The sequence below is a fragment of the Neovison vison genome, chromosome 1 (genome assembly GCF_020171115.1).
Source record: "Neovison vison isolate M4711 chromosome 1, ASM_NN_V1, whole genome shotgun sequence".
NCBI classification, from domain to species: domain Eukaryota; kingdom Metazoa; phylum Chordata; class Mammalia; order Carnivora; family Mustelidae; genus Neogale; species Neogale vison.
In genome coordinates, this window is record NC_058091.1 from 40,636,471 (window position 1) to 41,175,078 (window position 538,608).

At 41.7% G+C, this 538,608-nt stretch overlaps 7 protein-coding genes and 3 pseudogenes across 27 annotated transcripts; 6 read left to right on the forward strand and 4 right to left on the reverse strand.

The window, feature by feature from the left end:
• Positions 1 to 548: 548 nt before the first annotated feature.
• On the reverse strand, positions 549 to 21,455 carry GJA10 (gap junction protein alpha 10). The gene is made up of 4 exons (XM_044245559.1): positions 21,406 to 21,455; positions 5,330 to 6,782; positions 2,038 to 2,370; positions 549 to 1,712 (listed from the first exon to the last, which is right to left on the reverse strand). The coding sequence occupies exons 2-3, from the start codon at positions 6,764 to 6,766 to the stop codon at positions 2,332 to 2,334; spliced, it is 1,476 nt and encodes a 491-aa protein (XP_044101494.1). The 5' UTR covers positions 6,767 to 6,782; positions 21,406 to 21,455; the 3' UTR covers positions 549 to 1,712; positions 2,038 to 2,331.
• CASP8AP2 (caspase 8 associated protein 2) lies at positions 21,419 to 53,688 on the reverse strand. 4 transcript variants are annotated; one of them, XM_044245547.1, is made up of 11 exons: positions 53,626 to 53,688; positions 46,862 to 46,944; positions 43,895 to 43,963; positions 40,648 to 40,748; positions 40,019 to 40,093; positions 38,621 to 38,736; positions 31,508 to 33,453; positions 27,216 to 30,345; positions 24,486 to 24,585; positions 23,857 to 23,909; positions 21,419 to 21,468 (listed from the first exon to the last, which is right to left on the reverse strand). In XM_044245547.1, the coding sequence occupies exons 2-11, from the start codon at positions 46,914 to 46,916 to the stop codon at positions 21,453 to 21,455; spliced, it is 5,661 nt and encodes a 1,886-aa protein (XP_044101482.1). In that variant the 5' UTR covers positions 46,917 to 46,944; positions 53,626 to 53,688; the 3' UTR covers positions 21,419 to 21,452. The 4 variants fall into 4 exon arrangements, with proteins under 4 accessions (XP_044101482.1, XP_044101463.1, XP_044101467.1 ...); XM_044245528.1 differs by having other exon boundaries at positions 31,238 to 33,453; XM_044245532.1 differs by having other exon boundaries at positions 21,451 to 21,504; positions 31,238 to 33,453.
• Positions 53,689 to 66,043: 12,355 nt separating this feature from the next.
• MDN1 (midasin AAA ATPase 1) lies at positions 66,044 to 233,332 on the forward strand. Of its 2 annotated transcripts, none has more exons than XM_044245581.1 (102): positions 66,044 to 66,289; positions 76,361 to 76,587; positions 84,304 to 84,528; positions 85,034 to 85,141; positions 85,222 to 85,414; positions 88,185 to 88,427; positions 88,673 to 88,804; positions 92,713 to 92,816; positions 95,800 to 95,914; positions 103,757 to 103,950; positions 104,822 to 104,903; positions 106,987 to 107,082; positions 108,504 to 108,616; positions 109,834 to 109,982; positions 110,862 to 110,922; positions 117,810 to 118,021; positions 122,873 to 122,976; positions 124,137 to 124,281; positions 124,777 to 124,873; positions 126,225 to 126,338; positions 131,927 to 132,074; positions 132,572 to 132,682; positions 133,819 to 133,970; positions 134,484 to 134,662; positions 135,459 to 135,667; positions 135,861 to 136,007; positions 136,830 to 136,971; positions 138,718 to 138,852; positions 138,934 to 139,072; positions 140,112 to 140,250; positions 140,544 to 140,674; positions 143,066 to 143,210; positions 145,009 to 145,138; positions 149,731 to 149,949; positions 150,807 to 151,004; positions 152,697 to 152,905; positions 153,624 to 153,746; positions 155,681 to 155,878; positions 156,951 to 157,058; positions 157,607 to 157,795; positions 161,124 to 161,213; positions 161,316 to 161,579; positions 161,762 to 162,023; positions 164,198 to 164,357; positions 165,191 to 165,307; positions 166,347 to 166,555; positions 167,532 to 167,680; positions 168,039 to 168,250; positions 168,575 to 168,795; positions 169,688 to 169,801; positions 172,679 to 172,811; positions 173,872 to 173,987; positions 174,779 to 174,912; positions 178,292 to 178,449; positions 178,677 to 178,797; positions 179,159 to 179,369; positions 179,712 to 179,943; positions 180,257 to 180,380; positions 181,224 to 181,394; positions 186,117 to 186,331; positions 186,731 to 187,118; positions 188,099 to 188,208; positions 188,859 to 189,564; positions 191,171 to 191,332; positions 191,547 to 191,820; positions 192,757 to 192,992; positions 193,753 to 193,848; positions 194,499 to 194,593; positions 194,898 to 195,019; positions 195,554 to 195,700; positions 197,984 to 198,093; positions 198,708 to 198,781; positions 199,417 to 199,609; positions 200,320 to 200,479; positions 202,475 to 202,621; positions 203,157 to 203,283; positions 204,854 to 204,959; positions 205,742 to 205,857; positions 206,770 to 207,210; positions 207,461 to 207,687; positions 208,199 to 208,354; positions 208,743 to 208,912; positions 209,709 to 209,870; positions 211,024 to 211,161; positions 213,306 to 213,447; positions 214,820 to 214,989; positions 215,786 to 215,935; positions 216,457 to 216,601; positions 217,884 to 218,206; positions 218,468 to 218,632; positions 219,308 to 219,409; positions 220,290 to 220,491; positions 221,922 to 222,086; positions 223,191 to 223,351; positions 224,056 to 224,145; positions 225,065 to 225,180; positions 225,785 to 225,959; positions 227,418 to 227,491; positions 227,593 to 227,707; positions 228,740 to 228,803; positions 230,753 to 230,895; positions 231,942 to 233,332. In XM_044245581.1, exons 1-102 carry the CDS (start codon positions 66,188 to 66,190, stop codon positions 232,128 to 232,130), a joined length of 16,734 nt encoding a protein of 5,577 aa, XP_044101516.1. In that variant the 5' UTR covers positions 66,044 to 66,187; the 3' UTR covers positions 232,131 to 233,332. The 2 variants fall into 2 exon arrangements, with proteins under 2 accessions (XP_044101516.1, XP_044101507.1); XM_044245572.1 differs by having other exon boundaries at positions 66,045 to 66,289; positions 214,817 to 214,989.
• Positions 126,552 to 129,270, reverse strand: LOC122913109 (annotated as a pseudogene).
• On the forward strand, positions 157,826 to 158,379 carry LOC122904594 (annotated as a pseudogene).
• Positions 233,333 to 235,570: 2,238 nt separating the features above from the next.
• On the forward strand, positions 235,571 to 241,950 carry LYRM2 (LYR motif containing 2). 5 transcript variants are annotated; one of them, XM_044245611.1, is made up of 4 exons: positions 235,571 to 235,671; positions 236,166 to 236,306; positions 238,347 to 238,416; positions 241,484 to 241,950. In XM_044245611.1, the coding sequence occupies exons 1-4, from the start codon at positions 235,627 to 235,629 to the stop codon at positions 241,603 to 241,605; spliced, it is 378 nt and encodes a 125-aa protein (XP_044101546.1). In that variant the 5' UTR covers positions 235,571 to 235,626; the 3' UTR covers positions 241,606 to 241,950. The 5 variants fall into 5 exon arrangements, with proteins under 5 accessions (XP_044101546.1, XP_044101562.1, XP_044101554.1 ...); XM_044245627.1 differs by having other exon boundaries at positions 235,572 to 235,671; positions 241,568 to 241,950; XM_044245619.1 differs by having other exon boundaries at positions 235,572 to 235,671; positions 241,699 to 241,950.
• A 603-nt stretch (positions 241,951 to 242,553) lies between these two features.
• On the reverse strand, positions 242,554 to 433,926 carry ANKRD6 (ankyrin repeat domain 6). 13 transcript variants are annotated; one of them, XM_044245668.1, is made up of 18 exons: positions 433,770 to 433,926; positions 432,167 to 432,286; positions 371,530 to 371,632; positions 310,342 to 310,606; positions 277,811 to 277,909; positions 271,108 to 271,206; positions 269,261 to 269,359; positions 265,098 to 265,196; positions 263,615 to 263,755; positions 261,584 to 261,682; positions 260,075 to 260,152; positions 256,000 to 256,104; positions 254,584 to 254,718; positions 254,069 to 254,254; positions 253,455 to 253,607; positions 246,027 to 246,140; positions 245,188 to 245,314; positions 242,554 to 244,053 (listed from the first exon to the last, which is right to left on the reverse strand). In XM_044245668.1, the coding sequence occupies exons 4-18, from the start codon at positions 310,459 to 310,461 to the stop codon at positions 243,482 to 243,484; spliced, it is 2,226 nt and encodes a 741-aa protein (XP_044101603.1). In that variant the 5' UTR covers positions 310,462 to 310,606; positions 371,530 to 371,632; positions 432,167 to 432,286; positions 433,770 to 433,926; the 3' UTR covers positions 242,554 to 243,481. The 13 variants fall into 13 exon arrangements, with proteins under 13 accessions (XP_044101603.1, XP_044101611.1, XP_044101595.1 ...); XM_044245676.1 differs by lacking the exon at positions 371,530 to 371,632; XM_044245660.1 differs by lacking the exons at positions 371,530 to 371,632; positions 432,167 to 432,286; positions 433,770 to 433,926 and adding an exon at positions 319,128 to 319,643.
• Positions 433,927 to 436,276: 2,350 nt separating this feature from the next.
• On the forward strand, positions 436,277 to 436,747 carry LOC122889093 (annotated as a pseudogene).
• Positions 436,748 to 453,890: 17,143 nt separating this feature from the next.
• Positions 453,891 to 495,822, forward strand: RRAGD (Ras related GTP binding D). The gene is made up of 7 exons (XM_044245760.1): positions 453,891 to 454,252; positions 473,644 to 473,939; positions 479,401 to 479,600; positions 480,701 to 480,815; positions 481,608 to 481,750; positions 486,442 to 486,590; positions 492,930 to 495,822. Exons 1-7 carry the CDS (start codon positions 454,117 to 454,119, stop codon positions 493,079 to 493,081), a joined length of 1,191 nt encoding a protein of 396 aa, XP_044101695.1. The 5' UTR covers positions 453,891 to 454,116; the 3' UTR covers positions 493,082 to 495,822.
• Positions 495,823 to 510,621: 14,799 nt separating this feature from the next.
• Positions 510,622 to 535,645, forward strand: UBE2J1 (ubiquitin conjugating enzyme E2 J1). Its single transcript, XM_044245774.1, has 8 exons — positions 510,622 to 510,812; positions 518,631 to 518,704; positions 519,631 to 519,762; positions 520,898 to 520,982; positions 521,260 to 521,365; positions 524,513 to 524,642; positions 525,893 to 526,012; positions 532,328 to 535,645. The coding sequence occupies exons 1-8, from the start codon at positions 510,782 to 510,784 to the stop codon at positions 532,604 to 532,606; spliced, it is 957 nt and encodes a 318-aa protein (XP_044101709.1). The 5' UTR covers positions 510,622 to 510,781; the 3' UTR covers positions 532,607 to 535,645.
• The last annotated feature ends 2,963 nt before the right edge of the window (positions 535,646 to 538,608 follow it).

Below are 538,608 nucleotides of genomic sequence, written 5' to 3' on the forward strand. Positions count from 1 at the left end.
TCTCCCATTCCCCATTCCCTCTGCTTGTGTTTCCTTTCTCGCTGTGTCTCTCTTCCTGTCAAAAGAAAAGAAAACAAGAGGGGAAAAAATCTTAAAAAAACAGAGAGAGAGGAAAAAAAAGAGAAGGAGAAAGGGAGGGAGGGAAGGAACGAAGGAGAGTAGGAAGGACAGAAAGGAGGGAAGGAGGAAGTGGAAGGGAAGGGAGGGAAGGAAAGGAAAGAAAGGAACAAGAGAAACCTGACAGTCATTCGCTACTTTGACCTTCACACTTGCACCTGCAGTGGGAGTAACAATCATAGTTTGAAACAGAATAAAGTCACCGTCTGCAGAAGAGGGGCATTCAAACACTGTCCTGCCCCAGATGGGCAGCAGCCATCCTCCTTCCTTTGAATGTGCACCTTCGGAGGGATCTGTATCTACTTCCAGGGTACAGTGAGGACTCCCAGATTGGTTTCCCCTACACCAGTCCCTGACAACAGTTTTGTTGTATCTCTTTAGGAATAACTAAGCTGTTGTTTCAAACAGCTCTAGAGTTTTTCACTCTTCTCCAACCCATCACCCTCCCCGCTCAAGTAGGATGCACTGGCAAGACTGTATTCGATGTTTAACACCCGCCTTGTGAGGACTCCGAGTGGAATGGGTTTCCAATTGTCCCCACTTAGCACCTTCGCTTTCCAGAGAGATGGGAAAAGCCACTCATCCCACATCCCATTATGTATCTGTCTTTCCGTTCATTTGATTCGAGAACATGATACCTTTTATCCTTATACCTCTGGCTCCTACAGATCCCAACATACACCTGCCGCTGGCCTGCTCAGTCAGCCAGCAGGAGGCATTACTGGTTCTTCATGGTGGGGTTTACTCTTCCCCCTTGAAGACAAGTGCCTCCCTGACGCAGTGATCCACACCCTGAAGCAACAGAAGGAATCCGTCAGAGGCACGCCAGCATATACTGGAAGCATCACGTTTTATACTCCCCCTTTAACATGTTGTTTAACTTCTCTTTGTGCTGTATAGTTGATGACCCTGTCAAGGTTTCTGAGGACAAAGGAATTTTAAAGTAAAGGGGAAAAAATGCTGCCATACAGGCTTCTGAAAGAGTCTCTCAAAATGGCCCTATTGACAGGACGTGACAGAACACCTGCAAATAAGGAACAGATGGGAGAGTTGAAAGGTCATATATTGTCTTTGGCATCCATACAGAAACAAACATTCATTCAACCAACACTGTACTGTGAGCTGGGCATCCAAGATTTAAAATGCACAGCCCTTATCCTTAGAGCTTCCATAGGCTAGTTGGACAGGCAGCTGTGCAAATCAATTGTTGCCCAGGGGCTGGACTGTCACGGCCAGGGAGCGCACAGTTTCAACGCTTCCTGGCAGGAACCCGAGACTTGGAGCAGCAGGATCCGGGTTTGTATCCAGCTGTAGAGCAGACACTTCAGCCATGCGAACTTTAGCTGTGGGGCACGTTCCTCAGTCTCTTTGAGCCTCCTCTGCTCTATAAAATGGGGATCAACAATAATCTTCCACAGCTGTACAAGGTAGAGCTGATGCATCTTAAGCACCTGGAATCTGGTGTGCCCCTTGGTGGTACCCACTTGGACTTGACCCCAGCATCATTTTCATCCACCTGGTCTTCACTGGCTCTTCTACCAACTCACTGTGGAACAGCTCATGCCTCTTCATATCTCCACACCTCATTGCCACCTCTGCAAAGTATGGGGACAGAGAAGACTCAGTAGCCGTTTGGGCTAGAAGCACAGCCCAGCCCCATCCAATGCTGGGCTCCCTTCCGCAGCATCGCAGGCAGTCCCCAGTGTATCGGGGTCCTCCAGAGAGAGGGAACCAATAGGAGATCAATCAGTCGGTTGATCAATCCACCTATCTGTTCAATGGTCCCAACTGCTGCTGTGCTACCGCAGAGCAGGGGTGCTCTCTGCAGCGAGCAGGGCCCTAAGTCCCACCAGGCTGCTAGGTTGGGGAAGGAGAGCCATTTCTCAAGCCTTCTCCCCTCAGAGTGGCAGCAGCTCTTACCCCGAGATTTTCTCTCCTGGTGCACACTTCCTCCCTGCCTCCTCCTGCCTGACACAGCACCGGTGGTGAGGCCAGGTGGGGCAGTGAGAGATCCATCCAGCCCCATCAGAGGAGGATCTCCTGTGCAGGTGAGCCCAGCTGGGGCCACCCTGTACACACCCATTGGCCAGTGGGTGTCTCTGCGGAGGGAATGGTTCCCACAGTTCTTCTCACAGTTTGAGCTATCAAAAGTGCAACTTTTCTGCCACAGATGCCGGCTGCTCCTCGGTCCATTTTTCTGGCCCCACGCATGAATTATTTTTTCATAATAGATGAAAGTTCTAGAAGCATGTTCTGAAAGAAACACGAAACAAGAGAAACCAAACAAAATAGACTCAAAGGGCTTGCAAAAGTCAGTCCTGTCCACCCACCTGGGACTCTGTGTATGTCACAAATACCAGGGGTCCAATCAAAACCCGCTGAGGACAATTCTCCCTAGGTTGACCCAGAGATGAATGACCACGGAAGAGGTTTTATTCCCTGAAAAATATGAATCCCATCAGCCATCTACTTATCCTCCTCCAGTTATTGTTTTTGTCCAAAATCCAGGTCTAAAACTGTCAGTCAACCTTTTCCAAAGCTCCATCTTTGTTCCTTCTATAATTAGCCAGATTTGGGGTTCTTTTGTAATGCGGAAGAGAAAAGGGATCCAAATGTGGAATATTCCATTTTGTAATAATCTATCCTTGATCCTAAAAATCTTCTAAACTTGGGCTGCCTTGTGCAGAGAGAGCTAGAAGCAGTAATGAGGTATAGAAAGAGCTCAGGTTGAATCAGATGGGCTTGGAATAAAATTCCAGCTCATTCACTCAACCAATAAACATTAACTTATGTCCCTGCTACGTCCAAGAACTGTGCTTCACCACACCCTAACTGTATGACTTCAGACAAGTGATCTATTTCTTCTCTTCTATTTCTTCTGCTCAGCAGGGAGCCTACTTTCCGCCCCCCACCCCGCCCTCTCTCTGCCTGCCTCTCTGCCTACTTGTGATCTCTCTATCAAATAAATAAATAAATTCTTAAAAAAAAAAAAAAAAACTACCTCACCTAAACACTACCGTCCCTCCCTCAATTCCCTGTCACTCCTCTCACATGGACAGAGGTACAAGAAAGGGAGAATGATTAAAACTGTCTTGCTGACTTCACAAATGTTGGTAAAAGCAGTAACCCCTGGCAAGGTTACTCTAAAATACTGAATCTCCACCCTGGCTGCACATCGTAATCACCAGGGGAGTTTAAAAGTACCAATCCCAGGAGCACCTAAGTGGCTCAGTCAGTTGAGTGGTGACTCAGTTTCAGCTCAGCTCAGGATCTCAGCATCTCAGAGTTGTGGGATCAAGTAGCACATCAGGCTCCTTGCTCTCAGCCTAGAGCCTGCTGGAGATTCTCTTCCACTCCCTCTGCTCCTCCCAACCCTGGTCTCTCTCTCTAATAAATAAATCTAAAAAAAAAAAAAAAAAAAAAACTAATCCCAGGGGCACCTGGCTGGGTCAGTCACAGCATGTGACTCCTGATCTTGGGTTTACGGGTTTGAGCCCCACATTATGGGTAGAATTTACTTAAATATCCTGATGTGCATCCCACCTCCTGAGATTCTAGTTTGACTGGAATTGGATGGGTCCTGGACACAAAGATTTATTAAAGCCCCCAGATGACTCTAACTCATAGCCAGCATCAAAAAACCTGCTGTAGTTTGGTGTGGGTTTCTAAGTAGCCACAGTCTGATCCTAAACATAGTCTCCTGGTTAGATGACTGGTCATGACAAGAAATGAGTATCAGTTTGAAAGAAGTATTATAGGAAAAAATCTAGGAAGGGTGATTCTTCCTCAAGATATGGCTTTAGGGGGCACCTGGGTGGCTCAGTGGGTTAAGCCGCTGCCTTCGGCTCAGGTCATGATCTCAGGGTCCTGGGATCGAGTCCCGCATCGGGCTCTCTGCTCAGCGGGGAGCCTGCTTCCCTCTCCCTCTGCCTGCCTCTCCATCTACTTGTGATTTCTCTCTGTCAAATAAATACATAAAAAAATAAAGATATGGCTTTAGTATAGTAACAAAATATCTCTAATCTCACTGGAGATATGAAACTGGGGTAGAGATTCAATCATCATAGATTTAATCATTATTAAGAGGAGAAAGCAAGTGTGTGAGCTCAAACAAGTGAGCTCAACTAGGAAGTTCCCCCTCCAAACTTGGAGGAGTTTCTTTTTAATGGAAAAAAGCTGTTAGGAGCAGTGGATAAAGCAAGTGTCATTCTTTTTTCTAGAATTGAGAAGAGTCCACAGTAAATACCCATTGTATGTAAACAATGAGTAGGAAATGTTTATTCCACACTGACTTTTCAGAAAACAGAATTAAAATCAATACAATATTGATTTCGGTCTTTGTGAAATATACCACCAAATATTTGTATATGACTTTTAAATGCCAGAGCTATTAAAACAATGGAGCACATCCTCCTTCCTCAGTGAGACAAGGGCAACTCAAGGTTACAAATGACCCCTCTTCTGATCCATTTTCCACACTGTGACAGAGCTTTCTAAAATGTTAACTCTGATACCATCACTTCTCCACAGCACACCCTCTATGGATTCTCCACTGCCTTCCCATAAGACCTCCATGGCTCCTTCTCCAGCATTCCCTCTCCATAGCCTTCCTACTTACCAGTGCCCCAGCCACACATAGCTCCCCAGACAGCCCTGCTCTGTCACACCTCTCAGCCTTTGTCTGTGCTGCTCCCTGTACTGGGATAGCCTTCTTTCATGTACCCCAGTCCTCCGAGGTCTTGAGAAACCTACCACATCTTTTTAAGACTCAATTCAAAAGTAACCTCCACTATGAAGCTTTTCCTGACCCATCCATAAAGAATTGACCACTCCTTTCTTTGCCTTCCCACCCCTTCTAATATAGCACCTTACACTTGATGACATTTGCCTGCTTATCTAACTTTCCTACCCGGACTCTGAGCCCTTTGGATGCCAGAGACAATATTTTATCCATTTATAAACCCAGCACTTACAAGACTGAAGGATATAAAGTAGGTTTTCAGTAAATCCATTTCGTGAATTGAATTTAACTGAATGTATTGAATGACAGGATTTAACTCCATAAATTAACATCCCTCACCACCTCTCCCTCTCTTAACACACACATATATATACACACCAGGAAGCTGGAAAGTGAAGGCTGAGAAGTAGTCAGGGTGGAAAACCTCTTGCAATAGTTCTGTGTTCAGTCAGGCTGTCTGTCTTTACTTACCATTGATGTTCTATACCCAGTGGCTGAAGGCAGAGGCAAGGGGCTATTTTCCCGGTGCAGAAGGTCCAAGCAAGAGCTATTCCGAGAACTGGAGCTTCCCGAGTCACTGTGCAACTGTCCCTTTTCAGACAGCAATCTGGACAGAAAGCTGGCCTTGCGACTGCCCGGGTGAGATCTGTCTGTCCAGACCCCACTCTTTCTCACACTGCTATCGCTGTCTCTACAGTAACTGTGCAAATCTGTGAGAGGCTCTCCTGAGGTTCGTCGATCCTGGGACTGTTCCCAGGCTCCTGTTGCATAGGATGGGCAGCGTCTAGGATTTATCTCTGTACCTAGCCAGGAGTGGGAGTTGCCCTTTTGCCGGACACAGGAAAGGCGTGTTTGCTGTCTAGGGTGCTGAATTTGAGCGCCATCATCCCAGGGACAAGGGCTGTGGACACGGAGCTGTCCACTGTGCTGATCCTTCTCAACCCACTCTTTTTTAACACAGCAAGGGTCTACTTCAAATTGCATGGGCTGTGAGCTTTGCCACATGGTTTTAGACTTAGGCACATTGACTCGAATGACTTGCTGTTGATTGTTGGCTTGAAGTAGAGAGATTCTTTTAGGCAAGGGAGAGCAAATTATACACTCCTGGGCCACTGAATATTTTTTCAAGTGGAATGGGTTGCCACTTTCCTTCTCAATGCCCTCATTGCCGGATTTCTCATAAAGTGCCCTCATAATTTTCTTGATTCCAAGATGAAATATTTCCAGTACATTGAGGAACAAAGATATGGCTGCAATGCTGTGCATAAAGAGCATGAAAATTGTCTTCTCTGTGGGCCTGGATACAAAGCAATCCACTGCATTAGGGCAAGGGGGCTGAGTGCATCTGTAAAGCGGATGCATTTGAAATCCATAGAGAATATACTGGCCTATCATGAACCCTACTTCCATCACAGATCTTGTCAAGATGTGTAAGACATAAGTACGCAGCAGACATCCTTTCAGAGGGACTTTATGGATTCTCTTCTGCTCCTCTAACCTCTTCAGCTCTCTATCTATCCTTTGTTGCTCCTCCAGTTCAAGCTCTGGATTCTCCATCTGGACTCGGAGGTGTGACTTTTTCTTCTGCCTCTCCTTCTCAAAGGCCCTGAGTCTATAAAGTGCATGGCCCATATACACCAGAGAAGGAGAAGACACAAAAATGATCTGTAAAACCCAGAACCTGATCAAAGAGATAGGGAAAGCATCATCATAACAGATATTTTTGCAACCGGGCTGCTGGGTATTGCAGGCAAAGGCTGACTGTTCATCATCCCAGACATCTTCAGCAGCCACACCAAGTACCAGCATTCGGAAAATGAAGAGAATGGTCAGCCAGATTTTCCCCACTATAGTTGAATGGGAGTGAACTTCCTCTAGGATGCCACCCAATAAATTCCAGTCCCCCATGGTATGAGACTAATGTCTGAAACATATAGAAAACACTTAAGTTAATAGCACTCATAGACATAATATACAAAGACACAGGTTCATCAATAAACCAGGTTCTTTATTCATGTCAGCAAAGCTATGAAGGATATTCCAGCCCTAATATTTATGGCCCATGCATGATGAAATAGGATACTTCCCAAGAATATGTTTTTGGAAAACAAAAACAAAAAACCAAAGACAGTGCACAATCTGATCCAATTTCCTGCCTACCCTCTCCTCTCCCACATGAGGTGGACTATCATTCCACTGTATGCAATAGCCCTCACATTTGTACAATGCATTCCATCACAAATTGTGTTCACTTTTCTACCACATCAGATGCACATTAACCAGACATCCTATATGGTCTTAACTAAGTCTCACCTTCCCCAGGAAGTTTTCCCTAGCCATCCCAAGTCAGAGTGATTTTTCCCATTATTGAATACCCACACTATTGTTTATACCACTCATTTGACATTGTGCCTAACAGGAGTTTTGTGATGGTTGTGTTTTCTGTACCTCTTTGTGGAAAGATACACTCTTTGCAGACAGAGACATATTCCACAGCATTTTGTTCTTTGCACACAGAAGGTATCATTAAATAATGGTGGGATGAATTGTCATTCCATTTTAATTCAGTTCCTTGACCTTATCGCTGAGATAATCATCAACAACAACAAAAAAAAAAACAAGTAGATCCTCATTATGTATTATACATAACTCCCATTGCAAGTAAAGAAAACAAATCAGCCAAATAGACCCTCTGGAACAGGCACAGCGTAGCAGTAAAAATTAAGCAGACACAGAAGCAGTAACAGACATGTGATTATATCCACAAAGCCACATCTGCAACAGCATGTTTTCATAAAAGCTTTGTTAACTTAGAAGAAAAGTGAATATAAACTGCTTCTCTAGTAAGCTTGTGATCTAGGAAAGAATCAAAGCATAGCTGACATGAATAAGTTATTTGGTTTACCCTGAAGAGAAAAAGAATGTTTTCAAAGTTTGATGAGATTAAAATGTTTGATTGGTTAAAGACTTCTAAGTTGCAGAAGATTTCCTGATATTAAAGATATATAGAGAAAAAAACAGGAAAGCATTACTAAGTTAAAACCAGTAATGAGGGGCGCCTGGGTGGCTCAGTGGGTTAAGCCGCTGCCTTCGGCTCAGGTCATGATCTCAGGGTCCTGGGATCGAGTCCCGCATCGGGCTCTCTGCTCAGCAGGGAGCCTGCTTCCTCCTCTCTCTCTCTGCCTGCCTCTCTGCCTACTTGTGATCTCTCTCTGTCAAATAAATAAATAAAATCTTTAAAAAAAAAAAACCAGTAATGAAAGAATTTTCCCCTTCCATAATTCATTCATTAAATAATATTGACTAAATCTTACTATCACCTAGGCATTGTCCTAAATGCTAGGGAATCCAACAATGAACAAGATATACTTCGTCCAGCCCTCACAATACTCAGTCAAAAGTACTCTCACTAACCTCTAAAATGGACAAATAGTGAAAAAGAATAGATGAATATCAACTCATAAAAACAAGAGAGGGGAGCCTGAGTAGCTCAGTCAGTTGAGAGTCTGACTCCTGGCTTCTGCTCAAGTCATGATCTAGGGATGTAGGGTTGTGGGTCAAGCCCCATGTCAGGCTCTGTGCTCAGCCAGGAATCTGCTGGAGATTCTCTTTCTCTCCCTCTCCCTCAACCCCTTCCTCACTCTCTCTCTCTCGAATGAATAAATAAATCTTCAAAAAAAAATACAAGAGGGCGCCTGGGTGGCTCAGTGGGTTAAGCCTCTGCCTTCGGCTCGGGTCATGATCTCAGGGTTCTGGGATTGAGTCCCGCATCGGGCTCTCTGCTCAGCGGGGAGCCTGCTTCCTCCTCTCTCTCTCTCTGCCTGCCTCTCTGCCTACTTGTGATCTCTCTCTGTCAAATAAATAAATAAAATCTTTAAAAAAAAATACAAGAGAAAAAACATAGAATCATTACATTTTCCCTAGTTATCTCTCCAGACATAAAATAAATCCCAGGTGGAATACAGTATTAAATGTAAAAAAGTCAACCACAAAAGTATTAGAATAAAATATAACATTTTATAACTTTGAAGTATAGCAAGATTTTTTTAAGCACATCAGTACCAAAAATTGTAATTAAAAAAGGTTTTAGATTTATCCAACAAAGCTGAATGGCAAAAGTGGAAATGTCCAGAAGGTATTTGGGTCTAGAGAATAAAAACAACAATGAAAGGTACAAACTAGAGATAAACATTTAAACATTTGTGAATAATCACTGAATAGACAGAAGTCACTTAGGGACAAGACAAAGTGAGCCAATGACAGAACACTGAGAAACAGTATAGGAAAATAAGTTTACAAATAAAAATGAGAAATGACCAAAGTGGAGGAGGGGCCCATGAGTACAGTGTCACTGAAACCAAAGGACAGAGTTTCAAGGAGAGACATAATGCCAAATACACATACACAAACTCCTCTATTTATATAAATTAATTATGGGATATATCACTCTCAGGAATTGGAAAACAGTATTTGTAAAGATGTCAATTCTCCCCCAAATTAATTGATCCATAGATTCAATGTGCGATTTTATATCAGAATAAAATAAAATGTTATAAATGTAAATATATATGCATGCATATGTATATGAGGTATACACATGTAACTATATGAGCACAGAGAAAAAAAATACAGGGCACACACCAGGAAGTTAATATAGGTTACTGGATGTCTATAGGAGTTTATGAACATAGAGGGGCAAAGAGAGGCAAAAAAGGAAAGGGAAAAAAAATACTCTTCAAAGCAGGCATGAGAGATTTTTACCTAAAGTAGATATTTATGTAAATTTTAACTTGTAGGGGTGCCTGGATGGCTCAGTTGGTTAAGCCTCTGCCTTCGGCTCGGGTCATGATCAGGGTCCTGGGATTGAGCCCTGCATCAGGCTCTCTGCTCAGCAGGGAGTCCGCTTCTCCCTCTGCCTCTCCATCTCTGATCTCTCTTGCTTTTACTGTCTCTCAAGTAATAACATTTTTAAAAAATGTTTTTTAAATAGAAAAAAAGAATTTTTTTAATAGAAGATTTCATTTATTTGACAGACGGAGATCACAAGTAGGCAGACAAGCAGGCAGAGAGAGAGGAGGAAGCAGGCTCCCTGCCAAGCAGAGAGCCTGATGCAGGGCTCGATCCCAAGACCCTGAGATCATGACCTGAGCCAGAGGCAGAGGCTTTAACCCACTGAGCCACCCAGGCGCCCCCCAAAAATGTTCTTTTAAAAAAATTGTTTTACTTGTATATGCATACATATTCATACATAATTTTTTAAAATAAAATTTAAATAGTAGGTATCTCAGAATTTGGGAGGGGTTTAGAGATTTTTATATTTTAGTCTACATATGTACTTGAAAATTGCTTGAAATTCAAAAATCAGGAATGTAGTCACATGTAGTACTTGCAAGTAAAAAAACAGATATTAAAATTTTGGACGTATTCTTCATTAACTGAGGCAGTAATTTATTAAGTTTTACCTTCTCAAAGAGTTTAGGTCTTTCTTATTCCTTTAAAAATTTCTGGACATTATTCTTTATTAAAAAAGTAATTTCTTTAGGGCACCTGGTTGGCTCAGTCGGTTAAGTGACTGTCTTCAGCTCAGGTCATAATCCTGGAGTCCTGGGATCGAGTCCCACATCAGGCTCCCAGCTCCGCAGGGAGTCTGATTCTCCTTCTGACCTTCTGCCCTCTCTTACTTGCTCTACTTGCTCTCTCAAATAAATAAAATCTTTAAAAATAATAATAATTCCTTTAGCACTTACAAAAAAATCTAGACCTTCTATTTTATATAAAAAACCCTGCAATGAGAAAGCTTACTCATTTCATTAACTTATTCTCTATTTGGAAGTCCTAAACCATTTAATGCTTCTTATTGCCACTATCGATTTAAAACCTGTTAATTATTACCTTTAAATAGGAAGTAAAGGAAAACAAGGCCAACATGAAAAACAGAACTACAATCATGCATATTGGCATGCAAAAGCAAAATCCTTAAATATTCCCATGTTTCTTAAAAGTACTTTTTACCAATAACGACTAGTCCTAAAAATATTCTTGAATTCCATTATCAAATACTAATTTAGCAACTCCCATGTAAAAACTGGGCTCCTTTCCTGAATTTTATTTCAGATCTTATCTTTCTATACCCATAGGGATTTCCTCTATTTCTCATAAACAAGAAAGTCCACATATTTATGACTTACCTTATGGGTGGTCAAAAAAAAATAGTTAACAATCAGGCTCAAAGAACCTTAAAGTTGGACCATGAGTGGCTAATTAGAGAACAATTGCTGCTGGCTGCAGATATAAAGGCTCTGATCAGCTCTGATTCTGGGGCAAAATCCAGAATGAGCACAGTAATTTTGATCAATAGAGTCTAACCTACTTCTCCCTGGAGGTCAAAATATCCTTTGCGGCTTTGCAATTCTCTTGTGGTATTTTTTTTCTAACTGGTACCATGACTGAGCCTCTCCTTGTATATCATATTTAGAAATGAAAAGTGAAATAAATGAGAATTTTCCTTTTTTATTTGTGGATGATTACAGTGATTTGAGTTTTGGGTACACTTCTTCCAACTGACTGCTCTGGGAATCCATGTCACAGATCAATGGGTCATGTCCAATTTTATTTGACAGCTGCCTGGGGTGAATCTTGCCTCATCAAATGTGAACAAGTAACAATGGAGTGACAAACCCAAAGTGTTCTTGCAAATCATGTTAGGCTGAAAGTAGAAACATGTCAAAAAGAGATCAATAGACTGCGAGGGGCTGCACATGTCTGTAAATTAATTGTTCTAGCAATACTCTATTAGGCTGAAACAGGCAGCTCGGAGACTTTCAGTAGGTAATGTGAAAGCCTTAGAAAGCTATGTCAGATTTTTGTGGAGAAAGTATCTGAATTCCAGAATGGTCAAATGACTTGCCCAGTGCAGACAGAGACTAGGTCTCCTAACTCCCAGTCTTGTAACATCTACATTAGTCACATCTCAAGCAGTCTTACGGCCATCTCAGCGGGGGACAGCAAAGGTATCACTGGAACCCAATGATGACTTCAAATCAGGGCTCCTATGCACATTTTTTTTAAAGTAGGAGCCCAGCATGGAGCCCAATGTGGGGCTTAAACTCATAACTCTGAGATCAAGACTTGAGCTGAGATCAAGAGTCTGACACTTGGGGTACCTAGGTGCCTCGGTTGAGCATTGAACTCTTGATTTCAGCTCAGATCATGATCTCAGGGTCATAGACTTGAGCCCTGAGTCAGTCTCCATGCTCAGCGGGAAGTCTGCTGGAAATTTGCTTCCTATCCCTTTCCCTCTCCTCCATGTTCTCTCTCTCAAATAAATAAATCTTTAAAAAAAATTTTTTTTAAACTACATAAAATTACTGTTAGTTTCTAAGTATCATCTAACTATTCTATTTTCACATATTTAGTTTTTGGGTTTTTTTTAAGATTTTATTTTTATTATTTATTTATTTATTTATATGTCAGAGAGAGAGAGAGAGAGAGAGCGAGCACAAGCAGGCAGCGGCAGGCAGAGGCAGAGGCAGAGGGAGAAGCAGACTCCCACTGAGCAGAGAGACCCGTGTGGGACTCGATCCCAGAATCCTGGGATCATGACCCGAGCTGAAGGCAGAGGCTTTAACCCACTGAGCCACCCAGCCATCCCCACATATTTAGATTTAAAGAAAGGATAATAAAAGCTAAACAGCTGAGGTTAAATTTGCACTATCTGTCACACTAGCCTCAAGTATAAATTATCAGAATTAACTAGAAGCAAAAACATTTGATGTATTAATATGTGTATTTATATGGTATTTGGCACACTGTCCCAGAAAGCCCTTGACATGTAATTCTAAAATTCACATGAAGAGTAATGAATGTAATAACTTTAAAGAATCTTGTCAAACATTTAAAAAATCATACATTATGCATAGAATAATTCAGAAGGGTACACAAGAAACTCCTAACATTAGTCGCCTCAAGGGAAGGTAACCAAGTGACTGGGAAAGAGGTGGGATGAATCTTGTACACTGAATCCTCTCAACACCAAATATATTACCTAACTCAAGAAAATAATGTTTAAACTAGGCAGTGAAGCAAAAATAAACACAACCATGTCAATTTGTTTAAAAAAAAAAAAAACTCCTGCAGATGAATCAATCTGATATCTTCATTCTTTTTTTTTTTAAAAAAAGATTTTATTTATTTATTTGACAGACAGAGATCACAAGTAAGCAGAGGCAGGCAGAGAGAGGAGGAAGCGGGCTCCCTGCTGAGCAGAGAGCCCAATTCGAGGCTCGATCCCAGGACACTGGGATCATGACCTGAGCGGAAGGCAGAGGCTTTAACCCACTGAGCCACCCAGGTGCCCCTGATCACTTCATTCTTGAAGACTTTTAGCAAGCAGGTGAGTATCTTTAAGGCAGAGGCACAAAGTGGGCATCTCTCCCACAATATCACAGTGACAACCCGAAAGGTCCTGAGGAGGTAACTAATACCGCACTGTCCAGTGCTGGGGAGGAGGAGCTCTACCCACTGCCTCATCCCCAACCAGCCCTAAGGCACAGCAGGAATTAGCACACAAAAGGATGACAACCACTCCCAGAGAGAACAAGCTGTTTTTGTTTCTTCAAAGTTCCTACTTTCTCTCACCAAATTACGTTGAATCTATGAAGTCCCTGGCAGGCCCAAGACACACTCAGAAACAGAAGGAAAGGGTTTAGAGAGAACAAATGTCTCAGGATAGAGGAAAATGCACACGGAGTGAGTTACTGCCTCTGTACTAGTCAACGGTACCAATACTTACCTTATCACCTCAATCACAGGTGGCGACATATCCTAGGAGCAGGAGGGGTTGTTGGTTTTCTGCAAGCAGCTGTAAAAATTGGGACTGGGAAAGCTGACATAGTACCAGTGGAAAGAAAGTATAAGTAATATAGGTAATATAGGAAAGCGGCAGCAGAAGAGGAAAGTTCATTTGCAACAAGTCCCTTTTCTGCTAATGAGATTCAGAAGGACTTATCATGAGAAAGAAAGAGACTGCCAGGAAAAAATGTGAGAAATGAGGGGTGCCTGGGTGGCTCAGTCGGTTAAGCCTCTGTCTTTGGCTCAGGTCAGGTTCTCAGGGTCCTGGGATTGAGCCCCACGTCAGGCTCTCTGCTCAGCGGGGAGCCTGCTTTCCCTCTCTCTCTGCCTACTTGTGATCTGTCAAATAAATAAATAAAGTCTTAAAAAGAAAAAAAAAAGGTGAGAAATGATAGGAGCTGGGTTAACCTATCAGGTTCCTAGCAAAGAATTTGGCGTTCTTCAGATAAAAGGTATTAATTACAATACCAAAAAAATAATGACACCAGTTACAGAAAAACAGAACTGCAAAATAAAAGGTCAAGATGAGTGACTTTCAAAACACTGTAAAAGCAGAATCTAAAATCAACTGCTGTTAGGAATTCCACTTTGGGAAATGGTAAAAAGAGGTACTCTGGCTGAAGCCAGTCAGGACAGAGGGCCAAGACTTACCTACTGCACATCCCTACTCCCCGCAGTCCAAAGACTTGCCTGAGGAGTTCATTTTGAACTCTTGTTTTAAAAATAATCCCTCGGGGTGCCTGGGTGGCTCAGTGGATTAAAGCCTCTGCCTTCGGCTCAGGTTGTGATCCCAGGGTCCTGGGTTGAGCCTCATATCGGGCTCTCTGCTCAGCAGGGAGCCTGCTTCCTCCTCTCTCTGCCTGCTTCTCTGCCTACTTATGATCTCCAAATGAATAAAAAAAATTAAAAATTAAAAAATAAAATAAAAGTAATCTCTCCACTTGCACACGGAAAAGAAAATCCAAAGATGGTGAATTTCAGCAGGAAAACATTTATATTTTTTAAGTTTTTATTTACTTTATTTACTTTTTAAAGATTTTATTTACTTACATATTTATTTATTTGTTTTTGAGAGAGGGAGAGACAGAGCACATGCACAAGAGAGGATGGAGGAGGAGCAGAGGGAGAGGGAGAGAATCTTTAGCAGCTCCATACTCAGCGCAGAAACCAACACTGGGCTAGATCTGACCACCCGGAGATCACGATTTGAGTGAAAACGGAGTCAGAGGCTTAACTGACTAAGCCACAGGCGCTCCAGGAAAAACATTTAAAAAGTAGCAATTCCAGGCTAAAGTTTAACGGGTGACCCATTATGTTTTTCCTTTTCTTTTTTTAAAGATTTTACTTATTTATTTGACAGAGAGAGAGATCACAAGTAGGCAGAGAGGCAGGCAGAGAGGGGGGAAGCAGGTTCCCCGCTGAGCATAGAGCCTGATGTGGGGCTCCATCCTAAGACCCTGGGATCATGACCTGAGCCAAAGGCAGAGGCTTTAATCCACTGAGCCACCCAGGCACCCTATGTTTTTCCTTTCTAAAGAGTTTTATACTTTTTACCACATACACTTTGCTTCAATGAAGAAATAAATTTGACAAATGAAGATGCCTCAAACATCTTTTGTATTTAAATCCTATGTGAGTTAAAAAAAAAAATACACCTGACTTCAATTATCAGGGCATTTTTGGGAAGAGTCATTTCATAAATGATCTCCTTAAATCTTGCCAGTAAGGATTTTAAAGTTTTTAATAATACTCATCTTCAAATTCTATTACCATTTACCATTTACTTTCTCAGTGCTTATTTTTTTTTTAAACATTTTATTTATTTATTTGAGAGAGAGAGAGAGAGTATGAGAAGGGGGAGGGTCAGAGGGAGAAGCAGACCCCCGCCAAGCAGGGAGCCCGATGCGGGACCTGATCCCAGGACTCCAGGATCATGACCTGAGCCGAAGGCAGTCACTCAACCAACTGAGCCACCCAGGTGCCCTCTCAGTGCTTTTTAGAAGATGTTCTAAGGAGCATGAAATTAGATCCCACCTTCCACTTGTAAAAACGGTCTATGACAAAAAAAGGAAGGAAGGAAGGAAGGAAGGAAGGAAAAAGGCAAGGAAGGAGGGAAGGATGGAAGGAAGGATCAAGTTCAATGAGAATGCCAACCTCAGATTAATGAATGTATAAGATGCAGAGATAACCATCTCATATTTAGGAGACACCACTGCTTAATAAACAAAGTGCTTTCCTCTCACCTTCAGCCAGGTGTCTCTCTCAGGATGTGTGCTCATGAACCTAATTTAATTAACTACTTTGGTTCTTAACTATGTAACCTTAAGAATTTACAGGTATGCTTGCACATGTATGAAATGATGTGTATGAAGTGACTCATTACAGTACTGTCTGCATCTGCAGAAGACAGGAAACACCAGCATGTCCATCAACAGGGAACTGGTTAAATAACTATGATAAATTCACACAATGGTGTTTTTCCAGCTATACAAAAGCACACACTGGTATAGTTCCAGCTATACAAAAGAAAAAGAAAATGTACAGATACGGGACATTCTCTATCATATATTATGAAATGAAAATAGCAAGGTGCATAATTCTAAAAGGTGTGTTATCTTTTTGTAAGAAAAGGGAAAAAATACGAAATGAAAATGTATACAGTAATAGTGAAAATATACACAAGAAATTAATATGAGATTTCCCTAATAGGGTGGACAAAGAAAAAGACAGGAGCAAGACTCAGAGGGATACATTTGATATCTTCTTGATTTTTAAAACCAAACAAATGTATTATCTACCCAAAATTTTCAATTAAATTCAGAAGTAATTTACCCACAAGAAGTTGAACGTATGCCTTCCTCAACTCTTCTCTGCCTTGGCATCCTTCAAGGACCATATCATACAGCACTTCCTTTATGTTGCCCCAACTTGTTGCTTGTCACACTAGTATACCACTTCTCACAGTTAGTTGGGTATTTGTCTTCCCAGGAAGCTGATCCTTCAGAGGAAGAATGATTCATCTTTTTATCACCAGCTCCTCTCACGATGTCAGGACCAAGGCCCCTCAATATATATTTTTAAAATATACCTCAAGTGCACTGAATCAAATCAATCCTAATCCTCAGATCATGGAAGACTGTCATTATTCTACCATGCATGGCTCTTTTTAAAAATTTATTTTTAACAATAAAGTGAACATCCATGGACCCACACCAAACTGAGAAATAGAACACTGACACCAAATGTTTATGTAGATGCCTCTTTCCTAACCCTTCCTTTGCCTTCCTGAATCTAGACATAGACCTTACAGCCTTTACAAAAATTAACTAAAAAATGGATCATAGACAATACACTTGTCACCATCTTGTATGAAGGCTAGCTACATCAATTTTCCTGTCTTCCGTCATCATGTAGACCACAAAAGTCTAGACAGTCCTGACATCCCAGAACATCATACTGGGCTACAACATGCTTGTGGATCTGATAAACAGGTAGCAAGTATGGTAGATGCTTTCATAATAAGACATGCAAGCCACAGCATAGGATATAAGCCCCCACCAAAATGAAGGGGCCTGCCACCTCAGTGGCTTCTGGAGGTCCATCCCTTGCAAAATGAAGAGATATGTTGTTATCCTTCGCACTCAAATAACCGAAAAACAAAACCCACCATGTTTGATAAGCCCTTATGAATTCCAGAGGCCATTTCATGTGCTATGCTGGCCCCCTGAATGATTAACCTGTAAGGCTGTCAGTTTTCACTAGGGAACACAGAAAAGGCTCTGCAGCAAGTTCAAGCTGTAGTACAAAAACAGTGCAAGATCCTAGCAAATCGGATGATACTTAAAGAGACTACAGCTAATAAATATGTTGCATGAAGTCTCTGGTAAGCCTCAATAAGAGAATCACAGGGCATACCTCCAGTGTTTTATAGCAAAGCTATGCTCTGCTAGAGCCAGAATGCCTGACCATGGGTAATCGAGTAACTAGGTGACCCAAATCGCCTAAAATTAACCGGGTTTTATCTGACCCATCCAACCACAAAGTTAGGCACAAAAAGCAGCATTCATCACTAAGAGGAAATGTTACAGAAATAAGCAGGCTGAAGCAGATCTGGAAGATAAAAGCTCCATAAGCAGGTAGCTCAGACTCCTTTAATATGAAATACTGTACGCAGTGATACTGCTTCTCCTCACTCGATCCACACATCTGGCCTCAGGTACAGCTGCTTATAACCAGTTAACTGAGGAGAAAAAGATTTAGGCTCGGTTTCCAGGCGTTTCTACAGTACATGCTAGCACAAGCCAGAAGGTGACTGCTATATTAAAAGTCCAATCAGGACAGAATGAAAATGAGAAAATTTCCCCAAGGATGGGGGTAGGAGGGGGCCTAGAATTTTAACAATATATACAGTTGTCTCCTTCACTTAGAGAGAGAGGGCCAAAACTAGAATCCATTCAAGGACAGTGGTTAAAGGCTTGACTGGATGGTTAAAGACTTCAAGAGAACATAATAGGATATATGACAAAGTCTAGGGAAGCAGCAATGTGAATGAACTTCTAAATTATACAGAGTGTCCCATGTGAATCCTCACAAAAGGTATCTACTTATAGAAGAGAATCTCAACGATGAGATGGACAAGAGAATACATTCTGGAAACAAGTCTCTTTCCCTGGCAAACCCAGTGCTTACTTTCGTGTAAAAATGGCCATATGGCAAGAAAGAAAGCTTTGTATGAGCTCAGCAACACAGACTTCTCACCAAAGCTGTTTTGGGTACCTCCACTGTGTAAGGCTTAACCCTCAACCACAAAGTCAAAGTTGAGTCCAAATATGGACTAGCCAACTACTCAGTAGCAGGTGTATGACATCAGACTGACTGTTCATGAAGGAGGAAACACTCATATTCTTAGAATGGCATTACGGAAGACCTGTTCACCATTATTGTATTCCACACATTTTCTGTTCAAGAAACTCATTTCACAGCAAAATAGGTCCAGCAAATGGGCTTATGCCCATGACTTTCACAATATCATCATATACCTCGCAGACAAACAGAAAAAGAACACTCTGCAATGCATTTTATGAAGCCAACATAATAATCTGAATACCAAAACATGACATTAAGAAAGAAAAATTTTAGATCTCACTCCGTCCACCGAAACAGAAAATCCTAAACAAAACATTAGCAAACCGAACCTAATATTCTATAAAGAGGATCTAATATATCACATTAAAGTTAGGCTTATTCTGATACAAGGTCTGTTTAATACTTAAAAACACAATTAACATTTACAAAATAAAGTAACATTTTAATAGAAATAAATATCGATTCATGATTTTTAAAAAAAAGAATCTTTAAAAAAAATCTTTTAGGAATGGCTTAATCTGTAGAGTATCCATTTTTTTTTTCAATTCACAGGAAGCCTCATATTGATAAATTATACTTTTACACTATGAGATCAGGAATAAGACAAGAACGTTCATTCACTATTATCAATTCTAAATGTAACTGTATTAGAGTTCTTAGCCAAAAATATGTAAAAGAGCCTGGGTGGCTCAGTGGGTTAAAGCCTTTGCCTTCGGCTCAGGTCATGATCCCAGGGTTCTGGGATCACCTGCATCAGGCTCTCTGCACAGCAGGGAGCCTGCTTCTCACCCCCTCTCTGCCTGCCTCTTTGCCTACTTGTGATCTCTGTCTGTCAAATAAATAAATAAAAATCTTAAAAAAAAATGTAGAAGAAAAAAAGGTATAAAGATTATAAAGGAAAAAATAAAACTGATTTCGTACAGAAAATTCAAAAGAATCTACAAATTTTTAATACATACGATAGTTCAGCAAGTCTCTAGTCAAGTATATTTCTGTATACCAAAAGAAAATGAAATCATTTACTATAGGATCAGATACTAGCAAACACTAAGAAAACCCTAATGAAAAATATGCAAGACATACACATACACACACATCATTATTTAAATAAATTAATTTCAATAAATGGGATATACCATGCTCAGGGATTAGAAAATTCAACATTGTAGGGTGCCTGGGTGGCTCAGTGGGTTAAGCCGCTGCCTTCGGCTCAGGTCATGATCTCAGGGTCCTGGGATCGAGTCCCGCATCGGGCTCTCTGCTCAGCAGGGAGCCTGCTTCCTCCTCTCTCTCTCTGCCTGCCTCTCTGCCTACTTGTGATCTCTCTCTGTCAAATAAATAAATAAAATCTTTTTAAAAAAAAGAAAAGAAAACTCAACATTGTAAAGATGTCAGTTCTTCCCAAATTAATTGATTCATAGCTTCTATGGAACTTGATAAACTGATTCTAACACATATGTAGAAATGTGAGGAGCCAAATATATCCATTACAATGGTGAGGAAAGAAAGAGATAGAGTTTGTCTGCTGAATATCAAAACTTACTCCAAAGTTAGGAAGGTATAAAAGTTTAAAAATGTTGAACTTTAAAAATCAAAATATGGCACTGAGAAAAGTAGTAGTTCCATAAAGTCCCACAAAGTGAATACTTGTATGTACTGCCTTTTTTTTCTTTCTTGTCCTAGTCACACTTCACCAAGGTATCTAACCACTCTTACTGCTTAGCTCTTGTACTATCTCCTGGGCTTCTTTTTTGCTATTTTCTCCAAAAATGTTTACAATGTGGACTTCTGAATGGCAAATCTTAATGTTTTTTTAAGGCTCTCACATTTGAATAATTTAAATAGATGTAAAACTTCAGGTCCAATACTTTTAGAAGGTTTTCTTACAGCCAGTTTTGTTCTTGAAAAGCCTGAGGTCAATCTGATTCTTGTTCTTTACACAAGAAAAAAAAATTTTTTATGAGAAAACTTTTTAGATTTTTCTCATTATCTGTAATACTCTTAAATTTCAGTATGTGTCTAGACGTGGGTACTTTCCTCTTCTTTGATACATTATGGCCCTTTCAATCTTCAATTTTTTTCTTATCCTGGACCCCTTTTGTTTCTTGAATGTTGGCCCAACAACTTCTGTCCTTCATCTCGCTTAAATCTGTATCCATGTTTGCTTTTTTCTTTTTCTTCCTTTTTTGTTGTTTTGTTTTGTTTTGCTTCTTTCTGGGAGGGTCTCTCAATTTTCCAACTCACTAATTTATTCTTCAGCTGTATTCATTCTTTTTTTTATTCCATTTATGTTATTTTAAATACTATGGTTTTTATGTTTCTACTTGGGTCATTATTTCTTATTCTTGTATCACATTGCTACAGTCTTCCCTTTATTTCTTTTAATGTTGATGGGCTTAATTTTAGAGCCTAATGGTCTTATGTAATGGGAGTTTTCTTTTGAACCAGTGGCACCTCTTAACCACTTGACTTTGGCCTATGAACTCACTTACCTAGTAGTGCGGGCTCTTCTGAGTGATAGTATGCTCTGGGGAAAGACTGAGGGCCAGCCCTCTGGGCTATGCTGGGGGTTCAAAGAGAGGGAGGAAGAGAAACCCCTACACTAGAAACCCCTAGTGGATAGTCCCAGCACTACAAAAACCACTGTAAATTATTTCAGTTTGTTATCTACCAAGTAACCCTTCAGATCAGAGCTCCCTCTCAGACACCATGGGAGAAAGGGCAATTTTCTAAGGCACTTCCTAGAGTCTAGGGCCGACAGTGCAACCCACCAGTCCTGAGTCTGGAGGGGGAGGAGTGAACAAATAACGCACAAGCTAGTCAATCCTTACCTGTCTTCCCCAAATCTTCACCCAAAAGGGCTTTTTGCTGCCAGATTTTATCTGTGAAGACACCTGCAGGAGAGGTCTGGTTCACTGTACTAGTACCTGCTGTGAGAAAGCAGGCAAAGGCAACTGGTTTTCTCTAATGAATCTACTCACAGACATTCAGCCAGCCACACCCCCACCAAGAACCACTTCGAAACAGCTCCCATGTCTCCTGGGAGTTCTTTTTTTTTTTCTTTTAATCATTATCTAAACATACTAAAAGAAACATTCTAATCAAAATATAACAGAATTTACATGGCTTTATTTATACATTACTGGTATTGAAAGCAAACTTTATACAAAGTTTTATACACGTAAAAAAAAAAAACCCTTGGCTAGGCAAAGCCATGTATGTGTGTACACACACAAACACACATACACACACACGAAGTATTTTACATCATTATAATTATACATATTTACATATACACTATTTAAATTATTTTACAATTTATCAAAATGAGAGGCAATTAGAAAAGCAAATAAAAATGAATGAAACAAACAATTGTTTAAAATGCTACAAAATTATTTTGAAAAATCTAGAAAAGAAAGCCGTTTCTCTGAAATATCAAAACTAAAGTTTCAATGTCATTTCGTTGTCGCTTTTATCTTAATAACAAGTTCTGTTTAAAAATAAATATCTTGACCAGTAACAAGTGAGCAAATCAGACTGATGACTGGAACAAGCTAAACATGCTGACTTGAGATTGAAGAGTCAGCGAGTAATAGTAAATGTAGACTTTTATCTAGTAATCAAATACGCCATAAAACTGCCCTCTACTTCCCCATTTAAAACATGAGGAATTCTAAGCTTCTGTGTAGTATGCAGTATCAACTAAGACTCCAAGGAGTTCAGCAATTTATCTGTAATGTAAGAAAATGCTGACATTATGATTCTATTTTTCTGATAGGACCCTTTTATAAGGTGTTATTCTTTAAATGAGTTCACTCAGATATCAGCATTAAGAACTAGCTTTTTACAGAATTAATTTGGTAACTTTATTGCTATATTCTGATTTTGACAAGAATTTAATGAGACCATAGTATTTAGGATGGAAAAAAAATAGTTAAGAGACAGCTAGAAATAAAATAACCTACAGTTTTTGCTATCATGCAAGCAAATAAAATTTCAAATATCAAAGCCATTAAGATTTTAGATTTGTATTGGAACTAAGAAGCATAACTTCCAGGAACAAGTTAATTCTTTCATGAATGTATATTATCTCCACAAGAGAATGGAAGTCACATTTTAAGAGAATATTCAGGTAAAATAAAACCTCAGCTGAAGTTCTTAAAGGCAGTGAAAATTTTAAAGCACAGTAAATCTGAAAAAGAATCAGGCCATTTTGGAAAGTTCTTAATAAGCTTTTTCCATTTAAATACTCCATTACTCAATCTTACATTCCAAATTATGTAAATAGGATTTTAACATCACAGTAAACTGCTAAATATCTTCTTAAAATCTCATTAGCAAATAAGTTGCTTAAAGAGGATACTGAAATTAACAGATTATCTCAAGATAGTACTTTACACTGGGTCCAGAAATAGATTTAAAACAAAAATATTCAGGACGCTTCACATTAAGACCTATGTCCAAATACAGTTTCTATTCAGATTTAATTTGAACTGAATTTGAAATTAATTTGAAATTGGGTGTTCTGTAGTCAAATCATTATGATTACAAATAAATTGAAAACTAGCAATAGGTTACATATCTTTATAATTTTCCTTATGTAAAGGTCCAAAACATCTAAGCAATTGTTTCGGGTCTTACAGGAAAAAACCCTTCTGATAATTACTGCCTTAATAAACCTGTACAGGATTGGCTTAAATAAACTGAGGAAACATGTCTGTGAACATTATTAATTTAAATTAACATAGTAAATCATGTCATCTATTCAGATGACAGTGGATTTCATGTTTATGAATGATATATGTTCTATATTCCAAAAGTATTTAGTACTAATTAAAATTTGAAAAATATTAAATTACAAAAACAACAGATTTCATTAATGGTGAAATATGTGCTATTGAAAAATGTTTTATTTTCTTCATCTATAAAAGATTTTTTATTAACCAACAAATGCATTTCCTCTCCACCTTATACTCATCAGCCATCAGAAGGTTGAAAAAAAATGTCCTATGGTAAGTCAATTACACTTAAGAGAGAGTTGAGAGATGCCATGCTGATCTGAACTGCAGCAGGCTTCACTCTGAGCAGGTCCCTGTGGATGAGGTGACCTTAGAATCCTGCATGAGTAATCATCCTCCCACCTGTAACTGAAGCAGGGACTCAACTGGATGTTTCTCACCCACTACTCGTATCTTCAGTGACTAACAGGCCCTTAACTGCACAGTAAGTAACAGTATCAAACATTTACTTTACTAGTCTCCTGTAGCAGAACCATTAACTACCTGCATTTTGACTTTTCAAAGAGCTTCATTAACTGCTGGAATCTTTCTGAGACCTGAAAAATTTTAAAGGAATGTTAATTACAGATATCTCAATAACAGTTTTTTTTATCTGTGATTAATATTTTCATAAAACATCTAGAGAAAGAAAAAATAGCCCTCAATAATAAAGAAATGAAGTAATGTTTGGAAAAATGAAGTGCCTTCATACTAAAGGTGATTACAGGCTTAATTTTTAACATTAAACTTTCTTAAACAAGCAAACATCATTACAAGACAGCTTGAAAATAGGTAAATGGTAAGACAATAGGAAAAAAGATTAGAATCGTTCCAAACTTCTTCCATAATCACCAAGTTTTTATTTTATTTTTTTAAATTTTAATTTCCTTAAGTAATCTCTATGCCCAAAGTGAGGCTCAAACTCACAATCCTGAGATAGAGAGGCACGTGCTCTACTGACTGAGCCAGCCAAGTGCCCCTTACTAAGTTTTTAACAGTTGTACATGAAGAGCCATATTGTTAAAGACGTTAGCTAATAAATATCTACATATTTAAAGCATAACAAAAGTTAAATCTATTTATAGTAGCAACACTTGTTAAAAACTACAAAGATGCAAAAATTGGGTAGTTACCTGATACGGATCTTTATTCAACTTGGCAGCTAAATAAGAAAATGTTTTCAGTGATGGCCCTCTTTTTTGACACTCCAATAAAATTTCCCGGTCATCATTTCTGAAGAGAGAATAATGGTATTTGTTTAGCCTTTGCATATTAGAGCTGAAAAGTAACAAAAACTCCACTGCCTTAATATCTACAATAGAGGTGACATTTTTATTAAAACCCACAGAAAAAAGAAAAAATGTATATACCAAAATATGGACAATGATCTCTGAGAAGTATTATGGATGATGTTTGAGCTCACAGGTATTTCCCAAAATTTTCTAAAACAAAATTATTTTTCTAATGCCAAAATTAAAGATTTTTTCCAAAATTCTCTCTTTAATTGTGGAGTACTTTTAAAACCAGGGCCCAAACATGATCACAGTCTTTTTTTTTTTTTAAAGATTTTATTTATTTATTTGACAGAGAGAGAGATCACAAGTAGGCAGAGACACAGGCAAAGAGGGAGAGAGGAGGAAGCAGGCTCCCTGCTGAGCAGAGAGCCCGATCCGGGGCTCGATCCCAGAACCCTGAGATCATGACCTGAGCCGAAGGCAGAGGCTCAACCCACTGAGCTACCCAGTCTTAATAAGCAGCAGCACCAACAGTAAAATGGAATGCAGATCTTCTCATTCCCAGACCTGTTTTTCCACATGGTCTGAACCAGAGTGTGTTGTTATACTCTCTGAGATCCTATTCTGCCATCTGTAAATTACCTAGAAGGAAGGCATGGAAGACTGTGGTATTAAACAAAACTGGTCACCAGGAAGTTGTTTGCTACAGAACTCCCTCAGACCTTTGAGCACTTCTGGGGCCCGAGGTTAAGAGCAAAAGCAAAGAGGGACGCCTGGATGGCTCAGTTGGTTGAGCAGCTGCCTTCAGCTCAGGTCATGATCCCAGCGTCCTGGCATCGAGTCCCGCATCGGGCTCCTTGCTCAGCAGGAAGCCTGCTTCTCCCTCTGCCTCTGCCTGCCATTCTGTCCGCCTGTGCTCACTCTCTCTCCCTCTCTCTCTCTCTCTGACAAATAAATAAATAAAATCTTAAAAAAAAAAAAAAAAAGAGCAAAAGCAAGGAGACAGTTTCTGGAGATTTGAGCTAAGTTCAGGGTGACAAGGGAGAGAAGACGTGGGGCTCTCAGTAGATTAGGGAGCCAGGCTCTCCACATGTTCCCAACACCAGCTGTTCCCCAACGTGCATGCCCCCAGACTGCACTTTAGAGACTGGTAGTGTTCAGGGGTAGCGAGTGTTTTTGGTTAAAATAAACAAATCTCTCACTTAAAAGATAAAATACAATAAAATTAAGTAGAATAGAATAAAATAAAATAATAAAACCGGTCACCAATTTCAGTATGATTGAGTTTCCCTCATTATGCACACTAGATAAGTCTGGGGAGCAATGAACCTCTAGTCCAATGGTTCACAACTTCAGTTACATTTGTGTCTGAAATGGAGTCTTTAAATCTGCATTTCTTAAAAGTTCACATAGGAATCCAAAGTACAACCTATTAATGAAACTTTTTTCAAACTCCTAGTTTAGGGGAAAATACAAATTACAAAGCCTCACACTTTCTGCCCTGTCTTACACCACCTGTCCTTCTTCCTTTCTAAAATGTGGCTATTGGGGGAGCGCCTGGGTGGCTCAATCAGCAAAGGATCTGCCTCTGGCTCAGGTCATGATCCCAGAGTCCTGGGATCAAGTCCCACAGCAGGCTTCTTGCTCAGCAGGGAGTCTGCTTCTCCCTCTGCCTGCAGCTCCCCTTGCATGTGCCTCCCCCTGCTGACAAATAAATAAAATCTTTAAAATAAATATTTTTAAAAATAAATAAATAAAATAAAAATAAAATTGGTTATGGGCACCTGGGTGCCTCAGTTGGTTAAGCATCTGCCTTCAGCTCAGGTCATGATCCCAGGGTCCTGTGATCGAGCCCTACATCAGACTCCATGCTTAGCATGAGAGCCTGCTTCTCCCTCTTCCTCTGCTGCTCTCCCTGTTTGTGCTCTATCAAATAAATACATAAAATCTTTCTAAAAATAAAAATAAATAAAATGTGGTTATGCTAGGGCACCTGGGTGGTTCAGTGTTTTGAGCATCACACTCAATTTCGGCTCCAGTCAGTCTTGGGGTTGTGGGATGGAGCCCGACATCAGGCTCTGCACTCAGCATGGAGGCTGCTTGTCCCTCTGCCTCTGCTCATCCCCATGCTCACACTCTCTTTCAAATAAAAAAAATAGGTAAAAATCTTAAAAAAATAAAATAAAATGTGGTTATACCAGTTCCTTACAAATCAAAGAATTTTTAGTTAAAAAAGTGATGTCACAAAAACAAAAAAATACCCAGCTGGTGGCTCAGTAAGTTACGTGACCAACTTAGCTCAGGTCTTGATCTCACAGTCGTGAGTCGGAGCCCCACACTGAGCTCCACGCTAAGTATGGAGCCTATTTAAAAAGAAAAAAAAAAAAAAAAAAAAGTGAAAACTTATATCCATGGTGCTAATGCACAAACCTGGTTAAGAGCCTCTGCTCTAGATCATTCCATACTCCAGCTGAACTCTAGAATGCATCTTCTACCAACTTTGGCCATTTCTGAAGTATGTCATTACCTGCCTTATTTTAGGATGGGATGACAAAACTATGATGACACAACAGAACAGATGCCTGGCCTGCCAACATTTCCTAGTGACTTGAGTCTCAAGAGTCTTACCTTGTCCATAAAACTATAATTTCTCCCTTCTTTTTAATAACATTCTTTGCAGAAAGGCTTTTAGGAGATGTGGCAGATGCTGCTGATAGATCCTTAATCCCTGGGCTTGACGATGACGGCTCTTTGCTCACTGCAGGGTCTTTTTTCTTATTGGCTTTCTTTCGGTGAGCTTCACCATTCTCACCAGAATCTTGGGTAATTTTCTTGGTATTTTCCCTACTGCTTAAGTCTGTTTCCTTTCTCTGTTTTTTATTAGAATGGTTTAGATCAGAAAGGTTTTTTCTCTTTTTAGGAGCATTATCCAAAGCTCCAGGCAATACTGAAACATCAGAATTTGATGCCGGCTCTGACTTTAAATCATCTTTTTTAACTTCGTGTGAACTGGGAGGTTCTGAGGTCAAATCAATATAGGTTTCCTCAACAATGCATTCCAAAGGCTTGTCTGCCACTTGCACCTTTTCTTCCTTACAGTTATCTTCATCTACACATATCACCTGACACTCAAAGTGTTCAACAGCTAAGGCAGGACAGTTCCCTTCGTTTTTACTCTCACTTGAAACATCTTGTGTCAAATCAATAAAAGCATCTACGGTATCGGGCTGCATTTCATCTAGTATTTGAGCACTCTGATCCAAACTGCCTTCAGAGCATCCCAACTGATCAATATTTAAAACTGTTACTTCTATGAATTCCCCCAAGTTTTTGGTCTCCGTGACTGAGTCTTTCGTGAGGTCTATATAGGTGTTTGGAAGATGATCCTCGACAGAATGTGAAATTTCCTCCATTGGAGGCAATTCTTCAATGCTTTCAGGTACTTTTGGTTCCCACACTTGGTGCAACTTAAAGCATTCATCAGTCACTTCATTACTATGGCCCACTTTACCTGAAGCATCTTTAAGAAATTCATATATATCGGGAACCTGTGTTTCTATCATACAGTCCTGTTCTTCATGGGCTGATTTATTGCTATCAACATTGTTGTCGGAATTTAGTTCCTCCGCAGATTTAAAAACTCCATTCTGACATGAAACATAGTCTTTCTCTGCTGCTTTATCAGCGTCCTTTTCCACTCCAGGCAAAGATGCCAATGACTCATCAGCCACCGCATTCTGTTTAAGACTAGGGGAGGTAGATGGTGCTGCCCGCCGTATTTTCACAATGAAATGATCATTGGACTTTTCCATGATGACAGCATGCATGGGTAGGTTGGGGTGGTACTGAAAGCCTGGAGCAACAGACCGACTTGTCCATGATGAAGAACAACTTGATTTGCTGCTTGAATTATCAGACTCCAGAGCTAAATGAATATCTTGTTCAGATGCATCCTCTTCCTCAAGTAAGGCATCCTCACTAAAATGGGCACTAATAACTTCTTCAGGAGTTGAACTGGATAAAACTTCAGGCTTTAGGAAACTGAGATGACCGTCTGACTTCAGAGGTGATGGCACTGTTAAAGAGACCGCTAGATCTTCCAGAAGTATGGAGGAAATGCAGGGTTTGCTCTTTTCTGAACTACACACATTATCTTTACTCAAAGCTATATTAGTGGACACGTCAAACATGCAACTTTCATCCAACACATCAGGATGAACTGGCAACGAAAGCCCTGAAGACAGAGAAGGGCCTTTCTCGGATGATAATAATGACCAATTATCATCACTAATCATTTTAGGACATGGAGAAACCACCCCTGAAACTAGCTCATCGGTTGTACAAGCTGGTATAGATTCACACTTAAGACTCTCCAGCAGCTGTTTTTCTGGGGTCTTTAGCTCCCACTCACTTTTTTCATTACAATTAACGCTGTTATCTAAAAGGTCAGAACCCTGTAACAAACTTTTAAATATTTCACCCATCTGGGCATCACTCACTAAATTAAAAGTAAGGCTAGAGGCTTGCTGTTCAGTGAGAATCTCAAAACTGCGCTCTGGCTTCAAAGCTGCATGCTGGGATGTCTGCGTGTCTTCAATGGTGTTGCCCTCAGTTCTTCCTGGCTTTGGGGTGCCGGGACGGTTTGGTTCCAAGGAGTGTTCTTCAGATTGAGAGTTCTTAATATTATCGAGGGAAGTGTTACAACTTTTTTTAATGTCACGCTTTGCTGTGTTAATGTTGAAATTATTTGGGTCTTGATGTTTTTCCTCAGACTTTTTACATCCTGGTAAAGACTTACAATTAGCAGAACCTTCTGATTTGGGGGATTTCTCTTTCAGCATTTCCTTGCTGGAGCAGTCCACATTTCCCTTCTGACCATTTGAATACTGGGCTTTCTCTTTATTTAGCTTCTCACGTTTTCCTTCATCACTGTCACTGCCAAAGTTTATGGAATCACAAAACTTTACTAAGATTTTCTTAAGCTTTGCGAACAAATAATCCAGCTGTTCATCTACAAATTTCCAGAGTTTTTTTTTCATATCTGGTAGCTGCTGTTCAAATAAGCGGTCCACAATGCCATTCTTCTTAACTTGCTTAAGCTTGGATTCTATAACATCACAGAGATTATTCTGTAAAGTAGCCATGGACTTTGAGATTTTGGATAAGTCAAGGTGTTTAATTAGTGATGTAAAACTCAAAGTTGCTGATTCAATAATTCTATGGAATTGCATCAATGAAAATTTTACCTTAAATTTCATATAATTTTTCCTTACATGTTTCCTTATCATTCGTAACATGTGCATAATCTCCCGTACAGAAGAGGGTGCAGCAATAATCGGAACTATTTTTTCCAGGCTGGAAGTACTCATTGTCTTGTCTTTCTTCTCTGTTTTTGAAGATCTGCTAGATTCACTTCGTCTTTTATTCCATTTGCTTTTGGTCTGATGGATTTTTATAGAAGATGTTTTTCTAGTCTCTTTACCCAAATGCAGAGTACTTTTCCTACTTCCTGGGCTAGTTTTTGTGTTCTGCACTTCAGCAGAAGTTCTAGGTATGACACTTTTTTCAAAACTTTTTTGTGGCTTAGATTTTTCATTGTCACTTATAATTTCTCCTTCTTCTAATTCATCTAAAGATGAGTTCTTATGAGAGTCTGTATCTGTAAATTTGTCAGACTTGCAAATTGGCTTTTGATTCTCCTTATTGAGATCAGACTTGCTCTTGGAGGTAGACTGAGCTGAATTTGGTGGAAATATATCTGTGGAAGAGAAATATATATTACAGTCACATGACTACAGTCTTAAGTCATTTGAGATTTCCATACTAAATATAATAAAAACTTATAAACTACAGCAATTCATTTTTTTTATAAGTAGGCTTCATACTTAGTGTGGAACCCAGGATGGGGCTTGAACTCATAACCCTGAGATCAAGACCTGAGCTGAGATCAAGAGTCAGATGCTTAATTGACTGAGCCACACAGGCACCCCCAATTCATTATTTTAATAGCTTTTTTATAGTAGAATGTTAATGCCTAATAATTAATCATGTCATATGTCTTTACTGGTCTTAATTCGTGCTCAGTGATGATATAGTGTGGTCATCAGACTAACCATCAACCAACTCTTTGGGTATCTTTGGGTATCTTCATGTTAGCAGGACCACCTACTCGATACCATTTGATGATGGCTTTTGAACAAAACTCTGAAAGCAAGCAGAGTATTTGAAACAATCTGCCCTAATACTCTTTTTTGTAAAAAGAACAAAATTTAGATAAAAGGCTCAATGTACATTTCAAATCAATGACAGGGGTCTAAATAATATTTTAGTTATGTTACAAAAAAAAAAAAAGAGCACTGGGACAGCTGGGTGGCTCAGTCATCCTTAAATGTCTGCCTTCAGCTCAAGTCATGATCCCGGGGTTCTGGGATCCAGTCCTGGGATCCAGTCCAGCATCAGGCTCCTTGCTCAGAGAGAAGCCTGCTTCTCCGTCTTCCTCTGGCTACTGCTGCCCCTACTTGTGCTCAGTCTCTCTCTCTGTCAAATAAATAAAATCTTAAAAAAAGAAAAGAAAGAAAAGACACAAATTCTTCTTGCTTATGTACTTTGCATTCTCACATAAAGTTATAGAGCATAATATAAACTATTACCTTTATGACTGTTATTACATAATGGAACTTGAGATGGGCTTTCCAATCTAAGAACTTTTGCTACAGGTCTCACTGGACTATTCAGAGGACTGATGGCTTCTGGAATAGGCCTCAGGTGATTAAGGTCAATGCTTAGAACTGAATTCTCATCATCATTATATACTGAGTTTGTTTCACCGATTTCCATTTTGTTGTCCATTAATTCAGTCTGCTGAAGTGAAGATTCTAGTGTCCCTTTAGGTGAGGAAGGCTCCAAACGACAAGACTTACTTTCAACCAGTGGTGTATCTACAAGAGAAGGCTCAAATTTGCAGTTACCATCTTCTGAAAGGGCTATTGGCAAAATGCCAGTTTCTTCAACTGAAGGCTGCAAAATGCTGTCACTGGATTCAGCTACCTCTATTGAAAAAGCCTCTTTCATTTCCATACCTCCAGAAACACAAGAATTCACATCATCATTTTTTTTGGTATCCAATTCCAAGCCAAAGTTTTGAGAAACATTTGTTTGTAATATGTCCACTACTATAGGAACTGCTGCCTTGTTATCATTAATGGTTTGTTCCTTTTCTGCTGGTGATGGAAACATGGATTCTGTTTGTTTCATTTCCACGGGTGCTGAGAAAGAAGTCTCTGTATGACAAATGGGCACATCACAATCCACAGTATTCTCATCAGATTTAACCAACAAACTGTTTTCTTCTTCTATTTTCCTTTCTGGATTACTGGTCCTGACTTCAGATACAGCTGAAAGAGCATCCTTTGGTTCTGACAACTTGGATTCCGTTTCCTCTGTGGTATGTTCATTGACAGAGGAAACACATGTCACTGTTGTCGCATGCACCAAGCACTCCAAATCACATATGCCACTGGATTTGGGGATACTGGTTATATTATGGTGGTTATCCTGAGAAACAGGCTGCTTTTTAGCAGGAGAAAGAGTTAAGTTCAATTTTTCCATAAAACTCAATTTTAAGTCTTTATTTTTTGTTTCATTTGGACCAATGTCAGCTTTAATTACAAGCTCTTTATTATCTGTTCCTTGAGAAACATCAGTGTTAGAGACTTCACCTTTATCACTTTTTGGCTCATTCTGTCTCTTTAAATCAGTAGTGGTTTTCTTAATTTCTTTGTTAGTCTTCTGCAAATGTTCTGTAGGTGTTCTTTTTTCACTTCTTATATGCCTACTTTCTTCTTTGCTTTCTCGTTCTCTTTTCCTCTTATCTTCAGTTCTATGCCGTTCTGCTTTTAAAGGTGTATTTTCCCACTGGTGCACAGCATCAACTTCCTTGGAGTCAATGTGTTTATGAATTCTACTGGATGAAAGAAAGGATGGACATCTTCCTTCTTGAAAACTATGATTACTTACACCTCTATCTCTTTTACAATCTTCCCTTCCTCTTCTCTCTTCTAGATGGTATTTACTTGAATTATGAGAAGATTTTATTTCACTCTTGGAATGAGGAAGTGATGCTCGTTCAGATCTTCTCCAGTGATCCTGGTCTTTTACTACAGATTTAGATTTTTGATCAGCTTTTCTTTCTTCTTTGTCTTGTGATTTAAGTTCTTTTCTATTTGTATTTTGTGATCTTTCACTTTGTCTTTCTAGTTTTTTGTCACTTTGAGAGTCCATTCGAGTGTATGACCTTTCTCTAAAGGTCTCTTTCTCCCAAGAAGAGCTAATTCGTTCATTTTTATAATCCAAATCTGTGTTACTTTTGAACTTTGAATTTTTGCTTTCAGCCTTTGGTTCACCTTTACCGTATTTCTCAGGACGTCCTTGTAGCCTTTGACTAGTCTCTATGTTCCTCGGTTCACCATCACCACAACTAGTATTTAAGTCTTTCCATATTCTATCAGTTCCTCTGCTATATTGGCTATGTCTAATATCTTTTCTCCCTCTTCTATTATCTTCACTTGAAATACCCTCACCAACCTGATAATGGGAACGTGACCAAATGCCATTGGTGCAGTGTTTTTCAACAGATGGAGGCAAATACAAAGTGCTCTTTTTTTCACAATATAATTTTCCTTCCTTTTCGGGATTTGGCAGTGAAGTGCTATGATGTCCATCTTTAGAAACATCACTTTTCACTCTGAGATCAGTCTTTGAACAATCATCCAAATGGGGAGATCTGGATTTAAGATCTTTTGTTTTAACTATATCTGCTATCCTTGCAGTTTTGTGATTATTTCGAAAATGTGAGAACTCGGACAATCTATTAAGAAATAGAAATTGACAACAAAAACCAAAGTTAATTTCTTGTCAATAATCCAGATTTTAATTACATGCAAAACACTTTAAAAGTCAGGCCCCACATACTGGCAAATTTAATTTTATTTCATATAAAGACGTGAGTGATGCTTACCAGTTTCCAACTAAATGGGCCCATTTTTAAAATAAGGAAACTCCCTTTTAGTTGTTTTGCTCAAACTCTGAAGGACCTCTCCATTCTATCCCAGCACTTAATCAATGTCTTCCAGACTTCCCTCACCACAGCAGACCACTCCCAAACTAACCACAGATTCATTTCTTTTAGAACAAGTGACATTATTTTCTTGTCCTCACTCACTCTAGAGCAACTCAAACAGAAGGAAAAGTAAAACAATGCCAGACAACACAGATAATCATAGAGTTCAATGGAGCTCTCTACCCCAGTTTTCTTTCACACACAATTCCACAGTAAACCAAAGCATCAATACCCATCTTAAAGTGGCACATACTACGCAAAAATAAAGAGAATTCTCTCTTAGGGGAATGGCATGTACTTATTGTTTAACAACAATAACAACAAAAGCCTAAGTCTTAAGATTTTATAGTAGTGTTCCAGAAAACTGGCAGTTCTCCTAATAATAAAATGTAAATAGATCATTTTGGTTCCTTGTAATACTTTAAGTCATCTTCCTAAACTTCTATAACTTCCCTGAATCTCCATAAATGTATTCCTAATCAGTACTAAATGTATACAGAACACCAAAGCTTAAAAGACTAAGGAAAAAAAAAAAAAAAGACTCAGGAATAAGGGGAGATTTTTATAAAACAAAAGAGGACATGGGTGACATACAACCTTAAACAGTATGTACATTTTATATGGATTTTGTTATGGGCTAAATTGTGCCGCCACCTCCCCCCCGCCAAATTCTTATGCTGAAGTCCTAACTTTCAGTATCTCAGTGCACCTTTATTTGAGGACAGGGTCTTTATAAAGGCAGTCAAGTTAAAGAGAGGCCACTAGGGTGGACCTAATCCACTATAACTAATATTCCTATAGAAAAGGGAAATTTGGGGACGCCTGGGTGGCTCAGTTGGTTAAGTGGCTGCCTTCGACTCAGGTCATGATCCCAGCGTCCTGGGATCGAGTCCCACATCAGGCTCCTTGCTCGGCGGGGGGCCTGCTTCTCCCTCTGCCTCTGCCTGCCATTCTGTCTGCCTGTGCTTGCTCTCTCTCCCTCTCTCTTCGACAAATAAATAAATAAAATCTTAAAAAAAAAAAGAAGGAAAGAAAAGGGAAATTTGGACACAGAGCTATGTGGAAAATAAAAGCAACAGAAGAGACACAAGAAGAAAGAAACCATTTACAAGCCAAAGAAAGAGGCCTGGAACAGATCCTTCTACACAAAGCCCCCAAAAGGAATCAATCCTGCTAACACCTTGATCTTGGATTTCTAGCTTCCAGGACTATGAAACAATAAATTTAAACAACAATATTTATTAAGCTACCCAGTTTGTAGTCATTTGTTAAAGCAGCCTTAGGAAACTAATAAATATCTTAGCTCAAAAAACAATTAGAAGATACCTTCCACTTGGGAAAAATGAACATAAAAAACACTAACCATAAAAGAAAAACATCTGACAAACTAAACATCACTAAAATTAAAAACTTCTGGGCAACCCTCTTGGGTCCCCTCCCTCCTCAAGAGCTTTGTATTATCACTTTATTACCACTCAATAAACCTTGCTTTGCTGCCCACCAAAAAAAAATAAAATAAAATAAAAATTAATTAAATTAAAAACTTCTATTCCTCATAAGACACAATAAAGAGTGATAGACAAATCACAGAATGGCAGATGTTCACAATAAATTTATCCAACAAACAACTCATATTTGACAAAGGACATATGTGTTATATATGTCATACTTATTAAACCTATAAACTATTAAACTATAAGCTCCTAAAAGATAGTTCTAGCCCACAGAGCTCATAATACGTATTTAGTATAGCTCCTTACTAGATAAAAGTTTTATTTTAAGAGGTACCTAGGTAGCTCAGTCAGAAGTGCAACTCTTGATCTCATGGGCATGAGTTTGAGCCCCAGGCTGGGTATACAGATTACTTAAATAAATAAGCTTTTTAAAGAAAAGTTTTCTTAAAAAAAAAAAAAAAAAAAAAAAAGGGACGCCTGGGTGGCTCAGTTGGTTAAGCAGCTGCCTTCGGCTCAGGTCATGATCCCAGCGTCCTGGGATCGAGTCCCACATCGGGCTCCTTGCTCGGCGGGGAGCCTGCTTCTCCCTCTGCCTCTGCCTGCCATTCTGTCTGCCTGTGCTCGCTCTCTCTCCCTCTCTCTCTGATAAATAAATAAAATCTTAAAAAAAAAATTTTTTTTTAAATAAAGAAAGAAAAGTTTTCTTTTAAAATAAACCTTCACATAATATAATTTCCAGAATGCATACTCTTAAACTTTCACTTTATGTTATTTTTAATTTTTCTATTAAACATAACGTTTCAACCAAATGATAAACACTCACCATTAGAATACCAAATATAGGTCACAATTATAAAGTGAAAATATTTGGCAGAATATTTATTAGATAATATATAACCACATCAATCAATCTAATGACATAACTTTCATTTATTCACCCAGTTTCTCTTTCCACCCTGTTCAAACATGACACCCCACCCATAAAAGATCCAAAAATGTATAAAATTTCCCCAATATTTCAGGAAGCAATCTTACACCAGCTGCACTGATGGGATTTAGGTTAGTAAACACACAGCCATCTTCATTTTCAAGAGGCCTGAAGTCCTTTATGATGCCATACAGTCCACACATAAGATTATTTTCTCTCGCTCGTCAATCATTTATTGACTGTCTGCCATGTGCTAGGCTCTGAGCCAGGCTCTTGATAAAATGGTGAAGATACACAGACATAGTCCCTGCTCCACGAAGCTTACAGATCAGCAAAAAGACAGATACTAAAAGAAAGTTCTAGCCCACAGGGCTTTTAAGAGAGATAACTTGGAGATAAGAAGATAGAGGGACACCTGGGTGGCTCCGCAGGTTAAAGCCTCTGCTTTTTTTTTTTTTTTTTTAAAGAAACTTTATTTTTTTTTTTTTTTTAAAGATTTTATTTATTTATTTGAGAGAGACAGTGAGAGAGAGCATGAGCGAGGAGAAGGTCAGAGAGCGAAGCAGACTCCCCATGGAGCTGGGAGCCTGATGTGGGACTCGATCCCGGGACTCCAGGATCATGCCCTGAGCCGAAGGCAGTCGTCCAACCAACTGCGCCACCCAGGCGTCCCTAAAGCCTCTGCTTTAAGCTCAGGTCATGATCCCAGAATCCTGGGAGCGAGCCCCACTTTTGGGGGGGGGGTGTCTCTGCTCAGCAGGGAGCCTGCTTCCCTTCCCCTCTCTCTGCCTGCCTCTCTGCCTACTTGTGATCTCTGTCAATAAATAAATAAAATCTTTAAAAAAGAAGAAGAAGAAGAAGAAGAAGAAGAAACTAAACAAGTAATTCTATTACTGATTTTAAAAACTCCAAGAATACATGAAGCCACAAAAGAGAAATCTGACCTCTTCAGGGATAACAGACTAATAATACCCCTGCAAAAATGAGTTGACTTTTAGCAGGTGGAGAGGAGACTTCCAGGCAGTGGAAACGGTCTATGCAAAAGCAGAGCTCACAGTACATCCAAGGAATCAAAAGAATGCCAGAGACATACCAGAGCTGTGACACCTAGGACAAAGGTAAATGCTGAAGGCAAGGCCTGAAAAATAGTTTAGGACCATATTGTGAAGAGCGAGGTAATTCCATGATAGTGAAGTGTCCAGACTTGTGATTTTAAAAAGTATCCTATCTGGGGGCACCTGGGTAGCTTAGTAGGTTAAGCACCCGACTCTTAATTTCGGCTCCGGTCATCATGTCAGGGTTGTGAGGCTAGGCCCCATGTCAGGCTCCGCACTAGGCAGGGAGCCTACTTAAGATTCTCTTCCTTCCTCTTCCTCCACCCTTCCCCTTCCATCCTCTCTCCCTCTCTAAAAAAAACAAAACAAAACAAAACAAAATAATAAAATTAATCATAAAAAATTAAAAAACAGTGTCCTATCTGCAGCTTTAATACTGATAAAAGACAAACCAAAGGCCCAAAAGAGCAAGAACGGATGCAGAGATACCAGCACAAAGACTACTGCCTGATAAGAGTTGACAGGTAGCAATGATGGTAGATATGATGAGAAATAATAATTAGAGAGATTATAAAGACATAAAAATCAGCAGGACATGGTAATGAATTTAGATGTGAGAGGTGATTAGAGAGGTAAGTGTCAATGACTTCTAGGCACGGTGACTATGTGGCCCAGTTTGCCAAGCAATCTCACTGCAGTTATAAATAGCACTCACTTCTACTCTCAGAAGGGTCCTGGTGTGGGAAATAAATTGTCATTCTACCTCTAGATCTCTGGCCTGCACCAGCTGAATAAATGATGGGGAATCCACTGAGGTGGGAAACATGGAAGAGGTTTAATCATAAATTCCATTTTGGATGAGGTAATTCTGAAAATTCTGTATAGATGTGAAGTAGTTATCTGCATATAAATGGAACGGACCTTGTATGAGTGAGATTACCTTATATAAAAATACTGATGGAGAAAGGGAAAAACACAGGTTTGAGCTTTGCAGAATTCCAACCTCATGAAGTATGAGAGAATAAACCCCAAGTTAGGAAGAAAACTAAGAATCATGAAAGTCAAAGCAAGAGAGTCAACTATGTCAATGTGAGGGCAAATTAAAATCAGAAGTCAAAACTGTTTGATGGACTTAATGGCAGTCACCGTTAGCCAAAATGACAGCTGTTTTGGTGTACCAATGGAAGCAGAAATCAGTGTGAAAAGGAGTCAAAGGTGAGTAGAAACAGAAAATGAAGACAGCAAGTTTAGATAACTGCTCTGGAGATCTGGCTGTGCAAAGAAAGGAGAGAGGTAAGAAGTTCCCTGGAGAATACTGACCAACCAAAATTTTAAAGAGAGAGGAAACATTGGTCACTTAGAGTAAAACCTTAAATACTTAATGCATGATTTTCCTATCTTTCCACTCAAAAGTTTAACATAGTCCACATATCAACACCCAAGTGATTTATACACAGATTCACACCCTTCAATTGTACCTTTGGTGAAGATTATTTATTTCTTCATCTTTGCGATTTATTTCCACTCTAGCGGTTTTGATAAGTGCTGAAATATTCTTCTTAAGAGATTGGTTTTCATTTTTTAAGCTGAAATTCTAAACACCATAAAATACATTTAAAGTACATACAGAAATAAAGTATATGTCTACAGGATTATTAAACTTATATAATACAGCTGATGATTACTGAATGTGCTAACAATATGCCAGGCATCACACTTTTTATCTTATGTAATTCTCAAAAAAGTCCAATGAGAAGCACTATTATGCTCATTATACAGCAAAGATTCAAAGATGAATGGCACCAGAGCAAGGCCAGTCCAAATGAAACTACTTAAAACAGGGTTCAGAATGAAAAGGCAATAAAAAGTTCAATAAAGGGATGTCTGGGGGGCTCAGACGGTTGGGCATCTGCTTTTGGCTCAGGTCATGATCCCAGAGTCCTGGGATCAAGTCCCACAATAGGCTCCCTGCTCAGAGGGGAGCCTGCTTCTTCCTCTGCCTGCTGCTCCCCCTGCCTGCTCATGCTGTCTATCTCTGACTCACTCTGGCAAATAAGTAAATAGAATCTTTAAAAAAAAAAAAAAAAAAAGTTCAATAAAAAGACAAGAAGAAAGTTCTGCCTGGGTCATTATCTTGAAAATTGAAAATAAAAATGATAGAATTTTATTATATTTAACAACTGTTAAGTTTAACTTAAGTTAACTTGTAACAGTTTAACTGTTTAAGTTGAACTTGTTTAACTTAAGTTTAACTTGTAACAATGTACCAAACCCAGGATGAACAAAGAATGAATTTATTAGTACTAACTGGTTCTTTGGGGATAAGGGAAACAAAGAGAAATTACTTTACAAAAAAAAAAAAAAAACAAATAAATAAAAACCAGAACAAGACATAACATTCCTGTATGCTGTATCATGTTCACAAAAAAAGTCACTCTTGCAAAAATTGTGAAGGCATCACCATTTTCTCCCAACGGCCATTCTAAAGTTTGCTCCTCAAACCAATCTCTTTCAAACCACCTGATAACATCTCTATTAATTTTCCATTATTTAACTGTTAACTAGTCTAACAGACCTTTACGTAAATATCATTTAACACATCAATCCGTTTTCTTATATTAGTTTCCTTGACACAGGAAATAATGCTTGTTTTGCCAGATTTGCTGTTTCATTTAACACTAAAAAAAAGAGTTTCCTCATAAACTGCCAACACTTTAGCATCTTAATTTCTAACAAAATCAATTTAACACATTTTGACTTAAAATTAAAAAAAAAAAAAAAAAAAAAGGCCCTAGGGCCTCAGTAAAGTTTCTCTCTCATTGACTGGAGCAGTGAAAACAAAAACAAAAAGGCAAAAATATTCACTATAATCCTACCTGTGTCTGTATTTCCTTAAACTTTTTCATCAGTTCTTTCATTTGCAGCTGACATTTACCATATTCTACTTGCAACTGTAAGACAGAAAAAGATTAACTTAAGCATCATTCTAAATTATTTTCTTAGGTTAAGTGACATTTCAGAATATTTTAAAATTTAGAAAATCAACCCACTATGAAGGATAGACAAGGTCTATTCTACTAACAGATATTTAGTAAAATTACTAGTTCTAAAAATTGTCCCAACCAAAAACTTATTTTGTTCAGTTTCACATTCAATCCAGACCTTAAAATTCAAGGGAGAAAGAAATTTGTCTGAATTAAGTCTTGGGACATTTTAAAACTTAGAACAAATCATGAAAAGATAAAATGTTTTATTATACTGATTGCCTGTTGAGGTTTTATATATTCCGACACTTAAATTTAATCAACCAAAATTATAACTAAATTTAGACAAGCATTCAGAAAAGATTGTTTTAAAAAGCAGATCTGAAGGCAGAGACTGACTTAAATATTCTTTTAGACTAAGAGCTACATCTTAAACACAGAATGTTTAATAGTAAGCTGATGCCTGAACTTCAGAAGCTACAAAAGGTAAAAAAACTGTCCTTAATTCTGGTAAACCATACATCATTATATGTTGCCTCCTTTGCAGTTCCTTCTTCAGTCAGGATTTCTTCATATAAATCCAAACAATTTCGGGATAGCACACATGATTTGGATGCAATGTCTAAAACAAACAAACAAAAAGCTCTTAAATTAAAATATGTACTTTCTGATTCAATCCTATCAAAATTGCAATGTCATTTTTCCACATACGTGGAAACAACAGTCCTAAAATTCATATGAAACCATAAAAGACAGCAAATACACAAAGCTATCTTGAAAAAGAAGACCAAAGCTGGAGGCATTATATCTACTGATTTCAAACTCAAAGTAATCAAAACTGTATGCTACTGGCATAAAAACAGACACACAGATCAGGGAAAACAGAACAGAGAGTCCAGAAACATATATGTATCATCAGTTAATTTATGACAGAGAAGTCAACAATATACAATGGGGAATGGATAAGCTCTTTCAATAAATGGTGTTGGAAAACTGGACCCCAACTTACTTCACACACAAAAATCAACTCAAAATGGATTAAAGACTTAAATGTGAGACCCAAAACTAAAAACTCTCAGGAAAATAAATATAAGGGTAAGTTTTTAGACATCAGTCTTGGCAAAGATTTTCTGGATCTGACATTAAAGGCAAGGGAAATAAAAGCAAAAACAAACAAGCAGGACTACATCAAACTAAAAAGCTTTAGCACAGGAGAACCTGAGTGGCTCAGTGAATTCAGTTTTCAACTCCTGATTTTGGGTCAGGTCATGCTATCAGGGTCATGAGATCAAGCCCCACCTTAGGTTCCACGATAACTATAGAGCCTGCTTAAGATTCTCTCTCTCCCTTTCCCAAGCTCATGCTCTCACTCTCTCCCCCCAAATTAATTGATTAATTAATAAAAATAAGCTTCAGCACAGCAAAGGAAACCATCAACAAAATGAAAAAGCAACTCAAAGAATGGGAGAAAATACTTGCAAAGTATATATCTGACAGGGGGTTAATATCCAAAGCATATAAAGAGCTCATACCACTCAGCAGCAAAAAAAAAAGAGACAGAGAGAGAAAGAGAAAAGAAAAAAGAATCTGATGGAAACATGGGCAGAAAAACTGAAGAGACATTTTTCCAAAGACATAAAAATGGCCAACAGGAACATGAAAAGGTGCTCCACATGACTAATTACAGGAAAATCCAAATCAAAAAACCACAATGAGATATTGCCTTACACCTGTTAAAATGTCTATCATCAAAAAGACAAGAGATAAAAATATACATATAGCATAGGGAATATAGTCAATAATAATGTAAAACTTTGTATAGTGACAAATGGTAACTACACTTACCATGATGACCACTGCTTAAGGTACAGAACTGTCAAATCACTATGCTGTATACTTGAAACTATTATAATGCTGTATGTCAAGTATACTTCAATAAAATAAATGAATAAATAAAAAGCACTTGCCGCAATTAGCAAGTAAACGTTTAGTAAAGGTTGCTGCTGGTTGTATCAGAAACCTCCCCTTAAAAAAACAACAACAGGGATGCCTGGGTGGCTCAGTTGGTTAAGCAGCTGCCTTCGGCCCAGGTCATGATCCCAGCGTCCTGGGATCGAGTCCCAGATCGGGCTCCTTGCTCAGCAGGGAGCCTGCTTCTCCCTCTGCCTCTGCCTGCCTCTCTGTCTGCCTGTGCTCACTCTCTCTCCCTCTCTCTCTGACACATAAATAAATAAAATCTAAAACAACAACAACAACAACAACAACCATGAGACAACAAGTGTTGGCAAAACCGTGGAGGAAATGGAACCCTTGTGCATGGTTGGCAGGAATATAAACTGGTGCAGTACTGGAAAACACCGTGGAGATTCCTCAAAGACTTCTTAGAACTATGATCTGATTCAGCAATCCCACCTCTGGATATTTATCCAAAGGACATAAAAAAAGGATCTCAAAGAGCCTGCACACCCATGTTCACTACGGCATTATTCACAATAGCCAAGATATAGAAAGAACCTAAGTGTTCACTAACAGATAGTTAAAGGTGATGTGGTATGTTAAAAAAAAAAGAAAGAAAGAAAGAAAGAAAGAAAGAAAGAAAAAAAAATATGTATATTTACACACACACACACACACACAATGAGGTATTATTCAGCCATGAGAAGGAAGGATATCCAGCCATTTTCAACTACATGGATGGACCTTGAGGACATTATACTAAATGAAACAAGACAGAGAAAGACAAATACAGTACGATATCATCTTATATGTGAAATCTAAAAATGCCAAATACATAGAAACAGAGACTGGAATGATGGTCATCAGGGACTGAGGTCGGGGGTCGGGGAAGAAGAGATGTTGATCAAAGAGTATAAACTCCCAGCTCTAAGATGAGTAAGTTCAGGGGATCTAAAATACAGCATAATGATTATAGTTAATCACACTGTATTACATACTTAAAAGTTCCCAAGAGAATACATCTTAAATGTTCTTGCCATAAAAAAGAGATGATAATTATGTATCAGGATTGATGTAGGTGTTAGCTTAGGCTAAAGGGGTAATCATTCTGTAACACATATGTGTATCAAAGCAATACTTACATACCTTAAACTTATACAACATTAAATGTCAACTATATCCCAGTAAATTGGGAAAAAAAGAAAATATATGTGCTAAGTTTTTTGAGGTTGTGTCTATTTCAACTCAAAGGGCTATACATTTCTCCACCCCCTGCATGTCATCCAAATTGATACTGATTAGAAAACCAATTTACCTAAAGCACTTGTGTCAACAAATCAGTACCGTATCTGCTCAAAGATATCTTATTATTGCTTTGAGATAATTCTGATTATGGAAAAGGTTTCTAATTTGGATAGGTCATTAGTTTCTCTGCATATCATACTCTTACAGAAACACTTGAAAACATTTATAGCAACTACCCGTTTCAAAAATTCTAATGTCATGTAAGCCGTGACAGTATGAGTAGTAATATATGTATACACAACAACAACAGTCTGCATTTTAATGGTACAAAATATATTTGCTCAAGGTCCAGTTAAATCTGAGACCTAGATGATAACAACCTGAGTGCTAATCTGTTTTACTGATCAAATTTTAGTCAAGAAAATATTTACCTAAGTAAAATTATTCCAAAGAATGGTCAAATTATTCAGGAACTATGCATTACTCTGAGAACTGTAACAAAATAAATATTTCTAATAGAAATATAAAATGTAAAAAAGAATCTATTTTATTTTAGAATTTACATACCAGAAACAGCACTGTCCAATCCAGCATATATGTCCAAAGAACCTTCATCATTATTTTTAAGAGGAGAAGCTGCAAGAAAATCAAAGACTTGTTAAAAATGATTTTATGCACTTAGTTAAGTTTTTCTACTCCTACTCTGGGGAGCCAGGAAAAGGAGACTTTATCAGTCATATACCACAAAAGAGAATTGTTTTTAAGTTTTTATATATCCTTATAAACAGAAAGATCTCAATACACAGATTTATGACTCAGCGTCTTTTAGGCTTAAAAACTCACTTTCAAAAAGAAACTTTTGACAAGGTTCCAATTCCAATTACAGCACAGTAGTTAGTTCTATCAGACCAATCCTCCTGCTGAGAACAACTATAAACTCCAAGCAAACTGTTAAAAGCTATCTATAGTCAAATGCTCTACCACTAAACTATTATTGTGGTGATCATTTCCCATTACATACAAATACTGAATCATTATGTCATACACCTAATACAATTAACGCAAAGTTGTATGTATAATTATACCTCAAATTGGAAAAAGGGGGGGGAGTAATCTAAAAAACAAAAAAGCAACCCAAAGCAGGCAAAAATTGAAGAGGAGACAATACCTGAAAAACAGTCATAAGTGTATCCCCTATCCTTTTATTACAATATTTTGTAAGAAAATTTTTTGTAGAAGGATAGCCCTAATTAAAGCCAACAATGGGCAGTGAAAACTCAGATGGAAACCTCTAGTCCTAATAGCTTGAAGAACAAGAGAAAGAACTTGGGAGGGATAACAGCAACTAGAAACTAAGAAAGAAAATTCAGAGAGCTGGAGAATATTCCCCAAATTGTGTCCAAATCTCCGAGTGACCCCCAAAGTACATAAAGGTTAAAACTCCAAAATGTCGGGGCGCCTGGGTGGCTCAGTGGGTTGAAGCCTCTGTCTTCAGCTCAGGTCATGATCCCAGAGTCCTGGGATCGAGCCCCACATCTGGCTCTCTGCTCAGCGGGAAGCCTGTTTCCCCCTCTCTCTCTGCCTGCCTCTCTGCCTACTTGTGATCTCTGTCAAATAAATAAATAAAATTTTTTTAAAAAAATTAAAAAAAAAAAAAAAAAAAAACCTCCAAAATGTCCAGCTAAAGTTAAAATACCTGAACAGGGTTTTCAGCTGCTATCCACCACAGGTAAGAGAGAAGTTCAGCTAAGTTAAATACTTGCTAAAAGTAAAAACAACATTCTTCCAAGCAATATAGCATAATCCAAATATCTCTAGAACATAACAGAATTCAGTGTCCAGAATGCAATCCAAAATTACTACATAGGAAGAAACAAAACAAAACAAACAAAAATGAAAATCCTAAAACTGAAAACTACAATTTCTAATTTTTTTTTTTTAAAGATTTTATTTATTTATTTGACAGAGAGAGATAACAAGTAGGCAGAGAGGCAGGTAGAGAGAGAAGGAAGAGGAAGCAGGCTCCCTGCTGAGCAGAGAGCCCGATGCGGGACTCGATCCCAGGACCCCGAGATCATGACCTGAGCTGAAGGCAGCGGCTTAACCCACTGAGCCACCCAGGCGCCCCTACAATTTCTAATTTTTAAAAAAATTCACTGAATGTTCTTGACAGCTGAGCCAGTGAATTTGAAGATAAATCAAAAAAACTACCCAATCGGGGCGCCTTGGTGGCTCAGTGGGTTAAGTCACTGCCTTCGGCTGGGGTCATGATCTCAGGGTCCTGGGATCGAGCCCCACGTCAGGCCCTCTGCCCAGCGGGGAGTCTGCGTCCCCCTCTCTCTCTGCCTGCCTCTCTGCCTGCTTGTCATTTCTCTCTCTCTCTGTGTCAAACAAATAAAGAAAACCTTTGAAAAAAAAAAACCAAAAAAGACTACCCAATCTGAAGAATAGAGAGAAAAAGATTTAAAACAAAATCAAACAAATAAACAAAAAACAACAAAAGTCTTAGTAACCTATAGGATAATGTCAAAGTTCTCACATACTATATATCTGGAGTCCCAGAAGAGAGATGGGGACAAAACAATTATTCTATAAAAATACTAAAGAGTACTAGAAGGACTAAAAATGATAAATAATTTAGTAAATATAAAAGACTAATTTTTCTTAATTTGATTAACTTAATTTTTTTAAAGATACATAGAATGGTTTAGAGCAAAAATTACAGCTTTGTATCATGAGATTTATGACATCTTTAACAAAAAAGGACGAATGGAGGTTAAAGACAACTATACATACAAGAGTCAACATCTTAGGTGAAAAGGTACAATACTAGAAAGTAGACCACAAAGTGTTAAAGAAGTATACTGCAATCCCTTGAGCAACCACTAAAAAATAATGCAAAGAGGTGTAGTCCATAAAGCTAATATATAAACTGAAATGGAATTCTAAGATATATGTTGAATATATTTTCAACATATATATATTCAAAATATATTCAACATTTGAAAGAAGTCACGAAAATCAGAAAGAAAAAAACTAATGAGAAAAACTAAAATAAAGAAGTAAAATGATGATTAAACTCCAATCATAATAATAAAGAAAATTCAAGGGTTAACTGACAAATAAAAATAGCAGATTGAATAAAATTATTGTATCAATGTTAAATTTACTGAAATTGTTAATTATGCTGTTGTTATACTAGAAAACCTAACTTTCTCTTATGAAATACACACTGAAGGATATAAATAATATATGCAACTTACACGTAACAAATACCTATTTTGTATTTCTTTGGATATGGCAATAAATATCATTACCACTTATACTGGCAAAGTTGTTAATTTCATTAAATTTAAGAGACCCAAAAGCATACAATAAGAAAGTTCACATTTACTAAGTATTTCCTATTTGCCAGGCACTTTACTGTATTAATTCATTTGTGTGTGAGAAGAAAAAGTTGATGAGTGGTATCAGTGAACATATATTATTTTATATTTAAATAAATTTAGAAGAACAGTTAAAATGAGCTCTTACCAGAAAATACATCATATAAACTTGTTCCATCACCATTGTCATCATCTGCTGCCATGATCCTATTTCCTTTTGACAGTCGCCATCTAAAGTATTAAATATAAAGATTTTCCACTTAAAATCAACCTCACAAGTCAGAGAGTGAACCTAGCTTTAAGTTAAAAAGCAACTTCTAAATTTGGACACAATGAATAAATTCACTCCCTATCACACTTTTTTAAAAGTGCCTAACAGGGGCACCTGGGTGGCTCAGTGGGTTAAGCCGCTGCCTTCGGCTCAGGTCATGATCTCAGAGTCCTGGGATCGAGTCCCACATCGGGCTCTCTGCTCAGCGGGGAGCCTGCTTCCCTCTCTCTCTCTCTGCCTCTCTGTCTACTTGTGATTTCTCTCTGTCAAATAAATAAATAAAATCTTTTAAAAAAAAAAAAAAAAGTGCCTAACATTTTCCAAAACCTTAAACTTGCTTATTATAGTTAAGCCATGTCACAAAGTAAATGATGCTAATTTTATAAAATAGACCAAAACACAAATTAACTTTTATACAAAAGTAAGCCAACTATCATACTAAATAAGTACAACTATACACTGAGTTCTGTGAGTCTTCTTAGCAAAACATCCAACCTAGGGTTGGTCTTGGGAACTCCACACTTACATGTTTTCACCAGTAAGAGAGTAAGACAGGAACAACAAAGAAATTTGATAATATATGAGGCCTGGTAAAGATGTGAGAAAAGAGGTATTCTCATATGTCACCCAAGTGTACACGGTGCAAGCTGTACGGAGGCAATCTGACAACAGCTACCAAATTTTTAAATGCAAATAATCTTTGATCCAACAAGTCATATCTAGTAATGTGTTCTACAGATATACAAGCACATGGTAAAGATGTACATAAACGAATATTCAGTGCAGTGCTGTTTGTAGTGGCAAGACTGGAAGCAACAAAAGAATCCAAAACAAACCAAAAAATGTGACTTACCTGACAGTCTCCAATCTGCCAGTAAAATGTGATGAATGGTGCCTATGGTCAATGAACTGTGGCTACTGAGGGTTATTAAGGATACCTAGAGCTGTGCACTTCCGCTCCCACCAAGATATACTCTTAACAGCCAGGTTACATTTCCTGTTTCCTTATTTTTTTTTTAAGTAATTATGCCAGTTTCCTTATTTTTTTTAAGTAATAGTATTAGGAGAGGCGCCTGGGTGGCTCAGTGGGTTAAAGCCTCTGCCTTCGGCTCAGGTCATGCAGGCGCCCTCTTTTTTTATTTTAAAGTAATATCAGGGCACCTGGGGTGCTCATTGGGTTAAAGCCTCTGCCTTCGGCTCAGGTCATGGTCCCAGGGTCCTGGGATTGAGCCCCACATCCTGCTCTCTGCTCAGCAGGGCGCCTCCTTCCGCCTCTCTCTCTGCCTGCCTCTCTGCCTACTTGTCATCTTTGCCTGTCAAATAAATAAATAAAATCTTTAAAAAAAAGACTACTTTGCCTATTAACTTAAAAGTAGGAAATCAATAGAACTGAAAAAAAACCTGGATCTTTTTATCCGTCACTGGTCTTAAATTTTTCTACAGTTGCTTATGGAAACATTGTCCACACCTTTATCTCTATAGGTTCCTGACCACTAAAAGTCTGTTTTTAATTACTTACAAATTTAATACAAAGTGACAGCTCATTTCATAGTCATGCCATATGTTACATTTAGAGTTCTTCAAAATTATTTTTGAGAATAATATACACAAGAATATGAAAGAGTCAAATTATATATGTGATTTCTCACCATGTACACATAAGAAGTTAAAGGAACTGTGGCCATTAATCATGTCTCTCAATTTCAGATCCACCCTTCTGTGATAATGAAGAATGACCTTGGAAATATTTCTCCTTTATAAATGGCTCGGTGTTAAACCTTATCAGTAGAGCACTGGAGAGACACGGGAAAGGAAGGTTTTTCTTCCTAGTTTCAGTGTGCCTGGCTACTCAGGCTTCTGCAGAACATCTTTCTCTAGCATCTAGTTCCTGCAGCAGACAGTCTCTCCAGCACCAGGCTCCTGCAGGGCACCATCTCTCTATATACTTGCCTCCCGTAAGTGAGGTTTCTATTACAAAGGACTCCTGTAGGACCCAGCTTACTCCTGCTAGCCTCCTGGAGAGCAGTTTCTCCAACTCTTGGATCCCACAGCACTTGACAGCCAGCAGCACCCAGGAGCTTCCTTATGCATCTCTTCTACCAGATTCAAAGCAGTGTCACCAGCAGGGCACTTAGCAACTTCTCTGCCCTTCACTTGTCCCCAGCCATGCACCTTCCAAGGAGGGCGAAGACAGCCCCTCCTTGGATGATCTACCTCAACCCTACAGGTACTGGCCACTCCCTCTATCTTCTTCTATTCCTACCTTCTTTAGAGTTATCTTTAATTTTTTTATTGTTTTTAAGATTTTATTTATTCATTTGACAGACAAAGATCACAAGTAGGCAGAGAGGCAGGCAGAGAGAGAGGAGGAAGCGGGGTCCCTGCTGAGCAGAGAGCCCGATGCGGGACTCGATCCCAGGACCCTGGGATCACGGCCTGAGCCGAAAGCAGAGACTTTAACCCACTGAGCCACCCAGGAGCCCCTAGAGTTATCTTTAACTCTTACTAACCAATTCCCAGTTATTCTGTCTGTTAATAATTCTTTTTCTAGAGGCATGGGGCTGGTTTCATCAGTAGTAGAACATGTGACTCGTGCTCTCAGGAACATGAGGTCAAGCCCCACACTGGGCATAGTGCCTACTTTTAAAAAATAAACAAATAAAATAATAATAATTCTTTAAGTATTTTCTCTTCAAATTACTGTATGGTCTTTGTCTCCTGATTAAATCCTACCTGATACAGATAAGAGTCATAACAGAGATTTTAACACACTTTTCTCTGCTGATGAAACAGTTAATTAATGATACAAGTCTGAATACAAACCTGACAGATCTGACCTGATTTTCTATCTCTGCATGCAATAATTCAGAGAACTTATATTATGTTCAGGTACATCTATAAGAATTGACTGTCATGACAGTAATTTTTAACAAGTATCAAAGAACTTGTGTCAGAAATTATATCAGAACTTGTATCAACAAGTATCAGAGAATGAGCTTTTATCAAAACCAACAAAATTGGGGCACCTGGGTGGCTCAGTCAGTTAAAGCCTCTGCCTTTGGCTCAGGTCATCATCCCAGGGTCCTGGGATCGAGTCCGGCATCGGACTCTCTGCTCAGCAGGGACCCTGCTTCCTCCTCTCTCTCTGCCTGCCTCTCTGGCTACTTGTGATCTTTGTCTGTCAAATAAATAAATAAAATCTTTAAAACAACAACAACAAAATTCAGGGGTGTGTGTCTGGCTCAGTCTATACACTGCATGATTATTAATTTCAGGGTCTTGAGTTCAAGTCCCATGGTGCGCAGGGAGCCCACTTTTTAAAAATAAATAAATAAATAAATAAAATTCAAAGTTAATAATGCACTCTTAAATTTCCCAGCTCCTTTGGAAATTTGCAAAGAAAGATCAAAGAACAAATATTAATAGAAATGGGGAAACAGAGAACTGAATCACAATGAATACACCATAAAGCAAAGTTTGTGGAATACAATCAAAATAATACTTTTAGAAGAAAAGAAGACAAAGTATTAATGGGTTCATCATCCAACTCGAGAAGTTAGAAAAAGGTCCAATAAATGTGTATAATTAAAAAAAAAAACAAAGAGGGGCTCCTGGGTGGCTCAGTGGGTTAAGGCTTCTGCCTTCGGTGCAGGTCATGATCCCAGTGTCCTGGGATCCAGCCCCGTGTCAGGCTCTTTGCTCAGCAGGGAGCCTGCTTCCCTTCCTCTCTCTCTGCCCGCCTCTCTGCCTACTTGTGATCTGTCAAATAAATTTAAAAAAACAAAAACAAAAACAAAACAAAGAAAGAAACACATAAAGGACAGAAATTAATAAAAAGCAACCAGCACTATAAAGATGAATAAATAGGGGCGCCTGGGTGGCTCAGTTGGTTAAGCTAATGCCGTCCGCTCAGGTCATGATCCCAGAGTCCTGGGATCAAGTCCCACATTGGGTTCTCAGCTCTGCAGGGAGTCTGCTTCTCCCTCTGACCTTCTCCCCTCTCATGCTCTTTCTCTCTCAAATAAATAAATAAACTCTTTAAAAAAAATAAAATAGAGATGAATAAATACATTTATATTTATGGTAGTTCTTCGAAAAGACAAATTAAATAGGCATATCCTGGGCCAAACTGGTCAAGAGAAAGTAGGTACAAATATTAGGAATCAGAAAGGAGGGGCATCAGGGCGCCTGGGTGGCTCAGTGGGTTAAGCCTCTGCCTGGCTCAGGTCATGATCTCAGGGTCCTGGGATTGAGCCCCGCCTCCGGCACTCTGCTCAGCGGGGAGCCTGCTCCCCTCCCCCCCCCCCTGCTCAGAGGGGGGAGCCTGCTTCTCTCCCCCCCCCCCCCCCCCCCCCCGTCTTCTGCCTACTTGTGATCTCTCTGTCAAATAAATAAATAAAATCTTAAAAAAAAAAAAAAAGGAGGGGCACCTGGGTGGCTCAGAGGGATAAGCCACTGCCTTTGGCTCGGGTCATGATCTCAGAGTCCTGGGATGGAGCCCAACATCGGGCTCTCTGCCCTGCTTCCCCCTGCCCCTCTGCCTACTTGTGATCTCTCTCTCTGTGTCAAATAAACTAAAAAGAAAAAAAGAAAAAGAAAGAAAGAAAAGAAAAAAGTGACAGCTTCACCTACAGCAGAGATTCCATTATTGAAAGAAAGCTCTAAGCAAAATATATCACTGTGTCCTTTTTCTATATGGCCTCTTTTCAATTTAAGATTACATTTTTGTGGAAATTCCTAAAGAAATATCCATCTCACTCACTGGACTGTAAACTCCATGAAGACCAGGACTGGCTCTGTCTGTTCATCAGTGTATCCCCAGCTCTCAGCACAGGGCCTTGCAAGTCAGTAGGTAATAAAAAAAGTATCTGTTGAATTACTGATATTCCTTATATATTCATGACAACTCTAAAGTTCCTAGCTTTGATAACAAGGTAGTCATACCTTTAACTGAAATAGAGAACCAAAGAAAGTAGGATGAATTATCAGTAGGACATGCAGGTAAAGATGTCTCACAGATAACTAAAACTAAAGTATGCAGCACAAAAGACAAAATGTAATTGGTAAAGGTCAGATTACTCTCTTGAAATCACAAAGGCCAGTGATTCTCCGGGAAGAGGGAGGAGGAAGAGGAAGGATTATGTACCAGAATCCCCTGGAAAGAGGGGTTTATTCACATGTGCTCTCACCTTCCCCCAAATGAGGATCTCAATATATAATGCAAGGTACTACTGACAGAGGAAGTGTTGTACCTAAACAAAGTGGAGAGGCAAAATTTTGCATGTTGAGAACCATGATGATGAAAGAAAATTGCTGCAAAGTTACTCATAATCATTTTTACCAACAATCCTAATGGGTTCAGATGTGAAGACAAAGCATATGAGAGAAGGATTACCTTGTCTTTTGTGACAGGACAATGTTGTAAAAAGACAGTCTAAAGGCAATTTCCCTTAAAAAAGAAAAAAAAAAAAAGAAAGACTGAAATAAGCATCTGTAGAGAAAAACAGGAAAAAGCTCGGAGAGAAGAGTGTATTTTAAGGTTCATGGAAAAGGCTAAATGTAATACAGCAAGATTCCTGAAGAAAATGTAAAGGGAAAACAGTAACAAACGCTATATAAACTGAACACTATATGCCTGGGCCTTAAATGTTCCAAATACATTGATTTCAATCTTCTCAAAGTCCCATAAAGTACATACTATTCTTTTTCCCGTTTTATAGATGAGGAAACAAATAACAAATGATTAAGAAATTTGTTCCAAGGTCAAACAGCTGATAAGTGGCATATCTGGGATTAGATTCCAGCCCCTTCATTAAAGCCAAATGACAAAATCAGGAATATTCGCCAGAGATAAAAGTATAATTTTTTCTTGAGAGTGGGCCACCTCTCGTGAAATGGGAAGAAACGCTAGAAGATCATTGGGGTGGGGGTTGGGGAATTCTTGCCCTGGTCTCAGTTCCACTCCAGTCAGAGCAGCACTGAGCAAGATGGGGGAGGGGCACTGAGGAAGGGGAAAGGTTTGGAGCTGTAGGTGTGGAGGATGGAAAAGAGCAGGGAAGAATCCGGGAAGGACTAGGACAGAATCAGAGTCAACGTCAACTTGATTCCTCAAGCACAAACCCTGCGCTTCTGCTCATTCTACAGTAACATCTGAGTTGGGGCCAACTATGTGTCAGGCGCTGTTCTGGGCGACGTGGAGATCAAGATAACTTCTCCGGGTATTACGGTCTCGGAAACAACCAACATCAGTGATGACCTGACATTAAGGAAAGGCACATTCCTCCAGAATCGCATCAGAAAGCTGTAAGGAGTACATTCCAAGACAAGATTGGGTTTGGGGGGAGGGGCGGGAGGAGCCGTCGAAAGGGCAGTTCCTACGTGCGCTCGCCCCAAACACCCCTGGATACTCTCGAGGAACCAAAGAGCGACACGAATGAGAGACCAGAAACTGCACCCGAGGGCGGCGGGAACGCAGCTACCTGCGGGCCCCGGACATCAGGCGCGCCCCCCTCCCCCGACTCCGCGGCTCCCTTGGACTCCCTGGCTCCCCAGAAACCGCCGGCTTCCGCTCCGGGCACTAACACTCCATTCAGTCTCTTCCCCAACAGCCCCGAGCAGACCAGACCCCCAAATCAACTTACCCGCCCTGCCTAGCCCAAGAGAGCCGGGGATCCCTTCTGGACACCGAGGTCTCCCAGGCATCTCCACCAATGCCAGAACGCACTCAGGACGCGAAGGCGGGACTGAGCATCCATGGCCAATCAGACCAGACGTAAAGTACGTCCCGGCGCACATAACTAGTTCCCGCCTTTGGGAGGGCGGAAAAAAAAAAACACGGTTGGCGCCAAACTCGCGTAGGCTTGTGCGGACTTTAAGAGAAAGGGGCGGAGCCTAAGCCGGCGGGGGCGGGTGGGTGGAGCTTCACTCCGGGAAGGGGCGGAGCTTCAAAGAAGGTTGGGGCGGAGTCTGGGAGAAGCTCTTTAATGAAAGGGAAAGTAAGCTCTAAGAAGGCTCTGTCATTTATTTAGTCCTTTATTCTATAAATTCTATTGAAAGTCAACCGCGTGCTAGACGTAGTGCTGGACTCTGGCTCCGTAATGATAAATAAGCTCTGTTCCTTGCCCCCGGACACTTTCCCGCTTGATAAGAAAACAATTTAGCCTAGGGCATTGGGAATTTCGAAGAGGGGACACCAATGCAAGTAGGGTAGGAGGAACAGGAGAGCTTTTTAGAGGGTAGAATACCCGAATTGTCTTATAGCAGTTGGAGATTCTAGAGATGCTTGTAGGGTCTAGCCTCCAGACGCGGGGTCTACACCATTATTGGTGGGGAAGTAAAACAGAGATGACTTCCTCTCCTACCTGATCTGGGGATCTTCATCCTGTCGCTAACCGTTTCCTCTGTTTGTACATTTTAATAACTTGTAACTGCCAATATGAACTTCTTACATATTTTTAAAAATTTTTGGAAAGATCCCCATTTGGGAAAGTATGTTCTGGAGAAACACTGGTTTCCTGGATTCTACCCCAACCAGCTTTGTTTCGGAGAAGTTAGCCAAGCATTCCAGGCAGTGGAGACTCAGAAAGAGTAGACGGTGTGCAACTACCAGGTGTTTTGTTGCGGGAGCGTGAAATGTGAGATGAGGCTGGTGGGGAAAGCGGGGGTCAGAACTTAAAAGACCTTAGATATGTCAGAGAGCTTGGGATTTACCTTTAAGTGATGAGGCCTTGGGGAAACCACTGAAGGATTTTACTCTCGGTGTGGTCGTGATCTGATTTGCATTATTAAAGCCCTCTGGCCTTGAGAAGGAGAATTTTAAGATGCTTTAACAGTGATCCAAGCCAGAGAAAATGAGATCTGGAGGAAGTGGTAGGTAACAGAGAGGATAGATTTAAGATATTTAGGAGATAAAATCACAAAACTTGGCAATCGATTGAAGAAGGGCTTTCAGCATGGATGCTCAACTCATCAAAAAATGGGACTCAGGTCATTATCTCAGGGTCCTGGGATCGAGCCCCGCATCAGGCTCTCTGCTCTGCAGGGAGCCTGCTCCCTCCCTCTCTCCGCCTGCCTACTTGTAATCTCTCTCTCTCTGTCAAATAAATAAATGAAATCTTTTTAAAAAATAATTGTTGAGAACATAAAATATATATCTCAAAAATAACTGAAGTCTTCCCCAAAACTTTTCTTCCAGACAAGAATGGCCCTATTACTGAAGTCCTTACAAAGCCTCTCATTTTACTGGTACTTAGTAAAAACTTTACATTGAATAGAAAGTAGTGATTGGTTTAAAAATATTTGCTTGGAAAGACATCAGTCAGTGCCAACTTGGGAATTTGGGATGCTTCTAGAAGTCACATGAAGGAATCAATATTTTCTTTAAGGGAAACAAATATAACACAGTTACATGTTTTATAAAATCTGAAGTCACAATTGCAAATGTTGCTTTAAAAAAAAAAAAGCAATTTCTAGGGGAGCCTGACTGGCTCAGTTGGTAGAGCATGCAACTCTGGATCTTGGGTAGTGAATTCAAGCTCACTGTTGGGGATAGAGGCTACTTTTTTTTTCTTATTTATTTTTATTTGTTTTTATTATTAACATATAATGTATTTTTGCTTCAGGGCTACAAGTCTGTGATTCATCAGTCTTTTTAAAATTTTTTTAAAGATTTTTTTTTTAATTTACTTATTTGACAGATGGAGATCACAAGTAGGCAGAGAAGCAGACAGAGAGAGAGGAGGAAGCAGGCTTAGCCACCCAGGCACCCCTGTGATTCATCAGTCTTACACAATACACAGCACCCACCACAACACATAACCTCTCTAGTGTCCATCACACAGCTACCTCATCCCCCATACCCCTCTCCTCTCCAGCAAGGATAGAGCTTACTTAAAAAACAACAACAGCAACAGAAAAAAAAAGCAATTCCTGAAGATGTCTATATGTACTTCCATGGGGGTAATCTATAAGATATAGTGTTAAGAAAGGAAAAAGTACAGTATGATATACTGGCTTTCGTGTAAGAAAAAAAAATGAGGAAAATTACATATATATATATATATTTGCTTGTTTTTGCATAAGAAACACTTGAAGAGTAAATTAAAACCTAATAAAAGGGTAATTTACTAGGGAAGAAGACTGGCTGGAACGGATAGAGAGGAAAGGGAAACTCCTTTGAGTATGCCTTTTTTTAAACGTCCATTTAAGTATTTTTATATGCAAATATACATAGCTTTTTTTTTTAAAGATTATATTTATTTATTTGACAGAGAGAATCACAAGTAGATGGAGAGGCAGGCAGAGAGAGAGAGAGGGAAGCAGGCTCCCCGCTGAGCAGAGAGCCCGATGCGAGACTCGATTCCAGGACCCTGAGATCATGACCTGAGCCGAAGACAGCGGCTTAACCCACTGAGCCACCCAGGCGCCCCTACATAGCTTTTCTTCCTTTTTTAACAACTGCTTTATTTTTTTATAAAAGCTTTTTTTTTTTTAAAAGATTTTATTTATTTTATTTGACAGAGATTACAAGTAGGCAGAGAGGCAGGCAGAGAGAGAGGAGGAAGCAGGCTCCCTGCTGAGCAGAGAGCCCGATGTGGGGCTCGATCCCAGGACCCCGGGATCATGACCCGAGCCGAAGGCAGAGGCTTTAACCCACTGAGCCACCCAGGCGCCCCTATAAAAGCTTTTTGACATATAATCCACATACCATATATTTCACCTACTTAAAGTACAAAGTTACCTTTTTATAACTTTTGCTTTTGCTTCATGGAAGTGTTTCATATATTCAAAGATTGAACCAAATCAGAAGGAAAAATGCTAAAATGAAAAATAAATTGAAATAAATGAAACTATGTAAACAAGAAAAACATAACCAAACTAAATGATTATCTCAAGTGACATTTAAACACAGTGTTCTGACTATACACCATTAGCAGGATTTATTCCAAGAACAAAAAGAACTGCAGAGAAATCTTATAATGTATGCACTAGTTTTAATGTTAGTCTTAATATTGTAATTTTGAAACCATTTAATGTATATTGTAAGACAATATGTAATATTTTTAGGAATCAAGATATTTAGTGAAAGAGAAAAGAGATCCAAGCATAAAATCAAAAAAATTAAGGGGGAAGGAGAATGATAAAAAAAAAATTTAGGGGGAAATCTTATACTGTTTTATCTGAATTGGAAATGCCAACATGACCTCATGATCTTTTAAAAATATGTATTTCTTGGGGTGCTTGGGTGGCTCAGTTGTTTAATGTCTGCCTTTGGCTCAGGTCATGATCCCAGGGCCCTGGGATGGAGTCCCACATCAGGCTCCCTGCTCATGGGGAGCCTGCTTCCCCATGGTTGTGCTCATTCTCAAATAAATAAATAAAATCTTTAGAAAATAAAGGTATTTCTTATTTCTTTTCCTTAAAGAGTCTATAAGAAATACCTGACTAGCAATGCATTTGACAATAACTTTTGACTTCCCCAAAACCTAACTACTAATAGCTTTCTATTAACCAGAAGCCTAAGCAATAATAAAAACAGTCAATTAACACATTTTGTAATGTTATAGGTATTATACTATATTCTTAAAATAAAGTAAGCTAGAGTAAAGGAAATGTTATTGAGAAAATCATAAAAATTCCTAAGGAAAAGAAAATGCATTTATAGTATTATACTATATTTATTAAAAAAAAAAAAAGTTGGGTTAAGCCACTGCCTTTGGTTCAGGTCATGATCTCAGGGTCCTGGGATCGAGTCCCGCATCAGGCTCTCTGCTCAGCAGGGAGCCTGCTTCCCTCTCTCTCTCTCTCTGCCTACCTCTCTGCCTACTTGTGATCTCTGTCAAATAAATAAATAAAATCCAAAAAAAAAAAAAAAGTGGGGCACCTAGGTTGCTCAGTCGTTGGACATCTGCCTTTAGTTCAGGTCACGATCCCAGGGTCCTGGAATCCAGCTCCATATTGTGCTCCCTGCTCAGAGGGGCATCTGCTTCTCCCTCTTCCACTCCCCATGCTTGTGTTCCCTCTATCACTGTATCTCTCTCATCAAATAAATAAATAAAATAATAAATAAAATAAAATCGTTTAAAATAATTAATTTTTTAAAAAAATCCAGATGTATGGGCCGCCTGGGTGGCTCAGTGGGTTAAAGCCTCTGCCTTCCGCTCAGGTCATGATCCCAGGGTCCTGGGATCGAGCCCTGCATCGGGCTCTCTGCTCCGCGGGGAGCCTGCTTCCTCCTCTCTCTGCCTGCCTCTCTGCCTACTTGTGATCTCTGTCTGTTAAATAAATAAAATATTTTAAAAAAAATACAATAAAATAAAAAAATCCAGATGTATGTAGACCTGCATACTTTAAACCTGTGCTGTTCAAAGGTTGACTATATTCTTATTAGATGGTGAACAACTGCCAACTGATGCATTCAGATCCTTTTTGTAAGAGAGTTTCAAACATGAAATACACAGGAGAGAGATAAAGGTGATTGATACAGCTGAAACCATAAGGACAGGGAGGGACAGAAGAGCGAAACAATAGAAAGGAACTGAGTTGTAAATTTGACAGTCACTACAAAAATGGGCAATAGACCCAGATGCTTTTTTTTTTAAATTCCATTTATTTGTCAGAGAGAGAGAGAACACAAGACACAAGCAGGAACAGCAGCAGGCTGAAGGTGAAGCGGGCTCTCTGCTGCTTCCCACGGTGAAGTGGGACTTAATCCCAGGACCCTGAGATCATTCTCTACAGCCAAAGACAAATACTTAACCAACTGAGCCATCCCGGCATCCAACTAAGATTCTTTTAAGACCATGACAAGACTACTGTCAGTCATTAGCATTCCTTCTGAGGCATGGGGAACAGGGAGCCACTGCTCCTGGATGCCCCAGAAACTCACTGCCAGCTTCTTGGGCTCCCTTTCCTTCCCCATGCGTCTTTCACTGCACCTCAGCACTTTTTTCTTCCTTGTAACTTAGAAGAGCCAAATTCTTGGTATGGCACTGTCAAATGTTGATTCTCTTATTTTCTTCAGTATCTCATTTGTTCAATATTGTTCTTCACGGTAATGAACACTTATTGAAGACATTATAGGCTAGGCAATAATATACTAGGTGCTGTGGTTGCTTAAAAATAATTTAGGCGTGCCTGCCTGATACACACATATTTTTTTCCTACAGGATATTGACATGGTGAGTGTAGTTTGATTCATAGCATCTATTTGTATGAAGTGGCTAGAAGACTGTGTCCACAGCGTTGTAAAAATATACACTCTGGGAAGAAGTTGCTGTTCTTGGACAATGGCATTAATTCATTCATTCAGAAAGCACTTACTGAGTGTGCTCTATGTGCTAAGAACATAAAGAGAAAGGCCCAAACCCAGAGAAGAAGGATGACTGACAGTTCTAAAGGCAGCATGTGGAACAGTCCTGCTTCAGGCTCCCTGCTCAGTGGGGAGCCTGCTTCTTCCTTTTGCCCCTGACCTTCCCCCTCCTTGTGCATGCTTCTTTACATGTGAACTCTCTCTATGTCAAATAAATAAATAAAATCTTTTTTTTTCTCAAATATTTCTTTGAAGATTTTACTTATTTATTTCACACACACACACACACAGAGTGAGAGAGGCAACACAAGCAGGGGGAGCGAGAGAGGGAGAAGCACACTTCCCACTGAGCAGGGAGCCTGATGTGGGGGCTCAATCCCAAGACCCTGGGATCATGACCCAAGCAGAAGGCAGACACTCAAAGACTGAGCCAGCCAGGTACCCCACAAAAATTAAATCTTGAAAAAGAAAATAAAAGAAAAGTAGATCATGTTAATAATAGTGGCAATGGAAGGAGTGAAGTCTATTCCAAGCACAGAGTGCGGTAGGAACAAAAGCAAGGGAGGAGAAAACAGTGTGGTTTGTTAGGAGAATAATGTTCTACGTGGTTGTATAATGAACTTCATTAGTTCACAAATAGTTATTGAGTCTATTGTGTGAGTCAGCCAGTTTTCTTGATGGGATTCTATGGTAATACTACCTACCTCATAGGTTATTGTGAAATGAAGTGGGTTGGCATATGTAAAACACCTAGAAAGGTCCCTGGCATCAGGTACTTACCTATTATCACTAGAAATATGAATATGAATCATATATAGTCTCTCACCCTCAAGAACCTTGACTCAGTTGGGGTTGGCAGGGAGACAAAAGAAACAATTTCATCAAGTGCTACAAGGAATATCTTCTTCTGGGAAAGGTCTCTCAGATACAGTGACCTTTAAGCCAAGACCTGAAAATGCAACAGTTAGGCAAGGGAAAGGGTGGGAGAAGGGTGGGGATGCATTCTAAACAAAGGAATGGTATAATTAGAGGCCTGCAAGCAAGATAAGGCCAATGAAAGTGGTTCTGGAGGGGGTGCCTGTATGGCTCAGTTGGAAGGGCAAGCAACTCTTGATCTCAGGGTTATAAGTTTAAGCCCCATATTGGGTGTAGAGGTTATTTAAAAATAAAATGTTTGGGCACCTGGATGGCTCAGTCCATTAAGTGTCTGCCTTTGGCTCAGGTCATGATCCCAGGGTCCTGGGATGAAATCTTGCATGGGGCTCCCTGCCCAGTGGGGAATCTGCTTCTCCCTCTCCCTATGCCCCTCCCCCTGCTCATGCACTCTCTCTCTCTCCCTTTTTCTGTCTCAAATAAATATATAAAATCTTTAAAAATAATAAAGATAAAATCTTTAAGGGGAGGGGCGCCTGGGTGGCTCAGTGGGTTAAGCCGCTGCCTTCGGCTCAGGTCATGATCTCAGGGTCCTGGGATCGAGTCTCGCATCGGGCTCTCTGCTCAGCGGGGAGCCTGCTTCCCTCTCTCTCTCTCTCTGCCTGCCTCTTGGTCTGCTTCTGATTTCTCTCTGTCAAATAATAAAAAAAAATTTTTTTTAAATCTTTAAGGGGAAAAAAAAAGATGAGGGATGCCTGGGTGCCTCAGTTAAGCAACCAACTTTTGGTTTCGGCTCAGGCCATGATCTTGGGGTCCTGGGATAGAGCCCTGCATCAGGCTCTTTGCTCAGTATGGAGTCAGCTTGAGAGTCTCTCTCTCCCTCTCCCTCTGCCCCTCCCCAGAATGCTGTTAACATTGTTGAAACAAATTAAAGGCAACATTCTTGTCAAGAGAATTAGTGTATGCATTGAACCCTCTAAGAGTACAGATAGTGCCCTGAAAAAAAGTGAAGGGAAACAATCAGGAAAAGAAGGAAGACATAGAGAAAGATAATGGGTTCTTCTGGAGCACCAGCCTGCTCACCCAGAGAAGCACACTTTGTGAGAGCCAAAGGAAAGAAGCCTGAGCTGCTGGAATCCATTTCTTATGAATTCATGGCATAATGAGTATAAAAAATTGACCCTCTAGGATGTAAAAGAAAGATAGATGATATCACTGATCATTAAAAAATGCAAATTATTGAGACAATGATGAGATACTACTAATCCCTATGAAAATGACTAAAACAGGGGCAACTGGATGGCTCATTCAGTTGAGGGTCCAACTCTTGGTTTTGGCTCAGGTTATGATCTCAGGGCCCTGAGGTCAAGACCCATATTGGGCTCCACACTCAACTGCGAGTCTGCTTGAGATTCTCTCCCTCTGACTGTCCTCCTGCCTCTCACCCTCTCTCACAAATAAATAATTAAATCTTTTTTAAAAATGGCTAAAATAAAAAAAAAGTAATAACAGCAAATGCTGGCAAGGATGTGGAAAAACTAGATCTCTTGTACATTGGTGGTGGGCATGTAAAATGATACAGTCACTCCGTAAAAACAGTTGGTTTGATCTCATAGGAGTTGTGTGATTGAGCCCCTCCTCAGGCTCCATTCTGGTGAAGTCTGCTTGAGATTCTCTCCCTCTACTCTTTCCATCCTCTAAAATAAATAAATAAGTAATTAAAAAAAAAACATGCAGTTACTGTACAACCCAGCAATCGCTGTTATGGGAAATATCTCAGAGCAATGAAAACGTGTATATTAAAAACCTGTATGTCGGGGCGCCTGGGTGGCCCAGTGGGTTAAAGCCTCTGCCTTCGGTTCAGGTCATGATCCCAGGGACCTGGGATCGAGCCCTGCATCAGGCTCTCTGCTCAGGAGGGAGCCTGCTTCTGCCTGCTTCTGCCTGCCTCTCTGCCAACTTGTGATCTCTGTCAAATAAATAAATAAAATCTTAAAAAAAAAAAGACAACCCTGTACATGATTGTTCACAGCAGCTTTATTCATAATAGCCAAAGCCTCTAAACAACCCAGATACTTTTCAACAGATGAATGGTTAAACCAACTGTGGTATAATCATACCATGGAATACTACTCAGCAATAAAAAGAATGAACTACTGAAACGTGCCAACAACTTGGATGAATCTCTAGGGCCTTTATACTGAGTGAAAAAGACAGTCTCAAAAGGTCACATTCTGTATGATGTCATTCATATAACCTTCTTGAAAGACAAAATTGTGAAGATGGAAAACAGATTAGTGCCTGCCAGGTTTAGGCTTGGATTGAGAAAGGGGAAGGTATGGAGCACAGGTACTCTTTGTGGTGATGGAATAGTTCTTTATCTTGATTGTGATAGTGGTTAAATGAAGCTACACATGTGATAAAATTGCACATACACTGGGGCACCTGGATGGCTCAGTTGGTTAAGTGTCTGCCTTCGGCTCAGGTTATGATCCCAGGGTTCTGGGATCAAGCCCTGCGTAGTAGTGAAGCCAGTGAAGGATTTTTTTTAAAAGATTTTATTTATTTATTTGACAGACAGAGATCACAAGTAGGCAGAGAGGCAGGCAGAGAGAGAGAGGAGGAAGCAGGCTCCCCGCTGAGCAGAGAGCTGGATGTGGGGCTCGATTTCAGGACTCTGAGATCATGACCTGAGCTGAAGGCAGAGGCTTTAACCCACTGAGCCACCCAGGCGCCCCAAGTGAAGGATTTTTAAACAAAGGTTTATGTTATAAAAATTTGTAGGGAAGCAAAATAACCCCACGACCTCTGGGGCTTGCGTCTCTATTGAGGAATAATTGGTTGGTTTTACCTGGTAGACAAAACAGGGCCTCTCTCTCTGCCTGCCTCTCTGCCTACTTGTGATCTCTCTCTGTCAAATAAATAAATAAAATCTTTAAAAAAAACAGGGCCTTCAGCAGAGAAAATTTGATCTTACCCAGATAACAGTAATTACAACAAAGAAAAGGTAGATATTTTAAAAAATATTTATTTTGAGAGAGAGCATGTGCAAGTGGGAGAGGGAGGCAGAGAGAGAGAGAATCTCAAGTAGACCCTCTGCTAAGCATGCAGCCCAACACAGAGCTCAATGTCAAGACCCTCAGATCATGACCTGAGCAAAATCAAGGATCGGGTACTTAAGTAACTCAGCCATCCAGGTGACCCGGAAAAGGTGTAACCTTAAAGCTTCTTCGGTTTATTTATAAAACTTTATAAAAGGTTTTATTTGAAGAGAATGGTGGCACATGAAGTAGAAACCAAAGGCATAGAAAAGAGAATTGAAACTATAAAATAAGGTAAAGGCCCCTTGTTAAACTAGAATAACCAAGACATTCTTGAAGAACAAATTTGGAGGATTTACGCTACCAGTGAACAGTGAGATGGTTACTTTTACCTGTTAACTTGCCTAGTTCACAGATGCCCATATACTTAGTTATACATTATTTCTTAGTTATATATTATTTCTGTGAGGTTGTTTCTGCAGGAAATGGTAGATTGAATAAAGCAGATTGCCCTGACCGGTTTGAGTATCATCCAATTAGTTGAGGGTCTGAATAGAAAAAGCAGGTGGAGGAAGGGGGAATTTACTCTCCCTGCCTGACTTAGATCTGGAACATTGATTTTTCTTCTCCTCTAGGACTAAAGCTTACACCATTAGTGTTCCTGGGTTTCAGGTCTTTGGAATCAGCCTAGAACTAAACCAGTAGCTTTCCTGGGTCTCCAGATTGCAGATGCCAGATCATGGGATTTCCTAGATGCTGTAATTTCATGAGTCAATTCCATATTTATAAAATGTACATAATAAGATATTGTAGGAAGTATTTGTTTATACATATGTATCTCCTATTGCTTCTCTGGAGAACCCTGACTACTACAACCAGATTTTAAGACTCACTATAGACCTACAGTAATTACAACAACATGGTTTTACTGCAAGGATAGACAGCCTAATGGAACAGAATGGATGGAGAGTTTAGGAACAGAACTACACATACAGGGTTATTTGATTTATGACAAAGTTGCCACAGAAATTCAGTGGATAAAGGATTATCTTTTCCAGGTGGAAGTGAAAAACCCAGTCATAATACTTCTCTAGCAACAAATGAGGTGTGGCAATCAGGGGAAAATGGAACACACGGAATGGGTGATGTCAGTCAAAAGACACCATGGCACAGAATAGTAGTATTCTGACCAGGCTTCAGAGATGTGGCATATCCATACATGAAAAAGGGGTCCCAAACACATGTGGAAGGGAAAGTAGACTATGGTGACAAAAATAATGGATTTATGACAATCGAGTTCCTTTTGAAGGATCTATCTTTAAGCAGATGAAAGGAGCTCAGAGAAAGTCTCCCTGCACTTGCTGTTTTTCAACTGCCTACTGCTTAAAAATAATCAATATACCAAAACAGCTCATTCTGAGGTGGAATGTCCTATACTCCTTCACTACAAACAGTCAAACCCTAGGGAAAAAAATTCAAATTCAAATACATTTTTAAAAGACCGAACCACAGAATACACTTGCTATTAGAGATGTACCCCCCTTTATAACACTTTTTATTTTGGGGCGCCTGGGTGGCTCAGTGGGTTAAAACCTCTGCCTTCGGCTCAGGTCGTGATCCCAGGGTCCTGGGTTTGAGCCCCACATCAGGCTCTCTGCTCAGCGGGAAGCCTGCTTCCCCCTCCCTGTCTGCCTGCCTCTCTGCCTACTTGTGATCTCTGTCTGTCAAATAAATAAATAAAATCTTTAAAACAAACAAACAAACAAAACCAACACTTTTTATTTTTTAAAAGATTTTATTTATTATTTGACGGAGAGAGACACAGGAGAGAGGGAATACAAGGAGGGGGAGTGGGAGAGGGAGAAGCCGACTTTCCGCTGAGCAGGGAGCCAGATGCTGGGCTCCATCCGAGTTCCCTGGGATCACGACCTGAGCAGAAGGCCGAAGCTTAACGACTGAGCCACCCGGGCGCCCCTAGAACACTTTTTAGAGGCGTAACTTCCACAAGGTGCACAAATCTTGCGTACAGTTGTTTTTCTGCTTTTTAAAAATTTATCTACCAGGGACGCCTGGGTGGCGCAGTTGGTTGGACGACTGCCTTCGGCTCAGGGCGTGATCCTGGAGTCCTTGGATCGAGTCCCACATCGGGCTCCCAGCTCCATGGGGAGTCTGCTTCGCTCTCTGACCTTCTCCTCGCTCATGCTCTCTCTCACTGTCTCTCTCTCTCAAATAAATAAATAAAATCTTTAAAAAAAAATTATCTACCAGAGTAACACCACCGAGAGGAAGACCATGAAAAATTTCCATCACCATAGGAGGTTCCCTCAGGTCCCCTGGCTGTCCATACTCTGTAAGGCAACCATTAGCCTGACTTAGTCATTATTTTGGCTTGTTTCTGAACTTCACTTCAATGTGAAGCTCTATTCCACTCTTTTTAACGGCTTCTGAATATTCTATAACGTATATACCACACTTTAATTAAGCATTCCCTAACTGAGCACCTACTTCCGACATTTATATTATGAATACTGCCAGAGGCGTGCTTGTCACACTTCCACGCGAGGGAGGCATGGTGGACTGAGACCTCCCTCGCTTCTCCGGCCTATTGGAATCTCCGGTCTCACTGTCCACCACACCTTGCCTCCGAACCTACCCTCACTGTAGGCAAGAGATGCGGATCACAACAGCGATCCGCTTCTACTCCCCTCCCGGAACTGTCGCGCTATTGACTCCGGCTGTTTCCGCTGCTGAGGGGGCGGGGCTGGGGCCGCCCTGCCGTCGCGGTCGCAGGCTGGTGACGGAGAGCGCCGCGTGCTCCCCCACGTGTGCTGCAGTTCTCCCGGTGTTTGCGGGGCAGCCGGGGTGCTTTCCCTGGGGGCGTAGTTGCTGGCGCCTCCGGTGCGGGACCTCAGCGGCTCGGGGACTCCGAGCGCTAAGTAGGGAGCGCTGGTGGCCGTCGGGGACAGAGGGCCTGCGGTCATGGAGCACCTTTTCCTGGATGTGGCGGCCGCGCCGCTTCGCTTACTCGCTGCCAAGAGCGAGAAGACCCGCAGCGAACTGGGCAGGTTCTTGGCCAAACAGGTAAAAGAAGGAGGGAGAGGGAAATCGCCGGGCAGATCCCGGCCGCCCCCCTCGCAAGTGCCCTGCGGCCCTGAGCTAGACGCGCTACTTTAAGGGAAGAGAGTAGCGGCGTTCTGTCACCCCGGTCCCCTTCCCAGGGCTGATGGCCAGGGGCGGAGACGTCCGCGCGTGTTTGAAGAAATCGGAAGAAAGCTTTTGTGTTTATCGGAGAGACCCTTCCGTTCTTTCCACCAGCCGACGACCCTGCAACTCTGTGGGAGAGGTGGCTTTCCGAAAGAGATGTGGTTTGTTTTTCTTTAATTGAGATGGTATCTTTGCCCTTTTGCCGTGTATATTCCTCTAGTGTGCCAAGTCTAAGCCATCCCTGTTAGAGTGACTGTTTTTCTTTCCTGCCCCATCCCGTAGTTTTGGCCCGCTGACACATATTGATTGCGTTCCTGCTTTGCGTGAGGCACGGCGTGGTTCTCTGAGCAGACAGAAATTCGTTACGGTCTTTGCCTCCAGGGAATTTAGCATCTATTTTTGGAGACAGTTCATAAACACAGAAAACCACCAAGGGCCAAAGCAAGACAGTTAGTGCTAACTGTGTGACATTAACCATTATCAGGTGAATTAGAATCTTCTAGGAAATAGGTTTTTGGCCTTTTAAGAGCCTTCTCTTGACTCCCTGCTGTCTGAGTTGAGGACTTCTATCATGCATTTTTTTCACGTTGCATGTTAATTTCCTATTTTATGCTTCTCCACCCCTCAATATCTTTGAGTTTCTTGATAGTAGAAAATGTGTTTTTTTTCCCTTCTAACTCCAGCATCTATGATTTATTTATTCAGTCATAAATGCATTGTGTACATATATACTCCATTCCTTAGTAAGCATCGAGTGTATTTTGGGTCAGGAGCAGTAGAGAACTAACATGAGAGGCACTTCTGTTTGGTGACAACAAATTGGAAGTGTAAAGGGGAGGGAGATACCCTGGGGTTTCTGGCTTCTGAGACCCAGTGAAGGGAATCACTAAACAAATGGTGAGCTGTAGAAAGAACTCAAGTTTTGATGGGTAGAACTAAGGAAAGAGATAATCAGTTTGTATGAGCTGAGCTTCTGGTGACAGGCTCCTGAGTGATGTATTGTTGCCAGAGGTATTTTTCTGTAAGTGGGCTTTAGAATTTAGAGCACAGGTTCTGAATCTGGGGATCGTGGACCAGCAACAGGAGATTATGTTCCCACACTAGTGTAACTGGATGTAAAATTGGTGTTTATATATTGGGAGTAGTGTGGGGAAATGGTTTGTGGTCTTTATTTGATAAAGTTTTAGAAAATCTGACACACATGTGAGAACCACTTGTGTGGATTCTGAGATTGTATAGAAAGAAATATTATTGGACCTGGAAGCTAATCGAAAGATCAGTTGAATTAGGAGATTAGTAGGACACCTTTGTCTCTCCCTTTTCTTTGCTTCACATTGTCTGTCAAATTCTGTCCTACCTGAGATGTTTTTCAGGTTTGTTCCTTGAACCATTTTCAGTAATCATTTCAAGACTTTCACTTAGAAGAGTTGATTGTGTTGCCATTCTGTATTTCTCCTATTTTTGGAAACAAAACAATTTTTATTGGAAAGCAGAGACTTTTGAAACATGATTCTCTTTGCAGTTAAGATCTGAAGTAAGAATTTTTTAGGACTGTGGGTTTTTTTTAAAAAGTTTGTTTTAAAGATTTTATTTATATGACAGAGAGAGATGCACCAAGAGAGGAATACAAGCTGCAGGAGTGGGAGAGGGAGAAGCAGGCTTCCCACTGAGCAGGGAGCCCGATTCGGGGTTTGATCCCAGGAGCCTGGGATCATGACCCGTGCTGAAGGCAGGTGCTTAACCAACTCAGCCACCCAGGCGCCCCCCCCCCTTTTTAAATGCTCTTTATCTCAGCTGGTGATATCACCTTCTCTCTATCCAGTCACTTTAGAGAGGGGAGTGTCCTCACTCTTTTCACTCTTTTTCCTTCACGTATGGCCATCTTCCAGGTTTTATTTACTTAGTATTGAATCTGTTCCTTCCTTTTCATCCCTCCTACCAACACCATCCTGACTCCATTCTAGTGTGTGTATTTTCCAACATCTCCAAGCAATTCTCAGACACAAGCTAGGTGTCTTAACAATTTAACTCAATTCTGACACTGTCTACCTGGAGATAACATCAGATCCCACATGTTAGGGGTTCAGTCCCATAAAACTGTGCCCCACCCTCCCCAATTCAGATGCCAGTCAAAAGTCCAGGTTGTCACCTGCGCTTCTGACCAACTGGCTGTGGATTGCAAGTTCCTACAGCCCCTTCCTTGGGTTTCATTAAATTGCTAGAGTGGCTCACAGAACTCAGAGAAACATTGTACTTACCAGATCAATGGGTTATTATAAAAGGATATACATCAGCAAATGCCAGATGAAAGAGATGCATAGGACAAGCTATGTGAGAGGGAGTGCAGAGCTTCCATGCCTTCTCTAGAGGTGACACTTTATCTCCACATATCTGAATCTTCTCTGACTTTGAAGCTCTCCTGACCAAGTCTTTTGGGGTTTATATGGAAACTTATTACATAGGTATGATTGGTGAAATCTTTAGCCGTTGGTGTTGGAAACCACCGTCCAACCTCTGGCCCGTAAGGTGCAGGTGGAGGTAGGACTGAAAGTTTCAAAACTGTAATAATTTGGTTGGTTTTCTTGACAACCAGTCCCCGTACTTGGGTCTTTCCATGGGGCACCTGACTTGCTCAGTTGGTAGAGCATACTGCTCTTGATCTTGATCTTGGGGTAGTGCGTTCAAGTACCATGTTGGGCCTAAAATTTATTTTATTTTATTTTAAGATTTTATTTATTTATGTGACAGACAGAGATCACAAGTAGGCAGAGAGACAGGCAGAGAGAGAGGGAAACAGGCTCCCCGCTGAGCAGAGAGCCCGACGCGAGGCTCAGTGCCAGAACACTGAGATCATGACCTGAGTGGAAGGAAGAGGCTTTAACCCACTGAGCCACCCAGGTGCCCCTAAAACTTATTTTAAAGATTTTTATTTATTTATTTATTTGACAGAGATAGACCACAAGTAGGCAGAGAGGCAGGCAGAGAGAGAGAGAGGAGGAAGCAGGCTCCCCGCCAAGCAGAGAGCCCGATGCGGGACTCGATCCCAGGACCCCGAGATCATGACCTGAGCCGAAGGCAGCGGCTTAACCCACTGAGCCACCCAGGCGTCCTAAAACTTATTTTAAAAACAAACAAACAAACAAACAAAACCCAAACCCATAAAATTCACCTCCTTAGCATAACAGCATAACAAAATATACCTTTACCACTCTCCTCATAGGAAATTCCAAGGGTTTTTAGGAAAATGTACTATTGTAAGTCATGAGCCATCTGGGTGACAGTCTGTTAAGTGTCTCACTCTTGGTTTTGACTCAGGTCAAGATCTCATGGGTCATAAGATCAAACCTGGTCCCAGCTCTGTGCTCACCAGAGAGTCTGCTTGAGGATTCTTTCCCTCTACCCCTACCCCCATGTGCATGAAGCTCTCTTTCTCTCGAATAAATAAATCTTTTAAAAATGCTTTATAAATCACAGTATCACACATCCTTACCTCCTTCATCACTGTCTGTGTTCAGGAAGAGCAGAGTGCTTCAGATACTGGAACTGAAGGATGGCTGAAAATCACATCTATTCTCTTAATTCCTTTTGGGGCCTTGAACAAGTTATTTAACTCTCCTGAGTCTCAGTTTCTTGATATATTACATGTGGCAGCTGCTAAACAGTTGCAAGGATTTTGGAGCTAGACTGTGACATGGATTGCTAGTTCTGCGGTTAGCTTTGTGACCTTAGACCCCCGCCCCTGCCCCCCTTTAAAAGATTTTATTTATTTATTTGCCAGAGAGAGAGAGAGCACAAGCAGGCAGAGTGGCAGACAGAGGCAGAGAGAGAAGTAGGCTCCTGGCTGAGCAAGGAGTCTGGTGTGGGACTTGATCCCAGGATCCTGGGATCATGATCTGAGCCGAAAGCAGTCGCTTAACCGAGTGAGCCACCCAAATGTCCCAACCCCCCTTTTTTTATTTTTCAATATCCTTATCTGTAAAATGGGGATGTTACCACTTTATGGGTTGCTGTGAGAATTAAACTCCTAGACTATAGTAAGCACTGTTTATAAAAGTGATTAATGATTATTGCTATAAATAAGATTGTTGTAAGAGCTAGGTAATGCATGTGAGGAGCTTACCAAAGTGCTTGGCACAAAGTAAATAGTCAATACAAGTGAGCTATAATAATAATAATAATAATTTTTTTAAACTGCTTTATTTAGATATAATTCACATACCTTATACTTCATCCATTTAAGTGTACAGTTCAGTGGTTTTTGCTATATGTTCACAGAAATGTGCAACTGTTATCACAGTTTATTTTAAACTGGTATTTAGATATTTTCATTTTTTTTCTAATTTTTAAAAAATTTATATAAGTAATCTCCACCCAATGTGGGGCTCAAACTCATGACCCTGAGATCTGAGAGTTGCATGCTCTTTTGACTGGGCCAGTGAGGCACCCTGACATTTTCATTATTTCGAAAAGAAGCCCCCATGCCTTTTAACTCTCACCCCCCAAGACTGTATCGCTGTGCTCTCCCAAATCCTCCTGGGCAACCATTAACTTACTTTTCTCTCTATGTTCTCTATTCTGCTCATTTAATATAATTATCATTAATAAGTCATATGAATCTATTACCATTCTGTATAATAGCTCCCCATTGTCTCTAGAATAAAAATCCAAGCTTTCTAAAATGGTGTATGGTATATGAGCTGTTTTTTATTTTTTGAAGTTTTTAAACTTAGAAGTTTCTTTAAAAAAAAAAAACCAAAAAACAAAAAGCGGGGCGCCTGGGTGGGTCAGTCAGTTAAGCGTGTCTTCGGCTCCGGTCATGATCCCAGGGTCCTGGGATCGAGCTCCACATCAGGCTCTCTGCTCAGCAGGGAGCCTGCTTCCCCCTCCCTCTCTGCCTGCCTCTCTGCTACTTGTGCTCTCTCTCTCTCTGACAGAGGTCAAATAAATAAATAAAATCTTAAAAAAAAAAAACTTCATTTATTTTTTTTAATTTATTTTTATTTTTATTTTAAAGATTTTATTTATTTATTTGACAGAGAGAAATCACAAGTAGATGGAGAGGCAGGCAGAGAGAGAGAGAGAGGGAGCAGGCTCCCTGCTGGGCAGAGAGCCCGATGCGGGACTCGATCCCAGGACCCTGAGATCATGACCTGAGCCGAAGGCAGCGGCTTTACCCACTGAGCCACCCAGGCGCCCCAAAACTTCATTTATTTAATATCTACACCCAACAGGGGGCTTGAACTCATGATCCAGAGTTTCATGCTCTTCTGACTGAGCCAGCCAGGTGCCCCAAAGATAAAAGTTTATTAAAAGAAACTTTTTTTTTTTTCCCCCTGTCAACCTTATTTCCAGTTCTTATTTCAGGTATTTTTTTTTTTTAAGATTTTTTAAAAATTTATTTGACAGAGACAGAGAGAGGTATAGAGAGTGAGAACAAGCAGGGGAGCAACAGGCAGAGGAAGAGGGAGAAGCAGAATCCTCATTGAGTAGGGAGCCTGATGTGGAGCTCAATCCCAGGAGCCTGGGATCATGGTCTGAGCTGAAGGCAGAGGCTTAACGGACTGAGCTACCCAGTTGTCCCTGTTTCAAGTATTTTTTAATACAACCTAGTGGTTTTCAGCTGGGATAATCCCCCAAGGGCAAATCTGGAGACATTTTTGGTTGTCACAACTGGTGGTGGTGGGGTTGCTTCTAGCATATAGTGTTTAGAGGCCAGGGATGTTGCTAAATATGTTATGATGTATGGGATAGCCTCACAAGGAATTGTCCAGCTCCAAATAGCAGAAGTGCAAGATTAAGAAAGAAACCTTAAATATACCTACACTTAATAACAGAAGATCAAAATCCCTGAAACAGAAAGTGACAGAAGAGGAAAAATAGGCAAATTCACAATTATAATTGGAGACTTTGACACTCTATCCTGAGTAACTGATAGAACAAATACAGAAAACATTAAGCATGTGGAATACCCACTATCAACAAACCTGACCCATTTGACATTTATAAGAATGCTGTGCCCAGTAACAGTAGAATACATGTTCTGTAGATCTGAAACATTCACCAAGATAGAGCATATTCTGAGCCATTAAACAAGTCTCAATAAATTTAGGAGAATTAAAGTCATGCCCAAATAGTCAGTGACCCCAGTAGAATTAAATTAGGAAAAAAACAAAAAAACCTGAAAGGTACTGGCAAAATCCCTAAATGTTAGAAATTGAAAAACGAAATTAAAAAAAAAATAGTTAAAGGAAAATCACTGGGAGAATCAGAAAGTATTATTATTATTTTTTAAAGATTTTGAGAGAGAGCATATAAGATGTGGGGAGGGGCAGAGGGAAAGGGAGAAGCAGACTTCTCACTGAGCAGGGAGCCCCATGTGGGGCTCAGTCCCAGGACTCTGGGATCATGACCAAGGCAGACACTTAACTAACTAAGCCACCAGGAGCCCCAGTATGCAACTTTTGATCTCAGGATTGTGAGTTCGTGCCTGTGTTGGATGTAGAACTTACTTTAAAAAATTAAGAATAACCTGGCGATTCACAGACCTGTACCCCTGGGGCTAATAATACATTATATGTTAATAAAAAAAATTACATGCCGAAAAATTTCTTTTAAAAAATTTTAAGTTAAGGGTTCCTGGGTGGGTCAGTCGATTAAGTGTCTGTCTTTAGCTCAGATCATGATCTCAGGGTCTGGGGATCTAGCCCAGCATCTGGCTCTGTGCTCAGCAGTGAGTCTGTTTGTCCCTTTACCTCTGCTCTTCCCCTCTGCCTCTCCCCCAACTCATGCATGTGTACACATGTGCACTCTCTTTCAAATAAATAACATCTTTAAAAAATTTTTAAGTTAAATTAAAATTTATTTTCAAATTAAGCATAGAGTTACATGACCCAGTAATCTCATTCTTTGGTAATGAAAAAGGTTGAGAGTAATGAGTATATTACAAGTGGTGTAAAAAAAAGAAAGCAATGAATATACACCCATGAATTTTTTGTACCCAAATGTTCATAGTAGGTGTTATTTTTTGTTTTTATTTTTGTTTTTTTGAAGAGTGGGATTAAAAGAGAGGAGGGGGAGGGATAGAGGAAGAGAAAGAAAGGTAAGCAGGCTTCATGCCCAGCAGAGATCCAGTGCATGACTTGATCTCACAACCACGAAGTCATGGTTTGAGCCAAAATCAAGAGTCGGATGCTTAACCGACTGAGCCATGGAGGTATGTGCCCCTGTGGTAGCTTTTTTGATGATAGCTGGGAACAGCAAAGCAGTGAAGATAACGATCAGCATGCAAATGGATAATAAAATTGTGATTTATTCATAGTGAAAAACTGCCAGTAGTAAAGTGGAATAAATTATTGAAGCATTTAATTACATGGGTGATTATCAAAAGCGTTATACTGAGCAAAAGAAATTGGACAGAAAAGAGCACATACGGATTACATTTATATAAAGTTCTAGACTCGTTGAATTTGTGGTCATAAAATCATATTATTAGTTGCCTGTTGGTGAGGGGATTGACTTCCAGGGAACAGAAGGGAACTTTGGGTTTGATACTTCATTTGGGTGGTGGTTACACAGGTATGTACATATATCAAAACTCATCAAACTATAAATGGATGGATTTTATTGTAAAGTGTATGTCAGTGAAGATATATTTATTTATGTTCGTTTGTTTTTAAAAAAAATTTAAATATCTGAGGGCACTAGGCTGGCTCAGTTGGTAGAGCTGCAACTCTTGATCTTGGGTTAGGGGTTTGAGCCCATGTTGGGCATAGAGTTTACTTAAAAAAAAAAAAAGCTAAATATCTCTTTCTTTCTTTCTTTTTTTTAAGATTTTGTTTATTTATTTGACAGACAAAGATCACAAGTAGGCAGAGAACCAGGCAGAGAGAGAGAGAGAGGAAGGGAAGCAGGCTCCCTGCTGAGCAGAGAGCCCGATGGGGGGCTCAATCCCAGGACCCTGGGATCATGACCTGAGCCGAAGACGGAGGCTTTAACCCACTGAGCCACCCAGGCACCCCAGTATCTACTTCTTCTAACACAGTTTTCCAGGTTACCATTTTTTAAAAAAAGATTTTATTTATTTATTTATTTATCTGAGCTAGAATGAGCCGGGGGGAGGGGGACATAGAGATAAGGATAGGGATAACCTCAAGCAGACTGCATGCTGAGTGTGGAGCCTGACACAGGACTAGATCCTGAGATCCTGAGATTATGACCAGAGCTGAAATTAGGAGTTGGGTGCTAAACCTGTTGAGCCACCCAGGCACCCCCAGATTACCTTTTGAAGAGAAAGTTCATGAAATGATATTCTCTCTGGAGCTTTTTCCCTAATGTGCAAGTATTCATTTGTATAACATGTCCAAGATAGTTGCAGTATTTTCATTTTATAGATGATGTGTTTCTTTTTCTTCACAATATAACTACTTTTTATTTATTATTATTATTTTTTAAAATATTATATATTTATTTATTTGAGAGAGAGAGAGAGAACACAAGAGTGAGCACAAGCAGGTAGAAGACCAGAGGGAGAGGGAGAAGACCCCGCTGAGCAGAGAGCCCAACCTGGGGCTTGATTCCAGGACTTTGGGATCATGACCTGAGCTGAAGGCAGATGCTTAACCGACTGAGCAACCCAGGCATCCCTACTCTTTATTTTTTATTTTTATTTACTTATTTTATTTTTGAGAGGTGAAGGGGTGGGACAGGGCAGAGGGTTAGAGAGAGAGAATCTCAAGCAGGTGCCAGTGCTCGGCGTGAAGCCAGATGCAGGGCTGGCTCTCACAGCCATGAAACCATGACCTGAGCTGAAATCAAGAGTCAGATGCTTAGCTTACTGAGTCATCCAGGCACCCCTACTGTATACTTTTTACATGATGATATCCTTCGTGGGCTTGCTTATAGGGACATTCAGCAGTTGAAAATGTCATGTCATGCCCCTGTGAATCATGACCAAATCTGCTAAATTTTCTTGTAGGACTAATACTGATAGAAATTGTTCCAGTGTAATATCTTTCCCCCATCAGGGCTTTATTCAGAATTAGTTGTTTTATGAGTTAATGCCCTGTATTTAGGAAGATTTCATAAGAGCTCAGGTATAAGGTGATCTTTCATGAGTGATAATTTTGGAAAAAATTGTTAAATTTTTGCATATGGTATTTAGGTTGTGTTCAAGCTGCACTCTTACAGATAACTGTTTAGTGTGAAACTCCTTAGAATAAATTCATATCATTGGATTTGCTGGGTCAGCATTGGATAGCTTAAGCAGTTTAAATCTGCAGTCTCATTGTCCACGGCAAGTGTTGTGTAGATCTGCGTGTACACTAGCAAAATGAGACCTTTTACACACTTCAGTTTTCCTTGTTACTCTTATGAACATTCTGAGCTCAAGCACTAGAATTTTGTGGTCTATTTCATCTTGCATATCAAAGTGTAGCTGTCTCCTTTGATTTCTATTTTGTTTGTTTATTAGAGGCTAAAGCCTTCACAGGGATATCCTCATTCATTTTCTGGAATTGATTTCTTACCTCTGTCCTTCCCTCAAGAGAGCTGGCAGTTTTGCCTACTAACAGCGAGGTTTTTGTTTCGTTTTGTTTTCCCCATGCAATTTGTTTTACTTCAAGAGCAAAGGAGCTGGAGGAAATGCTTAATTCTCTGGGAAGTATTGAGACCATGAAACAGATTATTTTTCAGGGAAGCTGTGTAGCATTTTACATGGAATTCAGGTATCAGTACTTTTGCTATAAACCCCAGTGGACTGAAACTTCTTTGTAACAGCCTTTTACTTTAGACTCACTATAATCTTCTATTGCAGAAACCCCCATTTTGTTTTATAAGGTAAACTCACCTATGAAATCTGGAAATGGATGTTTTGATTCCAAGCTAGGACTTTTTGCTATTCTGCCTAGTATAAATGAGTAGCATTTACATAGATACATTGTTTTCTCTCAGGTGTGGACACCTCAGGATCGCCAGTGTATCCTGAATACCTTAGCCCAGTTACTTCTGGATAAGGACTGTACTGTGCTTGTTGGTCGCCAGCTGCGCCCTCTTCTTTTGGATTTGCTGGAAAGGAATGCTGAGGCCATTAAAGCCGGAGGCCAAGTCAACCACGATCTGCACGAACGGCTCTGCGTGTCGATGAGCAAACTCATCTGTAACCATCCTGATGTCCTCCCGTGAGTAACAGTTTTTTCTTCACATTTCTCCGTGAGGTAGTAGAACCAGCGCTTTCCTGGGAAATAAAAGAGGAGTCTGAGTTGAGGAGAAGGGAAGAAAGGAAATAGATGAAGAAAGATAAGTGGTACTGTTCTATAAAAATAATCACAACAGAATCCCTTTATCCATTTCCTATGTTCTTTTTAGTCTTGGCCATCAAGACAGGCCTGGAAAAATGGCCAAGACATGTTCCCTGCCGTCAAGGATTGTATCATCTGGCGAGATATCCATATAAGATGATTTAATTATATTTATTTTAAAAGATTTTATTTATTTATTTGTCAGAGAGAGAAAGAGAGAGAGAGAGAGCATGTACACAAGTAGGGGGAGCAGCAGGCAGAGGGAGAAGGAGGCTCCCCACAGAGCAAGAAGCCTGATGTGGGACTCAATTCCAGGACCCTGGGATCATGACCTGAGCTGAAGGCAGCCGCTTAACCGACTGAGCCACCTAGGTGGAGTCCCCATAGAAGGCAGTTTATTTATTTATTTCCCTTAAAGATTTTATTCATACATTTGACAGACAGAAATCACAAGTAGGCAGAGAGGTAGGCAGAGGGGGTGGGGGGAGAAGCAGGGCTCTATTCCAGGACCCTGGGATCATGACCCGAGCGGAAGGCAGCGGCCCCAACCCACTGAGCCACCCAGGCGCCCCTGGAAGGCAGTTTAAATGAATTTTAGCTGAGGTTCTTGCAGCATCCACTTCAGAAGGTTATAATTTTTGCTTGCTAGAGCAGCCGCAGGGATGGCATCCTTTTTAACTTTCTATAATAATCTATCCAAAGCAGTATTGTAAGAAGTTGTCTTAGAACTGAATTATTTGTTTTTAAAGATTTTATTTATTCATTTGAGACAGTGAGCAAGCAAGAGAGCACAAGCTGCAGAGGGAGAGGGAGAAACAGGCTCCCTGCTGAGCAGAGAGCCCAACATGGGGCTCAGTCCCAACACCCTGGGATCATGACCTGAGCTGAAGGCAGACTCCCAATCGACCGAGCCGCCCAGGCACCCCGAGAATTGGATTCTAATATAAACGTTTCCTGGGCTGGGTCACCCCTCCTTAGGCAGCCTGGTGGTTGTCCACTTCTGGGAAGTCCCCATATTGATGGTAAACTTACCATGCACACCAGATCTGCATATCAGATCTATAATCCAGAAGTCCTCCTGCCTCATCCTCCCAAACAGTTGGGGGCTACAGGGACATGCCACCTCATCTGCCTTTGTTTTTAACTTAATAGTAAAATATCATTTGTGTAGAATAGTCAAAGGGGCAGCCAAATGACTGTTAGAGTTTTTTTAGTTGAGAAGAAAGAACTTTCATTCTAAAGTTGAATAATATCTGTGCACTAATAAGAGTATTTTTTTTTTTTTAAAAAGATTTTATTTGAGAGAGAGTGTGTACATGCAGTCAAGCCTGGGCAAGCGGGGAGGGGTAAAGGCGGAGGAAGAAGGAGAGGGAAAAAATGTGAAGGAGACTCCCCACTGAATGGGCAGCCTGATGGGGGAGCTCTCTCTCATGACTGTGAGCCACCCAGGTGCCTCTATGAATATCTTTTTATATCCATCTCTCTCTCTTTTTTTTTAATTTTTAAAAATTTATTTATTTATTTTTTAAAAGATTTTATTTATTTATTTGAGAGAGAGAGAGTGTGAGAGAGAGCATGAGCGAGGAGAAGGTCAGAGAGCGAAGCAGACTCCCCATGGAGCTGGGAGCCTGATGTGGGACTCGATCCCGGGACTCCAGGATCACGCCCTGAGCCGAAGGCAGTCGTCCAACCAACTGCGCCACCCAGGCGTCCCTAAAAATTTATTTATTTGTCAGAGAGAACACAAGCAGGCAGAGTGGCAGAGGGAGAAGCAGGCTCCCTGCTAAGCAAGGAGGCCGATGTGGGACTCAATCCCAGGACCCTGGGATCATGACCTGAGCCAAAGGCAGCAACTTGACTGACTGAGCCACCCAGGCATCCCTTAATTGTTTTTATCAACATTGTTGATAAATTGTTTTTATCAAGTATACTTTGGCTTTCTTGGAAGTATGATCTCTAATCTGGTTCTTGAATACAAAGGGAATAAGAAATGAAGCCTTGGGAGAAAACCAGAATTTTTTTTTTTTTTAAGATTTTATTTATTTATTTGACAGATCACAAGTAGGCAGAGAGGCAGGCAGAGAGAGAGGAGGAAGCAGGCTCCCTGCTGAGCAGAGAGCCCGATGCAGGGCTCAATCCCCGGACACTGGGATCATGACCTGAGCTGAAGGCAGAGGCCTTAACTTACTGAGCCACCCAGGCGCCCCGAAAACCAGAATTTGTATGAGCTTTTCTAAAAGGGGAGGAAAAAATGAGCCCAGGTTAATGGAACTGGAAAATACACAGCAAACATCAATGTCATACTTGATAATTAGGAACATATGCTGTGGGTTGATTGAGGGTTGAAATTGTGGTTTCACTTAGTGCTTTAATCATTTAGATGTACTTGTCTGTGGTACCTTTTCATAAGGTATCCCAACTGTCCTGTGCTTACCAGATGAGATTGACATGTGAGTAACTTGAACCCCCATTTCTCCTAAGCCTTTGTGATAGAATGCTTCTGGATTGCGTTTGAGAATCATTAAAATGATGGATTAGTTTGATTTCCCATCTGCTTCAGATTTTATGTTCTTATTAAATGCATATGAACACACCTCTATTTTTTCTTCTTTGCATTTTGCCAAGGCCGTGTATTTTACTTACGCTCCCATGTTGTTCCAAAAATTATATAATGCAGTTTATGAAAGTGCCCATGATAGAGTAACTTAAAATACAAGCAGAAGAAAGAGCTGTGTGTGAATGAATCAATGCGTGTTTTAAAATGAACTATAGGCCATGATGTAGAATGAGATTTTGATTTTTAGTTTTAGGAATTAAAGTTGATTAATTCAGCATGTGCCCCAAATTTCCTTTGTAGAGGAAATACACTTAATGTATTAGGAATATACCAAATATATTTAGATAAGATGTAGTCATTCATCCAATAGGTAAATAGGTAAACATAGGAGACCCTTGTTTTTAGCCTTGGGCCACATCATGGGGGTAAAAATATAATGGATTATTGTATTTTACAAACAATTGAATATAATACACTGATAGAGGTGTGTGAGGCAAATACTTAAGGAGAGGAATAAAATCACTAAAGAAGAATGAGTGTTTTCCTCTTGGAAATCAGAGAAAGTTTGTACTGGGGCAGATTTTGGAGAAAGAGCAAGGAGAGGAAGAATAAAGAGAAGAGAAATAGGATGGCAATGAAAATCTAGGATTGGGGGGGAAGAAGAGACTGTACAGAGGTACTTTGGCAAGCTCCCTAGGGTCCTAATCCCTGCCATTCATTTACAGGTCCATACCTCTTTCTGAGCTCAGCATGTTTGAGGCTTCCATGAGGTACCTCAGTGGTCTTAAGCATTCTTTTTCTTTTTCTTCTTTTTTCCCTACGCTGTTTGCTCATTACTGGGTGCCTCTCCCAACTTTATTTAGATAACAATTGAGGTATATTTTTGTTGACATATAACATTGTATAAGTTGAACATATATTACATAGTGATATGATACATGTATATATTGTAAAATATTTACCATAATAAGATTAGTTAACACATCTTTCACCTCACATAATTACCATTTTGTTGCCATTTGTTCATACTGTTTTTGCATCTAGGATCCTCAAACATATGTTTTACTCTGGCATATTCTTTGTTAGGACTCTGGGAAAGCAATCCCAGCTGTGATGCATTCCCTATTCTAACATATTAGGTTTCTGGGTTCTTTTTTTTCCTCCCCTCAATTCAATTTTTTTTTAAGGAATCTCAACACCCAGTGTGGGTTTGTACTCAAAACTAAAAACTGTGAGATCAAGAGTTGTATACTCTATCCAGATGCCCCAGGTTATTTTTGAATTTTTAACATAGAATGTCATATTGAACATCCTTTGGCATGAAATTTGTGGATCTGTGGTGGTGATTAGGAATGTGGATTTTTAAAACAATGATGTTGTTTTAGTAATAATATATATTTATACAGGATTTTGTAATGTTTAGGTATATGTTTTTAATCTTTTTTTTTGGATTTAGTGGTAGATCACTTCCTCTTTTTTTTTTTTTTTTTAAAGATTTTATTTATTTATTTGACAGAGAGAGATCACAAGTAGGCAGAGAGGCAGGCAGAGAGAGAGAGGAGGAAGCAGGCTCCCTGCTGAGCAGAGAGCCCGATGCGGGACTCCATCCCAGGACCCTGAGATCATGACCTGAGCCGAAGGCAGTGGCTTAACCCACCGAGCCACCCAGGCGCCCCCTCTTTTTTTTTTCCTTAAGTTTATTTATTTTATTTTTTTTCTTTCTGCACTCAGTGTGGGGCTTGAACTCACAACCCCGAGATCAAGAGTCTTATGTTCTTCCAGCTGAGCCAGTCAGGTGCCCTTTAATCTTTATATTGTAACATCTTCCATAATGTCATTGTAAAATCTTATTTTTAAAATCTTTAGAGAGGTTAACTAAATCGTCCTAAATGTCAGAGCCAGAACTGGACCACAGGTCTTATTTCTAGATGCTAGGAAAACTATGATGAGTTGCCCAAGTGAGTGGCTCATCCAAGATTAGATGTTTAACTGGATGGTATTCCTTGTTGCAATTTTTTTTTTAAGATTTTATTTATTTACTTATTTATTTTTCTTTTCTTTTTTTTTTTTTTTAAAGATTTTATTTATCTATTTGACAGAGAGAGATCACAAGTAGGCAGAGAGGCAGCCAGAGAGACGGGGAAAGCAGGCTCCCTGCTGAGCAGAGAGCCTGATGTGGGGCTTGATCCCAGGACCCTGAGATCGTGACCTGAGCTGAAGGCAGAGGCTTAACTCACTGAGCCACCCAGGTGCCCCTTATTTATTTATTTGACAGACAGAGATCTCAAGTAGGCAGAGAGGCAGGCAGGGGGAGAGGGGAAAGCAGGCTCCCTGCTGAGCAGAGAGCCTGATGCAGGGCTCCATCCCAGGACCCTGAGATCATGACCTGATCCAAAGGCAAAGGCTTTAACCCACTGAGCCACCCAGGTGCCCCCCTTGTTGCATTTTGGACCTTCTGACACTTTCTTACTCCAGGAAAGAGATCATTTTCTCAGTCATTGAATATTCTCTAGGATTAAAAAAAATAATAATGTTATTCTCTGGCTAAAAATGCTTTATTGGTCCATCCATCATTGCTTAGATCAGAATTTTAGAGCACTTCCTAAAAATGATGAGTCAAGTAAGATTGGCAGAGTATATTGACCAGTCTTCCTTTTGTATACTTAGAGTGGACCACAATTTGCTTCCCCCATTTGCACACAAATGTAAGGTCATTGCCGGTGCACTCTGCTCATTTCCCCCTATCTTCCTCAAAGACCTGGTGGAACGGGTTGACCATGTGGTTACTGCTTATCTGCCTGCATGCTTGTTACTGCCCACCTATCCCACATGTGCTGCCAACATAAGCTGCCCCTGAGCTAGTGTAATGTCAGCTTCTCTCCACCAAAGAATTATTATACTTATTCTGACAGCATCCTTGTGAAGAAAAATATGTCCTGTTTTTTCTCTTAATTAAGAGAAAAGTGATGGGGGGGCCTGGGTGGCTCAGTGGGTTAAAGCCTCTGCCTTCGGCTCAGATCATGATCTTAGGGTCCTGGGATTGAGCCCCACATTGGGCTATTGCTCAGGGAGTCTGCTTCCCCCTCTTTCTGTCTCTGCCTGCCTCTCTGCCTACTTGTGATCCCTGCCTGTCAAATAAATAAATAACATCTTAAATCTTTATTTTATTTTATTTATTTATTTGAGAGAGAGACAGTGAGAGAGAGCATGAGAGAGGAGAAGGTCAGAGAGAGAAGCAGACTTCCCATGGAGCTGGGAGCCCGATGTGGGACTCGATCCCAGGAATCCAGGATCATGACCTGAGCCGAAGGCAGTTGTCCAACCAACTGAGCCACCCAGGCGTCCCATAAATAACATCTTAAAAGAAAAGTGATATATTTAAGTTATAATACAGAATTATAAAAAGCAGAAGTCTTCACCCTGAAATCCTACATTTTAGGGATAGCTGTTATTAGTAGTTTTTCCTTCCAAATCTCTTAATCTTTATTGTTCTGCCAGGTCTCTTCTGAGCAGGAGCTGAATCTTCTAAGTTTTATTTGTCCAGTCTCATTCAGAACATCACAAGTGTTAATTTACCAAGCCTGTATTCCTGTTTACCTGGCTTGCTTGTAGAAGTCCAAGGTTTCCCACCCATTTCTTGTATTCTCATTATTCCCCAATTAAAGTTTTTATATTTGGGGATTTATTGAGCCAGTAATCTGGGGTATATCTCCTTGGTGCTACATTGCTCTGGAAAACAGATTCAAATGGCCCCTGCGACTGCTCTTTTGCATTCCCAGTGGGTTCCTGGGGATTCTGTTACTGACCACTAGTATACCAAGTTGTTATAAAGGGATGCAACTCAGGAACAGGCTGATGGAAGAGACTGCTTCATAATGCTAGATTTGGCAGTGATTTTTTTGGATGACACCAAAAGCACAAACAACAAAAGCAAAAATAGACAAATGGAACATCAAACTAAAAACTGATGCACAGCAAAGGAAACAAGGATGTAGAGGCAACCTACAGACTGGGAGAAAATATTTGCAAATTATATGTTATGTGTTTAATAGGGGATTAATATCCAGAATAGGTAACGAACTGTGTGATCCAACCATCCTTCTTTCCTTCCTTCCTTCCAAATTTTTTTTTATTTATTAGAGAGAGAGAGAGAGACAGAGAGAGAGAATACGGGGAGGGGTAGAAAGGGAGGGAGAGGGAAATAATCCCAAGCAGACTCTGTGCTGACCTTGAGGCCTGATGCAGGGCTCAGTCTCATGTCCTTGAGATGATGATCTGAGCCTGAACCAAGAGTTGGAGAGTTTACTGACTAAGCCACCCAGTGGGCCCCCTGTCTGAAGCTATTTTTTTTTTTTAAAGATTTTATTTATTTATTTGACAGACAGAGATCACAAGTAGGCAGAGAGAGAGAGGGAAGCAGGCTCCCTGCTGAGCAGAGAGCCCGATGTGGGACTCGATCCCAGGACCCTGAGATCATGACCTGAGCTGAAGGCAGTGGCTTAACCCACTGAGCCACCCAGGCACCCTGTCTGAAGCTATTTGTCCTTCTTTGTGATCCTACTTTCCTTCCTTCTGTGTTTCATGAAAATCTGTTATCCCTTCAGATACAACCAAAGTGTCTCTTCTGGACTCCCCTAGTTTTAGATGAATCTTTTCTCATGTGCCTCTTTTTGTTTCTGTAGGTGACTATCTTCCTTGCTACTGCGGGAGTCCAGTTTTGTACCCCTGGTACTTAACACAGTGTCTGGCTGCTAGTGAGAGATCAGTAAATGTTTGTTGAAGATGAGTGTATTTTCAGTAGAAAACACTTGGGATGAGAAATTCCTGGTTTCCGTATTCTCTTAGATATCTCATGCCATGGTCCTGGTTCCTGAACTTAAACAGGATACCATTTTAGGACTAGGTGGCTTCAGTATTTGTCTGTTTGGTTTCAGACCCTTGGAAATTCCTGTTATATTCTGCTGTCCTGTCTCAAAGTGGAGATGTGTATACTTTGATATCCTCACCAACAAATAAAAATAATCTCTCTCTTTCTGAAGGTTTGCCTTAAGGTATTTTAAGGACACTTCTCCAGTCTTTCAAAGACTCTTCCTAGAGAGTTCAGATGCTAATCCAGTCCGCTATGGGCGCAGGCGGATGAAGCTTCGGGACCTAATGGAAGCAGCTTACAAGTTTCTGCAGCAAGAGCAGTTTGTGTTCCGGGAGCTCTGGGACTGGAGTGTGTGTGTCCCTCTGCTTAGAAGCCATGACACCTTGGTTCGCTGGTATGTAGCTGTTGGAGTTTTCTTGTGTTTCACATGTGGGGAATCACAGAGGGAGTGTAGAGTTCTGTGCATGAGGAGGGAAAGGAAGCTATGTAAAATGGGTTATTTTTGTGCTGGTGCCTTTTGCATTCTTATTTCCTTAGTCATGTGTCCCTTTAGTGGAAAATGTGATGATATTAGTGGAGGTCCATTTTTTTTTTTGAGTTTTGTCAAGTGAATTCATTATGCCTGATTTGCATTTTCTACTCTCAGATGTATTATAGTAATTCTGTAAGATTTCCTTTTCTTTTTTAAGAGTTTGTTTATTTATTTAGTTAAGTAATCTTTACATCCAGCATGGAGCTTGAACTCCCCACTCTGGGATCAAGAGTTGCATGTTCTACCAGCTGAGCCAACCAGGCACCCCTTAAGATTTCCTTTTTTAGTGTTTGGTTAGCTAAGAAATTTTCTTTATTCTTGAGACTCAGCTGCTTGTCCTGAGTTTTTATACTTTGATTTTCTCCAGGTACACAGCCAATTGTCTTGCTTTGGTCACCTGTATGAATGAAGAGCACAAGTTATCATTCCTTAAGAAGATTTTTAATAGTGAGGAACTGATCCATTTCAGGTTGAGGTAAGAAGGGGGATTCCTGGAGATCTTGATGTGGCTTTGCTGTGCATTAAAGTAATTGATGAAATCCTCATTTTCCACAGGTTACTAGAAGAGGCCCAGCTGCAGGACTTGGAGAAGGCCTTGGTTTTGGCTAATCCAGAAACCTCCCTTTGGCGTAAGGAGAAGGAGGTGCAGTACTTACAGGGACATCTTGTTTCAGCTGACCTCTCTTCCAGGGTGACTGCTGTCTGTGGTGTGGTGCTGCCTGGGCAGCCACCAGTCCCTGGAGAGCAGGTATGTTGGCATCAGTAGGTTATGTGTCCCCTTCCCCTTCTTAAACACCAAGTGTGCTTTCCTCCTTGGCGGGGCTCTGTGTTACTGGTGTGAGTCAAATTGAGTTTGCCAGATTGCTGTTCCATTTACAGAAGGATTCGGAAGAGATTAAGAAAAATTTACCCAGGGCCCTCTTCTCTGATATTTCCTTTGTTTCTGTTTGGTGTTAAATTAGAAACTCTCATGATCCCCATGGGAGGCTTTTAACTTCAGCAGAGCTCTTCCATATATTCTCTCTGTGACATTGTGTAGCACATGGATGTGATACCGTATTTATGTGAAACAAAGGTAGAATGACTAGTCTGGAGACCTTTGGGCTCCCCTTTGACAGAGACAGGACTAGGCCCAAGTAAAACTCCCAGCAACTTCTTTCTTTCTTTCTTTTTTTTTTTTTTTTTAAAGATTTTATTTATTTATTTGTCAGAGAGAGAGGGAGAGAGAACAAGCACAGGCAGACAGAGAGGCAGGCAGAGGCAGAGGGAGAAGCAGGCTCCCTGCCGAGCAAGGAGCCCGATGTGGGACTCAATCCCAGGATGCTGGGATCATGACCTGAGCCGAAGGCAGCTGCTTAACCAACTGAGCCACCCAGGCGTCCCAAAAAATAATAAAAATTTTAAAAAGCATAATATGTGGGGGTTCCTGGATGGCTCAGTGGGTTAAGACCTCTGCCTTCGGCTCGGGTCATGATCCCAGGGTCCTGGGATTGAGCCCCGCATCGGGTTCTCTGCCCAGTGGGGAGCCTGCTTTCCCCCTCTCTCTGCCTACTGTGATCTCTGTCTGTCAAATGAATAAATATAACCTTTAAAAAAATAAAATAAAGGAAAAAATAAAAAATAATAAAGCACAATATGTGTTAAAAACGCACATCTTAAATGTGCAGCTCAGTGATCATTCATAAACTGAAAATATCTATGTAACAAGTAGTAGGACACCAGCAGTTCCGGAGGCCCGTGTCTTTCCCTTTGGTCACTAAGAATCTCCCAACCCCAACTACTCTCTTAACATAGATTAGGTTCTGAGCATTAGAATTTTAACACAGGGAAGGACTCCAGTTGGGGTGGCCCTGATGTTGAGTAACAGTGACGAGGCACTGGGGCAGAAGTACAGAATGATGCTTTGGCCTGCTAAATTGTTGAGAGTAACAGCCCTATAGAGTTCAAGCTTCCAGCCCTGGGGTATCTGGATGGCTCAGTCAGTTAAGTGGTTAAGCATTTGACTTTGGCTCAGGTCAGAATCTCAGGGTCCCGGGATCCAGCCCTGTATATCACTCCATGGCCAGTGGGGAGTCTGCTCATCCCTCTGTCTCTTCCCCTGCTTGTGCTCTCTCTCTCAAATAAATAAAATCTAAACAAACAAAAACAAAACAAAAAACTTCCAGTCCTGAATCTCATTTTGTCCTCACATATCTGTAGGGGACTGGCCATGTTTGAGAAGTTACTATTCTTAGAAGTTCTTAAAATCCCACTTTTTTTTTTTTTTAATCCCACTTTTCTAAAAGATCTTTTTCTCTATGTTATATTAGGTACATTGTTATTTGAAAGACAATTTTTAAAAAAATTTATTCATTTATTTGAGAGAGAGAGCATGAGCTAGGGGAAAGGGAGAAGGAGAGGGAGAAGCAGACTCCCTACTGAGTAGGAACTCTGATGTAGGACTTGATCCCAGGACTCCGGGATCGTGAACTGAGCTGGAGGCAGATGCTTAACTGACTGAGCCACCCGGGCGCCCTGAAATTTTTTTTATTTAATGCAGTAAAATACAACATTTACTGTCTTCAACTTTTTTTCTTTCATTCTTTCTTTTTTTTTTAATTTACATAAACTGTACTCCCAATGTGAGACTCAAACTCACAACCCTGAGATTAAGAGCCACATACTCTACTGACTGAGCCAGCCAAACGCCCCAACCATTCTTAAACAGTTTTAAATGTACTCTTCAGTGGTGTTAACTATATTCACATCGTTTTGTAAACAAACTCCAGAACTTTTCATCTTGAAAAATGGGTAGAGTTAAAACTTTATACCCGTTAAACATATTGGGAACATTATTATTTTTCACTTTTTGTTAAGGAAAATGTGAAATATGTTTTAAAATAGAAACAGTGGTGTGACGAATCTCCATGTACTCATCACTTAGTTTCAGTAATTATAAATTCATGATCATTTATAGTTCTGCACACTCTCTCTAAAACGTTATTTGAAACAACTCCCGTGTATCACATCATTTCATGCCTAAATATTTCAGTATGTATGTATAAAGAAAATAACTTTAAAAAGTCCATTATTCTTAAAAAAAAAAGTCCATTATTCTTTATTATACCTGAAAAAATAACAATTTTGTAATAGAGTATCCTTTGAGTGTCCATATTTCCCTGATCTATAAATATATCATGTGCATTCTTGATCTTAGATATGAAATCTTAGAATGTGGTGAAAGGAAGAAAAACTAATAAAAATTCAGTCATGAGATGAGGTTTGCCTCCATCCTTTGTGTGTCAACTTTTTTGGCTTCTCAAACTTTGGGAAACTTCCCTTAAATTTGCTAGCAAATTCTGCCAAAAGGAAAAATTCATCTTTATTTTGTATAACATACCTATTAATATTATAGTTCTGGTGCTACTAATTTACTTAGAGGTTTATGTAAAGGTCAGTGGAAGCATTGTAGAAATTAACTTGTGCCCCTTGGAGGAAAGACTGTTGACATGCCTTTTATTTTTCACTTGTCTCCTTAGGCTAGTACTAGGAATTCTTCTCGTGAACAGGAGCTGGCCTTTAGGTCTTATGTGCTGGTTGATTCAGTCTGCAGAAATCTTCAAACACTGGCTATGGCAGTGGCTTCTCAGAATGCTGTGTTGTTGGAAGGACCAATAGGATGTGGCAAAACTTCCTTAGTTGAACACTTAGGTGCAATGACAGGTAGACAGAAGCCCCCTCAACTTCTTAAAGTCCAGCTTGGAGATCAGACCGACAGTAAGGTAATTAAGATACAGCAAATTTTGGTGGGTTCACATGCTTACAAATGTTTGAATTAAAGTACTCTTTTTGCTAGGGGAAGATGGGAATAGTTACTGGTCTTCCTTGTAACTGATGGGACCAAGGTGCAAAAACATTAAGTGCCTGCTTATATCCATATAGAAGTTTAATAAAAGAATTAGTCAAAAGATGTGGCATTGGCATCTCAGATGTGTGGGTTCAGTAATACTTTATCCTCTTCCTGCAGATGCTGCTGGGAATGTATCGCTGCACAGATGTCCCAGGGGAGTTTGTGTGGCAACCTGGTACTCTCACACAGGCAGCCACAAAGGGACACTGGATTCTTCTGGAGGATATTGACTATGCTCCCTTAGACGTGGTATGTCATTTCACTAATTATTTGCTGATTTCCTATATATATTATTTTTTTTTTCTAAAGATTTTTATTTATTTATTTGAGCAGGAGAGAGCACTGGGGGAAGAAAGGCAGAGGGAGAGGGAAAAGGGAGTCCTACGTGGGGCTCGATCCTGAGTCCTGGGATTGTGATCTGAGCTGAAGGCAGAGACTTAACGGACTAAGCCACCTAGGTGCCCCTGATTTCCTATCTTTGAAGAGCATGTTGTTATTAGTGATTTGGGGAGATAATATAAACAACATAGGTGTTTTGCAGTACCTGGGTGGCTCAGATCATGATCCTAGGGTCCTGGGATCGAGCCCCATGTGGGGCTGTCTGCTCAGGGAGGAGTCTCCTTCTCCTTCTCCCTTTGCCCACTCCTCTTCTTGTTCTCTCTCATTCTCTTACTCAAATAAATAAATAAAATCTTACAAAAAAAAAAAAACAAACCGTAGATGTTTGATTAGAGATGGTATGTTTTCGGAGAAGCTCATTCATGATTACCTACCTATCTGGTTTGAGGTATGATTTACTTATCTGGTCTTCTGTTTGATAGATAAATTGGTAAAGTTCTGCTGGTGCTGTTTTGGTTGAGTAGAGTAGTCCCCCTTATCTGCCATTCAGTTACCCACGGTTACTCATCCTAAGCAGATGATCCTCCTGATGTATCATCAGAAGGTCAATAGTAGTCTAACACTGTATCACAGTGTTACAGTTATTCATCTCACTTTATCTTGTCATGTAGGGATTTTATCATCTCATCTCCACAGGAAGGGTGAGTACAGTACAATGAGATACTTTGAGAAAGAAACCACATTCACATAACTTTTATCATAGTATATTGTTACAAATATTCTGTTTTATTATTTACTGTTGTTAATCTCTTACCTTGCTAATTTATAAGATAAACTTTATTATAGGTGTGTATGTATAGGAAAAAGCATAGTATATATAGGGTTCTGTGTTATCCACAGTTTCAGATATCCACGGCGGGTCTTGGAAGTAGCCTTTGTGGATAACCGGGAACTACAATAGTTGGATATGTGATCAATCAATTTCATTGTAGTTTTTTTCTCCTTTAGTTGAACATGTGATCAGTTTCATAACCTTTCCAAGAATAGGCCTTGTGGGAAACATCTTACCCAGGTTAGAGATATATTGGAAATTTTGAGATCCTTCTTCCCAGCGGTCGCATTGGTAGAGCAGCAGGCTGAGGACACGTGAAGGAAGAGAGGATAATAATAAAAGCATGTTTGTTTTTGTTTCATTGTACATCCAGTTTATTTTCGTTTTGAATATTTTTCTAGTGTATCAAAATAGCTATGCAAGCAGTCCATGTTTCATCTATATTCTGTAAAGTATGACAAAAAGATGTATTGCAGAATGAAAGTTTTTTCTTTTGGGAAAATTTTCTTGAGATTGGTTTTAATTTTTTTAAATTAATTTATTTATTTTACCATGAACCCTAAAGTACCTGCATGAGGACTTTCCTCTCTTGATTAAGAATAATGAGAGAGTGTGTATGTGGGTTTAAGGAAAGAGTGGCTATAAATACATGTGTATTGTGATGATTTTAGAATCTGGTAAAGATGTAATAGGGTTATTGGCTCAGACAGCGCCTCACAGTTTAATTACCATGTTCTAGGGTTCCCCCTAAGTACCCCCCCCTTTTTGAGTCTAGTTGGCACATCATTTCTAGAGTCATAATGCTCAGTTTTATATAAAGGGCTGGAAACCCAGTTTTCTTAATAAGCCCAGAGCCAAGGCTGACTCCTACTAATGAGACTTAAAAATAAAACTGAAATATAAGGGGCGCCTGGGTGGCTCAGTGGGTTAGGCCGCTGCCTTCAGCTCGGGTCATGATCTCGGGGTCCTGGGATCGAGTCCCACATCGGGCTCTCTGCTCAGTGGGGAGCCTGCTTCCCTTCCTCTCTCTCTGCCTCTCTGCCTACTTGTGATCTCTGTCTGTCAAATAAATAAAAAAACAAAACAAAACAAAACCGAAATATAAACCACAAGGCTGAGTATTTGTTGAGGCTTTTTACTTTCTTTTCTTTTTTCTTTTTTATCTTTTCCCCCCCGCTTTCCACTCCCAAACTGAGGCTTTCCATTCTAGTGCTCTCTTCACTGGGACAGTTTTTTCAGGTAACAGGATACCTAGGAAGTCATTAGGATTATGGATTGTGGAATTAGAGCCAAACAAGGTAGGAGAACACAAGAGATATTCCATCCAAGCCATGATGTAGCCTAGGGATCTTTTGCTGTCCTGTAGTTAATTACATTCTTTGATGATCAAATCCAGATTCAAGACCAAACTGACAGTTTGTATTTTGCTCTCCCCTTGGCAGTGTTTGGTAAACATCAGAAAATTCTTCTGCACTGAGTCTCATTTTGTGTAGACCATTCCTCTTTTGTTCATACATTTGTTCTGTTCATACAAAGGGTATGTTGTTCATTTGATTACATTTAATCTTCAATATCACTATACTGAGGTTGTGTTTACTTTAAAACATGCCTAGATCCCTTGATTATTGTTTTGTTGTTTTAGAATTTCTCAGCTAATAGTTAGCCCTTTATTATTTTAAGGTAGCTTTTACAGATCTCAGGATGATTTTCTGTAGTTTCAGGTTTTGGAGTTATTTGGAGTTGCTCCTACATTATTTTGGGCTTTCCTTTCAGCTTCTAGCCATGTGTGAAATAATGATGCTTAGTAAAATTGTCTGATATTTTAGAACCCTCTTCCTTGACTCTTTGGTCCTCTTACTTTGTTTTTTCTTTTTAAGCTTCCTCTGCAAACTCATGTTCCCTACATCTATATGCTTGAAAAATTTCTCCGTTTTGTCCCTAGCTGGTGGAAGTTCAAGATGTCCAAATGGAACTTACCTGCTTCTCAGAACAGCCTTTTCTGCCATAGTTAGCAAGCCAGAAGTTTGATTTCTCTTTCTAGTCTCTTATTCATTTAGTCTTATATTGCTTGGCACTTTTTTTTATCTCTTTATTTTATTCTCTTCTATCCCACTGCCTTAGTACAGGGTTTACTTTTATCCATCTATGTAGCCATCTTGCTTTGTTACCCGACTAGTCTCTTCTTTTTGTTTTCTTTTGTTTTCCTTTCCTGCCAGCCAAACATCTATCTGTACAACTATCCTGTCTTTGTTTTTGCCTCTTTCCTGTAGGCTAGCGCCTTTGCAGTTTATATTCCATGCTGTCGTGCAGTTGATTTTCTAAAATGAAAATTATAGTATTTCCCCCCAGGCTAAAATCCTCTTAATATCTTTCATGAGAGAATTCAAACTCCTTAGCTCAGCACAGCAGACCCTTAATCATTTATCTCTACATTTTGTAGTTTTTCGCTATTTCATATACATACTCTGCCCTAACAACTATGCTGTTAGGCATGTAGATTTTTATCCATCTGAGTACTTTCTGCCTGGAGTATATATGCTACTTCTCTCCCATGAGACCTAATTCCTGCTCACATTTAAGACTCTGAGTATCATTACTTCTGAGCTGTATTCCGTGCCCTGCTTCTACACCATTTCATTCTGACTCACAGTCACCTCTGGGGTTGCACTGATCATGCCGTATGGTGGTTTTCATGGCTATTCTTTCAGACGGTAGGCTGTAAAGCCTTGGTCATATCTGGAGTTTTAGTGTCTGGCTTGGCTCTAATCCCGAGTAGGCACTTAGTGAATGTTGAATGAATAAATTATTCTGTTGAAGTGTAGGTGGCCCAGACATTCCCATTTGCCTTTTGATCCCAGTTCATGCTATGAGAACTAAGGTTTCCTATAAGGATGTGTTCATCATTTGGAGAAAGAATGTATTTTGGGTTTTTTTGTTGTTGTTATTTCTGCCTTAATAGTTTTATCAGTGGGTTTTTGTGGTTTAGGTTTCCGTGCTGATCCCTCTTTTGGAGAATGGAGAGCTCTTGATTCCTGGCCGAGGTGACTGTCTGAAAGTGGCTCCTGGATTTCAGTTCTTTGCAACTAGGAGGTATGTCCTATTAACCTTTCTATTCCCACTGTGGAGACTTTTCCTCATAAGTCCCCTCACTATAGTACTGAGTCCAAAAGTCCTAGAGTAGTGTTTTCTGGGCCCACTTAAAGCAAGATCAGTTGGAACTGATGACAGATCCAGCCTTTTCATTCCTATTTTATTTTACTTATTTATTTTTAGAGATCTGTTTCCTATTTCAGGACTCTGTTTTGTTCTATTGTTCATTTTTCTGCTTTACACCAGTGTCAGACTATCTTGATGACGGTCGCTTTTTTAGATGTAAGTAAGCTCTCTGCCCAACTTGGGGCTTGAACTCATGACCCTGAGGTTAAGATTTGCATATTGTACCGATTGAGCTAGCTAAATGCCCTTCATTCCTATTTTATTTAAAGATTTATTTATTTATTTGTTTGTTATTAATGAATTATTTTAGAGAGAGCACGAACAAGAGGGGCAGAGGGAGAGAGAGACAATCTTAAGCAGACTCCACACTGAACATGGAGCTCAATTTGGAGTTTGATTCTAGGACCTTGAGATCATGACCTGAGGCAAATCAAGAGTTGGCTACTTAACAGACTGCACCAGCCATGTGCGCAAGATTTATCTATCTTAGAGAGAGAAAGCGTGTACACATGAGCAGGGGGGATGGGCAGAGGGAGAGGGAAAGAAAAAGAATCCTCAGGTAGACTCCTTGCCAAGGGCATTGCCCTACGTGGGACTCGATCCCAGGACCCTGAAATCATGACATTAGGTGAAATCAGGAGCTGGCTGTTTAACCAACTGAGCTGCCCAGGCACTCCCCTTCATTCCCATTTTAAGTAGAGGTAACTAAATCAGAAAATGAGAGGGTTTTTTTTCCGTCCACTTAAAAATATCCAGGTTTTTGTTTTTTTAAGATTTTATTTATTTGAGAGAGAGAGAGCATGTGAGGCGAGAGGGTCAAATGGAGAAGCAGACTCCTGATGTGGGACCCGATACTGGGACTCCAGGATCATCACCTGAGCCAAGGGCAGTCACTTTGACTGAGCTACCCAGGTGCCCTAAAAATATCCAGTTTTTAAAAACTTTATCTTGGTTTCTTGTTTTTAGAAACAATCACTGGTGAGACTTTAGACAGCCTTGGGTTTGAGTCCTGACACTGACATTTTGTATCTGTATGCACCTTGCTTGTCCAATAATGATGAGCCTAATAATACCTACTTTACAGCTAGATGTAATTGTAAAGATTAAATGAAATAACTTGTGTTAGGGTGCCTGGGTGGCTCAGTGGGTTAAGCCGCTGCCTTCGGCTCAGGTCATGATCTCAGGGTCCTGGGATCAAGTCCCACATCAGGCTCTCTGCTCAGCAGGGAGCCTGCTTCCCTCTCTCTCTCTGTCTGCCTCTCTGTCTATTTGTGATCTCTCTCTCTGTAAAATAAATAAATAAATAAATAATTAAAAAAAAAAAAAAAGAAATAACTTGTGTTAAAGATCTGTCACATAATAAGTGCCCAACTATTGGCCAGCCACAATGATCGTGATGATGATGACCTGTAGACTGTAAACAGTTAAAAAAATTAAATATAAGCATCAACAAAGGAATAAAACCTAAACAAACTTAGTATATGTCCGTATTTGTATTTTATAATAACATGAACACAGTGATTTATTTCCTACTACTAGAATATATCTGTACACTTCTCCAAGGTTTTAATATGCCCAAGAATGACACTAATGTCACATTATATTTAATAGTTATACTAATGTTGGCCTTGGTGAGCATTTAGAGGTGGAGTGTGGAGTTAACCTAACAGTTCTCAAGGAATACTTTGCTAGGCCCTGCTTTTTTTTTTTTTTTTTTAAAGATTTTATTTATTTGTTTGACAGAGAGAAATCACAAGTAGATGGAGAGGCAGGCAGAGAGAGAGAGAGAGAAGCAGGCTTCCTGCTGAGCAGAGAGCCCGATGCGGGACTCGATCCCAGGACTCTGAGATCATGACCTGAGCCGAAGGCAGCGGCTTAACCCACTGAGCCACCCAGGCGACCCTCTGCTTTTAAAAATAAACCCTATGAGGGTGGCTCAGTGGGTTAAGCCTCTGCCTTCGGCTCGGGTCATGATCTCGGGGTCCTGAGATCGAGCCCCGCGTTGGGCTCTTTGTTTGGCAGGGAGCCTGCTTCCTCCTCTCTCTCTCCTTGCCTCTCTGCCTACTTGTGATCTCTCTGTCAAAATAAAAGATAAATTTATTTAAAAAGATAATAAAAAATAAAAATAAACCCTGCTTTTATTCATAGGGATAGTGAAGTTCTTTCTTGCTATGTTCATATCTCAGAAAATCCTGGGACATTGTAGAAAGGTATCAGATCATCTCTCATAAAGTCCTGGGAAAGAAGGGTGTCAGACAAATCTGAATTCATTCTTGGCTCTGCCATTTGTAGTCATAGTTGAGTGATCAGGGGGTGTTACTCTCCTCCTCTTTATGCCTTAGAGAAAAGTAGCACACCATTGTCTCAGAAAGTTGTGAGCATTGCATTAAATGGCCTAAATGCAAGCTTGTGGCTTGGCCTGGCTATGTATTTAATGAATATTCCTTCTTGAAATTTTTAATAATTTTGGGCACTGTAGCTTTTGGTAATAAGCACTGAACTTATTTTTAATGGTTTGGGCCTTGGATTATGTTTTGTCTTTCCTGAAGTTGTGTCGTGCTGAAGAGAAACATGCTGTTAAGATCAAAACACCTAATATAATCATTTACAGTGATTAGAAAATAACTTGGTTTAAACTTTGTTATACACCCTTAGGAAAAGAGTCAGACTTGGGTCAACTGGCAGCCTTTCATTTGTCCTCTGCCCTGTGAGCCCAACATAGTGGTATCTGGCAACAGAACGGGTTGTGAGTGTTACTCAAATATGAGATAATGTCTAGCAAGGGCTACCCAGAGGCGTAATTAAAGATTAAAATTGGGAGTTTTGTGTAATTCTTTTTTTAAATTTTGAAATACAGACTCTTGAGCTGTGGAGGAAATTGGTATCGACCTCTAAATAGTCACGCTACTCTGTTAGACAAATACTGGACAAAAATTCACATGGATAACATGGATAAGACAGAACTGCATGAGGTATGTGGTTATCAGTGGGAAAGTATCAGTGCTTTTGTTTTTTACTTTTTCTTGTTTAAAGTTCCAGATATACACGTAAATAGAGGAAATAGTATAATGAATCACCAAAATACTCATTAAGCTAAATTTAATAGTTAATGTACTAACATTTTACTGTATTAACTTCATCTAGTATTTTTTATTTGCTAATATATTTGAAAGCAAACCTCATAACATTTCATGATTCCTGAATACTTCAATGCATCTCTAAAAATTTAAGGGCCTTTTTTTTTTTTTTTTTTAAGATTTTATTTATTTGACAGAGAGAGATCACAAGTAGAGAGAAAGAGGAAGGAGCAGGCTCCCTGCCCAGCAGGGAAAAATCTAAGATTTTGTTTATTTATTTGACAGAGATCACAAATAGGCAGAGAGGCAGGCAGAGTGCAGTGGGGCGGGGGGGCGGGGGTAGGGGAAGCAGGCTCCCCGCTGAGCAGAGAGCCTGATACGGGGCTTGATTCCGGGACCCTGAGATCATGACTTGAGCTGAAGGCAGAGGCTTAATAAGCTACTGAGCCACCCAGGTGCCCTGATCCTTTTTTTTTTTTTTTTTTAATTTACTAAGTTGTTCTGAAACTAATGTCTTTCACATTCAACAGCATGTTTTATTCTGGGTATTAATGAAAATGACATGAATTATTTCTTAGATTTTCTACATTGATTTACTTTGTGGTGTTGCTGGTTATCCTCAGACATTTAAGAGGTATACTCCTCTCTCCCTTGCTAACCCCCACTTTCCCCTTGTATCTACCCTGTCACTTGGAAAGCTTCCCATTCTACAGTGCTTCATCTTGGAGCATAGCAAATAAAGCCCTGTCAGTAATTACATAGGCATGGGAGGGATGCTTTGCTCTTTCTTGGTATAAATTTTTAGATAAATAAGTGAAATAAGACAACCTTATCAAATTTTTTATCCAGAATTTTAAGTGTTTATAAAATGCCCAGGGGTTTTCAGGGTGTCTAGTTCACTGTATTACTGGAATCTCTCAGAAACCTAGTCTTTTTTTTTTTTTTTAAAGATCCTGTTTATTTTATTTGACAGAGAGAGACACAGTGAGAGAGGGAACACAAGCAGGGAGAGTGGGAGAGGGAGAAGCAGGCTTCCCTTTGAGCAGGGAGCCTGATGCAGGGCTTGATCCCAGAACCCTGGGATCATGACCTGAGCCGAAGGCAGATGCCCAATGACTGAGCCACCCAGGTGCCCCAATCAGAAGCCTTGTCTTACTGATGTGATTTTATAAGTCTGCAGCCTATTTTGGACTTGTGAGTTACTTACCACACTCTAGTTCCCAGTTTATTTCTGTGTCTCTCTGTGTATCCTCATTTTTCTGCCCTCAACAATAGCTCCTTTGGTAACTTCTTCACCTTTTTGTTCCAGCATCCACTCTGCCTGGCACTTTGTAAGCGCTTATTGTATTCTCTGCTGTCATGCAGCTCTTTGTTTTGCAGTTATAGAATTTCAGTGTTTAATTTTCATTCCTAAATTGCCATTCTGTTCTTTAAAGAAGAGGTCTGAAGTCCACATTTAGGTGTGATTTGTTGGGGATTGAAAGGATGGGAACAACATGGACTGCTACTTTTTTTCATCTTTCCATTCCTGTCATGAACAGCTATGAGTCATTCTGCTCACAGGAAAAGCAGAAGCACTCACCCCCTCACTTAAATGATGTGTATCATATTTAGATAGTTTACTTCGAGGAGTTCACTTATTCTTTTTATTTTATTTTATTTTATTTATTTTATTTTATTTTTCCAGTATTCCAAGGTTCATTGCGTATGCACCACACCTAGTGCTCTGTGCAATACGTGGCCTCCTTAATACCCACCACCAGGCTCACCCAACCCCCGACCCCTCTCCTTCCAAGCCCTCAGTTTGTTTCTCAGAGTCCATAGTCTCATGGTTCGTTTTCTGCTCCGATTTCCCCCAACTCACTTCTCCTCTCCATCTCCCCATGACCTCTGTGTTACTCCTTATGCTCCACAAGTAAGTGAAACCATATGATAAATGACTCTCTCTGCTTGTCTTATTTCACTCAGCATAAGCTCCTCCAGTCCCATCCATGCTGATACAAAAGTTGGGTATTCATCCTTTCTGATGGAGGCATAATGGAGTTCACTTATTCGTAAGCTTCTGGACATAATAATAAATTCTAATAACACCCTCCTGAATAAGTGGCTGGTGACTAAAACTCTTGGGTGCATTATTTAGGAAATAAAATAGTCTTTTAAGATGATCTCATGGGGAGCACAAGGAACTACATTTCTTCTGCTGCCAATTCCAGTCATCTTATGCCTAGAAAGATTGTCTTTGACTGGGGTGCCTGGATGGCTTAGTTGGTTAAGCATCCAACTCTTGATCTCAGCTCAGGTCTTGATCTCAGGGTCATGAGTTCAAGCCTTGTGTTGGGCTCCATGTTGGGTGTGGAGCCTACTTTATTTTTACTTTTATTTTTGTATTTATGTATATATATTGTGTTATGTTATTTAACATACAGTACCTCATTGGTTTTTGAGGTATTGTTCCATGATTCATTGTTTGTATGTAACACCCAGTGTGGAGCCTACTTTTAAAAAAAAAAAAAAAAGTTCGGTGGCTCAGTTGGTAGGGCATCTACTTTGGCTCAGGTCATGATCCTAGCATTTTTGGATAGAGTCCCACATGGGGCTCCCTGATCAACAGAGAGCCTGCTTCTCCCTCTCCCTCTGCCTGCTACTCCCCCTGCTTATGCTCTTTCTCTCTCACTCTCTCTGTCAAATAAGTATAATCTTTAAAAAAAAGAAAAAGGACACCTGGGTGGCTCAGTTGGTTGGACCGCTGCCTTCGGCTCAGGTCATGATCCTAGGGTCCTGGGATCGAGTCCCACATCGGGCTCCTTGCTCAGCGGGGAGCCTGCTTCTCTCTCTGCCTCTGCCTGCCTCTCTGCCTGCTTGTGTGTACTCTCTCTCTCTCTCTATCTCTGGAAAATAAATAAAATCTTTAAAAAAGAAAAAGAAAAAGATTGTCTTGACTTGCTGAAATAATAAATTATACTTTAGAAAATGAGATATTTATATAGTGCTAAGTCTTTATAGTTATTAAGTGCCAAAGAGTAACCACTGGCAGTTGCTCAAATCCTGTCTCCTCCATACACCTTGAATGTGACCTCATGTCTTAGGTGATGGTGCCTTAGAAGGCCTGCTTTTTCTGCTGGCAGTGCCTAATCACAGCCATTAATTACCTCTCCCAGGTTCAACTTCTCCATGAAAGCTTCCTGGGTCTCCAGGGATGGCTGACCACATTGTAATTTTGATTTGGTTGTATATCTTCTTCTTATGCCAGATGATATTTCTTGAGGGTGGGCTATACTCCTGTTGGTTTTATTTTCCTACCCCTGGTGTTCCCAGTGTAAAGTGGGTACTTAATAAATGCCTATTAAAGGAATGAATCTCCAAAGTAAATATTAAATTGATAAAAGAACCGTATTGTGTCCTATTAGTTTATTAAATGACATTGTTTTTGATTTTTTACATTTATGGTAATAACAAAGATACTCTTTGGCTAAGGAAGAAAATGAGTAGTTTGTGGGTATGTATAGATTTTTTTTTTAAGGATTTTATTTATTTGTCAGAGTGTACAAGCATGGGGGGGCAGCAAGTAGAGGGAGAAGCAGCCTCCTCAACGAACAGGGAGCCCAATCTGGCACTTGATCCCAGGACCCTGAGATTATGACCTGAGCTGAAGGCAGACACTTAGCCAATGGAGCCATCCAGGCTTCCCTATATAGTTCTTTTCTGTTCAGAACTTCTAGTCCCCTGAACCCTTGCTATAGTGTAAAACTGAACCCTCGCTATAGTGTAAAACTGATAAAGTCCTTTTTTCCATATAAAGATAGTTTTTTTCTCCATCCTGATGTTAAATATACATGCTTATTAAGTGGAATTACTACTCAGCAGTGAAAAGGACTAAACTAGTGGTACATGTGGTAATGTCTAGATGAATCCCAAAAACATTAGCTAAGTAAGAGATCCAAACTACACACTACATCTTGTATGATTCCATTCGTTTGTTTGTTTGTTTGTTTATTTATTTAAAGATTTTATTTATTTATTTGACAGAGAGAGACACAACTAGAGAGGGAACACAGGCAGGGGGAGTGGAAGAGGGAGAAGCAGGCTCCCCACTGAGCAGGGAACCCCATGCGGGGCTCCATCCCAGGACTCTGGGATCATGACCAAAGGCAAATGAGCCAAAGGCAGATGCTTAATGATTGACCCACCCAGGCACCCCATATGATTGCATTTATATGAGAGACTTGAAAGCAGATCCATAGGGATTGTAATCTGATTCCTGATTCCCCCAGCCAGGGGTGTGGGGGAAGGGATTGATTACAGAAGGGACATGAGGGTACTTTTTGTTTAAGGGGTGATGGAGGGGCACCTGGGTGGCTTAGTCAAATAAGCATCTGACTCTTGATTTCAGCTCCAGTCTTGATCTTGTGGTCATGGGGTTGAGTCCTGTGTCTGGCTGCTACGCTCAGCGGGGAGTCTGCTTTGATTTTTCTCTCTCCTTCTTCCCCTGCCCCTGCTTGCATATATGCATGCTCTCTCTCTCTCGCTCACTCTCTTTCTCTCTCTCTCTCGATAAATACATCTTAAAAATAGGGAAGGTTATGGAAATAGTCTGTATTTTGTTTGTGGTGACCAAGGTCATGAATATATATGACCAATTTTATAAATCTTTCCTCCTTATAAAAAAATGTACGTTCTGTATTTTATTATTTTATTTTTTATTTTTTTAAAAGATTTTATTTATTTGTTTGACAGACAGAGATCACAAGTAGGCAGAAAGGCAGGCAGAGAGGAGGAAGGAGGCTCCCCACCGAGCGGAGAGCCTGATATGGGGCCTGATCCCAGGACCCTGAGATCATGACCTGAGCCAAAGGCAGAGGCTTTAGCCCACTGAGCTACCCAGGCGCCCGTATGTTCTGTATTTTAAAGATACATGTGTCTGTCCATTTAAATTTACTGATTCTGTTACTCTTTTTCTGTTTAATTTTTCATCTATCTGAAATTGTTTTCAGCAATATTTCTTTAAAGTCCTTCAGTAAAAAAACATGAAGAATTAAAATCTTACATCTACTACTTGAGGTGACATTGTTAAAAGGTTGTAGATCCTTATCTTTGTAAATATGTGTACATTACATATATAAAATAAGTGGATTTTTTTTTAAAGTTTTTATTTATTTGTTTGACAGAGAGAGAGAGATCACAAGTACGCAGAGAGGCAGACAGAGAGAGGGGAAGGGAAGCAGGGTCCCCACCGAGCCGAGAGCCCAATGTGGGGCTTGATCCCAGGACCCCGGGATCATGACCTGAGCCGAAGGCAGAGGCTTTAACCCACTGAGCCACCCAGGCACCATAAAATAAGTGGATATTTCATATACAAATTGGAACCACAATATACTTTTCAAGCTAATTTAAATTTATTTGATGACAGTATTTCTTTTTTTTTTAGAGATTTTATTTTTAAGTAATCTTTACACCCAGCCTGGGGCTGGAATTCACAGCCCTGAGATCAAGAGCCTCACGCTCCACAGACTAAGGCAGCCAGGTGCCCAGACAATATTTCTTTTTTTTTTTTTTTAAAGATTTAATTTATTTATTTGATAGACAGAGGTCACAAGCAGAGAGAGCAGCAGACAGAGAGGGAGGAGGGAAGCAGGCTCCCCGCTGAGCAGAGAGCCCAAGTGGGGCTCAATCCCAGGACCCTGGGATCATGACCCGAGCCGAAGGCAGAGGCTTTAACCCACTGAGCCACTCAGGTGCTCCCCAGACAATATTTCTAATATATACATGTTTCCCTTCTTCTCAAATAGACTTGTCTGAATAAATCCATATCATTAAAGCTTAGAATCCAATATTATGAGCACCAGGTATTATTCTGCAGAAAATTCTCAGTAATTATTGAAGTAAATAGAACTACATCATTTGGTTTTTAATTTCTGTCATTTGCTTTTTAAAGATCAGCTGCTTTTTATCAATACTTAAAATTAGCTCCTTTTGAATAAATGAAACAAGATGGGATCAGGAGGGAGACAAACCATAAGAGACTCTTAATCTCACAAACTGAGGGTTGCCAGGGGCAGAGGGGTAGGGGGAGGGTGGTTGGGTTATGGACATTGGGGAAGGTATGTGCTATGGTGAGTGCTGTGAATTGTAAACCTGGTGATTCACAGACCTGTACCCCTGGGGTTAATAATACATTATATGTTAATAAAAAATAAAATATGTTAATTAAAATAAATTATAAAATAAAAATATGTTAATAAAAAAATAAAAGATTTTTTTAAAAATTTGCTCCTTTTAGTGTTTTCCTATTAACTGCTTCTAATTGCTTTTGCTGAGAAATTACCTAACAAGCATTATTGGAATAGTGTGTGTTAATTAATTTATTTATGAAGATTTATTTGTTTATTTTAAAGATTTTATTTATTTATTTGACAGACAGAGATAACAAGTAGAAAGAGAGGCAGGCAGGGGGTGGGGGCATGGAGAAGCAGACTTCCTGCTGAGCAGAGAGCCTGATGTGGGACTCGATCCCAGGACCCTGGGATCATGACTGAGCTGAAGGCAGCGGCCCAACCCACTGAGGCACTCAGGCAACCTATTTGTTTATTTTAGAGAAAGTGTGTGCACGTGAGCATGTGGGTTGGAGGGGTAGAGGAGAATCTCAAGCAAACTCCACGCTGAGCGCAGACCCTGCGTCAGGTCTCAGTCTCACAACCTGAGATCCTGACCTGAGCGAAGCCAAAAGTTGAACATTTAATCAACTAAGCCACCCAGGTGCCCCTAGCATTGTGTTTAAAATTAGAGTAAGTAGTACTTTCAGGATTCTTAAGTGAGTAAATTCCTGGGACTTGATGTATATGTTGCCTGGAGACCCTTTTCCCATCTGGCTTCTACACCCTAAGTTGTGTAAATGGTGAGATTGCCAGATTACTGTGTTCTGTCTAGCAAAAAATTGTGATCTTTGAGGGGGAAAGGGGTGTGGGCAGAAGTTCTTATACAGTAGTTCCCCTTATCCTTGGTCTGCTTTTTTTGCTTTCAGTTACCCATGGTGAACCTCAGTCCAGAAACAGATGGTCCTTCTGATGTGTAGTCAGAAGGTCAATAGTAGCCTGACACTATATCATAATGCTTGTGTCATTCACCTCACTTCAGATCATCGTGTAGGCATTTATCATCTCACATTATCATAGTACATGTTATTTTGAGAGACCACAGCCATATAATTTTTATTAAAGTGAGTTGTAATTGTTCTATTTTATCATTAGTTATTGTTGTTAATCTCTTAGTGTGCCTAATTTATACATTAAACTTTATCATAGGTATGTCTGTTTTGGAAAAAACATAGTATATATAGGGTTTCATTCTATCTGCTGTTTTAGGCATCCACTGGGGATCTTGGGGTACTACTGTACTTGGTACAAATTTCATACAGAAATTCATTTTTTGCTTGACTACTATTAGCAGGAGTGTACATGTGCTTTTATTTATTTATATAGAAAGATTTATATATTTATTTGGGAGAGAGTAGAAGCGAGAGTGGGCTTGGGGAGAGACAGAATGAGAAAGAGAAACCTTGAGCAGACTCACTCCTGAGCATGGACCCCAGTGCAGGGCTTGATCCTAGGACCCTAAGAGCTGAAATCAAGAGCTGGCTGCCTAACCAACTGAACCACCCAGGCATCCCTTACATGTGCTTTTAAAAATCACAGTGTCTGCTGCTAAATTCTCTTTGTTTTTATTTCCCCCTCTGTCTGTCAGGTTCTTCAGAACAGATATCCCAGCCTTTTGGCAGTAACTGATCACCTGCTTGACATTTACATCCAACTTACTGGAGAGAAACATCTCTCTCACAGTGATAGTTCTGTTACCTGTGAACAGGCACCTGAGGAAGTTTCAGAAACCAGAAGAGAAAACAAAAGACTAAGCCTTGAGGGAAGAGAATTGTCTCTGAGGTATGAGTTGTTATTTTATTTGTTTCCTTTTTTAAGTAGGCTCCATGCCTATGCTGGGTCTCGAACTCATGACCCTGAGGTCAAACATCGCATACTCCACCGATTGAGCCAGCCAGGTGCCCCTTGAGTTGATGATTTAAAAATTGCTTTCCTTAAAAGTTCTTAGCAGCTAGCACTGAATGGTTATGAGAGGTCCAGTTTTGAAATTAGACCTGTGGAGTGCTTCGTGGTGTTGGATCCTATTTTTAGATCCTATAGTTAATGATTAGGAAGGCTTATAAAGGGAATATATTATTTTAGCTTTAAAAAATATCTTCGGGGGCACCTGACTGGCTCAGTGGGTAGAACATTCAACTCTTAGAGTCATGAGTTGAAGCCCCACGTTGGATATGGAGGCTACTTTAAAAAAAAAAAAAGAAAGAAAATAACTTTAAAAGTCAAGGTTGAGATTACTTACTGATGTAATTCTTTCACTAGCTTTTCTTTTGTGACAGTTGGGGTCTTAAATAAGACCCTTGGAGTTTGCTATATATAGTGAGTTCTGTACCTTTACTTTCTTTTCTCAGTGGTTGATTTGCCTTTTGAGAAGTGAGCATTAAGAATGGCCAACTCCCCTGTGTTTGCTCTGAGAGTTAGTTGCCCACCCTCCCAACCTTGTCTGGCATGGATTGGAGTAAAATGTGGAGTAAGAGTAAGTGGGACTTCCACTTACTCTTTCCCCTGCACTGTTTATATTTATAATGCCAGAGAAACAGAGAGCCTTCATTGTCAGGTGTTCCCTGGACTTACGTGGATTGAATTTAACTTTGATGCTTTTGATGTCTTTGGCCTATGGTCTTTTATTTCTTGGCTTTTTTTTTTTTTTTTTAAGGGATCTACTGAATTGGTGTAATAGGATTGTCCATTGTTTTGACAGTCTTTCTTCATCAGCATCCTTAAATATTTTTCAAGAGGTAAGATAGAGTCTTCCTGTTTGTTTTCTTTCTATTCTGCAAGGCTGTTGATTTTCATTGTTATTTTAAAACTAAACTAATGTTGTCTTAAAACTAATTGGGCATAATCAATGTTTTTTGGTTTTTAAACAGATTACTACGAATTGCAAGTATAGTTTAGACAGAGTAAAATAGACACAGAAAGATAAAATAAGAAGAAAATCTCCCAGGTGTTAATAAAGTAAAATATCAAGTGTTTCTAAAATGTTTAGTATTAGGAGCACCGGGCTGGCTCAGTCAGTGGAGCATAAAACTCTTGATCATGAGTTTGAGCCCCATTTTGGGCATGGAGCCTACTTAAAAAATGCTCAGTATTTATTTTTACATATAATTTCATTGTCTGATAGAGTTGTATTTGATCTCTCCACTTGCTGAGTAGGGTCTTTTGCTTTAGTTGAGAGGAATTTATGTGGGGGTTACAAAGTATAGCCTTGTATGCTGGGCTTGGCCAAAAAATGTGTTGTGTGGGAGGGAAACCTGATTGAATTACAACTCTACCATATTCAGTAAGAACTGGGAGAATTTAATTTCTGCTTGCTTAAAAATAAAAGTGCTACTGTATGGAGATCTGTGGGCTCTTAAAGCAGTGACCAATTTTGATTATAAAGTGTTCCAGTTTTTAAGGGTACTCGCGTGGCTTAGTCAGTTAAGCATTTAGCTCAAGTCATGATCTCAGGATTGTGAGATTGAGCCCCACATCAGGCTCCACCCTGGGCATGGAGCCTGTTTAAGCCTCTCTCTTCTTCTTTGCTTGGTCTTTCTGGCCTAGCCAGCCCCTCTATTAAACTATTAAAGGTCCATCCAGAGTCACCTTGCTTAACTTAATAAACTCATGTATGGTCCAAAGGGACCCTAGTGAATAAAAAAAAGACATTTCCTACTCCTGGTAATGCCAAGGGTTTTTGAAGCTCTGCGCTTCAGGTATTAGGGACAAGGATTAGGTAAATTCTCTCTCTCTTTTTAAATGCTTACATTAAGTTTATTGATAATTTACACTTGGTGGTAGCAGAACTAAATGTATTCTTTGTTTACCACACTCATAGTATCCTTTCTATTCTCATTTTTTGTCTTGTCTTTCCTGTAAATAGAAATTTAGCAAAATGCTTAATGTATTCAAATTTGAACTTTTTTGGGTAGAATTTACTTTTGGTGGTGATACGTACTCTATATTTAATTACATCAGAAGACCTATCTGGTGGTGCCTGGGTGGTTCAGTGGTTCACTTGGTTAAGCCTCTGACTCTTGACCTTAGCTCAGTTCTTGATCTCGTGAATTCAAGCCCCACGTTTTTTGCTTTGAACACACATACACCCCCCCCACCACCAAAAACACATCCCTGGTTGGCCTATCAGTAATTGCTGAGATTGAGTACTGGATTAGGGTAATGATAATGTGGTCTTTTTATGGCACACCAGAGTTTGCCTTTATAGCTAGAAAGTAAACTTTTGGTATTCCTTCTATGGCTTAAGAGTCAGTCCCCCCCCCCCCCATGAACCATAGACCTAATGATTAACACTAATTCTGTTTTTGCCTGAATTTCAGATTTGTAAAATGAAGCTTTTTTTTTTTTTTTTTTTTTTTTTAAGAATTATTTATTTTAGAGAGAGAGAGAGAGTGAACAAGGATGGGGGGAGAGGTAGAGGGAGAGAAGGAGAGTCCTCAAGCAGATTCCATGCTGAACACAGAGCCCAGTGTGGGGCTTGATCCCAGGACCTTGACATCATGACCTGAGCCGAAATCAAGAATCAGACAGTCAACTAACTGAGCCACCCAGGCGCCCTGTAAAGTGAAGCTTTTTCTGTTTGCTTGTTTGTTTTTTCCCTAATTAGTATTTTGATAGTAAAGCCTTCACATTTGTTTGTATCCTATCTCTATTATGGTAAGGTCCTTGAGTCTAGGGCTGGTACCTTATTTCTATTCTCCTTAGTCTTACAGAAATGTTCCTGCTGGCTTTTTGTTCTTTTTGTGGCCAGAATGGTGGTGCTCTGTTATTAATGAGGTATTTTAAAAAATCAGTTGGCATTGACCTTGGTTATTTTAATAGGCTCTGGACTGTTTCACAGCAATGCTTTCTAAGCATACAAGCAAACTGAAAATGGCAGAAATTATTGGAAGTAAATTGAACATTTCTAAGAAAAAGGTATGTAGTGCTATTTTTACCACCTGTTGAAAGGAAGTTGGATATTTACTTTACTTGCTAGTCTCTGGTCCTTATCTGGAACAGTTCCTTTGCAATAACTACCTCCTTTGTCAAAGTTGGTAGTTTCGTTGTTACCTGTCATGGACATTAAGCTCTTATTATCTCTTAAGTAAGTAGTTCTGATATGTTCTACATTCTTAAAGTGTGCCTTGTGCCTTATACCACAGGCATGCTTTATTTTCTCCAGTGTTTTAATGAACGTGTTATTCTGTAGATTGTGGGCTCAGGACTGGAACTGTTTTAATAACACCTTTGTCTGTAGTTTTAGTCAGGATTAGATGTTTTCCCACTTTTTATTAATGTCAAACATGAGAAAAGTTGAAAAGAATAGTACCAATGGACGCCAAGAATAGTACAAAGAATAGTACTTAGGTTCATTGCTAACATTTTTAATACTTTGCTGTTCTTATTTTATTACAAAATACATATTTTTGGAGGAGAGAGCCTTTCAGCAGTAGTGATGGTAGCTAGGGAAATGTCTGAGGTCTATCTTGCAGCAGATTCCTGGCATTCCCAAATAAATGATGACACAAAAAACCCTTATGTCAGGAACGGATATAGAAGTATTCCTTAGGATTCTGAAACTATTGGGATGGTTTTAGCTGCAGGTGACAGAACACCTACTAAAAGGGGCTTAAGTAATAATTATAGTAGGCAAAAAAAAAAAAAAAGAAAGAAAGAAAAGAAAAAGAAACTACCACAATTGGGTTATGTAGAACAGTATTTATTCCCTTTGGTTGAAGAAAGATTTGTTTTCCCTGAACACTTTGCTACCCCTTTCATTCCTGCCCCAAATCTAAACAGAACCTGGGTTCTTAGGTTGGTGACAAGGACAAGAGAGGAACGAAACGGCTGTTGGGTAGATATCCTGGAAGCACCTGTCACAGCTTCTCTCTGTGTTCTGGCTGTAGGGAGATGCACCATGGTTCCATCGAGTCACTGTTGCCTCTATTATTTTAGAATCTAAAGCAGAGAAAAGCATAGCTGAAGAAAAATCACTGATTTTTTTCATAAATCTTAGGAGTAGAACTTTCTGTTCATTTGCTATTGGAATATGTCAGTGTGTTCACTTTAGATATAGGCAGATACGGACCTATTTGAATGAATAAATATGAATGAATGAAAAATACAGGGCAGCATTCATGATCAGTGTTTTAAAAAACATTAGAAATACAGAAAATTTTTAAAAAGACATAATTAAAGCTAACTCGCCTGTCTTGGAAGTAGAAAGTACTTGGTAAAGGGCTAGTTAGAGGGGCACAGTAAACCATAGTAAGCCACATGGATGAGGAAATGTTTGAAGAGTATACAAAAAAATTTTTTTAAGACTGTACAGAATTTTCCTCTGTCTCCTCCCATAGGCCGAATTCTTCTGTCAGCTTTATAAACCGGAAATTGTGATCAATGAGCTAGATGTGCAAGTGGGTCGAGTGCGGCTTCTACGGAAACAAAGTGAGGCTGTCCACATACAGAGGTAAATAGACTCTCAATTAGTCTGAGACTGTGGGGTTAGGAACATGATAGAAGGACTAGTCCAGCCCCTTGTGTCTGACCAGAATGTGTGTGAATGGTGATCTCTCCACTGTGCTGGATGGTAAGAAGCAGTGGTTTTCTAAAGTATATTCTGTAAAATTAGATGTTAATAGGTGAAGGAGGTGATGAGGGTGATTAAGGCCTTGGAAGTAGCAAAGATGTATTTTTTATTTTATTCACTTTGTGTATTTAGCAAAGTAAACCTCACTTGGAAGTCAGGTGAGGTCCTGTTGTTAGTCTTTTAATTCCTAGAATTTTACAAGATTCTGAGCTCTAGTTACCATTTATTAAATACTTACTATATGCCTAGTATTGTGCTAAGTGTTTTGCATATGTTTTCTCATGTGGTGGTTATAATAATTTTATGAATTAACTTATTACTGTCTTAGGACTGCCATAACAACTTACCATAAACTTGGTAGCCTAAAACAATAGATATTTATTTCCTCGCAGTTCTGCAGACTAGAAATCTGAAATCATGATGTTGGCAGGGCCACATTTCCACTGAAGGCTTTTGCCTCCTCCTGTCTTCTGAAGGCTACCAGCAATCTTTGGTATTCCTTGTCTCTGTAGTTACATTTCTCCCATCTCTGTCTCTGTCGTCATATCATCTTTCTTGTGTGTGTTTGTGTTTCTGAGTCTCTCTCTGTCTCTGTAAGAACACCAGTCATTGGATTTAAGGCTCACCCTTAAACCCAGTATGATGGGATTTTAACTTATTTATATCTGCAAAGACCTTCTTTTCATATAAGGTCACATTCATAGGTTCTGAGTTGACATGAATTTTGGGGGGAGTCTGTTCAACCCACAATAATAGTAGCTCTGATCCAAATTTTATAGGTGAGGAAACCAAGGCTAGGAGAGGCTAAGTAATTTGCCTAAGACGACATAGCTAGTACAGATAATGTCTTATCTTATTGGTCTTTTGAATCTCTAGAGTCTAGTAAAGTACCAGGTATATAAATACTCAGTGTTTGTAGAATGAATGAATTCTGCAATTCATAGGCTATAAGGATATCTGTTTTGTATCCTGAAGACAGCTACTGTGAGTTATCTTCTGATTTTTGTGGAGTCTGGAAAATCTGGTTCCTCAAAACAACACTTAAGGAAAATTTGCAGCCTGTTTCTCTGACCACTTACTTGTTTTCCCCTTCCCAGGGAGAGGCTCACTTTTGCTCCCACGAGGCCATCCTCTGTTCTTATTGAACAGCTCGCGGTGTGTGTTAGCAAAGGGGAACCTGTGTTGCTGGTGGGAGAGACCGGGACTGGCAAAACCTCTACTGTCCAGTACTTGGCTCACATTACAGGTAAGTTAGAGGGGAAGCACTCTGCCCCCAGACAATAAACATTTCACACTGATTGCCTTCCCCCTCCACCCTTATATAAAAAGTCCACTAGAGTTTAAAAAGTGCCACTACTCCACTTTGCCTGGAAATCACCACTGGAAATTTTTTCCTTGGAAATAATGTAATTTTTTTCCCCTGGAAATAACCACTGTTAATAGCTTGGTATTATTTTTTTATTTTTTTATTTTTTTGGTTTTAATGTATGGTCTGCAAATATATAAATATTAAGTTTGGTTTTATGTTGAAAAAATGGGATTCTATGTATATGTATTGCAGTTAATAAGGAAATTAGACATCTTTAAAAATAGAACTGCCTAGGGGCGCCTGGGTGGCTTAGTGGGTTAAAGCCTCTGCCTTTGGCTCGGGTCATGATCCCAGGGTCCTGGGATCGAGCCCCACAATTAGGCTCTCTGCTCAGCAGGGAGCCTGCTTCCTCCTCTCTCTCTGCCTGCCTCTCCACATACTTGTGATCTCTGCCTGTCAAACAAATAAAAAAATAAATTAATTAAAAAAAAAACTGTCTCATTTCTATTTAATGGCTAAATAATAATATTCCATACTGGATGTTTATTTAATTCTAATTTATAGACATTGACTTACTGAAGGAATTTTTTTGTTGTTTTCAGTTATCTGATACTGATACACAATCTTGTACATATCTTTCTGGGTTAGGTGAAAATTTCGGATGGTTGAAATTCCTGAAAGTAAAATAAGAGAATCAGAGGAAGTATACATTTAAAGATTTGCCCTATGCCTATGCTTTACACATCCTTTAGGATAACTGGATATAAATAGTCTTGAAATTTTCAGAGTGACCCTTTTGCCCTTTCTTTTTAAAAGGCCACCGTTTGAGGGTTGTCAATATGAATCAACAGAGTGACACTGCAGACTTGCTTGGGGGGTAAGTATGGTTTAAAATTGTTTTCTTGTTATTTTGTGTTCACTGCTTGAGGGAACAAATAGTTTTTCCTTTCAAAACTCAAAATTAGCATTAGAAAAAGGTTCAAAGACTTGTACCCCTACCTACTCCAGCAGGTTATTTATAGGACTTTATTGAGGAGCTCTTGGATGTGTAGATGTTTCTCTTCACTTTTTTTTTTTTTTTAAGATTTTATTTATTTATTTGACAGAGGCGTAGTGAGAGAGCAAACACAAGCACGTAGCGTAGGAGAGGGAGAAGCAGGCTTCCTGCCGAGCAGGGAGCCTGATGGAGGACTCCATCCTAGGACCCTGGAATCATGACCTGAACTGAAGGCAGACTCTTAACTGACTGAGCCAGCCAGGCATCCCGATTTCTCTTTATTGTAAAGAACACTTGAGGTTCTTGCTCTCAAAGATGATGCTGGAATGGAGAGGGAAAAAAACCAAGTATATAATCAGTTACTATTTGTGTGTACAGTCATTTGTCTGAAGCGTACATTCTGGAGTCACAGTGCCTTGGAGCTAGACGCTCTCCTGCAGTTCTATTATCTTTGAAACATAAAGTAGCTCTCTACTTGGTTAAATGCTGCTCATGGGACTCCATTGTGGTCATTAAAGTGCCCTTCTCTATTGGTGTTTTTTAATATGTTTGGTTCACATTGAATATGTTTGGTTTGTGCTGAAGGCTGTAAAATTGATGGATGTTATTGGCATACCTCATGTTGAGTGATATTGGGGATCTGTCCCATTAACTCAGAACAATTGCTTAAAAAAATCCTTAAAGGCATAAAGTAGAAATTATTGTCCTTTTTGCTCTTAATGGCATCTACCAGAAAGCCTTTCACTTATCTGGTTTTTTTTTGGGCCACCTTAACAGCAGTTTTTATTTTCACTCTCTTTGTCTTATATTCCTCCTTGCTGTGGGTAGATTGCTACTTTGAATCCTGCTTCTTTGGTACTTTTCCTTTTTCTGTTCTACACATATTAGTAATGATGTACTGAATGCTTTTAAATATATGTTCTATCTTAAGATCCATTACCTGAGGCTTATCTTTCTTAACTCTAATTCTACTTTCACTTTGTTATTTTTTTCCCTGGTAATCTTTCTACTCTAGTTTTCTTCTACTACTGTCAGTTAATTGACACTTAATCTCCCCTTTCCTTCATTGAGGTACTTGGCAATATGTTCTTACTAATATATAGAATTTGTTACTTAACTATATATATCTATAATACCGTGTATTTCTCTCTATTCTGTATCTCTATATGTCTTCAGGAATATTCTCCTGTTATGCATTCCTAAAACAAATGGCTGGTCTTTTTTTTTTTTTTTTTTTTGAGAATTTATTTATTTATTTATTTGACAGAGACACAGTGAGAGAGGGAACACAAGCAGGGGGAGTGGGAGAGGGAGAAGCAGGCTTCCTGCCGAGCAGGGTACCTGATGCAGGACTCAATCCCAGGACCCTGGGATCATAACCAGAGCCAAAGGCAGACTCTTAATGACTGAGCCACCCAGGGGCCCCACAAATGGCTGGTCTTGTACTGATTGAACATGTATTGCGTTTGTCTCTGCTAAGAATTTGTAGTGTTATGTCAGCCATTGTAAGTAGTTTTAAACATAGTGAGTACAGAGATGCCCGTTTGTGTTCTGATGCAATTGATAGTAAAAAGATTGGCATCAGAATATGGTAACTGGAGTTTTATTTTAGTGCCAACTTCCTAAAAAGAGTATGTATTCATTTTTTCCTTATTAGTAGGTTAGCTTCAGTTATCAAATAGAAAACTTACATATGCTTCAGTGTTTGTATGATTGGAAATGTGCTTTGCTTTCTATATTTTTGTATTACTGGAAAGTGGCATAAATCAAATCTTTTAATGGATAACATATTGTAGATGCGTGGATGACTCCTTTGCTTATGAGTTTTTGTGTGTAGGATGGAAAGACTAAAAAATAACTTTAGAAAGACAAGGGACTGGAAAACAAAATTCAAGAGTTGCAGAGAGGTAGGATAGAGAAAGTGTAATATTTCTATTTTGCAGATGTGTGGTTTCATTTGTTTCATTAGGTTTTATAACTTATGTTAAACATATTTTACAGGGGCGCCTGGGTGGCTCAGTGTTGTTAATAAGCCTCTGCCTCCGGCTCAGGTCATGATCTCAGGGTCCTGGGATCTAGTTCCACATGGGGCTCTCTGCTCAGTGGGGAGCCTGTTTCCCCCTCTCTCTCTGCCTGCCTCTCTGCCTACTTGTGATCTCTCTCTCTCTCTGTCAAATAAATAAATAAGATCTTTTTAAAAAACCCCATATTTTACACATGTCAAATAATATTATAAAAATACAAAAGGGATTTATAGACTAGTTTGTTTTGCAAATCTGGATCCTTTAGATTGATTTTAAAAAAAGTATAATTGAGAATAAAGACACTTTATAAAAGTAAAGGTTCAAAGATCATCAGAGTCTTCAACTGTATGTTATACAGATTGCCTTCTGATCTTTGTTAGTATATGTACTCCCTTGGTTTTTTTTTTTTTTTTTTTTTTTTATTAGTACTAGCATGGTACATTTTTTTCCTTCATTTAAGGGTTTTTTTGTTTTGTTTTGTTTTGGTGCAAAATGGTGGTTTATTAAAGCACGGGGACAGGACCCGTGGGCAGGAAGAACTGCTGCCAGGGTTTTTTGTTTTTTTAAAGTGGGCTCCACACCCAGTGTGGGGCTTGAACTAATGACCGTGAGATCAAGAATTGCATGCTCTACTGACTGAATCAGCTGGGATCCCCTCCATTTAACTTTTAACTCATTTAAAAAAAATTTTTTTTTTAGATTTTATTTTTAAGTAATCTCTATACCCAGCATGGAGCTCAAACCTATAACATTGAGATCAAGTGAGCCAGCCACATGCCCCTGTTATCTGGTAGGCAGAACATAGACCTTCAGATTACCTGTGAGTAGAGAACTAAACCAAGTTCCAACAGAGTTTGGGGGTGAAGAGAACTTATGATGAGACTCTGAAAAAGAGTAGAGGACACAGGGGACTTAGATGAAGCAGATAAAATCATTCCAGAAAGAGAAACTCTAGGACTAAATGGCAAAACCCAGAGCACAGGTTCACAGCATTCTTGATAGAGAAGGGGATTGGGAAGGGCAACCTCCTAGGGAGAAACATGACTCTTGGAGAAATTGGCAATGAAGGGAGAAAAAAAATGGGAGGGGAATTAAAGGTCTCAGAAATGGAGAAGCCACCAACTTGCATCCTCTTTTTTTGCAATCCATGGAAACCTCTGTACTGAAGAGAACAGGGCAGAAGTGCATGCTCATAAATTTGGAAACCTGATTCTAAAATGAAGAAGAGTGTTTATCATTTCGGTTACTCAGCATGTACTATTTTATGTTCTTTCACATGTTACAGTATCAGTCATTTTCTTTTATCCAATTTCAAATGAGTTCTTACATACACTCTCAGTGTTATGTTCTCTCAGGTGTCAGGTTGGTTCCCGCTGAGTATTTGTGTTGCAGCTCATTTTTTTCTTTCTTTCTGAAATGTGTATATGTTAATTCATTTTTTTCATCACTTGAAAAATTGACTTTTATTGACTTAACTGTCTTAGCCACTATGCTGTGCTTTAAATGAACAGATGCTTCTTTTAGTCTCTTTTGCAGTATTAAGCTGCTACTTTCATGAATTCGATAGACTTGAGCCACTTAATAATGTTAATAATTATAACAGCTAATTCTTGTATGTATTCAGGTTCCAGGCACTATTTGGAATCCTTTATTTCTTATTTTTTAAAGATTTATTTATTTATTTATTTTAGAGAGAGAGCAAGAGAGTGTGGGGGGCGGAGCAGGAGGGGAGAGAGAGAATCCTCAAGCCGACTCCCTACTAAGCATGGAGCTCAATGCAGGGCTAGATCCCTGGACCTTGAGATTGTGACTTGATCTTAAACCAAGAGTGGGTCACTTAACCGACTGTGCCACCCAGACGCCCTGTAGTCCTTTATTTGTGTTAACTCAGTTTGCATTTTTAGCAACCATGAGGCACAGACTATTACCCCATTTTATACATGGGGGATTAAGTACCTTATTAAGGTAATGGCTGGTTCTTGTTTGAACCAAGGCCGTCTATACAGAGTGTCTGTGGTTTTTCTTTTTTTAATATTTTATTTATTTATTTGACAGAGATCACAAGTAGGCAGAGAGGAAGGCAGAGAGAGAGGGGGAAGCAGGCTCCCCGTGGAACAGAGAGCCCGATGTGGGACTAGATCCCAGGACCCTGGGATCATGACCTGAGCCGAAGGCAGAGGCTTTAACCCACTGAGCCACCCAGGCGCCCGAGTGTCTGTGTATTTGATCATTACTCTGCTGCCTCATTTAGCTTTGGGTTCCATTTGTACTGTCATCTTTAAGACTAGCAATTTTATTTAAATAAAGTTTGTGTTTTGTTCAGTTCCTCACTACTTTTGTTCATCATGTTTCCTTGGTCCAGTCTATAGGTCTCTCATCTTTGCTTCTTCTCCTAACTTCCCAAAGGTTTCTCTTCCATTCAATAGTTAATGGTCCTTCTAAGGTATCATCAGAACACATGTCTCAAATCCTTTCACCAATTTTCGGGCCATTTAGAGTATACTCCAAAGGCTTTTTTTGACTGCTGAGGTCCTCCGTAATCTGGAACTGGCACTTCTCTGACATAATTTCCTTTGTCTGGCTCTGCCACTGAGCTCGAGCCACACACTTTTCCATATTGCACCTAGATGCTTGCTGTGCTCTCTCTGACATCCCTTGCCTCCCACAGATGTTTGGCTTAGCTCCTTTCCTTGCTTGATTTGGGTCACCTTCGAATTCCCATCTTTAACCAAGTCTCTGACTACCATGTCTAAATTACCAGTGCCTTCTTCACCCAATCCTTTATATTTATATTCATAGCACTTACTACTACTTGATGTTTTATAGTAGATATATATTCTTTTGTCTCTTTCTTTGGATTGTAAGTTACAGTGGGGCAGGACCTTACGCGTCTTGTTTACTCAGTGCCTAACAACTAACAGGTACTCAGTAAATTTTTGTTGAATAAATAGAGTAAATAAATGGCTTTACTAATGTGTTAGTGCTTACTGGTAAGTGTAAATGAGTTTGAAATTCTCATGCTCTTTCTCTCTGGAATCACACTCCTTCATAGATGCTCTGTATCAGGGCCTCGGTGTTACTCATTTCATGGTTCCTCCCTCACAGTCCAATGAGTGATTAGTGTCCAGTTCTCTAGTTGTGCTTCACTATTCTGAAACATATTTGGTATTGTTTCATGGTCCTGTGATTATAGTATATAGTATCTTAGGCTTCAGAAAATTGTATATTTGAGGTTTTCCAGGCAGTTTGTGCTGCCTGAGCAACTCAGAAAATTGTATATTTGAGGTATTTGAGGCAGTTTGTGCTGCCTGAGCAACTTTTTGCTACAGCAGGTGTTTCTCAACTCTTCATTATCACCCCTGCCCTTGAATATTAAATGAAACTTTATATGAGGGACACCTGGGTGGCTCAGTTGGTTAAGTGTCCAGCTCTTTATTTCAGCTCAGGTCTTGATCTTAGGGTAGTGAGTTCAAGCCCTGTGTTGGGCTGCACACTGGGTGTGGAGCCTAGTGCTTAAAATAAAAAAATTTTATATGGATTAATTTCCTAGCTCCCTAACCAGAGAAATGCTAAAGAATAAGAGCATCTAAATACTAAGAAATAAAATGTTGAGCTTTGGAGGGTCACAAACAATTGCAATGTCTGAGATACTATTGCTTCCCCCTTTCCCTGACCCCATTTCAGTCTCTTTAAGAGCAGTATCCTCGGGGTGCCTGGGTGGCTCAGTGGGTTAAAGCCTCTGTCTTTGGCTCAGGTCATGATCCCAGGGTCCTGTATCGGGCTCTCTGCTCACCAGGGAGCCTGCTTCCTCCTCTCTCTCTGTGCCTGCCTCTCTGCCTACTTGTGATCTCTATCAAATAAATAAATAAAATTATAAAAAAAAAAAGAGCAGTATCCTCTCCCTGTCAATTGAGAAGCCATGAGTTGTGCTCACTTTAAGTTAATCAGTTTCAGATGTTGTATTTTCTTCTAAAATATCCTGAAAACTTTTTGATCAATCTTAATAAAATATGTTGTATCATTATATGTTATATATGATGTTTATTTAAACATGTTAGTAAAATAAGTGACATGCCTCTCACTGTCCAACTAGGAATTTCTAATTTTTTTCCTAATACTGTTTACCTAATACTAGTTTTTACACCGAGTATGGAGAAAATAGATTATAATTTAGAACTTTAACACCAGGGGGCCTGGGTGTCTCAGTTGGTTTAGCGGCCGACTCTTTATGGTTCAGGTCATGATCTTATTATGGTCCTGGGACTGAGTGCCAGGTTGGGCTCCACACTCGGCCTGGAATCTGCTTGAGGATTTTTCTCCGTCTCCCCCTTACCCTTCTCTCTCACTCTCTCTCTCAAATAAGTAAATCTTTAAAAAATAAATAAAACTTTAACATAGATGTTGGTATTATTCTTGATTTTGATTAAATGAAATCTTAGACCTATTCCTATATTATGCGATAGCATTTCTTTCTTTCTTTTTTTTTTTTTTTAAAGATTATTTATTTATTTATTTGAGGGAGAGTGAGAGAGAGAGAGCATGAGAGAGGAGAAGGTCGGAGGGAGAAGCAGACTCCCCAAGGAGCTGGGAGCCCGATGCAGGACTCGATCCTGGAAGTCCGGGATCATGACCTGAGCTGAAGGCAGTTGCTCAACCAACTGAGCCACCCAGGCGCCCTGTGACAGCATTTCTAATTTCTGTTAGCTTCACAAGTTTGGGAATTACATTTACCTTTTGTTTCAGTTACAAACCAGTGGACCATAAGCTTATTTGGCTTCCCTTACGGGAGTCATTTGAAGAACTCTTTGCCCAGACGTTTTCCAAGAAGCAAAACTTTACATTCTTGGGGCATATTCAGACCTGCTACAGGCAGAAACGGTGGCATGATCTCCTCAGACTAATGCAGCATGTGCACAAGTCGGCTGTCAACAAGGATGGAAAAGAAAGTGAAACTGGTAAGAATAGGACCTGTACTTAAAAAAAAAAAAAAAAAGAAAAAAAAAATAGGACCTGTACTGGTGGTGGGAGGCCATGAGACTGGGGCTTAATTATCAGAATTGAAACCAGTGACCAAAGGGTTAGTAGGATTAATAAGCACACTTGTAGACTAATAAACAAGTCTGCAGTGTTTTCCTTTAAACATCTCTGACTCTGCTCCCCTGTAAGGCAGGTTTGAGGCTTGTCCCATCTTCTTGTTTTTGTTTGGGTGCCTTTTTGTTTTATTTTGTTTTTGTTAGATTTCATTTTTAAGTAATTTCCACCCAAAGTGGGGCTTGGACCTGTAAGCCCGAGATCACGAGTTGCATGCTCTATGGGTAGCCAGCCAGGTGCCCCTTGGCTGCCTCTTGAGTAAACACATTTCCTTGCTACATAGTCAGTTGGCTTTGCTCTGTGTCAGGCACATGAACTTGGGTTTAGTTATGAAATTGGTGAGCCAGCCAGGAGCTTTTTGCAAGTGGTTCATGAGCTGCCAGCTGACGAGAATTTGGTGACGAGTTTAAGCAGTTACTTAGGCTCTTTGTCCTCGGAATTGTTCCTGAGCCCCACCCTGACTGGGTGTTGCCAGCACTCAGAACTTAATTTAACTCTTGTGGCAAGGAAATAGTTTTTGGTCTGGGCAGATGTGTCTTGGTGAGCTTATTTCTTTTTCCCATTTGGCTTGACTCTCTTAGTCCCCTTGACTAAGAAGCCATTTGTTTCAGTTGGTGAAGCCCCGACTTTTAGGGAGCAGCCAGTACTCACAGAAGTATTCTGGGCATCATTTGGTTTGCTGCTACAGTTTTTGTTCACATCTTTGGATAAAATCAGCCACATTCTAATTGGAAATGGGAAATGACAATTTGATTCCTGAGTGCAGCAGTGTTTAGATACAAACTTAGGAGAGAAAAAAAGATTTTTTTGTAACACTGCTTGACCATAATATTCATTAGACTCTGGATAACAATGACCAGTTAATGAATCCATAAATTATAATACCATCTTTCAATTGGATTTGTTCTGTAAGATTTTGTTTGCATCTTATTTGTGTATTTGTATATATGATCATCTATATTGTAAATATGAAATATTTTCTCCACTTCTGAATAGTAGTGCTAAAATTAGTTTGTAAAGGAGCACTATTTAAGTTGGCCTGAAGGCAAGTGCTTATGAGAATTGGGCATTCTAAAACTCAGAAACTAATCCAAGTTTTTCAAGTTCACATGATCTGAAAAAGATTTGGTATTAAAATTGATTTAAAGTTGTTGGTACAATAAAAATAGACATGTCAGTAGAACTATCAGCATTACTTTTATTCTGCCTGGATTTAAGTCATTTAAGTTGATATAAATTTTTTTTTTAAAAATGTAGCTTGGGCAAATGACTTTGTTTTTTGAAGTCTTTATGGGTAATCTGAATAAAACTGTTCAGAACAAATAGATGTAAATAAGATGAAAAGGTTTACAGGTAAACTTTTCAGTAGCTTTCGAGATCTTTGGTAACCTAAAACTTTAAAGTTTTTCTAAGTTAAATGATGAGTTAAGTAAATTCACTAAACATCTAGATCGTTTCTAAGTTAAGATAACACATTAATTACTAAACATAGGTTTATCTGATTTTGGCCCCCTGTTACAGAGAAACTAAAGATATTTGGGTTTGCTAGTAAACGTGTTTTGTGCCATGCTGAGATAAGGCATATATTTCTAAAAATTCTTAAATGTCATAAATTCACCAATCTAAGGAATGCCGGTACAACAAATAGTTCATAATTAGTTACTATTTAGTTTTTTACTAGAAATGTAAAGTTTCTAAGAGTTAAAAGTTCTAATACATAGAATTACTGGAAATGATAAGGGAGATAGCTCTATGCAAGGAAAGTGAGACTGGTTATTTAAGAGGTAAAATTGAAGACAAAAATGTGAATGTAAAAAGGAAAGTTGTAGAAAGTTTATGAGAGGGGAGTCTTTGGAAAGGAACTCTGTGCGTGGTAGGCACTAAGATCATGGATATTAGTATAGGAAGTTTATTAGGGAGTGATCAACACCTGGGAAAGAGAAGAGAGTAAGAGAATAAGATTAGGCAGAAATTGAGCAGTGATACAGTATCAAAAGAAGCCTTAGCTGACTCTCTGAGGAGTTCCAAATTTGGATTATCCTTCAGAACCATCCTAAATTGGGGCAAAATTGGGGCTGGACTTTTATAATAGTCATTGGATATGACCACCTAGGAAGAGGGCATGCCCTTGGCAAGGCAGCTGTCTTCAGTCAGGGCAGTCCCTGATGGTGTCTCAGGGTTGAGGACTGTTGACAGTGCCCCTGTAGCTGAGAGTCCTTTTCTGATGGAGATTCTCGTCAGCACGTCACTGCACCCACCACAAGAAATCAGACCCATGCTGTGCCCTGGTTGTCTGCGTCCTGATAAGTGTATGTTAACATGGGAGATGACAAGGAGGAAAAAGGAAGGGACTTCATAAATTTTTAAAGAATTTATCTTGTTGGAATGAGTAAGTTTTAATATCAGAAGTGCACTGGAATAAAATTGGAATTAGGTTTTCATGTTAAATGGCAGTTTCCTTAGATTATTGGTCTAGGTTTTTCTTTATCTTTAATGTAATCTGTTTGGAAAAACAAAATTTCTATGTTTTGTCTCTGTTAAGTCCTTTATTGCTTCAGAAAGTTGAATCTTTTCAATGTTAAAAGTCCCAAGCTAACAACTTTGTAACCGTCTGTATTTGCCTTTACAATCTCTTAGTGTTGCATTGACTAACTAGGTAATTAAGTTTTGTAATGACCTCTAATCCTATTTTGGCATATGCTTCAAAACTTCCTGATATTTCTGACAAAACTTTCCAAAATTCAACTTCTGAATGAAGTCCTTTTTACTAATTAGGCTTATTTGTTTGGCATGTCATTACATGGGAAGCATTGTCAAATAAATGATGAAAAACCTTCTTAGTCTGTCTTGGTACAGTGTCATCACTTGTAATTCTAATAAATAAAATGTTGTGTGCCCCAGTAATCACCAAATTTCCCTGTCAGCTGCATTATAATGAACTCTGATCCCGTATTTAACCATGGCCAATTTTGAGCCTTTTGTCATTTATAGTTGTTGTTTTACTCTAGCGGTCTTGCAAATATGTTACAGCTTCAGGCAGTTCATGGGAAGGACTTTTGACAAATACAGTTTCTGATACCTTTAAGATCATAAAACTGAACTAGGTAAAAATTTGTGAAACTAACGAAAAACAGCGTTAGGTATACAACTCTTTCCCAAATTGTAAAGCTCCTTCTTCTTCTTCTTTTTTTAAAGATTTATTTATTTATTTATTTGACAGACAGAGATCACAAGTAGGCAGAGAGGCAGGCAGAGGGGGCAGGGGAAGCAGGCTTCCTGCTGAGTAGAGAGCGATGGTGGGGGGGGGGGGATGCAGGGCCCTGGGATCATGACCTGAGCCAGAGGCAGAGACTTTAACCCACTGAGCCACCCAGTGGCTCCCAGGCACCTAAGCTCCTTCTTCTCGATGAAGTTTATTTGCTGCATGGAAATAAAGGACTTCAGCACCTCTAGTAGCTTGTCTAGTTGTGGGATATGTCAGCTTTCCAGTGTTGCTCCAAAACAACCAAAGAAGAAACTGCTATTTTGGTCAAGCAGAATACACATGTTAAGCCAAGTACAAGGGAATATTTCCAAGAAGGCAGGAAGTTGTTTGATTCTTCAAACCCCCAAATTGCATCCTGTTTCAGCAGGAAGTAGCTAGAGCTCTTGTCATCCCAGTTCCTTTAAGAATGAATCATGATCAAAAGACAGTTGGGGGCAGGCTCCTGGGTGGCTTAGTCAGGTAAGCACCTACCTTTGCTTCAGGTCGTGATCCTACAGTCCTGGGATAGGGTCCTGGGATTGAACCCCGTGTTGGGCTCCCTGTTCAGTGAGGAGTCTGCTTCTCCCTTTGCTACTCCCCCTGCTTATATTCTCTTACTCTTGCTCTTTCTCAAATAAATAAATAAACCAAATCTTAGGGGGAAAAAAAAAAAAAAAGACAGTGGGGATTCAAACTGGTAACCAGGGAGCTAAGGGGACGAGTAATAGGTACAGCTACAGACAAAAATTGCAGATGCAGCATTTACCCAGACTTGTTTTCACTTGCCTGTAAGTATCCCTGACTCTCTTTCAGAGATTTGAGGCTTGCTTGTCCTGAGTCTCCTCGTTCTGCTGCTTCTTGAGTAAATTCTTGCTGCACACTAGGTGTCTCCGTGATTGACTTCGCTGTGCATCGGGCAGACAAACTCAGATTCCCTTACAGAGTTAGCAGAGGAGTGTGGGGAAGAATGAAGCCCTACACATTGGAGCTTTTTAGGATGTAGGGCAAAGACCACCGATTCATAAGAGTTGCTCCTTTTGTGATTCTGGGCATGATTTCCATAGAAGCATGGTTGGTAATGTTGATGAACAAGTACAACTTATTGGCCAATAAGTCATATTTCCTTAGAAAATAAGTTGTTTCCAAAAAGCTGGATTCTACAGCCAAAGGGCTGTTGGTAGCTTAGTTATCTTCTCTGTCCTTCCTCACCCATGGAATGGGGCTAAGGGTACCTACTTCAAAGGGCTGTGGTGAGGGGTGAAAGAATTAACTAATGTACACATGCACAGAGATGAACTGATTACTGTAGTGGCTGACGTATAACATTATATAAGTACTTGGATTTATTTTTTTCTATATCTAAGATCTTTTATTTTTAAGTGAGTTTTGTTATTTTTTTTTTGTTTGTGTTTAAGTTCTATGTATTACAACCTAAAATGTATGTTAAGTTCTCATCTTTATTCTTTTCTAGGGTTACTCCTAAAAGAGAAGTGGGAAGCATTTGGTCTTAGACTCAACCATGCTCAGCAACAGATGAAAATGACTGAAAATGCTCTATTGTTTGCATTCGTAGAGGTATTTTAGTTCATTTATTTAGGTTAAGAGAATGTTGATTTGATACAAAATACAAGTTTAGGCTGGCTACTATTTTGTATTCTCTTCATGTTGATATTTTTAGTGCTTGGTTTTTAAGACTTAAACACTAATGAAATAGTGCTTCAGGGGAACGATTTCTGAAAAATGTCCTTTACAGAAATTATAAGGCCTTGATGAGCACCATTATTTTTAAAGTGGCAGGTGAGGACAACTAGTGAACTCTGTTGCATGACGAGGGTTTTGAGGGCGGGGTATAGATTTGGATCTATTCACTTGAGGTCTGGGAAGAACGGGCTCAATTAAATTTTCATGACTTAAGCTTTTTAATTCTTATTTTAAAAACCTTGTTTCTGTGGCATACTTTACACCATAGAAGGAGGTAGGACTCTTGTTTGATCTTGTTTTGATTGTGTACATCGTGGGAAATTGGTTATCAGTGTTTAATGTTAATAGGATTATTTTTAAAATAACCAATTAGGATGTCAAGTGCTCTCAAAATAGGGTTTATACCTATTTCATGAGTTGGCATTACACTGGAGTTCAATACATTTGTTCTGTTTTATTGTTTTCAATTAAATTTTTAGAAGCTTCTGGTAGGATCATCACGAAAGCATAAGTATAAAGCCACTTAATAATAAAACAGTTTAGGTTTTTATATGTCAGTGAGTGGATTATAAGATTTATTTTTCAGTGCTCTCGGAAATAGAATTTGAAGAGCTAAATCAGTGAAGAGGAGGAAAGATTTATTTTGATATTCTCCAGCAAATGTGAAAGACCATGTATTACAACAACTGCGGTCTCCTGATTTAGTCTTTTATCTCCCCTTTGTATCCTCCTCACCTGACCCTGTATTTATTTTGGGTGCTTTTAATAACCAATGGGGTACTGATAAACGTCGGACCACACTGTAAGTTGTTAGTTACCTGACCGTCTAGCTACTGAGATGATTTTAGTTTGTTGCACCCTTCTGTTAGGCTCAAAGATACTTCCTTGCCCCTTTGGATGTTTAAAAATGGTTGACTTGGCCTTAGCTCTTACAACAAGCTGGTGGCCACTTGCATTTAGGGTGAGTAACTGCTCTTGTTGAGTGTATCCTTATTTGCAATGGATTTTTAACAGTTTACTTTCTCTTATTTTAGGGTACGTTAGCTCAAGCCATAAAGAAAGGAGAGTGGATCTTGTTAGATGAGATTAATCTGGCTGCTCCAGAAACATTAGAATGTCTCAGTGGTTTACTTGAAGGTTCCTATGGCTCCCTGGTATTGCTGGATCGAGGAGACACAGGTACCACTTGATCTCATTAAGGATGACTTGGTCCCAGGCCTTTTGGCCTTTTTAGAGTAAGATTCTTTTGGTTAGGAGATTATGTAGTCCTCCTAGTGTTCATTCCATAGTACTAATTTTCTGCTAAGTTAGGTGGCATGGGGAATGCAAAGAATAAGAATTTAAATTATTTGGGTAGTAAGTAATAGACATGCACACTGAGTGACAAAATATATGCTGGTGAATAGATAATAAAACATAAATAATAATGAACAACCATACCTTCAAAGATAGTGGAAGGGGAGTGTAAGATTAAGTTGGTACATAGGTCTGGAAATTGGTTTCAGTGGGGTTTCAGGAAAAGTAAAGATGGTTTGAGCAGCCAGCACCAGCACTGCTGAATCTGAGGCAGGGTTTCCTGGCCTGAGGTTCTGTGGCGTTAGATAGTCTTCCCTGGGCACCTGTGGCTGATCACTTGCTATTACCAGTTGAGAATTTATAATTTTCTCCTAACAGAACCACTGGTTCGGCATCCTGATTTCCGTTTATTTGCGTGCATGAACCCAGCAACAGATGTGGGCAAAAGAAATCTCCCACCAGGAATAAGAAACAGGTGAGGGGACATGGCCTGATTCCTGGGGATTTCTTTCTTTCTTTAAAGTTCTCTTTATTGATTGATTGGTAATATTAACATAATCAAACCTCATAACAATGCTTGAAATTTCTTGATCTCTGGTAAGAGGGATCCTTCCTTATTTGTCATATTCCTCTACTTTTTCTAGGTGATAGGACTACAAGGGGACTCCAGAACGGGAGAGTTTCTTCCTTTGGGTTGTATGACACTTAATGGCTCACAGATATTATAGAAAATTATTTTTTTTCCTCCTTCGAGTAACCTTATAGCTACCAGAAAAACTTTCACATACTGATAAAACAGTATAACATTTAACAGTATAAGTGCATTTTCGGAACTGAATCCTCTTGGATGAGGCCAGTGGTTTATAAAAGGCCCTTTAATTTTCAGTGTTCATTAAACACTGACTGACACCAACAAGGTATTTTGTTGGTATTTTATGTTTGTAGCATTTGGAAAAAGATAATGATCTTATTTTTGTTAGTGACCTTTTGTTGAATGTTGAGTTTTAAAATAGTGCTAAAATATTTTAAGATTCCTATCCCCGCATTACAAGAGTAATAAAACCTTTTTAGGAAAATTTTATAAATTAGAGGCATTGTATTTTCTTTGCTCCAGTGATTTTGTTTTTGATGATGAGGATGCTTTTTGTTGCGTATTTTTTTTTGTCACATGCTGTTATAATAACACCTCTGAAAGTAAGGATAAATGTCTTCTTTTATTTCATTATGGTCAGTTTTTATCTAGATGAAAGGCTTTCATATTTTATAAGCAATTAAAATGAGTTTATATAATTTCTTGTGTTTTGTATTTTTTTTAAAGATTTTATTTGCGCACACACTTGTGAGAGAGAGGGAGAGGAAAAGAGAGAAAGAGAAAACAAGCCAGGGCAGAGAGGCAGAGGGAGAGGGGAAAAGCCGGCTCCCCACTGAGCAGAGAACTTGGTGAGGGGATGAGGGGTTTGATCTCAAGACCCTGGGATCATGACCTGAGCCAAAGGCAGATGTTTAACTGGCTGAGCCACCCAGACGCACCTTGTGTGTGTGTGGGGGGGTTCTTTTAAAAGATTTTATTTATTTATTTGACAGACAGAGGTCACAAGCAGGCAGAGAGGCAGGCAGAGGAGGGGGGCGAAGCAGGCTCCCCACCTAGCAGAGAGCCCAATGAATGCAGGGCTCTATCCCAGGACCCCAAGATCATGACCTGAACCGAAGGCAGAGACTCAACCCACTGAGCCACCCAGGCACCCCTGTGTTTTGTATTTTTTAATTGTCAGAATAGCTATATTAACTTTCTAAAAAGTTATTATTTAATAATCATTGTCTTACAGGTTCACAGAACTTTATGTAGAAGAATTGGAAAGTAAAGAAGATCTACAAATTCTTATTTTGGATTATCTGAAAGGACTGAGTGTGAATAAGACCACAGTGCAAGGAATCATCAAGTAGGTTCTCTTTGGTTTCTCTTCATAAACTTTTCACCTGAACATGTGTGCCTAATGCCATGTATTATTCCTTTTTGCTTCTGGCTGGAGAAGGATTATCATTAAGGTTTCTATTTTAAAGTATGAACTCCCATGGATTTTCCTAATGAAGCTACATTGAAAGCTTAAGAATTATCTCCGATGAGAATATGTAAACAATTAGATAATGCTCTCCTAATTACTTCTGTATTCATAGCTAGGAGTTTACATCCCCACAATGTAAATGATTTGTATTTTCATTTTTTATTTTTTCAATTTCATTTTATTTTTTTAGTGTGCCAAGCTTCATTGTTTATACGCCTCACCCAGTGCTCCATGCAATAAATGTTCTCCTTAATACCCACCACCAGACTCACTCTATTTTGCTCTGTCTTGATGAAATCTTACTTTTTTTTTTTTTTTAAAGATATTATTTATTTATTTGACAGAGAGAGATCACAAGTAGGCAGAGAGGCAGGCAGAGAGAGAGGAAGGGAAGCAGGCTCCCTGCTGAGCAGAGAGCCCGATGCGGGACTCGGTCCCAGGACCCTGAGATCATGACCTGAGCCGAAGGCAGCGGCTTAACACACTGAGCCACCCAGGCGCCCCGAAATCTTACTTTTTGCAATTTGCATGTTGGTTATATGGGATGCAGGGAGGAAGAGGTTGATACAGTGAGTGACTGGGGTTTAGAATTAATTGAGGCTTAGCTGAATAAAGTACAAATTGGCCATGTGGCTTGCTGCTTTCTTGAGCCTTGCCTTTTCTTTCTTTTTTTTTTCCTTCCTCCCTCCCTTCCTCCCTTCCAACCTTCCTTCCTTCCTTATAAGAATGCATTTTCTAAACTGCAAAGCATTTTATTATTTTTTTTAAAAAAGATTTTATTTATTTTATTTATTTGAGTGTGCCCCCACAAGCAGGGGAGAGGCAGGCTCCCTTTGAGCAAGGAGCCTGATGCAGGACTTGATCCCAGGACCCTAGGATCATGACCTGAGCGAAAGGCAGATGCTTAACTGACTGAGCCACCCAGGCATCCTTCTTCTTCTTCTTCTTCTTTTTTTTTTTTTTGTTATGAATATCTACCTTTTATTTATTTATCTAGTTTAATTTTTTTTATTAACATATAATGTATTATTAACCCCAGGGGTACAGGTCTGTGAATCGTCAAGCTTACACACTTTACAGCACTCACCATAGCACATACCCTCCCCAATGTCCATAATGCAACCACCCTCTCCCCCTCTCCCCCCACTGCAGCAACCCTCAGTTTGTTTTGTGAGATTAAGAGTCTCCTATGGTTTGTCTCCCTCCCGATACCATCTTGTTTCATTTTTTCCTTTCCTACCCACCAAACCTCCAATGTTGCCTTTCAAATTCCTCATATCAGGGAGATCATATGATAATTGTCTTTCTCTGATTGACTTATTTCACTCAGCATAATACCCTCTAGTTCCATCCACATTATTATGAATGGCAAGATTTTATTTCTTTTAATGGCTGCATAGTATTCCATTGTAGATATATATTACTTCTTTATCCATTCATCTGTTGATGGACATTTAGGTTCTTTCCATAGTTTGGCTGTTTTGTACATTACTGCTATAAACATTCGGGTGCATGTGCCCCTTTGGATCACTACATTTGTATCTTTAGGGTAAATACCCAGCAGTGCAATTGCTGGGTCATAGTAGCTCTATTTTCAGCTTTTTGAGGAACCTCCATGCTGTTTTCCAGAGTGGCTGCACCAGCTTGCATTCCCACCAATAGTGTAGGAGGCTTCCCCTTTCTCCGCATCCTTGCCAATGTCTGTCATTTCCTGACTTGTTGATTTTAGCCATTCCGACTGGTGTGAGGTGGTGTCTCATTGTGGTTTTGATTTGTAGTTTCCTGAGGCCTGGTGATGTGGAACACTTTTTCATGTGTTTGTTGGTCATCTGGATGTCTTCTTTGCAGAAATGTCTGTTCATGTCCTCTGCCAGGCATCCTTCTTGAGCCTCTGTTTCCGTTTCTGTTTTTGTTTCTTATGCCATGTGGAAAGGGTACAGTCTTATATCAGACAACCTGAATTCTAGCATGAGCTCTGTCAAAAACAAATTCTGTCATTCTGGGCACTTCACTTAGTCAGTTTTGTCTGTGTTGTATAGAAAGAACTATACAAGCTTCTGAAATAGGATCATATTAATCTTTTACTTTGCATTTTGTGGTTTGTTACCCTTTTTTTGTTCAAATAATTATTAAGTTGCCGAGGTGCTAAGGATACAGCTATAAATAAGATAAATATAAATAATCTCCTCATGGAGCTTTTAAAAATTCAAGAGGTGAAGATAACCAATAAATAAGGAGATACACACTATAATTTTTTTGAAGTGACTATAACCTCAAGATTTTATTGTCTTCATAAAACAACAAAATATGGGGATGCCAGGGTGGCTCAGTTGCTTGGGCGGCTGCCTTTGGCTCAGGTCATGATCCCAGCATCCTGGGATCAAGTCCCACATCTGGCTCCTTGCTCAGCCCTCTGCCTCTGCCTACAACTCTGTCTGCCTGTGCGCTCTCTCTCTCTCTGACAAATAAATAAATAAATAAACTTAAAAAAAAAAAAAAGGAAGCTTGGCTCTTGGATCACTTGGCCCTTTCCCTTTTTATCTCCCAGTTCAAAACTCTTACATCCTTTAATAGCCAGCATTCTCTTAGATCTGCAGTTCTGCTCAACACATTCAAGCCTCAGCACAATCTTCTTTGTAGTTTTAGCCTTTTTTCAGAAATTCACATAGCCACTCTGCTTCATTTCATAATGCTGCTTTCCCTGTGCATAAGGAGAATCTTTGCCTTTCTTGTACACTGTCACTTTGTGAGGTTAGTGCTTGTCATACTTCTTAGAAAAATTCTGGTGGGTTTTAGGAATGTTCACCATGTTTGCAAGAGCGCTATTAGCACAGAAAGCAGGAGAAACATATTTTTAGGTTATGGTAAGCATAGGAAAATAACACATAAAGCAAAATGGGGATTAGAAAATACAGGCTTGAAGCCTTTTTTTTTTTTTTTTTTAAGATTTTATTTATTTATTTGACAGACAGAGATCACAAGTAGGCAGAGAGAGAGGAGGGCAGAGAGAGAGGAGGAAGCAGGCTCCCCGAGGAGTGGAGAGCCTGATGCGGGGCTCGATCCCAGGACTCTGGGATCATGACCTGAGCTTAAGGCAGAGGCTTTAACCCACTGAGCCACCCAGGCGCCCCGAAGCCTTTTTTTTAAAAAAAGATTTTATTTATTTGAGAGAGGGAACGAGGGAGAGAGCACAGGCAGGGGGAGAGGAAGGGGGAGAAGCAGACTCCCCACTGATCAGGGAGCCTGATGCAGGACTTGATCCCAGGACCCTGGGATCACGAGCTGAAGTCAGGCACTTAACTGAGCCACTCAGGAGCCGCAGTTGGAGCCCTATTTTAAATAGAATAGTTAAGGAGGCATTTGTAAAAATGCTTTGGAATGGTTTACCAATACCAGATCCTAAAATTAGAACACTTTTGTTAACCAAGAATGTTTGGACAGAAGTATAAATATGTGTGGTTAAAATTTAAAAGCAGAATTTAAAACAGACTAGATAAAGCAGAGATTCTTAAAAAATGCCATAGTATAAGTACTAAGTGTTCATTTGTAATAACCCATTCCTAGAATGTAGATTCTTTCTACAAAAGAAAGAACATGGGGGCACTTGGGTGGCTCAGTTGGTTAAGCCACTGCCTTCGGCTCAGGTGATGATCCTGGAGTCCCGGGATCGAGTGCCACATCAGGCTCCAGCTCCACGGGGAGTCTGCTTCTCCCTCTGACCTTCTCCCCTCTCATGCTTGCTCTCTGTATCTCTCTCTCAAATAAATAAATAAAATCCTTAAAAAAAAAAAAAAAAGGAAAGAACGTGTAGCAGGATTGCAAAGAGGCAAGTCAAATCTTATTATTTGGGCAAGAACTTGGATTTCATCTGTGACACACATTTGGTTACTTTTTTTTTTTTTTTTTTAAGATTTTATTTATTTATTTGACAGACAGAGATCACAAGTAGGCAGAGAGGCAGGCAGAGAGGGAGAGAGGAGGAAGCAGGCTCCCTGCGGGGCTCGATCCCAGGACCCTGAGATCATGACCTGAGCTGAAGGCAGAGGCTTTAACCCACTGAGCCACCCAGGTGCCCCTCACATTTGGTTACTTTTGATCTTGTGTAGCTGATCATGAATTTAAGGAAGTTTTAAATTTCTTGCATTTCATGTTTTAAGTCCGAAGCTTATTTTGTCTTGCCATCTTCTAGATTACTAAAGTGTGGTAATGGTAACAGTAACAGTCACCGTATTTTCATACTGTGATTACTAAAGTGTGGTAATGGTAACAGTAACAGTCACCGTATTTTCATACTGTGTAACATTTTGTCATTGTTGATTAAGAACATACCTATGACCTTTCAAATACCATGATTTTCTGTGTGCTTCTCCGTCAGTATTAGATTACACTAGGACTTTAATTCCCTCTTGTATTGGAGCAGACTTTGGAACACTGTGTTTAGACTCTGTGTGTGTGTGTGTGTTTGGTTCTTTTTTTAAGATTTATTTTAGAGTGTGTGGGTTGGGGCTTGGAGAGGTAGAGGAGGAGGAAGAGAGAATTTCAAGGAGTCTCCCCTCTGATATGGGGCTTGATTCCACCATGCTGAGATCATGACCTGAGCCAAAATCAACAGTTAGGATGCTTAACCAACTGAGCCACCCCTGGACTCTGTATATTCTTACCAAGGGCTTCTCCTATCTTACTGTCTTTTGTTAAGAATCTGATATTTTGGGGCACCTAGGTGGCTCGGTGTGTTGAGACCTCTGCCTTCAGCTCTCATCATGGTCCTGGGGTCCCGAGATCAAGCCCCAAGTCGGGCTCTTTGCTCAGCAGGGAGCCTGCTCCCCCCACCCCCCGCCTGCCTCTCTGCCTACTTGTGATCTCTGTCTGTCAAATAGATAAATAAATCTTTAAAAAAAAAAAAAGAATCTGATGTTTTTCACCTCTCTGCTCTTTTCGTCCTAAAGGAAATTGATAGATCCTTCTTTTAAAAGAGCCTGAGTGTATGAAAACTAAATTCTTTTAAAAAAGATTTTTATTTGAGAACGAGAGACAGAGAAAGGAGGGGCAGAGGGAGGAGCAGACTCCCTGATAAGCAGGAAGCCCTGAAAAATAGATTCAAAAGAGAATGTCTGAGAGGTTTTGATGAATGCTCTAGGAAATCATATGTCAGCTTAACTATCTAATTCTATAAAAATGATGGGGTGCCTGGGTGACTCAGTTGTTAAGTGTCTGCCTTCAGCTCAGCTCATGATCCTGGGGTCCTGGGTCCCGCCTCATATCGGGCTCCCTGCTCGGTGGAAGGCTGCTTCTCCCTCTCCCACTCCCCCTCTGCTTATGTTCTGTCTCTCACTGTGTCTCTATCAAATAAATAAAATCTTTTTTTAAAAAATGGCTTTTGGACCGTGCATAAAAAATAGGAATAATGGCAAAATAGTGAATGCTTATTAGTTAACAAAGTCATTTGAACTCTATCCTTTTTGTAGCTTGTATACAGCTCTACGGAAAGACTCTGGGACAAAATTGGTGGATGGAACCGGCCATAGACCTCACTACAGCCTTCGGACTCTTTGCAGAGCTCTGCGATTTGCAGCTTCCAATCCGTGTAGCAACATCCAGCGCTCGCTCTATGAGGTCTTTCTTTTTTTTTTTCTTTAAGATTTTATTTATTTATTTGACAGAGAGAGATCACAAGCAGGTAGAGACAGGCAGAGAGAGAGAGAGAGGAGGAAGCAGGCTCCCTGCTGAGCAGAGAGCCCGATGCGGGACTCAATCCCAGGACCCTGAGATCATGACCTGAGCCGAAGGCAGCGGCTTAACCCACTGAGCCACCCAGGCACCTCTATGAGGTCTTTCTAAAATCTGTTCTTGAAGGGGAGCTTGGTGGATGGGCTCACTATTGGATGGGATGAAGTGGTGATGCAAATGCCAGGTTTGCCTTTGTGTTCCATTTAGTCAGCTCAGCCTAGAACATACCAGAGTGACCCTGTGCTTTTTCTACCATCATAACACATTTAAAAGTTGTTCTGGGAACCAGCACCACCCGAGAGGTTCAGTTTTGTTCCCGAAATAAGTTGAACTGTTATTGCAGAAGGGTAATTAGTTTTATGTGTATTTGTTTTTTTTCCTAGGGATTTTGTTTGGGTTTCTTAACACAGCTTGACAGAGCATCACACCCAATAGTTCAGAAGCTCATTTGTCAACACATTGTCTCTGGCAATGTAAAAAGTCTGCTGAAGCAGGTATGTTGTTTGATTTCTTGACTTAACATAAGTGAAAGGCTGAATTACCAAAATTTCTTTCTTTCTTTCTTTTTTTTTAACAAAACTTGTTTCTAATTATAAAAGTAATCCATTTGTTCCAAAACATTAGGTGGTGTCTTGGATGGTGAAAATTCCCAATAATCCTACCCCCACTCTTTAGAGATTAAAACCTTATGCCTTTCCACCTACATTATATATGTATTTTGTTATATATTCAAATTATGACAGTGTGTGTATAGATTTATCAAAGCAAATTCTTTCTTATTTATTTTAATTCCAGTATATTTAATATACATTGTTACATTAGTTTCACATATGCAACAATATAGTGATTCAACAAATTTGTATGTTACTAGTTGCTGAAGTTTAGTGTACTCTTAATCCCCATCGCTTGTTTGACAGTCTCCTCACCCACCTTCCCTCTGGTAACCATCAGTTTATTCTCTATTGTGAAAAGTCTGTTTTTTGGTTTGTCTTTTTTTTTTTCTTTGTTCATTTTTGTTTCTTAAATTCCACATATGTGTGAAATCATATGGTATTTGTCTTTTCCTGACTGACTTATTTCACTTAGCAAGGGCAAATTCTAATACATATATCTAATATAAATAACTTAGAAGGAACCGTCTTGTAATACTGTTCTGTAGCTTCCTTTCTTAGGCTCACTATATCCTATATTTTTGTACTGTACCAGAGATCACTGTGACATTGTTTCTAATGGTTACATAGTATTTTGTCGCTTACACCGTAGTTTGTGTACACACTTCCCATTCTGATTGATGGTTGGGCATTTTTTTTTTCTTACTAAACACAACTATCATTTCAGTTTGACAGAGGAAATTCTAGAATAACACAGGAGTGAAAGATGCTGAGAAAGTGGTTTACCAACTAACAGTCCTGTTTATATGTTAATTCCTTAACTCTTTTTTTTTTTTGATTCCTTAACTCTTAAGGAAGAAAGTACCTTATTAGGGACTTAGGATTACTTTGGATTCATCATCCAGAATGCGGTAGCATTCTTGATGATAACCTCTTTTCCTTCTTTATACCCCTCTCTGAAAGAATGTCATAGTTATCATGGGACTGTTGGTTATTTCTCTGACATTTTTGTCTTTCAGCCTATTCCAGAACCAAAAGGAGGCCGGCTTATCCAGGTTGAAGGATACTGGATTTCAGTGGGAGACAAGGAGCCTACAATAGATGAGACCTACGTTCTTACATCTTCTGTTAAGCTAAACCTAAGAGACATAGTCCGAGTGGTTTCTGCAGGGTATATGGACCTTTTCTCTTACTTCTCTGAAGCTTCACCTGCATAAGCATTGATGATGGCATTCTAGTCTTACTTCTTTAATTTTTAAAGTGCTTTATTATTGTTCGTTGGCTGAGTGAATAATACCTTCTTGAGCCAGCACTTTTCTCCTGGCACAAAGCATTGTTTCTAGTTGCACCTTTTGGTGGAAGCAACACAGATGCAGATTATTTGTCCAGCTTGTTTTCCAGTATTTTGCTGATGAATACTCATCATCCATTATTTAAGTAATAGCTAGTCCCATTTATTGTTTTCTCACAAGTACTATAAGAAAGGTTGAGATTGCTTTCCTCAGTATTTTCTGAGGAACCCCTTTTACACAGAAACTTCCCAGGGCTTTAGAAACATTCCATTAGTGGTGTATAGGCATATAAACATATTTTGTTACGGTGATAAGTGATACATTCTTTTTAACACTACTTGAATTCTGGTTCCTTTTTTCCTTAAATTGCTTTATTGGCTGATCTTTTCAAGAACCTATCCAGTGTTGATTCAGGGAGAGACATCAGTTGGTAAAACAAGCCTTATTCGGTGGCTGGCTGCAGCTTCTGGTAATCATTGTGTGCGTATTAACAATCACGAACACACAGATATTCAGGAGTACATTGGTTGTTACACATCTGACTCTTCAGGGAAGCTTGTGTTTAAAGAAGGTAGGATTATTATTTCATTCCATGAATGTTGTTGTTCATTCTTTTTTTTTTTTTTTTTTAAGATTTTATTTATTTATTTGACAGAGAGATCATAAGTAGGCAGAGAGACAGGCCCAGAGAGGGGGGAAGCAGGCTCTCTGCTGAGCAGGGAGCCGATGTGGGACTCGATTCCAGGACCCTAAGATCATGACCTGAGCCGAGGGTAGAGGCTTTAACCCACTGAGCCACCCCGGCGCCCCAGGTGTTCATTCTTTTAAACTCATTTCCCCAGGTAAACGTCATCCTTTCCAATTGAGGCACACGAACCTTTGCCATAATAGCTGGTTTGTCTTTCTCCCTGATCTCCCTGGTTAAGGGAAGATGGTTAGTGATGCAGCATTGTTTGGGCCCCGCTGATCTTGTCAGCTGTACAGAGGACTACGAGCAAGTTTTGTAGAGGGTAATTGAACTGCTACTTCATTTCCTAGAGACTCAGAAAAATGTGGTGAGAACTGAACAGAGGGAAGCTAAGAATAGATAGGAGAATGTGGTGATTTAAATGAAATTAGACTGCAGAGGGAAAAATAATTTGGAAATGTGATATTTGTCAGCCTTGGCTTTCCTTCTATGTGAAATGATTACTTTAGTTGAAAATTGTCCTTTTTTGACCTTTGACATCACAAATTATTGTGATGACTAGCTGCAGGGAGTAATTTGTTTTGAAATGCAATGGTTTAGATTTGGTTGAGTTGCATATAACATTTTTTAAAACTTTGAACTAATTTAGGCACTAATCCTCAGTGTTATTTTTTCTAAGGTATTCTAATTGATGCTATGAGAAAGGGCTACTGGATTATTTTAGATGAATTAAATTTGGCCCCTACTGATGTGTTAGAGGCACTGAACAGATTACTGGATGATAACCGTGAATTGCTCATCACAGAAACACAAGAAGTTGTTAAAGCTCACCCTCGGTTTATGCTTTTTGCTACCCAGAATCCACCAGGCCTTTATGGAGGCAGAAAGGTGTGTAGCGTTTGCCCCTTACTCCCATTTGTTGCCCTGTCAAGTAATAATTTTTTCTTGGTAAGACTGAGATGTTTTTACTTCTTTTGAAGCGTTTTTCTTTTTATGGTGAATAGCAGAGCCTCCATTTTGGAAACTGGGTGAGAGGCTCTTTTTATCATGTTTTTTTTTTTTTTTCCTGTGTGTTTCCTAGGTGCTTTCTAGAGCCTTCAGGAATCGGTTTGTGGAATTGCATTTTGATGAGTTGCCTAGTTCTGAGTTGGAAACAATCTTGCATAAGCGCTGTAGTTTGCCACCCTCCTACTGTAGCAAGTTGGTTAAAGTCATGCTGGACCTTCAGGTATTTCATCTCTCTAGCTTAGTTCCAGATGGAACATACTGATTAGATTTTGTGATCAAAGTTTAAAATTTGATTGCCTTCTCAGTTAGATAGAGCGGTCCATCCATTTTTTTTTTAATATCCTCAGAGTAAGGATATCAAAATGCACTCCATTAATACATTTTTTGGTTTTATAAACGAAAAATTTGATATCATGTTATAGTTTTTCTCATAGTCATATATGGTAACAGTCCCATACTTGTGGATAATTTTGGAACATTTTGTTTAGATTTGAATTTGGCTTTCACAAACTACAAATTTTGTTTTTTAAATGGATCTAGTCCTTGAATGGACACAACTAAAGATACCTTTTTATGTCTCTCCCTTGTCAATTCTGTGAAGCTACAGTTTGTTTTTTTGAGTATTCCATTTTATGGTATTAAAAGTGTCCTTTATCAGAAATAATGTACTTTTAGTTTCTAGAAAGCTAATAATAATTAGCAGTCTTAGTGCTATGTTCCTACATTATGGGATTGATGTGTCTGCCTGTTTGCCATCATTTGTATTCATAATTTTTACATATATGGTATAGGAAATGGAATTCCTTTTTTTTCTTGGTGTTGTGTTTTGGAATTTATATTACATTTGGAATTTATATTACATTATAAAACACATGAGTTTGAGTATTTATCTTCAAAGGATTATAGTCTATTTACTTTTTTTGAAAATTAATCTTAGTGGAATGAATCGTTTTTATAGGAGCATAAATTTGTTAAAAATCTTATATAGGTTGTACAGTGTGTTTGCCATTGCACTTTTTCATTTGTTTTGATATTTTAATAGTCCTATCGCAGAAGTTCTTCAGTGTTTGCTGGAAAACAGGGCTTCATCACCCTTCGTGATCTGTTTCGATGGGCTGAAAGATACAGATTGGCTGAACAGACCGAGAAAGAGTATGACTGGCTGCAGCATTTAGCCAATGACGGTATGCTTTCAGTTGGATGCTCTCACGCCGTGAAGTTATGTCAAACATCCAATCTTCTTATTAAAATAAATCTTTCCCGAATTGTGGTCAATATATACATTTTACTGGGTATTTCAAAAATAGTCTTTCTCCCTCAAGTACCAGATGCTTTAGAAAATAGTTCTTTCCTGCAGGCATCTGTGCTAGTATCTTTGGGTTTTTATAGTTTTCTTTTTGCTTCAGGTGGCTCCATGTAGGAATCAGACAGGGGCACAATGCCTATGTAAGAGTTTTGGCCAGGGGTTGTTGATGTCTCTGTGGACTGTTTATCTGCAATTCACCAATCAGAGATAGTCATGCTTGTGCCTTATACAGACAACTGTCAGGTTGAGCCACCTGAGTATCTCAGTTGGTAATCATCTGTTTTTGGCTCAGGTCATGATCCCAGGATCCTGGGATCGAGCCCCGTGTCTTCTCTTTCTTCCTCTACCTCTCCCCCTACTTGTGCTCGCTCACGTGCGGGGACTGCCTCTCTCTGTGTCAAATAGATTAAAAAAATCTTAAAAAAATATAGTAAAAGAAAACTGACAGGTTGGTCAGGTACTATCATAGTTCTGAGGAAAGGCAGTTATGTCATCTGAGATTCATGATTGCTCATTCTGGTTTATTCCCTGGGAAGAATTTATATGTTACTCCATAGGAAAGAACGCATTTCAGAGTCTTCTGATTTGAAAGGTACTAATGACTCATCAATGAAGTGGTTAATAAGGAGAGTAAATAAAACTAACCCATGAGAGTATATATTTTTTCTTTACTGGTAAAGAGTAGATACATGGAGTAACAGGTTTTTTTTTGTTTTTTTTTTTTAAAACAAAAAACACTCTTTAATCAGGGTATAACATAGTAAAGTGAATATAGTGCTCTATTTTTTCATGTGTAAGCTAGATATCTTTTTATTTTTCTTAACATATGTGTATACCATGTGAATCATTATGTAGGCCAAAAAGTATAGAATATTTTCCAGTACCTCAAAAGATTCTTTCAGGGTTTCTGCCAGTCTTAACCTCCCGTGGAGGTAACTACTGCTCTGACCTCTGTCAACACTGATTTTTGCCTGTGCTTGAGCTTCAGCTAGTCCTATGTACTCCTTGGGTTTGACTTTTTTTCATCCAGTCTAATGTGAGGTTCAGCTGTGTTGTTATGTTTAATTATTATTGTGTTGTAAACCATTGTATGGAGATACCATAAATGTTTAATCTCTCTCTTGTTGGTGGACATTTGGGTTATTTCCACTTTCTAGTTCTTATGAAAAGAACTGCTCTGAACATTCTTACATATGTCTTTTCGTGCACATGTGTTCATTTGTGTTTGGGTAAGAACATGGAGGTCATGTTGCTGGGCGCAGGGCAGACATATGGTTAGTTGCAGTAGGTTCTCCCAATTTTCCGAAGTAGTTCTTTAGATACCCTCTCCATAGCACCTAATAAGAGTTTCTGTTGTGGGGTGCCTGGGTGGCTCAGTGGGTTAAAGCCTCTGCCTTCAGCTCAGGTCATGATCCCAGGGTCCTGGGATCGAGCCCCGCATCAGGCTCTCTGCTCAGTGGAAAGCCTGCTTCCTCCTCGCTCTCTGCCTGCCTCTCTGCCTACTTGTGATCTGTCTGTCAAATAAATAAATCTTTAAAAAAAAAACGTTGCTGTTGCTCCATGTTCTCAATATCCCTTGGTATTATAACTTAACACTTATTGATTCCTTTTTTTTTTTTTTAAGGATTTATGCTTCTCGCAGGCCGAGTCAGGAAGCAGGAGGAGATTGATGTGATTCAAGAAGTCCTTGAAAAACATTTCAAGAAAAAATTGTGTCCTCAGTCCCTCTTCTCCAAGGAAAATGTCCTAAAATTACTGAGTGAGTAGGTCAAAATACCCAGAGGAAATGAATTGAGCTGTACTCCTGTTAGAAGCTAAATCTTTATTCTGTGTTTTATAGGTAAATTGTCTACTCAGGTATCCATGTTGGAGTCTACATTCAGCCACATTGTGTGGACTGAGAGTATGCGGAGACTGGCGATCCTGGTGGGAAGGGCACTAGAATTTGGTGAACCAGTGCTGCTGGTTGGAGACACTGGGTAAAGTCCTGTGCTTCTGTGACAGTAACTTGTGATGGTTCAGTTCAGTTCCATAGGAGTTCTTGAGTTATCTGTGAAGGATTAGCAGGGATGCAATCTTTTTTTTCTTTTATCTCCCCGCCCCCCACCACCTTTTTGTAAGGCTCATGTAATAGACCTATTACTATTTGCTTTCTTCTTCCTTCAGACCTTTGTGATATAGAAGAGAATGATTTCTTGCATTATTATCACTGGAGTGTTTTTTTTTTTCTTTGTAATTCTTTTAAATAATGCCATTCATTCTTTTTTTTTCTTTTCTTTTTAAAGATTTTATTTATTTATTTGACAGAGATCACAAGTGGGCAGAGAGAAGGAGGGGGAAGCAGTCTCCCTGCTGAGCAGAGAGCCTGATTCGGGGCTCGATCCCAGGACTCTGGGATCATGACCTGAGCTGAAGGCAGAGACTTTAACCCACTGAGCGATCCAGGCACCCCTAATAGTGCCGTTCATTCTGTAAATCTGTAGAGAACAACAGATGAGCTCCAGTCTCTTAAAAGTCTGTAAGGATTAGGTTTCTTTCCCATTCCTTGGTGGTGGTGGTTGGTAGAAATAGAAAAGGGTGGAATTCAGGCAGCGTGTGCTTTTTTGGTTAAGAAACACTCTTGGTTGGGGCGCCTGGGTGGCTCAGTGGGTTAAAGCCTCTGCCTTCGACTCAGGTCATGATCCCAGGGTCCTGGGATAGAGCCCCGCATCGGGCTCTCTGCTCAGCGGGGAGCCTGCTTCCTCCTCTCTCTCTGCCCGCCTCTCTGCCCACTTGTGCACTCTGTCTGTCAAATAAATAAATAAAATCTTTAAAAAAAAAAAAAAGAAAGAAACACTCTAGGTTGCTGGTGTTTGGGGGAAGGGTGCCCTGAGCTCAGGAAGCCGATGTCCTGTGTTGGCCGGCAGTGTCTGTTCCTGCACTGAGCCTCTCACCAGAGCTCCCCTCTGACTGGAGTGGCTATGCATGTATATTTGGTATTTATGGTCCTTATTAATCTGGTATGTATCCCTTTAACAGGTGTGGGAAAACAACAATCTGTCAGGTGTTTGCAGGACTGGCAAATCAGAAACTATACTCTGTCAACTGCCACTTACACATGGAGACTTCAGACTTCCTGGGAGGGCTGCGGCCGGTGAGACAGAAGCCAAAGGACAAGGTTCGTTCAGTAGCGAATAATGATGTGTTCCTTCATTTGAAGAATTGCAGTTGGCTTTGTGTAGGTGTCAGCTGTAGAATTTATTCATGGTGAAGTTTTGATCCCAGATTTGATATATATCTTTAGATTTTTCACTTGTCTGCGGAGACTTTCCTGAGCATCCTGTTGTACAGGCTTTATCCCTTGTTCTTAGACCCTTACTTTCTGCAGAATGACCACTCACTCTACTACATGTGTAATGTCTTGCGAAGCCACCTGATCTTTAATTTCACACCTTCTTTTCCAAATTGTAGGAAGAAGTTGATACATCAAAACTTTTTGAGTGGCATGATGGTCCTCTAGTTCTGGCCATGAAAGAAGATGGCTTTTTTCTCCTGGATGAGATCTCACTGGCTGATGACTCTGTCCTGGAAAGACTCAATAGGTATATGTGTAAGAGGTTTGCCCTGTGTGTGATGTTTCCATTGGTCTGGTTATTTTTTAATTAATTAAACAATTAAAAAAATTTTTTTTAAAGATTTTATTTATTTATTTGACAGATAGAGATCACAAGTAGGCAGAGAGGCAGGCAGAGAGAGAGAGAGAGAGAGAGGAGGAAGCAGGCTCCCTGCTGAGCAGAGAGCCTGATGTGGGGCTCGATCCCAGGACCCTGGGATCATGACCTGAGCCAAAGGCAGAGGCTTTAACCCACTGAGCCACCCAGGCGCCCCAACAATTAACAAATTTTTTTAATTAAAAGATTAAAAATTCCCATGTAGTTAACATGTAGCATGATGCTAGTTTCAGATGTATAATACAGTGATGCTACAGTTCTGTACATTACAGAATGCTCTTCGTGATATGGCTGCTCTTAATCTCATTCACCTATTTCACCCATCCCCCCTACCTATCTCCCCTCTGGTAACCATCAAGTTTTTTCCCTATGGTTAAGAATCTGTACCTTGGTGGTTCTCTTTTTTTCTTTGTTTTGTTTCTTAAATTCCACATATAAGGGAAATCATGTGGTATTTTTCTTTGATTTATTTTACTTAGCATTGTACCCTCTAGCTCATTCATATTGTTGCAAATGACAAGATTTCATTCCTTTTTATGGTTAAATAATATTCCACAGAATATGGAATACTGGTCTGGTTTTTATAGCTAATCTTTTGCACAGTAATGTTCTTCATAGTTGCATGGTAAATGTTTGACAATGATAATGAATTACTGTTTTTTTTGTTGGTTTATTTTGTTTTAGCACTCAGAGTAGTTTAACAGGGCTAGTTTTTCCTGTCAGTAATCAGAAAGATGGGACTGTAGAATGGCCATGCTAAAGCAAATGAACAGAAGTTAAAACTCTTTTTTGGGGCAATTTATGTGACCATTACCTAAATTCTTCAAAGAACTAGAATCAGAATTCTAGATGTCATATGGCTGTATGACCTCAAAATCTCGGACTAATACGAATTTTGATGTATACCTATTTTTCTTTCTTTTTTTTTTTTTAAGATTCTATTTATTTATTTGACAGATAGGGAGAGAGGGAACACAAGCAGGGGGAGTGGGAGAGGGAGAAGCAGATTTTCCTCTGAGCAGGGAGCCTAACAGAGGGCTTAATCCCAGGACCCTGGGACCATGAACTAAGCCGAAGGCAGAAGCTTAACAAATGATTCACCCAGGCACCCCTGTTTTTCTTTTTTGAGGTTTAATTTACATACCATAAGTTTATCCATTTTAAATGCATAATTCAACAAGTTTTGGTAAATTTACTGAGTTTTGCACCATAATCTAGTTTTACCTTTTCACCATACCAGTAGGAACCTTTCTGCCACTCTACAGTGTATTTCTGATGCCACCTCCTGCTCCAGGTCACTACTAAATTACTTTCTTTTTTCTTTTTTTTTTTTTTTTAAAGATTTTATTTATTTATTTGACAGAGAGAGATCACAAGTAGGCAGAGAGGCAGGCAGAGGGAGAGGAGGAAGCAGGCTCCCTGCTGAGCAGAGAGCCCGATGCGGGACTCGATCCCAGGACCCTGAGATCATGACATGAGCCGAAGGCAGCGGCTTAACCCACTGAGCCACCCAGGCGCCCCCTAAATTACTTTCTGTTAAAAAAAAAAAAGTCTTTTTATCACATTGCATATAAATGGTTTCTCTGCATTTGCACTGTGCATTGTTTTGAGGGTCATCCATGTGGTAGCCTGTTAGTAGTTTGTTCCTTTTTATTCCCAAGAGTTTTCCATTGTATAGATATACCATATTTTTTATCCATTTACCTCTTGATGTTATTTGGGTTATTTCTACCAAGTTTGGTGTTTTTAATTTTATTTTTATTTTTTTAAAGGTTTTTATTTATTTGAGAGGCAGTGAGAGAGAGCATGAGAGGGGAGAAGGTCAGAGGGAGAAGCAGACTCCCCATGGAGCTGGGAGCCCGTTGTGGGACTCGATTCTGGGACTCTGGGATCATGACCTGAGCCAAAGGCAGTTGCTTAACCAACTGAGCCACTCAGGTGCCTGGTATTTGGGTTATTTCTACTTTTGTGAATAATGCTACCATGAATATTCGTATATAAGACACTCATTTGTAAAGCAAGTGCCATAATGGGGCATAAATGGCTAAAGGGATTTTTTTTTTCTTTTGATCAGAAATACTGTTCCCTTACACAGGAATTGGGATAATGAGTTATTTTAAAATTTGTGCTAGGAAAGTGTTAAGTAAAAGCTTAGCAGAGGAGATAACTTTCTTCCTTTTTAAAAGAACTTGAAGACCACAAAATACAAAGGATACATAAGTCTTTTCTAATCTTATATTCTCCAATTTTTTTGTCTTTTAGTGTCCTTGAAATGGAAAAGTGCCTGGTATTAGCTGAAAAAGGCAGTGTAGAGGACAAGGATAATGAGGTAGAGCTGTTGACTGCTGGGAAAAAATTCCGTATCTTAGCAACCATGAACCCTGGGGGCGACTTTGGGAAAAAAGAGGTAAAATTGTGTTCCTGAAGCATAATTTTTTTCCAGTTTTGACCTCAGCTCACTGGCAGCTAGAAATATAATATGTAAAAATGCAGTTGGAACTTTATATTGGGTAAAAACTAAAAACGAGAAAGATATTTTAGAATTATTACAAAGTTGAGAGATTCTGACATTATTTCCTTATTTTAATATCTCACTGTGTGTGCCTGAAATTTCATTGTTTCATTGTTTGCCCAGCTCTTCATGTATGTTACCATAACAAATTCTCACAAGAACTCTTTGTGAAAGTTATTTTCCTACTTTCATGGGTGAGAAAGTTGAAACTGAAATTTAATCTTAAACTTTGTTTCTGGAGTCTCTTAAACACGACTATGGCTTTGACTGTTTTAAAGTGACAAAAATGTTGCAGCCAGGAGCATCTTCTGGTTTTGCAGGTGGGGCATCTCTGTTCTTTCCAGGGGTTATGTGGGTTACCCTCAGACTATTAGTAAAGGAAAAGGTGGAGAGCAGCCTTCTGTTCAGAGGGTGGTTTTGGGATCCAACCAGGATCCAATACCCTGAACACCATGGCTTTCAGGCTTGCAAAGCTTCTCAGTAGAGAAGTCTATGTTGTGTGTGGGATCCTGGCCTGTTAGGAAAATGGTGATGTGGTGATAGGTCAAGGATGATGAGAAGAAACAGAGGTTGTGAATGAAAGTAATTCAAATTCTTGGTAACTTGGTGGATCCCTGAAATGCGAACATGGTGTTTTGGGCTTGATTTTCCTCTGTAGCATAAAAAGAAAGATTATAACTATACTTCTTGAAATGTTTTGAAAAGAAGAAATAAATACATCATAGCTTCTAACATAATGTGAAAACTGATTCTTTGGCAAGTGAGAATAACATAGAAAGATCTAATTTCAAGGTTGTGTATGTTAAGGTTAGCTTAAGTTGTTAGGATAGTTTAAGTTTTTCTTAGAAAAAGATTGCCAACTTTTACAAAACTAAGGGAAGGTTCTTTTTTGTTTTTGCCTGCCTAGCAGGCAGAGTGAAGTAGGATGCCAAAGACCAGTGGCACTGTTTGTCTAGGATGGCAGCAAGGATCCCTCACACATTTGCTGGGTCTTAACTGACCTGCTCCTGAGTATAGGCATTACTGCTAGTCCTGCTGCCGTAGGCCAAGGAAAGCAATAATAAGCTAATAGTTACGTGCATGTTTGGCATTGTATATGCTTGTTAATAGGGGTTTATTGACCTGGGGTAGAATAAAAAGGATAAGAGGAATCCATTTGCAGGGCAAAGGCCATAAAGACTGGAAGGACTAACAGTTCTTTGTTATATAAGAGGTAAAATATGTACCTCCTTAATAATTTCACTGTCCCCTTTTGAGCCATATAAAAGATGTTTTCTCTTTGTACTTCAGACAGTTCTCCCCTGTGGGACAATAGCTTTTACTTTCTTTAAAGCACTGGTTATATAACCGAAGGTAAAGGAAAGGCCTTTGCTTAGGGGAAGTATTCAGTTTGGGGGGTTACCCACTGGGGCCGGACTTCAGCTTATACCACCTATTCTATGAGACCTTGAAGTTCTGCACTCTGCCTATAAAGAAAGTGATGGGAATACTGTCTTGGAGGGTGTGGTGGAGATTAATGAGATGGCCTGTGGAAGGAGCCAGGATAAAGTTGGTATTCAGTTAAATTGTAGTAAAAGTAATAAAAGAAGCATCTAGTGTTTGTTAGATTCACCAGCTAATACTCTTTCAAGGGATTTGTTTTCTAGTTTTCCTCCTAGGTATTACATTCAAATGGAAATTTTTTTTCTTGTAGCTGTCTCCTGCCTTAAGAAACCGGTTTACGGAAATATGGTGCCCACAAAGCACAAATCGTGAAGATTTAATTCAGATTATCAGCCATAATCTTCATCCAGGATTATCTCTGGGCAGAGTAGATCATAAAGGTAAGAGCTTTCATGTGGTAAATGTAATGCCCAAACTTCTGAAGCTAATCGAAATTAGAAGTCATGTCTTAGAAAATAGGAATAGGTCTAAGATTTCATTTAATCAAAATCAGAAATAATACTGAAATACTTTAAAAATCTATATTAAAGTTTTATTTATTAACTTAAAAGATTTATCTTTGAGAGAATGCAAGTGCAGTGGGGGTAGGGTCAGAGGGAGATAGGGAGAGAAAATCCTGAAGCAGACTCCCTGCTGAGTGCAGAGCCTGACAAAGGGCTCGATCTCATGACCCTGGGACATGAACCGACCCCAAATCAAGAGTCCCATACTCGGGACGCCTGGGTGGCGCAGTTGGTTAAACGACTGCCTCCGGCTCAGGGCGTGATCCTGGAGTCCCGGGATCGAGTCCCACATCAGGCTCCCAGCTCCACGGGGAGTCTGCTTCGCTCTCTGACCTTCTCCTCGCTCATGCTCTCTCTCACTGTCTCTCTCTCTCAAATAAATAAAATAAAATCTTAAAAAAAAAAAAAAAAGAGTCCCATACTCAACCGACTGAGCCACCCAGGCTTCTCTGTCATCAATTAATTCATTATTAACTTTATTTAAAAATATTCTGGGTGGCTATCCCCTCCCCCTCACTTGCTCTCTAAGAAAAGAATTTTTTAAATGTTCTTTTCATTATAAGCGTTTTCAAACTTAAGGAAATAGAAGAATAATATTAAGAAACTTCTGTATACCTCAAACCTAAATTTAGCAATTTTTAAGGTATCTAGTAAGGGTCAAAACATTGTATGGTTCTTTTATTGAGCTAGATTGCTTTGATGTATACATGCATCTTTTTTTTTTTTTTTTTGGTTGAGGTGTAATCAACATCATATTAGTTTCAGGTGTATAACATGATTCAGTATTTGTATCTCTTGTGAAATGATCACAGTAAGTCTAGTTAACATTCATCATGCTGTGTGTATATATAGTATATATATATGTATATACATATATATATATATTTTAAAGATTTTATTCATTTATTTGACAGAGATCACAAGTAGGCAGAGAGGCAGACAGTGGGGGGCGGGAAGTAGGCTCCCTGCTGAGCAGAGAGCCTAATGCGGGGCTTGACCCTGGGATCATGGCCTGAGCCGAGGGCAGAAGCTTTAACCCACTGAGCCACCCAGGTGCCCCATGATGTGTATATATTTATCTTATACGTTGAAGAGCTAAATTTAGAACCCAGCTTTGGTTTCAAGCTCTGGATCATTTTATTTCTCTCTCTCTCTTTTAAAATCTCTCTTTCTTAAAGAACATATAAAAGGATATTTGCTTCTTTCAGTTCCAAACTCACCTGAAGGACTTACAGAAATAAAGTTTGCTGGGCCTCCTACCTAGAGTTTCAGATTCAGTCAGTCTGGGATGGGGCTTGGGAATTTATCTTTCTAATAAATTCTTGGGTGATGCCAGTAAGGTTGGTCCAAGGCCCACGCTCAGAACTTCTTACTTAGTTGTGTGCTGTCTGCAGTGCTGCACGTGGTATGAGTATTCCAGGTAAAGGAGGAGAGGACAGGTTACTAAGAACGCATGGTTTGTCTTTTGGCTCTGCATTGGGACTGAATTCCCCTGGGATGTAACCTCTGTATCTCCTTTTGGCTGCATACTTTTAGAAGTTGTTTGGATTGTAAAAGAATGGTAGAGATTGCAGCTGCCATTACATTGCTACGTTGGCTCCATCAGCAGTGGTCTTTAGGCTTATTGGTTTCTCTACAGGGCAGTTGGCACCGCGGCCCCTAGGACTTAACTCTGAGCCTCCCTGCTTGTCCTTAGGGAGCTTGTTTACTGTAAGCTTTGTAAAGCTTACATGGCAGCAACCTCTTTGGGGAAGCAATAGATAGTGAGGGAGAAGTGGCTTAATTTTTATCATCTGGAAATGGATCAGGTTGGCAGAGCATAAAAATGTTCTTAAAAATAGGAAACTAGATAAAGCTTTTATTTCCGAATTTTCTTTATAAAGATACGTAAGATTTAATGAATCTAATATTTCAACTAATTATGAATTCTAAATTGAATTCTGATCCTATTCAGAATATTTAAGGTATAATCACTATATTATCTTAATCAAAATATAAACACCTTTGAGTTCTACTACCTTACTCTAAGAATTTTTATTCACAAACCTCTATAGTAGTTTTATCTATATATCCATAGTATGAACAAAAAGAAAGGATTCCAGGAAATAGATGTTTTTTGTTTTTGTTTTAGGTAATGACCTCTGAAGAACATGTAGGCTTTCTTTTTTTTTTTTTTTTAAGATTTAAAAAAAAAAAAGATTTTATTAATTTATTTGACAGAGAGAGAGATCACAAGTAGGCAGAGAGGCAGGCAGAGAGAGAGGGGAAGCAGGCTCCGTGCCGAGCAGAGAGCCTGATGTGGGACTGGCATCCCTGTAATTTACTTTTTAATAAATACTATTCATTTGGGGCACCTGGGTGGCTCAGTCGGTTAAGCGGCTGCCTTCAGCTCAGGTCATGATCCCAGGGTCCTGGGATCTAGTTCCCGCATTGGGCTCCTTATTCTGTGGGAAGCCTGCTTCTCCCTCTCCCACTCCCCCTGCTTGTGTTCGCTCTCTCACTGTCTCTCTCTAAGAAATAAAAATCTTGGGGCACCTGGGGGGCCCAGTGAGTTAAAGCTTCTGCCTTTGGCTCAGGTCATGATCCCAAGGGTCCTGGGATCGAGCCCCGCATCAGGCTCTCTGCTCAGCGGGGAGCCTGCTTCCTTTCCTCTCTCTGCCTGCCTCTCTGCCTACTTGTGATCCCTGTCTGTCAAATAAATAAATAGAATCTTAAAAAAAAGAAAAGAAAAATCTTAAGAATAAGTAAATAAATACTAACAATTTTATCTTTATTTATTTATTTTTAAGTATTCTCTATACCCTACATGGAGCTCAGACTCTGAGATCGAGAGTCACATGCTCTACCAACTGAGCCAGCCAGGCACCTCAGTCATTTTACATATTAGTATTTATTATTACATTTATAACATGGATTCCTATTTTCTGTTACCTTTTTTTTTTTTTTTAAAGATTTTATTTATTTATTTAACAGAGAGAGATCACAAGTAGGCAGAGAGGCAGGCAGAGAGAGGAGGAAGCACGCTCCCTGCTGAGCAGAGAGCCCGATGCGGGACTCGATCCCAGGACCCTGAGATCATGACCTGAGCCGAAGGCAGCGGCTTAAGCCACTGAGCCACCCAGGCGCCCTTTCTGTTACCTTTTAATATTTGTTATAAACAATGTATGAACCCATCCACTTTACCTCATTATTTCCTAATAATCAAGGTTTAATTATCCTCTAACAGTAGAAAAGTTGTCCTTTAAGTCCTTGTTTTACTTCAAAATTATTCCACCCTGAAATGTCCATCCAAGTACTCATGTTTAATGTTTAGTTGCTGAAACAGCATTTAATTGCTTTCCTCATTGTCACTGGATTTTTCCCCTTGAGTTATCATTTTAAGTTCTTTCTAAAGATTTGTGGGTTTTTTCATAATTAGTTTATTTCTTCTGACTAGATAGTTTCTTCTAATAATTTGCAGTAGAGCCTTGAAGGCTCTTGCTGAATGGTCCACTTTATATTATAGCAGTGCTGATTTCTCCCTGTCGTATTTAAAAAACAAAACAAAAGCAATGTTCTTTCATACTCATACTTCTTAGATAAGTGTTTATTGTTGATTTTAGGAGTTATATAAAGTGTTTTATTAAACTGACATTGCTTCTAATCTATATTACTTAAGAAGTATTTTGTTTCCAAATATTTTACAATATGAAAATGTGATAGTTAGACTGGTCCTTTAAATCATGAGATAAAATTATGAATCCTCTGATTTGTTGAATTCTGATGGATGGATGCATTGATTTAATAAAACAAAAAACCTGAACTAAGTGCCACTGAAGCGGCACCTGGATGTCTCAGTCGGTTAAGCATCTGCGTTCAGCTCAGATCATGATCCTAGTGACCTGGTCATGATCCCAGTGTCCTGGGATCAAGTTCTATGTTGGGCTCCCTGCTCCATGGGCAGTCTGCTTCTCCCTCTCCTTCTGCCCCTTTCCCTGCTCATGCTCTCTCCGTCTCTCCTTTTTTTCCTCTCTCTCTCTCTCAAATAAATAAATAAATAAATAAAATCTTTTAAAAAATGCTACTGAAAATATGGCATCCTTATTCCTGTGAATCAGTTTAAAAAACGATAAAATTTATATATTTTCTAAAATCATTGTGTCTTGACTTCACAATTATATCTGAACATGAAACAAATGAATATTCTTTTGAGCAGTTTTCAGGATTGCTTCTTAGGCTGAAATTCTCAAAGTGGTTTTTCTTTTTTGGTAAGTGTGGAATGCTATTCATGAATCTCTTGGGAATGTAATAAAAGCAATGGAACCCTCTCTTCAGAAAAAGCGGTAATGGACTTTCACAAAAATTTGCATATAATCTTATGGAGCACAGAACTCTCTTAGGGCATCTCTGGGTCCCATGTTACAAAACCCTCTTGGGAGTGTTCGATACAGCTACTTCTAAGCAACTGCCTTTGTGTCCTTATGTCTTAGGGGCTGACATAGCGGAGGTGATGCTGGATTTCATTGATTGGCTGACCCACCAGGAATTTGGCCGAAGATGTGTGGTCAGTATCAGAGATATCCTGTCCTGGGTTAACTTCATGAACACAATGGGGGAGGAAGCTGCTTTGAAAAGGCCAGAGACCATCTCCACTGTGACATCATTTGTCCATGCTGCATGCCTGGTGTACATAGATGGAATAGGTTCAGGTATGTTGTCTGTTAGCTGGTGTGGGGACAAGGGGGTTAGGGTAGAGGGGAGTATGAAATGGAGCAAACCCAGACCTCCAACCTCTGACCCAGATACTTTAAAAAAATCACTTACTGTAACATTTCTGAGACCCAGAATGGATTTTATTTTCTTTCTACTCTTTTTGAGAGATGACTGATATAAAAGATAGGCTGCAACTTCTCATTGCTTATAGGCTAGGGACTTGGTAAACATGAAGTGGTTATTAGGAGTAAAAAGAAGACTGTTGGAAATGCCCTTGCTCCTGAAGGAGTGGATAATTCTTTTTTTTTTAATTATTGTTATTAACATACAGTGTATTATTTGCTCCAGGGGTAGATTCACAGGTCTGTGAATTGTCATTTCACAGCACTACCCATAGCACATACCGTCCCCAATGTCTACAACCCAACCCTTGGACTGGATAATTCTTACCATGAATGGTCATTTATAGTTATTGCCTGAATCCTTTAGTTTGTTTGTTCTTTAAGTTACTGTAAGCTCACAATATTCAGTATTTAAGTTCTGGTTTTTTTAGCAGTGAAGATTAGAGATATAAACCAGTATGATCAGCAGTACCACATTAATCCATCCTACGTCCAGGCTGATTCATCCTGGAGTGCGTGGGTGCTTTACTGAATTAGCTGCTGCCAATCTGTCAATTGTGGGGATCCAGACTTTTGCCTTCGGACTATCTACAGGAGCGATTGCATTTTGGGTGTAACTTCAGCAAGAACCTCATTTCCCCTGGAAACCACCCAGGCGCTCCTGATGAGTAGTTGGGAAGCTTGGTGTCGTGTCGTGCTGTTGTTTGATGTATCGATTCTCTGTCTTTTAGGGGCAACTTCCTCAGGGTTTGGTACTGCTCTCTTGGCTCGCAAAGAATGTCTGAAATTCCTACTCAAGAAACTTTGCAAGATAGTGCGACTTACTGAGTGTCAAAAAAACGAATTGAAGATTTATGACCGACTCAAGGCCAAAGAATTTACTGGAATAGATAACCTTTGGGGAATTCATCCATTTTTTATACCAAGGGGTAAGAATGATTTTAAATAAATGAAGATTCTACTCTTGTAGATCATAGGTACTTGACTTTTATTGTGACTTTTAGTGTATCATATGCATGATTATTTTTAAACTAGTTATCTGAATTAGAATTTGACTTGGTATAACTAACTATAATTTCATAAATAATTAAAAATAGATAACTGACATAAAAACAGGGGAAAGTACAGTCTTTAATCTGTGAATAAATTGTCTTTTAAAAATGCATTTATTTTTGATTTGGTGCTCAGAACAAGAGCTTTCCTGTAGTGATAATTCAACCCATAATGTATCAACTATAGATCCTCATCACTGCTTACCAAAATAGTTTTGTGAGCCCTTGTGGGCAGGAATTGTGTCCCTGTCTTCCTGTTCCTGACACCTGAGATGTTTTCTAGCAGCCAAAGGCATTCAGAAAATGTCTGATGATTGAGTGAATGGATGAATGAGTGAATGATTAAATGGAAAACTCACGTGGGTTTCAGTTGGAATCCTTGCTCTCTTTCTTACTAGATTGCTTTTACCAAATATTTAAATGAGGTAGATTAGAGATCTTAGAAGGCACTAGTAATTTTTCAGATTATTGCTTCTGTAGCAGGGTCGTCTTTTTCTTTTCCTTTTCTCCCACCCTACATTAATAATTGTTGGATGTCTGAAACGCTTAGAGGAACAGTGGCAATGACTGAGGGTTCAGTGGTGAACAAAACCAGCCTAGATTCCTGGCCAAATGGAATATCACCCTTTTCCCTCTCTCTCTTCAGTAGTACTCTTCATCCCCGATGGTACATCCAATGATCTAATTTCCCTAAGTCATCATCATAATATTCAGGACTGTCGTGTAGGAGCTATATGGTAGTGACCTGGGACAGGGGTGATCCTTGCTTCTGCTTCCACAGCTGAGGTAATTGATGTTTATCCTAGCCCTCCAAACTGGTATACGAAAAGTTTCTTCCAGGAGACGCAGTGACACAAATGTTAAGCCCTATAAAAACTATTAGTAGTCTGCAGTTCAGCTAGATTATGGGTTAAAGATGCATCCTGAATTTTCTTGGAGGCCTAAAAACCTTGGATGAAATTACTTCTGTGGAAACATGTGGCCTACACACTGAGCTTACACTTGACTCTTAAGCAGATAGGGCATGGGGGTGGCTCAGTGGGTTAAGTCTCTGCCTTTGGCTCAGGCCAGGATCTCAGGGTTCTGGAATCGAGTTCCGCATCGGGCTCTCTGCTCAGCAGTGAGCCTGCTTCCCCCCACCGCCTGTCTCTCTGCCTTCTTGTGATCTCTCTCTCTCTGTCAAATAAATAAATAAAATCTTAAAAAGAATATACTTATTTGTAAAGGTAAATTGTGCATGTACATGTAGTAATTCCAGGTGTAGGTTGTAAAAGGAGGAACGTGTGCTTGCAGTTAGACCTATGTAAGTGAGTATATACGTAGGTGTAAGTGCTGGAGAGACCTGAGTAGTAGGCACAGTTGAATAACGTATGCTGCTGGCTATTCCTTCAAAGGATTTTATAACCTGAAAGTGGGGAAATGTTGAAACAGAGCTGAGCATTTTCACTATAGATGGTGCTTCGCTCACTGGAAGTCTGTTTGTTAGATTCTTAAAATCTTTGCATTGACATGTATGTATGATTTGGTTGACGTCCAGCTAATATGTGGCTTTTCTTTTCTCTGCTTAAGGACCTGTCCTTCACAGGAATAATGTTGCCGACTATGCACTCAGTGCAGGCACCACAGCTATGAATGCCCAGAGGCTCTTAAGAGCTACAAAACTGAACAAACCCATTCTCCTGGAGGGCTCCCCTGGTGTGGGCAAGACAAGTTTGGTGGGAGCATTAGCAAAGGCTTCAGGCAACATCCTTGTTCGAATCAACTTGTCAGAGCAGACGGTAAGCTTAGTCATCCTGCAGCTGATGAAGATGAGTATAGGGAGTAATGTTTGAATCTGTTTATACAGTTTCTTAATCAGAAATAATTAGGACATTTTCAGAATCCCAAACATTTCATGGTGATAAAGACCACAGCAGCATGACTTTCCAAACTAAGTCTCCTTTTAGATTTATTAGTAACGGATATCTGTAATATTATTCTCTCTCGATGCTTTAATTTCATTGTCTTTTGAGAGATAATTGCCCAATTCAGTATTTATTATAACAGAGCCTTCTTTATTTTTGTCCTTCCTAAAAAAAGTAATAGAAATAAAATCTCCTTTAAACACTCTCACAGGACAAGAGGTGACAAATAAGACTCTCCAGTAGTGGGGTCTGGAAGCAGGGCCTGGGCATTGCTACTGGTCTTTGTTTTATTTTTATTTGTTTTGTTTTGTGTAAAGCTCACTAATTAATTTCCAAGTATAGCCACAGTTAAGAACTGATCTAGAGCTCCAGCTCCAATCAATTGATAATTTGCAGTGTTGTGGTGAGAAGGTCCTTGGGGGCATGTCTGGGCTCCTGGTAAAGAGTGCTAGGATGGATTAGTTCTGTCTTGGAATAAAAAGGAAAAGCGGCATAAGGCCCAAGAATTTATCATGTTAGATTTAGGGTCTTGGGATCTAGTTAATTCTTTTATGTAATGTTGGCTTTTTCTCCTTTCTGCCTCCTCTCAAAGGACATCACAGACCTGTTTGGAGCAGATCTACCTGTTGAAGGAGGCAAGGGAGGAGAGTTTGCCTGGCGAGATGGTCCGTTGCTGGCGGCTCTGAAGGCAGGCCATTGGGTTGTGTTGGATGAGGTGAGAGAACTATCCGTCCTGCCAAGCATAGGGTCACAATGGGAAAAGCAGTCATACTTTTATATTGCTAGGGCATACCTTACTTTTCATATAACTAGGTCATGCTGTTTTGCTAGTACAGACAAATTTCTAATGAAGAAAAGTCCTCCACGGTTCCTTTGGAGAATAAGAAAAGTCACTTGTCAGAAAGCATATCTAGAAACCCTTGCATATACAAGCCACTAACACCTGCTGTTATAAGCCAGCTTCCAGAGAAAAACTGTCCTCTTCACTGGTTTATTCTTTGGTGTCTGGCTAGCTTTGTATTTTGTATTTATTTCATGGGTTTTTTAAAGTGTCAACCACATGTTTTATAAGAGCAACAGAGAGACTGCAGGAAGTTATCTTAAGAGACATTTTAAAAAATGGTGAGAAAATGATTAGTGTTACATGTGCCTTATGGGTAAGTTATTGACTGGAAGAACAGAGCCCCTCATGATACCTGGGATAAATGGTGAAACTTAGTGACCAACAGGCAGCTGGAGATATGGAAAGGTGATATACAAAAATAAAAAATTTAAAGCTATGGGCAATGGCATCTAGTCATATGCCTTATTAATCCAGGAAAAGGCTGGGAAGTAGTGGTGAAGTTTAAATGATTGGTGTGATCAGAATGTTGTGGATGGAACTTTTGGGGGCCCCAGTGGGTCCCCAAGATTCAGATGTCTTTGGGTCTGAAGTTGGAGGCCAGGCTATGGGGTTACTTTTCAGCTGAGCTTCTTCCTACTTCTCATAGTAGGAGAGTGGTGAGTCCCATCTCCCTGATTTTTGGAAAAAGATGCCTGGTAGTATTATATTCTTTAGCCAGGGGGAAAAATGCTCAGTTTTAAAGCTTAAAGCTTCAGACCATAGTCCTGTTGGGTGGAAATGCATCCAGGTAACCCAAGACATTCTTAACTAAGTCACATTTAAGAGTAGCTTTTAGAGTTTTACATGTTTGGGAATATTCAGTGGATTTTGTGCTTTGTAGTGTTTATGTAAACATGACACTGGAAATTCTGATAGAATCTGGGTTTTTTTTTTGTCCCTTTGCATTTTATTGATTTCTTGTTTCCTAATTGAATTTTTCTATGTTACCTAAAAACTACCACACTTCGTATCCCTGAAGACCTCCATTCAGCTCTTTTCGTTTTTGGCACAGAAACTCCTTGTATTTGTTCTTGTTCACAAAAATGTTGGTGAACGTTAGCCATGTCGATCTACTTTATGTAGTTTATATCATGACTTTGAAACCCATTTAGCGATTTCATTTCGTATTTGAGCTGGAGAAGATAATTTAAGTATATAAAGAGCAGTCTTCATCTTTAAAGATCTCATAGTGCAAAAATGAGATCTGTTTACTGACAAGTTTTTTTGGTAAGCTGGAATGTACAAGGTAGGTCTGTATAGGTGAATACAATGGATGTAGTTTAATTTTAGAGAAGATTTAAACTGCTTTTTAAAAAATTCAGTCTGAATGTTTATTCAGTTTACTCAAAAGTTATTGATAATTTATATACCTTAGATGTCTGACATGTGTCTGTATATGAAATAATAGGATAAATATTTGGCTTAAGAAGTAGAACATTACTGGGGTGCCTGGGGGCTCAGTCAGTTAAGTGTCCAACTCTTGGTTTTGGCTTGGGTCATGATCTTGCAGTTGTGGGATGGAGCCCCACGGCAGGCTCTGTGTGCAGCAGGGTGTCTGCTGAAGATTTTCTTTCCCCTGCCTTTCCCTCCCCCCACTTTCTCTCTCTCTCTCTCTCAAAAAATGAATAAATCTTAAAAAATGGAATGTTATCAGTACTGTTTGAGCTTCTTCCTCCTGAAGACAATACTATTCTGTTTTTATACTATTCTTTTTTTTTAATAGTTATATAGCATATGTAATAAATATATATACTTTCTTCAAATAGCTCAACCTGGCTTCTCAGTCTGTATTGGAAGGACTCAATGCTTGTTTTGACCACAGAGGAGAAATCTATGTTCCTGAGTTGGGAATGAGTTTTCAAGTACAGCATGAAAAGACAAAGATTTTCGGGTGTCAAAATCCTTTTAGACAAGGAGGTGGGAGGAAAGGCTTGCCAAGGTCTTTCCTTAACAGATTCACTCAGGTAAGATTTGCTGTTGCCATGGAGACCGAAGGTGAAGTGTTGGGGCTGATAGGGCTGAGGCACATACCTATGAGGATGCTCACTGTAAGAATGAGAGAGCATCGATTTAATGATCTGTTTCTCAATTCCATGTCTCTGTATGGTGAATATTAATGTGACTGATTCCCATCATCACTTCTCTTCAGGTATGTGTCCCTTTGTCTCCAGTCCTGGAAAACCGGTGTGTTATCAGTTAGTGGAGGGTAAGATAACCACCCCTCCAGAAATTCCAATACCATCCTCAGAAGCAAGGCCAGTTTTTTACTTTTCCAGGTGTCTACGTGATCTATTAAAATACTGAATTTTTTTTATGATGAAAATAATGCATTTTAGTTAAAGTAAGAAGGAAAAGAAAACTACCAGAAGAATAAAAAATCCAGTATTCTCCATACCAGAGTCAATCATTATTAACATTTGATGTCTTTCTTATTGTCTTTATTCTTATTTGCAGAGGTTGGAGAGTGTGTATGTGTATCTATACACATATGCTTACTTGTTTTAATATTTATTTGTCAAAATTTGACTAGCCTACAGATTTGGAAATGGCTCTGGATGTTGGCTTTCTTTGATGTCCCTTTCTTTGATGTCCCTTTGCTGAGTATCTTTTCAGAAGAATTTATTATGAGGAATTTCAAACATACTGAAAAGTTGAAAGTTGAGATTTTGAAGTAAATGCTCCTATGCCTTACCATCTAGTTTTGAGGACATAATATATATAGGAAATTTAAAAAGACAGAAATGCTTAAAAATAAGAACAAATACACTTAAGTTGTATGTTATCTTTTTTTCTTTAATTCATTAGAGTGGAGCTAACAACAAAACCTCTGTTGCCCTGTATTTCAAATATTTTACAGGATTCTGTATCCTAAAAATGTAAGAAAAGAGATTTCTCTAACAATTTTTATGTATATCTAAACTGAGGTACTGTTACTTTGGTGTTAAATAACAGTTTTACTTTGCAAGTGGTAGTTCTTCCTGGTGTTCAGTAAAGAGAAACAATAGTATTTCTTCATGTTCTTTTTGGATTCTGTAGGTCTTTGTGGATCCCCTTACAGTAATTGACATGGAGTTCATTGCCAGTACTCTGTTTCCAGCCATTGACAAAAATATTGTTAAGAAGATGGTTGCTTTCAACAACCAAGTAAGTACCTACTTGTATTAATTTTTTTTTTTTAAAGATTTTATTTATTTATTTGAGAGAGAGACAGTGAGAGAGAACATGAGCGAGGAGAAGGTCAGAGGGAGAAGCAGACTTCCCATGGAGCTGGGAGCCTGATGTGGGATCCGATCCTGGGACTCCAGGATCATGACCTGAGCCGAAGGCAGTTGTCCAACCAACTGAGCCACCCAGGCGCCCTGTTTTTTATTTTCATGCTGTAATAGAACCATCATTTTTTCATAGTGGGACACTATCAAATTTATCAGTCTCTCTAAAATAAATCACATTGAATTGTAGATGTTTCTGCTGGAAAAAACTACTCATTTGAGGATTATGGTTATTAAGATCTTGTCAGTGTTAATGCTTACAAGAGTATTCCTGGTTTAGATGTCTGGTTTGGTGGGAAGAGACTTGGTATCAAACCTAATTTCTGTTTCAGATTATGTATGCATTTGTAGTACATTGATAGTACTTAATGCAGTGTGCTTAGCAATGGGACATGTTTCCCAATAATGGTGTTTTCTTTTTAGATTGATCATGAAGTGACTATTGAGAAGAAATGGGGGCAAAAAGGAGGACCCTGGGAATTCAACCTTCGGGACCTTTTCCGCTGGTGTCAGTTGATGCTAGTTGACCAGTCTGCTGGGTGTTATGATCCTGGTCAGCATGTGTTTTTGGTCTATGGTGAGAGAATGAGAACCAAGGAAGACAAAGAAAAGGTGAGTTTCATACTTGTTCTTTGTGTTTCTTTCCATCTGAAAGTTGATTTCTTCCTTAGGGAGAGAAAGGGCATACTCCCTAATTAATACTAAACTCACTAAAGCTGCTTAGAATTTAGAAGTTAAGGAAAGAGCTCTTTCCGTCAGTCTCTTCCCAGCAGCAGAGCAATGGATTATGCAGACAGGGCCAAGGTGAAACCTCGAGACCTTCGTGGCAAGAACGAGGAGCTGCTTAAACTGCTGGAAGAGCTGAGGTGAGGCCGTCCCAGCTGCACAGTGCCAGAGGGACAGGTGGCACGGCTTCCGAGCTCTCCAAGGTCCAAGTTGTTGGCGGATCCATTTCCAGTGTTCTCACAGTCATCAACCAGAAAGAGAACTAAGGCAGGAAATTCTACAAAGGTAAGAAGTGCAAGCCCCTGGGTCTGCGGCCCAAGAAGACATGCGCCATGCGCCGCTGGCTGAACAAGCACGAGGAAGAGCTGAAGGCCGAGAAGCAGCCACAGAAGGAGCAGCTCTACCCACTGAGGAAGTACATGGTCGAAGCTTGAGCTCTGGTGTCAATAAAACATAAACTGGGGGCAAAAAGTTAAGGAAGGAAACTAAAAGTTCACCTACCTCAGTGTCTCAAAGTGCAGAGTAATTTGCTTCAGAGTACATACTTCATTTATCCATCTGAATCCCTTTACTGCAAACCTCCTTTAAACAGTATTGCCCCCCAGTAATAAAGAACTAGGTCTTTAGCCTCTTTCAAGGTGCAAAGGGGAGAAACAGGAGGAGACAAGTGATATTCAGTAGAGGGGGTCAGTTTTCTGTTTTTTTTAAAGAAACTTGGAGTTACAAAGTCTTTAATCTACAAAGTGTAAGTAGGTACACAAAAGAATATTCTGTATCTGGATGGAAATAAAAATACCTCTTTGTAAACAGAAAATAACACTAGAATTCCTAGCTTAATAAACTAATAATGTGTTCGTTTTGTTTTGTGGTATTTAAAGTCCAGTCTCACAGGATATTCACAGTAGCTGCAGGCAGGAGGCGCTGTCCTGACCTCTTAACCAATGAGGATTCAATGCCCACAGTCCTGGAGTATCCCCTATAGTGAGTGGTAGAGCCAGCACTCCAGCCTAGAACTTTGCTTTCATATCCCAGTTGCAGCCAAATGTTGACTCATTCATTATGTACAAGTGCCTTTAGTCATTGTATTAGGACAAAATATTCACCTAGTTTTTTTCTTATTTTTTTATTTTATTTATTTATTTTTAAAGGTTTTATTTATTTATTTGACAGACAGAGATCACAAGCCGGCAGAGAGGCAGGCAGAGAGAGAGGAGGGAGCAGGCTCCCCGCTGAGCTGAGAGCCTGATGCGGGGCTCTATCCCAGGACCATGGGATCATGACCTGAGCAAAAGGCAGAGGCTTTAATCCACCGAGCCACCCAGGCGCCCTTCACCTAGTTTTTTAAAATATAATTTCATTATATATAATTCATATACCATCAACTAGTAATTTTATTTTCTTCATCTGCTTACTAATTATACTGTATTCATTGTGGCCAGATGCTGGCTAATTATTGGGTATTTGATGTCAGTCAAATGGAATGTCAGTGTAAGGTATGGAAGGTTTTCTTCGTTTCTCTATGTTAATTATTGAATTCACACGGACACACGTACAAAGTGAGGAAAATAGTAATAGGAGAAGGGCCTATCAAGGTTGGAAGAGTTTGAGTAAATTGAATCTGTCTTTATAAAACTAAACCAACTACACGTGAAAGTATTTATAATTTTAGTTTTGGTAGACTGTCAGGGAGTGGAAAGTATAATATGCTTTGGAGTACAATGTAAGATCATCAAACGCCTGGTCACAAAAGTATGTGACAGGAACACTTTTCTCCTGTGCTGCTTTTTGACTCCTCATCAAGGTTTGGTACTGATAATGATTTTACCTTTATTACTTTTTTCCCGATATTTCTCAAACTCATTAATTTTTTTAGTTGAGGTATAATTGGCATTCAACATATTATTTTCAGGTGAACACAATGATTCAGTATTTGTATACATTGTGAAATGACCACTGCAGTAAGTCTTAACACACATTACCTTACGTAGTACAAAAGACTTTTTTTTTTTTTAAAGATTTTATTTATTTATTTGACAGACAGAAATCACAAGTAGGCAGAGAGGCAGGCAGAGAGTGAGGAGGAAGCAGTCTCCCTGCTGAGCAGAGAGCCCAATGCGGGGCTCGATTCTAGGACCCTGGGATCATGACCTGAGCCGAAGGCAGAGGCTTTAATCCACTGAGCCACCCAGGCACCCCGAGACTTTTTCTTTTGATGGCAACTTTAAAATCTGTTCTCTTAGCAATTTTCAAATAATGCAATACAGTATTATTGGCTATAGTCACCATGCCATACATTCTATTTGTAGAACTTAAAAATAATAATATTTTTATCTTCTGACTAAAGTCCATTGTACAGTGATTAATATGAGTATTACTGCTTTGTTAGAAACATGCAACTTGGTATACATATTCTGGGTGGCTGGAATTTTTTGTGCTGCTCTGGGCTAAATTAGTGTATTTTATACACCCTTAGCTTTTCTCCCCGCCCCAACTCCTCTTAAAAAGAAATCCAGAAAAGAAGTAGGGCTAATGGCAAGTTTTCTAATTGTATTTCTAATAAGGAAGGGATAACTGAATATAAATAATCAGATAACTTGCATTGGTTGTCATTCTATATAAATAACTAGGCTAAAATGGTGTTTTCGAGTGAGACTGGCTTGGATTTAAAAATCACTTACTAACCATTAGTAAATCCTTTTAACTCTCCTTAATTCTATTTTCCATATCTATAAAGTGGAAATGATACCTATTTTGCAAGGCTGTAAGGATCAGAATAATCTATTAAAGCATGTCTACAATGTTTGGCACATAGTAGGTGCTCACGAAATTGTCAGTGTTCTTTATAATCTTCAGGCTACTAGTCTCTTCTGCCTTTTTAGGTGATATCTTGGATGATGAAAGCAGATTGATTTTTTCATCTGTAGATTTGCCATAATATCCATGACTTTAATTTATGATACATTCTCAACTGGAATCTCAAATAGTTTATTAGATGACTGTTCTTTGCTTGGGTTCCAGTTTGCTTTCATCCTCAAGATTTAGTTTAATATAATCTGTAAGAGGAAGTTTATAAGAGAAAATTCAAAAGGATAAGGAAATTGTGACTAGTGTTCACTCAGAGTGTTCTGACTCTTGTTGTTGTGCATGTTATCTAGAAGGTTTGGCTAGAATTTGGTGGAATGGTTTGCACTTTAATTGTATTGTCCTCATTTAGGTCATTGCTGTTTTCAAGGATGTGTTTAATTCAAGTTCCAACCCATACATGGGAACCAGACTATTTCACATCACTCCCTATGATGTTCAGGTGAGGCATGTAGGAATATTTTCTATTTTACATTTTCCTTTGATTTCCTCTGTTCCCACAACCAGACACACTTGTGAAATCTCACTGGCATGTCTTTTTCAGCTGGGCTACTCAGTCCTTTCCCGTGGCAGTTACGTTCCTCTCCTGTCCCGCCGTCCCCTATCACTTTTGCACCAGTCGTTTCAGTCTCTGGAATCTATTATGAAGTGTGTGCAGATGAGCTGGATGGTCATCCTTGTGGGGCCAGCCTCTGTGGGCAAGAGTAGCCTGGTCCAGCTTCTGGCACACCTTACTGGTCACACATTAAAGATCATGGCTATGAACAGTGCAATGGACACTACAGAGCTTCTGGGTGGATTTGAGCAGGTAAATGGTCTGTCTTCACTTTTTTGGGCAAAACACATATAATGCTGTGGTCTGACTGATGGTCTTTTGTGTTGGTGACTACAAGTAGTTTTTTGTTTTTTGTTTTTTGCTTCTTAATTTAAAAGAGTATTCTTTTGACTCTGGCCAGTGGCTATAATGAGTTTGTGCTCTGGAAATTTCAGGTTGATCTTACGCGGCCGTGGAGGCAGCTGCTAGAAAAGGTGGAGGGCACTGTAAGGGCACTGTTAAGAGACAGCCTCCTTATCAGTGCTGATGATGCAGAAGTAGTGCTACGAGCCTGGAGTCACTTCGTTCTGACCTATAAGCCCAAGTGTCTTGGAGATGGTGGTAAAGGTATCACAATGGAGATTGTCAACAAGCTGGAAGCAGTATTATTGCTCATGCAGCGACTCAACAATAAAATCAATTCCTACTCTAAGGCAGGTGTGTGTGTTTGGATGTGTGTATCAGATATGTATGTAGCATTGTCCATATATAGGTAGTAATATATTTGTAAGGTAATATCTGTAATTTTTTTACTAATGTGTAATATATATATATAACTCCTATATCTCAATGGCAAAATTATAAGCAAACCCATTAAAAACTGGGCAGAGGGTCTAAACAGACATTTTTCTGAAGACCTATAGATAGCCAACAGGTACGTGGAAAGATGCTCATAATAATTGAGGGAAATAGAAATCAAAACTGGAGTAAGAGATCATCTCACACCTATTAGAATGGCTATTATCAAATAAGAAATAACAAGTGTTCACAAGCATGTGGAGGAAAGGGAACCCTTGTGCACTACTTGTGAAAAAGTAAATTTGTATAGCCACAATGGAAAACAGTACAGAAGTTCCTCAAAAAACTAAAAATAGGGGCACCTGGATGGCTTAGTGGGTTAAGGCCTCTGCCTTTGGCCCAAGTCATGATCTCAGGGTCCTGGGATCAAGCCCCGCGTTGGGCTCTCTGCTCAGTGCAGAGCCTACTTCCTCCTCTCTCTCGCTGCCTGCCTTTCTGCCTATCTGTGATCTTTTGTCTGTCAAATAAATAAATAAAGTCTTAAAAAAAAAAACAAAACTAAAAATGGAACTACATATGATCCAGCAATTCCACTTCAGGGTATTTAGCCTAAGAAAATGAAAACACTAACTTGAAAAGATATATATATATATATATATATATATATATATTTTTTTTTTTTTTTTTTTTTTGGATATTAGCCCCTTATCGGATATATGACTTGCAAATATTTTCTTCCATTCAGTAGATTGCCCTTTCATTTTGTTGATGGTTCCCTTGTTGTTCCAAAACATTTTAGTTTGATATAGTCCCACTTGTTTATTTTTGTTTTTGGTGTCATATTTAAAAAGATCATCACCAAGGCCTGTGTCAAGGAACTTACCACTTACATTTTCTTCTAGGAGTATTATGGTCTCAGGTATTCAAGTCTTTAATCCATTTTGAATTTTTGTATGTAGTATAGGACAAATGGTACAGTCTTATTCTCTCGTATGTGGCTATCTAATTCCCCCAGAACTGTTTTAATTGAACAGATTTTCCTTTCCTCATTGTGTATTCTTGGTTCCCTTGTAAATTAATTGACCATATACGTGTGGGTTTATTTCAGGGCTCTCTTTTCTGTTTCACTGATGTAAGTGTCTGTTCTGATGCCAGTATCATGCTGTTTTAATTACTTTAGCTTTGAAATATGGTTTGAAATAAGGGAACCCAATGCCTCCAGCTTTGTTCTTTGTTTTAAGATTGCCCTGGCTATTTGGGTCTTCTGTGGTTCCATACAAATTTTAGCCTTATTTGTTCTATTTCGGTGAAAAATACACTGAAATTTTGATAGGGATTATATTTAATCTGTATATAGCTTTGGATAGTATGGACATTTTAACAATATTCGTCCAGCCCATGAACAGGGAATATCTATCCATTTATTTATGTCTTCATCAGTTTCTTAATGGCTTAGAGTTTCCAACATGATCTTTCACCTCCTTGGTTAAATTTGGTTAAATTTATTCCTAGGTACTTTTTTTTATGTGAGTGTAAATGTGATTGTTTCAGTTGCACTTTCTGATAGTTTATTATTAGTGTATAGAAACATAATGGTTTTTTGTATATTGATGTTGTATCCTGCAACTTCACTCAATGTATTTATTCCGTGTGTGTGTGTAGGGTCTTCTGTAGGTAATATTATGTCATTTGCAGATAGTGACAGTTTTCCTTTTCAGTTCGGTTGCCTCTTTTTTTCTCTCCTAATTGCTCTGGCCTGGAATTCCATTATTGTCTTGAATAAAATGGTGAGAGTAGACATTCTTGTCCTGTTCCTGATCTCAGAGAAAATGCTTTCAGGTTTTCATTGTTAAGTAATGATATTATCTGTAAGCTTGCCATATATAGCTTTTATTATGTTGATGCATATTCCATCTATACCCACTTTTATATTAAGATAAAACAGAAACCTTTATCTCTAGTTCATTACAAAACTTTTAGAACTTGGCCCTAAGTTTCCAATTTTCTTTTAATAAACTCTTAGGGGTTTGTGTTTGTTTGTTTGTTTGTTTATTGCCATGGTTTGAAATTAAGTGCTGTGGCTGACATTTCAGAGTTCGCCAAACTTGTGGAAGAGTTCCGAAATTTTGGGGTGAAGCTTCTGCAGTCCACCAGTGGCCGCAGCCGTGGCACATTTGAATGGGTTGACAGCATGTTGGTTCAGGCTCTGAAGTCTGGAGATTGGCTTTTGATGGATAATGTTAACTTTTGCAAGTAAGGACCTTCTGCTTCATCACAAGATTGAAATTTGGGATATGCTTGTCAAAGTAGAACCCCAGCTGGACGTTCTGGCATTTTGAACCCATTGTTAGCTAGAAATGTATCCTCAACCATATTCTGTAGACTAATGCCTGTTGAGAACGAAGGTAGTTGTCATTAGCTGCAAGATTTTAGTTCTGTCTGACGGTTTTGAGCTAAATTGAAGGCTAACAAAATTGGATTACTTTTCCAACCATTTTTGAGGTAGACCTTTTTATTTAACATCAAAAATACTCTTTTTGTTAGGGGCATTCTTGAGGGCAGATTTTTGAAATGGAGGATCTTTTACAGGGCAGACATTTAGTAAATGTGCATCAGTGTGTCTTGCTTTGATTCTAAAGTAAGGACAGAGATATCATAAAACTGCCATAACACACGGCAGAATAGAAACTACTCCAGGTCCAATGATGGGTTTCTCTACCTGGAGCGTTTTTCAAAATGTTTGAATTGAAATCCAGTTGCCTTCAGATTGATTTGATAATGTTGGGAAGTTGGGGAGATGGAAGGGGAAAGAGAAAAGAAAGAGCTATATCATGGGACAATTTTCCTTAATTTATTTAATCATGGAACAAATATTTTGTATATTTACTGTGTATGAATCTCTGGGCAACATGCCTTGAGGAGTGAAAAGAGGGATGGACGGGGAGAGAGCGAGCACCGTTCTATATGGGGAAGAGGTCCATGCTGAAGGAGGACATGGGTCGGGAAGAGAGGGAGGCCTGCGCAAGGAAAAGTAGAACCAGTGTAGCGTGTCAGTCTGTCACCATTGTATTTGAATCTTTGTGCAGCCCATCAGTGCTGGATCGTTTGAATGCTTTGCTTGAACCTGGAGGTGTTCTCACTCTTAGTGAGAGAGGAATGATAGATGGATCCACTCCCACCATAACACCAAATCCCAATTTCAGGTATTCGTGCCTCTTAAGTTTCTTCTAAGAATCTGACTCCCTTAGTGGGGAAGGTGGACATTCAGTAGGACCTTCTTAGATGTTAAATTTATGCATCCAGTTATAAGTATGTTCACCTACTTATTGATTCAGTTAACACATATTTATGGTGGCTTTGCTATTTGCCAGACTTTGGGAGCTCATCAGTAAGCAAGGGGGGGCTCCTGGCTGTCTCAGTAGGTAGAGCATGTAACTCTTGATCTCAGGGTTGTGAGTTTAGGCTCCACGTTGGGCACAAAACTTACTTTAAAAAATGAAATAATAAAAAATAAACAGAGGCAAGATCTTTGCAGTGGGTTGGGGCTAAAGGGTAGAAGCAGGAAACTGAACATGAGCCTTTTCCAGTCGTTCAGGTATGATATGTGATAGCTTTGACTAGGATGGCCATATGAATGGGATTTGGTGTTGGATGTGTAGGTTGAAAAAAAGAAGCAGCAAGGATTTTACCTGAATTTTTGGCTTGAGTAATTGGGTAAATATGGGAACCATTTATTGAGAAAGGGAAGACTGGCAAAGGAGCAGGTTTGACATGGGGAAGGTCAGCAGGGAATCCGCTGTGTAGCGTTGGAGGTGTCAGGTGGCTAGGCGGAGCTGTTGCTGGACATTGAATATATGAAGGTAATTGTTTCAGGAGAATACATTGCTCTCCTTTCTGATCCCTGTATGTACGTTAGAATGATGAATTAGCACTATCTGATTTGGGGGAATATCCGAAAATAAGAATTTTAACATTCTCAGATAGCTTTAAAGGTGAACTGGATAAATAATAGTTCCTAAAGTGAGTAGGTCTAGAGAAATTGATGTTGCTATAGTGATGCGTTTCGGCACTAGAAGATGGAACACAGGTGAAAATAGCAGACTTTGAGTTAGTGGTATCTCCCTTGATAAGCTCCCTGAAGAGGAGCCACGTAGGATTTGCCCTCACTAATTGTTGCTGAATTACATCATTGGTTGCAACTGGGAGTTTAATTTATTTTTCTTTGAATGACTCTATTACTAGACTTTTTCTCTCAATGGATCCTGTTCATGGAGAAATATCCCGAGCTATGAGGAACCGTGGACTTGAAATCTACATTTCAGGAGAAGGGGATGGGAACATCCCAGATGACCTGGATATGAAAGTTCTGCTGCACAGCCTTGGGTTGGTGGGGGATAGTGTGTGCAACAGCCTTTTGGCTCTCCACACAGAGATCCAAAGCACTGTAGTAGGTAAGGTGCTTGACTTCTAGGCCTCTGCAGAGTTTTATTCTTCTAGAAATTCTTATGTTATTCCATTTGACTGCTAACCTAGGAGTTCTTAAATTTAGTATACATACAAATAGAAATTACCAGAAAAGTGTGTTAAAAATGTAAATGTGCTGATGTCCTTCTTTCCCCTAAGAGATTGGGTTCAGCAAGTCTGGGTGAGGCACAGAAATTAATATTTTAAAGAAGCTTCCCAGGTAGTTCTGATGGATTCATTCGACACCCTTATTTTGAGGAATACTGCTTTAAGCACTAAAATTTGTCAAGTTTGTCCCTCTTATCTGTAGGGTGGTCATTGAGTCTTTTGAAGGTAGAATAAAGAGAGAACTTTGAGCTGCTTAAAACAGGTTTTACTTCTTATAAATGTCCAAATATACAGGAATAGGCAAGAATAATAGCAAAGGTAATGATAAAAAAATGACATGCTATCTACTAAGTAACTGCTATGTGTTAGGTACGATGTCAGTTGCTTTTTTTAGTCTTCACATTAGTTCTTCAGAGCAGGTTTTCATTTTATAGATAGGGCTCAGGGAGGTTGAGTAATTCATCAAAGCCAGTGAAGTTTCAATATAGTTCTGTTGGATTTTAAAACACATTGTCCATTATGAGGCCATGCTCATTTTGCTACTTCAGTGTGTATCAACTTTCGATTAAGGATATATTTGACCAGGCTTTGTCATACTTGTAATTGTCACTTTCCAGCAATATACTTTTGATAGCCAAAAAGGGAGGGGGGAGGCAGAATAGGGAAGGAATGTGAATGTTCCCACAAGTCTATAATGTGCTACTGAGACCCTAGATTCCACTTAGAAGGCTTTTTAAGGGTAAGTATTGGGTGGATTTGAGTGGAACGAAGTTTGATGTGAAGATGAATTTATCTGTTTTCATTGGACATTTTATAGAATCTGTTGCTCATAAATGGCAATATTTTTTTTTATAGGTTCTCCAACATCCTCTATTTCAACTCTAATTCAGACAGCCTTACTCATTGTGCAGTACCTACAGCGAGGGCTGAGTTTACACAGAGCCTTTTCTGAAGTGTGCTGGGAAGCATATGTCCGCTCCCAGCATTCACCAGCAAACCAGAAGGTACTAAGAACTGTTTGGAAGAGCTTTCTCAGTTATAATACTCTACATTATTTAGGTGGAGGAAATTCTTCCTGTTGCTGGTAAATTTAGTGAGCTGAGGGTAGAGCACTTCAGTTGCCCTCTAGGAGATCTGCTATCTAAGTATTTTCCTGGAAAATAGGTTAAATGTAAGTATTACTTCTTCGAAACTTAGTTGTCATCAGACAAAGTGGAATTTAGCTTGTAATGTTGAAAATTGAAGGCTGTGATGAGAGTTGTCATGAGATGATCACAAAGGGCCTGGGAAACTATTAAGACTCTTCTGGAGATAGCACTTGTATGTTGCCTGTACACCCACGTGTTTTTATCTCTTAACCAGCTTGCCCAGGCTTTACTGGAGAAACATGTTTTTTCTTTGCGAGCACATGAAACCTGGGGTAACTCCATTCTTGCCATGGGCCTGTGGCCAGATTCTCTGCCTTCAGCTCTCTTTGCTACGGAAGATTCTCACTTGTCTGTAGTCCGAAGTGATGGACAGATCTTAGTGTATTGCCTCAACAGGATGAGCATGAAAACCAGCAGCTGGGCCAGGTCAGTGAGACCTTCGGTTTGAGTCTCTTTGGCATCTTGACTTTTTTTTTTTGATGGTAGTGGTCTTGACCCAAAGTATTTGACCATAATGTTAATGTGGTCATTTATTAACTAGCTATTATAGTTTCCTTGTTCATCGTAACATTGCTCCTTATTATTATTATTCACTCGATGTGTTTTAATTGTCCTTCTTCAAAGGGGACTAATCTTTACCCTTCACCTCTTGGATCCAATATTTGTAAAGTTATATTCCTGGTTCTTTGACATACAAAATGAAAGTTGATTCTGTTACTGACTTTGCCTTATTTTTCAAATGAATTTTAGGATTCAGCCTCTTACCTTGCCAGACTTAGAGAAAATTATGCAGTCCTCTAACCCTGAGAGCTTAAAATTCAGTTCAATTGAAGTGGATACTCACTGGATAGATGAACCAGATGTTCTGGCCATGGCTGTTAAATTGCTTATAGAAAAAGCAACCAATCAAGATTGGATGCTCAGAGTTAAATGGCTTTATCATTTAGCCAAGAATATACCACAGGGGCTGGGTGAGTCAAAAAGCTTAATTTGTATAATAGGCAAATATATTTACACTTACGCTATTTTAGTGCCTTGGTAGCTTTGTTATTCTGTGAGTACGCTGTTAAAATTGTCACCAGGAGATCTCCTAGCAAGAAATTTGTGACTTGGCATTATTGTTTGTAGAGCTGTTAAAAAAAAAAAAAATAAAGGCACATATATATCTGCCCTTAGATATGTTCTAAGAGAAAAACTTTTCCCACATGTAATCCTTAGCATTTCGGGATTTTGCGCCTTCCTATCAAATCCAAAAGGAGAATGTGCAGTGTTATGTTACTGTTTATTTTTTGAACATGCTGCTGTACTACTGTAGAACGTTCTGGGGAAGGTTGCTTTTGATAACTTCATTTCCCCTTAAAAGTGCATAAGAGACTTATTTCAGTTCTAGTGCTCTAAGTTTCATGCTTAATTTCTTTGTACTTTTTTCATTTTAAGAGGAAAACCCAACAATAACAACATTGCATGCGTTGCAAAGTATAGGACTTGGAGTTTGTTGGTAGAACTTGTTGCCTAAAGTAATTGAGTTTATATGAACCTTTCTATCCGTGAGAACTTAGCCAGGGAATGTGTATATTGTGTGGTGCATGTGATCTGTCTAAAATTGTATAGAGGGAATTTATATATTATCTGCATTGTCCTATATGAGCACTACCAGCCACAGGTAGCCACTGAAATGTAACTATACATTAATTAAAATGAAATAAAATCTAAAATCCAGTCCTTAGTTGCACTGGCCACATTTCACGTGCTTTCTAACACATGACTAGTGGCTGACAGTTCAGCTATAGATGTTTCCATCACTGCAAAAAGTTTGCTTGGACAACTCTACTTTTAATATTAACATTTTCTTCTCCTCCACAGAATCAATACAGATTCATTTGGAAGCCAGTGCTGCATCTCTTAGGAATTTTTACTCAAATTCTCTCTCAGCTGGAGTCAGTAATGTCATCAAAATATTACAACCAAATATAACAGGTACTGCACCTGGTTTGATTTTGAGTTCTCAGCACAGTTTAGGAAACTGGTCCATCAAGTCTATGGAGAAAGACCTGTCAAAACTGCCACTGTAATAAACACTGTATTTTGGAAGACTCACAGTATCCAGATGCAAATTCTACTTCTTTGTTTGAAACCATCCCTTTTTCCTTTAGTCTTTGAAAGATGATGATGATACACAGCATAATGGGGAGAGCACAGGAGTTGGAAGACTAGTCTCTGGTCCCAGCTCAGCCACAAACTAGCTTTTCATTTGAGAGCCATCTTTCATACTTATTGCCTGTGTTTGAAAAATATGGGAATTAAATTCGTATCTCTCGGATCCCTTCAACTCAGAGCATTCTGAGTTGTTAAGAGAAAAGGTTTTAAATTACGAGCTCTTTGACTTGAAGGGTAAACAAAACAGTGTGAATTACTTCAGAAAATATAAAACTTAATAAAAGTTATAAAGCCTTAAATACAAAGTTTTAAAACCATAATGTTAAAAGAAATAGCCATTCAAGCTATCTAAATCAAATGAAGTATTCAGAATTTATTTTTTGGGGGCGCCTGGGTGGCTCAGTGGGTTAAAGCCTCTGTCTTCAGCTCAGGTCATGATCTCAGGGTCCTGAGATCGAGCCCCACATTGGGCTCTCTGCTCAGTAAGGAGCCTGCTTCCTCCTCTCTCTCTGCCTGCCTCTCTGCCTACCTGTGATCTCTGTCTAATAAATAAATAAAATCTTTAAAAAAAAAAAAACCCAACAAAAAACCCCAGAATTTATTTTTTTTATTTTTAGTTCTTAAAATTTTTTTCTTTTTTTAAGAAGTTTTTTTTCTTTTTTTATTTATTTGTTTATTTATTTGTTTATTTATTTATTTGTTTGATACAGAGAGACACAGAGAGGGAACACAAGCAGAGGGAGTAGGAGAAGCAGGTTTCCTGCCGAGCAGGGAGACCGATCCAGGGCTTGATCCCAGCACCCTGGGATCATGACCGGAGTTGAAGGCAAATGCTGAATGACTGAGCCACCCAGGCACCCCTATTTTTATTTTTTTAGAAAAAGGTTTTATTTGAGAAAGAGTATGAGTTGGGGGGAGGGGCAGAGGGAGAGGGAGAAGCACACTCCCCACTGCGCAGGAAGCCCAACACAGGGCTAAGTCTCATGACCCCGAGATCATGACCTGAGCAGAAGGCAAATTCTTAAGTGACTGAGCTACCTAGGCGCCTCCAGAATTTATTTTTAATTAAGGAGTAAGATTGTATACTTTCTCGAAGAGAATAATATAAAGTTGATTAAACATAAGCATTAATGAGGAAATATGGATATTTTCATAGAATCAGATTTTTAATTTCCCACCCCTGTCTTCATTTGATATTGATGAAAACATGCCATTGCCATTTGGTTTAGAAGAAAATATGTATGATGATTTTGTGCTAACCAATGACCTTATGTACACTAAAGATAACAAGGAAAATGTTTGGGAAGAAATCAAATAATGGGGAAAACTACTGTAGTTATCAAGTTGTGGCTTAACTATTGGCTTCCCAGGTATGAAAGAATTTTGGTCTTTGGAAACCGTGTTAGGGTAGAGCAGCAGGTTCCCTTTTTAGTAGGTATCCTTTGCCCACTGTTGGGACATACTAGGTATGCCTTCATCTTCCTTTTCTAGTGTATAGCTCTGGATCATGTAGTCTTACTGGACTTTGGAATATGGGTTCCCTCCTTCATGTACTTTGCTATTGACAGTAGGCATTTGTTAGTCTAGCGTATGGTAGATACTTGATGAGCTCCACTGACCTACCCAGCCACCTTAATGTTACCATTGTTTTGTCCTAACCTCATTCCTTGGGTTCTCACGGTTCTCCACAGAAGGGTCAGATCTGATCACTGCTGCTTTATAGAAGAGGTGCCAGATTTAAGCCAAAGAAGCAGCAGATACTATATTCTCTGATTACAAAGAAAGGGCTTTTATTTTTTATTTTTGTTAAGATTTTCTTTATTTATTTGAGAGAAAGCGAGCACAAGCAGGGGGTTCAGCAGAGGAAGAGGGAGAAGCAGTCTCCCCGCCGAGTGGGACACCCGATGCAGGGCTCGATCCCAGTACCCTGGGATCATGACCCGAGCCAAAGGTGGATGCTTAACTGATTGAGCCACCCAGGCGCCCCAAGAAAGGGCTTTTAAAAGCAAAATCTTGAGTTGTTTTTGTTTTTTGTGGTTTAAAGATTTATTTATTTTCTTGAAAGAGTGCATTTGTGCATGGGAGTGCCAGGGGGACTGGCAGAGGGAGAAGGAGAATCTCAAGCGGACTGTGTGCACAGTCAGGGCCTGACACTGATGCTGTGTCAGGCCCTGAGGCTAGGTCCTGTGACTCTGAGATCAGGACCTGAGCTAAAACCAGGAGTCAGACACTTAACTGACTTTGCTACCTGGGTGCCTCCTGAGTGGTTTTTCTTACTGAAAGCAAATGAAACATATTTATTCATTTGCCACCATGTGAGTTAGGTTTTTCTTGAGGTTAATGACAACAGATTGGGTGATGAAGCTCATAGATTGTTTTCTGACCAGCAGTGGGACCTGGGCAAGTGAATGTATTGGTCGGAATGCTTATGTTCTAGAGGGATTACCTTATATCCTGCAGTGGAGTGATTTTTCAGGACTAGTAGAAATTTAGCATTTAGAAAGGAAATAGTGTAAAAGCAATTGATCTGTGTTTTTCTAGTGTTGTGGGCTGAAACCAGCAATTTTCCTATTCTCTTTCTTTCCCCATCAGGACTGAATGTGATCAAATTAAGACAGTACAAATCTTCCACTGAAATTTTCTAGGCAGTGAGTTTAACTGCTAAGTTCTATTTTTTGTTTTGTTTCTTTAAACCAGATGAATTTGTGATCCCTTTGGACCCCCGATGGAATATGCAGGCTTTGGACATCATTAGAAACTCCGTGGACTTTGACCCACAAACAGACCAGCCTGAGCAGCTCTTTGCCCTTTTAGAGTCTGTTGCAAACAAGTAGGTGAAGCCTGCTGTTTTGGGCACGTTTGCCTTCCTATACAATATACCGTTTCTAAACTGTCAAATTTAGCTTACATGTGTTTAATCTCCTGAACCTAAGAAGTGGTGGGATGTTAGATGGGATTCCCTTCATCACCACCTCGCCTTCATGCTCCATACTCAGTGAAGTAACTCTGAATGCAAAATGCCTGTAAATTCTGCAAGTTCTTAATAATTTAATAGGATGCTTTTAAGAGATACATTAGCTTAATGTTAATATTGTGTTTTATTTTGCAGTTAATCCTTTATCATGTGACCTAGAGTCATATTTCTGTTGTTTTCTATTCATAATTCTCAGCAGTCCTCCCATTTTTACCTGCTCATTCTCTTCACAGCCTTATGTCCACGTCATTTCCCATCCTTAAATGTTGAGAAGACATGTGGAGCCTACATCCTTATATGCATACCCAACATACAAATTCACCTAATTGTTGTATAAGCTGGTCTTTCCTCACATTTAATGTAATGGCCAGCAGTATTTTTTTAATTGGCAAACAGTATAATGTAATACATTTTTATAAATAATTTTATAATTGAGGTATAATGTACATTATAGAAAAGTACACTTAATAAAGAGTATATTTGGTTTCGGGAAATTTTCAAAAGGTGAACTCATGCATATGGTATGAACCAGCACTTCAAAGGCCCTCTTGTCTCCCCTCCTAGAGTAACTCCCCCTGGTGCCTCCCCAGGTAACATATAACACTGGAGGTTAATTTTATGATGGCCACCAAGAGTTCACACTGTATTTAGTGGGATCACAGCAAAACCTGGCAGTCTACCTAGATGCAGCTTTTCCCAGCCTTCTGTCTTCCCCAACCCCCTGCCCAACACACAGTCATCACCACTTTTACCTCCATCTCTTTAGTCCAGAATTTAGAGGGGATGCAAAGGAATGGTAGGTTGAGGAGATTGATCTTTCAAGGATTCTCAAGATTTCAGTAGGTAGAGGATGTGATTGCAAAATAGAATACACCAGTAACCAATAATATTTGTTATGTTATTGATCTCATTTTAGGACAATCCTGTATCTTGACCGGGAAAAACGTATTTTTACTGAAGCAAATCTGGTTTCTGTTGGTGGCAAAAAGTTAAGAAATAGTGTTTTGAGAATGTCCTTTGAGTTCCATAAAGGTGAGAAGTTTACCTTTTATATTCTTGAGTTATGTATCTGATCATAGAATGTCGCTTAAGAGACCTTCAGCAGCTGCTGCCATTTTACTGATTTCTTTTGATTTGCTGGCCTGATTGTTCAAAAGTAATAACTAACTGCTTTGTACATGTCCTCAATTTCATTTACTTTTTATAGTAACCTTATGTGGTGTAGATCTTATTTTGTGAAAAGAGGAGAGGGATGTGCAGAGATTCTAATGATCACATCTCTAGCAAGTAACAGAGCTAAAATTTGAAATCTAGATCTGTTGACTCAAAAAGTTCACCCTTCTAAGTATTTGGTTATAGGTTCTTTCTTCATCCTTCCTTTATTTTTTTAAATTGAAAAGATATCTGTGCTTGCTGGAAAAAATTTGGACTGTATGGAAGCATAAAAAGTGAAGTCTGCCTTTGAAGCAGTTCTTGTTAACAGTACCTTCATTTGTATCCTCTCCTCTGTGCTGTTCATTCATTCAAACATTTATACACTTTGTTTTTGTTTTGTATTTAAACATGAATTTGTATAAAATATCCATTATTGCTCAGTAATTTTAATTTTTCACTAAGATGTTAAGAACTTCTATAGATATGCATACCCGATCTTTTAAATTTAATATGGTAATAGTAGGCTAAGAGTTTGCTTTCAGTTTTGACCTTTCAAAACTGACCTTCATACTGGAATTGCTATTAAGTTCCATATTGCATTTGACCTTGAAAATGTCTAGAGATTAATTTAAATCTGATCGAATGTTCTTATTTATGTCAACTCTAAGATCCAGAGAGCTATCACAGTCTGCCCCCTGAAATTGTGGTCAATCTTGCTGCTTTTTTTGAACTTTGCGACGCACTAATCCTGCTCTGGGTCCAGTCATCTCAGGGGATCGTATCAAATGCCAGTGTCATTGAGGTGAGGAAATGTACCTCATGTTTTTATTTTGTTTCAAAACAAATGTTTAAGATTTTTAGGGGTGAGATGAGCTATAATGTCATTATATATCCAATATTACTTGAGAAATTTAATTTTTCTTAACAGATACATATTTATTTTATATATCTATATATATAAAATATATATAAAATCTTAGAGCTTTGTGGGTATATAATTGACATAACAAATAGCATATATTTGAAGTGTAGTATTTTATGTTTGGCATGTATACACCTATGAAGCTGTTACCACAATAGTGAACATATCCAGTACATACCCTCAAGCCTTTCCTCATGTTCTTTTGTAGTTCCTTTCTCTCCCTTGCCCCCACACTAAACCAGGTATCCATTAATATGCTTTCGGTCAGTTGCATTTTTCTAGCATTTTCTATAATGGAATTATGCAGTATACTTTTTTGTCTGGCTTTTTTTAACTCAAAACAGTTATTTTGAGATGTATCCATATTGTTTAGTGTATCAAGAGTTCATCTCTTTTTATTGCCAAGTAATATTCCATCAAATGTATATGGTACAATCTCTCTACCTCTTGGAGAACACTGGAATTTTAATTTGTATTTTAATCCACTTAAGCCTTCTTAAACATCATTATTGTATATGGATTTCCTTGAGTTTTGAATCCAGATTATTCTAGTAATTTCAGTGAACTAGAACAGTAGGTGTTAACTTTTAAGACCATAAAGGAGTCTTGAGTCCAAAAATTTTACCAAAGACTCTAAAGAACTTTTGTTTATATAGTCACATCTGTCCATATTTACTATATTAGGAAATAAATCTGAGAAATACGAAATATATTTATTAGTTTAGTTAAAAAACACAGCAAATCTGTTTAATGTTAATAGGAATAGAATTTTTAATGAGAACTGTTTTTCAAAACAAATTAATGGAAAGTATAACTGTTTTTACATTTCTTCAAGTCTCTTTAATATCTGGATTAACAGAAGAAAATGGACTCTATTTTTGCATTCATTCTCTTATGTTATGTTGTTTTAGCCTCTATTCATATAGTTATACTCCTCCCTTTTCCAACCTCATATCTTCATTGCCATTTCATATAATTGTGAATAATTTTCTTTGGTACTGTACCACAACTTGACAAGTGATAGTTTTCTAAAGTTTATTTATAATGTGTTATCTGAACATATTACACCAAATTTGTCATGCATCAAAATCCATTCGTCTGGCTTGCACTTGGGATGGACTCTTACTCTTGTAGGAATTGAGCTCGTGCTTTGGTAATTTGGAAAATATTGTTCACAGAGTTACCAGATCTTCCAAATGTTGACAAATCATTCTTCAATGTCAGCAGAGTCATGCTCATGTACAACTATCACAAACCTCATCAGAAGAATTTTGAAATATTGGGAATTTGTCAGGGTCTTGGTTTTTCAAAGTTCTGGGTTTTGCTTTGAAAGCTTGACTTTTATCACTGGCAACAAATACTCTCAGTTGCTTTTCTTGAGCTGACAGATTCCCTTCATTTTCAATATATAGTGTTTGCCAGATACCCAGTCACAGTTTGTCCATCCCACCCATCCCCCTCTTCTTCTGGTACTGTCAGTGCAAATGTCAACATAGTGGAAAAAAAGGTAAATAATTTGATATTATGAAAGTAGCTTTTACCTCATGGAATCTGGGAGAGAAAACGCTCAAGAAATCTTGAGACAACTTTGCTATAAAAATAGCTTTTAGGGGGCGCCAGCGCTCTTGCCTCTGTCTCAGGTCTTGATTCCAGGATCCTGGGATGGAGCCCCTCATCAGTCTCCCTGCTGGGGTAGGGGGTGAAGCTTGCTTTCCTTGTTCCACTACCCCGCTCATGTTCCATCTCTCTCTTTCAAATAAATAAATAAAATCTTAAAAAAAAAAAATTTTAGAAGAGCAATGGTAGAGACACACCTGATTTGCATTACAAACCTACTTTAGTGAAAACAGTAGGTATTAACACAAGGATAGACATGTAGACCAGTGAAACCAAAAGGAATTCAGAAATAGATCTTAGAGTTAATTGATTTTTTTTCTTCTAAAAGTGTAAAGATATTTTAATGGGGAAAAACAGTGTATTCAACAAATTGTGATGGAACAGGTATAATAAGTTCATATAATAAAGTTAAAAATGAGCCTTTTTACCCCGTCTTACATTATATAGAAAAATTACCCTAAAAATGGGTCATATATGGGGCGCCTGGGTGGCTCAGTGGGTTAAGCCGCTGCCTTCGGCTCAGGTCATGATCTCAGGGTCCTGGGATCGAGTCTCGCATCGGGCTCTCTGCTCGGCAGGAAGCCTGCTTCCTCCTCTCTCTCTCTCTGCCTGCCTCTCTGCCTACTTGTGATTTCTCTCTATCAAATAAGTAAATAAAATCTTTAAAAAAAAAATGGGTCATATATCTAAACATGAAAGCTAAAACTATGTACTGTCTAAAAGAAAACATGGGAGAAAATCTTCGTAACCTGAGGATAGGCAAAGATTTCAGAGGATTCTTCATAAAAGAAAAAATCTGATAAGATTTGTCAAAATCAAAAACTTGGTTTTTTTTTAAAGATTGTATTTATTTATTCATGAGAGATGTGGGGGGTGGCAGAGGGAGAAGCAGGCACCCCGCAGAGGAGGGAGCCCAATGTGGACTCACTTTGGATCATGACCCTAGCTGAAGGCAGATGCTGAACCCACTGGGCCACCCAGGCGCCCAAAAACTTCTGTTCTTAATTGACAATGTTAAGAAAATGAAAACACTGGGAGAAACTGTTAAAAAACGGGCTGTATACATGAAATTATAATTGTATTATATAGAAACTATATGTAAATTATATAAACTAGAACAGCCCAAATTTTTTAATGGGCAAGATACTTTGAATAGATGCTTTTCAGAAGATATATGAATGCTTAGTAAGAACTTCAAAAGTTGCAACATCACTAGTTATCAAAGAAGTGTAATTGAAACCACAGTGAAGTACCACCCACGAAATGGCTAAAATTAAAATCACTAACAGTAGTAAGTATTCGTAAGGAAACAGAACAACTGAAATACGCATGTGCTGCTGGTTGGAATATAAAATAGTGCAGCTGCTTTGTAAGAGAAGTTGGCAGTGTCTAATAAAATTGCATGTATACATACTATATGACCCAATAATTCCATTTTCTCTAAGGAAATAGCTCTGAACTTCAAGTGGTTGGAGAAAAAAAGCTGTGCCTTCTCTGGCTGTTTTAATGTCCCTAAAAATATTTCATTCGAATGCTAGACCATTTATGTGGGTATGTTGAGTATTGATTAACAATTGAAATCTGTGTCTTGTGTCTTTTCCTGAGAAATGTTTTTGAGTAGTTTGGTTTACTTTGTTTTTAGATCTTGGATTCTCTGCGGTGGCGGGATCGGTTTTGGACTGTGGCTGACACAGTAAAAGTGGATGCCCCAGGCCTCGCCCTGCTTGCCCTTCACTGGCACTGGGTTTTAAAACATTTGGTCCGTCAGATTCCCCAACTCCTAATGAACCACGAGGACAAGTAAGACTCATATTTGGAGTAATAATGTCAACATCTATAGTACTGATGATGATAAAGAAAAAAGGGTTTGGAATTGAAACTTCTTGCTTTACTTTGGTTGATTCCCTTGGTCTGTTGGTGAATATAAAGCAAATATAAAATATAAATGATGTCTCTACTGTGTCTCTATACTATCCAGCATTTCCCTCTTTCCTTACTTCCCTCTGCCCTTTTCTCCTTCTTTAAAGATACTACAAAGAGATTCAGACGGTCTCAGAACATATTCAGAATTGCTTGGGGAGCCCGACAGGTGGCTTCACTGGTATAAAGAAGTTGCAAAAGTTCCTGGGACGACCATTTCCTTTTAAGGTACAACTTAGAAACATGTTGTAAACACTAAGATTTGACCTTTTCTGAAGTTCTGGAGCCTGGGGACTGCCATTGAACTAGACTCATCCTTTCCAATAACACTTAACTTTCAGATGTTCACAGTACTATTAACTGATTTGTTAAGTGTTAACATTTTGCTTATTCTTGGAGAGTGTTGCGTCTGTGTAGAGTTTTAACTTTATTACTATTAAACCTCCTGAGAGTAACAGGAGTAAACAAACCTTACGTTTTTCTAGAAGCGTTGTGGAAACGTTTCATATTTTTTTTAGACATAAACAGGCTGGTAAAAAGAACCTCATTTCTCCTCTATAGTAGGTTCTCCTGGGTTTTGTTGTTTCAGAACAAGCTGGTGGTGGAGTGTTTGTCTCAATTGAAAGTCCTTCACAAAGCACTTGCCATCAGAGAGCGGATGTCTGCCCTTGGGGAAGGTGGATGGTGGGAAGACATTAATCGTCTCCAAGTGGTTGCTTCTGAATGGACTTTAAAGAAAAGTCTCTTGCAGGCCTGGGGATTAGTCCTCAAAGCTAATATTCTGGAAGATGCCAACCCAGGTAATATACAGAGTTTAGCCTGCTGACAGAGGCTCCAGAACTCTCTGCCACTCTGCAGCCAATAAGTTTTTAAGTTTTTCCCTTAGATTTTCTTTTTTTCTGTTTCTTTTTTCCTTTTCTCTTTCCCTTTTCTGGGTATGCTATAACTACCATTAAGTGAGTGTGTCAGGCAGAGAGATGGGCTTTAACAGGTACTGTTTAATTCTGTCATCAGAATCATGCAGGTATTAGTGATGTCATCTCACAGGTACAAAACTCACAGTCACATAACTAGTTCTTGGGAATCTGAGCCTGTTCTATTGACCACTCTGCTGTTAATATTGCATGTGTCTTCTTGTCCAGATGAGTTGAAGAATATTGTGAATGCCCATTGTTCAGAACTAAAAGCCAAAGGAATTTCACTTGGTTTTCTCGAAAAAAAGCACAATGAAGCTTCCTCCCTGTTCCAACCAGACTTTACCTCCTTAATCCAACTCACCAGGAATGTTCAGTTGTGGCCTCTGATGGAGTACCTAGCTATGCTTTGGCAGTACAAAGTGACAGCTGATTTTATGACACAGGCTTGTCTAAGAAGGTGAGCCATTTTCCTTGGGGGAACTTTTTTTTTGTTAGGTTATTCTATGGATCCTACATGTGAAACATAGCACAGACTTGTCTTAAAGGGGACTGGCTACTAAAACCAAGGGAAGTCTGTTGCCACTGATTCTTTGCCTGTTTTGACTCCACCTTTTCAAGTTACTAGGTGTCTTTCCAGTAAAATTGCTTGTTTGTATTTTAATAAATGCATTGTAAGTTCTGTGTGTTCCATCTTCCCCTACGTAACAGATTTCTAGCAGTTTATTGACAGTCCATGACCCATCCTTTCTTCCTCTTTATTTGTGGAACAGGTCCAGCAAAAATCAGCAACCGCAGATAGATGAGATCAGTCATCACATCACATTTTGTCTTAAGCACACACCAATTGCTCCACAAGAGCTTCGAGAACTTTGGTTCCTATTGCACCATCAGAAGGTAAAAACTAAGATCAAAAAGGGAGATAAAGCTTCTTAACACTATGGCCCAGTTAACCTTTTGTGGCAGACTGGTTGCAGAATGTTCTGTTTATGTCCAAAACTCAGTCTTTCTTGAACTAACTTTGAAAGGGGAGAATTTTGAGTGTTTTTTGCATTAATTACCTGGGTATTCCTCAGCTCTTATCACAGAATCATTCTGTTTGGTTTCCAGTTAAATAACACTAAATTATTTGCTTATTTTTATTGTTTGTGCAAAAATACATACATGTGAGTGTTTTAACTCTTTCCCCCAAGAGTAACTATCGAATGTCAATAGTGGTAAACAACAGCTTATAACTTCATTAGTGCAACCTTAAGTTTTTTATAATGCTTTTGTTTACTTACCTGTTTTGCTGATATTATAATTGTGTGATTCACTTATATTTCTTCATGAGCCTTATAAAAAGCAGATCTCAGTTTTCTAAAGTTATAAACAAGATAAGTGGCTTAACCAAGATGACCAGGGTGGTAGGGAATCAGGAGCTTCAGATGTATTTAAACCCATGTTAATTAAAAAATTTTTTTTTTAATTTATTTATTTGACAGACAGATCACAAGTAGGCAGAGAGGCAGGCAGAAACAGAGAGAAGGGGAAGCAGGCTCCTGAGCAGAGAGCCCGATGTGGGGCTCGATCTCAGAACCCTGGAATCATGACCTGAGCCGAAGGCAGAGGCTTTAACCCACTGAGCCACCCAGGTGCCCCTAAACCCATGTTAATTTTAGATGAGTCTTATAAGAGGGAGACCTCATAACTTGATTAATGGAATTTTTCTCAAATATTCTCTTATCTGTTTATCTTTAGGTGTCTACTGAAGAAATTATTTCCTTGTGGTCTGACTTGTTTAATTCCACATTTATGTCTTTTTGGAGTTGTACTGTGACTACAAATCCAGAGTACTGGCTAATGTGGAGCCCTCTGCCTGGTGTAGAGCAGAGAGAGATGCCCAAGTCCCTTTTGGACTCCACACTGAAGGTTTGTTGGCATAAAATCGTCTGATAACAATTCTTGATCTAGTAATAAACATTTTTTAAAAAGGATTTTATTTATTTATTTGACACAGAGAGAGATCACAAGTAGGCAGAGAGGCAGGCAGAGAGAGAGGGGGACGCTGAGCAGAGAGCCCAATGCGGGGCTCGATCCTAGGACCCTGAGATCATGACCTGAGCCGAAGGCAGAGGCTTTAACCCACTGAGCCACCCAGGTTCCCATCTAGCAATAAACATCTATTCCTAGGACAGAGCAGTAACTAAATAAGTGATTGCAATACTGTATTTTCTGCAGGATGTTAGTAAGAATATCTTCAAAAAAGATACTCTGTCTTAAACCATTTGGGTTAAACATCTTCACTTGAGCTGTCTGGTTGGCTCAGTCGTTGAACATCTGACTCTTGGTTTTAGCTCAGGTCATGCTCTCAGAATGGTAAGATTGAGCCCCAGGTCAGGCTCCGCACTCAGTGCAGGGTCTGCTTGGGGATTCTTTCCCCCTCTGCTCCACCCTCTCTGCTCATGCTCTCTCTCTCTAAAATAATAATAAAAAAGTCTTCACTTTCTTCTCTAATTATAAAATACATTTTTCTAGTTATTAAATATTTTAATAGTATAGTAATGTATATGTACATATGTATATGTGTGTGTATATAGAGTTGACCCTTGAACAAGACAGGGTTTGAACTGCACAGGGTCACTTACACATGGATTTTTCTCAGTAAATATGTATTTTATGTTGTGATTGAAACGTAAGGTCAAACCAAACGCCTAGAAGCGAAGGGAGGGTAAAGGAAAGATGCAGGGAAGGCTGGAACGACAGGGCTCTCACCTGATTCTGGCACTCTTCCTTATTCCCACTACCTGTGCAAAGCTCTGTTCATTGAGGTATTGAACTGAGAAAGGTACAAAGGGATGGTGGGTGTTGGCGGGTGTCTCACTGAAGTGACAGGGCCTGTCACTGGAAGAGTTGACAAAGGACCACAGAATGATGACCCCCTGAGGTAAGGAGTCTAGGAAAACAACAGGGGACCGGATAAGTGCTTAGTAGGATTTTTGGTGGCAGAGGGTACAGTAGGGAGGGGTGTTGTCTGTGGTGCTGAAAGTCCAAGGCAGGGAGCTAATACCACAGGAATAGTGGCAGCTGGCTCTCTGCTTGCCAGAATTTCCTGTAAGCAGAAACTGTGTTAGAACCATGCAGCAGGAGTCAGGTGGAGCAAGTAACCTGGAAAAGGTGAGTAAAGGTAGTCTGCCTTCCCTGGTTCTTTGCCTTTCTCTGCATTCTATTTGGAAGGAAATTCTGCATTCTTGGGTAGAGGAACAAGTAGCAGATATTCCTCCTTGGTCCAACTTTGCTAACTTTGGGGATGAGAAGATCCTCTGGTGTCTTGTTCTACTGTACTGTACATAGTTACATTTTTGGGTAGTTAGCCATTAAATACATGGATTTTTTTATTGCACAGGAGGGTTGCCACCCCTAACCCCTGTGTTCAGGTATCAACTTTACATAGGTAGATACTTACTAGAATTCTCTAGAAATAACTACTCTTTGCTCTTTATCTCTTTTACGTATATTTTATATTAAATGTATATCTAAACAAAAATAAGGTCGCTTTCTTTGTTCACATAATATGTCATGGAAGCATGTCATTCCAGCTTATTCTTTTTAAGGTATCCCATTTTCTAATGTGTTGGAATTTATTTTTTTAACTTTTTCTTATGATTTTATTTATTTATTTGACAGAAAGAGATCACAAGTAGGCAGAAAGGCAGGCAGAGAGAGAGGGGAAGTGGGCTCCCTGCCGAGCAGAGAGCCCGATGTGGGGCTCGATCCCAGGACCCTGAGATCATGACCTGAGCCAAAGGCAGAGGATTTAACCCACTGAGCCACCCAGGCGCCCCTGTGTTGGAATTTAATTACTTGCTTATTCATAAATGTGTAGATTTCTTGCTTTATTTCCCCCCTTTCTGTAACAATCATACCTGCATCAACTGCTATTACATTAACCTTTGTCTGTTTATTCTAGTATTTCTGTGGACATATTATAAGAATTGGAATTTAATCCTTGGTCAGAATGTCTGCACAGTTAAAGAAATTCATGGCCATTCTCAGAATGTCTGAGCAGGTGGTTTTTGATTTTTACCTCCCCACCCCCAGTTTTTAAATTCCAATTAGTTAATATACAGAGTAATGTTAGTTTCAGGTGTAGAATTTAGTGATTCATCACTTACACACAATACCTGGTGTTTATCACAAGTGCCCTCCTTAAATAACCATTGCCTGTTTAAACCATTCCCCCCAACTTTCCCTCTAGTAACCGTAAGTTTATTTCCTATAGTTGACTCTGTTTCTTTTTTGCCTCTTTTCTCCCCCGTGTTCATTTGTTTCTTAAATTCTACATAAGAGTGAAATTATATGGTATTTGTTGTTCTCTGACTTAATTCACTTAGCATAATACTCTACCTATGGCAAGATTTCATTCTTTTTTATGGCTGAGTAATATTCCTCTGTGTGTGTGTGTGTGTGTGTGTGTGTGTGACACACACACACAAACCTCACATCTATTTTATTCATTTATTAGCCAATGGACATTTGGGCTGTTTCCATAATTTGTCTGTTTGATAATGCTGCTATAAGCACCAGGGTATGTTTACTTTTATAAACATGCTAGGAGCTAGTAGGGGGGAGGTCACAAAGTCCTGGATGATTACAGGAAGAGTAGGGCTAGAGCACAGTTTCACTTATTGTATCTGTGAGAACCTGTTTCTTCATATCCTTGACACACTAGATGCTATCAACATTTTTAATTATTGCCAATTATTCAATTTTTAAAATCTCATTTGAATTTGTACTCCTGATTATTTTGTTGAGATTAGACATCTTTACACATATGTATCAAGTTTCATTTTCTGAATTATTTAGTTGTGTTTATTGCTCATTTTGTAAAAAAAAAAAACAACTTGAATTCATGATCATTTTCTTATTAAAGATCTCTTTATATATTATGGATATTAAACCTTTACCCATCATGTGGTTGGAAATATATTTCTAATGTTCTCTTGTCTCTCAAGTTTTATAATGTTCTCTTTTAAAATACTTGGGTGACTTTCTATTTTCTGGCTTTGGTGTCATGCTTTAAAAAAAAAGTTTTCACTATCCCTAGAGCTAACCATTTGCCAGTATTTTCTTATATATGTTTGTTCTGTTTTATATTTAAATAATCAGTTACATCTGGAGATCTTGTTTTGTAAGATAGGTATACAGATATTTTATACAAACAGTACATCCAAAAGCAATGTAACACCATCATGTTTGACTAATCTATCCTTTCGACTTTCATTTGAAATGCCACCTTTATCATACCTTAGTCCCACAGATGTTCATGGCTTTGTTTGGGACTCTTCTATTCTCTTGCTCTATCAAATATGATACCTTTAATTTAAAAAAATTTTTTTTCTTAACCTCTATACCCAACATGGGGCTCCAACTCAGGACTCTGAAATCAAGAGTCACATACTCTTCTGACTGAGCCCAGCCAGATGCCCCTCAAAATTGATTTCTTTATTATAACACACTTCTCAAAGCCTTTAGTGATAGATCTCATGGATCCCCAAGAGTTCCAGAGTATACAGTGTTTCCCATTTTATGTATTTAACCACCTAATCCTTTGCTGTGGGCAGCTGTTAGTGTGTCCCAGATGCACAGTCCAAGGAGCACCGGTTTGACAAACTGTGTCCCTCACTTCCTTTCTTTCTTTTTTTTTTTTTTTTTTAGAGCTTTTATTTATTTGAGAAAGAGAGCATGAGCAAGAGAGCACAAGCAGGGGGAGAAACAGACTCCGCATGGATCAGGGAGCCTGATGTGGGGTTTGATCCCAGGGCCCTGGGATCAGGACCTGAGCTAAACTTTTTTTTTTTTTTTTTAAGATTTTATTTATTTATTTGACAGAGAGAGATTACAAGTAGGCAGAGAGGCAGGCAGAGAGAGAGGAGGAAGCAGGCTCCCTGCTGAGCAGAGAGCCCGATGCGGGACTCGATCCCAGGACCCTGAGATCATGACCTGAGCCGAAGGCAGCGGCTTAACCCACTGAGTCACCCAGGCGCCCCTGGACCTGAGCTAAACTTAACCAGCTGTGCTACCAAGGCGCCCCTTTGTTCCTGACTCTTAATGTCTATCTTCTCACTCTTTTCCCGGCTTCCCAAGTCACCTTCCTACAGTGGGCCCCAAGCTCTACTGCAGGAATGGTCTTCCTTTTGCCCAGATGGAAGGGATTTTCTTGCTGTAGTGAAGAACCAATTGTTCCTCATTCTTTGAGAATGGAGTCTGTTTCTTTAAAGCCTGTTAACACCAGACCCCAGTCCGTACTCTGGTTGAGGTTTACCTGGTCTTAGCAACCTGGGCCTCCTTTTCTTTTTCTTTCTTACCTCTGAAGTGCTCAGTTCTGCTTGTTGAAATCCTTTTAGTTAATTTTTTTTTTTTCAAAGATTCTGTTCATTCACCTGACAGACAGATCACAAGTAGGCAGAGAGGCAGGCAGAGAGAGAGGAGGAAGCAGGCTCCCTGCTGAGCAGAGAGCCCAATGTGGGGCTCGATCCCAGGACCCTGGGATCACGACCTGAGCCGAAGGCAGAGGTCTTAACCCACTGAGCTACCCAGGCGCCCCCTTTTAGTTAATTTTTAAAAGATGCATGATCTCTCTTCATCCATCAGGGCCCCGGCAGTCTCAGTAGAGCTGTGTTCTCCAAGTGCTGCTTTGAAGTCTTGACCAGCAGCTGCAGAGCAAGTCCCTGGGATGTGAGCGGCTTCCCCATCCTGTCCTCCTCACATGTCACCCTGGGGGAGTGGGTTGAGAGAGCTGTGCAGCTCCAGGACATCAGCCTGGCGCTTTGGACGAACATGGCCGTGCCTTCGGTCGCAGAGTTCAGGTATTCTTACCGTGGGTCCCCGCGTCCACCCACTTCCCGGTCTCCCGCCACAGACTGTGAAGGTCTATCTTTCCTACAGAGCATGTAGCAGAAAACTCAGAACTTTTTTCTATAGAGGCTAGTTTTGGTTGCTGGAGGCAAGTATGTTTTCCAGGTGGATCAGTAGGTTTTTAGCCCACGACAGGCTATTATGAGCTGGCCCGTGCCTCTGTCAGTTTGAAGCCTATTGTGATAAAGAGAGGGGGCTTGGAAAAGCATGTAGGATTACTTGAGAAAAGAAATTCACCTTTAACTATTGGCAGTGCAGTCTGCTGTGTCATTTTCTGAGGGGATGAGAGTGTGCGAAAGGAACGCTGTTGGACGTAGTGCAAGCCTGTAAGTGTTTCCTTATCTCTACAGACGCACGGATTCACAGCTCCAGGGGCTTGTGCTGTGCCGACACCTGGCGGGTTTGGCAGAGCTGCTCCCTGAGTCCCGGCGGCAGGAGTACATGCAGAACTGTGAACAGCTGCTGCTTGGGGACAGCCAGGCCTTCCAAATTGTGGGCCAGACCCTTGGGGACATGGCTGGGCAGGAGGCCCTGCCCAAAGAACTGCTATGCCTCTTGCTCACCTCCCTGCGCCACTTGTTTGGGGAAGGGGACAGTAAACGGGACCTTCCCGAGCCAGCCCGCCGTGGGAGCCTCTGGGTGAGCCTTGGCTTGCTGCAGATTCAGACATGGCTTCCGCAGGCACGCTTTGACCCTGCAGTGAAGAAGGAATACAAGCTCAAGTATGCTAAGGAAGAGGTATGGAGGGGTGAGAGTCTGGAGCATGGGCTCCTTCCCTGACTGGGTGGGTGTGCTTGGTATATTACTCCTTGTATTGCCCTTTGGATGCTTAGAGCACCAGAGGGATGATTTTGTACAGGCTACCCTGTGACATCCCAGGGGTGTGTTCTAAAGACTGCATATTCTTCCTTGAGAGTTCCTCTGAGTAAGCTTCGGTATTTGGAGGGGCCCTTCCTAATTTGCCAATAGGCTGCAGTAGACAGAGGTCTTTTTTTTTTTTTTTTTTTAAAGATTTTATTTTATTTATTTGAGAGAGAGAGACAGTGAGAGAGAGAATGAGCGAGGAGAAGGTCAGAGAGCGAAGCAGACTCCCCATGGAGCTGGGAGCCTGATGTGGGACTCGATCCCGGGACTCTAGGATCACGCCCTGAGCCGGAGGCAGTCGTTCAACCAACTGCGCCACCCAGGCGTCCCAGTAGACAGAGGTCTTAACGGTAGAACACCTGAGGCATTGCCAGAGAACTAGTGTATCTCCTATCCATACTCCCTGTATTTGAACTAAGTTTCGAATATTTGGACTTGAATAATTTCTTTAGATATGATATGGTATTCCTCAGGTTTTAACGTTTGGGTGTTTATCTAAAATTCAGGAATCAAGTAGATTTAGATTAAGTAGTATCCCTTGATAGTTGAACTTCGAACCAAAACATAAAGATAGTGGTGTAATTTTCCTTCTTCAAAATATGGAAGTAGTATATGAGTTGGTAAAGACTAAGCTGCTATAGCAGAGTCAAGTCCGGTAGTGTGAATAAGAGAGTTTCTTTTACCTAGAAGCTCCAAGGTGAGTGGTGCAGGTTCATGGAGCAAAAGCCCCTGCTCTTGGGTCTTTCAAGAGCCCAGGTTCCTTCCATCCAGTTGCTCTGCCCTTCCCCAGGGCATTGTCGTCTTGGACATGGTCATAGCTGGGCGCAGCAGACCAGCTTCTCCCTTTCTGTTAGTTACACCAGCTACAGTGTGAGTGGAAGACCCGAAACCTCTCATCCCAGCTACGAACTGGAACAGACCTGGAAGATGAAGTCATTTTCCGTCACTCTCATCCTCACATCAGGTAACAGCAGAGTAATTGTGTTGTTCTGTTTTTTTGTTTTTGTTTTTGTTATTTTAAAGACATTTTTAGGTTGATCTTTACAATGTAATTGTAGTGTTAGAGGTGATAATACATGTCTCTACATTAGCAGTAAGATCCTAAAGCCATGCTTATAGTCAGGAAAAATTAATACTCTGAAAGGAAGGGCAGGATTCACATGGGGCTAGCTGGATTGAAACCACTGAACTGATTTTCAGCATGACAGAAGTTGGGTGTAATGGTGTGCACTGTGTGGGTTTGCTGTCTTGGTAAATACTGTGCAGTGTCGTAGGTCTGAGTTCCAGTCCTGTTCCTATCCTTTGGCTTTAGACTTTGAATAGGTCACTTAATGCCTTTGAGCCTTAGAGTCCATGTCCGTGAAAGAAGGATCATAGCAACTCCTTGAGTGAATTGTGATTAGACTTGGATGAAATACACATCTGTGTTACTTTACCATGTGTGGCGTGTGATAAATGATCTATTACTCGTTTACATTATAATTGTCAATATTTTCTTCATATTATTCCTCAGCAGCTGATAGGCCTTCATTTTGTTTTCCTAGTTAAGGGCTCAGTCTAGATTTGCTGTTTTCCTCCTGACAGAATTTGCATATTATGTTGATTTGCCTTTAGACTACTTCGCCAAAGAATTGATCATCTGGAGAACTTCATCTGCAGCCTGTCAAAGAAGCAGGCCTTCAGACCCCAGGTGCCTGCCTACGAGTCACTGGTGCAGGAGATCCACCACTACGTCACCAGCATTGCCAAGGCCCCTGCTGTTCAGGATCTGCTCACACGGCTCCTGCAGGCCCTTCGCAGGGATGGCCCTCGGTCTGCTCAGGTGGCCCAGAATCTTCTGAAGGAGGAGGCTTCCTGGCAGCAGTCCCACCACCAGTTCAGGAAGCGGCTGGCTGAGGATTATGCCCTGTACCCAGACTCGGTGGCCCCGCTGCAGGCATCCATCCTGCAGCTGCAGCATGGCATGAGGCTGGTTGCGTCTGAGGTCCACGCTTCACTCCACGGCAGTGTGGTCTGTGCAGACAGGCTGGCTACCCTGGCCTCATCCCTGCTGGCTTTTCCATCGGTGGGCCCCGCCTTCCCCACTTACTATGCCCATGCAGACACTTTATGCTCAGTGAGGTCGGAGGAGGTTCTTCGAGGCCTTGGAAAGTTGATCCTCAAGCGTTCAGGAGGCAAGGAGCTGGAAGGCAAGGGCCAGAGACCTTTCCCCACCCGAGAGCAGCTGCTGGTGAATGCCCTCCTTTACCTGCGCTCCCATGTGCTGTGCAAGGGGGAGCTGGACCAAAGGGCCCTGCAGCTCTTCAGACATGTGTGCCAGGTAAGCCCATTTCTGGGGGGCAGCCCCAGCCTACTTCTGAAGGGAGCTGGGAGCACAAGCAGAACATCAGCAATACTCTGTGTAGAAAGAGACCAGATGGTTCGGCATGGGGTCTAGTGTCTTCCTTTCTGTCTCCTATTCAGCTGTCAGTTTTGGGGGTGTTTGTCCCTCGATTTTTAAGAGATTAGAAAAAATTAGTGATGTTAGCTCTTTATCTGTGATACTGCAAATATTTTCTCCTAGTTTTTTTGTTTATCTTTTGACTTTATTTATGGTGGTTTTGGCTAGGTAATAGTTCAACTTTTATTAAGAAAATCTGTTTTCCTCTTATCAATGAAAACAATTTGTTCTCAATTTATGTAATTAAAAGAATAGATAGAAACAAGACCTAATACCAATTAAAACTGTGTAACTGGTAACATACTTGTGTGTCCCATTCTAGGTTTATGTGTATACATGAACCTGTACATGTATGTCTATGACATAAATTTATGTGTATACATGAACCTGTACATATATGTCTATGACATAAATTTAAGTCATTTGTCCAGTGGTTCATAAATTTTTGTTTTTTAGCAGAACTCTTTTTAAAATGAAAGTCTTAGACTATTTTCCTGATATGTAATAGATAAAAGACATGCTTTAATTGAGGACAGTTCTGTCTCTTCTTTGATCTCTGAGACTGGTCTTTAAGTTGCTGGAGTTCTACAAACTACTACTAAAGTCCATTCTGTTTTATACTTTGCTTTAAAAACTTAACAGCAGTTAGTGATTATTTTCCTTTATAATTATGGTGTTTTTTACCTGCATCATACTGAATGGCTTCCTAGTTTTTTTTGTATGGATATGCTCTAAGACATGTAATTAATTTCTTATCACAGGACATTTATATTTGTAGTCTTTTTACTACCTTGGAAAATGTCACCACCACAGTCACCACAGATAGTCTTATACCTAGGTCTTTGGGTATAAATTCTAGAAAGCAGAACTGCTGGGATGAAGATTAGCCACTTAAGATTTTAATACAGATTATCTTTCTGAATGGTGGATATTCATTTCCTCAGTTCTCATGAGTATTGTTTAATTTATAGTTTTTGCCAACTTAAGGACTTAAAATCTTAGAATTACTGGGGATTTAAGAGGTGTCTGATAAGGTATAGCCCAGTTTTATCTGATTGGTGCCCTGCAACCACTGCCCCCAAGCCCTCGTTTCCCTTTCCTGAACTCCTGAGCCAGCTGCTTGAGTGGTTGGCCAAGTGCAGTCTGAATCACAAGCCCCACAGTGCCTATCCAGAGCCTGTCCTAAGTACAAAACATCATTAACTCCTGATAGGAAGTCCCAGTGGCATTTACTGTAGCAAGTTTTTACACCTATGAAAAAGTGGCCGTACAGCAAGGGGGAATTTAGAAAATGGGTTGCTGCAGAAACAGTTTGAAAACAGTTTACTTTCTCTCTATGACCTGGGATTTCATTTCTTGGATGTTGGCTTTTACTTGGATGTACTTTTGTTATCATGAGAAATTAAGAGCTGACAAGTTTTGCTTTGTTCATTGAAGCACCTCAGCGAAGACAAGTAAGTTTCCTTCCAAATGTGTAACTTTTCAGGAAATTATCAATGAGTGGGATGAGCAGGAACGCATAGCCCAAGAGAAGGCCGAGCAGGAAAACAGCCTTTACAGATACAGGAGCAGGAACTCCAGGACAGCCCTGAGCGAGGAGGAGGAAGAAGAACGGGAGTTCAGAAGGCAGTTCCCACTTCATGAAAAGGTTGGGTGGTGGTAACAGGGTTTGTTTGGGAATAATTTCCCTTGCTACCACCTGTGTTACCTTTGAATGGTTTTATAATCGAATTGTTTTTACTATATCTTTATGTAAGTCACTACTTCATTTTTTTGATTGTTCATGCTCCATCTTTGCGCCTTCTTTTGGCTTAAAACTGCATTTTGGTTTCGTAGTTCAATTATTCTAATGTTATTGACAGGATTTTGCAGATATTCTGGTAGAACCAACGCTGGAAGAGAAGAAGGGAACTTCAGATGGACAAGAAGAGGGAGCAGCCACAGACCCCACCCTCTTCTCCCAGAGCTCAATGCAGGCCGTGATGCTGATTCACCAGCAGCTGTGCCTCAACTTTGCCCGGTCCCTCTGGTACCAACAGACTCTGCCGCCACACGAGACAAAGCATTACCTTGGCCTGTTTCTGTCCTGCTATCAAACTGGAGCATCTCTTGTGACACACTTCTACCCTCTGATGGGTATGACAGTTTACTTTTATTATATTCTTGGGAAATGAAAATGAAAAAATGTGATTGCTACTTCTGGAAAAATTAAAATCATTACCTCCCTGTTTCCTTAGCTTAAGAGACTCAAGCTACTTCAAAAAAACTTCTTTTAAAATTCTGCAATAGTGGATTTTTATCATTTGAATACTTTGGGGTAAAGGGATTAAAAAAATAAGGATGGGGCCCCTCCGGGTGGCTCAGGGGATTAAAGCCTCTGCCTTCCGCTCGGGTTGTGATCCCAGGGTGGTGGGATCCAGCCCCGCATCGGGCTCTCTGCTCAGCAGGGAGCCTGCTTCCCCCTCTCTCTCTGTCTGCCTCTCTGCTTACCTGTGATCTCTCTCTCTCTCTGTCAAATAGATAAATAAAATCTTAAAAAAAAATTTTTTTTTTAAATAAGGATATAGACTTAGTTTAAATGGTTTTGTTCCTCAGTATTATTTCTGATTTGCCTCTAATAGCTTCAGTGCTTTTCATATCCTGTATCCCTGGGAGCAACCTGGGAACTCAGAAATAAATCTTAGAGAATTTCATTTGATTCACTTTCCTGTATGATCTCATGAGTTCTTCCTTGCTATTAGGAAGGAAGCTTTACATTTCTTTTCTGCCTACCAAGACAGCCACAAAACCCAGGAAATTGAATCCATCAAACCAAGCTCTGTAGCTTCTTGATAACAGCTAAGTATCTGAGTTCCTCTGTATATCCAAGAAGCTTGGCAGACTTGGTGATACTCTTTTGATAACATGGTCCTAGTCCTCTAGGCCCATGTTGCTTTGGGCATGAGTGGCATTGAAATATCTTCATTTGTTTCAGTAGTTCATTATTTTTGAGCATGTTTTTGTCATCTTTATAACTTGATAGCTCAGCCTGCTGAGTTCACTGACGTTACTATGATGTTGTTAACTTCCCAGGAGCTGAACTGAATGATCAACTCTTGGGCAGCCAACTTTTGGCCTGCACCCTCTCCCATAACACTCTTTTTGGTGAGGCAGTATCAGATCTGATGGTGAAGTCCGATGGGCCCTATGATTTCTACCAGCATCCCAATGTCCCAGAAGCAAGGCATTGTCAACCTGTGCTTCAAGGTTTCTCAGAAGCTGTTAGTCAGCTGCTGCAGGAATGGCCAGAACACCCGGCTCTTGAGCAGGTAGGGCATCCGGTAAGAAGGGAGTCTTGAAGATACGGTCTCTGCCATCTCTGGGGATGTTCATGTGCATATTTCAATATATTAACAAAGATTCACAAAACCCCACTTCAGTGGGATACTATTCCCTGCAGGATGGACATACCAGTTTGTACTGTATAAATGATGTTTGGGATTCTATTAATTTTATTTGTTAGTCATAGTTTGCTGTTCACATGTTTTTTTTAGTATATGTGCTGCCGAAGCGAGCACTGCTGTTCACATGTTAAAGTGCTGCTGTATTGCTCTGTTTATTCATATACCTATGTATGTTAGCAAAGGCCTGGTTTTTTCAAGATTGGTGGTTTTAACTCAGACCTAACTTATAGTTTTCAGCCAATTTTGTAATAATTCTTAAAATGGAGAGTGGTTAAGAGAGATTATCCTGGGGCACCTGGCTGGCTCAGTCAGAAGAATATGTGACTCTCGGACTCCAGGTTGTGAGTTCAAACCACGTTGGCTGTAGAGATTACTAAAAAAACCCATCATAATAATTACTATCTTCTCAAACTCCATGTTTTTTCAAGAGCAATGCAGGTTAAGTGTTTATCTGAGATCCACATGAGTTTGGATAAGTTTCCTCCATGGTTTTCGTAGGTGCTTGTAAAGCAAGGACTTTGCATAAAACTTTCTTCAGTTCTCTAGTCAGTAACCTGTGACTTTGGGTGATATTCCCACAGAAATGCCTAGATCTTTTATCTATCTGTCTATCTGTTTACTGCAGCTGCTGGTTGTAATGGATAGAATTCGTAGTTTTCCACTTTCCAGTCCCATCTCAAAGTTCCTGAATGGCTTAGAGATCCTCCTGGCAAAGGCACAGGTAAGATAATTCTCTCTCTCCTCTCATTTTAGTTTGTAGTCAATTGAAAAAAGATTTATCTTTTGGCAGAGTTATTGTTAAAGGGACAGAAAGTTACAGTTTGGACTGGAGAGAAGAATCAGCTGCTTCGGTTTTTCTGGCATGGGTTCCGATCATTACAAGTGAAGCTTTTGCCTTGTGGGGCATGTGAAAGACCTGCCTCTCCTGTTCTCAAGTGTGGGATGCAGTGTCCACTGGTACTGAGGTCTCCTTTGGCCCTGGCTTCCTGGAGGACTTCCAGACTAGCCCTGTGCCTGCATATATCACCCCCCTTGGTCCTCTCAGCATCCTCTGAAGAATCTGGTGATTCTCTGATTATCACATTGGGCTCTGCACTTTGGAGGGGGTCACATGTCTAACAATAGCAATTCAGACTCAGCTCACTAAATCCTTTGCTTTTTGCCTAAACTTGGCTTTGCTCAAGTTCTGTCAGGTGACCAGAAACAACTTGAAGCTTGGTACACTGGATGTAAACTCATTGGTAAATTGGCATAAAAGTTATTTAGAGGCCCTGTGGTCTTCAAAGACTAAAGGTCCAAGATATTCCTGAGAGCGGGCGGTGATTAAGGGATTAAATAATGGCCATAGTAAATTTTATCTTTGCTTTTTAGGATTGGGAGGAGAATGCCAGTAGAGCTCTCTCTCTGCGGAAGCATCTCGATTTAGTCAGTCAGATGATCATTCGTTGGCGTAAACTGGAACTGAAGTAAGTGATAATCTGTCACTTTCCTTCCCCTCCTGAATTTATGCGGTAGGGACATTTGATAGTTTGTGTCTGCATAGACTGAGAATGTGCTTTTCAGTTATTAATCACAGAATTAAAAGCGGGGCATTAAAGTGATCTCGGTAGAGACCAGACAATGGCATACCTTCCCAAGACAGCAAACTAGGTGTCTTCTCCATCTCCACCTGGGAGGAGAGAAGAGTGAATGTTTAGCTTCTGCTTGAGTAGTTTCAAATCTTCCCAGTGGGTTTTCTTAAATGACTGCTCGGCCTCTTTCACATTCCAGCTGCTGGTCTATGAGTTTGGATAATACCATGAAGCGCCATACCGAGAAGTCCACCAAGCACTGGTTCTCCATCTACCAGATGCTTGAGAAGCACATGCAGGAGCAAACGGAAGAGCAGGAAGGTAACTCCCATCCATCAATTCCTGCATCGTTAGAAGTTGCAGGCTAATTGTAGAGTGCTGCAGAGTGTGGGGTTTAACCTGTTCCCACGTCTGCTGGTACTGCTGCTTTTACATAGGATACGTCATTTGACTTGATGGAATTCCTCAGAGTTTTAAGTGACTTGTTCAAATTCTAGAAAGCTGGTCATAAGATAAAGTTTCCTTATTCTGTATATCCAAGAGATGTGTCATAACGAAGATTTCTTAGATACTAGCTGGCATGCTTGAGTTAAAAGTGTTTTCATTTCATGCTTGAAACAAACACCTTATAATTCAGTCTCATAATTTGCTCTGAGTGCGTTTAACACATTCTTGACTGCATCTGTGTTTATATCAGCTTGGAATTTACCTGTGGTCCTCCTTGCTTCAGAGTTTCACTTTGCAGTCTCTACTTGCCTGCTATCCCTCAATGTGTCCTATAGTAGATTACGTGCATGTTATGAATATGGGGTGATGGTTGCAGGTACATATGGTTTCCTCTTTGAATCTCTAAAGATGACAAACAGATGACCCTGATGTTGCTGGTCAGCACATTACAAGCATTTATTGAAGGATCCTCACTGGGAGAATTCCACGTACGACTTCAGATGTTACTGGTTTTCCATTGTCATGTCTTGTTGATGCCTCAAGTTGAAGGAAAGGGTAAGGAGGGAGGGGTGTGTGTGTGTGTTTGTGTGTGTATTTTTTTTTTTTAATTTTTTTTTTTTTTTAAGATTTTATTTCATTTATTTGAGAGAGAGAGACAGTGAGAGAGAGCATGAGCGAGGAGAAGGTCAGAGGGAGAAGCAGACTCCCCATGGAGCTGGGAGCCTGATGTGGGACTCGATCCCGGGACTCCAGGATCACGCCCTGAGCCGGAGGCAGTCGTTTAACCAACTGCGCCACCCAGGCGTCCCTGTGTGTGTATTTTTTTTGTATGTACTTTAAAAAAAATTTTTGTGGCAATATTTATTCACATAATTTTGCTTAATACATGTCTTTCTATGCAAGACTGAATTTAAAAGTCTCTATAACATTTTTAGTTACAGTAATAACACATTAGTAAATTATAAATTAACAGAATATTCATATTTGCTTTAAAAAATCATTTATCAAATACTAACCTGTAGATTATCTGGAAAATTAAGGATGCAAATTGCTGTAAATCTGGCATCCCAATTAAGTTCTGATTGTTAAAAGTATATAAAATGTCCCTTAAATTATTCCAAGTTACACTCAAGAAAATTTTATTTTACCCTTTTCATAAGTTACTAAGTTTGCAACCTCTTAAACATTCTATCCAAATGTGGGAAAACTGTCTGGAGATGCAAAGCACATAAAAATAATTACATTAAAAAAAAACAAATAAAAATACCTGTTAAAGTTATTATAGCTGGCAGCACTTAAAATTGGTAATTTGTATTTTTTTTTAAAGTTTTATTTATTTATTTGACAGAGATCATAGGTAGGCAGAGAGGCAGGGGTTGGCGGATGTGGGCGGGGCTCTATCCCAGGACCCTGAGATCATGACCTGAGCCGAAGGCAGCGGCTTAACCCACTGAGCCACCCAAATGCCCCAATAATTTGTATTTTTTTAAAAAGTTGCATAGCTCCAAGATGATTCATTACTGATTAACTCTTGAGCAGTTTTACTTAAGAGGAAATAATATATTTAATAGATCGTAATTCAATTGACATCTTTAGATTTAGTTCATTAAAATGTAATTATGTAACTTGATTTACTCTTTGGACTGCATTCTGGTACTGTTATACCTTTAATTTCAAATATTAATGTATTTTAGCTCTCCTATGGAGAAGTCTATTTTCCACTCTTGGGGGAAAAAATAGAAGAACTTGAGATCATGGTCTGCATTCAGACAGTGTTTTACTGCTTGATTACATTTCTTGGTTTCACATATATACTTTTACAGTACACTGTTTAAATAGATTAGGCTTTGAACTCTCCATGAGTAGGTGTCTTGTTGCATACCAGGTTTTATTTATTATTTAGAAAGATTTTATTTGTTTATTTGAGAGAGTGAGTGAGAGCATGTGGGGGGTGGGGGCAGAGACAGAGACCCTCAAGCAGACTCCACACTGAGTGTGGGGTGTCATGGGGGCTCGATCCCTCAAGCAATGAGATCATGACCTGAACTGAAACCAAGAGTCAGATGCTCAACCGACTGAGCCACCCAGGCGCCCCTGCATACCAGATTTTAAATGAGACACTTTTAATCATCTTTTAAAGTGATACACATTAGACACAGAGAACAACATTAAAGTACAAACTGGTTAGAAATGAAGCCCTGGCTAGTGGACTCTGCCAGAGGTCAGTTGCCAAATGCAGATCTTGGATATCGGTGTGTTGAGGCTGCAGATCTTTCTGTCTAGACAGTGTTAGGTGTCCTGCTAAGCTTTTGCTTGGACCAGGCCATAATTAGATTCTTGGATCTAGTGAGAGCTGTGTTCCATGTCAAGTAACTGCACCTAAAATGCTGTTAATTAATGTCCCTGACCACATCTATTTGGATGAAATGAAACTAGGACTCTAGATTGTGAATGAGCAGTCAGGGTGAGCCTTTTATGCCATCTTTTAAAACAGGCTCAGTTTCTGCTTAGTTTACAATAAGATTCCAAGAAAGGGTTTGAGATTGTGTTTAGGGAAACATCTGAGTACACAGTCTTTAAGAACAAAAGTGCAACAAAATTCAGTACAATCTAAAATGGAAAAATGGGGTAGTGCTGACAGCCTGCCTGCATCTCTGGGAACTGCTAGACTTAGGCTCCCCATTGAGCTGTTAAATAATCTGCCTGTGAGATGTTGTGCTGTCATCTCAGGGCCTCAAGGCAATGAGGAGGTGGTGTCCCTAAAATGTGGAGCCCATGGGTGCTGCAAGTAGCACATGTGGCAAGTGTGGTGTTTTTGTTTCTTTTCGTTTCTTCCAGATTCACTTTGCAGTGTTCTGTGGAATCTGTACCATTATTACAAGCAATTCTTTGACCGAGTCCAGGCCAAAATTGTGGAACTTCGTTCCCCCCTTGAAAAAGAACTTAAAGTAAGATGAACAATTGTCATGATCACTCTTGGGAGAACAAAATCAGCAAATCGTTTTTAGTTCTGTTCTTTCATACATTTAACTATGAGGCAGGGGGCTCTGGGAAATGGAGGCGTGCACTGCAACTGCCAAATAGGATGGCAAGATCCACGTTCTGCAGCACTGTCTCCATGACCGACCTGTCCAAGTGTGTGAGGGTTAGTGGAGCGGCCCCTGTTGAAGGGTCCTCAGAAGGATTGCCACATATGTCTGTTAGTGCTCCCTTCCCTGCTCTTGCCCAGACTGATTTTCCACCTCAGGGGGTGCCATTCAGTGTTGAGAGTTACTGAGGTGCCCTGGGGGAAAGGAGGACCCTGTCTTTTGATAACTCTCAGTAGTTGTGGAACTAACAAATGGAGTATGTATCAACTGACCTGTTGATAGTGACAGCACTCTTTTTTCATTGCTTTGTGACAAATATGTGGTTCCTTTTTTAAACTTTTACTTGTTTACTGGCACACAGTCTGGTATTTGGGATGGAGTGGGCTCTGGTCTTTAGCATAGAGATGATTTCGAAAGAAACATAGTGACACCAGCTTTATAAAGCTATTTCTTGATCTTCGTGTATCTTACAGGAATTTGTTAAAATATCCAAATGGAATGATGTCAGTTTCTGGTCCATTAAACAATCTGTGGAAAAGACACACAGGTAATTCGTTTTTTAAAAACTGGGAGTGACGGGTACCTTGGTGGCTCAGTTGGTTAAGTGTTCAACTCTTGATCTCAGCTCAGGTCCGATCTCAGGTTCATGAGTTCCAGCCCTGTGTTGGTTCAAGCTCATGAGTTTAAGCCCTACTTAAAAGAAAAAAATTGGGGGTGACCAAAGCTCAGAATTTTTGTATGGTAGGTAGCAAGACGACATTGTTAATGTGGCCTGACTTAACGTAGCCTTGAACTTACTATGAAGCATTAGATTGTTTTGGTGTGGCTTTTCCACATCACCCCTACCACCCAAAGCAAAGTCTACATGCAAGAGGAATTGGTGTGCTTTGAGACAAAGCAGGCTAAGCACTATAGAAGGGTTGAGTCTTCTGTCACCTACTAGCTGTTTCACCATGAGTGAAGTGATTCCAACATTCCTGGCTTCAGTTTTTTCTTCTAGAAAAGGGAGATGACAATATCTGCTTTATTTTCCCTTAAAAACAAACAGGATGGTTATGAGTATATAAGGAGTTCATGTATATAGAAGGTACAGGTTATTATGTGTGTATGTGTTGTGCCATTTTTACATTTCCTCACTTTCCACCCATTTTTCCCTCCTCATCTGTCATTCCGTGGGGCCAGGACCCTCTTTAAATTCATGAAGAAATTTGAAGCTGTCCTGAGTGAACCTTGCCGGTCATCCTTGGTGGAGAGTGACAAGGAGGAACAGCCTGATTTTTTGTCGCGGCCAACAGCCATTAGTGAGGCATCCCCCATTCAGAGTCTGAACAAGACACTGAGGGAGACCCTGTTAGCCCGGCCGGCAGCTGCACAGGTATACGTTGGGAGATAGTGTTTGCTTACTCCTGGGCCGGTAGGGGAAATCTGTGCTTTCTCTATAAGGAGTGACCCTAGAACTAAGCAAGGGAATGCCTTGAAATCCTGGTCTTTGGACAAAATCTAGTATTTGTATATCTGCCTGCCACTGCTGCATAATAAGGCAAAAAAGCTTTGATCCTGGTGCTGAAAGTTTAATGTCACCTGTAGGAAATAAGTATTGTGCATGCCTGTGGACATTGGATCTACCTATAACAGAAGACTTGAAGCATCAGTTGAGGAATGTGCCACTGAAGCTGTCTTTGGGCTACCACATGCTGCACAGGGAGCGAATGTGTGTAGTGATTTGTTGATTGTAGTGGTTGCTGATGACTGGGCTATTATTTCTCTCACCATGGCCAATTTCAAGCACCAATAGTTAAGCGTTGGCTTGCAAAATTCCAGAAAATGTGATAGTCGTGGAGACCTTGGGTAAGCAGGTCTGTTACAGGACGTCTGTTCCCGTATCAAATCCTTAGATACAAGGTGCTCTGGGATCATTGGGGAGCTACTCATGCTAACCACAGGGAGGAATCCCTGAAACTTCCAGGTTATCACCAATAGCAAATCAGAATTTTTGATCAGCGTGACAGAAAACAGTGAGCTGATGATTATAATCAAAAGAAAATAAACTTGGCGCCCATATCTTATTTGTGCTCTGTCTCACAGGCTGTGATTCCAGAACAGAGTGAGAATGCTCCTTTCCCCTCAGAGGGAGAGCTGCTGCGTCGCTTGCCAAAGCTCATGAAACGAATGAGGAAGATGTGCCTGACATTCATGAAGGAAAGCCGCCTGCCTCACCTGGTGGAGGGCCTCGATCACTTCACTGGTGGGTGCCAACAGCCAGGAGCAAAGGGTGGGGTCTGCTCCCTCTCTTTTCCCCAGTGCCCCAGGAAGGTGGGAATTTGTTACATAAGCCCTTTTTTGATCTCTTGAATAGTGTTGAGCAGTTAATTGAATAAACAAATGGGCTAAAACTAACAGAGCCAAGATGCAGGAGCCAGCTAAGACCACACAGGCTGTCTTAATTTTCATCTTGTCTTCCTTTCGTGTAAACTAATGCTGTGTTTCGCCATTTTCTGTGTTAGTGCTTGTCTATATCCTCTCTTGATGGCTGGAGAGATGAATTTCCCAGAATCTTTAAACTGTCCCTACATCTCAGAATGTCTCCCTTGAGTTAAAGGAGAATATTCATCCAGTTTTCTTCTTGCTCTCTTCACCGTGGAGAGACAGAGCAATTTCATCTCCCTGGCCGTCCTCACACAGGGAAGCTGAGGCTCTGTAGTCTAATAGCAATGGCTGGGGAAGGAGTTCCAGAACTTACTAGATTGAGGTCTTGGTGGCCTTTCACCACTGTCCCCACCCCTATTCACCCCAAGTGAGTGTGGTGTCAGAGTGAGATTGACTGTCTTCATTGAGGCTACAGTCTAATCTCAGGGAGCTCTTTATTTTTTAAAACTTGTTAGAATAAGAGTGTAATAATATCCATTCTCATGATGACCTTGCCCACCTGAGCCTGATGATCAGGGTAAGCAGAAGTTGCCACATGCATCTTCTGGAAAAGGCACTCACTCACCTTGTGATGCAAAGAATTCTCCATCCTCCTGCGGTGTCCGTGTAATGGTATGTCGTCCACTTGCTCGCTTCTAAAAGGCTAGACTGCCTGTGTTAGTTTGCTAGGGCTCATTTAGCAAGTATCACATATTGGGTGGCTTAAACAAGAGAAATTAATTTCCACGCACTTCTGAGGCTAAACATACAAAATCAAAGTATTCACAGGTTTCACAGTTTCACAGTATTCTCTCCTTGCCTGGTAGATGTCTTTTTTTCCTTCTTTGTCTTCACATGGTCTCTCGTGTCCTACTCTTTGTTAAGGAATTGGATTAGGGCCCACGCACATGGCCTCATCTTTCTTTAATTACCTCTTTAAAGGCCTTTCTCCAAATACAGTCACACTCTGAGGCGCTCGGGGTTGGGACTATTATAACATGAATCTGGGGGGACACAGCCCATAATGCTCCCTGTGGCAGGCGGGCAGCAGCCTCATGGTACAGGTACCTGTGAGTCCTCAGCAAGGCCGTGTGGTGCTGGAGGAAGAACCTGGGCTTCAGAGTTGTTTTGGCCAGAGTTCATATCTTGTCTTCTAGTCCACTCGAGCTGAATAGACTTTAGAAAATGACTAGATCTCTTTGAGCCTCTCCAAGGAGCTAGAAATTGGCCCTTCTGGAGTTGTACAGAGTAAAGGAACATCTACTAACTAGTAGAGCATAGGACCTCAGTATATATCATATTTATGGGAAATTTATCTCAGATGATTTAAATTCTTAGTATAAATTGCTATGCATAACAACTGCTTTTTGCCTGATTGATTATAAAGCTCTAAAGAAAAAGAATAAATACTTTTATTTGGGTTGTTTACTGTTGAAAGAGAGGTAACCCGTGAGTTTTTATTTCCCTGCCATCTTGATTCCTTAAGTTTAAAATTTACAAAATGCTAGGGACTGTGCTAGTTATCAGAGCCTTAAAGATGAATGTCACCTAGTTCTCATTTCCCACGAAGTCCTGGGTCTTGAGTATTAGGTTTGTTTGTTTATTTTTTATTAAAGATTTTATTTATTTATTTGACAGACAGAGATCACAAGTAGGCAGAGAGGCAGGCAGAGAGAGGGGAGGGAAGCAGGCTTCCTGCTGAGCAGAAAGCCCGATGTGGCTCCATCCCAGGACCCTGAGATCATGACCTGAGCCACCCAGGAGCCCCTTGAGTATTAGTTTCAACATGTGAATAAGCCCTTGAGATTTCAGTACTGCCCCATTTTCTCCTCAGGTGAAGTCATTTCCTGTGTGAGTGAGCTGCAGAGCCTAAAGGTGGATCCCTGGGCAGAGAAGGAAAAGCAACGGTCAGAAGCCAAGCACATTCTCCTGCGGAAGCAGCGAGCTTTAGCAGACCTCTTTCAACACCTTGCAAAAACTGGTAAGGTTCTCGCTTGAAACCAGATGCAGAATGATGACCAACTATTAGGGAGGAAAACAACGTGGGTGATTTTGGGGAAATTTCTAGAGATAGTGAGATGGTGGGGAACAGAAGGTGGTAGGCCAGGTTTTAAAATGCCATTCTGAGAGTTCAGTCACATATGAAATTCCTCTAATGAACCATTTGTGATTCCCAAATATTGTCACAGTTTTGTAATGAGGTTTCTCAGAAACTGTGATTCATTTTCATCACCATATGTTGTACAGCACCCACCCTTCCAACATAGCTTGGCGAGCAACGTGTCTCAAACCCTAGTGTATGTACAGATGACTGGGGGAATCTCGTTGAGCGCAGTAGTTCTATTGCAGTAGGTGCAGGGCGGGGCCTCATAGCCTGCTTTCTAACAAGCTCCCAGTGCTGTTCCAAGGACTTCGTTTTGTGTAGCAGTGGTGGTGGGACTGGCACATGGGGGAGGGGCCCGATGGCACAGTCATTCTCTTCTGAGTTTCTAAAACACGTGCTTTTTATTTCCTAGGTTTGTCCTATCGCAAAGGTGTTGCCTGGGCCCGTTCAAAAAACCCTCAAGAGATGCTTCATCTTCACCCATTAGATATCCAGAGTGCATTGTCTATAGTCAGCAGCACTCAGGAGGCTGATTCTAGGTTTGTTTTTTGAATTATAACTAGAACAAGTGATTTAAGCCTCCATGTCCTTATTTGCCAAAATGGGGATGGAATCCCTCTTTCCTAGTGTTGCTATACAGGTTACATTTAAAATAGTGCCTGGCTTGGGATCTGGCATGTGGTGAGCATTCGGTAAAAGAGAATTTTTTTGCTTTTCGTCTTCCTCTCGCCCTCCTTCCCTCCCTCCCTTCCTCAGGCCCCACACCCAACATGGGGCTTGAACTCATGACTCTGAGATCAAGAGTTGCATGCTCTACCAACTGAGCCAGCCAGCACCCCCCACTTTCTTTTTTTTGTTTGTTGAAAAAGATTATTTATTTATTTATTTGAGCAAGAGAGAGGGAGAATGAGAGTGAGAGCAGAGCGGAAGAGAGGGTTAAGCAGACTCTCTGCTGAGCAGGGAGCCCAATGTGGGACCCAATCCCTGGACTCTGAGATCATGACCAGAGCCGAAGGCAAAAGCTTAAAAGACTGAGCCATCTAGCACACACCGCCCCTTTTTTAAAAGTGTCTTTTCCTTTCCTCCTGTGTTCACCTCTCCCATTATTTTTTTGTTCCTTTCATTTGATTTTCTTTTCTTTTTTAAGATGTTATTTATTTAAGAGAGGAAGAGAGAGATCGCAAGCAGAGGGGAAGGGTAGAGGGGGAAGCATGTTCCCCACTGAGCAGGGAGCCAAATGCAGGACTCCATCCCAGGACCCTCGGATCATGACCTGAATTTAAACTTGGAGGCAGAGCTGTTTCTGTGTTCTGTGTTTCCGTGTTTATTAACTATGGCAGAGCTGGTTGTAAACGATGACCTGCATGAGCTGGCCATGCGTACTTTGTATTTCGTTTGCTCAGTGGTCCTCTCAGTGCTTTACATTTTAATTCAACACAACATTGTAAAAAGGAGAATTTTCTTAAAGTTTTATTTATTTAAGTAATCTTTATACCCAATATGGGGCTTAGACTCACAACCTTGAGATCAAGTGTTGCATGCTCTTTTGAGCCAGCCAGACACCCCAAAAGTAGAAATTTTACCTAAATATTTTGGATTTCAGTTTTTCAGGAAGGTTCAGCCAACCAAGTGGGTTTACTCTCCCATTAGGTCAAAAGTTAAACTGTAGCTCCCTCCTTTTGACAGGACACATGCTTGCCAGATCCCTGTGGTCCTCCTTTTCTTCTTCCACATTGAGGTCCGCTGTCACTGGCATTTACCATTTTGTGCTTGGCTGTCCTTACTCAATCACATTATCTTCCCAGCTCCTGTAAGCATCAGGATTTATGACCCTTAGCTTCCATTCCTAAGACAGTTACGAAGTTTTCATTAAGGAAACTATATTGACATCACAGTTTATTTCCCCACTGTGCTTCAGTGCTAAGTGTATAATACATACAGCCTTTGCAGAGAGGACTGATGAGTGCCTGACTGCGACCGCACAGAAATAAATCTGTTCACACTCTTAACTTTTGGTTGTGACTAGATAATAATGGTCTCTGAGTCTTCAGGATCTGGGGTAGGAAATAGTGGTTTTAATTAAATAAATCATGCAGAGTTATTTTCCAGGCTGCTTACAGAAATCTCATCGTCATGGGAGGGATGCCAGAAATACTTCTTCCGCTCTCTTGCACGGCACGCCAGGCTTAGTGCAGCCTTAGCAGCTCCTGCCAAGGTAGGTGATGGAACCTTTGAGTTGCAGGGCCTGAGAAAGCTCCTATCTTGTTCCTCCAGAGCAACATTCTCCGGTCTTGGCAGTTGATCAGAGCCCATTACTGAAAGTGACTGAGCTTTCTGCAGAATATCATTAAGCTTATAATGTAAATCAGTGTAATTTTCTGTTTAATCAGAGCATTTTGTCATAAATTCTGTTACTTATATTTGCCAGTAAGACCAAACGCAGAAGAAAAGTTATGTAGGAAAAGCTTCAACTTGAGAGTGTCCTCTTCAGGTCCTTTTCCCTTTGTGAATTGAGAAAAGGCCACTAATTTTGAGTGTGTTAACCCTAGTTCCTAGGTTTAACAGATCAGTGATCTGTGGAAACATAATTTGAGAAGCACTGCTCAAAAAGATGAATGTGTTGCTTTTATTTTTTTTTTTTTAAGATTTTATTTATTTATTTGTCAGAGAGAGAGGGAGAGAGAGCGAGCACAGGCAGACAGAGAGGCAGGCAGAGGCAGAGGGAGAAGCAGGCTCCCTGCCGAGCAAGGAGCCCGATGCGGGACTCGATCCCAGGACCCTGGGATCATGCCCTGAGCCGAAGACAGCTGCTTAACCAACTGAGCCACCCAGGCGTCCCATGTGTTGCTTTTAGACTGCAGTATATACCCAAAGCTTGTCTAAGCAAGGGGCACTTGCCCCAGGGAGTTTTGGATGAACCGGCTTTCTAGTGACACCTGCACGAGTGGTGATGTTTGCTAGCAACACCCTTGGCATGCTTCCTTCTTCCCCTGCCAGGAGATGGGCATGAGCAATGTTGAGCGGTGCAAAGGCTTCTCGGCACATCTGATGAAGATGCTTATCCGACAGCGGCGCTCCCTGACCACACTGACAGAGCAGTGGGTCCTCCTCAGGTATCCACTAACTAGTTAGTTGGGTCTGTGGTATGAGTTAGGAAGAATCGTGTGAGTGAGCTCTCAACTGTGAAATGGAATTTGAGGCCCAGAGATGCAGGTGGAGTTTCTCTTGGCTCCTCGCCCTGCTTTTGCTGATACGCTTCTGCTCCGTGGTTCTGGCAGCGCTTGTTGGGAGAAGGGCCCCGAGGAATGAATCCGGAGCCGAATTAGACAGAAGCAGTTGCCATGGCTGAAGTGTACCTGGGTCAGGATAGAAGGGGGTTTGAGGATGACAGTCCCTCGGGCTGTGTGACAGGATTGTGTTTATGGTACCGCAGCATTGGTCTCTGGGCACAGATCGTACCTGAGACTGCTTTCGTTCATTAAGCTTTTTGGCTCACAGAGCTGCAGGTTGCCGAGTGTCATATAGGGATGCTCCTCAGTGCAAATAGGTATTTTAAAGATGAGGACAGTAAGGAAAGCTGTCCATGGTTTGTTGAATGGACTGTTAACCCAAAGGTAGTATTTCTAGACTTTTTAATCATTTTGGCTACAGCTGTTTTCTGCTCTACTCATAAGAGTTTATCTAACAAAGTATACTACAGTTAAAGACTTTTTTTTCTTAGTAATGGTTGAAATCATTGCAGTGGTGTGACTTTGTTGGGTGTGAAAAAGCTGAAAGGGGGTAGGTGATAAGCAGTGAGTTTTGACACTTGTGAAAGACTGAAGACACTTCTTTCAGTCTTCAGAAAGATGTGTTGAAGTATTTTAAAAGGGATTTTAACAGACTTCTTAACCTGGGGGATCCTCTTTTTGATTATGTGAAAAAGCTCCTTCTTTGTTCAGAAATAAATGACGTTAACTGTTTAAAAAAACCTGGTGATGCAGTTTAAGGTGCCATGTGTTTCCCCCATGGATTTCTCGGTACAGGAACCTCCTCGGCTGCGTGCAGGAGATTCATGGCAGGCTGACTGGCCCACTGGTCTACCCCGTGCCCTTCCCTCCTCAGGACAGCGTGCAGCAGTGGACAGAAAGGCTGCAGCACCTGGCCATGCAGAGCCAGATCCTGCTTGAGCAGCTCTCCTGGTTCCTCCAGTGCTGCCCCAGTGCAGGGCCAACTCCTGGCCAACACGAGGCCCAAGCACAGGGTCAGCCTTCTGGAGCAGTACAGGACCTCATCCCATCAGAATTGAGTTACCCATCCCCTGTACCTCAAAATCAGCTGCCCTCTGGTTGCCGGATGCGGAAGCAGGACCAGCTTTGGCAACAGTCAACTGCGAGATTAACAGAAATGCTGAAAACCATTAAAACAGTGAAAGCTGATGTTGACAGAATCAGGCAGCAGTCTTGTGAGACTCTCTTTCATTCTTGGTGAGTGTGTTTATGTCTTTACTGTCCCTCTGTTTGCTTGGGTGCTTGCTTGGAGTTTAGTAATGGGATAAAGTGATAAAAGGGATTTTGCTTCAGTTCTCTGTTTTTCCACGGACCTTCATGGTTCTTTGTGGCAAATGTGTAGCTATAAATCTTGAGATACAGTGAATTTTCCCCTGCTTACATTTTAGTGGTTGGAGGGAGGGTGTAGCCCCTTCCTCTCAACATTGTGGCATTTCTATTGTTGCAGGAAGGATTTTGAAGTTTGCTGTTCTGGGCTGAGTTGCCTGTCCCAGATGTCAGTTCATTTGCAAGGTCTGGAGTCCTTGTTCATTATTCCAGGGATGGAGGTTGAGCAAACAGACCAAAAAATGGCATTAGTTGAGAGCCTGGAATATTTAAGAGGAGAAATCAATAAAGCCACAGATGACTTTACTACCTGGAAGACACATCTACTTGCTTTAGGCAGCCAAAGCGGTAAGGACTGTCATTAGACAAGGGAGCCAGAGCCCAGTGTAGGAGTGATGTCTTGTAGATTACATCTAGAGTATCCTAAAAATACTTGGTGTTTTTTCCAGACACCTCTGTGCAGGGTTCTAAGGCAGGCAGGTGTGGCTGGACCCACAGCTCCCAACTCTTGCTGCCCCATTTCTTTGAGGACCTCGCCTCTACTTTGATCGTGTCACTTTATAGCACTGATATTTGGACCAAGTTGGTGTTTGTACACACTATCCTAACTAGTTTCATATTTTTGATTCTTCCAGTAAAACCTTCAGTGAAAGATGATAAACTCTTGTAGGTTTATCTAGACGAGGAATAGGTCTTCTTCATCTTTGTGTTCAGTAGTTTGACCTGGTGGCTCACCCACAGTCAGTACTTGACAGGTGGCCATTTGTAAAAGTAACAAAGGAGGATTGTTAATGATTTCCAGAAGCACTGAAGCAAATGATTGGAGGTTTTGTTTGTCTCTCACCATGTTACTTACTAGGAAACCAGATGTTGGAGGAAGGGTTTGTGGAAGATTTTTCAGAGCAAGTGGAAACTGCCATCCGGGCCATTCTTTGTGCCATCCAGAACTTAGCAGAAAGAAACAGTAAAAAGACAGAGGAGAACACTGACCAAACAAGACCACCAGAAGAGGATGGTATGTCTGAAATCAGGCAAAAACTGTTTTTATACTTGATTTACTTTTTTAAAAAAATTTTTTATTTTTTTAAGATTTTATTTATTTATTTGACAGACAGAGATCACAGGTAGGCAGAGAGGCAGGCAGAGAGAGAAAGTAGAGGAAGCAGGCTCCCCACTGAACAGAGAGCCCTATTTGGGGCTCAATCCAGGACCCTGGGATCATGACCTGAGCTGAAGGCAGAGGCTTTAACCCACTGAGCCACCCAGGCGCCCCTTGATTTACTTTTTAAATTTATTTTTGTGGCTAGATATTTAAGGACCAGTGTTAGGAATGACTGGATGAATGGAGATGAAAGGGTTTATTTTGTGTTATTCATCATGTCTTTCTTTTCTGTGAATGAAAGAGGCACCAGGCTTTGAGAGACTGCAGTCGGGACATCTAACAAAACTCTTAGAGGATGACCTGTGGGCCGACGTGAGTGCTCTGCATGTGCAGAAGATAATTTCTGCTATCTCTGAGCTGTTGGAGAGGCTGAAATCATATGGTGAGGATGGCACAGCAGCGAAGCACACGGTAACCAATGGTTCTTTATAAGCTTCTTGCTGTCTAGAGTGGTCCGACCAAAGGCAGGGTGGGTTTCGCTTTGCTCCATGTGGGTGGTCCCAGAGCAGGCCTTTGTGGCAAAAATCACTAAGAATTTGACTTCTTTATGCATGTAAACGTCACTGACAAGCTGAAAAGCTTAGGACTTGCTAGCTAAGGGTTATAGTAGTAAGATGCATAGATATAAAAAATGCCAGCCATCCAGAGTATCTGTTGTCTTGGAATTCTTTCATACCCAATCGCACAGTCCTGGGTACTTGATGTTAATGTGGGTGCTGTTACTTCAACTAAGGCTGAATGGCCATACCCTGCAAATACCATTCCCTTCACAACAGGCCAGCAGAGGGGCAGTTGCTGTGTCCATAATAGTCCAGAGGAGCAACTTACTTTGTAGGACATTGTAAGTTTGTAGCATTGTCTCCTGTGCCAGCTTTGATTCCGAATAGAATTCATTTATAAACATTTTTAAAAACAAAAACAAAAAACCTTGTTAACTAAATTAAGCTTAAGTGACAGAATTTAAAGTGTACTTTTGTGAGGTTTTGTGTGAACAAGGAAGAAATACCAGAGAGCAGAGGTGTGTGTGTGTGTGTGTGTGTGTGTGTAAGATAAGACATACATAAATCTTACCTTTAGGGGCGTTTAGTACATTCATGGTGTTGTGCAACGATTGTTGCTGTCCGGTTGCAGAACATCTGTATTACCCCAGAGAGAACCCAGTACCCGTTACGTGGTGTGAGCAGGCCTTGTGATCTTTCGCCCGCAGTTCTTCAGCCAGTCCTGCTGCTTGTTGGTGCGTCTAGTGCCCATGCTGTCCAGATACTCAGACCTCGTCCTCTTCTTCCTGACCATGTCTTTGGCGACTCACCGTAGCACTGCAAAACTGCTCTCTGTGCTTGCCCAGGTCTTCACAGAGCTCGCCCAGGAGGTAAGGACTGTGCATGGGGAGCTTGCTCGAGCAGCCAGTACCAAATACTCCAGCCCATTAGTGCCGGGTTTCGCAGGCTTTTTAAATTTTTTAAATTTTTTTATTAACATAAGATGTATTATTAGCCCCAGGTGTACAGGTTTATGAATCGCCAGGTTTACACACTTCACAGCACTCACCATAGCACATACCTTCTACATGTTTTTCTGTTCATTTTTTTTTTTTAAGATTTTATTTATTTATTTGACAGAGAGAAATCACAAGCAGACGGAGAGGCAAGCAGAGAGAGAGAGAGAGGGAAGCAGGCTCCCTGCCGAGCAGAGAGTCCGAAGCGGGACTCGATCCCAGGACCCTGAGATCATGACCTGAGCCGAAGGCAGTGGCTTAACCCACTGAGCCACCGAGGCGCCCCTTTCTGTTCATTTTTGTCCCACATGCTAGTAGTTGATTTTCCTTTGCAAACTATTTTCCAACATAAAACACTGCTTTCTTAACCTTCACATATGTTTCTTTGTCTCATCTTGTTCTTGACTCTTGACCCCATGCCATTCCACGTGCCTTGGCAGAAAATGCTAGATGTGGCACATATACCAAGAGTGACAGTTTTACTTCAAGAGTTGAGAGGGAGGCATTTTTTTATATTACAAATAACATTTTACTTGTGCATCACACCAAATTTTCTTCGATTTTTCAAGTAAAAATGAAATCTCCCACTGTGTCATCTGCTTCAGTAACTAGAAGCAGATTATAGGTCTTCTATTCCTCCTCTCTTTCTTCTCAGGCTTACTAATTTGAGAAGTAAATAAAGAAGGATGAAATCCCTTTGGGATTTAGATACTGAGAGGTTCTACCCTTGCTCAGTGACTTGTTCCTAAATATTATTCTAGTATATAATTCATTCAGATTTTTGTCTTGCTAAATGAAATTATTACACACCAGAGGGCCTCTATGAACTCAAAACCTTACATGTTAAATCTGATGTCAAGCTTTGAACCTGCATAATAACTGTTATCAGCAAGAAAGAAAAGAATATCAAAGGTCTACTGGATGTATTTCCATCAGAGTGAAAATGCTGAGCTAGAGAAAAGCTAAAACAATTTTTTTTTCTGTCTTTTATTGCTTTTATACCTAGTTGTTCGCTCTTATTTTGAAGGGATTTTGCCTGCCCAAAGAATTCATGGAAGATTCAGCAGGAGAGGGAGCAACTGAGTTCCATGACTATGAAGGTGGTGGAATTGGGGAAGGCGAGGGCATGAAAGATGTGAGTGACCAGATAGAAAATGAAGAACAGGTACGTTTTCATATGCCTGAAGCATGGATACGGTTTACAGAAACTCACTCCCTTCTTCCTTTCTTTTCAATATTAAGTTTTACACAAATTTTTTTTTCTTGCTAGGTTAATGGTTTTCAAACTGTGATTCATGGAGCCCTAAGAATACAAAAGCTTAATACAAATAAAAAGCCAAAGACTACAGAAAGGAACATTGCAGCTCAGTCATTAGTTATGGCTATAATTGAAGAGGGAAATGACTTAAAAGTTTTTATTTTAAATGGGGAGATCTTTGCTGATGATTTTTCTAAAGTAATTTTGGTAGTGGCTCATTTAAGGGTAAACAAATTGACTATTTTAGGTAACAGGTGCATTAAATAATAATGCCAGTGTTTACTACTAACATGTTTTATTATATGTCTTTAAGACCTGTTGAAAAATTTTAATCTATATCCTCTTTTGGTTGGAATCAAAAATGTTTTTGAAATAGATGCTTTGGGCTAAGATTGTTGTGTTCCTTTTTTAAATGCCTGTCTCATTTGGGAATGTTGTTTTTTGTTTGTTTGTTTTGTTTTTTACATACTATTATTAGTCATTTAGATTTATCAACTGTGACTTGAAGAAATAAGAGATAATGGAGTTTCTTTTTAGCACCTATATTCTAAAAGTCTAAAGCAGACCATAAGTTTTTATTTAAGGTATGGTTATAGCTATTACAAATAAAGGGACAAACCACTTTCAATTTTTCATCCTTTGAAGGGAAAACTGGAAAGAATAACCAAGAGAGTTATGCTAGTGTTGATGTGGTAGAGCTCTGTTTAATACACATGCATTTTTTTGGTTAAATTTCTCAAATTTAACTTCGTCAACAGTACTTTCCTCATGGAAAAAAATTAAAGCAAAAAAATTATAAACTTAATAGAAAAGTGCAATCCAAATCACAAAACATTAAATGGAATAAAAGCTATCAGAACAGTTTGCAGTATCTAATCAATTTTAATTGTGTGTATTCTTTAACCTAGGAATTCCATATTTTCTGATAGAAATGCAAATAAAGGTCAAAGATAAATGGGTATAGGAAAGAGTGTTTTTTTTGTACAAGGATTTTCCCTATAGTGTTATTCGTAACAGTGAAAATTGTGAAAAGATCCAAATATTTATCAGGAGGAAATTGTATAAATTATGATGCCATCTATGCAGAACAGTGCTGTAAGTTAATTAGACAGAATGAGATAGGTTTCCATGTTGATACATTTATATTTATCTGTGGGACATTTTTTAATTTTAAAAAAGAAAAGCCGGGGTGCCTGTCTGGCTTAGTCAGTAGAGCATACAACCCTTGACCTTGGGGTCATGAGTTTGAGCTCCACATTGGGTGTAGAAATTAATTGGAAAGTCTTTAAAAAAAAGAAAGAAAGAAAAGAAAAGCAGATTGTAAAAACCCTTTTTTAAACAAAAAAGGATCATTGTTTCATAAAATGTTGGGAGACAGCTATTGCTACAGATCGTCTAGGTGTATTCATGGATAAACATATGGACCAGAAAGTCACTGAGGCTAATTTCTTTGGGAGTTTTGGAACATGGTGGTGCTGGGGAAACTTACTTTTTCTCTTTTGCTTAGATTCTTGTAATAGGATTTTATTATGTTTTTATTTTTAAAATCCAACCGTAATAAGACAGTCATGAATCTTCTGCCCCAAATATCTCCTAGAGTATATAGGAATATATAGTTTAAGGAAAGGTGAACAAAATTACATTCAGTTACTATGTATGAGAGACCAAAGTGATAAAAATATTAAAGATGTGGACAATATAAGAAGATTGAATTTTTTTGTCCTCCTTCTTAAGAATTCATTCCTTTTTTTTAAAGAATGCATATTCTTTTAAATATGTGGATTTTTTTAAACAATTCACATGGAGAAACCTTTAACAAAATCCTATATTCTCTAATTCCAGTACAGTAAAACTGGAAATTACAGACATATTAAAGCAAACCGGAAATTATTGTGTGTGTGGTTATCCCTGTTGGTTCTCCTTTTTTCTCTCCCCAGAGATAACTTTATGCTGTTAATGTTGGCATTTAAATATTTATATTCTATTTAGAGTCGAATAAACATTAGCGAAGTTACAGTGTTTATTTTTTTCTATAATGCTTTTTGATATAGGCAGAAGATACATTTCAGAAAGGTCAAGAAAAGGATAAAGAGGATCCTGACTCAAAATCAGACATTAAGGGCGAGGATAATGCCATTGAGATGTCAGAAGACTTTGAAGGGAAAATGCATGATGGGGAGCTTGAAGAACAAGGTTTGTGATTATCTGTCCTTTCATTCTCGTTTGTAAGAAATATTTTATATAGGAAATTCCATATTACTCTCATAACTGCAGATGAACACAGCAGCACATGCACGTTTCATCCCTGTGTCCACTGAGCAGAAGTCTGTGGTCAGTTTTGGAGATTCTTCTGAGTGAACTGAGACGTTGACTGGTATTTTGGCTGCCTCAGGTGCTCAATGCAGTTACTTCCCCTTCAGCGAAGCCTGAAAGAGCAAGGAGAGATATCCCTAGTAGAGCTTGGCTCTCAGCTCAAAAGTAAATTGGTCAGGGTAGTATCTTAAAAAAAACTTACCAAATAGTAGACATTTGTTATAGGTGATTTGGAACGAGAGTACAGGTGTGAAATAGATAGCCCTTAGGCTTACCACCCAAACCACTTAATAAATTTTAGTTTATTTTTTTTCATATCTTGCATACACAAACACACACACACACACACACACCATAATGGTTTCATAGTCTGCTTTTTTAATCCTTTTCTTTAGAGAGGAAAAGAAAGAATCTTAAGCAAGCTACATGCCCAGCATAGAACCTGATGCAGGGCTTGATCTCACAATCCTGAAATCATGACCTCAGCGAAATCAAGGGTTGGGTTCTTAACCAGCTGAGCCACCCAGACGCCACTGTAGTCTGCTTTTTTCATTTAACCTATGAACATTCCCCTCTCATTACAAATTGTTTGAGAATGTGATTTTTTACGTGACATCATCACCTGTCATGTTTGTTCCATAATTGTTATTGCCCTAAATTTCTGTCTAGAGATTAATTTGAGATATTCTGTGTTACTGTAAGCAAAGATCTTACAGAAATGAAAGTTGACTGTAGAGTAGAAAAGTACACATTTCCTAAGCAGCATAAGAATCTAATCTTTGACACAGCAGACACTGAGCAAAAACAATAGCAAGAAAATTCTGATTGAGTTAGCCACATGATGTTAAATGTTGGATAAAATAGAATTGTATGGTGTGTTGGAGATGGGGAGGAACCTTGGAAATCCTATAGTTTAACTTTTTCATTTCACAGATAAGAAACCAAAACCCAGTGAAGTTACTGAGTCCCATGACGAATATTCCCCGCAGCACTAGAAGTAGATTCCCTGACAGCTATCCCACCATCCTCCTGTTTGCTAATATCACACATTACGGACTTCTTTTTTCCTTCAAATCGTTTGTAAAACACAGTAGGACTACTTCAGCAGATCTAAAGACATCTGCCTGTGCAGTGTAGAAACACAATCTCAGGTGGGGTATTTGCCGGGTAGGGGTCCATGCCTCTTCGGCACACACAGACCTCTCAGTTCGGGGATTTGCTTCACTAAGCTCAGTGCCTTCCCTTTCAGAAGATGATGGGAAATCAGACAGTGAGGGCGGAGACCTGGATAAACAGATGGGTGATCTGAATGGCGAGGAAGCTGACAAACTAGATGAGCGGCTTTGGGGTGATGATGAGGAGGAGGAAGATGAGGAGGAAGAAGACAGTAAAACTGAAGAAACAGGACCAGGAATGGATGAGGTAATTAAAAGATTCCCCCCATCCTCTAATCCCCAGGTTGAGATGAGGCATTCTTCCCACCAGCTACCACTCCCTGTAATTTACTACTCTTCCTTTTCTGTCTTTGTTTTTCTTCTTTCTTTCATCCCTTTTTTCTCCTTTTTTCCTCTTCCATCTTTCGTACTTGATTGTATTCAGATCCGGAAGAACGGTCTAATGTCGGCCTTCCCATGTGTTACAGAAAGGAAGTTAAGAAGACTCAGTGCAAATGCACCGATTCTACTGTTGACCACTGAACTTCTCCAACTGTTTGCTTAGGAGACGTCCAGCGCTGGGTGGGACTCTACAGCAGCACAGGGTGGCCCACCGCACTGTTTACACACTGGCCATCAGTGCTGCCATCTGGGTCAAGTCAGACTGCTCTCGACCCATGAAGGGTGTTGGCCCATGAAGGGCACTCTGTCAGCTAGATACTACGATGGGATTGGCCCAACAGGCAGAAATTCTACATGCCTAAGAGCTACTTTAGGTAGAATCAACCTATGTGGAAGCAGTTTCTTTTTTTTTTTAAGATTTTATTTATTTATTTGACAGAGAGAGATCACAAGTAAATGGAGAGGCAGGCAGAGAGAGAGAGAGGGGAGGAAGCAGGCTCCCTGCTGAGCAGAGAGCCTGATGTGGGACTCAATCCCAGGACCCTGGGATCATGACCTGAGCCGAAGGCAGCGGCTTAACCCACTGAGCCACCCAGACGCCCCATGAAAGCAGTTTCTTGATTGAGAATAATGATTGTGTTTTTTCTTCCTTTGACCTTTAGGAAGATTGTGGACTTGTTGCCAAAGATGACAACTTGGATGCTGGGAAGTCCAACAGAGATAAAAACCAAGATAAGAAGGAAGAAAGGGAAGAATCAGAAGTTGCTGATGATGGACAAGGCCAGGACAAAATTAATGAACAAGTAGATGAGGTGATGAGGATTTGAAACCCATCTTTCCCCTGATTCTGGGCCAGGGCTGTTAATACCACACAGCTCCTGGGGAGAGTCAAGACATTTTTTCCTATTCATCAGCTGTTTTCCCATTGCTTCATAAAAGAACATGTAACAAAGTCAGCAGGACATAAACTATGTAATTAGTTTGGTTGGGAGTGAGGTGGTTTTCATGCTGTTTGGGCTCATGCTGGAGTTTGGCTAAACTCTGTGATTCTTTTCTATATATCTCCTCATTACCTTTGTTTCCTTTATGAAATTAAGTAACATAGTATCTCTTATTGGTGGAGATCCTGCACAGAAAGTGGAGTTTGAAATTCCAGCATGAAAATTCTGGAAGCATTAGTAAAATTCTAAAGTGGGGGGGAAATTTTAGAGAAGAGCCTTTGTATTCTTTTAGCATAACTGCTTAGAGCTAATTATATGCAAATGATCCTTTTTAAAAATGGTTTTTTTTGTTTGTTTGTTTGTTTGTTTCCTGTTCTCTTCATTGTCCACAGAGGGAATATGATGAGAATGAGGTAGACCCTTACCATGGCAATCAGGAGAAACTGCCAGAACCTGAAGCCTTGGACCTTCCAGATGACATGAACCTAGACAGTGAAGATAAGAATGGCAGTGAGGACACAGACCATGAAGAAGGAGGTGTGTCTTTCAAAACCTAAGAGACCAGTTGGAATTCACTGAAAATGAGCAGTTATCAATTTCTTCATGCCATATCATGGCCAGGTTATAAATCATGTCTGGTCAACTCAATTCCAGTTTGAGAAAATTGTTTGCTTTGTCTCTGTAGTGTTTCTCACCAGAGTTAGGCTTAAAGGGTAAGCTGAGTAGAATTAAAGTAAACCAGCAGGTTTTTGCCAATAATGGCCTCTCCTGTCCTCTATTTTAGCAGTACAGTACCTGGGTGGTGCTTCCTCCCACAAAGCTTCGTTTCCCCACAGCTATCTCCATGCCCCGTCTCGTGGGTTGATGTGAACACTGCAGTCTGGGTATACGTAGGCCTCTTGCGGAGTCTAGTTTTAGCTTTCTTAGGGAAATGATTGTTTCAGTATTGATTGCTATGCTTATGTTGTGTATTTAGTTTGAAATATGAAGCCATTGTTAAGATGAATGAAATTGAATAATCAAGAGAAATCACATGGCGCTTGATAGTAATCTGTCACCCACTGTTCCGTTTGGGTGACTTCCCTAGGGAGAGCTCTCTGGTGTTGGAAACATTGTAGAGAAAACACCCACTTGGGCGGGGTGCCCAACATGGGGCTCGATCCCAGGATCCTGGGATCATGACCCGAGCCATAGGCAGACGCTTAACGAACCGAGCCACTCAGGTGTCCCAGGAGTGTTCTTTTAATAAATAAAACTTTTCCAAATAGGATTTTTCCATTAATTGTATGTCGTATTTTCTGTGTATGATAAAGAAGAATGTCTATCAATGTTTCCCAAGGATAATATCATTTCCTGTCCTTGGTCTAAAATATTCCTATATTGTTGTGCTGGCTTTTAGGATTTTTTAGGGGATTACTTGGAATTTTTTAGTGAAATGCACCATCCAGACAATTGCATATACATTACAGTTTAGAGCAGGGGTGGGCATACTTTTTCTGTAAAGGTCAGATAAATACATCATAATTTATAGGCCATAAGCTACGACAGGGATTGCAAAAACTCCATTCTGCTTTTGTAGTAGTGTGAAAGCAGCCTAGGCAATACAGGGTGGGTGGGCTAAACATACATATAGGTAAGCAAATGGATGTGGCTGTATTCCAGTAAAACTTGATTTACAGAGGCATGTCAGCCAGATTTGGCCCTGGGGGCCATAGTGTCCCAATTCCTGGTTCAAGACTAATAACAGAACTTGTATAACTCGATCCCATGTTAAATCACGTTGAATTCTGTGTTTCTACTTTTTATTGTATCTATCTAGAAGAAAATCCTTTGGAAATTAAAGAAAAGCCAATGGATACCGAAGAAATAGGTCATGAAGCTGAGGAGGTAAAGGAAGAGATCGAGGCTGACCACAGTGAAGGTCAGGGTCAACATGAGCCTGAGGAAGACCCCAGTGAAGAGGAGAAGCAAGAGGGGGAGGAAGAGATGGACACAGGAGCTAAAGACCAAGACAAAGATACTGCTGAACATCCTGAAGAAAACTCGGAGGATGAGCAGCAGTCTCTGGAGGACGAGGACAAGGAAGCCATTGAGGGCAGCGCAGAGGATGGCATTCCTGTGGATCAAGGTCTCCAGCCCCAGGTATTGTGGAGTGTCTGGTTTGTCTGAAGTTAAAATAGGGGGAGGAGGAGAGGTTAGTTACTTCGTTGGGATCTGAATCTTTTAGGATACTTATCTAGCACCAGGTGGCGCTGCTGAGCGGCACTGAGTTTCTGTTAATCCCCTTTCTGCCAGACACCCTCCCTGCAGTGAGCAGCTGGGCACCTGCTTGTTACAGGACCCACCCCGCTGCCTTATAGTCTCCCTCAGAGCATTTTAATGTGGTGTTTGCTTACCCTGCAGGAAGAAGAAGAAGGCGGGGAGAACTCTGACCCAGAGGAGCAGTTGCCAGAGGCCGCGGAGAGGAAGGAGCATGACTCCTGCGGGCAGACTGGGTTGGAGAGTGTGCAGAGCGCACAGGCTGTCGAGCTGGCTGGGGCCGCGCCCGAGAAGGAGCAGGGAAAGGAGGTGATAGTCCCTCGCCGCCAGCTGCCTCTGGGAGGGTCTCTTTTCCCTGGGTGAAATCTCCATCTAGTTAGCAGTCGACACCTAAAAAGATCTTCCATTCCCTGGGAAAATGATCGGATACCTACTTTTATTTGCCTCTCAGAACAAACCCTAGAATGTTGGCTCTACGCTGTACTTAAGTGTTGTGCTTAAAGAGACGAAGCTGTTAGACTGGTAGTTCTTCATGGGAGAATCAGGTTCATGTTAATTTTTAGAAAGCTCCCAAGTAAAGATAGGTTGAGTTTAGACTTGTAGAGCCAGTACTATGCTTCTGTTAGTAGTTCCCTTTTCCTTGCTGCCCACCAGGTTCTAAAGGTTTTTTTCACTGTTGTTTTTAAAGAGAGGGCCAGAGAGTGAGAGAATGAGCATGGGGGAGGGGTAGAGGGGGAGAGAATCTTTTTTTGGGGGGGGTATTTTATTTATTTATTTATTTGTCAGAGCACAAGCAGGGGAAGTGGCAAACAGAGGGAGAAGCAGGCTCCCCGCTGAGCAGGAGCCTCATAGAGGACTCAATCTCAGGATGCTGGGATCACAACTTGAGCCAAAGGCAGATGCTCAACTGACTAATCCATTGCAGTAACCAGGTGCTCATACAGCATCTTCCACCCTCATTCTTTTGTGGCTTGCATTTCCTAGGAACACGGGAGTGGAGCTGCGGACGCAAACCAGGCAGAAGGCCATGAATCCAACTTCATTGCCCGGCTGGCTTCCCAGAAACAGACCAGGAAAAACACACAGGTCTCTATCTCTCTTCAAGCTGTGTGGTTTTAAAAAAGCCAGGCTCCGAAGCTTTGCTGTCTCCCCCAATGTGATGGTAACCACAGCAAGCAGATCAGGACCCTGGGCTTCTTCCCTGTGGGGGAGTGTACACACACACACACACACACACACACGCACGGACACACCTCTCTCCTCCCTATTCCTGCTATGCAGCCTAAGAGCCAGGTGTTGGCTGCTGTTGCCCAGTACTAGCCAGTCTTTTTTCCATTGTCCTTACTCTCTTGTGTTTTAAAAATAAGGTTTTTAAAAATTTTATTTATTTATTTATTGCAAGCACAATTGTGAGTAGGGGGAGCGGCAGAGGGAGAGAAAATCCAAGTGGACTCTATGCCCAGCACAGAGCATGACACAGGGGCTCTCTCTCATGACCCGTGAGATCATGACCTGAACCAAAAATCAAGAGTCAGATGCTCAACCAACTGAGCCACCCAGGTGCCCCTAAAAATTAGGGTTTTTTTGAGTGGGGTATAATTCATGAACATGAAATGAAGTTCCTATATAAAAATCAATCTCCTAAAAAGCTTCCATCTTATTCCTGTCCTCAAGCCACTTAAGAGAAGGTTGGTGCTACTAGTTTTGTCTTGTTTTACATGTATTTTTGCATATGTAGCTTATGTATGGATGTGTGTTTCTTCCTTGCCTTTCAGATATAAAGTATATCATACAGATCAGTCTGTATTTGTGTATAGAGATCTGCCCATTCTTTTTTTAATAGCTGCACTGAATTCCGTTTTTCTGTGGTTGTACCGCATTTAGTAAACCTGCCCCCTGTGGATGGACGTTAGTCATTTTGCCATTATAGACAAAGCTCTAATGAATTTCCACCTATTTCCCACAGAGTTTCAAGAGGAAACCTGGACAGGCCGACAACGAGCGCTCTGTGGGTGATCACAGTGAGCATGTCCATAAGCGACTTAGGACTGTGGATATGGAGAGCCACAGTGAGCAGGGGCCAGCCCAGCCCCAGGCCCAACTGGAGGACGCAGATGCATTTGAGCACATTAAAGACGGCAGTGACCCTTATGATGCACAGACGTACGGTATGGTTCAGGGAAGGCTTCTGCTTGCTCACTCAGCTTTCTGTGAGAGTTTCAACTCTTATGACCGTATGCCCAGCAGATAAAGAAATTCATCTTAGGAATGGGTAATGGCTTTTTTGGAACTATTTTCTCTCTAAGAAGAATTATGCAGGAATGCAATTTGGTTTTGGTATAAAAAAGTATCTGTGGCCAAGTAAAAGTGTTCAGGGTTTTGGGGTCTGGTGTAAGTCTTACATATCCTGGCTAACAATTTGCCACATCCAAACCTAGTGCTAATCTCGGGGTTTCTGAGTATTGGGCATTCCTTCATAGTCACTGTGAGGTCACTCTCTGCAATGGCAAGAGCTGTGAACTAGAAATGTTTGTGTTCTCTTGGGGCGCCTGGGTGGCTCAGTGGGTTAAGCCGCTGCCTTCGGCTCAGGTCATGATCTCAGGGTCCTGGGATCGAGTCCCGCATCGGGCTCTCTGCTCGGCAGGGAGCCTGCTTCCTTCTCTCTCTGCCTGCCTCTCCATCTACTTGTGATTTCTCTCTGTCAAATAAATAAATAAAATCTTTAAAAAAAAAAAAAAAAGAAATGTTTGTGTTCTCTTAAGTGAAAAGAGAAAAACTTCACTTGCAAAGAGGAGTGGTCAGTCATTACCCAGTCTCTCTTTCTGTTCTCTTGGTGACTTTTTAATATTTTATTCCTAACGTGTAAACTGGTGTCAATATATCTTTGTTATAGCTATGAGCATTGTTTCATATATATATATTGATATATTGGTGTTAATATTTCTTGTTATATCTATGAGCATTGTTTCAGAGATGATTGTTCTATCATGAATTATTTTCTCCCTGTCTTCACTTTTTAGAAAAACAAAACAGTAATAATAATTGCTACCATGAATTGAGCTCTTGCTTTGTACCAAATACAATTCCAACTATTTGCTAAATAATCATGAAGTTTTTCCAATAATCTTATGAGTTACAATATTTCCATCTTATAGATGAGCATACTGAGGCCAAACAAGTTTAAGAACTTGCTCAAGATCACAGAGCTCATCCTCAACATTGGTTTTTCTGTATCCTCTGTTTCACTCTTAATCATTATAGGTTCTCTACTCATAACTTGGTAATGTAGGATAATTCTGTTAGCTGCTCTGAGTCAGGTGTCCAGCCTGTTTCTTCTGCTTCAGTTTCTTGTAAGAGCAGTAAAAACCTAGCTAAGCATCTTCTTTTTGTGGTAGAAAATAGGCAGTTACATCAGTAGGTCAGGAGGGCATCCAAGGCACAGAGAAACCAAGCACTGTGTTCATGCCTCATAGCTGGTCAGCGGAGAACCAGCAGGAATAAGATCTTAGGAGCTTAAAATGACAAACTATACCCACTCTTGATTACTTTGTTCTGCAAAGACCTAGGCTCTCTACGTGTTTGTGTGTGTTATTGGCAGATGTGGCCAGCAAGGAGCAGCAACAGTCTGCAAAAGATTCCAGGGGGGACCAGGAAGAGGAGATAGAGGATACTTTCGTGGACACGGAGGAGGAGGAGCTCCGAGCAGCAGATGTGGAACAGCTGAAGCCAGAGGAGGTTAAGTCAGGGACCACGGCGCGCCCTGGTGAGTACTACAGTGAAGAAATCCCTCCTAAGCTGACTTAGAAAAGTCCCTTCTTATGTAGTGTGGCCTGATCCGGTTTGTTCTTTCGCCATCCAAACCCATGGCATAGGTGTCTATGCTAATTCCACTATAGTTCACTTGGGAGTCAGAAGGTGGAGGAGTGGCGTTGGAGACACTGTCCTTCAAGGAGACCTCAGAAACCTGAGATTCCGGCAAAAGGCCCTCAGTCGTCTTTGAATATGCAGAAAACAAAATAGTACACTTACTTCTTTATGACCAGAAGATACACTCTTGATTATTAAAGAAGGGTTTTCAATTATGTGAAAATATGGAATATATTAGCATAAAATGCAATAAAAATATTTAAAGAAGAAGAATGGGGAAAATGCATGTGAAAAAATAACCAAACGTCTTAAATACAGTTCCATTTCATCGTTGACCAAGTGCTATTACTAGGCAATTTATTTAAGAATAAATAAATAAAGGACATGCTTTTAACACCTTAAAAAAACAACTTTACCAGCAGTGGAATAAAAGCAAATTCAAAAGAACTTGCCCAATTCAAAAGCCCTTTTTCCTGCTTTATTCTTCTTCTCTTAGGTTTTAGAATTGTCGACTGCCCAGCCATTATATGGCGGTGGGAATGGCATAGCTCTGATGAAAATTAAGAATCCAGACTTTGCCTCTTCCTCTCATTATAGGTTGAGGCAAATTATTCATATTTTCCTTGCCTCAGTGTTCTCATTTATAGAATGGAACTATGACTTTAATTGAGTTTTTGTTTTTATCAAAGTTCTATATGCACGTACTTTAAAGAATCACACAGTCCTACAAGGCTTATCGGGGTAAATGGGAATCTCCCCTATTTCCCTTCATTGCAGAACAGCTGCCTTCAACATCACGGTGGGGAGGAGGGGAGGTTAGGGGAGTCAGAATTGGAAGTGACTGACCCAAAGAGAAGCAACATGTGGAACCCGTATGTAGAAATTTGGTGGATAGTGAAGGAGTAAAGTTTGAGTACTTGTTAGGATAGGCAGGCAATTGTGAAGGCTCATCTCTGTTTAGTTTTATGGTAAGTACAACTCTGTCCTTGTGTACAAATAGGTTTTGATGAGATGGAGGTGGAGACCCAAGCTGTTAAAACGGAAGACCAAGATCCCAGGATTGACCTATCCCATGAAGAGACGGAGAAGGAGAAAGCAGAGAGAAGCCGAGATTCGACCATTCACACAGCCCATCAGTTCCTCATGGACACAGGTTTTCAGGTATGAAAATTTTCACAAATTACTGCTTTAACAAGTTAATAAAATGTAGTTATAAACTGCTCTTAAATTTTTGTTTTTAGAACTTCATGATATATCTGGTTGTTTAGAGGTATCTTCCCTTATCAAAGTCTTTGGGAAAACTGTCAGTATGACCTGTTTTCTCTAAACAGGTAACACTGTTCCAGCAGTTCATCCTAGGGTCGTAGTGGGTGGTCTGTCCTTACCTGACCGTGATGGTGGGCTTGTCCTCCAGCCTCAGGCTCTCAGATTTACTCTTCTCATGTCCAGCATCCTTGTGTGAGAAGCCTGTAGGGCAGCTCACAGTTTATGCTGATGGAAGGAGCAAGGATCTTGGGCTTAATGCCTACATTTTAAGAAGAGCAGACTTAATGGTGCTTTCCCTAATCGTTTGACTTAATAGAGTCTTAATTAATCAAAGAACATTTTGATATTAATACCTTTGTGGGTTTTTTGTTTTGCTTTTGCTGGATGGATTTCTTCTAAATGGTAAATTTCCTTTATCTTATGTCTACAAAATGGGAAGCAGTTGTCTGGCATCTTCTCATTGTGCCATTAAATTGCTTAAGCTTTGTGTCTCAGGGGTATGTATTTGTAATTCATACTGCTCAGAAGAAGGCAGCCAGTGGTAATGAGCTGGTGATTTCAACCTAGTCTGCCTCTTATCTGTGGCTTTTTCTCCTTAGCCCTTTTTAAAAGACATCAGTGAGCTAAGACAGGAGCTGGAGAGACAGCTAGAAATGTGGCAGCCGCATGAATCTGAAAACCCAGAAGAAGTAAGTCACTGGTTTTTTCATAAGATAATCTTGTTTTTTTTTTGTTTGTTTTGTTTATTCGTTTTGTTTAAAGATATAGCAAGCTTAACAGGTTCTTAGCACCAGTTACCTTTGTACAAGGGACTGAGTGTATGGAGCCTACGTCCATCCATTGCTTTCTGCCTACTTTCCCACTCAGTATGTAGCTTAATTAAAACAGAAAAGCTGATGTATTTATTTCCTTGAGTTCCTGTTGCTCACTCTATAATGGATAGAACAGATAGGACAGTGATTGAAAAATGGCACAAAATAGGTCTTCCTCAGAGTAGGCCACCTGAACTATTGCTGGCTGACCTAATATGCCAGCACAGATTAACCAGAAGCTTCGTTTTTAATTAGAACTTCATTAAGGACTTTGCATCCTCAATTTACTGTCTATATACATGTTTGTCCCTGCTGTCATCATTCCTACTGCAGACCTGTATGCGGGCTCTGCCATAGTTGGAGCTTTGTGTCTAGGGTAGAAGCACACTGTAGAGAGATTTGCACTCATCACTCTTGCTTCTGAAACATAACCCTGAGAGCCACAGTTCCGAGGCTGGATCTGCTGCACCATCATTCCCCGTCCACAGTGCCCCACTCACACGAAGTGCCTTTGTAGATGGTGAGAGTAAACTGTTGAGATGGCTATAAATTCCATTATTTTCTGCCTTTTTCATCCTATCTCATTTGGAACCAACGGTTGTGGTTTCGGTGGAAGAGGGGACGTTTTTAAGGACGTGAACTAGCTGGCAGCTTGCTAAGAGCAGCTCTCAAGTTAGCTTCTGTTGATGAGGTTCATGCAGGTCATTTTCTGCTGCTCTGTTTCAAGCCTCATCTTGCCCTCATGACTTTGGCTGGCTCCGATGTTCTCTGGGTAACTTACTCGTTGTTGTCGCAGGAGAAGGCTGCAGCTGAGATGTGGCAGAGTTACTTGGCCTTAACTGCGCCGCTTTCGCAACAGTTGTGTGAGCAGCTTCGTCTCATATTAGAGCCAACCCAGGCAGCCAAGCTCAAGTAAGTCTTCAACCCTGGCTTCACTCGCAGTGCCCTGAAAAGATGGCAGTGTCAACTTTTCTATTGAGCTCAACCCCTAGTCACTTAAAGTGCTGGGTTATGATGGCTGTTTGTGCTGCACGGGCACCAGTATGTCATTGTGTACCCTGTTTCATGTTATCGCTAAACACTGAAGTGGCTTTGAAGTTCGGTTTGAATGCAGTTCCTTTGATCCGTTAACATCTGATGGGAAAATTGGCTGAGCCTTTGGGTGGCTATATGGGCTCGCTGCATGTGTCACTCACCTGGATCTTTTCAAAGATTTATCCAAACTCAGCTTCTGAACAGAAAAGAGTCCAAGACTTAATAAGTACAAACATATTTTTCTAATTTTTAAAATGTGTCTTAGCTTTCCTGAAAGAACCTAATTATTATTACCTACATACCCAGTTTTCCTGGCTGCCCTCAGCTCTCAATGGACAAGGAATGCTTGCGTGTGCCAGGTTATGGTTATTTGGTATTATTGGTTATAAAGTATTACAATGTAATTGTATTTTTTAAAAAAAATTATCAGAGGATGAGCAGCTGCTAACCAATCTTGGTCCCATTGGGGTAAATTTAATAGAGGAGACTATCGAACCGGGAAGCGGCTGAACATGCGGAAGGTCATTCCATACATCGCTAGTCAGTTTCGGAAAGACAAGATTTGGCTTCGAAGGACCAAACCCAGTAAACGCCAGTATCAGATTTGTTTGGCCATTGATGACTCTTCTAGCATGGTAGACAACCATACCAAACAGGTAAGGAACCCCAGAGCTGGTTTAATGAGTAATTGACAGCAAGCCATGCTCCATGGCCACCCAGAAGTTTTAAATATGTCTGGCTGAAAGCACTTTGAAATACCAATTACCTATCTGAGAATTTGATACCGTGCTTGAGAAGACCTAAAATTTTTAAAAGAAGTCAAAAGGGCGGTTTCAGAATGTCTCAAATAATTTGGTCCCTTACTGTTGGAGGCCTCTTAAGTTGTGTTGTTTTTTAGCTTTGCTGTGTTCCTGTCTAGCTCCAGAATAATTCTGACAATGTTTATTTTCCACAAAATGCAATGTACTATTAAACTATTTTTTATGACCTTGCACAACATAATATATGAATATCATTTTTAAAGAGTTCAGCGTACATCTCTTTAAGTCTGAAATTATCTGGAGTTAGTGCTCTGTTAGTATTCGTAAGACTTAAGACCCTGAATGGAATTACTTAGGCTACCACCGTATGGACACTGAAAAGGGATGTTTTTTGCAGTGATGCTATTACCTAGTGTGAACCAGTGAGCAACCTACATCTCTAGCAACCTACGCTCTGTAGAGAAAGAGTGTGACCTGTGAACCCAGGTTAGGTCCAAGTTCCTCCCTTTTTACCTCATGACATTTGATCAGTTTATTTCCTTCTTATGTGTCAGTTTCATCTTATGAAAAATGAGAATTGTAACAGAACCTCATACAGAGTTGTGAAAATTAAATGAAGTATGTACTTAGCACTTGATATGTTTGACTAAGTGTTAGTTGCTGCAAGTATCATTATCTTTTTAATGAGATTTAAATTCTACAAGTATCATTATCTTTTTGATGAAATTTAAATTCTAAAACTCTGCTGTCATTTATGTATGGGTTAAAGTACATTGGTTTTTAAAATCTTTTACCAATAAGAGATTACTTCCTTTTTTAAAAAAAAGATTTTATTTATTTATGTGACAGAGAGAGATCCCAAGTAGGCAGAGAGGCAAGGCAGAGAGAGAGGAGGAAGCAGGCTCCCCACGGAGCAGAGAGCCCGATGTGGGGCTCGATCCCAGGACCCTGGGATCATGACCTGAGCTGAAAGCAGAGGCTTTAACCAACACTGAGCCACCCAGGCGCCCCAAGAGATTACTTCTTATGTAGTGCCCCCACCCTGGGGAAATTGCTAAAAATTTTACGGACCTAACCTCTTAGGACCACATTTATTAGATGAGGTCTAGAGCAGACCTTCACTACTAGCGTAATGGATTCTGGGTTTAGGATTTGTGCTATTAGCCCCAGTCTCTGGCCACTTGGCCATAACTTAACAGTGGCCTCTGGGTTGATTGTGAATAGCCATGTTGATGTTCCCTGTGGGCCAGACAAAAATATTATTTTCTGTGGGACTCTTGGGATAAAAAGGGTTGAGAGGCACTAGAAGATATTCTGATTCTGTCAGCCTAAGCTTAACTCTCTATTTCATAGCTGGCATTTGAATCTTTGGCTGTGATTGGAAACGCTCTAACCCTCCTGGAAGTGGGTCAGATTGCCGTGTGCAGGTAAGTGTGCCTTCTAATCCCAGTGGGAAAATCAACCTCCTTTTGTTATGTTGGTCATTCCAAAAAATAATTTCCATTGTATTTGGTTTTTCTCTCTGTAGTTTTGGAGAGTCTGTAAAGCTATTACATCCATTCCATGAACAGTTCAGTGATTCTTCAGGGTCCCAGATTCTGCGACTCTGCAAATTCCAGCAAAAGAAAACCAAGATTGCTCAGGTATGCTGACGACATCAATGTCCTCTGCACAGTCATTCTTAAGTGTGGGAAGAGACACAATTTTTATTTTTTAGTTAAAAAAACTTTTTTTAAGGCTTTATTCATTTTTATGAGAATGATAGCACAAGTTGGGGGAATGGGTAGAGGGAGAGGGAGAAGCAGATTTCCCCGCTGACCAGAGAGCCTAATTCGGGACTCGATCGCAGGACCTTGAGATCATGACTTAAGCCGAAGACATGTACTTAACTGACTGACTGAGCCACGCAGGCGCCTTAGAGACATAATTTTTAGCACTCTCTCCTCCCTGGTATGATTTTAGAACAGGTAAAATTTCCAGTGGAGAACAGTTCTAAACGTCAGCCTTACGCACCACTGGAATAGAAACTTCCTTGGCAACCTATTAGCAAACAGGTGTGACTTCTTTTTCTCAGTTACTCAAAGATTGACATTGTGTCACTAATTTTTTTGGCTCCCTAGTTTTTGAGAGATTTAGAACTTTGGCAAAAATAAACCATCTTCCCATGCCCTTAAATGGGCCAATTTCTCTCTCCTATTTAATTTAGCCTAGAGAAAAAAATGATATAAAAAATAGCCAATGACTTACTCAGTTCAAAACACAGCATAGGATGATAATTCTGTCCTCTCCATGTCTACCCTGATTTAGCCTACTTTCTTTATGTTGCACTAGACATTAGTTATTTTCTTCTGAAAGGAGACAGCTGTTTCAGTAGTGATGTCTTATCTTTACCCCCCGGGGGAAGTATCTTTTCCTCGGGGGTGTGTTATAGAACACTAGTGGTGTGTACGCCAGATGCAGGCCTGTGCCGAGAGCTCCAGAACCCAAGGACAGATGCCAGCAGTGCAAGGATCGTCTGTTCCTAGTACAGGAGGCTGGAAGGGGCCTCGTCATTGCCTCGAGATCTGAAAGGTTACTTGATCATAACTTAAGAGTTAGGAGGAATTTCAGTCTCGGTGACAATGGGAAGAGAGTTTCAGCGGTTTAATAACAGCCCATCTCTGGTTCTGCTTTAGTTTCTCGAGGCCGTAGCCAGCATGTTTGCAGCTGCTCAGCAGCCCTCACAGAACGCCGGTCCAGGTGAGCTGCGGTTCTTCGTCTTTACCAACACAGTGCCTTTCTTTTGCGTGTATTCACAAGCTGCTTGCTCCCTCCCCCTGTAGCCATGACCATCTCTTAGAGTGTATGCTCTTGAGGAGAAGGTAAGCAGGAGCTGGAGAGGTGTGAGGCATTCATGTAATTTTGTACTCAACCATTTATCCATCCAGAAATTTTTATTGAACCCCCTACCCAAGAGGCTTATAACCAATGGAGGAATAGATATGAATTAATTATAGTTGACCCTTGAACAATGTGGGAGGCACCAGTTAGGAGCACCAACCCCCTGCACAGTGGAAAACCCATATATAACTTTTGACCCCTCAAAAACTTAGCTACTAAGAGCCTACTGTTGACCAGAAGCCTTTATTGATAACATACAAAGTTAATTAGCAATTGTGCATATTATATGTATTTTATACTGTAGTTTTTGTAAAGATTTTATTTATCCATTTGAGAGAGAGTGAGCGAAGAGTGGGGAGGAGCAGAGGGAGAGAAAGAAGCAGACTCTCTGCTGAGCAGGAAGCCCAGTGCGGGGCTCAATCCCAGGACTTAGAAATCATGACCTGAGCTGAAAGCAGGTGCTTAGCCGACTGAGCCACCCAGGCGCCCTAATACTGTATTCTTACGATAAAGTAAGCTAGAGAAAAATGTTAAGGAAATCATAGGGAAGAGAAAATATATATGTAGTACCTACCGTAAGATACCTGCATGTAAGTGGGCCTACCCTCCCAGTACAGACCTGTGTTGTTCAAGGGTTAACTGTTCTTCGTTGTGAACTGGTATATGCTTAGTAGGGTTCAGAGTTGTGAAGGTGGAGCAAGGCATATGGAATTTAGTATAAAGAACATTCTGTAATATTTTACTGACAGAAGCAGAGGAGGACATAATGCAGAAACCAGCTAATCCAGCAGTGATTGTCTTAGGGCTTGGAATACCCCAATTCTTCTTTCAGCTTGTTCTGAAATCTCTCAGTCGTATAAAGCAAGTCTCCTAACACCTCTAGACACCTTCTGAACTTCCTTGACAGAGAAAGACTGCCTGCTCTCAAGCATTATTGCCTTTCATTGGAAACAGCTTTTTCTTTTTTTTAGGAGTGAAACTTTTTTTTTTTTTTTTTAAAGATTTTATTTATTTGAGAGAGAACACAAGCAGGGGAAGGAGCGGAGGGAGGGGCCGGGAAGCAGACTTCATTCTAAGTAGGGAGCCTGATTCGGGGCTTGATCACAGGACTCCAGGGTCATGACTTGAGCCAAAGGCAGATGCTTAATTGACTGAGTCACCCAGGCTCCCCAAAGAGTTAAAATTTTTTTAAGTGCTTTTATTCATGATTTATTTTAATAGCCCCTCCATTTAAGTTTTCATTTAAATGGGTCAAGAAGAGAAAAATATACAAATTAGTTACAAGAAATTTGAAAGACCATTTCCAGGTTCGTGATTTGGGCACTTTCATCTACTGGCCTACTCAATACTTTTGAGGTGTTGCAAGAGGCAGAGGGAGAGAGCGTCTTAAGCAGGCTCCACATCAAGCACAGAGCCAAACATGGGGCTCAGTCTTACGAACCCCAGATGATAATCTTAGCTGAAGAGTTGGATGCTTGATCAACTGAGCCTCTCAGGCACCCCTACTTTATTATCATAAATATGTTTTAATTCTCCTATGTTGCTATACAATGAAATTGACCTAATGTGACAGAGACATTGTTTTGTTGGCTGAAGCTGCATAGGTCTTTTGCAGCCTTATGTCTGACTGGGGCATCTGAAGTAATGTCCCTTTTGCCTATGTCCAGAATTCATCAGTTTCAGACATCTGTTTGGTTAATAGTACAGAGAAAGCCTACACTAGCATGTCTTCAAGTCTGTTTGAGTTGTTAAAAGTGCGATTTTTGTTTTGTTCCCTTTTTCCTTTCCTGCTTTGTGTTCTACTCTAGAAACCGCACAGCTCCTCCTGGTGGTCTCTGATGGACGTGGCCTTTTCCTCGAAGGCAAGGACAGAGTCTTAGCGGCAGTCCAGGCCGCCCGGAATGCTAACATTTTTGTCATTTTTGTTGTACTGGACAATCCCAGTTCCCGGGTGAGTGACCACTAAAAGTTGCTTTATCTGGGGACAAAGTGGGGATTCCTTTCAACCTATTCTATCTGAAATCTGTCATAGCTCCTGCTGACGTTCTGTCATATGATATTAGTTTTTTGTGAATAACCCACTGAGGGCAGGGGTCATTATTCCCACTTTCCAGTGAAGGCCAGAAACACAGACTATAGGTAACGAGTAGGAAAACCAGAATTCAGACAGATTCCAGAGACCACCCTCCTAACCACTTGCTATGCCAACTCCTACTCTTGTGTCATCTTTGCCCTCCGCAGAGTGTCCTTGCAGGCACTGCAGCCTTGATGACGTTCTTGCCCACGTGAAACTGTAGACCAGCCCATTCCTGTTCCTTGGATTCCAGCAGTGCCCTTCTCAGAGCGGGATGCAGCGGGCCTCAGTGAAAGATGATCACAGGGCAGTTCTGTTCCGGGGACAGCACTGTCTCTGCAAGCCACATTAGGGCCAGGATAACAAGTGGGAAGACTTACCGTGAATCACTCCAAATAGTAAATGAGATAATACCCTTCTAGGAAAATTGGATTTTCTTTTCTGCCCTTTACCCTCCCTTTCAGTGTTACTTCTCCTGGAAAAGGTGCGCAGAAAGGGATCTGCCTCCTCAATAGTTCTAAAAGTTGTTTCTTAATAATCAAACATAATTAAAAAAAAAAAAAGTAAAAAATTAAAATAAAAAGCTAGGCAATAAAAGCTTTAGCAGACTTGATATAGGAGACCTAAAGATCTTTAGTGAAAGAGATCAGGGAAGAACTAGTTAAGGATACCGTTTTATTAATTTCTTTTTTTTTTTTTTTAAAGATTTTATTTGTTTATTTGACAGACAGAGATCACAAGTAGATGGAGAGGCAGGCAGAGAGAGAGAGAGGAAAGCAGGCTCCCTGCTGAGCAGAGAGCCCGATGCAGGACTCGATCCCAGGACCCTGAGATCATGACCTGAGCCGAAGGCAGCGGCTTAACCCACTGAGCCACCCAGGTTCCCCCCGTTTTATTAATTTCAAAATGTTTTCTGTTGACAGGATTCTATCTTGGACATTAAAGTGCCAATATTTAAAGGACCCGGAGAGATGCCCGAAATCCGATCCTACATGGAAGAGTTCCCATTCCCTTTCTATATCATTCTTCGTGATGTGAATGCGCTCCCTGAGACGCTCAGCGATGCTCTGAGGCAGTGGTTTGAGTTGGTGGCAGCCTCCGAGCACCCGTAGAGAAGGAGCACAGTCTAAAATGAGACTAAACCATGGTCAGACTGCGGCGCCTTTGGCCAGGTGCTCCCTCTTTTGGACAAGTGCTTCTGAACTCGCAGCTCTAAAATACGCTTTTTATCTTAAATCTGTCTGATTTATAAAAATTCACCTAATAATGACAAAGTTTGATTACAATCTACATTTTGTTCTACACTGTGCTTTCTGAGCTAGAGAGAGCCTGGGCCATCTGCGTTGCCTGGGCTCCAGCTGTCACAGCGAAGGAACTTCAGTGGTTGTGTCTGGTCTTGGAAGGCCCAGCCTAAGAGGAGGCCTGGGCCCAGCTACTTTTGCTCCTCACAGGACCCCTGAACACCTACCTGGAGAAGCTGCTAGGAGAAGAGGACGGTTCCAGTCCTTTGGACAAAGGACTAAAGGCAGCTGCCCTTTTGACCCTGCTCTAAGGCTCCACCTTCAAGCCCACAGTGTGTATTCATATGTTGCCAAAAGACACTGAGCGGCCCCTTTCTAGAGTCCTGAGGGTGTGTGTTTTCTCACTGCGTTTCATGTGACAGGAACTGCCTTCTCTTTGAGGGTAGGAATGTTGGGGTATATGTGTTCTTACTGGATGGTATAAAAATGAAGTGGCTTTTCTGTTGTCCTTCATGTTTGCTGCTTCGGGAGACTATGCAATGATGGAAAGCTGATTGTCCCTTAGGTATCTCATTCTCTCTGTGCCACAGTCCCTGTTATTGTATTTATTTCTTTATTTTATTTTTTCCTTAGCAATTAAGGGGAAGAATCATTCCTCCACTGCTTTTAAGCTGGACTGAGCCAGCCCCATTCTGGAAAAGAAATGCTGTATTTAGAAAAACTAAGCAGCTACATTTCTTTTCCCCAGTCAAAATACATCAATGGTTTTTAGACGGTTTTTACTTGGTCAGAAAGCACTGCTTGAATACTTGAAATTATTTGCTGTGTTCTGTTTAAGTTGTTGGAATGTTCTTTTGTAGACAACATGCCCTGATATAATTGTCTATCTCCACATTTGTTTTCAAGTTACACTGTGAAGTTTACCACACTTTGAGGTGGTCATCAAAGACAAATTGCTTGTTGTTTATCCAAGTGTCCTAAAGCATGTACCTGAGGTTATATCATTTTTTATTCTAAAACGCTATGCAGCTTATATTCTGAAGATTATTAAATATATACCACTGTTGACAGAACTTGTGACCCTTCTGAATGGGAACATGACAGGTATGTAAAAGGTACGCTAGGGGACGATCTTGCCTGCTCCATCAGTCGGCTGTCCCTGGCTTACGCTGGGCTGCCCTGGCCCGCACAGGGTCTCTCATTTGTGTCTCATGTCCACAGTGGCTAAGCTGCCGCGTACTGGCCTCGTGGCAGAGGAAAAGGTAAGTTGGTGAAAAACACACTGGCTTGCGAAGATGTTGCTCCAGATGACATGTTTGTTCCACTCACATTTCATTGGCCGTAGCCCTCTGTGATGGGTCAGGTAGGGAAAGACACCACCATTCTGACCAGGATGTGGTCTACCAGGTCTACCTTGTGGTAGGTAAGCTGGAGCTTCCCAGCGCGTACCCAAGAGTACTCTTTTCAGCTTGTGCTGTGATGGGAAAGGGGAGGGAAAGGATAGAAAGATTCTAAAGAAACTACAGGGTGTTAGTCCTGCCAAATAATAAAATACTCTAGGGTTACATGACATAACCCCGAACAGTTTGTTCAGACCCTAAAAAAACTACCTTAATGGGCAAAGCCCAAGAAGAAAGATTTAATAAATGTTGTCAAAATTAGTGTAGCAATTGGAAAAAAGTTAGACATCCACATCAAGCCATAAAGCAAACTAGGTGGAGTAAATATTTTAAAAGTTAACAATGAAGACAATAATGTAGGATTGCAAAGCTCTTTAGGGGAGAAACTGAAATTGAAAGCCTCAAAAGAAAAATACATTACTTATATAGAAACTTCGTAGAGCTAATATAAACAACTTTCTTAAAGAACAGGCAAACAAGCCATACAAAATTAGAATACAAACCTTGATTACCGTAACTGGACCAGTCATGAGAATTCACAAAGTGGGTGGCAAGGGCTATTTCATGTATTTTTATAAGAATTGTTATTGCCAACTAGACAAAACTTCAAAAAGTAGGCATAGGTAGCATCACCCATATAGTACCTGGTAATGTTCAAGAAAGGTAGGCATTGGGAGTGTATGTGGCAGGTCCTGTTCTCAGTGCATTATGCCCAATGCAACTCTGAGGTAGATCGCATTTCACTTTGCAGATGAGGAAGGAGGCCAGGAGAGGGTGAGGTTGCTGAAACGACACAACTGGGAAGAAGGAACACCAAAGGATTCCAGCAAGTGGGCAATCAAGTAAATACTCAGTAAATGGGTAACCAAATGAACATTTTTGGCTGTAATTCAGAAAATTCTACTTGACAAACTATAGCAAAGATTCACCAACCCTACCTACTTACATAAATTAAGGGCATGTGTGTGTTGGGAGGATAAAACAATTATGAGGAAATAAAAGCTTAAGTTGTGGGGACATTCAGTTCCTCATTACTAGTGATACAAAATTGTTATAACTACAATGGAGCAGCCATTTAAAACCTCAGAATTAATGAGAAAATTAATAAAGGGAAACTTCATTGAAGTAGAGCTGGGAGACTAGAAAGGAAAGCTGGACCAACCACTCAGTGTCCCTTCCAGGAAGAGTGATGAATGACACAGACGTGCCAGTTATAGATCCCAGCAGGTCAACAGTTAAGAAACAATTACAGGCCCCAAGAGGGAAAAAGATGAGAGGCGCAGTGTGCAAGAAATCAGCTACCCTCGCAACTCCATGAAAAATCATCTTGCTTTTTCCCAGTGGACTTTTCAAAACAACCGCTTCTCAACTGCCATTTCTGTAAAATAAGTTCCTCTCCTTTATCAGACTTGCCTGTAGTTTTTCCATAGCTTGTAAGGCCCCAACTGCAATTCTCTATTCCCAAGTAAACCCGCTTTTGTTGGTAAAATAACCTTACAGTTAAGAACATAACTAATGGCAACCACGAAGAAGCCACCATGGGGGAAATGGTTGCAAATGACCAGGATGAAAAGGAAAAAAAGACAAAAGAACAGGACACAAACATTAAACATTAAAATTTTTATTTTGAACTATGCACATGTAAAAAGTTCAATGGGAATACACAATTTCACCCCTCACTAACTTAACCAGTGCCAGGAACTGTGCCAGTTGCCTTACCATTCCTATTATCACAACTTTGTGACGCAAGAACTGCTATCCCCCTCGCAACCCCCAGAAAGTGTACTCTAGGACAAAACTGCCCAAAGCTTTATAGCTTCAGTTCAATCAGACTAAGTGTGATTCAGCGGCCAACTATAACCGGCAGCCGGTCTCCCGGGAAACCAGGCTAGCCCCGCCCCTGGTTACGGGTCCACTTCCGCTCCTGCGCACTGGAGTTCAAGGGAGGCCGGTGCTACCTGAAGGAAATGGCTACTTCCCGCTTACCCCCGGCGACACTAACGTTAAAGCAGGTAGCGCCCGTTTTTGTCAGCCTTTTAGGTCAGGTTTCCTTGATCTGATCTCAATTATCCACCCCATCCTGCGGAGTGGGTCGCGGGGGCGGGACTTCCTGGTGCGGAAGCCGGCTGTGGGGGTGGGAGGGAGAGTGCTGCCCTCTGCCCCTGGCTGGGTTCGTGAGGCGGGCGGGCTGTGGAGATCTTGGAACTTGGATGCCTCGGCCACGGTGAAGTTTGAGCTATGGTAAAGAGTGAGATCGCCAAAGAATTTTAACTGCGTTGGTTTTTTTAAAAAAAAAAGTGCTTTACTATCGTTACAGCCTCTAGTAACTGGTAGTCTTTTCTCAGCAAACAGCCCAAATACACTCTCTGTCTTTTTCTTAAAAGGGAAGTTTTTCGTTGTCCTTTTCAAAACTGAGGACCGAAGAGAAGTCATCTATTTTTTTTTTTTTTTGGTTTCCCAAAGTAGAGTTTGCAGTTGTAATTGGCATTTCTCCTCCCTTCTACAGTTCATGAGAAGGCAGCAAGTTCTCCTTCTCTACAGAAGGATTTTGCAAGCAATTCGGGAAGTTCCAAATGACTCTGACCGCAAATACCTGAAGGACTGGACAAGGGAAGAATTCAAAAGAAATAAAAGTGCCACTGAAGAGGTGAGAACAAGATCATGGTGAGGACAAGCCCTGACCGTTTTGTGTTAGTTGAATTTTTTTTTTTTTTTAAGTTTAATAGACATTTTGGAATATAAGGATCATGGAGATGTATCTACATCTTCATCATTCCTTTTAATGTTACCAATTTTCCACTCAAATGATATTTGAAATTTTATGATCTTTACAGTATCACCACCTGACTTTTCTGTTAAATCAGATATACATACACACACATGAAAAGACTGTAGTTAAGACAGCATGATGGTTTGGGAAGTATGATGACTGGGGTTTATGAAAGCATGCTAAGCATTGTGCAGTTTGGGGTTTTCCTAATACACAGTGGTTCCAGTTCTCTGTGTTGGTCCCTAACAAATGAAATGATGGAGCTGTATCTAGTATATCCAAGTAAAATAGTGACCAGCTTTCACTTTATTCTACAGGACACAATCCGGATGATGATTACTCAAGGCAATATGCAGCTCAAAGAGTTAGAAAAAAACCTTGCTTTGGCAAAATCTTAACTGTAGCGTTATTCTGAAAGACTGAATTTCAGAGTTTCCATGTATATCGTTGAGCTGACTAGACTCAATGATGGGCAGCCCAAAAGCAAGTCAAACTGTTCAGTACCTGGGAGAATATCAGAACACGGAGCATGGCACATCAGAGCAAACAAAAGCACATCAGAACAATCGCCTTAACATTGAAAAACATACCCTTGAACATGTTTTTGCAAATGTTTTTGTATATGTCATCAATTCAAGTAGCAAAAACCAGTACAAGTGGTCAGCACTTAAAATCCTCAACATCATTAACCCTCTGGGAAATGCAAATTAAAAACCACACTGAAACAGTAACGACCTCCACTGGAATAACTATAACTAAAACAGTTAGTAGCAAATATTGATAAAGATGTAGGGAAATTGGACCCCTCATACGTGCTGTGGGAATATCAAATGGCACAGCCACTCTGGAAAACAGACTGTCAGTTGCTTCAAAGATTAAGTTACCACACAAGTCAGCAGTTTCTTCCTAGGTTTATAACCAAGAGAACTGAAAATATTTCTATAAAAAACTTGTATGGGAATATTCATGGCAGCATTATTCATAATAGCCAAGAAGTAGAAGCAATCCAGAGGCCCATCTGAGAAATGATTAAATACGATGTCTGTAGAAAATTATTTAGCAATAAAAAGGAATGAAGTACTGATAACATGTCTGCTGCACATGGATGAACCTGAGACCAGTCACAAGTGATCACACGTTGTACGATTCCATTTATATGAAGTATCTAAAATAGGAAGAAAGAGTTGGTTGCCCTAGGCTGTGTGGATAGCATGGCAATGAATATGGGGTTTCTTTTCTGAGTGATGAAAACATTCTAAAGTTACAGTGGGGCTCCTGGTTGTATAACTCTGATTATACTAAAGTCCATTGAATCGTATATTTTGCATGTATGATATATGAATTATACTTCAGTAAAGGTTTTACGGATTTTTTGGCTGATGTAGAATTGACATAGAATACTGTGTAAGTCAATATTTTAAGAAACATACTGTATGAGATGTATGGAAGTATACTGACCTCAGGAGATGCCCTGGACCTTTCTTGAAAAAATCCTCCTGCATTACTGAGGGTTGTTGAGGTAGGTTCCTGAGATGGGTCATGATCCGGTCATCCAAGGATTCTCTGAAAACATCATCACTGGGAATATGTATCTTTGTTGGAAAGAAGAGAGAGAGAAGCTTTAATGAACACATTGAGGCACTAACCAAAAAGAAGAGGCAACAACATCGGAATGAAACTAATGGCAATTACCTTAGCATCCGCATAGAAGTGAGACTGTAAGGGAAGATCCTTGGTGCATTAGGTTCTCCTCCAGTGACAGGAAGAGAAAGTTTGCAGAATACATTGGAGATGAGAAGTTGACCTGAGGATACTCTGACCAGATAATGTGCAACAGTTAATTTAGTGAAAGTGAGAGCTTATGGAAGAGGCAGGATTGGCCGTCCCTACAGACCAATGTCCTCTGTTCTTTTACAGAACAGATCTAAAAAGGTAATCTCAGAATCTGACCAGCACCTGAAAAATGTAGGAGAAATTCTGCAGAATGGTAAGTGGTTACATAGTACTGGACTGCACACCAGAGGGAGAGAGAGGCAGAAGGAGGCATTCATCCATGACCTGCCTGCATTGCCAGACTCCACCCACCCAGCCCACAAGCTCAGCCCACAAGATAAAATAATTCTGAATGTTCTTGAGCCAGGTTATCTAATTCAAAATGCATGAGCTAATTATCAGATTTGTACATAGCCTTACATCAGTCAAGCTATTGCCAAGCCATCTGATGGGCAGAAGCCTTTGTGAACAGTCTGTGAACAGAAAGCACTTTCCTTCTTGCAGCATGATATACCTGTTCAAGTATAGGCAATTTCTAGTAAATCTAAAATTTTGACACTACAAATCACCTTTTCATGAGGTGTAGAAGTCAGTGACTTGGTGACATTCTTCCTAACAGTGGTATATGTCAAGGGTATAAGAGCATTTGTGGTTTAAGTTTGTAAGATGCAATTAACAGATGCCAAGAAAACAGAACTTGGGATTTGTTTTGTTTTTTTAAATTGAGCGAAACACTACAAAATTGAATTTTCATTTTCCAGAGGCTAAGATTATTATAACCTTTAATAATGGACAGCGTTTGCGCGCTAAATGAATCTTAGGCTAAACAACAATTTCTCCTCCCCTATGAAACCATGCTCATTAAGATGGCCAGGTTCTAACTCCTGGTAGAACACATTCTATTTAGCATCTTTGTCAGTGTTCCGACTTAGACAACAAATTACCCTTCTGGGTTTTCCCTGTGAACTCTACTTGCGCGGGGGCACCTGGATGGCTGAGTTGGTTAAGCATCTCAGTTTTGGCTCAGGTCATGATCTCAGCATCATGAGATTGAGCCCTGCCTCAGGCCCTGTGTTGGGCCTGGAGCCTGTTTAAGAGTTTCCCTCTCCCTCATTCCCTACCCACCCTCTAAAACAAAACAAACCCACAACTATACTCTTATCTGATTGTTGGAAGTTTTGTTCCTGAAATTTAATTTAAGGTACTTGTTCAGTTTATGTATTTGAACTACAATAAGTCAAATCTTTTAAAATTAAGATTTTTTTTAAAGATTTTATTTATTTGACAGAGTTCACAAGTAGGCACAGAGGCAGGCAGAGAGAGGGGGAAGAAGGCTCCCCGCTGAGCAGAGAGCCCCATGCGGGGCTCGATCCCAAGACCCTGGGATCATGACCTGGGCCGAAGGTAGAGGCTTAACCCACTGAGGTGGGTGCCCCTATATTAAGATTTTTTAAATATCAAAGCTTTCGAGCATAAGGGTAAGTAGCTAGGGCTATCATTTAGCATCCTGAGTATCCCTGCGTCATTACCTCCTTTGAAGTGTACCGTCAGGTTGGAAGTTTCTAAACTCAGCACAGGCCTTGCTATGGGTGGGCCTACAGAGGCCGTTCTCCTATTTGAGAAAAGCAGCATATTCTCTGGTGTTTATATTATTGGAGTCACACAAGCAGACACTCAGGAGAGGCTGAGACCCACACTTACCTAAATGCTCTTGTACAGAAGAAAAATGCTAGTCAAACAACAGAGGGAAACAGCTTACATCTACTGTGGAAAAAAACTGGGATTATGTAGAGTAATTATGTCCAAGCAGAATCAAAAACAAACTGTCACTTTGTGCCAGACTCGAAATCACCACAGCCTGTTTCCTTCCTTCAGGCAAGCATTTGAGCAATTCTGTCAGGATTAAATTGCTATTTTTGTTTACAAGGAAGAGGAAATTGCTTTTTATCTATTCTGGTTTGCATTAGGAAAATTTCTGTGTTGTTTCCCAACTATGTGTCTCATGGATTTAATATATTCATACTTACCATATTTTGGCAACATTACAGAAGAATATTTCCTTTTAAAATCAACAGAAAACAATTTGAAAAAAATTTTTTATAAGTATTCTAAAAGGTCACTGGTTTTGTCTTCTAAATCTTAATCGATTTGGCTTTTCTATCACAGAAAGAAATGTATTTAGCTTTTACGAATAATTTGTTAGAAAATGTTATTTTGCCTGCATACAGTTTTAAGTGAGGTTTTGTTCTCTTGGTTCAGTATTTTTTAAAGGTCAGCAATTTAAACAAAACCTTAAAGCTTGCACTGAGAAGTATTTATGTAATTTCCAAAATTTATTTTTCATGCAGTACACCTGATTTCTATTTTAAACCAGATGTATTTACCAGAAGTAAAAACAAGGCAAAGTGTGTCTGCATAAAAGCACTCTTTCTGGGAATCATAAATTTAGTCAACCACACAATCAAAAATATCCACTATATATTCACACTTTCATTTTTTAAATAAGAATTTTAATATCTATAGTGTTGAGAACCATGTTTAATGCTTAGAGGAGACAAATACAATGTAATAAAAATATTAAACAGAAGACAACATATCTCTCAAGTATCAGTTCTTGACTGGGAAAAAAAAAAAAAAGATTTAAGCATGAAGACATCAATTTATTTTGGGCTCCCAAAGTCAAAAGTAAGATTGGACTTATATTCAACCTAACCACAGATTTTAGTTTACTCAGTGCAGTAATTTACTAACAAAAACCCCACTGCAGTATTATACTACTTTTCTGTGTTCTACATCATTTTCCCCCGTAGCTATTGAAAGTTCCAATCTCTGTTTCAAACACAACCCACATGACAGACTCTCAGTTAATGGTTTTGCTTCTATGGAAGAGTACTAGGGTGGCATTCACTCATTGTAGCAGATAGCAGAAGGGAAAAGTTAAGACACCTATCAGACCCAAAGTTGAAATTTTGACAATACTAAAGAACAAAGACCCAGTTTTTGAAAATAAGCCATTGGTCTAGAGATGCTGCCACCATTTTGGGTTGGGAGGCTGACTGATGGTGTTCGGTTTCCTTGACTCTACTGGGTTTCCCTTCTGTTAGGCAAGGAGCTGTAACATCTGCCAGACCAGGTGCCTTTGACTAGTCTCTTCCCTGTGACCTGGACAAAAATACCCAGTTGGCAGTGATAAAACACCTGCTTCTGATGGGTGGTTACACAAGCAAAATACTTCCTTCCAAAGCACTCTATGGTTGAGATAAAATTTCATTTGTTTTCAGCATTTCTCAACAGGGATACTTCTTGGGGTAATGGGATGTATTTAATGAGTAAAAAACTGCTTAGACTACAACTTACGATCTCAGGATTTCATCTGAGTATTGGGCAGTTCTCAAGAAACTGACGTGAACTGAGGAAGGATTTTAAAGCTGTCCGTGACGCCTGACTGGGGGACCCGAGAAAGTGAAGGTACCATCTCACTCTGGTTCTGCCTCAGGAGCGCAGAGGGGAATGAGGAGACGAAGGCGGCTCTCCACGGAGCGGTGCAACAGGAGTCCCTACGGGAGAACCACACAGCCTTGATGGTAGCTGAGGAACAGGACAAGCTCACAGACATGAGCATCAGCTGGAGAGGACATGACATTGACTCCCTGTTCGGGTTGTATAATGGTGACCTCCACCTAGATCTAGATTTGTTAGGAAGATCTCTGTCCGTAGATGGTCACTATTAAAAAACAAAAACAAGGGACGCCTGGGTGGCTCAGTTGGTTAAGCAGCTGCCTTCGGCTCAGGTCATGATCCCAGCGTCCTGGGATCGAGTCCCACATCGGGCTCCTTGCTCAGCAGGGAGCCTGCTTCTCCTGCCTCTGCCTGCCATTCTGCCTGCCATTCTGTCTGCCTGTGCTTGCTCTCTCCAACCCTCTCTCTGATAAATAAATAAAATCTTAAAAAAATAAAACATCTGCAAGCCTGATTAAACAGAAACAAAGGAACTGTAAACATACTGTGTTTTCCTGGGTGTGCCCATATCAGGAAAACATTTTCTCTTTGGCTCAAAGAGCAGCATTTTACTCAAAGTTAGGGACAACAGTACTCAGTTCCTGTGCTGTTAGGATGGGGATTTCTGTGCATACATGGAATCTGAAAGAGAGGAATATAATCCCACATACCAAGGGACAAGAAGTATAGAAGAGAAATCCAAAATTCAACCTACCTAAGCCACTTCTACAACTTTGTATATTCCATAGAGCAGAGCAAAATCCTCGGGGCTCCACAAAGCTGGTAAACAGTGGGGTCTAGCTCAAGTTACTGAATTATTTTACCTTGAAAGAATCACTGCAAAGCACTGGGAAACTTTTGAGGCTCTTTAATGATAGGACACAATTAGAAGTGAAATACTTTCAAAAGAAATAGCCTTACTTCTTTATAAAATGTAGACCGATAAGCTCAAATTTAGAAAGGTACTCTTGGATGATCAGGTGTGATTAAAGATAAAAGTTTCAGGTAGTTTTTAGATGAATGTTTTTCCAGTAATCTTTAAAATCAGTAGGATTAATCCATCATAATGTTACGGTATTTTGACTGAAAATACAGAAACAATGACCATTGATTTGAATGTTTCTCGAGTTTATTAACAAACGTTCCCAGTGCTATTAGCCAATTCCTCATTATTTTAAGTACCCACCAACTCTGCAAAATCTTTTAAGATATACTGGATCTAGTGACATCATGAAAATCTTTTTCTCCTCCAAATCTATTTGATAAGTTTTCATCTAGTTAAAAGGTCAGCATTTTGAGAAGTAGGAATTTGAGAGGGGATGTGTGCATCTCAGCCACAGTTCTTACAGAAAGATACTCTTTTCTGGGCCCAGCTGGTGTGCACCACATGAACGGCCACCGGCGTTCACAAGGGATTTGCTTTTCTTCTTCCTTTTGACTTAAATTATTTCATACATCCTGAATTTTAGGGTTTAGGCTCGACGCATCATATAGTTGCTTAGCATGGCTCACCTAATCTGAGCTTTTGAACCTCAGATGACCCCGGTCTGAGGTTATGAATTTGTAATGAAACCTGCAACTAAGCAAGTGTCCCCTGGTTTCAGTCTCACTGCTGAAGTCGTCATAACTTCAGAGCACGGGAAGCACAGGTCTGGCACATTTCAGAAATTCAACTGTTTTTTGAAAGGCAAGTCTGCCATGAGCATGATAACGGATATGTTGGCCGTAGCTCTTCTAGAGCTGCAAAGCCAGGAATCCCTTCTTGTGCTGCTCCCCAGGTCCTAATTTTCCTTCTGCACCTTCGTCCTTAGTTTAGCAAGTTCTTCTTCTAAACTTTTAATATGTTCCTTCAGGGTGGCCTTGTCTTGCTGGGCCTTCTGACTGGCTTGGCTTCGTGCTTCCTCAATCTTCCTTTCATACCACTTTTCCATCTGGGTAGAAACGGCCTCAAAAAAATACTGGGTGATCTCCAAAGCTTGGGAGGTATCTCGAATGTGAGGAGCGGTCTGCTCACTGCCTGCTGCTGGTGGCGGCAGCCCACAGGGGTTGCTGGGTGCTGGGTGCTGGGTCCGATGCCTTGTCTGCCCACTTCTCCCAGACTTCTTGGTTTGGGTGCCTCTGTCAACACAGGGCCCAGCCTGCTGATCATATCTGGCTGCCTCTTTCAAGGGTAGCAAGGCTGTCTGGACCTTGACATTCCGCAGTCGAGAGCCTGTACAGTCTGAGGAAGACAGCTCCTGCTGTAGTCGGTGGGTAGCAGTGGAGTTGAAGGCCTTTTCCTTGGGCCTCACCACCTGAGGAGAACTGTCAGAAGCTGCTACTGGACCTGCAGTGACCACTGACTGATCCACACCTAGTTTCGGAAGGAAAACAAAACCACATTCACACAGTCCCATAGCTCTGGGTTGGCATTTCAGAGTCCTGATAATCCTGTAAGCCGTCAGCCTTCCCAACGGCCCACCACCATGTGCAGTTTTTCCTCTGCCTTCCCCGCTTTCACTTCCCCCCGATGATCATTTTGGCTTGGTAGGGCTTAACAACAGCGGTGGCATCTAAGCCAAAAAAGTTCTGGCCTTTCCTTTAGCCAGTTAGAAAGCTTAGAAGGTTCTGGGTATCATTTTGTGATTGCTAAGGATGTTCAAGGATCTCCAAAACAGAACTGAGTATGTACTGATGAGACTGAATCTGTCCATTCCCTAATTACTGCGCCTTTTCTACACCCCCAGTTATTAGCTCCTTGACTCAAGCCCCAGTTTGGTGAGGTGGTCATATTCTCTATACCCAGAGCTCCAGCCAAGTTCCATAAAGAGACCTGGCATGATAAATTTGCCCAGGTTTTCCCCAATGTTATGGGCACAAAGAAGATAAAAACCACAGTTCCAGAAATGGTCTATAATAACTTAATATGCTTGACATACCAGAATTCCTCACAGAGGCCTAATTACAAAGGCGCTAAGTGTCCTCAAAATTACCACTGAGTAAAAGCACTGTGGCTAATGAGAAGACACCTTGCTTGAAAGATGTCTCCATCTAGCACCTTGGGGCAGCCTCAATATAGGAACTGCTGCTCACGGAGGCTTTACATAGTTGAACAAAGGTCAAAGGCTGGTCAGGGAGAAGAAAGGAGAAAGTAGCCCAAGGGCCAGGGCAAGAGCCCTGCCGAGGAGACAGATATTCATTTCTTACTCTTCATCTTTGGGACCTACTCGGACACCATCAACACTGTACCTGAAACACTGTCATCACCAGTCAGCAATTCTTTTACTCCTTCGTTCATATATGTCTGAATACTTAAATAGGAGTACTTTCCTACTGTATAGCAACTGGATGTATAGCGATAAGCAATATATGTCCTTAGCTCTATAGAATTTACAATCTGGTGTTTTCCACAGCCCTATCCTAGGGGCTGCCTTTGGATACAGCAAAGAACAATCTCTGGGGGTTTCACCACCTTTGGGTGGAATGGCTCTCTCTGCACACGCGTTACCTGTAGAGGACTCGCAAGTAGATGGTGTGGATTTGGTCCTAGAGGCCCTAGAATCTCCAGAAAGCTTCAGCTCCAGATTCTGAATCTTTAGCATGCACCAGGTTTTTAATTCATCCACCAGTGATGTCTAAGAAAACAAAACACACACACACAAACCCACACAAATGATCAGGTGAGTTGCACATGTGGTTTATGAAGGAAAGCATCAAGAGTGGACTCCAGTTATGATAGTTCAGTGCATCATCTTGACCTGCCTAAAAGCTATGGATTACCTCCCTCCCTGCCCATAAGCCACACAGCCTTCTCTGCTGCCCTCTGCAGACCAAGCTTCACCCAGCACCAAACCTGACAGTTTCTATAATCCGAGTGGTTTAGGGCAAGAGACAACTTTAACACCCAAAGCTTCCCAAATCCTACAAATCAAGAGTATCTGGCTGCTTAGGAGCACGAACTCACACACACTCAACAAGGACTCGGTTTATGTTGTCTTAGGGAGACGAACTCCCCAAGGGCAGGAACCAAGCCTCGCTCAGCAACAGAGCAATGCCCAGCAGACGCAAGGTACACAGAAGTGATTCAAAGCAGAGACCACAGCTTCCCCAGCATATTCTGTGAACTGTTTAGTTTCCACCTATTGCCAGAATATTTGGCAACAAAAGGACTGAACCACATGTTCTTCTCTATTCATTATATAAATGAATACAAGGACATTGTAAAGAGGACACGTTACACATTACAAATGCTTTTATGGGCTCCAGGCCTCTGGGTTTTTGGTGATGGTCTTAACTCAGTGGAGAGGAGTGGTAAATGCCCAGCTAAGGACAGATCCTGGTTTTCACCTGTCGTTTCTCTCCCTCGTGCTTCTCGGCGTCGGAGTGCTGCTGCAGGCGGTTCAGGCACTCGGTTCTCTCGGCTGAGAGCCGCTCCACCATCAGCTTGTCCAAAACACGCATCTAGGATTCAACGGGCAGACAGCATAGGACTGAGACGATCTAAGGATGGGTCCCACTCTCTTGACTCCTGAGACGGGGCTCTGGGGGACCGAGCAGGGGCCAGAAAGAACAAAAGCAAACCTCAACTTCTCTTTTACCCTAGTTTCATCTAGTCTCCATCAGACTCCAGGTTTTCACCATCCCTGAGCCTGTTTCTGTATAGTCAAGGCTTCTTTTTCTCATTTGTTAAAGTCCTAAGGGACTGAAGAGACTGAACACACAGTAAATTTATACTTAAGCCAACAGATCTTGTACCTAGAATTTTTATAGGTTTCAGAACATTATTTCCAAGACTATTATTGAAAGGAAAAACTATTTCTAAAAGTCTGCAGCTGTACCCTTCCAATTAGCTCTTAACACCCCTCCCGAAGCGTCAGTGGCTGCCTGTGAGGTGGCGAAAGAAGCTGAACGCTCAGTGCTTTTACCCCGTGTCCCATGAACAAACGCCCTGGGGCTTCCCTGAGAGGAACCAAAGCAAGTGTGAAGAAGGATGGGGAAGGAGCTTAAAGGGCTTGCGTCAGAGAACAAATGATTGTCCCCTTTCAGTCGCACCCTCCTGGGTCCCCCCAACATCATGACATTTCCCTGAAGGGCCCTAACACCCAGGGGAGCCAAACTTCTGCTGCTCAGACAAGGCCCAAACAAGGGAGAGGAAACTTGTCGGCAGGGGCCAGCCCACAGGGGCTCGCTGTGGGGCTCGTCTCCTGTCAGGGACACACGGGAAGCTCAAAAAACTAAAAGAGCAGCAGCAGGTCTGGAGATGTGGTGAGCACCTTCTGTTTGGTTCCTTCAGCCCTCCTGTCTTCCTGTGAGCCACTCTCCGGTCTCCTCAGATTGACAGACTCCCCTCCCTCCTCATCCCGGTCACCAAGTTGCTCTAACTTAGCCCCAGGGCACGGCTGACTGATGCCTGTGTGAGCAACAGACTCAGGCCACTGCAGAGTCCTTTACCTGTGATCAGGAATTAGGATGAAGATGAAGAGTCTACACCCCCATCTGTCACCCTCCTTGAAATAAAGTGAGGTCCTTGAGAAGATCCAGCATTTATCGAATACACTCCTCTCCAGGCTTAGGCTGGCTGAAGGGGGTTTTATTTATAAGACAATCTTAACTAATATATTATGGCAGTAGGCGAAGACTTCTTGAAGGGGCTTTCCATGAAGTACAAATAGCAGATGAACCTAAAATGCTCTACCTCACCAACAAACAAGGAAACCAGAATTGAACAATATTCTTAATTGTTCAGCAAAAACTTCAAATATGGTAATATTAATGATTGCAAAAGTTCAAGACGGAGACTCAATTTATATCCTTACCTGGCCTGTTGGATATAGATTCACACAACTTTTCTGTTAAGTAGATTATTAATATTTGTCAAGAGCCTTAAACATATTCTTTTTTTTTTTTTAAGATTTTATTTATTTGACAGACAGAGACACAGCGAGAGAGGGAACACAAGGAGAGGAGTGGGAGAGGGATAAGCAGGCTTCCCACCAAGCAAGGAGCCTGATGTTGGGCTCAATCCTAGGACCCCAGGATCATGACCTGAGCCAAAGGCAGATGCTTAACGACTGAGTCACCCAGGCGCCGCAAACATATTCTTAACTCTGGACCCAGTTATCCTAAATCTGAGCAAATAACTTGAAAAGCAAACATTTACCCACATGAATGTTCATCACAGCATTATTTATAACAGTGAAAAACTATAAGCAATTTCAAAATCTAATAAAAAATATGCTGGAATATTATGATGCAAAGGACATGGGAAAGTGCTCAGGATATCAAATCAGGTGAAAAAAGCTGGTAGCAAAAATATATAACTTAAGGTGACCTAACTTAAGGTTTCATGTAGTCTTCATCAGACTCAAGGTTTTCACCATCCCTGAGCCCATTTCTATGCAGTCAAGGCTTCTTTTTCTCATTTGTTCAAGTCCTAAGGGGTTGAAGAGACTGAACACACAGTAAGTCCACAACTTGAGCCAATGCAGACCTAGTATTAAGGTAACCTAAGGTGTAACTTAGGGAGGTGTGTGGTGTTTGGGTGAAAGTGGTGATGGGGATTAAGGAATGAACTTCATGGGACGAGCCCTGGATGATGTGTGGAATTGCTGAATCACCACACTGCACACCTGAAACAGAGCACTGTTAACTATACTGGACATGGGAAACAAACATGTAATAGACAAAACCGAATTACATGTTCCGCTCCATACACGGAAGTGTACATTGCCATTAATTAGCACACCAAAACCCAACACGACTAGGACATTACCAAATTTAAAAATAAGCTTAAAGATGGTCCAAGATGGTGAGGCAGTAAGACCCTGTCGTCTCCTCCACAGACACACCAAATCTACACCTATTTATAGAGCAATTCCTCCCGAAGACCTAGGGATGACAGAGCAGTTTCTGCACCATACAGAGATAGAACATACAGAGAACAGCAAGGGAGACAGAGACACGGTAACAGAGGGAACGCCCCGCCCCAACACTGAACTGTAGTGGAGACAGTACTGAGGGAAGGTGGGAAGATTTGTCTGCCCTGGTGCACAGAAAAAAAGCCAGGATTTAAAAGGGCAGCGAGAATACAAAGGAACCAGAACCTGCCAAACGTCAGGGCAGCCACTGGAAGACTCGCTGGGTCAGAAGGGCTGGCAAGCACCAGAGTCTGTGTTCCTCCTCCACCTTGATATCGCAGAAGGGAGCAGGGCCTGGGAACCGCCGCCATCCTGCCACCTCGATGAGCCCTGCCCTAACCCTCAGCAGCCCGATCTGTCCCACCACAGCAGCCCCAGCATGGTGCCGTGCTCACGACAGCTCTAGCTGTTTGGCCAAGGTGACACAGGCTCCAAGTACCTTGAACACTCTACGCCCACATCGCTCCAACGCCAAATGACTTGCCAGGGCACTCTAAACACAGTGTGTCCTGAGTCCTCCCGGCCTGAGTCCCCCTTGGCTCCAGAGGCTTAAAGGCACACACAGATGATGTGGTAGAGTGCATCCCGTGAAGGGCACCCTGGAACACATCACCTCGTACCCGCTTTGGCTTCCGCTCACCTGCGTGGGGTCTCTGGCGCAGAGAGCCCCGGGACCGCCCCAATCTGCACTCACATTAGTTCATGCCATTCCACTAAGACAGCCCCAATGCAAAGATCCTGGGGACCCCCCACCCGCCCACACCAGCCACAGTTGTGCCAGCCAGCCGAAGTTCCCAAGCACACACAGTCTATCTACATAGGGAATGACCACACATAAGAGCATTCCTTCAAGTTTAAGAGAAGTAGCTGTTCTGCCTCATTCATAGAAACAAAAGCAGAAAGTCAAGCAAATGAGGCGACAGAGGAATAGGCTTCAAACAAAAGAACGAGACAAAAAAGCAAGGAAAAGAACTAAACAAAACAGAGGTAACTAATCCTAGTGATAAGGTTCAATGTAATGGTCTTTTTTTTTTTTTTTTTAAGATTTTATTTATTTATTTGACAGAGAGAGATCACAGTAGGCAGAGAGGCAGGCAGAGAGAGGGGAAGGGAAGCAGGCCCCTGCCGAGCAGAGAGCCCGACGCGGGACTCGATCCCAGGACCCTGAGATCACGACCCGAGCCGAAGGCAGCGGCTCAACCCACTGAGCCACCCAGGCGCCCCCAATGTAATGGTCTTAAAGACGCTCACCAGTTGCACAGAAAGGGATGAACTCAGAACTTCAATAAAGAGCCAGAAAACATAAAAAGAAGTAATCAGAGATGAAGAATATAGTAACTAGAAGGAAAAATATAATAGAAGGAACCAACAGACCAGGGGATGAAGAAGAATGGATCTGGAATCTGGGAGATGAGGCAACGGAAAGCACCCAGACTGAACAAGAAGAAAAATGAATTTCAAGATAGCTAGAAACTTCCCTGGTGGGGAAGGGAAACCCCAGGTTGAGGAAGCACAGAGAGTTCTAAACAAAAGTAAGCCAAAGGAGATACACACCATGACACATAATTAAAATGCCAAAGAATAAAAATAAAGAGAATTTCAAAAGCAGCAAAAGAAAAGTAGTAACATTCAAGGAAATGCCCATAAGGCTATCAGCGGATTTTTCAGAAACTCTGAGGCCAGAGGAAGTGACAGGATATATTCAAAGTCCTGAAACAAAAAAACCTACAACTGACAATATTTGGCCCAGCAGAATATTTATTCTTCAGAATCCAAAGAGAGATAAGACTTTCCCAAACAGAAGTTAAAAGACTTCGTCACCATTAAAACAGCCTTATAAGAAAATGTTTTAAAGATTTCATTTATTTGAGAGAGCGAGTGAGCAAAAAAGCACATGCGAGCAGGAGCCAAGGGAAGGGCAGAGGGAGAGGGAGAAGCAGACTCCCCACTGAGCAGGGAGCCAGACATGGGGCTCGATCCCAGGACTCCGGGATCATGACTGGAGTTGAAGACAGACGCTTAACCCAGGTGCCCCAATCTTACAAGACCTTCTAAAAAGAGATTTTTTTTTAAGTAGTAAAAAGGCAATAATTAGAAAATTATGACAAAAAATTGGTAAGTAAAAGCAACATACAGTAAAGTAGTAAAGCAATCACTTATAAAACTAGTATGAAGGTTAAGGGACAAAAGAAGTGAAAGTGTATCTTTAAGTTAGTTAGGGAAACTCAAAAGAAAAAGAAACAAAATAACATATAAAACCCATGGCGGGGGTAAAAATGAAGTTCTTTTTGAATGTATTCAAACTTAAGTGACTTTTTTGTTTTTTTTTTGAAAGAGAGCAGGCATGTGCACATGAGCAAATGGTGGCAGTGGGGAGAGGCGGGGCGGAAGGAGAGGGAGAGAGAGAAGCTCAACTATGCTCCATGCCTGGTGCAGAGCCTAATGTGGGACTTGATCTCATGACTCTGAGATCATGACCCGTGCCAAAAATCAAGAGAGTTGGTCACTTAACCGACTGAGCCACCCAGGCTCCCAAAGCGACCATCAATTTAACCTAGACTTCTATATACCTAGGATATTACATAGGAATCTCATGGTAAACACAAACCCCAAACCTAGGATACACACACACACACACAGAAGAAAGTGAAGCAGAACATTTAAGAAATTCACCAATCAAGGAAAAAGAGCAAGAGAGGAACAGAGAACAACTATGAAACAACAAGAAAACAGTAAAATGGCAATAGGTATGTACCTGTCAATAATTAAATGTAAATGGTCTAAATGATCCAGTCAAAAATAAGGGGTGACTGAATGGATTAAAAAAATAAGACCCATCTATTTGCTGCCAAAAGATACTTACTTCAGACTTAAAGGCACACACAGACTAAGAGTGAAGGGATAGAAGATACTCCATGCAAACAGAAGGGGAGTGGGGAGAAGGTAGCCAGGGTAGCAATGCTTATATCATAAGAAACAGACTTTAAAACAAACACTGGGGCACCTGGGTGGCTCAGTTGGTTAAGCAACTGCCTTTGGCTCAGGTCATGATTCTGGAGTCCCAGGATCAGGTCCCACATCAGACTCCAAGCTCCAAGGGGAGTCTGCTTCTCCCTCTGACCTTCTCCCCTTTCATGCTCTCTCTCAAATAAATACATAAAATCTTAAAACAAAAAACAAAAAGCAAAGATTGAACAAGAGAAAAAGAAAGGCTTTACATAATGTTAAAGAGATCAATCCAACAAGAGAATTCTAATGATTATAAATACATACGCACCCAACATCAAAGCACCTAAATACATAAAGCAAATATTAGGAGACATAAAGGGAGAAATTGATAGTAATACAATAATACTAGGAGACATTAACTTCCCACTTACATCAGTGGATAAGTCATTCAGATAGAAAATAAAGAAGCTATCTTTTTTCTTTTTTAAAAGATTCTATTTATTTGATAGAGAGTGTGCAAGAGAGAGCACACACATGCGCACAAGCAGGGGGAGTGGCAGGCAGAGAGAGAAGCAGGCTCCCAGCTGAGGAGGGAGCCTGATTCGGGACTTGATCCCAGGACCCTGGGATCATGACCTTGGCTGAAGGCAGAGGCTCAACAAACTGAGCCACCAAGGTACCCAGGAAATTGTCTTTGAACCACACATTAGACCATTTGGACTGAACAGATATTTATAGAACATTTTATCCAAAAACAACAAAATACACATTTAAGTGCACATGGAACATTCTTCAGGATAGATCATGTGTTAAAACAAATCTCAATAAATGTAAAATGACTAAAATCATATGAAGCACCTTTTCTCATACCATAAAGTATGAAACTAGAAATCAACTGCAAGAAAAATATGGAAAAGCCAAAAACACATGGTTTAAACAACATGCTACTAAAAACCAATGGGTCAACAAAGAAATCAAACTAAAAAAAACCTAAACAAAAAAAAAAAAAAAAAAAAAAAAATATATATATATATATATATATATATATATATGGAGACAAATGAAAATAAAAACAATAGTTCAAAATCTTTGGAACAGAGCAAAAGGAGTTCTCAGAGGGAAATTTAGGTAATATGGGCCTACCTCAAGAAACAAAAAAAATATCAAACAAAAAAAACTAATCTTACATCTCATGGAACTAGAAGATGAAAAAGCCCAAAGTTGGAAAAAAAGAATAATCGCCAGAGAGAAATAAATGAATCAGAAACTAAATAAAAACAACAGAAAAGATCAGTGAAATCAAGAGCTGCTTCTTTGAAAAGAAAATTAATAAACTTTAGCCAGAATCATCAAGGAAAATCGTGCCATTGCAGTGACATGGATGAACTAGAGGGTATTATGAGGAGTTAAATTAGTCAATCAGAGAAAGACAGTTGTCATATGATCTCACTCGTATGTGCAATTTAAGGGACAAAATAGAGGACTGTGGGGGACAAGAAAGAAGAATAAAAGAAGATGAAACCAGAGAAGGAGACAAACCATAAGAGACTCAACCACAGGAAACAAACTGTGGCTGGAGGGGAGCGGGGTGGGGGCTGGGGTAACTGGCTGATGGACATTAAGGAGGGCACGTGAAGTAGTGAGCACTGGGTATTATGTAAGACTGATGAATCACAGACCAGTACCTCTGAAACCAACAATATATGTTAATTAACTGAACGTAAATTTTTAAAAAAAGATTTTTAAAAATCTGAATAAATGGGCTTGAAAGAAACCAGGACTCTTCCTGACAGCCCAGCTGAAATGCTCAGGGCCGAGGCTGCGGAACAGAAGGATGCTGGAGGGCTCTTTCTGATTTCCATTTCCTGTCCGGGCAGCGGGACATGAAGAGTTCTGGCAACTCACTGACCTGGTGCTGGGTCTTGCCCTCCATGTGTCCCAGCTTTGTGTTCATTTTATCCTGCACAGACCCCAGCTCTGCTCTGATCTCCTCCACAGCTGCCTCCAGCTGGTTCTCCAGCTTGTTGATTAGGGGTTCACATCGACAACCATTGATCGGTGCCTGACAGGGGAACAGCAAAGAAATCAATCCGCTCATTCGTTCCTTCCACAAATTGGTTTTGAGTCCCCTTCCAGTGCCAGTCAGTATGCCAGGGGGTTACGGATGATGGAGGGGGCAGACAGATTCCTGGCATAACTCTGGATGTCCAGTGGGCCAAGCCTTGAGACCAACAGGCATTAGGAATTTTCATAGAGTACCAATCCTTGCTGCTTTTATCTACTCTGGGGCCTCAAAATGATCAAGTCCCCTAAGGATGGTACAGAAAGCCGTGTGACTGCCCCTGTGTGCCTGGGGCTCAAGGAGGGGGCGCACCTGCAGTTTAGGTCAGGAGGACCACCTGGTTTATCTTCAGAGCTCATGCCTTAAGTCAACACTGAAAATGGGTATTCCTCCCCAAGAATAGTAATAAACGCCTTGCTTAAGGCCGAGGGTCCCAGGTCTGGATGGGGCTTGTTGGGTACCTGCATCACTTTCCCATCCTTGCCCCGGTACAGCGTGTAGAGCTGGTAGGCTCTGAACTCATGGGGAGGGGGCGGGGGGGAGCATCGGTGCCGGGGCCTCTTTCTAGGAGGATTATGAGCATGCGCACTCTTCTGGTGTCCAGGCTGCTGGTCTGCTGGTGGGGTGGGGTCAGAAAACGCAGACACCTGTGGGAGAGGAAGAGCCAATACCCCTGAGCACTGGGACATCTGCAGGACTGAAGCCCAGTGCACCACGCCCATCTCGCCCACCTCTGACAGAGAACCTGGCTTGCTTGGTCTCATGGCATTCCTCTCTAAGCACCCCATGTCAAAAGAAATCGACCAGCCCACTAACCTTGTGTTTGAAGTTGGCCAGATTTCATTTTTGTGCTCTGGCTCCCAACCAGCAAGCCAAGCAAAGCGGTGTTTTCAGCTACTGGGCATGACGCTATCCCAGGGCCCTCTGCCAACCCATCTCCCAGCCCTCCCCTGGCTGTTTTCACGGGCCTCCAGACCTTGGGCCTTGACTTTCTCTGCCGATTGTCCTTTGCTCTGGGCTCTGGGGAGGCAGACAGGAAATCTTCTCTGGTCTCTTCTTTTCTGGGTACAGCATGTTCGCTGCTGGGGGTGTCTCCTGCTGAGACACTTCCCTACAGAGGAAAGAAAAAAAGCCCAGAAACCAGTTCTAATTGCCCCCCTCTGCCTTTTTCTGTAATGGTGTAAAATTCTGGTCGCAAGACGGCATCCACTAAGGGACCCAGGGAACTCTGAGCCAATGACAAATCGGGAACACTGCCTGCTGGCCGACCCGGACCGTGTTCCATTTTCCCAGTCATTCGAGTATTTGACTTTGCCTTTATTAGGGGCCAAACCAGTCTTGGTTCTAATTCTATATTCTAGAGCTTCAGGAACCTACCACAAACACCTCAGCATTAGAGATTTTTTTTTTTTATTTATTTTTTGCATTTCAACAACCACAGCAACAACAAAAATACCATTCATTCTCTGAACTTGGACCTCACAATTCATAACGGAGTATGAGAAACCTCTAAAACAACAACAAATCACATTTCCAGTTCTTATAGAACTCTTACCAATTAATATATGCAATATACCTATAGGAACTTAATCAGAGTTACACCGCCTTAAACCTGGAAATGGATTAAAATTTTAAAATAGAATAATGAGGACTTAGTATAAAATTTTATGGGCCAAAAGTTGTCTTTATATCCTAGCCTTTCTCATTCTGGGAGATCGGCAAGGCACGGTGCATTCCATGGCTATGGTGTCTAGTTGTGCCAGCTGTCCCCGTACGAGGGCACCTGGCAGTGGGACCTGAAATCCAGCTCAGGCACTCTTTACCATATGTGCCCTGAGTGGGGCTCGGGTGCCCAGGGGGCGGCGTCTTCTCAAGTCTCACAGAGGAAGGACATGGGCGACCATAGCCTCAGTTCACTCCCTAAGCAGAAAGGAAGGAAGCAACCTAGGCCAGCGGGTGTCAAACTGGAGTCTGCATCAGAATCACCCGCAGGGCTTGTTCCAACCCAGCTTGCCGGGCCCCTCCCAGAGCATCTGATCCAGGGCTTCTGCATTTTTAACAAGGTCCCAGATGATACAGTGGACGCCACGCTTTGCCAGCCACTGCCCTATACGATTAAGGGCACAGTGTCCAAGGCGGAGCTGTCCACATGGTGGTGACAGGGCCACAGATAGAGGGGGCTAGAAAAGACCGACAGGCAGGCGCACGATCTGAACCCTTGGAGGAGTGGAGGACAGAGAGTCGAAGAGAAAGCACGGACAGCAGTTTGAAGAAGCAGTGGAAAGGAGAGACAGAGGGCGTGGCCGCTGCCCCAGGAGCCCAGAAGCCACGTGAGTCTCCCACCCTCTGGGAGGGAGTGAAGTTGGGGAGGTGCAGGAGGGCTACCCCCCACCTTGCTTTGTGCCACCTCATCTCTTGGCACAGACTGAGCTCTCCTCTCTTCCTTGAGCCTCTCTCTCTTTTTCCTCAGGCTTCGCCCACGACTGAAGCGCAAGACCTGAAGGAGGCAAGAGGCATCGTTACAATCCGCCGGTGCGCAGCGTCAGCAGGATGGACTCGTCCTTGGACCTGGTGCTCTGATCTAATGCAGCTTCCTGCCTGGTGGGAGACACCCGGCGTTCACGTCCACAAGTGCTTCCAGACTGTCTGCTAGGCTCCCGAGGTCCCGTGCCAGGCTCTCTAAGGACCCAGAGAGGAGGAGCCCCGATCCCTGATTTCCAGGAGCTTCAGGTCTAGGACAAGAACAACGGTCCCATATAGGCGTATGCAGGCTGTGCACGGCTGAACTCCAGGGACCACCGCTCAGAGAGACTAGGACAGGCATGGCATCCCCCAGAGTGGTAGAACATGGCAGCCCCGGGCCAGGCACAGGCTCACTATCTTGGTACACGGGACCTGAAGTAGCCCATCAGATTTTCTCTCGATCTAACTGTATTCAAGGCATGGGGAGTTTGAGTCAAACACTGAGGTGCATCTGTGAACCACAGTACCCACCATGGGACAGGAATCTCCTCCTCAGAAGGAAGCATTTGGTCTGCCCCTTCAAGTACGGGAAGGTGGAATGGACACAGGCAGGTAGACATGGGGTCTGAGAGCCTGATTTTGGAACCCAGCAGCAGCTGGTTGTAAAATCTTTGGGCAAGTTCTTTGCCCTCTCTGCATTCCCCAGTGTAAATATGGGGAGTTAATAGAATTAACCAAGACAAGCAGCCGGCTGGGACACACTGGACCATCAGTCACTGTTAGGGGCCTTCTTCCTGCCCCCATCCCTAGAGTACCTTGATTGACAGAGGAAGTTTAACAAGGGTACAGATCTTTGAGCTGGCAGAAACCCTCAGTCTCTGGCTCAGCTCCATACCCTTCCCCCACCCCCTTGCTCCCAGTTCAAGAGGCACCCACCCCACTTGACTAAGGGGTCTAGGAAGTCCAAACACTTTTTCAAGGTCTCAAAATTTTTCTGCAAAGAAATAGTTGGTCTTCATATGTAAATAGTTCAGCATAGTTTTCAGCTCAAGGTTCAACTTCGTGTTCATTAAATTCAAGAGACACTGTTATGGGACAAAAAGAACCTCTACGGGCAGCAGGAGACCCCTAAATGGAGAATTCTGGACAACATCTGCCTGTGGATGAACCAGGTTTTTAAACTGTATTTTCATCCCTGATGTCAACAGCTCTGAAAGCGACCTGGAACCCTGGGTCCACGAGGTTAAAATTACCTTCATGATATTACCACAATGTCGGCCGCCTTCTCTCTCACACTGAGCGTACAGCGATGTTTACCAGAAGCTACACACGATATGCCAATGGATCACATGCGGAAGTAAAGGAGGGCCCTCCCATCTTTTTAGGAAAACAGTATGGAGATTTGCAGAAATGAAAAATACTGCTATACTGCTACTTACTTTTCTCACACAACTTATTTTGATAAAGTTATTTTTCAGAAAATCAACTTCCTTTTGTGGTAACAGAGTTAAAAATGTTTATTATTTAAAAACACTTTGCAAGTTGAATTTCAATTACGGTAACTATTAACAGATATAAACACAGCTCTTTATGGGCCTCTAGAACGTTATGTGTCCCTAGACCAAAAGGTCTGAGAGCCACTGTCCTAAGCCCTTTCTTAGCTAAATTCAGACTCACTAGGAAGTCTAGTCTGATGCGAAGGGACTAGCGCCCATCGCTCATTCAGCTTATGGTCTGCCGGAACAAAATACAGCCCAGCATTCGCCCAAAATTCACTTTCAGAAGCATCTGTGAACCGTATCAATCTAAACTGAGAAGGGATACTCACAGGTCACCCAAATCACCAGAATAATTCCCTCCATAGAGCGTGTTATTAGCCAGTGAAAATAACTTTGCATGGCTTACAGCCTTTCTCAGCGAGCCATATCGTCTACCAAATGGAATGTCATCAGTCTTTTCCAGTTCACAGAAATCAGGGTATATGGATCTTTACAGAGTAACCTCGAAGGACTGCCATTGAAATCCATGGTCAACTAAGGTGCCAAGGCAAGGAATTTCCTGTTTCACACAGAGGAAGGTTAGTTCTATCACCTCAGAACAGAAGAACAGCCTGTGTATAATTTTGTGCATATGTGAAAGTTCCTTCTTCGTATTGATAATATCGAGTTTAGCATATATAATCACGTAAAAAACTTCCGTAAAATGTCATCCTGTTTGCTATTCAAGTGGGTGTGGAAAAACCGAAGATTTTTTTGTTTGCTTTTCATGGAAACACTAAAGGAGAATTACATAGGAAAAGGCCCACGGTAAAGTTTTTTCTCTGTGAACTCAGATCCCTGAGATCTGGAAGACAAAAGGCAGGTAGAGTTAGAGGCCTGTAAGTCTGTGTGCCTTGGGGATACTCCACGCCACAAAGTTTGATGATCATCATACAGCTAAGAACAGAGGTGGCTGTCCGAACTGTCAAATGCTGAAATGCCATGTAACAGAGATGGATTCTGACCTTTATGATAGCATCTCTTACTTTCTGATCCGTAAGAGACCAATATTTTTCTATCAGGATTCATGGATGTGATTCCGTTGATGATTCAATTGCAATAGTTGGAAAGAGGTGGAAACTTTTTCCAAAGCACCACTTGACTTGTTCCTGTCAGGGGCTCCAGAGACTTCCAGACACCACTGAGGACCCACTCCATGGGCAACAGGCTGCCAGTTTTCAAAAGGCAAAAATCTTCACCTCTTCCAGATACTGCTAATTATATCAGGTAGGTTTTAAAAACGTAAATGAGGGGTGCCTGGGTGGCTCAGTCGTTAAACATCTGCCTTGGGCTCGGGTCATGACCGGAATCAGGCTCCCTGCCTGGCGGGAAGCCTGCTTATTCCTTCCCCACTTCCCTTGCTTGGGTTCCCTCTCTGTCAAATAAATAAATAAAAATCTTAAAGTTTAAAAAAAAAAAAAAAAGAAAGAAAGAAAGGCCATATAAGACCTCTGGGCTGATGGGAGTCAGGTATGGCAGGGTCCTATCTAGAATCTTCCTCTGGCTCTCTGAGACTTTACCTGCTTATAGCATCAGGCTATTAAGATTGAAAACAAATCTATTTTTGCTGTAATGTAACAGAGTACCTCTAATCAGGAAGTAAACCATTTCCTTAATATTGGACATTTAGATCCAAATTATTATAACAAAATATTGGACAGCAACAAAAAAGCAAACTGGCTTCCATCATGATGAATAATTATGTGAACTGCAGAACATTTTCCTATTATAATTAAGATAAAGGGCAGGATACAAAAGGGTATGTATATTGTAGGCACAATTATGAAAATTAGGTATCTGAAAGGTAATATGAAGAAACAAAAAACCGTTATTTCAGGATGCCAAAACGAGGAACAGCTTATACATTATTAAGTGTTAGACAGTTTCAATCTCAACTCAAATGATATTAATTTTAAGTTAAATGATGCTGCAAATACCATTACAGTCAATAAAAGTAAAGAACACCATTATATTTGACTGCCTCTATTGGACATTAACTGCTTTGTTTGCCTACAATGGATCCCTTTCTCCCACCTTTCTCTAGGAAAGGCCCCTTCCAACCACACAGTCAAATGGATACAGCTGTCTTCCTAACGTGCCTGTCCTACTTGTTCAGGGCGTTTGCCCCAAGCTCGTCAATCACGATCCTCCTCTGTATCATTTAAACCAGAACCTTCTCCCCCAGCACTTGGGGAGTTACAGTCCACAAAGCCAGTAAGGACCATGATCCAGCCACAGAGAAGAAAGGATGCCCATGTATGAGGACGAACTGCTGAAACTTATGTCTCTGGTTCTAGTTATTCTGGGGGCCCACGCGGATTCCTACATGTTCCACTGCCTGATTGTGAACCCATCAATTTCCTACTTAAGGTAGTTTGAATTGGCTCTAATAGATGGTCACCAGAGAATCCCAACAACTTTGCAGCCCCACATCAGCCATATAATGGAAAATCCAATAAATCCTACCTGGGGAGCTTTAGTGAGGAGAAGAGCAACTTCCGGATTATTGTGGTAGCGCGCAGTCTCCAGTGGAGTCTGGCCTGCCTAAGGAAAGGCACAGGGGAGGACAAGTGAGTAAAAGACACCAGCCCTGCCCACACCTAGCCCAGCGGGGACACTCAGCCACACCGCAAGCTCAACAGATACAGTCACACGTAAGACCTGGCCCTGCTCTTGAGGCCCACCGCGGTCAGCGGGGGAGCCAAGTCACACCCAAGGGCACAGTGACTAGCAGCACACAGCAGCAGTGGGTCAGTGCGGACCCTTGAGGAAGCAAAGCTCTGGAATGCTTGCCCACCAAGGAATCCTTCCTAGAAAAGAAAGGAGGGAATGTGAAAGGCAAGGTCACGGTGGAAGCTTTCAGCTGAAGAAACACAAAGGACCATCACATGCAGCCGAGCAATGAGTTTTCCCTGGAGGACACTTGGAAGGACAGATGAGGCCCCAGCCAGTCTCAGGACCTGGATTGTAAAGAACAATTAGGAAGCTATGGCCATATGGCAGACTCTAGGGAGGTCAAGCCCAAAGGTAGGAGTTGATAACTGAGGAATTCAAAGGAAGGGAAAGACCTCAGGGGACAGGTATGGTGACGCACTACCCGATCAGGTGGGAGCTGTGAGGAGGAGGAAAGTGGGGACTTTTGTCAGCTCCAACACTCCCCAACTCTCCACACAACTGTCTGGCCCCCAGCCCCTCTGAGTCTGTGCTGCTTCAGGAGGGCAGAGACCCCAGCTCAGCCTCAAGGAAGAAAGGGTGCCTGAGCCAGCACCTGCCACAGGGCCCAGGAGAGAGATGGAAGCGGAGAGGTGGGATACTGAGAGAGAGAGAGAAGGAGATTACGGAGAAGAAAATTTGGGGGATGATTAATCTGACGGTCATGTGGCCACTTTTCTGAGAAACCAATCCATGTATAGGGCAGAAACTCCCTTTCCATAACATTCACTTGTCACTTTACTCCGACACCCATGACCTTCCCTTGCCTGGCAGGATGTGCTCACTTGAGCTAGGAGTCTAAAGATAAATGCTCGGGGCTCAACAGTTCAGGAGCAAGGCTTCCCTCAAGTCCACTTCTGGGGTCCTCAGCTTTAGCAGAAACCCAGCTCCTGGGGCGCCTGGGTGGCTCAGTGGGTTAAGCCACTGCCTTCGGCTCAGGTCATGATCTCGGGGTCCTGGGATCGAGTCCCGCATCGGGCTCTCTGCTCGGCAGGGAGCCTGCTTCCTCCTCTCTCTCTCTGCCTGCCTCTCTGCCTACTTGTAATCTTTCTCTGTCAAATAAATAAATAAAATCTTTAAAAAAAAAAAAAAAAAAAGAAAGAAACCCAGCTCCTACAGAGTAAGGCTGGGGAGCTTTGTGCTTTTTGCAGAGTAAGACTGGGTGAGGCTAGGTGCCCTGCGGGAGGTGAGGTAGTAACAACACCCTCCATTCTGGAAAGGGGTGGAAATGATTTTCAGAAACATCGTTGCAACTTCACTTACATTATTAACAATGGTCCCATCTGCTCCAGCTTCCAGTAAGATTTTAACCACCTTCTTGTGATTTAGGGCAGCAGCAACATGAAGTGCTGTGTCTCCAGCCTGAAATTAATAAGAAAGGCTGCTAAACTCCATCTGATAATGGTCTCCAGCCCTCCGGTTTTTCATCCCATGGCCTGGTGGTAGCTTTTCAAATTAGGATTGGCCTTTGATAGGGAATCCTTAGTTCAAGGGTTATGTGGTTCTCTTTTGAGAGGTCTCTTTAAAATGACCTACATACAAAGATCACATTCCTCTCTGAGGGAGGATAGTAGAAATCACAGAATTGAGTACAGAGGGCAAAGTAAATGCTGGGCTGGGGTTGTTGAGAACAGCGAGACCTGAAGCCTTCACCAAGATAGGATAACGGGCACCCAGCCAGGGGCCAGCAGGCTAGCCATCACAGGGCTCTGAACCGCGTCCATCGCCCAGGCACAGGACCCCTTGGTTTCTGAGTACTAGAATGAGCAGAAGCTGGGAGAAAGTGGCTACTTCTACAAGCGCTGGGTGGGGTGGGCAGGGGTGGAACCCCAGCCCTGCAGCACCTGTGGGAATGTAAAGAGCCCACTGGGAATCCCTTCACAGGCTCAGGGGGTTCTTCATTTGGGTGGAGTCACTGAAAAAAAAATCAGTGTTCACTTAAGACCAGCAGTTTTTAACCTCTTAACAAGTAGCCTATAATAAAGTTCATAGTTTCTTCATACAAAAGATGGTCAGTCAACTACGGAAGGAGGCTATGGACAACGGCAGCTTCATGGGCCAGTCCCCAAGCAAAGGATATAAACAAATGAGGCAAATACAGATGTGAAGTAATCTGTTCTCTCCCACTGGGCGAGCAGGTCAAGTTCTGGATGATGGGTTTTCTTGGACAGCATGGAAATCCACCTGCTCCGTGGCCCTCGGCCCCCAGGAGCAGCCAGGGCAGTTGTGGTTCACTGCTGAGTCACCTAGTTGTGGGTGCTGGGGGATGCTCTCCAGCAGGGGTTTCCAACCTTGGCTGCAAACTGGAGTCAGCTGGGAGCTTTGAGAACTGTTGCCACCCGGGTCACACCCCCAGACCCTGATTGAATTGTTCTAAAGTGTGCATTAGCCATGGGGATTTCTCAAAGCTCTCAGGGGACTGAAACATCCTGCCAAGGTTGAGAAACACAGGTTCCTGGGAGCTGGTTAAGTGTCACCTGTCTGATGAGCTAGAAGCTGCTGGAAGCCTAGAGAATGACAGGAGTAGGTATCTAGCTGGGCCAGTGGTTCTCAATCCTGTCTGCACACTCAGGTCAAGGGCTCTCTAAAAATCCCACTACTTGGATTCTGGTCTTTTAAAACTGCTGTAAGATTCAGCAGTGGTATTTATAATTTCCCTGTTGATTCTTAATATGCAGTGGGAGTCAGAAACCACTGTTAATGGCACATAGTTAATCTGAATAATGATCTGTTTTTAAAATTTCAGATATATGCACCCATACTCAGAAAAGACAATGTTATCACTTAGGTATCAGTAAATATCAAGACATTTAACAAATTGAAGCTACTGTAAGTCACACACATTACCATAGGACACTAATAATCACAGCTTTATGGCAAACCCCCAGCACAGATGCTGATCACATACCCGAATTTTCAGAGATCAGAGATTCCGTCAGCTCCAAGTGGCAGTGCAAGGAGCAGAACTCGTGGAGTCAGGAGACACCGAATTCCCTTGCTTATTAAGCCACATTCCTCTTTGTGGGATTCATTTGTAAAAAGCATTGTAAGCAAAACCTGCCCCAGGATCTTCAGAAAGTCTTTGATATGCAAATATGGAGATATGCACAGGAACGGGAAGAGCAGGCTCCCTCCAGGAAGCCAGATAAACCAGGACCGCAGACCTCTGTGCAATAGTCACGCCTCATCCCAGACTAGAGGCTCCCAGCAGCCTCTGACCCCGCTTGTGCTAACACACCTGCCAGCCTTGTGGGAAGGGGGCCCGGTAGCTGTGGGGAGGACACATGCACTGACCTGGTTCTTTTCATGGACAGAACAGAAAGCACTGAGGAGGAGCTTAATGATGGACAAGTGATTATAGCGTGCAGCAACGTGCAAACAGGTGTCGCCTGCCTGCGGACAGAAATCAAACTCTGAGCACAATCTGAGCAGATACTGGGGAAGGAAAAAAAAAAAAAAAAAGAAAAAAAAATGATTAAAAAACTGGCAGACTAGCATATGTTCAAGGTTATCAGCCTGAACAGGAAGCCTTCACTTTCCCGTGGACGCTCCACCACGAGACCCACAGCTTTGGCTGCCGTTTGTGGCTCCGCGGGCATTCTGCTGTGCAGACTCTGAGCTTTCAGGTTTCAGATGCTGGATGCCCGCTCCCCACGAGGACTTCACCAGAGTCAAGGCAGGCTCTGCTTATGCAGCGTTTGACAGGAACCCATTGACCACAGCCTCTCCTACAGCCCCACGCCCTGGAGCACACAGAATGAAGACCAACAGCACTGCTTTAGAAACAAGCCCTTTTCCATCACGGATTCCTCATGGCTCAAAGGACAGCGTGGCAGGGAGAGCCCTCAGATCTTAAGATCACGCGTGTTCTAAAAAAAAGTTCGAGCTGCGTCTCATTTGAGTAGGACCCCAATATCTCATACGGGGCAGAACAGTCTGGGGGAGCAGAGGAGGAGGCAATCACCGGCGTAAAACAGGGCATTCAGAGAAAAACCTCACGATCAATATCCTCCTGAGTGGTCACCGGCTAAACCGCTCACAGAGAAACAAAACTGGAGACAAAGTCAGGACGTTCTGCGGTGTTTTCTTGATATTTTCATTCAAACTTTGTCTAGAGACAACGGCCACTCAGCATAACCTTCTCCCCTGGATTAAGAAGCGGCCAAGCTCAGAGCCCTGGTCCGGGGCATTCTAAGACCCACTCTAGAGGAGTCTGCCTTCAAAGACCATTTTTTGAGGAACCCCAGTCGGAGTCTCTAGTCGAGGAATGAGGCCGGGGACTTGTAAAGGAAAGACGGCTGCTTGTGGAGGGAGGGGGCATGCCCACGTGACCTCAACGGTCAGGAATCCTCTAAGAAGTAGACCCATCAGCTCTTCCCAAGGGCACGTCCCTAACTGATTTGTAGACGCAGACCCTGAAGCATCAGGAGACCTTCCCTGGATGGTACCATCCGACATTCGCTGACTGTACATCACTATGCGGGCAGAGATTTTCTGGACTCGTTTGCAAGCGCATGCTAGGAGAAACATTGAAACAAACTCAGGCTGAGGAGCAGAGGGGAAAAGGACGGGAGAAAAGCAGTTTGAGTCTTGATTCCCCTTCTCCTGCCCCTGGCCGACCACTCAGGACGTAGCCAAAAAAACGAACACTTTTTAGACAGTCCCCAAACACGTTTCACAATTTCATTTTCTAGGTGTTAATACTCAAGTATGCTTTTAGGATTACTTTCCAAGGGGACACAAGAGAGCGCGAGAGAAGCCGGATTTGTTCACCCACATTATTTTTGAGGTCGGCACGGGACCCGCCCAGCAGGAGGACGCGTGTGCTCTGGGAGTGGCTGTTCTGGCAGGCCAGGTGCAGAGCGGTGTTTCCCGCCTTGGAGAGAGGCAAGAGAAGGGAGGACACGTTAGCAACTCGCTTCTTGGCAGACCTGCACCAGGCAGGCTTCGCAGAAGGTTGACGGACACTTGCAAGAAAAAAAAAAAAAAAGGTCAATGCTCACATTCTCTGCTTCCTGATTGGTGACCCCGGCACCAACCAGGGGTTTCAGCCGCAAGAACAGTTAATACGGAATCCAGAAAGCCACAAGAGTCCCATCAGTCATAAAACCTTGGCTCTGCAACTTACTAGTTGCAAGTCACTGGTCAAGGCTCTTCATATGCTGTCCTGAATTTCTTACCTGTAAAATGGAGTGTGACCCCTACATCCTGAGGCCGTGAGGATTAATCGGGAGTACCCAGGAGAGTGGTTACTTAATGGCAAAATGCTGTGCCCGCATGCTGCCTTGCACTAATTTTGGAGAGGACCACAGCCTTCACACCCAACACGGGTAACAGCTGCGGCCACCATACTCCACCAGTGGAGTAAAAGCAAGAGGCCAGGTCCTGTGTGGGCAGCTAATGGAGATTAACTTGTATGCCTTCTGCAAGCTGTCCAATCTTGCATTTTCCTTGAAGCGTCAAAACTGGAACCATGGTCAAGGTACCCACCCAGCAGGCAACACGATTACGTCCACCCCTTATCATACAGATGGAGACCCTCGTGCTTTCAGGGCTCCACCAGCAATATGTCATTTCACAGAGACAACCAAGCGTCCGAATAATGTCTAGAGCAATCTTTCAGAAAGAATCCATGACACAAACAGAATTTTAAAACCGTGCAAAGAGCGCCTGCAAGGCTGCTGATAAAAGTGACAAGAAATGCGGACGGCGTAAGAAGAGATTCGGTGTTCGTCTGAGCGAGTCTGGGAGCATGCGGGGGGTGGAGTCTACAGGCTCAGTGACTGCTGGGCTGAGCTACCAAGTGGGGTCAGGACCGTGACTGCGTGGGCTCGGAGCTGTTCACTGCCTGCTTACAGCCCTTCCTCACCCCGGAGCTGTGTCCCACCGCACTGTCTGCCCAGACTCCAACAACGTTCTATTCCTCAACTTCTTGAAAATAATGTTTTGTTTTTTTTTTTAAGATCTTATTTATTTATTTGACAGAGAGAGAGAGAGATCACAAGTAGGCTGAGAAGCAGTCAGAGAGAGGGGGTCAGCAGGCTCCCTGGTGAACAGAGAGCCCAATGTGGGGCTCGATCCCAGGACCCTGGGATCTGACCTGAGCCGAAGGCCCCCTGAGCCACCCAGGTGCCCCATGAGTTTTATTTTTAAAAGCAAAACGAAACACAACACACAGAGAAAAACCGTATGTTGCTAGATCACTTACCTCCCCTCTCATACCCTTTGCTCTAAGTAGCCTGGGTAGAATCTTTCTTGCTCACTGCTCCCTCCAAAGAGCCTGAAGGTTACAAGCCTGAGGGCTTAGTGAGCTCCCTCGTTATCAACCTTCTACTGCATCAGAGTCACCTGGGGGAGCTGTTAAGACTAAGGGTGGTCAGCGGCAACCCTTCCAGGGACTCTGATTTACTTGGCCTGGGAGTGGAGTCTGGGCGGGTCAGGTGTCAGCCCCAGAAGTCCTCAACTCCGGAAAGCCCTGGACCCAGGGAAAAGTGGGACAGCCTGTCACTCTAGGCCTGGTTACCAGGTGAGTTTACTCCCTCCCCCCATGGTTTTTATTTAAAGTTTTTCAGGAGATTTTAAAGCACAGACAGGTAGAGAGCCACTGCTAGCTTCGGTCTCAAAAACAAAGGATCGGCCCACATTTTAAACACTCCATTCCCGGTGCAAGGGTTCGGCGCCTGGCTTGGTGTAATTTTTACAGCACTGGCAGTAGGTTGTCTCAAAGGTGTTGGCTTCGTGGCAGTTACTTAACGTGTTGAAATAAAAGGAATCTGATGGTTCTAGAACCATACACCAAGCTTTGCTTTGTTAATAAGAAAATATCAATTACCCTGAAAAATACTTGGATTGAGAAAATTAAAAACCGCGGGTTAGAACACACAAATGATGGTATATTCAGACACTGGACTATTACTGAGCGAGAAATGGAACGAACTAGTCTCACATGTAACATGGAGGAGGCTCAAAAACGTGAGAAGAAGATGTCAGGCATGAAATGCTGCTGCATACTCTACGATTGCTTTACATGATGTTCTGGGAAAGGCCCAGCAGGTCGGCAGTTGCCAGGAGCTGGGGGCCAGGAGGTGGGTGGGTGGGAGATCGCCACCCAGGGACATAAAGGAAGTCTTTGGGGCGATGGAAACATTCTATATCTTGATTGTGGAGGTGATCACACAACTGTGTACATTTGTCAAAACTCATACAATATACCTAAGAGGCTGAACTTTATTGTGTATGGATTGTACTTTGGGAGCTGACATTTAGAAAATGTGACCTAAGTGGGAATATATAGGCAGTGGGTGTTTTTCCGTTCTGAGTAACGAGTACTTCTTCCCCAGACTGAGGCTGATACACTCCCTGAGTAAGTTCTTACACAACAGAATGTTCTTACACAACAGAGGCTCATTCAACCTTAAAAAAAGAAAGAAATTCTGTCATTTGGGACATGTATGAACCCAGAGCACATTAGGCGAAATGAAATAAGCCAGACAGAGAAGCAAATACGGGAAGTATCACTTACATGTAGAGGGTGGGGGAAAACAGGGAAGAGCTGGGAGAAGGGTATAGAGTTTCAGTTGTAAGACGGGTGTCCTCTGACACACCGCATGGCGACTGTGGTTGATAAGCTGTGTCTGAAGAACAGAACTGAATCGTTTACATCAAAAACTTACTAGAACCGTAAACATGAGACGATGGGTATGTTCGTTAGCCTGATGGGGGTAATCCTTGTACAACATACACATGTCTCAAGTCATCACTTTGTACGTTCTCGATACCTTACAATTTTATTTGTCAGTCATTTATACCTCAGTAAATCAGAGGAAAGGGCCTTTTTAGAGGCTTTGCCAGAGGATGTGGCTGGTGCAGAACGTGGAAGTCCTGTTCTGGGACAGCACCTGCCTTTGCTTGTGACAGTCTCTGCTGTTCTATCTAGAGAGATCTTGTGGTTTTCTGCAATGCCTTTGGGGCACTGCAGGACAGGAGGCAGTGTGGTGGCTCAGAGGGACTCAGAGGGACTCAGGCTAGTTTATGGACCTGACTGTGTCATGAACAAGTCATGTGTCTTCGCTGACACTACTGGCTCCCAGCTCAGACTTTCCTATCCATGAACTGGGAACCACTGGATTCTCAGAGTTCCATGCAGTGGCTCAGGCATGATCGGAGATCTTACGATGCATGGACGGCTTCTTTTCCTCATGCTTTTGTCCCATGTCTCATGTTTAATGAGAAACATTAAACCAGTAGACAACAGCGCAAAGCTGTGTGGAGTGCCACGGGAGCTCTGCAGGAAATAGCCTGATGGGCCTTCAGGGAGGGAGAGGCCACTGCCCAGGGAGCCCAGGTTGCAGGTTTATAGGTGGCCATGAGGAGCAGGCTTTCCCCAAGGGAGCGGGGTGGGGGCGGGGACACGGTGAGCCCACTCTGATAGCCTACGAGGCACATACTGGGAAAGGCTCAGGGAAGAGGCTGCCGACAGGCTGAGGCCCCTCCAGGGAGGCCCGAGAAAGCATCAGGTGGAGGAGCTTTACTAGAAGTTTCCTGAGCGGAGGAGGAGCGGGATGAAGAACGGACTAGGCAAAGTAGCCAGTCTGCAGTGAGGCTTCTGCAGAGTGATGCCTTCATTATTAATGAGCACAGAAGGAGGGGCTGAGACATGATAAGCGACCAGAGGGAGACAGGACGATGCAGAAGAAGAGGTGCTGCTGGCCCCTCCCTGTCTCCAGGAGGAGGGGCTGCTTGCCCAACCCGGGTAAACCAACGGGAAAGCGGCAAGATCCTGGAGAATTCGGAGGAAGACTTTTTGCTCACCATGGAGATTAGGTTTCATTTCCCCTGCTCCCCCCAGCTCCTGCTTCGCTACGAGGAGGCTCACCCAGGACGACAGCCCCCACCGTCCTCACCTGTGAACGGAGCCTTCTAGCACCTGCAGGGCCTCACCTTGTTCTTGGCAAGCACGTTGGCTCCTGCTTTAACGAGCAGTTTGGCTGACTGGCTAAAACCGTGCCAGGATGCTTCATGTAGGGCCGTATTCCCATCCTGAGGAACACAGACGGAGACAGAAAGCACATTACCCGACACCTAATTCATCTCATTAGAATCGATACATCATAGTGTATTTCTGGGGCACACCACAGCTCCTTTCTCAAATGAGGCTTCTCATCGGAATCAGAGCCCAGAAAATGATTTCACTGGCTAGTTTCTCCACTCTCCCAGAAATGGTACATAACAAATGGTACATAACATTTTTTTTTTTAATTTAAAAAAAAATGGGGAGAAGGGCAGAGGGAGAGGGGGAGAGAGAATTTTAAGCAAGCTCCACCCCCAGCACGGAGCCCGACTCAGGGCTTGATCCCATGACCCTGAGATCAGGACCTGAGCTGAATCATGTCGGATGCTTAAACGGCTGAGCCGCCCAGGCACCCCAGCAAGTACCATTTTGGATGATGTACAATAGATGCCTTAAGGCATCAGGGCTTCAATCTCTTCAGGAACCCCGGTTGAGAAAGGCTCATCCATAGGACACATTTAGCAGGAACATGACATTCATTCCTTCCCACCTCCATTACCCCTTGCTCCTGGCCCCGGAGAGCACTCTGCAAAGATCAGGCAAGTGAAGAGTCCGGCGTCATAAGCTGTCGGGCCCAGATTCTTCTCTTTTTCTTCCCCCAAATTTAATCTCACCCAGTTTAATCCAAAGTCTCAGGGACCAAAACAAATAAGCAGACCCTGAGACAAGGGTGACTTGTAAAGAAGATAAACAAGTGTTCCCCGTATGTGGCTTTTTAAATAAAAGTCAACCAATTAACACACACAGTTGGTATTTGCTTCACTTCCTCTAATAGAAATATTAAGTGCAGTGAAGTAGTGGGGTAGGGCTGAGAGGGCCAGGGTTACAGGGAGGGAGAAGCATGCAGAGGAGGGGTGGAGCTGGGCCGGGGGCAGGCGGGTGCACTGTTGGTCACATCTGGCCGCTGGCTTTGGCTTCTCTTCGTCCACACCACGAGACTGGCTGAATGGCACGGATACCCTCAAGGAGAAGGCTAGGTAGGGTCTCAAAGGCCTGGGAGTGGGGTCGTGCTAGGGAAGGTAGTGGCCATGTGTGGGCTGGCCCAGGGGACCGGCTGAACATAGCAGGAAGCAGAAGGAAAAGTGACTGGATGGGGAGCACTGGTGAGGGGCTTCTGGTGGGCTGACAACGATCTGGTTGCTCACCAGAGGCTCAGTCCGTGAAAACTCACTGAACTGCACACTTATAATTTGCATATTTTTCTGTATATGTAGGACACTTTGTTAAAAAGTTGTCTAAAAAAGTAAACACGGGCTGAACTGCACTTAATGACAAAGTTTCCTGTTTTAAGATTAACGATTTAAAAGCAATGATTAGTATAAAATATATCATTGGGATTTCTTAAACAAATGATTTTGTTCATTTTTTTCCTTCCAATACAATTCAAATTAATTCTAATATGTATATATGTATTTTTAAAGGAGGGTGAGCAAATTAATTTGAGTCCAGGGCAATGCCTTCCCCCAGCCAGGCCTCCACAGGCCTCATTATGTCTAGACTTTTTCTTTACCATTTATATATGTGGTTGCCCACTGCTGCCACAGAACAGGGGGAGGAAAAAAAGAATATGATTTGTTGGGATATGAGATACTCTTTCAAAAAAAAGTTGGGCTGGTTTATCATGTTAAAGCATGAGTGAGAAGACTTAGGAAGGATAACATCTCGAACGGTCACAAGTTCCCAAAGCAGGGTCCTCAGGCGGCCATGTCCCCATCACCTTGTCTTGGCGGTCCAGAGCACAGCCTTCCTGGATGAGCGCCGCGATGACGTCCGTGTTCCCCACCACTGTGGCCCGGTGCAAGGCAGTCTGATCCCCCTGCAGAGGGCCGTGGAGGCAGGAACGGCAGTCAGCTCTCCCAGCCCTGCCCTGCAGCACTCCCTGCCCTGCTCTGACCCACAAGGACATCTCCTGTCCTCCACGGGCGCAGACCAGCCATCAGGCCAGGCAGAGCTCTTCGGTTCGCAAACTCAGTGGGGAACGTCAAACCAACCCCAGAACAGCTTCAGAGCTGACCTCAGAATGAGTGTCAGGCACTCACCTGCCGCCCCAAGGAATGGCAGTGTTCAGAGATATGACTGTCAGGTCTGTGAAAAGTGGGTCTGAGAGCTAGACCGCGTGTGCCATGCAGTTAAGCCAGCAACCTTTACTCCCTGCTGAGTCCTCTATTTGCCTGCTCTCGTTCAGAGGCATCACGACCCGGCTGGGTCAGCTAGCAACACTCATGATTTGATGAAGGGCGCATATTTGCTGATCGACTTATATGGGCTGAGGGCAATGCAGCGATTTATAGCATGTTGTCTGACGACTCCAGGGGCTATAAGCTATCACTGCATACGTCTGTGTAGCCTCTTCTGATAGATCATGACAGCATCCTTGCTGATTCATGCTGCCTTTTCTTAGGATCAGATGCCAGGGATTGCTGACCTTCTCTTTCTGCATCAGGGCGGCAAAGGGAACTTGACCCATTCCCCTAAGTGCATTTGAGAGAAAGTAAGATGGTCCAGATAAGAGAAAGTTCCGAAGTCTGTGAGAGCACATCTCATCTCTGACATATACTCAGGAAATCAAGTCGAGACAAATTAAGTCTGGCCTGGGGTCCAAACTGGAATGGGGAGGTAAGTGAACGGTGTGGAAAACTTCTGGTAGGGAGGAAGGGGTGCAGGCAAGGGGGACAAGAGATGTGAATCCTGCACAGTCTTGGGAGATACCTGGCACTTCACTGGGCCTCAGTTTCTTAACCTGCACCTGTAAAAGGAGGGTAGGTGCTCCCCCAGGTCTGTCCCTTCCCTTTGGGTTCTAGGATTTGGCTGGTAAGAGTTCTGCACAAAACGTTCTGGTGGAGCACCAGAGGGGTAAAGGACATGCCCCGGGGCATCCCTCATCTTCCGCCCAAGAGAGGAAAGAGAGACTATTATAAGACAAAAAATATGGAGCTTTTTTAAAGAGGGTTGCAGTGATACCTATGAACTGCCTTAATGAAGTACTGCTTCTACTTACTGAACACCTTGGAATCTAGAACAAACAGCAATATGCATTAAAGTCACTTGACCCAAATAGAAATTCTGGAGGTGGATGGTCGTAATGGCTGTACAACAGTGCAAACGTGCTTAATGCCACTGAACTGTACAGTTAAAAATGGTTAAAATGGTAAATTTTATATTACATGCGTTTTATCACAATAAAAAGCACTTAATGCTATTTAAAACACACGTTTACTTTCTTAAAATTAAAAAAAAAATTTTTAAAAATTCATGAGGGGAAGAGATTTTTATTTTTCTCCTTTATAGTTTTAAATAGTTTCCTACTTTTTATACTTAACAAATACAATTTTAGCCACAGGAAAAACTGCTATTTATTAAAAGTCTACGTTGTAACAATACACTGATAATCGGACTGTCCGTGTCTCAGACTCTTTTCTCACTGTTCATGTGTAGAACGTAAGGGATTTCCACAGTGATGGGAGCACATCCAGCTCCAGTATTATGATTTGTCCACTGCCCACACCACGACTATTATGAGCCCTCCCCCTCGGAATCCTAAACCATTATTCCCATTGCACATTAGGGTTAGACTGGGTTTTCTTCTTGTCCACCTTCCCAGAGACCCCTTACTCAAAGAGAACCCTTTCTGCACGCCTGCAGTCACAAGATCGTGGCCCCTGGTAGGTGGGTGCAGGAGGCACATCAAACCATTACACACTCACTTTGAACATTCTAGGAACTGTTTCCAGAGGCCACGCACTATGTCCAAACAAGTCATCCTATGAGAAACTGTCCAAGTTTAATTTTAAAAAATCTATGGGAGAATTTCCAAGACTGCCATTTCCCCATCAGAACGGTGACAGGTCTTCCCAAAATGGGCCTCAAGTGCAACTTACAACCTGAGGAGAAAGACGGTGCTCTGGACTCGGCAAGAAGGGGAGACTGCAGCCCACCCTCTAGGGGTAAACACTGATGGGGCCATTTAAAATTCCCACAGACTGCGGGCACTCGGATCCACACTCTGCACTGATGAGAACAACCCTGTCATAGAACAGAACTTAACCATTTGATCTGTGTTGTGCACAAAGCCCGGAACTCGTGGGTCGTGTCGGCCACTCTTCGGTCCGAGCCAGAGCACGAGGGGCCTCGACCGGTTGGGGCACAGTCTTACCTAAGCCTTGCTGCAGGTCAAGTGCTTTATTTATCCTGTTTCACAAGCTGCCCCTCAATCACGAGTTTATGCAGCTGTGGAGCCAGAACATCACTATTATTTATGACTTGCTCCCAGCAGGAATCTTCCATTTTTGCTTCCCTGGAGAGGTCTTCCCTTTGTGAAACTCTCGCTCAACGAAAGAAGCTAAATCTAACTTTTGGTTTAGCCTTCAAAAGTAAATTTCCAGACGGATTATCAAGACTCAAGGAGATCTAAGGACTTGGGTGAGGCTGCCGTGAGGACACTAACTGTCCTAAGCCACTGGCACAGGTGTCTCTCCCAGAGACCCTGTAGGGGCACTGCCTGTCTCCAGACCACCGCCTCCCCTCCATCTTCACTGCCTCAGAGACCTCACTCTGAGCCCGGGGCCTGGCCTCATCAGTTGGAGAGAGACTGCGGAGAGGGCCAATGTCAGCCTTTCCCCACCGAAAGTGGCTGTCCTTCAGCCATGCTGTTAGCTTTGCAAACACTGGATGGGACGGTTCTGGAGGACTGAAGAAGGGACTTTCTCTGGCTTATGAACACCAGCTACTCCAAAGTTACGAGGATGAGAGCTGAAGGCCACTCAGAGAGACAGGAAACCTATAAGCAAAGGGCCACCCTGGGCTATCCAGCTCAGGGCTACTCTTCCCCAGAACACACAACCCAGTCAAGCGCCTGAGACTCTCAACTGAAACAGGGCCTCCTGTTTTCCTCCTATAAAATTTACTGTGGAAGTAATTTCCTCTTTGAAACAGGAAACAGAAAGCCACCAAGCGTGTCCTTAATATACACTTATTAGCAGACTCAGGCAGCAACTTTGACACAATCCTTATGTCTATATTATCTAAATACACCATGAAATTCTGAAACTTTGAAAAAAAAATGCTGGAAAAAGTATGACACGCTTAACAGCACTCAATAGTTATTTGTTCAGTAAATATTTATTGACCTACCACTACACTCCAAGGGTATCTAATTCTCATTTTATTGATAAAAAAAATTTAAAAAGCAAAAAAAACTAAGGCTCAGTGCTGTTCAGTGCCTACCCAAGCATAACCAGCTAATTTGGGATAGCATGGTTGGGCCAGAATTCAAATTGTCAAGGCTCTTTGCACTCAACTCCAAGCTATTTCCGCCCCATGAAGTCAATGAACCTCAGTGCAGGCCTTAAAAAAGATCAGCTGCCTCTTGATGGCATCCCCTGGCTGAGTGCTTAGCACAAGGCCACGGCCACTCCAGGTGCCCAAGAAGTATCTATTGAATGATTAACTACAAGGAAGCAGAAGGAAAAACACTGCAGCTGGAAACGTCGAGAGACAGCCACCTTGCAGTTTGGCACTTCAGGCTGGAACATGCTGACCTGTTTGCAAAGTGTGTGAACTGCCAGCCCTCAATGTTTCTGACATCAGTGTTGCTCACTTATGGAACTGAAAGGATTTGGAACCTCTGAGGTCTACGTCTTTCTTGTGAAATACTTTTAGTTCTCTCTCCCACGTGGTGTAAGAGTTCAGGCTCAACGCACACAGATGCCGAAGCTAAGCTCATGGAAGAAACCTGAGTCCCACTAAGACGGAACACGTCCCTCTTCAGGATGGATCCCCCCCCGTGGCACAAATGGACATGTCGCCAGGAAGCCCAGAACGGTGCAGGTGTGCAGAGCAAGTTGCTGACCTCTTTTTCTCTCTCTGATCTTCTAGGGTTCTTCCTAGCCTTTCTTCTCTGGTTTTTCTTATTTTTTTCTTCCTTCGTGGCTTTTATCTTGGCCACAGGGTCCTGGACTATTTCTGAGGCGGGGGCCGTGTGGTTGCTCATTGACCAATCAGAGATGGCATTAGAGCTCCAGTGTGAGTTGACAGGATTGGCTGGAAGCAAGAGGGAATTTTCTCCTGGAGTTGCATATTCTAAAGAACTGGTTTCCACAGGTGGAAATTCATAATAATCCCATTCCAGGCCACTGGAGGTCATTCTTCAACTAATTCTCTGTCCTTACCATGACATTAGGAATGTATCTGTAGAATATGAAGTTAGGAGTAAATTCCTCACAACATTAACATTCTCTATTTCTATCCATCATCAAGGCAGGTAACTTCTGAACTGATTTTTTTCCAAAAATGAATGTCCCACCTTCTTTAAAAAAAACACCCGTAGTTTTTGTCTGCAAATTCTTGCATGAATGTTAAAGCTGATCACCAACAGGCACAGTAAATATGAAGAGAGCCATGAACAATATCCCGGCAAGCTGCTTCAGAACTAGTGAAGATCAGCGCTACCTTCTCCTTTCCCAACCATTTTTACACTGTTTTGTTGCTGTGTTTTGTTTTGTTTTGTCTTGATTTAAGTTATCAGGGAGAAGTAATGTATACATTGTCTGATTAGGGCAAGAAGATACAAGAAAAGGCATTATTCCAATAAAGGAAATGAAGGCGCTCCTGTCTAAAGGTAGCGCTGCATTACCTTTGGCTGCCATGTCTCCCCTCCTTGGCTACCTTGTGAAAACTACTTTACTTCCTACCTTGCCCGATAGAAACACCCCAGCCTGAGAGAAACTTCTAGGAAGTTAGCATGGCTTTCGCTGCATAAGAACACAGTGATTCTTGGAGCACAAGACCTGAAGCAGGACTTGGTTAGGAATGGGTTAGCACCCTGGTGTGGGAGCCTAACCAGCATGGCCAGTGACGACTTTAATTACGCAAAGAAAAGATGTGATGCATCAAACAGGTCTACACCAGCAACCCCATGTTCTGCTTTTCTGTGGTCAGAATCTCTTCTCTCTCCTTGTATGTTCATTCCTGTCATCTAAGGAGATGATATATAATCAGGAATGTTATGATGGTTACAGTGTGGGGGAAAAATGTATTATGACTCAAGATAGAAATCAATAGCCAAAAGCTAAATCAGCATCTTTTGAAAGTAACATTTTTGATGACCCAATAGGTTCCAAATATAACCAGAGATTTATGAATAATACTGGACAGCCTTCTGCCTGTACATAAAATAATGACATTTAGTTATTTCTTTACAAATGCTGTCTGTCACATTTGTGTGTCTGCCAAGTTTTAGAACATTACACAGACAACTAAAGAAAATTAGAAGCACTTTAGTAACCTATACCCTAGCACACCTGAGGGCCTGAAATTTGATTAGCACTCTGTAACCACAGTTATTAAAGGTGAATCAGGGGCGCCTGGGTGGCTCAGTGGGTTAAGCCGCTGCCTTCGGCTCAGGTCATGATCTCAGGGTCCTGGGATCGAGTCCCGCATCGGGCTTCTGCTTCAGGAAGCCTGCTTCCTCCTCTCTCTCTCTGCCTGCCTTTCTGCCTACTTGTGATCTCTCTGTCAAATAAATAAATAAATAAATCTTTAAAAAAAAAAAAAAAGGTGAATCAGGAAGAGATTATGATAAGTGAAAATTCTGTACGATTTTGTGTTCCTCACAAAACTTATTTCTTAGAGTCTTACCACACAAATTAGAAGTGAAATTAGAAAGAGTTTCTGAAAACAGCTTCCAATCACATTATCACAGCATTTTTTCCTAATAGCTCATAGGAGGACAATTTACATAATCTTATCTATATCCTCCTCTTAGAGAACGTACTTCCTCAAAAGACAGAAGGCAACCCTGTGCACTACATGACATCACCACAAGTATCCATTTCTGATGGACTCAGGTCCATCAGAAATGGATACTTGACTCTAAAAGAGTCAGTCAGAGTCTTTCTCTAGATAATCTGAAAGAAGAGACTCAGAGACTGAGTCTTAATAAAGGCATAGCACTAGGGGGAACTCTTTCAGGAGGCTTGCATTTTCTTGGATTCAATGATATCAGTTAGTTTTTCTTTTGAACAGGTCCTCTTTACACTAAGAGAAATCAAGGTGAGAAGAGGAAAATATTAAGTTTTTAGGGCCTACTTTTTTTCTAATGGTAAGCTTGGTCAGTGACCTATTTCCAGTAGGCCTTGCCCGCACTCACTCAGGGATGTGTGTGTGTGTGTGTGTGTGTGTGTGTGGTATGTATGCTCCTTCATACTGACAGAGGATAAGGCAAAATGCCCTCTGAGGTTCTACACTTGGATGATACTAGATAGGACATGAACCATGACGGGAAAACCACCCCACCCTTACAAACTCTAGCTTGCTACCTAGAATGGATCCCAGGCTTCAAGGGGAAGTTCCTCCCACCAAGGGGACCAAGAAGTGCTAGGATGCATCCTCTACCCTCCTGCCTTATCGCAGGTTATACTCACATCATCCTGGACATCGAGGTCACAGCCAGCCTTCAGCAAGATCTGGACCACAGAAAGATGGCCCTTATTGGCAGCAAGATGAAGGGGGGTCCGGCCATGCTGTTAACGCAAAGCAAACACTGATTTCAGAATAGGCCATCAAAACCACTGTCCTGGGGGCATCTGGGTGGCTGTTGGTTGAGCTCCTCTGACTTTTGTGTCAGCTCAGATCATGATCTCGGAGTTGTGGGATTGGGCCCTGCGTCAGGCTCTGTGTTCAGCATGGAGTTTGCTTGAGATTCTCTCTTTCTCTCTGCCCCTCCCCCTGCCCTCACAGATGTGCACTCTCTCTCGAAACAAATAAATAAATCTTTTTTAAAAATGACCAGTGCTCCGGAGGGGATGGGGGCCTAGAGCAAGGTTTACATAGTGGTTGTCCCCACCCCCTTCAGTCTGATAGGCGATCCTTATAAATTTACCAAAAACTCAAATTTTTAAAAGTTTTTTAAGAATCTTATTTATTTGTCAGACAGAAAGAGAGAGAGAGAGAGAGTGCATAAGCAGGGGGAGCAGCAGAGGCAGAGGGAGAAGCAGGCTCCCCACTGAGCAAGGAGCCCAATGCAGGACTCAATCCCAGGACCCTGGGATCATGACCAGAGCCCAAGGCAGACGGTTAACCGACGAAGCCACCCAGGTGTCCCTTCACCCAAAATTCAAGTTTGTCTCAGTTAACCTTTGTTACTGGCATTGTGATAAATGAATAAAATATGCTAAAAATGTGAAGATTTCCTTCAGTGCATAATTTCTACTCCCCACTCAGCAAACACGTAGGAATATGAGGGGTTTCGTGTTTTCTCTTATTTTCTCCCTGGAGCTAATACCCAAGCGTGATGAGGTAGTCACAATGAATTGGATGGGGCAAAAGATGGGAGAGCAGTAAGTCAAGCTAATCAGCCCCAGAAAAATCTGGTTAGTAATTTTTAGAAATTGAAACTATTGGCCAAACTGTTTTGAATAGGTTCCCTCTTTTAATTTAATTAACTAATTTATCTATGCATTTCTTTATTAATTCTCCCTTTTTAAGGCAAATTTTAAAATTAAAACATATTTCAGCCATTCAAAAATATGAATAATATTTTAAATGTACATACCCACAAATCACTTAAAAATGGAAACCATAGATGTTCCTCGTGAACCCCTCCCAGATTTCATCTCCCTCCGGCTCCAGAGGTAACCATTCTTAAATTTGGTACTCTCCATTCTTTTACCATTTATTATATTTTACTACACATTTATTGCCATAAATAATAAACATGGTTTTACTTATTTTAGAACTGTAAAGAAATAGTATTAAACCTTTTTATCATTTGGCAGTTTTCTTGTCCAATATTATATATTTTAGATTTTTTTTTCATTTTGTCAAATGGAGTCCCGGTTCATTTATTCATTATTCAACGACTCTCTACTGACGGGCATCAAGGTTCTTTTCAGTGGTTTGCAGAACACCTTCGTGTACACGTGTCTCTGTGCCTCTGAGGAGGCTTCTTAGCCCTGTTGTTGGGTCACAGAGGTGACTGTCCTTCAACAGCCCTAACATGCAGGCTCCTGAGGTACGACACGGGGTGACACCTAGAATAACTCTCTTCAGTGTAAATCAACTATGCAGAGAACTGACCTTGCCAAACTCCAAAGTCCTCAAATTCTTAAGGAAACATTATGTTCCCTTTGCTTTCTCCCTCACATTCTCTGTGAAGGAATGTTCTCCCTGCTGCTTCAAAAATCATTTTGAAACACACACGCATGTTGAAACACACCCTATGCATCTCATATGGGTCTCTTAATACTGGGATAATAGTCTCTTACCACCTTCCAGCACCTCGATAAAACTTTCCAAAGAACTTTATTGATATTCTAGCAGGATAAACCCATTAATGATCTCCACAAAGTGTCAGTTTGCCGTAGGCAACTAGGTGTGGAGGAAAACAGAGAGAGCAGACCACAAAGGATCTTAATTTCTACCCATGAAATGCAATCAAAGCACTAGAATGATTCTGTTAAAGAAAGAGGTCAGAGCTCACTTTAAAATTAGAATTCTTAATTAAGAAAAAAGTTGCTCCCAAGAAAGTGGGCTATAAAAAGCCTTCATCAAAAGGCAGTGTCTGAGAGGAGTTGGAGTGACCTTCCCTGGCTAGCAATGGTCTCAGTGCACACTGCTTCACCTTGATTCTTTCAGGGGAAGGTCCACAGCCGATCAGATGGAGCAAAGCAAGCGAGTTCCATTCACTGGGCCTAGTCCCAGGTTCCATCTGTTATCACAAGTCCTTGTTGAGGACATCAGATAATGACCTTCAGCAAGTTCCTAAGGCATTATGAAACACGGGGACGTTTGTCACGTTTGTGAGGAGACAGATGCTTGTGCTGTGAGGAAGGCCGACAGGATGGTGGGACACAAGGGCTTCTGAGCAACCAGAAAAATCTAAAAACTCTGATGGGGAGAAGTCTTTGCGGAGATCCTGGAAAAGAGGACAAAGGACAAGGAGTCTCTGGGTGTCAGGTCAAGGAAGCCCAAGCAATATCCTCGCCAACAACCAGATATGACTGGTTGGAAGTTGAGGCCCAAGGAGGCAAAAGGGTTTGTCCAAGTAAACACAATCAGAAGGCAGAAGGAGATGCTGCTGTGGTTCAAACCAGGTCCCATCGAGGAGGGCACTTTAGAGACTATGAATCGCTGACAAGATAGGCCTGGACTAGAGGCACCTTCCTGATCCAGAGTCAGCAGAGACTCCCCTCTGTGGTGAAAGGACAGGCTGGAGGCAGTGGAGCCTCCTGACAACAAGCCCAGCTCAAATCCCAGCTCTGACTAATAGCACCTGTGTGACTTTGTGCACGACGCTCTCCTAAGCCCATTTTCTCACCTATAAAATAGGAAGAGCCTCCACTATCCACCCCATAAAAGCTAGAAATAGGATACATGGGGTAATATCCACTATCTAAGGTGGATTCTCCTTCCCTCCAGCTATCCTCAGCCCTAACCCCTGAAGACACCCTAACTGTTCCCTCTCCCCCTTGTTAGCCCTGCCCATCTGCCTTAGCAAAGACCGGTGGGATATTTTCAATGGCAAACAGACCTGCGTGAAGGGTTGGAAATGAGATCACTTACACAGTTAGATGAGCTCCAGCTGAAGGGTCAAGGTTCCTACAGACCAGTCCTTTTTATATATTTTTTTTAATTTTTAAATTTTTTTTAAATTTTTTTTTTTTTTAAAGATTTTATTCATTTATTTGACAGAGATCACAAGTAGGCAGAGATGCAGGCAGAGAGAGGAGGAAGCAGGTTCCCCGCTGAGCAGAGAGCCCGACGTGGGGCTCGATCCCAGGACCCTGGGATCATGACCTGAGCCGAAGGCAGAGGCTTTAACCCACTGAGCCACCCAGGCGCCCCTTTTTATATTTTTTAAGAGGGGAGGGGCAGAGGGAGAAGGAGAAAGAGAATCTTTTTTTTATTTTTTTTAAAGACTATTTATTTATTTGACAGACAGATTACAAGCAGGCAGAGAGGCAGGCAGAGAGAGAGAGGAGGAAGCCGACTCCCTGCTGAGCAGAGCCCAATGCGGGGCTCGATCCCATGACCCTGGGATCATGACCTGAGCTGAAGGCAGAGGCTTTAACCCGCTGAGCCACCCAGGCGCCCCGAGAAAGAGAATCTTAAGCAGGCTCCACACTCAGCACAGAGCCTGACATAGCGCTCAATCTCATGACCCTGAAATCATGACCTGAGCTGAAGTCAAGAGTTGGATGCTTAACGGACTGGGTCACGCGGGTGCCCCTCCTGCCAGCCAGTCTTGATCCACTTGTCCACTTCCATTTTGAAACACAGCCTGTGGTTTCCAGTTTTTGCATCTCTGCTGTACAGGCATTCTTCCTGGGAATGCCCCTCTCCAAACTATGCCTTCTGTGATTCCCCAAGAAGCACCCCAGACTGTCTTCTCTGTTCCCACAGCAACTCAGCTTCCTCTTTTTTGTTTTGACATTCTGTTTTCAGTGTCACCCTGGGCCCTGGTTTTTCCTTCCAACTAGGCCATGATCTGTCTGAGGGCAGATTCATGCCTTCCATGAATGATGAAGCAAGTTGACTCTGGGGTGGGATGTGCCATGTCAAAGAGGAGTCCATGTTCCTCAACCACAGGGGCACAGGAGCGAATTCCAGTTCCCCAGGCTTGACCTCAAAGAAATGGAGAGCATGGGGGTGGCTGTGGACTCCAAGTTTTGGGATGTCCCAGCCCCGCAGGAAGTTTAGATACCTAGGGGCTTCATAAGCGTTGAAGCAGATGCAACAAGGACATGGGTACTTCTCTAGGAGGGTCAGTGTCCCCCTTGCATGTCTGGCTCCTTTCATGGCATCAGGTGAAAGTACAGTAGCACAAAGGCAGAAGTAATCGGCTTCCCGCTAAGTCTGATGCTGTCCCACTCCTGTGCCCTCGGGTTTCCTAGTTTCCTATGCAAGACCAACTCCCTTAACACACACACACTCACACTCACACATCATCCACTAAAGGTGGAGAGGAAGAAAGAAGCAGAAATATATTTGGTTTTCCAGAACATCATATTATGAAAAGCAATAAAAGTCAAGCCAATCAGAAAAGTCACTGCTTGACCCAGCACACAAAGACACCCCAAGGTCATGCCTAACAAATGGAGAGGGCTGCCATCTCCCTAAGTGTGAGGGGGCAAATAATAACGGACCCTTAGAGGGAGTCTCTGAATGACTCAGACCCAGGATGCATCTGTTCTCATCTTCATGCCCGCAGGACTGGCCAGTGGAAGAAATGGGAAAAGGAGAAAAGACTGTGAACTGTGAATGATAGGAGGAAGATGTTCTTTTTTTTTTTTTTTTTAAAGATTTTATTTATTTATTTGACAGATAGAAATCACAAGTAGACTGAGAGGCAGGCAGAGAGAGAGAGAGGGAAGCAGGCTCCCTGCTGAGCAGAGAGCCCCATGCGGGACTCGATCCCAGGACCCTGAGATCATGACCTGAGCCGAAGGCAGCGGCTTAACCCCCTGAGCCACCCAGGCGCCCCAGGAGGAAGATGTTCTTGAAGCATCATCCATTTGTCCTGGGACCTTCCCTAGTCCAATGACCCGTTCAATTCAACGTAACTCAACCCAGGCTCTGGAGGGCTCCGGGAGACTGCTAATAATATGGACAAGAGGAAGAAACAGTAGCAGCTAACACTTATGGGGGTACTTACTATGTGGTATCTTAAGAATTTTACATGTGTTAGCTCATTCAGTCCTCCCCGCAACACTATGAGGTAGGCACTATCACTAAGATGAGGAACTTCCATTTCACAGATGACAAAACTGAGGCATGGAGGGATCCTGTCCATTTTTCTGTGTCATAAAGCAAGTAATTTGAGCCTGGATTCACTCCTAAGCCATCTGACTCTGGCCCCCATGCTCTGACCCACCGTTCTACCTGCTGCCCACTTTCTGGCCATGGGGGGCCTCTCTCCTGGCAGAAGGGTTCATCTCTCACTGTTAGGAAGCTCCCGAGGCTCCCAGATGATGACCTCTGGAAATAACCTGGTTTTCTTAGACTCTCAAGGACAAAGAGAGAGTTTTTCTATTCTCACCCTGCATCGAATCACTTGAGTAAGTTGGTCTGTATATCTGCCCGCCTATACTGATGCCCGAACCCCACCACCAGAGTTTCTGACACCGCTTTCTGTGCTAGGGTCCCAGCATCCGTTGTCATACACCCTCCCCAGGTGATTCTAATGAGTGACCCAGGCAGAGAACCACAGGACCAGTTGAAGAGGGGCCAGGATAATCCTCTCCAAGGCAGCTACAGGCCCTCGGGTGAAACCTGCCACATCGGGCCTGCCCAAGCAAGAGTCATTCCTCTAGCTACATTCTTCCTGAGGCTCTCAACCCCACCTGTCAGGACAAAACACTAAAATACTGCACAGCACGACCCAGAGTTGCTGTTTCTTGAGAGAATGTGAGCAATATAATGACATTACTAAAAATTTGGAAAATCAAAAATCTGTAATTCTACCACCCAATACAACTATTATCATTTTTTCCAATTATTAACTTTTATTTATTTATTTAAGAGAGAGACAGAGAGTGCTCAAGAGCACAGAGGGGAGGGGAGGGAAAGGAAAAGGGAAAGAATCCCAGGCACACTCTGCACTGAGCGGGGACCCCAAAAAAGGGCTCAATCTCCTAACCCTGAGATCATGACCTGAGCCAAAATCAAGAGTTGGATGCTTGACTGAGCCAACTTTGCTCATTTTTATTCATACTTTTTCAGTGCATCTTTTCTACTGATGCTTTTGCATTGTTATATCAATAGTCACATATAACTCATATAACATCCATCAATAGTCACATAACTTTCTTGCTTTTTATATTAATTCTATACCTTAAACCAGTGGTTCTCAAACCTTATTGGGCAGCAGAATCTCCTGGAGGGCTTGTTAAAAGCCAGATATCTGGGCCCCCTTCCAGAGTTTCTGATTCCATAGGTGTGGGGTGGAGACTAAGAATTTGCATTTCTTTTTTTTTTTTTTTAAGATTTTATTTATTTATTTGACAGAGACAGAGATCACAACTAGGCAGAGAGGCAGGTGGGGGGGGGTGATGAGGAAGCAGGCTCCCCGCTGAGCAGAGAGCCTGATGCAGGGCTTGATGCCAGGACCCTGAGATCATGACCTGAGCGGAAGGCCGAAGCTTAACCCACTGAGCCACCCAGGCAGCACAGAATTTGCATTTCTAACAAGTTCCCAGGAGAGGCAAATGTTGCTAGTAGGGGACGACATTTTGAGAGCCACTGGTGTAAATCACTGGTTTTTAAGCTGTTTGCACATCAAATTCACTTGAAATCTTAAAATAAGAACAAACCCAAAATTTACCCCAAAGGACTGTATTGTATCAGCCTGGGCTTGGGTGATACGAATATGAGTGTGCTGTTTTTAAGTTCCAGGTGATTCTAATGTGCAGCCAGAAGTTATAAACCCCTGTCTTGGACCCTTTAACGGTGCCAGTTGCTCTGGCCTGCCTGGTATCAGGAGAGGCCAGCTGAGACCAGCAGTTGTGAAAGGACCCAGGACCCTGCAGGGGATGCAAATTTCCCTTGATCTAACCAGGGCGAGACAGAGACTCAGCACCTGTCCACCTCCAGGGAACTAAACGGCAAAGGGCCTGGACATGTTGCCAGGCAATAACCACAAAAAAGTGGCCCCAGTGTCAATGAGTCCGGGGCTCTGGTCTAGGGTGCTACTTTGTTCTGGCAGGTCAGCCCAGTGGGTCCCAGCTTCCAGGAGAACTACTGCATGGGAACAGCAGACAGAGTCCTGTTCCAGCAGGCGACCTGTAAATTACACTCACCAGTACCATACAGGGTGTGCAGAATGAAGGGATCCCTGCTGTTCATTCATAAGAGGCCAACCCCAGCTGGAGGGGCTAGGCTCTGTCGGGGAGCATTCCAGGAGGAGGATTCCTGTTCAGATAAAGATCTCTTACCAGTGGGGATGACAAGGGAGACCAGCCAAAGGTAATGAGCTTAAAATATACCTTGAAAGGAAGCGGAGGTGTTCTGTTCCCAGCAGGTGTTCAGAAACGGTGCTTAACCCTTCTCACCCAACAACCCCAGGCAAGGCCTCTATTGGGGAGGCCTCCTAAGGAAGGGCTGAGTCCCAGGGAGGGCGACCAGGGACCATGTGAGAACCACAACAGATAGAAGCCTGACAGACTCCTTTTCTATAGACTCCATGGGGCCATGACCCTGGTCAATTATTACTCTAGCCAAGATCCAGATGTTGAGTCCCGGCTCCTGTCTCGTGCTGAGGTGTCCCAGATTTAGTAGCGAGCAGGCTCTTCAGACCGATAAGACCTGTGCCGTGAATGATAAGCCCTGACCCTCCAGCAGCTGCCTGGTCTAACAGAGCAGGCCTGAAAAGTGAGAAGGCGATATATACAAATGTCGAATCATTATGTTGTTTGCCTGTAACTAATATAATGCTGTATGTCAATTACATCTCAGTAAAACAGTGAGAAGAAAGGGTGCTGTGCTTACCCATTCTTGGAACACCATCTTTAGCTAATGATATGTTTATGACCAAAGTCACACAGAGACTTGGGCAGAACCCAAAGGAATAAAAAGGCCAGAAACTCTGAAGAGAGGAGAGGCAAGGGTGAAGGAACCGGAACACCATAGCTCAAAGAAATAAAACAATTAAACCGTCTTAATTGGAGGCTGTTACAAGGTTGGCAGTTGCACAGATGTTACCCACGTGAAGGTAAACTGTTCAGGGGGAAATGCAGGTTAGATACCATAATAACTTCAAAATGACAATGCTTCCTTTCTTCAGGAGATCATGAAATCGATCAGGGTCATGCAATCTTTACTGAGGCAAGAAAGAGCTGTCTGTATTATCTGTGGCATTAAAGAAAGAAGCAAAGAAAGAGAAAGGTAGGAGGCAGGAAAGATGCAAGGCTGGGAACATAAGAGTGACGTATTTTAGAAACAATATAACGATCAGATTGATAAGGGCCTGAGAGTTTAATTTGGAGGAGTATAGTAAGGCTAACAGAGGTTCTAGGACTTTGCAAGATCACAAATTCAGTTTCTGGCAGAGCTACATAGAGCTAGAATTCTGGCCCTTGGACCATCATTTAGATTTTAAGTTGTAGAAAACCCCCACCAGGGGTAGCTGGGTGGCTCACTCAGTTAAGCATCTGCCTTCAACTAAGGTCATGATTTCGGGTTCCTGGGATCAAGCCCCTTATCAGGCTTCCTGCTCAGCTGGGAGCCTGCTTCTGCCTCTGTCTCTTGTTCTCTTGTTCACTCTTTCGCAAATGAATAAGTAAAATCTTAAGAACAGAAAGAAAGAAAACCCCCACCATCTTTCTTAGGTGTCCCGAGACAGTCCTCTTCTCAGACACAGTATTCTCCAAATCTCCACTGCAGGGAATGGTGTAGCTTTGGGAGGAAAAATTCAGTCCTTCTCAGGCTTATGATTCAATGAAAATAAAGTTATGAAGGCATTCAGAAGAAAATGGGCAAAGAAAAAGTGCCACGGATCAAAGGAGACTGAGACAATAGAACTTTTTATTTAAAAAAAAAAAAAGTTGATAGTTTCAAAAGCCTTCAGAGGAGCTCCTGGGTGGCTCAGTCGGTTAACCATCTGACTCCTGAGTTTGGCTCAGATTATCATCTCAGGTGAGATCGAGCCCTGCACTGGGCTCCTCACTGGACATGGAGTCTACTTGAGATTCTCTCTCCTGGGCACCTGGGTGGCTCAGTGAGTTAAAGCCTCTGCCTTCGGCTCAGGTCATGATCCAAGGGTCCTGGGATTAAGCCCCGTATCATATCGGGCTCTCTGCTCAGTGGGGAGCCTGCTTCCCCCCGACCCCTGCCTGCCTCTCTGCCTATTTGTGATCTCTATCAAATAAATATAAAATCTTTAAAAAAAAATTCTCTTCCTCAGTCCCTCCCCCCTAAAATAAACAAACAAACATAAATAAATAAATAGCTTCAGAGCTTTGCTCGTTGGAAAAGAATTTTGTCTACCTATCTACTTGGATGAGTAACTTATCATATCGTAATGAGACTATAGGTGATAAAAAAAAATAGTGAGACATTAAATACCTTGGATGACAAAAATTAGGATCCAAGAAAACCTGGACAAAGTGAAATGGGGGTAGATGTAAAATTCCTGTGCTGAGGATCAATAGCCCAATCACCCAAGGGCAGGGGTACAGGAACTGTCCCATAAAATAATCCTCCTTCTTCCATGATCGGAATCCTACGCCAAAAGTTTCATAATATTTCTCTAAGTCTTACTCTGGGGATGGCCTGATAATCATAAATAATTTAGAAAGATGATTTGAAATGTATATTGTTAGGAATCAAGTATTCAAATATAATGACTTAATAATAAATAGTTCCTTTTGAGGTGATCCAGTAACTGCAAGGGTTGGGCTTGCTTCTAGAAAAATCCACCAGCAAGAAGAACCAAAATATTTCAGGCAACTTAATTGGCTATTAAGGATTCCATCCGCTTCTGTAGTACATCTGTCCCTAAGTGATACAGCTTCACTTAATGGCCTCCGTTTTCCTCCACAGGTAGCCACTTAGACAACACTTTCAACTGGTTGATGCACTGACAGAGCAAAACATGGTAGTTCAATGCATGATGAGCTATGGTCAAGAGATATGAACTGTCCTCTCATATTTTCTGTTTTTTTACTACAAACCACAGTCTTTTCAGCAACTATTAATAAAATCATGTAGTTTTTCTCCTTTAATTTTAGTATACTGAATTATGGAACAATCCATGAATTCCTAGACCAAATTCCATGTGATCACACTGTATTCTTCTTTTGATAAATGCTGTATCCTTCTAGTAATGTTATTAAGAATTTTTGTATCTATATTTGTAAGTGAGACTGATCTATACTTCTCGTACTGTATCTTTCTTTCTCTCTCATTCATATTTACTTAGTTTCTGTATTCAGGTTGTGCTGGTGTCACAGACTAAATCTAGCTTTCCATTTTGTTCTAGGATTTACAATAGTTTAAATAACAATGGAGCCAATTTTTTTTTGTTGTTAAAAGGCAGAACAGGGCTAACCATTTGGCCCTAGTACTTTTTAAAGTTACATCTTCAGGGTGCCTGGGTGGTGTGGTTGATTAAGCGACTGCCTTCGGCTCAGGTCATGATCCTGGTGTCATGGGATAGAGTCCCCACATCAGGCTCCCTGCTCAGCAGGGAGTCTGCTTCTCCCGAAGACCTCTCTCCTCTCATGCTCTCTCTCTCTCTTTCCCTCAAACAAATAAATAAAAATCTTAAAAAAATAAAGTTACATCTTTAATTATGTTTCTAATCTTTTCTATGGTAATTAGACTATTTAAGTTTTTTGCTTCTTCTTGGGTCAATTTGTTACTGTTTTTTTTATTGTAGTAAAGTATACATAACATAAAATTCACTATTTTAACCATTTAGGTGTACAATTCATTACATATAGTCACAATGTTGTACAACAATCACCACTATCAAATTCCAAGTTTTGGGGGTATCTGGGTGGCCCAGTCAGTTAAGCACTTAACTCTTGATCTCAGCTCAGGTCTTGATCTCAAGATCGTGAGTTCAAGCCCCACACTGGGCTCCACACTGGGCATGGAGCCTACTTAAAATTTTTTTTTTTTAAATTTTTTTATAAATTAACAAATTAAAATACAGAAATACAAAAAAAACCAGAAATACATAAATTCCAAATATTTTCATTATTCCAACAAACTATATCCATTAAACAATAATTCTCCATCCCCACAGCTCCTCTCAGCCCCTGCGAACCTCTATTCTATTTTCTGTCTCTATGAATTTGTCTATTCTAAGTACTTCAAGTGGAATTATACAAAAGGTGTCCTTTTGTATCAGTCTTATTTCACTTAGTATGTCTTCAAGGTTCATCCATGTTGTAGCATGTGTCAGAATTTCATTCCTTTTTCAAGCTGAATAATATTCCATTTCATGAGTACAGAACATCTTGTTTGTCCTTTAATCTGTTGATGGACATATGGGTTGCTTCCACTTTTGCTATTGCAAATAATGCCGTATGAACATGGGTGTACAAACATCTCTTCTAATCCCTGCCCTCACTTCTTTTGCATGTATACCTAGAAGTGGAATTGACAAATTATATGCTAATCCTATGTTTAACTTTTTGAGGAACCACCATACCATTTTCCAGAGTAGTCATACAAGTTTACATTTCTGCCAGCAATGTGCAAGTGTTCTAATGTCTCCACGTTCTTAAAACACTTCTTTTCTGTTTGCTTTGTTTGATAATAGCAATTCTAATGAGTGTGAGGCATCACATTATGATTTTTATGGATATTTCCCTAATGACATTTCCCTATTAAATATCTTATCAAGTGCTTATTGACCATTTATAGATCTTTGGAGAAACAGCCATTCAAGTGCTTTGCTTATTTTAAAAATTGACCTGTATTCACAAATCAATCAATGAGATACACGATATCAAGAAGAGAAAGAATAAGAACTATACGGTCATTTCAATAGTGAAGAAAAAGCACTTGACAAAGTACAACATCCATTCATGATAAAAACTCTCAACAAAGTAGGCTTAGAGGAAACAAACCACAACATAATAAAGGCCATACATGACAAACCCACTCCTAACATCATACTCAATGGTGAAAAACCGAGAACTTCTCCCCTAAGGTCAGGAACAAGACAAGGATGTCCACTCTCATCACTTCTATTCAGTATAATACTGGAACTCCTAGCCACAGCAATCAGACAAGGAAGTATTTAACGTGTTTTCATTTGATTATTTGTCAGCTGTATATTCTCTTCAGTGAAATGTCTCTTCGGGTCTTTTGTCCATTTTCTAACAGGATTGTTCATTATTTTACTGTTGAATTATAATAGTTTTTTTATACATTCAGGTCTTGTCAAATATGTGGTTTGCAAATGTTTTCTCCCAGACTGTTGGTTGCCTTTTCGTCTTCTTAATGGAGTTCTTCACACAGCAGAAGTTTTTAAATTTAATGAGATCCACTTTATCAAGTTTTCCTTTCATGTATCATGTTTTAGGTGTAAAGTCTAAGAACTCTTTGCCTGGTCCTAGATCCTGAAGATTTTCTGATTTTTTCCTAAAATCTTTATTATTTTACATTTAAGGTCATGATCCATTTTGGGTTAATTTCTGCATACAGCATTCAGTTCATTTTCTAAAACTACGGATGTCCACTCGCTCCAACATCATTTACGGAAAGTTCCTCTACTGAATTCCTTTTGCTCCTTTGTGAAAAATCAGTTGAACATATTTGTGTGGGTCTATTTCTGGGTTCTTAATTGTGTTTTATTGATCTCTGTGTCCATCCTTCCATCAACACCACATTCTCTCAATAACTACACCTACATTTTCAGCCCTAATATCAAATAGAGTAATTCCTCTCAATATACTTTTTTTAAAGCTATTCTATGGTCTATGCCTCTCCACATACATTTTAGAATCTGCCTGTCTATGTGTACAAAAATCACTTTGCTGGAATTTTAAAAGAAACTACATTTAACCTACAGATAAAATTAGAGAGGACTGTTATCTTCACTATGTTGAGTCTTCTAACTGTGAAGCTGGTATGTATCTCTATTTAGGTTTCCTTTGATTCCTTTCACCAGCCTTTTATAACTTTTCAGATCCTGAATGTGTTTTGTTAAATACATACGTAAGGATTTAATTCCCTTTAATGTGACTATAAAGGGTATTGTGTTTTTAATTTCCATTTCCACATATTCACAGTTAGTATATAGCCATGCAATTGATTTTTGTGTGTTGATCTATTATCCTGCAAGTTTACTAAATTCTCTTACCAATTTTAGATTTATTTTTAAGATTTTATTTATTTATTTGACAGAGAGAGATCACAAGTAGACAGAGAGGCAGGCAGAGAGAGAGAGGAAAGCAGGCTCTCTGCTGAGCAGAGAGCCCAATGCGGGACTCGATCCCAGGACCCTGAGATCATGACCTGAGTCAAAGGCAGCGGCTTAACCCACTGAGCCACCCAGGCGCCCAACCAATTTTAGATTTTTGTTGATTCCTTGGTATTTTTCATGTAGACAATCATGCCATCTGCATACAAAGATAGTGTTATTTCTTCTTTTCCAGTCTATATGCCTTTTCGTTCTTCCTGCATTATTGCAGTGGTTAGAATCAGCACACGGTACTGAATACAAGTGGTAACAGCAGACATCCTTCCCTTGTTCCTTAAAGGGGAGTTCAGTGCCCCACTATTAAGTATGATGTTAGCTGTAGGTTTGTTTTTTTTTTTTTTTTAAAGATTTTATTTATTTGACAAACACAGATCACAAGTAGGCAGAGAGAGAGGAGGAAGCAGGCCCCCCGCTGAGCAGAGAGCCCAATGTGGGGCTTGATCCCAGGACCCTGGGATCATGACCTGAGCCGAAGGCAGAGGCTTTAACCCACTGAGCCACGCAGGCGCCCCCAGCTGCAGGTTTTATATAGGTGCTCTTGATCATGTTGAGAAAGTTCTCCTCAATTCCCATTTTGCTGGGTGTTTTGTTTTTGTTTTGTTTTTACCATGAATGGGAGTCGGATTTTGTCAAATGCCTTTTCTGCATCTGTTAAAATGATTACATAATTTTTTTGTTTAGCTTATTGTTATGGACTAAATGTTTGTGTCCCCCAAAATTTATATGTTGAAATTCTAACTCTTAGTGTGATAGCATTTGGAGACATGGCCTCTAGGAAATAAATAGGCTGAGATGAGAGGATGAGAATGGCCACCTCAAGATAGGAATTGGGCGCCTGGGTGGCTCAGTGGGTTAAGCCTCTGCTTTCGGCTCAGGTCACGGTCTCAGGGTCCTGAGATCGAGCCCTGCATTAGGGTCTGCTCTGGGTGTGGAGACTGTTTAAGATTCTCTCTTTCCCTCTCTCTCTGCCCCTCCCCCTGACCCTCTCCCCTCCCAGCTCTGCTTGCGTGCACACTCTTAAAAAAAAAAAAAAAAAAAAAATATGAGGATGAAAGACCAGAGCTCTCTCTCTGTCATGTGGGAACGCAGTGAGAAGGTGACAGTCTACAAGCCAGGAAGAGGATTCTGACCTGGAATTGAATCTGCCAGTATCTTGATCTTGGACTTGCCAGCTTCCAGAATTTGCAAGAAATGTGTCTGTTGTTTAAGCTGCCCAGTCCATACTATGACGGTATAGTAGCCTGAGCAGACTAAGACATCTGTTCACAGGAAGATTGTGTTGAACCAGCTTTGCATAATTAAAATTAATTTCATCAGCTCATGGCATAGAATTCCTTATACCTTGCTTGAATAGATGGAAACACGGGCTAAATGAGGCCCAGGCACTGTTGCTACTCACTCACCCATCTACGCCAGATCCTTGGGTCGTTTACAACGACCCAAACAACAGCCAATTCTCAAGGAAAACACACTTGAGAGGACTGACCAAAAAATGTCAGTTTCTGAACAAGTTTCTAGACTACTTGATTTTCTGAAACTTGAGTCATTATAGCTTAAGAGAAAGAAGAAAACTGGTAGGAGGGACTCACGGGGTTTACCAATGCACCACCTGCACTGCATGTGAGCAGCTTCTAAAGCTCCTTCCCCTGTGGTTTCCTCATGATATTCCTCAACGATGATGAGCTGATGACACTGCAGAAGCCTGGCAACAGGCCGATTACTGGCCTGGAAACCGCTAATCCTCCAGTGCATTTCATTCAGAAAAGATACAGACATTCAGGGAGGGTTTAAAATACTGACAGCCAGGTGTGCCAGGACATTTGAAACGTCTCCTCTAGAGTGGTTAGGAGCTATTAAATATATGACTTCAGGGTTTGTTTGTTAGTTTTTTTTTTAACTAAAAGGTGTTTTAGGGCACATTAATCTGGGTTATAAAATACTCAGCTGTCTAGTTAGAGGCCTCAATTTTAAGTGCCGACTGCTGAGGCAACACTGCAATCTGCACGGGCAGACCGCGGGCACGAGAACCGCAGACAGCTTGCTGCCTGACTGCCTGGGGCAGCGGGGCAGGGGCCTCCGGGCCAATGCACTGGCCTGGCCTGCCTCCACGCCACTGAACACCACTGTAAACACGGGCATGAGGGAAAGAGAAGAAGCTCTGAGCCATTCCAGAGATTTCCGTAGAGGCAGCAGAGGGGGGAGGAGAGCAGGTAAGAGACTCAGGGCCAAGCTCTGGCGCTCCTGCTCCAATGGCAGCCTCAGCAGGCCCTCCTCGGACACTCGAGTCAGGTTTGAGTGTCCATCCATAAAGTTCTAAGGCTTGTTCTCCTTAGTTGCTGCCTATCTCCCCACAGGCTCCTGCAGGGACTCCTGTCTGACCTGCTACACCAGTCTTTACACTGTCTCTGTCAGAGAGGTCCACTTTCCTTCCTGCAGGAGCATCTCCAGAGGCTGCCTCCCTACCGCTGCTAGAACTCCCTGCCTAATTAACCCCTCGTCCTAAGTTAACACCGAGACTTTCTAAGAACTGACCCAATGCATTGCCATGTACTGTCTCCTAGGCAAGCCACATAATTTATTTCCCATGTCAAGACATTTATTTTCTGCTCATAAATGTGTTTCTAGTTTGAATTATGGCGTTCAGATGATTGATATTTCATAGTGTTCTGCAAAGAGCACCAGGACTTCCAGGTGTTTAACCACTCACTGCCTTGGCCCAGTGTTCAACAGAGAGGGTCATTCTACCCCACATGCAAGGCTCTGGGACCTCAGGGAGAAACACCTGGAGCAGTGCGCGGTTCTCCACCTGGCTGCTCATTAGAGCTTTGAAAACCCGCCAAGCCCAACCCACAGCCACACCAGTTAAATCAGAACGTCTGAGCGTGGGACCTGGGCATCAGTATTTTCAAAGGCTCTCCGGACGATGACATGTGCAGTCAATAACTGAGAACCACAGACCGGAAGGAACCCCTGTGCTTGGGAGGACCATGCGCCCAAGTGAGAAAACACCATGATGACAATAGCTACCATTCACTATCTTTGTAAACCCTTCTTACACCAAGCACTCTGCAAGGACTACCTCATTGAATCCTCACGACATATCCCTGAGGGAGGTGTGGTTACGCTGATTTTGCAGAAAGGAGGCTAAGGCTCAAGGTGGCTAATAACTTGGCCAAAGTCATAGAGATGGTAAATGGGAGTCACTGCCTCCACTCCTGGTAAGGAAAAGTGGGGTAAGATTTTTAAATGGGTGACAGATTAATTGAGACAGAAAGTGGACCGGTGGTTGCCAGGGACCAGCGGAGGTACGTTTAATGGGCGCGGAGGTTCAGTTTCGGAAGATCAAAGAGGTTTTGGAGATGGGTGGTGCTTATGGTTGCACAAAACTCAATGTATTTACTGCCACTGAACTGTACACTCGGATATGGTTCAGATGCTAGATGTCAGGCCATGCATCTTTTGTCATAATTAAGAAAAAAAATGAAAACAAGAGAAACTTAAAAATAAAATAACAGTGGGTGGGGGGAGAGGGGGACTCCGTGCCCTGTCTCATGCACAGCACAATTACAAGTTATCTCCCCATTATCTTGTCTTTTTTTACTGCTCTCAGTTGTAGGATGCAGAGTGTGATGCCAATAAATTGTGTCTAGCAGAGATCCTGTAGCTACTAGCCAGTTCTACATCTAATAAGCAAATTTATTTCCACTTTCCTGATTGCCTACACAATGGTAGTTCTTTGAATTCTCCTTTGAACCAGTTGCAACATTGCACTGGTTCCCTAATGACCTGATTACGTAAAATCTTTATATATGTTTGTTTTATAACTGTTGCTCAGAATTACCACCATATGTCAAGTTTCCCTGACAATTTCTGATGATCAACTACGAAGACCCAAGTTCTCCCGGTTGAGGTTTGCTTCTCGTAAGATGATGCTTCTAGCTACCACAGAACACAAAGCAGACTTTCCATCTGACCCGGCATGTAACTGTACGCCCTTGCTGCCCCGCCATGGAGTGTTTTAGATTTAAGCGCCCAGAGCAAAATTAGGGGCTGCCTCAGCCCTGCGCACACTCTAGCCCTCTTTTGGGAGGTGAGAACACACTGGGCTACTGGGTGTGAGGTGAAAAGTCCCAGGCAGCCTTGGGAGGGAACCCTGTTTCCCAGCTGAGTGGATGGTAAGGGGTGTGGAGACCCCCACTGCTCCCCTCCCATCAGCCACTTGCATGCTTTTCTCCCTGACTCCCAGTAATGGGCCCTCGACACAGCCCAGAGCAGGTGAAAAAGAAAATTCTATGAAACCCATGCTGAAGCAGAGAGGAACAAAGGCCAAAAGAGAAGCCAAATAACCCACAGCAGAGAGCTCCTTGAAGGCATCTAGAAAGGCAGGATAAATTCAGAAGACGAAGGGCTAGGAAAAGAGGGAAAACAGAGCTATCAAGAAGGAAGAGGTCAGTGAGTCACTGGTACTGGGGCAGGTCAAGGTCAGACCTCCCAGCCTCTCCGTACTGGTGGAGAGTCCACTGGCACAATCTCAGTGCACAGCAATCCCACTCAAGCTGTCACAATACCTTGGGCACACGCCCCCTGACCCAGCAGTGCCAGTTAGAGAAATCTGTTCCACAGATATAACCACACTGTAGAATAAGACCTTAGGACAAGGTTAGTCACTGCAGCATAGTTTATAAGAGAAGATTAATAGAATCTAAATGCCCATCAATAGGGGATAGGTTAAGCCAATCATGGTCCACGGAATAAAGCATAGTGAAGAAGGCTATGTATAGTATCCTACCATTTGTATAAAAGGAGGGAAACACACAGAGATACATCTATTTGCACATATAAGCATTAAATATAATAGGAAAACACAAGGAACAGGTAGAGGCAGCACAAGGGGGAGACTTGCCAACTTCTGTATCTTCTATATCAGAACTATGTGAACGGATCACGTACTCAAAAACTGAACAACTTTTATCTTCTTAAGCAAGTATATGGAATCTTCTGGAAGAAGCGTGCTACACACAACATGTTCTCTCTCAAATGAACCGTTTCATGTGAGCAAAAGCGTTGTAAGCATGTATTTCTCCCACCACCCACCTGTGGGAACTGATAGCTACAAATCCGCAGGCTGGTAAACACAAGTTCAGACCCACACCATTCCAATAAATCTGAATATTAAACACACACCCAGACAAACCACGAGAGACTCTTAATCATAGGCTGAGGGTTGCTGGAGGGGTGGGGGTGGGGGGATCGGGTAACTGGGCAATGGACATTAAGGAGGGCATGTGATGTAATAAGCACTGGGTTTTGCAGAAGACTGATGAATCACTGACCTCTACCTCTGAAACGAACAGACACTGTATATTAATAAACTGAACTTAAATTAAATTAAAGATAAAGTAAAATAAACCATCCAAAAATAGATCCATACTTAAAAAACAACAACAAGGAAGCACACCTGCAGAATCAAACACAAAGCAAGGAGCGCCTGGGTGGCTCAGTGGGTTAAGCCGCTGCCTTCGGCTCAGGTCATGATCTCAGGGTCCTGAGATCGAGTCCCGCATCGGGCTCTCTGCTCAGCAGGGAGCCTGCTTCCTCCTCTCTCTCTCTGCCTGCCTCTCTGCCTACTTGTAATCTCTCTCTGTCAAATAAATAAATAAAATCTTAAAAAAAAAAAAAAAACACACACACACAAAGCAAACGGACAACAACAAAATAGATCCTCCATTTCTACAGCTTCCTCCTGCCCAGGAAAGCCAGCCTCACAGACCCTTCCAGGGGTTTTGCCCAACAGGAAACAGGTTCAAGAGCATGAAGTCAGGCAGTAGCAGCAGGAGGGATAATGCTTGCAGAGTCCACAGCTGCCCTCTTCCTAGCTCATGAATGCACATCACTGACCTCCAGCCTTCTCTTTGGAATGGCTGCCAGAAAATATCTACCAGCCCCACACGCTCTTCCTTTCTACAGAAACTACCAAGTGTCCTGCTTGGGAAGGTTATTTTACTACAATCAAACCCTTTGCATTTCTCTTTTACAAGTTTATAGAGTTTATATTAATTGGAGCACAGTCACTGACTAGTATGGGGCACAAGATAGGAAAGCCCCCAGGACCCACACTTCTAAGTGATGCAACAAAGTTATTTTACCCCCTTAAGTCTGCTTCCTTATCTGTAGCAATTATGATATTTAGAACAGCTATTTTAAAAAATCAAGTTTCTGGGGACTTGCCTGTGGTTTTGCCAGAGCTTGCATGTCCTGAATTGTAATTATCTGCTATTCCTGAATAAACCTATTTTTGCTAGTAGGAAAAAAAAAAATCAAGTTTCTGGAGGGATAATTTGCATTCAGTAAAACTCACCTTTTCAAATTATTCAGTCAGATGTATTTAGGTAAATGTACATAATATCACATGACCACCACAACACGCAAGATATAGAAGATTTTCATTGTTCCCACCCCCTCAATTCCTTCCAACTTCTTTTCAGTCAGTCCCTTCCAGCATCCTGGACCCCTGTTTTCCATTTTAATAGTTTTGACTCTTCTAGAATATCACAGAAATGGAAATATATAGGGTGTGGCCTTTGTGGTTTCAAATTCATAATGCTTTTGACACTTGTTTATATTGTTTCCTCTATCCCTTTTTATTGCTGAATAGCATTCCTCAATGCGTCTGTCAGTTTAAGGGTAGCAGTGAGGTTTACTTGAAGGAGCTTTAACTCCTGCCAATGATGGAAGCTTGGCAAATCCAAACTCTGCAGGGTAAACTAGCAGGCTGCAGACCTCAGCAAGAACTGCTGCCTCACCTCAAGCCCCAAGGCAGTCTGGAGGCAGAACTCTCTCTTCCTCACAGGAATCTTTTTGTCTTCAGACCGCTAACTGATTGGATAAGGCCCACCCACATTTTGGAGGATAATCTGCCCAATTCAAAGTCTACTGATTTAAGAGTTAACCTCAGCTAAGAAGTATCTTTACAGAAACATCTGGAATAATGTTTAGCCAAATATCTGGATATCATGGCTTAGCCAAATTACAACATAAAATTAACTATCACACAAGATCACAAAGATTTTATCCTGTTTTCTTCTGTAATTGTCATAGTTTATAGTTCCTGCATTTAAATCTATGATACATTTTAAGTTCACATGTGAACTTTTTAAGTTCACATTTTAAGTTCACAGAGACATGTGCTACAATACATTCCCCTTTTTTGGTACAGATGTCCAGTTGTTCCAACACCATTTGTTGAAAAGACTGTTCTTTCCCTGCTGAACTGCCTTGGCATGTTCGTCAAAAATCAATTGACCACATGTGCGTAGATCTATTTGAGGACACCCTATTCCGTTCTCTTCATCTTGTCTGCCTTGATTATTGTAGTTGTACAGCAAACCTGGAACTCAAGTAGTAAAAGCCCTCCAACTTTGTTCATCAAAACTGCTTTGGCTAGTCTAGGGCCTTGCATTTTCATATAAATTTTGGACTCAGCTTCTCAACTTCTACCAAGAAAGCCTATGATGGTCATTTATTTAATGCCAGAAATTGTGCTCCACAGTTGTCATCTCATTTAGTCTTCATAGCAACCCCAGAAGGTTGGGATTGTCCTCATTTTTCAGATGAGGACAAAAGTGACCTTGTGTCCTCTGCTCAGGACTCGCTGCCTGCTACTCAGACCCCGATCTTCAGAGCAGGAGGTGGCCACTGTGGCACTGTGTCCGCTCCTGATGGCTACCACATCCAATGCTAAGCACGGTTCTAAGTATTTCGCATATATTGATTTAGTTGCTTAAACAATCTAATGAAGTAGCTACTGTTACTTCTTACTCATTTCAGAGGTAACCTCCCCAGGATCACAGAGGTGGTAAATGTGCTGGCATCTGAACCCAAGGCTGTCCGGTTCCCACATCCACACTCACACCTTCACTCTACACTACACAGCCTTGGTAGGGAATTTCAAAGTGGATACAAAACTCTGGGAATGGTGTGCATGTGGCATGAAGAGGGGGAGAGAGTTGGTGGTGGAAAAGCCCCTTTGGCCTAACCCCTTCCACAAGGCAGCCTTGTTCTCTCTGTGCAAGGATGGGGAGGAAAAACCTGGAAGGAATGCCTGGGGCTCATGCTGGAAGGAGCAGGGACAGTGTAGGCACTGGAAAAAGGGGCAGGCCTTGCCCTAGGTATGGGCCTCAGAGCCTAATAGGGCTGGTTCCCTCCCAGGTCTGCTTAACTGGCCTTGACCCTGTTACTTCATATTCAGCAAGTCCCTTTCCTTAATAGCACGGCAGAGACAACAGCAAAGGCTTCTCAGAGCCACTGGGAGATTTTCATTGAGATAGTATTTGCAGAGTACCAGTCCAGTGCTTCTACGAGTACTTGAACACAACTTCAATCAACTTGATTTTATGTTTGACGAATTACTAAGGTGGCATACGCTTATTTTAATAAGTGGAACAAGGAGAGCCTGGGTGGCTCAGTTGGTTAAGCATCCGACTCTTGATCTCAGCTTGGGTCTTGATCTCAAGGTTGTGGGTTCCTGTCCCGCATTAAAAATATAAATAAATAAAAAAGGAACGACACAGGGGCGCCTGGGTGGCTCAGTGGATTAAGCCGCTGCCTTCGGCTCAGGTCATGATCTCAGTGTCCTGGGATCGAGCCCTGCATTGGGCCCTCTGCTCGGTGGGGAGCCTGCTTCCCCCTCTGTCTCTGCCTGCCTCTCTGCCTACTTGTGATCTCTCTCTCTGTCAAATAAAATAAATAAAATCTTTAAAAAAAAAAAAAAAAGGAACAACACAATGGAAAAATCTGTAAAACAAAACTAATCATCTTCCACACCAAGTAACCAACATTAGCAGTCCCCTGGGTTCCACACGTTTCTCCCTGCTCAAGCAAACACAAGCATGTTTGCAAAGAGAACTGGATTTGTTTTTTAACCAAATGACATCATACTGTACCCATCACTTGTTACCTGGCTTCTTCATTTATCAGTGGATATAACCGGTCAATATAAGTTCTAACTCTCTCAATTTCTTTGTGCATAGTATATATGCAAATATGCAAATTTACATACACATTTCCATAAGACCTTAAGTTCTCTCTTTTTCCTTCCTTCCGGCCCCTCCTTCCGTACCTCCATAAAGCACTGCCAAGTGGCCACCTCCTCCCTCAGTTTTCGGATGTTTCCTCTGCAGTAAACCCTGGGGGCACGCTCTCTGAACAAACTCCTTGAGGCCATGGTCTGTACTCCTAAGTGTCTCAATCCCTGTGTCACCACTCAGGGTAGTGGTGGGTGTCAAGTGGATATGTGGCAAACATTACTTCTATGAATAGAACCATTTTTCTTCCTAACTACATTTGTATCAAGTAACCTCTGTCCCTTGCTTTGGGAGGAAACAAAAGCTACAGTGAAACATCCCAGGACCAGCTTCCTGGAAGCTCTGCAGAAAGACCCTTCACCTGAGGATTGCTAGAGGCTCACCACCCTTGCTACATGATCGGTGCTTGGTGATGAGATACACAGTGTTTATCCAACAGCAAAATAACTACTGGTATTGAAATAACGAAACTAAGTTGTATAGAAAGATTTTTAACCAAAATGTGAGATGACTGTGGAGAGAATATTTTCACGTAAAACCAAGGCTTTCTTGAAAAGAAAAAAAAATCCCGCTTTCTGTTTTAGTACCAAATATCTCAGGCATTATCCAATGGTGGAACAACTCGAAAGGACAGAGGAGAGAGAAAATCAGGGGCAGAAGGGGCTGTGCTGGGCCACCAGGAACTTGTAAAAAAGAGGAGGGATGTGAAGGAGTCAAAAGAAGGGAGGATGGCTTGGGCTTCTGCTTGAGGACTGAGTCAACGGGTGCCCTCCATCAACAAAGGTACTATGGGTAAAGGACTGGGTTTGGGGAAGGGCACAGGGTCATTGCTGTGTATTCAGATCTGAAGTAGTTGTGAAGACACCATGCATCATTCAGATAAAGATGCCCATGAGGGCAGCCCAATGGGTGGATCAGGAGATAGAGAGGAACAGGTGCCTGGCCAGAGCTGGTGAGTCAAGGTGTGTGTGCAGAGTGACAGCAGATGAGGACTGAGAGCCCCAGGGAAAGCCAGCTTTGGAGGTAGAAACAGCAAAAGGAGTTGGAGAAGGCAGTGTCAGAGAAGAAACCAGGAGGCAGAGCATCAAGGAGCCAGGGGAGCTGCACTGAGGTGGGGGGTGGGGGCGCGGCATCACACAAATTCTAGCTGGGTTCCCCAAAACAGATCTTTGCCCCCCATCTTGTTCACTGGTATAAAGTAGGCACTCAATACTTGCTGGATGGGTGAGATAACAGATAACCCTAGATAAACCTAGGGTTAGGGTTGGGGTTGGGGTTGGGGTTAGGTGAGAGCAGTGCCACAGAAGCGAGGGGTCAAGAGCCAAATTACTGGGAGATCCTGAGCTTCCACGTCTAACAGCCAATTTACTCCAGAGATGTTTGTGACTCAGGATAACCACTGTCCTTGTCAGGTTTCCTGTTCTAACTGAAAATGTGTTGGTCAATACAACACAGAAAATAATGGGTCTTAATATGAAAATTGTGCAAACAGCTAATCAGAGTTCTCAATGAGCCTCTTAAAACATGACTTACAAATTTTTACATGTAGTTTCTACCCAATTCCCAACTCCCAACTCCATTAACTCTGAGGGCTTGTCCTGTGCACAACTCCACCCCTACTTGGTGGATAAGGTATTACAACCACACACTATTAGCTATCAAGCAAAATCACCATGAGAACAGAAGATACTGCCCTTGTCAGAGCCCTGGTGTAACAGAACGGACATTTACATGGGAGCCAGGGGATCCTGGTTCTGGTCTCAGCTCTGGCACTTTCTAGCTTGTACCAGTCCCTCCCCTTTGGGGTCCTCCCCTTTCCTCACAACTCTAAAAGAAAAATCTGTCTATGTATGTGTCACGGGGTAGTAGGGCTGAGCAACACAAATGTGAAAATCATTTGCAAGGTGTAACAGGTTGCACCCATGTGCAATACCATTACTGGGATACTGCTTTGTTAAAATACCTGGGCAGCTGAGGTTCCAGGCAGGAAAATATTGGCAGATTATATCTACCATGTGCAAGGTGACAAAGAAGATATTCTAACAAGAAGTAGCCCACAGGAAGTCCACAATCCAAAGTTATAAGCCACATGGTTGAATGAAACATGCTGGCTTAGAGCAAGGACCCTGGAACAAGATGGCCAGGGTTTGAGTCCCAGTCCTGACACTTTCTAAGTGAAACTTTGGATGGGTTGGTTACCTACCCTCGTCTTACCTCAGTTTCCTCATCTGTGTGATGAGGATAATGAAGGTGTGGTGAGGTTCCCACCAGTTAATCACTGAAGAGCTCCTGTCAGAGGAGTTCTTGCAGGAGTAGTTTGCACTATCTAAGAGCAAGCAGTTTACACTCAACAACACTATTCCCTTCCTTCAAAGGGGGCCTTACTGTGTGAATCCTGTGCTGGGCGCTGCAGATGTTGCACCCACTTAGATTGCCTAAGGGTGGCGACTCACATTCTCACACTTAGTCCTTGTGGAAAGCCTTGAAGTTTGGGGAGGAGTCTGAGGCGCCTGGCTGGCTCAGCTGGTAGAGCACGTGACTCTTGATCTCGGGATTGTATGTTTGCGCCCCACATGGGATGTAGAGATTATATAAAAATAAAATGTTAAGGGGTAGCTCAGAGTCCATTTAAGTTTCTCTCTCTTGCCCATGAGCACGTTCTTTCTCTCTCTCTCTCTCTAAAACAAATAAATCTTTAAACAAATAAAATCTATCTATTTATTTATTTGACAGAGAGAGAGAGAAGAAGAGATCAAAAGTAGGCAGAGAGGCAGGCAGAGGGGGAGGGGGAAGCAGGCTCCCTGCTGAGCAGAGAGGCCAATGTGGGGCTCCATCCCAGGACTCTGAGACCATGACCTCAGCCGAAGGCAGAGGCTTAACCCACTGAGCCGCCTTTAAAAAAAAGGTTGGTTAACAATTTGAAAGTCATGAAGTGAAGAAATTTGCCTGCGTCACTGACTCTCAGCCAGTGGTGATTTTGCCTCCCAGGAGACACTTAGCAATTTCTGGAGACATTCCTGGTTGTCACAACTAGGGAGAAGGGGGTCCTACTGGCATCCAAGGGGTAGATGCCAGAGATGCTGCTCAACATTCTACCACGCATAGGACCAATTCCCACAAGAAGAACTGGGTGACCCAAAATGTCAATGATGTGGAAGTCAAGAAACCCTGGCCACATTAACAAGTAGGTAATAAGCAGTGGAGCAGGTATCCGTACCAAACTCTTTGGATTCCAAATCCATTGTTCTTCTGGGCCAAGCACAAAGAGATGTGGGAGATTAACTCAGACCCAAGTCAGAATGTTAGTCTGGGGGTAGTTTTGAGTACCCAATAGAGCAGTATCCAGTTATTAGAGAAATAGAATGAATGGGCAGCATTTCACCAGTTGAGAGGAGAGAGAGTTCCATGCAGGATACCTCTTTGAGAGGAACTGACTGATCTAGGTTCCGAATGAGCAGGCCTTATAGGGGCAGAGTGGGCACATAATCTTTTCGGGAGGTCTTGCAGGGAAGGATCTACAAACAGGGTTTCCCAACAGCAACTACTGTAAGCTCAAGACAATAAAATACTGCCTTCGGGCGCCTGGGTGGCTCAGTGGGTTAAGCCGCTGCCTTCGGCTCAGGTCATGATCTCAGGGTCCTGGGATCGAGGCCCACATCGGGCTCTCTGCTCAGCAGGGAGCCTGCTTCCTCCTCTCTCTCTCTGCCTGCCTCTCTGCCTGCTTGTGATCTCTCTCTGTCAAATACATAAATAAAATCTTTAAAAAAAATAAAATAAAATAAAATAAAATACTGCCTTCAAATTTCTGAGGCAAAATCATTCTCAGGTTTCATACCAAGTTGTCACTTAAGTGAGAGGTTAGAATACCAAGTTGTCACTTGGGTGACACGTTAGAATAAAGATAATTTTTTCAGACATGCAGACTCTCAAAACATTTATCTTCATGTTCCCTTTCTTTGGAAGTTACCAGTCACAAGCACCACCAAGGTAAGGGTGACATGGTTCCAGCAAATGGGATCTAGCACAGGGGAGAGGTGAAAGGAATTCTCAGGATGACTCTGTTCAGGCAGAACTAGAGAGCAACACAGATCAAACTGAAATGGAAAGATGGATGGTTCCAGAAGGGATATCTCAAGGGAAATAAAACTGACAAATACATGATAGGATTAATTATGGAAAATTGTACTAAGAACTGTTTTACAGAGTTGTTGGATGGTAGCGGGCACTCTTAATTATAAGTTTGAATACAACTAAACAAATAAAAAAATCAAGGCAATTATGAAGTCCAGGAAAAACAGCAAGTTATATAAAAATGGAATTGTAATTAATTATAGTACAATTCTTGGTTCACCAATTAACAGCAATTATATAATCACAGTAATTATGCATCTGATCAAGACTGTGATATAACTAGATTGAGAAAGTATGGAAGAGAAAGGGGCAATAGATTATGTCTAAAGTTGATCAATCTCTCCCATGCACTCATTCTCAGGAAGACATCACAGCTGTGCTATTCAATGCAGTAGCCAACAGCCACATGTAGCATTTTAATTTTAGTTAATTAAAATTAAATTTGAAATTCAGCCACAAGCCACATTCTAGGTACTCAATAACCATGTGTTGCTACCCTAATAGACAGCACAGATACAGAACATTTCACCATCACAGAAGGTTCTGCTGGATAGTGCTATACTAGAAGGTATATCACATCAAACCAAGGAAGTAAACCAAGAAAGAAAAAACATGAGGAGATCAACATATATGAAAGTGTTAAGTGAAATCCCTAGTATAATAGTGAAGAGTGACACTTGTCAGAAGGCCCTAAGGACCACCAGTCTGGACTGAAATAGGGGAGGTGGCTCCAGAGAACATCTCTCCAAAGAGACTCAGTGGAAAGACTACCTAACATATCAGAACATCCAGAGAGCAGATCAGCAACTGAGTTTTAGGACAATTTGGGATATGTACACACAAAATCAAGGAAACAAATACAGGACAATTATTAACATTAGAAAAAAAGGAATTATAAGGGACGCCTGGGTGGCTCAGTTGGTTGGACGACTGCCTTCGGCTCAGGGCGTGATCCTGGAGACCCGGGATCGAGTCCCACATCGGGCTCCCAGCTCCATGGGGAGTCTGCTTCGCTCTCTGACCTTCTCCTCGCTCATGCTCTCTCTCACTGTCTCTCTCTCTCAAATAAATAAATAAAATCTTTAAAAAAAAAAAAGAAAAAGAAAAAAAGGAATTATTACAAAGAAAAAGAAAGGAAACATAATGATAGTACATTCTACATGGTTCAACTATAAATAAACTGGGTTAAGGGGCGCCTGGGTGGCTTAGTCAGTTGAACATCTGATTCTTTTCTTTTTTTTTTTTTTTTTAAGATTTTATTTATTTATTGACAGAGAGAACACAAGCAGGTGGTGGATCACAAGAGAGAGACAGGCTCTCTGCTGAGCAGGTAGCCCAATGCGGGACACAAACCAGGGCCCTGGGTTCATGACTGAGCCGAAGCAAGATGCTTAACCGACCGAGCCACCCAGATGCCCCATGAATGTCCGATTCTTGATTTAACTCAGGTCATGATCTCAGGGATCCAGCCCCACTTCAGGCTCTGTGCTCAGCAGGGAGTCTGAGATTCTCTCCCTTTCTCTCTCTTCTTCTGACCCTCCCCCTGCTCTCTCTCAAATAAAAAATAAATCATTAGTATAAGCAAATAAATAAACTGGTTAACTTAATGTAAATATCAAATGCTGATGTCACCTAAGTAATGACAAAACTATACTTGAGAAGGCAGACAGACAGGCACATGTGAGAGCAGGGAAGAGAAAGAAGGTTAAATCTTAGATCACCGGTTTTCATATCATTACAGGAACAGATAATGCTTAAAATGGAAAAAATCAAGATTGGGCAATATCAGGATATTATTTAGGAATGTAAACATTAAAAGAAAATACCCAAAAGACTTGAAAGTAGTTGGCTATGGAGACTCAGAAATGGAATAGAAACATAGTAAAAGTATTTGACACTTCAATCTAGATGTAGGTACAACCTAAAAATTAAAGTAATACCTACTGTTTTTTAAAGTTTTCATTTTAATTCACTAGTTAGTATGCAGTGTTCCATTAATTTCAGATGTATGATATAGTGATTCGGCACTTCCATACCTCAACCGACAAATGCACTCCCTAATTCCCATCCACCTATTTCTCCCTTTCCCCTTCCCACCTCCCCTCTGGTAATCTATCTATGTATCTACCTACCTATGTATCCATCCATCCATCCATCCACCAATCCATCCATCCATCCATCCATCCATCCATCCACACACAAATATATGTAATCTTCTCTTATAAGGCTGAATAATATTCTGTTATATATATATATATACATATATATATGTAAGTGTGTGTACACCTTCATTACCCATTCATCTATCAGTGGATACTTGATCTGCTTCCATATCTTGGCTACTATAAATAATGCTACTATAAATATAGGGGTGCATGTATCCTTTTGAATTAGTGTTTCTTGTATTCTTTGGGTAAATACCCAATAGTGCAATTGCTGGATCATAAGGTAGTTCTATTTTTAACTTTCTTTTTTTTTTTTTTTTTTAAAGATTTTATTTATTTATTTGACAGAGAGAGATCACAAGTAGGCAGAGAGGCAGGCAGAGAGAGAGAAGAGGAAGCAGGCTCCCTGCTGAGCAGAGAGCCCGATGCGGGACTCGATCCCAGGACCCTGAGATCATGACCTGAGCTGAAGGCAGCGGCTTAACCCACTGAGCCACCCAGGTGCCCTATTTTTAACTTTCTGAGGAATCTCCATTCTGTCTCCTACAGGGGCTGCACCAGTGTGCCTTCCTCCCAATAGTACAAGAGGGCTCCTTTTTCTCCATAACCTCACCAACACTTACTGTTTCTTGGGTTGTTGATTTTAGCCATTCCAACAGGTGTGAGGTGCTATAACATTGTGGTTTTGATTTGCATTTCTCTCATGATAAGTGATGATGAGCATCTTTTCATGTGTTTGTTGGCCAACTGTATGTCTTCTTTGGAGAAATAGCTATTCAACTTTTCTAACCATTTTTAAATTTGATTATTTGTTTTTTGCCTGTGGAGTTTTGTAAGTTCTTTATATATTTTGGATACTAACCCTTTATTAAATATGTCACTGGCAAATATCTTCTCCCATTCCATTGGTTGTATTTTAGTTCTGTTGATTGCTTCCTTTGCTGAGCAGAGCTTTTTATTTTGATATAGTCCCAAGAGTTTATTTTTGCTTTTGTTTTCCTTGCCTCAGGAAATATATCTAGAAAGAAGTTGCTAAAGCCTAATGTCAAAGAAGTTACTGTCCGTACATTTTTAGGATTTTTATGGTTTCAGGTCTCACATTTAGGCCTTTAATCCATTCTGAATTTATCTTTGTATGTGGTGTAAGAAAGTGGTCCAATTTCAGTCTTCTGAATGTAGCTGCCCAGTTTTCCCAACACCATTTGTTGAAGAGATTGTCTTTTTCCCACTGTACATTCTTGCCTCCTTCATTGATGACTAATTGAGCATATAATTATGGACTTATTTCTGGATTTCTTTTCTGGTCCATTGATCTTGATGTCCATTTTTTTTAAGACTTACATATTTATTTACTTCAGAGCAGTGGTGGGGGGCAGTGTAGGGGAATGGGGAGAAGCAGAGGGCAAGGGAGAGAGCAAATCTCAAGCAGATTCCCTGCTGAGCATGGAGCCTGATGCAGGGCTCGATCTCATGACCCTGAGATCATGACCAGAGCTGAAACCAAGAATCTGATGCTTAACTAAATATGTCACCTAGGCACCCCATGTGTCTATTTTTGTGCCCGTACCATACTATTTTGATTACTGCAGCTTTGTAATATAACTTGAAGCCCAGAATTCTCATTGCCTCCAGCTTTGCTTTTCCTTTCCAAGATTGCTTTTGCTATTTGGGATCTTTTGTGAATCCATACAAATTTTAAATGGTCTGTTCTGGTTCTATGAAAGATGTTGTTGGTATATTGATAAGGATTATGTTGAATGTGTACATTGCTTTGGATAGTATGGACATTTTAGCAGCATTTTTTCTTTCAATCCATGAGCACAGAATATCTTTATAATAAATATATATTTGGTTTTAGTACCCATGCCTGGCTCACAGCTCCCCCAAATCCTTGGAATTCCCTAAGTGATAAGAGCAATGGGAGCATCTTTTGTTACAGTAGTTGGTCATTTGTGCTCAGTTCCTGAAATAGCTCCAGAGCCAAAAAAGTGAAAGAAGAGTGTTCTTCATAATAAGCCCCTTTCAACCACACCTGAGTTTTTGTTAATGAGGTAACTTTTGGAAAGCCCCTAAGGATGGGGGCTGGTTGCCTGGGGAACCAACCTTGATTAGAGGGCTAAACTCTGTCCCATTCCCTGACCTCCAGGGAGAGGGGTGAGGCTGGAAGTTGAATGTTAATCAGCAATCACCAATGAAGCCTCACTGAAAATCCAAGAGAATTCAGCAATCTTCTGGGTTGGTGAAGACATGGAGGCGCTGGGAGGGCGGTGCACTCAGAGAGCACGGAAGCTCCGTGCTCCTTTCCTCATACCTTGCCCTACGTCTCTCTTCTAGCTGGCTTATCCTCAGTTATATCCTTTCATACTGAACTGCTACTCTAGTAAGCAAAATGTCTTCCTGAGTTCTGTGACCAGCTCAGGCAAATTAACTGAACCCAAGGAGGGGGTGGTAGGAACCTTGTTTTATAACCAATTGGTTAGAAGCACAGGTGACAACCTATACTTGGCGACTGCATCTGAAGGGGCGCTGGGGCGGGGGTAGGCACTCTTGTCGGACTGAGACCTTAAACTGTGAGACCTGTGGCCATCTCCAGGGAGAGAGTGTCCGGGTTGAGATAACTGCTTGGTGGTGTCAAAATAGCACACGTCAGAATCATGAAATATAGAGACTGCAGAGGAGTAACTGAAGCTGTATGCCAGCCAACCTTTGCCACCAGTGGTCAGCCACTCTCATTTGAAAACGAAACTTTGCTTCTCACCACAGCTCCATCTTAGGGGGCCTGGAAAGTCGGTTTGGAGCCAGACTCTGCAGGTACAAGTAGCAATTCTGCAATTCAACAGCTGAAGGACCCTGAGTAAGTGACTTTTATGATTCTGTGCCTCAGTTTCCTCATCTCTCTAGTGGGGATGAAAAAAAGAACCTCATCTAGAGGACTGTAAAGTCCTTAGAGCAATACCAAGTGCTCAATAGGCATTTTCCACCAGCATTATCTTCTCTTTGTATTCTAACTTGTCACTTAACTCTGCAGCCTGACCTTCCTCTGTTTTGCTACAAAACCACCCCTTGGCCAGTAAGTCCTCTCATTTCCCACATATTATCTGTTGGTGAGGGGTAAGCAATGTCCTCTAAAGCTTACCAGACATTTTTACTGACCCATATGAAATGAAAGCCCAAAGAGATGGTGGCCATCATCTGGTCCAAGCCTGTCACTGTACAGACAGGGCCAGTGAGGCTTTGAATAGCAGATGGGCTGCCCTGTCCATAAGCTGGTCTAATGTGATTATTGTACAAACAAACATTCTCCCCAATAAGTTTTTGTGCCCCAATTTCTCCAGTGAGATCTCTTGTCCATTTAGCCGAAGAAGTAGATGAGAAAAAACCACCCTGTGATTTTTTTTTTTTTACCACCCTGTGATTTTAAAGACTGTTAAATGCTAATTACAAGCCACTCCATTTGAAAGATAGCATTGAAAGCATTTTAATCCCCCTTCCTTCTCTCCAAACTGCCATCACTAGAAAAAACAAAAAGCCAGTTCTATGAAAGCTTCAAACCAAACTGAACAGTTGTACAGACAATGGTTATTAAGAGGTAAGCTTTTTCCCAGGGAATGGTTAAAGCGTTTCCCCCCCCTTCTTGTTACCTTGGTAACTGCTACCTTGGCGCCCTTGTTGATGAGCTGAACCACATTCTCTGCTTGGCCTTTGTACGCAGCTATGAGAAGGCGTTCTGAAAGCGCAGCGACCGCATCCTGCTGGCTCATGAATTAGGAGAGAAAGAGGTTTTCAGGAACGCAGTAGACAAGTTCCTTCGGCTCAACACGATGCCACTGGCCCGGGCAGGCACCCACGGGTAAAGATGCTCCTGAGCGTCACAAGGTGCCTTTATTACTAGGCCATTTTGGGGACCTAGGGATCACAAAACAAAGTTGTCATTAGCACCACTCAGCATACAGCACGGGCCACACCTCGTCTCTCTGATTTCAGGGCATCTGCTGGGGGCTCATGGCAGGGGACGGAAGCTGGGCAAAGACGGGACAAGCACGAAGCGCATTCTGCACACCAAAGCTCCTGAACCTGGAAACAGAAGGCAGTAGAATGTGCCAATCTCCCTCCCTTCTTCCTGCTTCAGGGACATTCTCCAGAGGATTATAACCAAAACCATGAGGTCTGTTCTGCACTTCCATCCTAGGTAACAGGGACCTGATATAATCCCATCAACATCGCGGGGTTTCCAGGCCTGCCTTTGGCAGGTGACTGTACCGTGTATGATCACAAAGGGCCTTGGGACCAAGTTTTGTGGGTCCACCACTGCCAACACCCTGCTTCTGCTGGCAGGTGAAGGTGCGTGGACCACACCTCACAGAGACCCTGAGGACTGGGTTAAATCCTTGGCATTCTGTCCCAGCATTTACTGCAGTTCTTTTGCTTCATCCTTGTCTCAATGTAAACAGTGCAGTTTCCAGAGTTCTGGGACAGATGGAGAACTGGGCGCAGGCCCGGGCCATCTCCTGGTTCCAGTTATTGTCGGAAAAACCCACTTTGGGAACAACAAAGGTGCTACGAACACTGACAGTGTACACTGCCAGCTGCACCAGGAGGGGCTGGTGGTGGTGGTTCCGAGCTTAACAGGAAATAAAAGGGCCTACCAAAACCACCTAGGGGGCTTGAAGCCACACTCAGAGCAGTGATCGGGAGGTAGTGACTAGTAGTCAACCTCTTCTTTCTTTCTTTCTTTCTTTTTTTTTTTTTTTAAAGATTTTATTTATTTATTTGAGAGAGAGAGACAGTGAGAGAGAGCACGAGCGAGGAGAAGGTCAGAGAGCGAAGCAGACTCCCCATGGAGCTGGGAGCCTGATGCGGGACTCGATCCCGGGACTCCAGGATCATGCCCTGAGCCCAAGGCAGTCATCCAACCAACTGAGCCACCCAGGCGTCCCTTTTTTTTTTTTTTTTTTTTTAGTTTTATTTATTTGATAGAGAGAGATCACAAGCAGGCAGAGAGAGAGAAGGAAGCAGGCTCCCGGGTGAGCAGAGAGCCCGATGCGGGGCTCGATCCCAGGACCCTGGGATCATGACCTGCGCCGAAGGCAGCGGCTTAACCCACTGAGCCACCCAGGCGCCCCACCCTCAACCTCTTCTTTCTACCAAATGACAAATGAACAGACTTCTAAAGACTGACTCCTACAGTAGCCCTGGACCACCATTAGAGCAAACCAAAGCCACTGGTAATTGTGTCAAAAGTAAAGGACTCAGGGCTCCTGGGTGGCCCAGTTGGTTAAGCATCTGACTCTTGATTTTGGCTCAGGTCAAGATTTTAGAGTCCTGGGATGGAGCTCCATGTTGGGCTCTGAACTCAGCAGGGAGACTGCCTGAGGTTCTCTCTCCCTTCTCTCTCTCTGCCCCAACCCCACTCAAACGAATTTAAAAAACAAACAAACAAACTAATGCACCCTGCTCTGCTCATTGGAAGTGCAACAAACCTGGAGAAGGAATGTTCCAAAGCAGAAGACTCCTGTTAGTCACGGTTAAAGGTCCCTGGACACACCAGAAATCTTGACTGAATGAACGAGCCAATGAAAGAATAACATTGAGACTCAAAACAGAGAAACAGAGCTAGAAATGTCACTGGAAATTCCCAGGGTCCCCCTGAAAGACAAGTGGGGGCTCTATGTTTTCCAGACTGTTCCACTGTTTAGAGTGGTTTGTTTTTATAAACATTGGATACACTGTTCCTCTGTTCAGATAACATGTGGTACCTTCAAACCAGTAATACTGAGCTTCTGCTCCGTTTGTCCCAATACTGCAATATGAGCCACATATGAGCTGTGGCTTCCTAAATACTCTCCCTCCACAACCACATTCTTCCACTTAAACTCATTTGTTATCTTCGCGCACTCAATTTGTTATCTTCGCGCACTCAAGAGCCACCTTCCCGTACCCAAACTTTTCTTGCAATGGGTATTGAATGTCTCAACTACAATAGCCCAGTTCATACAAATACTGTGATCATGACTAAAATTTCACTCATTTTACTTCATAGCTTAGCTCCTGGGTCTAGAGATGTCCTTGGTGCAAACTCAGTGCAGCCCATCAGCCGAGGTCATGAGCTGCAGACCAGCAGCGCTGTCCAGTCTCCCCAGCAACAGACGCATGGGTCAGCAGGCCCACAGTACCCGGACAGCCACTGCCCTCCTATCCCAGACAATAAATTCGGCTCTTAGACACTTATTGCCATGGTTGCAGGCTTCTGAGATAGCCTTGTTTACATAATTACCTTTGGTAAAGAGCCCTTTGCCAATCCAGTGCACATTACTATTCCTTTTTTTTTTTAATAGAAAAATACTACAATTGAAAAATGTTGGCCAAACAGAATTTTAAAAAATTTATTATTTTTATTTATTTATTTATTTATTTATTGCTTTTCAGTTCCACCCATTTAAGAATGACATGCTCCCCACTCCCCACTCCACCCCACCCTCTCCACCATGGCCAATGCACAGCCTGCCTGAGGCACAGGGCAACTCCGGGACACGTTTCTTATAGGGGTATGGATACTCCCAACTGGAATTGCACAGAAAACTGCCTGCAAAATCAGGAACAGAATCCCAGGGTTCCAGTTACCTGTCTGCAGCTAGCACCATCCCTTTGTGCTTGGGCATCTCAAGTTCATTCTCAATTTAGATCCAGCAAGAGGCTCACTGGTAGGGCCTCCAGCATTCACCTACAGTTGCATTCACACACAGGGTGGTGGGAAAGGATCAAAGTGAACCTTCTTTTTGGCTTCCTTTCTATTCCTCCATCCTTCTGGAGTAAGGGCATATTCAGCTTCTGTCTGACACCTCTGAACTGACAAATCAGACCAGGAAGAGGCGGGCTGAGGGAGAGCTATGAGGAGGATGGAGGACCCCAAAAAAGGAGTGGGGGATGGGAGGAATAGAGAGGTGACAATCAGTCTGCAATCGATGACTTAAACTCTACTGCCCACCTGTTGGGTGCCCGGGCTGCAGCAGCCCCATGCCCTCATTAAATCTGAGCCGCCTCTTCCAAGTAGATCAGCTATCATTCAAGACACTTCCCACTGCCGGCAGTGAGGAATTTCTTCTGCCCCACATTTACCAATCACATCCCTCTTTGTCACAATGCTCTCTTTCACAGGGCTCCAGAGAAAAATATTAAATGCAAACATGCTTCCAGCTCTTTAAGCAGAAATGAAATAAATCCATGATCATAAATATTCAATGAGCATCCTGAATCCAGAAAGGTATTTAGGTTCCCTAAGAAAGATCTCCCTCCCTTCTCCCAGCCCACTGCCCCGTTTTCACTGCATTCCAATTTACCAATGCTTTTTTTCTCTCATCACGAATGTCAGAAGGCCATACAGCTGCTTGGTCTGTGATGCAATCTGTTTTCTTTTTATAGCAAAAGGTCTGGGAGGTTTGCTTTTGCTGTTTTCTTGAGGATTTACCACAAAGACTCCTGGAACCAATATCCCCAAACCACTACTGTTTCCTAACAGACAAAATATTCTACAAGAGACCTGCAAACAGAAGTCCCAGCCAGAACCTTATGCACAGCCCACCCAGAGACAGTCCACAAGCACCCAGAAGCAGTGGTTAGGGAGCACCATCAATTACAATAACTCGCTTTGCACCTACTCCTCAAAACCCTGTAGCGAAGAGAGATTGTACTCACATCCGGGGGTCTGTCCTCCCCATTCTACATGGTGTCCTGCTGCTGGGTAACTGCTGTCAATTCTTTCCTGGAGAGATCATTAGCTTCCTAGGGTTGTCATGCTCAGTGGGTATGCAATGATTTACTTGCCTTTTTCCCTTGAGCTTCCTCTGCCAACTCTGGCCAAATCACATCTAAAAGCTTATTAAGACATCCACTCAGCTCACAATGTCTTGTTGCTTCCTAGTCTGCTCATCACAGCTTCTGAAAGTCTTGGGTCTTCAGGTCTTGTCGGACTGCTCCCTTCCGCCGGCAGAGGACCTGTAACACTGCCCTATTGAAGAGTCAGGGAATAATTCACAAATGGGCGGAATGATTTTCAGTGATGCTCAGATGACAGAGAAACGAAGTTTGCATCTGCCAGCAGTCATGCCAGGAGAAGAGATGAATGTGCATGTCGTAAGGGAGGGAGAAGGCAGGCAGAGTCTAAACCTGTAATGAACTGCCTTTATGGTAAGAGGGAAGAGCAGAGATCCAGATACTCCTCCCTCCTAGGCAGAGAGTTCCAGCACTATGACTGCAGCAGCACGGAGTCAAGGTGCTGGGAGAGCAGCTGTTTCAGTGTTTTGTAAGCCCAGAGTTTGTCTCACAAACGCTCCTCTAAACAGAGTCTCTGTGGAGAGGGGGAAGGGAGGAGACAGGGAGCAAAGCTGTTGAGTTTTGATCGAGTGTCGTCAATGGCCCTAAACATCACAGGGGTGTCCTCCAGACCACTTGATGAAGCAGCAGGAAACTAACTCCCAACTTGAGCAGTCATAGAAAGGAAGAGGGTTTTCACTTTGACTTGAGCCATATTATCATTTTTCCCTTATTTTCAAAGCCATAATTGTTGGTCCTAAAGGTGGGAATATTACTCTGCCTGTGTAAACCCTCTAAGCACCTTCCCTCCTCAAGGCCTTGCCCCTACTTCCTTGAGGGTAGCAGTTCTTATGGGCAACAGGCTGGGATTCTGCTTTGGCCATTATTTGGCTTATACCAAGGGAAGAACAGCCAGACTCAGGGCAGTGCATTACAGAGAGACTGAATTCCACTGGGGAGACAAGGTGCCAGTAGAATGATAAGCTTCTTTTTAATACACAGCAATTGTACTGGTTTATCCTAAAGTGATCACTGCTGGGATACTGCCATCATGGCCTCACAAGTGAGGTCAGAACACGGAGCAATGTGACTCACTCCCTGCTCTAAAGAAACTGGCCCTGATAGGCCTTACAGAAGCCCCAAAGACCAGATGCCAAATGAGAAAAGCAAACTGAATGTGACTGAGGTACAAAGAAATGAGTGGTTACTTTTGTGGGACATTTCCTTCTTCTGAGAGTACGTACCCTACAGGTAGGGACCCTCAACATATTATCAGTGAGGACAGTACGGCTCTGGCTGTTCACAGAGACTGGGGTCCCCAAATGCTATCTGCAAAAGACAGGGACAAACAGGCAGAACACCCTCTTGAGCGAGCCCATGACTCATTTTACACACCTCACTGTTGCAAAGGAACAGTGTGCTTATTTCTGGTGCCACATGAAGTTCAGGACTTCCGAATGTGACAGTTAATGAGTTGTTGAAATAATCACCTTCAAAGGAGGCTTCCAGAGGCTGTTGCAGTAAAGGCTGCAGAGTGACATCTGGAAACCTGTGACATGCTCTACCATCAAGGAAAGCAGCTAACACACATAAAATTAGTATCAGAGCCCTAAGGATATCACTGAATAAAGTTATGAGTGACAGAAAGCTTGTGGTATAGAGACCTCTCCTTTTTACATGGGACAATCATTACACGTTGACTGCCCAGTGCTGCTAGATCACCAGAGCCCCCAAGCTGGGGCTACCAAAATCACATATACTGACACCCACGTGCTCAAAAGCCACACCAGGTCATCACTGAGCCTTCTTTCCCTAGACAAGATGATCATGCCCTCATCTGTGCTCTTACAGTCAGTCTTCTGTAAGCTCCTGTTATGGGCTGAGTTGTGTCCCCCCGACCCCCGGCAAATTCCTATGTTGAGGCCCTGACCCTCAATGTAACTGTACTTGAAAATGGTACCCTTCCGAGGTAAATAAGATACAGTGAAGTCATAAGGACGAGGCTCTGATCTGTTAGGATTGGTGTCTTCATGAGAGAGACGTTAGAGACTCTATCTAGTCACAATCCTATCTGCCCTCCCACACCCATTCTCAGAGGAAAGGCCATATGAAGACAGAGCAATAAGGTGACTACCTGCAAGGCAGAAGGAAAGTCCTTACCAAAAACCAAACCCTGCAGGACCTTGATCTTGGACTTCAGCCTTGAGAACTGTGAGAAAATAAATTTCTATTATTTAAGCCACTCAGTCTAGGGTATCTTGTTCTGGCAGCTTGAACTAAGACAACTCCCCTTACAGTGTAGTTGCTCGCATGGGCTCAAGGTTGATATTCTTGCTCAGACTAAACTCCTTGAGGACAGGAACCCTGTTTTGGTTATCTTGTATTCCAGTGCCTAGTGTACTTCCTGCAATATAGTTAGCCTTTGAAGTCTGTTAAGTGGATGACAGGAAAACTAAGAACTAATTGCTTTTTCTAGTCATTAACTCATCTGTAGGAGCCTGTGGATCTCATGAGAAAAACAGGAAGTGTCTACCAATCCAGCAAACCATTTTCTCCTTCCCCCACAGATGAGGCAGGCTATGGCCCCTGAAACTCCAAGAGATAATAAATGGACATAGTCATTCTCCTCTCTCCCTCCCTCCCCCAAATAGAGGACAACGGCTCTTCCGGCTCTTCTGGGGAAAAGAATTACCCATCTGGAGAATTACCAATCTGGCCACAGACCATGCAGGCCCGTCAGCACCACAAGACTTGGGCCACACCACAGCCACTCAAGAATTTTCTTTTTGCCATCCTCAATGCCTGTTGGGTAAAACCACAAATGCTAAAGACAAACCAAAACAAACAATGCCAAATTATAATAAAACCAATCCCCATGCAATAGTCTACCTTCCAAGCATATGTTTCTCCCATCTACTTTTTTTTTTTTTTTTTTTAAGATTTTGTTTATTTATTGGACAGAGAGAGACATGGCTAGAGAGGGAACACAAGCAGGGGGACTGGAAGAGGGAGAAAGCAGGCTTCCGGCCAAGCAGGGAGCCTGATGTGGGGCTCCAACCCAGGACCCGGGAATCATGACCCCAGCCAAAGGCAGATGCTTAATGACTGAGCCATCCAGGGGCCCCTTCCACCCACTTCTTAAATCTGCTTTGATCAGGCTTCTTTCTGCCCCCAGTTTTCCCACTAAACTGTTTGTTGATGTTGTATTGTACTGTGTATTTATTGAAGAGATAGGCACAAACAAAGAAACTAGGAGGGAGAGCATTCTTGCTTAGTGTGCTAGGGTGAAAGGAGTCAGCAAAGCTCTCACAGAGAAGGGCAGGTGTGCGATGAGAGGTGGATGTGTAGGATTTTGTTAGCTAGTGAAGTGGAGAGGAAATGGGCAGAAGAAACAGCAAGAGCAAAAAGGCAGAGTAGTCTGGAAGTGCACGTCATGAGTGGGAAAGAGAAGTGAATAGACTGTTGCAGGTGAAGCTTGTAGTATGTGGGCGATGACCCACAGATCACGTTGCAAAATATGGGCTATGAAAAAATTTTCACATCATGCTAGAGATTGGTTTGTATCTTGCATTTGTGATGGGGCGCTCTAGAAATTGGTAAGCAGAAGAGAAACTAGTCATATTTTTACTCAGAATTCAAGATTTCCAAGAATTGCATTAATTATAATTATGGGTTCATGTTACACTTTGAAGATTATATGCTCATGGATTTCTTTCTCGTTCTTCCTTTGTATATTTCTTCTTTTATTCCCTTCCTCTTTCCTCTTTTCTTTTTATTTTAGTCGAAAGATCTTATTTTTTAGATCAGGTTCAGGTTTACAGAAAACCGAGCAGAAAGTATGGAGGGTTTCCATATACCCCACCCACCCAACTGCCAGTTCCCCCTATCATTAACATTTTGCATTGGTGTGGAAAATTTGTTACAATTGATGATGAGTCAATGTTGATACATTATTATTAACAAAAGTCCATGGTTTATATTAGGGTTCCTTCTTTGTGTTGCAAGTTCCATGGGTTTGGACAAATGTATAAGGAGGAGTATGTATGATTACAGTAGCATACAGAATAGTTTCATGCTGACATAAGTGCTCCCCACCTATTTCTCCCCTCCCCAACTCCTGGCAACCACTGAACTTAATACTATCTCTATAGTTTTGCCTTCCCCAGAATGTCATGTAGTTGGAATTATATAGTATATAATCTTTTCAGTTGGCTTCTTTCACTTAGTAATATGCATTTAAGTCTCCTCCATACCTTCTCATGGCTTCATAGCTGATTTTTGTTATCACTAAATAATATTCCATTCTACAGATGTACCATAGTTTGCTTACCCATTCACCTATTAAAGGGTATCTTCATTGCTTCCAAGTTTTAGAAATTACAAATAAAGCTGCTCTAAACATTCACATGCAGGTTTTTGTGTGTCATACTTTTTTAAAAAAAATCTCATTTGGGTAAATACTAAGGAATAGCACTGCTAAATCATATGTTAAGAAAATGTTTAGCTTTATAAGAAACTGCTATGCTGTCTTCCAAAATGGCTATAACATTTTGCATTCCCATCGGTTGATTTTACATTGACCTGATTGCCAAATGCAATGGTAACTTTCAGTTCTTACCTTATGTGATTTCTCTGTTGCATTAGGCACTGCTACCATTTCTTCATCACACTTCCTTCTCCTCTGGTTTCTGTGACCCAGTGTCTCCTCATTCTCCTACCATCCCTTGAACTATTTTTTTTTTTTTCTCTCATTCAAGGGCTCTTCGTTTACTGGTCCTTTAAATGTTGCGGGTCCCTGAGATTCTATCCCTGATTGCCTTCTCCGCTCATCTTCTCTAGAAAATCTCTGTTACCCACCTCCCCACCCCCCGCTGCTGCTGCCCACATGCTCCTCTGCTGCCTAGATACGGACTTCTTTAGCCTCAATCACTTTCTCTGAAGCTCCATATTTTAAGCACCCAACCATTTAAAGACATCTTACTCGGATGTGGATGTCCCCTGTCAACATGTCCACACCCAAATCATCACCTTTCAGACCCAGTCCTTTTCCTTTACCCCTATTTTGGTGCGTGGCTCCACCTTTCATCTATCTGCTTATTGCCCTAATCTGGAACACTCCTCCCATTCCTCTGATTCTCCTTCCCCCGCCCCCACATTCCATAAATTACCAAATCCTCCTGATTTGAGACAGTAATACGCTGAGATTAAAAATGAGAATTCTGAGGGGTGCCTGGGTGGTACAGTCAGTTAAGTGACTGACTCTTGGTTTCAGTTCAAGATGTGATCTCAGGGTTGCGAGATGGAGCCCTGCCTCTGGCTCCACGCCCAGTGTGGAGTCTGCTTGGGATTCTGTCTCCCTCTCCTTCTGCCCCTCCTGCTTGTGCTCATGCTCTCTCTCACATACAAATAAAGTAAATAAATTTTTTTTTAAATGAGTCCTGAGGTCACATTCCTGGGGCTCAAATTCCGCTCTGCCATTTTCTTTGGGCAAGTTTCTAATGACTCTAAGCCTGTTTTCTCATGTGTAAAACAGAGTAACAGTTCTTAACTTATTGGGTTGTTGCAAAGACTGAACGAGATAATACATACCCTATACAATGTCTGGCACAGAGAAAGTGCTCAGTAAATATAAGCAAGGCTGTATGGTTGATGTTTAAATGTTCCTTGTTCTGTTCTCTCTCCTCTAGCTGCACTGCCACTGCTTTGATTCAGGATGTCATCGTTTCTTACCTCAACTATCACAGTGGCCTCCAACTGGATGCTAATGATGTTTCTTGAAATTCTGCTTGTGATTATCTAAACTTGGAAATTGGGATAAGAAAGGTGAAATAAGTTTTCAGCTTGTGTAATGGAATCTGCTGCTGCAGATGAGTTTTTACCGAGGGAAAAGTAGGCCAGACTAATGTTCAGGATTCTGACTGTGAGTGTGCTTTGGCCCAAAATGCATCTTCAATAAAAGATAACAGTAGAAGTCAACGTAACCTGCCCAGGTAGTTGTTAGGATTTATTAAACTTGACCTTCGGGGAAGGTGGAGCCATTGAGCCATCAGTGTTAAATTCTCTCTCCTCTGACGGGTCCTTAGAAGATCACTTGAGCCAATAAAAGAGAAATTCCCCCTTCTGATGTGTCAGTGTTAGAAGAACAAGAGTAATGAGAAACTTCTCTTCCAGTTTGTTTCAGGATGACAAAGATGGAACTCAGACAGATGAGCCGCAATGCAGGAGTCCCTGCGTCTGCCTAAGGCCAGGCAATAGTCAGCCAGGTTGTAGCACGTCTTTGGTGCCAATCGTTTTGTCTTTGTCTATGGCCTCTCATCCTCTGTGCTTCCAGTCAAGAGTCTTTCATGACGACATCTTATGGGGGCTGTGGAGACTGCTGATCACAGGACAGAAGCCAGCATGCGGAAGCTGCCTCCCATGGCAGTCCCCCTGTTGCAAGTCCTGTCCACTCCCTCCTCACCTCGATATATGTTATCACTCTCAGAATGCTCTTTGCACAACAAATGTGATCGTGCTTCGCCTTTGCTTATAACCCTCAATGACTCATGTTCCCCCAGAACAAAGTCCAGAGAGACACATATCCACACATGGCCTGGTCTTCCCTCTATTGCCAACCACCTGCTCTGCTGACACCCCACCCACCCATCCTGCTTCCTGGCTTCACCACACTGGTACTCAGAACCTTAAAACCACCAGCCTGCCACGTTTGCTTACAATGGTCTTTAGATCTTTTCCAAACTCCTTCTTACCCTTCCAACCTGATTCAAGTTGTCCTTCTCTCAGATGATTCCTCCAATGCTACTCCATCCTCCAGGCTCCCAAGGCTCAAATCCCAGGTACCCTGAGCTCAAATCCTGGCTTATCTACTTATGTTGGGCAATGTATTTAATAAATCTAGGTTCATTTCCTCATGTGTAAAATAGGAAGAATAACAGTTTTTACCCATTGAGTGGCTGCAAACATTAAATGAGGCTAATACAAAATAATGTAACTTGTAAATCTCCCCGTAGGTATTTACCAAACTGGACTGCAATTGCATGATGTCAGTATTCTTGGCCTCTCCTCCTACCTTCTGATTAAAAAGCCTTCTCCACTCAGCTGCTCTTCTAAGGACACCGTCCCAGCCAGAGAGGTTCCTGAGCTTCAGGATGCAGAATTAGAGGAGTGAAAGAAGGCTGACTTGTGAAGGGAGGCCAAGCGAATCTGTATAACAAAGAGCTGGGCCAGCAAGAACTGCCTTAAAGGTTGGAGGATGGAACAAGAGCTTCTTGAGGGGCGCTAAACAACAGGCTTCTTCTTCTTCTTCTTCTTTTTTTAAAAGATTTTATTTATTTATTTGACACAGAGAGAGAAAGATCACAACTAGGCAGAGAGGCAGGCAGAGGGGGAGGGGGAAGCAGGCTCCCCGCTGAGCAGAGAGCCTGAGCCCAGGACCCTGAGATCATGACCTGAGCCGAAGGCAGAGGCTTAACCTACGGAGCCACCCAGGTGACCCCAATAGGCTTCTAAACATTGTGGAATGTGAAAGAGAATGTGAGGGAGAGGAAATGGGATATGAAAATTGTTACTTAGAGTTTATGAATTGAGTTTCCTTTAATTTTTTAAGAGCAACAAGTAAATGATTACCCCGTTTTAAAAAATTAATTTTGAATTATGATTATTTGAAGATGTCCATACAAATACTAGACCATAAGAGAATGAAATTCTTTAGGGTTTCCCTTGTTTCCAATGTCTTTGCTCTCTGACTTAGTTCTCTAGTACAGGGGCTGTGTCTTGTTCCTTTCTGTAAATCGAATTCAAGCACACAGCCTGTGTGTGGTTTATGAACAACAAACACTTGCTGAACAAAGAAACATGTCTACGCTTATACAACTGGATCATCAGCTCCTATGAACAAGTCAATCCTCTTATTTTTCCATGTGTCCAAATAAATCATTGAAAGCTGCAGTGAGTTGAATGGTGGCCCCACCCCCAAAGGATACGTTCATGTCCTAATCCCTAGAGCCCAACTGTTAAATTATATGACAAAAGATAAAGGATGTTAAGGATCCTCAGAACAGCTGGTCACCCTGGATTATCTGGGTGGATCCCAAACGCAATCATGTGTATCCTAAGAAGAGAAGGAGAGGAAGTTTTAAGACAGAAGAGGAGGCCTTGTGACCCCAGAGGCAGAGATTAGAGTGAGGAGGTCACAAGCCACCTGGAACCATCAGAGGACAGAAGAGGAAAGGAAGAACTGTCCCCTAGAGCCTCCAGAGGGAGTATAGCCCAGCTGAGCCCTTGATTTCAGACTTTTGGCCTCCAGAATGTGAGAGGATAACTTCCTATTATTTTAAGCCATTGAGTTTATGGTGATTTGTTATAGCAGCCAGAGGAAAGTAACACAAATGCCCTTATACATAATGGATGTTCAATAATTCTTTGTCATTTACCTGTCGGGGGTCACTTACAATCATAAGTGCTTCCTTAGGTGCTTCCTTTTCAAAGTCACTCACCCACACATGCATGGCCAAGAGCCAGGACTCCACTAAGTCACTTCCACACTTGTGATGGTGTTGTACCAAGGGATCCTTCACTGCTGTCTCAGGGACAGTCAGGTTCCAGGGACTGTCTACTGACTACACATTACAATAGAATGTTCTTCACTCCTTCCTCCAGGAAGGAGATAGTATGGTAGGGAAGCACTTGATAATGAACTGGAGGGTGCAGAGTCACCCTGATGGGGTCTCACCAGCTGGCAGCCACTCAGGCTGAGTACTCAGGGGTCGACCTGCAGGAAACACTGCTGAATTGAAAGAGAGACATGGTAGACTCTCAGCTCCTAATCTGAACCACAGTGCGCACACACACATGCACGTGCACACACATACCCCAATCATGAAGTTGCTCTGCCAGTCAAGAACTAAGTGAATGCAACCCTGCAGACAGAGTCTCAAATATGAGACTTCTCTCAAAGGCCTTCTCTCAAAGCTTTGCTCAAAGCTGGAGAAGGTCTCCCAGTTGGCAAGCCCATGACCCTTGCAGGAGACCACTCACACACACACAGAGAGACTGCTTCTACTTATCAAAGTCTGCTGTGTGATCTTCTAGAAATTATTGTTTTTAAGTCTGCTGGACCCAGTTTTCATAAGAGTGATCCCATTTTGACCAATTGCTCTGTCAACGAAGTATTAATATAATATCCATCTGATACTACAATAGAGACTATGATGCATGTCACCCCTCCTTCCCAGCTCCCATTTCCCCCAATCCACATGACTTTCTGCAATAGCTCTTTCAAAATCTGCAACTTTCAGCAAGCATGACTGGGTTAGATGTGATTTGATAGTAATACTGTCCATCACCTACAAAAGGAGACATCCAGTGTTCTGGAAATGCTGGTACTCCATCACTTGTTTCCAAGTCACTGTTTGCAAAAAGACGATACACACATGGTTTTCCAATCTCAATTCCCTTTTTTTTTTTTTTAAGATTTTATTTATTTATTTGACAGATCACAAGTAGGCAGAGAGGCAGGCAGAGAGAGAAAGGGAAGCAGGCTCTCTGCTGAGCAGAGAGCCCGATGCGGGGCTCGATCCCAGGACCCCAGGATAATGACCTGAGCCGAAGACAGAGGCTTTACCCTACTGAGCCACCCAGGCACGCCTCAATTCCCTTTTAAGAGTGGTTGAGGGGGCACCTGGGTGGCTCAGTGGGTTAAGCCGCTGCCTTCGGCTCAGGTCATGATCTCAGGGTCCTGGGATCGAGTCCCGCATCAGGCTCTCTGCTCAGCAGGGAGCCTGCTTCCCTCTCTCTCTCTCTCTGCCTGCCTCTCCATCTACTTGTGATTTCTCTCTGTTAAATAAGTACATAAAATCTTAAAAAAAAAAAAAAAAAAAGAGTGGTTGAGGTAGAAGTAGGTAGAAGCAAGGGGAGAAGAAGGTTATTTAAACACTCTACCCACAGAGTGTGCTTCGTGACTTTAGGAAAGTGATGTAACTTTCTTGGGCCTTAATGTTCTCATCTGTAAAATGGGGATAATAATAGTAGCTACTGGCTTCATCAGGCAGCTGAAAGAATTACCTGTGGGTATAGATGACAAGCACTTCACATAGCACCTGGCACAGAGTAAGGACTCAGGAAATACTAATTGTGCATGTGTGCATGTATAAAGTCAACCAGAGGCTAAATTCTTCAATTAGATTACCAAATCCTTCCTATCACTTAATCCTTCTTCCATCTTTTCTGTGTAGTTCCCAAGAGCTCCCCCAGGGTCTCCCAGGGGAGAGTTTGGTCCTTTGGCCTTACTCAGTACACAACATGACACAGCGTTTGGCTTCAGCACAGACCTTTGCTGGGATCAAGTGTCCCTGGAGGAGAGGAATTAGGACTTCAAGTACAGCTGGCCGTCAGGGAGGCTCTGCAGCCTCTCCCCATACTCGAGCCATCAAATAACGACAATCAGACATGTGCATGGTTGGAAAGATGGACTCTGGTCTGGTAGACTCTGCATCCCAGGGCAGTGAGGACCTGTTTACTGGGTGGAGGGCCATCTTCAGGAGAATGCTCTGTTTGAAGTCAGCTCTCCTCATGTTCAACCTCTCTCTCTACCCCTGGTTATTTCCCAGCTCAGACTTTCTCTCAAACTGGTTATTGTTCATATTTTAAGTTTCAGTCATAGATTAACCATGAGCAAATTTGGTCTGAATTCTTTTGCTAAATTACATCACATGGCAAACACACCTAGTTGTCATCAGCATCAGTTATGGTGCATTATTTGAAATTAAAATTCTGCCACATCCTTACAAGGAAAAGAGGTTTCTATAGTGAAGGCAGCAGGTACAAAAATGACACCGACCTTGAATTGCTTATTATATGCCCAAATTAGCCTCAGAGATATTTATCCCCAAGAGTTTTAAACAATCTTAAAATAGGTAGGTCTCTCGGGAATTTCTCATTATTATCACAATCAAATCATTTTCACAATGAAAATATATTTAATTAGTTGAGCTTCAGCAGTCTTCAGGAGACAGGGTCAACCTGAGAAATTACAAACGAGACCCTCTGTGTAAAGTCCCAGGTGAAGCCCATGCCCAAGCCCATACCACTTAGATAGTTTTCTCAGGGAATGAGGCTGTGTGTCTCTTCAGCAAGGGGTGTGTCTGGCTTCGCTGTGGTAAGGGAAGCTTTCACTCTCTGGCTTCCATCCATCTTCTTTGGGACTCCGTCCTTGGGAAGAATCCAGACCTCCTCCAGCCCTTCTCTGTGGGAGAGGGGGTTCCTCCCCAAACCCAAGGACAGTTCCAGGTGTTCTCTGCCGTTGGGCAGATTGTTTTTTTGATGGTCATTTATATCTAGCCCAATGTCCAACCAAAGAGCATGGTGGGAAGAGGACAACAGAGAAAAAAGAAGGAGAAAAGGGAGGAGAGGGGGAGGAATGCGGGAGGAAAGACAATGGGCACACCAGAGGGAGGGCGCAGCTAACTGACAAGAAGAAGGTGGGGGGTGGCACTCAAGTGCAATCCCGTCCATTCCCCACCCCTCCCCAAACTGGAAATGTTCCACCCAGCTGACTCTCTGAGCACTGGGGACTTTTTAAAGGTTTTATTTATTCATTTGACAGAGAGAGAGAGAGAGAGCACAAGCAGGGGGAGCATCAGAGGGAGAGCGAGAAGCAGGCTCCCCACTGAGCAGGGAGACTGATGTGGGGCTTGATCTCAGGACCCTGAGATCATGACCTGAGCGGAAGGCAGACACCTAACCAACTGAGCCACTCAGGTGCCTGGGGATATGTTAAATTAATGCAGGGATTCCTTCTGATAGAATATATGTATTACAGGGATGCCTGGGTGGCTCAGTAGGTTATGCACCTGCTTTCTGATCAGGTCATGATCACAGGATCCTGGGATCAAGTCCCGCATTGGGCTCCTTGCTCAGCAGGGAGCCTGCTTCTCCCTCTGTGTGCTGCTCTCCCTGCTTGTGCACTTTCTCTCTCTGACAAATAAATAAATTAACTCTTTAAAAAAGAATTAAAAGAATATAATATAATTCCACAATCTCTATCATGTTTAGCAACATTTTAGTTTAGAATTAAAACCCAGAGGTGGGGAAAACCTGAAAAAAAAATTATGTATATGTATATATTATGTGTATGTGTATACAGCCATGCTTTCTTTTTAAAATTTATAAAATACAGAGAAGTGTACAAATAAGTGTACAAGGGGTGCCTCAGTGGCTCACTCGGTTAAGCATCTGCCTTCAGTTCTGTTCATGACACCATGATCCTGGGATTGAGTCCTACATCAGGCTCCCTTCTCAGTAGGGAGTCTGCTTCTCCCTCTACCCTTCCCCCCTGCTCATGATCTCTGTCTCACTCTGTCTCTCTCTAATAAATAAAATCTTTAAAAAAACAAGTAAGTGTACAGTGTGTTGAACTTTCAGAAACAGACAGACCCGTGTAACCAGCACTTTAGTCACCAAATAGCTCACCAGTGTCCCAGAAGCCTCCCTCATGCATGTCTAATTCTACCTTCACACCCAAGAGTAAAAATCACACCCTGATTTTTAACAGTATGGATTAGTTTTGCCTATTTTTGAACTTTGTATGAATGGAATCAAATAGGATGTGTCCTTTTCTTCCTGGCTTCTTTCACCGCACATTGTATTTGTGAAATTCATCCATACTATTGGTTATAGTTCTACTCCATTCATTCTCACGGCTATGCAGAGTTCCATTGTATAAATATTCCACAATTCATTTATCCATTCTTCTACTGATGGGCTTTTAGTACCGAAAACAGTGTGGCTATGAACATTCTTATATGCATATCTCTTCCTGAGGATACATATGCCATGTCTACCTAGGAGTGGAATTATTGGGTCATAGGCATGCATATGCATATTCAAATTCAGTCGATTTTTCTATGCAAATTTCTCACAATCACATGTATCCTATGGATCTTTGTGAATCATAAGGCATATGAGAGTCCCAGAGCCAGGAAAGCTGGGCCCTGAGTTTCTGTCTATTCCTTGTGACTCTGAGAGGCAGTCTATGCTTTCAAAAAGTTACATAAGAAGAACAAATCTTTGGGGTGCCCAGGTGGCTCAATCAGTTAAGCGTCTGCCTTCAGCTCAGGTCATGATTTCAGGACCCTGGGATCAAGTCCCACATCAAGGTCCCTGCTCAGTGGGGAGCCTGTTCTCCCCTTGCATCTCTCTCTGTCAAATAAAATCTTAAAAAAAGAAAAAAAGAAAGAAAGAAAGAACAAATCTTTAACTCTAGTTTGCTTTTGTTATTTTTTTATAAATATGTTACAGAGCAAAAGAACTACCACTGCCTGAATATCATTAACTGAAAAATTGCTGGCAGACAAGGCTGACCCTGGACAGCACAACCCTCAGCTCTCAGTCAACAGCAGGCTTGCCCCTTTCCACCAAAGAAGCACCTCACTCCACCCACTGGGCCCACATCAAATGCCCCAAGGATGGAAAGAAAAGGACACCAAGAACAGTATTTCATTAGTTCACAACTAGTTTTTATCAAATTAGTTTTAAAAAAGCAGTTGGACGTATTCCAATGATGAGAGATGAAAATGGAAATGGAAGCATAATTATTACTTTGTAAATCAGAGGCCTGCCAGCCCCTACACTGAGACCCGGGATCATACTGCTTTACAAAGCACTGCACACCACTGGACAATTTCATGGAAACAATAACAAAGCCCCAAAGGATGACAGGGTCTAGCACACTGACCACACACTGAAACTGCCCCATAAACTATTACTGACATTAAGGTTCACAGAAATAGTAGAAACTGGCTCCAAGCAAATGCACCTTTTCACATCCCCGGGACACACTCAATTATTTCTATCAGACCCACTAAAGGACATAACTTCTAGATAATATATAAGGAGTTACACAGGCAAGGTTTGCTGTTCAGTCAAAAGGGGGAAATCCTACCATAAAAGAAGACATATCAACAAGCAGAAAAACAGGGATGGCAAGAGTTCTCTCCAGAGTTCTTGAGGATAAGCTGTTCGGCAGCTGCTGCCAGGGAGTCCTTGCTGGCTGAGAATTAGCTGAGCAGGATGCCCCCTCTGATCCCCCCAGGGCCTGGGAACAAGACACCATGCTTGATGGCTTCCCACCTTACCCCTTCCTCCTCGAGTGTGGGCAAACACATTAACACTGAAGCTACATGCCGGAGAGACAGGTCCCATCACCGTGCTTCTGAAACTGCTCAGCATGTCGCTCCCCAGAGCTGGCAGGGCGAAGGTGGGACAATGCTGGTTTCCCATCTCCGAGGTCCCCCTCTTGCCAGAACAACCATTGCCCCCTCCACCTGCCTCAGTTCGCTGTTAGAACGCATCAATCCCCCAAATAAAAAGTTGTAACAGGATCTTACTAGCGATCGGTTCTGGCAAAGCCAACAGTACTCCATAAATCAGACATTTTCTTGAGAGTAATATTTCAGGGGTAACAGTTAAAATTTATCCTATAATTACCAAGGACTGAAGAAAGACTGACTGCAGGGGGTATCCCTTTAATGGTCGTTGGGACTGTTCCTCTTGGTAAATGTCAATCACAGTGAGAATATCCTACATAATAAGGGTTTCTTTCCGTTGTTTCTTTTTTCTTTTTTTTTTTTTTTTGCTTTTACTTCTTCCTAATTGCAGTTTGATGAAATGTAAAAAAAATTATCACATTGCTTTCAGCTTTTTAAAAATGGTGTTTTAAGAACACCATTGGCTTGCTATACTGTTCCTTTCTCAGAAATTATGTATGTATGTATAAATTATTTGCATATGTATAAAATTCTGACTAGTATATACATTACTTCCCTTAAATTTTCATGGCTTTTTTGAATATCAACATAGCTGCTAAAAATTAGTTGGTTAACATTAGAGTTAGATAAATTTAGGATCTACTCCTTACTTAACCAGTAAAAGCTACTTAACTTTTCTGAGTATCAGCTGCTTCCTTCGTAAAATGGACATATTATCTGTGATAGAATGATAATGAACATTAAATAAGATAGTGTGAAATAAGATAACAGAAACATTATGCTATAGAAAAAAGATAATGAATCTAGATTGTATAGATACCAGCTTTTAGTAAGAATTATTATCAGTGCTATTACAGGAGGATAGCACTATACACAGGACAACCATGGACAAACATGGACAACCATGGTTGATTCTGGTTCAATACTGCTTTTTTTTTTTTTTTTAAAGATTTTATTTATTTATTTGACAGAGAGAGAGACAACGAGAGAGGGAAAACAAGCAGGAGGGATTGGGAGAGGGAGTGCCAAGCAGGGAACCCGATGCGTGGCTCAATCCCAGGACCCCAGGATCATGACCTGAGCCGAGCACAGACTCTTAACGACTGAGCCACCTAGGCGCCCCTCAATATTGCTTTCCTTAAGAGTTAGTCCATCTTTTGGGGTTTGAGACACTTGGAAGAACCTGGCTTCCGTGAACCCTGTGGATGTATCTGTCACACAGTAAGTTCTGGGTTTAAATGATATATTTTTCTAACCTCATTTTGTAAATAAAGTCTCGTGGAAACCCCTGTTTCGGACACCTGTATATACCCCTTCATCATTCTCTGGACTTCACCTTGTCAGCCCTGCTGCTCCAACCAGAACTACCAACCATAGTTGGTACCTACACAGCACCTCACCTGGGATACAGTGTCTTTGACACCACTGATGGGACTCCCTCAGGACACCACCTGGCACAGCCTAGAGGTATGGAAAGTTTATACAGATGGAACCACATTGTCCCTTGTCATAGGGACATTTTGTGGACAAGTTCCAGAATCCTGAACTCCCAAACTCCCCCTGAACTTTCTGAACGCCCAAAGCAACTTTTACTTGCCAGAAGAGAGCCACCACTTCTTGCCCAGAGACCAAAGACCTCACGTGAGGCAACTGCCTCATAAGGTGATACACCCCTTCCTCAAAAGCCTTCCACTCCAGCCGAAAATTAGGGCCAGGTCTCAGCACCACGTGAGGAAACTGAGTCCTGTTCTTGTAGGAACTAGCTTCATAGTGATAGACTTTCAGTTTCCACTGTTCTGTACTGATGGAACCGAGGGAACACATGGGCGGGGAGGGTCAACGGGAGGAATGTCAGGCTAGACTGATGAGAATGTGTCAGTACAAAAGCACTCTCTTGAAAGTTGTGGCTTAGTATCCGGCACAGACACCTGAAGCTGGGATGGCTCCTTGAAGCCTGGGCTCAATAATGGCTTACAGAAACCAATAGAAACGCTGGGACAGCCCTGGCAGAATATTCAGGGAGGAGTCAAAAGGCAAAAAGGTGGGTGTGCTAGACTGGATTTATTACAAGAGAACCAAAGAGCTCCCTCTCTGAACATGACCCCAGAAAGGCCAAGAGTTTACTCCCTTCACTGAAGAGATAAGGGCACTAGTGAGGGGGCTGGCATCAGGGAGAAGCCCAGGGTTCTGTTCTCTGTTGACTGGAGTAGACCACGGGAGATGCTGCCACAGTATAAGGCTCTTTCAAGTTAATGGGAGATGATAGGATTCCAAAATAGCAGAGGCCAGGCTGTGACAACTATGACAACTAACCATCAGAGGCTAGGTAGATGTAAACATCTTAACTGCCAGCAAGGCCACAGTGGCAAACAAGGGCCTCTGGCCATCAGGAAGGAATCTGGCAATGCTGACTGGCCATGGGCAAGATGGGAGGACAACTGACTATGATATTACTTGACTTGTATTTAAAAAAAAAAAGAGTGATCTGAGATCAGAAGGTTGATATCAGTTGCTGTAATTCCAAGGTTTAAAGTCCACTGGCTGAGAAGAGGTGAGGTCTTCTTGGGGAAGACCCTGCAAAACTACCACACGGCTCATATGATAAAGATTCCATTGATCCTTCTACAAAAGGACCTGGATCCACTTGTTGGGATTTTTGGCACTGGGGAAAGTAGAATGCCAGATTTTTTCATGTTGCCTATGAGTCTAAGCTGACCCTAATCCCACAGAACCAAAATGGTAATTCTTCAACTGAAGCAGAGGCTTATAGAATCCAGGTGATAAAGTTGACCCCATGTCTGCTTCATAGTGGGTCTAGTAGGTCCACAGAAGCATTCTTGTGGTTATTTCATGTAGATATATCTAGACACTGGCAGAACCTCATAATGGTTCCCTGCGGAAGAGTCAGGATAATCTCTCTGTACAGTAGGAAAGCCTATAGATGTTATTTTTCTTACATCTGTAAAGCAAAACATAGCATTTTGTTCCTGGAATGATAGTTCGCAGACTGGAAAAATGAAGTCAAAGGCAATGTATTTTCCTTTACAAAACTGTATGAAGGAACGTTCATATTACATTTGTTTTTGTCATGTCTGATATTCCTTACATGTCCATGATATTTAGTGACCTAAATTTTGTCCAGTATCAGGCAAGCTGAAAGTAAGATACCATAAAAAGTCCACAAAAACTAGATGTTTGGTCATTTAAGATTCAACACTTAAACAACACTCATCTGAGCAAATGAAATTCTCATTTCCTTACAAAGTTACCATTTTTTAATGAGAAGAAATAAAAATTTTTTAGACAAATAGGAAGACAAAAATGATACCAGCTTCTGAAATTAAAATTTAAAGCTATAATTAGGAACGCCTGCAGTTCATTTTTAACTTTATACGGGAAAGTTGTGGAATGAAGTGATTTAGCACTGAATTACTTACACTGATCACCTTAAATAATTTTCGGTGTCAAAGCTGAACCAAACAATGACACACAAAAAGTTCTTAAGGTTAAAGAACCATATCCTACTCATATTTATTCCTTATTTGCCTCCACGGTGCTTTGCACAGAGTAGATACTCATTAAATACTTGATAAGACAAAGAATCCTAAATTTTACACAGAATCACAAAAGATTGAGAATAGTCAAAGCAATCTTGAAAAAGAAAAGCAAAGCTGAAGGCTTCAGAATTCCAGATGTTGAGTTATATTTTAAAGCAGCAGTAATCAAACAGTATGGTACTGGCACAAAAAGATACACAGATCAAGAGAACGGAACAGAAAATCCGGAAATAAACCCACAATTATGTAGTCAATTAGTCTTCAACAAAGCAGGCAAGAATATGCAATAGGAAAAAGACAATCTCTACAACAAATGGTGTTGGGAAAACTGGACAGCAATGTACAAAAGAGTGAAATTGGATCACTTCCTTATATCATACACAAAAATGAACTCAAAATGGATTAAAGACCTAAATGTGAGGGCACCCGGGTGGCTCAGTGGGTTAAAGCCTCTGCCTTCGGCTCAGGTCATAATCCCAGGGTTCTGGGATCGAGCCCCGCATCGGGCTCTCTGCTCAGCAGGGAGCCTGCTTCCTCCTCTCTCTCTGCCTGTTTCTCTGCCTACTTGTGATCTCTTTCAAATAAATAAATAAAATCTTTAAAAAAAAAAAAAAGACCTAAATGTGAGACTTGAAACTATAAAAATCCTGAAAGAGCACAGGCAGTAACTTCTTTGACATTAGGCATAGCGACTTCTTTCTAGACAGGTCTCCTGAGGCAAGGAAAACAAAAGCAAAAATGAACTATTGGGACTATATCAAAATAAAAAGCTTTTTTGCAGAAGGAAACAACCAACAAAACTAAGACACACAGCCTACTGACTGGGAGAAGATATATTTACTTTTTAATTTTTATCAAAATGACTATCTGATAAAGGGTAGAATTCAAAATATATAAAGAACTTACAGAACTCAACACTCACAAAAAAATGAACGATCCATTTAAACATGGACAGAAGACTTGAACAAACATTTTGCAAAGAAGTCATCCAGTAGACCGACAGACATGTGAAAAGATACTCATCATCACTTATCAGGGAAATGCAAATAAAAACTACAGTGAGATATCATTTTGTGCCTGTCTGAACGGCTAAAATCAACAACACCAAGAAACAACAGGTGTCAGCAAGGATGTGGAGAAAAAGGAACATTCATGCTCTATTGATGAGAATGCAAACTGGTGCAGCCACTGTAGAAAAGAATATGGAGGCTCCTCAAAAAGTTAGAAATAGGGACGCCTGGGTGGCTCAGTTGGTTAAGCAGCTGCCTTCGGCTCAGGTCATGATCCCAGCGTCCTGGGATCGAGTCCCACATCGGGCTCCTTGCTCGGCAGGGAGCCTGCTTCTCCCTCTGCCTCTGCCTGCCTCTCTGTCTGCCTGTGCTCGCTCTCTCTCCCTCTCTCTCTGACAAATAAATAAATAAAATCTTTAAAAAAAAAAAAAAGTTAGAAATAGAACTGCCTTATGATCCGGCATTCGCACCACTGGATATTTATCCAAAGAACACAAAAACACTAATTGAAAGGGACACATGTACCACAATGTTTATAGCAGCATTAGCCACTGTAGCCAAATTATGAAAACAGCCAAGTGTCCATGGATTGATGAATGGATAAAGAATGGTAAATATTTTTTAAAGAAATGATAAATATATACAACGGAATACTATTCAGCCATAAAAGAATGAAATCTTGCCATTTGCAACAACACGGGTTGAGCTAGAAAGTATAATGCTAAGCAGAACGAGTCAGAGAAAGACAATTACCATATGATTTCTTTCACTCATGTGGAGTTTAAGAAACAAACAAGCAAAGGGAAATAAATTAAGAAAGAGAGACAAACGGAGAAATGGACTCTTAATGATAGAGAACAAACTGATGGTTATCTTAGGGGAGGTGGGCAGAGGGATGGGTTCAATAGGTGATGGGGATTAAGGAGTGCATTTGCTGGGATGAGCACCAGGTGATGTACCGAAGTGCTGAATCACTCTATCGTATGCCTGGAGCTGTTGTAACACTGCATGTGGAATAACTGGAATTAAAATAAAAACTTAAGAGAAAAAAGATGGTGAGAGAGAGGTATTTCTCTATGACAAGAGACCACTAGAGAAGCAGCACCAGGTACAAGGACTTTTGAGAGTATCAAAAGGGTTTTGTGTCCTATACTAGTAATGCCTACTGTGCCTCAGGATGATCCAACAGTTGAGATGAAGTTTCTCTTTGTAAAAGTATCTCATAGTACAGAGGCACAGGGATAAACGAAGAAGGAATGACAGAACATGACCACTACACATTGCCTAATGAATCAGTGGGTCTCTGCAATCAACAGGTAATAACATCACAGAGAGAGACAGCAGCAACTACACAGTGTCCTCCCCACAGAAGTACACAACACCAATTGTTCCTCCCACCCCCAAAAAAGAACCTGACTCTGAACAAGCTTCTAGGAGGTCTAACTACCAATTAACAGGAAATATAAGGTATAGAGGGACATGTTAAAGGATGCCAGGGGGATGATTTTTTCTAACTTGACTTTTAATTTCTAATCTTAGTTTTTAAAGTTATATTTGTAAATATAATAAAAATGCATTACCAGAAAAAATTTAATACACAAAATACAAGCCCCAATTTTTTATTTATAGATTTAAAAAACATAAAATAAGTAGGAAACTATGCACTTTATTCTGTAAAAATGTGCATATAGGCAATTAATAGAAAATTGTTATTACACTCCCAAATTCCTGTCATTCTGCAGTTACACCTAAATAAGGCTATGAGCAAAGTAGCAATTCTTCATATTAAATGCTCACCAACACACTTTGAGCACTATATATCACTATCTAAAGTTTTTGATGTTTAAAATCAGCTTGCTTCAAAGTCTCACAAAGGTGATTACAGGAATGAATGAACAGATTTTAAAGTAACTTTAGCAAACTCAAGATATTTACTTTTTAATTTTTATCAAAATAAAACAACAGAAGTTGCATTTTAAAAATTTATCTTCAATCTCTAGTAGCCAATTCTAGTAATATATTGTATAAGGTTAAATTTAAATTACCTTTCAATGAAAGAAATGGACTTCCAAATTCATGAATCTCCTCTATATGGATTTTCTTTCAATGGACAATTAAATCCAAAATGGTTGATCAAATTCAAAAGATGCCTGGTGATCACTTGTTATATATGTAGAATGTCACACATGGATATTCTTCTTTGAAAGTAGTTACAGTTATGGAATATGTTATAACAATCAATTGAAACTGTTCTCCCAATCTTTAATTTCCCTTTTGGTCTTAACATGCCACTGAAAAACATATTGCTTTTCTTCTTTGCACACAAATATGAAGATGATAAAATACCAAAGATATCAGAGAAATTCACGTTTTAAAGAGTTATAACCAAGAATGGCTGAGTTAAGGAACACAAAAAGCTCTTATATTTCGCAGAACTTTTACCCTCAAAAACTGTCACCCTTCTGTATGCCATAACTATCGTTTATGATCAGCTTCCACTTATCACATAATAAAGACAAAAATCTCAAATTTAATAGATTCGCCTTTATATAAATTCATCAACTTTCACATATTGCTAAGCCTACTGTTTAATTCTGCTGATACGACTTTTTAAAGATTTTTATTTATTTATTTGAGAGAGAACAAGAGAGAGAGCATGAGGTAGGGGAGGAGCAGAGGGAGAGGGAGAAGCCAACTCCCCACTGAGCAGGAAGCCCTATGTGGGACTCAATCCCGGGTCTCTGAGATCATGACCTGAGCCAAAGGCAAATGCTTAACTGACTGAGCCATGCAGGCACCCCTTGGCTGACATGTTTTCACAGTCAAGACGTATCTGATAAAGGAAGCAGCAGACTTATTTACTTTCTGACACAAGCTTTTCTTCATCTTCATAATTATTCTAGAATGTTCTCTCATCACTCTAGCTTCAGCATTAGAATGGCCTCATACACAAAGTCTAAGTCCTAACCACATTTGCTGATAATACTCATGTACCTGGGTGTTACAGCAATGTCTAACTGCCATAATAATTTCTAAACATTTACTCTCTACTTGTCACAAACCAGCACCAGACCACACTGAAAAACACTGCTCTGTAAGACCAATGCCTGATTTCTTCAATATCAACAAAAAACTGCAGAAAATAAAAAGAAAGATGGAGGAGAAACCTAGAGATTAAGAAAGACTTAAAAGACAGCCAGTTGTTATATACAGCCTCTTTGGGATTCCAGTGAAAAAATAACTTAAAATTTTATGGGACAGAAAAATGTGAATAATTACTGACTAGTTTATGCTATCAAGAAGTGACTCATTTTTGAATGTGTGATAAAGAAGCTGCAGTTATTTACTTTAGAAAAGGTCTTTTAGGGGCACCTGGGTGGCTCAGTGGGTTAAAGCCTCTGCTTTCAGCTCAGGTCATGATCCCAGGGTCCTGGGATCGAGCCCCATGTCGGGCTCTCTGCTCAGCGGGGACCCTGCTTCCTCCTCTTTCTCTGTCTACCTCTCTGCCTGCTTGCAATCTCTGTCAAGTAAATGAATAAAATCTTAAAAAAAAAAAAAAAGTCTTTTAGATACACAAAATGAAATACTCACAGATGAAATAACATGCTGGATTTGCCCAAAGTAACCCAGTTTTGGAGGAGAGTAGTGGAGACGAAGTATGATTGGCTATACTCTGAAAATTGGGAAACTGAGGGGATTTGTAGCGGTCTACTGTGCGTTTCATTCTACTTTCATATGCATTAAAATGTTTTATAATAAGGGGCGCCTGGGTGGCTCAGTGGATTAAAGCCTCTGCCTTCGGCTCAGCATCGGGCTCTCTGCTCTGCGGGGAGCCTGCTTCCTCCTCTCTCTCTCTCTCTGCCTGCCTCTCTGCCTACTTGTGATCTCTGTCTGTCAAATAAATAAAATCTTTAAAAAAAAATGTTTTATAATAAAACTTTTTTAAACGGTCAAGAAAATACCCAATGACCAAAGCTACTATGAAAAACTTGTATTTTATTCTTAATCTATAGGCATTAAAAAAAATAGTAGGACATTTGTACATGTTATCTAGGCCACGGATAATGGTTAGGGCAGTGGTGGATTCACAGGAGACCCAAAGCTCTGAGAGACCCAGCATCCTTAGCTTTAAGCTTGTTTGTGGGTAACTCTTAATCTTTTAAAACTCAGGTCTTTTATGGTATTTTCTGGGTATTACAACCAGTCTAGAAGATTTTGTTGAAGTTCTTCTTTTATTCCTTTGTATTACAAACACAGATTTCTAGAATATGCTTTCTAAAACCCTTCAGCGGGTGTGTACGTGGCTCGATCAGTTCAGCGTCTGACTCGATTTTGGCTCATGAAAGGTCATGATCTCAGGATTGTTGAAATTGAGCCCCACGTGGGGCTCTGCACTCAGTGGGGAGTCTGCTGGAGATTCTCTCCCTCTCTCTCTGCCTCTCCACCTCTCACTCTCTCTCTAAAACAAACTCTTTAAAAAAAAAATAAAAGTCTTCAGTCTGCCCCCACCCTCTGTCCCTCTCTTCAAATACATCCTCTTCTTTATTGAAAATCACTATTCCAGGGGCGCCTGGGTGGCTCAGTGGGTTAGGCCTCTGCCTTCAGCTCAGGTCATGGTCGCTCAGGTCATGGTCTCGGTGTCGGAGGGGGGCAGTGAATTGAGCCCCGCATCGGGTTCTCTGCTCAGCAGGGAGCCAGCTTCCTCCTCTCCCTCTGCCTGCCTCTCTGCCTATGTGTAATCTCTCTCTGTCAAATAAATAAATAAAATTAAAAGAAAGGAAGAAAATCACTATTCCAGGAGACTCAGGTTCAAACTGCCCACACTTCAGACCATCTTCAGAAACATCCTCTCTAAGCTTGAACTGAGGGAGTGTAGTTTACCTCACTTAGTTCTACCTAACAACTAGCAACACCAGCTGCTTCCTTTCCCTCCCTCCTCACTGCTTTTCCCCCTTCCCACCTTCCTCACTGCTTCTCCTATACCCCTCCCTCCTAGTTGCCCAAGAAGTTGTTTTCCCCCTTCAATGCCCAAACCTAACAGTCATTCCTTTAAAAGCACAACTTTTTTTTAAAAAAAAGATTTTATTTATTTATTAGAGAGAGAGAGGAGAATGCACATGAGCAGAGGAGAGAGGCAGAGGCAGAGGGAGAAGCAGGCTCCCTGCTGAGTGGGGAGCCCATTGCAGAACTTGATCCCAAGACCCTGGGATCATGACCTGAGCCGAAGGCCTATGCTTAGTGGATTAAGCCACCCAGGTGCCCAAAACACAACTTTGGATTTGAAGCCAAATAAATTCAGCTTTCACAAATCATGTGCCCTCATGTCTGAATCTCCTGGGTGTTTCTATTACCTTCTCAGTCACACACCTGTTCACTAATCCAGATTTAAGTTATTTGACAAAGATATCCAGTTTATTTGGCCTAGTCAGGCCCTCAGAACAGATTAAACTCCTTTGCAGACCACAGTCTAACCGCTAGTACACTGTTCATTTTATTTAGTCATCTAAACATTTAGAATCTGAATTGAAAATGGATTTTAGCTGAAGAAGAATCATTGGCTACTATACCTGAAAAATACCAGTGTCCAAACTCTAAAACCTTGGGTGGAAACGGGAGGTGTTGGTATGGAGAGAGGTTCCTAGAGTGAGAATGTAATGTGTTATCTTCACAAATATGCAGCCTTATGCTCTGCATTGGGGATTTCCAAAAACCCTATAGGTTAATGCTACAAAATAAATGTGTGTTTCTCCAAATTCTTATACTGAAATCCTAATCCCCAAGGTAATAGTATTAGGAAGCAGGGCCTTTGGAAGTTACTTAGCTTTGGACGAGGTTGTGAGGGTGGGGCCCCCATGATAGGATTAGTACCTTTATAAGAAGAGGAAGAGACCAGAGCCCTGCCTGCTCAGTGAGGACACAGCAAGAAGGCGGCTGTCCATGTCCACAAGCCAGGAAGAGAGTTCTCATCAAAAACCAAATCACAGCCACCTTGTCTTGGAATTCAGAATTCTAAGAAGTAAATGTTTCTTATTTCTTGGTTGTCACAGAAGCCCAAACTAAGATAGTTCAGCCTCATGACTATTTCAGAAATTATTTTATTTATTATTTTTTGTAATTTTTTATTTTTTATAAACATATAATATATTTTTATTCCCCCGGGGTACAGGTATGTGAATCACCAGGTTTACACACTTCACAGCATTCACCATAGCACATACCCTCCCCAATGTCCATAACCCCACCCCCCTCAGAAATTATTTTAAATTTAATCACACAAGTAATACATTCATTAATTCTCATGGTAAAATAAAATTCAAATATAATAAAGCAAAATTCCCTTTGACCACCACCTCCTCTCCATCCAACTCCCTTCCTGTAGGAAACCACATTCCCAGTTGTGTGTCTTCCCTTCCAGATTATTTCTAGGTGCACAAACACGTAGAAGCAGAAATATACATACTCTCACAATATTTGTGTGTGTGCATTTTAGTATAATTACCATATGTATTATCTGCAATGTGCTTTTTTCAAAAACTGCTTTATAGTATTCTATGGAATACTATAGTTTATTTAGGCAATTCCCTTATTGATAATCACTTAGGTTTATTCCACTTTTACTTTTGGGGGGGTACAAATAACATTCCAATGAATAAGTGTCTCCTTGTATCCATCATATTCATTGTCAGATGGGTAAATGAAAGGAAAAGAAGGTAAGTGTCTTGCCCAGGGTTGTAGCATGATGTACAGCAGAAGAGAGAAGACCCACCGGCTATTGGAGGCTTCCCAAGATCTCCCTACATAATATAAGAATACCCATTTTGCTAAATCAGACTTGGGTGCTGGAATATATTTTTAAATGTATTTTTAAAATGTATAAACATAATACTATATACAATATATGTATTATATATCTACATAATATATAACATATATACACACATATTCAAGTTAGCCTGACAGAGAAGCCTTTGGATACAACTCCTACTGGATCAGCCACATTCCTGAAAAAATCCCCAGACATGCCTTTTTCTGCACACAAGGGCCACAGAGAGGACAGTCACAGTAGCATTCCACCAAGAGCACATTCCACCATTCTGAGATGGAGACAGTGCCGCGTCAGGAATTAAGGTCACGGCAGCACGTGCTTTGCTCCCAGCAGCACCGCCATTTCTGGGGATGTAAATTTCGTGCATCTTTATGGAGAAAAGTCAGCTGGGAAAACACAAAGGGGCCAAAGGAACCCCACGTGGGCACCAGGTAGGCCCCACCAGGATGATGGCAGGAAGGACAAGAGAGCTACCATTTTCTGAACTTCTAACCCAAGCCACATATTGAGGTGAGGTCTCCACTTAATCCTCCTGCCAGCACAAAGGGTTGGGCCTATGATGATGCACATTTCATGGATGAGGAAATAAACCAGACGGAGGTCAGGCCACCTCATCAGGACTGACTGCACCACGGGTAAGTGGTCAGGTCGGAATGTGCACCCATGCAATTGGGGCCAATACTCTGAACACTTGTGTGATGCTAGTTTCAAGAAGGCATCAGCTTTCCATGTTTGGCCAAGTATAGGCCATGGTCTGAGGTATTCTTTCAGAATAAATGCATTTGACTTAAATTAGCTCTCCACGCTGTCTGTGGAGCAAAGCCCTGAATTACCAGTCACTGCTGTCAAGAGATCTCTGCAGAGCATCCCGCTGAACGGAGAAGGGTCGCATGCTCTTTATGGCCGGGCACAGGGCAGGAGTTCAACCAAACAACACAAGCACAAACTCCTGTCTTTGCACTGGTCTTTCCCCACATGGTGTGTGTGTGTGTGTGTGTGTGTTAAACTCCTGTTTGGTTTAGTCTTATTCTCTGCTGTCAAAATACAGTGGGCGAGGCAACATGCAAACAGTCTATAGGAGTAGTTTTTCAAACCTGGTGTTCTTCTCTCCCCAGAATGGCTAATTCTTAGAAATTATACTGCAGGGGTGCCTGGGTGGCTCAGTCGGTTAAGTGTCCAGCTCTTGGTTTCAGCTCAGGTCATGATCTCAGGATTGTGGGATCGAGCCCCTCATCAAGCTCTACGCTCAGGAGGGAGTCTGCTTGAGATTCTCTCCCTCGCCCTCCCTCTCTCTACTTCTAAAATAAAATAATCTTTAAAAAAAATTATACTGCAGGCATTTTGGGTTTACTACTTACAAACACTTAAAAGCGAAAGATTTACATTAGGGGTACACTTCTCTGCATCTCCTAAATTGAGATACCTTTAGACATCATGGAGGAATTCAAATACTGTTACTTACATTAAAATAAAATTAATCATAAGGAAGCTTTAAATATACATTTGGCTTTAATGAATCTGATTAAGGCGGCGATTGGGGAACCTTACTCTTGTTTAAGACTTTTAATGCCTTCTCCACTTTTCCCTAAAGAAGCCATGTGCTCTACTTAGCTAAACTGGGAGTCCAAAGAGAGTCTGTTAATGGCTTGCCAGGTTTTTAAAAAATCTTCCATTTCCACCTGCCATGTGGGCAGCATCACCTTGCAAAGCCAGGTGGGAGAGGGGCAGGAATAGCAAACTTTCGCTGGCACTAGCTCCCCAAGTCTGTAATGTTTTAGGTGGGTCTGCATGGACGAGCTGCTTTTCTTCCCTAAGTCCACACACTTTATCACATTACCAAATGCCCAAAGTCAACACCATTTGAAATTATCTTGTTCATTAATTTATTTACTTGTAAATTGTTTGCCTCCAGTCCCCTACAGGCCATGGGGGATTCCAAGAGAGCAGGAGGAGCCTTTCTTATCTTCACCACTTCATCTCGAAGCCTGTAGCATTCCCTGGGCACAGCAGCACTTATAAATATTTGTTGAATGAATGAATGAATGAATCAGCTGGATGTGAAATCGCTAGTCAAGAATGTAAACATAGATTTAAAGACTGTTCTAAATAATTGTCCTACTCACCAAATAGTACTTTATAAGCTCACTAGTTGGGAGAAAGAATAGACCAGAAATCTTTGCTCTTCCCCACTCCCCACTCTGGAGTTTCTGGTGTTTTTTTTTTAACCTAGCTCTCTTTCAAGTTCATGAAAGCACTTTCCATAAAACAGGTTTTCAACTTATTTTTGGCAAAGGCAACAACCACAGAGTCATTACAGGCTTTACACCTAACAGAATCATAAATTAATTGAAAAGCTTTGTACTTCCCACATTTTATCTCTCCTTTGACTGTCAGCAAGACTCTGTTAGGGAAGCAACATGATATCAACTCAGTGGTTAGAGACAAATGCTTCAAGTCAGTCATAAAATTGTCTAATTGCCTTTGAAAATTAAACTCTTTTATAGCAGAGCCATATTTGACTGCATTATTAACACTGCAACTTGGTACAGTAGGAAAAAAAGACCTGCTCCCTCATCTGGGGAATTCGTGCTTCTAGGGTACCTGTTTGTAATTTAACACCATGAAACAGACATTTAGCTACCATATCCCCAAATTCTGGGAGGGCAGATGTATGTTTAAGTGTTCCAGGGAAGAAAGTTAGCCTCAAAACATGCAAGTATATCCTGGATTTCATAAAACCAAATCTTAGTATTTATGGGCACTAGGTACTATCTGACACTGTGCCCCCTCCATCTTCCCCAGGTCACTGAGATGTCACTTCAGAGAATACAGCTTATCCCACACACACCCCTGGCTAGGCTGATCCAAGGGGAAGACAGAGACAGCTACTTTGTGAAGAGTACAAGGACTGTGAAGAGAAGCATTTCTCCAGAAGCGCTTACTCGTGGTGGCTGGAGGCCAGGGCGTTCGGATACAGACCAGGGGAACTCCAACAAGGGGCAAACAGCATTCTCTTCCTCAACTGGGTATCTGCTTGCTAACTTGTCCTTGTCCCTATTTCCTAGCACAGAGCAAAAGAGAACTAGAGATGGTCCAGAAAGACCACAGGGTGAAGAAGGGACCAAGCTCCCCACGAATTCCAGATTCCAGTTCCTGAGACATCCAGAAGTAGACCCTCCAGAGTGAATAGCAGGAGGCAGAGAACGAATGCTACAGGGCTACCTACCTCATTAGGTTGGTGTGAGTTCTCAAATGTACAGAATAGTGCCTAACACTTATTAAGAGCTGTAAGTGTTAGTGCTTGCATTTATTAGTCTTTTATTTGAAGCCCAGATCCTACCTAAATATTCCCTATCCTCTGTGGGCTTCAATCTGTAAAAGTGAAGATAATAAAGTTTACCTCACAGGGTTGTATCTATGTAAGAGCCTTGTAAGCTTTTAATGTAGTGTAAACTTTCAATTCATTCAATTATTCATTCATTCACTGGATGATTTGTGAATAGCTAGGAAACGCCAGGCATATACCAGCAAAACAGATATGCTTCCTGCCCTCATGGAGCTTAAAGTCTAGTGAGGAAGAATGGCATTAAACAAGTGACTCTCAATGTGATATTAAAGCGAAGTTCAGTGTGTTCGGTAATATGTATCTGAGGGGCTGAACCTCGCCTGGGAGGATCCGCGAAGTTCCTTTTCAGGAGATGGAATTTCAGCTGACCCATGACAGGTTAAGTAAGAATGGGCCAGATGGAAGAACACTCTGGGAGGGAGAGGCAACACATACAAAGGCCCCGAGTCAGAGTTCGTGTAGCTCATTAGAAAAGCTGGAAGCAATCCAGTGTGGACAGATGACAAAATGCAAACAGGGAGTAAGATAGTTAATGTCACGAGTCAACTTGGTTAGGCCACAGGTGCCCAGATATTTATCAACATAGTCAAACATTATTCTGGATGTTTCTGTGAGACTGTTTTTGGATTAGATTAGGGACTCACCTAATCAGCTAAAGGCCTGAATGGAACAACAACAACAAAAACCCAGCCTCCCCCAAGCAAGAGAGAATTCTCTAGCAGACTGCCTTCAGACTTCACCTGCAACATTGGCTCTTTCTGGTTCTCCAGCAGGTTGCCTGCAGACTGGAATTAAAACATCAGCTCTCTTGGATCTCCAGCCTGCTGGCCCACCCTGCAGATTTTGGACTTGCCAGCCTCCATAATCACGTGAGTCTACTCCTTATAATAAATCTGTGTCTGTATATGTACATGCAGCACTGGTCTGCATCTCTGAAGAATCCTGACTAGTACACGGAGTAAGGAGAGACGAGGTAGTGGTATGGATTGGAGCTACTCAAGCCCCAGTGGTCCCAGTGGGTAAGTGGTGGGGTGTGAGGGCCAGGAGGAGTATGGGGCAATGCTAAGCCCTGGGAGGGCATTTCAAAGAAAGTATCATGAGGGGCGCCTGGGTGGCTCTGTGGGTTAAGCCTCTGCCTTCGGCTCAGGTCATGATCTCAGGGTCCTGGGATCGAGCCCCGCATCGGGCTCTCTGCTCAGCGGGGAGCCTGCTTCCTCCTCTCTCTCTCTGCCTGTCTCTCTGCCTACTTGTAATCTCTCTCTGTCAAATAAATAAATAAAAAATCTTAAAAAAAAAAAAAAAAGAAAGTATCATGACTCAATCTGTGATTTTTCAATGGTCTGCTGAGCCAAGGGGTGGGGCAGACTGTCCATATGGGCTGTTGCTGCAGCAGCACAAGCAGATGTCAGGGGTTTGGATTGGGGCAAAGATGGGAAAAAGCTGACTAGAAGGATCTATGAAATACTGAGAAGTTTTGATCCATAAGGTTGGATATTAATGTCTTTTCTCTTAGAAAAGGGAGATAAAACCTATAATTCTCCTTCAAGGTGAGTGCTTGCTAGTACAATGGATTCATTCATCCTCCCAATTTAAACATATTTATTTGCCCATACCTTCAATTTTATTGATTTTTCTATCCCCTTTCCTTAGCCTAACAGTGATATAACTGTAAAATCAGGAGCCAAGAGAAAAAAACGGAGCAGAACCTTGGCTGAATTCCCAGACAGAAACGCACCTTCCCACCCACTGGGGAGGTGGATACTCGGTCACAGGCACACACAGTCAGCTCTCATTCCCACAGACACAGCTCTCTGGGACTTCCGGCAACAATGATTGATCAGGGATCCTTCATTTACAGCTCCTAAAGCAAATTGAGGATAATATGACCTCCCATGGGTTCCCATGATTGCATTCTGTATGTGTGTGGTACAAACAAAGCCAACCATCTTTTTAACTCTTGACATTCAAATGCAGAAGTCTAATAAACAGATTTGCTTCCCTAAGCAACCTCTGTGATTTTTAACCAGACTGTCGCTATGCAGTATGAAGACTGGAGGGACAGGGCAAGGGGGAGTCAGGAGATCTCTCCAGGCCCCCACAAGGTAAGACTTTCAGAACCAAGTTATACACTTAAGTTTGGAAACATTTTCAAAACAAGCCCTTCTGGATGGGTGTTCCATATTCTTGATTTATTCCCACAGGAGTCATTCCCTGTCGGGCCCTAAGAGGCGGCCACTACCTATCACTGCCTGAAGTGAAGACCATGGATCACCTGAGTCCCTATAAGCAACCTAGGGTACTGAACTCCCCGCTGCCACTGAAAGAGTGTTATTACTCACTTAAGGTCACCAGAGAACCAGGCCAAACAAAAAGGGACTCCAAGCAGGCCTTTTTTGATTTCCCCTTCCCACATGATATTGTTAGTTTAGGAGGCCTCATCCTATGCCCACTTTGGAGACGGTAATCAGGGCATGAATTTCCCTGCAGAATCTGAACCACTGAGAAACGGACAGGCTCCCCTAGAACCTCTCTCTCCAGCTGAGGCCAGAGCTGCGGTCCGAGGAGCCACATTTCAGAGCCTGTGAACAGAACTGACTACTGGGACTGGCAGCAGCTGTCACCCTCTCGGGGGTTCACAGATGAAAAGGCAAGGCTGAAAGGAGGCATGGGAGGTGTGAATTCCTAACTCTTGGGGTCAATGAAGGCTCAACTATCTTTGACTCTCTGGATGTTAGCACTGGGGCGGGCAGACCACTCAAGACCATCTGAAATCGTTGATAACCAGAGCGCATGCTTGCACTCACACACACACACACACGTACCTCAGGAGCAAACCAATAGCTCATGGCAGCAAAAGGTTGCTACAAGAAATATTACAAGCATGCAAGTGACAGGATGGAAATGCTGATTTCCCAGGGAGGGGACAGGAGGAAGCACACCAAGGCAGTTGAGAGTCCTCAAGGCTAGGGTGCAAGTCTCCAGGAATGGAGACCCGGGCACAGACATTCATTTTGAAACTTTCCTTTCTTTTCTTTAAGTAGGCTCCACACCCAGTGTGGAACCCAATGCAGGGCTTGAACTTGCGACCCTGAGATCCAGACCTGAGCCGAGATCAAGAGTCGAACACTTAATCAACCGAGCCACTCAGGTGCCCCAATTTTTAATTTTCTTAAAACAGACCAAAAAGGTTCCTGGGATGCAAAAATTGAGCTGAGGGCATTTTCCTTTCTTGATGAAGGTTATGATTCTATTCTTGCTATTTGGGCTCCTCTAAAATAGGGTGAAAAGCGCACAAACTGACATTATGGACCTTTGTCCAATTATATGTGAACTAATCTCATTATAGAAACATGCTTCAGAGCTGAGCAGATGGCACCATTATTAGACACCAGAAGTAACCGAATTTAGCATTAGGATTATTCTTGGATAGTAGATTACCAGCTCAGCCAAGATTCCCTCATGCTCTAAACTCCTTGAGGGTAGTGACTTCAACATACTTAACTTTGGCACGCTCAGCACCTAACATAGTCATATCCTAAGTGGTTGTTGAGTGAATAAATGAAACCACACTCTCCAGCTGCTAAGAAAACAGTACAGAAGAGTCTGAGGCCTTGGCACACCACAAATCCTGCGACAGCAAACCTTTCACATCACCACTTATGGCAAAGATGGAGAACTCCAGAACCAGAAGGGACCTAAAATTCCTCTTGGGGCAGGATGAGAATGAGTCACCAAGATGATAAACATAAAAAGAACTGTCCCCTTGTGGCATAAAGCAGTACTTCTGAGCTCTTGCTTTACAAAGCAGTGCTTGGTTTGGTCACTTTTTGTGATGTACCTGAGTATCCATACCCCCCTCGAGGAGCCCAAGGGTCTTCCAACCACAACTGGTCCAGTAACAGGAAAAGGGTTAGTGTCTTTAGATCTTCTGTGTAACAGTCTTCAAAGGCAAATCCCCTCTTTATATTTACCCAAAGCCAGCCTCTCTCTTGCCTCTCCCACAAAGACAGCTGCTCCCCAATGCAAAGAAGCAAACAGCTTCTCAGAGAGAAAAGAGAAGATGCAAATCTTGTTCAATGCAAAACAGATAGCCTGATGGGGCCACCGTCCTTTAAAGATGCTCTTCCAGCAGAGGAGCCCTTACACAGCCTAACATCCTTAATGAAGAGACTGAAACAATGGACTGAAGTGGCTGCCTCAGCTGTCATTGGGAAACTTCCTGCCTCTCTCTGACCTCGGCAGGCTGAGGGCACAAGGGGTCATCTCTGCATCACTGTTCAGGGATGTTTGTGACCTGCAGCAGTCCTGAGTCCCTGCACTTTTGACTCCCTGACAAGCTGAAGGCTGAATCTCAGGAGGTTTGGAACAGGGCTTTGGGCCACTAGAAGTATCCCTCCTTCCCCTTATGCAGTGCCAGTTGTGGCCAGATACCAAAGACCAGCAAGGGGGCACGTCTGAACAGTGGAGCTCACCTCCTAATCTCTTCTGGACTCTCCCTCCTAATCTCTTCTGGAAGGAAAGGGGGAAAAAATTCTATGAGAAATCTCTCTAGAATCAAGAGATACTATTCCCTAAACCTTCTGTGGCTGCCCTGGAAAAACTTCCCAAACTACTGGTGTGTGCTGCTGTCTCAGGAAGCTAGAATCCCCTCCACGGATTTTGCAAAGCATAAGTAAGCATTGTTGAAATGAGAGAGACAAACCTAACAGGGCTGACAATTTCCAACTTAGAAGGGTTATTGGTGGGCGCCTGGGTGGCTCAGTGGGTTAAGCCACTGCCTTCGGCTCAGGTCATGATCTCAGGGTCCTGGGATCGAGTCCCGCATTGGGCTCTCTGCTCAGCAGGGAGCCTGCTTCCCTCTGTCTCTGCCTGCCTCTCCATCTACTTGTGATTTCTCTCTGTCAAATAAATAAATAATCTTTAAAAAAAAAAAAAGAAGGGAAGGGTTATTGGTTTATTTTATGGCCTGTCAAGAAGGGTCATCACACTGATTCAAGATCACATCCCCAGTATTATTTCATTTTTTAATTGATATAATACTGTCATATAACATTATCTCATTTTCAGTATTTCACTTCTTAGTTTCCCCTTCAGCAGGTTTTGAGGGAGCAAGCCTGCTTCAGTCCACTCTGCAGGAAGCTACTTGGCAATTCATTCTCTATTCAGAGATGCGACAGAGCTCCTTATGCATCTCACCAGCCCCGACAATTGTCTCAAGAAGCCCATCTTGGCAGTTGCCTGCCCTTTGGCAGAGCTCTGGAAACGAGCTTCTATGAGCATCTCCCAGGGACCCTTCTCCCATGGCTTAGATGCCAACATACTGTACAGACATTGCTGCAGGTCAGAAGTTAACTAGTTCAGGCTCTGAAAACAGCCCCCAGATTTATCTCTATATACTGATAGGGGATTCTTCCGGGGGACATGAACAAATGGAAACCAAGGCATTTCATTTCCCAACACAAGCTAAAGAACTTACATTGGGGGCTAGGAAGGATATTATTAAAAATATAGTTGGGGTACCCGGGGGCTCAGTTAGTTAAGCATCTGCCTTTGGTCCTGGGATCAAGCCTTGCATCAGCTCTCTGCTGGCACGGAGCCTCCTTCTCCCTCTCCCTCTGCCTGCTGCTCCCCCTGCTTGTGCTCTCTATATTCTCCATCAAATAAATAAATAAAAGGTAAAAAAAAAAATATATATATATATATATACACACACACATATATATGTTATTAAACAATATATACATAATATATAAATTTTGTCTTTAAAAGCAAATATGTAAAAAAAAAAAAAAGTAAATATGTATTATAAATGCACCAAGAAAGACAGGAAGTGTTTACTTCAAATAAATAATGCTACTCACTCAGAGCTGGGATTGAACAACTTATTTTCTTTTTTGTGCTACATACTTTCTGGGGATTTTTTATAAGAAAAATATTATGAGGAGCACCTGGGTAGCTCAGTGAGTTAAGCCTCTGCCTTTGGTTCAGGTCATGATCTCAGGATCCTGGGATCAAGCCCCGCAGTGGGCTCTCTGCTCAGCAGGGAGCCTGCTCCCCCGCCCCCAGTCTGCCTGCCTCTCTGCCTACTTGTGATCTCTCTCTCTCTCCCTGTTAAAAATAAATAAATAGATAGATAGAAAAATATTAAGAGAAAAAAGAATGCTATTTTTCACAAAGGAAATAGATCTGGTCTGTCTAATTCTCTGCAGCCCCACCGCAGCCACCCTCATGCAAGCCCCCATCATCTGCACTCTGAACTAAAAGTCCACCTCTAGCCTGTCATAACCAGACTCGTTTCACATTCTCTGGTTCCTCCCCATGGAGGCAAAAATTCTCTTTTAAAAACATAAATCTGACTCTCTCATTTCCAATCTTAAAGCCTTCCACAGCATACTGGGTGCCCTTAGGATAAAATTCATCATTCTTAACATGGCTCGGGCCTACTGGCCCCTTTACTCCAGCCACACCTCCCCGGGCTTGCTGGGCTAGTTCTGGCTTGTCGACAAGCTGCTTCCCCCATCTGGGCCTCTCCCTCTTTCACTTCGTTTAATTCTTACTCATTTCTGAAAACGGAGTCTAGATACTGCTTCCACAAAGCCCTTCCCTGACGTACCAGTCCAGGGAAAACCACTTAGTACCTTGAAGATTTCTTTCATGACTCTGATTAGACTAATACTTACTTGTTTAATGTCTGTCTCCTGGGATGGACCGTGAGCCCTCGGAGGACATGGACCACAAGGGCCCCACCTTGGCACAAAGTACGAGTTCAATGAATATGGAATTTGAATGCTTTACTTCTTTAAAAATGAGGTTCTGAAAACCAGGGCAACATTAGAGAAAATCTCTGTATTTCTCAGCAGTTATCTCCTGTGATATTTTAAGAAATTCATTTTAAAAGAAGAGCATGTGGGAGGATAAACACTTATTGTGCCGAGTTTTCCTGTATCTACTGTTCTCTAAGACAAAACAAACAGCAATTACTATCATAACGAAAGCTCCTATCACTGCTGTCTTTTTAAAACACGGACCATTCTTGCTCACATAAACAAGAAGGGCTGGACTCACTGACCCCTTCCACTCTGCAGCCCAGATTTCAAAGTTTCAGGGGATACTTCTTAGCTCATATGGCCATCTGGCACGCCAGGTCCATGCTGGCTCAACAAAAGCCATTAATAATCCAGGCATATGGAATAATCCAGGAAAGACGTGACCTGTTGACAGAGGACCATTTTGCTAGGACCTTGGGCCCCTCTTTCTCATCCTTTGTGGTGTAGCTGTGGTAACTGCTGTGATATTTTTCGACTCTTTGCCATTTGTTTTGCTTCTGACAGATCTGCAGCAGCGCATATGCAGCACACTTCTGTTCATGCACCTGTTAACTGCTGATGGGCCCGCGGCTCATGCAACAGATGAGACACGTGTAAGCTGCAGGACTCTCGGGAAAATGGCAAGTACCAAATGTCGCCTCACTCTCATAGCTTGAGTTCATTTTCCAACCTCTTTCCGAAATTCTTATTGGAAAAGGCAAATGCCCAGACAAAATGCCATGTGATCCATGGTATTTGTCTGATCCATTTGTTTGGCTGGAGATGCATTCTACTGTTTTTTTCCTTCAATTCATTGCCTTCCTAAGGAGATGCTTATGCACTAACCTTATAATCTGCTCCATAATGTATGAAACATTTTAGACCATAATTTATGTTTTACTCAAAAACATTTATCAAAAATTTAAAACATGTCAGATAGTGCACTAAGTACTATTACCATCTATTGGCCCAAGACTCTCACATTCGTATCTCAGTTACAAATCTCTCCTCCAGACTCCAGATCCACATGTCCAGCTACTCATCATGTCCGCTGGGATGTCTCAAGAGACAAATCTACAAATCTAAGACAGGACTTGCCTTTCTCCAACCTAGTCTTCTCCAGTGTTCCTATTACAACTCTGCATATAAAAAATTTGGTTTCAGTCTTGAAATCTCCCTTTTCCTATTCCCCTTATCGAATACTTCCATCCACCATCACAGCATCCTGTCAATTTCGCTTCCAAAATCTCTCTCACAATCTTTTCTTACAGTTCTGGAGGCTAGAAGTTCAAGATCAAGGTTCGGGGTAATTCAGATGCTGATAAGAGCTCTCTTTTTTTTCTTTTTTTTTTTTTTTATAAACATATATTTTTATCCCCAGGGGTACAGATCTGTGAATCGCCAGGTTTACACACTTCACAGCACTCACCAAAGCACATACCCTCCCCAATGTCCATAACCCCACCCCCTTTCTCACAACCCCCCTCCCCCCAGCAACCCTCAGTTTGTTTTGTGAGATTAAGAGTCACTTATGGTTTGTCTCCCTCCCAATTGATAAGAGCTCTCTTGATGGCTTGCAGATGACCACCTTCTTGATGTGTTGTCACAGCAAGGCCTGTCACATGGCCTTTTACTGCTGCATGGGTGGGGGTGGGGGAGGAAAGGTGAAGAGGGGAACGAGCTCTCTGATTCCCTTCTTATAAGGACACTAATCCAATCAAATTGGGGACTCCTGGGGCGCCTGGGTGGTTCAGTGGGTTAAAGTCCCTGCCTTCGGCTCAGGTCATGGTCCCAGAGTCCTGGGATCAAGCCTCACATCACTCTCTCTGCTCAGCAGGGAGCCTGCTCTCTCCTCTCTCTCTGCTTCTCTGCCTACTTGTGATCTCCATCTGTCAAACAAATAAATAAAATCTTAAAAAAAAAAAATTGGGGACTCCCCCTTATGACCTCATTTAAACTTAATTACTTCCTTACTCCAAATACAGCCAACCACACGAAGGATTATGCTTCAACATATGAACTTTTGGAGGCACATATAACCAACTCATAACACCTTTAAGAAGAAGAAGAGAGGGGCGCCTGAGTGGCTCAGTTGGTTAAGCAGTTGCCTTCGGCTCAGGTCATGATCCTAGCATCCTGGGATCGAGTCCCACATCGGGCTCCTTGCTCAGCAGGAAGCCTGCTTCTCCCTCTGCCTCTGCCTGCCACTCTGTCTGCCTGTGCTCGCTCACTCTGACCAAAAAAAAAGTTTAAAAGAAGAAGAAAAGACACCAAAGATGCTTGCACAGGGAGAAAAAGTCATACAAGAACTAAGCAAGAAGGAAACTATCTGCAAACCAAAAATGAGGCCTCAGGAGAAACCAATACTGCCAGCACCTTGATCTTGAACTTGAAGCCTCTAAAACTGTAGAAAAATAAATTTCTGTGATTAAGCCACTCAATCTATGTATTTGTTACAGCAAGCCAAGCAAACTGATACAGATTTCCATGGCTGTTAAGATACATACCTATGTCCCTGACTTGATGTAAAAGGTTCTGTATGAAAACACCCCACTAAGATCATCTCTCTTAGCACAACTCTTAACTTTCCGGGAACTGGTCATATTGTTTTCCTTCAGTTCCTCACTGGCAATTTGCTTTCTTGTACCATATGACTTTGTGTGAGCTGATGTGTCTGTCTGAAATGTTCATCAGGTATCAGCTTACCTTTCTTTCTCTCTTTCTTTCTTTCCTTTTTTAAGATTTTACCCATTTATTTGACAGACAGAGAACACACACAAGCAGGGGGAGTGGCAGGCAAAGGGAGAGGGAGGAGAAAGCTCTCCGCTGAACAGGGAGCCAGATGTAGGGCTCAATCCCAGGGCCCTGGCATCATGACCAAAGCCGAAGTCAGACACCTAACCTATTGAGCCATGCAGGTGCCCCAGATATCAGCTCATCTTTACCCTGTCCTGATCCCCCAGCTTAGATCAAGCTCAGGTTTTCCCACAGACTCACAGACTCATGTTCCTTCCTTTCACGTCACTGGTCTCAGTTTGTATAACACATTCATCTTAATGATTTTTTGGTTGTCTGTTTCCCCTTAGATTGCGAACACCATGAAAGCAGGAATCATGTTGAGTTTTGCTTCTCCAGGTATCTTCAGTACCTGGCTTGGCACTTAGGATAAGGTAGGAGAGTAAGAGCAAATCATTATGAAATGAATCAGTGAAGGTATGAAGATGTGGGCTTTGCTCTTCAGGGTCTGCAGACAGGCTTGTATCCAAAAAAGGTGAAGCAAAAGTTATAGGGCCTATGACTGGAGATCCCAGGATCCCAGCTGGTGTTACCATGGTTTATCCACATCCCACTGCATACCCAACAATCTTAGGAAAACAAACTGGGCTTCTGGACTTCTACTCTATTTAGTAATTTTAAACTGATGATAGAAAAGATAATTTCTCTCTCTCTTTTTTTAAAAGATTTTATTTATTTATTAGACAGACAGAGATCACAAGTAGGCAAGAGAAGCAGGCAAGAAAAGAGAGGAGGAAGCAGGCTCTCCTCGGAGCAGAGAGCCCGATGTGGGGCTCGATCCCAGGACCCTGGGATCATGACCTGAGCCAAAAGCAGAGGCTTAACCCACTGAGCCACCCAGATGCCCCGATAATTTCTCTTTTTTAAAAAGTGTTGCTTTGTTTAGAAGAAAAATAAACATAGCTACCGTTTTTCCTTGTAGCGAATTATAAGGATGATTATGTTGCTTAAACAACCTATCTGAACTATAAATTCAAATTGCTTCATCTATAATGATTCCACTATAAGTTGTTAGTACCCACATGATGTTTTTAATCAGTGTCTCAACAAATTTTTTAACACTATACCATATTAGGGAAAACTAATAATGCACATCAGATTTTCATCCTATCTGAATTTCATCAAATGAGTGGCTTGAGTCTACTAATAAAAGAGACCAGCTCTGTATTAACAATAGAAATCACAGAACTTCTTTTTACAATGTATTAAAAATTACATACTTGTCATCACTATAATCAAAGAAAGAACTGTGTTCCACTAATTTAATCTGAAATAGTATTACAGTCTAGAAACTAACTATAATAAAGTTGTTAAGCTACTACTCATGAAAAGAAGTTATGGACAAACTAACTTCTGTCAGACCAACTATATCTGTTCCCCATGGCTGCTGTAACAAATTCCCACTTAAGGCTCACCATTGAGGGCCCACCCAGATAATCCAGGAGAAGCTCCTCCTCTCAAGCTCCTCAATCACATTTTTTAAATTTTTGCCATATAAGGTAGTATCCACTCTTTCATCGTATAAGGTAACAGTCATAGCATCTGGTGATTAAGAAGTGAATATATATTTGGAGGGCCATTTTGTCTACCAACCATACCAGCCCTACCGATAACAACACCGAAAACAACTAGAAAAGTCCAACAAAACAATAAAAAAATTGTCTGAAGGCATCAGAGAGCTGCCAAGGCAGCAGGGACTTGGTAGCCAAGATTATGAAGGAAAGGTTAGTATAGAGGGTCACATTTTCCTTTCTGGCATTCGCTGATTTGCAAGCAGTTGTCAAGGGAGTTCAGGAAACACTAAGGTGGAAGAACTGAATAAATACTTCACACTGCAGCTGGGAGATGCTGAAAAGGGTCAACCGCCCTAGGAATAAGGATAAACTGTAAAGAAAATAGCACTCACAGAGACTGAAACCTAGCCTAGGAATCCATTTCAGTGAAAGCAAAACCAAGGAGCGGAGAAGAAATGACCAGGTTATATTATCCAGCTAAGGTCTGATATCCAGAATACATAAAGAATGCTTCCAAAATCAGTAAGAAAAAGAGACAATAAAGCAGGAGAATGGTCCAGAGTCTTTTTACATATAACTTCACAAAGAGGCTATCAGATATGAACAAATGGAAAGGTGCTCAACTTCGAAAGTCATCAAGGAAAAAGAAAATAAAACCCCTACACTCTCATAAGAATAGCTAAAGTTTTAAAAGACTGAAAATACCAAGTGTGGACATAGATCTGGAGCAATGGGAACGCCCCTACACCTCTGGTTGGGGATGAGGGTGTAAGTTGTATAACCACTTTAGAAAACTCTTTGGTAGTGCCAAACACACACATATCCTATGCCCAAACAATTCCCATTCTACAAATATAGTCAACAGAAATGCAAACAGCTGTGCATCAAAGGATATATGGGGAATGTTCATTAAAGCACCACTCTTAATAGCAAAACACTGGAAAAACATTATTGGTAGCCTGTCTAAACAGAGGGATGCTGTGAATTGTCTGTTTCCACAAAACATATTATGACAGGTTACTGAGGATGTATTACGTACATTGTAATTCCATTTATGATTTGAATACTTAAGCAACTAAAATGTGACAAAGTTTGGTAATTCTTGTCACAAATTAGAACATTAAATTTTCCTTTGTTATGATTTTAACACTTTATCTCTAGAACAACAAATGCATCCTGAATCCCTTAACTATGGCATAAATGGGCAAACATTTAATTATTTTATAATGAAGTAAAATTTCTCTATCTCTTCCATAAAGCTGGTTGCCACCTAAAATGAACATTAATGCTTTTCTCTAGAATGAAATTAACCAAGATATTTGGGTTATGTTCTGAAGTAGTTGCTTAGTAATTGCTTAGTGTTTCAGTAGCACAAAAAGTTGGAAATAAAATTTAAAATATAGTATAGACAATTTTAAAAAGCCATAAAGCAACTTAAATGTCTATTAATAGCAGAAGAGACAAGTAAATTACAATATAATCAGACTGTATAACAATGCGAATCAATAAGCTATTACTGCCCATAACCATGTAAATAAATCTCACAAACATTCTGCTTCACAGAAGAAACCAGACACAAAAAAGACACACTGTATGATTCTTATATAAAATTCAGAAACAAGCAAAACTTATCTATTGTGTTAGAAGTCAGGACAACGATTTGGAAAGGAAGGCAGGTAGTGACCAGGAGGGATGAGGGAGAGACTCTGGCCCATTGCCAGCATTCAGTTTCCTAATCCAGATGGTAGTTTCATTGACTTTCTAAAAATTCACCGATCTGTAGGTCCATGATTTATATCCTTTTCAGTTGGTATATTTTAATTGAAAAAAAAAAACTGTAAAGCTCTAAAACTCTCGTTGTCAATTTTCTGAAAGGAAACCACTCACTTTCCTAAGAAAAGAAAGGCAACAAGAATTATTACTCTGCTTTACAGGTTTGCTGAGAAATCTCCCCCAGTCAGTCCATGTTTTTGATGAAAATTGGTATTGATGTTCAAAGTCCTGCAGCCGCCAGTTGCTAAGCTTAGTGGCATTTCTGACACTGCCAACAAATTAGTTTCCAAGCCTCATGATTACTGGTAAAGTGCTGCAAATATCTTCTCGTAGTCAAAAGCCAAGTGCACACACCAGCAGAAAACTATAGAAGCTGCTGCTGTGCAGACTCTGGCCTATAGCCCCACAATCCGGATGGCACAGCCAGCTCCAGACAACCACTCAGGAATTCTGCATCCCATGACTGCACCTCACACCCCAAAGTTAGATGGAGACACTTGCTGTTGTGTTAGAGATTTTATTTATTTATTTATTTATTTATTTCGGGAGAGAGAGAGCAAGGGGAGGGGCAAAGGGAGAGAGAGAATCCCAAGCAGACTCCGAGTTGAGTGTGGAACCTGGCATGGGGCTACATCCCAGGACCCTGAGATCATGACCTGAGCGGATATCAAGAGTCAGATGCTTGGGGCGCCTGGGTGGCTCAGTGGGTTAAGCCTCTGCCTTCGGGTCAGGTCATGGTCTCAGGGTCCTGGGATCGAGCCCCACATCAGGCTCTCTGCTCAGTGGTGAGCCTGCTTCCCCCTCTCTCACTGCCTGCCTCTCTGCCTATTTGTGATCTCAAAAAAAAAAGTCGGATGCTTAACCAGCTGAGCCACCCAGGTGCCCCAGCACTCACAGTTGTTTTAAAAGCCACAGATGGCTTAGCTTTGCCTCATGGCAGCTCATGAGGGAGGGAAGAGAGGGTATGACAAGTGACTTATCCAAAAGAGAAATTTTTTTAACATCGCCCCTTTGTTTGTTGATCCTAAGACCCAGCCTCTCTACCAGATATGTTTGGAGTTTTGGAAGTATAGGATTTATTAATTTTTTTAAAAAAATAACTGCCATAGGGGTGCCTGGGTGGCTCAGTTGGATAAGTGTCTGCCTCGGTCCTGGGATCAAGACTGAAATCGGGCCCCCTGTTCAGCAGAGAGCCTGCTTCTCACTCTGCCTCTCCCTGCTGTTCTCCCTGCCTGTGCTGTCTCTTTCTCTCTCTCTCTCTCAAATTAAAAAAAAAAAAAAAAAAAGTGATGCCTTGTAAAGGCCAACTCTATAAAAAAAAATAATTGCTGTAAGTTTCATTTGGTAGTAATGATCATCAAAGTGGAAGGTAACTGTTACCCTCTACAACACCTTGAGGCTTAAATGGCTCACACAAGCTAATATGTGGCCCTGCAGCTACTTTCCACATGGCTTCTTTGGGATGAACAGACAGGGTAAGCCTAGGATAGCACCACCCTGAAGCTCAAACAGGGAGGCACTGTGGTCTTTGCTGCCATGGCCATCCATGGCCTTTCTATTCTTTCCTTCAACTCCTTTTCAGGAGATGATAGGCACATGGAAATTCAGTTACTTGCCACAAATCATCCAGGAATTTTTAGGGCAATTTAGAAAAGATCAATTTAAATTTGGTTCTTTTACTCCCCAGGGAATAGTGACATCAGCAATGCTGTAACCACATTATTGATAATATGAAAAGCAGCAGCAAACAATTTACTGGGCCAGGCACTACACTAAGAACTTTATGTGCATCCTTCCAGATAACCACCATGAGTCTATTCATATTATTATACTACTTACCCCATTTTACAGAGAGGACTTAAAGGCTTAAAAAGGATATGTTTCCACAGTACTAGGGACCTTCTATATACAAGGAAGAAAATGAATATTATCCAGTGAGGCTAAAAAATAAAATTATCTGGAAAGATCTTTAAGTGTTCCACTTATTTACTAATATACCCCTTAAAATATTAGCACACCAGAGATGACATCAGTCAGGGTAAGCCAGGTTACAAACAAGCCCAAAGTCTCAGTGGCTAAACAACACAAGCTCATTTCACCTTCAAGCAATGTCCACCTAGGATTGGTGGGGACTTGCCCAGGCTGACAGAGAAACCATCATTTGGAACGTCACCAGTCTCCACGGCACAGGGAAAGAGAGATCTTGTGATCACATGATCTAGCCCAGAAGTGACACAATATGCTTTTCATAACTCACTGGCCAGAAGATGTCACATGGTCCCACAAACACAAAGAGGCCAGGAAGTGCAAGCCCATCGCATGCCTAGAAAATAAAAAGCTCTGAATATTCAGTAAGTAGCAGTAATGTTTGCTCAAGGAATTAGGGCTCATTGTTGTTAAGAGCACAGACTGTGAATCGGCGGGCTTGGCTTTGAACCCCAATGCAACCACGTACTAGCTGGACACCACACCACAACTTAGAGAAGATAACTTGATCTATTCATGCTTCAGTTTCCTCATCCATAAAATGGGGATAGTAATAGCATTGACCTTATAAGGCTTGTTAGAAGATGAGTGTTTCTACCTGTAAGAAATGAGTGTTTCTACCTGTAAGAAACTTAGAACAGTACCTGACAGATTCTAATACCATAAATACTATATGTCTTATATTATCTTGAAAACAATTTTGAAAGGAAATGCTTTTTATTTTTGTAAGATAGTTAATGGAAGGGCACTGTGTAAGGTATCAGTACAGAAGCCAACACACACAAAGTAGGTCCACCATAAATGCCAGCCTTTATTAACAGAGAACCAGGATGCCCAGGCCTTACTTGGCCTAGTCACCAGCTGCCTAGGCCTTGGCTTCTAGGTTTCTTTTTTTTTTTAAAGATTTTTATTTTATTTATTTGAGAGAGAGAGACAGTGAGAGAGAGAATGAGCGAGGAGAAGGTCAGAGAGCGAAGCAGACTCCCCATGGAGCTGGGAGCCTGATGTGGGACTCGATCCCGGGACTCCAGGATCACGCCCTGAGCCGGAGGCAGTCGTTCAACCAACTGCGCCACCCAGGCGTCCCTGGCTTCTAGGTTTCTTTCTTATTTTTAAAAAGAGGGGCCCTATAAAGGTGATTTCCAAGGTTTTCCAGCACTAAAAGCTTGGAATTCTTTGGTTCATGGATCACTGACTTGACCTAACAAGGTATTTTTCATTGTTTACCCTTTATTCTTATACCTTAAAGGATAATCCTCCCATTCCTTGGCTGGATCAGAAAGGTGAGCCTCACCTGGATTCTCCCCTTTCGACAGACCTAGCCCAACACTACTGATCTGGAGAAGTGCCCACCTGCTACCACCCAATGCCAGGAAGCTGCCAGGAGAGAGGCAGGTCCCTGTACACTTCAAAGGAAGTGCTCCCCTCCCAACCAGAGTGGTTAGAGCTGTAAACAGTCACCCAGAGGGGAGCTGGCCTCCACCCAGAGGGTGGTGAGCTCATCTCCTCCTGCAGTGGAGTGAGGACTTCAAAACACTCAACACAGGATGCCACCCACCACTCAGAAGCACTACCCCTACCCTCACCTTCCCTCCAGGGTCCTGGGTGGGCCCTGAACCTGTGTGTTGGAGGGGACAGGAGCTGTCATCCCCGTGGTTAAAGGGGAGCCAAACAGTCCCAGGGACCTCTCTTTTCTCCAGTCTGGCCCTATTCTGCAGTCAGGAACAGAAGTACAAATTTAAAAATCAAGAAAAGATGCTAAGAGGAAAAAAAGAAAAAAAGCTATCAGTAAACAAAGCTTTAAAGAGTGGGGAGTCAGCCACGATACCGCAGCCTTAGCTGAACGTGCGGAATGTGTGAATAAAAATGTGCATGTGCTAGGAAAAGACATTTCTCAGTGCTGCTGTGTTCTAAACGTTAACAACTATGTCACAATTTTAGTCTCCGTAGCTGAGGCCCCTCCCTTCCAGGATCTATGAAAGCCCCCTTCACGAACGTCATGTATCACCTTGAGCCTGTTCTGCCTCTTCGGAGGGGTCTCAAGCATACATTCTGTATAATTCCTCTCTCTGCACCTTGTGTTAACATCTCTCCTGGCTGGAGTGCCATGCCCATGGGTACAGGCTCCAGGCAAGGGCCACCTGCAAGGTAAAGCTTCCCCTGATTCCCCCCACTATTTCTGGTCACTTACTACCAACAGCACCCATTTCACACCCCCTTGTGCCATCGTTTAAGGTTCAAGCCACCATGTGAGTGAGCCCTCTTGGAAGTAGACTGTCCAGCCCCCAACAAATTGCAGATGCCTGTGGCCTCTCGAGGGACTCTAAGCCAGAACTCCTCAGGGAGGCCACTCCCAGATTCCGGACTCAGAGAAACAATGTGACATAACAGAAGCTTGTTTCTCTAAATAAACTGCTAAGTGTGGGGTAATTTGTGATGCAGCAATAATGAACTGACTTTGTAACTCACAAAGCACCTGTAAGTACTTGATAAAACAATTTTAACAAATGTTGATGGAACACAGGTGATGGTTATACAGTGTTGTCTGTACAATTCTTTCACTGTTGCTGTATGTAGAAAAATGTTCATAATTAAATGTTGGGGGAAAAACAACATGAAACATAACATAAAACTGGCAGCTATTATTAGTCCATGACACAGCTTCAATAACGTTTTCTGAGCAACAGAAGAGAATGGTTTACAAGGGCGACCAAGGAATACAGTCTATTTTTAAAGCAGGTATCTTTAGAACATTATATACTATACATGTTTTCAGAGTGCATATTTGTGGGCACCTGGGTGGCTCAGTCATTAAGCGACTGCCCAGGTCACAATCCTGAGGTCCTGGGATCCAGCCCCGCATTGGGCTGACTGCTCAGCGGGAAGACTGCTTCTCTATTTCCCACTCCCCCTGCTTGTGTTCCCTCTCTGGCTGTCTCTCTCACTGTCAAATAAAAAAATAAAATCTTTTAGAAAATAAACGAAGTGCATATCTGTGTATATCAAGTAGTATTAAATGTATGTGTGCTATGTTACTCATTTTTTGTCCCAACTTCCAATTTTCAAAAAGATATTGATCTGCCACTTTCAGTTTTATCAGTCAGGGTGTTTGTTTTTCAGGAGCCCCATGACGGACAAGAAGTTACTGTTAGATCAACAGTAACCTATTTCTTCAGATAAGGGCACCTACGCTGTGTTGCACACTCATTCTGATTTAGTTCCCAAGCTTATTAGGCTAACTCAATTCCCTGCTGCCTTGCCAGGTAATGGTCAGAGAAATTTGATTAACTTTTACAAAACATACTCAACACAAAGCTGCAAGAAATGGATACTTCTGCGCTCCAGAGAAGGTGGACTGGTCAGACTGGTGTCGATGCCAGTTCATGTTTTCCTTTATCTTTACCTGGATCTGACACCCACTAGTTCATATTTTTATAGTGAAATCAGTCTGCTATAATTGCAGTTCATACCAAACATCAATAATGAATTTTTAGAGAAACAGTACAACAAACCTAGCTTTTCTTTTTTTTTTTTTAAAGATTTTATTTATTTATTTGACAGACAGAGATCACAAGGAGGCAGAGAGGCAGGCAGAAGTGGGGGTGGGGAGCAGGCTCCCCGCTGAGCAGAGAGCCCGATGCGGGGCTCGATCCCAGGACCCTGAGATCATGACCTGAGCCGAAGGCAGAGGCTTTAACCCACTGAGCCACCCAGGCACCCCAAACCTAGCTTTTCTTAAATCAAAGTTTTTTTTGTTTTTTTTTTGAGAGGGAGAGACCATGCACACAAGCATGGTGAGAGGGACAGAAGGAGAGAGAGAATCTCAAACAGACTCCACGCTGAGCAAGGAGCCCAACGCAGGGCTCAATCTCACAGCTCTGAGATCATGACCTGAGCGGAAATCAATAATGTAATGATATGAGCCATAAAACATTTTGGGATAAACAGCAATTCAGGCTCATTATTTTCTCCAAATAAAAATAAACTGAAATCTGCCTGTCAATGATGGGCGTCCACTTTGTTTATCTTACAAACATCAGAGGGGTCACCACAATGTAACTGATTATAAGAGATCCTCCATTACAAAACACACAGTATTGTACTTTTAAAGATAAACTTGGAAAATATTGACATTTAGGTTCAGTGTTTAATATAGAGTTGGGCGTGGTACCTTCTCAACACAATCCAACACCAACATAATTGGAAGGACAGGCCCCCAACAGTATTCACTGCAGACAAGCAACATGTCATGGTGACTAGGGATTAGCTTGTTTAACCTCACCATTTCCACCTCCTAGCTGGGGACAACACTTTGTTGGGATGTGGGATGTGATCCAACTAAAGGCACCTCTGCAAAATGAGGAAGCTGGAAGCGAAGTGGAAACCTTCTCTGTGCAGCTTTTGGCTTGCAAGCAAGGTGTGGAAATGGGAAGTTTTCTGTAGCACCTCGTAGGACCATTCTCCAGGGTGCTGAAAGGCATCATGCTGGCAACCCTCTCTCAATTCAGGCTTCCTGACCCCTGGCATCCAGGCAGGGAATAGGTTCTTGAACCCGCGGCCCTAGTTACTGTCTCTGAGTTGGAAGCCCCCTGGTAGCCCAGTTCCTCACTGTCCTGGGAATCACCAGGGCCCAGCCTAGAGCTGGGCAAACCAGTGAGCACTCAATGCCGGTCTCTCCCTCTTAAATTACCTGGAACGGTTTCTGTTTCCTGCACCCAGCCCTTACATATTGACAACAAAAACCCTGCATCTTTTGAAAATATTGCGAAATGCACATGCAGCTATCCTGCGTTTCCCTTCTAACCCCCCAAGCTCTGACCACTTCGGGATGGGTGCAGGTGCTGCAACTGCACAAGCCCCCCGAGGAAACAGAAACACAGGGAGCTGGTGGGGAAACGGAGAACTAGCCGAGCACCAGGTGAGGGCCGGCCCAACTCTGCACCGAAGGGACAAATGGAAGAGGAAAAGAGGCACAGGAAAACCGGAAGGATAAGGCTAAATTTAAATGTATTTTATATTCAATTAACCAATTTATGAAATTGATTTATTTATTAAGTTGACTTAAATAAATGAATGAATTGATTAAGCAGCCGGCCACAAACCTGCCTGAGGACACACACGACTTGTGGAAACCAGGCTTGCTGCCCTAGAGTCAAAGCTCACCCTGCATAAGACAAGGCTAAAATAAGGTGAGCCGGCCGCCTCTCTTCTCCGTGTGGCTGTTTAACAGAACAGTTCCAGCCTGTGCTTTCACAGGGGTTTAGATTTCCAGTTAATGGGAAAGGCAGGAAGCACACTTTTGGTTCACACTTTGGTTCAACGCCAGCAACTCTGAGCTGCACTGCCAACACTGTTACTGCTGACCAGACAGACAAATCCCCGACCTGTTTCCTGTCTGAATGTCATGACGCCCTATAAGACAGCAAGGTCCTCCGTGGGAGCAGCAGCCAGCACTCTCTATGCATCTTATTTAAGCTTACAGCCATGCAACCAGGTGGATATCATTAAATAAGCCCAGAATCCCATCTCTTCTGCTCGTTCCACCACTCTCATCATGGTCAGAAACCACCAGAAACCATCAGAAACCACCAGTTCTACTGCATCCTGTCTCACCTGGTCATGGCACAGCCTCCTGCTGTTCTTTCTGCTCCTGCCTTTCCCCTCCGACTACCAAATATTCTTCATCCCAACTGCCAATGTGGTCTCATTAATCCTTTAGTCAGATCACCACCCTTTTTTATTCAAACCTCCTTTCCCGGAACATGGCTTCTCACACTACCCACAATATTAGTCCAGATCTGCAGAATGGTCTATAAAGTCCTCCAGGATCTGCTCCCCCTTTCCTCTCTGATCACACCTCCTACTAGTCCCCTAGCTCATCCTACTCCAGCAACACTGGCCTCCTTGCTACTCTTCCCACACACAAGGTACACTTCTGCCTCAGGGCCTTTGCACTGCTGTCTCTCTACATAAACTGTTCTTCACCTAGATAATTTAAATGCCCTCTCCTTGAGCCCCCACAGATGATTGCACAAATGGTACCTTATCAATGATGTCTTCTCTGACCACCTTATTTAAAATTGTAGTCTTAGCATTTATCACTACCTATATATTTATTTTATTTACTGTTTTTTCACCTTTTTCTAGCCCCATGAGGGTAGGAATTGTTTTGCTCAAGGCTGTATCAGCCACATAGTAGGTACTAATACTTGTTGAATTTAATGAATGGATGAAGAATCTAAGGGATAGAAAGCTTGTCCATGTGTGCAAAGGTGTAAGAAGAAGTGCTAGGGGCCAAATTCAGGTTCTGACGCCTGCATTCTATCCAGGGCTCCTGAAACCCTGCTACCACATCTCAGGGTCTGGCAGAGACGCAGCAGGCATAGTTTTAACTGATATGAGTCTAATGGTTTGCTGTCCTCTTCTCTACCCAGCAGAGGTGCTCGCCTTAGATGCACTGGGCCCAAACATCACTGCTTCTTAACTGGGCAGAGAAGCAATAGGAGTCCACTCTCTCAGGATTATTCTTGTCCTTTTTAATTTTTTTTTTTTAAGATTTTACTTATTTATCAGAGAGAGAGAGAGAGAGAGAGCACAAGCAGGGGAGCAGCAGCAGAGGAAGAGGCAGGCTCCCCACTGAGGAAGCAGCCCCACGCAGGACTCAATCCCTGGACCCCAGGATCCCAGGATCATGACCTAAGCTGAAGGCAGATGCTTAACTGACTGAGCCACTCAAGAATCCCTTTTCTTGTCCTTCTAAACCTCCCTTGGGAGCCCCAGCAGTCAAAAAGCATCAGATCCACCCACTAGTCTAATGCAAAAAGATGGGCACAGCCCAATGAGCTCTGTACTTTTAACCTAATCTTTAACTGTGGCAAGGTGGCTTCTAAAATTACCTTATATTTAGGCACAAATATTGGGTCCAAGCCAAGTGTTCTACAGCCTGTGGGATGAAAGAGAGGGTGGACAGGCTCTGCAGAGCTAGGATGAGGCTGGGGAGGGAGCAATGGACGGGTTACAGCACAGGTGTATACAGAAATAGGAGCAGCAGCAGCAGCAGCAAAGGATGGGTGAAAGCCTGTGAGAATCACCTTACCCACACCCCTCCCTCTGTTGAATGAGCTAGATCTTTGAGGAGGTGGACCATTAGCTAGAGATTGGCAGTCTTTCTTGTTATACTCTATGTTGAGAACTCTGTGTTTCTTTTAATTAAGTGAATTAATATAAATAACAGACTTAGAATAGTACCTGCCACGCTGTAAGTCGCACATTTCCATAGCTATTATCATAATGGGATTTAATCTCTGTATTTTCTCAGCAACAGCCAAAAGCTCAAAAAGGGTCCTGTCAGGTAAGGAATACAGGGTCGAGTCTGTATATACCTTAAGAGGGGACTTTAAAAAATATTTATTCATCGGCCCAGACTGTTCTAAAAAATAAATAAGACGAGGCTGTAAGTCTGGTTAGAAAGGGATCTAGACCTATTTCTTTTCCTGTCTCTACTGAGATGCTGAAATGGTTATTCTGCATGAGATAATTACAGTCAGGTTAGTTTCATTATGCTTATGTTAATTATGGTAATGTTACTTAAAATAACATATTGTTATATATGTTATATATTATAAAATAACATATATATAAAACCAAAAGCCATTTTAAAAACAAATAGGCAGTATAAATCCCAGATCTGACTACTATCATAATGATCACCATTGTTACTGTGAAATGTGGCAGATCTCAGAAGAATTACAAACTTTATTTTTTTTCAAGATTTCATTTACTTATTTGAGAAAGAAAGAGAAAGAGATCAGGAGTGAGGGGAGGGGCGGAGGGGGAGAGAAAGAGAGATAAGCAGATCTCCCGCCTGAGTAGGGATGCCCAGGTGGGACTTGATCCCAGGACCCCGAGATCATGACCTGAGCCAAAGGCAGACGTTTAACCGAATAAGCCACTCAGGCACCCCAAGAATTACAAAACTTCTAATAACCAGTGGGAGAACTGGCAAAAAAGAAGTTTTAGGGCAAGGGTAATTTAATGTCAACAAGAATGCAGGGACTAGAGCACTGTGCTGTGTACCACAGCTGCCACCGGACACAGGGGAGGTGAGCACCGAGAAACGAGACCGCTTGAAAGAAGAGAAATTCTGTGGGCCGGTGCTGGGATGCAGCACGATGTTATCTGCGCCACTCAAGTCACTGCTTCATTTGTTTTTGGCAAATAACTTTCTCATATTAATAATTACTATTTTTTAATTTAAATTCAAGTAGCCAACATACAGTCCATCATTAGCACATCTTTTCAATGAGAAAGGAATGAAAAAGAAGAATCTTACAGCACCAAACATCATACAAACCACAAATGCCCACTCGCTGCAGTGTGCAAAAGAGATTATTTTCAAGCATCTCCAAATGGATGTCAGCCAGAAAGCCTCCCCCCACTCAGGGCAAAGCTACTACAGGATACATAATGGACAGGAATTTTGTTGTGTTTTGTTTCCTTCCAGAGAGGTGCCTGGCTGGTTAGGGACAGAAACTAAATGCCCTGAATAAGCTGAGCCCTCACCAGACTGGGAGTCATGCCCAGCTCTTTGGAGGAATGTGTTACTGAGGAATGTTTAAGTAAGCTTAAGGGGTTCCAAGGAACCAGAGACTGATGGTGGTGTCCTATATTTGCCAAGAACTCATTTCCCTTTTGAGGGCAAATTTGAGAATAAGCTGGGGAGAGGAGACACAAGAGTCTTTTTGCTGAAACTATTTGTCTGTTTTGATAAGCATGTGCTCCTTAAAGGGCAAAACACTAGAAATACTTAGAAACAAGCCTGGTGCTTCCGGAAGAGAAAATAGTTAGAGAAGTCTAAGTCTTGATTTTGTGGGTAGGATTTCTGTTCCATGTGAAGGGAAGTCAACCTCAATAAGAAGCACTCTGACATGTGTTGTGCAAATACAATGCAAAAAAAAAAAAAAAAAAAAAAAGCCCCTAAGGAAAGGCCTCAACTGTAAGCCCTATCTCGAACATTCTTTCAGACACTGTGAAAGCTGTGCTCTTTTGTGCTAGAAAGACTCGACTGGGCACAATCCTCTTCTGACTTTCCTAAATGCATCCTTATTATCTTTATTGCTTCCATAACCTACTGCCATGGCCTGATATAAATTTGGTTGGTAGTAATAAATCAAAATACAACAAGAACCAACATAAACTTCAGCTGTGACCCACCATCCTACTATACAACCTTTGAGTATTATTAATGCCCAAAGCCACTAAAAGCATCACTGCTCTCATAAGAACTGTAATTAACTCTGATAGAGCCATTTACCAATTCCAAAGTGCTTTCCCATCCCACATCCCCTGTTAATCTCCCTCCACTCAGGAGCTGAGAGATGGTTGTGATGCTATTGCCCCTATTATCTGGGAGGACGCTCAGAAATTCTGTGGCTTACTGAAGAAGACACACCAGGACTTTTTTGATTCCAGTTACTCTCCACTTTCAATGCATTTTTTGATTGGAATTTTTTTTTTATCCTCTGATACTGTTAATAATTAGACTGCCTGGTGAATGCCAGGCAGCTCGATGTCCTTTTCTTCTTCTTCTTTTTTTTTTTTTTAAAGATTTTGTTTATTTATTTGACAGAGATCACAAGTAGGTGCAGAGAGAGAGAGAGAGAGGAGGAAGCAGGCTCCCTGCCGAGCAGAGAGCCTGATGTGGGACTTGATCCCAGGATCCTGAGATCACAACCTGAGCCGAAGGCAGAGGCTTAACCCACTGAGCCACCCAGGCGCCCTGGATGTTTTTTTCTAACCACAGCATATCTCACTTCTACCTTCTGGTGTAGGAACTTCAAGGTAGCATTTCTATCCTGGATACTGCAGGGCAAGCAGCCTCTGGCCTCTTTCCCTGTAATCTCAGCTCAGGGTAAGAGGAACAAAGAAAGAGAGTGGCACCTGACTACCTCCTGTGATGCCAGACTAGAAGCTCCAGAGCTCAGCCCTGGGCTGCTCCTCAAGGGACCAAAAGCTGTCCAAGTGACTAGAGTCTCTGCCTCTTGCCTCTGCCAGCATCAAGGCCATCGGCTAGAGCAAGACAACGCTACTGGGGGCAGAAAAGGTGACCCACAACCTCTTTCACCGTCATAGTCATCAATGTCACCCCAAGCCCAGACCTCATAAGACTGGAAGGGGATGGACTATCTAGAGACAGTGAACAAAAAAACACTAAGCTCAGGGACGCCTGGGTGGCGCAGTTGGTTGGACGACTGCCTCCGGCTCAGGGCGTGATCCTGGAGTCCCGGGATCGAGTCCCACATCAGGCTCCCAGCTCCATGGGGAGTCTGCTTCGCTCTCTGACCTTCTCCTCGCTCATGCTCTCTCTCACACTCTCTCTCTCTCAAATAAATTAAAAAAAAAAAAGAAAACAAAAAACACTAAGCTCAGAGGCCTCAGAGACACTTTGGAAGTGTGGTTTTGCAGAGGCTTTTGGGGTCTCGATGGGCACTTCATACTTTCCCTCCTCCCTCCCTAGTCTGCAGGGCATCTGCCTTCCACTCGAAACACAACCCTGAAACTGCAGGCTTGAAGGATCACAGAGGGAGCCAAAACAGAGGGGAACGGAATCCAGGCTAAACCAAGGAGAGGCATGGGGAAGGGACTTGGAGGGTTCTCTCTAGATTGTCCAAACTAGTGCAGCAGGGTTTCCAGAATCCTGGGTGGTTTACTCCCTGTCTAGAATCAAATTAGGGAAGTAGACTACATCAGTGTTTCTAAACCATTCACTACCAGCATTTTGAACAGCGACACTTGTGCTGTGGGACTGTCCCCCAGAGTAAGGTCTCTCAGCTCCCTTGGCTTCCAACTGCTGAATAACAGTAGCACCTTGCGGACAGTGACTTCTGCCCCCAGGCTGACAACCACTGCTTAGCACTGCTTAGGGTTAGGGTAGGTCATTGCTAGGATTTCCCATGCTTAAAATTTCCCGAGTCCATGATTGGAATACCAGAATAGCATCAGGTGTGAAAGCGCTCTGAGGTGGGAAAAAGCTACAAACACACACTATCAGCAAAGAAGAAGGCACGCAGCTGCAAACAACAACAGACTAGACTAAGCAGGCTTCACTAGATAGGGCTTACTTCTCTCCCATATGAAGAAGCCCTGAGGAAAGCAGGGTACGGTGAGGAACAGTTCAACAACCCTGCCCCTCTGGGAACCCAGACTCCTGTAATTTCTGTGCTTGCCATCCTTCGTGTGATGGCTTTTATCCTCATGTCAGCTCATGACTTCAAAATGGCTGCACTCCCTCCAGATGTCACGCTCAGGTTCCAGGCAGGAAGAAGGCAAAAGAGCCCAAGACTTTTTCCACCTTCAATATGCTTTCTTATTCATGAAGGGAAGCCCTCCTCTGCAGGCTTGAGCATGACTGCACTGGCCAAACTGCATCACATGGGCCGCCCTGACTAGGATAGTTAGGACAATTGAACATTCACATTTCTAGCCTCTGCAGTACGAGGAAGGCAAGAAGGAAGAAGGCAGCTGAGAACAGGCCTGGAGAAAGCCCATCTCGGGTGCCCGTCACAGGCATCTTTGTTCAACAGTGCTCATGTTCCACAAAGAAGCTGGCTTATGTTTTATATTCAGTAATTCTGAAAACATCAACAAGTGGTCTGCAAAGCTAAGCAGGAGTTTATTTCTCTTTGCCGATTTTAATTCAAATATGAATCCATCAGTCGGCAGTGAACTGGGTTCCCAAATCAACAGAAACAATGACCACAGTATTCTCACCTAAGTCACAATTTCAGATTAGCAAATTTGAAATTATCTGCTTTTATCTCCCCTGTAACAGTTTTCAACAGAAGATGTCCTATCATTCTCCATAATTCATCTCTCTTCTTTTTTTTCTTTTAAAGATTTTATTTCTTTATTTGAGAGAGACAAGAGATCACAAGCAGGAAGGAGGAGCAGGCTCCCTGTTGATCAGGGAGTCTGACCTGGGGCTCAATCCCAGGACCCCAGGATCATGACCTGAGCTGAAGGCAGCTGCTTAACTGATTGAGCCACCCAGGGGACCCTGCATCTCTCTTCTTTTCTTTTTTTTTTTTTAAGATTTATTTATATATTTGATAGAGAGTGAGAGAGAGAATGACAGGGGAGAAGGTCAGAGGGAGAAGCAGACTCCTCACGGAGCTGGGAGCCTGATGCAGAACTCGATCCCAGGATTCTGGGATCATGACCTGATCCGAAGACAGTTGCTTAACCAACCGAGCCACCCAGGCGCCCCTGCATCTCTCTTCTTAAAACAAAACTTGAGGGGTGCCTGGGTGGCTCAGCAGGTTAAGCCTCTGCCTTCGGCTCAGGTCATGATCTCAGGGTCCTGGGATCGAGCCCAGCATCAGGCTCTCTGCTCAGCAGGGAGGCTGCTTCTCCCCACCCCTGCCTGCCTCTCTGCCTCCTTGTGATCTCTGTCTGTCAAATAAATAAATAAAATCTAAAAAAAAAAAAATATATATATATATATATATATATATAAAATCACTATGATGTACACCTGAAACCAACAGGATAGTGCACATCAATTATTCTTCAATTAAAAAAAAGAAAATGTGCAAAATGAAAACGAGAAACTTCATTTTCTCTTGTAAAAGGAAGCATCTCTCACAAGTTAGAATTTATACCAAAACAGAAAAAAGAAAGCTACAAAGCTATCCAGAGGAGAAAGCATTATGTTTGGGGAAGAAGTTTTGTCTGCTGCAAAGTAAGAAGTAAAACAACTTTAATTTTTTATCCATATTGTCTGTCAAATAATAACTGGTAGAGTTTCCACTTAAATGTTGTAACAAACCTCTTACTATGAACCTCTTTTCTCAAATTCTAACACTTAATAAAAGTCTGTTCCTTGTCAGTTGAAAGACAGACAGGAGTGTTTTTTTTTTTTTTTTCAAGATTTTATTTATTTATTTGACATCGAGAGAGAGAACAAGCAAGGGGAACAGCAGAGGGAGAGGGAGAAGCAGTCTCCCCACCCAGCAGGGAGCCCGATTCAGGACTCGAACCCAGGACCTTGGGATCATGACCTGAGCCAAAGGCAGACTCTTAACCAATGGAGCCAGGCGCCCCAGACACTAGTATTTGAATTTTAAACTTCCCAGGGCACATACCTGAAAGATGAAGTGGGAAGGAGGCCGATTTCCTGGTCCTGGAGGGCACCGTGCTTCATACGTCCCACATTTCTGAGTTTACACATGGACTTCAGTTAATGTCCTGCAGGTTTGTCATAAACAGGATCATGACTGGTGATTTATTCTGCCCTCTGACAGCCTTAATTACTCCAATAGAATCTCACCTTCTATGTACCCCAGATGCCCCACACCTCTTCATACAGAGAATTCTGTTCTGTTATCCATTCAAATACTGTGTTTCCAAATGAAACTCCTAAGTACTTCCAAAAAAAAAAAAAAAAAAAAGACAACATGCTCATTCCTGAGACCCGGAGAAGTACAATTCCAAAGTTTGCAAATTTTTCATTTTTCACAGGCTTATTAGTAAGATGTCCTAAAGACCTGAAGGTGGCCCTCAGTTAGCTCCAGTGCTCCTTCCCTTCCTTACTGGAGCTGCAACCAAGCACACACTGGTCTACAGCCAGCAGCCCCAGAGTCCAATCCTGACCCACAGTCACCAGATGGGAGGGCCTGGGCAAGTCAGGTTTGACCTCAGTTTCCTCACTTTAAAAAATGGAGATAATATCAGTAACTCAACAGGGGTCAATGAGATAAAGAAAAAGTGTCCTAGACAGCACGCAGCACAGGACTGCTGTTCCATAAATGTGAGTTAAATGTAATAGAATTAGAGCACTGAATTGTGCTAAGCTTGATGAAAGAGTTTCAGTTTGACAAATAAGTACTACTGTCTTATCCTGGAGTAGAAAAATGAGCTTATACAAGAGTTCCAGAAAACACTACGAAAGCAGGGCCTCCCATTCCCTGAAGCACCAGTGAGAGCTACTTGCAGAATAGTCAAGTGGATTTCATTTATTTACTACCTGTCAGAGTCCGAGGAATGATACAGGCCAGCATCGACCTGCTCAGAGATGAGTCCAGCAAAACGCCTGAGGGATTAGGTCACCTTGGGGTTTGAAGGCGGATCGTTCCTCCCCTGCTATGGAAGAGGTTCCCCCCATACCCTCCTCCCCCATAGGCCCAGTCTTGTAATTGGACCAGCTCTGCCCCTACTCCTAAAGCCATAGAGTTCATGCTAATCAGGTCCTTAGAATGGCCATGGGGCCTATCGGTCACCAAATGTTCCCAGTCTAGGCCCAAAACCAACAATCCATTTCCTCTTCCCACATTATGATTTATCGAACATTCTCTCTGATGTTGCAAGGAGTTTCCTAACACCAGCCCTCATGGGTGTTTTATTTTTCCTGTAGTTTGAAAGCAAACAATAATATCCAGAACAGAGAGACAGGAACTGCTTTATAACTCGGGGGCTGGGGAGCAGACCACCCTGTCAGCTGGCCCTCCTGGTGAAGGTGGCATGTCCACACCGCGAGGGCAGGTCTGCAGAGGCTGGAGGAAGTGACTGCAGACCAGGCAATCCTGCATGGAGCCACTTCTCCAATTAGGCAGCGGCTACACGAGGCTGCAGAAATTTTCCACCAACACAAGCTCAGTTGCTGATCATCAGGGTTTGAAAAACCCAGCCTTTCTGGGTTTTCTCTTTTCTGAGTCTGGAAAACAGTTTAAAGGATTGCAACAAAGACTCTTTCCCCGAGCCAACTTATCTTAGCCCCCATCCCTGACAGGTGTGCACAGCCCAGTTTTAATTTATCAAGGATCCTGCTAAGTCAGTCGAGATAGAATCCTCCCACCCTTAATTTCGGACTGCCCTCCTTATCTGATCAAATTCCTCACCCCACACCATCCTTTAGGTAATACCCCATCACCCAGGCCTGCCTTCAGCAAGAATCCCGTTAGCTTGGTAAGAAGTCCCCCTACCTAGATGTCTCTCCTCTTAGTAACTTTCCATCCACCCTCCACCCTGATCCTATCCTATGAATCCCCAGTTGTTCTTGCTATATTCGGGCTTGAGCCTGATCTCTCCCCCACGCTGCAACAGCCTTGACAACCATCACAACAATTGTGACACCTATCACAACAATGCTGAAAAAAGTCTTCTCTATCACTTTAACATGTCAGAATGACTTTTTTTTAAACAATGGTTAGTGGGGGCACCTGGGTGGCTCAGCGGGTTAAAGCCTCTGCCTTCGGCTCAGGTCATGATCCCAGGGTCCTGGGATGGAGCCCCGCATTGGACTCTCTGCTCAGCAGGGAGCCTGCTTTCTCCTCTCTCTCTGCCTGCCTCTCTGCCTACTTGTGATCTCTGTCTGTCAAATAAATAAATAAAGTCTTAAAAAAAAAAAAAAAGGTTAGTGGGTTAAATGGTGGTCCGCCCAAAGTTACATTACATCCTAATGCCCAGAACCTGTGACTATTAACTTAAAACAGCAAAAGAGTGAATATTGCCTTTTGGGGCCCTATATGCAATCATATGTATCCTTATGAGAAAGGCAGAGAGAGTGTGGGGACATAGACACACAGAGATACACAGAAGAGGAAACAATGATGTGAGACAGAAGCAAAGATTGGAGTGATGCGGCCTCAAGACAAGGGATATCTGTGCCAACAGCAGCTGGAAGGGTCAAGGAACAGAATCTCCCCTAGAACCTCTGGAGGGAACTTGCCATGCCAACAGCTTGATGTTGGGACTTCCGGCTTCCAGAACTTTGGGAGAATAAATTTCTGTTGTTTCATGCTACCCAGTCTGTGTTCATTTGTTATAACAGCCACAGGAAACTAATACAGGATCAGAAGTATGTCTCAGTCCATTCAAGCTGCCCTAAGAAAATATCACGGATCGTGTGGCTTATCAACAGCAGGAATTTATTTCTCACAGTTCTGGAGGCCGGCAAGTCCAGGATCAAGGTGCTGGCTGATTCAGCGCCAGATAAGAGCTGGCCTTCTGCTTCATAGTCAGCGCCTTTCCACTGTGTCCTTACATGGTGGAAGGAAGAAGGGAGATCTCTGGGATATTTCACAGGGGCATTTGTCCCCTTCGTGAGGGCTCCACCCTCAGGAGATAATAACTTCCAGAACCCAGACCTCCAAAGGCCATCACACCAGGGATTAGGTTTCAACATATGAATTTGGGGGGGACAAACATTCAGACCATAGCAAGGTGAGAGGTGGGTTTTGTACCCAGCTCTGTATTAAGGAGCAATATATTCAAACCTACCATTTGAAATTTTTATAATAAGCTTGAATTATCTTTGTAATAAAAACTAATAATTATAAACCATAAAACATGAGTATATGTGAAATTGGGGGCACAGAGGAGAACAAAGATAGAAGAAGATATCGTGCAGGTCACAAAGACAGCTGAGAAGATACAAGACCTTTAGCTGTGATTTCTCAACCCAAAGAAATAAAATTTAATTTGATCCCAAAAGCTACTCACTACTAAATTCTATCCCATTAAAGAAAATTATAAGGTATCGCGGGACGCCTGGGTGGCTCAGTTGGTTGGACGACTGCCTTCGGCTCAGGGCGTGATCCTGGAGTCCCGGGATCGAGTCCCACATCAGGCTCCCAGCTCCATGGGGAGTCTGCTTCGCTCTCTGACCTTCTCCTCGCTCATGCTCTCTCTCACTGTCTCTCTCTCTCAAATAAATAAATAAAATCTTTAAAAAAAAAAAAGAAAGAAAATTATAAGGTATCAAATGGCCCAGTTCTTCTCCAAGAAAGAGCATAATGTAGGGAGAATCTATTCTAGAATCTGAATTCCCGAATCTCTGAAGGAATAGGCTACTTTTCTGTGGAGAAACAAGATTTTCTTCATCAGGTTTAAAGATGCTCATTACATGTCACAGGAATTAATTGATAACGTCAAGAAAATAAAATGTCACGAAAACAGGGGCACCTGGGTAGCTCAGTCGGTTAAACATCTGACTCTTGGTTTTGGCTCAGGTCATGATCTCAGGATTGTGGGATCAGGGCTAGAGTCCCATTCCATACTGAATGTGGAGCCTGCTTGGGATTCTCTCTCCCTCTCTGTCCCTCTCCCTCAAGCGTGAGCATGGATGTGTGTGCATGCACATGCACATGTGCTCTCCCTCTCGCCCTCTCTCTCCCCCTCTCTCAAAAAATAAATAAACTGATCTTAAAAAAGGAAAAGGAAATGGGCTGCCTCAGTAGGTAGAGCATGCGACGCTTGACCTCAGGGTCATGAGTTCGAGCCCCATGTTGGGTGTACAGCTTACAAAATAATAAATAGATAAATAAGTATTTTTAAGATGCCATTAAAATATATCTTTTTAGGAAAATTCCATGAGAGCTGCAAGTTCAAGAACAAGACCTGGTGAGTGACTAAAGCGACCCTCCAGGGGGTGTGTAGGGCTCTCTCCAGGGGGCAGTAGTCAGGGAACCTTTACACTCTCCACATATCCACACAGGAGTGTAGCCACCTCACCCTGTATTTTTGGCCTTGTCACCCAGTGTTAACAGCCATTACCTAAGAGGCAGTACAATTAATTTTCACCTTTTAAAAAGAAGCTGTTACTCAAACCACCACAAAGGCAAGGAGTCAGTTACAAACTATCCAGCCCTGTCCCCTGTTACTCCCTCTCACAAAAATCTATGCTCCAGCAAGACAACTCACTTGCCTCTTTCCAAACAGGGCTTTGCCTCCTCCTCTGTACTCTCTGTACTTTCTCCAGAAACAAACCCTCCTTCAGTAGGTCCTGTCTATGGAAATCCAGGCTATGTTATTTCTTTCCAGGAAAAAAAAAATGTGTTTGCATATAGTATTACATATACTATTATTATAGCATATACTATCATTATAGTACATGTGTTTTGCATATTTCAGTGAGTTTATGGACTTCCCCATAGCACATCTGTGAATCCTGTAAGGATTCTTATACTACATGTTAAAATCCTGCCCTACTACCCATCTATATTAAAATTATTTTCAGAAAAATATGTGCCCATATGGGACTCCCTAAACTAGACAACCAAAGAAAAAAAAAGGTTCCCAGGGCTGCCATAACAAATTACCATGAACCTGGAGGCTTAACCCAACAGAAGTTTATTTTCTCACAGTTCTGGAAGCCACGACTCCAAAATCAAGGTGGGCTGGCCTGCACTCCGTCTAGAAGCTCTTAAGGAGAATCACTCCTCGTCTCTGCCAGCTTCTGGAGGCTGCCGCATTTGGCATTCTTTAGGAGGCCAATGCCTTATCTGTTGGACGCATTTGGCATTCTTTGACCTGTGGCCGCATCACCCCAATCTCTGCCACCCTGGTCACATGGCCTCCTCTTCTGTCTGGGTCAGATCTCCCCCTGCCTCATACTTAAAAGCACATCCGCCATTGGATTTAGGGCTCGCCCAGATAATCCAGGATGATCTCATCTCAGAATCTTTCACTTAATCACATCTGTATAAACCATTTTTCCAAATAGTGGAATATTCCTCGGTTCCAGGGATTAGGGCACAGATTAAACTTTCCACCCACCACACAGGCCACGCTGAGCTATCACCTCTCACCCAGAAGTCCTCCCAGGTCTTGCTTTCTGACTGCAGAGGATGGTTTTCTGTCCTCTCACGGCGTCTCCACAATGGAGCCTCAGCAGGCTGAGGAGGAGGTAACTGCGTGTCTTCCCCACATCATCCCAATAACCTCTGTGCCTGTCTCCCCCACTATCCCCTGAGCATCTCCAGAGCAGGCCCCACGGCTTACTCACCTCCGTATCCCTGGCCCTCACTACGGCACCTATAAACCATAGATGCTAAATTGGCAGCTGATATTTGTCAAATAAAAAATGACTACGTCCGTGCCACATGAAATGCGTTGCTGTCCATGTGCTTACTCATCAGAAGGTGCTGCATATCTGGGACACACAGCGCTTGCCAGAGAAAGTAAACATGTATGGGGTTCTCACCCATTCCACCACCAACAGTGTCTGTCAGTAACACCCATGAAGCTGATTTAATGACCCAGTCATGGGTAGATAACAACAGCTTGAAAAAACACTGACCCTGATGATCACTCAGGTCTTTTTCAGCTCTGAATTCTGTGATAACCAACAAGTGGAAAAACAAACTGATGTGCAATTGAACTGTGCTGATCTGAGCAATCAGAAAGCTAAGACTCAGGGGAAATGCCTAAGTATGTGCAAGGTGCTGAGAAGGCACTGGGCAGAATAAGCCATGAGCCGTGGGTAGCATACTTCAGTCATATCATCTACAGGGAATAAATGTGCTAGCAAAACACAAACCCCTGGACAATACTGGTCACCAAATCCCTAATAGCAAGTGGCCATAAGAGTTCTGGCCGCATCTGTGGGCATCTGTGCCTTCAACCCTAAGCCCGACTCAAGTCCACCCCAAGCCACTAGGGTTCCACAACATTCTCATAAAAACATTTAAGGAGCTTCACAACCTCAAATAACTTTCAAACGACAATCAGACACAAATACTTCCACAGGCCTGAGCCTCCCCTGATCCTGTGGACAGGCCTCTGAGCTCTCCACCCCTGGCTCTCAGAGCTTTTCAAATCCCCATTAAATGTTATCTGATACAATCTCAAGGTACTCTCTTTCCTCAGGACATTTTCATATTGATCTGGAATTCTGAGAGACCAAAAAGCTTATAAAAATTTAAAAGAATGAACACTTAATCATAAAATTTTAGGCACCCAGGGATCAGGAGGCATTTTAAGAAAAATCTTTTCTGGCCCCCTTCCGAATACACTGACTGGGGAACACCTATCTACCTACTTGAATGTGAGCCAGGCCTGGCTACAGAGAGATCAATCCGGGGGCAGCTGGCATCCTTAATAATGAACAACTTCCTTCTGTTCTGTCAAGAGCAGAGACAAAGACATGATTCAGGGACACTCAAATTGAATTATTGTCTTTGTTTAAACCTTCCCTCTCAGGCAGAGCTGTCAGCTGCTGCAGCCAGTCCAGGGAAGGATGGAAGTTCTCAAATGCAAAGCCATTTAAGTGCCCAGACAGCCGACATGGGGTGCTCGGCCTTCACCTCCTGCCAGGACCCCATGGCACTAAGACCGTGCCCGAGGTCAGGCCCCAGGCATGGAAAGCCTGCCCTAGACCCAGCACCAAGAGGAAGGCAACGGGCTTCTACCATGAAAGGGCTGTGAGAACCCACCAAGCTTACCAGTCAGCTCATACGCAACAGCAAGCCACCTCTGGAACACAATATCCAAAGTCTAGGTCATGGCCCATTTGTGGGTGATGAGACAAGCAACATGCTAAAGAATGAAATAGAATAGAAACTATCAAAGTTTCTATATATCTTGGGAAACAAATTTTTCACTTGGGGGTGTATTTATATGTTTACATACTAGGTTATTTTTAAAATGCATTTCTTACAGTGGGTCACAATCCAAAGTTTGAAGGCCACCATTCTTGAACAAAAATGATCAAGTATTCAATCCATCCAAAAAATAATAAAAATATAACCCCTGTTTCTTTTTAGAATGCCAATAATTATCAAAAGTACTTTGGCCAGTATCTGCAAACTGAGTCCGCATTTCCTATGCATAGTTCTGGGGTCCTAAGATGTATTTTCAGAAATCTGAGAATTCTGAATGAGAATATTTACATTTTGCATTCTTTTTTTTTTTTTTTAAAGATTTTATTTATTTATTTGTCAGAGAGAGAGGAGCTGGAGCGAGCACAGGCAGGCAGAGTGGCAAGCAGAGGCAGAGGGAGAAGCGGGCTCCCTGCCAAGCAAGGAGCCCGATGTGGGACTCGATCCCAGAACACTGGGATCATGACCTGAGCTGAAGGCAGCTGCTTAACCAACTGAGCCACCCAGGCGTCCCTACATTTTGCATTCTTAATGAGAATCTAAACTGAACATATTTGGAATCATCTGGATGTCTCCCTCATAGTTATGTTAGGTCATGTGGTTTAAATTGTTCATATTTGCATTTGTGTTTATAATCAAAAGCAAGTGGGTGAATTACTGAGAAGAAAACAGAAGCAGGTTTCATCTAGCAACACTGTAGTAAACACACAGGAAGGCCAGACTGGACCATAACATGCTGTACAGGGTGGGGTGGGGAGGGCTTCATCATGCAAGTACAGAGGATGGGTGGGGGGACTGAGTCATCACCCAGCAATGGGAAGCACAAGGAACCTGGACCAGAGTACTCACCACAAAGTCAAGTACACAGGGAACACTATGCATCCCATCTTGGCATAAACCAACTTCCAACAACGTTTTCATGGTAAAAGCAAAAACTGCACAATGAAGTAAGTAATGTTTACATATCACAGAATGAAGGGATTGAAGTGTTTTATAAATTACATCATTAATTTCATGTACATTTTCTATTATGTTCCTGAAACAAGGGTTGTTTCTTCTTCCAGTATATCTAGAAATTAAATTGGGTTGGGGGAAGGAGCACCTGGTGGTTCAGTGGATTATTCTGCTCAGGTCATGATCCCAGTATCCCGGGATGAGTCCCTGGGTTTCCTGCTCAGTGGGGAGCCTGCTTCTCCCTCTCACTCTGCCTGCCACTCCTTCAGCTTGTGCTCACTCGTGCTCTCCGCCAACATAAATAAATAAATCTTAAATAAATAGATAGATAGATAGGGTTGGGGGAAGACAGCATAACGACCATGCTCATGGCTTACACACTCACATCCTCTCACACATAAACAATTCTTGATCAATGAAGAAGTTATAGTGCAGAAAATATCAAGTGGCAAGTGATATACCTTATTTTTTTATTTGACTATGGAATGTTTTATTTACTTTGTCTTGTGGCTAAGTCATTTCCTTAATTATGCTTGCCCCAGAACAATATTTAATTAGTATAAATTCTCAATTATTGGAAGGGGTGGGGGTCTCAAAGCATGAAGAATATTAGAATTTTTTAATTCAGCTAAGAAAAGTTGGTAGGAGTGAATACTGAGACAATTTTCCTGGAAGACAATTCAGCAATATGTATCCAAAGACTCAAACTGTTTGCTCTTTGGCCTAGAAATTCAACTTTTAAGAAGTGATATGAAAGTAATAACTCTGGATGTCCAAGATGCAAGATGTCTGCTATCAGGGCATTGGTTAGCAGAGACGGTATACTCCTATAACGATGCTGACGGTATCTCACAGATATTGAGTGCTTACTTTATTTGATGCACTCAACATCTAGTGTCCCATTTAGGGGCATCTGGATGGCTCAGTGGGTTAAAGCCTCTGCTTTCAGCTCAGGTTGTGATCCCAGGGTCCTGGGATCGAGCCCCGCATCAGGCTCTCTGCTCAGTGAGGAGCCTGCTTCCTCCTCTCTCTCTGCCTGCCTCTCTGCCTACTTGTGATCTCTGCCTGTCAAATAAATAAATAATCTTTAAAAAAATAAAAATAAAAATCAGTGTCCCATTTAATTCTCAAAACATTCCAATGTAGTGGGTATTATTATTCTCCCCATTTTATGGAAGAGTAAACCAAGGCACAAAGAAGTGACCTGCCCAGCTAATAAGAAGCAGAGCTGAGGTATGAAGTCTGAGTCTGACTCTACTGTCTGTGCTCTTTGACCATTCTCTCAATGGATCACTAGAAGTCATGTAAAATTACATAATATCTATGTTACTGAAACATGCTCATGAGATAGTGTGACATGAACAAAGCAGGTTATAAAATATCACATACTAGAACCTAATTTTTGTAAAATTTTTAAGACTGGCAGGATATATATACTGGATACTATATATATAATTACTATATCATACAGGATACTATTATATTGTATATATAGCATATTATATACATTCAAATATATACATATTTGAACTTTTTAGTTAAATAAATTATCTATGTAATTACAAGCAACATGTCAATAAAAAAATATGTTCCAGGGGCTCCTGGGTGGCTCAGTCATTAAGCATCTGCCTTCCGCTCAGGTCATGACCCCAGGGTCCTGGGTTCAAACCCTGCATCAGGCTCCCTGTTCAGCCAGAAGCCTGCTTCTCCTTCTCCCATTCCCTCTGCTTGTGTTCCCTCTCTGGCTGTGTTTCTCTCTGTCAAATAAACAAAATCTTAAAAAAAAAAAAATATATATATATATATATATAAATATATAAATATATAAAAATTCTATATATTTTTTTTTCCAGGTAACCTCACAACTTAGTTTTGTTTTTTTTTTAAGATTTTATTTATTTATTTGAGAGAGAGAGACAGTGAGAGAGAGCATGAGAGGGGAGAAGGTCAGAGAGCGAAGCAGACTCCCCATGGAGCTGGGAGCCTGATGTGGGACTCGATCCCGGGACTCCAGGATCACGCCCTGAGCCGAAGGCAGTCGTCCAACCAACTGAGCCACCCAGGCGTCCCACCTCACAACTTAGTTAATGAGAGTTGGATATATATTCAACATCATAGCAAATTTTTTTTTTAAGATTTTTATTTATTTATTTGACAGACAGGGATCACAAGTAGGCAGAGAGGCAGGCAGAGAGAGAGAAGAGGAAGCAGGCTCCTCACTGAGCAGAGAGCCAGATGCGGGGCTCGATCCCAGGACCCTGAGATCATGACCCGAGCCGAAGGTAGCGGCTCCAACCCACTGAGCCACCCAGGCGCCCCTCAAAGCAAATTTCTGATGAAGATTTATAACTCATCTCTCTATTACTTTTTTTTTCAGATTTTATTTATTTATTTGAGAAAGAGAGAGTGAGAACATGAGAGGGGAGAGGTCAGAGGGGGAAGGAGACTCCCTGCCAAGCAGGGAGCCTGATGCGGGATCAGATACAGAACTCAATCCTGGGACTCCAGGATCATGACCCAAGTCAAAGGCAGCCGCTTAACCAACTGAGCCACCCAGGTGCCCTCTCCATTACTTTTTACAAAAAAAGACAATCCTAAGAGAAGTTTTCATGTGACACTTTGAATTAATAGCTCTTCACTGTCAAATAATCAGTAATTTAATCACATTCAACAATCTAACAATTCAGACTCCCCAGGAGTCTTTCTTCTAGTTCAAATCCCCTTCTGCCTCATCAAGTCCTCTGGTCTGGCCTCTGACAACTGGCCGGCAGATTTTTCAGGGCACCACCTGCCTCCACAATGACCCCCTTCCCAGCAGCAGGGTGGTGCAGAGAGACAGCTGCCTTCCTCTAAGTGGACAGGTCCAAGGCCTAGAAGCCAGGCCTGTGGCCACTATAAACCCCCTCCAACCCTCTGAGGAAGGAAGGACATGAAGGAAAATTCAAAGCCAACCAAAAAACCCAGACCTGGTTCTGCACCTGCTTTTGAACAGTATCAGTGTTTCTCTGTGCTTAGAGTAGGGAACTGACCCAGCAACAGAGCTCAGAATCCCTGCGGCCGTGCCATGAAGGTCCTACCCCAGCATTGCTGGGTCTGACTTCACTTCCAACAACATGGCATCTAATACTAAATGTGAGATACAGACACTAAATGTAAGAGTTCAGTATCACTTCCGATGTCTTCAATGCTCTGCTTATGAACTTGGGAGAAATAAAGCTGAAAGGATCTTAGAGATATCCAGTCAAGTGTTTCCCAGGTGGGGTGCCACTGGCATTCAGAGCAGGTCCATTCATCACTGGGCTGAGTGGCATTTCAACATTTCTCATTTCTGGGGTTCTCAACCATTAGTGCTCCATACACTGTGATAATTACAAATGTTCTCCCTCAACATTTCCAAGCACCCCTTGAGGGACATTGCCACCCCTGGTTGAGAACCACTGATTTAGTGTATCATGGGGGTCCAGAGAAGTTAGTCACGCGCCCAAGGCCACTCAGGTAGCAAGACACAGATTCCCGGGGCGCCTGGGTGGCTCAGTGGGTTAAGCCGCTGCCTTTGGCTCAGGTCATGGTCTCAGGGTCCTGGGATCGAGTCCCGCATCGGGCTCTCTGCTCAGCAGGGAGCCTGCTTCCCTCTCTCTCTCTGCCTGCCTCTCCGACTACTTGTGATTTCTCTCTGTCAAATAAATAAATAAAATCTTTAATAAAAAAAAAAAGCTTTAAAAAAAAAAAAAGACACAGATTCCCATACCTCACAGCACTTAGTTTTATGTTCTTTCCACTGTGCTCACTGGAGCGTGAGATACTTAAAATAGATTTCATATTTAATGACAGAATTTATGGATCTAAGAGTGAATGAGGTTTTTTTTTTTCAATTTCATTATGGGTATTTTAATATAAAAGCATAATTCTATTACTATAATTACTTTAAAAGAGCAAAAAATACCTGAACTAACAACCATCAATCAAGGCTTCAGAATGCATCGTGTATTGAATGAAATCATACTATGAAGAAAAGTATCTATGAGTCACACAGAGAGACAAAGACAGAGACAAAGAGACAGAAGGGGTAGAGGGGTAGAGGGGTGAATCTGAAAATATTTGCATTTTATTAACAAAATATTTTCTTAAAAGCACCATCTCTGCAAGCAGTCAGGAAAGTCAGTCCTATGTGAGATATTTTACCAAATTACACCCTTTATTTCAAGTTTTTAAAATTTTTATTTATATGAGGGGGGAGGAACAAAGGGAGAAGAAGAGAGAAAATCTTAAGCAGCAGATTCCCTCCTCCCCCTGAACACAGAGCCCACCACCCCAGGGCTTTATCTCCCAATCCCAAGATCATGACTTGAGCTGAAATCAAGAGTCAGAGGCTTAACAGACTGAGCCCCCCAGGCACCCCCTATTTCAAGATTTTTTAAAAAATTCTCCTCTAACTCAATCTAGCACTCAATTCTGAATGTAAAATCTAAACTTACATTTTAAACAATTTCTTGCTAGTTCTTAAAGGACTTCTAACAAAATCAATCCAGAGTATGACATATACCTTCCATCACATAAGAGCACCATAAATTTTATAATTCACATTGTTACATTTAGGACATAAGCACTACAAAAACTCTTCCACTAAAGTTTCCAAGGTGGGGGGACGCCTGGGTGGCTCAGTTGGTTAAGCAGCTGCCTTCGGCTCAGGTCATGATCCCAGCGTCCTGGGATCGAGTCCCACATCAGGCTCCTTGCTCGGCAGGGAGCCTGCTTCTCCCTCTGCCTCTGCCTGCCTCTCTGTCTGCCTGTGCTTGCTCTCTCTCCCTCTCTGACAAATAAATAAATAAAATCTTTAAAAAAAAAAAAAAAAGTTTCCAAGGTGGGGAATAACAGCATATCCCCATTTTTTACCAGGGATTTATTCAGGTGCTTCTTCTAATCATGTGTAACTTTTTGTTTGTCTAACTCGTAAAGCACATAGCAATATCTCCTTTATGAATTACACAATTTACCATCCCTACAAGGAAAGGGAGGGAGGAGGAAAAGTAAAGAAGTTTAAAGACAGAGAACGGAGAAAGAGGGAGAGAGTTGGACTCCAGAAAACACAGTAAGAAAAATAAAATTATCCTATCGAAATTTCAGGTAAAATTCAAAAAGTTCTTATATATGTATATACATATGGGTAAATGTGATTGTTTCTTTTTAGTATTCTTTTTCATTTCAAAATCCCCTATAGGGCCTATGTCTGCATCCAGGACAGACTGAGGTCCAAAGAGAACACTCTCATTGCATGTATGTGGCTGGGGGAATTTTCCAGCCCACAATCACTGCCCCAAATGGACCAGTTTTACAACACAGCTGATAGGGGACTTACCTCAGTCGCCAGGAAGCCCAGGGGCCTCGAGGAGGCGAAGCCTGCAGCCCTTCCAGGCCAGGGCTTTGTGTGGTCGGAGGGCTGGTGGGAGAGTCTGCTGGGGAGCCGCCTGGGGCCCCGTGACCATTTACATGTCAATGGTCAAACCAAAATTGCTCCAACTCCGGTGGCCAGGGCCCCTTTGGGCAGCAAGACCCTGGGTTTTGTCCTTGTCCCTACTCCACAGAGCCTTGAAAATGCTGGCTGCCAGCAGGCATTTGGCAAACTCATTATGAGGGATTTGTCACCCTCTTCAAGCCCTGAGCCTAGGTAAATACATCAGCAATCTGCAGGCAGGCTTTTCAAATGATCCGAGGACACCACGCTGGGAGAGATGAATGCTTTAGATAAGATGACAGAATCAGAATTCCAAAAGCAGTCTGGGTCGGAAAGAATGAGCCAAAAGGAAAAAAAAAAAAGAAAAAGATTTCAGAGAAATAGATGTTACATCTTTCATCTAAGTTCAAAAGCAACTGCTCTGGGGTTTTAGTTTATTTACAAGTCAATATGAGATGATGGTGTGATGTGGATGCCAAAAACAAACGAGCAAACTTATTTTTAGAATTCATTATCAGAAAGGCACTATGACAACTATGGAAGGGATGAAGAATAGACGGTCTGCGTACTATTTATTCTACAGAGAAGACTGGGTAAACAAGAGAGCAAAAATTCTAGGATGAGAAAGAAATGATTTGGACAGGGAGGGGGTGGGGAATGGCCATCCTCCACACATGCTTGGTACAAAGAGGAGATTTATTCTGGGGGCTGCAGACAGCAGAACAAAGGATTGATGGTTGGAGGGAGATAGCATCTGCATAAGCACAGAAGAGTTTTCTAACAGTGAAAATCTCTGGTCCCCCAACAGTCAGCAGGCAAGGAAGTTTCCTGCAGGGCCCTCCCTGTCCGAGGACTTGCACGAAAAGGTTTGGGCAGAGGTCCTCTGTATTCTAGCCCAGAGCCCAACTGGGCTTCCATGGCTTCAATAGCATCTGATGTGAGATCACCGGAAGTACAGATTCTCGGGATTTTTAGAGCTGGAAACAAAAGGACTATGAAATTAAAAAATAGATTTAAAAGGGGGCACACAGTCTGTGTAATGTAGAAAGACTGATTTACAGTGGGATGGGCCACTCAGATAATGATCAAAACAGTCCCAAGCATTAGTCAATTCTGAAACCACACAATGCAGATCTATCACCCATTTATTATGATTTGAAAACGCCAAGGTTGGCTCCCTGGAACCCATTCCCTTAAATTCCTTCTCCTTTCTCTCTCCATTTCTCAAAAAAGCTGATAATATAATTTGGGTCACTTACAGCACTTACATTTAGAAAATATTTTACAGTCAATTGAATTTTAAGAATATTTCATAGGGCAGAATCTCACTGCTGGTTTCGACCGTAAAAGCAGAGAAAAGGAGGGGAGTTCCTAGGAAGTGCCTTCTGAACGTGTCTGCCAGGACCTCTGTGGGCCCCTGATGGTTTTCCAACTTAGGAAGGGAATGGCTGAAGTCCCTGTCCCCTGGGAAGCTGACCTTTCTGCCTATGTTGAGAAAGAATCATGAGAATTGCTTTGACCCAAACTGCCTCATGGCACTGCTCTGGGTACCAAGTTGACTGGGATGGGACTTCACACAGCCTCCTCATAGAGTAAAAGACAAGCACCACTATCACCACCAAAATACCAAATAATATTGTTTTGTTTGTTTGTTTGTTTGTTTGTTTAATTTATTTGACAGACAGAGATCACAAGTAGGCAGAGAAGCAGGCAGAGAGAGGAGGAAGCAGGCTCCCTGCTGAGCAGAGAGCCCGATGTGGGGCTCGATCCCAGGACCCTGGGATCATGACCTGAGCTGAAGGCAGAGGCCTTAACCCACTGAGCCACCCAGGCGCCCCCCAAATAATATTGTTATAAAATTTACCAACTTTCTTATTTTTCTAAAGTCAGCAGAAGAAATGCGCAAGGTATGTATATATAAAATTTAGGCAATTAAAAAAAACATTCTGGCAATTATTGACAAATTACCCTCCAAGTAGATGATTCCAATTTATACTCCTACCAACATCATATGGGAATACCCATTTTCCTCCCTATTTTATCTCTGAGAACTTGATGGGGCAGGGGGTTGGGAATCTGATTCTTGGTCACTCTGTATTTCATTTATTGTTAGTGAGGTTAAGTATCATTACATTTTTTAAATGCTTGGGAAAAAATGTAGAGAAACATATCCTAAATCACAGACCATGGTTGCTTATCTTTGTGGAGCAGAAATACAGAAGACTTACACTTTTCACATTGTGAACTTCTATAATGTTTAAAATATGTATAAAAGGGAAATGCTTTTTTTCTCATTTCAGGAATGAAGTTTTAAAAAAGTAATTAGTGAGTGGGGCATTTTAAAAATTACATTGATTATGACTTCACATCAATTAATTAATCTTTCGAGGCAGGTCACCAAGTATAAAATACAAAACTGATTAGGGTATAGTCTTCGTTCATTGATGCTTGTTATCTGGTATTCACACGCACTTTTTTTTTTTTAAGACTTAATTTTATTTATTCATTTTTTAAAAGGGCCTATTGTGGATGTTTTAATTTTTTTTTTTTAAGATTTTATTTATTCATTTGCCAGAGACTGAGAGAGAGAGAGAGTACAAGCAGGGGGACCAGCAGGCAGAGAGGGAGAACCAGGTTCCCTGCCCAGGGAGCCCGATGTGGAACTTGATTCCAGGACCTGGGATCATGACCTGAGCCTCAGGCAGATACTTAATGAACTGAGCCATGCAGGTGTCCCAAGATTTTATTTTTAAGTAATCTCTCCACCCAGCATGGGGCTTGAACTCACAACCCTAAGATCAAGAGTTGCATATTCCACTGACTGAGCCAGACAGGCACCTCTGGTACTTGTTAGGTCCCCAATAATGGGTCCGTGATCAAAGGAGCGAGACTGATACAAAGAGAAGGTCAAGCAAACCTTTATTTCGCGCCAAGCAGTGAGAAACAAACCAACCGGCCAGGGCTGTCTCTTACAAAGAGGCGACCCTTCCCTGCCTTACAGACTAACTTTTATAGAGCAAAGGCCATGTGGTTGGTTTGGGCCTGGCCACACACAGGTGGCCAATGAGATTGCAACACACAGAGTAAGCTGCACAGTCATGCTAGGTCACACACGAGTGACCAATTGAATTACAATTTACCCTAGTAGATATTTGAACTAGCCTATCACTTTGGTCAGAATTGGCGCCCAAAAGGTGGGACCCACACTCCTTGGTAGCTAGGGAGACAGTATGCCTGCTCCACTGATTGGATGTCTCCACCTGGCCTGACCCACCCTTGTATTTGGGCTTTATCACCTGGGACTGGTTTCCCTGACTTGCTTTTAAGTAAGTTCCCCGGAGGTGGGGGGTGGGGGTGGGGGGGTGGTAGGGTCAGTTTAAGTTTTACTGCATAAACAACAAAATCACTGTTTAACCAGATGGAGCTGCTCTGGCTAAATAGGCCCTTACAGTACTCACACTCACTTTCATTTATTTGTTTTAGGATTTTATTTTTTAAGTAATCTCTACACCCAGCATAAACTTAGAACCAAGAGATCAAGAGTTGCATACTCTATCAACTAAGAAAGTCAGGCATCCCTCACGCTTACTTTAAAATGAAGGAAACAAGGCAGTATTTACTAGCAAACTCTTCTCTCGATGAGACAGAATGCCATCACTCCTGACTCAACTCCTTCAGATGCCCATATCCCCAGCATGTTATGACTGTGGTTCTTTTTGTTATTACAGTAGCTATGCTGCCAACATAAGTGGGATTTGGAGTCTAGCAGACTGGAGAGTATAGGAGTCAGGGTAAAAGAAGCTCAGGAGAAAAATCAAACAGCTAACTCTGAAGGCTGATCTGCGATAGTTACATTTGAGATAGATAGGGAGTTAAGAGAATATAAACAGAGGCCAGCGCATACATCTGCTGGTTAGAAACCAGCGCGCAAGTTGTGTAGGCAAGTCTGTGATGGAACAATGCCCTTCAAGCAGGTTATTTCGGACGAAGAAGGAACCCAAGAAACAGGGGTTCTTTCAACCCAAGTGATACAAATGACACTTCATTTCCTAGTTGTAAGGGCCCACTTAGCCAGAGCAAGCCATTTTGTTGTTTATGCAATAAACTTAGATTGAACCTGCTCCTTCCCCCCAAGAGGAAAGCGCTTAGAAACAGAACTGGTGAAATATGACTGACCAGCCCCTGATAATGGAGCCCACATACAAGGACGTGTGCGGCCAGGTGGAAACGTCCAATGAGTGAAATTGCACGTATTACCTCCCTACCCGCCAAGGATGAGCCAGGCCAGGTGGAAACGTCCAATCAAGGGAAAGCGCACGTATTACCTGCCAAGGAGTGTGAGCCCCACCTTTTGGGCACCAGGCAAAGGCGCCCATTCCAGCCAAGGTCATAGGCTGAATTAAATGACTATCATGGGGTGAACTGTAATTCAGTTGGCCACCTATGTTTAGCCAGGCTCAACTACATGGCCTTTACTCTATAAAAGTTAGTCTGTGAAACTGGGAGGGGTCGCCTCTTTGCAAGAGACGGCCCTGGCCGGTCAGTTTGATTCTCCATGCTTAGTGCGAAATCAAGCTTTGCTTGACCTTCGCTTTTTATCAGTCTCGTCCTTTTATCCATGGACCCTTTCACTAGTAAGGGTTCAGTCTTCAACCAGGGAAACACTGAACTCTATTTTCCCAGACCCCAAATTATATAAGACTATAATAAATCAAATTGATATAATAGATTTCATACTTGATTCATAATGGGAATGTACATCAGCATTTCTGAAAAACAATCTGACCTTTTTGATAAAGTAATTCTATTTCTAGAACTCTATCATCAAGGAAATAATTCTAATTATCAAAAAAGCATCATGCAAAAAAAAAAAAAAGATGTACACTACATGGTTATTTATAACAGCAAAACATTGGAAATAGAACACTGGGGAAACTTCTACCAGTAAAAGAGTAGGATTCAATAAACCAGGAAACTTCCATCTGGTAGGGTATTACATTGCCCTAAAAATGATGTCTCAAAGTTCACATCCTTTTATTAGTAACACATTATTGGGAATCTACCCTAAAGAAAGAATCCAAACACACAGGAAATTGAGAACATCCTAATGTTCAATAACAGAACAGTTAAATAGGCTCCTATTGGTTCTTCAAAACTCAGCTCACGTGGTACTTCTCGAGGGGAAGTCTGCCCTCACCCTGGCCCAGCTCCGGACTCCCAGGATGCTCTACACATTGCCCATCACAGTATGACCCCAGGGTTCTGTACAGTATGTGCCAATCTAGCACCTTAAAAACAGGGAACTTGACTTCACTGGCTTAATACTCCCAACATCTGGCACAGTGCCTGGCACAAAGTATTTGTCTAAATGTCTATACACTGTAAGATGATAAAATCAGTGTACTGGTTTCCTAGGGCTGCCCTAACCAACTTCCGCAAACTGGGGGACTTCAACAACAGAGATGTACTGTCTCACAGTTCTGAGGCTAGAAGTCTGAACTCAAGGTGCCAGAGTATCAGTTCCCGCTGAGAGCAGTATGGGAAGAGCCCCTCCAGACTTCTCTCCGTGGCTTGTGGATGGCCTTCATCTCCCTCTATGCACAGCCTGTTCCCTGTGTGTATGTCTGTCTCCAAATTTCCTCTTTTTATGAAGATGCCTGTGGTATGGATTAGGACCCACCCTAATGACCTCACTTTAACTTGATTACCTCTGTAGAGACTTTATTTCCAAATAAGGTCACACTATAGGGTAAGGAGAGTTAGGACTTCCACATACAAATTTTTGGGGGGATACAATTCAACCCATAACAATCAGCAAATTTAGAGATTTATGAGTTCACAACGATAAGGAAATACTTATTTTATAATGGTTAGTAGAAAAAAAGAGTTACGTATATTTATGTATACAACAAGAGTTCTCAATTTGGATTCTCAAAGATTTTTAAAATGGTTCATGATCACCCCAAATTAAGAACCACTGATGCTATAATATCTCATTTTTTAAATAAATTTTATTTATTTATTTGAGAGAGGGAGGGAGAGCATGAGAGGGGAGGTCAAAGGGAGAAGCAGACTCCCCATGGAGCTGGGAGCCCGATGCGGGACTTGATCCTAGGACTCCAGGATCGTGACCTGAGCCGAAGGCAGTCGCTTAACTAACTGAGCGACCCGGGCACCCTCAAATATTTTTTTTTTAACATGAAGGTAATAAATGAAAATGTTAAAGGTGCTTGCCACTGGGTATTAGGGTTATGGATATTTGGGATTATCTCCCAATTTCCTAAAACAGTTTCAAACTACTTTTATAGTCAAGAAAATAAACACCTTTCACTTTTCTTAAAAAAAATAAAATAAAATAAAGGGACGCCTGGGTGGCTCAGTTGTTAAATATCTGCCTTCAGCACAGGTCATGATCCCAGGATCCTGGTATCAAGTCCTGCAGCAGGCTCCCTGCTAAGCAGGGAGTCCGCTTTTCCCTCTCCCTCTGCCAATCCCGCTGCTTGTGTTCTCTCTCTCTCTTTCTCTCTCAGACAAATAAATAAAATCTTAGAAAATATATATAAAGGAAAAAATTTATGTGTATTTATTTATTTGTTTTAATTAATTAATAATTGAATTTATTAATTCAAATCCCCTTAAAAGGATTTAGAAACATGGGAAATGAATATGTTTTATATAAACACTATAGTTATAAACTGTACATAAATAAAATATTAAGAAAAGGCAGGAAGGAAATCTATCATAATGTTCACAGAGTTGGTTAACAGGTTATAGGAAGAGTTCTTTGTGTGTCTTCCTATTTTTGTGTGTATTCCGAAATTTTTTAAAAGATTTTATTTATTTATTTGAGATAGAATACATGCACAAAAGAGCACGAAGCGGGCCACAGAGGGAGAGGGAGAAGCAGGATTCCTGCAGAGCCCGATGTGGGACTCGATACCAGGATCCAAGATCATGACCTGAGCCAAAGGCAGACACTTAACCAACTGAGCCACCCAGGCGCCCCCTCTAATTTTTTTTTTGCAATGAGCTATATTACTCTTAAAGCCTGAACAAACCAATCATTCTTACTAGTTAAAAACACACAGTTTAAGTATTTGGTTGTATATTAAACTTTCAACATTGAGGACAAAGTACTGATACAGTAACATAATTCAGTACTGTGCGGCTTTTACACGACCATTATGAAAGATATGTAGAAACAGAAAACAACTTATGCGACACTTCTGTGAAAAAACTAAAATATGAAAACATATATACACTGATTATGACATGTAAAATAAATACATATAAATGGTAATTAGCTAAAATGAAAATCTTTTAAGAGTAGGATTATGCATTATTTTGAAAGATTCTTTAATAAAATTATATTTCCATTTTAAAAGTATTTATGAAAATGTTCTTTTCTAAGAATATTTTTATCTCATTTAACACTGACTGCAACATCTTCTAACCATTCCAAGAATCAATCAACTTCTAGACTAGAAAATCGCTGGCAAAACCTCAGGCTTGTCTATCTCCCCTCCCCACCAACAGCCCCACTATAGTTCAGTTCAAGTGGCTAGTCTCACTTTCATTTGTACGTGCATACCACCTTTGTAGAGAACAACTTGGCAGTATCTGTTAAACCTGTAAATATTTACTCCCGGGAAGCCTGGGTGGCTCAGTCAGTTAGGAGACTGCCTTTAGCTCAGGTCCTGATCACAGGGTCCTGGGATTGAGCCCCCACGTCCAGCTCCCTGCTCAGTGGGGAGCCTGCTTCTCCTTCTTCCTCTCCCTCTGCTCTACCCCCTTGCTTGTGTTCTCTTGCACTCTCTTTCTCTCTCAAATAATAAACAGACTCTAAAAATAAAAAGGAGAGAGAGAAAAATTTTTTTAAAAAATGTTCACTCCCTTTGAGGATTTCCACATGTGGGAATCTGTCCTACAAAAACAATTCTACACATGTACAAATGTAAAGGTAACAAGAGTGAACAACTAGTCTATGGGGGTGGTCTTTGCGGAAGGGACTGGCTGAGGGAAAATTTCCTTTAGAGAAGTTGCAAAGAGACCTAGAATAACTACTAAGTGAAAAACCCATGTAGCTTTGATTTGGTGCCCAGTTTATCTATTTCCTTTGATGTCTTTATTTCTGGCAACTGACCAGAAACAAGGGTGCTGACTCAACTCTCCATGTTTCAATCATATGCATGCCAGTACAGATACTAACACACGGCTTCAACTAAAATAAGTGTGTTTTAGATCGCTTTCTTAGCTACAGCTTCACAAACAGAATTTAGATAGTAACTCTTACTATGAAAATAGTCACGGGGCGCCTGGGTGGCTCAGTGGGATAGGCCGCTGCCTTCGGCTCAGGTCATGGTCTCAGGGTCCTGGGATCCAGTCTGATGTCAGGCTCTCTGCTCGGCGGGGAGCCTGCTTCCCTCTCACTCTCTCTGCCTGCCTCTCTGCCTACTTGTGATCTCTGTCAAGTGAATAAATAAAATCTTAAAAAAAAAAAAAAGAAAATAGTCACAGAATGAGAGCCATTATGTGCTCTCATCTTTTCCTGTTTTTGTTTAAATAGGAAATGTCTAGATCCTAAGTTTGGGCTCCTAGGATTTGTTTCCTAAATAAGTGGTATTTCCATGTATCCACTCGCATTTTACATAAAGAGTGTTAGGACTGTTGCTTTCTGATAATTTATTAATGAGATAAATTTCTCACTATGTTGACTTTCTTTACGGTTGCCTCAAAGTACAAAAATTCTTAACAGGTCAAGAATACGGTTAAATCAGATCTCCTTAGTGTAGGCTGCCGGGGAGGCCAATAAAAATGGCATTAACACTATGTTTCTAGACTATATTTATTATAACAATGTAGTGGACAATTTTTCAGATTAACAAAGAAGAGGAGAAAAATTCTAAAAATTATTGATATTTGAGTTCCTCCAGATGAAAATATCTTTATGAACTCTGATGGTATCTATTTGTGGACCATACATTCTGTACTTCAAGCTGAGGACAGCTTTAGCGATGTGAAGAAAAAAGAGAAAAGGAAGTCAGGTGAGCTGTGCAGAGGCACGATGTGGGCCAGCTGGCAAGGTCAGACATGTCAGTGGCGCCTCCTGCAGCCCCCGACCCACCCCTCACCCCCCGCAGCTTTCTAAGTCATTTTAGCCTTGAGTCTCCCATTAAAAGGACTGACAGTCGGTTGGAACACAAAGTTTTTACAAACCATTTGTATTGGTAACATTAGATGTTACTTTCAAAATAACCTTAGTACACTTGATTAATATACACTATACCTTTGGTACAGAGAAATTTTCTGGTGAGACTTAAAGTTAGTCAATCCGTAGAAGGATAAGAATAAAGATGAGACTGGGGTGCCTGGCTGGCTCCGTTGGTGGAGCACGTGACTCTTGATCTCAGGGTTATGAGTTCGAGACCCACATTGGGTATAGAGATTATGTAAAAAACAAACAAAAACAAAACTTTCGTTTTTGTTAAACAAACTTTCGTTTGTTAAAACAAACGAAAGAATAAGGAGATTTAAAAAGGAAAGAAAAACCAAGATATAACACCTTTAAAGCAAAACGTTTTAAATGATGTAAGAAACGTATGCTTTTTTTTTTTCTTAAGATTTTATTTATTTGACAGGCAGAGATCACAAGTAGGCAGAGAGGCAGGCAGAGAGAGAGGAAGAAGCAGGCTCCCTGCTGAGCAGATAGCCTGATGCGGGGCTCAATCCCAGGACCCCGGGATCATGACCTGAGCCAAAGGCAGCGGCTTTAACCCACTGAGCCACCCAGGCGCCCCAGAAACGTAAGCTTTTTAATAAATTCTCTAGCCTTACAGCAGTACTTTAAGGTAAAAGGCATAATCAAGGGAGGAAAAACTTATAATATGCCTCAATTTGAAATTTAGGATGCCAGGTTAGGAAAAAAATCTAATAATGTCTGATTTAAAGAAACTCTATTAAATACAAAAAAGTATAAGCAATGCACGATGACCACACAGAGCAAGCTCAGTGGCTTCGAGTTAGATGGAGGAGAGATCAGGGAGAAGCCAGTGGCCTTTCTTCCCCTGGGGCTTTTCCTCACCCTCTGTGAGCCCAGGCACCTGGGGGCACAGAACCTTCTCACAGGGCCAAGACATAACACAGCAAGTTGGCCTGAGCGATCTGCAGACACAGGGGTGAGGGACTAAATGGTTTTTCCTGCCTTTCAGAGGGAGATGATGGGGCAGATAGCCTGAAACAACATGATTCGCTCTGGCTTGCAGAGAAAGCCACAGATAGCCAGAGATGCCAGGTAGTGACAATAGGACCCCCCTCTTCATAACCTGGAGCCAGATGCACATCAGCAACCACACTCTGAGGTTTTCTGGAAGAATCCACAGGCAGTGCATTCATACTCCTGGCAGAGCAGTCCCATGAGGAGCTAAGAGTGAAGGCGCCAGCAAGTTTTTGACAGGTGCACAATGAAGCAGAATTACTACCAAAGACAAGGGAAGCCCTGGGATGCACAATGACCTCAGTGACTGCCCGCTGCCACTCCTCTGCAGGCTCCTCTACCTTCAGACACTTCTGATGAATCTACTAGCTCTGGGCAGAATCACAGTTACCTATACTTTGATGGTATGGGGCTGTTCTGGAACTCTAGGTGATAAGTCTGTGCATACCCATAGACGCATCTATATTTATGTGTGTGGAGATGAAAGAAAAGAAGGAAGAGCTGGGGGAAGGAAGGCTCTTCCTCATTTAGAAGAAACAGGAGGTGGAACTACTTAACCCCCAATGTGGGGCTTGAACTCACAACCCTGAGCCACCCAAGCACCCCAGAACTACCTGTCTTAACTAATCCATCATCTATAGGACCTTGTGCAAATATCTCAACACATTTACTTGAAAGAAAGCTATTCAGAGAAGGTATTCCAGGGGCACCTGGGTGGCTCTGTCACTTAAGCATCAGCTTTCAGCTCAGCTTATGATCCCAGGGTCCTGGGATTGAGTCCCGCACTGGGGCTCCCTGCTCAGCAGGAAGTCTGCTTCTCCCTCTCCCTCTGCTCCTTTTCCTGCTTGTGTGCTCTCGCTCTCTCTCTCTCAATCTCTCTCTCTCGCTCTCTCTCAAATAAATAAATAATTTTTTTTTTTTTTTAAAGAAGGCATTCCAAAAGGCACTATGCTCTGTGCAACAGACTCTCTTGGATCAGCTTCACGCTAAGAAAGTTCCTATAAAAACTAATTGATAAGAGGCTCCAAGGTGACTCTGTTGGTTAAGCCTCCAACTCTTGATTTCAGCTCAGATCATGATCTCAGGGTTGTAAGATCAAGCGCTGCATTAGGCTCTGCTCTAGGCATGGACCTGGCTTAAGATTCTCTCTTTCTCTCCCTCTGCCCCTCCCCCATCTAAAAAATATTTTTAAACCTAACTGATAAAAGAATTAATTAAGTTTATCCTTCCTGTCTTATTACAAACTGCACCACTAGTAACCAAATAGTAAATGTGATAAAGTTGTTCTTTATACTTCAGTTAATAAATAAAGAAGGAATGATGCAGTCAGAATATCCATTTAGCAACACTCAACATAATAATGAATCGAGACTTAAAGCATCAATGGCTGCTAAAAACGAGAAAAAAACAGACAGTACATGCCTTCTCATAAAAAACACACCACCTCATATGAAGTAGTCTTGTCAGAGTAAATTGAACGTGCCTGTGACCAACCTTCAAGATCCAACTGCCAATTTACAAGTACCAAGGACAGGAAAAATATGTTAGATGACACCACAAGGGCACAACCAGCAAAATCCAAACAGTATAAAGCTCTATAGGACAAAAAGCCTGGTTTCATCAAAACATAGTTCAAAAAGAAAAAGAGACAGATAGAAAATGAACAGGTAAGTAACACTAAGAAAGAGTTAAGAATCACATTGACCAGGGCGCCTGGGTGGCTCAGTGGGTTAAGCCTCTGCCGTCAGTTCAGGTCATGATCCCAGGGTCCTGGGATGGAGCCCTGCATCGGGCTCTCGGCTCAGCGGGGAGCCTGCTTCCCTTCCTCTCTCTCTGCCTGCCTCTCTGCCTACTTGTGATCTCTGTCAAATAAATAAATAAAATCTTTTTAAAAAAAATTTGGATCCTTATTTAAAAAAATAATAATAATCAAAAATCTTACATTTTAGACAATTTGTAATCTGAACACTGATAATATTTGATGTATTAAAGAACTATTAATTTTTAGATATGACAATGGTAGTGTGGTTATTTTTAAATAAGTCCTTATCTTTTAGACTACATACTGAATTATTACAGATGAAATAATTCAATGCCCAGGATTTATATCAAAATAATATGGTGGTAGGCTGCCTGGCTGGCTTAGTTGGTAGAGCATGTAACTCTTAATTTTGGGGTTGTAAGTTCAAACCCCATGTGAGTGTAGAGATACTTAAAATCTTTAAAAAAACAATAACAACAGCAGCAGAAAATATAGTAATGTATGCTGCTATTCACAATAACAACTTTTTTAAAAAAGATTTTATTTATATGAGAAAGAAAGAGAGCTAGAGGGAAAGGGAGTCTTAAGCAGACTCTGCAATGTCTGCAAAGACTCTGAGATCATGTCCTGAGCTGAAACCAAGAGTCTGACACTTAACCGACTGCGCCATCCAGACATTCCTATTCACAATAACAACTTTATAAAAAGTACAATTCAAATAAAGATACATGCACCATTGTGTTTATTGCAGCATTATTTACAATAGCCAAGATATGGAAACAACCCAAGGGTCCACAGATAGATGGAGAGATAAAAAATTCTGGCAGATAGATATATACACACACACAATGAAATATTACTCAGCCATAAATAGTGATCGCTTTGGCAGCACATATATTCAGGTATAAATAAAATGAGATCTTGCCATAGGCAACAACATGGATAAATGTAGAGCATATTACACTAAGTGAAATATGTCAGGCAGAGAAAGACAAGTACTTATATATGAAATCTAAAACACAAAACAAATGAACAAAGAAACAAATACAGAGAACAAAGAAACAAATACAGAGAACAAACTGATGGTTGCCAGAGGGGAGGTGGGTGTGGGGACAGGTGAAAAAGATAAAGGGGATTAAGAGATACAAATTTGCAGTTATAAAATAAGTCACAGAGACAAAAAGTACAGCATAGGAAATATGGTCAATAATACTGTAACAATGTTGCTACTGAGAGATGGTGACTACACTTATCATGGTGAGCACTGTATAACGTATAGAATTGCTGAATCATATGTTCTACACTTGAAAGTATAGAACACTGCATGTTAATTATACTTCAATAATTTTTAAGAAACAAAATACACCTAAGGAATACATTTCATAAAGAACAGACAGTCCCTATATGAAGACAGCTAAAAACTGCTGAGGAATGTATGTGAAAGATGACTTAAACGGGAATACAAATCTTATTCTTAGAGAGGAAAACCACTAAAAGGAATGGTCTATGCCTATGGCTCAGATTTTTCTCCTCCCCCTTGAGTCCACTCCAATCAGGCTTCCACTCCATCACTCCACTACAATTCTTATCAAGGTTACTGCACATTGCTAGACTCCAACATCACTTCTTAGTTCTCCACCAACTTGACCCCTAGCATCATCTGAGGAAATGGATCCTTGCTGCTTGACATGGCTTGGCTTCCAGGAAAACATGCACTCAGAAACACATTTTCTTTCTCTCTCATCTTCCAGTCTTTCTGGCCATTCCTTTCCATGCTCTTTAGCTTGTTCCTCCTCCTCATCTCCCCACCTGTAACATGAGGCAGTCCCCTGACTCTGTCCTTGGGCCTGCAGTCTATCAGTACTCATTCTTCAGCTGTCTTATGCAGCCATGTGGTTTCAATTACTTTCAAGTGCTGATAACTCCAGCACTGGACTTTTCGGCCTAGATCTCTCTAAACTCTAGACCTCTCTGACCTTGTCTCCTATTCTTCTCTGTCTATTCTAACCACAATGGCCTCTTTTCTCCTGTTCTTTGAAAATGCCAGTGTGTGCTCACCTCAGGACCTTCACACTTGCTGTTTCCTCTACCTGAAATGCTCTTTCCCCGGGCATTTATATGGCTTGCTTCCTCCAGCCTTCCTTCAGAACCTCATCCAAGATTCCTCAATGAGATCATCCTTACCATCTTATACAAAGTACACACGAATACTCATATTCCCCTTTTCCTCTTTAACCTTTTCTCTTTATCACTTTCAGCCACCTAATATCTTATATTACATATTTACCTTGTACATATTCAGCTTCTCCTCTAATACAGTTCTCCTGAAAGATACTCTAGGTCAGAGCTATCAAATAGAAATATAATTGACCACATGTATAACATAAAATTGTCTAGTAGCCATGTTTAACACATAAAAAGCAACAAGTAAAATTAATTTTAATTACATATTTCATTTTATCCAATATATCACTTCAACATGCAGCACTAACAACATTTAAATGCTTATCAGTAACGACATGTGGCCAGTGGCTACCATATTGGATGGTGCAGCTCTGGAATATAAGCTTCATCGATGGCAGGGCTTTGTTGGGATTTTGTAACTAGAAAATGCTTGAGGGGCGCCTAGGTGGCTCAGTGGGTTAAAGCCTCTGCCTTCGGCTTGGGTTATGATCCCAGGGTCCTGGGATAGAGCCCTGCATCAGGCTCTCTGCTCAGTGGGGAGCCTGCTTCCCCCGCCTGCCTCTCTGCCTAGTTGTGATCTCTGTCTGTCAAATAAATAAACAAAATCTTAAAAAAAAAATGCTTGATACACAGCAGGCACTTCATAAATTTCTTTGAAGGAATGAATGATTCAGTATTACATTGACTCTCCACCCAATAATCCATACAATATATAATAATAATATACATAATCAATAGAATCCCAAATAAAAGATATTTTTAAAATTTATTTTTGTTTTAAGAGGAGGTGGATAGAGAGAGAGAAGGAATCTCAAGCAGGCTCCACACCTAGCACAAAGCCCAGTGTGAGGCCTGATCTCACAACCCTGAGATCATGACCTCAGCCAAAATCAAGAGTCATTTGAGGGGCGCCTGCATGGCTCAATCATTAAGCATCTGCCTTCGGCTCAGGTCATGGTCCCGGGGTCCTGGGATTGAGTACTGCATCAGGCTCCCTGCTCAGCAGGAAGCCTGCTTCTCCCTCTCCCACTCCCCCGCTTGTGTTCCCTCTCTCGCTGTCTCTCTCTCTGTCAAATAAATAAAATTAAAAAAAAAAAAAGAGTCACTTGAGGAGGCCCTCGAATACTCCATTTTATAAACAGGTGTTTTCTCTTCCCTTTCTGTAACTCACTGAGCTGGGTATAAGAAAGTAACGCAGTAATAATTAACAGTTATCCTAAAGGAAACCCAAAACATAAGAGACAGCTTCAGTGCCTCATTTAGAAAGAGCTGAATTTATAAGGGAAGTCTCAGGCAATATTCATTACTCATGAAGTGAAAAATAAACAGCTCCAGAACTGAAGGGTGGAGGAGTTAAGGGATGCAAGTTCAGGGAAGGGGAATCAGGAAGAAACAAGTTTGTAATAAAATTTTTATAAAATGATATGCTTTGAAAATTTCTCAAAATATTAAAAATTCTAAATTCAGATTAAGCAGCCAGAAAAAATTATAAAACAACTTAAGTTAACTAGGAAAAGTCATCACCACTCAGAAAAATTAAAACTGAAAATTTAATTCTAATCAAACCTGCACAGGGTGCCTGGGTGGCTCAGTTGTTGAGCATCTGCCTTGGACTCAGGTCATGATCCCAGGATCCTGAGATGGAGCCCCGCATGGGGGCTCTGCCTCTGCCTCTGCCCCTGCTTGAGTTCCCTCTCTATCTGTCTCTCTTCCTCTGACAAACAAATAAATAAAATCTTTTTTTAAAAAAACAACAAAAACCTGCAAGTTCAACCATCAAAAAAGAACATATTTATCACGCCTAAATAAATAACATCTAAATATTTATAAATAATATTGGTAAGGGCTTGAGTTTTGCTCAGCCGATTTATGCAGATTTTATATATTTCCCCATCGTCTATTCTCACTTTTGAATAAAAGGATATAGGTAATCCAGAATATTTCATTAAACTTAGAGCAAAAAAATCCAGACAGGTAAGATGAACACCCTCATTATCACCTACTAGGAAAAATGTGAATATTTAGACTCCTGACCAGAATTTCAGAATTTAGAGAGAAGATAAACTATTAAGAAAAAGTCATCTATGAGACCCAAAGCCAGAAATGTGGTGTGAGTTACCTTATGGTTTTGTTTTTGGTGTTTTTTTTTTAAGGATTTTATTTATTCATTTGGGAAAGAGAGAATGAGAGAGAGAGCACGAGAGGAGAGAGGTCAGCGGGAGAAGCAGACTGCCTTCCTTTGGAGCAGGGAGTCTGATGTGGGAGTTGATCCCAGGACTCCAGGATCATGATCTGAGCCAAAGGCAGTCACTTAACCAACTGAGCCACCCAGGTGCCCATCTTATGGTTTTTAGAGGGCTTTTCTTCTCAGTAGCAATGCCTGCTTAGACATTTGGGGGGATTTACAGGAGGGGAGGCGGAGGGGGGAGTTTGAGAAGTAAAGAATTTGGAACAACATACACACTGCCACAGGAATTCTGAACTCTGTCAGTGTAACAGGAATTTTTGCAGTTGTTTTAAATTGCAAAATGTGTTTATAAGTACAAATAAAGTTTCAAGCTGCCCTAAAGGAAAGCACTTCAGCTCCAGGTTTCACAAAAATATATGCTTCCTGCTCAAGCCTCAAAACGCTACACGGATGAATGAGTCCCCCAACATGAGATGCTTTCAGGAGTTATGTGTGCAGGAGGCCTGAGCAACAATGATCTCTCCTACACAGGGTGAGCTCTTGTGATACTCTTCAAAGAGAATCAGTGAAGCGTAAATCTTTTGCAAGGGTTCCAATCTTTCTAAGAATCCCATCTTTCAAGTCATTTGGAGACCAAACATTATGACCTCAGTTCTAGCATCACTAAAATCTGTGCGCCTTCCATCTTGACTTTTGACCTCTCTTCACGGTGAGTCCTTGACAAATATAGGGCATAAACACCGTGGCTGACCATGAGTTTAAGTACTAAGACAGTGTCCAGTAAATAGATGAAGAATCTACCAAGATATCACAAGTGTAGCACAAAATGGGATTCATAATATCTAATCAAAAGGAATGAAGTATATTTTATATTCCACCCAAAGCAAACTCTAAACCATAAATCAGCTTACCAGGGTATCTGTTGTATTCAGAAGGGGAAAAAAAAAGAAAGACTTCCCTGTTGTATCAATAAATAATATGCCATGTATTATAAATACCAACTCATTTGTAGTTTTTCTCTTAGAGAATTCATGGATGAAGCTTAATTAACCAGCCTCAGAGTATTAGATTCATTAGTAAAGTTGCTGAAACCTTACTTTGTGGGGAAAAAATTTTAACAAAGCCAATCATATAGAGAGCTCCTACGAACTGTTATAGTTTACAAGGAAGTGAATACTTTTTTAAAAGTACACAAGAAATTCACAGGCATTTCTCACACAGAGAAGAGAATGAAATTCAAGAGTTAAGAACATATACAAATGTTTGGCTTTCTTAATGATCAAACGAAAATAAAACAATAAAATACAACTTTTTTACCTTAAAATGGAATGTAAAAAAATTAGAATAATCAATACTGACAAGAGGGCAAAGAAAACAAACATGTATTGCAAGTAAAAATTACTGGAAGGCAATTTGGCAATATGTGTCAAAAGCTTTAAAAACAGGGGCATCTGGGGGCACCTCGGAGGCTCAGTGGGTTAAGCCTCTGTCTTCAAATCAGGTCATGATCCCAGGGTCCTGGGATCCAGCCCCACATAGGGTTCTCTGCTCAGCATGGAGCCTGCTTCCCTCTCTTCCTCTGCCTACTTGTGATCTCTCTCTCTGTGTCAAATAAATAAAATCTTTTTTAAAAAGGAGGGGGACGCCTACGTGGCTCAATTGGTTAAGCGTCTGCCTTTGGCTTAGGTCATGAGCAGGAACCCTGATGGAACGCTCCATTACAGTTCAGGTAGAACTTCAGTTCTGATACTGGAGTTCCGGTGGAGCCTTCCATCAAGGTTTCTGCTCAGCAAGGAGTCTGCTTCTTCCTCTCCCTCTGCTCCTCCCTGGGCTCCTGCTCTCTCTCTTTCTCACTCTCTCTCAAATAAATAAATAAAATCTTAAAAAAAAAAAAAAAAGCTTTAAAAATAAAAAAATTACCTTTTCCTTCAGCAATTCCATTTCTCTTTAAGGAAAGTAACTTCAAGAGTGAGATTGACTACGAAAAATATTTATTGCAGTATCACATGTAAAAGTAAAAAATTGGAACCCACCTAAAGCTTCAATAATATGGGAACAGTTTAATAAACTGAAATATATTCAGGATATTTCACTCAATGTAGTTCTATCTTTTAAACAGAATGATGTTGGAAACTGAGGAGTATGGGAAAAGACTCATAATATAATTATGAAGGGGGGAAAATTACAAAATATCATGAAGAGTATGATCTCAATGTTGTGTACAAAATATATATATATAAGGATATATACCAATATAGTAACCGTGGTTAACTATTGGTGGAAGGACTGGAGATGTTTATCTTCTTTCTGCTAAATTTCTATATTATCTACTTTCCTACAATGAATATGTATTAATTTGGTAACTAAGTACCTTACCCAGAACAAATCAAAAAGGTAGATACTATCAGTATCTCCACCTTAAATAAGATGAGGCAAATAACTTGTCCAAGATCACACGGCTAGTATGTCATGGAGCCAGGATTTGTCCTAGTTGACCTAGTTCCAGAGTCTAATCTCTTAACCACTTTGCATGATTCATGTTATTTTTTTTAATAATTTAAAGCAAAATGCCAAATAACCTTTAATTACATGCACTGCAAACTTTTTTTTTTTAAGATTTTATTTATTTACTTGACAGACAGATCACAAGTAGGCAGAGAGGCAGGCAGAGAGAGAGGAGGAAACAGGCTCCCCGCTGAGCAGATGCAGCGCTCGATCCCAGGATGCTGGGATCATGACCTGAGCCGAAGGCAGAGGCTTTAACCCACTGAGCCACCCAGGAGGCCCTGCACTGCAAATTCTTAAAGAGGATCCTTGTGGACCAGAATTTTCAGGGCATATTGGGAGGCAAGTGGTAAAGCTGGAAGTTCTCTCTCTCTTTTTTTTTTTTTTTTAAGCCAGAAGTTCTCTCCTATCCCTAAGCTGTCCCTTTTTTTTTTTTTTTTTAGGTTTTTCAGTCAGATTATCTGAAAAGCCATGTATTTACTCTTCTATCACCATTCTTGCTCCCCTCAACACACACAAACACAAATCATCAAAATCTCAAGTGATAACTGGCAACACTCTCCTGCTCCCTTCCCAGCCCACAATTCCCTGAGAATTTCTTTCCTGTTCTTAAAAGCTGAGGTGGGTCCCACACAAGTAACTTCTCAGAAGTCTATCCAGACGTATTAAAATTTACCTCACAATCCGGTATAGAACAAAGTATTTTCCATTTTCCTTACAAGTAGAAATGTATACTATTTCCCCTAAGGATGTTACAGGGCGGTTTAGATGAAAGCAATGTGAGTTCTTGGAAAGGTGCTATTAAAACACAAAAGATTCTTGACAGACTACGGTGTGTCACAGAAGAATAGGTAAGATTACAGGATCTTTTCCTGTGTATCAGGTGTCGTTCCTGCTCTGGCCTCGGAACAAAAGCCTGACAGATGTAAGTGCTTGTAGATAACGCTCTGAGCCAGGGTGCACTGCGCTGGCTGTAAGGATGCCACTGATCGAGTTGCACGAGACTAAAAAAATGTCTTATATAACTTAGAGGAAAAATATTACTGATCAGTATAAAGCAAGCTTCAGACATCTGTTGTTCTAAAATTGGACATTTGATCAGGTTAAAAAGAAGAGAAATTCCTGTTGGTGGAAGCAGGAATTACTACTAGATAAAATATCACCACTAGTGATGAAATTATCTTATAACAGAACAATGGCAGCTTTTTAACTTCAGGGACCAGTAATAGTTCTCCTCAGTTACAGTTCCTAAAAAAGTATTTTATTCTGTTATCCCAAAGCTCCTTCAAGACAGGCTCCCATTACTGAAGGGCTGTGGTTTTACACCTAACTGATAAATTAGATTGATCCATACCTCCAGGACAAAGATACTCATTATCATATCTTTGTTTTGCAAAAATGAACATAACAAAAGACTGCCTTACTAAAGAATGAGACTAGTTCCTATGAGCTCCTTTCATGATAACTGTATTGAAAAACCTTAAAATTCATAGGAAACCCCAAAAGACCTCAAATAGACAAAGTAAACTTGAGCAAAAAGAACAAGGCTGAAAGCATCATACTACGTGATTTCAAAATGTACTACAAAGCGTGGTATTGGCATAAAAACAAATATATAGCACAATGAAACAAAATAGAGAGCCCAGAAGCAAACTGATGGATTTACAGTCAGTTGATCTTTGAGAAAGGGGCCAAGAATACAATGGGGAGGACAGTCTCTTCAATAAATGGTGCTGGGAAAACTGACAATGCACATGCAAAAGAATCAGATGGGACCCTTAATCTCACTCCTTCTGTAAAAGTCAACTCAAAAGGGATAAAAGACTTAAATGTAAGAACTGAAACTGTGAGACCACTAGAAGAAAACATAGGCAACAATCTTCTCAACATTGGTGTGAGCAATGATAGAAGAAAATATCCCAGAAGTGAAAAGCGAGTCTCCATATTGAATGAGCCAAGCACAATCAATGAGGGAGAAAAAAAAAAATCAACCACACATGTGGTTGGCATTTCAGAGTTACAAAATCCTCTAGATGAAGAAGGAAAGATCATTTTTAGTTTTTTTTATCATTTTAAAAAAGAGGACAGGATCCATTCCACTTTATCTTCCTCCTCATTACTCTGGGGTGAATGTTATCATCTGAAGATGTACCAAAAAAAAGGGCATCCAATCAATTACACTAAAAACCCCAGACCATCCAAATGTGAAGTGGTGGGACGGGTGAGTTTACAAAGTGCTGTAATGAAGTTAGAAGGTACAGCTATAAGTAAAAGCTAGCCTTGGAAGGGATCAATGATCTTCACTCTGCTGGTCCTGTTCCCCACAAGTTGAAAGACTTTATGGTGAGCATAATATTCTGTGAAGCAGGAAATCAAGTTCCCATCACGAATATGTTAAAAACTAGAACTCATCCTGGTGGCCGATTCATAGGGGTACCTGTGTACCTTTCTGCTTTTCAAAATGTCCCTAAAAATAAAAGGCCCCAAATAACAAGGGATCCGTGAAAACAGAAAGTCTGTTATAGGAAGTAATTGCCCAGTGACGATCTTTCATCGTCTTACCCAACAGACTTATTCTCTCTGAAACGAAATGCTGTATGTGAAATATGAAAGAACATGGAGTCGTGAACCCCAATCCAATCAGGAGTTAGGAGTGTTGATATTTCCGAAGCAATTCAGTCACCACACTAAGTGCCTGGGATTCTCTGCCCTGGAGGTGGTCTTTAGCCTTTACCAGGAGGTGTCTTCACTCCAGGTCTCTATCCTGCAGCACAGAGACAACTTCATTCCTCAGGAGCCAGATAGAAGCCAAGGGCAAGCTTGTAGTACATGTCTGGAAAGAACTGTTTATTGTTCACCTATCTCTACCACAAATAAATTTCAAAAATTTATTTTGTTTCTGCAAAACTGTCAGATCCCAAACAAACGCAGACACTACTAACTTCCTTCCCTACATTTTTGAGACTAGCAAACCAGTCATGTCTGAATGAGCCTGTGACGTGGGGCAGAATAAAACTAAATTAATTCTTAGTTATATCTGAAAGTATTTCAGATAGAAATTGTATGAAACTCAGTGTGATGACTACTCAGTTTATTAGGCAAACTTCCAGGGACATAAAGGTTGAAGAACATCTTTTCTATACTTCTATTCACAAGAGTCTGGATTGAATCCTGCATGCATTTCTCCAGCCATGTGAAGTCCAGCCAAACTGTAATATGTTAGGGGGCTGTTTAAATAATGTTCCTCATTTTCCTTTATGAATAAGCCCCAAATGTATTTACTTAACAAATGATACTGAGTTGTTGCATGAATGTGCACTACTAAAAATATTTAGATCCTAGAGTATTGGTGTCAGCTTTGCAATGGATATAGGGTGATTTAACACAAAGCCAGAATCTCACACTTCTTCAAGCTGTGAGCTTACTTAGGTAACTGCAGATCTTCCCACATGTAGCAAATAATACTTGAGCACAATCTGTCATCAGAAATCTCACTTCACACCAATTGTTATCTCCCCTCAACTAATAGACTGTCCCTAATACTACTACTCACCTTTACCTCTGTTCAACTTGCTTCCCCCTCCTTTTTCTATTCTTCCTGTTCCTTAGCACATGATCTTCTGTCATTTCTAGTACAGTCTCCTACTCACACAAAGGCATGATAGTTTCAGGTATCCCAATTTCAAGAAACTCAGTAATTCCTGAGGTGTGTATGAATCCTCTGGAACTAACATTCCACTTTGTGAATTCCCCTACACTGGTATGGCTTTAGTACAATCCAGTGAGAATGGATAATGTGACCCTGAGATAATGATTTTATTCCTTTCTCTACCCCTCCATTGTCTCTCATTCTGAAATGCTCCCAATAGGAGATGTAATGGAAAACTTGAGAGAAAAATAATTCTTAAAAATGTACACTTCCTGGGGTGCCGGGGTGGCTCAGTGAGTTAAAGCCTTTGCCTTCGGCTCAGGTCATGATCCCAGGACCCTCAGATCGAGCCCTGCATTGGGCTCTCTGCTCGCCAGGGAGCCTGCTTTCCTTCCTCTCTGTGCCTGCCTCTCTGCCTGCCTCTCTGCCTACTTGTGATCTCTGTCAAATAAATAAATAAAATCTTTTTAAAAATGTACACTTCCTAAATCTTGTTAATCTAAGGAATTTTTGAAGCTCCTCTAATTTTAATAGTTGCTGATCTAAGTTGGTTTAGCTCATAAATATGACCCATACTCTCTCTTTAGAAAAAAAAGAAAAAAATTAATTTGTTATTCATTAATGACAACCTCATTATTATCCAAATGGATCAATGTCAGGCAAGTTTTCTGTCTCCCTGATCATGACCCTTGTGATACCATTAGTCTCCTATCTGGTATGCTCTTGGAAAAGGCTGTCTGGATCCTCAATTTCAGAAACTGAGGAAGTGCTCCAGGAGGATAATTCTAAAAAAATGCCACAAGGGAAAGTTAATTACTCAAATTAAAAATAAAATGCTTTCTTTCCAAAAATGTATGCTCCCTAGGGCCAACGATAATATTGAATCAGTATTATACAGGAGCAGCATAGTTCTGGAAACATTAGAAATACTTATATATTATCTGCTTTCTTCATCCATATAATTAAGCAGATACATATATTTTTAAAGATTTTATTTATTTATTCATGAGAGATACAGAGAGGCACAGAGAGCAGCAGACTCCTCACTGAGCATGGACCCCGATGCAGGACTCAATCCCTGGATCCCAGGATCATGACCTGAGCTGACGGCAGATGCCTAACCATCTGAGCCACCCAGGCACCCAACATACATTTTTTTAAAGATTTTATTTATTTATTTGACAGAGAGCAAAAGAAAGAACACAAACAGGGAGTGGCAGGTGGAGGGAGAGGAAGAAGCAGGCTCCCCACCAGGCAAGGGGCCTGATGGGGAGCTCAATCCCAGGACCCTGAGATCATGACCCAAGCCAAAGGCAGACACTCAACTAAGCAGATACATATTTATAGAAAGAAAAAAAGGTGGGACCTGATACATCTGCTCGTAACTGTCATCATGCTTAAGTAAAAGCCCTCTTAGATGGCTGCTTGGATAAATAAACGAACTTCAGATGGCAGTGGAAACAGAGGCTGGAGGACTAGATTAGGAAGAGGTACAGAGTTCAGTTCTTGGGAACAGAATTTTTTAATTCACTTGAAATTCATTTGAATTATTGCTGGATTTATGGAAATTGAAGAGATGAACTTAAAGACATGGTAATCTGGAAGAACAAATGAAATCTGGGAACCAACAGGATAGGAGGCACCTACATCTGCAGGAGTGCACACACACCCCCAACCCCAGAGATTGCCCTTGGCTGCTCTGCCGCCACTCTGCAAATCAAAGAGTGGATCCAAAGTAGACAGCAGGAGGAGCTCCCCACGGTGCTTGAACCCCAGGCCCAACATAGGCCAAAGCCTAAGTAGGACCACTGTCCCTCAATGGAACATCACATACATTCTACTCCTTCATAATGTTAGAGCCCAAAATCATCACCAGTTTCCCCTATAATTTCCATTTATTAGTTGTACCATTCAAATAGAAATTAGAAATCCTCTTTTCATATAACACACTAAAAAAACGAGGAAAAAAATAGTTCAATTCATTTATTAGGGTTCAGGCGCCTGGGTGGCTCAGTCAGTTAAGCATTTGCCTACAGCTCAGGTCATGATCCCAGGGTCCCACATTGGGCTCCCTGCTCAGGGAGCCTGCTTCTCTCTCTCTCTCTCCCTCTGCCTCTCCTCCCTGCTCCTGCTCTCTCTCTCTCTTTGTCTCAAATAAAGAATAGAATCTTTAAAAAATTTTTATTAGGGTTCACTCAAAAAATTTCAGACTTATAACTCTAGCCTGTGAGTCAAATTGTTCCTTAGTAACACAAGCCAAAATTCCTACTGCCACATTTTAGCGTTCAGAATCCACCAATTGATCTAAGATTAGTATCTCAGATGAATGATAAAGCTAAAGAGAAATCTACTAATATATAAGTGTATGTATTTGGGTTCGTATAATGCTTTTAGTCAGGCACAGAAACAGAACATACAAAGTTATCTTGAGGGGTTCCTGCCTGGCTCAGTCAGTAGAGCGTGCAACTCTGATTTCAGGGTCATGAGTTTGAGCCCCACACTGGGTGCAGTTTACATTTTTAAAAAAAGTTACCTCGAGAACTATTAAAAACATTAACTCATTAAGTGTGTGATGTAGAAAGCTTAGCATTTAATATGTTTAAATTTTTTATTATTATTAAATAAGCTCTACATCCAATGTGGGATTAAATTTACAATCTTGCGATCAAAAGAGTCTGCATGCTCTACTAACCCTAGTCAGGCACTCCTGGTAATGCTTAATTTTGATGACATCACTGTAAAGTAAGCAAGCATTTGAAGGTGAAGACTTGCAAACAGGTTTCCCAGAAGTAAGATACTTTTTAACCACCCCATTTATGGCAGCCAGTCTCCAAGATGGCTCCCAGTAACCCATACTTCCTAGTATTCCCACCTTTGCGGAGTTCCTTTCTCTAGGAAATCAAGACTGAATCTATGTGACCAATAAAACATGGTGAAAATGACAATGCATTCCAGCCTCTGTCCTGGCCTCTTGGATTACTCAACAGAAATCAGCTGCCATGCCATTAGGACATTCACGTAGCCATGTAGAATGGAACTGAGGCCTCCTGCCAGCAGCCATTACCAACATGCCAACCATGTGAATGAGCCATCTTAAGGGGCAGATCCTCCAGCCCCAATCGAGCTTTCAGACAAGTGTAGCCCCACCTAGCATTTGACAACAATCATATTGAGAGAGGAGAATCAGAACCTCTCAACTCGGTCACTCCAATTCCTGACTGAAAGACTGTGGGAGATAATAAATAATTCTTGGTGTTTTAAGTTGCCAAGTTTTAGGATGATTAGCTAGACAGTCTTAAAACTGGAACATAATTTTGCCCAATATAATCTGGGCCTAGTCTTCAACAGTCTCCTTCATGAATGATCTCCCAACTCCACAATGAAAAGTATATGTAACTATAATTCAGACTTTATGTGACTAGTGGTCAGACAGCCTAACTACCTTAGTAGATAATCAGTAAAGAAAAGAATGGGATAGAAGGTGTTATGGGCTGAATTATGTTCTCCCAAAATTCATATGTCGAAACTCTTTTTTTTTTTTTTTTAAAGATTTTTATTTATTTATCAGAGAGAGAATGGGAGAAAGAGTGAGCACAGGCAGACAGAATGGCAGGCAGAGGCAGAGGGAGAAGCAGGCTCCCTGCCGAGCAAGGAGCCCGATGCGGGACTCGATCCCAGGACGCTGGGATCATGACCTGAGCCGAAGGCAGCTGCTTAACCAACTGAGCCACCCAGGCGTCCCCATATGTTGAAACTCTTAACTCCTCGTACTAGGAATGGGATGGTCGTTGGAGACAGGGCCTGTAAAGGAGAAATTAAGCTAAAATGAAGCCATTAAGGTGAGCCCTAATCCAGTAAGACTGGTGTTGTCACAAGAGAAAGAGACACACACACACACACACACACACACACACACAGAAGAGAGACCATGTTTAGGTACAGTGAGAAGGTGGCCATCTGCAAGCCAAGGAGAGAGGCCTCAACAGAAACCAAATCTGCTAACATAATGGTCTGGAACTTCCAGCTTCCAGAACTATTAGAGAATAAATTTCTGCTAAGCCACCCAATCTGTGGTACTTTGTTACGACAGAGCTGGCAAACTAATACAGAGGAGAAACTCACAGATTACAAAAAGAGAGCTGGAGGAGACATAACAAAAACAATTTAAGGAACAAATTAAACCATAGTTTCTAAAGATGTGCACTTGGGTAACGAAAAGATAAATTAATTAATTAAATAATATGGTTACTGGGGCGCCTGGTTGGCTCAGTGGGCTGAAGCCTCTGCCTTCAGCTCAGGTCATGGTCTCAGGGTTCTGGGATCGGGCCACACATCCGGCTCTCTGCTCAGCGGGGAGCCTGCTTCCCTCCTCTCTCTGCCTGCCTCTCTGCCTACTTGTGATCTCTGTCAAAAAAAAATAAATAAAATTTTTAAAAATAAAATAACTAAATAAATAAAATGGTTACTCTAACAGGCAGCCTTCACTTCTCATGGTGTTAGTATGCACGATTTCAGTTCCTAGAGTTTAGTTAGATTACACCAATTCTCCAACAATTCAAATCTCACTGTGAGGTATTAACCGAGAAACCACATAAAGTACACGCTTCGGTAATACTCTTCAGTCTGCAAGTCACTATGTGACTAACAGAATGTGTGTCAAGATCAGTGACAAATCACATCCCGTCTTCCAAAGCATCAGTGATGCATGGCTGCTCACTTGTTACTGAGTTCACACACAGACAGCAAGCCACTTATGGTCTGCTTGTCCCTCACTGATAAAGCCACACAATATTTTACCAAAATGAACAATTGAGAGCATTAACTGGCCAACAAAGAAGAAAGTTCACCAAGGAAATGAGAAGTGGTAGCACTGGTGTGAAATCTGAAGGAAGTACAATGGCGTTAGAGCAGAGATAATGACCATGGAGATGCTGATGTTGCTGCCACCGGAAGCCTCCAGATGTGCAGCCAGAGGAACTTAATGAAGGCAACTCATTGACATAAATGAGCAAAGTGATTGAGATGAAAAGGATGAAGAAATGATGCTGGCGAAAACTTCATATTATGGGAGTGCCTGGGTGGCTCAGTCGGTTAAGGGTCTGCCTTCGCATCAGGTTATGATCCCAGAGTCCTGAGATCAATCCCCAGCCGGCTTCTTCCTCTCCCTCTGCCTGCCGCTCTCTCCGTCAAATAAATAAATAAATCTTTAAAAAATAAAAATTAAAAAAAAAAAAAGGCATTCTTGTAGATACTTCATAACATTAAAAGCACAAAGGATAAAATATCTGAAACTGATCCAAATTTCAAAAGGGCCATGAAAAAAACACATCAAGGCATAGAAAAGGTACTTGTATCCTAAGTTATAGGATGGAAAGAAGGCAAACCAAACTACTCTTTTTTTTTTTTTTAAAGATTTTTTATTTATCTATTTGACAGAGTGAGAGATCACAAGTAGGCAGAGAGACAGGCAGAGAGAGAGCGGGAAGCAGGCTCTCCGCTGAGCAGAGAGCCCGACTCGGGGCTCGATCCCTGGACCCTGAGATCACGACCTGAGTCGAAGGCAGAGGCTTTAACCGACTGAGCCAGCCAGGTGCCCCAAACCAAACTACTCTTGATAAGTTTTTACAAAGCAATAAAACCTTAATTCTCAATGTTACTCATGTTTTAAATTATAGTATACCAAATTTTATTGTTTTTTAATTTCTCTATACAATTATAACAGTTAGAGAATTTTTAATGTTGAAGCAAATGTCCAAAGGTCCCAGAACAATTGCAATTTCCCCCACTGATTACTAAGAGAGCCTCTGAGGGCTTCAGCACACACGATTACCCTTGTGGACCTATAGCACCATGACTTGCCATGCAAGGCCTACCTAGAGTCACTTTGAAGGGAGGGAGGGACAGAGTCATGGCTGAGATCTGACACAAGGAGGGGCTTCTGGGGTGACTGGAAGAGTTCTGTTTCCTGATCAGACCGTCTGACCCTTACCTAAGGGTATTTGCCCTATAACAATTTGTTAAGCTAAAACAGTGCTTCCGTGACTTAAAATCCACGGCATCAGGGTACTAGTCAATGAAGATCCATCTGAAACATCAGGCCCATGGTCACTTTTCTGAAAGAAAAGAAAAGCAAGGCCCCAGAAGCAGGAAAGTGACTTGGCAGAGGGCACAAAGACTGCTGTCAGACCTGAAACCAGAGCCCAGGGCTTCCTGGCAGCCCGGTGTGCGCTCCTCCCTTTCAAGCCTGCCAGTCTCCCATGAAACAGCCGTCCCCTAAAGGACATCTTTATTGTCCACAAAAGAGGTAATTCAGCCAGGTTTGAATGTGGAGGCCTAGGTTTTGAAGCTACGTTACTGAATGCTAATCAAAAAGAAAAAGACAAATAAATAAGGAGGCCGAAAGAGAGTCTCTGACCTTCAAATTTATGTCTTATTTTTCAGACAGAGAAATTAGGGTTTGCTGAGAATATTATTAAAAGAGTTTGTGTTCTGATCTTAGGGCAACAATACACTCAGACTTAATGGATGCCATTTACCCTATCCTGTGGGGCCGAGGCAATGCTGCTGTGGATTGATGATACCTCATTAGGTTACAATAAACACGTGCTCTTTCCTTCTACATGTAGTACTGTAAAGTAACATTTCCCCCCTCACTGAAATACCCTGGTAGCCTCTGACACTGCTTTTTCCATACAGAATCCATCAGGTATTATTACATGGCTTCTACTGCTTACTGATGTGAGGAATATGTTTTCCCTTCACTTTACACAGAGCTTTCATTAATACTAACAGGAAGTACACCTTAGGACAAACAAAAAAAAAAGCAGGAACAGACTTGTATACAGAACAAACTGGTCGGGGGGGAGGTCTGAGACAAAATGGGTGAAAGGGAGTAAGAGGTACAAGCTTCCATATATGAAATAAGTATGTCACGGGAAGAAAAGTAAAGCACTGGGAAATATAGCCAATAACACTGAAATAACTGTGTGTGGTGACACACGGTAACTCTACCTGCCATGGTGAGTCATTTGCAATGTACAGAATTCTCAAATCACTATGTTCTATACCTGAACCTAATATATGTCAACCATACTTCAATTTAAAAATTTAAGGGGAGCGTGGCTGGCTCAGTCAGTTGAGCACGGGGTTGTTGATGTCGGGGTTGTTAAGTTTGACCCCACAGTGGGTGTACAGATCACTTAAAAATAAAATCTTAAGGGGCACCTGCGTGGCTCAGTTGGTTGAGTGTGGGGCCCTTGGTTTTGGCTCAGCTCATGATTTTGGCAAAGGTCATAATTTCAGTGACATGGAATCAAGTCCTGCAGTGGGCTCCACACTCGGTACAGAGTCAGCTTGAGGTTCTCTCCCTCTCCGTCCCGCTCTGGGCCCCCTACTGGTATGCATGTGCGTTTGTGCATGCTCTCTCAAATAAATAAATAAATAAAATGTTTTAGAAAATACACTCTTTTTAAAAATTAAAAAAAGAAAAAATTAAAAAAAATTAAAAAATAAAAATTAAAAAAAGTATAAAGTAATGGATGCCTGTGTGACTCAGTTGGTTGGGCACTGGCCTTCAGCTCAGGTCATGATCCTGGAGTCCTAGGATCGAGTCCCACATTGGGCTCCCTGCTCAGTGAGGAATCTGCTTCTCCCTTTCCTCTGCCTGCTGCTCCCCTGCTCATGCTCTCTCTCTGTGTGTCAAATAAATAAGTATAAATAAATAATTAAATAATTAAATAATTTAAGAATACCTAGTAATAATAAAATAATGATGTCATGCTAACATTAAAAGAAGAACCAAAAAAAAATAAATAAATAAATAAAATAAAAGAAGAACACCTGATATAACTGAGGTGTTAACTTCCAACCAAATTAATTGGCTAGTAAATTCAGAGCAAATAATAAAAGTCTTTAAGATTTATTCTTTTACATTCAAAGTTAATGTCCCTGACAGTAAGGGAATTCCAAAGGCTGGGAACAGAGAGACATAGTAAGAGACTGCACATAATTTCTGTGGCAAAACCTCAGACAATATTTTACGTTCTACTTTCAGATGCACAAAAAACATGGTCACTTTTAACATAATCAGTCAATTATAAGCGCAGCATTAAAGTTTTTGAGTCTTTAAATACCAAAGCAAGAATATATGTATATTCACTAATTTTAGTGAATTTGGGATTTAAAAAGAAAAAAAAGGAAATGCACTGAGCATTAAGACAATTACTACCTGGTATATCAAAATAATAACTAGTTTTTAAAGATGTAAGCTTTATTTTCTGAGGCTTCTGGCTAGCTCAGTTGGTAGAGCACTGACTCTTGCAATCAGCCTCATGGTGGAGGTAGAGTTTACTTTTAAAAAATTAAGACAAAAGCTTTATTTCTTCAAAACGGCCTTTACGTTAAAGCTTTAGTAATCAAAAAGAAAGAAACTCTAGTATCTAGAGATAAATTAGACCTGTACATTTTATGGAGGGGATAATGGGAATAATCTAGAGTCATCAGGTTAGTGACAATAAACGATGGCTGTTTTGTTTGCAACTTTTCAAGAATGTGTTCCTCAGTAGTGTTCCTACCTCCTGGCAAGGATGGGCTCCTGAAGAGAGGGCATATTTTGAATTTTGGTAATTCTAATCATATGTTAAATATCCTTGGTCTAAGGGAACTCATTATTTAAAGGAATCCTTTAATAATCTTACATAGGATTTTTTTTAAATCCCTATTAGCACGTCTTTGAAATCAATTTCCCTAGATGTCTCCCAGCAGGAAGATATCTAATTAGCTGGAAATCCTTCATTGGATGATAAAGTGTTCACTTTACTTACATTTCAAAGTACAAAATACCCTGGCTTATACCCAATCAAACATCCATACTTTATTTCAGCAGGGTAGCAAAAATGAAAAAATGTTTAAAGGCATCTGATTCTTAGCTTTAACGCAGTGAATCCAAAAGCAGCAACATAGTTCCACTCATGTTAAGTACTAAAGGTGTGGAGACTTTGACTCTTCCCTCAAGTTTTTATTTTTTGTTTTTTGATTCTGGGGCCTTTTGGTGGGTTCTTACTTTTCTCTGTATAAAAACCCAATAGGGGCCGGGGGATTTGGGTGCTATTCAAGACTGGTTCTGCAGCTCTTTACTAAATTTTTGAATAACAATGGAGGGAAACAAAGGCTTCAGTGAGCAAGCCATTCATTAGGTATCCCCAACCCAGGATAATACGGTCTGGAGATTAAGGAAATTATAAACAATTAAATAAGCATCCGTTCTTAAAGAGCTTCTAAAGCACCAGGACTTAGGTTCTTCCTCTAATGGTAACTCCTTTTGCTATTAACTCTTACTTGATTTTTTTCTTTTTTTTTTTAGAACTGTGGGGTTTTGGTGGGGGTTTCTTTGAAGATTTTATTTATTTATTTGACAGAGAGAGACAGAGTGAGAGAGGGAACACAAGCAGGGGGAGTGGGAGAGGGAGAAGCGAGCTCCGGCTGAGCAGGGAGCCCAAGATGGGGGCTGGATCCCAGGACTCTGGGATCATGACCTGAGCCCAAGGCAGATGCTTAACCACAGCCATCCAGGCACAAATTTTATCTTGATTTTTAAAAGAGAGAGCTAACCCAGGGCCATAATGCTAATGTTAGTGTTAATTTCTTCTCTCTTAGCATCAAGAGGCATAGTGAGCTCCAGTATAAGCCAGTCACATTCACTAAAGGCCCCGTGCCAACTTCCCTATCATTATTTCTATTTGGAAGCAAAGCAGCAGATGGCTCTATAGGTGAGGTCAGGCAGTGAATGATTTGATTTTATAGGACAAGCCCACTGACTGGGTCTCTCAGCACGTGTTCAGAATGCCAATGATTAATACTCGCCAGGCATTCTCCTTTTGGTTGCACGCTCTCCCATTAAGCAGGCGAGGCTTCAATTCTGGGTGAGACAGGAAACATATCTAGCTAGAGCTGCCTGCGAAAGTATTTCTAGCGACCAAAGGACAAGTTGCCACAAGGGCCTGAGTTCCGTCAAGTCCAGGCCACCCACATCAGAATCCAGGGTGCTTGTGAAATAGGCACCTCAAGAGTCCTACTGAATCAGCATCTAAAGGAGTCAGGGTGGTAATCTCTGAATTATAGTAGATTTCCCAGATGATTCTCAGCATGATAGGTTCAAAAAGTACTGGTCTAAGGAAGCTATCTGGAAGACAGGTAAGCAGATAGCTAACTAGAAGATAACCTTAGTGACCTGCCTGAGGTGATTTTATTTAAAAGCTATTTTCTTTTTTATCTATTTTTTAAGAGATTTAATTTATTTATGTCAGACAGAGAGAGCGAGAGAGAGAGCACAGGTGAGGGGAGCAACAGTCAGAATAGGCAGAGGCAGAAGTAGGCTCCCCACCCCAGCAAGGAGCCCAACAGAGGACTAGGTCCCAGGACCCTGAGATCACCACCTGAGTCGAAAGCAGATGCCCAACCCTCTGAGCCACCCAGGCATCCCAAAACTACTTTCTTTAACTACTTCATTAGGTAGATCTTATTATCCCCACTCCATCGGTGAGAAAACTATAGGCCTGAGGGATTAAGTGAGTTCTAAATAGGAACAGAATTACTCTCAAAGTAAGTCATACTAATTTTAAGTCCAGTGAGGTGTTAGCCAACTTCTGTAAAGGAATAGACAGGAAATATATTAGGTGTTGTGGACCATGTGGTCTCTGTGATAACGACGCAACTCTGCCAGTGTGGTGTGAGAGCGGCCAAAGATAGTACATAAACGAATGAATTCAACTCAAAGTTCTACTAAAGCTCTCCTAAAACTTTACAAAATGAGGCAGTGGGCTACATTTGGTCCACAGCTATAATTTGTTGACTTTTGGTCTGGGGTACCTTTAATTCTAACATAGGCACCATGAAATGTATGTAACTTTTTAAAAAACTAGGACTGGGGCACCTTGGTGGCTCAGTGGGTTCTGAGCGTCTGCCTTGGCTCAGATCATGATCTCAGGATCCTGGGATCGAGCCCCATGTCCGTCTCCCTGCTCAGCAAGGGAGTCTGGTTCTCCCTCTCCCTCCACTTCCTTCCCCCTCTGCCTGCTACTCCCCCTGCTTGTGTTCTCTCTGTGTCAAATAAATAAATAAAATCGTTTAAAACATTAAAATTTAAAAATAGGACTTAAAAGATGGTAAATATTAATTTGGATGGTTTCTTTAGGTACAAAATTCCAATCTGAACTAGTAATGTGTAAGTGAAGCATTACTATAGTTAGTGTATACTACTAAAGTTGGGGGACATTTTCTCTATGATTCCAAGCGGATACGGTGATCTTTCATATGGTCTTACATTTAATCCCTCAATATGTTCCATTTGTAGCTGTTAGGTGCCGGACATAGCCAAAGATTGCCCCGCCCCTGGCACAAATTTACTTCAAGCGAAAAAGACAAATAGGTCCAAATACTACTGAAATTGTAGGATTCCCTTAGTAGCAAATAAGTAAAAGTGACACATACGTTTGTGATTGTGTAATACATTCCATGGCAAAGACTACTTTTTTTTGAAAAGGAGAAGAGTTTCACACTTTATTGCCAGCAGCTTGAAGTAGTTTTAAACTGTTACGATAACATTCATGAAGCCAATAAAACATGCATATTCTTGTTCTTTGCTAATCTCCCTCTGTTCCGTCTTTCTCAAGTGTACAGTTCTCTACGTGGTTGGATGACGAGTAAATCAAATATGCTTTGTTCCGTAATAAATATATGAATCTAGATGGCTGATTCCCATTTTTATCTATTCACATGGCAATTATGATACAATCACTTCCTGTATGGAGGTCTCATCCACACCTTACACTATAAAGACATACTACATATATATAGATGTTTGGAAAGTAAGAGATAAATTATAAGAAGGTAGTTCCACTGAACTGGTAAAAAGACTGGCATATTTGTAGAAAAGATGGCTACTTATCCACCAAAGAGTTCCATTCCCCTTTCAAAGTAAACAGTTATCACTAATAAACATTTGCCAGCCAAGGAATATATTTCCCAGCTTCCTTAAATCTAGATGGGGCTGCGTGACTCATTCTAGCCAATAGGATGTGAGCAGAAGTGATGTGTTTCACTTGCGGGGGGAGGTAGTTAATCTAGTGTACCTTTCCGTACGGTCTTCCCACTTAAAATGACATTGGAGACTACATGTTGAAGATGGTGGCGTCACAAGATGGAAGGAGTTCATCCCTGAGTCACATGAAGGAGAGCTAACCAACAGAACTGCCCAGCCAGGAATAACAGATTTGGACTTTGTATGAGCTAGAAATAAACTTTTATTGGATCGAGCCACTGACATTTGGAGATGGTTATTAGAGCACTTAGCCTACCTTAACAGAATATATTTGAGTCGGATAAAAAAGTCAATAAATATGATTCATTAAAGGGTTTCTGAGATAAATTCAAATACTGAGGAGTCGTATGTGTAAGAAAAACTTGCAAATTACAATCTTTGCCATTTATACAATCTATCCATAGGAGCTATAAACCAGTCTGAATAAATTCTAATATTCAACATCTCTTATAACAATATGTTGATTCAATAGCTCCCTAAATCACCGGATACTACACAGGGTAGAAGGCATTTTACAATATATTTATAATACATTTAAAACATAAAGTGTAAACCAGAAGACAATCTTTACATTTACATTTCCCAATGCAAAATTTACTGAATTTCAGTCATTTTGTAGTACTTCATGAGTTTTCCCTTTGTATTTTCAAGAGCCTAAGGAAGGTAGGGAGAGATCTGGCAGTTGTAAGGTTGGCTCCTGCATAAGACTTTAATTCCACAAGTCCCCTACTGGGCAATCCAAAGTAGTTCACCCTGGGGTTCCTCTAGCCCCTGAGGAATGGGTTAACCCTGGAGGTTAGAGGACACAGGTGAAGGGCCAGATGCTCTTAAGGGTAAAGAACTGTTCAGGCTTATTCCAGGTTTGAGCAGAAAGGAACCTTCTGGGGGAATGATACGCCAGAAAACTAAAAGGGGTCTAGATACCCAAGTGAAAGAGCCTGTTATGGGGTGGCTACATCTCTGTAAACAGTATTTTCTTATATTGCTCATTAACCATTTCTGGGTTAAGGAACCACTGGAGAATCTGATGAAAGCTATGGAACTTCTTTCTTCTCAAATATACATGTGAACATTCATTCATTTAAATATTTATACACAATTTCAGGGAGCTCAAGGCATCTGAGGCCCATGGACAAACTCCAGGTTAAGAATTACTATTTTATGGGGGCGCCTGGGTGGCTCAGTGGGTTAAGCCGCTGCCTTCGGCTCAGGTCATGATCTCAGGGTCCTGGGATCGAGCCCCACATCGGACTCTCTGCTCAGCAGGGAGCCTGCTTCCTCCTCTCTCGCTGCCTGCCTCTCTGCCTGCTTGTGATCTCTCTCTGTCAAATAAATAAATAAAATTTAAAAAAAAAAAAAAAGAATTACTATTTTAGGGGCACCTGGGCGGCTCAGTCATCAAGTGTCTCCCTTCAGCTCAGGTCATGATCCCAGGGTCCTGGGATGGAGGCCCACATTGGGAATCCTTGCTCGGCAGGAAGCCTATTTCTCCCTCTCTCACTCCCCCTGCTTGTATTCCCTCTCTCGCTGTGTCAAATAAATAAATAAAATCTTAAAAAAAAAAAAAAAAAGAATTCCTGTTTTAGTGAGAGATTGGACAGCTGCCCCTCAAGTTGGCATAAGAACCCACTAGTAAATAATGCAGACACTTGCCTATACAAGAGAGAAGATTGCTGCTTCTTGTATCTTGTCCCCTCTTACTAGGAATTGGAGGAGAAGTGAAAGAAAGGGAGAGTCACTCCTCAGCTTTTCTGGCCATCGACACTATTCCTAACCTTTGTGCTTGAGACAGTCCAGTGCTGGGATTTCATCAATGGGATTTTTTTATTTTTAAACTTTATTTTGATATAACATTGGCCTCATATAAAGTTGTAAAAATAATACATGAACCTCAAAGATACTAAGTGAAATAAACCAATCAAAAAAGAACAAATACTGTATGATTCCACCTATATGCGGTATCTAGAATAGTGAAATTCACAGAGACAGAAAGTAGAACAGAGGTTACCAGGGCCTGGGGCATGGCAGGGAGAAGGAGAATAAAGAATTATTGTTTAATGTATACAGAGTTGCAGTTTCAGATGATGAAAAAGTCCTGGAGATTAATATGGCTGATGATTGTACACAACACTGTGAATGTAATTAATGTCACTAAACAGCACACTTAAAAATTGTTAAAATGGATGGGATGCCTCGCTGGTTCAGTCAATAAAGCCTATGACTCAGGGTGCCTGGGTGGCTCAGTGGGTTAAAGCCTCTGCCTTCAGCCCAGGTCATGGTCTCAGGGTCCTGGGATCAAGCCCTGCATAGGGCTCTCTGCTCAGTGGGGAGCCTCCTTCCCCTCCTCTCTTTGCCTGCTGCTCTGCCTACTTGTGATCTCTCTCCCTCTGTCAGATAAATAAATAAAGTATTTTTTAAATAAATAAATAAATAAAGCCTATGACTCTTGATCTTGGGGCCATGAGCTTGAGCCCCATGTTAGGGGTAGAGGTTACTTTAAAAAATTATTAAAGTGGTAAAAAAAAAAAATTATTAAAGTGGTAAATTTTATATTATGTATATTTTATCACAATAAAAAAAATTACACAGTTTATGTGTACCCTATCTACCAATGATGACCTTACATAACAAGGAAATTGTATTGGTATAATTGTATTAACTAATGTATAAAGATTATTTGAATTTCACTTTTTCCATGCCCTGTGTGTGTGTGTGTGTGTGTGTGTAGTTCCATGAATTTTATCACACACAGAGATTTATATGAGCACCATCACAATATGGTTTCAAAACTATTTCAAATCCTCATTTCATAGTTAAAGAAACAGAGGCATAAAAAGGTTAAGTAAAGGGGTGTCTGGGTGGCTCAGATGGTTAAGCATCTGCTTTTGGCTCAGGTCATGATCTCCAGGTCCTGGGACTGAGCCCCACATCAGGCTCCCTGCTCCCTCTGCCATTCCCCTTGTTTGTATTCTCTCTGTCTCTCTCTCTCAAATGAATAAATAAAATCTTTGAAGGTTAAGAAAATTGTTAAAATTTTTACAGCCAATAGGTGGCAAACCAGGCAACAAACCCAGTAAGATCAACTGGGAAGACCATGGCTCTTAACTATGGGCAGCTGTCCACACCGGGTATATCTAGGATACGCAAATGCATCCATACATACCCACTCAAGCTATCTACTCTCCAATATTTATATACGATGTAATATCAAATATAACTAAAATACAACTAAAACATAAATTACAGTGCATCTCAGCATTCTGCCTAAGTTGGGCTGAACTCAGAATTTCATGCTGGGACTTACAGTTAACTGGGCATTTTCTAGCTTAAAAATAAGTTTTGCAGCGCCTCGGTGGCTCAGTGGATTAAGCCTCTGCCTTCGGACTAGGTCATGAGCTCAGGGTCCTGGGATCAAGCCCTGCATTGGTCTCTCTGCTCAGCGGGGAGCCTACTTCCCCCTCTCTCTCTGCCTGCCTCTCTGCCTACTTGTGATCTCTCTCTCTCTTTCTCTCTCTCTCTGTTAAATAAACAAACAAACAAACAAATAAATAAAAGTTTTAAAACTGACAAGAGACATGTTATCTCTGCCAGAGAAAAAGAAATAACTTTGTTTTGTGAAAAACCTGAACTGAAAATTTCCAAGTTGATTAAACTTATAGTTTGGTTTATTTATTTATTTATTTATTTTAAAGATTTTATTTATTTATTTGACAGAGAGAGATCACAAGTAGGCATAAAGGCAGGCAGAGAGAGAGAGAGAGGAGGAAGCAGGCTCCCTGCTGAGCAGAGAGCCCGATGCGGGACTCGATCCCAGGACCCTGAGATTATGACCTGAGCCGAAGGCAGTGGCTTAACCCACTGAGCCACCCAGGTGCCCCTGGTTTATTTTTTTATCCTTAATAATAAATTCCAGTCACTATTATGGGGGGCCTGGCTGACTCAGTCAGTAGAGCATGTGACTCTTGATCTCCGGGTTGTGAGTTCAAGCCCTACCTTGGATGAAGATCTTACATTAAAAAATTAAAAATCACTATCATATGAGCATGATAAAACAGGTCCATCCATGTCATCACATTTCACCTCTTATTAAATACATATATTTTTAAAAAGATTTTATTTATTTATTTGAGAGACGGTGCATGTATAAGGAGGAGGGGGTGGCAGAGGGAGAAGGAGAAGCATGTTCCCCACTAAGTAGGGAGGCCAAAGCAGGGTTCAGTCCCATGACCCCAAGATCATGACCTGAGCTGAAGGAAGAGGCTTAACTGACTGAGCCGCCCAGGTGCCCCATAGTTTTTAAAGACTTTTTTTTTTTAACATTTTATTTATTGGGGCACCTGGATGGCTCAGTGGGTTAAGCCTCTGCCTTCGGCTCAGGTCATAATCTCAGGGTCCTGGGATCGAGCACCACATCAGGCTCTCTGCTCGGTGGGAAGCCTGCTTCTCCTTCTCACTCTGCGTACTTGTGATCTCTCTCTGTAAAATAAATAAATAAATCATTTTTTAAAAAAGATTTTATTTATTTATTTGACAGAGAGACCACAAGTAGGCAGAGAGGCAGGTGGTGGGGGGGATAGGCTCCCTGTTGAGCAGAGAGCCCAATTCGGGGCTCAATCCCAAGACCTTAAGATCATGACCTGAGCCGAAGGCAGAGGCTTAACCCACTGAGCCACCCAGGTGTCCCAATTTTTAAAGATTTTTACCTGATTTATTTATTTTAGTTTTTTATGTAAGCTCCACACTTAACATGGAACCCAAGAAGGGGCTGGAATTCATGATCCTGAGATCAAGACCTGAGCTAAGATCAAGAGTCTGATGCTTAACTGAGCCACCAGGTGCCCCTATTTTTCTGATTGTAAACATAATATATGCCCATTGCGAGGAGTCTTTACAGTTCCCATAAAGATGCAGGAGGGAACATCCCAGTCCTTCTAAAACTCACCATCTAGAGGAAATTTCCTTGTAAATTAGATTCCCATGGGACTTTCCTAGAATTAGAATAAAATGCAGGAGAAAAAAAAAAGAAAGAAACTAAATATTCTAACTCACTGAAATAAATAAGAATATGATTTTTTTTTAACTTGGAAGCAACTTTTAGAATAAAATGGCACTCTTGGCTTATACTGTAGAATGTGAATACACAGACGTCTTAAAAGACACCACACCCTGGGGCACCTGGATGGCTCAGTCCCTTAAGCATCTGCCTTCGGCCCAGGTCATGGTCCTGGGATGGAGTCCCATATTGGGCTCCCTGCTCAGCAGAGAACCTGCTTGTCCCTCACCCTCTGCCCTGCTCAAGCTCTCTCTCTCTCCCTCTCAGTCTCTATCTCAAATAAGTAAATAAGATCTTAAAAAAAAAAAAAAAAAAGACACCACACAGGAAGTTACTGATGTTCATACTGAAAGGAAATCATCAGGTTACATCAAATTAACAATCTCAATAGTTCCCTTTGTTCGACAAACCATCAGGTCAACTTGAAGACTTCTCTCTCTAAAATTATGGGAAAACAGTGATGCCATTGTGAATATGTATAATTTCACAGACCTGTGCATTTTCCAAGAAGTATGTTGGGGGGCGCCTGGGTGGCTCAGTCTGTTAAGTGTCTGCCTTCGGCTCAGGTCATAATCCTAGGGTCCTGGGATCAAGCCCCACATCAGGCTCCCTGCTCAGTGGGGAGCCTGCTTCTCCCTCTCCCTCTGCCTGCTGCTCCCCCTGCATGTGCTCGCTCGCTCTCTGTTAAATAAACAGATAAAATCTTAATTAAAAAAAAAGAAGTATTTTGGTCTTGTCCCCTTATTTAGTGAAGAAAAAACTGAGACTGAGAAAATCAGAGTGTCTAGAGCTCCAGAGTGAGTTGGTGGCCAGGACTATCCCCAGTTTCCTGATGTCTATCAATGTTCTCCCACCGTCTCCAAGGTCCCAGGATCTGCTCCTCCATCTCCCGCAGCTCACTTAACCAGCCAGGTGATATGAGAGAAGATTCCTAAAGCTAATGTGGAAAAGGTCACAACCTCAATAGAACTAAGTTCTATATTCATCTTTCATCTACTTAATATCTGTAAAAAATAAATAAATAAATAAACCTTATTCTATTGTATCTATTCATTTTAGGAAGATTTATTAAAGCAGGTGTCATTTATAAAAACAAAAACAAAAGGACTTGCTTGTTCCTCTTTAGCGCTTAAGATTAGTTTACTTTGGGCTACTTCTCCATTCTTGGTTACTATTTACTGTTCGGTCCACTAAATTCACTTTTTAAAAAAAGAATCTTTTTTTACCATCATGGGTAGAAATATTTCCCATAATCTTCATTCTTATACCAAGAACAAGTCAGTGATGTAAAAAGTCTATTCAGGGGCGCCTGGGTGGCTCAGTGGGTTAAGCCGCTGCCTTTGGCTCAGGTCATGATCGAATCCCGCATCAGGTTCTCTGCTCAGCAGGGAGCCTGCTTCCCTCTCTCCCTCTCTCTCTCTCTCTGCCTGCCTCTCTGCCTCCTTGTGATCTCTGCCTGTCAAATAAATAAATAAATAAATAAATAAAATCTTAAAAAAAAAAAAATCCAATGTTTAAAAAAAAAAGTCCATTCAGCTACCAACAAGCACCCAAATTTAAATTAAATGTTTTCATCTTTATATGCCCTTTCCTAGTTTTTCATAAGAATACTAATGTCAAGCATATTCCAAGAACACTGAATTCTTTTTTTTTTTTTAAGATTTTATTTATTTATTTGATAGAGATCACAAGCAGGCAGAGAGGCAAGCAGAAAGAGGAGGAAGCAGGTTCCCTGCTGAGCAGAGAGCCCAATACGGAGCTCCATCCCAGGACCCTGGGATCATGACCTGAGCTGAAGGCAGAGGCTTTAACCCACTGAGCCACCCAGGCACCCAAGAACACTGAATTCTAATAGTTGAATAGATGCTCAAACTTTCTAATTTTCAATCTTCTTTTAATTTTTTTAAGTAATCTCTACACCTAATGTGGGGCTCAAACTCACAACACTGAGATCCAGAGTTGCATGCTCTATACAATGGGCCAGCCAGGCGCCCCTCCATTTTCTTTTCAGTAAAAGAGTAACAGACAACAAAAGGAAAAACAATTCATTCTAATTAGTTTTATTATCCATAATGTAGTTTTCTACTTTGGACCCTAAAATCTTAAGATATTGGGTATTAAATATAATCAAACCAACCAGGGAAAGATTTGAAAATCTTATTTCTTTTTTTATTTTAAAAAATTATTTATTTGAGAGAGAGAGTGCACACACGGTGGGAGGGGAAGGGCAGAGGGAGAGAGAGAATCTGAAACAGACTCCCCACTGAGCATGGAGCCCTATGTGGGGCTCAATCTCAAGACCAGAGCTGAAATCAAGAATCAGATGCTTAACCAACTGAGCCACCAAGGCATCCTTTCTTTTAAAAAAAAAAAAAAAGAGAGAGAGAGAGAGGGAAATTCTGTTAAATGAAAATGATGCTGACAAGTATATGGGCATTGATGTGGTTTTTAGAGTGTTGTTGGGGTCTGGAGCCAACAGCCAAGAAAGAATTCTTGAGACATCTTTGGTGCAAAAAGGTGATTTTATAAAAGCACGGGAGCTTGGACCCACGGGCAGAAAGGGCTGCACTGGGGTTATGAGGTGGCAGTTATATACCTTCAGGTTGGCAGGGAGTTAGGGACAGAACAAACCTCCAAGGTATTTTGGGAAGAAGGTTTCTAGGACCTGAGGGGGCCAGCCATTGTTCGGGCAGGTCATTTATTGTTGTTAGTAAACCCTCAGTCCTGAGACCCTTCAGATGTGTATCAGTGGCCAGATGCTTGAAGGATGATTAACAAAATGTATCTGGGGGGGGAGGGAGAATGTAAGAGATAAAGGGAGCTTCCAAAGGAATTTCTATGTGTTTAAGGTAGACTCACGGAATCCTGAGGGGGTGGCGCTAAGATGGCCTTTTGCCCTCAGCAAAATGTGAGCATCCAGGTAGCTGAGCTCCCAGTGGGAGGTCACTCTCCTAGTTTTAAGGAATTGTCAATGGGATGGAAGTAGGAAGAAAATTAAATTTTTTTCTTTTGCCTTTGTTTCCCACATCAGGCATCAAATGGAAAAAAGAGAGAGAGAGAGAGAACAATTAGTTAAGAAGAATCAAAATAGGTTTCTCCCATTCACATACATCCCCCAAATTTTACAAAGAAATTAAAAGCCCTCAACCTTAGGAACTAGGGGCGCCTGGCTGGCTCAGTTGGCAGAGCACGCAACTCTTGACCTCAGGGTCCTGAGTTCAAGCTCCACATTGGGCATGGAGCTGACTTTAAAAAAAAAAAAGGAATCAAAACAAATAAAAATTGTATCCAGTAGTATTTATGTCAACTTGGAAGCATCATCACCTACGGTTCTGTACAGGTTGCTCAATGATAAATGACAGAAACAAGCAACCATAAAAATAAAAAAACTGCACTACAAATATCACTATTGGTATACTATATATTTATACACTATAAATATCACTATGGACTGTATTCTCACAGATTGTCAAACTACCACCAGCTTCTAACTTAGGCTTAGGGTCTGAAAAATGAACAGGACACGGGAGTAAAGGTCTCTTTCCTGAAGGACACCAAGACAGCCATGTGGGACATCTTTATTCAAGGCAGCCTTTCCTTGGAGGATTAGTAAGTACCACTTACTAATGGACAGGAATGGGCATGGGATGCTAATAAATTTAATAAAACTTTTTCATCTGGAAAGATTATCTGCCTCTCTATGCTGTAAGCACATGTAAAAATTAAACCCTACTCGAAATATCTCCAGGTTTATAACGGGCCAGGAAAGAAGAACTTCCTCTGCCCTGTGTTCCTTCTAGCTGGACTTAGAATCAAACTGACAAGAGACAGGTTAACAGGAGAAAATAAAATGTAATAGGCATATTTAGGGGGAATCCACACAGACAAGAGATTCCAAAGACTTAGGGACTCAAACAAGGCAATCTGAAGCTTAGAGGAGCTAAGGAAAAAGGTAGGGGCCAAAGGGAAGAAAATTCATGAGCCAGAAGATAAAAGGAGATGTTTGGCAAAACAAGATGTTCCATTATGCAGATGAGTTCCTAAAGGGGACCTCTGTTAATACTTCTCCTCCTGTTGCAGTCTGACCTTTTCAGTTGTAAATTTAGGCAATTATGGGGAAGCTGAGCACCTTTACTGCATCTGCTGGGTTTCTATTACTCTTTTTTCTTTTTTTTAAGATTTTATTTATTTATTTGACAGATAGAAATCACAAGTAGGCAGAGAAGCAGACAGAGAGAGAGTAGGAAGCAGGTTCCCCACTGAGCAGAGAGCCCGATGCAGGGCTCGATCCCAGGATCCTGAGATCATGACCTGAGCCGAAGGCAGAGGCTTAACCCACTGAATCACCCAGGTGCTCCTCTATTACTCTTAACTGGAAACAATCTTTATGCCATTTGGGAGCAGCCTGCCCTGAGCCCTACAAACCCAGGTCCAAACTTCCCAAGACCTAAGGCAAAGTACTTCCCTCCTGAAATCAGAAATCTACTGATCCAAGTTCAGGCCTTCTCCCTCCAATCAGTTACGACTTTCTTCTCAAACCTGGGCACATGTTGGCAAATGAAAATGAACGTTCCAAACGTGGGTCTGAAAGTCAAAATGTACCACGACAGCACACCAGAATTTGCTGTTTGAAAAAAAAAAAAAAAAAAAAAATGATAGGGCATTTTATATAGTGAACCAACTACTTCATAATTTATTTGCTAGGATTGAGATTTTAAGCACTGACTGGCTTTCCCTCTCCCCACCCCCGCCACTGGCTATTCTTAAATAGGAACTATGATATATTTACCTATTACGGGACTATTTAGTACTATTTAACAATCATAAAAGAGTATCATTTCTTTTTTTTCTTTTTTATTTATTTATTTATTTTTTAAAAGATTTTATTTATTTATTTGACAGAGAAAGATCACAAGTAGGCAGAGAGGCAGGCAGAGAGAGAGAGAGGAGGAGGAAGCAGGCTCCCTGCTGAGCAGAGAGCCCGATGCGGGACTCGATCCCAGGACCCTGAGATCATGACCTGAGCCGAAGGCAGCGGCTTAACCCACTGAGCCACCCAGGCGCCCTAGAGTATCATTTCTTGAGACCGTTATATTCCAGGCCCTTTAGAGATGATTTTGTGTACACTCTTTAGTTTAATCCTCTTAATGACCCATCCCGTCTTATGTGGAGGAAAAACCAAGATTTAGCGACTCCACACAGTAGCTTAACCTGGGGCTACTTCAGGCAGACTGACCCCTTCTTTAATAACTGCTCTCTCCCCAGAAGAAGGTTTTACCTTAAACCAAACAACAATGCGCAAACTGAGCACCAAGGCACTCTGGATACTGCAGCAAATCCACATGGGCACTTCAGGATACTTCAAAGTTTTGAGGGAAACCGTGTATTCAGCATGTTGGAAAATGCTGAACCTACCAACCAGAATTCAGTTGCAATGTCAGGTCACTTTATGCTCCTATGGATGACATCGTCCACATCTTTGCAAAACCTGGGTTTTCAGTGGGTGCCGTGATCGAAAGCAAGTACTACTGGGAAGTCAATGTGGAACAGGAAATGAGAGCAGTGCTACCCGATCTATTCCCAAGATTTAGGAATCAGTACAGGCACACACACACTGCTTGTGACTGGGGTTATTTAAGAATGATAGGACAGTATTTTTTCTCCCAGCTTATGTGTATTTTTTTTTTTTAATTTCATTTACTTATTTGACAGAGAGAGAGCTAGCAGGAGCAGGAACACAGGCAGGGGGTGTGGGAGAAGGAAAGTATGCTCCCCGGCGATCAACACAGGGCTGGATCCCAGGACCCTGGGATCATGACCTGAGCCAAAGGCAGACGCCCAACGACTGAGTCACTCAGGTGCCCCAATTTTTTTTTTTTTAAATAGCTTCTATGTTGTTAGGACATTAATACTTAATAGGTTGTTTGAACCCAACTAGGACAAACTACTTAAAACTACAGGCACTGTGAAAAAATTACTAAGATACTAAGGGAGCCACGAACCAAGTTTAGGAATCTTTTGCCTTAATCAAGAAGTGACAAAGTTTTGCAAGATTCTCCAAGGAGAGCTGTGTGACCCTGCAAAAGTCACAAAGTCCAAAACGCAAACGTAATAACCAGGAAAAGAAGAATTTGGGTTAAAACCATTTTTAAAGGCTGCTCTCTGTCGGTTTAACCCTTCAAATCCCACACAATGTTCCCCTGGATAATTTGTATTTTTAAAAAAACTTCTCAAACATATGCACACAAATTACTGTTTTTCTCATTCTTAGGGACTCAAGCAAAGCTTTTTAAAAATTATAGCCTCCAAGCTATGTTGGAAGAGACTGAGCCTCCCCTGTACAGACAGAACACACCCGCAGAGCCTGTGCCAAGGAAACCTGGGGAAAACCTTGAAAGATAGACTACTACCTCCTCAGGACTCCCCAGAAACAGTCAGCTTTTTTTGTGGTTTGCATCCCACTCTCAAGATCCTGCTTTTAAGTTCAATAAGAATGCTCCAGGTTATTGTGAAAACGCTTGTTTGGAAACTTCCCTTTCACAGAGCTTTTTATGTAGCACGTGATGTGTGAAAAGCAAGGGAAAAAAATTAACACAAATCTAACCAGCGCTTCCTTCCAGGTAGAAGGAGGCCTGGAATGTCGTGGGGAGAGATACTGGGGGACTCCAAGGTGCTAGAGATGCTCTAGTTCTTCAGCTGGGTGATGAGTACTTAGGTGCATGGGTTCTATTCTTATTCTTTACACCGGAAGTGTAGTTTGATACTTTGTGTAGGTATATTTCACTGTAGGGATAGGGACACCATAATTTCTATGTGGTAGGGCCACCAGAGTTAAAAGAATGCATTGTCTCTAAGCTGAGTTGAATCACTAGCCATCAGCCTCTACTTGGGAGTAAATGCTTAGACAGAGGGCTCTGGAGAGGGTGACAGGTTTAAATGGGAAATTAGGTTAATTTTTGGTACAATCACCGAAAAACATGGAGTTAACAAATTAAAAGTTCTCTTAATATTATATTTTTCTCTTTATATAAACATATACATATATATAGATATATATCTATATATATGTTTTTATTTAAGTAGTCTCTACCCAGTGTAGGGTTCCAATGCACAACCCTGAGATCAAGAGTTGCATGTTCTTCCAACTAAGCCAGCCAAGTACTCCAATATATATATATATAAATACATATACATTTATATATATTTATATGTGTATTTTTTAAGTAAACTCTACACCCAATATGGGCTTGAACTCACAACCCTGAGATCAAGAGTCACATGCTCCACTGACTGAGCCAGCCAGAGGCCCCATTAAATGAGCATTTTTTTATCCCCCTTGGTTCCTACCTTCCAACAATGTGCAGCTAGTTGTTTTATGGTGTCTTACTCTTCTTCATCCTCTCCAACTCTCCCTTCCTCACTTATGACCAAAAGGGTAGAAAACTCTTCCAATTTTAATTCATGTCCCTAATTTAAAAAAAAAAAAATTCATTTGCCATATGCTAAGCACCTGCTAGGGATGGCAGAAGGAAGTTAAACATGTACGGTTGCACCTCCTACATGCAAGAACAACAGGTTGCTATTGCTCTTCAAGGGGTGGGAAACACCTCCTCAGAGACAATCAGTGCACTTGTGTACTACTGTGGACCCAGGTGTGCTTGTCTTCATTGCCAAGTTCTTTCCACTGACATTGGCCTAACAGACATGACCTAAACACGAATGAATATCCTCATCCAACAGGTTCACAAAAAGAACGCCTAACATTCAAGAGCACCATGCCAAGCGTTTAACTTACAACATTTCATTTAATCTCCACAATACTACCCAATTATGTATAATACACCCAGTTTACAGTTTTAAAAACGAAGTTCAATGAAATGGGTTTTCCAGGCTGGTCCAAGTGCAGTGGTGTTTACAATTAATTGATCGCAGCCAATTACAGATTTCTTCCTTCCTTCTCCGCTCCTACTGATTCATTTGACGAGCAGAAGGAAGGAAGGAAGGAAGGGGGTAAAAAAGAAATGGAGTTTCCAAAGTCACACACCTAACAAGTGGTGGAATCGAGACACAATCTCAGAAGCCCAAAGCAGATCTCCACCATTGAGCCATCTCCGTGTGCCGCCGGGAAAACATTCCGGACCAGCTTTAGGAAATTCAAGCCCCTCTCCTGTCACAAATACTGCTCCACACTCCCCCCCCTCCCCAAATCTAGCGTTAGCACCGCACTTAAATCCCCAAGAGTCGGTAAACTGGTGTCTGCCCTCAAACCAACGTGCCTCGATTCCTCTGCCCCGACCCTGGGAGATGCCTCTAGCTAACTCTTCCGAGAGCTTAATTCCAGCCGGGGCGGACCTCTCCGGGACGGGAGTCCAGCCCCCCCACCCCGCCGGGTCTGCGCCTCCTGGCAGTCCTCAAAGGGGTAAGGAGGTGGGGGGCAGGCTGCTGGCGCGTCCGAGCCGAACCCGGTCCCTCTGAGGCCGACCCGCAGGCCCGGGGGCGGCGGAGAGCGCAAGGCGACCACCGGGGACCCTCCTTTACTCCCGCAGACCCCCCAGCCACCGCCTCCGGGAGAAATACCCGGCGACCCCCGCCCCCCTACCACCACTTTCTTCAAACTCTGAGCTCACGGGAGAAAGAGGAGGGGGACGAGCCAAGACGACAAAGTTCTCCACCCCGACCCAAAGTTCTACACTCCAGGGAGGCAAGTGAAGCAAAGCGATCGGAGAGGTGCCCCAGGAAGACACCCCCACTCCGGTCCCGGCTTTCCGGAGGCCGCAGGGGAGGGGGCAATGCGCTCCCTCTGGGTGTCCTCCCTCAAGCAGGCTGCGACCTGGGGGCGCCGAGGGAGCAGCGCCCCCACCTCCGACACCGGGAGGTCCCCCGGGAGTCGGGGACGTTGGCCCCCAGATGTCGAGGGGTCTCGAAGGAACCCAGCGAGGTCGCACCGTACCTTTCTCTCGCGCGCCGGATGTCCGCGCCGCAGGGACCGCTACCGGCGACAGGGTAGGGGGGCGAGGGGAGACGACGGAGACGGGTTCCCGCAGGCTCCGGCGGCCCCTGGGCCTCGGCGCCGTCCAGCGCCGCGCCTCTCGCCGCCCGCTCGCCGGGCTGCGCCCCCGGCTCCCGCAGGTTACCTGTGGCGGAGCTCGCCGCGCCCGCAGCTCTCCCGGCCCTGGCCCCGCCCCACCCGCGGCTCCTAAAGTGGGGCCGCAGCGCCCCGCAGCGGCCAGCGCCCGACACTGCGGGGACCTGTGGGAGGTGGAAGGCCGGTGGACTCTCCCTGGGTTGCAGGCCGCTCCCAGCTGGGGCTGCTGTCCCTCCCTGGTCCGCCAGAAGTAGCACCTCCTTCTGAAGAGTGGGCGGGAAGGGGGCTGCGGTGTGGTGAGCTTTTCCGCGCACAGTTGGCCAGGAGGCTCATTGGAGGGGGAGTGGGGAATTGGGAGAAAACCATCCCTCAGCCTGTGGCCAAATGGATATTTCAGTATATTCTTCGCTCGCTTGACTGGTATGGCTCCGTGGGAGCTCAACAGTGATGAATGAAGCAGACTCATTAGAGCTGGAGAAGGTAAGGAAGCCCCTGTTCCAAAGAGCTGGTTTGTAAATAGCTCTCAGAACTATCCCAGATGATACAGACAGATGCACTGAGCACTCCTGACTCCTGTATTCAAATCCCACCATACACACCATTAACTTGGTCCGGTGTTGTCTGTTTTTCTCAGTTACTTCTTCAGCACCTAGAAGAGTTCCCTGAAGATAGTGAGCCTTAATAAAGTGAATGTGTGAATGAATGGAACCTTCCGAAGAAGCATGACTGGAAACTGCCACCCCAACACAGAAGGAGAAGGACACGGAACCCTAGAAAGGTGTCTCAGTCTTACCGAGGTTTGGAACAAGCTTATTTTGCACCCGATTTTTCTGATCTGCTTTGAAATGGGCCTGGTTTTCATAGGTAAAGAAACGTGATGATCTTCTTTTTCTTTTTTTTTTTTTTTTTAATATATTTGACAGACAGAGATCACAAGCAGGCAGAGAGAGAGAGGAGGAAGCAGGCTCCCCGCAGAGCAGAGAGCCCGATGTGGGGCTCGATCCCAGGACCCTGGGATCATGACCTGAGCCGCAGGCAGAGGCTTTAACCCACTGAGCCACCCAGGCACCCCAGATGATCTTCTTTTTCTTAATGTATTTGTCTCCCCCCGCACTTTCAGGGAGCATCAGGTGGAGAGATCCAAACTCATGTCAGGAGAGGGTGAGTGCTGGATTTTCCTCTACAATCTCAGAACTTCCCTATCCCATTGCCATGGCAGCAATTTTTCTTGGCAGGGTGTGAAACCTCTCCTGCGTGTGCTTTGACCCTCTTCAGGATTGTTCCCATCCCTGTCACTCCTCATCTGGAGCTGTTAGAACACATTTCCTTTCCCTGCCCCTTGGTAGCTCTGGATTTCTCTCCAGGCAAGTCACCAGTGAATTACAGGTGAACCCCCAAAGTCAAGATACATATGCATGACTTTTCAACCTGATTATTTCTTTCTTATATGTGTCCAGATTAAAGAGTTTTCTTAGCCGTTCCTTTGAATAAACTTACAGAGATAAAGAGTGTTCCCTTCCTCTGGGAAGCTTTTATAACATCACCATAAAGTCGAAATGAGATGGAGTTTTAAGTTACATTTGTGGGCAGTCGCAGCAATCATGCATTAATTCTGCTGAAAGGAACAGAAAGCTGGAGCATAAAACATGTGAATGCTCCTGGAAGCCAACCCGTCCGCAATTGTTCCCAGGCTTTGACTAGCGGAATTCCTGGCAGAGGGGCCTCGTGAGAGCCAAAGCAGACAGTGGCTGAGCTGCTTGGAGATCTTGTTTGCTCGTCTCCAAGAGGGCACGCAGTCTTTGGAAAACTAATGAAAAGAGACTCTGAACCTCCCTCTATATGAGGAAGGCTCCCAGCCTACAGTTCCATTCTTGTACCTCTATTCAGCTCAAGCAAAGCCAGCCTCACAGATCCACCTCACCACACCCTCTTTCTGTCTCATGAGAAAGAAGTCTGTTCTGCCAGTGATCATTTTCCCTGCTTTCTGAGAATCTAATCTGCTCTGACGTCCAGCAACATTTCTTTCATGAGTTGACTGCACTAGCTGTCATTCGCGCCATTAGATTCAGTTTATCCTTCAGCCCACCATTCTGGCTTCTAACCCCGCCACTCCCTGAAACTACCCTTGCTAAGGCTTCTACCCAGGGAAACTTCCATGGGCCTCTCCATGATCATATCCACCTTTTCCTCTAGAGGAAACCACCATACTAAATTCTGTATTATCTTTTTCAGTTTTCAGCTTGGAGCAGGTGAAGGTGCAACTCACTTCAGTCATCCCAAATACAGGTTCCTCTGACAGCAGCTGTGCCCACTATGCCACCTGCCCACTATGCCACCAAATACAGGTTCCTCTGACAGCAGCTGTGCCCACTATGCCACCACCCAACAAGACCAAGGTTGTATACCTAAGGTACACTGGTGGAGAAGTCGGTGCCATGTCTGACCTGGCCCCTGAGATTGAACCCTTGGGTCAGTCTCCAAAAGAGTCTGGCACCAGTAATTGAAAGGATCTGAGGATTACAGTGAAACTGACTATTCAGAACACACCGGCCCAGATTGAAGTAGCACCTTCTGCCTCTGCCCCAATTATCAGAGCCTTCAAGGAACTTCCAAGAGACAGAAAGAAGCAGAAAAACATTAAGCACAGTGGAAATACCAAATCTGATGAGACTGTCAACATTCCCCAGCATATGCAGCATTGATCCTTAGCCAGAGAACTCTCTAGAATCATTAAAGAGATCCTAGAGACTGCCTGGTCTGTTGGCTGCAATGTTGATGGCTGCCACCCTCATGACATCGTAGAGGACATCAATAGTGGTGCAATGAAATGCCCATCTGGTTAGAAACTACAGGGGAAACATTTCAAAGGGAATATTTCAATCAAGGATCATTTGACCCCCAAAAAAAAAAAAAGTTCCCTGTGTGTATTAATAATTCTCTTATCACAAATAAATGTATCCCTAAACACAACATTGTACAGTTTTGCCTAGTTTTGGGCTTTTTGTAAATGGAAGCAATCTGGGAGAGCCTAGATGGCTCAGTCAGTTAAGTGGCCAACTCTTGATTTCAGCTCAGGTCATGATTTTAGGATTGTGAGATTGAGCCCCGTGAAGGGCTCTACACTCAGCAGGGAGTCTGCTGGAGATTTTTTCCTTCTGTCCTCCCCCCCCCCATCCTTACCCCTGTTTGAGTATGCAGCAGGCACTCTCTCTCTCTCACTAAAATAAATAAATGAATCTCAAAAAAAAAAAAAAAAAAAGGAATCATTCTGCACTCTTCCTATGCATTTTGCTTTTCTCACTCAGCATTCTGTTTCTGAGATTCAGCTATTCAATTTCTCTGCTATATAGTGTTTCATTGTAAGAAGATACCGCAATTTATTTGTCCAGTCTACTTTTGGACATGGGGTTGGCTCCAGTTTTTGCTGTTGCAAACACTGTTGCTATGAACACTCAAATATTTCTCCCGATGCATATGTGTAAGAGTTTTCAGGATGATTATCTAAAAGTGAAATTGTTGGGTCTTAAGGAATGTAAGTGTTCAAATTTACTAGGTAGTCAGTAGTCATTACTAGGTAGTCAGTAGTCTGACTACTACTAGGTAGTCAGTAGTCAGTAGTCAATCCTAGGTAATGCCAGAGTGTTTTCTTTCTTTCTTTCTTTCTTTTAAGATTTATTTATTTGAGAGCAAGAGAGTGTGTGAGCAGGGGAGGAGCAGAGAGAGTAGGAGAAAGAGGATCCCAAGCAGGCTCCACACTCAGCATTGACCCCCGGTTCCATGTCATGACCCTGAGATCATGACAGAAGCCAAAATCAAGAGCCAGCCAGTTTACTGACTGAGTCACCCAGGTGCCCCACCAAATTGTTTTCTAAACCAGTTGTATCAATTTTCATCCCTATCAACAATGTGTTAAAGTTCCCCTTCCTCTACATCTTTGGATTGTGTGTGTGTGAAACTATTTCTTATTATAGTTGTGATTGGTATTTCTCCAATTAGCAGTACAATTGAATATCTTTAATATTTAATAAATTTTCTTGTTCTCTTTTTTGTTAATTGGTCTTGCGTTTTGCTCTACTTCATGTATTTTTTAAGGTTTTATTTATCTCTTTGAGAAAGAGAGACAGAGAGAGCACAAGCAGAGGAGAGGCAGAGGGAGAGGGAGAAGCAGACTCTTCACTGAGCAGAAAGCCTGCCGTGGGGCTCCATCTCAGGATCTGAAGATCACAATGGAAGCAGACCTTAACCATCTGAGCAACTCCAGCGCCCCTGCTTCATGTATTTTGAGAAATCCTTCCTGACCCTGAGGTATACAAATATTCTTCTGTATTTTCTTCCAAAAGTTTTAAAGTTTTGGGGCACCTGATTGGCTCAGTCAGTAGAGCAAGTCACTCTTCATCTCGGGATTGTGAGTTCAAGCTCCACGTTGGGTGTTGAGAGTACTTTAAAAAATAAAATCTTGGGGCACCTGGGTGGCTTCTCGTCGGCGCATCTGCCTTCGGCTGTCATAATCCCAGGCTCCTTGGATTAAGCCCCGCATCGGCCTCCCTCCTGAGTGGGGAACCTTCTTCTCCTTCTCCCTTTCCCCCTGCTTATGTTTCCTCTCTTGCTGTCTCTCTATCAAATAAATAAGTAAAATCTTTTTAAAAATAAAAATAAATAAATAATAAAATCTTTTTAGAAAGTTTTAAAGTTTTGCTTTTCACATTTAAGTACATATTCCATCTGAAATTCATTTTTCCTCTCATTTACAATGCCTAAGCTATCTTATAATGAATTTTCATGTATGCTTGAATCTGTTTTGGGTTCTCTATTTTGTTCTCTTTGCCTATTCCTCTTTTTTCTCCATTTGCCTCCTCCTGTGCTAGTACCATACCGCCTGAAAACTGGTAGTTTTTTTTTTTTTTTTTAAGATTTTATTTATTTCTTTGACAGAGATCACAAGTAGGCAGAGAAGCAGTCAGAGAGAGAGGAGGAAACAGGCTCCCCGCTGAGCAGAGAGCCCGATGCGGGGCTCGATCCCAGGACTCTGGGATCATGACCCGAGCTGAAGACAGAGGCTTTAACCCACTGAGCCACCCAGGCGCCCCTGAAAACTGTTAGTTTTTCATTAAATCTTGATTTCTTTTTTTTAAAAAAGATTTTATTTATGTATTCAACAGAGAGAGATCACAAGTAGGCAGAGAGGCAGGCAAAGAGAAGGGGAAGCAGGCTCCCTGCTGAGCAGAGAGCCCAATGCGGGCTCGATCCCAGGGCCCTGAGATCATGACCTGAGCTGAAGGCAGAGGCTTTAACCCACTGAGCCACCCAGGCGCCCCTAAATCTTGATTTCTGATCATAGACATCCTACCTGATCTACTTCTTCTTCATAAGAAATCTCAAGTATTCTGGGGAACCTGGGTGGCTCAGTCGTTAAGCATCTGCCTTCCGCTCAGGTCATGATCCCAGGGTCCTGGGATCGAGCCCCATGTTGGCCTCCCTGCTCACCAGAAAGCCTGCTTCTCCCTCTCCCACTCCCCCAGCTTGTGTTCCTGTTCTCATTCTCTCTCTGTCAAATAAATAAATAAAATCTTAAAAAAAAAGAAAAAAGAAAAAAAAAAGAAAAAGAAATCTCAATTGTTCTAAGCTCTTTTGTCTTCCACAGACATTTTAGGATTTGCTTGTCTGGATCTATGAAAATTTTGTAATTAGTTTTTTTAATTAAAAAAGTTTTTTAAAGGTAACTCTTTGCCAAATATGGGGCTCAAACTCCCAACCTGGTGATCAAGAGTTGTGATCAGCCAGGCGCCTTCCATGAAATTTTTGTGATCTTGATTTGAAATCCCAGAGAGTCTATGTGGTGGGTGGCATTGTTTATTCACAATTGTTTATTCTCATCCTACTTTGCCATGCTTTCCTGTAGTGGTGTAGACTCCTCTGCCGCACTGGTTTGGAGCTTGTGTGACTTGCCTTGACCAACACCAGGTTGGAGCAGAAGCTTTAAAAATGTTGTGTACTTTAGTGCTTCTCTGCCCCTGCTTTTCTCACCTTGAGCTTTTGCCCTGTGCTATGAGAATACCCAAAGAGTGGCTGCCTCTTTAGCTGGGATCTCAGTAGGAGAAAACACGTGGTCTGCAGCCCTCACATAATGGGAGCAAGAAACAAATTGTTTGCTGCTGTTGCAATTTGGAGAGAATTAACATCTTTACACTGTTGAGTCTTCCTATCTATGAACACTTTTGACATGTCTGTCCGTTCACTTAGAATTTTAGTGACTTAAAACATTTTTAAAACTTTTCATTTTCTGGGGTGCCTGAGTGGCTCAGTTGGTTAAGCAACTGCCTTAGGCTCAGGTCACAATCTCAGGGTCCTGGAATCCAGTCCTGTGTCCAGCTCTCCACTCAGCGGGGAGTCTGCTTCTCCCTTTCCCTCTCCCTCTGTATTCTCCCTCTCTCTCTCTCAAATAAATAAAACCTTTTTTAAACAAACTTTTCATTATCTGAGATTTATTAATTTTTTTTACCATTGCAAGTGATATCTCTACCTCTAAAAGCACATTTTCTACCTTTTCTTATCAAGAAAAATGCGAATATCTTTGTTAATTGAATTTACATCCAAAAACATGGCTAAGTTCTGTTATTAACTTGAGAACTTGTAGGTTCTTCAGTTTTCTATGTACCTACAAGTAAGGATATTTTATTTCTAATCTTTATATCTTTTTTTTTTTGAGATTTTATTTAATTTATTTGACAGACAGAGATCACAAGTAAGTAGAGAGGCAGGCAGAGAGAGAGGAGGAAGCAGGCTCCCTGCTGTGTAGAGAGCCAGATGCAGGGCTCGATCCCAGGACCCTGAGATCATGACCTGAGCCAAAGGCAGAAGCTTTAACCCACTGAGCCACCCAGGTACCTGTCTAATCTTTATATCTTTAAAAAATTTTTATTTTGAGATAATTATAGATTCATAAAAATTTACAAAAATAGTATAAAGAGGTACAGTGTATCCTTCACCCTTTCTCCCAATGGTTACATTTTCCATACTATGGCACAACATCACACTTGATCTTAGCCAAAAGGCCGAGAAGCAATGGCACATCAAAACCAGGAAATTTACAGTGGTATAATGTGTGTACAGTTGTTTTTGTTGTTTAAAAATTTATTTATTTATGTATAAATTTATACAAATTTATGTATTTGCTTGACAGAGGGAGAAAAAGAGAGCACAAGCAGGAGGAGTGGCAGGCAGAAGGGAAAGGAGAAGCAGGCCACCTATGGAGTGGGGAGCCGACGTGGGGCTCAATCCCAGGACCCTAGGGTCATGACCTGAGCCAAAGGCAGACACTTAACCGACTGAGCCACCCAGGTGCCCCAGTGTGTGTGTGCAATTTTATCACATGTGTAGCTTCATTTAACCACTATCACAATCAAGATAAAGAACTATTCCATCACCACAAAGAGTACTTGTGCTCCACACCTTCCCCTTTTTCAATCCGAGCCTAACCCCTGGCAGCCACTAGTCTGTTTTCCATCTTTACAATTTTGTCCTTCAAAAATGTTATATGAGCGGGGGGGTGGGAAGTTGGGGTACCAGGTGGTGGGTATTATAGAGGGCACAGCTTGCATGGAGCACTGGGTGTGGTGAAAAAATAATGAATACTGTTTTTCTGAAAATAAATAAATTGGAAAAAAAATGTTATATGAATGACATCATACAGAATGTGACCTTTTGAGACCGTCTTTTTCACTCAGTGTAAAGGCCTTAGAGATTCATCGAAGTTGTTGGCATGTTTCAATAATTCTTTTTTTTTTTTTTATTGCTCAGTAGTATTCCATGGTATGGTTATACCCCAGTCTGTTTAACCATTTATCTGTTGAAAAGCATCTGGATTGGGGCGCCTGGGTGGCTCAGTGGGTTAAGCCTCTGCCTTTGGCTCAGGTCGTGGTTTCAGGGTCCTGGGACTGAGCCCCACATCTGACTCTCTGCTCAGCAGGGAGTCTGCTTCTCCCTCTCTCTCTGCCTGCTTCTCTGTCTACTTGTGATTTCTCTCTCTGTTAAATAAATAAATAAAATCTTTAAAAAAAAAAATAAAGGCATCTGGGTTGTATAGAGGCTTTGGCTAGTATTAAAGCTGCCATGAACAATCACGTACAGGTTTTTAATATAAACATGTTTTCATTTCTTGGAGATAAGTGCCCATAACAGCGATTGATGGGTTGTACAGTAACTGCAAGTTTAATTTTTTAAAAAATATTTATTTATTTTAGAGGAAGGGAGAAGAGGGAGAGAATCTCAAGTAGACTCCACTGAGAATGGAGCCTGAGGAGGGCCTCAATCACACAACTCATGAGATCAAACCAACTGTTCTATGGAGTGGCTATGTCATCTTACATGCCCACCACCAATGTACAAGAGATTCAGTTTTTCCACATCCTTGCCAGCATTTGCTGTTATTATTATTTTTTTTACTTTAGCCATTTTAAAAAAAAGATTTATTTATTTATTTGAGAGAGAGAGAGAGAGAGAGTCAGGAAGAGGAGCAGAGAGAATCTCAAGCAGACTCCCTATTGGGTGTGGAGCCCGACACAGGTCTTGACCTCAGGACCCTCAGATCGTGACCTGAGCCAAAACCGATTTGGATGCTCAAATGGCTGAGCCATCCAGGTGCCCCTGTTTCAGCCATTTTCATAGGTAGTAGTATCTCATCTTTGTCCCAATAATTAACATTTATTTAATGACTAGTGATATTGCCTATCTTTTCTTTCACATTCTAGAGGGTTTATTTTTTATACTCATTATGTCATGAATTCATAAGAAACAGATTCCAGCAACTCAGACCCCTCTCCATTGGCTCTCACAAATATACTTCTCTGGGTGAGCAGTCTGGTGCAAGTAGGCAGGGAGGTAGGCAGAGAGAGAGAGGAGCAAGCAGGCTACCTGCTGAGCAGAGAGCCTGATGTGGGGCTCGATCCCAGGTCCTGGGATCATGACCCGAGCCGAAGGCAGAGGCTTTAACCCTGAGCCACCCAGACACCCCCAGGGTGGGGTTTGAACTCACTATCCCAAGATCAAAAGTTGCACCCTCTACCCACCAAGCCGGTACATATCCTCACCCACCTTCAGTGATATAAGCAGAACTTCCCAACTGGTTTGCTGCTACCACTTATGTGCAAATAAATGGATTATAGATGTGGCTAAGTTATTGATTCCTTTAGCCTTTTGGGACAGCTGGGCAGGACCTGAGGGGACCAAAGTCTCTGGTCAGTCACCTCTGGCTGCAAGTAACCTGTCCATTTAGGTCAATGTGCTATACGAATAATATCATTTTCTATTTGCACCATGGCTGGACAGTGTGGGGGAGCAGTGGTTTCAAGAATAGACTTCTAGGGGTTCCTGGGTGGCTCAGTTGGTTATGTTTCTGACTGATGACTTCACTCAGGCCTTGATCTCAGGGTTATGAGTTTGAGCCCTGTGTTAGACTCCAACCTGGATGTGGAGCCTACTTAAAAAAAAAAAAATTGCCTCATGAAATAAGTTTGGGGATAAGCCTTTCCAGGTCTGAGTACAGTACTTCAACAAAGTCATCCAGGCTCTTTCTCTCTTTCTATTCTGATATTTCTATGACAGGGTTTTTGTCTTAGGCTTCGTACCTCATTGTTGTAAGATGGTTTCCCTATCTCCAAGTACCATGTTCTTACACAGCTGTGTTCAAAGCAGGAAAGGATAGTGTCAAGGGGCTCTTCTGATTCATTGGCTTCTCTTACCAGAGAGCAAACTCTTTCCTAGAGGTTTCCCAGCAAGATTCCCTCCTTACTTTTTACTGACCAAATATTAAGGAGTCTTGGAGTTTGAGTATCTGACTTTTCCCATCAAGCTTGGGAAGTAGGCACAGGAGAACAGGGAAGTGGTGTTGGGAATGGCTGGTAAGTAGCTGACTGACAATGTCTGCCACTTTTTAAAGTAACACTGAGTAAATGTATAAGTGACAGTTCCTAGATCTCATTCTAGTAGATATTTATTTATTTAGTAAACTCTACCCCAGAAGTGGGGCTTGAACTCATGACTGAGATTGAGAATTGTATGCTATACAGGCACCTGGGTGGCGATTCTCTTTGGCTCAGGTCATGACCCTAGGGTCCTGGGATCCAGGCCCAGCATTAGGCTCCCGGCTTGGCAGGAAGCCTGCTTCTCCCTCTCCCACTCCCTCTGCTTGTGTTCCCTCTCTTGCTGTCTCTCTCTCTTTCAAATAAATAAATAAAATCTTAAAAAAAAAAAAAAAGAATTGGATGCTGTATAGACTAAGCCAGCCAAGTGCTTCTCTAGTAGATTTTTTTTTTAAGATTTTATTTATTTATTTGACAGGCAGAGATCACAAGTAGGCAGAGAGGCAGGCAGAGAGAGGAAGCGAAGCAGGCTCATCACTAAGCAGAGAGCCCTATCCGGGGCTCGATCCCAGGACCCTGGGATCATAACCTGAGCTGAAGGCAGAGGCTTTAACCCACTGAGCCACCCAGGCGCCCCTTGATTTTTTTTTTTTTTTTTAGTAGAAGTCTACATGTAGCAATTCCATCTTACTAGTCTGGGACTTTACTTGGATAATTATAAATGCTGTCTTCAGTTTGTTCATGGCTCTAAGTTGGAAAAATTCATTATGTATTCCAAAGACAACATGATGGATATCTAAGAAATCGCCAAAATTACAGGATTAAAGGAAGTTGTCCTGGGGCAATATTTAATAACTAGAATATTAAAAATCAAGTAACTTGATCCACATCTTGCTGCCTCCCCATTCCTGTTCCTATCTGGGTCTTATTTTAATAAATGGCATTACCATGCATCTAGTTGCTCAAACAAAATGCGTGGGAGGAGTTCCTTCCCTGACCACCCATGTTGAAGAAGCTACCTACAAATCTTATCTATGCTATCGCTGAAATTTATAAAATCTATAATCTGAACTTGTAAAATCTACCCAGTCCTCTTACTTTTCACTGTTATTTCTTCTTCCACCCTTAAATCTGCAATCCACTTCCCCCACATCAGACAGAATATAGGCATCAGCTATCTACTGCTGTATAACAATCCATCCCAAATCCTAAGGTCTTTTTTTTTTTTTCTTGGAAGATTTTATTTATTTATTTGAGAGAGAGAGAATGAGAGAGAAAGAACATGAGGGGGTTAGGGTCAGAGGGAGAAGCAGACTCCCTGCTGAGCAGGGAGCCCGATGTGGGACTTGATCCTGGGACTCCAGGATCTAGACCTGAGCTGAAGGGAGTTGCCCAACCAACTGAGCCACCCAGGTACCCCCAAATCCTAATGTCTTTAAAAAACAACTATTTTAGGTGTGCCTCGCTGGCTCAGTCAGTATAGTATGTGAATCTTGATCTAGGGGTTGTGAGTTCAAGTTCCACCTTGGGTGTTGAGCCTACTAAAAACAACAACAACGGCAGCCATCTTATTTACTCATGATTCTATGGGTTGGTTGAGCAGGATTCACCTGGAATAGCAAGTCTGTGTTCCATGTGGTGTTAGACTTGTTTATGTGGCTGCAATGCAGGGTAGAGAATCCAAGATGGTCACTCCCACGTCTGGTCCCTCAGGTGGGATGGCTGGAAAACTGGGGCCTCTCTACTCCTGTGCTATAGCATCCTTCATGGCTTCCCTGTCCATGAGGCTTCTCAAGCACGCTAGCCCAAAGTTCTTTTCATGGTGGCTCTGGGCTCCAAAAAGTGAAAGAGGAGGTAGCAAAGCCTTTTATGGTCCAATCTCAGAAGCTGCAGTGTCACTGTTATTTCTACCACATTCTATTGGTTAAAAGCAAGTCACAAGGTCTGCCCACATTCAAAAAGAGGGAAAATAGCGGGGAGGAGAGGCAAAGTCTCATTTGCAAAAGGGTGTGTGGGATGGTGTGGATGGTTGTGGCCATCTTTGGAAATAATCTACCAGCAAGGGCTTTTAGAAAAGTAACCACACATCTCACATCCCCTCTTAAGAGTCCTTAATGCTTCCAAAGGCATTTAGAGTAAAATCCCGAAACTCTTTATCCTGAAAAGACCACCTGTCCCTCACGCCTGCCACTGTCCTCCTGTCTCATCACATTGACATTTTGTTCCTCCAATGCCCTTTCCTTTTTCCTTGTTTTTTCCAACTACTGAGAACCCTTCCAGGGGAACGCTCTCCATCCCAGCTTTAAATCTGCTATCTCCTCATGGTCAACTGAAATGTCATCTTTTAGGACACCTGGGAGGCTCAGTCGGTTAAATGTCTGCCTTCAGCTGAGGTCATGATCCCAGGGTCCTGGGACTGAGTCCTGCATTGGGCATCCCTGCAGAGCAGGGAGCCTGCTTCTCCCTCTGCCTGCTGCTCCCCTTGCTTGTGCTCTCTCTGACAAATAAATAAATAAAATCTTTAAAATAAAAATGAAATGTCATATTTTTAATTATTTATTTGAAAAAATTTTTAAAGTAATTTCTATAGCCAACATGGGGATCAAACCTACAACCCCAAGATCAGGAGTCACATGCTCTTCCGACTGACCAGCCAGGTGCCCCTAAATTTTTTTTTTTAAGTAAGCTCTATGCCCAATGTGGGCATAACCCTGAGATTAAGAGTCACATGCTTTACCAACTAAGGCAGATAGTGCCCTAAATATCTCTTTTTAGGACAGGTCTTCTCTGACCACCCCATCAAAATCAGACTCCTTCTCTCACCCTTGTGTACTCTTTCTCTCTCTCTCTCTCTTTTTTTTTTTTTTTAAGATTTTTATTTATTTATTTGACAGAGAAGGACACAACGAGAGAAGGAACACAAGCAGGGGGTGTAGGAGAGGAAGAAGCAGGCTCCCCGCTGAGCAGGGAGCCTGATGCAGGGCTCCATCCCAGGACCCTGGGATTATGACTTGAGCCAAAGGCAGATGCTTAACGACTGAGCCACCCAGGCGCCCCCTCATGTACTCTTTCACCTCCCTCTGTTTATCTCCCCCAAAGCACAGCCTGAAAATTTAATTGCCTTCATGATCATTAAAAAAAATTAAAAAAACATATTTGTTGATTGTTGAAGAGATGATGTTATCAAATATAAGTCTCTATAATGGCTACAAATATGTTTACACATTTTTTTCCAATTTATTTATTTTCAGAAAAACAGTATTCATTATTTTTTCACCACACCCAGTGCTCCATGCAAGCCGTGCCCTCTGTAATACCCACCACCTGGCACCCCAACCTCCCACCCCACCCCCCCGCCACTTCAAACCCCTCAGATTGTTTTTCAGAGTCCATAGTCTCTCATGGTTCACCTCCCCTTCCAATTTACCCAAAAGCACATACTCTCCCCAATGTCCATAACCCTACCCCCCTTCTCCCAACCCCCCTCCCCCCAGCAACCCATAGTTTGTTTCGTGAGATTAAGAGTTACTTATGGTTTGTCTTATGTTTACACATTTAAAAGGAGAGTGTTGGGGCGCCTGGGTGGCTCAGTGGGTTGAGCCGCTGCCTTCGGCTCGGGTCATGATCTCAGGGTCCTGGGATCGAGTCCCGCATCGGGCTCTCTGCTCAGCAGGGAGCCTGCTTCCCTCTATCTCTCTCTCTCTGCCTGCCTCTCCATCTACTTGTGATCTCTCTCTGTCAAATAAATAAATAAAGTCTTTAAAAATAAATAAATAAATAAATAAAAGGAGAGTGTTTCCTTCTAAGGAGGGAAGCCAGAAAGAAACTAACATTTCACTGGATATTCTCTTATGCCATTTGCCTCTTTTACCTTATACATGTTTTTTAAAAGATTGAGACATTGTTATTTGTAAAGTTATCTCTACATCCAGTGTGGGGCTTGAACTCACAACCCCAAGATCAAGAGTCTCATGCTCTACTAACTGATCCAGCCAGAGGCCCCTCAAAACATTATTTTGATAAAGTCTCTTTAATGGTGGGCTGCCTCAGTGAAAATGATTTAATGATTTTTTAATGATTGGATCAGGTCAATGACCATCTTAGGAGACCCGGAGACTGTAAACTGTCTTCTTGAAAAATTCGGTTGGCTTCCCTGGATTAGCAGGAGTTGAGGGAGATTTTTTTTTTTTAATTTTATTTATTTATTTGACAGACAAAGATCATAAGTAGGCAGAGAGGCAGGCAGAGAGAAAGAAGGAAGCAGGCTCCCCGCTGAGCAGAGAGCCCAATGTGGGGCTCCATCCAAGGACCTTGGGATCATGACCCGAGCCAAAGGCAGAGGTTTTAACCCACTGAGCCACCCAGGTGCCCCTTGAGGGAGAATCTATAGAAGGTTCTTTTTTCTATTTGCTACAAGAGAGAATTAATGGCTTTAAATACATATTTTAAAAGAAAGCCTAAAAGGCTCTCAACATGTGAATCCTAGGAACCAGGCATAAAGCCATCAGATGCCTTAAAATATCCTAAAATGCAGGATGCAGGCTGTATTTAATTACTTGCCCTCTTCAGGACTGCAATTATTCTGCCTAAATTGTACAGGTCTCTTTTAAATAGCTCTCATGTTCCTTGTCACAAGACTTCTAATTGCAGACGGCAAAATAATTCATTAGAGTAAGGGCACAAACTTCAAGACTTTAAAATTCAAATTTTATTTTATTTATTTTAAGATTTTATTTATTTATTTGACAGAGAGAGAGAGACAACGAGAGAGGGAACAGAAGCAGGGGGAGAAGCGGAGGGAGAGGGAGAAGCAGGGGTCCTGCTGAGCAGGGAGCCCAATTCGGGGCTTGATCTCAAGACCCTGGGATCATGATCTGAGCCAAAGGCAGCCGCTTAATGACTGAGCCACCCAGGCGCTCCGAATCTTGTAAATTAAATGGCTTGGGGCAATAGACCCATTTTTTAGTGTACATGTGTGTTTTGATCCTTTATCTAGGAGACTGAGAGCCAGTTCTTCAGTTTCTGCCCCCCTTTTCAGTCTAAGGCTATAATATAATTTCCTGTAGCCACTAAATAGGAACAAGATCTAATGTCTAACTGACTTCCAAAATAGTACCACGGTCCACTGCAGGTCCACTGCATGTGGTATCTTGGGCAAATGGTTTAATCTCAGCGTTCCCACTTGTAAAGTAAGGACAATCATATTACTTACTTAATGAGATTATTTTGAAGTTCGCATTATTTTGGAACAGTGCCTTATTTATGGAAAATCTCACTAAATGTTATTTGGTTAAATTTTAGTAGGCAATAGACAAAGCTCATCTTTCTTGATGCTACAAAATACCTCTCAGAATTAAGAGTTTTTGTCAACTATACTCAAATAAAAATAAAGTCAATAAAAATTTTAAATTATTCTTAAAGATTTTTTTAAATCCATTTAACAGAGAGTAAAAGAGGGAAAGCGGAAGAGGAAGAAACAGAATCCTCTCTGAGCAGGGAGCACGATATGGGGCTTGATCCCAGGATCCTGGGATCAATGACCTGAGCCAAAGGCAGATGTTTAACCGACTGAGACACCCAGGTGCCCCCAATAACATTTTTTTAAATGTGAAAAAGAGAGGTTTTTTTTTGTTTTGTTTTGTTTTGTTTTTAGAAGGAAGGGCTAATAAAAATTAAAGAAGCGGGATGCCTGGGTGGTTCGGTGGGTTAAGCCACTGTCTTCGGCTCAGGTCATGATCTCAGGGTCCTGGGATAGAGCCTCACATCCGGCTCTCTGCTCAGCAGGGGCCCTGCTTCTCCCTCTTTCTCTGTCTGCCTCTCTGCCTACTTGTGATCTTTCTCTCTGTCAAATAAACAAAATCTTTAAAAAAAATTAAAGAAACATTAATAGGCATTATATTGTAATTCCTTCAAATCTTTAGGCAGTCCTGAAGGGAGGAAGGCCTAAAAGTGATCATTTCTCATATGTTAGCTCATTCTTTTTTTTTTTAAAATATTTTATTTTATTTATTTGACAGAGAGAGATCACAAGTAGGCAGAGAGGCAGGCAGAGAGAGAGAGAGGAGGAAGCAGGCTCCCTGCTGAGCAGAGAGCCCGATGCAGGGCTCGATCCCAGGACCCTGAGACCATGACCTGAGCCAAAGGCAGCGGCTTAAACCACTGAGCCACCCAGGCGCCCTGTTAGCTCATTCTTGATTATACTCTACTAGCTCACAATTCATACTTACTTCATCGTAGCATTTCCTAGGGTTTAGAGTGAGTAGGAAACTTGACTTCCTGAAGTTTCTCTCAAAAATATGCCGAGTCTGTGTGGAGACCTGGCCTGTACCATCCTTTTTTTTCCTTTCACTCATTCCATAGACATTTATTAAGCACCTATCATGTATATGGCAATCCCCAGAGGTTACATCCAACAACAAAAACCATGGGTTGCTCAGAGGCATATCCATTCTTCCTTCCTCCTTCCCTTCCTTCCTAAAGATTTATTTCTTTGAGAGAGAGAGAGCGCGCGCTTGCACATGTGAGCAGGGGGAGGGGCAGATGGAGAGGTAGAGAACCTTCAAGTAGCTCCCTGCTGAGAGTGAAGCCTGATGCAGATCTCTATCCAGGACCCTGAGATCATGACTGAAGCCAAAATCAAGAACTAGCTGTTCCATCAGTTGAGGCACCCAGGCACCCCTCATATTCCTTTTTAAAATTATTATTATTTATTTTTATTTTTTAAAAGTAGGCTCTATGTTGGGGCACCTGGGTGCCTTAGTCATTAAGCGTCTGCCTTTGGCTCGGGTCCTGATCCCAGAGTCCTGGGATGGAGCCCCGCATCCAGCTCCTTGCTCAGCGGGAAGCCTGCTTCTCCCTCTCCCACTCCCGCTGCTTGTGTTCCCTCTCTCACTGTGTCTCCCTCTGTCAAATACATAAATAAAAATCTAAAAAAAAAAAAAAAAAAAAGAAAGTAGGTTCTGTGCTAAACAGGGGGTTGAACTTACTCAGGACCCTGAGATCAAGAGTCACAAGCTTCACCAACTGAGCCAGAGGCACCCCAGAGTCTTTCCATTTTTATTTAAAAACTGAAAGAATCTATATACATGACTTTTTAAATTTAAAAAAAATTCTTTCAATTTTTTTCAATATATCCTTTATTTGAAAGCTGACAGAATTGGATTAACAGCAAAAGAAAAGCAATACAATTTTTTCTTGTTCTGTTTGTTCAAACTTTATCAATACCGTACATTTTGGGGGGCACCTGGGTGGCTCAAGTGGGTTAAGCCTTTGCCTTCAGCCCAGGTCAGGGTCTCAGGGTTCTGGGATCAAGCCCAGCATCTGGCTGCCTGCTCAGTGGGGAACCTGCTTCTACCCCCCCCCACTCCCCGCCCCCCCATCTGCCTCACTGCCTACTTGTGATTTCTCTCTCAAGTAAATAACTAAAATCTTAAAAAAAAATACTGTACATTTGTAAATGACAATGAATTAGAATCTTTTAAATCTATCTATGACTCTCATCTACCTTGGGATAGACATAATCAAGGATTTGGCTTTTATTGATTTTTTAATGGATTTGTTCCTTTTTTTTCTCAAGAATGGCCCAATTCTCAAATATTTTAGAGCGTGCTCCAATTTACTGCTGATGTCCCCTTTAAAAGTTGTCTTTTGGGGTATGGCAGAGATTATCAAATCCTTTCAGGGTCTCAGGCACAGTGGGGTTTTTGGCTTAGGAATTGTCCTATCTTGAACCCTTGGGTCCCTGGGACAGACATGCCCAGCAACTAGCCCAGGAATGCCCTGACTGGCTAGCCCGACTTTAAACCGGCTTCTAGGACCTCGTGAGCAGTCCTCTGGAGTTTGAATCAAGCCAGTTCAGTGTCCTTTCCAAGATGGTGGGTTTGTTCTGGGATAGTTGGAAGTCTAAATCCAATCTGGGAGAGGACTTCTTCCTTCCCCCTGGGAACTTCCTTTAAAAAAATGAATGAAAGGCTCTAGGAAAATTATCCCTAGTGTAACTTCCCCTGATAAGGGCAAGTAGAGCCTTCTTGTGTTTGCTATGCCGTGTGCCCCCCCGCCCTCCAGCCCCAGCCCCAGCCTGGGACCTGCTATCTGCCCCACCGGATCTCAGTGTTCTGGACTAGGTTCTAGACTCGCTTGCCCTCTGGTTTCCAGCTGGGTTTTGGCCATTGGGAGGCACTTCCAGGAGAATGGAGGGTGGTTGGCGAGAGACAGGTCAGGGTATCTCTTTCTACTGCTGTCTCCTTGACAGTGAGGTGCTTCTGAAAGTGACTGTTTCCTCATCAGTTACAGCTCTTGTTTGGTGCCCCCTGCCCAGTACTCAAGCTCCCTTTCTTTAGTCCTACAACTTTAGAGGTGATAGTATCTTCCCATTGCTAATCCCTACTTTGATTCCCTGAACCCTGCCCATGCCCCTGTAAATTGTTCTTTTTTTTTTTTTTAAAGATTTTATTTACCTATTTGACAGATGTTGATCACAAGTAGGCAGAGAGAGAAAGGAGGAAGCAGGCTCCCTGCAGAGCAGACAGCCTGATGTGGGGCTCAATCCCAGCACCCTGGGATCATGACCTGAGCCGAAGGTCACCCACCGAGCAACCAGGCGCCCCTGTAAATTGCTCTTTAACTTAAAGCTTTCTGTAAGTTAAAATCTTTGCCCATGCCATCTGTTTTCCTCCTGGAAAGGACCTTGACTGATGCAGTCATGTCAAGTTAAGCTTCCTCCCCTGGGAAAATCTGAAGACCTTTCCAATTAGAAGCAGCCACCTCCTAGGTGTCTACATCCACCTTCAACACCACAACTACTACAAATTCCAGGACATGAGTCATGGTTTGCTAGGCTGAAAGGTCCTCAGGGCAGGAATACTATTTTGAGTATAGGTGAACACTCTCCGCTCCGGCCCCCCCCCCAGCAATCCCATATTTAGTGCAGCCCCTGTCATATAGTAGGTGCTCAATAAATGTTTCAGACAGAGTCAGCACCCTTGGGCCCCAAGAGCCTCCAGTCTCAGCTCTTTGCCTCCTCCCCCACACCACCTGCTGCCCTGTTGGCACCTGTAGAATCTGGATCACCATGCTGGCCAGCTGGTTTATTTCTTATTGTGTTTGACATAAGGAAGTTCATTAACGTGGTTTTTGCAGATCAGAAAGGGTGCGTATAGTATGTCCGGCGGTAAAGAGCTTGTGGAGAAATGCAGGTTTTAGTTTCACCCACACATTGTTGCTTTTCCTATGTGAGAGTTGCTCCCCCCACCCCCAAGCCTTGAAACATTTTATTTTGAAATGGGGGATTACAGCCTCTGAAACAATGAGACAGGAGTAGGTGGTCATGAATAGCCTGTGAGTATGTTGTACACCTGCGACCTTTTTCAAAAGGCTGCAGAGCAGCCTAGGCAGCCATGAAGCATGTTAGGTTTTTTAAGAAACATTTTACATCTGGATAGGCCTGATTCTTTAATATTCTTGGTGAGAAGCACTTTGAACCATAAACGCACACTGAAAGGCAATTGCTATGGAGACTGAGCCTCTGCAGTAAATTTCTCTGAGTTTTCTTCTCGGGGAGCTTCAGTACCCATGCGGTGTCCTCGGCACAAGGCTCTGGGTGGGGGCCCGGGCGCAGCAGTGGTGGGGAGGGGGGAAAGGCAGCCCACTTGGGACTGGAACCCTCTCCAGGACTGAAAGCCAGAGAAGGCCTCCAAGGTAGCGTGTGTGTGTTGGAGGTGGGTGGGGGATACGTTCTCAGGTTGTGCAGGCCCCCAGCTCGCCGGCCTGTGCGGGTACCACGTGCAGGAGGCGCGCGTGGGGGCCCCTGGCGCGCAGCCGCGGTGGGTGACTGCGCAGCGTCCCAGAGCCCGCGGTACCGGGCGTGTGCCACTGTGAGCTTCTGGTTAGGTGGAGGGCTCGGCGCAGCCTAGCGCCCCCCTTGCTCCCCCTCCCGCAGTGTGTGTGCGCGGCCTCGGGCCAGCGCCCCGCCGAGCGGTGCTGGAGCCCGGGAAAGCGCGCGCGCGCGCCCGTGAGTGTGTGTGTGTGTGTGTGTGTGTGTGTGTGTGACAGTGTGTGTCAGGTGACTTGGGTCACGCAGTCTCTCTCTCCCTCCTCGGGGAGGAACTGCCGCGCTCCGGCTGACTCCTCCGCCGGCAGGCGGGCGGGGCGGGGAAGGGGGCTCCGGGAGCGGTGGGAACCGCGAGACCCAGACCTGGACGCTGACCGCCGCGGGGGGCGCGCGGCCCTGCCTCCGCGGGCTCCCGCGAACCTCCAGACAAAACCCCAATTCAGAAATAGGCTGCGAGCGGCAGGGAAGGAGGTTTGGCCCCCACCAGGGACCCCCGCCGCTCCCGGGACGGCCGGCCGTGGGAGCGATGAGCCAGGTGCTGGGGAAGCCGCAGCCGGAGGACGAGGACGACGACGAGGAGGATGAACTGGTGGGGCTAGCGGACTACGGGGACGGGCCCGACTCCTCGGACGCCGACCCGGACAGCGGGGCGGAGGAGGGAGGTGAGCGCGGGGTCCCCCGCCCGGCCCCACGCCCCGCGCGTCCTCAGGCTGCACCCCATCCCTTCCCTGTGTGTCTTCCTGCCCCCCGCCCGACCAGGCGCGCGGGCCACCGACTTGGAGGGGATCCAGGAGAGCGGAGTTGAGAGGTGGGGGTGGGGAGGGGCGTCCGAGGAGCGACCACGGGCTGCAAAATGGGGGATCCCGGGAGCAGGCGGCGGAGGGGGGACCCGGATCCGTGGAGAGAGCAGAGAGGAAGCTTAAGGGCAGGAGGAACGTACGCTCTCTGGCCCTTTCCAGGGCTGGTACCTTCCCCACCCCTCACCCGGAGCTCTCCAAGGGTCTGGGGGGTTAGGAATGGGAGGGGACCGCCCGACGCGCCGTGGGACCTCTCCCTGAATGCTGCTGTTGAAGCCTGGTCAGATGTCGTGGCTAAAAAAGGCAGCCGGCGGCAGCGTGATTGGCAGGGTCTTCGGCAGCTGCGGGTGTCAGTCTTACCCCGTGTTGCCGCGGGAGGGGTCTTTGGGCTGCTCAGGTCTGCGGCGTCGGGGGCCCCCGTACAGCCGCGGGGGGGATGCGCGCCAGTGACGGGGGAGTCACCGAGTGGCCGCGGGTTTCCCGGAGTCCAGACAAATACAGTTGTTAGGACACCTTATCTCTCTCAGTGTCACCGCCTGGGCATGGCGGTGCCTGCCCTGGAGTGAGCGCGGGGCGGGGGAATACATTGCCACTCAGAAGCAAACTCTGTTTCCTGTTTAAGAAGAGGGGTTTAGCAATTGCTCAGCCTGTGGGGAGGTCCTGCCTTTAATTCTTAAGGCCTAAGGAAGTTGAGAGTCTTTTAGGATTCCGGAAAGATTCATCCCTTTTTGTCTGTCTCCAAAGCAAGGGGAAAAAAGTCCTCTATTGTAAGGTCACTTGAAAACGTCAATAGAATAAGGCTGTTAAACAGAACATCTAGATGAAGCTGTAGGCTTCCTAGAGAAGGCACTAACTTCTAAAAATTTCACTTAGAAGAAATTGCGGGGGAGGGGATAAAACTACCTTTGTGACTGTTGATTTGGAAGAACTTTCATTGAAAATTCAGTTGAACTTTAAATTCCCATTCAAAGACTTTCTCCAGAGGAAATTGCCATTATGTTGTGTGGGGTAGGTGGTACTTTCAGTTAATCAGAAAGGGAAGAAAGGGGTGTGTGTGTTTTAAAGGGAAGAAAGTTAACTAAACCTCGAGCCTGATAGATGAGAAAGAAGCTTTCTAAGTCACATTTTTTCATAGCATCCTTTCTCCGAAGAGGACTTAGGCTGATTCCCCATTTGCTTAAATTGGCGTGTGCACCTGTGTGCTACTTTCTTCTGCACTTCGCATAATTGGTCCCACAGTTGAGCACGTGGCCACGGTTTTGTAGATAAAGGCTTTCAACCCTTTTGTTGGAGTCTCTAGGGCTACCTTTGGTAATTAAATTGTTCAGTCGCTTTGTTATTATTCAAATTGCTTTCGTTAGTTCCTTCTAGATTCTTAGAAGACTCTAGAGATTCAGAATGGGGATGTATTTGGAAGATATTTGAAATGGTAGACACACAATAGGGCGCATGTATGATACTCTTTTAAAAAAAGAAAAGTGACTATATCTGGGAAGAAAAGCCCTGTAATTGGGATGGTTCTGAGGGCCTGAGACATTCCTTGGAGTGCAAAGGACCTGCTTACTTATTCTGCAGTTCTTTAAGGGGGGACACTTTCAGAATTTGATTTGAGGACTTGAAATTGAAATGGAAGTAAAGCTTTGCCTGAGGGGTGGGATTTCCTGAACAAAGGGCTTCCCCAGAGCCCAGTCTTGAATGCTCCCCACTGCTCCTAACCTAAAGGCAAACTCCTCTGTAAGGGATGCTTTTCATTACTTCAGTAATAAAATCATCCATCGTGAGTTCTTGGGATCAACCTGGAATCTGGCTGTAAAAGCGTTGAGTATATTTATGTGGTAAGAGGAGCGACAGATGATTATTTGTTCCTGCAGACTTTACTGAAGCTCTCCGCCTTCTGTATATAGGTGGTCTGTTCTCAAGACTTCCTCTGTTACCTCAAGTTCCTGTTCTTTCCACGTATCCTTGGCTTTGATTTTGGGGTTTAGGCCTGAATGCAGAATCTCTTACCAGAGCATTCACTTTCTAGAGTGGCAGATAGTTTCCTCAGTCAGCAGCTCTAGCAACAACTGTCCCTGACAATGTCCTGACAACTGATAGGATCCTGGGGAGTTGGGTTGAGGGTGGAGGCCAGGACTTGTGACTTTAAATCCTGGGACCTCAGGTGTCACCAGAGGGTCATCTCAGTTTCTGATAGGCCCTGGGCACACGTTGCATTGGAATCCTGTGTTTATTTTGGTAAAATTTACATTTACCTACTCTCAAATGAAAGAAAAGGAATGTGGAGGGAAAGGGACTCTTACTCTGAGGAAAGGTGGATACGCTACATTTTGAACTGTGAACAAAGCATTTCTTTTTTTAAAAAAGAAAGTTATCATTTTTTTATTTTTAAAGATTTTATTGATTTATTTGAGAGAAAACACAAAGTGGGGGGAGGGTCAGTGGGAGGAGGAGCCTCCCCACTGAGCAGGAAATCTAGGATCTTGACCTGAGCTGAAGGCAGACACAAACTGAGCCACCCAGGTGCCCTGAACAAAGCATTTCTTTGATGAACACTCTTCCCCCTCTACCTTCCTCATGGACTTGATTTAATGCCTTTGCTTAGTGGAGACCTGGGGCTTTTTCCGTTGTTCAGAGATCTACCCCAGCAGGTGGGATGCAGGACTGACTAGTATCACCTGGTAAGTTGCAAAGGGGTTTATCAGGAACTGTGCAAAAGAAGGTAGATTCAAAATGGATAGTGTGAATTTCATTTCCCTTAGTCTTAGAAGGAACTTCAGATCTTATTTTTAAACTGAAGACCTTGTAAATTTTACCACGGTGTGCAAAATTTGAAAACTTACTGCAGCTAAGGTGAAACTTAAATTGCACTTCTCTGGCTTGCACTCCAGCTGTTCATGAATAAAAGCTGGAGTGCTGGGCGCCTGGGTGGCTCAGTGGGTTAAGCCGCTGCCTTCGGCTCAGGTCATGATCTCAGGGTCCTGGGATCGAGTCCCGCATCGGGCTCTCTGCTCGGCAGGGAGCCTGCTTCCTCCTCTCTCTCTCTGCCTGCCTCTGCGTACTTGTGATCTCTCTCTGTCAAATAAATAAATAAAATCTTAAAAAAAAAAAAAAAAGCTGGAGTGCTCTTTGGCAGGTTGGTTCTGTTAAGGACATATTTGTCCTCAACCCCCCTTGGAAGGTAGTTAATCAGAGACAAGGTGAGGTCTCCCCCTCAATCTCCTCACTCCAGTTAAAACTCCAGAGAGTGGAGGCAATAAATAAGCCATTAGAAACAATTGCAGCAAATACAATGATTGTTTTTAGACACATGGGATTTAAATCTTTAGTAAATGACTGTGCTTTAAAAATTGCAGAAACAAGGGGCGCTTGGGTGACTCAGTGGGTTAAAGCCTCTGCCTTCAGCCCAGGTCATGATCTCAGGGTCCTGGGATCCAGTCCCACATCGGACTCTCTGCCTCCCCCCCTCCCTCTCTGCCTGCCTCTCTGCCTACTTGTGATCTCTGTCTGTCAAATAAATAAATAAAGTCTTTTTAAAAATTGCAGTAACAAGAAAGCAATTAAAAGGGGCGCCTGGGTGGCTCAGTTGGTTGAGCGACTGCCTTCGGCTCAGGTCATGATCCCAGACTTCCAGGATCAAGTCCTGCATTGGGCTGTCATGATCCCGGACTTCCAGGATCGAGTCCTGCATTGGGCTCCCAGCTCCTTGGAGAGTCTGCTTCTCCCTTCGACCTTCTCCTCTCTCATGTTCTCTCTCACTCATTCTCTCTCAAATAAATAAATAAAATCTTAAAAAAAAGAAAAAAGAAAGCAATTAAAAGATCATATGCGGGGTGGGGGTGGGGGCCCTGGGTGGCTCAGTGGGTTAAGCTTCTGCCTTTGGCTCACGTGGTGATCTCAGGGTCCTGGGATCAAGTCCCATATTGGGTTCCCGGCTCAGCAGGGAGCCTGTCTCCCCGCCTCTCTGCCTGCCTGCCTCTGCCTACTTGTGATCTCTCTCTCTCTCTTTGTCAAATAAATAAAGATCATATAGGGCCCCTGGGTGGCTCAGTCGGTTAAGTGTTTGCCTTTGGCGCAGGTCATGTTCTCTGGGTCCTGGGATAGAGTCCTGTGGGCTCCCTGCTTGGTGGGGAGTCTGCTGCTCCCTCTGCCCCCACCCCACTTGTGCACACGCTCTGTCTCTCTCACTCAAATAAAATCTTTTAATTAAAAAAATAAAAGATATTTGATCAAAAAGTGAAATTGTTTTTTCCCAAAGTCCCTCTCAGTTTTTAGGGGAAACTTGGCTAAGACAGCTGCTCATCCACAGTCCAGCCAAGGTGTGGTCTTGTTTCCACTGCAGCCTGTGAACTCACTTAGGGTCTGAGGAAGTGACAGTGCAGGTGGTTACTGGAGAAACGAAAAATCAACGGTCAGCAGGTGATAGTTCCCTGATGGGTACGAAAGCAGTGAAACCACTGGTGTGCAGCTATTAATCATGAGTGTCAGCTTTTTTTCCTTCCTTAAAGTAATTTAAAAATTGTTAGTGAATTCATCCTCTCTTTGTTCCTTGGGAGTAAGTGGGGATAGGTAATTGTTCTTTAGATAGTGACACTGTGGCTCTGAAGTGCTAGGACTTTTCTGCAGCCACAATACGAGTTAGACCTGAGAAAGGTTTAGGAGAAGGTCAAGTTCATGGATATGTAAATCCATTTCCTTGTAATTCTGCCTTGTCCAAAAAGGGTTGGCTTGGCGACAGCCCTGACTATGCCTAATCTCTTGGGTTTCCCTGTGGCTCTGGAAATACAGAGATACAGAAGAGTTGAAATAGATTAAATATAGAACAGTAAAAAGACGATGTGACCAAAGTCACACCTTAGGCACAGTGTTTTTTTAAATACATATGGCACAGGTGTGTGTGAGTGAGGGGGGAGGGGCAGAGGGAGAAGGAGAGAGAGTCTTTTTTTTTTTTTTTTTAAAGATTTATTTATTTATTTATTTGACAGAGAGAGAGAGAGAGAGAGAGAGAGAGATCACAAGTAGGCAGAGAGGCAGGCAGAGAGGGAGGAGGAAGCAGGCTCCCCACCGAGCAGAGAGCCTGATACGGGGCTCGATCCCAGGACCCTGAAATCATAGACCTGAGTGGAAGGCAGAGGCTTTAACCCACTGAGCCACCCAGGCGCCCCAGGAGAGAGTGTCTTAAGCTGCCTCTGCATGGAGCCAGACACAGGGCTTGATCATGACTCTGAGATAACAGCCTAAGCTGAAACAAGGGATTGGATGCTCAACCAACTGTACCACCCAAGCTCCCTGAAAGCGTATTTTTATATTGGATGTTTTGTAAACATGTTTCAGTGATTCAGGGTATTACGGAATCTTGATTTTCTACTTCTATCAGACATCGCTCCCATTTTCGTATCAGAACAGACATAGGGTAGTCTGATGGGGAAAAAGGAAGCAGAAACTAAGTTCTAGAGTTCCGGATAAGGGGTGTAGTTCTCAGTTTAAAAGACCATCTTTTTCAGTCCCCAGCTGACTGCGTGTCTCTCTGATTACCCTCTGCTTCAATCCGTCCCCTGACCTCATAGCTCTTGTTGGTGACACAATTTCACTTCATACCGCATCAATCTTTCCTGCTCATTTTTCTCACTTTCTTTGCTTCCTTTATTCATCCTTCCTTTCTATTTTTTTTTTTAACCTTTTCTTTCTTCCTCTTCTGTGAAAGCTTTCAGTATGTCTTGTAATGGTGGCTTTCCCTGGTTTGCTGTGACACTCAAGACAAATGGGCTTTTCACTCCTGGCCTAAGTCATGCAGGATGCAGTCAACTTTTTCCTCTGGAGGACCTTTGGGGAAGACTCCAGCTCAGTTTCTCAGGGCATAGGATGGAGGACCACAGATAACCAACCTGGATCATTCTCAAAGCATAAAAAAAAAAAAAAAAAAAAAAAGAAGTTCACAGGAATGTTTTCCCCTTGCAGGAGCATTAGTAAGTTAGAACACATTAGAAAGCTTACTGAATATATATATATTAAGGAAATATTCATATATGGGATTTTTCTTTAGTGACCTACCACTGTGATGTGAAAGAATTTCATAGAGAAAGATTTGGTCTTCACATATAAATAAAAGCCACCTTCAAAAACTTTCATGCCTTTGAAAATATATGTTCGGTTTATATTTAATTCTTCTTACTAAGTAGTTGATCAGATGGGCAATGAATCTATGATTTTTGCATATTCTCTTATTAATGACATTATTCATATATATAATTCTTTTTTAAAAAAATTTTATTTATTTATTTGATAGGGATATCACAAGTAGGCAGAGAAGCAGGCAGAGAGGGAGAGAAGCAGGCTCCCCACTGAGCAGAGAGCCTGATGCGGAGCTGGATCCCAAGACCCTGAGATCATGATCTGAGCTGAAGGCAGAGGCTTAACCCACTGAGCCACCCAGGCGCCCCCATATATTTAATTCTTACTAGGATGGAATTTGTCCCTGAGCTCCAGGGTCTTTTTTTCCCTTTTTTTTTTAAAATAAATAGACTCTACACCTAATGTGGGACTTGAACTCATGACCCTGGAGATCAAGAGTGGCATATCCACAGAGCCAGCCAGGCACCCCTGAGATCCTGAGTCTTGAATGTATAAGTAGTTACATTGATCAGAAATGTAAAGGTTCACAGATAATGTTGCAAAGAGAAACAAACAGAGGCCTCTTCCTAAAAGCATAAGTAAATAGAAGCTTAAGCCTTGGATGACCCCACAGAATACTAATAGCAAAGAAATTCTAGCTTTCCCTTAAGGCCATGTGAGCTTCTCACAGCAGCTACATTCCACAGAAGGCCCTCTCATCACCTAGGCTTGGGCTAGGGTAAAAAAAGAAAGAGTGGGTGCACATGTCTACACAGACTGATAGGTAAGGCCTCATGGGCCAGGGAGCATATATGGGGTCACATAGCTGGTACGTGGCAGACTGGGACTTGAACCCCAGTTTGTTACTATCCCAGTACTATTTAAACCATTCCACTTGCCATCACTTTGCCACAGTGTTTTCCTGATTTTTCATTAAATCTGTTTGATTTTCCCATTGTGGACCCACTCAAAGGTGTCAGCTCTTGACAAACATTCCTTAATTAGAATAGTTCTCAGTTGTTTAGTATTTCAGAATTTATGAATTGTGTGTCCTGTGATGTCTCCTTCTCTCTTGAGAGACCACGTGAGCTTAAGAAGGTGAGGCTAACCCTGTTAGAACTGTGTCAGGCCTTGAGTTCCATTTTCCTGATCTCTGGTTCCTCCTTTGCTGTGAACATTCCCAACCCACAGACCCTCCAGGTGTGGCCCCCAGGCGGCCACATACTCAAGGCACTGATGGCGTCTTTCCCTTCCTTGTGTATTTATAAGGCCTGTTGGTTTTTGACAGAGATCTGCCAGTTACTGATGAAGTAATTAGCTTGTAGGTCCAGTTCCATGGCCCCTGTTCATAATGCTGTTCCTTGGATGGTTGAGTCTCCTGGGATTTCCAGCAGTCTGGTTACAAAGCCAGGGTATTTGGAAAATTGGGGAGCTCACAAATACAGTGCAAGATAGGTAAGGTATGTTCAGTGCCCCTCACCGCAGTAGATAAACTACCTAGGCAGAAAGCTCATACTCTTTGATACTCAAGTGCTGATCTGGGCCAGTGTCAGATAGGAAGTTTCTTTTTAAAGCTTCAGTTAATTTAGCTTCCAGTTCTGCTTAGTCACTTTCATGCAGTTATCCCAACCAACAAACATCTATTGAGTATTTATTGCGGTAAGCATTGAGGCCTCAGTTTTTATTTTTACATCTGGAAAAGATACAGGTTAGCGCCTTGAGGATGAGAGGTGACCCTCTGTGCTATGCAGTGGTTAGTGAGTGAGAACTGCTGGGTGGTAATAGGTTGGAGCTGGCTGGTTTGAGCCAGTTCTTGGTGGCCAAGGCTAAAACCTCTCACAAATTCCCTCACCCCCAGGCAACGAGATTAGGGGAAAAACCAGCCGTTGAGGTACGGATGGCTTCAGCAACCTTCATTCCCAGTTCTAGACCGCCGGTGACCTCTTGTTACTGTTCTCCCCAGGCGCCGGATCCTTTTCTGACCTGAGCTGCAGGCAGACAGGCACCCTAGAACTCCAACTTTAAATACCCGTTCAGCCTCTTTCCCTTTACCCTCTTTGTGAATGGGCCCTTGTTAGCTTGCTCTGCCAACTTGGGAACTTGGGACTTCTTTCTCCCTTGTCATATGTGTCCAGGGGATCACTAAATACTATTGAGTCAGTTTGAACTTCTTAACAGATCTGTTCCTTCTGACCATTTCCACTGTCTGTGCCTTAGTTCTTTCATTTCTCATTTGTGTTCTAGAAGAACCTAAGTGCTGTGAGGAGAGGAAAAACTTTCCCTCTATTCTCTTAAGTTCTGAATTGAGAGCCTGCAAATTAAACTGACAAAAGGTGGATTAACAAGAGAAAAACAGATTTAATTATGTACTAATGCATGAGAGTTCACAGAAAGTGCAATTTAGGTGTTGAGAGGGGTGTCTGGCTGGCTCAGTTGGAAGAGCATGTGACTCTTGATCTCCTGCTGGGAGTAGAACTTACTCAAATAAATAAAAAAAAAAGGTGCTTAGATTTCTGGCTTTGTTACTATCTTAATAGAGGATAAGGAGGGGACGGAGGTCAGTTCTGGGAGAATGAGTGACTTCTTGGAAGGGAGTTGGGGAAAGGGAATTTATGGAAAAATAAATGACTTTTTGGAAAGATAAATGGGCCCACAGGAGAACAGCTGGGAGATAGAGTTTGGGGACCACGTCTGTTTGGGTGTGGTGTTAACTTCTGTCTCAATCTCAGTCTTCACCCAAGAGAAGATCAGAGTTACTTCTAAGAAGATTTATGGCAGTTGAGTTCTTTTGGGAGGCTCTGCTTTAGGGAAATAAGGGACTTCAGTATCTTTGGCTCAGTATAATTTTTATGGCACAGTGACTTATTCTAGACCCCTTCACTATCTCCACACTGACCCCCCTCCTCTGGGGGGTCTGTTTCTGTAGTGAACCTCTTGAAGTGTAAATCTGAACATGTTAGTCTCCCCTTAAAATCCTTAGTGATTCCCTCATGGCTTTCAAAGCAAAATCCAGACTTCCCAGCATCTCATTCATGAAGTAGCAGAGTCTAGTAGTGGTTGACAAAATATTTTTGACCATAGTCCACAATAAAAAATGTGTTTATATTGTGAACCAGCACCACATATGTGTAAGTAAACTTGGAAGAATATCGCTAGCAGTATATACTCCTATTATACATGATGTACTCTGGGATTTCCCCAATCTCGTCTGTTTTCTTTGTTGCGGTTTTTGTTTGCTGGGAGCTAACAGACTTCTCTATCAACAAAGCTATTCAAAGATATTTATTGGACTCATGCCACATGCCTTATAATTTGCCTGGGTATATGTGGTACAGACAATAAACAAGTAAACAGACAAGAAGACAAATGTATAAAGTAAAAAGATAGCTTTGTATAGTGATAAGTATTTTTTTCTTTAAGATTTATTTATATGAGGGGTGCCTGGGTGGCTCAGTGGGTTAAGCCTCTGCCTTCGGCTCAGGTCATGATCTCAGGGTCCTGGGATCGAGCCCCACATCTGGATCTCTGCTCATGGGGGAGCCTGCTTCCCCCTTTCTCTCTGTCTGCCTTTCTGCATACTTGTGATCTCTCTCTCTCTGTCAAATAAATAAGTAAAATCTTAAAAAAATATATTTATTTATATGAGGGAGAGAATCTTAAGCACATTGCCCAGTCACTGAGGAGCCCAGATGTTGTGCTCAGTCTCATGACCCTGAGACCATGACCTGAGCCAAAATCAAGAGTTGGCTTAACCAACTGAGCCACCATTAAGACACAAGGTTGGGGCGCCTGGGTGGCTCAGTCTTTAAGCACCTGCCTTTTGCTCAGGTCATGATCCCAGGGTTCTGGGATCCCTCATTGGGCTCCCTGGTGGGCGGGAAGCCTGCTTCTCCCTCTCCCATTTCCCCTGCTCATGTTCCCTCTCTGTCAAATAAATAAATCCTAAAAGAGGAAAAAAAAAAAAGAAAAAAAGACAGGGTTGTCATTAAGAGATGGGGTCTGATTCAGCTGAGAGGAGGTAAAATTGCTGCTGGGGTGAGTGGGAAGAAAGCTAAGGGAGGCCTTTCAGGTGGAGGGAGTTGGATGTCCAGGGTGAGGAACCGGAAGGCCAGAGTGGTTATAGGATAGGGAACTAGTAGGGAGGATGAACAGGGCACAGGATGAGAAGGTGGCCCATGTTAGGGCCTTTGCAGAAAGAAGGTGTTTGGATTTTATTCTAAATGCTGTGGGAAGGAAGTCACTAGACAATGTGCAGCCTTTTCTTGTCTTTAAACTACATTCCTTAAACTCCTGGAAAGCCAGAATCTCTTTCTGGCACAACCTTTCCTTCATTCATCTCTTACCACCTCCTTTTCTATAAGACAGCTTTTTCTCCAGGGAGTCCTCTCTGTGAGCCCGTGAACACCTCTGTAACAGTGTACTGTAATTGTCAGGGTTTTTTTGGTCTGTTTTCTCCTCTAATCGCTAAGGAATGAATCTTTCTTTGTGTCTGCAGCCTGTGTCTCAGCCCCCTCTAACACTTGGCAGAGGATCAGGCCACCTTTATGAAACCGAACAAACGGCCCTCTGGTCAGTTTCACCTCTCCCAGCAACTTCCTCCACTCCCGCTGACACTTTGAAAGGGCCTTCCCTGGGATTCCATCTCCAGGCCCAAATCCTGTGGTTCCTTTGTGATCTAAAACTGTTAGCCCTTAGCTTGTAGTGCTCATCCTTCATTCTCTTCCTTTCACTTTTCTCAGGATACTCTCTTTTTTTTTTTTTTTTAAGATTTTTATTTATTTGATAGATCACAAGTAAGCAGAGAGGCCGAGAGAGGAAAGCAGGCTCCTTGCTGAGCAGAGAGCCTGATGCGGGACTCGATCCCATGACTCTGAGATCATGACCTGAACCGAAGGCAGAGGCTTAACCCACTGAGCCACACAGGCACCCCCCCCACCTTTTTTTTTTTTAAGATTTTATTTATTTATTTGACAGATCACAAGGAAGCAGGCTCCCCACTGAGCAGAGAGCCCGATGTGGGACTTGATCCCAGGACCCTGGGATCATGACCTGAGTCGAAGGCAGAGGCTTTAACCCACTGAGCCACCCAGGTGCCCTCTCAGGATATTCTTGAGCAAGCGGTGATGCACAGGGAAAGTTTAGTGGGGAGAGCCAGGTGGCCAGGAGGCTAGCTGGGTGCTGCATTTCCTGATGTGTGTTCCCTGCTATCACTCCCAGAGTGGGTGAGAGCCTCTGGGAAACCCCACAGGGTTTCAGAAGCAGAGATACTTAAGGGGAGGTGGGAGATGATAAGAGGAGAGATTTTTTTTTTTAAAGATTTTTAAATTTATTTATTTGACAGACAGAGATCACAAGTAGGCAGAGAGGCAGGCAGCAGCAGAGAGCCCGATGTAGGACTTGATCCCAGGACCCTGGGATCATGACCCGAGCCGAAGGCAGAGACTATAACCCACTGAGCCACCCAGGCGCCCCGAGATTTTTTTTTTAAATACACATGATCTGTATCAGACCCTAGAGGCCTATCATGCTTGAAAGCAATGGCAAATCAATTTTTCCTTTATTTTATTTATTTTGTAAAGTAATCTCCACACCCACCGTGGGGCTCGAACACATGATCCCAAGATCAAGACTCACATGGTCCACTGACTGAGCTAGTCAGGGGCCCCAAAGGAGGGATTTTTGTGAGCAGTCCTCTGTGATACAAGAAACTGGTCCATAGCAGTGGTCAACAAAGTTTTTTTGACTGTGGGTCACGTACCAAATACACTTATGTTGTGAACCAGGATCACATATGCCTAAGTAAATCTAAAAGAGTTTGGCTAGCAGTGTGGACTCTTACTACACATGGCGTTCTCTGGTATTTCCTAGTCTCTTGTGTTTTCTGTGTTGCAGTTTTTGTTGAATGCCATCTTAATTGTTGGCTAAGACTCTACATGAGGACTTCACCACATATTAGCCCTGTGACCTTGGGCATGTTCCTTCCCCCAGATTGCTCAGGTGCAAAACAGACTTGTACCTCCTCATTGCCGGGGGTATGGGAGGTGTGCGGGGAGGAGGAGGGGGTCCAAGTTTGCAGAAATATCTAGCAAGGTACCTGGCATGTGTCCAAACCAGCTAAATGTAAAATGCGTCTTCCTGGGTCTGAGGGGTCTCAACGGAGTTGATGGTACCCTCGCCGATCTGGCCCCTCATTGCCCAGCACTTTACTGTTGGTGGCCGATGCTTGAACTTGGCAGGGAGAAGGTAAACACTTCCAACTGTGTGTGTACCTTGTAGTGGCACGTGCTTCTCACTTTCCAGCCAGTCTGTGTATGTAAACGAGTACATACACTACCTCTTCTCTACCCGGTGACCTTCTATCACCTCCCACTCTCCCAAGAAGAGGAGGGGGCACGAGCATGTATGGCCAGACCACGCCGACACTTCTGCAGATCCCAATGAAGGGAAGTTAAAATCCACACTGATCTCCAGTAGTAAGAAGTAAAAACATGTATAAACACTTAAATATTTTTGTGCTTATATGTCATTTAAAGTAGACTTTTGCTTCCTTTGATTGGATGGAGTGTTGCACAGCAGAAACAGAAGGCATAGACTTTGGGACGGGCCAGCCCTCACTTTGAATGTTGACCTTCCTGAGCCTGTAATTTCTTTACCTGTGAAATGGAGATAATACTATGTATTCCTGAAAGAGTTGAATGGGGCGAAGTGTGGTGAGTGCCCAGTACAGGACTTGGCATATGGAAGGTACCTTTTATGTGGTTGATGAGTTTGAGTGCCTGTTTTCCTGTTCTGTGAAAGGCATGGTGCCTTTGCCTAAGCTTGGAGCTCTGCTCTTCTCAGAGAGCCTCCTTCCACCACCCCCAGCAACCCCATCCAAATCCTGCTCTGCTTTGTCTGCACTCATAATCCTTGTAATGCACTGAGTTCCTTCCCATTCATAGGCATTTCTCTTACACTTGGCATTGATCTAACACTAGTTGTTTGTGAGGCAGTAATAGAACAACTGTAGCTTTTGATGTTTCCATTTTGTCCTTGAGAATACATTTACAAATCTTTTTTGTCAGGTACTCTTTTTTATTTTTATTTACTTTAGATTTTTTGTTTAAAGATTTTATTTTTATTTGTTTTTGTTTATTTATTTATTTATTTGACAGAGAGAGAGATCACAAGTAGGCTGAAAGGCAGACAGAGAGAGAGGAAGGCAGAGAGAGAGGAAGGGAAACAGGCTCCCTGCTGAGCAGAGAGCCCGATGCGGGGCTCGATCCCAGCACCCCGGGATCATGATCTGAGCCGAAGGCAGAGGCTTAACCCACTGAGCCACCCAGGCGCCCCTAAAGATTTTATTTATTTATTTGACAGAGAGAAAGAGGGAGAGAGCACAAGCAGGGGGAGTGACAGGCAGAGGGAGAGAGAGAAGCTGACTCCCCGTTGAGCAGGGAGCCCAATGTGGGCCTCGATCCCAGAACCCTGGGATTATGACCTGAACAGAATGCAGATGTTGAACCAACTGAGCCACCAGGTGCCCTGAGAATACATTTCATTTTTGTTTTTATTTTTATTTTTACTTTATTTATTTTTTAAAAGATTTTATTTATTTATTTGACAGATCACAAGTAGGCAGAGAGGCAGGCAGAGAGAGAGGGGAAGCAGGCTCTCTGCTGAGCAGAGAGCCCTATCTGGGGCTCGATCCCAGGACCAGAGCCAAAGGCAGAGGCTTTAACCCACTGAGCCACCCAGGTGCCCCGTAAATACATTTTTTAAAAAAGTGCTGTATTGAGGGGGCTTCTGGATGGCTCAGTCAGTTAAGCCACCAACTCTTGGTTTTGGTTCAGGGTCCTGGTATCTAGCCCTGTGTCAGGCTCCACACTCAGTGGGGTCTGCTTGAGGATTTCTATCCCTTTCCCTCTGCCCCTCCCCCCTCTTGCGTGCTCTCTGTCTACCTAACTAAATAAATCTTTTTTTTTTTAAAGCTGTACTGAGGTATAGTTAATGTAAAATTAAGTACATTTATTTGACATATGCATGCATAGTTTTGACATATGTATACGCCTGTGAAACCATCACAGTAGCCAAGAACATACACATTACCCTTAAAAGTTTTTTTATACACCATCAAGGTTGCTCCCTCTGATGCCTTCTCACTACCTCTTGCCATTTCCCAGGCAACCACTGATCTGCTACTTGTCACTATAGATGAGTCTACAGTTTTTAGAACTTTATGTAAATTGAATCACAGAGTATATGTCTTTTTCAGCTGGCTTTTTTCACTCAGCATAATCATTTTGATATTCACCCATGTTATATGTGTCAATAGTTTATTTTTATTGATGAGATGCACCGTAATTTATTTATCCATTCACCTGCTGATGGACATTTGGGTAACTTTCTTTCTTTTTTAAGATTTTATTTATTTATTTGACAGAGAGACAGCAAGAGAGGGAATACAAGCAGGGGAACTCGGGGAGAAAGAAGCCGGCCTCCTGGGGAGCAAGGAGCCCAACGCAGGGCTCAATCCCAGGACCCTGAGATCATGACCTGAGCCAAAGGCAGATGCTTAACGACCTAGCCACCCAGGCGCCCTGGACATTTGGGTTGTTAACAGTCTTAACTATTACAAATAAAATTGCTATGAGCCTTTGTATGGACATAAACTTTCATTTCTTTTAGGTAAATATATGGCTGCAGAATACAATACATGTTTAACTTTTCTTTTTTTTTAAGATTGTACTTATTTATTTGTCAGAGAGAGAGAGAGAGAGAGAGAGAGCACAGGCAGGCAGAGTGGCAGGCAGAGGCAGAGGGAGAAGCAGGCTCCCCGCCAATCAAGGAGCCCGATCTTGGACTTGATTGTAGGACGCAGGGATCATGATCTGAGCTGAAGGCAGCTACTTAACCGACTGAGCCACCCCGGCATCCCTACATGTTTAACTTCCTAAGAAACCGTGAAGCTGTTTCCTAAAATGGCTATACCATTCTACTTTTCCACAGCAGTATGAGAATTCTAGTAACTCCACATCCTCATCAACACTTGTTACTGTGTTCTTAATTTTAGCCATCTTAACTGTGTACGCAATAATACCTCATTGTGGTTTTGATTTACATTTCCTTGATGACTGGTGATGGGCTGAGCATCTTTTCATGTGTGAATTTACCTTTCATAAGTCTTCTTGGTGAATTGTCTGTTCAAATCTTTTCTCTCCCACTTTTCCAAAAATTGAATTTTGTTTTCTAATTAATGGGTTTTTAGAGTTCCTTACATATTCCACAAATCCTTTATCAGATCTTTGATTTACAAATATTTTCTTTTGACCTATGGCTTGCCCTTTTTATTTAATGGTGTCATTTGAAGAGCAGAAGTTTTTATTTTAATAAAGTCCAATTTGTCAAATTGGGGGGAGGGTGTTATAGTTAAGAGATCTTTGCCTAACCCAAGGTCATAAATATTTTCGCCTAGAAATTGCATAGTTTTAGGCCTTAAATTAGATCTATGATCTATTTTTGAGTTAATTTTTGTATTTGGTATGAGATGTGGTTTGAATTTCTTTTTTTTTTTTTTTTGCATATGGATATCCACTTGTTTTAGCACCAGTTGGTAAAAATGACTATCCTTTCTCTGTTGAGTTGGCTTTTCATCTTTGTCAAATCTCAGTTGTCCTTGTATATGTGACTTCTTACTCTGTTCGCAGGATCTATTTGTCTATCTTTGTGCCCATACCACATTATCTGGACTGGATTTTAAGTTTCTCCAAGATGGGAACCATGTTTTGCATATCTTCTTGTCCGACCAACCTTACCAATTGGCTACTTTGAGTATAGTAATCAATATAATTATTGTATTGAAAAAACAGAAACCTTGCAACAACCACTTAACAAGCAAATGTGGAGTTGAAATCAATTTAAAGAGTATTTAGTGTTTTGAAATATTTCTGTATTTGCTTTGACTCCCTATACATTAAACATTTTTTCAAAACTAATTTTAAATGTGTGTGTGTGTGTGTGTATATATATGTTTTCTTTTTTAAAATTAAAGCCACGGGTGTCCCTGGCTGGCTCAGTCAAAGCAGTATGTGTCTCTGATCTGAGAGTTATGAGTTTGAGCCCCACGTTGGGTATAAAAATTACTAAAAAAAAAAAAACCTTAAAAAAAATTAAAGCCAGTATCTCTTTGGTGATTCCCCCAAATCTTTCCCTTATGTATTGTTTGTTTGTTGTGCACCCTTCTGGACCCTTTTCTAATGTACTTTCACAAGTATTTGCATTTTCTACTGGTTTGAGATAGTTATTCCTGATGTCACTTTAACATTTATCTCATACTTTCCAGCAGTGTATCCCTTTGGATTACATTCTGAGAGGGTTTGATGTTCTGGTTCACTGTTGCCTCCTTTATCTGTCTTTATTCTGTTTTTAAATCCATGTATCTAACCCACACACACACAATTATATTTTTATTTCTAAGATCTCTAAGGCCATTTTTTCATGGTTGCTCTTATTCTGAAACTTGTCTGTTCTTGTTTTATGGTTATCACATTTTCTCTGAATATTTTATGTTATTTTATTTTAAAGGTTTATTTATTTATTTGACAGAGCAAAACAGTGAGAGAGGGAACACAAGCAGAGATAGTGGGGGAGGAAGAAGCAGCTTCCTTGCAGAGCGGGGAGCCTGATGGGGGGCGTGATCCCAGGACCCTGGGATTGTGACCTGAGCCAAAGGCAGACGCTTAATAACTGAGCTACCCAGGTTCCCCCCTGTGAATATTTTAATTATACTTAACTTGGAAGTTTACTCTGACTCCTTATGAACTCCGCTTCTTCAGATGTATGTTCGGGTACATGGATATTAGACTTTGGAGGAAATGTCTGGAGGGAAGATAGTACTGCTTCCCCCTGTGGAACTCCACGAACTGTAGTGAGAGTTAAGGAAGGGCAGCACACTTGGAGCAGGGTAGTGAGGGTGCTCCCTGTTCCTGCTGGGCATTCTGAGCCCCTGGAGCACTGCCTTGCCCCTCAGACCCAAACTCCTGTAGTCACTGCTCTTACCTGAAATATGTACTGGGTGGGTGGCAGTGGTGCACAGAGTTTATCTGTTGGCTTTTCTCATTACGATTCTCCAAATAACAACCCTGTTCGTTGTCTTCATGTCCCTCCCTGTTTGGGCTTCTACGAGTTCTACCTTCTGTAGCAGAACCCTACCATTCCTAGTCATGGGCTGCAGGTTCCCTTTTAATCTTGGGGTTTTCTCTGTGATCTGGCAGCTTTGAGAGGTGGTGGTGGTGGTTTTGTTTTGTTTAAGCTCAGATATTTATGTTTATTTGTTCGTCTATGTATTTACAGTTTATACCTTTTCTGTAACTTTTAGGGATTTGCTGTGGGAGGGAAGGTTGTGACATGTTACCAGTCAAAAAATTTTTAAACTGGAAGCCCTGTTTTCTTTTTTTAATTTATGTTCTGCTTTTGCTAAGATTGACTTGTAATGACAATACTGTGAGTGAGTAGCACATAATGACTGATGGAGAAGCAGCAGCTGGTGACTTGTTTGGGTGTGTTTTTTCTAAAGAAGCATTATTGCTTCTATAGTATATCATCAGTAGATTGTTGAATTGGGTTAAGTTGAACTGGAAAGGAGTGCGTGGGTAGGGCGGGAATAAAATGTTGCTTATAGTAGAAGAGCAACAGTGCGCATCTGAACCTGCTTACTTTTTCTTTTTTTTTTTTTTTCTGTCTCTTTTTTTTTTAAGTTTTATTTATGTATTTATTTGACAGGGATCACAAGTAGGCAGAGAGGCAGGCAGAGAGCGAGGAGAAGCAGGCTCCCCACTAAGCAGAGAGCCCGATGCGGGGCTCAATCCCAGGACCCTGGGATCATGACCTGGAGCTGCAAGCAGAGGCTTTAACCCACTGAGCCACCCAGGCGCCCCAAACCTGCTTACTTTTTCTTTATTCAGTTATTGTTTTACCTGAAATTTGTGTGTTTACCAAAACCTATTGTAATTTTCAAACATCAAACATCAAAATATTATATATAGGAATGAAATTCACTAGGATATTATCAGGTACTAATATGTGTTTAAGACAGTTGTAGAGACTTGGAAAAATTTATTAGTTGCAATAAGGGAAAAAAGAATTACTTTCCAGTCACCATTGAATTAGATTGGGTCCAGGGCCTGAGAAGAATGTAAGAGGGTATGTCAGAAGGAAACTAAAAAGAAATTCATGTGCATTGGACATGTATTTTCATTTCTTTGAATATATTCCTAGCAGTGGAATTGCTGGGCTGTGTGGTGACTCAGTGTTTAACCTTTGAGAAACTGCCAGACTGTTGAAAGCACATCATTTTACATTCTCACCAGTAGTGGATGCAGGTTCTAATTATTCCATAGCCTCACCAACACTTGTTATTTGTCTTTTTTATTATAACCATCCCAGTGTGTGTGAAGTGGCATCCTGTTGTGATTTTTGACTAGTATTTTTTGGAGGGCTAATGATGCAGAGCATTGTTTCATGTGCTTATTGGCCATTTTTGTATCTTGGGAGAAATGTCTCAGATTTTTTGCCAGTTTTTTTTGGTTAGGTTGTTTTCATTATTGAATTGTAAGAGTTCTTTATATATTCTGGATATTAGTCCTTTTTCATATATGTGATTTGCATAAGTTTTCTCCCATTCTGTGGCTTGTCATCACTTTCCTTATAGTGTCCTTTGAAGCGCCAATGTTTTAAATTTTGATGAAATCCAAAATTGTTCGTTTGAGGCATAACTCAAATGAAGAAGCATCTCTTTAGGGCATAGAGAATCTGATGATCTAGACAAAGACAACATTGCTTTGGAATGCTAAGACTGGATTTCTTCCCCTCACACTCTGCTCCAGGAAAGCTCTACTTGTCACACACCAGATGTGCTTCTTGTGATACGGAGTTGGACAGGTTTTTCTGCCCTCTGGAATGGTGTGACAGGTAGCGAGACAGCATTTTTCAGTGTTCTGCACTTACCAAAGGCCCCCTGAATGAGTGGCGTGAGGTCATTAGCAGTCTCTGTATCTGGAGGAGTGGCAGTGTCTGTGAATCATAAATCACATCTGAGGTGGAAGTGAAACTCCTCTAATTAACCACTGTGAAAGCAACTCACCCTCATTCTCGTTTTGTGGTTTCTCTAGTTCTGGACTTCAGCGATCCCTTCAGCACTGAGGTGAAGCCCAGAATCCTGCTCATGGGCCTGAGGAGAAGTGGCAAGTCATCTATTCAGAAAGTTGTTTTTCACAAAATGTCTCCCAACGAAACACTGTTCTTGGAGAGCACAAACAAGATCTGCCGGGAAGACGTTTCCAATAGCTCCTTTGTTAATTTTCAGATTTGGGACTTCCCAGGACAGATTGACTTTTTTGACCCTACCTTTGACTATGAGATGATCTTCCGGGGAACAGGAGCGCTGATATTTGTCATCGATTCCCAGGTAAAGTTCAGTCTCGGGGTACATGGGACTGCAGGCCCCTTCTCCCCCCGACACAGTCCCTCCCATGTCCATACCAGTTCTTTGTAATGTTTTGTTTGTTTGTTTGTTTGTTTGTTTGTTTTTCAAGAATCAGGAATAGCCCTTTATACCCAACACGGTCTCTCAGTGGGGGCTGTCAGGGTTGCAAAGGGTTAAAGTCTCCCTCTGTGGAACCCTAATCAATGAGCAGTGAGCACTGTCAGGGCATTGTGTATGCCTCAGCAAATCACAGAAACCTCAGAGATGGAGGGGGCCACCAAGGACAGCAACTACGTGTCCCCTGCCTGACCCCCTACTCTGGACAGACATCTGTAAAACAGCACAGGTTTTCTGTAACAAAAATATGCATATAAATCTGCATTTTAAAATGGTTACTCTTTCCTAGGAAGATAAAGTTCTAACTGTGAAGGTTTTCTTTTGAATTAAATTATTGTAATGATTGGGGCGCCTGGGTGGCTCAGTGGGTTAAAGCCTCTGTCTTTGGCTCGGGTCATGATCCCGGAGTCCTGGGATGGAGCCCGGCGTCGGACTCTCTGCTCAGGAGGGAGCCTGCTTCCCTACCTCTCTCTCTGCCTGCCTCTGCCTACTTGTGATCTCTGTCAAGTAAATAAATAAAATCTTAAAAAAAAATTATTGTAATTATTAATAGTACACAATTGATTGACAGCATAACTGTTATGTGTTTTATAGGTAACTGTTAAGAATAAAAAGTAAAAATTTGATTGATAAGTATACCTCTTAAGACCGTGGATCTTTTCCCACTTAATTCACCTATGCATGCTTGAATAAGACAGAATTTGGCATAAGTTCTATTTTGATTGTGTTGATGTGAACGCTGAGAAACCTTGTTTGCATAAATAAGTAGATGGATATGGGGTGAGTTTTGTTATAGCATTCACTCAATTATTTAGTTACATCCTGTAAATTGCCCAGTTTTCTATCACCAAGGCTTGTTTTTAGTAGTTTATCAGTAGACATCCTGATTGGGCTTTCGTTTACCTTTGCTGAAAGCAAAGACATGGGGACCCCCTGACTGGTGAAGGGCATTTGTACTCAGAAATCAGTTACTCACTTTTTTAGGATACCGACTAGTCTTGTGAATTGTCTCTTTGGTCCTCTGGGCCTTTCCCCTGTGAAGTGGGAGCCAGCAGTTGAAGGGGAGGAGGGGAGAGGGAAGCAGCAGACTACAGGTGCATCTCAGGCATGGCCACCTTAGGAAAGAGTACAGGGAACAGAACTGGGACAATGACAGTCTTCAAACTCTCTGTGTCCAGGCCCTCTTAGAAAGTGTCCTGGAAGCACAGCTGAGCCGGAAGGCTCTCCCAAGGGCTCTCTTTTACAGCTGTGGGGGATAAATGGCAGTGAGTCCTTCCAGGAATGCACTAAACCAGCTCTAAGTTCAGGGCATGCTGTTTTCCTGCAACTGGGTCTTCAGTCAGAAGGGCCGAGCGCACCTGGCTCTTCCAGGAGTGCCGATGGAGTTAGGGAGGCAGGGATACGTAAGCTGTTAGTAATAATGGTTCTGAGCCCGTACTTGGAAACCCATTCTCTGAGAAGACTGCTCTCCTGCCTGAGCTCCTCATAAACTTGTTCGGTGAACCAGGTGCCTGTTTAATACAGTAACGAAGCCTTTTCGTTCCAAGCGATTGCACTGCATAAATACTTCCAGTGCTGCTGTGGGAGTGTGGCCGTCCGGAGGAGGGGCTTGCTCTTTCTTTTCTGGTGGTGGTGCTCAGGGAAGAGACTTAGTCCCGCACCAGATCTGTGAACAGCAGGCCTCCCCTCCCCTGGGCCCATCTGGAAAAGCACGCTTGTAGACACCTGCATCAGGTCCTGGTCCTGCCGCCAGTCGCGGCTTTCCTGGCTGTCCCGCTTGTACTGACCTGTTTTCTGGCCCATCTGTGGCCTTGGCAGTAGGCCCTGCTTTCCTGCCTAGGTTTGCCAGCACAGAGATGAGGGAGCTGGGGCGGACAGGAGGAGCCGAGCAGCTGGGTGCGGGCTGGGGCAAGCGGGTTGGGGGGGGGGTGGCTGGTGAGCCCTTGGCTACGTCACACTCACCTGTCACTTCTAAGCTCCAGTGTTTTCCCTACGTCACCCGGCTGCTGCTTCTGTAGTTGTTCAACGAGGTAGCAGCACCAGTAGGCTGACCCTCGGGGAAGGAGATTGCAGTCAGATGACTCATCTTCTCAAGACAGTGGCTTAATAAGTACTCACTTCAGTACCGTGTTGTGCTTCTATAGCAATTGGCATTTCTAGAATTCAAATGTCGAATGCAACTCTATCCTAGGTGTTTGTACTGGGGCTATACGGTGGCTAAAAAAGCTTCACTTGACTATTTTTAAGTTGCCACTGTAATTTGGTTTTAATTTTACCTGAACATGAAAAGTGGCCCTTCGGTTTGAGCTGGTAAATGTGTTTTCTTTTTTTTCTTTTTATTTATTTATTTTTTAAAGATTTTATTTATTTATTTGACAGATAGATCACAAGTAGGCAGAGAGATAGGCAGAGAGAGAGGAGGAAGCAGGCTCCCCACCTAGCATAGAGCCCGATGTGGGGCTCCATCCGAGGACCCTGGGATCATGACCTGAACTGAAGGCAGAGGCTTAACCCACTGAGCCACCCAGGCGCCCCTGTGTGTTTTCTTTTATTTTGTTTCTTGTGTTTGTTTTTCTTTCTTCTAGCTTAAGGGCAGAGAAAGATAGAAGAATGTTGGAGAAATTTGTCTTTTTAAGTCCCACTTTTTAAAAAGGGCGGAAAAACATTGTTGAGAGCTATCATTTACTAAAAAGGAATAATGAAATAAGCTATTTCAGAGTCTATGTAATACATACTTTTGCTTTGGAAGCAGACTGTAAAAAACATGTTTTCAGGGATTTTTATATGATGTAATTACAAGTACTGAAAAGAAACGTAAACTTCAGGCAGTCTTGGCAGGCACTCAAACGTCATTGCCTTTATTTCTAAAGAAGGCTCTGTTGGTCTGACGCCTCATATTTTTATTTTTTCCTTGTGAATTCCTCACAATCACAGGATTGCCAGATAAATATATCACCAAAGAGAAAATATTTCCTCACAGAATGTTGTAAAATGAAGGAGCATGAAAGCATCCAGAGTGATTTCCTGTGAGCTACCCGTATGACACCACCTGCCCCTCAGGCAGAGCCTACAACAAGTCCCACACCCCCCAGGGCCTCTTGGCCCCCTGAAGCCATGTCACATGGGCCTTGGGATCCACAATGGAGGGTCGGCTTCCTCTACATTGGTGATTGTGACCTGCCTGTAATTCCTAGATCTAATTTTGGAATAGGAACGAAGGCGATGTGTTTCTCCTGTATTTTTATTTGTTGTAGAAGATAGTAACAAACACAGTGAGACGAATCAGCCACGCCCCTTCTGTTCTAATGAAGCAAGTATTTTCTTCTTTCAGATGTTATTTTTAGTCCTGGTAGGTATGTGCCACTTCCATCACTTGGTTGGTAGTCAGATAATTTTATATGCCTGGCAGGGAAGTTACAGTAATAGCGTCTAATCTTTTGAGATGGTGATACTCCCTTGACATTGGCTGGTTTTGCTCTTAGACGTGTCCCCTTAACTCCCCTCTTCAGTTAAAGACAAACAAGGGGCGCCTGGGTGGCTCAGTGGGTTAAGCCTCTGCCTTCGGCTCAGGTCATGATCCCAAGGTCCTGGGATCCAGCCTCGCATCGGGCTCTCTGCTCAGCAGGGAGCCTGCTCCCCCCTGCCCTCCCGCTGCCTGCCTCTCTCCCTACCTGTGATCTATCTCTCTGTCAAATAAATAAAGTAAAAAATCTTAAAAAAGATATAAACAATAACAATTACATACGATAAAATGCATTCATTTTTGAGTGTACAGTTAGTTTGACAATGCATATAACTCGTAACCACTTCACAGTTAAGATGTAGAATATTTCTGCCACCCGGAAAGCTTTCTTTGTTGTCCTTTCTCAGACGGCCTCCCCCTGAATTTCAAGACATTGTAAATGAATGCTGTATGTTGTTTAGGGATACATAGGTGTGTAGTACTGGAGAAAGAGATGATTGAGAATAAACACTAAACTCAGGATAGTGGATACCTCTGGAGGGTTGGGGGTAGAGTGATGGGGTGGGCTGGGAGAATGGGGAGAGACACTCAGGGATTCAGGGTCTACTGTTTGGTTTCTTTCTTTCTTTTTTTTTTTTTTAAGTTTATGTATTTAATTAATCTCTACGCCCAATGTGGTGCTTAGACTTGAGACCTCGAAATCAAGAGTCACATGCGCAGGGAGCCTGGCTGGCTCACTTGATAGAGCATGCAACTCTCCATCTCACTGTTGTGAGTTTGAGCCTCACGCTGGGTGCACAGATTACTTAAGGAAAAAAAAAAAACAACAAAAAAGGACTTGTGTGGTCTTCCAGCTGAGACAGCCAGGCATCCCTACTGTTTGATTTCTTAAACAGGAAGATGCAAAAGCAGATGTTCATCATATTATTATAAAAGTGTCATTTATAGGGAGGAGAAAAAAATAGTATTACGTTATTTGGGTCAGTTACTCATGATCAGAGGTCAGCAAACTGCTTCTGTAGAGGGCTAGATGGTAAGTGTTTCAGGCTTTGCGGGCTATCTATACTATCTCCAAGGGGTTTCCTCAGAGGAAGACCCCTCAACTCTGCCACTGTACCACAGAAGCAGCCATAGACGGTATGTAAATGTTCCAGTGAAATTGGAACATCCAATCAAAGATGAGTGTTCCAATAAAACTTTACTTATAAACAACACACAGTGGGTCCATTTTGGCCCTTGGGCCGTGGTTCGCTGACCTCTGCTCTAGACCAGTGCTCTTATCTTTCCTCCTGGCTCCTTCCCCATCCTCCCAGTGACCCCCTGTCACGTTTCCATCTCTTAACTGTTCGTCACAGTTCACCCAGGGACTCAAAAATCTGGGAAGAATAGTATCCCAGGGAAGGTCCTAGGTGGTATGGGGCCATTTTGAATTCAGAAAACTGTAACGCTGGTCTTAATGACTATCATCAAGCTACTACGTAACTGCCTACAGCTGTGTTTTTCCAGCCCTTTTCATCTCTTTGTTCATGAAACTTCAGTTTTAAACTTGAATTCCATGAAACCAGCTCTTATTTGGGCTTTTGCAAACTGTTTTGGAGGATTGTACCCACATGGTTTCCAGATTAGGGGTGAGTATGAAAGGGAAAAAAAGGTAACTGTGAAGTAAGGTGGTGGATAGATTAATTAACTTGGTGGGGGGGATCATTTCATGATGTATACGTATATCAAAACATCATATTGTACACCTCAAATATACACCGTGCTTGTCAGTCATACTTCAGTAAAACAGGAAAAACGAGTGTCTGCAGATGGTAGCATAGCAGTCTTTGGCCTCCCCTGACAGGAGTGTGCCTTTGTTCCCAGGACGATTACATGGAGGCTTTGGCCAGGCTCCACCTCACCGTGACCAGGGCCTACAAAGTGAACACTGACATCAACTTCGAGGTGTTTATTCATAAAGTCGATGGTCTGTCAGATGACCACAAGATTGAGACCCAAAGAGATATTCATCAGAGGGCAAACGATGACCTTGCTGATGCTGGATTAGAAAAAATTCACCTCAGGTGAGAACAGAAACCCTTCTGGGATCACAGTTCATCAACGGAAAGAAGCAGGTGTGGAGTCCAAAGTCAGCACAAGCGGTGTGGTATTCACCTGTTTACCTTATTTGTGCTGTACACATTGGGACAGTATTTGGGAAAAGCAAGCTTTGCATGTACTAATTCTAATTTTCGTTTTTGTTTTTTACCTACAAAAACCGTAAAACTCAAGAACATAATCAAGGAATTTAATCAAGGCTGAAGTTTACAATTCTTAATAAATATGATAGTATTTATAGCCACAAGTAAAAGATAAATCTGAAGATAATTCAAATAGAAATACAGAGGAAAGCCACTTGTCTGTTAAGTTTTTTTTTTTTTGAGATTTTATTTTTAAGTAACCTCTGCACCCAACGTGAGGCTCGAACTTAACCCCAAGATCAAGAGTCGCATGGTCTACCGACTAAGACCGCCGGGCACACCTCTATCAGTTTTTTTTTTTTTAAGATTTTATTTATTTATTTGACAGATAGAGATCACAAGTAGGCAGAGAGGCAGGCAGAGAGAGAGGGGAGGAAGCAGGCTCCCTGCAGAGCAGAGAGCCAGATATGGGGCTCGATCCCAGGACCCTGAGATCATGGCCTGAGCCGAAGGCAGAGGCTTTAACCCACTGAGCCACCCAGGCGCCCCGCTCTATCAGTTTTTTATGGGGAAGTGTATGCACCATTCAGTTTGCAAATTGGAAAGTGAAAATATTAGATACCTCAGTACCAGTAACATAGGCATTACTAACCTAACAGGAACGTGTAGAGATGACCTGGTGTGGATTCTTTTGCAGAATGTAAGAAAGCTCGTATGGGCACATACCATTGCATTTTTAGGCTTTCCAGGCCAGCCAGTCAGCAGATGAGAATGGGCACAATTCTTGCTTTTTGGGAGCTGGGGAGGAATGGCCTGTTAACACATGTTCATTTTTCGCCAGGGTCATTTTGAATTCTGAAGGGGGCTAGAATGCATGTGTAGGGACAGTAGGTATAGACCGCTGGCACTGGTGTTGTGACAGCCTAAGCAGTCTGTCCCCCAGTCAGAAGGAAAGTGTGATGAAATACTGTTTTCTCTTTCAGCTTCTATTTGACGAGCATATATGATCATTCAATATTTGAAGCTTTTAGCAAAGTGGTTCAGAAACTGATTCCACAACTCCCCACCCTGGAGAATTTGCTAAACATCTTTATCTCGGTAAGTAAATAACATCCTCCTGGTAGAATCATTGGCGGAATTTTAGAATAATATTGCGAGCATGAAAAGAGTCTTATTTCTGCTTGCTCTTACGGCATTGCAGGGTCACTGAAGGATTACTCTGGAAGATTGCTCCAACACAAAACATACTGTTTTATGTTCTTTAAACTTTCACTCCCCGATCGATTTCTGTTCTATAAATAGAGTGTTTGTTAAGTCATAGGCAGTCTTCAATGTGGATAGAGCCCTGTGAGATCTAGGAAGCTTTAAGGGTGGTTGTGGCGATGAGATAGAGCCTGTTGAATATTTTTTATATGTTAAACACTGTGGTTGATGCGCTGGCTGAATGAGTCCTATAGACCATCAGCTCTGGGCCAGCTCTGCTGTTGACTTGAGTCAGACTTGTTGGTTGCAGTCATATTTACTCTGTCACTCCACAGTTCGGGGTTTGTTTAGATTTTTAAAATATATTTCATTTTAAAATTTATAGTCAGTAAAATTAGTGTTTTTCCTTGCTTTTTCCTAACTGCCGGCACATCTCTTAAGAGCCAAGAAACACGCCCAATTTGTTTACCTACAATAAATAATGAAAAATAAGAATTTTCCATTTCTTATGCATATCCATTATAAAAGTTTACATGAAATTGAAATTGTAATAGAACAAAATCTTTAGTAAATTAATTTTTACTCCTTCATATTTTACACTGAGGATGGCATGTAATTTTTTTATATAGTGATGACATGTTCTAAAATCATCTGTCCCTTTAAGATAGCATTGTCTTTTTGTTTCAGAATTCTGGAATTGAAAAGGCATTTCTCTTTGACGTGGTCAGTAAAATTTATATTGCAACTGATAGTACCCCAGTGGATATGCAAACCTATGAGCTCTGCTGTGATATGATCGATGTCGTTATCGACATCTCTTGTATTTATGGGTAAGTAAAATACTCCTACAGGGTACGAACAGCCATACTTCCGATTAGGAAATGAAACTGTGCATAATCTTTGTAACATTTGCATTTACTTACTTGATTTTAATACTTTTTTTTAAGTATATTGAAGATAAGAAATGCTACTTTTTAAAAAAGATTTTATTTATTTGATAGACAGAGTGAGAATACAAGGAGGGGGAGCAGGAGAGGGAGAAGCAGACTCCCCGCTGAGCACAGAGCCCTCAGTGGGACTCAATCCCAGGACCCTGGGATCATGACCTGAGCTGAAAGCAGATGCTTAACCATCTGAACCACCCAGATATCCCAGTATTTTTGTTTTAAATGACTGAGATCTGTAAACAAACAGCATGCCATAACAATAAAAATTATTGAGTCAATGCCTGACATTCTGCTAATAAGCATATTGCATACATTATATCATTTAATTTCCCGCTATTCCAGGAGATGGGAATTACTATCCCCATGTCACAGATGGGAAAACTGAGGTTCAGAGTGGTTGTTTCTAACCCCTGCTCACACTGTCAATAAAGGGCAGAATTAGAACTTGAACCAAAAGTCTGACTGTTTCTGCGTTCTTCTCCTGAAAAGTCTGTCATCATATCATAATGTCATACACACTTGGGAGAGACTAATAGGATCCTCAGACTTTGAATACATATCTCATATTAACAACAGTTGTTACATTCTTCACTGTAAGAAATAACGACTGGATTTTCTTTAACATACTTTGTCTTCCTTTATGAGCAGCAGGGAATTACAAAATGAAGCAAACAACATTACCTGCTTATTATCATGGTCTTAGAGTCTTAGAAAACAGAACTTCCTGTACAGTTACAGTATTATAAAATAAACAAGGGGTGGAGAAAATTGGTTCTGGTACCAGACATAGAAACATTTCCACATAATTTTTAATTTCCTGAATGGGTGTTGTATAGAGTGAACTAGTTTGAAGTTTGAACTCGTTTATCGTATTAAGATCACACTGTTGGCTGTTGATTTATATGGGCTCCTACACGCTTATCCAGTCATTGATGGGTAAGGCTCTTGTTTGTCTTCCTCTTTACGCACCAACTGTGACGTGCCTCACACAGCCTCCTCTGTCAGCTTCGGAAAGGGTCCTGGTCTCCCCATTTCTCTCTCCTTCTGTCTGAAGAGCCTTTGACCCCTCAGCTCAGATTCTTCTGCTGTACACACGTGCACGCCGGGTCCTTTCTATACTGAGATAGGGAAAGTGGTACTGTGAGACCGTAGTGAGGGTGACATGTCACTGGGCTTCACCTGGTAGGCCCTGGATAAATGTAGATGCCACTATTATTATTATTATTATGTTATCATGATTAAACATTGCCATCTGACTTTAGGAGCAGACCTCACTCCCAAGATTACTGTCTTCTTAGTATTATTATTAAACACTGCCATCTGGCTTCCGAAACAGACCTTGTTTTCTAAGACGACAGCTCTATAGCATTCTATTGTTTTTAAACTCAAGTGGATTGACCTTGAAATAGTCAGGGAAACTGAACGTATCCTGATTACAGTGTAGATTGCTGTGGTAATCAAATACAATAAACACAATTAATCTGGCACCTCTTTAATGATATGCGTAATCCTTATTGTGCCATATGGTAATTAGATGTAAGTGGTAAGCTGTTCATGTAATGATGCTAATCAGAGTTCCTCTAACCCAGCTAAAACAAACAGGAGGAGGGCAGCAGGCAGTGGGAGGAGTCAGATTGCATTTCCTGAGAACCCATCAGGTGCCTTAAGAACCAGTGTGGGTCACCAACTGGGCGTGGGCCCTGGAGTTTCCCCACCCTTCGCTGGAGCCGTGAGCAGCCAGCCCAGCTAACTGGCAGCGGCTGAGGAAACAGGCTCGCTGCCAGTTCCCAGCTGCTCCGTGGAGACCAGCAGGGCCCGAGGCAGGTGTGCCTTGGTCAGTCTGCTCAGTCATCTGGGGAGTTTCTGGCTCTCCAGGCGCGCACACGCAAGCTTTAAAATACTTTGTGGCTGCCTGGGTTTTCACGCCTTTGTGAACACAGACCTGAGTAGTAGTAGCACAGAGTTGCAGCTGTAATCCATCACCGGTGTTTACTTGTAGTTTTTTGGGTCTTTCTGGTTTCTCCAATTTGTTTAATGTTTCATTTTTTCTGAGTATGAATGCAGTCCGTGCTCATCGCAGAAAATATGTAAAAGCATAAAGAATAAAATTAACCCATGGGCGCCTGGGTGGCTCAGTGGGTTAAGCCGCTGCCTTTGGCTCAGGTCATGATCTCAGGGTCCTGGGATCGAGTCCCGCATCGGGCTCTCTGCTCAGCAGAGAGCCTGCTTTCCTCTCTCTCTCTCTCTCTCTCTCTGCCTGCTTCTCTGCCTACTTGTGATCTCTCTCTGTCAAATAAATAAATAAAATCTTTAAAAAAAAATTAACCCATACTTTCATCACCTAGAGACAGTCAGTATATATATTTTATTGTGTTTTTTACTTTTATTTTTTGGAGAATTCATGTATTTATGTGAGGGAGAGCGTGAGTGGAGGAGAGGTGCGGCGGGAGAAGCACGCTCCACCCTGAGCAGGGAGCCTGACCCGGGGCTTGATCCCAGGACCCTGGAATCATGACCTGAGCTGAAGGCAGATGCTTCACTCATTGAGCCACCCAGGTGCCCCTAATGTGTTTTATTCTTAATTTCTCTGTGTAATTTTTAGGATAATGTGATCTTTGTATATATAAATTTTATATGTATCCTGCTTTATGCATTTAACATTATCACCTAAGACTTTTCTCGTTATTAATTGCCATTAGTAAATTTTCTTCATTAGGTAAAAAAATTCAAAAGTTTCAGTTTATTTTTCTCACAACATCGCTTATTAGCAAGAGAAATTCAGCCTAGAAAAACAGCAGCTAAAAATAGTACAAAGGACATTAAGAATTCTGATAAAGCATCTTTAACATCTGGGATCCAATCTCTTACAGGTTTTTCTTTAACGTTTTTGGTAGGTCACAGTGAGTTGAATCCTTTTTTAAAAAACTTTCTTCCCCACTTTACTTGTAAGTAGCCATGTATGTGCTGGTTTAAAATATTCTCAAAACTAATAACTTACATTTCCTTTGAAATACTCTACAATTCGGACTTTTCATTTAATCTGGTTTGTCACCCTGCCTTCTTACGATATTTATGAGACTAAAAACATTAACTCGGTATTAGATTAGTTTGAGATCCTGGCTCTACCCCCATCATCAGTTTTGACCAGATTAGTTCCCCTAGCCTCGGTTCCTTGATACCCCGCTTAGAGGAGTCTATGGCGCGACGATAGAGAAGTCATGATAAAAGCTAAGAACGGTGCCTGTCACATTGTAAATGTTGACTCTTATTCTGCAAAGGGATCAGGTTTAGCACCACCTGTGTTACCCTGTTGTATTAGTGAGATCTGGCATAGTTCCAATTAAGTCAAATTTCTGGTCAATTACTCATTAATTTGGGAAGTAAAAATAAATACACACACACACACACACAGTTTCAGATAAGGGGAACAGGTGCAGGGAAGTGCTCCTTTGCCTACCAGAAGAGGACTCATATGTCTGATTACATCAATGTCTTGGGAGGGTCCAGTTTTGATCATTAAAAGGCATCGTCGTCCTCGTCTTACATTCATTGTGCCTTTTACAGGGTCTCAGCACTGTGCTCAATGCTACATATTTATTATTTAATTGTACTGAGAGACTTTGAGGTAATTGCTCTTAGTATACAGGTAAGGGAATTGAGGCTCCAACATGGTACCTTGCTCTCCAGTTCACATAATAAGTGAGCTGGGGTTCAAACCCAAGTCACCTGTGTCTGCAGGCCACACCTTTTCTTAAAGAGACCAGTATATTTATTTACTGTTTTATTTTGAAAAAATTTCAAACCTGCAGAAAATGTGCAGGGATAGTCCACTGAGCTCCTGTATGATACCCCTCATTTGCATCCACCCATTTTTACCAATTTGCCATATTTACTGTCTCTTTTTCTGATACATTTTGCGGTTTGTTTTTGCGGAACCATTTGAGAGTGAATCTGCAGACATCATGATTCTTTGATCCTTGCTGCTTGGGTGTCCCTCTCTTTTAAAAAAAAAAAAAAGTCCTCTTATAAGCCCACTGTTTACCAAATTAAGCATATTTAGCACAACTACAATATTGCACTAATATATTGTCTGTATCCAAATCTTACCGGTGGTCCCAATTCTGTCTTTGATCCCTGATCAGGATCTAGGCCCGTGTTTTGCTGTCATGTCTCCTTAGGCTTCTGTAGTTGGGAAGCGTCATTCAGCTTCCTCTGTCTTGTCAGACCATGCTTTTGACAGCCCGGTTATTCTGTCAGGAAAACTCAAGAAGCCCTTATGGGCTATGGAGGGGAGAAGATCTAACCTCCTCCCCTCACCGGTGTTGCGAAGGTCCCTGGGGAGATGCCTCCCTGCCCAGCAGCCATTCTTTGTGTCCCTAAGAAGGGACTGTCCTACACCATACACGTTCTTGTGATTGTGTGTTTCAAAGACTTCTGCCGAACGGCCCTGTAATTGCAAATGACTTCTCGTTACGATTATTGTTCTGTGTAGTGAAGCTGGTCTCCGTCGCCGGGTTTCATTTTGTAGTTTCTTCCCAGTGGTCACATATGTTCTGGCTTCTGTCCCCATTTAGTCTCAAAGAAGATGGAGCAGGAACCCCCTATGACAAAGAATCAACGGCCATCATAAAGCTGAACAATACAACAGTTCTTTATTTAAAAGAGGTGACAAAGTTCCTGGCTCTTGTCTGCTTTGTCAGAGAGGAAAGCTTTGAAAGAAAAGGTAATTGTGTGTGTGTGTGTTTGTGTGGGTGTGGGGGGTGCTTTAAATGAAACCATTTCACTTCAGACTGATAACTGCTTCTACTGCTTGTGGATGGTGGGTGGTCGGCCGCATGTTTCCTGAAGCTTCCAGACTTGTGTCACAAGTCCCCTTGGTGTCCTGCCCCGCCCACCTCCCACCCCACCACCCCGGGCTATCAGACTTTTGGGATCCAGGAACCAGTCTGCCCTCTAGTGCTGCAGCTGCCATGAGGTAGAAGGGGCCCCAGGGACTCTGGCTATCCCTGGAGTGAAGCTGGTTGAAGTCTTGTTGACAGACTGTAATGTCTCTTGCTACAGGGGCCCAGCAGCCTATGGTGAGGGCCGCGGCCTCCCTCCTGGTCCACTCCTCTAGAAGGTCCTAGGGACGGTGGGACCGCTTGAGATCCCTGTGGAAAGGAGAGGGGACTTGTACAGCATTAAAGTGAGACCTATTCCATTTCTGTTCAGCCTTTATACATTTTTTAGTCCTCAAAGCACAGGGCTGACATCATAATTCTGAAAAGGGAAGATGTGAATATACTTAAGAAGGTCACCAATCAGTGAAACAAAAACAAAAGATATATAAATAAATGATAAATGTGACATAATACCATATAAATGTGTAATATATAAATATATATTATATATAAATATAAAACAGTTAAGTAAATAAATACAAAGAAAGGAAAACTAAAGCAACTGACCTCATAGAGATACTCATTTTCCCCCTACTGTTTAAACTGGGAATTTAAACTACTACTTAATTTTTTTTTTTTTTTTAAGATTTTATTTATTTATTTGATAGACAGAGCTTACTACTAGGCACTGAAGCCGAGAGGCAGGAGCGGGGGGGAAGCAGGCTCCCCGGCAAGCAGAGAACCCGATGTGGGGCTTGATCCCTGGACCCCGAGATCATGACCTGAGCCTAAGGCAGAGGCTTAACCCATTGAGCCACCCAGGCACCCCTACTTTTTTTTTTTAAGTACTATTTAAATTTAAATTACTATTTAAAACAGCTTACTGACATGCTAGGGATTTTTGCTAGCAACTAGGGCATGATTTACCAGTTTGGGGGGTAGAAAAATTCCCAAAAGAATGCCAACAGTAACATTTACTAAAATAGCTTTTCCCCCCTTTATAAGCATGCATGTTCTTTATAGAAATACTTTGAAAATTTGGGGAAGTACAAAACAAAATAAAACCACTCAATTTTGCCGTCTAGAGCTAAATTCTGTTACATTTTTGAGATTTTTTTTCTCCTTTCCTCCCTCCCATCTTGCCGCCTTCTCTCATCCCTCCTTTCCTGCCAACAAAAGGGGGCCAAATTGTCTATTTTGTTTTTGTCAGATGTTTTACATCTGTTGTTTTCACTCATTTATATCTTGGAAATTTTTCCAAGTCATTGAGCATGAAAACATAATTTAGATTTTTATTGTTTCTTTCTTATTACAAAAGCAGTAGATTCACTTAAAAAGTAGAAGTAACAGATAAGCAAAAAAGAAATACCTAAGTTCTCACTCGGAAATCACTCTCAACATTTTCTTTACAACTTTTTGGACTTTTTTGTCTGTGGCTATATCTCTATCCATATGTGATGATAAGATAAATACTACTTTGTAACCATTACTGAATTACAGTGAGGTAATTACAGACATCCTTCTAATTCACTAAGCCTTTTTTAACAGTATCATTTTAGTTTCTTTTATTGTTAAGAATTTATATTGTTTCTAGATTTTAATGTTGTAAATAATCTGATGACCTTCTTTGCACTGAATATTTGTGTACATTTTGGTTATTTCCTCAGGAAAAAACTTCAGCAAGTGGAATTACTCAGATCCAAGGGCAGGGTAGGCATGTTTTGGTGGCTTCTAATACATATTATCAAAATGTCCTTCCAAAAGATGTTATGGGTTTCTGCTACTAAGAGAATATAAGTGTGTCCATTTTGCTGTATTCCTATCAATATTAGGTATTAGCACTAAAAAATTAATTATTAAAAACTAGTATCATTTGAATTTTTATTTCCTTGCTTCTTGGTGAAGTTGTATATTTTTCCTATATTTACTGACTGTTATCAACCAGTTTGCCTTTTGTGTTCTTGGTCTTCAAAATTTTTAATTAAGTGGCGCTAATCTTTTATTCCTTAGTTTCATTTTGCTGAAAGTAAGAACAGGTTAAATAGTAGGCTCATGGATTTTTGACAGGACAATACCTTGTTTCATTCTCTCAGTTATAGATGATTTTACCCAGACCCAGGAGCTGTAAGTGAGTTTTTTTTCAAGTTTCTACTACCAGTGTGTGGAAGTCAGAGCTAAGATTCCTGGGCTTGTCCTTACATAGACTTAATTGTGTGTATTGTGTTTTAACCCATTATACATATATTTCCATGATTAAAGATATTTCCAGAATTTATATTTGGTGATTAATATTTCACATTGATTTTGGAAGCTAAATAGAATACAATGCAAATAGTACAGCTAGAGCCCCAAAACTTTCATCTAGGTGAGTGGCAGGTCCTAAAATTTAGGGTATATTAGGGTTAATCTGGAGAGCTTGTTTATTTTCAGCTGATTTTAGACTGAACAGAAACATTGCAAAAATACTACATCGCTTACAGAGATTCCTCAATCCACTTTCCCCATCTTACATGCTATAGTGATGAAAAATAGGGCTCTCCATTACTATAATACTAATTAATAGTATTAATGAATTAATTAGTATTCATTAAGAAACTACAGACCTTATTCAGATTTCACCATTTTTCCAAAAATACCCTTTTTCTGTCCCAGGATCACAAATTGATTTGATCATGATTCCTCCTAGCCTTCTCCAGTCACTGACAGTTTTTTATCTTCCATGACCTTGACACTTCAGAAGAGTACTGATCAATCGTTTTGTAGAATGTCCCCCAGAAAGGGTTTGTCTGCTGTTTCCACACAGTTGGAACAAGATTATGCACTTTGACCAGAATGTGTTCTTCTCAGTGCGTCGTATCAAGTGGTTCATGATGTTGAGAAGTCTTATTACTACTGGTGGTGTTCACCTTGATTTAGTCAAGGTCATGTCTGTCAGGTTTTTCCTCTGGAAAGTTCCTGTCTTTCCCACTGTAGTTAATACATATTTTCAGGTTATGTAAATCCTCTTCTTCCTCAAACTTTTGCCCACTAATTTTAACATCCATCTATGGTTGTGGAAATAAATTTAAGCAGGAGTTTATTATGTGGATCTTTGTAAGTTAGGTGGGATCATCTCTAAGGACAGACAGATTTGGTAGAATTTATTAAACTAGCTAGAAACCTAGGTATTTTAGTATTACAACTAGGAAATGGCAGACAGATTTAACCCTATCATGTTAAACTCGTGTGCTCTTTGAAATGATTATCTCCATTTGCCTAGGATGGGAGGGGACCTTCCCCTGATAAGGGGAATGTCCCTGGCAAATGGAATGACTTGGTCACCCTGGGGATCAGGGAGTTGTCTTTAAAAAGAACTTAATGCTTATAAATGTGTAGAGTAGTTTGGTTTTGTTGCTTTACTTTTTCTTCTTTAAAGATTCTTATTTTTAAATAATCTCTGTAGCCATACTGTGGCTCAAACTTCCAACCCCAAGATAAGGGTTGTGTGGTCTACCAGCTGAGCCAGCCAGGTGGCCCTGGTTATGTGGTTTTAATCTCAAGTGTCCTCTTGGCGCCAACAACCGGCACTGGTTGGTTAGCTTTGCCTCATGCTGGGTCTCCGTCTGGGTTTTCATTAATGATCTCTGTGACTACTTTTGCAGAAAGGAGAGGATTGAAAGCAGATGTGGCATTTTCAGCCTTGGCTCCACACACACTCCACAGTCCTTGCTCCATGGGCACCTTAGGAAGGGAGGCCGTTAAAAAATACGGACCTCTGGGTACTCCTCCAAACAATTAGAATAGAATTCCTGGGAGAGGGGCCTAGGGTTTGTTAAATTTTTTAAAGTTCTCTGGATTTTTTTTTTAATATATATATTTTAAGATCTTATTTAATATTGGACAGAGAGAGACATAGTGAGAGAGGGAACACAAACGGGGAGAGGGAAGCAGGCTTCTCACAGCGGGGAGCCCGATGCGGGGCTCAATCCCAGGACCCTGGGATCATGACCTGGGCCGAAGGCAGATGCTTAACGGACTGAGTCACCCAGGGGCCCTAATACTGTTACATTTTAAAGATTTTTATTTATTTATTTGATAGACAGAGATCACAAGTAGGCAGAGAGGCAGGCAGAGAGAGAGATGGGAAGCAGGTCCCCTGGCGAGCAGAGAGCCCGATCTGGGGCTCCATCCCAGGACCCTGAGACCATGACCTGAGCCGAAGGCAGAGGCTTTAACCCACTGAGCCACCCAGACGCCCCAACATTTTAAATTGCGAAGATGAGTAAGTTAATATTTGTCAGGAATCGTCAACAGAATACTTGTGCAAGTTGAATTTTCACTGAGCCAGTTTTTCTGACTAAGCTTTCTTCCTAAGGCAGTTGGTTGCATGTAAAGGCAAAGAATCTCCTATCCCAGTTTCCACTAAATAAAATAATCTCTTTGCTTCTTGTTTATTTTCTTTTTATTACATACTTTATTTGGAAGATGGTCCCAAGAAGCAAAAATGAGGAAGTAGGAAAATGAGACAAGGTAGAAAAGCCACCCACGGTGGCGTCAATGAGCAGTTTTATGTTCACTCCCAGCACGAGAGAGCCTCTGAGAAGCTGTGTGGAACAAACTCAGTCACCCCAGTTGAGTATGGGAGACTGCAGCACGTACCCACCTTTCTCCGTGTCCCTGTTTGAGGTGCCTTCAGAACGTTCATTCCCATATCCCTCGTACCTGTCCATGTGCGGAGGAGGAAGTTCTGTGAAAGCCTCAGGCAGAAAAGAGATGCTTCTCTTTCTTTAAGATTTTATCTTTAAGTAATCTCTACATCCAGCGTGGGCCTTGAATTCACAACACTGGAGATCAAGAGTCACGTGCTTTACCGACTAAGCCGGCCAGGCGCCCCTGGGCTTACTTATTTCTTACTACTTCCCCCCTGATTCCAGTAGTGTTGTCTGAGGAGATGACTTGGAGGTTTTTATTGCACTGTGGTCAGTGTCGCTTCAGAAGCAGCAGAGGGCGCCACCGAGAGGGTTTCCTGCTTCTGGAAGCTGAGCGGTGTTCCCTCCAGTGCACTTGCCGTTGTTTGACTGCTTTGAAGAATTTCAGTCCTTGGCTGGAATCCCAGTTCTTTTTTATTTTGGTTGGGGCTTTGGAAACATTTCTTCCGTGGATGGAAGCAGTTGTTGGGCTAGTTATTTTAATAAATGTAAAAATAGTACATCGAACCAACTGCCTTATCCTAATTGGTACAAACATAATGTTGTTCTCAACACTTTTACAAATTAGTGTGCTGAAAAATGCACTCAAGACTTGGGGTTAATCTTTTATTCCATTCTTGTACCAATGATTTCAGAAAGCACAAAATGATTCTCCCCTACTTCGTCTGAATTTGAAATTTACTTAGAGTTGAGAAACTGAGAGCATTGTTGGTTGAACTTCGAGCTTGCTGTTGACCTGAGGTGACTGCCACAACTCTCAAGTCAGGGGCGGGGATCTTGCTTTCCCCAGGGCTCCTGACAGTGGCTTAAATGTAATAGGTATCAATAAATGTGGATCGATAGAATGATGGGTACTGAAGCTTTGAGATCTTGGCCACACTTCGAGTCAGGGTCTGCCTCCAGTCAGAGTCAGTTGACTAATCCCTTTTGGGGAGACATAATAAATATTTCATGGAGGATATATCTTAATTGTAAGAAACTTGAATTCTGATAGGTCAAAAAATTCACTTCAGTTATTCAATGTTGTAGGTCATAGACACCTTTGAAAATGTGGTCTGTACTCTGGAACCTTCCCTTAGGAAAACATGTACATTGACAGAATATCGCCTGCGATTCCTCAAGCAGCTGCAACTTCTAGGGAAATCTGTGGACGTTCTGTTAAGGCCGCTCTTCTGCTTCCCCTTAGTTGCTTGTCCCGGCCATGGCAGACATGACAAGAGGAGATTCTTTCTTTGTTTCTTTCCTTTTTTTTTTTTTTTAAAGATTTTGTTTATTTATTTGTCAGAGAAAAAGAGAGAGTGAGCGAGCATACACACAGGGGAAGTAGCAGGCAGAGGGAGAAGCAGGCTTCCCGTTGAGCAGGGAGCCCAATGCAGGACTCGATCCCAGGACCCCGAGATCAAGGCAGACGCTTAACCGACTGAGCCACCCAGGTGCCCCATGAGGGGGTTATTTCTGTGCGACATGTCTAAAATATTTTGTTTTTTCCCCCAGGGCTTATTGACTATAATTTTCATTGCTTCCGGAAAGCCATCCATGAGGTTTTTGAGGTGAGGATGAAAATGGTGAAATCTCGAAAGGTTCAGAATCGGCTGCAGAAGAGAAAAGGAGCCACCCCCAATGGGACCCCTAACGTGCTGCTGTAGTGAGGCTTCGGGAGTATCTCTGCGAGTCAGACCTTGCAGTGAGGCTCCTGTGCTGTGTTGCACTAAAGGAAGAGGAAAAAGGAGATTGGGACACATGACGTATTTGTTGTTTAAAAAAAAAATCCCCTCAACCCTCTTGATCTTCTCTTTTTTAAATAAAGTGAGCACTTTGAAGCCGAAACTTGTATTTTAACAATGAAGTAAAATCTACTATAATTTCATTTCACAAATGTAAACTTTTATGGTCTGTAGTCAGAAACTCCTGTGTGAGGACTGCCAGGAACTGTATATATTTTGCTCTTTTTCATGTTTTTTTTTCTTTGAACTTTGATAAAACGACTTTTCTAAGCTTTTTTCTGTACTTGGTGTCAAGGACATGCATACTGTAGTGTTGTTCAGATCTCTATGGCTTTCAGAAATCAAAAAGCAATGAACTGGCAATGGTTTTTTTTTGTTTTGTTTTGTTTTTTTATAAATTTGGGAATCTTTGCTACTAATTGTTGAGAAAAACCATTTTTCAGTGGAGCTGGAACAGATTGGGGCAGCAAGCTCCAGGAGCAATAAGAACTGTCTCCTGTTTATAACTGGTGTAAACAGGAGTTTTGTAGAATAATATTAGCACCAAACTTACCTAAAAATGTCACTAGCCGTGCCCGGACTTCCCTACTCAACAGTTTTTACAAAGCTCTTTACCTCAACACACATCTCTATAATCATTTTATACAGAGAGGTTGTTCCTTTTTGCTGCATTACTTGGGACCAGATTTCCAAAATGGTGCCAATCACTAGAGAGAAAGAGGAATGTTGCTGAATTTCAGGGTTTATGGAGGCTTTTCTGTACCTGCCACTGGGGCTGAAGTTACATCAGAGGTCACATGGTTTCCCAAATGTAGGTGATGGGTATTCAGAGATTTAAAAATGAATCTACAGTTCGTATGTTTGGCCCCCTGTGAAGTGGGCCTATTGTGCAACATTTAAAATGTTTATTGAGGATCATGACCACAGGGAATGTCTCACATCTCTACACAGAGCATAGCCCCGGTGAGCACGTTTGTCACGCATTAGTCTCCTGCTCAACCATGACCGTGTGCCTTGGGGACTCTGCCCATTCCCACCTTAGGGTTGAACTAGAACTCAGCCAGCCAGCAGCACTGCTGAAAAGCTATCCTGCAAACCTCTAATGATCAGTGGGACGAGGACAGCTGGAGGAGACATCACAGTTAGCTGTGTGTTTGTTTCTGTGAAATTCTCCCACTTACGTTTACTTCACACTTTCAGGATGTTAAGGGATTCCTAAATCTCCCTTCACCCCAAACCATTCCTAGTAGATAATTCTCTGTCCGTTAGGTAATTCTATATCCCAAGGGTCAGTGCCCTAAACCCGACTTGTGAGTATTGGAAAATAATGTTATATACTTATTTATTTTTAAGCAAAGACTCATAAGGAAGTCAAAGCTGGTCCTAGCAAAATGTACCAAGTTCCTAAAGCGACTTGCCCTTGAAACTATCCCATCTCTATTTGTGGCTTCCTTCCATCCTCCCTCCTTCCCTCCCCAAGTCCTATTCCTTTGAGGCTGCTAACTGCAATGCAAGATGGTAGCTGATGGAAGTGTAAGTTTTGAGTCCTCCCAAGGGTCTGTGCATTTTGGAAGGAAATTTTCTAAAAATCATTGAGGCGCCCAACTCCCTCATGATTCCTGCTCAGAAACCTGGATGGGTAGGAACCCAGGGTTCCAAAGGAGACTTTTCCTTAATTTCTAGACCTATATCCTGTTGGATCTTTGGATCTTTGCCAACAGGCTTGTTACATATGGGTTCTTCTTAATAAACTTAATGTTCTGATATTTTTTACACAGTGTTTCTTTTTGATTAAGGAAATAAGGAATCACTTTTCTAATGTGACTTTATCCTCAAGGTAGAGACACTTGCCTACCTGGTAAATTACACATTACTTAGGTATATATTATTGTAACCAGGAGGAGCTTCCATTTTTAAGCTGGATAGATGATGAGTTTTTGTTAAAATGTGCCTTAAAAGTCTATAACTTCAGGAGCAAATGACTCTTTGGGGGAAAAGCAAAAACAATCGTATGGCATAGGACCCAGGTTCATGGTAGTAAGTGCACTCTTTTGATTGATCACACACTAATACATAGATTACTGCCTCAAACCAGTAAGCATGGCAATGACCTCTTAGTTAAAGACAGATGTAGGAGTTATGTCTAAGTGTTCAGCTTTTTAAGTCTGTGCTATTGGAATTACAAAATCTATTCCTTCTGCGTTTTATTTTTGATATGGAACATAGCTTACTGCGATGTGTATGGCCCTGTTTAGGTCTCAGATCTAATGCTATAAATACAAAGTCCAAATACATGGCTACAGTGACTTCTCTGGAACATGTTTGCTCATTTTCAAAGGTTGAGAACTTGACCTACAGGTTTTTAGGGCAATCAGAGGTGAGAGGTGAGACTGTGAATTACCCTCTTGGGTTATTTTTAGTGATATAAATGAGTGTGTATGACCAGGGTAGAGTGTTTTTGAAGGAATATTTAAAAAAAAAACTGGTTGGCATTCATGGACAGTGTTATTTTGTGAGCATAATATATTTTGGGCCCTTAAATATAAAATGACTGGAAACAGCAATATTGTTACTATACGGGTTATATGCTAACTCTGAGACATACTCCAGAAAAATGGCTGAATTGTCTTGATTATTAAAGTATGGTATGCATTTAACTTCTATAGACTTTGTAATTTTTAATCAAGCATAGTATGCTTTACTTTAAGCAGGACATCATTCGTAATTATTGCTAAAACATTGCTTTCAAGAATGTTAACTGCCAATCATAAAAGCATGTGTCATGCTCATGATTTGGTAAGGCTCTCGTTTTATTTCAGACATATTCATAACTAAGCATTCTGGGAGCAGAATATTCTCTTTGGTAAAGTGGCCTGTCCTGTTTCTGAGATTGTTAACTGTCTATGAATATCATTGCTTCACTGGCCCTGTTGGGTCCCTTTAGTAAAATGTTTGTCCTAGTAGACCAGCTTTCATCTTGTGGAAATGAAGACAAATCACTTATTTGCACTTTTATATTTATTTTATTTTTAAATCCTCCCTTTTATCTCTCCATATTTTTCATGGAACATGGCTGTTTGGAATATAGAACTGTTGTTTTTTTCAGTAAACTTCGGACACTAATTCTTGCTGCTCTTGTCCTAATCCCTAACCGTCTAGAAATTCTTTTCCAAAGAGGCTACCTTATCGATTCTGACTTGCTTCATAGGGTTCCACTCTTAGACTTCTGTGGATCCCGAAGAGTTCCCAGAGAAGATGAGCTTTAGATATTTTATATACAAAACTCTGTTTCTGATTGGAAAACCTGATCTAAAATAATATTTCTCTACCATTTTTAATCAGTAGTGGTATTGAGTTCAGGAGGAAAAAAATGTCTTTGACAGAATTACTTCCTGGTAATATGCAATGATTGAATGCACATAGTATTTCAGGTTCTCAAATGTTTTTTTTTTTTTTAATTTTTTTTTTTTTTTTAGATTTTTATTTGATAGAGAGAGATCACAAGCAGGCAGAGAGAGAGAGAGAGAAGGAAGCAGGCTCCCAGGTGAGCAGAGAGCCCGATGCGGGGCTCGATCCCAGGACCCTAGGATCATGACCTGAGCCGAAGGTAGCGGCTTAACCCACTGAGCCACCCAGGCGCCCCCAGGTTCTCAAATGCTTTTACAGAAGTTATCTTCATAACCCCAAGAGGTGGGTACTATCATCGCTCCTATTCTAGAGTTATGGCAACTGAGTGTAGAGAGTTGAAATAACGTGGTCAGGATCACATAACTAATAAGATACAAGGCTGGGAGTCTGGTTGGAGAGTTCACCCTCTCAATACTGTTTTGAGCAACTGTACCACATGTCCCTTTACACGCCCTGCCTTCACAAATACGAAGATGGGAACTTGAAGTTTAGGATTTACTGCCACATGGGGCTATGAAGGCTAAAATGCTGGGAAATTTAAAAAGAAATACCTTTTCTCACAGGAGAATGAGTAAAAGCAGCCTTCTAGAGGTACTTCACTCAAGATAAAGCAGCCTTCTTCCCCGGCCTCCTTCTTCCGGAAAATAATATTAAGAGAGCATTTAAATATCAGAAGAGATTTCAAATACCTTTTCCAGGCATTTGGTTTTCTGAGAAGCAAAAGTATATCAAATTCTGAGAAAATCAAGAGAATAATAAGCCTTTGATCTTGGCTGTATTCAACCTTTTACTTCAGTATGTGCAACCATATGTATAGAAAACAAAATTACAGAAAACAAAAAATTGGATTAAAATTCAAAAAGATACATTTTGGGACGCCTGGGTGGCTCAGTTGGTTAAGCAGCTGCCTTCGGCTCAGGTCATGATCCCAGTGTCCTGGGCTCGAGTCCCACATCAGGCTCCTTGCTCTGCGGGGAGCCTGCTTCTCCCTCTGCCTCTGCCTACCATTCTGTCTGCCTGTGCTCGCTCTCTCTCCCTCTCTCTCTCTAACAAATGAATAAATAAAATCTTAAAAAAAAAAAACATTAAAAAAAAAAAAGAAAAAAGATACATTTCAATCCCAACATTTTCTTGAGCTGCAGACCTACCTTTAAAATTGCCAGTAGCGTATTTTTGCTGGAATCTTCCATAAGAGGACCCTCCAATCTAATACCCTCTAAATTAAACTCACTTCCTTCTTGCTAAATCTCCTCCTTTTATGGTGGTGTGACTATGCTCCCTGCAGTCCCTGCCAGAAATGTGGGCCTCCTTGACTCTCCCTTCCTGCTCGTTCCATCCAATCAACCACCCAGCTCTTTGAGCTCAGTTTTAGAAACATCTATTCATTCTATTCTCTCTATCTCTTTTGCCACTATCCTGGTTTAGGGCACCATCTCCTCTTGTCTGGATCTTAATAGCCTCTCAACTAACATCTCTCCACCTCATCCATCCATCCATTCATTCCATTCTCCACACAAGACTCAGAGTGACCTTCCTAAACCCCCACCATGCTGACCACATCAGTCTCTTGCTTAACATGGGTCATAGCTCTCCATTACAGATATCAAACTCCACAAGAACGTTTGCAATAACCTGCCTCTCTAGTTCTTACCTCCCTCCCCAGCCATGGCTCATCCTCCCTCAACAGAGGTGAACCAGCATGACTGTATGGTGTGTGGTAAATCAGAGGAACCATGAGTCTTGATTCCTTTCTTTTTGGTCATTTTCTGAGGGAAATGATCATTTTTTTTCTTCATCAGTGACTGATAGGACACCTATTATGTATGAGATAAAAAGGCAGATTTTAGAGATGCAAGGATTTTAGTAATGAAAATAAAGAACTTTATAGAAGTGTAGGCGTTAACCCTTCATGGAATCCATTATAAATTCTTTGTTTTTGTGAGCTGCAATAAATACAATCCACACTGCAAACTATCACATACTTATACCTATAAATAATACCTTTTTTTTAAAAAAAAGATTTTATTTTCTTATTTGACAGAGAAATCACAAGTAGGCAGAGTGGCAGGCAAGGTTGGGGGGGGTAGCAGGCTCCCTGCTGAGCAGAGAGCCCAATTTGGGGCTCGATCCCAGGACCCTGAGATCATGACCTTAGCCAAAGGCAGAGGTCTAACCCATTGAGCTACCCAGAGCCCCTAAATATTAACTTTTTTAGAGAGTTTATTTTAAAAATTTTTTTATTATTTTAAAAGATTTTATTTTTAAGTAACCTCTGCATCCAGCGTGGGGTATGAACTCATAACCCCAAGATCAAGAGTCACACGCTCCACCAACTGAGCCAGAGCCAGCACCCCTTATAAATATTACTTTTATTTTTATTTCTTTTACGTGAGCTCTGTGCCCATTGTGGGGCTTGAACTCATGACCCTGAGACCAAGAGTCACATGTGCCACTGACTGGCCCAGCCCAGTGCCCCACAAATATTACTTCAAAACAAAACAAAACTCACAAAGTAGTATCCTTCCTACATACAATGTGTTCTAGTATTTTTTTTCCTTTATTTCTTTTTTAAAAAAGATTTCACAATCCACTAGTGGGTCATGACCTGTAATTTATGAGGCATTGCTGGAGTAAATGAAGCCATTAGCCAGATCAGAGATACCTGAAGATTTTCTTTTTAGCCTAAAATATTTTCCTTCCCTCTCTGTTAATTTTATTTATTTGTTTATAAATCACCATTAGTTTTTCTTTTTCTTTTTTTAAACAAATTTTTTAAAAATATTTTATTTATTTGAGAGAGAGAGAAAGAGAGAGACAGAGAGCATGAGAGGGGAGAAGGTCAGAGGGAGAAGCAGACTCTCCGGGGAGCTGGGAGCTGGATGTGGGACTTGATCCTGGGACTCTGGGATCATGACGTGAGCCAAAGGCAGTTGCTTAACCAACTGAGTCACCGAGGTGTCCCTAGCTTCTCTTTTTTTAAAGATTTATTTATTTTAGAGAGACAGAATGTGTGTGCACATGTATGGGGGGGAAGGGACAGAGGAAGAGGAAGTAGAGAACCTCAGGCAGACTCCCCCTGAGCACAGAGAGTCCTATGTGGGGCTTAACCTCATGACCCTGAGATCATGATCTGAGCCAAAATCAAGAGTCAGACCCCTGACCAACTGAGCCACCCAGGAACCCCTCCCTGTATGTTCATTAAAAAAAAAAAAATTATTTATTTAAGAGAAAGATTGTGAGAGAGAGAGAGAGAGAAAATATGGGGAGGGGCAGTGGGAGAGAATCTCAAGCAGAGATTGAGATACCTCCCCATTGAGCACAGAGCCTGATGGGGGGCTACCTGAGTTCATGACCTGAGCCAAAATCGCAAGCAGGTGGCACAACTCACTGAGCCACCCAGGTACCTCTCCCTCTCTGTTAATTGTACAGTCTTAACAAACATAGGGAACATTCTGAGAAGGTTCTTGAATTTCTCTTTCACTTGTCAGGGCTTTCTGCTGTCTTCATCAGAGCACTTTTAATTTCCATTGCCATTCCTTGGAGGTATTTGTCGGCGGGTTGTTGGGGATCCATCCTGGCAGGATCTTCTTTTACTATAGACTCTGTCCTTGACTATAATAAATAATTAACTTTATTTTTTAAAGATTTTATTTATTTAGTGAGAGGGCATGCACATATGTGGGGTGGGTAGGGGCAGAGGGGGAAGGAGAGAGGGCATCTCAAGCAGACTTTGCGCTGAGCACAGAGCCCCACATGGGGCTCGATCTCACAACCCCGCAGTCATGACCTGTGCCAAAATCAAGAGGCCGACACTTAACTGACTGAGCCACTCAGGCGCCCCAAGTTTTGACTTTTTTTGTGTTGTTTTGACACTCCCAAGAAGCAAGTGGACAAGGCCCTTCCCCATGAAAGGGAGTTGATTAAACCACTACACTCAGTGTGTGTGGAGGAGAGAATTAACCAGCTGCCTGAGGTCTTGACCACCGTGCTTCCTCAATCTGTACTAAAAAGTTTCTGGGGCAAGGAGCTGGTCTCCCAAAACTGCATAAAAAAACTAAGGCCTGGGGTGCCTGGGTGGCTCAATCATTTAAGCATCTGCCTTTGGCTCAGGCCATGATCTCAGGGTCCTGGGATTGAGCCCCAGGTCAGGCTCCCTGAGCAGCAGGGAATCTGCTTCTCCCTCTCCCTCTGCTCTTCCCTCCTGGTCCTGCTCTCTTTCTCTCTCAAATAAATAAATAAAATCTTAAAAAATAATAACAACAATAACAAAAATCAACCAAGACCCTCTCCCTGAATGCCCAACTACAGTAGAGCAACTAAGACCTATTTCTTCCAATTTCTTCCGTGCTAATGCAGGCCACTCCAAGATGGGCCATTCTGGTGTGATGACTGAGCTGAAGGCAATGGAAACCCTGTGGGCTCAAGAGAAACTTCTGCTCCTCCCTTAACCACACAGAAGAATCCAAATTGGGGGTATGTCCCAGAATAAGGATTATTAGCAGAGATAAATTTTATCTGAGTGACCTATCTGTATGGTAGGGCAAACATCTAATTACCAAATATGTGCTTTATTTCTTACTGCCCTGGGCAGCACATTCCTTTCCTCTGAAGTCCCAGATCCCTACCCCCTCTCCTTAGTTCAGGATCACATATAGACCTCATTTTGCCTGTCTTTGGAGTTTCCATGTCTGTATGGATTCCCCGTAAGTATGCTATTAAATTTGATTTTCTCCTGTTTATCTGTCTCATGTCAATTTGATTCGTAGTCCAGCTAGAAGGACCTTGAAGGGGACAGGAATTCTTGTTCCAGACACTTCATGCTTATCATCTCTGTGGGCAGTTCATTCCTGCAAGCTGATTCTGTTTGCTTCCACCTTCCATCATTGCCCCAGTCCCCGTGTGGCTGCTGCCTGATTCTTGCTCGCTTCTGGCCTTGCAGAGAGCTCAGGGCTGGAGTGCCCTGCCTTCATCAACAGTCACTAAGCAGGAACAAACTCCAGCCTTCTCCCAGACCTCTGCAAGCAACCTTGGTCATCCTGCTTTCCTCCCTTCCATGGGAAGCAGGTAATGACAGGGCTGACTGGGAGGGACCGGTCCTGTTTATCTTTCCATCTCAGTGGACAAGGAAAGAACTCAGGTTAGTGAGGTGTGAGAGAAGTCACCACCACATTCATGTCCTACCATTTCATTCAATGCTAAAGGCCAGTGCTTTCCAAAGTTATCTGATCTTAAGAATCATCGAGGGTGTTTAAAAATGTAAATTCCCATCTCTACCCCAGTCTTGAATCAGAATCTTTGAGGAGTGGTCTGAGAATCTGTATTTTAGGTAAATATCCTAGGCAAGTCTTATAAATTCGGAGACATTGTTTAGCTTTACAGCCGTTAAAAGGGATGGGGAAGGGACATGATGGAAGACTGGGGTTAGAACTACACAGGGAAGCTTTCTTCACTCTTCCACTCCTCCATAAACACACGCATACATGCACACGCCCACACACGCCCACACATATATGCTTCAAGTGTTAGTGTCTTTTTCCAAATGGATTACGTAGCTTTTAATATTGACATTATTTAATCTGCAATTCAAATGTAAACTTTTATAGGCATAAATTAAATAATGAAAAGTCTATTTAAACCACTCGTTACTTTAGATATTTAAATATCTGTTCATGTTAAAATCACAAATTATGCAGAACGTCATTAATTTAAACAAAATTATTTTTTTCCCCTTTAAGACATCTTATTTAATTCTTTACAGCCATCTTCTATGTCAGGGTCTTCATCATCATGGGAACATTTTGGCTTATCTGACAATTCCCTCTTAGGCATTTTAAGAAAGAACATGTTTTAACTTGAAGATGCTGTTGCCAGTGGAAATTTTATTGAGTCTCAGGAAACTAGTTGTTAAACATTAGGGCAGGTTTTTGTTTTTCCCCTCTGTATTCACTCAACAAATACGTACTTCTTCCCTTTTCAGTGACTTTTAAAAGCCTACTAATAAGGATCTGCCATGCTTGTCCTCCAAGGTCATACCCTCAGGAATGTCTTTGATCTTTCCTCCTAATTTTTGGGTGGCCCTTATTGGAAAACTGCTGTTGCTCGAGGCCCTTTCAAGACATACTGTCTTTCTAAATAATTTTGTCCTTCTTGAACAAAGTAAAGACAAAAAAACACTCTCTTTTCTGAAAAATGGTATTTGGGAAAAATTTTGCTTTCTATTCTGGCATATATGGTATATATTTCCATTTAAGAACATCTGCACCTAAACCCAACTTTATTTTTTGTTTTTTTTATTTTTATTTTATTTTATTTTATTTTATTTTTCAGTGTTCCAAGATTCATTGTTTATACACCACACCCAGTGCTCCATGTAATACATGCCCTCCTTAATACCCAGCTTCCACCAGGCTCACTCAACGCCCCAGCCCTCCCTTCCAAAACCCTCATTTTGTTTTTCAGAGTCCACAGTCTCTCATGGTTCATCTTCCCCTCCGATTTCCCCCAATTCACTTTTCCTTTCCTTCTCCCCATGTCCTCCATGTTATTCCTTATGCTCCACAAGTAAGTGAAACCATATGATAATTGACTTTCTCTGCTCAATTTATTTTACTCAGCATAATCTCCTCCAGTCCCATCCATATTTATACAAAAGTTGGGTATTCATCCTTTCTGATGGCTACATAATATTCCATTGTATTTATTGACCACATCTTCTTTTTTTTTTTTTTTAATTTATTTATTTGTTTGTTAGAGTGAGAGAGAGAGAGCACAGGCAGACAGAGGCAGAGGGAGAAGCAGGCTCCCCGTGGAGTAAGGAGACCAATGTGGGATTCGATCCGAGGACACTGGAATCATGACCTGAGCTGAAGGCAGCGGCTTAACCCACTGAGCCACCCAGGCATCCCTGACCACATCTTCTTAATCCATTCGTCTGCTAAAGGGCATCTCGGCTCTTTCCACAGTTTGGCAATTGTGGACATTGCTGCTATGAACATTGGGGTACAGATGGCCCTTCTTTTCACTACATCTGTATCTTTGGGATAAGTAGTAATGCAATTGCAGCTAAACCCAACTTCAGCTTGCAGGGAAGTCACACTGGACCAGCTTCTTCTCACAAGATGCTAGAAGGCAGAAAGAATACAGCATACATGTATCTTTTGGTTATTTAGCGCTAAAAGCATAAACTACAGGGAAGTCCCGGACTGCTTTTTAGAAGCTGATGACTTGGTTCTCATTCAAAGTTTGTAAACTGGATTTTAATGGAAGGCAGCGTAGGGTTGTTTGTTCTGAAGACATTAATAGTATTACTGAAATGCCTTGTGGCTGCGGGATTTTCTAAGAAGGTCTGTATTTGTGTGTGCACTGAGCATTGTCTGTAGACTAAAAAAGGTTTCACATCTTTATGAACTATGATTTTTTTGAATAACTGTGGATGCTATAATGATGAAGAAAATACAAATGTCTTTAAAAGTATTGAACTCAAAGTAACTTTTTGCCATTTTGCATTTCCCCAATGAATAGAAACTGAAACTGCTCTCAAGAAGGTAGGAGCAGGGTTCTAAGCTTTTCAGGCTAGTTTGTAAATGATCAAGTTTCTTCCACCAACAAGTGGCTAAAAAGACTCAGAGAATGACAGGTTGGCATTGCAGGATAGGGGGCCACTAGAAGATAGGCATAGAGGGTGCCTGGGTGGCTCAGTCAGTTGAGTGTCTGCCTTCGGCTCAGGTCATGATCCCAGAGCCCCAGGATCCAGCCCTGGGATCGAGTTCCACGTTGGGCTCTCTGCTCAGTGGGGAGTCTGCTTCTCCCTCTCAGTCTCCCTCTCTGTTCCCCCCCACCCAAAATAAATAAATAAAATCTTAAAAGAAAAAAGAAGAAGGGCGTAAACAGAGAGGCAAAGGGACAGTGCCCGGAAGAGCAATTAGGAAAAGACCCAGGCAGAGGAAGGAAGGAAGGAAGGGAGAAGACATAGTTGCTGGCACATCGTGAGGTTATCTATTCTTTCAACCATGAACAACTAGTTTTATCTTATTGTCAGGTGTTTCCTTAGAGCTAAGATTAGAAAATAAAATATCTCTTGTCAAATTCATCAGTCCATCAGAACTAAGGAGTAAGGAATATGAGTAGTACATTTTTTTTTCCTAAATTTTAAAAGCACCTTTACTATGCGGGGCACCTGGCTGGCTTGGTCAGAAGAGCATGTGACTCTTGGTCTTAGGGTCATGAATTCAAGCCCCATGTTGGGTAGAGATTACCTAAATAATTTTTTTAAATGGCACTTTATTATGAAAAACAAGAACAAAAATTAATGCAATCCATGCAAATAAAGCAAAACACAATACTAACCAGGTTTCTTTTTCATTTCTTTTTTTAAAAAAGATTTTATTTATTTATATTAGAGACAGCACATGAGCCGAGGGAGGGGCTGATGGCAAGGGAGAGAAAATACCAAGCGGAGTCCTCGCTGAGTGCGGAGGCCCAGGTGGGGCGCCATCCCACTACCCTGAGATCATGACCTGAGGCGAAACCAAGAGTTTCAGACATTTAACCAACCGAGCCACCTGGGTGCCCCTCTTTTTCCTCATTTCTAATATTGAGAGTTGTAATTTTGGGGAAGGTGTCAGATAATTCAAAACTATGACAACAAATTAGATCACTGAAAGAAGATGTAATTTTTAAGAAAGCCACAGTAAAAATGATTTTAATCATGTTGCAAACAACTGTTTACTACTGAATATAGAAAATGCTTCTTTGCTTGTTAACGGGGAAAACCTTTTAAAATGAGGTACTTCTGCCAGTGGAGTACAAGTCCTCTGGTGAAAGGACCTATTAAAATATTTTTTTAAGTGCTCCACTGGGTTTCAAATATACCCACGTGAGATCTGTCCATAATACTTTCTTCCAGGGTACAATATTAGAAGAGTGTTAGAATAGAATGAGCAGATAAGGTATGTCTTGAACAAATCAGAAACTGAGAAGGATAAAATGAAGAGGTCATTTCGTTCCTGGATGTCTCAGTCTGCCACCTGATGGTAGGTAGATACCGGCCCTTCAGTGCAATAAGGCTGAGCACACAGACATGGCTTCCTGTCTGACATTTTTGTTCAGGCGAGCAGACCTTAAATAATGGCCCGCATCTCCTTACGTGAATATCAACTACATTCCCATGGGATAATTAGTCCCATTTTTCTTGTTAACTTCTAAAGGGGAAATCCTGGGGGGTGAAACAATAGGAAAACTGCGGCAGGTTTTTTTTTTTTTTTTTTTTTTTAAGATTTTATTTTATTTGAGGACGAGTACAAGCTAGGGGAAAGGGCAGAGGAAGAGGGAGAAGCAGACTTCCTCCTGAGCAGGGAGCCTCACACAGGGCTCGATCCCAGGACCCTGGGACCATGACCCGAGCCAAAGGCAGATGTTTGCTTAACTGACTGAGCCACCCTAGGCACCCCAGGTGGGTTGTTTTAATTTTTTTTTTTTTGTTTTAAAAAATTTCATTTATTTTTTTTGGGAGAGAGTACACATGCACATGCACCCAAACAAGCAGGGGGGAGGGGCAGAGGGAGAGGCAGAGTCCCCACCAAGCAGGGAGCCCCACGAGGGACTGGATCCCAGGACCCCTGGATCATGACCTAAGCTGAAGGCAGACGCCCAACTGACTGAGCCACCCAGGTGCCCCAGTGGGTATTTTTTTCAATGGAAAAAGAAAGTGTCTATTATAAAATACTCAAAGTAATTATTAAAATGTTTAAAATAAAGTCCATATATGGTTTTCTGAGGTTGTTTTTCATTTTTAACTATACTCTAGGAAAGAATTAGTGTAAAATTAGTCAATTTGTCCTATCAATGTAAGTGATAATAGCACTGCTCCTTGCAAAACAAGTAATCCAGGGGCGCCTGGGTGGCTCAGTGGGTTAAGCCGCTGCCTTCAGCTCAGGTCGTGATCCCAGGGTCCTGGGATTGAGCCCCACATCGGGCTCTCTGCTCAGCGGCAAGCCTGCTTCCCCCCTCTCACTCTGCCTGCCTCTCTGCCTACTTGTGATCTCTGTCAAATAAATAAATAAATAAAATCTTAAAAAACAAAAAAACCCCAAGTAATCCAGTTAGCTGATGGCAGATATTTTTAGTATAAAAAGACATATACAATGGAAGTTCAACTCTGTTAAACTACCTACACTTTATAAATAAAGGCTCAAGGTAAATACACTAAAATGTTGATCTTGGCCATTTCTGGGTAGTAGGATTATGGAAGATTTTTATTTTTTTCATATTCCAAATACCGAACAATAATCATGTATTACTTTCATGATCAAGAAGAGAAATCATTTTAAAAAATAAGAAAAGTCTGGGGCTTATTTCTTATTTTTTTAATAAGCCTGAGTGGCTCAATCAGTTAAGCATCCGACTCTTGATTTAGGCTCAGGTCATGATCTCAGGGTCCTGAGATCAGGCTTTTGATGGGCATGGAACACACATGCACGTGCCCACACATGCACACACACACATATATGCTTCAAGTGTTAGTGTCACACTTGTGTGTGTTCTCTTTCCCTCTCTCAAATTAAAAAAAAAAAAATATATATATATATATATATATATATATATGAAAAGTTTTAAGTGCTGAAGAATAAATATCTTAAAGTGTGTTGTCCAAGAATAACACTGAGGTTCTAAGAAGCATATCCATTTTCAAATGGTGGGGAAAGGCCTTGCATGACACAAAATAGACTGATTGCTTTTTAGTGTAGCAAAAGCAATTCAGGTTCCAGAGTCAAAAGACCTGGAGTTGAATCAGGTTCTTCCACTTTCTAGATAAGCAGCCTTGGATAAGACAATGAAACTTTAAGATTTCAAAGTATTCAAATCAAATCAAGAAATAAATAAGAGTCTAGAAAAACTTGTTTTTATCAATATGATAAAACAATAATATATCAGAAGTATAAGAACTTATAGTGGAAGAAGGAGAATTAAAGTAAATTAAAGTAAATTGCTTTGGGGTGCCTGTTGGAGCATAAGCCTCTTGATCTCAGGGTCATGAGTTCGAGCCCCACATTAGGTATAGAGAATGAAGCAAAATTTTCAAAAGATTTTATTTGAGAGAGAGAGACACAGAGTGAGCGAGCAGGGGAGGTGTAGAGGGAGAGGGAGAGAATCCTAAGCTCACTCTGGGCTGAGTGCAGAGCTGGGCTCAATGTCATGACGCTCAGATCATGACCTGATCTGAGATCAGGAGTCAAGATTTTAACCAACTGAGCCACCAGGCAAACCGCCCCCACCAATAAATCTTAAAAAAAAAAGAAAAAAAAAAAGTAAATTGCTCATTTCTCTGAGACCTCAACTGTCCTCACTAGAAAGATGAATCTAAATAACCTGTGCTGTTGTCAGTATTATTGTGAAGAATAAATGAGTTGATGTATGTCAAGTGCCCAACACTGGGTCACCTACATAGCAGGCGCTCAAAAAGTATAGTCTTGGCCTTGCTCCCTGAATGCAAATGAAGATGGGTAGGGAAACTGCACTTCAAAGGGCCTCTGCTCTATCTAAGGAAAAGAGGAACTATATACGTCAATGATTATGGGTTTGTCTGTTTTTAAGTAGGCATGAAGGCCAACTGGGGCTTGAACTCACAACCTTAATTTGAGATCAAGAGTTAGATGCTTAACTAAGTCACCCAGTTACCCGATTGTGGTTCTAAATAAATTATCTTAACTATAAATGTCTCTGCTGAGAGAAATCTTTCAGTTGGCTTGCTAGAGGTCTTTGCTCTTGCAACAAGTTTAATAAACTTTAACATGAGCCCACTAACTAAATTGTCAGAATAAATTTTGTTTTTAACCAAGGAAGGAGAGATTATAATTACTCTGGAGCCCATCTTGTGGGGAAAAGAGCCCTCCCTTTTGAGGAGCAAGAATTCTTTGTTCCTTTTCCAGGAGCAAGAACTGTCCCCTTCAGGGTCCTTCTGGCTAGACTAAGAATCAAATTGACATGAGATAGATAAATAGGATAAATTTAATAGTGTAGGTACAGGGAATCCATACAGACATGGAAACTCCAAAGACAGGCAAAATGACATTTATACGTCATCCCAAACTAAGAAGGGGTTAGGGACCTGGAACTTCACTGGAAAGGAAAACACTTCATGGACAGGAGAACAGATGTTTGGTAATTAGATGTCTGCCCTGCAATACAGGTGGGTCACTCAGATAAGATTTATCTCTGCTAATAATCCTTTTTCTGGAAAGACTCTCAATTTAGATTCTTCCACGTGATGGAAGAAGGGACAAAAGTTTCTTTTGCACTCTCAGGATCTCAAGTGCCTTCAGCTCAGAATAATCCATATGCCAAGTGGCACATTGGGCGTGGGGGTGGGGTGCTGTCCTGAAACCCTTCAATGCCAAGGAAAAGATGAGGTGGTGGTGTCTTCTAAAAAGAAAGAAAAGAAAAATGTCACAGTCTCCATGCAGAGGAAGAAAAGGAGAGGAGAGCCCCAGAGGACTATAGCGTCCAGTGTTTGACTGACTTGGAGGCTGAGTAAACAAGCGGTTCCTAGGCTTCCAGAACTGTTTCCTTAGCTCTCAGATGGGAACGATGGTACCTATTTCAGAAGCCTCTTTACTGTAAGGCCTCTTGCACCAGCCACAGGCTTTTGCAGAACTGTCAAGTGTTAAACAATTTGAATATTTAACACAAAGAATGAATAAATGAATGAAGCAGCACATTGGCTTTGTTTGCGTATCTCAGCCACTCGGATTATCCATTTGCTTCTCAAAAAACATCATGGAATGACGCCTGGGTGGCTCAGTTGGTTGGGCAGCTGCCTTCGGCTCGGGTCATGATCCCGGCGTCCTGGGATCGAGTCCCGCATCGGGCTCCTTGCTCGGCAGGGAGCCTGCTTCTCCCTCTGCCTCTGCCTGCCTCTCTGTCTGCCTGTGTTCGCTCTCTCCCCCACCCCTCTCTGATAAATAAATAAAATCTTTAAAAACAAAACAAAACAAAACAAAAAAACCATCATGGAATGGCTTGAAAGGTCCCATCCAATTTTATGTTAGATATCCTCCATTTCTTCCCTTCCATCTCAATTTCATTCTTTACAAAAAGCTTGCTGGTACAATTCTTTATGTTTTGAAATCTAACTGGCCCAACTAGATCAACCCTGCTTCACCTCACCAAGAGTTCCTTCCTTCCCTTTTCATCCTCCCCATCTCCCTCTTTTCCTCAGTTCTCACCCCTCTTAAGCCTTCAAGAACCCATAGGCTTCTTCCTCCGAATCCCATTTTTTCTATAACGAAGCATGTACTGCGTCCTTTAAGGTTGCATGCTTTCCCCCAAAATGTATTTCCCTCAGTTTTATTTGACTAGTTATAGTTCTTTTTTTCAACTCCCACAATGCTTAGAAGTGTCTTTCACCCAATCACATTACTGAAAAAGAAGTTAGAAAAATCCTACTCAATTTCCTGATCACTGGATTGCTCTTCTTTACCCCCATCAGCTCCTGGCTCCCAAACAAAGCGGCCCACGACCCCGCGGAGCAGCGCGCGAGCAGCCAGGCCCCGGGCCCCTCTGGACTCTCAGCCCCGAGGGTCCCGGAGCCCGCCGGCAGCGGGTAGGGCCGGGCCGCTTCCGGCCGCGCAGTTCCTCGCTTATACCCGCGAGCACCGGGGAACCCCGGAGGGGCCCGGCGAAGGGTCGGCCTCCGCGGGCCCAAGCCGAGAGGAAGACGGGGACGCCGCCCGCTTTTGCAGACCCCGGAGCGACCTTAGCGGGCCTAGCGGCGATCGCGCAGTGGCCGGCGCCGGGGCTGACCGACTGCCACGAAGCCACCGCCACGTCAGGGCAACTTCACAAAACCCGGGCGAGGGCGGGTGACGCACACCCGGCGACCGCGGCGGGGTTGGGCCGTGACCAGACGAGGAGGCTGACCTCCAGCCCCGGCGCCCGGTTCAGCGACGCCCCCGCCGGCGCCGGCGCCTGCCGGGCCCTCAGGGAGGCGGGGGGAGCCGCGGAGGAGGCGGTGCCATCGCGAAGCCCGCGCCCCGCCCGCACGCTCACACCCCCACACACCTCCCGCCCGCAGTCGGGGCCGGGGCTGGGCGGTGTCTGCGGAGGCTCCGTCGGCCTGGCCCAATCGGCCCGAGCCGCGCTGACACCCGGGCAAGCAGCGGCGCGGAAAGGTGGAGGCGCCGGGCCGGGAAGCCGTAGCCGGGACAGCGAACCGCCATGGAGACCCGCTACAACCTCAAGAGTCCGGGTGAGCGGGGCCGGAGGCGGCGGGCGGCGGCGCCGGGTGGGCCGGGGAGGGCGGACTGACCCTGGGCTCCCGGGCCCGGCGCTGCGGTTCCCTCGCGTCGCCGCCACTCGCGGCTCCGCTTCGGGGTTTCGCGTTCTACGCGAGACCGCCGCCTGCCGGGATGGTGCAGGCCGCAGGACGGCCGGGCGGGCACCCGCCGCCAGTCGTGGGTACCCGCCAGTTCCTCGCAGCACCCGGACTTTCCCTTCTCCTCCTGTTGGGCGCGTAGTGCTGGGTCCTGAACTCATCCCTGGGAACAGGTGTAAAGGTGATGTCGGTGGGTAATAGTTAACCGTCCCTTGCGGTACCTAAGCCCAGACCGTCGTTATCCCTTCGTCGCTGCCGCGGGACTTTTATTAGCTGCTTGACTCACTTGCATGTGAGGATTTGGTTGTTTAAATATCCCATTTGCAACATTTGGGGCGAATGGAATTACAGACCTAGAGGAAAGATTCTGTACTAAACCAACTAACCTAGAACTAAGAAAACTAGTTAGAGGGGCCGTGCACTTTAGAGGAAACCATGATTTTTGCCGTGACGGCTGACATGATACATGTCTGTGTTCAGTCATAGAGAATTCCTGTATATCATGCCCCTGCTTCATTTACAGAATAGCCCGAACAGTCCTAGCTTCAAGTTCTTTTCCGGTGCCGTGTAAAGATGCAAGAAAAGTCAGCAGCTCTCTCATATTAAGGCAGGCTGGAAATGAATCACTAGGGTCTATAAGTGGTATTTATTCTATTCTGTCTGTACCTTGATAAATTTGTCAGGAGGGAGAAACTCCACAGTTCAGCTCTAAATGATAATCCTAGAATATTCATGATGGTTTGACCAAATATTGCTGCTGCTTATTTTTTCCTTCCAAGAAAGCATCCTTTCAGTAGGAATCAGCAAGATTAGCATCCTTATGAAAAGAGCTGACATTGTGAATTTTTTATTAAGAAAATACTTTATATGTAGAAACTCCAGAAAAGTCCGAGGGTATTGATTGAACAGAGCATTGTGAGCTTGAGTGCGGTCGGGCTGAGATGTGTTCTTAGGTGACCAAGTGTGTAGAATGGGTCATAACATTTGGGGGGGGGTCCATAGACTCCTTTAAAAAATCTGGTGAAGGCTGTGGGCTTTCCAAGAAATGCATTTATACAATTCAATTTAAGTGGGTTAAGGACCCCCCTCCAACCCACACCCCTCCCATCTCTTCTGAACACCTGGGGAAGAAAGGAATTTAAAAGAGAAAGGGAAAAAAACCCTTAGTTTTAAGGTTAGATGGTAGAATGCTTAAACTGTTTAGATTGTCATAGATTTAAATAAAACTACGTGGCTAAAAATGTATGGTAACTCCTTGGTCACATGGTACCAAGTTCCCTAGGACAGCTGAGGACCTTAGTGGAATGTCCAGAGAATAATGGAAATATAAGTAATAGTGCAGTTTAGAATGGCCAACTGGTGGGTCCCAAGACATTGTTGTTAGAGCACATTGCTCAGGTTTGATAGGTTCTCATACCTACAGTTATGAAAAGCTTTCAAAATTCTCCAGAATTTTGTACACTTCCAAAGTATATGATCTGTCATCTGGCTGAGCTTTGGTCGACATGCCTCTGTGTTATAAATTGCTTCCTGTTTTTGGTATCATTTCCTCAAAGGTGGTATTGCTGTTCTACACTAAATAATTTTTTAAGATCTTTTGTTGTTGTTACTGTGTGGATCATTTGGAGTTCATGGTGAAGTTGAGTTAGATGATATATGGCACTTACTAGAAATGCTAGGAGGCATGGTGAAGCTTCCTTCCTTTGTTTTATTCTCAGTCCTGTGATATTTTTAGAGTAATGCCTGTGTGAAAAAAAACTGTTTAAAAGCACTGCACAATGGAAGGTACAGAACCTTTTCTCTGTAATGTGCAGTTGTCTTAGAGGTATGGATCGTACAATTAAGAGAATACACATAACTGGTTCAGGGCCAGTGCTCTAGCATGTGGATAGTAATTTGTTCACTTTGTAACTAGGAAAACTTATTTCTTTGTGATTTTTCTGGAATAGACTTGTGGTTATGGGCAGATCTCTGTATGGAGCCACCTCCTAAGCCTCTGACTTAGCCTGTCAATAGTTGCTATGCATCAAGCTCCCCGATCCCTTTTTGAGTCTGCTCTGGCCAAGGTAGTCGGGTCTCTTAGTACAAAGTAGGAAGATCTAGGTATAAAGAACGTTCTGTGGGAGCTTTCTTCAGACAGGCCTGTGGTTGTGTTTAGCAGGTGATTGGTGCGTATGAGATTGGTGCAAAGGCATCCACTATCTCCACCAGAAACTTGGGCATGACCTGTCCATGCCCTTAATGTGAATTACTGGTGATTTAACATCTTCACCCAGATTTCGCACAGACTGAAAAAAACCTCTATGAGGTAATAAAAAACCCAAACTCATCAATTTACTCTCATACCCCAAACTTGCATCTCATCCCTTATTCCAGGGATTGACAGCAACTAGGCACTTGTGGGAACCATTTTTGCTCTCTTGGTCTGTGTCTTTATTCCACCCCCTAGCCTGGAACGAACACACACACACATACGTGCACACACATGCACACACACAGGCACCCGTCCACGCAGACAAGTATTTATTTATTCGGCCACTGTTGTCTCCAGATCCAGTAAAATAAAATAAAATAAAGCAAGACTGATTTGATCACTCCCCAAATTGAAAGATTTTCAGTAGCTTTCTAATAGCTGTAGGTAAAGTTCAGAGTAAAGTGTTTAGCTTGGCCTACAGGGCTGCTCATGATTGGATCTTTGTTTGCCTTTCTCACCAACCTAGTTTCCCACAACTGTGCTCCTTTGCTCCCCCCCCATCTCCTTTGTATTTTTGCCATGTATCCATCTTGCTGCAAGTGACTGTCCATATGGAGCCACTCTTCTCACCTGTATGCCTTGATTCCTGTTGGAACCTCTGCTTGCAAAGGCTTCCTTTTAATCCATTGGAAATTCCCATTCTTCATGTTTCTTTAAGGTTCGGCCTTGTTCAGCTACCCTGGGCAGACTATTAGGTAGACCCTGTATTTGTACACACTTAGTCAGTGTTTTTTTTTTTTTTTTTTTTTTAAATTTTAAAAGATTTTATTTATTTATTTGACAGACCGAGATCACAAGTAGGCAGAGAAGCAGGAAGAGAGAGAGGAGGAAGCTGGCTCCCTGCTGAGCAGAGAGCCTGATGTGGGGCTTGATCCCAGGACCCTGGGATCATGACCTGAGCCGAAGGCAGAGGCTTTAACCCACTAAGCCACCCAGGCGCCCCCTTAGTCAGTGTTTGTATTGTAATTGTTTTCATGTCTTTCTCACTATGAGTTTTTTGAAGGCAAGAAGCGGGTCTTGGTTATTCTTCTGTCTCCATCACTGAGACATTCTTTAGATGTTTGTTGAATGGGTACCTTTGTAGGGTCTTTCTGGGCAGAAACACTAGTCCTTAAACATTTACTTAAGTGCCTTCACTATGGGAGCAGGAAGAGGCACTTGGGGAGCAGACACTGCGTTTATATCCTCAGTATACCTGCCTCCTGCATTTTAGGTATGTTTTGGAGGTTGATTATATTAAGATACTTGTTTTCCAAGAGAAAGTAGACACATGAGAAACAGTGACCTGTAAAATATCTCTTTAGCTAGAGCTTTGTCTCCAAAGCCCAACGTAAGCCTAGTGAGGTAGAGCCTGCGCATGGGAAGATTGCTAATGTCTGGGCCCGTTGAAGCCTAGAGCCTGGATCTAGAGAGATCATAGGGCCTCCATAAGAAAGAACAAGAGCAGGCATGCAGGTGCTCCCCACCTCTTTCCCTGCCCTTGCACATCTTATCTCACCATGGTAGAAAAATTCCTTGAATAACCGAGCAAAGCGGTAAGAGAGGAGCTGATCAGAAAAAGCTTCCTGACATTGTGATATCTAGGGATGGGGAGTATCAGGAGTGACAGACTATGCACTAGCCCCAGTTGCCAGGCAGTATTTCGAAACTTGGCTATTCCATGGAAGTAATATTTTTGCTTGGGAACCAGAGAGCCATGCCATGAAGCCAACCACATATGTTTATGGCCTGGTTTTGAACCAAGGAAGAACCTTATATCCCAATCTATTTCTGACCTTAATAACTTGTGACGGGGGGAGGGAGGGGAGGAAGGAAAGGAGAATTATATGAAGAAATTGTTGACTCCCATTCGAAAGGTACAAACATTGAAGAAGAATAAAATTAAGTGATTTATTTTAAGGATTTAGAGCTTCAAAATGTCAGAGCCAGAAGTTTAATGCAGCCTAATTCAGAATCCATATTCTTTTGCACTAAAGCGTTTATAATATATGTAAGTTCAGGAAAAAAAAGATCATGAGAACACTAGACTAATATTACCTCTGTTTGGCTACATGGCTTTAGCTCTCACATGGTATGTTCCTTTAAATACATTCTTTTTTTCCCCCCCTTAAATACATTCTTAAATCAATTCTGACCCTTTCTTACATCTCTCGTAATATCTAGGTACTGTTGGGTGTTTATTTTCTTCTCTCCTATTGAATTGAGCTGAGTGGGAAAGAGGCAGAGAAAATGTGATAAGAGGATGGAATGACATAAAATCTGTTCTTCAGCTTAATCATTCAGCCAGCTGATGAGGAATGAAGGGAAAAAAAATCTCTATGGCATCTTTGATTGCTGACAGCAGCAAATTACCTTCATAACAGCTTCCATGATTTTATTTATATCTAATAATACTGATTTGAAAGAATGATATTTTTGTGTGGCTTTACATCGGGGGTTTTCCATCTTTGTTCTAAGGAAGCTGTTCTGGTTGAAGAAGCCAGCATGGAAGGGCCTTCAAGCTGTTTACTCCCTTCAGCCTAGTCTATCGAAGGGTCCCATGGAACATATAGAGGTTCTCATTAAACTTTTTTTCTAACGAAGGATTTTATCTTATTGTCAAATAAGATTGAAAACCATTGCCTTTAATCAGATGTTTGGAAAGAGATTTTTGGAGGGATAATAGGAAAATTCAGGTAAGCTAATATTTGAGTGCTTACTGTGTGCTAAGCCCCGAGGAGCCTGCAGTGAGTAAATTGTTTAGCAGGAAAGACTGGTGTTAAGTAATTACAAGTGAGAAGAACTTTAGGGGACTCAATCTGGTTTCTAGGGTAGTGGCTTCCAAACCTGACTGACCATTAGAATAACTTGGAGAGTATTTCTGGTCTCCACTCGCCTCCAGGATGCCTTAGAAATTTTTATCTGTCCAGGTGGGAATCTCTAGTCATTCCTCAGCATGCACAAGGGAAGGTGTCAGGGACACCTTCCTGAGGAAGTTCCTTAAAGCCCATCTAAGTGAGACAGGGAGTGGGACTGGGAACAGCATTGCAAGCTGAGGAGCATGACAATTGCTTGATAAGAAACATATAGGTAGGGGTGTCTGGGAGGCTCAGTTAGTTAAGTATCCGTCTTCGGCTCAGGTCATGATCCTGGGTTCCTGGGATTGAGCCCTGCGTTGGGCTCCCCGCTTGGTGCGAGTCTGCTTCTCCTCCTCCCTTGGGCCCTCCCCCCTGCTCATGTTCTTCTGCTCTCTCTCTCAAATGAATAAATAAATTAAAAAGAAACATACGGGTACATATTGAGACACACACACACACACACACCCCATCATGTTCTAGATACAAGGCTTTTGTTCATTTCTTTGGTTTCCCCCACCTGTCCCATGACTACAAGCTCCTTGGTAACCAAAACTCTATTTTATTTTGGTCGTAATGTAACATCTAGTATATACTCAATAAATATTTGATGTTCAAATACTTTAATCAAGAGAAAAAAGTCTGTGCTTATAGGGACCTAGTTCAGTGCAGGAGATGGAAAAGAATTAGTAATTATGGAATAGGATAGTGACTTAACTTTTACCCCCACTTAGGAACTCTTGATTATGAAATTTTGGGAGCGCCTGGGTGGTTCAGTTGGTTAAGCAACTGCCTTCAGCTAGGGTCATGATCCCGTGGTCCTGAGATCAAGTAGGGCTCTCCCTACTCTGTGGGGACCCTGCTTTTCCTTTGTCCTCTGCCTGCCACTCCCCCTGCTTGTGCTCTCTCTCTCTGTCAAAGAAATAAAATCTTTCAAAAAAAACTGAAATTTTATGCAGAAGTCCTGATACATACTGAACTGTTTGGTTGTATGTGTGTGGCAGGTGTTCTCAGTTAACCTCTTTCCCCATAACATTCCAGTGTGTACTTCCATGTATTTTACTTTTATTGTTTCCTCTGCCTTTTCATACCTATGCATAATTCCTACTGTTTTTCTTTCAGATCTGTACGTGACCCCTTTTCTCTTTTGTCTGCTCTCAGGTTACGTGCCTACCTGGTACATTCTTTTCTTAAAGCACATATTGAACTACATCAGTTGGTTTTCAAGCAGAGTTTTGGGGAGCTTGGGCTACCCAGTTTTCCCCGGGCTTTGCTCTCCTACACCAGTATCCTGACCTTTTTTTAGCACCTAAAACTTGGTGAGAGGGACTGGGATCAAAGGATTGACCTTTGATAGCCAGGAAGGAAAGAGGGCACAGATACAGATGGGATTATAGGTTGTGATAGGCTGTCAACAGTCATTTATTGTGGAAGTAGAAGGCTGCTGTGCCATTAACTCCAAGAGGTAGAAGAGGAATAAGATAAGTAAACAGGTGTGAAATGGTCTTGGGGTGCTAGTTGGAGTGGGCTGGTGGGCTTACCAGAGAAATTCAAGACATTAGGTAGCATGTGTCCCACAGGAGGTTGTTGATAATAACTCTATAATGGCATCAATGTGCCTGCCTCTGTGACTTCTGCTCCCCACCTCTCCTTCAGTAATGCTCAGCTGTTGGGGTATAGATACCAAATAAGAACATCCTTGGGTTAGGTCAGCTAGAACTGCATTTTATTAGGGGATTATGAAAAAACTCCCAAGAGCCATATGTGTGGTTGAAGAGGGAAGTGAATATAGATGTAAGTGGACATAGAAAATTATGGGGTCTATGGATTGGCAGTTATAATTAAGCTGAACAGTCATTTCAGAAAGGAATTCAAGGGGCACCTGGTTGGGTCAGTCAGTAAAGCTTGAGACTCTTGATCTCAGGGTTGTGAGCTCAAGCCCCACACTGGGCATGGGACCTACCAAAAAAAAAAAAAATGAGTTAGAACTAGGGAGATTCAGTGACCCCTGGGGACACCCATTTATATTAATGCACGAAAGTGGGTGGAAATTCCCAAGATGTGGAGGATGTGGTGGTGGGGGCAGTGTCTGTTGTTCATGAGCATGAATTCCAGAAGGCACATTTTTGTTAATATAGGCATTTTAACAAGATAAGAGTTAGATTACCTGTGTTAGAATCCCAGCTGTCATTTAACTAGTTGTGTGACCTTGAACAAGTTATATAATCTCTCCATGTTTTCAGTTTCTTTGTCTGGAAGATGGGAATAAAAATGGTATCTATCTCATAGCATTGTTTTGAGGATTATATGAGTTAATGTTTGAGTGCTAGCACATATGAAGCATATGTAAGTATTTATTAAATAAAAATAATACTGCCCTAAATATTTAACTTAACATATAATTCTTCTAATGCCTAGCTACCATGTCCTTCCCTTTTCTGGGAATACTGTTACCTCATAATTAAACTTGAACCATACTCAATTGAGCTAGTCCTCTACACATTTTTTTACTGAAATAGGAACTTTTTCATTAGGTTTGTTAATCTGTGCTAATCTCTTAGAAAAGTATATTTTAAATGTCTCTATCTTGTGAATTTATTTTAGCTGTTAAGCGTTTAATGAAAGAAGCGGCAGAATTGAAAGATCCAACAGATCATTACCATGCACAGCCATTAGAGGTTAGTTTCCATCTTTTACATATGGATTTTAATACTTTAATATTTTAAATGAATTCCTTAAGATTTTTTTTCATTGCTTTGAATCATTACAGATGTGTTTGGTGTGGTTTACTGGTATGTTTTACTCCCTGCATTTTCTTAGTATTTATTTCATTAGCCATTCAGAATCCGACATGGTAGGAGCAAACTTCCAGTCTCTATAAAATGATCTCAGATGCTAAATTGGTTTTAGGTTTTGAGTATGGGGGAGGGAGAGGGTAATGAAAAGAAACCCAAACTCTTTATGGTTTGGAAGACCCCTTTATGGTTTGAAGGGATCCCTGCAGCTCGTCTGGGCTTCTTGCACAAACAGCTCTATCTCCTTTCAGTCTTCTCATTTGTAGAAGGAGGGTATTTAAATGTGCTCAGTCTGGCTTCCATGATAATAGTGAAAATAAAATATAATAAAGTATGTGCAAATATTTTGCACACTGTAAACTATAAAGTACTCAGGGACCCTAAGATGATGATAGCATATTTATTAACATTACTGACTATTTATAAATAAATATGCTCTTAAGCATCTATGAGGGATAATTTTTTAAAGTTTGTTAAAATAATCACATTTATAGCAATTATTTGATTATTAAAGGATTCATTTAGTTTAATTAAATCTGTAATCTAATTTATGAATATATAACATTGCTCAGCTGTTTTTAAATGCATTGGTTAAAAAAAGGTTTAGCTCTCGTGGGACATGAATGCTGGATTAAATAGCTTTTATTTATAACTTTTATACTTGAGATATTTTGTGCATTAGAAACTATTCTAATAATAATGTGAAACATTTAATTTTTCTCACCCAGGAATATTTCCGGTACTCATTAATAAAGATGATCAAATGTTTTAATGTTAATGATTCCATGCTGGTTATTGTTTTTATTCAGGATAACCTTTTTGAATGGCACTTCACAGTTAGAGGACCCCCAGATTCTGATTTTGATGGAGGAGTTTATCATGGACGAATAGTACTTCCCCCAGAATATCCCATGAAACCACCAAGCATTATTCTTTTAACGGTAAGAATTCTTGGCTTTTTGGAATGCTTGTGATTTACTTCTTCATGGTGACTGCAAAGCATGGTTAGCAGACTCATTTTCATTAAGAAGTAAAGCAGAACATTGTTATAATTTTGTCTTTGGGGACCAGAACTTGATAGTACAGTTCTTTTCCCCCAAAAAATAATTCTGAGGAATTATTGATGCTAATGAATGTACAGTTATCATAGTGTGGTTGATAGGATTCAATGAATTAGGGGATAGAAAGTGCTAGGCAGTGTCTGGCACTTGGTAAGTACTCAGGAAAGGGTAGTTAATGTTATTATATCTCTTAATCATAGTTAATATTATTATATCTCTTAATCACATCATCACCTTCAACTTCTCATCTTTCTTATACTCTTTTCTTCAGTTTTCTCATTTTTACGTACAGCTTTGAAAATAAGAACTGTCACAAGGTCCTCAATAAATGTTAGTTTATTACCATTTATATCTTGGACTTTCTGTCTCCACATATTTCAGCTCCTTGGGAAGGAAAACTGTTGGTCCAATTTTCTCTAATTTTTCCTGGAGTGTTGTTCGTTCGGAGTAAATTCCTCTTTTATTAAGCTCTCCTTCCCTCCTTTCCTTTAATTTGCAGGTCGGTCTAATTATCCTCTAACCATGAAAAAAGCAAAGCAAACAAAACGCAAAAGTCTTTCTGTATCTCTCCTACCTCTTTAAGCTGTTTTGTATTCCTGTCTTATGAAATTGCATCATCCTTATGAAAATCACTGCTGTCTCAGAGCCGCCTGCACCACTGCCTAGTTAGGTGACACCAGGTCCTTAGGTTTTCTTAGCCTCTGCCTGTCTTCTCTTTTAGACCCCTCACAGAGCCCAACGCAGTACTATACTCAGAGGAGGACATTAGGACATCATGATACATCAATTACTTAGATTTCAGAAAGGTGCTACAACTTCTAAAAACAGCTTTTATTGTTTTACAGGTATTTGTAGAGTGTCTATAAAAGGACAAAAATCTGTATCCCATTGAAGATTATATTCTTTTCAAGTTTTTAAAAAAATTATTTATTTATAATATAAATATATTTATGCTTACAAAGTATAAAACATTAAATACATACATAGTTTTTAAAATGTCTTGTTTATTCCTAAGGCTAATGGACGATTTGAAGTAGGCAAGAAAATCTGTTTGAGCATCTCAGGACATCATCCTGAAACTTGGCAGCCTTCATGGAGTAGTAAGTATTAATTTAAAGTGAATATAAATCTTCTACAACTCTAATCAATTCATAAGTATAAAGTATAACACCCTCTTGAGACTAAAAGCTGTTTTGGATAATTTGCTGTTACTGAATAAAGAATAAAAATTCTTTTGTCTTATTTTTGCCATCATTTTAGTACAACCACCCTACCTGTACCTCTTCAGTGAAAGCCTGTGTGTCTTTTTTCTCTTTCCAGAGTAAGCCCAGTTCCTTTCACAAAACAACTTAGATTGATGTTTCCTTTTTATTCCAGTAAGAACAGCATTACTAGCCATCATTGGGTTTATGCCAACAAAAGGAGAGGGAGCCATAGGTTCTCTAGATTATACACCAGAGGAAAGAAGAGCACTTGCCAAAAAGTAAGTTTTGCATTTCATTCTTGGTTAAGACTTAAATATTATTCTGGGTAATGGCTGATAGGGGATAGGCTCAGTTTCTTACTTTGTGAGTTACCCTGGTTTCAGGGTTTCAGTTTTGCTGCTTTAGGATTTCATTTGTAGTAGTTTACTACGGAGAAATGAACCAGAGTCTAAAGAATTGATTTCATGCTGTCTAGTTTTAGAAAGTAGTTAGTAATATTAGCCTGTAGTGGGAGATATCTTTTCCTAGAAAACAGTTCTGATCATTTGTCTCTATGTGGGCAGAATTACAGATGGGAAAAAAAACCAAAAAACTCAACATAATTGTTTATGTGTAGCTTTCCGTAAGATTAAAAACTTCTTGAGGGTAGGGAGGGAGTCCACGTTTATCTTAGCATCTACAGTATTAGGCTCAAAGCAAATGCTCAATAAATAATCCTGAATAAAGTAAAGGAGATTTTCTTTATTAAATTATGGCTTCCTAGTGGTCTTTCCTTCTCATTTTTTTCAGATGCGTTCTATCCATATAACCCAGATTAGTCATCAGATTGAGTAGCCTCTCCTTTGAGTAGTGCAAAAACTAATTCATTCATTCATTCTTTCTTTCTTTCTTTATTTGACAGAGAGAGAGAGATCACAAGTAGGTAGAGAGGCAGGCAGAGAGAGAGAGGACGAAGCAGGATTCCCGCTGAGCAGAGAGCCCGATGTGGGGCTCGACCCTAGGACCCCGGGATCATGACCTGAGCGGAAGGCAGAGGCTTTAACCCACTGAGCCACCCAGGCGCCCCAAAACGAATTCTTTCTGTCTCTCTCTCTCTTTTTTTTAAATTTTTCTTTTTTTTAAGAACAACTTCTAACAGTTTATTTTTTAATCGGTGTGCATAGCGAAGAGACCTTATAAGAAATCCTATCAAGGTACTTTCCAATCCTAGAATACTAGACCCAACCCTCAACAAATGTTAAAGATTCCAAAATTGCAGTGAGGTGAGGAGGAAGAGTATTTAAAGTCACTTACTTCTGTAATTCTTGATCTTGATCATTTTCCTGCTTTGGACTCTGCTGCTGTCTACCACTTCTCAGATGTATTATGTTAATTAAATTATAGTATACCTTACCCTTCCACTGCCCAGAATATGTCCTATATAGATATTTGTTAAATCAACCAGATTTTAGTGTCTGAAAGATTTGATAGACTCTTGGATTTCATCAACAGCTTTTCTTTTTAAACCTTATTTCCAGGTTCTGGGGATATACCTTACAGCAGCTGTTATTCACAAATTATATGTACTTGAATATATAGCATTTGTTTCTATTTGATTTTCTGGGTTGGCTTTCTGTCTTGATACTTTTATCCAGTTCATTTCATGCATAAGGAAAAAAAGAACTTTTGTTTTTTTGTTCTAGACTTCCCAGTGTATATATTCTAGGTTCTCAGTCTATGGTAGAGGCTTTTTAAAAAACATGGTTTTGCATTAGTCCATGGTAGCATATTGTCCTTGTGGATAAACTAATATATTAAAAATTAACCTTCCCCTTTAAGTTTCATCTGGCTTCTCAGCTAAGAGTGGACACACTTTAATGCAAATAATTTGGATACAGCTGACTCTTAAAAGCATATGGACAGCTGTGCTGCTTCTGGTGAAACACAGATATTCAGCAACAAGTACTAAGTTAACAATACTTTTACATATATTTTGTTCACATGAAGTTGTGAAGTTGTTTAATAAATTTAAACAGCATGTTCCTAAAGACCAAACACTTCTATTATGTTGAAATGGGAATCCAATTAAACAGTTTTATAAAAAGTTCAGCAATGTAACCATATATACTTCTGTATATTATACATACTTACTTCCAGTCATATAAATCCTTAGCACTCTTGTGGACTTTAGGGCACTTTTGGCTATCTCTGGAATACAAAGGGGAAAATGACAACATAGAAAAACAAATTAATCTTGGGAAGTAGTCTAATTAGCAGATTTATCTCGAGTCTACTTAATATCATGAGTGATACATTTCAGAGTCTTTGGATTTTATATGAGTTGTCTGTCTTTCAAGTTATACTGTTATTTATTTTTTTATTTTTGTGTTTTTCCAAGTTTTTATTTAAATTCCAGCTACTTAACATACAGTGCAATATTAGTTTCAGGTGTAGAATTTAGTGATTTATCACTTGTGTCCAACACCCAGGGCTCATCGCAAGTGCCCTCCTTGATCCCCATCACCTGTTTAACTGTACTCCCTGCCCCTCCACCGGCTCTCCCTCCACCACACACACCTTGCCTCCCCTCTGGTAACCCTCAGTTTGTTCTCTATAGTTAAGAGTGTGTTTTGTGGTTTGCTTCTCTCTCTTCCCCGCCCTTCACTTGTTTGTTTTGTTTCTTACATTCTACATATGGGTAGAATCATATGGTATTTGTCTTTCTCTGACTGACCTATTTCTCTTAGCATAAGTTATACTGCTATTTAGTTGAATAGGGTTTATGAATTTTTTCCCTAGAAATATCTGTAAATTCTATTTTTGGTGGCTTCTTTACTGTTTTATGTATGTTTCAGCTAAAATATAATTCAGATTTTATAATGGACTTTTTTCCACAGGCTTAACATTAGTTTTGTTATGTGTGATCGTGAGGACAGTGTAGTTAGACATCGTATATATTTTGTTGTATAGCTCTAAAGCTTAGTTTTCTTTAGATAGTATGTTGGAAACAAAGTGGAAGCTAAGCCTTGGATTTTATTTTTTTAACTTTAGGTTTTTAAAAGTTGAGATATAACTGACATGAGTTTTTGTTGTTTGATTTTGTTTTTTTGAAAGTTTTATTTATTTAAGTAATCTCCACACCCACCATGAGGCTTGAACTCATGACCCTGAAATCAAGAGTTGCATGCTTTTCTGACGGAGCCAGCCAGGCGCCCCAACATGAGTTTTTTTTTGTTTTTGTTTTTTTTTAAAAACACCAACCTAACTTGTGTATTTGTCTCAGAACTGTAATAGTGCCATAACTATAGCTGTATGTATGTAGATGAATATGATACGGAATTATTCAGGGTTCTTTTACTTTAAATTGAATCATTCAGTATTTGAGTATCTTGAATTGACATTCAGGTATTTGATTTATACCCATCAAAAAAATTATTTCCTACCAGATCACAAGATTTCTGTTGTGAGGGATGTGGCTGTGCCATGAAGGATGTCCTGTTGCCTTTAAAATCTGGAAGTGATTCAAGCCAAGCTGACCAAGAAGCCAAGGAACTAGCTAGACAAATCAGTTTTAAGGTACTCTAAATTCGTGAATAAATTCTAACTATGTGACCCTTTTGTTTACTGCCAAATTCTGGATAGAAATTAAAGCAATATAGTTCTGTTGCAATAATGTTTTACAAATAAGTTTTTCTTATTCCAAAACTAATAATGTAGATTCACAAAGGGGTCCAGCACAGTGGTTAAGGGCTTGGACTCTGGTCCACAGTGCTGGGGTTCGGATCCTAGCTTTGCTCTTTATTGGTAGTAGGACATCAGACATGTTACTTGGCCACTCTGTCTGTGCCTTTTTCTTATCTGTAAATAATGATGTTACTTATCTTGTAGGATTTTTATAAGGATTAAGGGATATAATACTCACTTAATGTAATACTCACATAAGTGTATTGTATTTAGAACTGGTCCTGATACTTAATAAATTTTAACTATTATTTAGAAGATAGAGTAATTTAGAAGAAAATAACAGTCATACATAATCCCACCCCCAAGAAATAACTGCTGTGAATATTTTGGTGTATCTCCCTTATGTCCTTTTTTTCTACATATGTTTTACTCAAACATAGAATTGCTTCTGGGTTTTAATTAGCCCTATTAAAAAATGTCAACCCGCATCAGGTAGCATGCTGCTTCCTCCCTCTTCACCTCTCTTACATCCCATCTGTCCTTTCATATCCAGTTCTTGAAAGAAATTTTTTCTTCTGTTCATTGTGTTGCTAAAAGAGGAGGTGCTTAATAAGTGTTGGTTATTTTCTTCCTTCTGAGGATTCCTTCTGTACTTAAATTGCTTTTCTGAAAATCGTAGAGCCAGAGGTATTTTGTACATCAGAATTTCGGATTTTAGAAAATACCAAACATACATCATATTTTAGTACCTGCAGTGGGATCTGGGGCAGTATCTCATAGTCAAATCTATTAACATTCCCTCAGCAAACCTGGGAATGTCTACAGTAATGTGGGATAAAAATAACCTCACATGTCACACTTCACCTGGAAGTTACAAACAACTTAATTTGGAATTGTGGATTATGAACCATGGGTGTTAGTTTTGTCTTTCACCAAGTAACAGCTCCTTGAGAACAGGTTTTGTCTGTGCTTCTTCCTGAAATACCTAGCACTGTCTCAGACACAGGAGTGCTTAAGGTTTAACTGATTGATAGTTGATATTAAATTAGCAATTAAAATAAGTCCAACAGAGGATTAGTACGTGTGGCTTATTCAGTATGTTTCCTGTTCTAACATTGCTCTTGGGTGTACCTTTTTTATAGGCAGAAGTCAATTCATCTGGAAAGACTATTGCTGACCCGGACTTAAACCACTCTTTTTCCCTAAATGATTTACAGGATGATATACCTACAACATTCCAGGGTGCTACGGCCAGTACCTCGGTATGGCTCTTCTCTTTTACATATATGTATGTCTGTATCATTACCATTATTTGCAATAGGAGGAGACCTCTAGATGAAATACCTGAATATTTTGGTTCTCCTGACCACCTCTCCCTCTAATGAGTCAGATTATCTTAAGCAAATTATTCATACTTTTGGGGTCTTTTTTCTTATTAAATGAGGTTGGGCTAAATAATTTTTAGGTCCTGTCATCTCTCTGGAATTCTGTGATTTCTCTGAAAAGTTAGTTACAATATAGCACTACACTTTGAATAAAACAAAATATACATACATTAGCCACTTTTTTTTTTTAAGATTTTATTTATTCATTTGACAGACAGAGATCACAAGTAGGCAAGAAGCAGGAGGAGAGAGGAGGAAGCAGGCTCCCTGCTGAGCAGAGAGCCGGCTATGAGGCTCAATCCCAGGACCCTGGGATCAGGACCTGAGCCTAAGGCAGAGGCTTTAACCCACTGAAGGCAGAGGCTTTAACCCACTGAGCCACCCAGGCACCCCATTAGCCACTTTCTAAATAGGCACTGTTTCTTTAGCAGGTTTGTTAAGCTGCATTAACTCTCAGTTAATAAAGGACTAGAGCCAAAGATTTGCCTCAGACCTGCTCTGCCCAGTACTGTAGCCACTAGCCACTAGCCACATGTAGCTATCTAAATTTATATTTAAATTATTCAGAATTAAACTAAATTTAAAATTCAGTTCCTCAGTCACAGTGACACATTTCAAGTAATCAGTAGCCACCTGTGGCTGGTGGCTACCCTATTGGACAGCATAGGTATCAAACATTATCATCTCAGAAAGTTCTGTTGGACAGTGCTGCCTTGCACATAGTTAAGTGCCTGATAAATAATTGTTGAATGAAAGGTTAAATGAATACTATGTGTCTTGTTCTGCCCTGACCTATTATCCAGATATTGGTGGGTATAGGTCATCAGAGATTGATTAAGAAAATTTGACTGGATAATTGCTAAATAAGTAGGATTATGGGGGAAAAACATTGATTTTCTTTACATATATTAAAAGAAATATCTTTTTGGTAACATTGTTTGGTTGAGTAGCTACATCTTTTTTTCCCCTCTACAGTTTTAGAGAGTATTTTAAAGGGTCAGGAAAATTGAAATAGAAGCTGGCAAATACAGATTTGCCTTTTCCTCAGGAATAAGTTAGTATAATATGGGACTGAATGGTCCTGAGTGGTGGTTCTCTCCTTTTCAGAGAGTGAGATGGGCAGAGAGAAGTAGGTTGGAGAGAGAAGGGGAGAGGTGCACGGGAGGAAGTACTTGGAGGACTGGAGATGAGGGGGTATGAGGAAAAAGCGGATGCTGAGAGTTAAATCGTTTTTACATGATCCCCATGTAATTATGAATTGCAGAGGGATATTATAAATTAATTTTGAAGTATTAAAAATTGAGATTACTTTTAGTTGTTTTTTTTTTTAAAGATTGTTTTTATTTATTTGACAGAGAGAGAGATCACAAGTAGGCAAAGAGGCAGGCAGGGGGGCGGGGAAGCAGGCTCCCCGCTGAGCAGAGAGCCTGATCCTAGGACCCTGAGATCATGACCTGAGCCAAAGGCAGAGGCTTAACCCACTGAGCCCCCCAGGTGCTCCTACTTTTAGTTTTTAGTTAAAAATGGAACCATCTCATTTCACAGAGGGAAGGGTGGTTATCTTTTCTCGTCTAAAAGGACAGTCTCCTGATATTTATGGTGTGTTTAAATCTGTCTTCAGTCTCTTATATCTGTGTCAAGTTATATTGTATTTCGTATATTGCAGTTACACTTATTCTACTTGTAATTTATTTTATTATTAATTATTTATTGTCTGTCTTCCCAGAATGTTAGTTTCTTGAGGCTCAGAGCTCTTTTTACTGCACTGTATCCCAGTGCCTGGCCTTGTGCCTTGTATATAATTGGTGGGTCAATACGTATTTGTTGATTGAATAAATGAATCTTAGGATTGGCACTTTTAAAAAAATACTAGAAATACAGGTAAAGAAATTAAGAGGTTTAAGTAAATTACATTGCACAACCAATAATATTATTACAGTGATATTTTCCATTTTGATTTGGTTTGATTTGATTTTTGTTTTAGTGTTTATTATTGCAGTATAGTTGATGTACAATGTTACAGTAGTTTCAGGTGTGCATTTTGATATTAAAGTACATAAAACTTAGAATTCTTTTTCATAGATACAGGTCATTGATACCAATTCTGGTTAAAACACTGAGAAGTAATCAATTGCTATAGTTGCACGTTAAGCTTTTAGTTATATTTACATACAGATTATCTCAGAGTATAATTATATAATTTGATCACCATGGATGTAATTGAAACTTGGTTTTGGCTAGGGGTGGCTGCTTTACATGCAAGTGTAATATAAATTCACTAAAATGTTATACATCAAATCCCAGATAAGCTATGTTTTTTTAGCCTTGAGGGGGCGAGAGATTGCCCAAAGTCTAAATACGGCAGATAATATCAGGCCATCTGTTGCTTTTTGATGCAGATTTTTTTAGCTGTGTAGAAATGAGGAAATTACTGATGGTAGTTTTATGTTATTCCAGTCTGTCAGATTTTTTTCCCTCTTCCTAGGTATTGAAGTTCTGAATAAGCCATTCCATTTTGTATTAAAAAGCAAACACAAAACTCCTTCACAGATGCTTGTTATTCTAGATCATTATAGAAAAATTTATGTATTACAAGGGAATTATTTGTGATTGATGGTTTTTTAAATTAATTCAGTTAAGTACACATCATATACTTCTACCTTCCCCCAAATGGTCGCTTCATCTTAACTAAGGAAACAGAAACTGGTATGACTTACGTCTTCATTCAGTGATAGGTATATTTGGACAAGTTTAGGTCAACAGCAAAAATTTAGAAGTCCTACCACCAATTGTACACAGCATTTTGAAAATGCTAAAGCCAACTTCATGTGAACTGCCAAAATTTTGTCCAATTAGTCCTTAAACTCCAAGCAATCTAGGTTCCTCTGGGTTTGTAACCTTTGGGTGTTACCATTTTCCCTTGATGGGATTGGTTTTTTGGGGGGATTTGTTTTTAAAAGATTTTATTTATTTATTGGACAGACACAGAGAGTACAAATAGGCAGAGAGGAAGGCAGGGGTGCAGGGGGGAGAAGCAGGCTTCTGACTGAGCAGAGCGCGCGACGCGGGACTTGATCCCAGGACACTGGGACCATGACCTGAGCCGAAGGCAGCAGCTTAACTGACTGAGCCACCCAGGTGCTCCTGGGGGATTGTTTTAAATAGGAAAAATTTTAGAATTTTATGGTGTCTCAGCACTAGTCAGTAATAGTAATAGAGCCAGAAGGATCCTGAAATATGGGAATCTAATTAAAGCAGTATGTCTATAAAGTATTTCCATTAAGTGCATGTACTAAAATATCATCTAAAGTCAATGTTTTAATGGATTGTTCTAAATTTTTTTTTGAAAGTTTTTATTTTAGAGGGAGTGGGTCTGCATGAGGGGAGGGGTTGGGGAGGGATAGAGAGAGGGAAAGGCAAAGAATCTGAAGCAGACTCCTCCCCAAGGTCGGAGCCCCTTGGTTGACCCTAAGATTATGACCTAAACTGCAACCAAGAGTCAGCCCCTCAACCGCCTGAGCCACCCAGTGCCCCTAAAATGTATTAATCATACCAAAAGGGGTCTACAGAACTCTCTTAAGTAATGACTTTTTAAAAATCTTAATCTGTGGGGTGCCTGGGTGGCACAGTGGGTTAAGCGGTGGACTCTGGGTTTCTGCTCAGGTCCTGACCTCAGGGTTGTAAGAATGGGGCCCCAGCAGGGCTCAGAGCTCAGCCAGAATCTGCTTGAGATTCTCTCCCTCTGCCCCTCCACCCTGCATCTGCATGCACTCTCTCTCTGAAATAAATAAATCTTAAAAAAACAATAACAAAACCTAAATGTAGTGTCTCCAAAGGGGCATATTAACAGTAACAGTATTAATAATGACTAGCATTTAATCAACAGTTGCGTGCCCTAAGCTCCTTATATCATTACTCCTTTTAATCTTTACACTACAGAATTGGGTATATCCTTACCATACAGATGAAGGAGCTGAGTCTTAGGCTGAATAATTTGCTTAAGGTCCTGCATCTCCAAAGTGATAGAGCCAGCTGAATAATGCTAAGGCTCCCCATTTTAGTCAAGTATATGGGCATTGTATTCTCCCCTCAAACTAATGGAAAAAATAACACATATAAAATAAAATCTAAAATAGAATCAATCTCTTGTGCTGGTTTCTGGACTTATAGCACTTACATGTTTTCCTTAAGAGCCTTCCCTGTAAGCCTTTAGCACTTTTGCTGAATCAGACACTTCTGGCTTCTTGGCAAAGCAGTTAGAAGAATGGGAGATTTCAAATGGAATGTTGCTGTATCAGCTGCTATATAATTCGGCTCTTCCCAATGAGTGCTTATTAAGATCCCGTATAGGGGCGCCTGGGTGGCTCAGTGGGTTAAAACCTCTGCCTTCGGCTCAGGTCATGATCCCAGGGTCCTGGGATCAAGCCCCGCATCAGGCTCTCTGCTCAGCAGGGAGCCTGCCTCCCCCTCTCTTTCTGCCTGCCTCTCTGCCTACTTGTGATCTCTGTCTGTCAAATAAATAATAAATAAAATCTTAAAAAAAAAAAAAAAAAGATCCCGTATGATGTCTGTGACAGTGTGAGACCTCTTAAAATGCTGCTGCTTTGTGGATCTGCTCCCTTCAGAGCTCCTTGTTCCTGGGAGTCTTGGAGTTTGAAGTCCCAAGTTCACGCAGCTCTAATTCAGTATCGGCATTGACTTTTATTTAAAGTCAGTAGTTCCTTTTTTATCTCTATGTTATGGGTCACTACATTTGAGTACTTCCAAAGTACTCAGTTTTAAGAAACTCAGATTATTCACACCTTTTGATGTTGAAATGAATATCAGATTTAAAGTGTAATTTCTTCTGTAGGTAACTTAGATCAGCAGTTTCTTTCCCTAATGTTTATAGCTGTTGCCAGGACAAAGCCCATCCTCTTCCTTTTTTTAAATTTTGAGGGGCGCCTGGGTGGCTCAGTTGGTTAAGCTGCTATCTTCGACTCAGGTCAGATCTCAGGGTCCTGGGATTGAGGCCCTGTGTTAGGCTTCCAGTTCAGTGGAGAATCTGCTTCTCCTTCTCCCTCTCCCCACCTGCTTGTACTCTCTCTCAAATAAATAATAAAATCTTTTTAAAAAATTATTTGAATTACATTATTGATTTTTTCCCCTTCTAGATAGTGAAATTTTCTCTAATTGAAAATAGTTTAAATGTTTTATATTTAGTCACTTTTTAAAGTTATTCTGAAGAAAACTTGCATTCTTATTTTTTATTTGAAAGGGTATTGGTGCTAATACAACCAGCTCAAGGTGTTCTCAGTAAAAGAATTAAAGGCCATCCATCAGGTTATTAGAGGTAGAGTTAAGGGGGTCTATATAAATAAAATGGAATTCGTATTTTGGAGAGCTTTCTTATCTATAAACCGTATTTGAGATTTTGAATCACGTGGTACCACATTGTGGTTATCCTTGACCAAGCAGTCATTGTAAGAATAGAAAGCAGTTGGTATCTTGTGCTTTGTTGGGCCAACTAGTGTGCCAAAGTATGCTTTACATACATAAAGTAACACAATTCAAATAGACAGTAAAGGGTTCTTCTAGACTTGTGCTTAATTCATTTGACAGGAGTTAAAAGAAAAGATAATCGTGGCTTGGAAACCACATCTAATTTTTATAACTGTACTGCTGTGGAGAACGTATGGTTTGAAATTGTTCCCTATGCTGTATGATTGTGGGGGGCAGCATGTTGATGCAGTTAGATAATGTTGAAAGAGACCTGGTTCATCAGAGGTAACACTCACTGTTGAGAGTGAAACTCTGCCATTTAGTTTGGCAAACTTTCAAGCTGAAAAGAAATCAGATTCCTTCTTTCCTTGGCTCTCCTGCAAGAAGTGAGGTGCCCAGGTGTTTAACAGATATTGCTGGAGTTACACCTGAAGGGAGAGTAGAGAGCCATCTCTAGAGCAGATGGCTGAACTCTGTCCTCATCTTGTTTGTTCCTGATAAAGTCCTCCTCTGCCTGATGCGTTCTCAGAATAAGTTGTGTTGTTGGCTTATTTGGGAGAGTGAGTAGTTACAGCATACAGCTCATTCTGGGTAGTTTTGCCTTTAGTCATATTCTAGTGCTCTGAGATTCTTTGTACTCTTGAATAGATAACAGGTATATATACAAGTTTTCTTTGCCAGTTTTAAACAAAGTTTCCTAAAATTTCCTAGTATGGAGCCCAGAACCCCTCAGCAGCATCTCTTCAACAACCTGCTCAGCCTGTAGTTAAGAATACCTCCATGAGCCCTCGACAACGCCGAGCCCAGCAGCAGAGTCAAAGAAGGTCATCTACTTCCCCAGATGTGATCCAGGGCCAGCAGCCAAGAGACAACCACACTGATCATGGCGGATCCGCGGTTCTGATTGTCATCTTGACTTTGGCATTGGCAGCCCTTATATTCCGACGAATATATCTGGCCAATGAGTACATATTTGACTTTGAGTTATAATATTGTTTTGTGTCTTAAGAGCTGTGACTCAACTGCTTCATTAAACATTCTGCATTGGGTATAATCTAAGAATTGTTTACAAAAAGATTATTTTGTATTTACCCTTCATTCCTTTTTCGATCCTTATAAATTCAGTATAGATATAGCTAGACTTTCAGACTATGTCTGCTTAGTTTAAGGGACTGGAAGTCAAAGCCCCTTGTCTCACCATATGACCTGCTTTACAGAGAAATAACTTATTGTTGTTTCTCATGCCTCAGCTTCTTTTTATGTAAATTTGTGATACTTTTCTGTATGACTCTTTTTGAAATTTTTGGATTAAAGAAGGTGTTTTAAGTTTCAGTGAGTATTACTGGTTACTCAATACCATTTATTGAGTACTCTGTTTCTACTTATGTAGAATGATATAGGGATAAGAGTTGGAAAGGGAAAGTAGGACTCTTCAAATAGCTTGGTGAGAATGTCATTCATAGGAGATATACCGGGATGCCCATTCTGTTTTCTTTGTGTCCTAAATGTCATTCAGTGAAAGTAACTATTTCAGTCAAACATTTGTGAGGAAATGAGATCTTTGTTATTGGATGTTATTTGGAGGGAATAATGCTTTGTAACCACTTTGATATGCTGTTATCCCCTTCTCTCCCAAATGCACACAAGATTTACAAAGAAAGAAAGGAAACGGTCCTCCATAGATCTTTTTTTAAGGAAAGAAGGGTCCAAGCCAGGAAATCACTTGGTTTCCTTCCAGAAGTCAAATGGAAGGATCTTCAGATTTTAATGTTTGCTCTGCTTTGAACTGTATCTCTTTTGGAGGCATTATATGCCTAGCTTTGTAATCACTATAAACTTAATTATTCTAGGAATATGTATAATGTTGAAATATTTCATGTACCATTTTAATAGAAAAGCTCAGGGCCCAAGTAAAAGTGATAGAAATTAGAAAAACCTTTCCTTAGAATTGTCCACCTAATCAGAGCCCAAGAAATAATTTTCAGTGCAAAATCAGTATATAAGTTAGTGCAAGCTAGCTCCACGGATTCTGGCAGATAATTTTATCATCATAATGCCTGGTGAGAACATATAATCACAGAAAAACATTGCCTTCAGCACATTCAGTATAGCATTGAGGGCCCTCTTAAGAGTATTTGTTAATGAAGACTTAATTTTTAAATACAGGCAGTCCCCTGCTTTCAAATAGGTTATATTCTAAAAGTGCATTTGTGAGTTATTTATTTTGTTTTGTTTACAACTCAGTGTTGTAAATGGTGTTCAGGTTCTAGACAAGTCCAAAAAGTCCATAATGTATCTTGAATACTTTGGGGGATGGTGTTCATAAAGTCCTTAATGTAGTTTTAACTAACTGAAATTATAGACAAGATAGAAACAATTTGTAAAATGGTATTAAAGGCAAATTTAATTTTTACTGCTGCAATGGGCTTTTGTTCTGTTAATTATCAGACACAATTTCTATTTTCACCTTATAGCCATTTTTCCTTTATGTCCATATCTAAAGTGAGAACATACTGTATACTATTATATAATACAGAATTGTCTTAAACTTGAATAAATTAGCATTTTAAAAGTGTTTACAGATTGTTTCTGTTATATCTATAGCCAAAGTTGGTAAAGTCTTAAAAAGCTCAAGGACTTTATGAGGACCTCTTCTGTCAGGAAGATTATAGGTGACCATTTTATAACTTTATTGCCATGAGAAAGCACGTTCTGAAGTCTTTGTTTGGAACACAAAATATTACAGATACTGGTTCAGTGGTCTCCTAGCAAGAGGTCACTGACCCACCTGGGAAGACCAGATGATGTTACCACCAGAGAAGAAGCAAGTCTCCCTGCTCTCAGCCTATGCTGAGATTAATCGTGTGCTAGGAACAATCTTCCCTCCACTTCCTCCCAGTCAAACCTGAGCCGGCCTCTGGATCTGTGTGATCTTGTTACATGTTTCCATGGGGTGTACCAGTACTTTAAGATTGATTAAGCCAAGAAGATTTTGCACTGTGCAGGTCCTTCTCGATCTGATTTGCTTCTCTTCCCTACCTTGTCAGCTGACAGGCCACCTTCTTGTTTGTGTTGGCATTTTTTAAGCGCCTGATAGTACATCTCTGAAGGTGGCATATTCTTTGTTCTTTCCCTTTCGGCTCACAGATGCTACCTAAAAATCCTTAAGTTGTCAGTCGGATCCCCATCGTAGAGCCGATGAGCAAAGTCAATCTTTGGGGGTGTTCTTACTCGAATGCTACCTGACGAGACTTCAGAAAACTTATTTTTAAAGCCCCGGTTTATCCCTTTAATTAGAGTGTAAGGACAAAACCAGGTGTGTGATCTGGTTAGTAAAGGCTTAGGACTCCTTCCCCTAGTCCTCAGATTTAAGTTAATTCATGGCTTTTTCTTTGACCAACAAAACATATGAGTACATATCAAGGTAGTTAAAATAGCATGCTCGAAAAAAACATAATGTCTCTTTCACCTGTAACTGTTTTAGCCAATGAAAGCTTTCAAATTTTATGTATTGTGGGGCTTATATGTAGCACTTTACATTTTCATGCTGCTTAATTGTTTTATTCTACTGAAATAAATGAATTTCATCAAAATTCTCAATGAATTTTTTAAAAAGCCTTTAAAATTGTTTATCATTTTGACTATAGCAATATAATATTTCCTATTTCAGGAGAATAAGAAATCTTCTTGTTATTTTTGGCTATGAATAAACCTGGTATCTTGAGACCTCCCATTTTTATAGACCACAATCTGTAAACAGGCAAACCTCACACATTTGGACTTACTTGAGCAGAATTCTAAGCTGAAGTACTGAAAAGCCTGTACTGTTGCATTATTTGCAAGTAAGTATATGATAAGTGACTGCATTTAGTGAACCTGACTCTTGAAGACTAATGTGTGCATTAACATGGGTGCTGTTTAAGCCTTGTGGGAGGCTGTACATTGCTCAGAAGCTGTTTGGAACACCTCTTGAACAGTTGCCTTCAGATTAGTTTGAGCTGCTCAATAAAACCAGTGACTTTATTCATATCGTGTTCTGACCACAGGTTGTATTCTTTATGTTATTCGGTCTTCTGTCCATTCTACCTCCTTAAATATTCTCTCATGTCTTACCACTTCTCTCTGTGTTCATTGCCATTACCCTAATGAGCCTTCGTCTCCTCTGAATTAGTGCAGTAACCTCTAACAAGTCTCCAGTCTTGCCCCGTTCCTCACTCCTCTGCCAGAGTCTTCTCCAGTGTGCAGGTCTGATTCTGTCTCCTAAGACAGGCTCCCATCCTTAATGCAGGTTATAAGGCTGTGTGTAGCCAGACTCCCACTGAGCTCTCTGGCCTAATCTGACAGCAGATGCCTCCTGGGGCCTTTCCACAGTGTTGAGCTTGAGCCACTGGGGCCAATCCTCTGTTCTGAGAGAAGTAAGCAAATGTTAGTTATATATCCACTGCCTCGCACCATATACAAAACTCAACTCAAAATGGACCCAAGACCTTAATGTTAAGAGCAAAACCCGTAAAATTGTTAGAAGAAAGCATAGTAAATCTTTGTGACCATGAGTGAGGCAGTGGTTTCTTAGATACAAAACCAAAAACACAAGTATTTCATCAAAACAAACCCTTCGTGTTTCAAAGAACATCATTAATAAAGTGAAAAGACAATCCCAGGTGGGAGAAAATATTTGCAGATAAAATATCTTATAAGAGGCTTGTATCTAGAATATCTAGAGAACTCATAACAATAATGAAAAAGCTAACCTGACTTAAAAACAGCAAAGGGTTTGAATATTTGTATAAAGAAGATGCACAAATGACCAATAAACATGGAAAGATGCCTGAACATCATTGGTCATTGGGAAAACGCACATCAAAAGTACAGTAAGCTACTTCACATCCACTATGACGGCTAGAATAAAACAGGTGCTGGTGAGGATTGTTGGTGGGAATGTAAAAACTGGTAGTTCTTCAAAAAGTTAAGAGTTACCATATTGTCGCAGCCGGCGCGACAAATCGACCAGGAACGTGAGGGTAAGAGGATGAAGAAAAGAAGTTAAGAGACAAAGAGATGGGGGCAGGAGGAGCTCTGAGGAGGATGTCCCATAGTGCTAAGTTTATTCAAAGCACTAAGGCCATATATAGTGATAATAGGAGAAGCAATACACCCGTGTCTAGTTAAACAAGCACGAGTTCCTCGTGACGCCAAATGGCTAATGCCAGTACAAATGCAGCAAACCTGAAAGTAATTCACAAGCAGTACTAGGGCAGGGGGGACCAGCAACAGACTTTTGACCCCAACTGAATTGTTCTCAGTTGTTTAGCAAGCGTGTGGGAAGTCACGTAGGTGAGCGCACAACACATAGCACAGACCCTTTCTCAGTGCTACTCAAGTTTTCCCGTCCTAAACCTTTGGTTAGGTTATTTGGACTTTAAAGGAGGCACAAGTCAGGGCCTGGTTTGGTCCTCGTCTCAAGCCTTATTGCGGCCTCCCACACCATATGACCCAGCCATTCCACTCCCAGGTATATTATCAAGAGAGATGCAAACACATTCGCACAAACTTATACAGAAATATTCATAGCAGCATTATTATTCATATCCCCAAACTGGAAACTCAAATCCCATTGACTAAGATAAACAAGGTGTGCTCTGTCTATATGATGGAATGGTATCTGGCCATGAAGAGGAATGAAGTTCTAATACATAGGACAACATGGATGAATCTTGAAAACATCATGTCAGGAAAAAAAAAAAGATCAAGTCCAGTGAAGTCAGACACAGAAGGCTACATAGGGTATGATTCTGTGTCTATGAAATACCCACCTTAGGCAAATCCGTAGAGACAGAAGGTAGGTTGGTGATTGCTAGTGACTGAAAGAAACTGAAAGGAAGGGGCAGCGACTGCTAATGGGTATAGGCTTCTTTGGCGGGAAATGAAAATGATCTAAAATTAGATACTGGGGATGATTGCACACTCTATACCAAAAACCACAGTTTAAAGGGGTAAATTTGGGGCACCTGGTTGACTCAGTCAAGTGTCTGCCTTTGGCTCACGTCATGATCTCAGGGTCCTGGGATCGAGCCCCATGTTGGGCTCCCGGCTTGGTGGGTAGTCTGCTTCTCCCTTTCCGTCTCCCCAGGCCCCCACTCAAGCTCTCTCTCTCACTCTCTCTTCTCTCAAATAAATAAAATCTTTAAAAAATTTTTTTTAAAAGCGTAAATTTATGGTATGTGAATGATGCTTCAAAAAAGACATTACTTAAAACATTACACTTATCTCCAACTGAGTTTTTCTCCATATCGTAATCACAATAATTCAACTACTGAAAATAAGAGAGCTTTAAAGAAAAAACTGATAGGGACGCCTGGGTGGCTCAGTCAGTTAAGCTGCTGCCTTCCTTCTGCTCAGGTTGTGATCCTGGGGTCCTGGAATCGAGTCCTGCATTAGGCTCCTCGCTTGGCAGGGAGCCTGCTTCTCTGCCTCTGACTGCCACTCTGCCCGTTGTGCTCGCTCTCTCTCTCTCTCTGACAAATAAATAAATAAATAAAATCTTCAAAAAAGAAAAGAAAATAAAAGAAATTGATAGGACCTAAAATGTCCAGAATGCAACAAAATAAATATTTCTCTCTCTCTCTCTCTCTCTCTCTCTTTTTAAAGATTTATTTATTTGAGGGAGAGAAAGAGAGAGAAAGGAAGAGAAAGGAAGAGAAGGTGGGGGAGGAGCTGGGGGAGAGGGAGGGTATTTCAAGCAGACTCCTGCTCAGTATGCAGAGGCTTTCACCCACTGAACCACCCAGGCGCCCTACTCCTGCTGAGTATGGAGCCTGATGCGGGGCTCCATCTCATGACCCTGAGATCATGACCTGAGCTGAAACCAAGAGTGTGACACTTAACCAACTGAACCATCCAGAAGCCCCAAAACAAATATTTCTTGAAAACAACAATATCCATGAATAGTTCTAGGGTTCTAGTCAGAAGCACCATCTTTTGAACAAAATCTA

Coding starts and splice junctions, on each gene's coding strand:
- GJA10 (XM_044245559.1), bottom strand. CDS start 6,766: ATGGGGGACTGGAATTTATTGGGTGGCATCCTAGAGGAAGTTCACTCC. Junction 2,371..5,329: donor CTGGGTATAGAACATCAATG/GTAAGTAAAGAC, acceptor TGTTTCTTTCAG/AACATGCTTCTAGAACTTTC.
- CASP8AP2 (XM_044245528.1), bottom strand. CDS start 46,916: ATGGCAGCAGATGATGACAATGGTGATGGAACAAGTTTATATGATGTA. Junction 40,094..40,647: donor AGGAGGCAACATATAATGAT/GTATGGTTTACC, acceptor TCTGTCTTACAG/TTGCAAGTAGAATATGGTAA. Junction 33,454..38,620: donor ATAAATAATCTTCACCAAAG/GTACAATTGAAG, acceptor ATTTCTTAATAG/ATTGTCCGAGTTCTCACATT.
- MDN1 (XM_044245572.1), top strand. CDS start 66,188: ATGGAGCACCTTTTCCTGGATGTGGCGGCCGCGCCGCTTCGCTTACTC. Junction 195,020..195,553: donor GCAAACGGAAGAGCAGGAAG/GTAACTCCCATC, acceptor GAATCTCTAAAG/ATGACAAACAGATGACCCTG. Junction 224,146..225,064: donor AATCTGAAAACCCAGAAGAA/GTAAGTCACTGG, acceptor TTGTTGTCGCAG/GAGAAGGCTGCAGCTGAGAT.
- LYRM2 (XM_044245604.1), top strand. CDS start 235,627: ATGGCTACTTCCCGCTTACCCCCGGCGACACTAACGTTAAAGCAG. Junction 235,672..236,165: donor CGACACTAACGTTAAAGCAG/GTAGCGCCCGTT, acceptor TCCCTTCTACAG/TTCATGAGAAGGCAGCAAGT. Junction 236,307..238,346: donor ATAAAAGTGCCACTGAAGAG/GTGAGAACAAGA, acceptor GTTCTTTTACAG/AACAGATCTAAAAAGGTAAT.
- ANKRD6 (XM_044245643.1), bottom strand. CDS start 275,532: ATGACCTCCAGTGGCCTGGAATGGGATTATTATGAATTTCCACCTGTG. Junction 256,105..260,074: donor TCCTCACTAAAGCTCCCCAG/GTAGGATTTATT, acceptor TGCCTCCTTCAG/GTCTTGCGCTTCAGTCGTGG. Junction 253,608..254,068: donor AGGATGGGAAAGTGATGCAG/GTACCCAACAAG, acceptor TTCCCCTGTCAG/GCACCGATCAATGGTTGTCG.
- RRAGD (XM_044245760.1), top strand. CDS start 454,117: ATGAGCCAGGTGCTGGGGAAGCCGCAGCCGGAGGACGAGGACGACGAC. Junction 473,940..479,400: donor TATTTGTCATCGATTCCCAG/GTAAAGTTCAGT, acceptor CTTTGTTCCCAG/GACGATTACATGGAGGCTTT. Junction 481,751..486,441: donor GACATCTCTTGTATTTATGG/GTAAGTAAAATA, acceptor GTCCCCATTTAG/TCTCAAAGAAGATGGAGCAG.
- UBE2J1 (XM_044245774.1), top strand. CDS start 510,782: ATGGAGACCCGCTACAACCTCAAGAGTCCGG. Junction 521,366..524,512: donor AGAAGAGCACTTGCCAAAAA/GTAAGTTTTGCA, acceptor ATTTCCTACCAG/ATCACAAGATTTCTGTTGTG. Junction 526,013..532,327: donor GTGCTACGGCCAGTACCTCG/GTATGGCTCTTC, acceptor AAAATTTCCTAG/TATGGAGCCCAGAACCCCTC.